This window comes from Dermacentor albipictus, chromosome 6 (assembly GCF_038994185.2).
Source record: "Dermacentor albipictus isolate Rhodes 1998 colony chromosome 6, USDA_Dalb.pri_finalv2, whole genome shotgun sequence".
NCBI classification, from domain to species: Eukaryota; Metazoa; Arthropoda; class Arachnida; order Ixodida; family Ixodidae; genus Dermacentor; species Dermacentor albipictus.
This window is the reverse complement of record NC_091826.1, coordinates 139,796,358-140,373,073: the sequence shown is the minus strand read 5'-3', so window position 1 is coordinate 140,373,073 and position 576,716 is coordinate 139,796,358. Positions and strand designations below refer to the sequence as shown.

Sequence of the window (576,716 nt, the reverse complement as noted above, 5' to 3'; positions counted from 1 at the left end):
TGGTCAAGCTTGTCTTCACGGTGTTTCTTTTCCACTGATAGACAGTTTTAGTATAGCGTACGCTATTCCATTGCGTACGCTAAAATATAGCGGGTCGTCACTGCGCATGCGCTGAACGCTAAACGAAATAGCGGGTATAGCGGGCGTACGCAACGCAAACGAGTTAGCGTTAGCGTTTTTGCGGGGTTTGCGGAGTTTGCGGGAAACATGGCGGCGATCCCGGCTGCCCGCTTCGAATTGAATTTGGCGTTGCTTTTGTAAAATGCACTTCGTTCGTAGCAAATGACTGTGTAAACGGCTTTCGCTTAGTCTCAGGCCGCTTCGACGACAGAGTATTATGGATAACTTCGTGTTGTTTTCGAGATCGCTTCTCGTTTCGAACGAGTCGAAGCCTAACGAAAGAAACCATAGAGAAAGGGAATTGAACAAGAGCGGACACTCGGCGAAAATTGGAAACAGGAAACACGTCACGCTATACTTTTAACATCGACGAATTGGGGTCGCGAGCATCGAGAAAAAGAAGAATGTGAAATGAGATTAACAGCAATTGTTTAATTTATTTTATTCTTTCCCGGAAAAATTAAAGATATCTGCGTATAAATTAAGTTAAACTTTGCGGCTTACTTCCGTTGCCTAGCGACAGGCGAACGGGCGAATGACGAGGCAGATGTTTGCGTCATTCGTCAGACACGCCGCCGAAGCGAGAGCGACCGGCCGCGTATCTGAGCGTTGGACTGTTTGCTCACCCGTGTGACTGTTTTTCTGTTTTGGGATTTAGCCTGGTTTCATTGGCACCCGGCGAATTCTAGCGTTCGTTCGGAACTGCGACATGACGAAACTGCACATTGGACAACGGCAAGGTGAGAAACTTTCTTTGACAGTCTGCGACGCATTTCGAGCAATTAGGCTTATCTGGCACCTAGTCTAGACTTGTGATGCAGTTAACGAAAAACAGCGTGGCCGTCGTGGAGCAGTTAATTTTAATTAAAGAATCGTACTGGGAGATGTTTGCGACGCTTCCTGTAAGCCTTAACTAATTTTAACTAATTTCAGTAGTTTTTGGGCACGCGACGCTAGCATAGACGCTAGTCGCACAGGGTGCTGTGACGCTGCGACGCAGTTTCGCGTCTACTGATATTGGCGCTTCCGCTGACCCCCAACATTATTGTGACTACATTGGTTACTTTTTGGGGTACTTTTCAAGCGCAGTGGGTGCGCCTGGCGCTGCGACGCAGTTAGCGAAAAGCAGGTCTGCCGTGGTGCGCGGTTTCGCGCTTTAATGCACTGACAAGTTCATGGCGCTTTTCTTTCTCTGACGCCCAACATTGTTGAAAATTATTTTGAGGCCCGCTCGCCGCGCCTGTCGTGACGCAGCAAAAAGCAGCTCGGCCTTCGCGCTTTAAATGCATCTAGCAAGATAAATTTGCGGCCCTTCCTCTGGCGCCCAACGTTACTGTAACTTATGTTTTGTTAAATTAAAAATGTTAAAGCTAATTGCCTTTGTTCGTAATCTCGTCTGTTCGCCGCTTTCGCGCATGTCGCCTCTTCAAGCGCTTTACATCAATGACACATGCTTGTCATTTACGTTTCTCAACAGATGTCCTCCTGTAGTGGCTCGTACGGCAGTTACTGTTGTGTACAGTGGTGCGAAAACAATGGAAGAACGAGAAAGAAGCCCGGCACCAGTTTTTTTCGTATCCCACAGGACAGCAGGTTTGTTGTGTTGCAATTTAGCAGCGCACTGTTTCTGCTGCTTTAATGAAAATATGCAGCAATGTCGCCCGATTATAACATTTATTTAGCTGAAGTAATCCAGTGAGGGGCATAATGTGTACGCTCTGGAATCAGTTTGGGATTCTTAAAGAATCATGAGCATTTACACATTGCAGCAAATGCATCTTTTTTTTTTGTGGTATAAGCGTACCATTGTACCTGTAACTTAAGTGTTGTGTACCTCTTTGTGACTATCTTGTTATAGAAAATTTGCAAAATGAAACATTCTATCGCATTAAGTGGAACATTCTAGAGGCCCCTACAGCTGTTCGGCAATTTCAAAACTAGTGTACAAATTTTTTTTTATAACTAATGTAGCGCATTTTAAATTCCTGATTTGTTAAATTCCTGATTTGTCAAGCATGTACACACTAATGCAATAAAATGCTTGATGCTTATTGTTTGTGCCATACAACATGCTCTTTTAAAACGTGCGCAGGTCGACGGCATGGGTGGCATATTCCCGCAGAGCCGACCTTATGGAAAAGCCGGCAGGTGTGTTGTACAAGTCATACAGGATATGCAGCGACCATTTCACTGCAAAAGATTTCCTGGACCCAGGTCGCACGCGACTCATTAGAACAGCTGTACCAACAGTTTCCTCAGGTACGCAATAGAGCAAAGTTCCAAGTGTCAGCACTGTCTTGGTGCACTTTGCTGTAGCTCATGTACGTCTCTGTGTCTTCATAGAATTGCTAGTGGTAAGAGTTTTGTGGCAATTATTTCGACCTGAACCAACCTCAGGTGAACATTTTTTTCTATTTAGCTTTTGCAGATGCTGCCGATGTGCCATCTGTTGGATTCGCTGTTGCATCACATCAAAACACCGTTCCAGAGGACCATCTGGAAAAGTCTACTATAGGTGATCGAATTGATGCAATATTTATTGATATTTCAAAAGCTTTCGACACTGTGTTGCACTCTGAATTGTTCAAGAAGCTCACTGTTATTCTTAACAACAAAGTGTTTAACTGGATTTCTTTTTTATCCAATCGGTCTCAGACGTACTATGACGTACTCTTTAGGTCTTCTCAATCCTCCACATGCAGTGTAACGTCTAGTGTGCCTCAAGGTTCAATATGAATTGAGTGAATGAATGAATTGAGTTTTATTCTCCTTGAAACAAATACACAAGGAAGGAGCAGCCACAAAAAGCTACTGAGCTACTATTGGGTGCGCTTCTATTTTTGATCTTAATAAATGATCTAACAAGTAATGTTCCTCTTAGAATCTGCATTAGGCAGATGATTGTGTATTGTACCATACGATTAAAACTCGTCACGATCACATGATCCATAACGACTCATTTGCATCACTTCAATCATGGTGTGACTTGGCAGATGCAAATCAACTTCCAGAAAGTTGTACCTATGTCATTTACCAAACATTTTCCGCCTTCTCCACTTACCTATTCGTATAACGACTACCCTCTAGGAGATGCTTCACATCGAACTCGTGCAACCTAGTGCTTAGGCTGCTTGCAACGCATATTACGTTCATCCCCACTTAGCACACGACTCCTCACTTATAAAACGATGGTTCGTCCAATACTGAAGTGTGGCTCTGGCGTTTGGAATGCACACAAAATATCTATCAAAAAAAGTGCATCTGACAAGAAAGCTGTGGGCTTCGTTTATCGTTTTGACAGGTATTTTTTGCCCATTTCCCATCTTAGTTCTTAGTCTTCAACTTGCCAGTCTCTCTTCTCGTCGTCACTTTGAATCTTTCAGGTTTCTTTATACTCTTACTCCCCACAATTCTCCATTCTCCTTACTTGGCAAGTAAGGGAAATCTAGACCCAATATCACCAGTCACCATGAGTTGAATACGTCCACTTGTCACCATCATACCGAAGCGTTTAGTCTCCCTGTCCCTTCTGAGATTGCGGAGTGCGCTGCCTGGTTACGCAAGATCTTTACCACTCAATGAATTTCTATTGTATATTAGTCATGATGTTCTGTGCTGTTTATGCTATTCTATGTATTGTATTTCCCCACTCCTGCGATAGCCCTTCTGGGCTGCAGTATATCGAAATAAGTGAAATTAATAAATAAGTCCTTAGTCGACCATAACCTTTGAATAACCATTACATACGAGGTAACTGGAAGGTCAAGGGGCGATATTTAAGAGTACTGTTCAGATTGGAGCACGCTCATAAAGTGCACAATCTTTTAGGATGATTATTCTTGTGACATATATTTTCCATATATGTGTACTTTGATTGTATCATTGTTAAATTGTGTGGTGGACACTGGCACTTCTCATATCAGAAATTGAAGCTTTTATGAATGCTTGTCTGCAGAAGCATGAGCTTTGTAAATGCGTAGAGTGATATCTCTAACAAACTCTGTAAACACATGGCGTACAACTTATAAACTATGCAATATTTATTTTGTTTAAAGAGCACAGTGGTATTAACTGTTGATGCTTAGCATTTGGTTAGGTCTTGCTGTGCAAGTTAGGAAATAATTGTCAACGCACAAGCTACCGTTGCTTTGTACTTTCAACTATATTGGCAGTAAGGGAGGGAGGTAATGCAAAATTGTGCCAGGCAAGTTCTTGTTAGCGTTGTAGCTCAAAGGATGCTTGGGATGCATAAGCTGTTTGGGTAATATCTTGCTCTGTGTTTATGTGCAGATGCCATTTCCGAGGTGTCCCCAAGCGCCAACATTTTCGATTCAGCTGAAAGACCAGTAGGAAACTATCCCGGTGAGTGTTTGGTTCATTTAACGCTAGCCAAAGGCTTTGTGGATTTTCTTCAAGATGGGGAGTGTTCTTGTAATAGTGGTTCATTTTAATAATGGAAAAGTTGAGCAGCCGAAGGAAACTCATATTGTTTGATTTTTGTACTATTTACTCGAACTCCTTCATGAGTATATGCGAGAAAGGCTCCCTCATGGCTTTGACACAAAGCAATTTAGATCTACTTTTAATTGTGTTCATGGAGGCTCTGTGTAGGAATTGTACCTGCGAACAATGGTTATATTTGGTTGAATGTATCGTACTGTTTTACAGTTTCATAATGAGCTGTTCAGTATGAAGTAACCAGTAAATTAGTGTTGTATCAAGAAATTGTCGAATTGTCGTACACGTAGCTTTATTTATGCGTGCATATTTTTTGTATCTTACAGTTGCTTGGAAGAGCGCAGTGAGGAGCTCTCCATCAACAAAATTTAGGGCGACCGTCCGGCGACTGCAGTCCAAGCTAGCAAGATGCCAGCGGACCATCAAACGGTTGCAGAAGAAGCAGAGCAAGCTACCGCCATCCATTTCGAAGGCACTGGGCATTATTCGTCCATCAGTGACAGAGGAGGTTTTTAAGCTTTTGTGTACACACCTGCGATTGCAGCAGAGGGGAAAAGGCAAGCGCTTCCCTATCTGGCTCAAAAAGTTTGCCTTGCATTTGAACTTCCGTGGACCCCGTGCATACCGTTTTTTGGCACCAATTTTCTCTTTGCCAACACAGCGTACTCTGAGACGCTGGTTGTGCAACTTTAGGATGTCACCAGGAGTGATTCCCGGAATTATTCAAAGTATTTCTGCTAGCACTCACGCATGGAATGAGCGCGACCGAGTATGCACCCTCATGTTTGATGAAATAGCTTTGAAAAAGAACTTATCCTATGATGCCGGTGAAGATATTGTGCATGGGTTTGCAGATGATGGCATCGAGCGGTCATCAAGTATTGCCGACAGAGCCATGGTTGTGCTTCTGGCAGGTATATCTAAGAGGTGGGTTCAGCCAGTCGCATTTACGATAGGGCATGTATTGACATGGGCAAATGTTATTGATAAATTACTAATCTCGATTATTGAGCAACTTAAAGCCGTCAGAATTGTTGTCAAAGCGGTAATCTGTGACCAAGGCACGTCAAATGTCAGCTTGGCGCAGAAATTGGGCATCACAATTGGGAAACCATATTTTGAAGTTCTAGGCGAGAGAGTTTATTTTATTTTTGATGTACCTCATTTGATCAAAACGACCCGCAACAATCTCCAAGCACATGAGTTGCTCATTGGGAAAGAAGTTGTGAATTGGTCTCATATTGAACAACTGTACAAATCCACACATGAACTAAGGTTACGATTGGCTCCAAAGCTAACAGAGCGGCACATATACCAAAGGCCATTTTGTAACATGAAAGTCAGCAGAGCTGTACAAGTCCTGAGCTCATCAGTTAGTATTGCAATTATGACATTGGTTTATGTAAATGAGCTTTCCTCTTCAGCTGTAGCTACAGCAAACTTTTGTGACCGTATGGATAAGCTATTCGACACATTGAACAGCTCCAGCCCCCATAGGAATGCTCAGAAATACAGATATGCCATAAAAAAGGGGCAAAATGAATTAATTAAATTTCTGAAAGAACAGCTTCCATGGATTGCTTCTTGGAAATTTTCTGGCAAGCGTCAGCCGCAAACAATCACTGGCTGGCAGATAACAATTCAGGCTGTCATCCATCTTTGGGACGATCTCTCGGCCAATTACAACTTCATCTATCTGCTAACTCGTAGGCTCCAACAGGACCCACTAGAGAACATGTTTGGGCACATCAGACAAAAGCACGGTTGCAATACTAACCCAAATGTGTCTCAGTTCATTTGTGGTTTAAAGCATATTTGTATTCAGAAAGCCTTCAAACTCTCTGAGCAGGGCAACGTAGAAGATGATAGATCTAAACTCCTCCATGAAGTGTCGCCGTTCTCTCTAAATAGCACCTCTCTGGTTGATGTAGTCGAATCAGTTGGCCCTGATAACTTTCCGTCTCTCGAAGACATTTCAGTTCTTGCAAAAGACATTCAGTCGCATATCATTGACGATTCAGCAGCATATTACGTGGCAGGCTTTCTGGTCAAAGTGTTCCTGGCAAAATCATTCGAAGGGTGCACTTGCCGACAGTTGCTGCAAGGTGACATAAATTCAGTGAGTGCCGAGCACCAGTATTTTACACTACTGAAGGCTTATCACGTACCGAGCAAACTGTTTGGAAATTTGACAGTGCCATCACAAAGATTGTTCGATTTTGTTCAAGAAATGGAGACCCACTTTCTTGCCGTGATTGAGGCTACAGCGCATCTTGCACATGTGTGTGATGTTTTGTATCAGTATCTGTTTGGTGTGGGGGAAATGGAATTTTGCTGCATTGCATGTCGCCAGAGATTTGTCAAAATGTATTGCCGGATACGTCTGTGTTGGCATGTTCGATTCGTAAACCGCAATTTAGACAAAGTTAGGTTTCATTCATCAGTGTCTGGCGTGCAGCTTGAAAAAGTTAAAGGTTAATGCAGTACTTCTTTTCACCAATGAACATATAATTGGCATTTAAGGTCTGCTAGGGCTCCCTTGCTCAAATTGAATAGCATTTTGGCAGGGTCACACTATTGATACATTACAAGTGTGTGGTGGTAGGTGGAGGGGGGCGGGGGTGGTTGTGGTGGGTGGAGGCACCCTCCGGAGGTGCAGCAGCTCCTCCGGGGGGAGGGGGGGGGACATGGCCCTACAGAATGCTATTCCTTGTGAACACGGCACCCACAGCAGGCTGAAAACAATTTCTTTTAACCTTTACCAAGTGCCAGAGTATAGAGCAGTGCGCACTGGTGGTTGCCTCAAAAATGTTACTCTTGCCTGCGTCCGGCTGAAACGTTTAATGCTTCTATATTGATTTTGCACACCTTACTGAGCTGATAAGGAGTGGGTAAGGATTTAAGCCCAAAGCAATGCAGTTGTCTCAGCAAGACTACTTTGTTAATTGGATATATAACGCCAAAAGTATACGAGGACGTGTGCACGAGGAGGAGGGTGTGGAATGAGGGATGGGGGGGAGGGGGCACGGATTTAAATGTAAAGCAATGCGGTGGTCTCAGCAACAGTACTTTGTTAATTGGCTATCTAATGCCAAAAGTATGAGGATGTATTCACGAGGAATGGGGGTGGGGTTAGCTTGTGGATTGAGGGATGGGGGGAGGGGGCACGGATTTAAATGTTAAGCAATGCGGTGGTCTCAGCAACACTACTTTTTGTGTTAATTGGATATATAATGCCAAAAGCATGACGATGTGTGTGCGAGGGGTGTAGGGGGTGTTAGCTCGTGGAACGAGCGATGGGGGAGGGGGCATGGATTTAATTAAGGGCAAAGCAATTTGGTGCTCAGCAACACTGCTTTGTGGGTTAATTGGATACGCAGCAGCGACAGTATACGTGGATGTGCGTGTCATTTTTTGTATTTCAGTTTGCTTGCAGCGCGCAAAGTGTATTGCAGATAGATGTATGGTTGGTGTGAAAGCTGCTTTCTTATGAAGCGAGATAAACATTAATTTTTTCTTTTTCTCTAAGGTTCTGTATTGTATTCAAAGCTTTATGTTTTGTATGTATCAGCATTCGTTTTAATGCTCCAAATGGACTGCATACCACGTTTGTTTTATTTCGGGGGTAGAGGGCATGGATTTATATTTAAGTGCAAAGCAATGTGGTGGTCTCAGCAAGACTACATACTAAACTGTGTGTTAATTGGAAACGAAACGCCAAAAATATACGTGGATGTGCGTGTCATTTTTTGTCTTTCAGTTGGCCGTGCAAAATGAATGCCAAATGTATGATTGGTATGAACGCCGCTTTTTTATGAAGTGAAATAAACATTACTTTTTGTTTTTCTCTAAGCTTCTGTAGTGTACTCATAGCCTCATGTCTTGTGTTATGTATCAGCATTCTTTTTATTACGCCACATGGACTGCACAGTGTTTTATTTTGATGGAATGAAATAAATATGGAATTCCATTGAAAGCTTATCCTAGCATCTCTTTTCTGGAAATGGCACTGCTGTTCAAACCCTGCCTGACAGCTGCCTTTCCGTATATTTTCACATCCTACAAAATGCTGCTTCCCGCCCTAAGCAGCGCGCGCCTGTAGAAATAAAAAGCACGCGCATTAATGGTACGAAAAGGGGATCAGCGCAGCAGGCGCCACGTGTACCAGCTAGTATTCAAAACGCGCGCGCACAAAACCGAAACCGGAAGTGTCCTTCAGGTTTTAACGTCGACGGCTAGGTGCGCTGCAGTCAATTCGGCCGCTGGGCTCTATGGGAGTGTCCCCTCTTATTGTATTTTTCTTTCTCTATGAAGAAACGTTCAAGATGTCAGCGCCGCCTATCGCTACAGGCGCGAAATAGCCACAACGACGGAATATGGCCTCAGAGATCCGTAGATATCGTCGGCCAACTAAAATTGTAGAAAACGTGCGCTGCTTAGCGTACGCTATTTTATAGCGTATAGCGTACGCTATACTTACGTACGCTAAACTGAAACTCTCTGATGTCTCCTTCGTCTTGCGGGACACTGAAAAGAGACGCCTTCGGCGAGTCTTTCACTCGACTATGGCCTGTCCGGCACCCTGGTGCAAAACAATAATTGCGCCAGCGGCTAGGCATAGTTCCTTAGCGCACCGCACAACGAGCACGAAGGATGTCCGAGGACGTTGCAGAGACAAGTCTACGAGCATCGCACTTCACAAAAACAATCAAAATCCAGTCGATTCGCATCCTCGTGTGCAGGCTGCCGCAAGCAAATGGCAGTGACGGGAGCGCACACGCTGGCACGGGTCTTCAGGTGGCTCCAGCACCCCTAGCGGCCTCCGGCAATGTCAGCGGCTTCAGCAGGAAGCGTGCGCCGCGTAGGGCAGAGAGAAGCGTATCCCCGCAGGCCGGCTGTACCCGGTTTAGAGGCAAACCGGATGTGACGTGGGCCAGTGCCGTACTCCCTGCCCCCAGATAGGTACTTGTACGCCTAGGGAAAGACGCTGCTAGGTGCTGCTGCTAAATCCCTGTGGTTTCTGCCGGCTCACGTAGGTTCGTTCGCGTGGTCTTGTTACGCCTCGCTGGATCGTGTTCACTCATGCCGTCCTTGCGCGGCGTCATTGTCGGCGAATCAGGTTAAATTCTTTAATAGGTCGCGCCTGCGCCTAATTGAGTCTATTAAAGACTGCACATTCAGTTTTGCTGGCTACAATTCAGTGTGGCTGGCGTGGGCTGTCTCCACGATGCGCTTCGAGCGTGTCGATTTCGCCGTTCTTTATGTTGGCGGAAATGACCGTGAAAGCAACATGGATCTACAAGAAATATGCAACAACATCAAGGTAAGTCTACTGAAATCACAAAATTTGAAACAATAAGCGCTAATAGTTGTGTTTTCTTTTAAATTTTAGGCCTTGATTGTTCAGCGAGACGGCGCCCGTCGTGCTGGTTTTCAAGGTGCTCTCTCGCTGGCTAGAAGATGCTGATGCGGAACAGAAAATGCAAAAACGTCGCTTGCTCAACCGCAAATTGACGGCTACGCTGAAGCGCATGCCGTGTCTGCGGAATTTGAACCCCGAGGTATGGACCCCTTTTTTCCAGCGGCATGCCGTTACATACCGTCAGGAACACGCTTGGCTGATTTCTGACTCGGTAAAAAAAATGTTTCACTTTTCCTCGCTGCTGTAGAAATGCGGACCGTTTGTCGTAGTTGTCTCCATTACAGGGTGGCATTACTGCGGTGAACAAAGCAAGTGTTGCCGTACATACTGTGCGCACTGCACCCTTTGTTGGGCGGTCGGAAAATATTGGTCCCACTATTCAGGGCAACTTCGCTACTCTGTAGCGGTGAAGTGTAATGGACTCTTTTGATCGAAATTCCGCGTTTTCATAATAGCTGAATTTTGGTGCGGTTAGGTGTCTAAATTTCTCGTGCCCACAGCTACCAAAACAGGTGATCAAATTATTAGCATCGCGAATAAATCGCATTCCTACATATGCAAGCTGCTACATATTTTTGATTGATTGATTGAATAACTTTAATGAGCGGTTCTTAAAACGAAACCCTCTTTGCCTCTTCCTTGCTTAGTGGGTGGTGGCTGCTGCAGTCCTGCCAATATTGGTCACTGTGTATGGCACTGGATATGTGCTGCTTGGCATGTGTCCAAATGGCAACTTGGATTACCTGTTAAGTGCAGCTCAACATGTACCACTGGGTAGACACGTAGAACAAGAGGCAAGAAATTAAGTATACAACAGGAAATTTAAGAAGTCAGCCACAGAGAAGTTGGAAAGTCAGCATCGAAAGCAACCGAGTATGGACAAAAATGAACTAAACGAGACCAGGACATGCATTGTGTGCAGAGTTATAGAAGTGAACGAGTGGTTGCATTTTACTGAACATTACAAAGGCTTCACTTATAACCGATTTTCACATATGCATGGAATCTGCTAACTTTTCTGTGCAAAACTCTACCGGAAAGGATATATTGCATCCATCGGTGTTAATATATTTCCTAGCATATTTTCTCTTTCAGCCAACATACACATCCCCGTTAAATCAAATAGATCACTGTAGATGGCTGCCACAAGCATATTACAAGAACTGTGAATTGGAAGCTGTTGGCTACCTGTAGCACGAAGTCATGCAAGGGTACATGTAGTCTTTGTGTGCACATTGACTTCATGTTTTACTCATTTGACTGGCTCCTATTGCACTCCGGCTGAATAGCAATAACACACAGGCCACTTTACGCTCGAGCTACTCGAAAGCCTGCGAAAGCTGCAGGTACATTCATAAAAGTTCATAAGTACATAGCATTAGTGAAAAAAATTAAAACCTTTTCTGGTACAGCCGTGCGTTGTCGGAAGTGTCTCAATGCATTGCAGTGATTAAACAGGCACATATTGGCTGTACCACTTGGATTTCAGCGTGCACGCGTTGGCTGGATAAAAAATTCTACCATATTTTAACTCCAAACATTTGCTCACGGGTGGAAAAGCGCTGTTTCTGTTGTAAATAGATGTGGCTTGCACACAAGGTATGCTGCATGAACAGAAGGTGCTGCAGCCACATAACCTGACCTTTGATCTTCATTATGCTCACAGATTGAAGGGATGGAACTAAGTGCGTGTCTTGTAAATGCTTGATTTCAGCCAGTTAAATTTGCCAACACGGGGGATTCAAACCACTGGTGTCCATCTGCTGTTGGGCTGGATTCTCAATTTAGTGAGAATACTAACTACTGCGTTCATTGGTGCTGACAGATATCAAGTCAGTTGTAGCTCGGCATTTACTGTATTCCGTTTGTCACCAAAATGCTAGAGAACCACTCGAGATCCTTCGATGTCAGCATCCTCATAATCAGTGGGCACCTCATAAGAAAAATAGGTCAATTTTGGATGGTATCCTTGCAAGTGTGAGAAGGCTAGGCCACAGAAACTCTCGTTTCTGATTTGTGCACTATTCAGCCACGTTAAAATGTGAGGAGCCTAGACATCTAAAAGACGAGGAGCAAGCAAATTGAATGTAGCTACCAAGCAAAAAATGTGGAAGCGTAAGCTGTTGATTTTTTACTCTAAAGGCACGTTCATACTGAAGACGGAGCGGCTAAACCGGGCAAAGCTCTTGGCCAGGCGTATAAAAGCAGGCGTTAAACGAGGCAGCAAGCCCGATCGCTCGCGGACCACTTTTTTTCCTGCCCGCCAGAGCTGTCCGCTTTGCTGCAGCCAATTGGAACACCAGACGACGCTGGCGTGTGCGCGATAAGGATGGACGACCGGTGCTACGAGACGGCGACAAGTGCACCACAAAAACGTAAGATACCCCGCCTCGGTGGTGCGGGCAGCCAGGCAAGCTGTCCAGTATACAGGGTGTTTCAGCTAACTTGTGCCGAGGCTTTAAAAGAGAAAGACCGAAAGAAACTAGGCCTGCAGTACTCAAATGCAATCAATTCAGTAAACTACCCTTTTGAGCAACTTTAGTACTTACGGCTCATTGAGAGACATCTGCTTTATTTTTTCAAGACAAAAGAAAGTGCACAAAATCGAAAAAAAGTACCATGCAACTATGCACTTTTTAGCAGTGATGAACAATGCGGCATGCAGACAGGATGTAAAAAATATGCAGTTCCGACACACTGTGAAAATTATGTAAGCAGCTTTCTTTGCTGCTTCTGTTCATTGATGACATTTGGCAGTGATGTGTTAAATGTTACCTTGCATGCACCACTTGTGTTTGTAGTACACAGAGCTCGCAGGCAGACGTGCGCTCCGATGCTCAAGGTGGTGTTGTGCACCATCCATATCCTGTGAGAGTAGTGGCACTGTCATTCCCTCACATGGTGCATCGCATGGCGGGTGAGGTAGAGAAATCCGTTCATTGAATCCTTAGGAGAAATAGTTGCTGCCACGTCCTGTGCCCGACAGAGCAGTGCCTGCTGGCCACCCAGGCTTCTGTCACGCAGCATGGCCTCCCAGTGTTGCAGTGTAGGGACATTGAAGTTTTGACGCTGGACCACCACTTGCATACTGTCGTTTTGACGGCGTGGTGCTGTATTGCAGTTTTGCATCTGCACATCCTGTGTCAATTGTTGGCATGGACACACTTGCCGTGTTTATTTTTTTAGAAATAGCATAAACATGCCATACCACACCTTGAACTATCATTATATTTTAGTTTGCCCACAACTGTCACCATGTCTAGTTTTAGTGTTTTTCTTTTAAAGAGACTCCATACGAAAGATGCTTTCTGATGCGCGTGGGCATCAGAAAGCATGGGCTTTCTGATGCCCATGCATCAGAAAGCCCATGCTTTCTGATGGCATCTTTACCTTCTCGTGTGATCATTCAGCGAGCACAAAGTACTGCAGCTTCTGCAATGCTTTTTTCTATTCCTTCCAGGCACACTACTCTCAATGTATCATTAGCGCTGAAATAGAATACCACCTGTTGCTCAAAGCAGCTTCAATACAGATTCTAATCGGAATAGGCAGACTTGTGGCAGTATACAACTTTCTATAGCCATAAAAGGCAAGCTAGCATAGTGGGGCATCTCAATGCTCGTAAAAGCATTCAACTGCATGTATCTCCAAATAACTAAGCTTAAGCAGACACTGTCAAAATCTGTGCTTGTCACGGTGAGTTGGTGCGGGAACTTGAAGGTGTCGCTTTTCCTTCATTTTTGTGTCTCTTATGTTTTTGCTAAGGCTCTTGCCACAGCAAAGCTGCTCTTGTGGTATTTTAGAAGGGTAATTTACTAATCACCTAGGCGATGTCATTTCCTACATTTGGTTGCACCGTGTGCATCAGTGCAATAAAATGGGTCAAACGGCTTAATACGAGATGTTGCCAGGCCTTTTTGGCACGACACTTGTGGATAACATTTTGGTGTGACTTGGGCGAGACCGAAAGAGAGAAATTTACACATACGAGCACAAAGGCCAGGCACTGTTCCCTTGTGGCCTGCACAACCACTAGAATAGCAGCTAGTCTTATCAGTTTATACTGAGTATCACAAAGTGGAACATTGCAAGAACTGTAGCTTGGTTGAGACAAGGCACTTACAGCTGCAGCTGAAACATGTGGTGTGATCATGTACAAGGTTACAATACTCTTCACCCTTTTTGTATTTAAGACTTTTTAAACTTTGCCCACAATTTGATTACAGCTTTCCAGAGTTCCTTGGAAAATCCTCCCATGCAACTGCCATGTACATTGCCCCCGCCCCCCCCCCCCCTCGATGTGGCATGCAAGATGGCAGCAGCAGCTGTGGAACAGTTGAAGAGGGGAAGAAAGGTCCACATTATAATAGGTTGTATGTAAATAAAACTGATCGAACACAACTGATTCGGCTTCCACTTTTGTCAAGACAATTGTCAGCAAACAAATGGAGTAATTTCAGTAGGGCGATACTTATAGTGCATAGAAATTCTTGGAAGCCTCGACAGCCTTCTTGCTGTTAACAGGCTGTGTTGGTGAGGTGGTTTAGGCAGGGAATGCCAATTCATGAGGGATGGTCATGGCCACCATGTTCAATGTATGTGCAGCATCAATCAGTTCTCTAGACCGAGTGCACTAATATCATGGCAGGCCAGCACTTCGTCGCATGATATATTTTCAAACCTCGCATGCTTTCTTTGGGGCTCTGAGAAAATTAATGAAGCATGAAACTAAAATCGGCATGTTGCAGTTTTCAATACAACCATCACTGCATTTGTCCATTCTTGAAACAAATTTTATTGTACCAAATGCATACAGAATTGTGGAATATCCGAAGTACATTTTGCTTGTTTTGGTCAAGCAGCTGGCAGAACAAAACCACAAAGTTCCAAAGCAGGAAGGTAACACTTCTATTGAAGTACACAACGAGTGCAAAACTTGCCACCAATTAAAAAAAGAAGGGAGCTGCTACACACCATTTCTTGGTTCTTTGACCATTTATTTTTTTTTCTTTTGTGGCTGATGTTTAAAAATCCTTGCTATAGCAAATGCAAAGACATCAAAAATCAACGCACGACAGATATTGGTACTATGGTGTAAAGTAATGAAGATATAATTTTGCATGCACATTATTTCGTCTGAAATAGAGGGATATAGCACAAACGTTGCTCTTCAATCCCAATAAAATATAAGGAACTCGTGGGCTACGGATGATTGTTGAGGGCCTCGGATTCTGTAATGTGCAGCTATACTTAAGTACACAAGCATTTTTGGAATCTGCCTCTACCTGGGTGCAGCTTTGTGACCTGGAATGAAAAGCCACAGCCATCAAGATCGAGCTGCTGCAGTGGCGACATCACAGTAAAAGGTAATAGCGAAAAATTAAAACAATAATATGGCCATGCAACTTGCAACAAATCAGATAGGTCACCTGAAGCTTCTATTTCCAATTTTTCTGGTGTTGCATAGAAGGGCAAAAATCTTGAAAAGTGATAGTGTACGACTTTCATGCATAAACAATTGTGCATATCTACTTTTTTTTAACCATGCAGATATTTAGCAAAAAGTTTTGAGCACGGAGAGCCCGGCGTTTTTGCAAAGGAGTTTCTAGGTGAGGTGGACACACTATGCTGCTAATAATGCGAGTTTCAGAAAATTAATTTTGAAAAATTCAGTCGCTTCTTTATTAGTAACTTGGCGGCAGCCTTCTAAATGGCATATTTGGAGGCAGTCGCATGTGAACGCACACCCTTTCTTTTTCTAAATCTCGAAAATTGCACTTATTTTGAGATATTCATTATAATCAAAACTTGGTGCATCCTCCTCCACATCAGGCGGCAGTGCCCTGTCAAGAAGTGTGGGACAAAGCTTAAATGATAGCCTGACATGGCACACTGACGCACATGCTTGCCAGGCAAAGTGTGTCGTATCAGCAGCTACTATGACTGGCCAAGATGTTTCCATCTGATGAGATAGCGGGACCTTCTTTTCTGCACTCCCAGCACACTCAGTTCCAATATTACCTCGATTTACCAGTGAAATTCAATGATGAATATCTTGAATTAGGTGCAACTTTCAAGATTTGTAAGAAATGAGAGTGCATTAGAGGAATTCCTCTGCAAGAATGCCACATTTTCCGTGCTCATAACTTGAAAACAAGAAAATCTGTATGGTAATAAAAGACACCCTATACGTATACAGTGTGTATTGGCGCATTTCATGCAACCAATATTCAAGCACCTTCTGTCTACAAAGAATTCATAAAGCAAATTTATGCATTAATACTTGAATCAGTTACGAGCACTGGAAATGCAAACACTGTTACGAACCCTGGTCACATGCCAGGCATTGTGTTGCTGCTCTGCGTAGGGCCTATGAATAAAAACCACCTTCAACATCGCACAGTAAGCTACTAATTGCTATGTATAGGAAGACTTACAGTTCTTCAAATGCAATTATGACCTAGACATTCTAAAGCTTTTCTAATAATGTACTTTTAGTGAACAAGTACCCAAAACTTGGAACAACTCTGAAGCTATAATGCCATTATTATCTGAAAGATGCACTACACATTTTTTTAACGCAGTAAGGAAACATTCATAATCGACAATGCCACCATAGACATGAGAGTCATATAATATTGCACTGCGTGCAGCAAGGATAGCACAATCTCGCACAAAAGATTAGTCTCTCCCGCAGCCTTTGAGGCCCCCTTTATTATGTCTCGCTTATGATGCCATAACATAGTATGAAACCATGATGACGTAACTTATGATCGTGAGTTACTCTTGAAAGAAAGCTTGTGCACACATGCATATTCCTGCATTGTAACTCTGGAGTGCACTTACAGTAAGGACACTGTGAAAAGAAGAAAAATAAGGCCAACAGCAAGAACCTGGCAGTGCAGTGCTATTTGCACCTTCTCGGCTGTTGTCGGTTTAAGTCACCTTTGCTGCAGCAGAGTCGTGTTATGCGGCGAAGCATATTTATCATCGTGCAGTGAAGCATATCTGAAGTTAAAGGAGACACTGTCACGGGGCCCCTGCGGGTGCTTTTGGTTACCCGACACTAGCTTAAGTAACCATACTGTGACCTCTTCATGCATTTGGACAACACCAATCGCCATGTGAAAACCTCTGTGTTCACTGCTAATCTCGCCAAGAGCCTAAATTGTTCGAAACTACAAATTTCACCAAGTGGCAAACTTGGCAATGCTTCTGGAACCTCATTCTAAAGTACTTTAATACTACCAGGATGCTTCAATGTCAAACTGGATTAACAACCTGGGATGAAATTGCGCCAGCTTCTAACTTTCTGAATGTTTGCTTCACCTCCTACATCAGTGAGTAGGCAGTGTTCAATTGGCGCTCCCGCTTCACCAAGCAGACGACCGCTGACGAAAGCACAGTGAAGGCGAATAATGAGAGCGCAAGCAAACATTCAGAATGCGAGATCTCGCCCTTGGATTTAGAGAAAGGAAGGGTAATTTCATCACGAAGGAACCAAAGTATGCATTCAACAAAAGCTTCTGAACGGGCCACTTCCACATCAGCACTGTGGAAAGACTCTGATGAGCTTATCAACCAGCAGAAATTTTCACTCGTGGCAGAAATTTTCACTACCACAATCGCAGGTTCAAAGATATTTGCATGATGACATTTTGGTCCAAAAAGAAGATCCGTTTGAGCGATGGTGTAAGCGTGGTGCCCACTGTTGGCTCGGCTTGCGAAGAGCGACCTGCTGATACCAGACACTTAAGCAGCTCTTTTTGATGTCTGAATCGATGGTGACATGCACTAGGTGTCATTGCTCTTCGAACATGTTGAGCTGTTGTCCTTGCTTCATGAAACATTAAGTAACTACAATTATGACATTGTCAAACAAAAGTGTTGTATTAGAGAATTTTGTTCACCACGAAACATAATATCCCTGTACATTATTTGCTATGCAGTCTATGTAGTATAACTATTTTGCACCTCTGGTTGGTGAAAAGAAATGGATTTTTGCAATACCAATAGTATTCATATTCGAAAAATATTCGCTTTGCACTTAGGGTTCATTATTCGAATTAGCTTTGAAATTAAAAAATTGATATTTCCACACCCATAGTTTTTACTCAAATACCTGGAGCATAACTCATTTGAGGATGTAACTTCAGGAATAGCAACAGTATGCCACCAAAGAGTCAACACAGTTCAAATTTTTTTACATTCTTTTGCAATTGTTTCCTAATGTACATTCATTAAAACCATCTTAAGCCTCAATAATTGACTAAACTAAGCTTTGATAACAGCTGCATGCTTGGAACGAACGGTGCATGTTCCAGCCACTCTAGGGTAGCAGTTTAGGGTAAAAAATATCTGTTACTTAGGAACGCCACTTGGTGACCTTGTGCAGAGAAACCCCAGCTGGACTTTGCCATCTGAAGCTGCTGCGCATAATGGCTAATCACTGGCTTCTTTGGTCTTCTCGATGGCATCTACTTGCTTGAGAAGCTCGACCTCAATGACGTCTGACCACTGGCAGCACATATTTCTGTTTATCACAGATAAAAATTGCCTATGAGCTCTTATTTCGCCCAAAACACAGACTTTTGCCACATTTAAGAAAGTAGCACTCTCCAAGTCAGTGTGGTCAGCATGTCTGGCATGCACTTTCATCTCCTGCGTCAGAGTGGAGTTACTATCCTAAATTAATGTGCTACAGAGATGACAGAGAGGTTGGCAAAGAAGTTATGTGCCCAGACAGAAAGAATGATAATATTTATGTCTACTGCAATTCAAAGCCATCTATTTGAGCACCTTGCACCACCAGAGAAATCCTAATGGCTTCCTTTTCTTCCATCTCATAATGTGGGCGGTAACACCCCATTAAATGGTCCCTAAGATGGTTTTTGTCAAACCTGAGGAAATCTCTCACAGAAAACTTGTAGACAGTCTTGATAAGTGTTGTCAGATTACCTTTCAATGTGTCCTTTATCATCACTGTGGTGATCGTAATTTCAATTCATGTGCAGCACTCACACAGTGTGCACTCCTTGCGGACATATGTAACTAGTGGCAGTTTACCAGCATACTTGAAGGGAGGAAAAAAGAGCATGGCCACACCAACCACATCACAGCATGTGCATACATCAGATGACATTGTGGAACCTAATTCTATGTCAGCAGGAAATGCATGGCTGCTGTCGCTATTTCGAGTGCAAATATTTGTCCCACGGGTACAGAGAAGTCATTATGGCAACCACATAATCCAGGCAGCTTAGTGCTGGGCAACTGCAATATTTATGAAGCAGCACACTGCATTCAAAGCCAGGCACTGTCACACTTGTCTGGGAAAATCGGTGCTTGTATACACAGGGGCTGGACCATTTCAAACCACAGTCACATTGGAACTCTGTCCACTCTCGTAGGGTGCATTTTCTGTGTAGTGACTGCCACTGCAGGAATAATTTTCTTCAAACTGCACAAACAGAAAATTGTAGCACTGTGCTCTGCAGTGCTTGGTGCAAAGGCAGAACAGCCATGAGCCTTCTCCCATCCACAATTCAGAAATCCGCCAATACATAGATGGCTTACAGTGGCATCTCTACAGGCAGCACACACCACCTATATGCTGCCACTTAGATTGCAACACACTGAGGGTCTCCATGCCTTTATGTAAATGCTCAAATATACTACAGGACAGGATCTTTAGCGAATAAAGGTTGTTTCACGGTCCTCATATCTATGCTATGACAAAGCCAACTCCAACTGCACAGGTAGAAATTGCTGTGGAAAATTAAATTTTACAGTTCCATGTACCATATTTTCCATACTGTACTATAGTCTGCAGGATCTAATTTGGGCTGAAAAGCCCCTCTCATTAAGCACCATGGCAAATTTTAGTTATAGGTACATTGGAAGTTGTAAGATGCCATCAAGGGAGCATTTCCTCAAACAAATATTTCTAATTAGTTCATTATTAAAGGAAATGGAAGAAATTGAAATGTTGCATTTTCACGCTGCCAGGAGGCGAGTGCTAAAAGTGACGGCACTCAACCCCTTTGCCTCCAAGTGATCTTCCTTCTTCATCTTCCCCCATGACGGAGCCAAGGGTTCACGTCACACTCGCATGACGAGCCGTCTTTTCTTTCCTTTTTTTCTTCTCTTCCTTTTTTGCTGTGGGGCACACATCCAGGGATGGCATGTAACATTGGTTGGCTTACGAAAGTCACGTGCCATGGTTGGTGATATTGCAGGCAGCATGTTTTACATAGAGACATTTGTGCATGTAACCTTGACTCTGGCTGAAGCAGGGCTTCGTTGAGACCATGATGGCTTTTGTTTAAAATTTCAGTTGTTTTCCCACTGTGCATAATTTTGATAATTTGGAGACAGGATTGTTAGTGTGTGATCTATGCACTGCACTTGTCGGTTTGCAACTTCCAATCTTGGTGAGACACCTTTTCATATAACAAAGTGCAACTGAACTTCCTGAAGGCATTTGCCTCCTATGTTCAAGGGAAGCAGCCCACATCCGCATACCTTATTCACAGATGTCAATTCTTTTTTTGCTGCTGCTCCGTATTAAAGATGGGAACCCAAGACTGTGGAAGTAGCGTGGGCTTGGTGGTCTGGAGCTTACCATTGGTTGTCGGATCGTGCCGCTGACTGCATTTTGCAGCGACTCATGAGTGCCGAGGGGGCCAGGCAGGAGATACGGCAACAATTCAATGAGTAGCAATGAATGTTTACTTCACATTGTTACGGAGTGGTCAACTCTGCAAGTTTCCCGATGGTGAGCGACAGACATGCTAGTTTGCTCAAAAACTGAAGGCTGAAGTCCATTAGCGAAGACATCCTTTATAGTGTTTGGAATACCCTCGCTCAAGAAAAGGAGAGAGAAAACACTCTGCACGCTGGCAGCTGCCGCTCGGTACATGCAAGTGTTCAACGAATTTTCTAACCCCCACTGGCTCAGTAGAAGGAAAGGCACTGACATGCACACACGCACACAAAGCTGGCATCTTTCCTGCCGAGGACGCAGAGAAATAACGAATGCACACACAAAGCTTAATCGTCCCACTTGCTGAAGGGAAACAACACTGTGGAGACTAAGCAGACATCAGGGTGTTGTGCAAGCCGTGGGTAAGCTGGCGAAAATGCCTGCACAAATGATAAGGTCTTATTGCTATTGGGGCCTCCTAGGCGTTTTCCAACGGTTGCAGGCGGCTCGGCATATCTAAAGGGTCCAGCCTTTCGCTGTTGCTTTGGTGGCGCGACACAAATCGTTGACCACACAGGCCAGTCATAACATCAGTTAGACTAGTTCTTGTGCACGCTCAAGGACACTGAGCTTGAACAACGCCATGAATGCTCTGTCTTTTCAGTGCTATTAGAACTGTTCTTGTATTTTCTGTGTATACGAAGTCGATTATAAATCTCTTGTGCATTTTGCAACGTGGCCTTAAATATCCAAGCACTGAAACGCAGCCACATGATCAGAGTAAGCAGCATTCACTTGCATATCGTGAGTTGCCAGAATAAATTGAAAATATTGTGCTGCGACTATCATTACTGCATCATGAAGCAACCAGAAATGACAGTACCATGCTTCACAATGAGACTTTCATTTCTCCCCTGGTGCGCTTGTACTTCTCTGGTCCCCTTTCCACTGTGTAGAGCTCCCAGAAACGCTTTTCTCAGGACAGGGGACCATACTGTGCGCTCAACCAGGTGGCACCCATCACCACAACATTGCCCCAATCAGTCTCACCTTGTCATCTCTCGTCCTGTCCAGTGACGTTCTTCACATTTCAAGGATAAAGGTTTAGCACTGTGCTTCCGATGACTCTTTAGAGCTCTGGGACAGTGCTTCCGCTGCCAGGGATAATGCTACAGAACAGCGAGTCCACTGACGCAGGTACGCGATGTTTGAAGAGACAAAGATAAAACCTTGTGCAGGCTGTCCGACATGCATATACATCTTTTTCTGCGCCTCTTTCTAAGCAACAATGCTTTCACTGGTGAACAGGAAGGCAGCCTTTGTTTCTTTTTTTCGTTATCGTTTCTCAGTTCTACAAGGCCATAAAAAAAATAAGGAAAACAGAAAAGATTGCGAACCAGCCCTGCAATTTTCTTGTATTGGAAACGAATATGTGCGAACAGAGGATGCCAAATGAAATGAACAGTCAGGTGCAACAACAAGTGACATCATTCAGGTGGTGCAGGCAGTTTGGGAGGCCCATAAAATGCCTTAATAATGGGATTTATTTGAGCGTGAACATGGTGAGAAGGCTGCTTCTGCCTTGCAGTGGTGTAAAGACTGCTGCATGTCTGGAGGTTAAATGCTCATCATTCTATCATACATGGAAGTATTCCGACTATTTAGTGGAGGCATGGGAAAGCCACTCAAGCCTACATTAGCAAAATGTGTGGTACTGATTACAGCGAACGCACTCCCTCCATGTTCATGCAACCGAATGTAAACATACTGAAAGCTGAGGTGTGCCTGACGAGTGTAGCATTGTGATGTTTGCCAACAGCCCATAGGACAGGAAAGGCAAATCCCTGTGCACGCATAGTGAATTCGTCACTACTGTGCATGCTCATTTCGGCAAACTGGCATAACAGATGTATTGCGAGTGCAATATGTGACTGTAAAGCATGTGGCGCGTCTTTGTCACCATAGCTTGAGCTTGGTGAGAATCAAGTGGTTTGATAAATGTACAACAGAGTCAGCAATGGTGGGACAGTTCTTAGAAACTTTACAGCATGCCCGTCTGCCTCTACAATGTAAAAAAAGAATTGGCTTTGATCCAAGAGCCAGATCTTTCTGATCGGGCAACATTCATGCACCAGCTTTGTCAGTTTTTTTTTATGCTCCCAATACTTGTGCTGAGGTTGTGAGAAAGGCCTGGAGAGAGTATACAATTAGAGAATCATGTACCTCTTACATTGTGGATGTCCTGGAATTGTGCTAACGCATGAACACCACCACGTCTCAAAATGATCGAATGCGACATATTAAAGGCACAAGCACTGTTACCTTATACGCCCTTGGTATGCAGAACCCCAGCACCTTCACCACTTCTAAGGAACCGCTTTATTCTTGCCGAGCTAGAGCTATGGCGAGGAAGAAGCGACACACTACGTACGGATGAGGAAGATGAAGGAAAGCCACATTGCGCTCACAATATCGCTAACGTGGTAGTTTCCCAAAGGAAGCGGTCACACCACTGCGTATAAAGTGTATGCACAGGGATACTCATGTCTTCCCTGTCCAAGGGATTGGTGGCAAGCACCACAGAGCAGCACTGGTCAGGTGCATTCCAGTTAAATTCTTAAGAATTGAGAAAAGGCCGATTCCACACAAAGCAATGACCTGACACCCTTGCCAACAAATATGTTGAACTGGCATTGAGTTTCAGGTATTTGCGGCCACACATAGGTAAACCAATGGGCAAGGTTCTGACTGGTGTTGTAGAAGTCGCGGGGCGCTTTTTTCGTTGCGACGATAGATCGGATTCATTTACAAGTACTGCTCCAGGAGGGCACATGTAACCGGCAAACAGAGGCCTCAGGAGAGCATTAGATTATAATCAAGGAGGCGGCAGGGTACCCAAACGGTAGCGGAGCAGGTTATGTTGCCCCAACCCACGGACCACACTGACTCCTGCTTTTTTGTCCGCGAAAGCGGACAGCTGATCTTAAAATGCGTCAGTAAATTCGGGAAGTACGACTTAACACACAGCCTACGGGCATCATAGATATACTACTAGCACGCGCAGGCCTCGGCGAGCCCCAACCCATGGACCAGTCCGGGTTCTAGCTCTGGTGTCCCCGTTACCGATTTGGTGTCCTGGAGACGCCGCCAATAATATGAAATAGTGACACGTTGTTACTAGTAAAAAAACACGATTTAAGCCGCTAACGCTACGTTCAGCACTGCCGCGCCCAACAACTTCTGCAACGCCTGTGAGAACTTCGCCAATCAATGGTTGTTCTTGGCAATACTTCGAACTTGTGAATTTTGTGTACCGTTCATGCTTAACTTTGTAGTGCACTGTGGCTTAATGAAGCACTACGCTTGCGTGTAGCATACGTACACATCTTACCTGATAGACGGTGAACGGGGTCTTGTACATATATCCGCTGAAGAAGAAAAGACTACACCTTCACATGTGTTAAAACACATGCCAAACTTGAAAAAACAGACGTACAATGAACCTCCACACGTTAAAATAGCAAAAGAATCACTTAAAAGGCGAAAACTATTGAAAACTTCGCAAGCGCCACGGCAAGCGCAAATCCGCCATTGCTGCTGATATTGATGTTGATCAGGCTGTCCCCTTGCGATCGAGTCGGCAAGCGCACGTTTCTTTATTCTATGGAAGCGCAATTGGCGCAATGTAGCCAAAATAAGTAAATAAAAAAAACTGCATCAACTCCAAATACACACACGCAAAAGAAAATAGTCGGGATTCTCTATAGCGACGTTTCCAACCCCTTGACTGATATTTCATACAGCTCGTTGCATTAATTAAAATACCTGCAGTGCATTGTTTTCATAACGCGCAAAAAAAAATTGTGCGCTTAAGTTTACCCGCACAAACACGCGGCGCAAATTCGTAGAACGCCACCAGTGCAGCCCCCACCCTCCAAGAATATATATAAAAGACTAGTCAATAATAATAGCATATAATTATAACGTGAGCGTCGGTGCAATCAATGGAGAATTCGATTTTATTTGTTATAGAAAATCAAATGCAATGCAGTAAACAATGGATAGAATTCAGCATACGGCTTCCTGGAGTCTAAAAAAAAATCTGCCTTGAAACTTGACATGGTGACGAGGCAAATTGTGGGTATACGATTGAAAATAATTGCTATAATGTGTTGGCGTATGAGTAAGCTTCTCAAAAGGAGTTTCAAGTGTTTCCATGGTATGGCAAGCTTATATCTTGATTCATAAAGTTTTTTTTTATTCATATTGGTCAATTATGTTTAAAAAGAGAATTGCAAATTTCAATGGTTTTGCTTTTTACCGGGGGAACACAGAGTTGAGCCACTGTTTTGAAACAAACTTTTATTTAAAGGCAGTTACAAGTAACGCCGACACCCTCACTCATGACAAAACAACTTTCACTTGCTGTGTCCAGACACTTGGTTCAAGTTGCATGTAATGCTTCATCTCCAAGCTTTGCGTGGTTTCTTAAAGGCATTGTGAAATCTACACGGTGTTTTTATTTTACACCTCCTCATCTCACAGCACAAGATCTGAAATGCGTGATTAAGAAGAATCAGGCCAGCACATATTCACAGAAACGAACTCTTCACAGTGCAGTTGACAAGTGCAAAAATTACAGCAGAAACTGTCAGTCACATGATATGAGCAAAACATAACTGTTCTTTTTGCGGGAAAGCCTCAGTCCCATGCCGACATTAACCCATATGGTGGTCATCACTGGCAATGTTTGAAAGATTTTCATAAATTAGAGACTGAATGTCTGGAGTGTTTATCATAAGGGAAGTAGAAACTCACACGTCTTCTAAACAGCACTTTGCAGTGCTAAATGTATGCTGGCTATTGATAGTAATAAATAGTATGACTGTTACAACTGTTAAACAAGACAAAAGCTCACAGGAATATGAAGGCTTGAAGTGATAAACAGTGTTTGGAGGGGGAATGTAGCTGTAATGAACCTTTTGACAAAGATTTGTCTTCGTCAGTGCTGCAATTAAGTTCTGCACAGCAATCTTTATGCACGCTTAGCTCACTTTCCCACACCGTCAATGTAGGATGAAGAGGAGAATAAGATAGTGCGTAGAATGAAGTTGAAGTGTAGAAAAGAAATGGGGAGACAGTGAAAGAGAAGGTAGGAGCATTGTTGTAGATTATTCTTCCAAGGTTGCTCTTCCAAAAGAAAAAAAGAAAAATATTAAATGTGTAAGGAAGCATTGCCAATTATTATTCTGTCACCATAAGCACCATAAGGGATGCAATATAAAACTGATCTGATATGTAGAGTGGCCTAAAGCTTTCTGCATAGTCTTTACTATCATTATGACACTGTCTGCTGCAGCCAAATATGCAGAAGTTTTCATTGAGTGCACATGACCAGAGCAACTTATCCAGACTGCACACAACACCACTGCATATACCCTCTATTTTGGTAATCGGAAAAATAAAAGTTTATTCAAATGGGCAATAAAGAACATCACATGGAACACAACATCTAGATCGAATTATGAGGCATGCCACAGTGCGGGACTCAGTATTATTTTGACCGCCTTGGGTTCTGTGATGTGCACTTGAATTCAACTACACGCTTTTTTTTTTTCATTTCACCACCACTGAAATGCAGCCACCTTTGCTGGGATTGAACCCGCAGGCTTGAGCTCAGCAGTGCAACATCATGACTACTGCGCTACTGAGTGTTTACACAAATTTATAAGTAGCAAAACACATTGGAGGCTTTTGCACACTGAAACACTACACACCGTCCAATGCGCTTCCTATGTACAGACATACTTACCAGCGGCTCATATGACAAGCATGGAGGCGTGCTCTAACACACTACAATCCAACAGCTGCCACATACCAGAGATAACCACTGGGTCTGTACCTATTTTCACAGAACACTTACCAGCAGCTCATACAACAAGCATGGAGGCATCTCTCGTGCTCTAACACACATACCATCCAGCTGTGACATATGGCTGCACACCACAGACAAAAACAGACGGGCTAATCATCAGAGACCACATGTCATGATTTGTTTATATGCGAGCCCTCAACCTGCTTCTATAAGGCATGACAGCACAGCACTACTGCACCACTTCTCTCTTCCTAACTGCACTGGAGGCTTGTTACCAGTAATCGTGCCCTGCTGACGTGGTTATCTCTTCAGTTTCTATGTTGCTGTCCCTAAGCTGTTATTTAAGGACTTCCTTTTGAGCTTCAGTGGGCCTTGAAAGGCTAGATGATGGCTGCGACAATCTAGGGTTTTTTGTAGAGTGAAATCTTAATAGGTGCACAACTTTTTTGTTGGCTGGTTCGTTTGAATGGTCTGGCATCTTTCTTTTTGGGTCACTTTCACTTTCCACAAGCATGAAAACTGGCTAAAACAAATTGTTTGCCTTCTCAGCCACACCCTCAGAGACTTCACCATCTGATATTGCCTGTCTGACTGAGTCCATTTTTGCTCTTAAGAGTGTTGAGCTTGACACTGCTTTGGCTGCTTCCAGCTTTGTTATACTCCGTACAATGTGCAATACCTGACTTGCCTCACATGCTTCTTTGGGTGAGCTCTCATGGGCCTTGTTGCTGCTAGTTGGATTAGCGATGACCACACAGTGACTGTGCTTGCACACACACTGCGCATTCCTTGCACCTCAAAGGACAGCAAGCACCATCTTTCACTTTTGACACTTTGTATGAGAGCCCTTTAATAGACTGAGATGGCACAGTCCATATGCCATCTTCATTTATTTTGGCACAAGCTGCCATTTCACTGCCAGACCTGTGGTTCTTCTAAATTGTTCTCCGCTCCTTACCCTTTGCCCCTTTCATCATCTGGCTAGCCCTTTTCATTCAAAAATTATTTGTCAAGTCCATGAGGGCAGAAATTAGTTTGTCACCATGCTTATTCTGTTTTCTCTCCAGCATAGTATGCTTTAACGTCCTGTGCTTGCTTTCAAGGTGCATGTTGGTGTTGACAGCTGCTCTAGTCCTAAAGCGATAGGCCCACTCTTGCGGCCTAACTGCATAGTGGTCTTTGAAGTACTTCAGGAAGTCCCACAGTTTTTCTTCCTCACTAGAAAGGAATTGCTTAAAATAATCTTCAAATGCCTTTTCCGTGAGGAACTCTAAGAGTAGCCACACACTATGGTAAACATGTGGCCTTAGCTGTCTCTCTACACACTCGAGTGTCTTCTTACGCCAATTGTTATCCACATGCTAGGCACAGAGAAGTTTCTGTTTTGCGGCACCCATGACCCTGGACCCTGCTTTGTAGAATTGTGAAGCACCATCAGATATCAATGTCTTAGCGGCCACTTTTTTGGCCATGGCCGACTCCAGATATTTGAAGAATGCTGTCAAAGTTTGCTCGTTCATCTGGTTGCAGATGAAATAAGCTATAGCTACAACTGATGCTACTTTATCTAGCACCAGAAGAGTGGTCAGCTCAAACAGGTACTCTATAGTTCCATGTGTGGAGTCAAGACATACAGTCCCTGCAGGGCCCAATTTTTCTAGTAGCCCCTTCTGAGGCTCTGTCATCAGAACAAGAGCAAAGTCTGCTGAAGAAAATGTACCACTTGGGTCCACTGCACCTTGTGCCTTGTATAGGCGGACAAGTGTTTCACCTTTTTCTTTCATCACAAGCACCCACATGTCTACACTGACAGCGTCATTAGTGTGACAACGTTCAGGAGCAGCAAGGTTAAACTGCCGTTTGATGTTATGCAGGGTTGAGCACTCTGCCAAGTGCACTGGCCTCAGCTTGGATGCCACAGATGTTCTTATTCGCTTTAGAATGGTTTTCATGGGCACACCCCTTTCTAGGTTCTCTGCTACGCTGGCCTTTTCCTTGTCACTCATTCCCAAGTGCTGAATTTCTGGTTTATGACCATAATGGTTTCTTTGATACCTGACTTTTATGGTGGTGCTTTCAGGTGTCGGACTCTGAGTGTTGTCCATTGTGATGGTAATAAATGAAAGACAAATCTTACCAGACCTACAGCTCCCCTGACTTTTCTCCCGACGGTCACCATGACCTTCCTTTTTCCTTGCCTCGCCTGATCTATTACAGTAATAGTGGATCCTTGTCTCTCCACTGGCCAGCTTTTTGGGGTCCTGGGCAAAATGAACCAGCAGTTTTGGCTACCCTCTTCTTCTGCTTTCCATTCATGAAATTCTGTAATAAAAGCACAAAATAGCATTAGATGGTGACAAGTACTTTGGGGAGAGAGATGCAAACAAAAATAATCACTTTGAAGGCTTTGGACACGGGCTAACGTAGCATTTATTTTACTCCCTCACCTTCAACTCGACTGTGTCATGAGGTCACCCTTGATATTGCTCAAATTTCTATTAAAATTGAATTTCAAATATGCAATGCGCCATAACTTCAAAAAGTTTATCATATTAGTTTTGTTTTAATAAGAAACAAGTATGAAACTTAAGCATGATCTATGCTCACTCCTTCCTCAATATTGAATCAGACTGTACATTCACAGCAATGCTGTTACGATAAGACAAAGACGAACTGAGAGCACGTGGTGCAAGCTACGCCCCAGAACAGTGTGAATCCCTTCCCTCAGTTTCTTCTTGAAAAGCTCCTTCTTTTCAAGAAGAGCTTGAATTTTTACTGTAGATAGGGGCTTGGCGAGGGAGTGTTCCATGGTCACGCGGTTATGATCTGGCTTGGGCACGCACCTGGTTCGAAGAGGCAGCATTATGTGTGATTTCAATAAACCAGTTGCTAGTCTGCGTTCGTCCTGTTTTCTTCTACGTTGGTGTCTTTTCCCAAGCGCAGTTTAAGTTCACAAAAAGATGTCTTACCAAGTAGCCTCCTAACACACTCTTCTTAAAGAAAAAAGGATTGCGCGTGCGTCAAATTTGGCTCTATTTTATGAAATCTACAACCAGAGTCCTCCAATTCAAGGACTGTGGTACTACTAAAGAATTTTCCCAAAGTACGCCGGGAGACCAAGCCGCTGACAGCCGCAATTGCAAGTGTATTGCGGTCGGCACTGAGGCGAAGACTGTACCACGCACGCAAGTAGCGCAAAGCAACGTGAGAACGCAGAGCAAATCCCTCCTCTCGTTTAAGAAAAAAAAAAAGAAGAAGGGGGGGAGGGTGCGCGAGCGTCACATTTCGCTCTATTCTATGAAATGCACTACTAAAGAGTTTGCCAACAATACGCTGGGAAACGATCCCGGCGACATCCGCAAATTCAAGAATGGTCCTGGTTCTGCATCTCTGCCGCATTGCAACGTGCATTGAGGCGAAGACTAGGCCACGCACGCATGTGGCACAGAGCAACGTCAGAACGCAGAACAGCTTACTTCTGTCGCTTAAAAAAAAAGAAAAAAGATGTGCAAACGTCAAATTTCACTCCACTTGCTGGGCAGGAAAGCAGACCATGCCAAACGTATGTCATGTAGCGCATCGCTGGGAGCGCGCACACATGACTATACTATATATAGATGGATAAACAAACAAATTATATTTAACGAGGATACAAACTTCAACATACCCCAAGGAAATAAATTAGGCACGTGCGCAAAATATACTCTTCGCGAAACAGATGGAGAAAGAAAAAACAAAGGCCCGCATGGTATAAACAACTGCTTTTGGAGGCACACTGCGCAACAATTAAAAAAAGTCCGACATATAATAATGCGTTTAAACGTCATTTGCTTACGATGACTGAGAATAAACTTAATAAAACTGTTCCTCACCCTTATTGTTCCGGAACACAGGTGCACGTAGTCAGCCTCGAAGTTGTGCGCAGCGATCTGGTGCACCGAATACTTCTCCATTGTAGGCAGGGAAGTGCCACATACGTCGCATTTCATCAATTTCTTGACATCCACGGCCATTCTGTGAACGTTCCTGATGTGTTGCAGCATGTTCTTCCTCTGTATGAATAGTTTGCTGCAAAATTCGCAGCGACGATCGTCATCACCGATGGCAGCTCGATCACAGACGTGCGCCATTCCGAAGCGGAGAGACGGCGTTTAGAATCACGTGGTTTCTGCGTCATTGCACGCGCTAGGATTGTTCTATATTCCGGCAGTAATACAGGGAAGAAACCTCCCCAATCACGTGACACACTAGGTATTCAGTAGCCTCATAGGGACAGTTGGAAACCAACTTAGGGAACCAACATCCGGGAACGCAGGGTCACGTGGATGCTGCCTTCTATTGTTCACCGGCCTCAGCCGGCCTGCGGGGAAACGCATGTGGGCAGAGAGCACACTACCAAATATTCTAATACACCGTAGTTCGCGGAGAAGCAGGTGACCTGCAGTGCAGTAGCAGTGAGTCGCAGAAATCATGGTAAATTGCGCGTTTTATGGATGCAGCAATAGGTCGTGGCGAAAAAACAGCGAGAACACAAACAAGGTTAGGTTAAGTTCTATGGAGTGCCTTCAGTCATCTAAAACCAACGCAGCAGGACGCAAGAATTGTCGGAAAGGCGTCGTGCCGAGTGGTTTCGCCGCATTCGTCCCGCTGACATCGACGAAAATTCTCCCAACTACAAAGTGCGCGGTGTTCATTTCATTTCTGGTAAGTGCCAGTTTACATTCCAAACGTTGCAGTTACGCGTATTTTATTGCTTGAGCACGAGTGTGTTTGTTGCCGCGTCACCAAGCAGCTTTGAAAAGGGCAGTTAAAGTTGGGGTACTCCTATGTTTACGCTTACATAACCGGTTTTTTATGGACGTAGGTGACCTTAATGTATGTACACCGCCACCTCGCGCGGTCTCAGCTGAATTGTTTCAGCTGCACGTAGTAATTCTTGAGTACGTGTGTGCTGTCGCGTCACCGAGCAGCTTTGAAAAGGGCAGTTAAAACTTGTGGTACTCCAATGTTTACGCTTGCATAACAGCTTTTTCTTTAATTTACGTAGGCGGCGTTAATGTACACTGCCCGCGTGCGCAAGTGTGTTGTCGCGTCACCAAGCAGCTTAGAAAAGGGCAGTTAAACTTGTACTCCGGATATTCACGCTTTCCTAACCACCGTTTTATTGACGTAGGCGACGGTAATTTGCGCTGTCAGCGTGTACGGGCGCAGCTGAATTGTTTAAGCCCACTTGCGACGTCTTTTGTAAAAAGCTGTCGCTTGGACTTTTCTATGTGACCTTGACAACTGCCTGCAAGGCACGGCGCTGACATGCGTGCCTGTATTTTTTTTAACTTGCAGGAAAGCCATCTTTTTGGATGGACGAGACAAACCCAGACTGGGCACCAAGTCTTCAGCTAGGGTACGCAATAAACCCTACAAATCTTGCAGAGGGCAGGTATGGCAGGTCCTTTTTGTTCGCTTTTGCTTTCTCCTACAACTCGAGCAACAATAAAGCATTGCTCTCGCGATGATATCTGCGCATTATGCATCGCTGCAAGTTTCTAGCAAGGCCTGAAACGCACTGTAAAGGTTGTGGAATGGTTATCATAAATGAAGGTACTTTTTCTTGCGATTCGTTAGCTGCTGTGATGAAAGTACATACTTCCTTAGTGTAAATTGAATTTGACCCGCTTTATACTTTTCAAGACGGGTGACTTATTAAAAGGAATGCACGAGCTAGCCACAGTGGTGGCTTACCCTCATTGCCGTCGAACGAGAAGCCGATACAGTCAGACGATTTGACGACAGACGAGATTGTTAGCGCCAATAGAGAGTTTTAGAATAGGGGCCCCAATATTTTGGGGCCCCAAAGAGCTTTGCGGGTGTTAGCTTTGGGGCACGCAGGAGTGAAGAGTTTTAGAATAGGGCTTTGCGTTTGCGGATAGCGTCTTGCGCTGACAGCGCCATTACGGCGTCTAAGAAAAACGATTAAAAATAATTAAATTAAACATACCATTTTATGATATGAATAGTAATTTTGACTTGCGTGTATTCGTGTTTAATTATAATTTATAGGTTATTCTTCAAGCAGCAAACAATTAGTTGTGCTTAGTTTTGAGCAACAAAACCAACATTACGTGCCTTCACCAGCCAAGCTTAGTCATGTTAGGCCTACGAGCCATAAAATCCACACTCGAATTCGGAATCAGCGGAGTCTAATTAATCAAACTTCATAACACACGCTAGTTGAGAGAAAGCGATAACTGCAGTCACTTCTCCTAGCTTACGAACTTCACGCGTTACCGCGAATCGAACCCAGTTTGGTGCTAGGTTAGAGCCGTCGCTTCGATGGGTGCCGCCATGTTTGTTGACGCAAAGCTTTTGGGAACGCTGTTTGAGCTCCCGCTAAATCGGTGAAATAGCGTTCCCAACGCAAAACCCAAACGCAGCTTGCGTCTCGCGCATGCGCAGTGGCTTCGACGCTATTTCTTTGGGGCCCCGAAACGTTTGGGGCCCCTATTCTAAAACTCTCTAATGTTACTGTATCAATTGACGGCCACGATGTGATGGCGCTAGTAGACACCAGGCGACGATGTTTCACAGAAAAATACTCATTGTTATGCATCCCAGTCGAAAAAAACAATTGAAACCATTTGGAAATATCAATGGGTCCAACTGGAAACGGCAATTTCCAATTGGACCAAGTGTTTTCTCCAACAGGACCATTTGGACCAGTTAGAACGGCCAATTGGGTCATATGGACATCCTCCCTTCCAATTGGGCCAGATGGAGTCTCCAGCGGGACCATTTGGGTAAATCCGAATTGCCACATGGTCCAATTGGAGTTATCAAAACCATTTGGATAAAATTTAAGTGAGAAAATGTTAATGTCTCTTGTGTACAAAATTTGCAGATTTCTCTTTTCCTTTTGAGATTTCTCTATTGAGATTTGGACGCGAGATTCGAGATTGGATTCGTGAGATTGGAAGACACTATTTGGCATTTGGAGGGCATGTAAATGGGGAACAACCGTAAAAAAAAGTGATCGCGATGTATTGATCATGTTAAACAATAAAAAAAACTTTCACTTTTTTATGTGTTTCTTAAACACACGACTCAAACAACTTTTAGGCGTAATGCAATTTGTAATTTAGCAATATTGTTTAAATTTTATATTTCACATCTATGAAATAATTCTTCCTTGGAATTAAATTTTGTCCAGCGTCATTTTTCCTTGGCGACCGAACGGGACAGCATAATCGACATCAACATTAGCAACATGTGCTCGTGTGTGCAGCAACCATGGCAGCAACAAAAACATTGGAAATACAAAGCACTAAGATTGATCATGTTGAAAAATACAAGTATTTGGGCATATGGCTAAACGAGGGCAAAAAGTACTTGGAAGAACAGGAAAAAACTATGATTGAAAAAGTGAAAAGGAACTCGGCTGTAATGAAACACAAGGCACTTTGGAACTATAATAGGTACGAGGTGGTTAGGGGCGTATGGAAAGGGGTTATGGTACCTGGCCTCACATTCGGAAATTCAGTACTGTGCATGAAATCGGAAGTTCAGGCATGCATGGAAACGAGACAGAGAAGTGTAGGCAGGTTGGCCTTAGGAGCACACGGGAACACCCCTAATGAGGGAGTGCAGGGGGACATGGGATGGACGTCATTTGAAGGTAGAGAGGCAATAAGTAAAATAAAATTTGAACAGAGACTCCCAGTACTGGAGGAAAAAAGGTGGGCAGGAAAAGTGTACAAATATCTGTACATGAAAAGTTTGAACACAAAGTGGACACTCAGAACGAGGAAGCTGAGGAATAGATACCTACAGCCGAGGGAGGGTATCCAAAGTGGTTCTACTGTGGGAAAGGAGGTGAAGGAGACGGAAAGAAAAATGTGGGAAGAAAGAATGCTCGGAAAGCCATCGCTATCAATGTATAGGTCACAAAAGCAGGAGATTAAGAGAGAGCTCTTATTTGATAACTCGCGGGGCAGCTCACTATTATTCGAGGCTAGGACGGGGGTTTTAAGAACGAAAACATACAGGGCTAAATTTGAAGACGTGGACCTTCGGTGCGCAGCTTGCGGAGCCGAAATGGAGACCACTGAACATATAGTGCTGAGATGCACAGCCCTTCGCCCGACCCTGGCAGAGGGAACAGTGGCAGATATGGAAGGGGCATTAGGTTTTCCCGGGGAACGAGGGCAAATAGACGAGAAAAGAGTGGCAGTAACGAAGGGGAGGCTGGTGGAGGAAGTCAAGGGATAGATAATAACATAAATCGGGGACAAAATGTTTCCTCTACTGTTTTAGATAGTTATCTTGGGGGGGGGGGGGAGGGGAGTAAAAGCTAGGTTGAGAAAAAGAGGATATAAAGATAGGAAAAAAAGAATAATAATAAAATAGGAGGGGGGAGCAAAAGGCGAGGTGGCGCTAGCCGCCGCCCGTTACAAAGGGTATAGCCGCCATCCATCCATCCATCCATCCATCCATCCAGTCACTGACAGTCGTGCATGCGTGCTGCACTGCATTCTGCGCTTTGTCCTGATCGCCTTGCGTGCTTCGTGCGACCGTCTGACAGCACTATGATCACCCACGCGTAGTACATGCGGTACGAAATCGACAAACATTTGGCAATTGTGCCAGTGACAGACACAAAGAACTTCAAGCCTGACGACGACTTTTCGGCGGCTTTTTGTATGGTGAAGTGGACGGACGCGGCCGGCACGTGTGCCCACTACCTTGCCAGAATTTTGCAGATCGGAGGTAAGTTGCCGCGTTTCCAAAGCTCTTGTAATTAATTTGCATTACTGCACTACACGAGTGCACGGGCCACGCACACTCGTTTGAGTTAAATGATTGCACAGATATATGTATACGCTTTTGTGTAATGTAGCAAATATGCATGATGCACTGAACTAATTTCGACAAAAATGCTTCAAGTGTATTGCATGAGCGTTTCTTTAAAAGCAAGGTTTCCCCGAGAGCGTCGTGACAGCACTGGTGAAACGTATGAATCACTACGTGGGGGAGAACATTGCTGACATTGACAGAACAGCGAAAAATATATACTGATTAGAACAATTTTCTTGCATTTGCTACTTAAACCTTAGCTACATAAACCGCAAATTGTGACTCTCTTCAACCTGGTTGGATTGCTGAATATTAAAATTGAGGTGCCTTTTTATCTAATATCAGCTTGCCTGTTGTGCCAGCTTTTGAGAGCAACAGGTTTTTCAGGATTCCATACACAATGCTGTCTTTCTTTTTTATCCATTTCTGCAGGTTGTGGCGCGACTAGACCGGAAAAGGACCATGAACACTATCCCGCATTGCATTTTTCTTAGTAATAAAGCTTTAAATCCTACTTTTCACTTGTTGCCTCATTGTCACATGTAGTTATCATCTTAAGGAAGTAGTGGCTCCTTGTGTGATATGATGTGAAGCAAGAAAAGCATGGGGAAGAGTGTTAATGAAGAGATTCTCTTTATGTGCTGTTCGTATTGTATTGCATCATATTAGATCACAATATATATGAACCAACTAGCCGAGCAACACGTAATAATGTGGTTCCTTATTGCTGTGCTAGTTTGCCAGATTCGCACAGCGCAGGCAGGCGGTGCACAGTCGAAACCATTTGACCCGTCGAGCGGCTCCATTTGCACCATTTGGTTCCATGCCAATTGGCCCAATTGGTTCTATGCCAACTGCACCATGTGACCCAATTGGCAACAACCAATTGGTTTTATGCCAACTGCACCATTTGAGCCAAATGGTATACAACCAATTGGTTTTATGCCAACTGCACCATTTGAGCCAGATGGTATACAACCAATTGGCCCAATTGTTCCAAGTGGCCCAATTGGGTACTAATACACAAATGGGACCAATTGGAAACAAGTGGAAATTTTCCAATTGGGTCCAATTGTTTTTTTCAACTGGGATTGCATAAAACAGCATTTGAAAAGATGTACAGAATCTTACAATGTAACATGACAACTCCAGCTGTGAGCACTGGTACATTTTTTTTTTTTGTCTAGGTCTGCCAAGCCACAGTGACAAGGATCTTGGAACGCTGGCTTGATGTCATGTACATATGCCTGAGCCAACTAGTGGAGAGGCCAGATCAGGAGGAGCTGCAACTAACCATGCCCATGTGCTTTCGTAGAGCACTTGGAACTAGAATAACTGTAATAGTTGACTGGTTCGAAGTGTTTATAGAACGGTCGTCTTCAGTTCTTCCACGCTGTCAGACGTGATCACAATACAAGCATCATAATACTGTAAAATATCTCATTGGAATTGCACCTCAGTGTTCCATCACCCACATCATCTCTAAAGGATGGGTTGGGCGTACAAGCGACACGCTCCTGGCCCAGCGCTGTGATATTCTAAACAACCTTTTAGCAGGAGACGCTGTGCTTGCGGATCGAGGTTTCACTATTGCCAATGCCGTAGGGATTCATTGTGCACGTCTTAAAGTGGCAGCATGCACAAAAGGGAAGCGACAGCTCACGGCCTGGGAGGTGTAGAAGACACGGAAAAAAGCCAATGTTCACATACATGTAGAGAGAGTCATTGGGCTGTTGCGTCTGAAGAATGCGATTTTCTTCTTGTAAGATTATTCCAATCAAGCTTGTGATGGTATACGTGGAGACACGGTAGCACAACTGGACAAAAATGTGACAGTATGCTCTGCCCTGACTAATCTCTGCAAGTCTGTCGTGCCGTTTCAGTGAATTGAGCATATGCTATTACTGTAATTCACCAAATAGTCTTGGTTTGGAACAGTTTTTTCCCTCTGCAAGTGCTGGAATTGCAGAAAAGTACAGACAAGTTGGACATGACACGTGTGTGCGTGTGACGTGCTTCCAAGTCATCCTGTGTCATCCCCCTTGCCGACTGATTAATGTACCCTGATAAAGGCTGCTGTTTTTTTGTGCTAGGCAGAACCATGCCTTGGTCTTAGGCGGACGTTTCACATTTGCACATGCAGAATGGAGCCATTTAGCGGGACAATGTCGGCTACTGCACTTAACCATGTGACCGTATTCAGCACCACCACAGTAACAGTAGCATTCACTGTGCTGAACTTTCATCACATGTAAGCATTGTTTCTTGTTGTGGCAAATTAGTCCAGTGTTTAAATAAAAGCTGCGAGAGCAAAACCTGTCCAAAGAATGCTTTGGACTTCTGTGTCATTTATTTGCAGAAAGACAAATCTGATGGTGTCCACAGAACGAAATCACAGTACTGCCGCTGACACAGGTACAGTTGTAGTTGTACTTGGCAGAAGTATGCATGGCTTCTCTTCAATCGTGCACTGTCATCACATAGCCCCAAACAGCCACCTTTCTGCTCCAGCATATCACCCACACAGACTGCTGAATAGGGACACTTAATTTCTAGCACGCCATCGTGACAGCATTCACACGAAATCAAGCCATCTGGGCTGGCGGCTAGGTAGGGTTCCTCTGCAGAAATGTGTTGGCCAGAGCTATGACACACAAATTTCTCATGCTTTCTCATGCAGTCATTGCCGAAATGTAAGGCTTCCTGGCTACTACTTCTTTGTGTTTCCCCCATTCGGTTGCCGCTGAAAAGAACTTCTGCTCTTCGGGATAGCACATCCTCTTGAGGCTTATGGACGGCTTGTAGAGGGGTGTTCGACAGGTTGCATACGCGGTCGATGATGTCACCCTTCCTGCTCAGAATGCAAACCAAACAGAAGATGCTGACTGCTCCCTTGTTGCTGCCTCTACAGCCTGACGTACATGCATGTTCAAAACAGAGACCATTCAAACAGTGAAGGTGTTGCAATGCAACAAGTTTATGAACTGGCATCACTCACGTTGACCACTGGTATGGAAAATACAAGTACTTTGCCATTCTGCCCTTTACGTAACAGGCACAAGCCGATATGCCAAGATTATTAAAAATATTTTAGCAAAATACTGCCTGAAGGAATGCATAAATTCCACGCTCCTTACGTGCCTTGCGGAAACATTAACTGACCAGTAAACTGTACTCTTCTTAAGAATGCAGCTTTAACACCTCAGGCGCACCAAAATTACATACTACTACGCTATCGTAAGAGTACCACTATGCTACAGCTTGTTAAGCACACCAAGCTTTAACGTTTACATGATGTCAAAAGCAATGTGTTGCTTACCTTCAATTCTACAGTGAACACTAGTACAAACATCTGGCACTCCTCTTAAATGTTGTCCCATGTTGCTGATTTGATATCGGTCAGCTCCCCAAGAACAGCTGTAGAATACTTGTGAGACAACGGAATGAAGTCATCGCAATAACCCGTTGTGAGTGAGAGCACTGCAGATTGCGCTCCAGTATTTTGCACTGGTCAGGAAGGCAGCCCATTCTTCTTTTGATGACCTCTCGATGCGAGCTTTACTTTTCTTCGCAGAAGGGTGCTTTGTTTCACTGAGACGCCGTCTTTTTGCATTGGATGATGAAAAGTATATCTCAGCAATTGGTACACAGGCCACATTGGTCATATGAGGTGGCAACCATTTGTTTGTCTTGTCTGTGCAGGCCTGGCTCTCTTGAAATGAAGCTGCTGCCTCCAAATAAAAAAGAACTGCGCCTAAGTGAGAACGGCCTCACCCAGGCCCGCCATGAGCGTACAGTGTGCTGCCTTCACTATTCCGTCTTCTTTAATAATAATCCATGGCTCGAGTGGTTGTGTCGAAAGTGACTGCAAATGGTTTACCTGTAAATGCAATGAATAGAATTGTTTAGAATTATGAAACTGCTTCGAAACGGTTTAGCCTTCTTAAGCCATATGGCCATCTGACAAACATTCATAATTACAATGCTTTAAATCTATCCCGCGACACATCATTCGCTCCAGGTAATGGGCTATGCAGCACAAGTTTACACACTCGTGGGCTTAGACACTCGTGCACACACCGATATGCTTAGTGAAGTGTTGCTTACCTTCGCTTCTACAATGAACGCTCGTTCAAACAAGCTGTGCTGCGCACTGTCCATACTGCTCATCGCCGCGAAAAGCACATTCGCGACATAGGGAGATCAAATGCTTTAAGTTCACGGGTGGCGGTTTACATTACCGAATAAAATGATTCCGAAGTGTAATCAAATGATTCCATCAGAACCTTAAAACACACACTGCTGCGCGGTACTGTGAGGATCCGCGTACGTCGTATCTGCTGTAGCCAGCGTGTGCGCGAATCCTTGAATTTCCGTTCTTCCACGCGCGCGTGAAACCGTGTGTACACTTTTCTCGGCAGCCATGCAACGAGCGCACGATCGCTTCTGTGAAGCGACGGCGAGCTAGGTTTCAAATCTCAGCTTTCAGCCGCCAACGCTAGCTCGTATGCAGCCCTGACGCGTCCTTGAACCTCTCTCTTCTCGCTCGAAAATACTTATGCACCGCTGTGTTGCCACGCCTGCCTCGCCTGCCATCGTGACGCCGCTCCGTGCGTTCGTCAGCACAGAGAGAAGACCGCTTGTCGGGATTCAAAACGTGCTTCTCACCTTTCTGCATACGATGATGACGTCGTCCACCTTCTTCAGCTGCGGCTCCTGAACAAAACCGCTTGTCAGGTAGTTGTGCACTTCGAGACCAGTTTTTTTTTTTTGCATTTAGTTGCTCATGTGTAACGTAGCTAGTCGCGTGAACTAAATTATCCTTGATGTCGCAGACTTCTACCTTTGGCACAAGCTCGACATCAAAGCACAGCTCGTCCGTGCCCAGCAGCAGTGGGTCAACACCGCCGCAAAGCTTCACTTTTTCTACGTAGCGTTTTTTTTTGCTGCTTCCTCGCCGGTTTGCGCATGTGGGCACGTTGCAAGTGCTAGGCGGCGCCCTGTATGGATGGATGGATGATTGAGGCTCAACCCTTTGAATCGGGCGGCGGCGGCGCGCGCCACCTAGCCTTTAATGGTTCTATATGCATGCACACCTATGTATTTACTCCTTTACTTTTGCGTTGAAATTATCCACCAATCAGATAGTCTCCATTTAGTTATTTCTACCTGTTCAAAGTCTATTCTACTTTCACTGTCTTTAAAACCCAAGGCTTTGAATAGTTCCCCGTTAGATTCAGCTGCAGAGTGGAGTTGTTTACAAGCAAGTATCAGGTGTTCCGCCGTTTCCTCCTCCTCTCTACACGCCTCGCATACCAAATCTATCTCCTGGTATCTGGCTCGGTACGTTTTAGTCCGCAGTACACCTGTCCTGGCTTCAAACAACAATGAGCTTCCCTTAGAGTTATCGTAAACATTTTCTTTGGCTATTTCTTGCTTAAACGTCATGTATGTCTCCAATGCCGATTTGGTTTGCATCTCTGTACTCACATACCCCTCTCTGTCTCCTTAACCTTTTTCTTGACAGATGATTCCTTACTTGTCCCCCCGCTACTGCCCAAGTATTTGCTTGTCAATTTTCTAGTTCGCTTCCTCCACCTCATGTCAACATTCCTCGTGTATAAGTAACTGAAAACCTTCCTAGCCCACCGAATTTCCCCCATTTTTCTCAATCGCTCCTCAAATGCTACCTTGCTACTAGCCTCTCTGCCCTAGAAAGAATACCATCCCAGATCCCCCTGCACTCCAAGATTTGGTGTCTTGCCATGTGCTCCCAGAGCGAGCCTACGCGAGCCTACCCAAACCACGTTGCCTAATTTCCAACTGTTGCCGGGTCTCTGTTCTAATACATATAACTGCACTGGCAAAAGTCAGGCCTGGTACTATTACCCCCTTCCATATCCCTCGTACTACCTCGTACCTATTGTAGTTCCACAGTGCCCTACTCTTCATAATCGCTGCACTTCTGTTACCTTTAGTCGTTAGATATTTTTCGTACTCTGTCAGATATTCAATGCCATTATTTATCCACACCCCAAGGTACTTGTATTTATCGACTATCTCCAGCGTGGCCTCCTGTATCTTATGCTCACCGCAAATGTTATCATTAAAATTATGACTGCTGATTTTTCTTTGCTAAACTTCAAGCCTAATCTGTCTCCTTCTGTACCACATATGTCCATTAATTCCTGCAGATCTGCATTGTCAGCCATTAATACAATATCATCCGCGTACATCAGTCCTGGTCATGACTGTTCAATCAATTTTCCTTGTTTGAAAAATGATAGGTTGAAGCCGAGTCCGCTTTGCTGTATTTTGGCCTCTAAACCTTGTAGGTACAGCATAAACATCAGAGGTGACAATGGACACCCCTGCCTAAGCCCCCGCCTAATCATTACAGGCTGCGAAACCTGCTTTTCCCATTGTATAATCACCCGGTTACCTTTATAGATATCTTTTAAGAAATTGGTTACTCCATCTTGCACTCCTAAAGTTTCCAGAATGCCCCACAAGCCCTCTTGAAGTACACTGTCATAGGCTCCCTTGGTGTCCAAAAAATCCAACCATAGGGGTCTGTGTTCCTTTTCAGCTACTTCAATGCACTGTGTTAGCGAGAACAGATTGTCTTCTAGCCTCCTATGCTTCCGGAACCCATTTTGTAGTTCTCCAAGTACCCCCTCGTTTTCTACCCATGCCAACAACAACATAACAACGGCATCCTTCAAAACCGCATCGGCATGCGTGGCAGAGGCTGCAGCCATCGCCTTGGCCATTCAGGACGCCGAGCGCCAAGCCAATTCGGCTGTCATATTATCCGACTCACAAGCGGCTTGCCGCCTGTTTTTACAAGGAACGGCACCCAAATCAGTAATCAAAATTTTAGGCACTCAACTAGAGGGGCACCACACTATCGTCTGGTGTCCGGCACACGAGCGACTGGCAGGAAACGCTAGGGCAGACCGTATTGCTCGAGGTTTGAACGTCCGAGCAACGGCATGGCCTAGCGATGACCTTCCACCGAATTCTCGTGACATCCTCCTTCAGCAAAGGCAGGAGCGGAGACGTTTTGGACATCCTCACTCCGATTTAAACAGCCAACAGGAGAGGGACTGGCGTCGTATTCAGACGAATACATACCCCAACCTGCACCACCTACACAGAATACACCCCACGAGGTTCACTGACGAGTGCCCGTGGTGCACAGACACACCCACACTAAAACACATCACATGGGAGTGTTCCAGGAGGCCTCCGCACATAGACAGTCCCATATTACACGAACATCCACTAATGAGGAATAGGCAGTGGGAGGCATGGCTTGCGGACGAGGGTCGGGAGAGCCAGTTGGCTCTTCTGGACCAAGCCCAGCGAGCCGCTCGTGGCAGTGGGGCCCTAGAATAGGGGCTCCAACCATCGTGCCTTGTTTTATTTACATTTAATAAAGTTTTACTCTCTCTCTCTCTTCAGTCTGTCCTTTATAATCTGCATAACCACACTGTAAACCACTGACGTCACTGTTATAGACCGGTAGTTATTTATGTCAGCTTTGTCCCCCTTTCCCTTATATATCATTCTCATCCTACTTAGCCTCCATTCGTCAGGTACTTTACCATCCACTAGCATTTTGCTCACCACCTCCCTCAATGCTTTCTTAGATTTCGGGCCCAATTTCTTTATTAACATAATTGGAATGCCATCGGGGCCTGCCGATGTGCTACTTGGTACCCTCTTCTCAGCCCTTTCCCACTCTTTTTGTCCAAGCGAAAGCAGTGGGTTGACCGGGCTATCCGTTTCCGACGTACTGCATGTACCATTTCTCTGTTTTGTAAATTTTTCCCTCATCATGGTTCCTATATGCTCCATTGCCTCCTCTCCTTCTAACCGAGTACCTTGAGCTGCTACTATATACATCTGCTCTAGGCTTGTCCTATTAGCCAAGGAGTTCAGATGTTGCCAGAATTTTCTAGCTGCCTGTTTATCTTTTTTATTGCTTATTTTTGACAGCCATTGGGACCCTTTTGTCTTGATTTTCTCGTTGATCAAATTGGATGCTTCCCTTTTGCATTTTATGTAGTTTACCCATTTCCTCTCTACTTCTGCTTCAGGTTCTCCCTTACTTTTGGAATACCTGTGTTCCCTCGAAGCTTCCAGACGTTTCTTTATGGCCTTCTTAACCTCTTCATCCCACCAGCTCTTGAGTTTTCGTATCCCTTGCCTTGTTTTCCTGACTCGCGCCTTACCTAGCTCACGCTCAAATAGTCTCATTAACTTTGGGTAAGTCCAATCAGTTTCAGTACCCTCCGATATTTCCTCTTCAATTTGTTTGGCCGCTATTTCCACTTGGTCTTCTGAGTAAAAAATCACATCTGGCATTTTCTCGCGCGTCGTTCGTGCTTTAGTTTCCCTCTTAAAACTGAACTTGATACGTTTGTGGTCGCTACCTATACTTCTGGAGCCCTGTTCATCTATAATCATGGCTCCTAATCTATCGTACATCCTATGTGACATTAACGCATAATCTATTGTCGAGTGTCGACCCCCTACCTCCCATGTTATGATCCCGTCACACTTTTTAGTAGAGTTACAGACAGCTAAGTTAAGCCTCTCACACATATCCAGCAGCATGTTACCTGTGGAGTCTGTGTACCCATACATATCTTCAATATGCGCATTCATGTCTCCTAATACAATTACTTCACATCCTTTTCCTAGCTCATTGATGTCCGCTGCTATACAGTCCAACATTTTTTTGTTTTCCTCTTTAGCATTTGATGCTGTCCAAAGGTATACAAAACCTAGAAGTGTTTTCGCCCCTGCTACTTTTCCTTTTAGCCATAAATGCTTCTTGCATTCCTGTTTGACCCTTTGCCAATTTGTATTTTTATGAATGAGTGCTCCAATTCCCCCACCCTTTCTGCTACCCTGCACTTTCTTGCAGTATTCCCATGCATAATCAGGGTTACAGGGCGGTTCTTCCATGTCCCTAAGCTGTGTCTCTACAAACCCATAAACCATTAAGTTCTCCTGCCTTAGTTGTTCTCCGATTTCCTCCCATTTTAGCCTATTTCTGCCACCTTAATGAACCCTATGTCTGACTTAATTTGGCTCTTGCGCTTATTCCTGTCACCTCTCCTACAGTACCGATGGCTCCTGCCTCGAATCGTCCTCGCCTACACTACTTCTTTCAGGGCTCTGGGTCCCCCTAAATAAGCTGTTGCCTGGCGACCCATCCTGCCCCCTATCCTTTTGCCTGTGGCACCACTGTAGTGTATGCCATCCTGCACAAAAGGCTGGAAGCCGGTTCCGTACACGTCCCTGTTGACCTCCATCACGCTGTACCCGAGTCGTCCGTTCAGGCTCCTAATGACCCGATTGGCCTCAACCACCCTCCTTTCTACCTGGTAAGCCTGGCCCTGGACCTCTGGGATAGTGCATATGGTCACATGCACCCTCCCGGAGGCCTATCTAAGCTTACTCAGCCCAGTCTTAATGTGCCTCTCAAGGTCCTGGCTTCTCCCCTTAAGCACGTCATTGAGCCCAGAATGCATAATGACCAAGCTGTCGCTCTCCGTGCTGACCCCAACTACCTCCCGCGCCTTGGTCATAGCTTCCGCCATGCCCTTGCCCGCTTACGCCTCCACCAGTACTCGCCCGTCCGCCTTCACTCTCGCCATCACGCCCTGCTCGGCCCTCCCCACATTGGAATCGCCTATCACCAGGACCCTTCTGCGTGCAAACCGTTCGACTGCAGCCTGTGTCAGCTGCCCCTCCCTTTGCGTCCGCTGGCGCCCCTGTGGCTGCAGCGTCGCCTCACTCGGGGCGCGTTGTTTCACCGGCGGCGGGCTGTCGACGGCTTGCTCTGGCTCCCTGCCTCCCACTTCGCCTGTAGGGTCTACCCTACTTTCTGAGTTTTTGCCAACCCTTTGATGTCCTGACCCGACCTTCTCCGCTGCCCGCGTCTCCAGCGCGTCGAGCCGCCTTTCCAGTTCGGCGCTCCTTTCTTTTTCTTCCTCAAGCTCGGCCACGGTCCTTACTAACTGCGCGGCCTGGGCCGCCTCCACCTTGACGAAATTGTCAGCTTTCGCCGGCAGTGCTACCCGCTTCTCCTGTTCCTCCCTCAGGTCTGCCTTAAGCTCGTCGAACTTAGCCGCGCAATCCCTTCCAGTTTTTGGACGGCTTCCCTGACGCCCTCGCACGACCTGCACGTCTGCTAAATTCTGGAACTTAGTTTCGTCGAGGAAGCACCATCGCAGGCACTCGTCGCACTGCACTTGCTCCCCGTCCCCGCGGCCTTCACGTTCTTCGATTTCATCGCTAGGCCTACGTCCCTAGGCCCAACGAGGAAGTTCGCCAAATCACTCAAGCAAAGCCGACCTCGACCGCTATCCCAAACTAAAATAAAGAATTATCACTCCCTACCCCATGTAAGAATCCGAGGAGCTAGCTGAAAGAAATAACTAAGCCTATCAATAGATCCCTCCTACCAACTAGGCCTAACGGGGGTAGAGTGTACAAGCGCGACTTGGACGAGGACGAAGAAAGAAACAGATACACAGACACAGCGCTTCACTTTCAACTATATATTTTATTTTCGCACGCATCGATAAATATATACCGTGCGAGCGGAAACAAACGTGACAGCAAAAAAGAACATTGAGTGGTACATTTCGTTGAACCGGACACGTGTGCAAGGCAAGGGGAAAAAAAAACATCTACTACAATTGTCCCGAAGACAAGCCAAGGAATCGTATCTCCTTTTCCGAAAGTGATGCCGAAGGTTTGCTTACGCACTTTTGCTGTAATTTTGCTATCTCGTGTGCCTCTACAATCTCCCTCGTCATCCTGCTATGAGCCTTATACAGAACGGAAGTACTTTCAAACATGGGCTTGCAGGAACAATCTCGGCAGTGAATGCCCAAGTGACCCGAGATTACCTTATTGACATTGTATTGATGCTCCCTTAATCTATCGTTGATGCATCTGCCGGTTTGACCAATATACGTATTTCCGCATGAAAGTGGGATGGCATAGACAACGTTATGAGTACAGGTTACAAATTGTTGGCGATGTTGGGTAGAACATGAGGGCCTTCTGTTATTTTCTGTGTTAACCTGTTTGCATAGCTTCTGTAGACGCTCAGGGGCAGAGAAAACTACGTCTACTCCCGATTTCGCCGCTATTCTTCTGAGATTATGAGAAATGCAATGAATGTATGGCACCACAGCAACTTTCTTTGCTCTAGCATTGGTACTACTTGCATTCGACGCGTTTTTGCATTTTTTGCTTAAGCCCTCCGCGACAGAAGTTAGCATGCGCATCGGGTAACCAGAATCTGCCAGGCGCTTGGCCTGCTCTTTGAGACTGGCTTCCATTTTGTGGTCACATGACTTCGTCAAAGAATTGTTGAAACACGATGTCACTACTGCGCGTTTTACAAGTTTTGAATGAGCAGAATGAAATGCTAGGACAGGCTTATTGCCTCTCGGCTGATAACTCCAGCATGTCATTTGTGGATAAAAGTATAAACCCAAGTCTAAAAACCTTATGAAATTGCCTATGGGGACTTCATGTGTCAAAGACAAAGGGGACAACACTTTAGTGAATGAGGTTACGGTTTTTGAAACCAGCGAGTCAAAATTGTGTGATTTGTTATTTAGAATGATTAGAAAATCGTCAACGAATCTGAACACTTTCGCGACATCGGTGTCATTTTTTAGACGTTCATCAAGAACCTGGTCACGGTTAGCTAGAAACAAGTCACTTAAGCAGGGAGCAATACATGACCCAATGCATATGCCATCTTTTTGTTTGACAACATTTCCTTCCCAAGTCGCGTAAGTCGAGTTAACATAAAAACGAAGAAGTTCTAAAAATCTGTCGCTAGTTAAACCACAAGCGTTCTGAAAACGAACCGCCCCAAACTTGTCAATGCTATCAGTCACACATTGCATCACGTCATTCTGTGGGAGGGAATAGTACAGATCTTTTAAGTCAATAGAAAAAGCGACCATATCTCTGTTTTGACAGTCTTTAAAGAAATCCACTACTTGTTCTGACTTAGTCACCAAAAATGGGTCGTCGATTGGCAGGAGCTTTAAGTGCTTTTGTAAGTAGGTCGCTACATGTTTCTGCCAAGCAGCATTCTCAGACACAATCACTCTGAGGGGACATTCCGGCTTATGCGTTTTTGCAGAAAAAAACAATTCAAGGTCCCCCTTTGTGCTTTTTTCAATAGACCGGGATAAGCCATCACGTTTGAAGCTTCTGCATAGATTCTTAGCTTCATTTTGGACTTCCTTAAGTGTTACGTCCTTGTGGACCCTGAAAGTTGACGAAATGGCTTCACGAGCCTTTGAATTATACAGCGTCCTGTTCATCACCACGAAACCACCCTCCTTATCCGCAGGGATGAGCGTGAGCGCATTGTCTTTCAAGAACTTAACAGTCCTGTTCAAGGAGAACTTCTCGCTAAGGGGACGGGACCGCGTAAGCACATCCACAGCCTCTGATACACACCTTTCCGACTCGGCTTCAGGTACACGCTTTGACACTTGGCGTACCATTGCCAACAGATCGGGAGCTCTACTATGGATTCTAACCAACTAGCCCGCCAGCGTGTTTTAACCTAACGGGGGAACCGCCAGACGAAGACAAAGCCGGTACGTTTACTACTCTTACCAAGAATTCAAAATTTGCGCCCCTACTCCATGCAAAAGAAAACACTTCAAAAGACTAGCTAATAAAGATAAAAGAGCACTTAGCTACGAACGAAGTCGCTGAAGCCTCGACCACAGGAGCGTCCATGAGCCACCCCTAGCGCCATCTGACGAGTAGTTGCTCGAATGCAGTAGGATTACTAACGGTGTCAGTAGCTCGCGCTGCGTGTTTGGAGCCCTGTCAAACGTTAGTGACGGTGGGAAACAGCGTGCCGATCATAATTTTAGCCGGGTTTTGGTAATTAAAAGATCTTGACAGCTTTTTTTCGTGAAGATAATTTAGGGAAAGGAAGTTATCTATTTGAAGTGGGGCATGTCTACGACGTGAAGGAAGTGTTGAACTCGCACTGATCGGAAGTGACTTCTAGGTGTATTCCGCAAACGAAAAATAATGCACCAGCGAGATGCGTGAAGCTCAGCGTAAGTTACTTCGTTATCTACGGTGTGGACGCATGAAATTATAGGTGACATTGATTCGTGAAGGTCGGCGACAGCAGACAAATTCTAGCGGGGAGCTGCGATTGCCGTGCTGGCATCGCAGGGAAGTGCAAGCACGCCGCAGTAGTTTCCCTGTACATACAGGACGGCAAATGCGAATCCAAAACATCTCATCCAAGAACGTGGGGCGTACGAACGACTCGTAAGACCTACCCGAGGTATTCTAACGTGGCTCTCCCCAAACACAAAAAAAGGTGAGGAACTTACCAGTTGTGTTAGACAACGCTCGGAAAATATTTTCGCCCATGTTACTGGAAGTTCGATACTTTTTTGTTGTTGAGATTTTTCGGTGCGTGCAAAAGAGGTTCCAATAAACAACATCGTCAAATATTTTGGTGATGTCAACTGCCCCTTAGTTGATATGCTGGGCGCAGAAGGGTGTATGCCAGCTGAGCCAGCTATAACCCCTCCTCGCAGCTGGCACTGTTTGAATGGGAGAGGATTGAAAAAGGGTTCCACAGCTTTACTGCGGTACAGTGAGGAAACAAACTACTTTGTTGGATATCCAGGTAGTAGTACGCACTTCAGGCGTCCCGTTGCTGCCATCGCTGCTGTGAAAGCAAAGAATTCAGCGTTAACGTATTTGGCATAACGCCGGAACATAAAACCGTCGGACAAGCGCGATCCAGCGTTCACGCCGTTCTGCTTCATACTGTCGGCTCGGAAACCTGTAAAACTTTGTTCCTCGTGAGTTGGTGCACGTGCTGTTGCAGCCCACTACGCAACAGCTAAGGTTGCGCTTCAACATTGCTCAGAAAGGGCAACAGCTACGCGCGAAACAGTGCACACACAGCCTTTCCGAACGCAAGCGGGCTGGTCGCATACTGCCGGGTGCGCGCTCGCCGCCGTGAGGGGCGCCCTAGTAGGCTCGGGAAAGCGGAAGGTCAGCAAAGGTCAAGCGGAAAGTCAGAGAAGCTTAATTAATCTCATGGGTGGCGGCAATGGAAAAGAAACCTGCCATGAGTAACTACTTAAGAGGAAAAAACGAAATCAGGAAAGAAACCATTTATGATAACTCAAAGGGAAGCTCATTACTTTTCGAAGCGAGATCAGGATGCCTTAGAACACGCACCTTATAAAGCAAGATATAAGGAAGAAGAAGCATGTGCTTGCTGTGGTAAAGCTAGGGAAACTACGGAGCATGTTTTATTAGAATGTGAGACGTCTACCCAGCGGTCGATTTAGGCACCACCAGTGGCGTAGCAACAGGGGGGGGGGGGGGCGTGGGCCCCGGGTGCACGGGGCCACCAGGGGGGGGACGGGGGGTGTCATATACGTCTGAAGACACCCGAAAATTGTCGATATCCTCGCCTTCCTCGACTACACCTAGGGGGGGGGGGGGGGGGGTATCACAGAAGAGCTATCGGCCCCGGGTGCCAGACGACCTAGCTACGCCACTGGGCACCACTGGCCTCCTTGAAGCCCTTAGGTTCAGAGGGAGCAGTGGTAAAGCAAACATGTCCGCAATAGAGTAAGAGGCGACTGGAGTATAGTGTACTAGAATAATGTCCTAGTGACACGACCGGAAAGGGGCGCGCGTGCCTCTTTCCGTTGACGCCACCAGGTGTCGCCACTGCGACCTTTTCCAGCAGATCGGTTGCTCTCATATTCGCTGCTTTTGAGGCCGCCCGTGTTATTAAGCGTTTTTTACGGACATGGTTCTTTCATTATAACAGAAAAGGATTGTATTTAACAAAGTATTGTGTAAAGGAAGATTTTGAAGGCCACATCGAGACTATACTATCGACAATGTCGTCTGCTAGCGTATTCTCGCACAGTCCGGCGCTTTCATTGCGCTCGTCGTATCGCCTGTGCCAGCTGGCAATTCACTGAGCTTCTTGTTGCTCATCTACTGCTCGAAAGCCAATATATATGGGCCTGCCTTGCTTTTATGGAGCTATATTTACCACTCCATTTAAATCGCGTGCTTATCGCGAATGACAGGAAAGTGCGTAGCGACTTCGGCGTGGCGCTGCTAACCCCGAGGGCGTAGGATTAAATAATGGACTCGTTGGCTGCACTTTCATAGTGGGAAAATGCAAACATGTCCGTGTTGCCGGTTATAAAACCCCAGTTGGTCAAAATTATTCATGTGTCCCTCCCCCCCTTTACTGCGTGCCTAATAATTAGATCTTAGTGTGTTTTACACATCAAACCCCAGAATGAATTCATTTTTGACTATGCCATTGCGCACATACAACCTCACAATTTTTCCCGAAATTTTAGCTCCTAAAGAATCAGCCGCATCTTCAGCACATACTGTCAGAGTGACGCTCGAAAAAAATCCAGGTTAGTATTTCTTTTTAATTATTCACAATGAAAATAGCACAGCTATAAAGGAACCCTGAAGTGTACCATCCCTAGATACCGAGCATCTAATCCCATTATAAGCAACTATTACTGTTAAAACACATGACCAAAAAACACCTTGTAGCATGGAGTTCTAGGAACATCAACTGAGCTTAATATATTTTGATGCCTGGCGCCTGCTTTCATTACACTTGTTCACGCTTTTTGTGAAGAAATGTAGTCTGGTTGTGATGTAGAAGCAGTGAGTTCTGCTGTGATGGATTCGGAGTGATCAGGGCAGCCAAGTTGATGCTGCAGCCTGGCTTTAACAGCATGTAAAACATCTAAAACACTGTGTGCAACTCAAGAAGACTAAAACAAACCACGAAGTCTTTGTCCAAATTGATCATAAACTTGTACAGAGGGGAGACAGGATATGACACACCACCGTTGTCTTTCATATGGTAAACTCTGCAAGCCTCAAATTTCCTGCTGCCCATTTTGTGACCAGTAGTAAGTTCAAGCAGGCTTCACAGCCTGTCTTTAAAATGCACTTTCTCGCCACAACCAGCGATATAGAAAATTAGGCGGCTGTCACTGGATGCTGGAGTCCCAAATACCACAGCAGCAGGCTGCAACCTCGAGTTAAAACATGTGAAAGGTCATGAAAGTCACTTTCAGGCATTATTCCTTGGCAGATGATGCGGCTCTCAGAGTCTCAGGCAAATGGTTCGCAGCGGCAAGGGAGCGTACAACTATGTCTTGGCACAGCGCACCTCTAAAGTACAGTTTAGCAGACACTTCGTCTTCATGCCCACTGAAATGCAGAATTTTTCATGCAATATCTTGAGCCTTTCTTGCTTTTGTACCTACGATGTCGCGAAAACTACGATTGAGTCGTTGCCACAGGTAAAGTGGCACCAAAGCTTGAGGGAACATTCACTACTTGGAGCGAGCTAATTGTGAATGGTTCATTCTTCGCAAACTGTCCGTTTTCATCTTACGCAGTCTCGACCAGGATCTCGTGAAGTGGTTGGCGAAGCTGACAATCTCCCGCTCTTTCTTCATTTTGTGCGGTACGCGTGCGCTCTTACGTGGCTTCGTGTTTACCATCGGTGCACTTCCTGCGGCTGGCCTTTTCCTTTCTGGCCTCTTCAACAGGTGCTACAGAAAGGTAGGGCGTACAGTGGGGCAGAAGGGTAGGCACCGCGCCAGGCGCCAGGGACAGCTTCCCACATGGAAGTCGCATTTCGGTGCTATTGATGATGTGGACGTAATCCCTCCAAATGTATCGAGACTCAAAGTGGCGCTCATATACCGCTGAACATAAAAAAATTGTAACAGCGCAAACACATGCAACCACAAAGTAACAAGGACGAGACACAAGCACGCATTTTTTATGTAAAGTGTGCACCAACTCGCCCAGAAAGAAGTTTTAATGAAATACCGCTGAATATTCAGTGAGATGCTTGTCTGCTGTTCGCAGATTGCGCTCTTTCTTCCGAAGTTTATTTTCCGTTGGTGCGGCGAACAATGACGCTTTCGGAGAGCCCTGATAATCGCTGTAGCAGCCCGGAGCGTATATATGGGTGTGCGTATTTCTTTTTGGCATCGACCCTCCTGTGCTGCAGTAGATGCAGGGATACGCCTTCTTTTTTCAAATCATCCACTGTTTTTCACAAGCATGGCCACGTTGAACGTAACACGGCTCGGAAAACACACGGAGCAAACAGCCGCAGAGCGTGTCTGAGCCGGCTCGACCGCGCGCCAGCAGCTAGGATGGATGGATGGAAGGTAGGAGCGTCCCCTTTGAAACGGGGCGATGGCAGTTGCCACCATGCTCAGATTTTTATTTTGCCTTTTATTTTTATCTGTGTTGTGTGTTATTGAATTTCTTGATTTTCTTTGAATACGTCTTCCTACCCTTTTAACCTTATGTCACCTCTCTGCTTTTGAGCCACCAATCCTCCAATCGCCTTTTGCTAATTTCCACCGCACATTTATTTACATGACTATCATTATCTCTGAACCCTAGAGCCTCAGGAAGGGTGACTGTGGCCGCATCGACATCGGGATTGATACCATCACATTTTAGTATGAGGTGTTCCATTGTTTCTACATATTTACCACACACAGTACATGTGTCTTCTTCTTCGTTAAATTTCTTTTTATAGCTCCGCGTTCTAAGACATCCTGATGTAGCTTCAAAGAGTAGGGCACTGCCTCTTGAGTTATCATAAAACGCTTCCTTCCTGATCTGCTGTTTCCAGTATCGATATAGTTCTACACTATGCTTCTTTTCCATTGAATTTATCCAATTTTTACCTTCCGCATTTTTAACCTGTCGCCATTGGACCACGAATATCCTCTGGACATCCCGATAAGATCCGAACGTCCAAATCCCGGTCAGGATGTCCAGTGGATAACATGTGGACATTAATTTCGGGATGTCCTATTTAAGACATCCTTCAGACATCCACACGATTAAACTTCTGCGATCTAAACAAAATCCCAAAACTTTAATCCTATGGATGTCCGAAGGATGTGTTCAACGGGATGTCCCGTACCGGCCTTATGTGGAACCAACACACAGTCCAACACGTACTATGTGATCATATCGCGGCATATAAATCTATACCACGGCTGCCTTCAGCGCACGCTCTTCCGAAAAGACATGTCAGCCAGCAATATGAAGTTGCTGCACTCATAATCTTCCAATTAAGACGATAAATGGAGAAGTTGAAATGAACGACCGAAACTGCAGAATCATATCGGGAGGAAACGTCACAAAGCGGCAGGTAGAACGCCGGAACAGCTGCGCATTACTACCCTACCGCAAAGCGTAAACCGCGTAACCGAATCAATCGCTCTCCGAACATGTCGAGTGTTGCGATGGTTGACGGGCGGAGGCAACGCCCCTCCCGTAGTGAACGAGACAATCGTTCCAGCCGAAGAACGCCGGGTTTATTCACGCTCGGAAATATAAAGAAAAGATAAGGGGAGAGGGAAGGTGTGACAGAAAGAGTGCGCACATGCGCACTGAAGGAAATAGCTTGCTTGTCATGTTCATGGGTTACCGCATTTCTTCACCCTTAGTAACCAAGACGCACGACAGGTTTCTTTAATCGTGTAGAGCGACGTAGCTCCTGAGGTTGCGCTTCTGGTATTTTCTCAGGTGTTTCAGAGGTCCTTGGTTCCTTTAATACCGGGGAACCCGTTGTAGGAAGCCTCGACAGGTCGACGGCTGCTGGGGTCTCATCTGTGGTCCGCTTACGAACTTGATCCAAGTGGCGGCGGACAAACCCGTCCGCAGTCTTAACATCCAGGAGGCGAGCGCCGGAAGTAGCTTCCACAGTGCCTGGGGCCCACTTAACGCCGATGCCATAATTTCGCACGTACACATCGTCTCCCGGTGCAAAGTTCCAGCTTGAGTCATTCACAGCTTTAGCAGGGCAGGCTCTGGGAGGAAAAGACATGTCCAGTCTTGTGCGCAACCGGTAACCTAATAGCATCTCTGAAGGAGAAGGGCCTCCTTGGTGTGGTGCGTTTCGATAATTGCACAACAGCCGGGCCAACGACGTTATGATGCAACTGCCTCCTATCTTCTTTAAGCCTTCTTTGACGGTGCGCACGGCTCGCTCGGCTAGGCCATTACTCTGGGGGTGATAGGGGGGTGCCCGAATATGTACTATTCCATTTCGCTTCATAAACTGCTCGAACTCCCATGCTGTGAATGGCGTCCCGTTGTCTGACACGACCGTTCGCGGTATACCGAAACGGCTAAATATTGTCCTGAGGGCATTAACGGTGTTGTGAGCGTTAGCCTGCGACATGGGAACCGCCTCAATCCACTTTGTGTGCGAGTCGACGACTACCAGAATCATTTTCCCTTTGATTGGTCCCGCATAGTCGATATGCAAGCGCGACCACCTTTCGCGCGTATCGGGCCAACTTACTGGTTCTTTAGCCTGAGGCATCGGTAACGCTTGCACGCAGTTGTGGCAGGTCGCTGCAATGCGCTCGATGTCGTGGTCTAAGCCGGGCCACCAAAATAAAGACCTGGCTTTTGCCTTCATAGCGGACACGCCTTGGTGGGCTGCATGTAGTAGCTTTAGCAGTTTCCCTCGCGCATTTGTCGGCACTACAAGACGATGACCCCAGTAGAGCACTTCTTCAGTAACAGACAGCTCATGCCGTTTTTTGTAGAACTCTGCCATCTCTTTCGTTTGCATGTCAAAACTGCGCGGCCAACCTTCCCGTGTGTACTTGCGTACCTGTGAGAGTACCTCATCAGCGACGGCGAGTGCTTTGAGTTCCTTTAACGGCACGGCAGGCTGATCCCACTGGTCCAGGGTCAGTACAATTTGGGCCTCATCCTCCTGGTCCGCTTCGTCCTGTGACGGTTGAGGCAGGCGGCTCAGAGCATCGGCATTGCACATGAATTTTCCAGGCTTATGTTGCAATCGATATCGGTAGGCCCCGAGTATGATTGCCCATCGCTGAATGCGGGCAGAGGCCATAACCGGCGTTTGCCTGTCTGCTCTTAGGAGACCCAACAATGGCTGGTGGTCAGTTATTAGTGTGAATTGCCTGCCCAGCAGATAATCTCGGAACCTCGTGACACCGTAGACGAGAGCTAATGCCTCACGCTCGATCTGCGAGTAATTCTTTTCTGCGGCAGTGAGCGTCCGAGATCGGAATCCTAGGGGCCGATACTGTCCTGCAATGCGATGGAATAAAGCCGCTCCCACGCCGTAGGGTGACGCATCAGCCTCCAAAAATAGCTCTTTTGAGGAGTCGAAGTGAGTCAGCACCGGAGCTGAACACAAAACGGCTTTAGCCTTCCGGAATGCCTCATCCTCAGGCCCTTCCCAAGACCATCTCGATTTCTTTTCTAGAAGTCGGTATAAGGGGCTGAGGAGCGTGGACAGATTAGGCAAGAATTTGTTATAAAACGTGAGCATGCCCAAAAATGACCGAAGCTCCGTAACGTTTCGAGGAGTCGGAGCCAGCTTAATTGCCTCGATGTTCTTTTCCGACGGGTGCAGCCCTGCGGCATCAATTCTATGTCCTAGATACGTAACGGACGATTCGCCTAGTCGGCACTTGTCCGCCCGGAGCTTGATGCCGTATTCCCTGAAACGCTGCAGAACTGCTTGCAGGTTCTTATTTGGCTGATCCTTCGCATCTGCTATTAAGACATCATCTAAGTACGCTTGAACCCCTGGAAGACCTTGCAGAACGTACTCAATCGTTCTTTGAAAATCGCAGGTGCCGACGCGATTCCAAATGGCAGTCGATTATAGCAGAAGAGGCCCTTGTGTGTATTTATAACAGCTAATTTACGCGAATCTTCGTCTAGAAGAATTTGGTTGTAGGCATCGCGTGAATCCAAGATGCTGAACTGCTGTCCCCCGCGAAGCGTAGCGAAAATGTCGTATACTACGGGTAGAGGATACCTTTCCATTTCACAAACTTGGTTCAGTGTTACTTTAAAATCTCCACAGATGCGAACTGTCCCATCGCTTTTCAATACAGGAACCACCGGGGTGGCCCATTCTGCATAGGAAACAGGCGAGATAATGCCGGCGGCCACGAGTCGGTCTAACTCGGCGGAGACCTTGTCTAACAGAGCGAACGGAACATTTCTTGCCTTGCAGAACCTTGGTGTTGCTCCGTCCTTTATATGCAGCCGTGCGGGTGGCCCCTTGATGAGTCCCAAGCCCTCCGAGAAGAGGTCAGCGTACTGCTCCATCACGGGTGCTGCTCCTTGGCTCTCCAGCTTCACTTCGGTTGACTGCGACGTGATCTGAAGAAGCGGCGCCCCTTTTATCTCGAGTTTCTGCAGTAAGTCACGGCCACAAAGGCTAGGGCCTTCGCAGTTCAACACTACGAGATTGCAATCAACTGTCGCAGACTGATAGGAAGCTTGCATTTGCAGAACGCCCAGCACTGGTAGCTTTCCAAGGTAACATGAAAGGGTTAGCGCAGCCTCACAAAACGGTGGCCACTTATGACGATGAGCTTCGTATATTGCTTTAGGCACCACGCAGACAGGCGAACCGGTGTCAATTATCATTTTCAGCGGAATTCCATTCCACGTGACAAGTTTCTGTATCGGCGGAACCAGACTTTCATTACTTTTTACTGACCATATTTGCAATGCATTGCTGCCGCTGTCTTCCATTTCAGCTGAACATTCGGTTATCGCCAAGGTTCGTTGGGCGGGAACTGTTCGCGAGCATACTCTCGCCAAGTGACCTTGTCGCCCGCATTTGTAACACCGGCGCCTTCGCAGCGAGCACGCAATAGCTTGATGCCCTTGTCTGCCACAGCATCTACATTGTTGCACTGTCATACTCGGTTCATTCCTTGATATTGCGGGTTCCCCTTTCCGCTGAAAGTTGAGCGCATCGATGGCGTCACCTTGACTGCTTATCTGTTGCGAACCTAGCTCTGCGCTTTCTGCTGCTAGAGCAAGTGCTTCGGCTTCCGCGAGAGTCAAATCCTTCTTCGCTAGTAGCTGTTTCTGCAAGTTTTTCGACCGCACACCGCAAACGATGCGATCCCTCAGCATTCGCTGCAACATCGAAGAGAAATTGCAGTTATGGGCTATTCGACGAATTGCTACGATAAACGCCTGCATAGACTCTCCTTCTTGTTGGCTTCGATGAAAGAACTTGAAACTTTCCAATATCTCGTTAGGAGATGGATCATAGTGCTCATTCAAGGTTGAAACGACTTCTTCATAGCTTAGTGAGCTCGGCTTTCTAGGTGCTACTCTACCGCAAAGAATTTCCACGGTTCTAGATCCTAACGCCGCAACCAACAAGGCTCTCTTCTTGGCGTCGTCTGTAACCTCGTTTGCTTCAAAGTAAGCGTCGACTTTTACGAGGTATGCGTTCCACTTATCTGTGTCCTCTATGAAATCCGGAAGCTTGAGGGCCATGGTCGCGGCTGGGCTGATGGGCGTCTTCGTGTCGTGGCTGGTGCCCGGTCGCTGTTGCGTATCCGTGGGGGTTCTCGTCGCCACTGTTGCGATGGTTGACGGGCGGAGGCAACGCCCCTCCCGTAGTGAACGAGACAATCGTTCCAGCCGAAGAACGCCGGGTTTATTCACGCTCGGAAATATAAAGAAAAGATAAGGGGAGAGGGAAGGTGTGACAGAAAGAGTGCGCACATGCGCACTGAAGGAAATAGCTTGCTTGTCATGTTCATGGGTTACCGCATCGAGAAAGAGGAGTACGGCAAGCTCTGCAACGCCTGCAACCCCTGCCGTTGTACAGAGCAGTGATTGTCTTTACCCAGTCGAATCACCACTGTCTGTTGCATCCACACGCACGCTTTGCGCTGATTTGCGCGTAGTCGGTCACGTGACTTAACGACGTGGTCTTATTGGATCTCTTCACCGTTTTTTGCAAGCTCGGAATGCCTGAAGGCTTGCAAAGGTTGCTGGGTTGGTGTGCTCCGCGCTCTCACACGCTCAGTTCGCGCGCTCTCTTTGAACGTGGTGGTTGTATCGTTGTGCCATGTGCTCATGAGTTCCAGGGTGAGCGTTGGTCAGCTCCAGGTGAACGTTTTTGTCATGCGCTTTGGAGCTCCATTTCTGCGGCGCCTGTACGTCTTACGCCTATCAAGAGGTAAGTGACAGTTCATGAAATCAATGTTTTTGTATTAGCAGCCCCGCAAGTGTCGTGTCTGCGCATAATCGAAGGACGGGCATGGGCAGGTTGCAAGTGCATAGGCGGCGCCCTGTCTTTCCGACCCCTAGCGCCATCTGACGAATAGTTGCGCGAATGTGGTAGGATAACTCACGGCGTCGGCAGCCCGCGTTGCGTGTTTGGCGTCCTGCCAAACGGTAGCGATGGCGCTAAACAGCGTGCCGATATTAATTTTAACCCGGTTTCGGGAATTACAAGATCTTCATAGCTTTTTCGTGAAAAGAATTTAGAGAAAGGAAGTCGTCTATTTGAAGTGGGGCACGTCTACGACGTGAGGGAAGTGTTGAACTCGCACTAATCGGATGTGACTGCTAGGTTTATTCCGCAAACGAAAAATAATGCACCGGCGAGATGCGTGAAGCTCAGCGTAAGTTACTTCGTTATCTACGGTGTGGACGCATGAAATTATAGGCGACATTGATTCCTGAAGATCGGCGACAGCAGACAAATCCTAGCGGGGAGCTGCGATTGCCGTGCTGGCATCGCAGGGAAGTGCAAGGACGCCGCGGTAGTTTCCCTGTACATACAGGACGGCAAATACGAATCCAAAACATATCTCATCCAGGAACGTGGAGCGTACGAACGACTCGTAAGACCTACCATAGGTATTCTAACGTTGCTCTCCCCAAACACAGAAAAAAGGGAATGAACTTACCAGTTGTGTTAGACTACGCTGGGAAAATATTTTCGCCCAAGTTACTGGAAGTGCGATACTCTTATGTTGCGATTTTTTCAGTGCGTGCAAAGGAGGTTCCAATAAACCACGTTGTCAAAAATTTTGGTTATCTCAACTGCCCCTGCGTTGATAATATGCTGGGCGCAGAAGGGCGTATGCCAGCTCAGCCGGCTGCAACCCCTCCTCAAATCTCTCAGCAAGCCCTAGCGCTGTTTGAATGGGAGAGGATTGGGCAAGAGTTCCACAGCTTTACTGCAGTACAGTGTGGGAACAAACTACTTTGTTTGCTGCATATCCTGGTACGCACTGCACGCAGTGGCGTAGCAACGGGGGGGGGGGGGGGGAGGGGCGTGGGCCCCGGGTTCAAGGGGCCTGTGTGGGGGTGTCATATACGTCTGGAGACACACGGAAATTGTTGATAACCTCACCTTCCTCGAATAAACCCGGGGGAGGGGGGGAGGGGACAGAAGACCTATGGGCCCCGGGTGCCAGACGACCTAGCTACGCCACTGACTGCAGGTGTCCCGTTGCTGCCATCATTGCTGTAAAAGCAAAGAATTCAGCGTTATAACGCACTTGACATAACGCCGGAACATAAAACAGCTTGTGCCGTCTGACGAGCGCTATCCAGTGTTGACGCCGTTCTGCTTCGTACGGTCGGCTTGGAAACCTGTAAAACTTTGTTCCTCGTGAGTTGGTGTACGCGCTGTTGCAGCCCACTACTCAACAGCCAGGGTTGCACTTCGGCATTGCTCAGAAAAGGCAACAGCTACGCGCGAAACAGTGCACAGACAGGCTTTCCAAACGCAAGCGGGCCGGTCGTATCCTGCCGGTTCCGCGCTCGCCGCCGCGAGGGGCGCCCTAGTAGGCGCGGGAACTACGTTCGCAACCTGCCTATTGTAATACATCCCCATCTTTTGCAGCGACGGTAACATCAATCGGCGATTGACCATGCGTTGTGTTGCGTTTGATCGCATCGTACTACTTTTCTGCAAACTTCTGAGCTTACTCTGTCCTATATTTCTGCGCAGCGCTGATATCCGCTAAAAAAAATTCTGAATTCGAAACTTTAGAACCGTTCACTCCCCTGTAGCACACAGGATGAGCCCACGAAAGTTATCGTTGTTTTTACTGAACTTGCAGTGGCGAATAATAAGAAAATGAATATTAATTATAACAGCTTCCCGACACACACTGTCCAGAATAGCCTTGCTTCAGCTTCGTTTGCGTTTTCTTTGCGTAACCGTGATTGCGATAGCAATCAATCGTACAACTGCGTAAGCTTGAAATAGCTGAAATTTTGTACGCATTTGTATCGCGGTCGGGGCACATTTCTGCACGTTATGGCCGGAAGCGCTGCTGAATTTTAATACGCCTGTCTTTAGGGTTGCTATATTCTTACTAACAGTGCATGCACTTTTCTTGGAATAACTAAACTTTAGGGCGACTTGTTAGACTTAATGGCTTGTTCGCAAGAGGTCGTATTTTTTAGTACGTAACAGTGAAACTTTTTCTTACTTGACTGATTCCTTCGCGTGCTCGTCGTGATAACCGTGTCGCTTAAACTTCGGTATGTGTGCCGTTGGCGTTTTGTTTGCGTAACAGGGATTTCCAGAGTAATAGTAAAACTGCGTTCGTTCGGGATAATAGAACTTTGTTGTCGTTTGTATCGCGATTTCAGAATTTGCAGCCCGTGATGGCCGGTCGCGCTGCTGAATTTAACAGCTCGTGTATTTACGGCTGGTATTGTTTTTTGGCTAACAGTGTCGTGCACGTTGTCGCGATAACGAGACATCTGGGCGACTTGTTAGGTTTCTGCTTATTTACACGTGAACGGATGCATGCTAGTATGGTGTTACGGTCCAATTCACGTCTCAGCTCTGTAACGACGAAACGTGCGCGCTGATGAGCTCGTTCGCACGTGGTCGCAATTTGTTTATTATAAGAGTTAGTCAGGGTTGACTCCATCACACGCTCGTAGTGAGTAACCGTGTTGCTTAAGCTTCGTCTGCCATTGCTGTTTTGTTTGATTAACGATCGCGATAGCAATCGTAAAAACTGCGTAAGGATGGATCAACTGAATTTACTTATTTCAATACTCTTAATGTCACGCAGGGCGTTATGAAGAGGGGTGGGATCCTACACAATAAGTGGAAATCGTGGTTTTGAAGTATGATGGGACAGCTTGTCGCTGACCTTAGAAGAAGGAATAACCGTCCACGTTTGTACGTGAACTTGGCACGTGGAATACAGATGTAGGCATCTGTATCACGATCGGAGCACTTGCTGCGCGTGATGGCAAATTGGGCCGGCCGCACTGCTGAACTTTACCGCGCTTGTCTTTACGGCTGGTATACCAACCGTAAAGACAAGCGTGGTAAAGTTCAGCAGTGCGGCCGGCCACTTCACCATTACGTAAAGCATACATATATGTGCCAAACAGTGACATGCACATTTTTCGAAATAACGAAACTTTGGGACAACTTGTTAGGCTGCTGCCTATTTGCATGTGGTCGGATGCATGCTATTATGAGGGTAATAAGATCAAGCTTAGGCCTCAGCTTCCTGTAACGATTGACACATTTACGCTACTTGGCACCCTGCAATGCAGTTTGCCTGTACATGTCGCGCCACCTGGCAGCGGCGGTGAGCACCCGCGGGTAGGCCCTCACCGTCATTTCACCATTGCCCGTGGTGCGCTCAGGCCCGCCTGCACGCTTGCTTTTCCAATTTTCCAATGGATTCCCCGCGGCCTCTTCGCAGCTCCATCGGGAGAAGCATGAACAAAAAGAACAAGCGCAGATACTGCTGCGTTAAGGACTGTCACAACCGCGAAGGGGTTGTCGGCATCAAATTGTACCGCTTCCCTTCAAAACGCAGGGGAAGCAACCCGGCGGCTGAAGTGGATCGTCGTAGTTCGTGTCGGTCTTGCGAATTTCTGTTAAACGAACGAAGACGTAAGTGCAACAAGAAAAAGAAATGAAAAGGAGCCAGCAGCGGCATCTATAAAAACACGCAATAAAGCGTCAACTGCATAAAAACGCGTGAATTGATTCCGGCTGTTGTAGATCAGTTTTGATAGTTGTTTAGCTCGTCTTGCTCCAAAACAAACGCACAGTGGTTGTTAGGTGTCAAATATAGCTTCGTAAGCGCTCGGTGCTGGAGCTTTGTATGCGCTGTGCTTCTTCCTGCGCCAAGATCAAGACGCGAATGCTGGAACCGAGCTCATTCGTGCCGATGTTTACTCGCGCTTAGAACAACTGAACTAAGGTTGGAGTACACTGCAGAACACGTCGAATATTCGAAAATTAGCATTTCCCTCGCACACACAAGCGCATATTTGTTAAGTCTTCACGTTGTTTAGTCTCAGCTGATTGCTCTCTATGATGCTTCAGCGGTAATGCCTGTCTTTCACATTCGAGCCCGAACGACAACACCAGAATATGCTCGAGGCACTTTGTCAACGAAGAAAAAAGCACTTACCGGCCAATTCGCCAGAACCTCTACAATGTGAGGTGCAATGCACGCACCAAGTAAGGAAGCGACAAATTACAGTTAAATGACGTCCACGGCCGTATCTGCTCACTTAAGTGGCATAAAATAATGATTTGTTAACGCACTTTGAGATGGACGTCGTAAGCATACTTACTTTGTTCTGATAAATACTTCGCGACCTGCGGAGGGTTGCTAAGTGGCTACGGTGTTGGGCTGCTGAGCGCGAGGTCGAGGGAGTAAATCCCGGCCACGGCGGCCGAATTTCGATGGGGTCTAAATACCAAAACACCCGTGTAATTAGATTTAGGTCCACGTTAAAGAACCCCAGGTGGTTCAAATTATTCCGGAGTCTCCCGCCACGGCATGCCTCCTAATCAGATCGTGGGTTTGGCACCTAAAACAACACCATTTAATTTAAGCACCTCACTGTAATGTCCGTGCTGTTTACTTCTTTGACTCGGTATACGTGGTTGCAGTCGTAAATTTGACGTCCTTTCTCAAGCGTCGGTGGTAAAAAATGGGCCTCGACGTTTTCGATTGCCTTAACACCGGAATTTAGAACGTTCGAAGTGCTTCAAACGAGCGCCGCAAAAGCATGCCTCCGCAGCAGCGGCCGCCTCGGTGTTTCGCGCAACTGACACGGTGGCGCTGACGGCTGAGCCGATCGCCGCGCCGCCTGACCATTGCAGGGAGCCTATAGCTCGTTCGCACGTGGTCGTATTGTTTCGTATTAATAATGGGGAACGTTTGTCGATCTTCGTTGACTGCTAAATTTGCGTCACGCTACCGCCCTCACTGATTAACAGTGTCGCCAATTGAGCTTCGTCTGCCGTTTGAGTTTTCTTTGCGTAACTGCGACTGCGAGAGCGATCGTAAAATAGCATGCGGTTGAAATAACTACACATTTGTGGGCATTTTTACCGCGATCCCAGCACTTGTTGCACGTCATGGTTGGCCTGCCGCGCTGCTGAATTTTCCCACGCGTTTCTGTCATACAATGCCCTACACGTTCGTTTCTGGGAATAGCGAAATTTTGGGCGACATCTTTCACACGTTCTGAGGTGCATGCTAGTATGCTGATGAGGTCAAGCTTACGTCTCAGATGTCTGTAACGATCGAATCGTTTACGCCTAGCTATTAGGCTATCGCTCCGAATTCGCACGTTGTCCTATTTTTAGTAATGGAGTCCCGGCCGCGGCGCCCGCATTTTGATGAGGGCGATATGCGAAAACACCCGTGTACTTAGATTTAGGTGCATGTTAAGAACCTCAGGTGGTCGAAATTTCCGGAGTCCTCCACTATACGGCGTGCCTCATAATCAGAAAGTGGTTTTGGCACGTAAAAACTCCATAATTTAATTTGACTGTTAATTAAATTTCTGTCGGATGCGCGTTTCATCGCGTTTTGCTGGACACAATAAGAGTTTGTTCACTCACTCTGTCAGGTGATTTACCGTGTCGCCTAAGTTTTGTCTATCGTTGGAGTTTTATTCGCATAATCGCGTTTGCAAGACCAATACAATCGTGGAAGTTCCAAATAATGGAACTGTATTGTAGGCATTTGTATTTCAATGGCAGCACCTCGCACACAGGGCGGTTGACCAACCGTGCTGCTTCAGTTTTCTCGCATTCGCTATCATTTGGGCCAGCGTTTGTGCTGACATGTGTGTGCAACGCGCTGGACAAGATTACGAGCCTGTTGCATCCCCATGTTGTCATTGTACATTTACTGGAGTTATATAGTCGACAATCGCCTAATTTTTGTATTATTATTGCGATAGGAATTGTACGGACACTCCTGATGAAATTCCGCTGACGCGGACGTGCGCCGCGATGGGTAGTGGCTTCGTGGGCGCTGTTCCCGCGCAGCTTAGTGTCGAAGTTCGCGCAAATTTGGCTCTGGAAAGGCATTGTGGCTGGAAGCAGCAGGAAGCGATCGCGTGTTGCTACCGCCCCCTCTTCACACCAGCGTTCATACAGCGTGTTTACCGTCAGGGAGATGTGTTCATGCTTGGCTTTGCGCACGACACTGTTTGTTAATTTAACAAGGGAGCGAAGGTTTACTGTAACTTAAAGTGGCGATAACACGTAGAGCTGCTTAAATATAGCCGTTTGGTAATTTGCTGTTCCAATCGCTGCTTCGCTTTTGGGACGAAACTATGCTATGATGACGAAGTGACTAGGAGAATTCCTTTTATTTTTATACAGAGATAAAATCATTACTTTTCTGATAACTGTTCGCTCAACGAGTTTGTATTAAGCCACAAAGAAGCAAAGTTGCTGTCAGAACCTGCAGATTGCTGTTAAATGTGCAGGTTGTTAAATAGCAATTTTCGTAAACATTTCTAACACGTTTTTATTGCATACTTTACAGCCATGCTGTGTTCCTGCCATGAGCCTGGTGTCACTTTGAGTCGACATCATTCTTCGTTGATGACCAGCACAGAAACAAGCCCACGGAAATCTGCTAACCTTCTTAGTACCTCTGGTCTCAGCAATGTATTTTCTTGTTTGCGACCACTGGAACCGATCATGCAGGATTACTAGTAAATTGTGTAGCGTACCCCGGACCTCTTCTGTTCTGCATCTGAAACTATGGACGAAAGACTTCACCCAGCGTGTGGCGACTTCCTTATGGGCTGATATACCTGTGAACTCTGGGTTGCTTTTTGTCTCTGGAACTGTTCAAGCAAGCCCACAGAAATGCCCCACTAAATTTCTTAGTACACGTGAACTGCAATGTAGTCGTCTTCGACCGCTGAGCCAGCCTGCAGTGAGCCTTAGTAAAATGTTTAGTCGCCAAGATACCTGCAGTCTTTTCACAAGTATTTGTATCTGCTGCCATGGAAGAACAGCCACGCTCTGCCTCTGGTAACTTCCATCGAGGCTGTCTGACACCCGTGAATTTTTAGGATGAAATTGTGTTTTTGTGTGGCCGCTGAAGCAAGCCCACACAAATCCTCTATTAGCTTTTCACATGAGTGAACTCATATAATGCTGAAGCGATCATGCTGCAAGCTTTTAGTTAATTGTGTAATCGCCAGGGTACCTGTGACGTTTCAGCAATATTTGGCTGTGGCCACGGAGAGGTCACATTCAGCTTCTGTTTACTTGCTTAGAGGCCTTCAAGCCTCTAAGCAAGTAAACAGAAGCAGAAGAAACAGAAACACAAATTCACTTATGGTGAATTTGTGTTTGTGACCACTCAAGTGCAGCAAGTGTCTTGTAACTCTAGTACTTGTGACATCAGTTTGGTATTGTGTTGAAGCAAGTGTCTTGTAACTGCTTTTGTATCTGTGAACTCTCCAGTAATGTTCGTGTTTGCAACTGCTTAAGTGATCCTTGAGTAATTTTTTTAATGCCCAGTGTGTCTATAAAATATGTAGTACTTCTACTGTGTGCAACCGCTGAAGGAGGCCTGCAGAAAGTGTAGTAGCTTCCGTCATGGCTAAGACACCTCTGAACTTTCCAGTAAATATTGTATTTATGGGCCCGTGACCGTTAAAGTGAGCCAGCCCACAGTAGCCCTCCTACTAACTTCATTTGTACCCCCCACCCTTGCATAGGGCTTTTGAAGTTCTTTTACTGGCCGAGGTGCATCTGCGAATTATTAGCTCAACTGAAATGGTCTTGTCACTACACACGAAAGTGTCGATGTTTGCTCTGGTTACCTTTGCCAGAACTTGTTATGGATGCACAGTGCATTTGCTCTACACTCTAAGAACAGTTGCACCCTTTGGGGTGTAAATTTGTGACAGAACAATAATCGTCATCTGTCTTACTTGCCTTTCCTTTCTTGAAAACCCTGCGCTCATTACTTTCCTGTCGAGAATGCTCTGTCATGCTCATAATGCGCATGCCGTTCGTGACATGGAAGTACTGGGCTTGCAGCGTTAAAGAAAGGAAATGCAGGCAAGTCATATGACGATTATTGTTCTGTGGAAAATATACACCCCAAAGGGTGCAACTGTTTTTAGAGTGTAAATGGATGATCATACAGCAGCTGTTTGTCTATATATGACCACTGAACTAGTCTCGAGTAATTTTGTTAATTGCCTAATGTAGTTGTGACATCTTAATTTAGCATACCTCGTGTTTGTGTATGTAACTACTGAATATGGCATAGGGAAAGGCTCTGGCAACTTAAAGTGGCTAACATATCTAAACATTTCAGCAAATTTTTCATTGATGTGCCTGCGACCATGACAGTGAGCCCACAGCAAGCCTTGTGATAAGTTCCATAGTGGCCCCACTGCGAATTCTTAAATTTTCTTGCTACCCAAAGTGCATTTGTAAAGAGTTTGAATAATGTGCACGTTTACTAACCATGGTGCAGTATAAATAACTCCTAATAGCTGAACTTGTATGATGAAATTATCGAGTTTTATTTGCATTGATGGGTTTTACTAAAAACTGTTAGTGCATTTTAGAGTTCAACGAGTGATCTTCCTGCAACTGTTCTATTGAAATAAATGCTGTATTTTTAATGAGATTGTCAAATGATTCAGCAGCCTGCAGAACTTAGTTCTGTAGCTTCGTCCCTGTTAGCACAAAGAAGTATAGGTTGCATGTCTATATGTTTTGAATTAATGCATTTTTATCAAGTTGTATGTAATGTATTTGCTTAGCGTAGCAGGGAACATTGTGCACAATGCTTAGTTGCACTGCAGCCTTCATTTAACGTGCTTTGAGATGCGGTGGGCTGCATTCCTGGCTTTTCTCCTGGTACTTCAGCTTTTGCATGACAAAAATATTTGGTTGACTTATTGGATTCCTGGATTTTTTTGTGTTGCTCTGGTATACACTGACGCCATGAATGTTTAACCAATTTTCTCTGCTTGCATATAACTTACTATTTATAGATGTGAATCTCAAGGCTGTATTATTTGTATCATTTTATACTATTCACTTTCTGTAATATGATTTCTTGCAGCATTCTATTGTTCATTTTTTACCCTTATGCATTTCTGTTATACAATGTTCACTAATGTTCACCTTTTTTTTCTCGTTTATCCATTATGTTATGTTTGTGTTCTCTTTATTGTGCACGGTACCATTTCTGTAGGGGGTACAGACCTTGTCAAGCCGAATTCATTTGGCTTTTTGTTGTACTCCTGTCATCTGTACATGTATAGATGCAAAATGAACTTGAAATTCACCGCTGGGATGGATCTTCCTTTCATCATTGCCTACAAGTCAACACAAAACCAGCTTACTTTGTTAATGGTATGTAAACTGCAGCAGGCTTGCTGTACTGTAGGGCCCATTCTGAGGAAAGTCCCAATTATGGTAATTTGTAATCAATATGGACGCCCTGTGGATATCCTCAATCCCCAACCAAATGTCCCACAAACGTCCTTTGGACGATTGGTAAAATGTCCCAGAAGCGTCCTACATCCTCGCAAAAATGTCCTTGGGATGTACTCCGGGTTATGCAATAAGAATAATCCATATTTAAACATCTCTTGGACGTCCGAATATCCCATTATGACGTTCGGGGGACGTTTCTATGAACGTCAATCCCAGGGACGTCCGAATGTCCCGTTTTTGATCTCTGCTGGGCATCTGTAGGACGTTGGTGCTCCAATGGGATTATCTTCAAAGGTCCTGCGGACGTCCGAAAATTTGATATTGATGTACGATGGACTTTCGTGGGATGTGCAATTCTCTTGCGTCGGACGATCCTATGGACATCCGTAATACATCATCGGGACTTCTAGGGCTGTCCGACGGACATCAAAATATCATTTGTAGGACGTCCTTTGGCCATTCACTGGAGATCTGTGGTCCAGTGGGTCGTTTAATGCTCCGTCCTTTTTCGTCCTGGTGTCTGGCATACTTACTGGTTAGCTTCCTAGTTCTTTTCCGCCATTGTGAGTCAACGCTCTTTCTGTATAGGTATTTAAACACCTTAGCTGCCCACCTGTTATCATCCAATTTCCTCAGACGTTTTTCGTATAGGATTTTACTCTGAGCTTCCCGTGCTTCGAATGATGCCCAGCCCATATCTCCCTGTACTGCTTCGTTTGTGGTTTTCCCGTGGGCACCTAGTGCTAACCTTCCCACAGCTCTCTGATTTACTTCTAGTCTCGACTGAACCTCTGCCCTTAAACACAGGACCGCATTCCCGAATGTAAGCCCCGGCACCATTACTCCCTTCTAAATGCCTCTCAGTACCTCATACCTGTTGTAACCCCACAATGCCTTATGTTTCATTATCCCGGCATCTCTTCGCCCTTTTGCTATTAGAGACTCTTCGTGCTTTTCCGTGTACCTCTGCCCTTTGTTTATCCATACCCCGAGATACTTGTATTCGGCCACTCGGGGTATTTCGTGGCCTTGTATTGTAAGCTCTTGATCAGCTGTATCGTTGCAAAACATCCCACCGGACTTAGCTGCACTAAAACTGAAACCTAAACTGTCTCCTTCGTCCCCACAGTAATTAACCAGAGTTTGCAAATCTTCCTGGCTATCTGCTAACAGTACAATATCGTCCGCATACATTAAACCCGGTAGTCGTTGCTCAACAACCTTTTCGCCTGATCTGTACGACAGATTATACCCTAGATTGCTTCGTTGTAACCTTCTTTCCATGCTTATCATATAAAGCATGAACAGCAGCGGTGATAGAGTACAACCTTGCCTTAATCCTTTGTGAACCTCGACAGTTGTCGTACTCTTGATTCCTTCCCATGTTATTCCAACATTATTTTCTCGATATAGTTCCTGTAGAAAATCAATTACCTCATTACCGATACCTTCAGCTTTTAATATGTTGCACAGGAGTTCCCTGTTCACATTGTCGTATGCACCACTTATGTCCAGGAAGGCTAAATACAGAGGTCTATTTTCCGCCTTAGCTATTTCTATGCACTGGGTAAGCATGAACAGGCTATCATCTAAGCGCCTACCACTTCTGAACCCGTTCTGAAGTTCTCCAAGTATTCTATTACTTTCTACCCATGACTGCATTTTTAATTTCACCGCCTGCATCGCCAGCCTATATATAACTGATGTTATCGTAATTGGTGGGAAAGATTTTATGTTCTTCTTATCACATTTCCCTTTATAAATCAAATTCATTTTACTCTGTTTCCAGCTGTGCGGAATTTGCTTATTTGTTATTACTGCCTCCAATGCTTTTATCAGCGTTTCCTTGCTTCTTGGGCCAAGTTCATTAATTAACTTGATTGGAATTTCGTCTATCCCCGCGGCCGTGCATTTTGGAACATTTGCTTCCGCCTTTTTCCAGTTAAGATTGGTCAATTCTAAGCTGTTTTCTATTACGCTATTCTGTGTTGCTCCCTCACTTGGGGCGATTACCCTATCGTCTTTCCTAAATGACTCTGCCATAACTGTACCAATGTAGTTCGCAGCGTCATCTCCCTCTAAACAATTTCCTTCGGCATCGTGAATCTGTTCCTCTTTTCTGTGATTATCTTTACCCAGCCAGCTTATATGGTTCCAGAATTTTCTTGACCCCCCTAGTTGCATCGCGAACTTCAGCCAGCCAGCGATCAGAGGACTGCTTTATTTTAGCCTGGACGAGGACCTGCACTTGTTGTTTCTTTTGTTGATAATATTCCAATTTTTGGCCTATTTCCTCTTCAAATAACTGCGCCCTCTTTGCTTCTCTGTGTTCCCGTGATGCCCACCGTCGTTGTTCAATGGCCTTTCTAATTTCCTTATTCCACCAAGTTCGTGGCTTCCCCTTTCCTCTCCAGCGGTTTACTCCTTTTACCTCTTTTATTTTTGTACTAATGTGTAGTTCTAACTGATTATAATCCCACCTTTCCATAAGATCTTTCTTTATTGCTTCCTCTATGCCAGCTGCTATTTGCGCTATTTGTTCGTTATTTAATTTTGCGTACTCTTTTTGGCTTCCCTGCATTTCTCTTTTGAGTAGGGCTCCCAACTGTAGACTAATACGCTTATGATCACTTCCGAGGCTGTACTTCCCCTCTTCGTCTATTTCCATTATTGCTAGCTTGCTATACAATCCCTGCGACATTAAGCAGTAGTCAATGGTCGTCAATGGTCAAAGAAAGGCGTCAGGCAGGGAGATACGATATCTCCAATGCTATTCACAGCATGTTTACAGGAGGTATTCAGAGACCTGGATTGGGAAGAATTGGGGATACAAGTGAATGGAGAGTACCTTAGTAACTTGCGATTCGCTGATGATATTGCCTTGCTTAGTAACTCAGGGGACCAATTGCAATGCATGCTCACTGACCTGGAGAGGCAAAGCAGAAGAGTGGGTCTAAAAGTTAATCTGCAGAAAACTAAAGTAATGTTTAACAGTCTCGGAAGAGAACAGCAATTTACAATAGGTAGCGAGGCACTGGAAGTGGTAAGGGAATACATCTACTTAGGGCAGGTAGTGACGGCAGATCCGGATCATGAGACGGAAATAATCAGAAGAATAAGAATGGGCTGGGGTGCGTTTGGCAGGCATTCTCAGATCATGAACAGCAGGTTGCCATTATCCCTCAAGAGAAAAGTCTATAATAGCTGTCTGACAAGTACTCACCTACGGGGCAGAAACCTGGAGGCTTACGAAAAGAGTTCTACTCAAATTGAGGACGACGCAACGAGCTATGGAAAGAAGAATGATAGGTGTAACGTTAAGGGATAAGGAAAGAGCAGATTGGGTCAGGGAACAAACGCGAGTTAATGACATCTTAGTTGAAATCAAGAAAAAGAAATGGGCATGGGCAGGACATGTTATGAGGAGGGAAGATAACCGATGGTCATTAAGGGTTACGGACTGGATCCCAAGGGAAGGGAAGCGTAGCAGGGGGCGGCAGAAAGTTAGGTGGGCGGATGAGATTAAGAAGTTTGCAGGGACGGCGTGGCCACAATTATTACATGACCGGGGCTGTTGAAGAAATATGGGAGAGGCCTTTGCCTTGCAGTGGGCGTAACCAGGCTGATGATGATGATGATGATGATGAATGGTCGTTTGTCTGTTACGGGACTCCCACGTGATTTGTCCCTCACACTTAGTTTCTCTATTTACTATAACTAGGTTGTGTCGTTCACAGAAGTCTAGCATCAACTTCCCATTACAATCTGTGTATCCATCCAGATCCTCGATGTGGCCATTCATGTCACCCAGCAGACAAATATCGGCACCTTCTCCAAACTGCTTTGTATCGTCATCGAGACACTTCACTAGATCTTTGTTCTTGTAGAGCCGTGGTAAACGAGACGGACACACGTCTTTTCGGTAACAAGGTCAAGTTTATTCTGTCAAAAGAGAGAATTGAGCGGGCGCGCGCAGCGCGCCGGAAGTGGCGATGGCTTTAGAGAGCGAGATGAGAAAAGAGGGAAAAGGAGCATAGAGAAGTGCGGTGCACGGACCTAGTGCGAAAGGAAGGCACTAAACACAGTAACCAGAAAAGGGAGCTCGCGCACGACGTTCGGCACAGTGAGTCGGATCATGTGTCCGTGTGCCTGGTGTCCAACACTCGCGAAGGTCCGCTTACGGGAGACCCGCGGGACGCCCCGCGGAGTTGTTTATGGCTGCGGGGGTGGTGCGCAGCTCCATCGCCGCGCCGCTACATTCTCTTGCCTGTATTTGTCCCCTGTCCCTAAATAAACTACTCCTAGCCGTGCCTTTTTACCGGCAATTGTACCTGATACCCAGACATGTTCTTTGCAAGTTAACTTTATTCTTTGCCAATTTGTTCCTTGGTGCATGAGCATACCTACTCCTCCTCCCTTCCTCTCCGTTGTTGTTCTATTGCTCTCTTCCCAGACGGTAGCCTTCAATAAGCGGTGGGTCTTCTAGATCCCTGAGGTGTGTTTCGCATAGCGCGTATACACCTACTTCTTCGTCCTTTAACTGCTGTTCTATTTCTAACCACCTCGCTCTTTTTCTACCGCCTTGCATGTTTATGTACCTGATCCTGGTGTTAAATTTATTTGTAGTTTTCTTCCTGGACCTCCTAGTGGCCATTTTATTGGCGTCAGCCTCTATTGTTGCACTTTCTACACTGTTTCTACCTACCCCTACGCCCTGAGGCGCAGTGGACCCCCTAAAAAAGCTACTGGCCGACCTGCCAGGCGCCAGCCGATCTCGGCTCCTAGCCTTCCATTAAAGTGGATGCCATCTCGTGTAAAGCCTCCGCCAAAGCCTGCTCTGTGCACTTCTCTGTTTATGTCTGCCTCTTCAAATCCTTTCTCCTGGCTTAGCCAGGAGAAAGGATTTACAGCCACAACGGCTGTAAATCCGTTGCAGCCACAGCCACAACGTCCTTGGCAATTGCTCCGTTCCTTCCTTGCACCTCCGGCACTGTGCATACCACGATCTGGACTTGCTGTGCTATCGCCCTTAAATCGTCAACTCCCTCCGCTAATCTTTCCACTACTTTTGCAGCTTCACCATTCAACACATCATTTAGCCCCGCCGCTACCACTACCAAATTGCGCTCTGCAACATTCTCAGAAAGCTCACTTTTTGTTTCTCTCAGTACTGCGTCCATTGTCCTGCCTGGGAACGGCCCGACTGCTACCCGCTTATCACCCTTTGCACGCTCCATTATAGCTCTTTTGCACCTCCTCATATTTGAATCACCACCGATAAGTACTAGGGCATTCTTTCCCTCCCTCCTAACTTTAAGGTTCTGCTTATCATTGACTATGAGCTCATTCCTTGGGGTTAGCTTGTTCCCCTCCTCTCCTCGCGCTCGCTGGCGCCCCTGTGGCTGCAGCGTCGCCTCACTCGGGGCGTGTTGCGCTGCTTCGCTATAACTACGCCGATGCACCGGCGGCGAGCTGACTACCGCTTGCTCTGCCACCCTGCCCCCGACTTCGCATGCAGGGTCTACCCTACTTTCTGTGCTTTTGCCGCCGGCTTGGTGTCCCGACCCATCATTCTCCGCTGCGCGCGTCTCAAGCGCATCGAGACGCCTATGCAGTTCTGCTCTCCTTTCCTTCTCTTCTCCAAGCTCGGCCACAGTTCTTACTAATTGCGCGGCCTGCACCGCTTCCACCTTGACCAACTCGGCGACTTTCGCCTGCAAAGCTAACCGCCTCTCCCGCTCCTCCCTCAGGTCTGCATTCAGCTCCTGGAACTTGGCTGTCCAATTTCCTTCCAGTTTTTGGACTGCTTCCTTGACCCCTTCGCACAGCCTGCACGTAAAGCTAGACTCCTCCGCGTCTGCTAAGCTCTGGAAACTGGTCTCGTCGAGGGAGCACCAGCGCAGGCACTCGTCGCACTGCACTTGCTCCGCGTCCCCCGCGGCCTTCCCTTTCTTTGATTTCATCGCTAGGCCTACGTCCTTAGGCTCAACGAGCACGTCCGCCAAATCACTTCGAAGAGCTAGCTAGTGGATCGCATCGTGGCAATGCCACCGAGCCCACAGTGCGGCAGGGGTAGTCGCTCCCCTTTTATAGGCAGCTGGATTGTTGTTGACGATGGTAGTAGGGCCAGCGGCTTTTCGTCGAGGATCCATTCTTTCACTGGCGGCGTGGCCAGATAGGCTGAATCCACGTTGGTTCTGATGTCCCATGTGAATACGTCATCGGAGCACGGGTGCGATCGTCCCAAGGTGACGCTCGTTGATTTCACAAGAAGAAGCAGCAGCATTCGCATGATAACTGAAGTCAAAACCTGCACGAAGAACAGCAGCGGGTTAGTGGATCGCATCGTGGCAATGCCACCGAGCCCACAGTGCGGCAGTGGTAGTCGCTCCCCTTTTATAGGCAGCTGGATTGTTGTTGACGATGGTAGTAGGGCCAGCGGCTTTTCGTCGAGGATCCATTCTTTCACTGGCGGCGTGGCCAGATAGGCTGAATCCACGTTGGTTCTGATGTCCCATGTGAATACGTCATCGGAGCACGGGTGCGATCGTCCCAAGGTGACGCTCGTTGATTTCACAAGAAGAAGCAGCAGCATTCGCATGATAACTGAAGTCAAAACCTGCACGAAGAACAGCAGCGGGTTAGTGGATCGCATCGTGGCAATGCCACCGAGCCCACAGTGCGGCAGTGGTAGTCGCTCCCCTTTTATAGGCAGCTGGATTGTTGTTGACGATGGTAGTAGGGCCAGCGGCTTTTCGTCGAGGATCCATTCTTTCACTGGCGGCGTGGCCAGATAGGCTGAATCCACGTTGGTTCTGATGTCCCATGTGAATACGTCATCGGAGCACGGGTGCGATCGTCCCAAGGTGACGCTCGTTGATTTCACAAGAAGAAGCAGCAGCATTCGCGTGATAACTGAAGTCAAAACCTGCACGACGAACAGCAGCGGGTTAGTGGATCGCATCGTGGCAATGCCACCGAGCCCACCTACATACATTCCACGCCAAAAACTTCAAAAGACAATACATCTTTATAACGAAGGCAACTACGAGGCTATACGCGATAATCTGCACGACTTCTTTATTTCATTCGAGGCATCCTTTAACAAACACGATATTCATACCAACTGGCAAAGGTTCAAAGAAAAAATAAATGATCTAGCTGACAGGTTCATTCCAACGATAACGTTTCAAACGCAACTTCAGAAGCCATGGTTCACCAATTCTTTGAAGAGACTTGATAATAAAAAAAAAACGTTTGTACCGTGCAGCAAACGGCAGGACAAACACATGCGCCTGGGATAAATACTACGCAGCGGAACGTGCATACTTATCAGCTATAAGGGAGGCAAAACAGTCTTTCTTTCACGAAGATCTACCAAACATGCTGGTCACTAATCCAAGAAAGTTCTGGCAGGTGATCAATCCTCGGGAACTAAGTAGTATTGCGTTAGTCAACGAGAACGGTGAAATGGTCCATGATGTTGAATGTGCTAATCTTTTTAATACAGCTTTTGTGTCAGTCTTCTCCCATGAACCTAGCTTGTCATTTCCTTCTACAGTTAACAACTCAACTAGTGTCATGCCATCAGTAACCTTCTTTGCCGATGGTATTTTGTCTCTAATTGAAAATCTTAAACTAACATCCTCAGCCGGAGTGGATAACATAAACTCAAAAGTGTTAAAAAATACTAAAGACATCAGTGCTGCTTATTTGTGCTTGTTGTTCTCGCAGTCACTCTCATCTGGCATCATACCACATGACTGGAAGGTGGGGAAGGTTGTTCCCATCTACAAATCAGGTGACAAGAACTCTCCACTTAACTATCGCCCCATCTCACTGACAAGCATACCTTGCAAAATCATGGAACATGTCATTTATACAGAAATTATGAAATTCTTAGACGCAGGAAACTTTTTTCATTCTTCACAGCACGGATTTCGCAAGGGATTTTCCTGCGAGACGCAATTGGCACTTTTCCTTCATGATCTTCACACTAATCTAGATACTAACCAGCAGACAGACGCAGTATTCCTAGACTTCGCCAAAGCATTTGATAAGGTACCACATCAACGACTATTACTAAAGCTATCTCTAGCGAACGTGCACCCCGATATATTGCGATGGATTGAAGCTTTCCTTAGTAACCGCTCACAGTTTGTTCTTATTAACAACAGCCCATCTGTTTCCCTACCGGTAACTTCTGGGGTTCCACAAGGATCTGTCCTTGGGCCTCTCCTCTTTTTAATATATATTAACGACTTACCTCTGCATGTATCCTGCAACATTCGCATGTTTGCAGACGACTGCGTTTTTTACCAAACAATTACTAACATGTCTGACCAAATCTCCCTTCAGGAGGATATTAACCGCTTGCAACAATGGTGCGATTGCTGGTTAATGACACTTAACCCAAATAAATGTAAAGTAGTGGTATTCTCCCGCCGACATAACCCACTAGCTTACCCATACACAATAAATAACGTAGACGTAGAAACTGCGCAGTCCTATAAATACCTTGGTGTTACCCTTACAAATGACTTGACTTGGAGCACACATATCACTAACGTCATCTCATCTGCTAATAGATCTCTTGGTTTCTTAAAACGAAACTTAAAGCAAGCACCCACGCATGTGAAATTACTAGCCTACAAGACCATAATCAGACCCAAACTCGAATATGCATGTGCCGTATGGAGCCCTCATCAAGCATATCTAATCAACGCACTTGAATCGGTGCAAAACCGTGCCATAAGGTTCATTCATTCATCGTATTCATATGATGTCAGCGTGTCATCACTGAAAAAAGAATCCGGACTGGTTACACTCGCTGATCGCCGTCGCATCTCAACTCTCTCTCTTTTTCATAAGTTTATCATACTTCACTTAATCAACCACCATACATTATTCCCGCTGCCCGTGTATCACATCGCACTCGGCACGTGTACCAAGTTGGCCGCCCTCGCACTCATACTACCACTTTTTCAGGCTCATTCTTCTTTCGCGCAGCAACAGATTGGAACAACCTGCCCCACCAAATTGCCGCCATAACCTGTGCACCTACATTCATGCAAAGACTGACAGACCATTTTTTAGAATAAAAAATGAACAGGATATGTTATCTATGTGTGTACTAGATGGAATTATGTACTTAATTTTCGTGTGTGTTGTAACTTATGCTCTGTTATTTTTACTTATGCTCTGTGATTTTAAAAATGATGTATAATAAATACATGTATGCCCACCCCTCATGTAATGCCCCTATGGGGCTTTTAAGGTAATAAAATGAAATGAAATGAAATACCAGGTAGCTGCAGTTGGTGGGGCTAATTTCGTGGAATGCAGGTGCGGTTGTTTTCTTGTACCAAAGGGGTCCCTGATGATGCAGCTTTATTTAAGTAGGAATGGTAATTTTATGTGCCCTGCCATGGTTTGTGCAACTGTACAACACCTGCATCTGTCATGCTCGCCCTGTTAAACGGGCTTTGACTGCACATGTAGTTGAACATTATAACTACTGTAGTTCCTCATTTTCCAATGAGTACAGGTTTAGCATCATATGCTGCTTGTTCGCGTGCTGTAGGCTTGTGTTCTGAATGTTGTACTCTTAAGTGGTTGTACGATACAAGTGGCCTGGTGCATTTTCTATTTCATTTTGAGAGGACTTTATATCTTCGCAACAGTGATGACATGGGAAAGAACTACAGCCCTTCTTACTATAACATCTATTTTGTTTTCAATGTGCAGGTGGTGAAGGGGAGGCGTCTGCTAATCAGGCAGTCAAACGACCTCGCCAGTTGGTTGCCAAATGCGGCCCACCCAGTAGTGACCATGACAAACAAGACCAAACTGAAAGTGCAGAGGACAATGTTCTACGTGCTTTAATAAAATGTGGCACCAACACAGTGCTGTAAAATCCTTCACAGATTACGTGCCAAAAATTGGCTGAAGCTTAGCTTGGTTAAGCCTAGTCAGATGCGAGGCATATTGGTGGCTAAACTTGGTAAGTAACTTGTCGCCGAGCCGCATACTGAGCACGTTGCTTGGCCAGACGTTCTTCCCGCTCTTCATCAGTCTCTGTAGAACGCCGCAACCTTCGCTTCTCATTCCAACGAGCATCTCTGTCTCCAGGAGGCATCTCACCTCGTGAGTGTCTGGCAGAGGCAAGCGCAGCTGCTTATATACCGCCGCGACGGCGCGAGTTGGAGCCCCGTTTCTCCTCTGTCGTGACGTCACGGTGTCACGTGGTCAGCCTTGAAGGCGACGGCGCGAGTTGGAGCCCCGTTTCTCCTCTGTCGTGACGTCACGGTGTCACGTGGTATGGCATGAGCACTCAAGGTCATTGGAGGCGACACCGCCGCGCCTGAGGAGCTGGGTTGAGCTCTAGTAATATGCTTCGCATAAAAGCTCACACGTGTTCTAGCATATAGCGCGCGGTTTCTACAAACGTAATAGCGTACTTACCCGATATATTCGCTTCTGCAGTCTGCACAGCACTCAGTGTGACCATTGCGGACTTGCAGGAGGTCTTGAAGTTTGATCGAATCGAGACAGCGGAAATGACAGGTTAGAAAAAACGCGAAACACGCCTTCCGCCCAGCTAAAAAGCCCAAGTTTCGCTTTCGCGCCGGGTCGCATCTCCCAGCGTGGCAGCCCAGGCCTGCTACTTCGCGGCGCTTGGGATAGATGGCGCGACCGGCGCTCATCAATATGGCGGCGCGCTTAGAATTCACGGTGTTCTGGTGTATAGTCTCGCGTTTAGGAGATTGATTTCAAAATTTTACGTAGCTGTGAAAGTGCTGCTGCGCTGCCCCAGAGTGCGCTGTGGATTCCTTAGTCCAGGGCCGCAGCAGCGCCGGCCGTCCACTGCGCTATGGTGGCTAGAAGGAGAGGTGTGAATACCGGCGGCGCTTTCCTTCGGGCGCGCGTGACCCCCTTGCGCACCGATGCCAGCAGGGTGAACGTGGCGCTGCCGCTCGCGGCGGGGGACTCGTATACCCGTGCTGGCCTGCGCCTCCGCTGTCAGTTGGTCTCGGCGCCCCTTTTGGGGTGTTCCTCGCGACAATCCGTCATTCGAGGGCGAGATGCTGCGGACCACCAAAGTTATGTTGAGCACCGCAGCGACGCACGGCTAGTTTATTACTTTGCAGGTTATGAGGCGAGAAGGCGTGTTTTGCCCGCTCATTGTGAAGACTGCGAAGCAGCATGTCTTATTGATAAAGGCAATATCCCCCTGCAGAGAGCTTCCATCAGAGGCATCCAAAGAGTGGGACCTTGGGGGCCTTTTATATCCCTCAGAATCGTTCTATAAGCTGGACAATGCCCTTGAAAACAAACTCACTCGTTTATTCAGTGTAACACGCTTGCGTGCTAAAGCTGTGGCCGAGATTTTGCAGTCAATTGGTGAAATACCAAAGATTGGCTGCCTAGACCATTCTGCTACCCTGACAGCCTCAGTTATACGTTTTTATTGCCTCACAATGATTCACTTTTTGCTTAAAGGTGTCAATGAGCAGAGCAGTGAGAAGAAACGGAAAACACTGAAACCTTGTGTGTTGTAAATTTTTTCCTCACTGGTAAATAAACGATTTCATGACCAGATCTGTTGCTTCACTCTCTGCAATCATAGTAAATTGCTTACATGAGCGTCAAAATGACATGCTACAGGTCTGCAAGCGCAGACAAAAAGTGGTTTGTAAATACGTCCAGACGTTATCAGGTAATGTCTGCAGTTTACAGGTCCTACGGCACGCATAGGGTGATTGACTGCTGATCTCGAAGACGACGGTCGCATTTTCAGGGAGGCGATATGCAAGGCGCCCGTGTGCCGTACGATGTCAGTGCGCGTTAAAGAATCCGAGGTGGTCGAAATTTTTTCGAAGCCCCCCACTAGCCCCTAACACCCAAAGCCGTCTATGCGCACAGACGCGTTTGAATCTCGATGCAGTGCGCATTGGGCCCGCAAAATTTCACAGGAGTAATGATGTGGGCTGGCACAACATTGTTTTCATGATAAAGCTTCATTCTTTGACGCTCGCAGAACGCGCGCGATACCCGAAACGGGCTCACTTTCACCTGGGTGATAGACATGCAGCCGACGCGAGGCTGGCGAGGCGCTCATTTCGGCTTTAATTTCGGCTGCGTGCTTACCCCGCCTTAGAGTTACTGTATATGCTACCAAAGGTAGCTGTGGTATACAGTAACTCTACCCGGATGGATGGATGGATGTTATGAGCGTCCCCTTTGGAACGGGGCGGTGGGTTGCGCCACCAAACTCTTGCTACTATACTGCCTAATATTCTACCTAGGTTAAACAACGAAAAAAGAAAAAAAAAAACTATGAACTACCACGCCCAAATTTTCTGATCCCCTATTGTGAACTGTGCTTTTGTACGTCTCCGTCTTTTGTCGTTTCCCTACTTTTCTTCCACCAATCCTCCAGTCGCCTCTTACTAATGTGTATTGCGGACATGTTTGCTTTACCACTGCTCCCTCTGAAACCAAGGGCTTCAAGGAGGCCAGTGGTGCCTAAATCGACCGCTGGGTAGACGTCTTCACATTCTAATAAAACATGCTCCGTAGTTTCCCTAGCTTTACCACAGCAAGCACATGCTTCTTCTTCCTTCTTTTATCTCGCTTTATAGGTGCGTGTTCTAAGGCATCCTGATCTCGCTTCGAAAAGTAATTAGCTTCCCTTTGAGTTATCATAAATGGTTTCTTTCCTGATTTCGTTTTTTCCTCTTAAGTAGTTACTCATGGCAGGTTTCTTTTCCATTGCCGCCACCCATGAGATTAATTCAGCTTCTCTGACTTTCCGCTTGACCTTTGTTGTTGTGTTGTCCACCCTACAGGCCGCATACTTGCTGGTAAGCTTCCTAGATCTTTTCCTGCACTGTGAATCAATGTTTTTCCTGTACAGATACCTCAACACTCTCCCAGCCCATTTACTTTCTTCCATGTTCCTCAGCCGTTCTTCATACTCAATTTTACTGCGAGCTTCCCTCACTTCAAAACTAGTCCAGCCCATATCACCCTGCACAGCTTCATTTGTAGTCTTCCGGTGAGCGCCCAATGCGAGGCGACCCACTGACCTTTGGTTCCCGTCGAGCCCTGATTGTACCCCTGATTTATAGCAAACAACCGCATTTCAAAAAGTTAGTCCTGGAACCATTACCCCTTTCCACATACCTCGGAGGACCTCGTACCTATTGTATGCCCATAGCGCCCTGTGCTTCATTATGGCTGCATTTCTCTTCCCCTTTACTGTTATGGTTTTTTCCTGTGTTTCCATGTATCCATTGCCTTCGTTTATCCATATACCAAGGTATTTATATTCTGTTACCCGAGGTATTTCTTGGCCCTGTATCTCCACTGTCTGTTCACTGTTTTCATTGAATACCATAACACCTGATTTTCTAACACTAAACTTCAAACCTAAATCGTTGCCTTCCTGTCCACAGATATTGGCCAGACGTTGCAAATCACATTGCTTGTTAGCTAGCAACACAATGTCGTCCGCATAAAATAAACCTGGGAGTTGCTGCTCTATTACTGTACCCGCCTGTTTGTATGAGAGATTAAACCCGATATTACTTCCTTCTAGCGCCCTCTCCATCCTCACCACGTACACCATAAACAACAGCGGGGATAAAGGGCACCCCTGCCTCAGTCCCTTGTTGATATGAACTTTCTCCTCGCTCCTCATCCCTTCCCATTCGACGCAAACAGTATTTTCTAGGTAAATCTCTCTCAAAAGCTGTATACAATCGTTACCTAAGCCTTCCCCTTCCAGGATATCCCACAATATGTTGCGGTCCACGTTGTCGTAGGCTCCTGTAATGTCTAAAAAGGCCAGATACAACGGTCTGCTTTCTGCTTTTCATAGAACAAACAAGTTGTCATCCAAACGCCTTCCTATTTTGAAGCCATTCTGAAGCTCTCCCAAAATGCCATTATTCTCTGTCCATGCCTGAAGCTGTAAGTTGATTGCCTGCATTGCTAGCCTGTATATTACCGATGTAATGGTCAACGGTCTATACGAATGAATTCTGTCTTTCTCCCCCTTTCCTTTATAAATCAAATTCATTCTACTTTGTCGCCAACTGTCTGGTATTCGTCTATCTTTATTCGTCTACCCCGCCTCGGTCAACAGCGCCGCCCCGCGGCATCGGTGCGCTGATGGGGTGACGTTTGCGCCGCCGGTATGCACACCTCCCCTTCTAGCCACCCTAACTGCGCTCTATTAATCAGCTGTTGCTGATAAGTAACTGTAAGTAGCTGATTCGTAGTTGTAATAAATAAATTAATTATTAATGCGAATGCATGGTATGACTCATGAGGCGATGTTAGCGCGACCACACGATGGTCCAAAAAAGTCACCAGAGCCCAATCGAGGCAGTTCACGGCGAAGTTAATTAAGGCACAGGTAATTAAAATAAAGTTAAGGCACTCGAACCCACGACCATTGGGGGAACCTTTCGAACCCGCTACCGTTGGCGTCACTTATAGGGCGATGTTAAGGCCCAGTTTGTGAGGTGTAGTTAAGGCGCCCGAACCCACGGTCGTTGGTGAAAGTTGAAGCCATTGGTGTTGGCAATCAATTACATAACTAGGCGAATAATTAGGTAATTCATTAATGATCAAATCAAGTAATTCACTGACAATCAATTGAATATTATATATATATATATATATATATATATATATATATATATATATATATATATATATATATATATATATATGTATGTATAATGAATTAACTACGCATTACCTAACTAGGCGGATTTAAATAATTTGAATATCTCCAAGCTACGGCAAACAACATTACCTTGGTTGTGACCAGACACGCGGCATTCTCATATTTTAAAACTCTGGCTGAAGTTAGCTGGCCAGGGACACACGGTATATAGACACTTTCAGCACTTCATTTCGGGCTGAAAAAAAAATGAAGCAAGCACTATTTCTTTCATCAGAGCACCGCATTCACAAGTGCACTGTTGAAACCTACGTGAGCTTTGCTCCCTTGCGAGCAGACTTGCACATTCAAAGTAGGTTATCGCTGCAGGAACGGAGCATAAATATGCATTCGCGTCACCAAATAAAATTGGATGATACGACCCGTAAACTCTTCAAAACGCACACGGCATTTAAGAGACACAAGAGTGTCGCAAAAATGCACCGAGACTGCAGCAAAACACGCATGTATACAACGCGCCAAAACAGATATGAGGACAGTGCTTCGTCGCCCCGAGCAAAGTACGACAGTAGCGCCACGAGATGCGAGGATCGGTGGCGGGTCCACGCAGTCACGGGAGTTTAAAAACTGAACCTAGTGTAGTAACGTTGTCGATACATGCGTCCGTGGCTTAATGGTTTCAATATCAGGCTTCTGTGCAAGAGTCCCTGTGTTCGAATCCTGCCGTCGGGCAATATGAATTACGTCTATTTAGTTATTTATTGCGCAATATACTGTTGAAAATAACGCGTTTACAGTCACAAAGCCGTTTGGTTTTGAAGCCAAAAGGACGAAGTTTAGGCAAACTTCCCATAATTTCCATGCTGGGACAACCGCCCCCATTGCAGCTCCCGTAGACACGAGCGGCCAGAGTTCCCTCTCGAAATTCTTGTAGGAAACCCTATGGCTTAGGCTGCTGCAACAGCTTTGCAGAATAACTGATCTACACGGTTACTTTTTATAAAAACGTTTGCGAGAATTACTTGACTTTCTCGAGTTTTTTCAGGTTTCTATACACACCAGAGAAAGTTTCTGGCCTTTCAGAAGCAGAAGTGTACCGATTGTACCAAATAACGCCTCCATCCCCTTGACAGTATCTACAGCCATAGCCATGTGCTATGCAGAGCAGCAGGCTATGAAACGGGATGATGTGGTTGGCAAGACTGATGCATATGTCATACAGACATGCACTAGACGGACACAGTATTCATTTGAATGTCAGTGGTTAGAAAAGCCTCTCTTTTACCATATTGTCGCAGCACTGCGCGACTGAGGCAGAGAAAGAAGTACGGTGCGCGCGTGATCTCGGGGGTACTCTGCAGTACTGTGGGTATGTGCCACGGCCACTCAGGACAACAACAACAACAACAACCGGCTGGGCCTAGCCTGTAGCTTCCCTCTCGGACCTCGTTTCACCCTGTAAATATACATCATTCGTAACATCTTTACAGGACATGCGGGGTAAATCTTGGACGATCCTGGACGACCCAGCTCTACCAACTGTCCGACGAAGTAGACGCTTGGCCGGTTTACGATCACAAGCAGCGGACATTGCTGAATCCAGAGAAGGCAATGACGACCCCACCTGCAGCGGATCAGACAGCAATCACGCAGGTGAGGCTGGCTACTGGACACCGCTGCGAGAGCCACCCACCTTTTCGGGGAAAGCGACTGGCTTAAACACTACAACAGAGCGAGTCGCCACAACCACTGGAGCACTACGAAGCAGCTCGATAACGCGTTTTTATTTTTTTTTTCTCGCTGGAACCGCACTCCTCTAGTTTGAAAACCACGAGAGCGTTCTGACAAGCTGGGATAATTTTGTAGGAGAATTCACCAATTGCTTCGGGGACCTGATCTCTAAGAAAAAAAAAATGGCTGTGGCTTAGCTAAGGTTAAGCCCAGGATGCGAAGCATACTAGCCTTTATTTTAACGCGACAGCGTTAAGGAGCTCGTGTCGCAGGAAAGCCGGTGTCGTCGGCTCAGGCGTGCGGCGCTTGCTCAGGCGCACATTTCGTTGTCGCGCCGAACGCTGCGTTGCTCGACGCTCACCGCATCCGATGCGGGGCGCGTAGTCGCTGCGCCGTAGCAAAGCCACCTAGAAACAGTCTCTGTAGCACGCCGCAACCTTCGCTTCTCATTCCAACGTGCAGCTCTGACTCCAGGAGGCATCTCACCTCGTGAGTGTCTAGCAGAGGCAAGCGCAGCTGCTTATATACCGCCGCGAGCGACGGCGCGAGTTGGAGCCCCGTTTCTCCTCTGTCATGACGTCACGGTGTCACGTGGTCAGCCTTGAAGGCGACAGCGCGAGTTGGAGCCCCGTTTCTCCTCTGTCGTGACGTCACGGTGTCACGTGGTATTGAAGGCGACACCGCCGCGCGTGAGGAGCTGGGTTGAGCTCTAGTAATATGCTTCGCATAAAAGGCTGAGCAGACACGTTCCCGACGAGCTCAATTACCTGGCGAGATGTGTACAACGTACATACAGGCTGTTCTGAAATTATGCGGAATCGTCAGAGCTACCATGACACGAAGACAAAGTAGGACATCTGCTTAAAGGAATCGCTGAAGGTGTTTATAATTCTCTTATAACGAAAGAAGCTCTTAGTACTCCGTCTGATCTGAAGAAACACTGCCGGGCGTTTGAAGCGCTGAAAATGAGAAGGATTGGGCCAAAGTTTGGACGCTTGCACAATGTTACTACTATTGCAACTGTGTCTGTCCCAACCCACGACGACATCTCCTCGGTGATTTGGCAAGTGGTCGAAAAAGAGCTTGAACGCCTTGTTGACGAAGTTGTTGACGATGCTGATGTGTGCCATCAGTGTGCATTTGATCATCGCTCTCGTGTGCCACCGGCCACCTCAGAGATACCGAGAACCTAGCAGGACCTATGCTGATCGTACGGAGAGCAACAACTTGATACCGCAACCGACAAGTCTGGGGCGCCGACAAGATGCACCACAATGATTTGTTCCGCAGGCTCTTCCCTCCTACAACCAGGCTGAGAGTACGTTTCCACCCATGACACCCATGTCACCGGTCTCACCTGCGACAAGCTGCAACTCCTGCATTTGCTACAGCTGTGGTGTGCCTGGACACATTGCTACATATTGACACGTGTACTTATCTTTATCGGGCGACCACGTTTCGCCACTTAACAACTGTAATCGCACAGCGCGGGACGCGCCTGCATGTATCCGAAGTTTCTGGAAAGTTATCAATGCTTCTATCCGCTGTCTGTTGTCGCCGAACGTTGTGTTATCTGATTTCATCGCTTGACACGAATGGTGTAGAACATTTTAGAAGGCATGCGGGTCCCAACGTTTAATCTGGAACATTCGATGATTGCTGTATAAAAGCCGACGCGCTTGACCCGCTGATCAGATTTTCGACGATCGCCGACTGTGTTCGCCGCTTTCGTTGTGCTATAAGTGTAGCCTGTTTTGTGGGCACAGGTTCGCTCAATAAAAGCTAGTTTTGTATTCCACCGTACTGCTTCTTTCTTCGCCGTCACTACCACGTGGCATCTGGTGGAGGTGCTTTGCGTCCATGTACCGGACGTCCCCGACAAGCCGTAATACAAGCCCGGACCGCAAAGACAACACCAGCGCCGTCCCGGAACATCGAGCAAGCCGCCGTCTTCAACAGCTGCCCCCGGAGCACGGACTTCTAGCTGAGAAGACCAAAAAGATTGTGGACAAGGCAACCCCAATGGCAGCCCCAGCATCCCCCATCGTGCTGCAGCAGCCCAGGGAACCTCCGACGTTCCGCGGATCAACATTCGAGGACCCGGAAACCTGGCTCGAAACGTATGAGAGGGTCGCTAAGTTTAACAGTTGGGACAGCGACGACAAGCTGCGGCATGTCTATTTCGCATTGGAAGACGCCGCCAGGACGTGGTTCGAGAATCGGGAAGCCATCTTAACGACGTGGGACCTTTTCCGAAGCGGCTTCTTGCACACGTTTACAAGCGTCGTGCGAAAAGAGCGAGCCCAAGCTCTACTAGAAACCAGAGTGCAGCTGCCAAACGAGACGATCGCAATCTTCACGGAGGAGATGGCCCGACTTTTCCGGCACGCCGACCCGGAAATGTCGGAGGAGAAAAAAGTTCGCTTCCTGATGCGCGGCGTCAAGCAAGACCTTTTCGCCGGACTTATTCGTAACCCACCGAAGACTGGGGCTGAGTTTTCTGCAGAGGCATCGACGATCGAGAAAACTCTGGAGATGCGCACCCGGCAATATAACCGCCAGGGGCACACGCCGCAGTATGCCATCCAAGGACTAGGTTCGGACGACCTTCAAGAGACCATCAGGGCCATTGTGCGCGAAGAACTGCGCAAGGTCCTGCCTTCGTCGCAGCCTCAAGTGGCCTCTATCGCCGACATCGTGAAGGAAGAGGTGCACCGATCCCTTGGAGTTCCTGAGGTGCAACCAGAACCACCGCAGCCGGAAGCTATGACTTACGCCGCCGCCGTCGCCCGCCGTCAAGGCCCCCCTGCGCGACCGCGCCAAGGTCCTGCAACACCGCAATTCCGTCGTCCACCGCCGCCGCCGCCAGCGCGCCCACCCGTCGCCCGGCGCACCTATACGAGGAAGACGGACATTTGGCGAGCCCCCGACCACCGCCCGCTCTGCTATCACTGCGGAGAAGCCGGCCATGTGTACCGCCGATGCCCATACCGCGACATGGGACTGAGAGGGTTCGCCGTCAACGCGCCGCGTCCACAGCTTGGGGAGCGCCCACGTGACATTGCCGATTACCTAGCCGCCACTCAGTGGAACTCTCGACGACCGTCCCGTTCGCCGTCACCAGGCCGCTACCTGTCGGCGCAGCGCCGTCCATACACTGGCCCAGCCCGGGGCCGCTCTGCGAGCCCATACCCGGAAAACTAAAAGCAGCAACCGATGGAGGTGCGGTTGCTGTTCGTCGAACTGACGAAGATCCTCCGCCGCCGACGAAGACGACGAAGAGACCATCTCGACGACATAACGACACACCGCCGTCCCAACGAAGTCTAGAAGCCAAATCTACACCGACGAAAGACGACTTGACGACGCGACGTTCCAACCTCAGTTCAACACGACGCAGCCGTGATCCAACGCCAAGACCTAACTGCAATGCCAGACAAAGAACAACCGACCTCGACGTGCTTCTCGACGGCCACGCAGTCACTGCCTTAGTCGACACAGGGGCCGATTACTCCGCAATGAGTGGACACATCGCCGCCCAGTTGAAGAAAGTTAAGAGCGCATGGGAAGGTCCTCAGATTCGCACCGCTGGAGGACACCTCATCACGCCGACTGGGATCTGCACGGCAAGAATAACCATTCATGACCGGACTTACCCTGCCACCTTCGTTATCCTCCAACAGTGTTCACGAGACGTCATTCTCGGTATGGACTTCCTGGACCAACACGGCGCAATCATCAACCTGAAGTCGAAGTCAGTAACGCTGTCGGAAGATAAAGCAATGCCGCCGGAGAGCCCTCGTAGTCACCACGCCTTGAGTGTGCTCGAAGATCAAGTGAGCGTCCCGCCTCACTGCAGCATCGTTATTTCGGTCAGCACCGAAACACCCGCTGTCGTAGAAGGCGTCATTGAAGGCGACCAACGTCTACTGCTAGACCATGAAATTTGCGTCGCAAGAGGGATCGCTCGACTGCATGGAGGGAAAACTGAAGTGTTGCTGACAAACTTCAGCCAGGAGTTCAAGCACATCAACAAGGGCACGACGATCGCGTACATCGAGGAAATTCTGGAAACAAGTAATGCGTTTGTCCTCTCGGATTCCGCCGCATCTACCCCGACGACCATGGTTCCCGAACCACACTACGACATTAATCCAAATCTCCCTATGATTAAGCAACAGCAGCTCAGAAGTCTGCTCCGACGATACAAAGGCTGCTTTTCGACGTCATCGAGGATTCGACAAACACCAGTCGCCAAGCATCGCATAATCACCGAGGAATGCGCTCGCCCACTCCGTCAAAGCCCTTACCGAGTTTTGGCGCGAGAACGTGAAGCTATAAGAGAACAAGTCGACGAAATGCTGCGCGACGACATCATCCAGCCGTCGAAAAGCCCATGGGCATCCCCTGTTGTTCTGGTAAAGAAAAAGGACGGAACCCTACGTTTCTGCGTCGATTATCGTCGTCTGAACAAGATCACGAAGAAGGACGTATACCCCCTCCCACGGATAGACGACGCATTGGATCGGCTCTGCAACGCTAAATACTTCTCGTCCATGGACCTAAAGTCTGGCTATTGGCAAATAGAAGTCGACGAAAGAGATCGCGAAAAGACCGCCTTCATCACCCCAGACGGCCTCTACGAGTTCATGGTTATGCCATTCGGACTGTGCTCGGCGCCTGCAACGTTCCAGCGCGTGATGGACACGGTTTTAGCAGGATTGAAGTGGCAGACCTGTCTCGTATACTTGGATGACGTCGTCGTCTTCGCCGGAAATTTCGACGTTCACCTTAGGCGGCTGGCAACAGTACTAGAGGCCATCAGGTCATCAGGACTTACTCTGAAGCCGGAAAAGTGCCGCTTCGCTTACGAGGAGCTTCTATCTTTAGGCCACGTCATCAGCAAATCTGGAGTCCGCCCCGACCCGCAGAAGACAGCTGCCATAGCAAAGTTCCCACAGCCCATCGACAAGAAGGCAGTGCGTAGATTTCTTGGCATGTGTGCCTACTACAGGCGATTTGTCAAGAACTTTTCACGCATCGCTGAGCCGCTGACGCAGCTAACTAAATGCGACGTCGAGTTCAAGTGGGAAACGCCGCAGGCCGAGGCATTTCAAGAACTCAAACGACGCATGCAGTCGCCGCCCGTACTTGCGCACTTCGACGATCACGCCGATACCGAAATCCACACTGACGCCAGTAGCCTAGGCCTCGGCGCCGTCCTGGTCCAGAGAAAAGATGGACATGAACACGTGATAGCTTACGCTAGCCGGTCGTTGTCAAAAGCGGAAGGCAATTATTCTACAACCGAAAAGGAATGCCTCGCCATCGTTTGGGCTACAGCGAAATTTCGCCCTTACTTATATGGCAGGCCATTCAAAGTCGTCAGCGACCATCACGCCTTGTGTTGGCTAGCGAATTTAAAGGATCCCTCAGGACGGCTGGCACGGTGGAGCCTCAGACTACAAGAATACGACATCACCGTAACATACAAGTCCGGACGAAAACACTCAGACGCCGATTGCCTATCCCGCGCCCCCATTGACCCGCCGCCGCAAGATGACGAGGATGACGACGCCTTCCTTGGAATAATAAGCGCGGAAGACTTCGCCGAACAACAACGAGCGGACCCGGAACTTAAAGGCCTCGTCGATTATTTGGAAGGGCACACCGACGTTGTCCCCAGGGCATTTAAGAGCGGATTATCTTCCTTCACGCTTCAAGACAGTTTACTCGTGAAGAAGAACTTCTCGCCAGTCCGCGCCAATTACCTTCTTGTTGTCCCGTCAGGACTTCGTCCAGAAGTATTGCATGCCCTACATGACGATCCGACCGCTGGACACCTCGGATTTTCCCGGACACTATCGAGGATACAAGAAAAGTATTATTGGCCGCGCCTGACCGCCGACGTCGCCCGTTATGTCAGAACATGCCGAGACTGTCAGCGACGCAAGACACCGCCGACAAGGCCAGCCGGATTACTACAGCCAATCGAGCCTCCTTGCCGACCATTCCAGCAGATCGGGATGGACTTGCTGGGACCCTTTCCGACGTCAATAACCGGAAATAAGTGGATCGTCGTGGCGACGGACTACCTCACCCGCTTCGCTGAAACAAAAGCACTGCCGAAAGGTAGCGCAGCCGAAGTGGCGAAATTCTTTGTCGAAAACATCCTGCTGCGACATGGCGCCCCAGAAGTCCTCATCACCGACCGAGGAAGGGCCTTTACAGCGGAGCTCACCCAAGCCATTCTGAAATACAGTCAGACAAGGCACAGGAGGACAACGGCTTACCACCCGCAGACGAATGGTCTTACGGAGCGGCTGAATAAGACCCTCGCCGACATGCTAGCGATGTACGTCGACGTCGAACACAAGACCTGGGATGCCGTCCTGCCGTACGTAACGTTCGCTTATAACACGGCGGTGCAAGAAACAACACAGATCACGCCGTTTAAGCTGGTTTACGGCAGGAACCCGACGACGACGCTCGACGCCATGCTACCCCACGTCACTGACGAAGAGAATGTTGACGTCGCTAGCTATCTCCAGCGCGCCGAAGAAGCCCGACAGCTCGCCCGCCTACGGATCAAGAACCAACAGAGGACCGACAGCCGACACTACAACCTCCGACGACGCTTTGTTGAGTACTGTTACGTTTCGCCTACGACGCGCGGTAAAGCCAGCGCGGATGCAACGTACGCCGGAGCTTCGTTCCAAGCGGCGGACATTTTGGCCCGTTCGGAGCGGCCGCGAGCGCGCCCCGCCGAGCCCGTCCCGGCATGTTCAGTGCCACGTGTCTTTGTGTGTGCGTGTGTGTGTGTGTGCCCACGCTTGTCAAAGCGCGGCAGCCGGGGAGAGGAGCTCCCCCAGTGTGAAGCGAGGAGGTCTGTCCGGCGCCGGCCCGGCTGATGCGTCACCTCCTTGTCCCAACGTGTCTATCAGTCCGTCTGTCGCCGCTGTCACGTGACGTAGTCCCGTGACCTTCCCTCTTGCTCTCAAGTCCGAGAGTATAAGAGCAGCTGCCCCCGGACGCCAGGAGAGAGGCTCCGATTTCTGCTGTTGAGTAACGTGCTCTCCCGTCTCTCTACTTCGGTCGACCTGACCGCCCGCTCTTTGCGATGCTAGAATAAACAAGTTGTTCTGTTAGCAGTCGCCTCATGCTTTGCTGGGACCTTCGGATGCTTCCAGTGTGCCCCAGGCCGCCAGGCCTACGCTACCCTTGGGGCTTGCGACCCTGTTGCAATAACGGGCGTCAGCACTGAGGATCCAACAGCTGGTGGCCGCGCTGAGATTCCAACAGCCGGTGCCATCGGTGCGGATCAAACAGTACCAGCCCGGCGACCGTGTTTGGGTTTGGACACCGATACGCCGACGAGGACTCAGTGAGAAACTACTCCGACGCTATTTCGGACCCTACAAGGTCATCCGACGTATTGGCGCTCTGGACTATGAGGTCGTGCTGTCAAGAATGGCGAGCTACGAAACAAGATTGCCACACAGTTACGACAGGGCGACACGACGCGCACCTCCCCCTCTCCGTCGCTGCAGCTGGGAGGCGTTCAAAGAAGCGACCTTTGCGCTGGAATCCGCCGCCTTCCTCCAGCCCCTTCGACATTGTGACGGGACTAGTTCGGTGCGTGAACAATGATTCCGGAGTTCCCCAACGCGGAGCTGATTTGACACGCATGGACAAACTGCCGCGGGAACGACGTATTTTTGTGCTTCTCACGGTTCGGAGTGGCACGGAACAACGAGCGACCCTCGATCGGCAACGATAGTTCCCGGAACGGCACCCGCCAACGCCGTCGTCGGGCATCAGAGCGCGGTTGCCTTTGTGTACGTAAACTGTTCTGCAGAGCAGCGGCGCGTTGGTGATGAGTAAACGAACAGTCGCCGCGTCGTAGGACCGGCGGATCGAGTGTATAAAAACTGTGGTTGTGCGAATGCTGAGGACACTTCTCTTGAGCAGTCATGTTAGACTGAGACACTTCTCTTGAGCAGTCATGTTAGACTGAGACACTTCTCTTGAGCAGTCATGTTAGACTGAGTCACTTCTCTCATACAGTCCTGTTGGACTAATACTCTTTTTCTCAAGCAGTCATGTTAGACTGATTTAATTTCTGTAAATAAACCCTTTTCCTCGTTCTCGATGAGAAGCAGTTCTTCACTTCATCAACGATCTCAGCGTAAATAAGTTGGACGACGGCATGGGCCAGCTACCTCCGAATTCATGCCGTACTCCAATCTTGGCAAAGGACCACGGACGATGGGATTGAGCCCCCAATCCTGACAACTGGCTGACAGCGGTGAGATGGACTTTGCGACATGGTGCTGTATCTGCGGTGAGTGCTTGGTTTTTGCTTTGACTCTCTAGGCTTCATTTTGTGGTTGTTCTGTTTAGAACAGTAGGGAAGCTAGATTGTTGTGTGTTAGCTAGGTTGTGTTTTCCTAGCTAGATTTAGAGAGCAGAATCAAGGCAGTAAAGCAGCAGTCATGGAGTTAAGGACACTGCTGAGAGACGAGTTGTTGATTGTTGGTGAGGAACTGGGCCTAGATGTACGCAAGGAAATGCTCAAATCGGAATTATTGGAGCTAATTTCCAATCAGGCCAGTGAGGAAGATATTGAAATGGGAATGGAACTTCTCAAAAAGAGAGAGAAACGGGAAAGAGAAAGAAAAGAACGGGAAAGAGAAAGAGAAGAACGGGAAAGAGAAAGAGAAAAGCGAGAGAGAGAGGAACGCGATAAAGATCGCGAGTTTCACTTAAGGAAAATGCAACTTGAACTTGAAAGCAAACGTTTGGAGTTGCCTCAAGGAAGTGAAGGCGCTCTGGGTCGATCAAGTGAGGCAGAATCGTACCGCATGGACAGGCTATTAAAGCCATTTGAGGTCGGGACCGACATAGGCTTGTTCCTAAGCAATTTTGAAAGGACTTGCGAGAAGATGAACTTCGGCCCGAGTACATGGCCACAGCGGTTGCTGTCTATGTTGCCGTGTGAGGCGGCGGAAGTAATCGCCAGACTGAGTGTGCAGGATGCATATGATTATGCAAAAGTTAAGGCTAGTCTCCTGAAGAAATACCGCCTTTCAGCCGAAGCTTTTCGGCAAAAGTTTAGGAGCACAGGCAAGAAAGATAGCGAGGGCTATCCGGAGTTTGCATATAGCTTAAAGGCCAACCTAGTCGAGTGGCTTAAAAGCGCGGAAGCGTACGACAGCAGAGACATGATCATTGAATGCATGTGTCTAGAGCAGTTTTACAAAACCATCCCCCAAGCTGTGAAACTGTGGGTGCAAGACAGAGGTAATGTAAACACTGTGGAAAGGGCGGCTGAATTAGCCGAAGAGTACGCAACCCGTAGAAAGTTGAACGCCGAGGAGGGAAACTGGGACGGTCGAAATGGACCGCGGAAACCATTTCCGTTCAAAAAGGGTGCGCAAACTAGACGATCAGAGCCTGTAGACATGGCGGAAAAGCCCGCAGAAAAGAGCGAGGAGAAACTTAACGGAGAAACCGCACAAAAAGAACAGAAAAGAAAATTCGAATCTGTTAGACCAATTCGCTGTTACAAATGCCACAAACTGGGACATATAGCTGTAAACTGCGAGAAGTCTAGCGTAGTTTTTTCCTACGTGGAGGAAAAAGATCAGAATATGGAACTTTTAAGTCCATATCTCCACGACCTGCAAGTTAATGGAAAACCATGCCGAGTGCTAAGAGACAGTGCCGCCACGCTAGACATTGTCCATCCGTCTTACGTGATGGTAGATGACTTCACCGGAGAAGTAGCATGGATAAAACAGGTTGTAGAAGAACACAGCGTGTGTGTGCCCATGGCCAAAGTCAAAATCAGTGGACCATTCGGGGAGCTAGAGACTGAGGCTGCAGTTTCCAAATTTTTGTCACTGCAGTATCCCTACATCTTTTCGAATCGCTCGAATCAGTTACTGCGTGACAGAGGGCTCAAACTGGGAGAGGGCATGGTACAGGCATTGACCCGAAGCCAAGCTCGTAAGATCGCGGCGCTTTCGGCTGAAAATGCTCAAGCTCCTCCAGCGGAAGCAGAAAAGGGGATAACTTCAATACCCGAATCCGAGCTAGGCCCGAGGGACAAAAGAACAGTTGAGGAGAGCCTGCCAGCTGACCAGCTCAATGAGAGCGTAGCACTAGAGTGTCAGAGTTCTAGCCTGCTGGAAGAGCAAGCAGACGCGCTCACAAGCGAGACAGGGTCGTTATTATCACCGGCCTCAAAGAACTTTGATCAACTCTTACGCGTGGATAGAGAGTCACTGGCAGCTGAGCAAAAGAATGATGAGAGCTTAGCAAAATTACATGACACAGCTAAAGAAGGCATTGCTAGGCGCAACGTAACGGTACATGAGAGAGGAGGATTGTTGTATCGGAATTACAGAGATCGAAAGGGTAGGATTTTAGATCAGTTAGTCATACCTACTAAGTATAGGCAGGACCTTTTGAGTCTTTGTCATGGAAATGGGTGGTCCGGCCACCTAGGCATAAACAAATCAAAGGAAAGATTGCTTATGGAATACTACTGGCCTGGCTGTTTCAAGGATGTAGAAAACTTTGTAAGATCATGCGACGCCTGCCAGCGTTCTGGTAAACCAGGAGAGACATGGAAAGCTCCACTGAAGGTAGTGCCCTTAATAACAGAGCCTTTCAGACGACTGGTAATAGACACGGTAGGGCCTCTTCCAAAAACAAAATCAGGCTACAGGTACTTGTTTACCATGCTGTGTCCGGCTACCAAGTTTCCAGAAGCAATCCCTTTGAAAGAGCTCAGCTCCACCGAAGTAGTAGACGCGCTTTTGACAGTGTTTGCACGAGTTGGGTTTCCAGCCGAAATTCAGGCAGATCAAGGGTCAGTATTCACGAGCGCACTGACTTCCACATTCTTGCAAAAGTGCGGGGTAAAGTTAATACACAGTTCTGTCTATCACCCTCAGTCAAACAGTGTAGAGAGGTGGCATTCGGTGCTTAAGCGAGTTTTGCGTGCGCTCTGTTACGAGCACAAGGAGGACTGGGAGAACTGTCTGCCGGCAACTTTGTTTGCTTTGCGAACGGTTCCACATGGGGCGACAGGGTTCTCACCAGCAGAACTAGTGTATGAGAGGACACTCCGTTCTCCACTGAGAATGTTAAGAGAGATGTGGGAAGAAAGAGGGGAGATTCCGACAGTGGTTGAATACGTGCTAAATTTACTGGAACGGCTAAGCGCAACCCGAGAACTAGTCGGAAAGAACATGGAAATAGCTCAAAGGAACGCCAAATTCTATTACGACAAGAATGCGAGGCTTCGTACGTTTAAAGTCGACTTAACGGTGAAAGCGGAAAAGTGTAGGTTTGGTTGTTCGCAGGTTACTTATCTGGGCCATGTTGTCGGTCAGGACATGAGACGGCCGGCTGAGCTGAAAATAGCTACGATTGGAGAATTTTCTCAGCCGCGCCCGAAAACGGACCTTCGTTCATTTTTGGGACCTGTGGGGTACTATCAACGGTACATTCCGAGTTACTCGCAATTGGCAAGTTCATTAGCAGACGCCCTCCGAAAGGGAGCACCGAGTAACGTACACTGGGATAAGGACAAAGAGAACGCTTTCCAAAGTTTGAAAACGCTATTGGTTTCTCGCCCTGTGCTTCGCGCACCAGACTACCCAAAGGAATTCAAAGTTCAGTGCGACGCAAGCGATAGAGGTATGGGCGTGGTACTTAGTCAGGTCGGCGACGATAACGAGGAGCATCCTATCCTCTATGCCAGCCGTAAACTAAATGTAAGGGAGGAAGCCTACAGCGCTTCAGAGAAGGAATGCGCTTGTTCGGTTTGGGCCGCCCAGAAGTTGTCGTGTTACTTGTACGGAGCGAAGTTCATCTTCGAGACCGACCACTGTCCTCTGACGTGGCTCAATCAAATGTCACACAAAAACGGCCGCTTGCTCCGATGGAGCCTCACTCTCCAAGAGTACAACTTCTCCGTTAGATATAAGAAGGGAAAGTTGCATAGCAATGCGGATGGTTTGAGCAGGCTAATTTGAATTCTGCGTTTGAGGGTCCCGCCTAAATTTTAAGGTTACTAGTGTTAGCTTTTCTTTAGGCGAAGAAAATCCCCTCTCATTTGGCAGAATTCCCTCCAATACTTGCTGAATTTGTCAGCAGGAATTTGCTTCAGAAATTGGCATAGTGAAATGTAGCATTTTTTTTTGTTTCTGCACTTATGTTGTTGTTGTTTTTTTTTGAAGCCTAGCGAGTCTAAAGTGAGAGCCAATGCACGTCATCTCGGCGCAGAGCCGTGTTGTGGGGTTCATTTTGCAGTTGCCTGTCCTTGTTGGATGTTTTGGGGCGGTGACATCAATGCACAAGTGGTCGCTGCGAGCCAAGACATCAATCCCCACCTGACCAGCAGCCGTTCTCTTCCTGCCTAGCGGTTGTCAGCGCTAGACAGTCGAGACTTTTCGGGCCATGGAGGCGCTGTCAAGAATGGCGAGCTACGAAACAAGATTGCCACACAGTTACGACAGGGCGACACGACGCGCACCTCCCCCTCTCCGTCGCTGCAGCTGGGAGGCGTTCAAAGAAGCGACCTTTGCGCTGGAATCCGCCGCCATCCTCCAGCCCCTTCGACATTGTGACGGGACTAGTTCGGTGCGTGAACAATGATTCCGGAGTTCCCCAACGCGGAGCTGATTTGACACGCATGGACAAGCTGCCGCGGGAACGACGTATTTTTGTGCTTCTCACGGTTCGGAGTGGCACGGAACAACGAGCGACCCTCGATCGGCAACGATAGTTCCCGGAACGGCACCCGCCAACGCCGTCGTCGGGCATCAGAGCGCGGTTGCCTTTGTGTACGTAAACTGTTCTGCAGAGCAGCGGCGCGTTGGTGATGAGTAAACGAACAGTCGCCGCGTCGTAGGACCGGCGGATCGAGTGTATAAAAACTGTGGTTGTGCGAATGCTGAGGACACTTCTCTTGAGCAGTCATGTTAGACTGAGACACTTCTCTTGAGCAGTCATGTTAGACGGAGACACTTCTCTTGAGCAGTCATGTTAGACTGAGTCACTTCTCTCATACAGTCCTGTTGGACTAATACTCTTTTTCTCAAGCAGTCATGTTAGACTGATTTAATTTCTGTAAATAAACCCTTTTCCTCGTTCTCGATGAAAAGCAGTTCTTCACTTCATCAACGATCTCAGCGTAAATAAGTTGGACGACGGCATGGGCCAGCTACCTCCGAATTCATGCCGTACTCCAATCTTGGCAAAGGACCACGGACGATGGGATTGAGCCCCCAATCCTGACAGTGCCAGACGGCATTTCGCATTCACAGCGGCGCCGCGCACGATCTGAAGTGGTCCACGTGGTGCGCCTTAAAGGGGTGGAGACATCAAAATTTTCGTTCATGCGTTTGTTGATTCAAACGTTGCGTCATGCTTCAGGGAGCACGATACACACAGCGGGATTCATACATATCCGATAAATAATTTAATAATAGCATTATTACACTGAGCGATTTCGGTTTCGGTTTCGGGGCTCCGGGGGATGCTATGACGTCACAGAGGAGGAAACGCAACATGGCTTGGTCACGTGGGCCACAAAAAATAGTGACGTAAAACTATGCTGCGTCGTCTGCTCGCGCATACGCGTGCTCTGCCAGCAGAGTTCAACTGGCGATTCGAAGTGCATGTCGCGATTATTATAATTATTGCGAAGAGCGACAACAACGGTAAGAAAATATTGCGGCTTGTGAGAGTCGGTGATTCATTCCGAAGCGCCGTAAGCTTTAGCTTCGAAGTGAACCGGAAAAGGCTTAGCCACGATATCGGCAGCGCCGAATGATCAGAGGCGGTGAAGCTGCCGTCGGTGCACAGAGTGACCACTCCTCGGACGCTGATTGGCCGCTTCGCCGTACGGCTGCCGCACAAATGGGTCCCGGGCCCGTGCTCTCTACGGCTAGGAAATCTCGCCGTTCGCGAGCAAAACCGCCGTCGCACGGGGGCCCGCGAACGGCAAACGGCGGGCGGCGAGTTTCCGTGCCGGTAACGTGGACGGGCCTTCACATTGAGAAAGGCCAAGCGAAAGAGAGACCGCTCCGAGCTGCCGAACTATGCGACTATGTGAGGAGAGAAGCGGACAACACGAACGCCGCATATCCTGGTCCCTTTCAGAGTCGGCCGGCTACTGTTTTACACTCAAACGTGCAAAGGCCCGTCGGCACGGCGACTCGCTGCACGCAGTTTGCCATTCGCGGGCCGCCGTGCGGCGTTCGTGTTGTCCACTTCTCTCCTCCTGTGTCCGTGTCTGCACGCCTTACCCCTTCTTTGCATTAAGAAAGGATATATATATATGCCTGTAGCTCCGTCATAGTGGAGGCTATTCTCGGTCGCTCGGCTCAGCAGGCTCCGTAATCGGCATTTCATCGCTACTCATCATACGTCACGTTTTTGTGCCGGTGTGCTATGACGTCAATATTTTCGTTCCTCCTCTGTGACGTAGTAGCTGCCGCGCTAGCGATGGGTCTCGACTACGAGAAGGAGTTTTTAATGACTTTTTGGAGCTGAATTAAAATTATTTTGAAATGTTTGCAGCGTCCGATACCTCGTTCTGGGTGTCCTTGCATACGGAAGCAGCCTACAACATGCTTTTTATAGCCTCAAAATTTGGTGTCCCAACCCCTTTAAACCGTTTTACGGACGCTGACGAAATTCCTTATTTTCTTTTGTTGTTTTCTTTGCTACGGGTGTTTTTATTTCGCTTGTATGTAGCATCGGGTCGATGCTTTTTAAGAGGGGGGTATTGACACGTGTACTTAACTTTATCGGGCGACCACGTTTCGCCACTTAACAACTGTAATCGCACAGCGCGGGACGCGCCTGCATGTATCCGAAGTTTCTGGAAAGTTATCGATGCTTCTATCCGCTGTCTGTTGTCGCCGAACGTTGTGTTATCTGATTTCATCGCTTGACACGAATGGTGTAGAACATTTTAGAAGGCATGCGGGTCCCAACGTTTAATCTGGAACATTCGATGATTGCTGTATAAAAGCCGACGCGCTTGACCCGCTGATCAGATTTTCGACGATCGCCGACTGTGTTCGCCGCTTTCGTTGTGCTATAAGTGTAGCCTGTTTTGTGGGCACAGGTTCGCCCAATAAAAGCTAGTTTTGTATTCCACCGTACTGCTTCTTTCTTCGCCGTCACTACCACGTGGCAATATTGCCACCGCCGTCAGCAGCGAGCTCCACGGTTTAATTCCTACACACCCCGCGTGCCCGCTGATGAACCTTGGCCGTATCCCAGTTCCTTCCAGCGGCTGCAGCAGGGACGCGCAAACCGCAGCGACTCCCCCGTTTCTGATCGCAGCCTCACACCGACGATGACGCTCTCCATCCCCTCGTCGTCGCTCGTTATCACTGCCGCCGCTGGGAAACTAGCTGGTGCGACTGACGGGGGTGAGGCCGCAATATGTTCATCTTCATCAAGACCCCCTTGTGAAAAATTGTTTAAAAACAAAGTGTGCATTTCAGTTGACAATGCGAGTGCTTTTGCTTTAGTTGACACCGGGGCGGCAGTTTCTGTTTTGAGCCTGTCCTTCAAAAATCGTCTTGGACAAAAAGTTATGTTTTCTTGGGATCGGAACGCTACCTTTCGTGGAGTTGGCGGGGAAATGTTACGCCCACTTGGGGTCTGTTCTGTTTCAGTTAAATAGGGGACCAGCAATTTCGAAGAGAATTTACTGTGCTTGCACATACAACACGACATTATTTTAGGAATTAATTTCTTTCGTGAGTGGGGGGCAACTTTGGATGGTTGAAGTGGCGCGATTTCTCTTCGCCGCGACGCACGCACTTCAATAGATGACAGATAGCACCAGTGATGCCGCCGACGTTCTCTCCGTGTCACAAGATGTGTGTTTGCCCTCTCAGACCGCAATGTTTGTACCTGTGAATACTTCTTGCCTTCGTACAGGCATTTGTTGTTGTTTAGCCGAGCTCGATTAAAACAATGCGTTCAAGAAAAATGCGATCGTCCCTCGCTCCCTCGTTGTCACCACTGATGGTTGTACTCGTTTGTGGACAGTGAACGTTTCAACCCAATCCATAACATTGCCGCTAGGACTTAAACTGGCAAGTTTTGATGAACAAGCCATTGTCAGCGTCGGAACGGTTGAAATGTCAACTGCCGTAAAAAAATCCAACCTCAATTCCAACCATGATAATTCTGCTGACTTTAAGCACGATTAACAAGTCGCTGTTTCTAGGGAGTAGTTTCTGCTGGAAGATGTGCTCGCTTGCTAAGCCACAGTGTTTGATTTTGCTCAAGGCCAACGAGCATCCCATACACCGCCGGCGTCTCGTATGCAACACCGCATCCATACAGGGAAAGCAACACCAATTCGTCAGAAACCCTACCGCATTTCAACTTCAGAGAGATACGTCATCACCAAGCAGGTCGAAGAAATGTTACAGAAAGGAGTAATCCAGGAATCATGTAGCCCTTGGGCTGCTCCTGTGATCCTAGTGAAGAAAAAAGACAACTCATGGCGATTCTGTGTGGACTATCACTGCCTAAACACCGTCACAAAGAAAGACGTGTACCCCCTACCACGAATAGATGACACCGTCGACTGCCTCCACTCCGCGTCGTATTTCTCTTCTGTTGATTTACGGTCAGGATATTGGCAAATTCCCATGCACCCCTCAGACAAGGAGAAGCCTTCGTGCCACCCGACGGTCTCTTTGAGTTCAACGTTATGCCCTTTGGCTTATCAATGCTCCAACGACATTCGAGCAATTTATGGATACCGTGCTCCGCGGACTCAAATGGGAAATTTGCATGTGCTATTTAGACGTCATTATCTACGGCCGGACATTTCACGAGCACAACAAGAGTCTGTCGATCCTTCTTGACTTGACATAAAAATTGTTACAGCGCAAACACATGCAACCACAAAGTAACAAGGACGGGACGCAAGCGCTGACTGTATCCAGCTAGCTGGCCTTATATTAAACTCGAAGAAATGTCATTTCGGTAACCGTCAAGCCCTCATACTAGGCTTTCTGGTCGACAAAGATGGCATACGACCAGACCCTGAAAAGATAGCAGCGGTTCGCGACTTCCAACAGCCACGAACGGTGAAAGATCTGCGAAGCTTTTTGAACCTTTGCTCATATTTCCGGCGCTTTATCAAGAATTTCGCACAGCTTGCCTCTCCCCTCACGTCTCTCCTCCACAAAGACAGTCCATACTTGTGGACTGCTGACTGCGAGTCGGCGTTTCAACAACTGAAATCTTTGTTGGCTTGTTGACCGGGACTGCGGCACTTTGATCCGGAGGCGTCAACTGAGCTCCACACTGACGCCAGCGGTGCGGGTGTTGGCGCTGTGCTTGTTCAGCTCTGCGGTGGCCGTGAGTATGTCGTTGCCTACGCTAGTCGGACACTTACAAAAGTGGAGACAAACTACAACGTTACTGAACTCGAGTGCCTAGCAGTCGTCTTCGCCATTCAGAAGTTCCATCCGTATCTACACGGCCGCGCATTCACGATAGTGACCGACCATCATTCACTCTGTTGGCTGGTTGGGCGGCGTGACCCGTCTGGTCGGTTGGCCCGCTGGGCTTTGCGCCTTCAAGAGTACAGCTTTTCCGTTAACTACAAGAGCAGACGCTGTCACACGGATGGTGATTGCCTATCCCGTCTCCCTTTGCCGTACACTAAAGCTGAGGATGATGACTTCGATAACTACCTAGTTTCCATCTCTTCCGACTTTCCAGACCTGCGTACCTTCGAGAGTGAGCAACGTTGCGACCCTACCTTAAAATCCCTACGGGCAGCTGCACGTGAGCCAGCAGGAACACCGTTTACTTTTCGTAATGGTTTGCTGTACAAAAAAATTACTCGGCTGATGGCCCCCCATTGCTTCTAGTTGTGCCCGAAAACCTGCGCCCCACTATCCTTCGTTCCATGCATGACTATATCACGTCCGGGCACCTTGGCTTTGCACGCACACTACACCGACTTAGAGATTTTTCTGGCCCAAGCTCTGGAAAACAACGAAACAGTATGTCACCAGTTGTACTGTTTGCCAGTGCCATAAGCAAACGACGACGGCCCCAGCAGACTATTTACAACCAGTTAGGCCACCGACGTTACCCTTTGAAAAAGTCGGCATCGACTTGCTTGGCCTGCTCCCAGAGACGTCAGCTGGCTACCGCTGGATTATAGTATCGTAGATTATCTTACTCGCTACACGGAAACGGCGGCACTTCCATCTGCCACTGCAGCAGATGTCTCTTCATTTTTGTTGCATCATGTCATACTCCGTTACGGCACTTCCCAGGTTGTCATCAGTGACCGTGGACGGCAATTCACTGCTGACGTCGTTGAAGAACTTTTACGGCTTTGTGGTTCTGCATATCGTCATTCCACTCCTTATTACCCGGAAACCAATGGGCTCACGGAGCGAACGAATCGAACCGTTACCAACATGTTATCAATGTATGTCGCTGCTGACCACAAGCATTGGGACGCCGTCTTACGTTTTGTAACGTACGCGTACAATAGTGCCAAGCACGAAATTACTAGATATGTGGTTTTATTGCCATACGCACGCACTCCCCAGAGCTTTCTGGACACTATTCTACCTTTATTGTGCCAAGAAGATGCTTCCACCACCCAAACTCTGTGTCGTGCTGAGGAAGCAGGTCGACTGGCGCATCTCAAGACGTTGTCATCCCAAGGCAACAGCAAGATTCGCCATGATGCATGGCATGTCTCCGTCAGCTTTGCTCCCGGTGATTATATTTGGTTGTGGACACCAGTTCGCAAAAAGGGATTGTACTGCAAGTTTCTGGCCACCTATACCGAACCATTCGTTATACTCGGCCGCTTGAGTGATGTGAACTATGTTGTCGCCAAAGTGACGGCAAGTAATCAGCGTTCACGTGCGACGCAACTTGTTCACGTGGCCAGACTCAAGCAGTACCACCACAGGTCCCTTTAACTCGCTCAGCGAGCTTCGTCTGCCCCCGGGGAAAATGTCGCAGCACTGCGTGACTGAGGCAGAGAAAGAAGTAGGGTGCGCGCGCATGATCTCGGGGTACTCTGCGCTGGCTGGGCCTGGCCTGTAGCTTCCCTCTCGGACCTCATTTCACCCTGTAAATGAGCATCATTCGCAACAATATTGCAAATACTATTTAACCCTAGTCTATGTAGACTTCAATTAGGAAACGGTTCCCTGCTTCATTTCACTGTACCTTCTTGCAGGTCATGCAAGGAACCCCTTGCCAAGAAGTACAAAATGGACAATTTGGCTACGACCAGAACACAGCAATCCTTTATTCACACCACACCAGTGTTCCCATCAGATAGAGATGATCTCGTGCGCCTTGGTCTCTAGCAGCTTCTCCATGGAGGCAACATCTGCATTCCATGCATCCAGCCGCTTCTTCATGCCTGCAATCTGTGAACCATCCACAATATCACCTACACAAACCAACACACACTGCATGTATACAGGATGTCCCAGCAAGCTTTAGCCAGGGTTTAAAAGTATGCCACCAAATGCATGTTGTGCATGTATGGAGCAATTCACACTATTCTGCTTAAGGGGGGAGGCTACCCTCGGATACCAACTTATTTGCTTATTGAGATATCTTAATGCAATTTTAAGGATAGTCTCATAGCAAAAGCATTACCAGAACTACAAAATTTCATTAGTTATGTTCACTGGTTCTCAAGTTACAGCAATATGTCAGAACTGTGCACATGATTTTCTCATTCTAGGCCTGTAGAATTTTCAAAAGGTGCTGCAACTGTGAAATACACTATGATGATTCCCAGATGGATACATCAGGGCAAGACAGAGCAATTTTTTAAAATTTTCTTGCTGAATAATTTCAGCAGACCACCAAATTTACTGTTGGTGATTAAGATATTATCAATCATATTTTGATTAAATGTCACAAATCACAGACACAAGTAGAAAAAATGGGCTTGTCTTGCCCTCAGAAATTTATTCAGATACACAATAAAAAAAAACTTCTCGAAAGCTGATGAACAGTTACAGAGATTTGGCTCGAAAACGCAGCCTCACCAGCCAAAAAAAGTCATTTTGAGAAAATGAGCTTTGAAAGTTTTGAGCACATATATATTTGTCTAAAATGACCCTGCAGGGTAACCGGAGATGCCCTTAGGCACTCTATTCTTTTTCCGCCTTTCCACCTTCTCTTGCGATCGATCGCTTCTTGGCCTTTTTCAAGTGCAGAGAATCTTTCTTGGCTCCCCGTTGAATGGCCAGGTGGCTAGGTGTTAGCCCCACTGATGAGCATAGCTCTTGGGTGGCCCTGTGGCAGCCAGCATTATATCTTAAAAGTGCCTCATGCAGTGCTGTCTCCACAGCACAGAGTGAAACGATTCTGATGCATTCCGAGTCTTTGCTCCCAGGCAGCGTTGCAGAAGAGAAGCCTGTGAGAGGCACTCACAAACAGGTAACAGTGCTTCTGCAACATAGACCATCACTCTTGCTGGCGTTATGATGACACCACGAGTCTGCACCCTCAGGGCACAAGTCGTGGTGAGGATCCGCGTCCGTCGATGTCACGTGGTGGTACGATGCCATCACTGCACGCTGCATAGCAGCCACATCGTTGGAATTTTTCCGTAGGGCCCAGTCATAAATACAGTTGAACCCGGCTATATCGAACTCGAAAAAAAACAAAAAAAACTATCAGTTCAATATAGAGCATAATTTAATATAAGCCTGCTAAATAATTGGATGTCATAAAAGCACTTACCATTTATAAGATCACTTTATTGATAAAATTAGCTTAGTTTCGCACAGAATAGTCCTGCATTTTCTTCTGCTTGGGCAATTTCGCTGCCTGCGATGCACGCACTTCCCCACATTGTCTGAGGAGTCTGAGGGCTTCTCCACATTTGTGCAGAAGCCCTGGACTAGTGTGAGCGCACCAATCACTTCGGAGGATGTGGGCAAAGGACCGTCATTGCTTTCCTCATTGTGCCTACTTTCACTTGTGCTCGGTACGATGTCGGCAATGTAGTCTTTGTTTTCAGGCTCTCCCGTAGTCGCGACACCATCATTTGCACTCACAAACTCTTCCACCGTTGATTCATCAACAGCTTCTGGAAATTCTGACAGCTCGCTCCAAACTTCGGCAACACCGGCAACGGCTTTGTCACATTCATCAGAATTTAGTCATCACCGAGCATGCGAGAGCCGGCACGGCTGAAGCAATCTCGGATGAAACACTCGTACGCAGCTGTGCATATGCGTCAGGCGCCACGGGCGCCTGACGCATTGAGAGCTTGACCGCTTTTGGCTGCGAGGAGTTACGGAGTCGCCATCTATCGGAAGCGACTCCCTGGCGTAGTACAAGGGATCACGCAGCTCGCTCCTCATAGGTTTTGCTGTCAGCGCTCACTGAAAACACCATGTGCAAGCTCTCCCGGACATTTCTGTGAGTACTTTCGAAACGAGAGAAGTTTTTTACTGTCTGAATAATAATCTTGGGCAAACTGAAAGCACAGAATCGTTTACAGATGCTATCTCTTTACCGATCGCGTACAGTGAACGCTACTACGCGCGGTCACCACGAGGGAGTCTCTCGAACCGGCTTCTTGCGTGAAAGGTAGGTAAATGCTGAGAGCAAACTATGTGAAATGTGTTCTTATAGTGTTTGTATAACTAAATGGAGCGTAATAGAATGAAGTCTCAATGCAGCAACCGCACAGATTCGCAGCGACCGACTGTACGTCTGCATGCTTGTCCGTGCAATGTTTCGCTTTCGCCGCATGCGCGTTTTCGCGCCGTGCCATTAGCTTTAGGCCGTAGAATATGAGCATTTGACGGTATCTTTAGGTCGCAGAATATGAGCATTTGACAGTATACAAGCAACCATTGTTGAGTGGGTGCAAACAGAGCTGTTCAAAAATAACTGCGTTGTAGAGACTTCGACGCCATCGTCACGATGAATTGTCATGACGAGATTGAATCGTCACGATGATTCAATCTTTTTTGTCTTCTAAATTCTTGGACGTTTCAATATTATTCCTCGAGTTGCATCGCACTGTATGTTTATTGGTGTTCTCAGTGTGCAATTTCCTGCTGCTTCTTTTTTGTAATCCAGTGAATTAATTCATAACACAAACATGACTATATGCCATGCTTTTTTTTAATGTGCTTCTTACCGCTCCCTTTCCACTCCAGTGAACTTGCCAGTATCTATAGCATCGACAAGCTCATAGACCAAACCGTCATGACATTAGTCGGGCGAGCGTCTCAGTGCGCGTTTTCCGAACATCGCAGACCTGGCGCCGTAGCAGAAATCTTCCTAGCGTCCGTGCTTGCTGCATACCCGAGTTGTAGCCGATGACTGTTTGCCGGTTTTATGTTTCGCAAGCCAAGATTCACGCAGCTTCTTGTCTTGCAGCTACATGTGAATAAGGCAGACACCGGGCTCCTTTGCGTACGTCCGGCACTGTGGCACCGAGCAGTAGCCTACCATGTTGCGTGCCTTCAAAGGCAGCCACTACCTATTGTAGTGCTTTCAAGCGTTGTGAAAGAGACACTCGAAGTGGGAAAATCTTGCCACTAAATGAGGACCGCAGCGTACGAGGGAATTTAAACTCTCGTTTTCAGCTCGCTTCGGCGCTCCCGAAGCAGCCGAATCGCGGCCGCTATGTCCATGTGATCCCTAATAGCACGTCACGCCGACAATGGCGCCAGCTTTTCCAGTGGTGGAGCTCGTGGCCATTAGCCCTAATCTCACCCTTATTCTTCAAGATCGTGCAGAGAGTGCTCCTCAGAATCTTGCACGTTGCAGGGACACCCAACTTCTCACCACGTTCGACCTGGTTTATGATTTCGAGCTTCATGATGAAAGACAAATTCTGCCACTTAATCACGGCAACACTGCGGGAGAGAAGGCCCACAAGGCGCAAACACAATGAACCAGAAAAGCAGCGAGACAACTCGCACCTTCGCTATCTTGCACGACGAGGGCACAAGAGCCTCTGATTTTGAGCAAGCGCTGCGGGTGAGCCAGGATCATTTTTTGCAGGGAGGTGTCAGCGGCTCGTCCGAGGCAGCGCGGTCACGGTAGGAAGAGCGGTTGGATGGAGCGCACTGCCGAACTTCCCCGACACCGTGAGGGAAAGCCACCTTCTGGGGGCACTTTTCCGCTGCTTGACGTTCTATATATCGAGAGTCGCTGTTATTTTTGTTCAATGTAAGCATAATTTTTGCTATATATACTCATTGTAACTATACCGTATCCGGAAATCGTTCGGTATATAGAATAATTCTATGTAAACAGGTTCGATATAGTCGGGTTTGACTGTAGTCGGTCAGCTTGACGATGAGGGCCTTTGTCAGCCTGCCCTTCCCTCCTAAAGCCTTGTCACTTTTCTGCACAAGGTTGCGCAGTACTGTCCCCATCCTCTTCTGGACTTGGTTCAGGCATTCTCCTTTCGAAATGGGGACCAGTCCATAAACATTTTCTGGCACAAGGGCAGAGAAGGTGGCACTGTCTCCATCAGACATGAGCATTGTGTAACGGAGGTTGTGCTTTGTCACCGAACATGAGAAAAGGATGACAGCTGCCTCAACCTCCATCCCCCCAGACTTAAGAGTCAGTGTTTTTCTGCCACGCATGATCCTTCTGCCAGCTTGCATAGCCTCCAGGCTTTGGTCCTACGTGGCAACCAAAGCACTGGTTCAATAAAACAATGGTGTCCAAGATGAGGCCCGTATGATATTCAATTATTGCACCAACTCCAATATGGGACGTGTGGCCACGCTTGTGCCATGTTCCATCAATGTTTACTGTGATATTCCTGCTGAAATATTGATCCATTTCCTTGTAGGTGGTTTTCACAGCAGAAGCAGATTCTGCAAAGAATTTGTCTGTGCACTGTGTCTGCAGTTCCCCAAATTTCTTAAAGTGCTTCTGAAAAGTCTTATGATGCAGGCCACGATGGGACACGTTCATCACTACCCAAAAGTCATGGAGGGCTGTTTGTCCCTTCCCTATCTGTTTCGTTGCCACAATGGCTCTTATATACACGTCAAAGGCAATCGAGTCATCCTGGCAGAACTGCACGAGCTTGCAACTACTCCACAATGTAAACATAGCAGCTCAAGCTTTGTTGCAAGTCCAAGTTGGGTGCCTCCTTGAACCTTCATCCAAGTTGCAAAGCACCGCTGGCACGGGGTCCTGGATAGCAGGTTGCTAGGGCATCCATTTGCACAAGGAGAAATTTTCGCCTTCACTTGTAGCGGTGGCAGCTTCGGGATCGCGCTCCATTGCTTGAAATTTCTGCTCAGACGCTGACATAGTGCCAAGTCCTCATAGCACAGCAGCACGTTTTTTATCCGCCGCCTCTTTCTCCTCACATGTCAGGAAACGTGTTTTCAAGTGCACAGTGGACGACGCCATCGCACTGTTCGAGGCAGATGAAAGAGAGGATGTGGGATGTGGAAGCCGCTGTTGATGAGCACGAGACACCAGGCGCACTTGTCACGACAAATTCTTGAGCTGGTGGAGCAGGAGTCACATTGCTAGAAGATTCAACGCAACCATGCTCTTGCATAGATGAAACAGACGCTGCCCCGCAGGAATTATCGGTGCGGTTATCGTCAACGCGCGGGTGAGCAACGAGCTTAGCCATGTGGATGAGCTTCATAGAACGCTTCCTTGCACCGAACGCATGTAGCATCTTGAGTTTCTTTGGGCACATCGTGGCCCAAACACACACAACACACAACAACACTGCACAAGAATTGGCACGACTGCACAACAATCAGGAGGCTAAACGCGACAATGGTCTCATAAAGACAGTAGAAACTTTGAGAATATGCGAACAGCTGAAGAGATAGACGATGGCAAGTGGAACACACAAAGGGTGCCAGCGATGGAGGAGTCAAAGCAGACGACGGCAGGACGTATTATGCAGAAGATCACTACGTCATCGCATGCAGCAGCCAATGGGAGTCGCGGGCTCCCCGCGTCCTTGAGGAGCGCACACTTCACCTAATCTCAGCTTCGCATCTCAGCCGTGGGAAAGTTGAAAGCTCTCGTGAGCCCTCCAATCATGAGCGATTTACACCTCTCTCGCGTTGCCGCCGCCGCCCCCACGGGTGGCGGGAAAAAAGTAGCGCAAGAATGCATGAACAAAACAACACTAAAATGGCGGCGCTCGGGGGAGCGGTGGAGAAACGGATTTGATGCCAGGAAGGGGTATTTTGAGCGCTCGCTCGCCACTCGAGGGCTGCCGCGGCTCATTATAAACTTTATTTGAAATAGTTTCGCGATGAATTAGATGTTGATATTTACAGAAATTGTAGTTTATAAGACATACTGCCCGAATATGTGGTTTTCCAAAAATTGACTTTTTCGCGATTTTTCTGTTTTCAAAGGCCGCGTCCCCTCTTAACTGCAGAAATACCCAGCGAAGTAACCAAGTATGAACTATAGAGTAAAGCTTCCAATGAGAAAGTTGCAGTGTTCTAGGAAACGTAACTCACCAGCTTCTAACTACCTACTTCTCACGTGATCCTTTTTTCTGCATTATAAAGGAAGCTCACGAATTATGAAAAAAGCATGTGGCATGCCCACTTTGCAGTGCTCTCCCACGTGCCACGTATGAACGAACAGCACATGCTTAATAAGTGACAAGGCAGGCACTGACTACGATTTATGGTACATACAGTATAAGCAAATGAAGCAGCACACTAAGCTAAATGCACCATTCCTTCATACACAGTGTGTCAAGCGCCAGAAAGTGGGCAATTGATGCTCCATCGCAGCATCATGTTAACGACAATCAGCAGCGAAGTGCTGAGGCTGTGGTGTTGCATAACACCATCACCATGCAGGCTTCCTCGGACAGTGTGCATGGCATTAGGATCGGCACTGGTACTGTTGTTGAAAATGATGAGTGCAAAGCATGTGCATGCAGAAAGACAACCGTCTTCCATACTGGCAACAACAGGGAAGATTGAGATTTTTGCAACGGTAAGCAGCGTATGTGATCATGGACTCGGTCATGTTTCTTCCGAGTTCTGCAATATGGAATGTGCAGCGGGCCAGTACAACTTGTGCAGGGTGACTGTGACTATGGCCTGGTAGTGAAACTGACTGCTGTGCGAGACATGCGACTCAGATCACAGCCGAATGGAGCTCTCCTAGAGCTGACAATGCTAAAATTTGCCATCATTTCAACATTAACCTCCTGGCTGTGTAGTGAAGTTGTGGCAATTTCCATCCATAAGATACCCATCATGGCACATTCCAGTGACACTTGAAATGGGCTCTGGCACCTGCTTCCATGCGAGGTAAGTATGAGCCAGCGTGCACAAGATGTGATCTCACTGCATGACAATTCACAAAGGCAACATGACAGTGTGCTATGATAGTAATACTAGGATGACCCGATGTGCTTGCTTGTACATAGGCATGGGTATAGTGATAGAGCTGTCTACCAGGTATGCAACAAACTACGTGGAACTTTGGCTTTTGCTGTGGAGCCCAATTCTGAATGCTACACTCAGTGGAAGGCAATGCAACAGTGCCATAAAAACACTGCCAGCAAAGTTGGCCTCATACCTTACCCTAGAGTGAGAAGGAACACAACCACTGTGTGTGATGGTACCAGCCGGACTTTTACTTCTCTTCAAGAAGCAAAAGTCTCTTCTTCACAGGTTCATCAATGTGCAAAAGGAGGACTGTGGGTACCACATTCAAATGTGCATGCACTGCAAAATTTAGTTGAGTGAGCACATATTACGGTGGGTCTCTAAAATCTAATGATGACAACAATGACACAATGCAGAAGGTGGTGATGGCAACGTACAGGCATGTCATGTCCACTGATGGATGTTCAGATTGCAGCCTATGGTTCACACTGTAGGAAATTCGCGGCAATGCCACAACGCTGCGTGAGCCACGAGAGAACCACTACAACTTGCCAAAAAACGTGGCAAAAGCAATGCCAGAAATGTGAGAAAATTTTGCTCCACAGTTGTCAGCTAGGCAAGACTCGGAACTTGGGAGTTCAAAAGAACAGCATAATTCACTCTTTGTCGTGCTGTTGCAGAAGCTGTCCTATGCTTCAACACTGGAAACTTGCGTGAATCCACTGCAACTCTACAGCAGCCTCATTGTGTGTGGCAAGGCTGGCCAAGAAGCATTGCTTGCACCATCGATTGCATTTCGATGAGAATTTGTTGGTTTTGTTCTGATACTATGTTCCGATCAATATGTTTAATTCTATTTTGTGCTTTTCTTCAATTTACTGTACTTTACTCGTTACCAAACATTGTACCTTTGTTTGACAATTTAATTAAGAGAAAATGAGGCATCCAGCCAATAGCTATTTTTTAAAGGATTTACCTTTTGCGACAAGCTTACCCACGTTTTCACAACTGCAAGTGAAATTCGTGTCTTGGAGAGTAAAGAGCAAAAACTCCACTGTGGCACAACTTATTTTTGCAATGATTTTGCTGTTGCTGACTTTGCCTGCTTCAGAAACTTCTCCATGTAGATTTGCTCAAAGTAAGTACCACTCTGCTGCTTCTTGACCATCAGCAGACTTTCGAGTGTTTTCTCACACACAGATTAGCGAAATTCTGTTAGAGTTTCGTTCACAGTGCTGAATATTTTCTCACATTCAGCACTGCTGTGGGGAATGGAGCGAATACCCAGTATAACCATTGAAATTTTGTGGAACCTGAGCGATCTGTTGACACTTCGGATGCTTCCTAATTGTGACCACTGTACGTCGCGCCTTGGCTCATTGAATGTCGGCTGGAACCTGATTTGCTTGCCAGTCGGCAAACTTGACTTCAAGTGCATCGATTCCTTCTTCGTTTGATTCGCCACTCTGCTGGGGTAGGATAGCAGGGAACGCTATAATAAAATAATGTGTGCTGTTGAATGAAGCAATTTCCAGAGTTTGTACTTGAGCAACTTCAGCCATCTTGAGATTGACGTCTTCTAGCGGGAATTTGGCGCGAATGTAATCGCATGCAGCCATTAAGTACAGATGTACAGCAGAGAAGAACTGCTCTCTCTCACTGCAGCTTAGTGTCTCAACCACAACAGGGGCGTAGCCAGGGGGGGCGGGGGTTATGGGGCGTCAGCCCCCCTCCCTAAACTTCTTCATGCTGTCATGCACCGCCAACCAAAACAATCCTCGGTGCCGGAAATCATTCTGGATTTTGTCTAGAATGTATTTTACATGCTCAAAAAAGACATTTCGGCACGAAGATTGTGAACTCGGGCTGGATTTCGTGGCAACGCCCACGCACCTGGAGTCACATAATGCAAAGAGCTCCACCCGAGCACAGTTTCAAGGGCGTTTTGATGGTGAGCGGGATTGCCGCGGAATCTACGGAGAGCATGGATTTTAATTCCAAAGCTTTACGAATATAAAGATCACAAACTTTTGATGCGAAAGATGCACTGACATTTCTAAAGTCGTGCTTTAGATTTTCAATTTCGGATCTTTGTGGGTTTAATGTTCTCATAAACATTTGCACCAAAGGGGCATTTATTTATTTATTTATTTATTTAAAATACTTTCAGGGCCCAAAGGCACTACAGAAAGGAGTGGGGAAGAAATGGCAAGGCGTGCAGCAAACAAACAAACAAAAATATTACAAGGCGTCTTGTAAAGCAATCTTGAACTGGTGGTCATCAGCTATGCTGGCGATTGTCGAGGGAAGGTGGTTCCATGCGACACTTGTTCTAGAAACAAAAGAGTCATTACACAATTTTCTGTGACAAAAAGGTAGCCCCACCTTGAAGCGACGATCAGTTTTTGAAGATATGTAATGAGGTGGATGAAACAAAACGTCCTTCATCTCGTTGTTATAATAATAGATTTTATGAAAAAGATTTGCGAGATGACTTTCGACGCAACGAAAGGTCAGGCAAGTTTAGGGTTTTCTTCATAGATGTGACACTGGAATGACGTGAATAATTCGACAAGATGAAACGTGCGCCGCGATTCTGAATGGCTTCAAGAGTTTGAATGAGTAGTCTGAGTAGGATTCCATATGGCGCATGCGTACTCTAATTTAGAACGCACCAAGGTTTTGTAACTTTGTATTTTGTATTGACTTTTCTAAAGTCATACATGAAAACCATGCGAAGAGACAAGCCAACTCATACTATCAGACAAGTTGACAAAGCACGCAGCGAGGCCCGATGAGACGAACCGTTGTGATGGTTCATTTGTGCTGTCATGTATGTCACAGAAAAGAATATCAAAATTTTTTCACCTGCGCCAAAACATCCATGTTGAGACACAATTGGAGGCAAGCTCCACCAGTGGAAAAGCTGGCGCCACCGCCAGTGTGACGTGGCATGAGGGATCACGTGAACACAGCGGCCGCGTCGGCTGCTTCAAAAGTGCCGAAGAGAGCTGAAAACGAAAGCTTAATGTCCCACCTGCACTGTGGTTCTGATTAAGTGGGGAGGCTTTTCCGCCTTGGATGTCTGCTTGACAACATTTGAAAGCACTACCTATATACTAGGTAGTGGCTGCATTTGGAGGCATGGAGCATGGTAGGCTACTGCTCGGTGCCGCAGTGCAGGAAGTACGCAACGGAGCCCACTGTCAGCCTTGTTCACACGTAGCCACAGGACAAGCTGCAAGAAGCTTGGCTTGCGAAACTTAGAACCAGCAAACAGCCATTGGCTACAACTCGAGTACGCAGCAAGCACAGACGCGAGGAAGCTTTCTGCTACGGCGCCGGGAGTGCCATGTTCGGTGAGTAGCACAAAACGCGCAGTGAGACGCTCGCCTGTGCTTGCTGCCCAGCTAATGTCACAAGAATTTGGTCTATGAACTTGTTGATGCTAGATACTGGCAAGTTCACTGGAATGGAAAGGGAGTGGTAAGAACCACATTAAAAGAAGCATGGCATATGGTCATGTTTGTGTTATGAATTAACGCACTAGATTACAATACAGACGCAGCGGGAAATCACACGCTGCAGAATACCGGTAAACATTCAGTGCGATACAACTTGAGAAATAATATTGAAACATTCAAGAATTTATAAAAAAAATAAAATAAAGGCAAATCGTCGCGACGGCACATCACAGTTGCCGTAGGCGTCGAAGTCTCTAAAACGAAATTATTTCTGAACAGCTCTAATAGCGTCCACGCAACAATGGTCGCTAGTGTACTGTCAAATCCTCATATTCTGCTGCCTAAAGCTCACGGCACGGTGCGACAACGCGCTCACAGCAAAAGCGAAACGCTGTGTGCGGACATACATGCAGACGCGCAGTCGGTCGCTGCGAACCCGTGCGATCGCTGCCTTGAGGCTTAATTCTGTTATGCTCCATTTGGCTATACAGACAGCCCACTATAAGAACATATTTCACACAGTTTTCTCTCAGCGTTTACCTACCTTTCATGCGAAAAACAGGTTCGGGGGACTCTATTGCGGCGATCACGAGCAGTGGCGTTCATTGTATGTGTTCGGAAAAAACAGACAGTCTGTAAACGATTCTGTGCTTTCAGTTTGCCCAAGATTATTATTTCGACAGTAAGAAACTTCCCCCATTTTGAGAGTACGTACAGAAATGTCCAGGAGGGCTGCTGCATGGTGCTTTTACTGAGTGCCGTAAGCCAAACCAATGAGGAGCGCGCCGTGTGAGCCCTCATACTATGCAAGGGAGGCGCTTCCGACAGATGGCGACTCTGTAAGTCCTCGCCCCCAATTTAAAGCCAGCAAAAATAACTACATGCTTATTTATTTTTTCTACTCTGACTTGTGAGGACACATTGAGCCTCTTCAATTTTTCTTGTTCCCACTAACCGCAGGCTGCCAGAGCCAGCCAGAGGTCATGCGTTTTTCACGTGTTGCCCTGACAAGCGCGCAGCGCACTTTGGTGTGAGTTCGTTTTTCTCTGGCCAAGTGGACTTTGGCCTCGCTGAGTTTTTTATGCTTTCTGGCTAGCTGACGAGAAAAAGAAGCAATGGTCGCTCAACATCGCCACTGCAGGGACTCGGCGGATTGTAACGCATTCACTTGAGGGCATCACCTTCATTTCGATGTTATCGCAACCTCTCCAGAAAGTCTTTTGTCTCGCCGGTGTAGGATAACGAGCAGCATGCATATGGTTCTTTGTGTACCAAGCATCTCACATTTTCTTCGATATTCCTTTGGTAGCCACATTAGGTGCCCAAAGTAGACATTCCATTGTGACCAACATGCTTTCGTTTACATTTCCTCTATTTCGGTGCCCCCGCACCACATAAAAAAAAAAAGAGACGTGGCGCAGCGAATCGTCGCATGGTGAAAGTTTGATTTGGTTACTTCTTCTTTTGACCTGGCGTGGTTGCTCATTGCCTATGATGTTGGGCTGCTGACCTCGAGGTCGCGGGATCGAATCCCGGCCATGGCGGCCGCATTTCGATGGGGGCGAAACGCAAGAACACCTGTGTACTTAAATTTAGGTGCCTGTTAAATAACTCCAGGTGGTCGAAATTTCCGGAGTCCCCCACTACGGCGTGCCTCATAATCAGAAAGTGGTTTTGGCACGTAAAAACCCATAAATTTTTTTTCTTCTGTTGCGGAACGGAATGGGCCACGGCACTCTTCAGTTGCTGGACACTCTTACTATATTACTGCGAGAGAAATTATATGAACACTCAGGGCGCATTCCTGTCGTCGTCATGTTCTGTATGAAGTTCAAGGGCGATAACATCATCATTGCGCGCCGCATGCCTTATGACTCCATGGATTGATGGAAGTACAGATGATAGGAGTGCAGTCCAGCTGTTTTAAAAATCCTCCAGGTAGTTGAGTTAGACAAACTGAGCTGTGCGCCATGCTGCGCTTGCTAGCGTATGAATTGGCCGCCATGCAACACAAGAAGTTGGAGCGAACCTCATTATTTATGACTGAAGCTCTCTGCCTCTTTCTTGGGAAGCTTCTGGTTGGTTTGCATCAGCGACTCGTAGGTGTTGAATATTGTCATCCGGCTCAGTCACGTACCGATGCCAGCTACGAAATATTCTTGCAGCCTGCCATCTTCGTCCGCTTGCAGCTCCTAGGAAGAGGATCATGTCTGCTTTTTCCTTGTTGCAAAAAGGCATCACGAAATTGCTCGTGCTTTAACAGCCAATGCACGATAGTCTGTCTATCGCTGTCTAGAAGTATCACCTGCCCACCACCACCACATCCATAAGCCACTTTATGCAGCGAAATCGATAACGGTAGCTAGCTTAAATCGAACAGCCAACGATTGCGTCACTGCCCTGTCGCTTTTTAAGCGGCAGCGCACCTATGGCTATTTGTGCACAGAACGCTTGGGAGCATTGCAATCACGACGCACAAGCAGGCATGTCACATGTTTTTCTTTTTTTTTTTGCTGGCATCCACAGCAAGCTGAAAAACACTAGTACCTAATAGATAGAAAGACAGAAACTGTTTATTTGAATGTTTTGCAAACTGCTCTGCAACTTTCTAATTGGATTTCTTTTTCCTAGCTTCTTTGCTTGAGAAATTTGTTCATTAATCTTGACTAATTATTTGATTAAACAAAATACAAAAATAGCGTGACACACTGCATACAAAAGGGAGCAAGCAACATGCATTCGGTCAGGTTGTCAAAAGTGCATCGGCATATCTTTAAGCTCTGGCTAAAGTTCGCTGAAACACCCTGTATAGTACGTCAAACAAGGCAAATAAACATGTTGCGCAATCACAGATCACAGAATCCTAATGACGCCCCCACCCCCTTTCCCTCCACTCGCTCCACGCATTGCGCGCGATGGAAGGGAGCACGCTTCCTCCCCACTTTTCTCTGTTGCACACACAAGACTGACCCACCATCGTCGGCTCACCTCCCCCCCCCCCCCCCCCCAAGCTTTCACTCGCACATCAGGCATGGGGCGCTCAATGATGATGTTATCTCCCTTGAACTTCATATGGGACATGACGACGACGACAGGTATACCCCCCGAGTTCAGTTCAGTTTATTTTCCTTAAGGACCCCCGATTTCAGGGGTATTACATAAGGGGTGGGTAGAAGATTCGATTTAAGGCTCGTTCAAGTAACGTTCAAGTACACATATTTATACACATACATAGTATACATATTTAAGTATGTTCACACATGTATACACACATATCAAAGCCTATATATGTAGACATACATACACATATGTAAATACAAACAACATATATAAGGAAAAATCTTGTACAATGTAGTTGGAGATGGTCAGTAGCCTGTTGTAAAAATACGGATGGGCAGATTATGTCGACAATGGCAGCGGGGAGACCTTTCCAGTCTGCCGCCATGCGAAGAAAAAACTAGGCTAAAAAGATTGATGTTCGTGAGCAAGGTCATAAAACCTGCAGCGAGTGGCTCGTCCGGTATGATACGCGCGCTGTGGGCGTGATATAGGGTGTTTAATGAAGGATAGGACAGTGAAAGAATTTGTGGTAAAGAAAGAGGGAAGCGATGCGCCAACGTGAAACGAGGTCCGGAAGCCCAGATAGTGATTTCAGTGACGTGACGCTTATGTCATATGAGTACGACAAATGGATAAATCGAGCGGCACGGTTTGTTACCGCTTCAAGAGCATCGGTGAGATATGCTTGATGCGGATTCCAGACTACTGAGGCGTATTCTAGTTTCGGTCGTACAAGTGATGTCTAGGCAAGATGTCTATTTTACGTGATTTGGGGCTTTCTGCAAATGACGTTTTAGGAAACCTAAAGTTTTGTTAGAAGCTGAAATGATGGTATGCACATATGTACGCCATTTGAGAGGTCATCTGATATAGTGACGCCGAGGTATTTATAAGTGTCGGTTGATTCAAGAGCGACATTATTAATTGTGTACGCAAACGTCCGAGGGTTATGGCTGTGGGTGAACAACATGCTTTTGCATTTGTTAGCGTTTAGTGTCATTAACCAACTGGTACACCATTCTGAAATATTAGTAAGGTCACTTTGTAGGGTTATCTGATCCGAAGTGTTAAGTACAGTGCGGTAGATAACACAGTCATCCGCGAACATATGCATATTACAGGGTACATGCAAAGGCAAGTCGTTGATATAGATTAAGAATAGGAGTGGGCCAAGAACCGATACCTGGGGGATGCATGACATTACTGGAACCGGAGTGGATAGATGCTTATTTATAACAACGTACTGTGTTCGATTAGTAAAAAATTCTGTAATCCATGTTAAGACAGTAGGATGTAAATTTAGCTGGGAGAGTGTCGCAAGTAATTGTTGGTGAGGCACTTTATCAAACACTTTAGCATAATCAAGAAAGATCGCGTCAGTCTGTATGTTACTATCGAGGTTAGTGTGGATGTCATGTAGAAGAACTGTAAGCTGTGTTTCACATGACAACCCCTTGCGGAAGCCATGTTGTAAAGGATGGAAAAAGTGATTACTGTCAAGGAAATTTATTATGTGGGAGTAGATCGCATGCTCCATGATTCTACAGGGGACACTTGTTAGAGAGATAGGGCGGTAACTAAGTGGGGAATTTCTGCTACCCGACTTGAAAAGAGGAAGAACCTTCCCTGTCCTCCAGTCATCTGGAATAACTCCTGAAGAAAGTGACTGTGAAAAAATTAGGCTGAGATAAAGTGAGAGGGTGTGTTTGGTGTTTTTCAAGATTTTGGTATTAATTTCGTCCATTCCAGTTGAAGATGACAATTTAATATTTTCTATTATGGATGAAATTGCATTTTCACAATAACTTATTGTTGGCATGTCACAATGAAAGTCAAGCAAAGGTAAACATGCGGGTGCAGTTTCTTCATCAGAAAAGACAGTAGCGAACGTGGTGTTGAACAAGTTCGTACAGTCCACGTCCGTAATCCCTTCATTCAGGTCACTGGTGAGTGGGATTTCTCGCGGTTCGTCGGCTTTCAGTGTTTTCCAAAACTGTTTGGGAGTAGTTTTTAGTGGTTTGGGCAATTCTAAGTGGTAAAAAGAGTGCTTTGCTTGATGTAGAGTAGAAAGGTAGTTTTTATCTGCTTCATAATATTTCTCCCGTGCTTTTGGTTGATCTCTAACCTTTGCAACCCGGAATAGATGTTTCTTTTTATTTTCAAGCCTTTATAATGCTTTCGTAAACCATGGTTTGTGACGACTGGCTCTGAAACTTACTTTAGGTACAAATTTATCGGTTAATTCCTTCAGCTTTTCTTTAAAATGTGTCCAATTGGCGTCAACATTCGGGTGATGGAAAGTTGTCTCAAATGTGGGGAAAAATGTGCTAAGGCCCTCATTTATCGCTTCATAATTACCTTTGTCATACAGCTGTATTGTTTTCTTGTACATTTCGCACTTTGTTGGTCGAAAAGAAAAGCCGGCATGAATTACTTTGTGGTAGCTGATTTCATTGAGATAGTGGATGTATGATAGGCTTTCGGGGTTGTTGGTTAATATTTGGAAGTTGTGTGGAGAGGTCTGTAACAAACGCCTAGTAGTACGGTATGTGGGCGTGATTGGATAGTCACCCATAATATTTCCAGCTGTGACTGAATATTGATGACTGCACAAGACAATTGTTCGTGGAATGCAATCAGTACACCACCACCGCGCGTAGATGCACGGTCATTGCGGTACACACGAGAGTTCGATAGGTCCGATAGCACTTCAGTATCACTCACGTCGTCAATGAGCCACGTCTTGGTAAGTATTAGTAGATTACTGCTAGAGGACAATACAATGCTAGATATACGTTCATGTTTTTGAAGAAAACTGCAGATGTTAGTGTAAATTGCAGAAAAAGAAAGAGCATCGCTAGAGACAGCATATGCTTGGTTCTTTTCTTTCTTTTTTTTTGGTGCTTCGTCTGCTATGATAATTCTTTGATGCTGTTTGTACTGTCGTCAAAAACGTAACGCTTTTGGTTCAAAAACAGAGTTTTGAAACAGACAGAAAATGGCTTGTTCATGCTTTTCGCAAAAGCAATCAGTTGTTTACGGGCACTTTGGACTGGGCGCGAGAAATCCTCACCGATGCCATAACTTGTCCCTGTAAGCATCTGGCCATTTGACAATATTGCAACTTTGGTCTTGTGTAATGCAAGCTTTACTATTTGGGGCCGGAAGCGACCAGCTGAGGGACGGCCAAGGCGATGCGCACTCTCTATATCCCTTGGTTCCAAGGTTAACTGTAAATTATCCCGGCAAAGGTTTGCGACCAACTGCTCTGTTTCTGCGAATGTTTCCGAGGAAGTGCGGTCGGGGATGCCGTAGAAGATTAGGTTATTTCGCCTCGAACGGTTCTCGGCGTCATCCATACGGGCTTCCAGCTCCGAAAATCGAGAGGCAGTGCGCTCTGTGACAATGCGCATGATTTCAATTTTTTTCCGCAGTGGTACCAATGCCTGATAATGATTTTCGAGATCTGTTTGTCTTTCGTTCAATTTCCCTATTGTTTTGTCAGTATTGCCGAGTTGAGCTTTCAAGCCTTGTATTTCTGCAATTACCTGCGCTCGGCCGTTAGTCAGGTTACGCAATTCAGCGAAAAGGGCTTCAGTAGAAGGGCCAGGGTTAGATTCAATATCTCCAGCTTGGAGTAGTAGCAAGCGCATTACATCAACACATTCAGTAACAATAGTAACACAGTACCGTGGGCCGCCGAGTAGCATGTTAAGGTCGATGTTTCTTTGTCTTGCATTGCAGTTAGGTCTTGGCATCGGATCACAGCTGCATTGTATTGACCTGTGAGTGGAACGTTGCGTCATCAGGTCTTCTTTTGTTGGCATATTTTTTGTTTCTAGGCTTCCTCAGGATGGCGGCATCTTGTTGATATGTCGTCGAGATAGTTTTTCGGCAGCGGCGGTGGAGCATCTCTGTCAGTTCGACAAACAGCAACCGCACCTTCATCGGTTGCTACATTTAGTTTTCCAGACATGGGCTGACAGACCGGCCCCAGGCTTGGCCAGTGCATTGTTGGCGCTGCGGCAGAAGGTAGCAGCCTGATGATGGCGAACGAGATGGCTGTCGAGGTAGTTGGCAATATCACGAGGGCATTCACCTCGCTGCAGGCATGGAGAATTGACGGCGAACCCTCATAGTCCCATTTCACGGTATGGGCACCGGCAGTGGATGTGGCTCAATTTCTTAGGTATACTTGATTGTGGCACGAAATACGTTTCGTGAAAAGGGGGCAGAAATTCTTTTTCTGTCCCTTTCCTAGGTATACTTGATTGTAGCGCGAAATAAATTTCGTGAAAAGGGACACAGAAAAAAGAAGACAGTGCTTGTGGCGCGAAATACATTTCCTGAAAAGGAACGAAGGCGAAGGCCTTGTCAGGAAACATACGTTTCCTTTTGCCCTGCCTCGTGGACATACCTACAACATTGCATTTATGTCCGAAATAAAGATTGATTGATTGATTGATTATGTGGTCTGGGCACTCTGGCCAGACCGATGAGTATAAAGAAGAGCACGCAACAATAAACACCAGTCTTGCCGTGTCAGCTTCACGCTGTTAGTCGTCAATCGACATGACTCGTACAAATTCATGCAAGTAACCTAATAAGTTTTTTTTTTTTTTTGTCCACACAAAGGGTTTTCATGCGGTGCATTTTTCTATTTTCCAGTGTACGCCAATACATAAAAATCGGTCGACAACAGTAATTTTGTCTATCTGTAGCGATGTTATGACAACGAATATATACTGATTGACCACAGTGCATGCAAGCATATGTGCATGCAGTATTCCGTTGAGAAGGTGACAGACCTTCCACAGACACCCTTACCTGGTATCAATCGTCACTTACAATGCATACATAGACAACGGACAAAAAAAGGACGACGAAGACAAGCGCTGACTTCCAAGTGATTTTTATTTTGGGAAAGAAACATATATACATATATATATATATATATATATATATATATATATATATATATATATATATATATATATATATATATATACTGAGACACCAAGACAAAAGCGCCCTCTACAAAGCATCAACCCGACATGAGTATGCATTCAAAATTCATGACCTAAATGAACGAAAGCGCATGTGCGACCTCAGAAAAACCAGTTCTTTGTCTGTTAATGTAATTGATGGCTTGCTAACTGAGTCACCATAGGCAATCGCTGCTGCTTCAATGATAAGTCGGGTGCATTCATTAGAATGCCTAGCTAAAATAGTGGTTTCTTCAAAAAGCGGGATACAGCCGCATTGAGCGCAATGAACACCTAGAAACCCTTCCCGCCCTTTATTGTTGTGTTCTTGTAACCTAACGTTAAGACATCTACTTGTCTGCCCTACATAAGGCCAACTGCATTTCCAAGGTATCTTATACACAACACCTTTCGAACAAACTGTATACTTTTTTCTATGATTAATACTGCAAAACCGGCGGGAAGGGTTTCCAGGTGTTCATTGCGCACAATGCGGCTGTATCCCGCTTTTTGAAGAAACCACTATCTTAGCTCGACATTCTAATGAATGCACCCAACTTATCATTGAAGCAGCAGTGATTGCCGATGGTGACTCAGTTAGCAAGCCATCAATTGCATTAACAGACAAAGAACTGGTTTTTCTGAGGTTGCACATGCGCTCTCGTTCATCTTAGGTCATGAATTTTGAATGCATCCTAATTCGGATTGATGCTTTGTAGGGGGCGCTTTTGTCTTGGTGTCTTAAATATATATATATATATATATATATATATATATATATATATATATATATATATATATATGTATGTTATATACATATATATGTATACATATGTATATACATATGTATATGTATATGTATATACATGTATATGTATACATAAACATACATATGTATATGTATACATATGTATGTTTCTTTCCCAAAATAAGAATCAGTTGGAAGTCAGTGCTTGTCTTCGTCGTCCTTTTTTTTTTTTTGTCCCTCCTCTACATATGCACTGTGTGTGACGATTGATATCATGGAATACCAACTAGCCCGTACCCAAACCTTGCTTTAAACCCTTACCTGGTCGCGTGAGAGCACCCGTGGCTGCACCCACTGCATGTGCACCTGTCCATCCACCTGGTCAATGGTGCCTCGCACTAAGCCCAGGGACAGCGCCTTCATCACCAGCACCTCCACCTGCATCACACGTCAACGGTGGTCAGACATCACCAAACACGTTGTGGCCTCGCGTCAATGAGAACGGTCATATGACACAGGTCAATAGCAACACAGGCAACTCTCCGCTTTTTCTTTAACAGGTTGCAGGTGATAGGTGAGCAGAACAAATGACGCACTGAGCATGTGCACCCCAGAAAGAATTCTTGTGTACATGGCATGAAATGATGTGGAAGAGCACCTGCCTGCCTCGCCCCCCACCCATCTCAGAACAATTCCCATATGTGCAACATATGAGGTCCAAAAGCCTTTTTAATATTCGTGTTATGAGACAAAGCCTGCCTGTGTTTGTTTTAATTGTGCTGGATTGGTAACCCTACAATCTGAAGGTAAACACAAAATTTCAGCTTGCCTCATGCGTTGTTGCATAGACATATTTGTAAACTAAAAGCTCTATACATCCCGACAGTAAATTTACTGTTGATTCTGCACCTGCATGGAGACTAGACAAATGTGAAACACTTCAGTAGCTTATTTACACCATGTTAGCTTATGTACCAATAGTTCTTCAAAATGCCATGCAAGTTAAGATTCAGTTGACAGTTTTAGTGGCAATTTTTGCAATGTTGAAGCAAAATTTAGAGGAAATTTAGCAACATCTTGGTGCCAGTTTAGTAACCCACCCCCAAAATATATAGCAACATTGCTGTCAGGAACAAATAATCGAAGAGGCCCACTGGAAATTATGGCAGCTGTCAGAGCACGCACAGGCAACACTGTGATGCTGTTGCCAGATTTGGTCCAACAGGTCTCTCCGGTGACAGCAGCGGAGCTGTGTAGCTTGTCTTAATGCGGTTTAAATTACTATATATTTACGCCTTTTATATGCATGCGTAACTGGCCAGCTTGTGAAATCGGCGGTGTTTGTCTGAAGCTGCGAAGCAAGCGAACGAGGAAGGTGCCTAGGCCTCCATGCTGGCTCCACTTTGTCTTCAAATTTTGTCTGCACATTTAATTAGCACGATGGGTAACCACAACAAAGAAATCAGACGATAAAAGTTGTTAAGCGCCCTTCATACTCTTCAAACACTTTGAACAATAAGTCTGACGCGCATATACCTAAAATTGCGCTGCTGAAATGTTTGCTGTTAATAGATAATGAAAAAAATTATGAAGCACCAACCCCGTTTACTATTCAAGAATACGTTAAGCATGCATTGAGAGGAGGTTATTTGTGGCGCTATATTGCACTCTGCTATGGGGGGTGCTCCCTTTTACCATCATGCCTTACCCGTATGCGGAAACCAACCGGTACTTTGTTTGCCACTTCCCCAACCAACATGTTCGCAACTCTGTGCAGTGCCTGCCACTGTCTCTGATGATAGACGCTGCAACCAGAGGCGCAGTGTCTCAACGACAGCATCTCAAAGCGCTAGGAGGACGATGACGAAGAAGAAGCGCTCGTCCGTAGTCACAGATTGGCTCCGTGATGCTAGCCAATTACACAGTGCTAATTAACTCGAACCAAAGTTTTGCTTGCACCAATGTGTCTGTGAAGGCGAGCGGCATCGACCGATACCAGCCGACCCGCAGAGTGCATTTTTTTTAGCCACATTTCGCGACTACTTCTACTGCCGCCGTGTGAAGGATTGCTAGGCTTAGGCATGTTCCGCAGACGCTAGGCCCAACACCATCGCACTGACAGTGGCCTGCTGTACTCCTCGGTGGCTGCCGCTCGTCAGCTCTGAGATGGAGGCGCCCGCTCCAACAACAAAGATTGTGGACAATCACACGTGCGTTCAAGTTCAAGGAAAAGAGATATCACCCGAGGAATACCACAACGACGCCGGATGGACGCTCATGGGGAACGCATGTCGAGGCTGCACCAGCGGACCCCCACCAGCAGCAAGCCCGACGGACCCGGTGGAAGTCAAACAAGCACGAGGTCGAAATTCAACAAGAACGTCAGAGCCTCGGTCATCAAGGCAGCACACATGCTAGCCATGCCATTAGAAGAAAGCAAGATAGTTGTCAGACCCCGAGGGGGACTGGACATCGTCAAGACCGGCACCACTACCGTCGCTGTGGCCATACTCGCTGCGGCCAAAATCATGAGCGAGGAAACCGCCGCGGACACCGTCTGCCCCAAAACGCAACAGAACATCATGGTCGTCAGTACACTGAATGAAGACAACGCAGCAAGGTAAGCTAAAATCCAGGAAATCTCTATTCAAGGCAAACCCTACAAGGTCAGCGCATATCGCACGGCACCTAACGACACCGTAAAGGGCATCATCAGAGGCATCCCCATAGACGCGAGCGCCGACGAGCTAGATAGTAACATCGTCAACGAGAGGAACCCACTAGCAGTGGGCGCAAAAAGGATTGAAGGCACGATTACTGCAATCGTGGTGTTCTAGGGACCCAAGGTACCGTACTTTGTCCGATGAAGACTCACCCTGGTACCGTGCCGACTCTACAAGAAACAGATCGACATTTGCCAGCAGTGCAGCCGAGTGGGACACCGCAAGAACGTGTGACCGACCCCCACAATCAAGACATGCCTGGCCTGCAGACTCACGAACCCTACAGAAGACCATTGCTGTACCCCAAAATGTAAGTTGTGTGGGGACAAACACCCGACCGGAGACCGACTGTGCAAGGCAAAATACAAGATCCCCTACGTAGTGTGCAAGCGACAATGGGAGCACCGACAAGCCGAACGCCAGCTGCTGTCGGAGTGTGATTTCCGGCCACTTGACAAGCCACCAGATGCGCAAAAGTCAAGGACCCCATCAGAGAACCGTGTGCCTAAATCCAGAGACAGCAGCTGCTGCAAGAGAAGCCTCAGCAGCAAAAGGTCACCATCCCATGAGCGAGTGAGCTGGGTCGACGCAGTAAAACCGAACAATATAAGGAACGAGTAGAAAATCACCGAAGCCACAAAGAAAGAAGATATGAACAAGGTGCATGAAGCAAATGAGACCTTAAGACAAGAAAACGTACCGTTGCGAGCAACCATCAACAACCTCACGAGAAAGATCGCCGAGAACCGTCAGTTGCTGCTATGCAACAACGAGCCTCTACAGAGACCTATGCCAAGCACAAGCAAGACAGAGGAAACAACCACAAACATGCAGGAGACAGCCATAGAGGAACCAGCACCGAAGAAGCGAGTCGTCGAGACCACGTGCAAGAAAACAGAAAACGATTGCATTGACAGCCTCGAAAGTAAATTCGAAACGACATTCACCAAACTCGAACAGCTAATCACGGCGAACATCGCAGCAGTGACAGCATTGAAACAAACAATGGAGACCTACCAAGCCAAGAACTCAAACAGATTCGCCTACATCGAAAGGACCCTACAGCCGATGGTAAACCACTCGACGTTTGCGCCCCTCTTCACGCAACATCCACCCAACCAGGGAGCCCCGTGCACACCAATGCAATCATGGTCGCCACCGCAACACCAGCAGCAGCAAGTGTAACAGCGTGGCAGTGGAACTGTCACAGCTTTGGAAGGAAGAAGGCAGTCATCCAACAGCACATCGCACATGCCATGCGCAAGCGGACATTATACCATTACAAGAAACACTAACCGCCGCACCGTAGTGCACAAGGGACCGCCCTACAGGAGAGGCCTGTGCACCTTGGTCAGGAAGGGACTCACGTTCGTCAAACACAAGCTGCAAAGCAATATCAAGATCGAGCACACACTCACCGAAATCATCCCCGGCAAGAAGAGAAAAGGAAGCATATTTCTGCTCAATGTCTACAGCAACCCATCGCAGAGAAAACAGAGATTCAAAACATTACTGCATAGAGCCAGCACCGCAGGGGGCCGCAATATGCTGATTGCGTGCGGAGACTTCAATGCGATGAACCCTGCCTGGGGCTACAACAAGTACACAGCAAAGGGCAGCGACCTGTACCAAGATGCCATGTAACTCGACTTCACCCTCATCACGGACCCGACACATCCCACGAGGATCGGTAACTCCGTGTCCCGGGACACCACTCCGGACCTGACGTTCGTCAAGAACGACATCCGGAGCACGATCACCTGAAGAAACACGGGGACCGAGCTCGGCAGCGACCACACCATCGTGGAAATTGGCATGCCGGAACACAACAACACCAGCATAAAGATGGATAGACTGGGATGCCTTTCGAGATGCCAGAAGCCAGAAGAGCGACTGTGACGACAAGATCAAAGACATCGACTCGTCGACGGCCGAAATCACCTAGAGCGTACGCGACGCGACCAAAGATATTGAAACGGGTGCGGAGATATCGATAAAGTAGACAGCCGGCTTGCGCATCTCATCAAAGCCAAACAGTCGATACTCAATTGCTGGAAGAAACAACGGCTTAACTGCAGACTCAAAAAGAAGGTGGCGGAGCTAAAACGAGCGATCGAGGATCACTGCTGCGTGCTCTGCACGCAACAGTGGAACAAGATTTGCAACGCGGCAGACGGGCAGATGCATAGCGGGAAGACATAGAACCTGCTGCGGCACCTGTTCAACGAAACCAAGACCAAGTTGCACCAAAAGGACAGACTCGCCAGGCTCATACATTGGGCGGTCTCAGTACACGGCGCCAACGAAGTCACCAGGCGCATTAATGACAAATACCTGCCGACTACACCCACCGAACAACAGGCGCCGTACAGTGGCCTATTTAACGCGAAGCTCAATCGTGACATTGACATCGAGGAGGTACGCACGGCCCTGCACGACCTCAACAGCCGGTCGGCAGCTGGCCCGGACCTCGTCACGAACAAGGCGCTCAAGAACCTCGACGAAGGCTCGATTGAAAACCTCGCCAAATACTTCAACAAGTGCTGGAGAGCGGGCGCATTGCCAAAGCTGTGGAAGACAGCCAAGACCATCCTGATCCCTAAGCCGGCGAAGCCGCCGGACACGGATAACCTCCGGCCCATCTCGCTCACGTCCTGTGTGAGAAGGTGCTGGAGCACGTCCTGCTCAACAGGTGGCAAGACTACCTGGAATGAGAAGGGCTGTACCCAGCCACTTGATCGGCTTTAGACAGCACCTCAACATGCAGGACGCTATGCTGCAGCTCAAATACCAAATCATCGACGATGGCGGCAGCCCCCGCGACAACAAAGCAGTCCTAAGGCTTGACTTGCAGAGCACCTTCAATAAGGTGAAACCCTCGGCGATTCTGTTCCAAGTCTCCACGCTCAACATGGGCGAAAGATCCTACAACTACATCAAGGACCTCCTCACGGACAGGACCACCAAGCTACGAGCAGGCAACCTACAGACGCAAGAGAAAAAGCTCGGAAGCATCAGCACACCGCAGGGATCAGTCGTTTCACAGATGCTGTTCAACCTGGTAATGATCGGAGTGGCCAAAAAGCTCGCAGACATCGAAAACGTCAGGCACACCATCTGCACGGACGATATCACACTGTGGCTGACCGGTGGCAGCGAACCAAGGGCACGCTGCAAGCTGCTGTCGACGCAATGGAAGATCAGATGGAAGGCACCAGACTGAGATGTTCGCCGAGCAAATCGGAGCTTCTCATACTCTCACCTACCAAAAACAGCAGAAGCAAGACCAGACAACACGAAAACGAAAAAAATTAGAATCGTGACCAAATCCGGCAACGTGATCGCAGAGGTTGGCAAAATTAGGATCCTAGCCATGGCCATTGAAAAGCACGGAAGAAACGGCGCAACTATCACTGGTCTCACAGCAAAAGCAGCCAACGCGATTCGGCTCCTTCAACGAGTCACTTCCCGGAAGGCTGACACGAGAGAGGAGAGCCTTATTAGGCTCGTCCAATCCTTCATCATCAGCCACGTCGCGTACGTTGCAGCCTACCACAGATGGCTGCAACACGAACGTAACGAAATCAACGTGCTCATCAGAAGAGCGTACAAGACGGTGCTGGGCCTGTTCGAGTCCACGAGTACGACCCGCTTGTTACAACTCGGGATACACAATACGCTTGAAGAAATAGCTGAAGCACAACGCACCTCTCAACTGGAGCGGCTGTCCAAGACTAAAGCTGGGAGGAAGATACTGGACGATCTGGAAATAGGATGCTCGAACAAGGTGGAGATGAAGCTCCTCGTCCCCGAAGAGGTCCGACGCCAGACCAGAATCGACCCCATACCGAAGAACATGAATCCCCAGTTCAACAAGGGAAGAAGAGCGGTGAGGGCAAAGGCTCTCATCGACCAGCATGCCAACGACGAACACGCGCCGTACGTGGACGCGGCAGAGTCTGCAGGATGCCTCTAGACGACCGCCTTTGCAGCGGTCGTCATAGAGGCATCAACCGGCGCTACGAGGATGGCAGCGAGCGTGAGAAGCGGCGGAGTGGAACAAGGGGAGGAGGTAGCCATCGCCCTGGCCCTCGCCGACGCAGGCTGCCACACGGTGCTGAATGACTCGAGACAGGCGGTGCGAAACTTCGCCAAGGGCCAAATCTGCAGGGAGGCTGAGCGCGTAGTGCGAGCGGCCAAACTACAAGACAGAAAAGTAAGACTCAAGTGGTTCCCGGCGCACGCGGGCGACGCGTTGCAACGCAATGAGAACCACAATGAGATGACACACGCAACAGCGTGAGCGCTAACTAACCGCGCCCTGGCGACAGATCATCCGACATGGTTCGGAACCGAGGACCGCATAACGGATTACAATGAAATCACGAAGGCCTACCGCCTGGCTCGCAGGACTCTCTGAATCCCGCACCCGAGGCTGAGTCGAGCTGAACCCTCTCTAGCCTCACGCCGTAAAATACCACGTCTTAACCTTTTTCATGAATTTTTTCATTCTTTGCCTTTTGACAACCCGTACATAAAAAGAGCACATCGCGTTGCCCGCACCAGTTCCTCTAACACAGTATATCCCCCACAAGCCTATACCGTTACTTTTCAGCAATCATCTTTTCTGCACACAACATGAGACTGGAATGGCCTGCCCGCCGAAGTTGCCACTATCATCGACCCACTTGCATTCAAGCGACTCATCGGAAATATCCCTTTGTAATTTGTAGTATCTATCTTTGTCACTAACTCCCCACTCCCTCATGTAATGTCTCAACAGAGACCTTTGAGGAAATAAATACTACTGAGACAGTTTGAGACCAGATCGCTACCGAGCCCGAGACTGATGCATTTCATGTACCCCGAGACATATCCGACCGATAAGTGCAGAGTCTGCAGGAGGGAGACGGCAGATTACATGCACATCTTGTGGGATTGTGTTAAAAATCCAGAAGAGGCAAAATCAAGAACGCTCCCTGTTGTAGCTTCGACGGGGCGGCCGGATGAAAGGTTTACGGCATGAGGCCTAACGGCTGGGGTGCGCACACCGCAAGAAAGAGCCGGACTGCTCCAGTCGGGGACCAGACGAAGAATGCTCTTTTATTTCTCCGAGGGGAAGCAGGAGCCAACCTAGAGTTTGGCGCTGAGTGGCACCCTGATGCAAACGACCCAAAACCGAAACCAGAAGTTAACACAGGGTGGCACATCACCTCTCCCTTGAAAGGAGAAATGCTCTACTCGCTCTCCTCGCAACAAAAGTAAGCCACGAGTCAAAGAACATGTTAGCACTATAACACACATGATTAGTGATGACATCTTTACACAATAGAAAATGATATCTTTGGCTTCCCCATTTAAAAAAAACGCGCATGAAAACTGAATATGAACTATTGCACTCCAGTTCTGCAGTTTCAGTACAAGTCTTCGGAGGACGATGAGATGCAGCCTTGCACACACCGATAACACATAAAAAATTCACAAAGTACAAAAATAGACAGTAACAAACATCTGTGTGCCCCCTGGGACAGCACTGATGGGTGACTCATTCGCCCTGAGCCCGACTAGAGACAGTCTCTGTGGCTGTCGTGGATTTGGCATTGTGCGTAAAAACACTTTACACTCCATAGTCCCCCCCGTAAGAATGCTAACGACCTAAGTGCTGAAAAACGTTTTGGCATAAAAGGCAAATTCGCATGGCAGTCAGCACCGTAGTAATGATGCGCGTACTGCACGATTGCGCTACAAGAACCGTAATGTATCCCCTATACCAGTAGTAACTGGAAGAAAAGGTGGGAGACAATCATCAAGGGAAGGGTGGTCACTGGAGTGACTCTTTTCGGTGAATTTTACAAGATTATCCTGTAGTGCAGGGCATTTCACAAGTTTGGATGCATTCCATCGTTTGCCATTTTCAAGCGTGAAAGTATTGCGACCTACCCTACGGTAAATCTTAAATGGTCCCGAGTATTTAGGATCGGACTTTCTCGAGTTGCGTACTCGGGCAAGATCTCCTGGACGAAATTGAGGGCATTTTGATGCACGACGACGGTCCACGTAGGTCTTAACACTTTTGGCGTAAGAGCCGAATTCGTATACAATTACCTCCTTAATAGTCTGGAAGCTATACTCAGTATCCTGATCCCAGACAAACGGTTGTTCTTGCTTTAGCAGTTTCCTAAGCGGCTCTGCCAATTCAGCGTACTGGGAAATCAGTTTAGCGTAGTATCGCGTGACACCGAGAAATGAATCCAGCGACTTTTTGTCAGTTGGCTGCGGTGCCTCAACAACTGACTGAACTTTGTTTTCTAGGGGCGAAATACTGTTTGCAGCGCAGACTTGCTCACGGAGAACCCGAGGTTGAGGACGCACTTTCGCCGAGACTGGTTGCATTGAAGCTCGAAGATGAACGTCATGGATGAAGTCCTTTACAAGTTCCGATTGTCCTGAGTACGGCTGGGCGAACTTCGAGGGAGCGTTATGCGGAAGAAATGGAAGCTGAACGCTTGGGTCAGCTGGAACTCCTGACACTTGTTGGCATGTAGCGAAATCAAGCTGCGTACGAGCAGGGGATTGTCGATACTTTCAGTTCCTCGAACGGCAAACTAAAGCGAAATGTCCTACTTTTCCGCACACACGGCAGGAAACGTGCTTGGCTGGACAGCCTGGATCCGATGCGATGTGGTGAGGTGAACCACATCGGTAGCAATGGCCCGAAATGTCTCGAGTGGCTTCGCGGAGTTTGGGCCGCGCGCCATGTTGGCCAGCCTCCCCAGGTCGCGACTTTCCGCCATGCCGCCGAGCGCCATTTTGAAGCCGCCGGGTCGAGGGAGAAGGGTGGCGGGAAGTGCCATCTTGCACGCCCGGGCGAAGAAGGAGATGGCTGGCAACGCCATCTTGGTGTTGCGTCGAGATGCGCTGAATAGACGAGCTGCTGAAGACTTGAAGTTCTTTGTGAACTTGCTGTACGGTTCGTCCGATTTCCTGGGCCTTCTTGAACGTGAGGGACACTCCTTCGTAGAGTAACCTTTCTCTAATTCTTGTTGATGCGACGCCTGGAGGATTTCATGCGCCGAACGCACAAGCAGGCGCTAGCCTTTGTAGCGCGGTGACGAAGTCCTGAAAGGTTTCCCCAGGTAGTTGCTTCTTGTCCCGGAAGATAATGTGGTGCGCACCAGGGGATTGGAGCTTTCTATGTAGTGCTGGTCAAAGATGCGAAGAATGTCTTCGAACGTAGCGGCGGTCTGGTCCGTTTGCGACGCGAGGTCATAGTAGAGACGCTGCCCCTCAAAGCCTAAATTACTCAGTAAAATGGCTTTCTTCCTCTCGTCTTGTAATGTTTCACATCCGGTCGCCTGAAGAAACGTGCAAAAAGAATGTTTCCATGTGAGCCATGGTACCGGAGGAGTACCGGGTAATGCAAGGAAAGGCGGCATGGGTGGTGCAAACGCCATGCTGGGCACGGAGAACAAAGGCGGGGGAGTTGCGGTGGACGATGTCGAAGTGGACATAGCGTCTTGCATGCCGGAAGCAGGGGAGCAGCAGAAGCAGAAAGGTAAGGGGACGTGAAAAGTAAAATGAGCGATTTACCTCGTCGCCAGTTTGTTGTAGCTTCGACGGGGCGGCCGGATGAAAGGTTTACGGCATGAAGCCTAACGGCCAGGGCGCGCAGCGCCGCAAGAAAGAGCCAGACTGCCCCAGTCGGGGACCAGACGAAGAATGCTCTTTTATTTCTCCGAGGGGAAGCAGGAGCCAGCTTAGAGTTTGGCGCTGAGTGGCGCCCTGACGCAAACGACCCAAAACCGAAACCAGAAGTTAACACAGGATACCACACTCCCACCGTGGCTCGAGGCAGCTGCGAAGAGCTACGACCGAGACGAACAGCTCTGGGCCGTCCAGTAGATCCTCGGGGTGCTCGAAAGGGAGGGACCCAGCGAGCCGGCAACGGCGAGCGGAGACCTGCGCCGAGTAATGGTGACTTCGTAGATGACGTAGGCCTTCATTGGGGCGCACAAGTGCCCAACTGCAGGTGCAAATAAAGTTGGCTCCAATCCAATCCTATTAAAGTGCTAGTTGTAAAGAGGGAAGAATGCTTGCCTGTGTGTGCTGAGATCACGCTAGGTAATTTAGATAGTAAGCAAATGTTTCCAAAGAGGCCTCCTACCTCGGTGGCAGCTGTGTATGGCGCAGCTGTGCGAGCCCCGTCTTGAATACGATCTGCGATGTGGACACTACATGTGCACTATAGCACCTATATGCTTGCCCGTCACCCGCACTCACGATGTGAAACGTCACTGAAACCTTTTTCATTTTGTTATTTAAAGATGAGATGCTGCATTTACAATGCGTGCTACATGATTGTACAGTACAGGTAAGTCAAATTATAGATGGACAGCTGCTTGAACTCGTGCTATCACACCCACCATCCTCCCTGAACTGCCCAATAAATTTTTTTGCGAAAGTACAACCAATTGGCACACCAAATTGCTCAGCACTACTCACTTATCCATTTCTATTATGCAGCTTCTTTTTATAAAAATTCATCCGAAAATTGCTTAGGCAGTGTCATCATTATCTGTTTTTATGTCCAATGCAGGACGAAGACCTTTCCCTGAGATCTCTACTGTATGTACTCGCATAATGATCACACTTTCTTGTCAAAAAAATTGACAAAAATTCAGGGGTGCGGTCATTACGTGGGTTAAATTCCCCACGAAAAGAAAATCTTTTTTTTCATCCTGTGTTTGCTGCGGGATGACAACAGGTCAAGGAACAGGCGGCTGCCACTGTAACAGTGTGGGACACCAAAACAAAAATGACAGCCGGTGGAGCAAGCCAAATGCGCTGAACACGATTTCTTTTCTTCTCGAGAGTACATTACGTGCATTGAAACAGTTTCTTCTGTATCAGTAACGAATAATATTGTTAATATCAACAAGTTTGCGGCGATAATGTAGCCATGTCCACTTTGAGGGGACAGAAATAGATGGGCAGGCTTAGCTGCCAGTGACATAGAAACACATAGCGGGCATGCTGCGGAAACTGCGGAATTTGTCTTCACTACTATCCTAATACGGCAGGTTTCCATGAGGGGTGGGCGAATATCTTACCTGTGTTACAAGCTTCGGCGTATGAATAGGGTACACTTCTAATGTATCAGTGTAAACGTGGCTACTATCGTTGCCGCTCGCGATTTGTTGCGTGCCCACGAGTGCCGACGAGAAGAATCGAAAGGCACCTTTTTTTGTTGTTGTTGAACACAACCATTATACAGCCTACACATAATAAAGGCAAGTTTGGTCGTACCTTTTTTTTTTTTTCGTGGAAGTGCGGAAAGTGATGAAAGGAATGAAATCGGCATCTGCTTAAGAATGTTTGGTGCGTGCAGACTGCTTGGTTTGTCTTGAAGAGTCGTTCGCGTAGCATTTGACAGATGGTAAGCCCGATCATTATTAGCTAGGCTTGGCACACAATATATCGTTGCGGCAAGCTCGGGGTGCGATCGTAACACAGGAAAGAAAAAAAAAAAAGAATTTTGATGACAAAATCCAGGGGTGCGATCGTTACGCAAGTGCAATCATCGTGCTAGTAAATACGGTAATTACCCATCTTGTGCTAGCTGATTTGAACATGAGCCTGCAAATTTCGTCATTTCATCACCCCCATAGTTTTCTGCCTGCACTCTACTGTGCTTCCCTTCCGCTTGGCACCCATTCTGTAAATCTAATGGTCCACCAGTTATCTACCCTACGCATTACATGGCCTGCCCAGCCCAATTTTTTTCTCTTAGCGCAAACTAGAATATTGGCTATCCTCATTTGCTCTCTGATCCACATCACTCTCTTCCTGTTTCGTTAATGTTACACCTAACATTTCTCATTCCGTCACTCTTTGCGTGGCCTTTAACTTGTTCTCGAGCTTCTTTGTTAACCTCCATTTCTGCCCCATGTGTTAGCACCGGTAGAATGCAATAATGATACACTTTCCTTTTAAATGAGAGTGATAAGCTCCCAGTCAGGATTTGGTAATGACTGCTGTATGCACTCCAACCCATTTTTATTCTTCCATTTAAGTTTACTTGTCATGATCAGGGTCTCCTGTGAATAATTCAACGAGATAAGCATATTCCTGTAGACTCTAGAGCCCGACTGGCGATCCTGAATTCATGTTCCCTTGCCAGGCTACAACCCCACTCTTGTACTTTCATGGTTAAGGTTAACAAGAGCTGCAGTACGAGGCAAGTTCAACTTGGAGCCAGTGTCTGGCTGCTGCTGCACTGCATGTGAAGTGGCCCGACCGCATAACATGCTTCAGGACATGATGAATCGCAGCCTTATCTTCCTTTCTTTATGCAAATCGATGCGATGAGAATTGAGGTGACAAAAGGAAATGAGACGACTCCACACTGATCAATCGAGGCACAGCTTCTTCGCGATTCACAAATGCTCTGAACAAGCACTGCACACACTCTTTATGCAGGAGAGTTTTGATGCCGGGGCGCTCAGGTTAACGTCTACAGAGTACCCGGCCTCATCATTCACAGCTGTTGCTACAACCTTGTATAGAAAAATTATGAAACTGCAAAGGCTGCGGAAGACACTGAATCATAGAAAAAACTGAAGCAATGCCATATTTGCATGACCTGTCTCACAACCTAAAGCGTGTGGCCGCAAGGAGTGGCATACACTGGTGTTTTCTGTGTTTACCAAACTGGCAAGGAAAGCATATTTAGCGCCAGCAAACAAGGACAGAAGGGAGACGGCACCACAATGCGCTAATATCAACAACTTGATTTTCAGGAAACACACACCTATTTAACTCATACACAGTGGCGCCACCTCATCCAAATCTTAACCATCCAAAAAAGCCATCTCCTTATGTAACAAGTGGACCGAAGGGGCCGTAACTCACGTACACTATTTTGACAGATAGCCTGAGCTTCAATAATCTCTCACACATTTTTATCTTTGTGCTTCGCAAGAACCCAGCAGGATCCATACACCGGCACACAGCCGCATTCCTGACAGTGAGTTGACAGATGACCGTATTGCTTATTTTTCCCGTTTAGGCTATGTTCCCATAATCGGTCATTAAGACACCTTCCTGTCTGTCCGATGTATTTTTTCCAACAGAACAGCGGGAGCTCATAAACAGCAGTTTCTACAGAGATTTATGATGATTCGCAGACCATCCGACAGCTGGTTTACGGTTGTGGGGATGCATGACTCTTGCGCGTCCCCTGGTATTTTGTTTTCCTGCTTAGCTCCCGTCTCCTGCAATACGGCTTCGCTGCGTGGCCTGGGGCCCGCGGCGGTCAGTGCGGTTGAAGCGCAGTACGAGAGATGGCTCAAGTGTTGTGCTGCTAACGCCACCTACCGGCGGGGTTACTTGGGCGCGAAAAGTAGAAAGCTCTTCCTCTTGGGTTGCGGGTCCGCGAGCGCCGCAGACGTCCTGCGCGTGGTTCGATCCATGCTTCTGCGAGACCGTCTCGCATGGCCTTCTTTGAACGCGCCACCGTTCGCATGACCGTACGCGCGAATGACCAGGCGTTGGGATCCAGCATGCGCTTGCGGTGAGTCGGACTAATAGATTCGTTGTGCATCCATCGGCATGTTTTCTGGATAGCAACTCGGCTAGCAAAAAATTAAATTAAATTATCGGATTTTACGTTCCAAAACCACTTTCTGATTATGAGGCACGCCGTAGTGGAGGACTCTGTAAATTTCGACCACCTGGGGTTCTTTACCGTGCACATAAATCTAAGTACACTGGTGTTTTCGCATTTCGCCCCCATCGAAATGCGACCGCCGTGGCAGACTTTCGATCCCGCGACCTCGTGCCCAGCAGCCTAACACCATAGCCACTGAGCAACCACGACGGGTAACTTGGCTAGCAGGCATTGATCTATAAAAGGTGCAATAAATGCCCTTGTGATTGTTTGCACTACTCTGTTCTCGTTCCTTTGTCCCAAGAGCACGGGTGAGAACCCCACATGGTACAGGTCCGTTAATTGACATATTTTTGCCAGCTTTTCTGGCACTAAAAAGACCACTTTTGTGTCCACCTGGCTAGCCGTTTTCTTAAGGCTATGTGCAGTGCTATTCAGGTAGGGCACTACCGCTACCTTCGCTTTGCGTTCTGTTCGTTGATTTGCCACATCCCGAATTGTGCTATCTGACCCGCACCTTTTTAGCAGCCCCTCTACGACCGAAACGTGCACTGATTCCGGAAACCCTGCTGCTGATAACCTTCCCGACTGGATCCATAAGATCTTATGGTGGCAAGATTTCTTTAATGCATTTCCAAAACACAGGTTGGCAATGCTCCCCTTGACGAACTTCGAGTGGGCTGACCGACACGGCAACATGGGCTTATTAGTTCTACGTTTATACTCCCAACACATGTGCCGTTCCCCAAACTCAAGCTGAATATCTAAGGAACACAGCACATTATCAGTCGGCTCTTCAATCGTGAGAGTAAGCGGGCTAAGGCCTGCAGAAAAAACTTTGTAAAGCTTGCCTACTGTGGAATGTGCGTCTGGTTCGAAAAGGACTCGATAGTTATCAACATACCTGACAACTTTAACCACCCTGTGCTCCAAAAAGGTATGCAACAGGTTTTTGTTATGGTGAGCTAAAGAAATGTCCCTTAGTATAGGCGCCAAACATGAACCAATGCAAACCCCCTGCTTTTGAATGAATATTTCATCATTACATACATTACATTACATTCGTTGAGTGAAGGTAGCAACTAAGCATACCACAAGGTAAAGCAAACCGATGTATCTCTGAAGGGGTCGATGTGGTCTCGCGCAACACACCGATGGTCTCATGTGTACTGGTAACACGCGCAACTTCATTCTTGAGGCAGAACTGACTGCGTTTTGCCAGCAGACAAGGAAGGTGATTTTAATGCGAAAGCCTGCTCTGTAATTGCCTCTGTGTTCGACGAGTGTAACAATGTATCTCTTAGAAAAATCAAGCTAGAAGCAAAGAGTCTTTGCAAAAAAGCATGCCTTAGTCAGTTGGTTTGTGAAATTGACTACGCAAAGTCTGGTTGCCTTCGAATCATGTTTAGTGCAAAGACGCACAAACCCGATTGCCCATTAAGGATAATAGTCTCAGAAACCGGGCCATGGGAAAAAGAAAGTTAGCTTTTTTCTTGCAAGAAAAGCTCAGAATTCTTAATAGTGACGACCAATTTTTGTTAGAAGCTCTGCAGAAATCGTGGATTTCCTGAAAGAAAATTCTGACAAAAGCTTATCAGCTTGCTCCTTTGACATAAAGGAATAGTACTACTCCTTGGCTGAAAAGAAACTACAGTCGAACCCAGCTATATCGAATTCACAGAAAAACGCCTATCATGTGATATAGAGCATAGTTCGATATAAGCCTGCTAAATATTTGGATGTCATAAAAGCCCATACCATTTATAAAATCACCTTATTGATGAAACTAGCTCGTCTACCACTGATTTGTCAACAGCTTCCGGAAATTCTGACAGCTCGCTTCAAACCTCGGCAACACCAGCAACAGCTTCGTCGCATTCATCAGAGTTTACAGTCATTACCGAGCACGCGGAAGCCGGCATGGCTGAAGCAATTTCGGATGAACCACTCGTACACGGCCGTGCGTTTGCGTCGGACGCCACGGGCACCGGGGTCGCGAGTTTGGCCGCTTTAGCCCTAATCTCCCCCTTTACCTTCAAGATCGTGCTGAGAGTGCTCCTCAGAAGCTTTCATGTTGCAGAAACATCCGACTTCTCACCGCATTCCACCCAATTTATGATTTTGAGCTTCACAACAAAAGGCGAATCTGCTGCTTCATCACGGCAACACTGCAGGGGAAGGCCCACAAGGCGCACACACAACGAACCGGAAAAGCAGCGAGACAACTCGCACTTTCACCATCTTACACGATGAGGGCACGATTGGCTGTCTGAGCAAGTGCTGCGGGTGGGCCAGGATGACATTTTGCAGGGGGGGGGGGGGGGGGTGTCGACGGCTCACTTGACGCAGCATGGTCACGGCAGGGAGAGCGGTTGGATGGAGCCGCGCCACCAGGTTTCCCCATCACCACGAGGGAAAGCCAACTTTCGGGGCACTTTTCCAACACGACGTTTCATATATTGGGAGTCGCTGCTATTTTTGTTCGATGTAGGTGTTATTTTTGCTATATATACTCATTGTAACTACACCTTGTCCAGAAATTGTTCGATATATAAAATAATTCAATGTAAACGGTTTCGATATAGTCGGGTTCGACTGTAATAACATGCATAGAATAGTGCATAGGCGAGTATGGCATGGTTTCATTTCAAAATTCAGTCAGTTTATCCGTTCAGGACTATTTAGATATGCTTAGTTGCCACCTTCACTCGATGTATGCAGCATGGAATGACGAAATGTTCATTCAAAAGAAGGGGGTTTGCATCGGTTCATATTTGGCGCCTATACTAAGTGACATTTTTCTAGCTCACCATAACAAAAACCTGTCGCGTACCTTGTTGGAGTACAGGGTGGTTAAAGTTGTCAAGTACGTTGATGGCTATCTAGTCCTTTTCAAACCAGACGCACGTTCTACAGTAGGTAAGCTTTACGAAGTTTTTTTCGGCAGGCCTTAGCCCACTTACTCCCACGACTGAAGAGCCAACTAATAACGTGCTGCGTTTCTTAGATATTAAGCTCAAGTTCATGGAACAGCACACGTGTTAGGAGTATTAGGAGTTAAAATATGTCGATTAACGGACCGGTGGGTTGCATAGAAAGTGTTGTTTGAGCTCCTACTGTCCTGTGGGAAAAAATACATCGGACAGACAGGAAGGTGTCCTAATGACTGATTACGGGAACATAGCCTAAACGTGAAAAATAAGCAATACAGTTATCAACTCACTGTCAGGAATGCGGCTGTGCACAGGTGTATGGATCCTGCCGGGTTCTTGCGAAGCACAAAGATAAAGATGTGTGAGATTATTGAGGCTCAGGCTATCTGTAGGAATAGTGATACGTGTGTTAGTGCCCCTTTGGTCGACTTGTTAGATAAGGAGATGGCTTTTTTGGATGGTTAAGATTTGGATGAGGTGGCACCACTGTACATGGGTTAAACAGGTGTGTGTTTCCTGAAAATCAAGCTGTTGAAGTAAATGCATTGTGGTGTCGCCTCCCTTCTGTCCTTGTTTGCTGGCACTAAATATGCTTTCCAAGTCAGTTTACTAACACGCCCAACAAATGGCAACGCAAACTGGCAACGTTGTGCAAAAGCATTGCAGGTGAGAAGAAGCGACCTGTTGCTGTGGTAAAAAGCATACCACTGTTTTGACGAAATGTTCTTCTGTTGTTTATCAGATTGCGGTCGGTCCTACGTTGGCCAGACAGGCTGGTGCATCAATTGAGTGCATGCGTGAGCACTGCAATCTGGTCCCAACTGATACAGAAAGGAACTTGCAAGAAGTGTGGCTGCAGCCCAGACTTCGTCATGGTCGAGTATTGGGAGAGAGTGTGGCAGAGTGGAAAAAGGGACATGCGAAGCTTTCTACATCACGAAGTTGGGCACACAATTATGTGTAATTGGAGATCGCAGGGAGAGGCCTTCGTTGTGAAGTGGACATAAAATGGGCTGATGATGATGATGAACATTCGGCCCACCTCACTAATAAGGAACTTGAATTTTGATTGCTAAAGATACCATGCTAAGCACTCTACCACTTGTTTATGAATGCATGGCACCAACCTACAGAATTTAATAATAAACTTCCGTCGTAAGTCCAGTGTTCCCCTGTGCATATCTTTTTTCTAAGTGCTCGCATCTCTGCCTGCTGGAACCATAATTCTGTCATGGTGAACGTCGCGTCATGGTGGACATTCTGTCATGGTGAACCTGGTCAGCGTCTTTGGCACTGTGCACAGAAACGCCGGCTACTGTAACACCCATATATCTGGAGCCGAGTCATGCAAAACTGATACAAGAGATGTCCCCCGATTTTGGGACATGTCGGGTTTTACAATGGATTTGAGCAGTCTCAGTGAGGACAATGCATTATATGACACGAGATTATACAGGTCTCGTTTCATGCAACAACCCTAATGAAACGTGTAACATTTTGAGCGGTTTTGGTTTCAGAGCCCTGCACAGTATTCATCATCATCATCGATCTATTTTAAGTCCACTGCAAGACGAAGGCCTCTCCTTAGGATCTCCAATTACCCCTGTCCTGTGCCAACCGTTTCCAACTAGCGCCCGCGAATTTCCTATTTCATCGCTCCACCTTGTCTTTTGCCAACCACTGCGTTATCCTTCTCTTGGTACCAATTCTGTAACCCTCATGGTCCACCGGTTATCTAACCTACACATTATTTACTTATTCAAAATACCTTACAGGCCCGAAAAATGGGCATTGGGTAAGGGGGAAAAATTGACACAGTATAAAGAGCAAATAATTATACAAAATTATACAATGCTTTGTTAATAATAACACAACGAAGAGTCAAGTTTACACAAAGTAAAAAATTCTAAGATAAAAAGAAAAAAAAAGCATACAAGAAGCAACACAGACTAGAAGTTTTTTTTTTTTTTAAAGTAAGAAATGAATGTTTATGTCGTGACAGAATTTTTCTCTGTTAGCTTCAGCTACCAGGATATCGGGAAAGTCAATCCACAAGCGGATGACACGTGGAAGCGCAGATGAGTTAAAAGTGTCTGTTTTGCCGTAGATGCGCGTGAAAGAAAGATGATTATGCAATCTTCGTGAAATGAATGGAGAAACTTGCAGAGCTATTGGTGATAGCCTCGGTCCGTGAATGTACTTGTGAAACAACAATATAAGTGCTACATCACGACGAGTGGTCAAAGAAGGAATTGATAGTTTGTTTTTAATTTGCGTTATACTTTCGTTCCAGTTGTAATTTTGTGAAATAAATCGAGCGGCTTTATTCTGAACTGATTCTAGCATAGTGGTTAAATAAATGTAGTGACGGGACCATATTGAAGAAGCAAATTCAAGTTTAGGGTGAACAAATGTAAGGTAGGCTAATTTGCGGATATTTGTCGGCGTCTTACGGAGGTTTCGGCATAAATATCCCAAGGATCGGGAGGCATTTCGGAATTCCCGCAGGTATTGTTTATATGTGTAGTCCAGGAAAGGTTTGTTGTCAGAGTTACGCCTAGGTATTTGAAAGAAGTAACTACAGACCCAGGATTGTTATTAACATAGTATGAGAAGTCAGAAAGGAAATGTTTGTGAGTGAAAGATATTACGTTACATTTATCTGGATTAAGCGACATTAGCCAGGTCCTACACTAACTGCTAATAAGGTCAAGATCATTTTGAATTTTTACGTGGTCATCAGTACTAGCAATTTCTCGGTAAACTATACAATCGTCAGCAAAGATCCACACATGAGAAGAAATGTTATTCGGTAAGTCGTTAATATATATAAGGAAAAGTACATGACCTACCCAGCTCCATTTCTTTCTCTTAACGTCAACAAGAATTTTGGCTATCCTTGTTTGCTCTCTGATCTACACCGCTCTCTTCCCATCTCTTAACACCGATAAGCCTAACATTCTTCGTTCCATCACTTTTTGTGTGGTCCTTCACTTGTTTTCGAGCTTCTTTGTCAGTCTCCAAAGTTTGAGCCCCATATGTCAGCACCTGTAGAATGCATTGATTGCACACCTTTTTTTTTATGATAATGGTAAGCTTCCAGTCAGGATCTGACAATGTCTGCCGAATGTACTCCAACCCATTTTTATTCTTCCGCAAATTTCCTTTCAGGGAACAGGGATCAGGGAACCCTGATCATGAACATACTCCTTCAAAGACTCTAGAGGGCAGTAAATGGGGTATAATAGGGCTCAATGAAGTTATGAGGACAAAAGAAGCATATACAGTGCAAAAAAGCGGGCACGTCCTGTGCTACCGGGGCTTAGCGGAGAGACGAGAACTAGGAGTCGGATTCCTGATTAATAAGGATATAGCTGGTAACATACAGGAATTCTATAGCATTAACGAGAGGGTGGCAGGTCTTGTTGTGAAACTTAATAAGAGGTACAAATTGAAGGTAGTACAGGTCTACGCCCCTACATCCAGTCATGATGACCAGGAAGTCGAAAGCTTTTATGAAGACGTGGAATCGGCGATGGGTAAAGTCAAAACAAAATACACTATACTGATGGGCGACTTCAATGCCAGGGTAGGCAAGCAGCAGGCTGGAGACAAGTCAGTGGGGGAATATGGCATAGGCTCTAGGAATGGCAGGGGAGAGTTATTACTAGAGTTTGCAGAACAGAATAATATGCGGCTAATGAATACCTTCTTCCGCAAGCGGTACAGCCGAAAGCAGACGTGGAGGAGCCCGAATGGTGAGACTAGAAATGAAATAGACTTCATACTCTGCGCGAACCCTGGCATCATACAAGATGTAGATGTGTTCAGCAAGGTGCGCTGCAGTGACCATAGGATAGTAAGAACTCAAATTAGCCTAGACTTGAGGAGGGAACGGAAGAAACTGGTACATAAGAAGCCAATAAATGAGTTAGCGGTAAAAGGGAAACTAGAGGAATTCCGGATCAAGCTACAGAACAGGTATTCGGCTTTAACTCAGGAAGAGGACCTTAGTGTTTAAGCAATGAACGACAATCTTATGGGCATCATTAAGGAGGGTGCATTAGAAGTCGGTGGTAAGTCCGTTAGACAGGCGACCAGTAAGCTATCGCAAGAGACGAAAGATCTGATCAAGAAACGCCAATGTATGAAAGCCTCTAACCCTACAGCTAGAATAGAACTGGCAGAACTTTCGAAGTTAATCAACAAGCATAAGACAGCTGACATAAGGAAGCATAATATGTATAGAATTGAACATGCTTATTGTTCTATTTTGCATTTTCACAATTGTATGTGTTTCACTTAGTTAGCTCGCTCTTCTTTAATATATCTCTACATTGTTATTATTAACCGAGGGTCCCGTTGCAGTCTTTGACTTTGGGACCCTCGTCTGTACATTGTCTCTTACATATTCATTGTATCTAAAGAATAATAAACTGAACTGAACTGAACTCACGAACAGAGGAAGCCTAAAAGCAGTGAAGAAGAAACTAGGAATAGGCAAGAGTCAGATGTGTGCGTTAAGAGACAAAGCCGGCAATATCATTACTAATATGGAAGAGATCGTTCAAGTGGCTGATGAGTTCTATAGAGGTTTATACAGTACCAGTGGCACCCACGACAATAATGGAAGAGAGAATAGTCTAGAGGAATTTGAAATCTCACAAGTACCGCCGGAAGAAGTAAAGAAATCCTTGGGAGCTATGCAAAGGGGGAAGGCAGCTGGGGAGGATCAGGTAACAGCAGATTTGTTGAATGATAGTGGGCAGATTGTTCTAGAAAAACTGGCCACCCTGTATACGTAATGCCTCATGACTTCGAGCGTACTGGAATCTTGGAAGAACGCTAACATAATCCTAATCCATAAGAAAGGGGACGCTAAAGACTTGAAAAATTATAGACCGATCAGCTTACTGTTTGTTGCCTACAAAGTCTTTACTAAGGTAATTGCAAATAGAATCAGGAACATCTTAGACTTCCATTAACCAAAGGACCAGGCAGGATTCTGTAAAGGGTACTCAACAATAGACCATATTGACATTATCAATCAGGTGATAGAGAAACGTGCAGAACATAAAGAACCCTTATATATACCTTTCATTGATTACGAGAAAGCGTTTGATTCAGTCGAAACCTCAGCAGTCATGGAAACATTACGGAATCAGGGTGTAGACAAGCCGTATGTAAAAATACTGAAAGATATCTATAGCGGCTCCACAGCCACCGTAGTCCTCCATAAAGAAAGCAATAAAATCCCAATAAAGAAAGGTGTCTGGCAGGGAGATACAATCTCTCCAATGCTATTCACAGCGTGTTTACAGGAGGTATTCAGAGACCTGGATTGGGAAGAATTGGGGATAAGAGTTAATGGAAAATACCTTAGCAACTTGCGATTCACTGATGATATTGCCTTGCTTAGTAACTCAGGGGACCAACTGCAATGCATGCTCACTGACCTGGAGAGGCAAAGCCGGAGGGTGGGTCTAAAAATTAATCTGCAGAAAACTAAAGTAATGTTTAACAGTCTCGGAAGAGAACAGCAGTGTACGATAGGTAGTGAGGCACTGGAAGTGGTAAGGGAATACATCTACTTAGGACAGGTAGTGACTGCGGATCCGGATCATGAGAATGAAATAATCAGAAGAATAAGAATGGGCTGGGGTGCGCTTAGCAGGCATTCTAAGATCATGAACAGCAGGTTACCATTATCCCTCAAGAGAAAAGTTTATAACAGCAGTGTCTTACCAGTACTCAGGTATGGGGCAGAAACCTGGAGGCTTACGAAAAGGGTTCTACTTAAATTGAGGACGACGCAACAAGCGATGGAAAGAAGAATGATAGGTGTAACATAAGATTGGGTGAAGGAACAAACGCGAGTTAATGACATTTCAGTTGAAATCAAGAAAAAAAATGGGCATGGGCAGGACATTTTATGAGGAGGGAAGATAACCGACGGTTATTTAGGGTTACGGACTGGATTCCAAGGGAAGGGAAGGGTAGCAGGGGGCGGCAGAAAGTTACGTGGGCAGATGAGATTAAGAAGTTTGCAGGGACAACATGGCCACAATTAGTACATGACCGGGTTGTTGGAGAAATATGGGAGAGGCCTTTACCCAGCAGTGGGCGTAACCAGGCTGATGATGATGATGAATTCATGACGAGTAGTAATTCATGACATACCGAATCAAATGCTTTGGCGAAATCTATGAAAATGCAGTCTATGAAGGAAGAACGATCTAAAGCGGTAAATAAGTCGTTAGTGAAAGACAAAAGTTGTGTCTTGCAGAAGTAATTTTTTCTAGATCAGTGTTGTGTAGTGAAGAAAGAGTTCATTTCCAAAAATGTTACCAAGTGACAATAAATGATATGCTCCACAAGTATGCAAGGTACACTAGTCAGTGAAATGGGTCTACAGTTATCAGGGTTATGTTTACTACCCGTCTCGTACAAGGGAACCAGCTTCCCTATCTTTCAATCGTCCGGGAGCACACTTACCAGACACTAGTGTATGTTCTAGAAACTGCAAAAAAAAAAAAAAATCATAGAAAGCATGATGGATGAGTAGGTATAATTTTTTTTTTAGAAACAATGGGTTTATACTCTCTACAACAGGGGACGAAAGCGGGATGTTACAGATTAGGTGGCTTACCCAATCAAAATCTATAATGAGACGGTCCACTGGAAAAAGTTTATATGTAGTAATTTCAAGAAATGAAAGTGGTTATGTATTAGCAAATGACATAGAGAATGATGAAAATTAGACGGCACCATAGAGAATACAGTGTTAAGTACAGAGCAACAGTCACCCCTGGAGTTAAAAACATCACTGGCAGTGGTTAATTTGACTGTCTGATTAGTGTCACTGTTTACCACTTCCCAAAATTTTTGTGGATTTTATAATAACAAAGACGGAAGCATTGTTTGAACAAAATTAAGCGTGGTAAGCGAAAGAGCATTTGTGTATTTGCATTCTGTAGCACGATATACTGCCCAACGTGCAGGGGCAGGTGATAGCCTGGCTTTTCTGTAGAGACACTGCTTCTTATTGCACACAGGTTTTAGCAATGGTATGAACCACGGTGCACATTTGTTTCCTTTAACTCTGCTAAGTGGCATGTAGCTGTTAGTAAGCTCGAATACATTTGATTTGTAGGAAGCCAGTTCTCGTGTACAGACCTATCAAGGAAGAATGATACGAACTCATTCAAAAAATTTTCAAGCTCAGCATTTATCAAACTGAAGTTTCCTCTCACATACTCCCTGATAGTCTTCGCAGCTTTGTGCCCATGTGGTGAAGTATTAAATAAATTGAACTGTATGGCAGCATGATCACTTAAACCTGGCAATAGTGACACTGATTGTACCACTGAAGGGCCACGCCGTAACTAGGCGTGACCTCCCACAAATGCAGTGGAGGCGCAGCCGCACTGCATTAACCACAGTAAAGAGAGGAGGTGGGGAGAATGTTAATGAGGGAATAGAGAGAGAGAGAGAGAGAGAGAGAGAGAGAGAGAGAGAGAGGGGCAGTTTTGTGAGCTACAACGCTTCAACCCAGAATGGCGCCGAAGCGTGCACTTAGTATTGAGGAGACAAAGGCTCGCATAAAGCACTGAGTGGAGCAGGCAAGGTAACATTTCACATCACGTCATGATTGCCGTTTGCCATCAGTATACAGTCGCCGACTGATTTTCCGGACTCCAGAAATTCGGACACTCTCGATTATTCGGTCTGCTTCGATTATTCAGTGGCGGCACCGCCATTCTCCCCACAGACCATAACGTATAGCAACTGCCTAAAGTTCGGACACCTTGCAACCTCTTGTCTGATTTTTCGGACACTCCTTGAGCCAACTTGATCGAGAGCACCATGCACTGATTCTGGTTCGACCTGCTGGACGCCATTTTTGTTTTGAACGGAGCCTCCTTGCTGCTCCACGAAGTGGTGCTACTGCAAATCCCCGCTCATCATCATCGTTTCCGCCTGGTTCGATAGAGCGGCTCTACAGCAGTTCCGGTTTCAGCTTAGTAAGCTATGTCAAGACAATCCAGCAGCTGATTTGTTTCTTCGCGCACAACGTTGCGAGTAGGCCCCATTTTTCGTTTGTGCGACTGGTGTCGGCATGGTGGTGTTTGCTTTGTGTGCTGTGTCGAGGTTCCAGTGATACAACGCGGCATACGGAAACATAGCGTCAAGTGTCTAATGGCGCCGACAGTGCCTGCACAGACTGCGCTGGGGAATGCCGGCAAGCGGGTGCCGGAAGGGCTAGGATTTGTCGCCTTCCGATGTGCTGCCTACTGACGCAGAAAATGTTCTGTCAAGACCTGCGCAGTGGTTGCATTGCGATTCCAGACACCATCTCATTTGACAGTTTCACAGGTGCTGACACTGCTGTACTGACATGCGCAGAACTCGACGGTGAGATTATTCGTCAGGTTTCTGCTGCACCGCCGGATGATGACTCCGAGTCAGAAGACGACGCACCATGTGCTACGTTTCCGTCGTATGCCGAGCGTGTACAAGCAATGACTGTGCTTTCAGCTGCCTATAGTGACCGTATGACCCTCTCCAAGATTCAGGCTTAGCTGATTGTGCGTAAATGGAACAGCATGCGATGGCGCATTCACGATTTCTTCAAGCCTACTGCCGAGCCCGAATAAGTGCGTGGAAATAAAGGATTTAATTTTTTTTCTTCTTAATCTGCTTTTTCGGACAGCTGTTTATTCGGACATGTTCACAGTCCCAGTGAAGTCCGAATAAATGGTCGGCGACTGTATCTCCGCCAAATAATGTCAATGAAAGCAAACAGCAGAGAAAGCTTCGCTTAGATCGATTCCGGCAGTGCGTGGGATCTGCATGTTTTTTTACTTCTTGCAGATTCGCATTAGTAATATTTCTGCCTTTAACTCTTTGAAGGTTTTTGCCGTATATGTACGGCAAAGGTTTTCTGTCTCGTAAGGTCTTTACCGTACGGGTACAGTTCCGACCCTCCGTTTAAAATTTCGCGCCATGATGATGCGTGCTTACTGGGAGGTGCTGCCACCTCTTAGGACTAACAAGAACCATTTGAAATTTGTGCTACCTTCTTGCAGAGATAAAAAGAACTGATTTCTAGCTTCAGCTTGTCGCACAGTCCACGGCAACACCCCTTTTGCGGTTTCGGTTTTGCCGCGTGATAGCAGTGGAGGCTCGCGAAACGTGATCTTTCACTTTGTCGGCACTCTCTTGCAGGGGTTAAGGAGGTTGATTTCTATCTTGATTGGCGCTGCTCTTAGCTTGTTGATCATCGCCACTCACGAGGTATTCTCGCTCTCAGCGGCAATGCAGTTTCAGTTCCGCCGTGTGATCGCAACAGAGGCGCGCGAAACGCGATTTTTCTCTTTGTCGGCACTCTCTTGCAGGGGCGGCAGAAGTTCACTTCTATCTGGATTGGCGCTGCTCTTAGCTTGTTTATCACTGCCGCTCACGAGGTATTCTCGCTCTCTGCAGCAACGCACTTACGCGAGAGAGTGCCTCAGACCTCTGCCCAAGGCAGCCGCATGCCGAGAATATGTCATGTGTGTGCCAACACAACTCGTCACTCCAAGAGAAGAACAGACACGCGTTTTAGGTGTGCAGACTGCGATAAGGCACTGTACGTAGACCCGTGTTTCAAGGAGTACCACACTCTGAAATATTATTGAACATTTTGCAGTTCTGAGTGATGCCGACACCAAAATACTGTTCCTAATTTTTTTTTTACTATTTATTCCCGACTTTATAGATTCTGTAGATTCAAGATTGGCAATAAAGTAATTTGACCACCTGGGAAAGCTTTTTTTCAAAATAATTCGACCCTCAAAGGGTTAAGGCAGGTAGAGCCACAACTTTTGTTGTCGCTTGTATCTGGTAGGAATGGTTGTAATGGTAGGAACAGATTTTGGAATTAATGCGTTAAAACTTTTCAGTGCTGGTTTAGATCAGACAGTAGGGTGCCCACATTTGGAACAATGAAGCTTGAATTGCTGTAGAATTACTAATCTTTGTTATATCAAAAAGTATTCCCACCATTGTGTTCCTTATGTTTTCTAGTACCTTCGTGCAGAGATAAAAAGAACTGATTTCTAGCCAATATGAATTTTTGTAGTGCAGCTATTTTTTTATTGTTTCTGCAAATTATGAACAATGAATTTATCTTCAGAACTAAATTGCCTATAGAAAAAAGAATAGCATATTTGAAATCAGCACAAAAATCTTAATAAGACTGGGAAGTTTCGTTAATATTATTAAAAAAACATTATTTCAATAGCAGTGTCCCCCTTAACCAAGGGGACTTCCCCGAAGCTGATGGCCAGAAATTGGATTTACGCATTGGGCGTTTGTCTGCGGGAGTACCAGGAAGCTGTGGGAGAATGTTGTGAAAAACATCCGAAGCCTCCTGATCAATTTGATGTCCCTGTTTGAGATGGGCCTGGGCACATTGACTGGCGCGACGACCGGCATCTATGTACCTGAGGGAGCCCAGCTTTGTTTTTTCGAGCCCACTGCCGTTTGCCCTGAAGGACAGGGTCGCCCAACAGCTGCAACGGTTACAGTGAGAGGACATCCTGGTGCCCATCAAGACGTCTGAGCGGGCTGCTCCCATCGTTCCAGTCCTCAAGCAAGATGGCAGTGTCAGGATCTGCAGGGATTTCAAGGTTCCCATCAACCCCGTTGCTACCATCGAGGAGTACCCGCTGTCCTGGATTGAAGATCTCTGGTCAGCATTGCATCGGGGACAGAAGTTCACCAAGCTCGACCTCATAGATGCTTACCAGCAGCTGGTGCTCCAGCACACCTTCCGCAAGTATGTCACTATATCGACAATATCTTGGGGCTCTTCCAGTACACACGCTTACCATTTGGCACGGCCTCAGCCCCAGCCATTTTTCAGAGGATGGATAACCTCTTCAGGGGCATGAGGCGCGTGGCGGTGTACTTGGACAACATCTTGGTTATCGGCACCAACGACAGGGACCACCTGCAGAACCTGCACAATGTCTTGGCATGATTGCAAGACGCCAATCACAAGCTCAAGCTGGAAAAGTATGTTTTCCTCGCCCCCAGTGTTGAGTACCTGGGATGCGTCACTTCCCAGGCCGGCCTGGCCCTGGCCCCCCGCAATGTTGATGCTGTGCTCAAGGTGCCTAAGCCCCACAACAAGAAGAAGCTCTAGAGCTACCTCGACCTCATCAAATTCCATAGAAGTTTCCTGCCGAACCTGTCAGTGCATCTACAGCTACTCCATTTTCAGCTTCGAGATGGTTGGCAGTGGGTCTGGAAGAAGGTGCAGGACGTGACCTTCCAGCACAGCAAGGAGCTAATCACCAAGCCTCCAGTACTGGTACACTGCGATCAACCTGTCGTCCTTACCGTAGGTGCATTGCCGTGCAGCATGAGAGCCGTTCTGGCACACCGGGACAAGGATGGCCAGGAATGCCCTGTGTTGTTTGCTTCCTGTCAAACTCATGCTGCAAAGCAGTGTTAGAGCCATCTGGACAAGGAAGGCCTGGCCCTCGTGTTCGGGGTCCAGTGCCTTCACCAGCACCTGCGGGGCTGAAAATTCAAGGTGGTCACGGACCGCAAAACGTTGTTGGGGCTGCTGGGGCCTGACAAGGCAGTTCCCGTGCAGGCATCACCTCGAGTGGTACGCAGGGCTTTGAGGCTGGCAGCCTATAGCTACCAGCTGGTCCATCGTCCGAGACAAGGAAGACCTGGGACCTGCTGATGCCCTGAGCAGCCTGCCCGTGCCAGAGGTGCCTGCTGCTGTTCTAAAGCTTGCTGAAGTGTTCATCCTGGAGCATGTGTACCCGGATGTACTCTCCAAATCTGCGGTGTCGCAGGCTACCAGCCGGGACCCAGTCCTGTCCCAGGTGGTCAAGGCAGTGTCCCGAGGAGAGGAGTTGGTGAAGCAGGCCTACAGCCACAAGGCCACTGAGCTAAGCCTGCAGCAGGACTGCCTACTGTGGGGTTTAATGGTGGTGATCCCACAAACTTTCCAGTCCAGGGTCCTGCAGTTGCTGCATGCAGGTCATCCTGGCATGGCAAAGATGGAAAGATTGTGGCCCAGTCCCACATTTGGTCGCCTGACCTGGACCAGGACATCGCTCATATGGTGCAGAGCTTCCGAGTTCGCCAGGAGCATCAGTGGACCTCACGTCATGTGGAGATCACCCCCTGGCCGCTCCCACAGAGACCCTGGTCCTACCTGCATGTGGATTTTGGTAAACCCTTCAAGGGCCATTACTTCCTCTCGGTGGTGGATGCCTTTTTGAAGTGGGTGGAGGTCCTACCTGTCATCACTCCATCAGGAGGCGCGACTATTGCAGCACTGTGGCAGGTATTTGCCAGCCAAGGGTTGCCAGACGTCATCATGCCTGACAATGGTCCTGCTATCACCAGCACAGGGTACCTGGCATGGCTGTTGAAGAACGGAATCTGCCAGATGATGTTTCCGCTGTACCACCCTGCTTCAAACAGTGCAACCAAGTGGGTGGTGCAGACCATCAAGGACAAGCTCAAGAAGAGCCAGGCTGCGGATTTCCGGACGCAGGTTGCCCGGTGTGTGCCACACTGAGTGCATATCATCTATGCAATGAGTGCTCCCCCCCCCCTTGTGACAACCTGACGAGTTCCTCGAAACTGCCAGCCCCTTTACGTGGGTTGAAATGAGGAGTTCGGGGCACAGAGTTTCTCGACGAATCCACTTACAGCCTTCAAAATTCCACAGAACTGCTGTCCCCTTGCTATGCAGCTTGGACTTCTTCCACGACAAAATAGGAAGGTGATGCGGTTGATGTCAGCACCGATCTCGCCTTGTTCCTGCCAAAGGAATTTAAAAGGCAAAACTGGCCCTTTGTTAGAGAGAGAGTTACCCCCAGCCACCCCATCAATCTGCGGCGCTCTTCGGCACCGCTACTTGTATGCTATTATTTGCTATATGTACACATTGCACAAAGCTTTTCATCTCCTCTTCGTCTGCTCCAAGAGTCCATTTTTCATTTTTAACCCCGAGTCGCAATGGTGGGGTTCTTTATGCCACAGACAAAACGGTCCCGGAGCAGCGAGTCTAGCTGGTCCCCAAAGGTGGAGGCACTTGCTAACCCTCTTAGCACAGCGACAAATGATCGCATTGAACGACTGTGCCGCATGATTGCATCAACAATGGCCTCGGTTTCGTCCGCAGCAGTTGCCACTAATAGTAGTTTTGTTTTGACTCAGTGCGCATGCTGGCTGCATGCCTTATTAACTGTGTAGTCACCATCTATGACCGCATCGATAGCGACGCTGTTTCGTCCGCATGAGGAGCGAACAATAGTTCCATTTTGACTTGGTGCGTGCATTGGCCGCACTTCTTCAGAACCGAACTGCAAGGTCGCCGTCCATGATTGCCTTGACAGCAACTGCGGTTTCGTCCGCAGCGATTGCGCCAAACAGCGAGTTTGACACAGTGCAAAGCTGCAGAGGATAAAAAGCACCGCATACATCGTGACGGCCGGCGACCTGGCGACACTGGCAAAAAAATAACTGGGGACATGCCCGCGGAAGTGAAATGCGTGTCTCAGAGGTGTGCCGCGGCTCCACTGTGAAGGAAGTCGCAAGGCCTTCACCGCTGCGAGCGCTATCAGTCATGAGGTGATGAGAATTGCAGTTTGTGCATTGCTTTTGTGCAAAATAGAAACAAGATTTGCTGATCTATTCAGTAAATAAAAGCATGTTGACGTGGTAAGCATTTGCTTGTTTACTTGATACCCTCGATATTCGACATTCAGTTGATTTGGACATTGTTTTCGGTCCCGTGGAACCCAAATTACCGAGGTTTTACTGTGGCAGTGCCGTTCTTGAATGCCGACAGCTGCGGCTTGTCACGTGCAATTGGAGCACGCAGGAAGCAGAGTTGAACAATTAAATGAGTGAACACACTAAGCAGCCGGATGGAGGAAGGTGATGGGGAGGGGCACTCTAGCCTCCTTGCCATTATAGTTTTCTCCCAGCTGTTCTGCCATTGCCTTATTTTGATTTCCTTTTCGTGCAACCTGGTTATAACAATTATCAGTTACAACAATGGAATTTTCGCAGCACTTGAATACTGTTATGAGCGGTTTCAACTGTAGAGGTGAAATTACAAATGAACTGGCGAAAATAGGAGCAGAGCCCTATGAAGATCTGTAACTCTTTCATTGCCGTCCGTTCAGGAAAGTCGGCTAAAGCACAAAGTTTAGCTGGGTTGGACACAACATGGCTGAGAATTGTCAGATTCCATGCAGTGGCATTTACCAAGATTGACTTAGAGCGCAGCGTCTTTTGGGCACATCAGGATGTGTTTGAGGCATTCAAGGTGCATTGCAAAATCTGAGCAAAGACAACAACATTGCCCAGGTAGCAAAAGCATATGTGCCATTTCAAGCCGCGCAGCACAATGAGTCCATCATGAGCTTGAAGGTGGCAAGCGCATTGCATGACAATGAATTCATATACAGTGGAACCCCGTTCATACGTTTTTCACTGGACCGAGGAAAAAAAACGTAACGGTGAGGAAAGCTCTGAAAATGAATGAAAAAAGTGCAGCTTCAACTATAGACAATTTGTTTCCACAGAGTGCGCTTAGAACTTAAAACGAGTCTAAAATGGTGGCTTGCCGTTTCTTTCGCTCGCTAGAAATCACCACACGTTTCTCAATAGCCTAGAAGGCCGCATTGCTGCCAGCGTCGCTGTGAGGTGCGACGTACCTGCGGAGGAGGCCCAGAGCCGTGACCGCTTCTCCAAAGCTAGGATTTGGCAACTCCCCGGCATCATGCGGCTCGTGCTCCTCGTCGTCACCACGCCACGGCAATGGCAACGGACGAAGGAATATCCGCGGGAAATTTTGCCCTCTTTGGCATAATCGTGCTAACAATTGTTTAGTATTGCTGCGCAGCACGCGCCTCCGAGCAGCCCGGTTGTGCGCAGCGCGGCGTGGTTTCACGAGAAATGTAAACACGAGAGGAGAGCTGGCCTGATAGGCGGAGCAACGCCACGAGCAATGCCAACTTCCGGCTTCCCTTTAGCTATAGCTTCACAAAGAGTGACGTCAGGGCCTCTCCTGAGTTTTCTTCTTCCGTAAGTCGACCCATCCAACAAACCATGCGGTGACCGTAATCACAGTGATGATAGAGCATTTTTCACGAATGGCCATCTAGTGGCGGCCTCTCAAACTGGTGTGCGGCTTCTTGCAGCCAGTTCCATAGCCAAGCCCGGCCAAGCCCGGTCAAAACTCGTCAAAAGCCAAAATGGCGGTTGGAGCACCTTGCCTACTTTAGCCCAGGCGGGTTCGGGTTGCAACGCATCATGCGGGAACGTTTTCACAGCTACTACGTAACAGCGGGGTTCCTTATATATTGGGTCCTATGGAAGCTATGCCGGGACCAGATGAAAACGACGTAGCAGCCGGGAAAACGCAGCAGTGAGGAACGTAACAACGGAGTTCTACTGTAACTGGTCCGATGTAACAATCAATCGGTGCAACGATTGTGATGATAGACCACTGCCGTTGGCACGGGCGTAGCCGTGGGGGGGGGGGGGGGGGGGTTGCTTATAAGGCTCCAGCCCCCCCGAAATATTTTCGTGCTGTCATGCACCGCTGAGCCAAACAAAACCTGGCGCCGGAAATCATTCTGCATTTGGTCTAGAATGCTTTTTTTTTTTGCACTCAAACAGACATTTTAAAATGAACGTTGCGAACCTTGGCTGGATTTTGCGGCGATACACATACACTGGGAGTCACTTAACGCGAAGAGCCTCATCCAAGTGCAAAGATTCAAGAGCGTTTTGATGGCAAGCCAGCTCGTTGCAGCATCTCGCAGAGGCTGCGGAATCTATGGAGCACATGGATTTTATTCCGAAACTTTATGGGCATAAGGTTCTCATAGATTTCAATCGAAAAGGTGCATTGACATTTCCATGCTTTAGATTTTCTATTCCAGAACTTTGTGGGTTTCGTGCTCTTATAAACATTTGACGCCAAAGGTGCATTGACTATTCTAAAGTCGTACATCACACCATACAACGAGCAAGCCAAATCAACACACTATCAGAGAAGTTGGCAAAGCACGCAACGATGTCCGATGAGACGAAGCGTTGCGGTGGTTCATTTATGCCGTCATGTCACAGAAAAGAATATCAACATTTCTTCACATGCGCCAAAGCATCCATGTGAAGATACTAAAATCAGCAAAAATAACTTCGTTCTTATTTATTTTCCTACTTTGACTTTTATTCGCGAGGACACATTGAGCCTCTGCAATTTTCTGGTTCTCGCTACACGCGGGCTGCCAGAGTCAGCTTGCATTTTTCTCGTATGCCCTTTTTCCTTTTGCCCCGACCACCACGTGGTGCACTTGGGTGCACGTTTATTTTTCGCTGACCGAGAGGATTTTCACCTGGCAGAGTTTTGGACGTTTTCTGGCTAGCAGATGAGAAAAAGAAACAATGGTCACTCGCTGCCATCACTGTGCAGACTCGACGGATAAAGTCGATGAGGATAGCAATAGGGGCTTGTTGGTACGGCAGATCTTATTTTGTTATAGCGCAAGCTTGACACGGACAACAGAAGGCACATCTGACACACACAGCGCAACTTTCAACATCAGATTTATTTCTCGCTCTCGTCGCTACATATACACCCTCGACCCGTCATACAGCATGTGTAAATTTTTTTTGAAAAATAAACAAAAAGATATAAACTGTGAATCACACGTAGGGAATTTCTTGACTCACATATTCGCAGACATGTACACGTTCAACGCGAACAAAGATAATTCAGCTTTTTTGAAGATAATGAAATGAAAGTTTACTGACGCATGCGTCGCCGAATGTTGATATGTGTCTGGCTTCTATTATCAAGCCCGTCATTTCACACCTGCTTCTACTCATGATGACTGTTTCTTTAAATCTTGGTTTGCACTTGCATCTCTGGCAATGGATGGCAAGAAAGCCATCAGCGGCCAAGTTGTTAACTTTGTTACTGTGTTCTTGTAGCCTGTCATTTATGCATCTGTCTGTTTGACCGATGTAGGATTGTCCACACCCGAGAGGAATGCAGTATACCACACCGGCGATGCAATCAATGAATTTGTTTTTATGTTCTTTTACGCATGCGCTACGTGGGATTCTTTCTGGCCGTGTGTTTTTACAGGTGCCGAAAATACAACGTTGATGCCACTCCTTCCAGCAATCTTCTTTATTCTATGGGAGAACCCGTATATGTAGGGGATGATGGCAACCTTTCTTTTGTTTATGTCAGTGCTCGACACGTGCACCTGCTCCGAACCGCTTTGCTGCGCCTTCTTAAGCAGTCCTGCAACTGACACAAGCGCGTGGCTCAGGTAACCAGCGCAGCTTAAACGCGAGGCTTGCGGTTCGAAGCTATCTTGTTGGCATGATTTTTTCAGTGCTTCGCTGAAACACATCTTCACGATTCCCCTCTTCAAAAGCTTTGTATGCGCGGAATGAAATGGTAAAAGTGGCTTACTTGCCCTAGGTTCGTAACACCTGCAGGTTTCGTTATCGGTGAGCACAAACTTGATGTCAAGGAATCTAATCCTCTCATCACATGGCATTTCAAAGGTCACTTCTAGTGGATTTAGACAGTCACGAATAGTGGTAAAAACAAAGCACATTCATTAGTAAAACAAGTGGATGAACAGTCAATAAGAACTAAAAAGTCATCAACATATCTAAAAACTTTTACAACCTTAGATTCGTGAAGGCGCTGCGACAGGTATCTGTCAAGTTTGGCTAAAAACAGATTACTTAGCACTGGTGCTAGGCAAGAACCTATGCACTCCTCGCTTCTGCAGATACAGGGTACCTTTGTTCTCGATAAACGTAGATGACAAATAAAACCTAAGTAATTCTAAAAAATTGCCAATGGATGTACCTGCTTCCGTGCTAAACCTAACGGCACTATATCTATGCAACTGTCAATACAGGTTAATAATTCCGATTGTGGCAGAGAATAATAAAGGTCTTTAACATCGGCAGAGAAGGCCTTTAAACGTTGATTTTCATGAGCTCTTACAAAATTTAAAACCTCCTCAGAACTTTTTGTCAGGAAAGGGTCACTGTTTAGTTTAGTTTAGTTTTTCTTGAAGGTACATGGCAACAGATTTCTGCCACGTGTCCCTCTCAGAAACTATCACCCTGAACGGTACACCTTCTTTGTGAGCCTGAGCGCTGAAAAATACTTCCAGACAATCCTTCTTGGTTTTTTTGATGCTGCTTATCACACCTTGCAGATTCATTTTTTTACACAATTGTTGTGCTTTCGCTCTGACGTTATTACAAGAGACGTCACTTTTTTCATTAAAAACAGCAGAAATAGCATTTATAGCTTTCTCATTGAATTCTTCATGCGAAAAAACTGCGAAGCCGCCTTCTTTATCAGCTGGCAGCACACACAGATCATGCTGTAACAAGTGTGATTGTACTTGTTTCACAAGTAATTTCTGACGTGGATGCTTACAGCTTTTTAAGGCGTCGAACGTCGGCACACCAACTGAAAGGAACCAGGTTCGTGTCGGACGATGACATGAAAGAGACAGTTACCGACTCTTTGAAGCAGCAACCCAAGAAGCTTTATGAGGCGGGAATCGCGCGACACATTAGTCAGTGGGACAAATGTCTAAATGCTCATAAAGACTGCCTTTAAATAACGTATGCAGTTTGTTGTATATTCACATTGGCTCACTTTCATTGGACTCACCCTTGTATATTTTGCAGAACTCCTGCTCTCTATATGGCCTCTCTGTTGTGACTATTACTTCAGTGCGATTACTCACAATACAAAGCTGGTGACAGCTGCTCCTGTGCAATACATTGGAACAAAGGACAGCGTCATTGAGACTTTTCCCTGGCTGTTGTATATGTATAAAAATATAAACAAGGTTCTTGAATTACAAAGTTTCATTAAAATGTGCGTCCCCAACTTGTTCATTTCATGGCCTTTACATTTTCCTTCTATTTTTTTTCTTTAACGTGCCAAAACCACTTTCCAATTATGAGGCTTGCCTTAGTAGGGGTCTCTGGAAATTTGGACCACCTGGGGTTCTTTAACGTGCACCTAAATGTAAGTACACAGGTGTGTTCGTATTTGACCCCCATTGAAATGCGGCCGCCACAGTCGGGATTTGATACCGCCACCTCGTGCTTAGCAGCACAACACCATAACCTAAGCAACCACGGCGGGTACATTTTTCATATCAGCGGCATGCGCTGCTTTGCTGGTTTCGAACTGATATGGTTGTAAAGGCTGCGTGATATTTTTTTTACATATTATATAGACAAAAAGGTGAAACCATTGATATCAGTTATTTCGGGCACAATTTTTGGGATATAGAAATATATTCTTTTATGAGAAAATACAGATTTTACTTTTCTTGACAGTGCGTAGCGTTCAAGAATTCGTTTTCTGCATCTTTGGCAATGGCAGTGCAGTTATTCATGTATTTGATCTCTTGGCAAATTCTATAAGCAGGAGGCCGAGCTTTCATGAGCCACCCCCAAACGAAACTTCTGGCTACACCACTGGCCATAGGTACCTGCGAGTAACCAGAGTGCAGATTTAAAGATGAAAAGTACTCACTGCCTTGAAAGCACTCAAAGCCATCATCAATCCGTGGCAAGGGATATACGTCTTTGCTAGGATATATGGCTGATCTTATTAAGGTGCCGGTAATCCACACAGAAGTCGATGGAACCATCCTTTTTCGTTGCAAAAGCCACTGGAGAGGCCCATGAGCTATAACCCTTTCAGTCATGGTGTCTTCATATGAAGATGAGACTGTCTTCATTGCCTTTTGCATAAAAAAGCGAAAGAGACACACTGCACATTGGTGTGGTCAATATTTGAGACATACATAAATGTAATTATTGCCACTTGATATGAAGTGGCAAAACACTACTGAAGAAAAAGATGATTGAAGACGGATGACTCTAAGTTTTACGTAAGCTCTGGTTTGTCGCTGTTCAGATTTCTCCTTTACAGCAGTCTCGTCAATTCAGAACAGTTAAAGCCCCCTGTTTTATGCAAAGAGAAACCTACCTCTAATGAAAAACAGTTACTCAATACTCAAGGTTCTGTTACTGAGTAGTTCTGACCCTGTTTTCATATGCATCTCCATGCGGAGACACCATGATTCAATTTACCATGCCAGTGACCCATAGACACCGTGCGAAAATATGAAACTACCGGCCCTTTTTGGATTTCTTGCACTATCTAATTCACTGTCGAAGAATTAAACTGTGTTTTTTGGTATTTCTTTTCATTTTGAAGCAATAAGACAACAGACAGCGACCAAAGAAATGCTAAAAATTAATACATTTTTAAGACATCTTGGCTTGCTACTGAAGCCTTGTTCAGAATGGGCCTCGCAATGGACAGACGGGCTTCCGTCAAGCCCTCGGCTTCATCAACCTTCGCTGGGCATATGGCCAATCTTAAATCACCGAAATTTGCTGTTATGTTTCCCTCACTACCCGCACTGCTGTGTTTCACGAACACCTAGAGTTCAACCTTGCCTGCAAAGCACGGTGCCTCATCCCATGCTCACTGCACCTTAACAGGCCAGTACCTTCAAAGTTTGGTTATAGCATCATCACTAAGACAGAGAGGCTATTGCTACAGGCATGACTACAGGACTACCGTGACACCATCAGAAAACATGAAAACGAGGCTTTTTTTGCACGCAGCTGCCTGGAGGACCACTGCCCGGATCATTTTGCAAGCATCAAGCTACATGCCAACTTTCAAGCCAATGGATATGCCCATCAGTCCGAGTTGGTGCATAGCATCAAGCTTGACAGACTTTCGGAAATTGCCAGGCCATACCGGCCACACAGCGGAAGTACTACGGTGTACAACCTTTCATCGCACAGTGTCGACCTTGTTGAGGCCTGCTTCCTGAAGCTAGGTTTAAATTACAATGTTGCACCTGCCCCTGAAGTCGGAAAGGTTGTGTGTGCGGTAGAGTGCGCAGTTAACTAAGTAGACCCATCCTGCCATGACGAGGCTTGCACCCACACTATTGTTGTCCTTTCTGGACTGCACCGGCTAAAGTTCGTTTCCCCTCTTTCTGCTGAGGTACGGAAGGCTGTCAAGCGACTTCAGGCAAACACTAGAATCGCTGAGGGGAATGCAACAGTACTAAATGACACAGCTGTCTACAAAAGCAAGATGACCAGGACCTTAATGACTTAAGCTTAATGACCAGGACACCTTACATCTGGCTCGCTCGGTACCCAACCTTGAAGGTATAGAGGGACTTCCAGGCTCTCCTGGTGAATGTGTTCTGCTTCGTAGCTCCAGAGTACATCTCTGTATTATAAGCTTCTCTGTGACAACAGAGCTGCACCTGCACTTTATGGCTTGCCGAAAGTTCACAAGCCTAATGTCTCCCTGCATTCAATAATTGACTACACTTGTTCCCCTCTTTACAAACTGTCTGGATACCAGCACCAACTTCTGTCTCCATTCATCGGGGAGGGCTCCACGCACGTGAGCAACTCCTGTGTCTCTAGACGACAATGAGGTGATGGTTTCTTTCGACATAGTGTTGCTGTTTACCTCAATTCCAACTAACATGGCTGTGGAAGCATGAACTTCTGCTCTAGAATCCAACAGGACTTTGCCAGACAGGTCGCCCATTGACGTTCTTGACCTCAAGAGGCTCCCCGCTTTTGCCTTGGAAACACATACTTCTGCTTCAACAAGGTCATCTATAGGCAACAGAAGAACTTCAGTTTGGCCTAGTTGGTATTTACTGCAAATCATATTGACCGCAAATAAGACGGGGACAGAGGAAGAAAACACATACCGCCCGTGCTCTTTATGTGTTTTCTTCCTCTGTCCCCGTCTTATTTGCGGTCAATATGATTTGTCTTCTATAGGCAAGTCCACGGTACTCAATGGGTGTTTCCGTTTCTGTTACTACTGTCACTCTCACGATGGAATGGCTGGAAAGTTGTGCTCTCGCATCCTTCAGTCCTAGGCCAAAAGGTTTTCTTCACTATGTGGACCGTTCTTGTGTGATTCGGTGCAGTGCTTTGGCTTCGTTCACTGCACACCTGGACAGTCAGGAAAAGGCCATCTAATCCACAGTTGAGACAGAGGTCGACAGCAGACTCCCATTTTTGGACATGCTTGTGAACAGACGCGATGGATGGTCTAGCACATACCGTAAGGACACTCACACTGGCTGCTACCTAAACTTTCAATCCGTTCATCCTGACGCTCACAAAAGGCCGCTTGCTGCCTCCCTGCTCAACCGTGCGAACTGCACTTGCACCACAGCAGAACATTGTTTCACCGACTTGGACCATGTGCGAGGTGATCTCTTGGGAAGCGGCTGTCCCACGTCTCTTTTTTAGTGCTGTGGAACGCCACCTGTCCAATTCCATCTAAACGGCTAATCCCTGACCGAGTAGCATGCTGCCATAACCTTCATTCCTGGGATAAGCAAAACCTTGTCTCACGTTCTGCGCAGTTATGACGTAGAGGTGGCACACGTGCCCGTGTGTAAGCTGAGGTATGCACTCATGGACAGTAAGGATAGGTTTCCGAGAGAGTCATTTCCCGGCGTAGTCTACAAGATACTCTGCGCAGATGGTGACTACCCATACATCGGTGAATCAGGCAACTTTAGGCAGAGACTGAGGCAGCATCAGAACGATGTTGAAAAGAAATGAACAGTTTCAAATGCCCTTGCCAAGCACACAGATGCAACAGGTCACAAGATTGATTGGGAAGAAAGCTCAAGAATTATCGGCCAAGAAAGAAACTTGAGTAAAACTCTTGCTTGGGCTAGTTGGTTCATGCTTGAAGTAGTAAAGGCAAGGCGCAGAAGACCAGGACTCAAGAAGAAGAACACAAACGACAGAAGGCGCCAGTCCTGTCATTTGTGTTCTTCTTCTTGAGTCCTGGTCTTCTGTGCCTTGCCTTTACTACTTCAAAGAAACTTGAAATTGTGGATGTATCTGGAATAGTTGGAGATGTGGAAAACACGTCACATGCTCAATCGAAGTGAATGAATTCTGCCCCCCGTCGTACACGCGCTGCTTATGTCACGTGCTGAAGAATGCAAAAGCTTCCAAGGACTTTCCTTCAACCCACGGTGAGCAAGGCTTCAATAGCAAAGTCAAAATCTTTTAAAAGATTTATTTATGTTTAGCATTTCTTTTCATTGTCATTGTCATTTCTTTTCATTGTCATTGGTGTCTCCAGGTCATTGAGCATGCATTGCAATTGGTCCTCTGAGTTACTAAGCAAGGCAATATCATCAGCGAATCGCAAGTTACTAAGGTATTCTCCATTAACTTTTATCCCCAATTCTTCCCAATCCAGGTCTCTGAATACCTCCTGTAAACATGCTGTGAATAGCATTGGAGAGATTGTATCTCCCTGTCTGAAGAAAGGCGTCAGACAGGGAGATACAATCTCTCCAATGCTATTCACAGCATGTTTACAGGAGGTATTCAGAGACCTGGATTGGGAAGAATTGGGGATAGAAGTTAATGGAGAATACCTTAGTAACTGGCGATTTGCTGATTATATTGCCTTGCTTAGTCACTCAGGGGACCAATTGCAACGCATGCTCAAAGACCTGGAGAGGCAAAGCAGAAGAGTGGGTCTAAAAGTTAATCTGCAGAAAACTAAAGTAATGTTTAACAGTCTCGGAAGAGAACAGCAATTTACAATAGGTAGCGAGGCACTGGAAGTGGTAAGGGAATACATCTACTTAGGGCAGGTAGTGACGGCAGATCCGGATCATGAGACGGAAATAACCAGAAGAATAAGAATGGGCTGGGGTGCGTTTGGCAGGCATTCTCAGATCATGAACAGCAGGTTGCCATTATCCCTCAAGAGAAAAGTCTATAATAGCTTTGTCTTACCACTACTCACCTACGGGGCAGAAACCTGGAGGCTTACGAAAAGGGTTCTACTCAAATTGAGGACGACGCAACGAGCTATGGAAAGAAGAATTATAGGTGTAACGTTAAGGGATAAGAAAAGAGCAGATTGGGTGAGGGAACAAACGCGAGTCAATGACATCTTAGTTGAAAAGAAGAAAAAGAAATGGGCATGGGCAGGACATATAATGAGGAGGGAACATAACCAATGGTCATTAAGGGTTACGGACTGGATTCCAAGGGAAGGGAAGCGTAGCAGGGAGCGCCAGAAAGTTAGGTGGGCGGATGAGATTAAAAAGTTTGCAGGGACAACATGGCCACAATTAGTACATGACCGGGGTTGTTGGAGAAATATGGGAGAGGCCTTTGCCCTGCAGTGGGCGTAACCAGGCTGATGATGATGATGATGAGCATTTCTTTTGGTCGGTGTCTGTCGTTTTATTGCTTCATGTTTAATCCCGACCGGACGGGCTTCCGTCAAACCCCACTTCCTTTCCATTTTGAGTGATGGCAATTATTAAACGTGGTACAAATCACTGTTTGACTGTATCACTGTATGCACTGTTTGACCATGAAGATGGTAAACGCTCACGTTTCGGGACCATCAAATGAATGACGTCAGTCTGGAAATTATGTTGCGCCCTCGAATGTTGCCTGCTCTCCTGTGTTGCTCAAGGAGAGCAGGCGTGGTCTCTACTACAACCCTTGCTGCTCGCCCGGGAAAATCAGTGAAGCTTGCGCTGGAGTGCTCCACCTGTGGCACGCACAAATGATGCACAGATGCCTTGAAAAGGATCATGGGAGGTTTCACATGTCCAATAAGGATCACATGAAGAGAAACGCTGTGAAGAGAAATGCTGTGACAAGCAAGCTTGCAAAGAGACGCAAGCCAGCAACAGACTCTGCCTACAGCCCTGGGCTACTATAGGTGCAGGTGTGACCTGTGCTGAATGCACAATTGTGTGAGTGTGCAAAAGATATTCTTTGTTAATTTGAATTCCGGGATTTTACGTGTCAGAACCATGATATAATTTTGGATTAATTTTGACTAACTGGCGTGCATTACAACACAAGTACATGAACTTCTTGTATTTCGCCTCCATTGAAATGAAGCTGCCACCACTGGGATTTAATCCCGATATCTTGTTTTAGCAACAAACTGTGCGAAGGACATATTTTACTGTGGCCATTAACTCTGTGCAACTTTATTTGCAAGAAGAGAAATGTGAAGTGGGTGGTGCTAGCTTTTATGCGAAGCATATTACGAGGGCTCAACCCAGCTCCTCAGGCGCGGCGGTGACCATGAAATCATGTGACACCGTGACGTCACGACAGAGGAGAAGTGGAGGGCTCAACCCAGCTCCTCAGGCGCGGCGGTGACCATGAAATCACGTGACACCGTGACGTCACGACAGAGGAGAAGTGGAGGGCTCAACCCAGCTCCTCAGGCGCGGCGGTGACCATGAAATCACGTGACACCGTGACGTCACGACAGAGGAGAAGTGGCTTTGGCTCAACTCTTGCAAGACGGGCTGGGTGGGAATCGAACCAGGGTCTCCGGAGTGTGGGACGGAGACGCTACCACTGAGCCACGAGTACAACGCTTCAAAGCGGTACAAAAGCGCCTCTAGTGAATGCGGTGTTGCCTTAGAAACGCGCTGTTTCTAAGGCGTGCGTCTCTTGCTCAGGCGCACATTTCGTTGCCGCGCCGAACGCTGCTTTGCTCGACGCTCACCGCGTCCAATGCGGGGCGCGTAGTCGCTGCCCTGTAGCCCATTGTCTTACACCCCTTGGCGGGTCGACGGGAACGCTGTCGCGTTCCACTCTTGAAGGCGAAGAAGTAATGCATGAGTTGTTTCTTCGTCTAGCCGAACCAAATATAGCCAAGCAACAGCAGTTCACCAGGCTAAACAGTGGTTCAACAACTAAAATAAAGGCTAGTATGCTTCGCATCCTGGGCTTAACCTTACCTAAGCCACAGCCATTTTTTTCGCATTCCTTTCAAATACAGCATAGACCGCTTATAACGTAGGTCGCAGAAGTGGAAAAATTCACCATTATATGCGATCCCGCACTATATCAAATACGCCATTTTTAGACTTTTATTCACATGCAAATAAGGTCAATCCACCTTGTATGATGTCTTTCACAACTTCGCACGCCATAAAGCACCAGAATTGGACACTAAACAACAAGCTTTTTTTCTTCACCAATGAAAAAGATGTCATTATCTTCATCCGGCGCTGAGCCTTCAGCGCACTATGCACCACCTCATCTTCAACAGCAATCAGACGCTGGAAAGCTTTCTCGCTCAAACTCGTCTGCGCGCAGTGCATCCTGAGCTTGCTGATGTAATCCAGTGCATCTCTGTGCGAAAGTTCCGGTGTGCTGTCTCCTTTGTCGTCGTCATCGTCCAATACAGTGTCATCGCGATCACGTACTGCTGCCATTTTCTTGGACATGATCAGGACATGATCAGAACATGATCAGGCGGCCTGGCAACTTAGCCCAGCGCGACACGAGTAGCGCGACACAAATGCAAGACAAGGAAACACGCTCAGCAGCTAGGCCTACGATGCTGGCAGTGCACTTCGGTACAACGACTCACGTACATCCACGATAAGAGAAAAAGCAGAAGACTGGCGCATGTGCTGAGCCAGCCTGTCAACTGGCCACCCCCTGCGAATGGACCTTCCCAACATTTCCCCTTCTCACCCTCTGAATGAGACCCACCCCGTTACGGCGGCGGCGCGGGTGCTCAGTCTGGCACGGTCCCAGCCTTCGTGGCGCTGCACAAAGAAAAACAAAAGATAAGGCCGCTACTCGCACTTCTTTTCTTCGCATGCTGTACCGTCTCTCTCACCTCTAGTTTTCTCCCCTCTTGCGACGGGTTTCGTGGCTTTCTTCTCTCTTTTTGTAGAGGGTGCAGGCACCATAGTGCAGGGGAGTGCGCTCCCTTGTCTTCGGAGAAACCACACCATACCCAGTCTTCCGTCGTGCGCAGACCAGGCATAGAGCGGTATGCTGAGTGGTACGCTGACACATTGAACTTTATGGAAGGCATACTGGTGGTCACATAAAGCAGCATTATATGCAGTCCCGCACTATAGGCGGTTATGTTATAAATAGTCTATGCTGTATTTCAGTGTTACTTTTGCACAGTGCCCACATATATGTCATGAACTTGTTGCTGAAGAACAGGGCTTCATGGCGATGCTATTGATATTGCCACATTGCTACTCCAGTAAAGCTTACAGTGAACTGGAAGTTCAGATTCATTTTTCTGTATCATCTTTTTTAACACCACACACTGCCTTACGGAACATTTTCGTATGTTCTAAGTATGAGTAAAAAGTTTGGTATCAATATCATTGTATTTAATGTATCTAGCTGGTGAAATATTTATTTATTTCTAAAGTTCTCTGCCAAATTGCCACTAAACTGAAGTGAAAATGATCAAAAATATTGCTACCAAGCTTACCTCTGTTTTTTCACATAATACATGCACTGAGAACAATAAAATTAGCATCACCGGCTATAGAAACTCTCTGGCCTTCTGGCGATATACTTCACTTTTGCTTTCGACGAAGTGAACTTTTGAGAAGTCTCGTGAGAAATCAACTGAATTTCTGTATTAAAAACCTTGTATCTTTTGTTCTAATGCAGATATACAAAGTGTAATTAGACACAGTTAAACTTCAATATCCCGAACTTCAATATAATGAAGTATTTAATTTTTCATAACCTCTTGTCCATACAACACCATATATTTAGAACCTCAATGTAACGAAGTGTGTTGTATGGGATTTCAATACAACGAAATTTCACTGCCACCGCAAAGGATTTCCGAGAAAATAAATGGGAACTTCCATGGACGCAGATGGTCAAATGATTGAATTACAAGTGGTTGCTTGCGAACGCACCTCTTAAATTGTGCACCGCACGACAAGAGCAACTGCAGAAGTGTAGCCGCATCATGTTCTGTACAAAGTCCAAGTGTGATAAGATGGAATCATGCCCCACGCATTGTGTGCTTTAGGTGCGAGTACAGTCGAACCTCGATATATCGAACAGCGCGGTGATCGTAAAATAGTTCGATATAGCCAGAATTCGATATATAAAATCACGTAGAAAACGCGTCAAAAACTAGCACAAATCAATCAATGAACCAATCGTGGCGCAATAGATACTCACATGAAGCTTCAAACAAAGTATTTATTTCATTCGCTGAAAGTACTGAAGCAGCGTAGTCTGCTTTATATTGGCAACCGCGTGCTTGACCACGGCGTCCTCAACATAGTCCAAACAGTCCAGAAGAGACGGTCCAGTGCCTTCTATTGCGCCGCAGTAGCGGCGTACAACGGCCAAAGCAGCTACAGCCTCAGTTGCAGTCGGGAGCGGGGCAACATCAGCGCTTGCTGGATCAGCCTCAGCAGCGTCTTCGTTCGGCCGCTCAGCAGTCACTTCTGCCGCAATCTCAAATGCGACCGCAGGCGTGCGACCGCACGCTTGCGGTCGCACGAAAAATTGCACTTATCCAGCACTTGTGCAGAAATTACGATTTACACTGTGTGCACAGTGTATACCTTACACATTGTAAACCGAAATTTGTGCACAAGTGTTTGATACGTGCAATATTTTGCACGACCGCACGCGTGCTGTGCGGCTCGCGGCGATGGGCGGCTCGAGCGAACTCCGCCACTGTTCCGGTGCTCTCGTCACCGCCAACCACGGAGGAAGGAAACTAAAGGTCTCCTCGATTTGGCTGCACTTCCTGCACTAGTTCAGGGGGTGCAGCACTCAAGCACTCGATTTGCCAGTGCAGCTAGCGCCACCTGCACTTCGGCACTCGATTTGACGTCGTGCTGCACGAGTTCATGTACACTTTGGCACTAGACTCTCCGCAAGTTCTTTTCTCGTGCACGTAGTGCAAGGCTCTTGGTAGCAGACGACACATGCGGTTCCGTGGCCATGCGGGTGTTGGTAGACGGCATCGACGGCGCCTGGTGTTGGTAACGCAGCACGGACGCCAGTTTTCTTCAGGATGTGTACGCAGCATCTTGTTAAGGGCGCTTTCCGGGTTCGGCTGCTGCTAAGTACACTGAAGGCCGGGATTTTCCCACAGGTCACAGTCATTTGTATTAATTTTCCCGAGCTTACCGCTACCTCGACGTTAAGTTTACGCGAAACCACATTGGTCCGTCGTTTGAAACGTTGTGCCATATATGATTCTGAAAGGTGTGGAAACTGCGCTTGGTCATGCTTTCTGAATAATTATGCCGAAGTTGAACTAATTTTCAGGTACTAATACATAAATTCTTCCCGGAGGACAAAAAAGGCCATTGCGCACACGTTTACGCTTGCGGCACACACCAACAAAAGAAAAGCCACAGCCGCCCAGTCACAGCAGACGAAGGCCTGAACGTTCCTGCACTTTCGTCCTCGATTTGACCGCTGCACCGAAAGCGCTAGTGTGGCGCTACACTCGCACTTCAAGAACTGGCGCTACACTGGCACGACACTTTTCTGAACTAGTGCAAAAAGTGCAGCCAAATCGAGGAGACCTCATGGAGAGGCCCTGACGTCACTCTTTGTGAAGCAAAAGTGAAGCCGGAAGTTGGCGTTGCTCATGGCGATGCTCCGCCTTTTGTGCCACCCTTCTCTCTTGTTTACATCTTTCGCGAAACCACGCCACGCTGCGCCTGGTTTCGCGCGCGGAGCGCTCGCGCAACATCCGGCAGAGCACGGTGCAGGTAACACAGCGCAACAAGACACGGTGACTAACGCAAACCCGCCCACACAGCGCCTTTGCCACGGAACGAAATCTACCAGAGCAACACATGTGAGCGCTCAAAATCAGAACGCCGCCATTGTGGCCCACAAGGCGTGGCCATACAGCAAAAAAAAAAAAAATAAAGCAGCAGCAAAAAAATGAGAACCTACTACGTCATTTCGGCCACACTTTTCTCCTAGCGCGCGGAGGGGGTAGGGCCTCTCCTTAGTTTCCTTCCTCCGTGCCGCCAACGAAGTCCTCAATGCACATGGTGTGTGGCTCAGCACCGACAAAGCGCTCCCACTGGCTCCACGGCCGCCTCGATCACGCGCGCACGGCGCACGAGGCGGCCGTGCTGGCTCGAAGCCGCCGCGTGTGTACGCCGCTACGTTCAAATGGCGCCCTCGGCGCAACCGATGTGGGCAGCTGTCGTACGCAGCAGTCCGAAACGCCCATCGCGCCGCCGCTATCTTCGAGAGTGTTGCGGGAAAGCTCGCCTCCTGTCAACAGAGCGCACTTGGTCCGGGCGGCGGAGTTCGATATATCCATTTTACATCCGGCCCCGTTCGAAATAAAAAATTAAAAATGCATGCGATTTTCCACGTGATATAGAAAGTGTTCGATATACGCAATAATTGTATGCTGCAGGGTGTCTACTAAGTTGACATTTCCAAATTCCCTGAGTTTTCCAGGTTTTCCCTGAGCACCTTTGCGAAATTCCCTGAATGAGCGAGAACTTTGTTTTATGTCAAGACAGGCCGACACCACGTTGCCCGATGCTGTCACTCTCTAGTAAGCATACTGAAACAAAAAAAAAGACTTAATCCAGTTTAATAGTAAGGAGTAATATCTATTTTATTTAAAAAGAAAACAGAAGGAAGGTGTAAAATGCACAGAGAAAGAAATGGTAAAGCCCATTCCAAATTGAGTCGAACATTTTCAAATACGAATGAAAAGGAGATGCATACATAAGTAAATATTTTTTTAATATCAGCTATTTCCATCAACTGATAGCAAGCTCATCTGTATGAGGTCCTGAACTTTGTCACAACTAATTATTAAGGATCTCTCTCAGCAGCTGGAAAGTCCACCTCAACTGTCCTGACATACTCTCAGCCCGTACACAACATCTCAGTGTTGGGTTTCACTGCTTAAACAATTTATTTTGGTTTGGATGAGGGTCACCTGTGTCTCAGCGTCAGCCAACACTTAGTTATTTTAGCTCAAGCTCCTTCAAAAAGGCGCCGGCAATTCCTTTCCCGTTAATTCCTCAGTGCGTCGGTCCTTTCTGTTCTCATGCTCCTTCTACCACGCTTTCACCACATGGATCATCTGAAGCATCCTCTTGGTAAGTTGTACAGTCAACATTTGATTTTTCGGATTTCCGAGGGTCCACAAAAAAAAAAACGGAAAAAAAAACGGGCAGTCTGAAAAAAATTAATGCATGTCTTTAACTGCCTTTAAGGGCTAAAATTACCACAGGCAAGTCTGAAAAAGCTCTGAAGGCCTGCCAGTACGCTTATTAGGCATATCAGGGCTTGTACTGTGACAGGAGACGGGGTGCACGCATGTGTAATTAAGGAATACATACTATGTCCCGTGACAATTGCCCCCTTCCCACGCTTGTTATGCTTCACCGCCTAACATTAGTGTACTGAGGCGAAGCTAACTTTCGGAGACTGGCATTACGCAACGCGCTGTGCTCTGCGAGTTTCAAAGCCAATCGCGAGGATTACAAAGGCGGAGTCGGTGCCATTGGTGATAGCGGCGAATTCTTTCAATGAAAAACACGGCACCGCACGGCAAGAAGCTTAATAGCGAACATGGAAGCAGCTAGGCCTAACGTTGCCGCGGTGGTGGTTACGGCTGCCAGCGGATCTGCCTGCGAGAGTGCCGGTTCGAGGCGGCGAGATAATTACAATAGCGGCGGTGGCGGCTTTGATTAATGCCATTTCAGACCTGCAGTCAGGCCAGTATACATTGACTATATGGAGTGCGTGGTGGTGCCGCAAAACCGTGCAAATTATCGGGCATGTCCGAAAAATCGGGCGTCTAGAAAATCGGTCGTTAACTACTCTGGCAATACATCGTGCCGATGACACGGCGTCAATGACGATTCGTTGCGATTCCTCTGTTACTGGAGCCAGCATTAACACGACTTTCGTTCCCTTTCAATAAAGTTACAGCTAATTTTCCCTGATGGAAGCACAAATTCCCTGAGTTTTCCCTGAGTTTTTCCAGACTGTTCAAATTCCCTGAGAATTCCCGGTTTTCCCGGTTTTCCCGGTTGGTAGACACCCTGATGCTGATGACTGAGTTTTGTATTCTAGTGTCTGTAGTGTCAATGATCAGGTTTTACTAAATGATGTGTTTTCTTTTTTTTTACGACTGGAGCAGAATTTGGCAAATGGAGATTAACTTTAAGAAAATGGTGACAATGACATTCACTAATAAGCAACAACCCTCGCAATTTAAGTATGGCAATGCAGAACACGCACTAGAAAGAGACCAGGAATTTAAGTACCTTGGTATTGCATTCTCTTCTAAATACTTAGACAGAACAAACATGTCGACCTTAATTTGATCATATGTTACTTAAGAAGAACTTTAAAGGGCACAACCAGAGAATGCAAGCTAACAGCCTATAAATCGCTGGTCAGGCCTCTTCTTGAATACGCATCATTGTGTGGTCACCTCATCTTGTACATGACAAAGATAAACTCGGGTTCGTCCTGAGGAAAGCTATCAGATTTATTTTTAATCATTACTACTGCAACTTTGCTCCTTCAGAGCATCACCATGTCTTATCAACGAATTGCTTAGAACATTGATGAACATGTGATCGGCTTATCATGTTACATAATATTGTGCCTAATCCCACTTGTACAGCTGCCCCTATTTCTTTCACTGGTCATTCTACACCTGTGACATGGTTTGAACCTACGAACATAGTGCCATTCTGGTCTTTTCGTGACTGTCATAAATATTCTGTTTTTCCATGCACAGTTGACATTCGGAATAAACTTGATAGTTATTTGCAACATCTTCCACATGCACAGTTTGTAAAGCAAGTGTTTAAATCTGTCTTCATGTTTCCTTTTTCTTGTTTCATGTAACCATTACTGCATTGTCTTAAACCTGAGACAGCAGTCTCTGTAAACAAATTAAAAAGAAAGAAACTATGCAGTTTCCCAAAAATAGACTTTCTCACAATTCTTTTTCAGCTTTGGTGCCCACCCTTAAAAAGTGTCTTTTGCTACCTAAATACCACAATCCTGGATGTGTATGGCTACTACTGGTTGATTAAAACCACAAAGCAGTGTGCACCACAGAGCTCCCCCGGTGCCTGTGGCAGCATCTGACTGGCCTTGTGTGGAAGTGCGTTGCTGGCAAGGTCAGCCCTTGCATAACGCAGTAGCAGCAAAAGACAGTACCTCGTTGAGGGGCAGGCGTGCTTGTGCAGCGATTTCCTGGAAGGAGAGGCAGCTACCTGGCCGCTGGAAGGACATCTCCATCAGGCACAGCAGGCACATCTTCTGGCGCAGGGACAGCTCACAGGCCGCAAGGTCCGACTATGGCCACAAGAGTGAGCGACATGCTTGAGAGCCACTCTTGACATGGTAGGGAAGGCATGCAGCCACGCTACTAAGGCATCAAAAACACACAAGGAAAACTTGCCAACACATCCTCTCAGCCGCAAAAACTTCCTCAGGGCAACCAAGGGAATGCAGCAGCAGCAGCATCTTTTTCTTGGGATGAGCAACTCCTTCGGCTGCATAGTTTGGCCCTCGTGCACAAGTCGATACAGCATAGACCACTTATAATTAGGGGTGTGCGAATCTTCCAATACGAATTGAATATGAATACCTACTTAGCGTTGAATATCAAATAATGATATGCATATGTATTTATTAGAAAGTTGGTTTATTTTAACATGTTGGAACGTTGCAACTACATTGTACTGGTAAAAAAAGTAAACTAGTAAGCAGTTATACTAAAAGATTGTGTATTTGGCTCATGTTAGCTTTGGAAGATTTAGTAATTTATGCTAGTTGTCTGCTCTCGCCAACCTGTGCCTAATTATACCTATCAATTTCCCATGAGCTCAGAGGCCCTGTACCAGTTGTCGCTCATCGCATTTGCTGTCAAGCAATAAGCTCAGGACTGGGGGTGGAACCTGCAAAAGAGTGTGCTCTTGTTGTTCACAAGCCCATGCCCCTTGCTGCTGAGAGCAGGGAATAGGTCTGGGCATGTTGGTTATTCATCGTAAAGCAAGTAACATAGTGCAGTAAGGACGAGGGGTAAATCGAGATAGGGCAAGTGCTAATATACACCCATCCGAATCCGCCAAGAAGATGAAGGTACACTGCCATTTTAGCAGGGAAGAAGTTTGGGCGTGTTGGTGGGATACATACAGACTGGGATTCATGGCGCAAAAAATGACACAGGGACAAGCAGGAACACAGGATGAGCGCTAACTTTCAACAGTTGATTTATTGCAGCTGGTGAGTATATATATACTCACTGGGACACCACTGCAATAGACACACTGAAGGGAAGGTGGAAAAACAGTCATGTGACTACTATGCCCAAAAATTCAAGCTCTTTCCTTGATAAAAGTACAGACGACGTACTAACGCACTTGTCACCTGCTCTGGCTATCTCAGCTGCTTCCACGATTTCCCTCGTAATCTTATTCTTGTGGCGATAGACAACAACAGTTTGTTTTAAGAGCGGGAAGCATGGTGCCTTCGCGTCACATTTTCTACAATGGGCAGCCAGATGCCCATCTATTGCGATGCTCTCCACTTTGTTACTATGCTCTGCCAGACGCATGTTTAAACATCTGCCCATCTCTCATAACGATGGGTCGACATGAGAGTAATTTTATGCATTAGGTCTATGGGGAAAAAAACCATTTATAACGATAGGTTATTCACCGCATATCGCATATAACTATCAAAATTTTGCAGTCTGGACGGCGTTTTCCGTGCCAAATAATTGTAACATTTGCGTTGCTTAGTTCCCTGAAACAAACGATGTCGAGACGAGGCGATGTTTACCTCCGTAAGTTCATATCTGCCGCCATTACCGCGCAGCGCATCTCGCCCCGCCCGCGCACCGGAGAATAGCTGAGTAGGCGCAGCGCGCCACAAGATGGCTCTAGCTGCTTCATGCGTGTCGGCCACAGTCGCTCCTGGTCACTCCAAAAGAGAGAGAAAGAAAAAAAAAAGCGACAAGCAAAGCGGCGCGGTGGCACCCGTTCCACGTCTCTTTCGCGATAGCAGGCTGACGCCACCGAAGCAACGTGCAACCAACAGTTCAACCCAGTTCGAAGATGGTGCCGACAAAGCGCAAAGCTGTGTCGCTTGACACGAAGATGGATATTTTGCTGGACTCTCGATACGGCTTCAAGGTGAGCGCCCTCGTGAAGAAGTATGAGCTCGTCCAGTTAACGATACCAACCATCTTGAAAACCAGGAGCTACGCAATTGTGAAGGCAGGAGCTATCAGCGGCCATGCCGATCAGCGGAAAAGGGTTAGAGACCCTTTGTACGCCGATACTGAAGAGGCGCTTTACCAGTGGTTCATCACCAATTGCTTCAAGAAGGCGGGCTTTGTGCGTAAGGACGAACTTCCCCAACCCGCTGAGACCGACCCTGTGGAAGTTGCTGACATAACCGAGCTCTGGGAGCTCGTTCCTACTGGTGACACAGGTGGTGTGTCGAAGGAGGAGTATTTGACTGCAGACAGAGCTGCCTCGTTCTGCGATGAGGTCACCGACGAGGCAATCGCCGAAGATGTGCTGTCTCGACAGACGGCAGAGTTGTGCGACGGTGGCGACGGCATCAGCGACAGTGACAACGAGATCGACAGTGGCTCCTTGACCCAGACCACGATGTCCACGCAACGTGCACTGTCGTCGATCGACTCTTTCATTGATTTTATGCATGCTAAAGGATTGCCGCCAGTGTTCGCGCAACAGCTGGAATCCATGCACACCGCGGTTGTGAAGCTGAAGCTGCCGCAAAAGCAAGTGCAGATTTCGGACTATTTCGGCGTGCCTAACCCTTGACACGGTCATTGGCGCTAGAAATAAAGTTCGCTTTTCATGGCCTACTGTCTACATCATCTATTCTTTAGAGCAAGTAGCGAATTCGAGTTCGGAGCTGCAAAGGTATGTTCCGCGTTTCAAATTTTTTTTTTTTTTTGATAACTGCAATCCAGATATAGCGATCATCGGTTATAACGATCATATTTTTCGTCTTTCTCGATATCGTTATAAGTGGACTGCACTTATAAGTGGACTGACTGCACGGAGCAATTCACGGAGCAATCCAGGCAGCCTTCGCAACCAGGCAGAGGCTAACCGCCTTCTTCGTTCATTGCAGAAATGCGCGTTTGAGGAGCGGAATCCGAAGCTGCTACCGTCACTGCTGGTGGAACCTACACGTGTCCACGGATCGTCCCCCTCCCTCCGTTCTCTACTGGCAAGCCGCACCTGCGCACTACTGTCCGATATCAACGGCGTCCCCTATATAACCGCTGCACGACGGTCCCCACATCAATCACGGAGCAATCCAGGCAGCCTTCGCAACCAGGCAGAGGCTAACCGCCTTCTTCGTTCATTGCAGAAATGCGCGTTTGAGGAGCGGAATCCGAAGCTGCTACCGTCACTGCTGGTGGAACCTACACGTGTCCACGGATCGTCCCCCTCCCTCCGTTCTCTACTGGCAAGCCGCACCTGCGCACTACTGTCCGATATCAACGGCGCCCCCTATATAACCGCTGCACGACGGTCCCCACATCATTCACGGAGCAATCCAGGCAGCCTTCGCAACCAGGCAGAGGCTAACCGCCTTCTTCGTTCATTGCAGGTGTGTATCCTGTATCTTTGATTACATCGATCTTAGGCTACTGGATTGCTCCGTTCGTGTTTGTGTCCAGCATGGGTGATAAGCCTCCTTCAACTATAAAAGAACTTGTAAAGGCTATGACTGACTTGAGTGCACAGTTTAACTCTAAGCAAAGTGAACTAAAGCAAGATATAAAGCATGTGATTGAATCTGAAATGGAATCTGTCAAAACTTCAATGGGCTTTATCAATGAAAAGTTCGAAGAATTTAGAACAGAGATCTCTGAGCTCAAAAAGACCCTGTCTGACGTGAAAAACGTAAACCTGGAAATGAAAAAAGAAAACAACCGACTCACAAATGAAGTGAAAACTCTCAGGCACGAATTGACTGAACTGCAGCAGTACAGTAGAAGAAATAACCTTGAAATCAAAGGCATCCCTCCAGCACCCACTGAAAATCTGATTTCAGTGATGACATCGATCTGTCATCTCTTGAGCACCAAGTTCGATGAATCCGATGTTGAAGCTATCCATCGTGTGCCCTCAAAAAACAAGGACGAACCCAACATCATTGTTAAGTTTGCTTCCAGGAAAGTGAGAGACAGCATTCTGAAAACAGCGAAAAAGCAACGGCTGAACACTACACTTCTGAGCTTTGACGATCACGAAAATCCCGTGTTCATCAACGAACATTTGTGCCCGGCAAACAAAATTTTGCTAGGTAAAGCACGGAAAGCCAAAAAGGAAAAACAGTGGAAACACGCATGGGTATCAGATGGCAAGATCCTGATGCGCAAGACAGATACCTCGCATGTTCTAGATATAACCTGTGACGCTGATCTTGCTCAGGTAGTCTAGAAACATGGCCTTTTCCGTCGAGGAAATCAGTGCTAAGTGGCACGAGAGCGAAAACCTTTCCATTTTTCATTGCAATGTCCGCAGTATAAATAAAAATTTAGACCAACTCACTGTACATTTATCGCAACATTCTTTCCAGTATGATCTTATCGCTGTAACTGAAACCTGGCTTAAGAAAGGAGAAATACCGTACATACCGGGTTACACAACGCTATCTTTACCAAGAGATAGCACCGCACGAGGGGGTGGCGTTGCTCTTTTTATAAAAAACGGCATAGATTATCAACAACTCTCGGATTCCTCTCTGAGCTCTAATACCACAGAAGCACTTTTTATTCGCCTTAAGACAGACGTCGTAATAGGCGTGGTATATCGTCCGCCAAACACGTGCACAAGTCAGTTCATATCTGATATGGAGTCCATTCTGGTTCCTCTGATGTCTTTTAATAATCAGTTAGCAATAGTTGGTGATTTCAATATCGACTTATCAAAGGATGACTGTCCAGATTATATTTTCTTACTGGAATCGTTCAACCTCAAGAATGTTATCAATGTGCCCACTAGAATTACACATCAGTCTGCAACAATTATTGATCACATCTTATGTAACCGTGATATGGATGCCTGCGCTGGTGTTTGTAACCAAAACATTGCTGATCACTGTTCAACTTTTCTGTTTCTGCCACGGTCGGGTATCGATTGTATTTGCCCTACCCATACCAATGTATTTTCACGGATGGACTACGCGCATGTCAGGCGTTTGCTCGAATCTATTCATTTCGAAAATCTGTGTCACAGTGACGTTCACACAGAATTTGCTAACTTTGTATCTGCTGTTTCCGATGCAATTACTAAGTCAACACTGAAGTTTTCTCGGCGCAACTACAAACATGCCATATGTCCTTGGATTACTGAGGAAATACTCACAGTATTGAAAAAGAAGGATTCGTACTATAATAAGCTCAAGAACAACAGAACAAATGCTTATTACTTGAAACAGTTTAAGTATTACAGAAACAAATCCGTGGCGCTGATGAGAAAATCAAAGAAATTGTATTATACTAATTTGGTTAATCGTCAAGGAAATGACACAAAGCAAGTATGGAAGATTGTAGGAGAAGTTACGGGAACAGCTAAAAGAAAACAGATTGTTCCTGTCAACTTGTCAATAGAGACTGCAGACCAGTTTAATCAGTTCTTCACAACATACGGTCAGAACAGTGCGCAACCTACTCCCTTAGCTTCAGTGACATCCGACATACCTCGATGTATTAATAATGAATTCAGTTTCTCGAACATTACTAGCGATGAAGTTGCAAGTGTTGTGGCGAACATGCCCACGAATAAAGCGGCCGGGCCAGACGGCATAATGGCTAAGGTAATCAAGGACAACATTGATTTGTTTTGTGTTCCTTTGTGCAGAATATTCAATCATGCGATACACTCTAGCTTATACCCCGATACTTTAAAAGTTGCAAAAGTTGTTCCGATATTTAAAACTGGTGACCCTAACAACCCGTCTAGTTACAGGCCAATATCTGTACTGAGTGTCGTCAATACCATTTTTGAAAAATTAATTGCTTTCCAACTGAAAACCTTTCTTGATGTTAATCATATTATTTGTCCTCAGCAACACGGATTTGTTTCTAGCAGGTCCACGTCCACGGCTGTAGTTACTCTATCACAGCTTATCCTATCTGCTCTTCATAACCATAATGTTGCTGTAAGCGTATTTATAGACATCAAAAAAGCTTTCGACACAGTTTCACACTCCATTCTTTTAATGAAACTGGAAGCATATGGTGTGCGTAGCGGGGCCCTTGAATTCTTTAAAAGTTATCTTTCTTCACGACAGCAGCAAGTTGTCCTCAAACAGTTCAAGTCTGCATACCAAACTGTTACGTGTGGTGTACCCCAGAAGTCAGTTCTGGGACCGCTTTTATTTTCGCTCTTTATTAATGACCTCCCCAATGCAATACAGTGTTCTCAAATTTTGATGTATGCGGATGACACTGCACTTATCTTTACTGGCAACTCACTTGAATCAATAGAAAATCCTATTAACAATGAACTCCAACGTATCTCGACCTGGTTTCGTAATAATCATCTAACTTTAAACACTGAAAAAACTAAATATGTTATTTTTCGTTCAAAACAAAAGTGTATTGAATTAAGTGATTTTTCTATATGTGTTGACAACAATGTTATTGATAGTGTGTCTTCTTTTAAATATTTAGGGGTCATGTTCGACTGCCACTTGTCTTGGAAGGAACAGGTGCACAGTGTGTGTAAAAAGGTTGCGTACGGTTGTTTTACCTTGTCTAAGGCACGGCGGCACTTTCCACCTGCTATTCTTAGATCACTGTATTTTTCATTATGTCACAGTCATCTCAGTTATTGCAGTGAATCATGGGGAATCACATACAAAACGTATTTAACACCATTGCTAAGACTACAAAAACGTGCCTTGAAAACCATGGGATTACCTTCTTCGAATAGTTCTAACAATAACATTTTTGACGCAATGCAAATCATGTCATTCACAACCTTACGCGATTACAAAATAGCTCTTATGGTTAATAATATTATAAATACCAACTACCCCTTACCTCTTGGTGCATTCAGTATTCCCGTCCGCAACACTAGACAAGCCAGCAATGGCAATTTTAACCTTCCTATTTGCCATAATGCGTATGGAGAAAGACGAATAGAATTTACAGGAGCGAAAATTTGGAACTCGTTGCCAATTGAAGTAAAGCAAGCTAGGAATTTCAAACTGACATGCAAGAAACATTTTTTGGGAATGGAAGCAAGGCTACAAAGTTAGTTTTTCTTCAATGTGTTTGTGATTGCTGTCCTATATGTTATTTTGTATTGGACCGCTTACTAGCCTCATTGGCTATCGGTCCAAATATCTGTGTATACATTTTGTTTGTGTTACTCAATAAAGACTTCTTGATTCTGATTCTGATTCTAGGTGGTTTGTCGGCGGGCCGCGCTATCCACCCGGCAACCAAACGTGGTGTGCTTTCGAAACCGATTTATATTGTCCCACTCATGGCGTTCGCCCATTAATCGAGGCAGATGTACCAATAAGGTGCCAAATCGAGTACTAGGATGTATAACAAAACAGATGCGCTATACATTGAGCAGACTGTACGATCTTATTCACTCAATGAGCTTTACTTCCTGACTGCCCTATAAAATGAGCACCAGTTCAACTCATCTTTAACTGCTCCGCATATGTGCAAACGCTCGACTTTTATAAAGCATTCGTAATGCACTGTATGGCATAAAACCGTTTTCATTTTCATGGTGCCTGCTTACAATTATGCTGCCCAACATAGCCACACTCCAAAGACGCCAATGCAGAAACGGATTGCTTAGGCTTGGATTGCAGTGCTAAGTGCTAGCAAATGCATGTCTGTGGCTGTGTGGTTGCCACTGGACACGCACACGCTGCTAAATTCGGCAACTGCATTCAAAATTAGTGCTTTGGCACAGGCTGGCACAGCTCGATGGTTTGGTGCATGTTGGCGCAATTGGCACAGCACTTTCATCTCTGAAATAGCTGCTTACATAGGTCATTAAGTGACCTATGCAACAGACACAGTTTTTGTGAACAAGTAGAGCTAGCAAATAAAAATGCCCCTTTCGATTTGATGATTTCTCGTATACAGTAATACCTTGTTAAGTAGAACTCGCATACTATCTCAAAAAATAGGCCAAGTCGAAATTTTCTTCGGTACTGAACCATTTCCCATACATGCCATGTATTTATTGCCCTTTATCCTGAAGTATTTTTGGGCCAAATTGCGCATATCTCAACATTTTGACTGAGAGTGAAACAAAAACTCAGCCGCCGACCAAGGTTACTGCGTCTTGGCCACACCTACCACCAAGCGGACCCTTCCCCAAGTGTGAAGTCGGAACCTAACGGCTTAACAAACAACTTTGTGAAGCAACCATGTGGCACGTAATGTGACGGAAGAGATGTGTGCAGAGACAGGCCCTGCAACATAGCACCAGGGGCAGCACAAATGCAGTTCAACAAATGGCAACAGAGGGCGATAAAAAATCGACTGTGCGGTGCTGCTAATGAAAAAGCATAGTACAGCCATTCAAAGTCTGCCTGTGTGAGCCCAATATCTCCCGCTTAGAGGTGCCATAGTAAGTGCAATTTCTACCTACCAACTTTCTCCCACCCTTCTCAAAGTATTTTTATTACATGACAAAAGAGTACAAATTATAATTCCTAATTATACATTGTACTCTTCAGAAGTCACTGTTCTTTTTTTTTTTGCCACTGTAAATGCAAATCATGTTCAGCATCATCGACCTCCCACATGACCTCTGGCCTGGATTTACAATTTTTAGTGGTATGTTCGCATGCACGGCAGCCACGGATTCATTGGTTCGTACACTTAAGCTGGTTTCTTATTTTCTGCTAAAACCTTTATTGCGCTTCGATACCTCACATTATTTAACTTGGGGTGAAGTGAGGTGTTTCTGAGCGGAGATGCAAGCCTGAAAGCTAGGTTTCATTTGTGAGTGACGTGGAACATATCTGCATCAAAACTAGAGCTGGATTCTGCTGCGACTGAGGACGGCAATGCCGGTGAGTCGTTCAGCATCGCTGCTTGAATTGTAATGTAACATTCATCTCGTTACATTAGAGGCGGAGACAAGTTAACTAACTAGATCCTACATTACATGTGGGCAGTCACGACCCTCTGATGCTGTTCTTGAAAGAAACATTTAGTTGCGAGGCCATCGTTATGCACACACGATCACGAAAGAAAGAGCGATATCAGAACGGGCGTCAGATTTTCCATCTCGTAGCCGTGGCCAGCGGCGATTGAGTAGCCTTATGAATATACTTTTTCTTTTTCGAGTGTGCCAGCAACTTCTTTTGTTCACAAAACCACATAACCCTTCGGTAAATTGAAGTGACAGTACTGAATTTATTGTATTAACTTGATGCACGCATGATAATTCACCTACATTTTGTACTTGTTCTTTCTAAATGTTCTTACTGCTCAGTTTGGTTTACCTTAGGGCATTTATTTTTGCAGTAGTGAAGCCGTGCATCACACTCCTGCAGAAAAAGAATGCATCAGTTCTAATAGCTTCATGTCTTTCATGCATTTTCTTGTGGAACCAGCACTAGTGTATAAATGAATGCACAAATGTCCTCATTTGTGATCTTAATAATGCTTAAGCTGTTGAGATGCAGTGCAGTTAGGCAGACACCAATTTTATGGACAGTAGCAATATTTATTTACGATGCTGCTTAAGCACCCTACAACAAACAGTGTATATTTGCATGTGTTCTGCAGTCACGAATAGGCATGTGCGAATAGTGGTTTTTCACTTCGAAGGGAATAGTAATCGAATTTGAATAATTCCGAAGCGAAGCGAATATTTTCGAATTGAAGCGAATATTTTGGGACCTCTAGTACATAACAGGAAAATTGATGGAGTGAAATACATAATCTTGTTACAATGATCTCTGTTGGCTGTTTTATCAGGTATATTGTCACAAAAAGACAATTGAAGATGTACCCGATGTCGGCGAGACAGACAGTTGTACAAGATAGCGTACACAAAACTCAAGCCAGCATCCTCAGCCTCTACTACTTCTTCTCCAGCGCCCACGTCTTGCCGAGCGCGCGTTCCAGTCACTTCTTTCTCAGCGCTGGCGCGTGACGCCTAATGGCAATATTTTTTGAACCATTATAAATGTGAGACAATGAGAAACAGACATGAGGCACGAGACCTTTTCATTTTTCAATTTATTCAGACCATTGTGCACTGCTCACCCAGCCTTTCATCCTAGTGCATGTTGCTATGTATAAACACTAACTGCTCAACATGCTCAGGGAGAAGGTTTTCTCTTCTAGTAGTGACAACATTTCCTGTTGACGAGAACAACCTCTCACTTGACATTTGGGTTGCTGGCACTGACAGGTATAGCTGAGCTGCGCTTGGTCAGTGACGGGTACTTTGCCGAAATTTTTCAACCACAGGAAAGGGTTCTCCAAGCGGGGCCGAAGAGGTGCATAGAGGTACTCTTCCACCTTTTCCATCAGTCGCTGGCAACCAGTGCTTGAAGTGGTGGTGGAGGCCAAAGCTCCAAAAACATCCCACACATCACTAGAGACAGCTTTTGCAGGTGCATTGGACTCTTCCCTGTCTCTTCCCTGAGGCAGGCTCTTCTCCACAGCTGAGCAGAGATTTCTCAGCCACCGTTTCTCACTTGGGGTGTCGTAACAGACTGCTTTAAATCGGGGGTCCAATGCCGTGCTCAAGGCATATGTCACCTGCAATTTTATATAGACAAACCTGGACTTCATGCAATGAACGAGGTTCCTTCCCACAACTCTGCTGTTGCTGGGTGAGCAGAGGTTACATGCAATGCACTAGTGGCACCACTTGCGAAAGAGTTGGGTGCTTTTCGGAGCAAGACTCTCTTGTTGCATCATCAACACATTTTGGCACTGATTTGACAGATGCCATCAGATGCCATTCACTTGAAGTCATGTTTTTCAATGTGTCCTGTTCTGACAGGTTCAAGGAAATTCACACACAGTTCTTTAAAAGGTGTGACATCATTTCATATTCACTGTTCCATCTCGTTGCAACATCCTCAATTGCTTCAATGGTCGTGGCCCATGCTAACTTGAACCTCTTTGAGGCAATTCCTGGCCTGGGAACTCCTCTTGTAGTGCCCTACAATTGCTTGGGCCTTGGCACACAGCTGCTCAAAATTCTGAGTGTCCTTCTTCGCACACTGGATGCACAATTGTAATGTATGCGCGAAGCACTGTATATTTCTCCATCCTGTTCACAATGCGGTGTTCAGGAAGTTTCTGGCATTGTCAGTGACAATGAAAACTGGAATATCTTGAGGCAGTCTCCACTCCTTTGCCAAGTCAAGGAGGATGTGCTTCAAGTTGTCAGATGTATGGCCTTCTGGCATGCGCTGGCATGCGTGATAATTGTGAAGCCGGAACTCTTTATCAACGAGGTGGCATGTAAATTAGACATAGCTATCCCTGGGCCACCCGTCCACCCATCGGTCGTAACCGAGTAGCATGAGGTCCCATCGGTGAAGTGATTGCGCAGCTCACTTTTGATCCGTTCTTTTTCTTTGGTGTAATGTTCTGGCACAACACTCCGAGAAAACATAGTCCTCGATGGGACCTTGTACTCGGGCACTGCGGTGTGCATCAAAGACAAAAAGCCTGGCTCCTCAACGATAGGAGTGCAAGCCAGTGGCCAGGAACTGCGCAACCTTTGTTGCTAACGTTTTTGCGCGCTGACTGTCACCTTTCAACGTCGGCTTGAAGTAGCTACAGATAGCAGCACTTGCGCCCGCCTTGTTGGTGCCCATCGTCTTTTTCGAGCCTGCAGGCTTTTTTGAGCGTTCGGCAGCACGAAGCTTCTCGAACTGCTTGAATGGATCAAGGTATCAGGGTGACGTTTTAGGCGATTGGCGAGGGTGGTTGTAGTACCCGTGGGCATCTTAAGGCGCATCTTGCACATGCGGCACGTCATGCCACTGGCTCCGCGATCAAAGAACTTCCAGATAGCACTCCGGAACACCCTCTACACCGATTCGTTCACGGTTTGACTACTTCGGCTGCACGCGCAAATTGAACAAAATGTACAACTAAAGCTGATAACTTGAAGCGACATACACATCCAGCAACCACATTTGCAAGCGCAAGCTTAAAGAAAAGCTATAGAAAGCACATGGTTGTTTCACCGAATACCTGCTACCATTTAGACAAACTAATTTTTTTAAGATTAGTTGATGTTAAGGTGGTTTATATTATATCTTACAATTACAAGGTATACTTTTATGTAGATAAATACCCAAGGATATTATGATGACGTTACAGTTACGTTACATTGAGTGCCTAAAAATGCAATAGTAAACACTTTAAAACTTCTGAACAGTCATCGTTATCATTACCAATATTGTTTACGTTTGTGAATTCGTATGCTTGGTCCAAAGTTCGGTCACGGCTATGGTCACAGCCTTGTTTCTTTTGAGTGGCCGTGGCTCCGTCAGCAAAGTGGCATGAAAATGCTCTACCCAGGGTAGATATAGAAAGACAAACTTGCAAAAAACATGCATGCCGGTATTCTTAAACTTCGAAGGACTTCGAAAATATTCGAAGTTTTCGAATAGCCCTATTCAACTCGAAGGTCGAATCGAATATGACATTATTCACTCCGGTATTCGAAAGTTTCATATATTCGCACAGCCCTAGTGATAAACCATTACAATATAGAGTAGAACCTCGTTCATACGTTTTGGAGAAAACCTCATGAAAAAATGTACTAGCCAGGAAAATGTACCAACCGAAGTAACTAAAAAAATTTGACAGACTCAACTATTGTTGACATCTTACTTAATGTGAAGCATCGCGCGGGCTGCGGCGGCATGAGACACGTTTAGTTGTTTTAATATTGCATGGTGTTAAACTGGTGGGTGACGCCAGGTGATGCACGGTGATACCGAGCGATGAAATTGAGCTGGTGGGTGACACCAGATACCGCCAAAGCAAAATGTGCTGCCCACATCGTGCCACCTGCAGCAGGGAACGATGGCGTGTTGTATTATTACCTACTAAAAGCATGCAGTACGCTACCAATGGCACTACATACCGCACACTTTAGAACAGATAGGTGAAGATGATTATCACAGTAGGTTTGGCAGTCATGCTTGTGAATGTGGCATGTGACGACCCGGGTGGAGATTTGCTTGTACCAGAATGATAAACTTTTAAAATGAGACAGGCGGCTATATACTGTTCTCGATAACGTGCACCTCGCACCTTTTCTTGTTCACATGATATCTAGTGGCTGGAAAACGTACACGATCGCAGTCTGCAGCAGGGAACGGTGGAGCGTTTTGGTGATCGCCTATTAAAAGCATGTGCTATCCTTCCGACAGCATCACACGCTGTGAAACAAATAGGCGAAGATGCTTATCGCAATAGGATTGGCGGTGATAACTGTGACTATCATGTGCAACGACTCCGGAGAAGATTTGCTGGTACAGTTGAACCCACTTAGAATACTCAAGTGCCACGAAAATTCCATTGTTATAACCAATAATTGTTATAACTGGGTTGTATAAAAAAATCAAAACAGGGCCAGAGCTGTTGTGAGAAAACTATAATGGCAGATAAGCCAGAGCCCTTCCCCACCACCTTCCTCCATCTGGCTGCCGATAGCGTTCACTCGTTTACCTGTTTCCTGGGCGCTTCGATTGCATGTAACAAGCTGCAGCTGTCGGCGTTAAAGAATGGCACTGCTATAACAACTGCAAAGAGAGGTCACAAGTGGCAAGCGATATGCGAGCACCGCCGAGGCATCGCTTTGGTGGCCCTAAAAGAGGCCTTAAAAAATTGCGAAAAGGCTGCCGCAGCAGCCTGTCAGCTTGAGGAATCCAGAAGAAACGCTGAGACGAGATTGCCACAAGCACCTCGCCACGCACTTCTCACTGGCTTGCACAAGAAAACCCTATGTCCGTCAGCCTTGCATGCTTTGTGCAGAGCTCACAGAAATTTTTCTCCAAGGCACCCAGGTGTTCCACGTAGGGCAGCGAAAGGTTCCTTGTGAAAATGAAGCCTTGGAGGGTCTAAATCATCTGCCGGCCCTTTTGTGAAGAGAACATTGAGGCAGCCTGACCGGTAGCGTCATCGCTGCTGTCGTTCCCGTCACTATCTGATGCAAGCACGTTCACGACAATCGCTTCATCGGTTAGACTCATTTAGTTTCCAAATCTGTAGCCGTGCGCTTTCTTTTCACCGGCAATGCATAGCCGATGATCAGCAGGCAGATCAGCCATCTTCCGTTTCGGCGGAAAGTCAAACGAGGCTGAGAAACCACATGGGCAGGAAAGATTTTGACGCAAAAAAGACAATGCAAGCAATTAACTTGCTGGCAGAACTGCGCTAATTGAGGATCCTGCGAGCAACATGCGAGCAAGCTGGGAGCAGCGCAGTTGGCACGGTCCATTCGTGTTTCCGAGGGTGGGGCAGCATAGAGCTATGGGCGCAGCCCATTCGTGCTCAGAAGGGTGCAAGGGCGATGGGAGAGAAGCGCGTGGAGATGACTGGGAAATGAGCATGCAGTGGCTGTTGGTGGCGGTGGTGGTGGTAAACTTGAGCAGCGGCCCATCGTGCAGCAGCTTGAATTTCTCGTTTCCTTTTTTTCTTTTCAGGGATTTTGCATTTTACTACCTTTCACCTTGGGCACCCATCGTTATAACCAATAATGCGGCATTGAGGCATTGCAGTAAGTGGGTTATCTCAGCATGAAAAACATACAAAAGTTGACGGTGCAGCAGCTTATCATTGTTATAACTGATATATTGTTAAAACCGGTGTCGTTATAAGTGGGTTCGACTGTAGTGAAATGAGAAACTGAGTGCGCGCCGGCGTTTTCACAAGAGACAGGCTGGCGAATATAGCGGCGATGCTGCCGAGACGGGCACCTACATACTGTCCATGATATCGCGTGCACCTCGCAAATTTTCTTGTTTACATGCGATCTAGTGGCCACAAAACATATCGTACAATCACTGTTTGGCGATGTACTGAAGGTTGCTGGCGAAAAATCATGTTTTCCGAGAACGTAGGAAGCAGTAAATATGAGCACAACTCTATTGGGTCATTTTTTATGTTCTCAATTGTGAACTTTGGTGCCAGAAAAATGTACGTAATGAGAATGTATCAATGAGATTCTACTGCATATGTCACACCTTTGCATTTCATATTGCAAAATTGTGCTTTTTCATTTTCTGATGCAGTCAAAATTTCCGTTCCAGACATGCAGTAAAGAGGACGGCACCAGAGTAAAGCAACACACTCCACGCACTAAAGAGAAGCTACTGCCTGCTACAAGACGAACAACACCGGGCTCAGATATAATATGCCTTATATATGCTATATTACCGTATTTACTCGCATATAACCCGCACCAAAAATTGAAAAAATGTGTTTAAAAAGTGGGGGTGCGGGTAATACGCGAATATTCCGGAGAAGGGGGGCTCGGCGGGTCGGCTTCACGGCAACGCGCGGCCTGCCGTGCAGAGTCCGCATCCCCATCGACATCAACGTGTGTTGCAGTGCATATTAATATTGCACCAACCTTTTGACCACCGAAGGCCAGTATGGACTGAAAGAAGACCACGTGGAAGCGGAGACCATGGAGCATATCGTTTTGCGGTGCAGAACACTTCGTCCGGACATTGCCGAAGACGCGGCGATAGATATAGAGGGTGCCCTGGGATTTGCAGGGGAGGACGGACGTGTGGATGAGAGAAGGGTAGTGGTGACAAAGAGTAGGTTGGAAGATTGGTGCAAAAGGGGCTAGGGACGAGTGAGTCTATAAAAGAGGGACAAATTACAGTTCACAATACGAACAAAATTACGGGGGAAAAAAAGGGGGGGAATCCTAGGCTAGGGGGCGCAAGCCACCACCGTTACAAAGGGCTAAGCCACTATGATCCATCCATCCAGCCAACAAGAGGCCAACGCAGGTCACAGCCAGATCCACATCCATAGTCTGTTTAGTCCCACGCCAGCCACGCGTTTCGCATGCTTTGCATACGCTTTGTTCAGACGTTGATGGGCCTTGAGTAAGGTGCCGTTTCTTGTACGCCCAGTTTGCACAGTTCGCCAGCCTTGTCTAGGCATCATGAGTGTGTCTCGGCGGCAATCATTCACGGCGAAGGAGAAACTCAGGATTGTCGCCGCTGCTGAACAAATCGGCAACAGAGCTGCTGCGAGAAAGAACGATGTCGACGAATCTTGCATTCGCGACTGGCGGAAGAAAAAAGACTCTCTCGAAGCTGCGAACAAGGACAGGCGAGCGTTTCGCGGCCCGAAGACTGGCGCGTACCCTCACCTCGAGACGCAGCTTGCAAAATTCATCGAGGAGCAGAGGAGTCGTGGCCACGCTGTGTCTACAGAGATGGCGCAGATGCAAGCCCTGAAGCTGGCCCGGGAAATGCACATTCCACGCGAGTTTCATGCGAGCCGCGGATGGCTGCAGCGCTTTATGGCCAGGCATGGATTTTCGATGCGGCGGCGAACTACCATGTGCCAGCGGCTTCCCGACGCTTACGAGGAGAAGCTGCTCAACTTTCAACGTTACGTCATCGGACTGAGGAAAGAGCGCAACTACTTGCTATCTCAGCTGGGAAATGCTGACCAAACGCCAGTATATTTCGAGATGCCTATGGACACGACCCTGGAAAAAAAGGGCGCAAAATCTGTTAGTGTGCTGACTGGCGGCAACACCAAGCTGCGCTGCACAGTGATGTTGTGTGCTTTGGCCGACGGCACCAAACTGCGCCCGTATGTAATATTCAAGCGCAAGACTCTACCGAGTACACCACTTCCCCCAGGAATTGTTGTGCGAGTGGAAGATAACTCGTGGATGAACAGTGACCTCGTCATTGACTGGATTCAAGCAATCTGGGAAAAAAGACCAGGTGCCTTGTTGGCACGCCGTTCGATGCTGGTGCTGGATTCGTTCCGAGGCCACTGCACTGACGCGGTGAAAGCTCGCCTCGCTGACAACGGCACAGACCTTGTCGTAATACCTGGCGGCATGACTTCCATGCTCCAACCACTCGACGTGTGCATCAATAAGCCTTTCAAGGCTCACGTGAAGCGGCTATATGCCCAGTGGATGGCCGATGGCCTTTACGCCCTTACGCCGACGGGACGCGTGCGAAGGCCAGATATTGCACTGCTGTGCCAGTGGATCGTAGATGCATGGGGGATGATCCCGGCCGACATGGTACGCAAGAGTTTCAAGAAGTGTGCCATAAGCAACAGCCTAGATGGTACCGAAGATGATTACGTCTTTGAGAGCGGCGATGAAGCCTCAGACGGCAGCAGTGAGAGTGGCGACGATTGACAATTGAACGACAGCACTGACAACGTTGCGGCAGTCGTTTTCAAATATATTTGTTTTGAAAACTAAAATGGTGACTGTTTGCTCAGTTGTAACTTCCTAGTCCTCATTTTTTCAGGTAAGTGTGCGGGTTATACGCGAGGATATTTTTTTTTATTTCATGGGGTTCAAAGTTAGGGGTGCGGGTTATATGCAAGGGCTGGTTATACGCGAGTAAATACGGTAGCTTGCTAGCCTTGAGATACGTCATTTGTTTGTAGCAGATGATATGAATGTTTGTTCATATTTACGGTTCAGCATAATTGATTCAAACATAAAAGAAAACACTACAAGAGTTTGATTAATGTGTGTTGTATTTCACGTGTTACTGTTCTGCTTCAATAGAGTCTGCACCAAGCACATCTTGGTCCTCATCACAGGAACCCCCATCTACACCAATAGGAAGGGGCTGGAGCCGGATTTGGACGCCTTTTGGCAGCTGGTTTCCCTTTGACGGTCGTCAACGCTAGAGTCTCTTCTGAAAAAAGTAAAGCTTGGAGCACGAAGGGCGAGAGCAGAGGTCAAACGACCGAAAATAAGACCAGAGGTTATTCCCTACGTACACAAGGTGTCACACAACCTTAAAAAGGTTGCTAACCGTAATGGCATTCCTCTGGTTTTCTCTGCGCCCAACAAGCTTTCGAAGCTGTGTTCTCGAGTTTGCTGTAAGAGCAGGCGGGGCTGTCGCACAAGGCATGAGAAGCCCTTTCTTGAGTGCTCCAGAGGGGTTGTTCATGCAATTCCCTTGCACCCTTGTGGGCAGCTCTACATTGGTCAAACTGAACGTTGTGTGAATGACCATTTAAGGGAACATGTGCAAAAACTAAAGAAAAAAGAGGATAAGGGCGCACATTTGGTGGCTCATGCTACCGCGTGTGGTTGCGACGCTCGATTTTCTGCGACAACTATTCTTGGCAGGAGCGGCAACGCCTCTTCCAGGCTCGCTCTTGAGGCCTTCTTTATCAAGAAGAATAGAGATAGATGTGTGAGTGAGCCTTCTATCACATTACTGGATGCCGAATTTAACTTCTTGCGCAACCGCCTTTGATGTGCATGTACCGGCTACTCTTCTACTTGGTAGGCGCATGCGTGACAAGAGGATATATATATATGCATTATCCTTCCTTTTATCAAACAGTTGTGAGTAGCACTTGTCCTTGTCTGTCTTCCTTATGTCCGTGGTTTTATTCGCGCTAAGCTACTACTTCAAATAGTTGTGTCATTTGCTCCCCCTTTAGAAAAGATCATCGTCTCGAACATAGAAGCTTGGAAAGCAGCGGTAAAGAACTGTGCAGCCTCGTCAGTCCTCATAGTACGGCTTCACACGAAGCACGTGAACAACCTCAGGTAAATGCCGTCGGCACTTTGAACAGTGAGAGCTGTCTGGAACGACTTTGTAGTTGACGTCACTGATGCGTCGGAGAACTATGTAGGGCCTGAAGTATTTGCGTAGGAGCTTTTCAGAGAGCCCACGCTGTCGAATAGGGGTCCAGACCCACACTTTGTCGCCGATGTTGTATGTTACAGTTCTGTGCTGAAGATTGTAGCGTCTGGCGTCACAGTCCTGTTGTTCGTGGATTCGCAGACGCGCAAGCTGCCTAGCTGCCTCTGCTCGGTGTGTTATCTCTTCAGCACCCGTCTCGTCGTCAAATTCATGAGGGAGCAGTGCGTCTAATGTTATTGTAACCTTACGGCCGTATACGAGACTGAAGGGTGTCTTGCGAGTGGTCTCTTGACGAGCCGTATTGTACGCGAAGGTGACATTAGGTAAAACCTCGTTCCAGTTCTTATGCTCTACATCTACATGCATGCTTATCATATCTGCCAATGTCCTATTGAGTCGTTCTGTCAGTCCATTTGTTTGAAGGTGATACGCCGTTGTCTTCCGGTGGGCGGTACCACTTAGACGCAGTACCTCTGTACGTGACGACTACTGCGGGAGCGCCATGCCTTACAACTATGGATTCCAGAAAAAATCGTGCCACTTCATCTGCTGTTGCCCGTTGCAGAACACTTGTCCTGTCATATCTAGTGAGATAATCCGTGGCGACGATTATCCACCTATTACCAGTAGTAGACATTGGGAAGGGGCCCAGATAGTCCATGCCTACTTGTGCAAATGGTGTGGCCGGTACGTCAACAGGGTGCAGTAAGCCGGCTGGTTTGACGGATGGCGACTTGCGACGTTGGCAATCCAGACATGTCTGAACGTAACATTTAACACCACAGTAAGTCTCGGCCAGTAGTAATTCTGTCGAATCCGTGCCAATGTACGAGTGTAGCCCAGTGCCCAGCAGTCGGCTCGTTGTGGCAGGCGCGTAAAATTTCACGTCGAAGCGATGATGGAAAAGCCAGTGTAAACAACACTTTGAAGCATGAGTTCCCCTGGCTTTTGGAACATTTTCTAACAAGTAAGTAGTTGGTGCCGCTAGGCAAGAAGTTCTTCTTGTAGAGGGCGTTGCGACGCAAGCAGTACGATGCCAGCCCTCTTGCAAAGAGCCTTGGCACGCTGTTGGTTTGTCCTTCGAGGTAACCAATAAGCGGCAGCAATTCAGTGTCATCCCGTTGCTGGCATCAAAGATTGGCAGTATCCACAAGTCCCAGAAAGACCGTGTCGTCATCGTCTTGTGCTGCCAGCTCAACAGGAGACCAAGAAAGGCAATCGGCGTCTGCGTGCCGTTTTCCCGACTTGTATGTAACAACAAAGTCGAACTCTTGGAGTCGAAGACTCCAGCATGCGAGCCGACCGGAAGGATCTTTCAAATTAATGAGCCAGCAGAGGGAATGGTGATCGCTAGCGACGGTGAAAGACCGGCCATACAAATACGGACGAAATTTCAGAACTGCCCATACCATTGCAAGGCATTCTTTTTCAGTGGTGGAGTAGTTAGCTTCGACTCAGGATAGTGTCCTACTGGCGTAAGCAATCACTTTTTTGCTGTCAGGGCAATGGCAGGGCATTGTACTAGCACTGCCCCTAGACCGACATTACTAGCGCCTGTATGCAATATCGTCAGGGCTCCCTCATCAAAGTGTGCTAATACGGGAGGCGACTGCATGCGTTGCCGGAGCTCGTGAAATGCCCGCTGCTGGTCTTCGTCCCAAGTAAAAGGCATATCTTCTCGGGTGAGCTGTGTTAACGGCCATGCAATGCGCGAGAAATTCGCAATAAATCACTGATAATATGCAAAGAGTCCCAAAAAACGTCACACGGCTTTTTTGTCTGATGGAATCGGGAAATTAGTGACGGCGGCAATTTTATCCGGATCAGGTCGGACTCCTTGGCTACTGACGACGTGACCGAGGAACTGGAGCTCGTGAAAAACAAAATGGCACTTCTCAGGCTTCAAAGCGAGACCGGCAGAGCGTATCGCTTCAAAAACAGTTTTCAGCCTTCATAAGTGTTCGTCGAACGTTTAGAAAAGACAATCACGTCATCCAAGTACACCAGGCATGTTTACCATTTGAGTCCGGAGAGCACAGTGTCCATTAGACGCTGAAATGTTGCTGGCGCTGAACACAAACCGAAAGGAAGTACCTGAAATTCAGAAAGTGCATCAGGTGTCACAAAGGCTGTTTTCTCACGGTCTCTCTCATCCACTTCGATCTGCCTATAACCGCTTTTCAAGTCCATTGAGAAAAAGTAGCACGCATTTCGCAACCTATCCAAGGAATCGTCAATACGTGGCAGTGGATAAATGTCCTTCTTCGTGACCTGATTGAGCTTCTGATAGTTGATGCAGAAGCACAGGCTACCGTCCTTCTTCTTCCCTAAAACTACAGGTGATGCCCAAGGACTATTAGATGGTCGAATAACGCCATCTTCCAGCATCATCTTCACTTGTTTTTGTATTGCTTCGCGTTCCTTTGGGGCCACACGATAAGGGTTTTGTCGGATGGGTCTGGAGTCGACATCAGTAATGAAGCAGAGTTTGGTAAGTGGCGTTTGACCAACTCTTGACGCAGAGGAGAAACAGCCCTGGTACTGATTGATGAGCTCAAGAAAACGGTTCCGCTCAGTGGCCGTTAACGTTGGGTTAACGTCTACAATAGGCGCAGCTGGATTGTAGTGTGGATTGTAAAGGCCGACTCCTGCGCTAAGTGGCAGTCTTGCATTTGTGTTCCTTCGTCAAAATAGGCGACAGCAGTGCCTCTAACGACGTGTCGGCGCTCCTTACTAAAATTCGTCAGCAAGAGTTCGGCGCTTCCGTCGATTACATTGATAAGTGCTCTGGCAATGGAGACACCGCAATTCAGTGCTAGCGCACTGATGTGTTCAGCTACTCCAGTCCCATTCTGCAGGCTGTCACAGTGCACCTGTACAAGAGAGCAACTTCGCGGCAAAAGTATGACGCCGTCCGCGGCAATACGCAAGCGAGGTTGTTGTTGCTTTTCATGGGTGACATTATCTGAACTCGTGGCAAATGTGACGCTTCTGTCACGGATGTTAATACCGGTGCCGTACTCACGTAGCAAATCCATGCCCAATATAAGTTCTTTACAACACTCGGTAAGGATGATGAGGGTGGCGACGAAGGTTGCACCGGTGATTAAGAGTCGGGCCGTGCATTTCCCTACAGGTGTCATCAACTGACCTCCGGCGGTTCTTATGTTGGGCCAGTGCCATGGTGTCTTCACCTTCCTTAGTTAGTCGGCGACCTGTAAGCTTATGATTGAAAAATGGGAGCCGTTATCAACCAGAGCGGCTACTTCGTGGCCGTCAATGTAAACAATGAGCTCGGCGCTGACGATGTCAGTTACGTATTTCGTACTTGTATCCGTCGTATTCATCGTATTTGTCGTTCCAATGGGCGTCTTTTTCGTTAACATAGTCTTCACGTCGTCGTTCGTCGATAATGGGGGATGTGGAGAAGTTAGAGTTCTGGCAACCTCACCCCCGTAGGTCGCTGCGGCTAGTTTCCCCGTCGAGGGCGAGGGGATCTGCCCCTGGTGATGTCGACAAAACTGCGACGAGTCGGTGAATTGTAGCGTGCCGGAAATGGAGAAAGAGAACGTGGTCGGGCCGTTGTCGTATTTTGTGGCTGACTGTTCACAGGAGCGTCGTTGTAAGCGCGTCAGGAAAGCTTGGATCTTGAGCAGCGCGATAGTTGCTCCATTTGAGGCAAACCCTATAGACATGTCCAGCTTCACCACATAGGTAGCACACTGGTTGACGGTGCGCCACAAATCGGTTTTCTGACACTGATAGTTCCGCGGTAACTCTCCATGGAGCCAAGGAGTGGGGTGCACATGTCGAAAATACGGCATTGTTTGTGCTGACATGATCGGCAGGGTTGGTAGAGTCGATGAGAGTGACGATGTAGGCTCTGTTTGTGGCATAAGTGGTGTTTTAGTTATGGGTGTCAACGGCGTTGAAGTTGCGTTGAGTGGACGGCAAATAGCCTCCGCATAAGTGAGGTGCCGCGGAACGTTCCCATAGTCTGGCCCTGAAAAAGCTTGCCGGACTTCCTCCCGGACCACATCAGCAACAAAAGATAACGCTGGCGTCAGTTCCGTAGGCACAACAACAAAGCCGAGCTGCCGAAGCTCTTCTTGCACCACCTCTCGGACAACTTCACGCAGAGATATGTCGTCACTCGTAGCTAGTATGGAAGTGTTCGCCGCCGAGTTGCTCATATCATACTGGCGGTATCGTTGCTGCAGGGCCCGTTCAATGGCTGTAGCCTCTTTTGTGAACTGTGCCACTGTTGTCGGTGGATTTCTCACAAGGCCGGCAAACAGCTGCTCCTTCACTCCTCGCAAGAGGTATCGCAGCTTTCTTTCCTCTGGCACGTCTGGGTCTGCCCTACGGAAAAGACGGGCCATGTCTTCCGAGAACATAGTAACACTCTCATTGGGTTTTTGAACGCGGATTTCAAGGAGACGCTGCGCGTTTTCCCTCCTGTCGATGCTTGAAAAAGTATCCAGCAGCTGTGCGTGGAAGTCGGCCCATGTGGCAAAGCTCCTCTCCCAGTTTACGTACCACGTACGAGCATTGTCCTTCAAATAGAAATAGACACTCGAGAGTTTGTCCGCTGAGCTGGTCCTATGGTTGTACAGGGCGACGCGCTCGAACTGGTCTAGCCAATCTTGGGCGTCTTCAAAGGCATCACCATGAAAGGTCTCCGGGACCATAGGATTCGGTAGTATTACTTGTGATGGAGCTGCGGTGGCCATGTTATTTGTAGGAGGCAAACGATTTCTCGAAGTTTCTTGCAGAGGAGTGGACTCGGGTGCTAAGCCTAGCAGGCGACGACTGAACCTGTGGACCAGTGTTTCGATGAGCGATGGAAATTCCGGGCCTGATCGTCGGCTCCAGGGGTGCCAAGCACGAAGAATACCACGCACCTCCACCAGTGTAACGACGTGGGTTCGATGAGTATGCGGAGCAGCACCGCCAAGAAATGCACTTTATGAGTCCAAGGGAAAACAATGTCTTCTTCGTTTCCCCGCTTCACCTAAAAACCCGCACCACTTCAGCGTCGTCCCCACTGGCACATACCCGCTGCATTATGGTTGTGCCAAATATAATTGTGTCAATATTGAAGTACAGTTGAACACTGCAATAACAAAACCAACGGGAAAAGCTTAGAAATTCACTTTCACTGGAATTTCATTGTAGCAAAATGAGACAGTACCAATAAAAATGTGTCCCAAAATGAAACATTATTATAAAAATTTTGTTGGCCTGCCCTGGCAAACCTTGCTCGAGGCTATAGAACCGCATTGCTGACCGCACAGTGTGTGTGCCATGCATGAGTCAGTGACAGCGGCAGTGCCATGGAGAGGCATTCTTGGTCGGTCACCTTGGAAGATACTATCAGTTTCATGAGATTCCACGGAACTCAACACTGGACCCAGAGAAACATTGTTCCTCCAGTGCACGCTGTTGCCCATAGACGCTGACACATGCAGTGCCAAGCACGAAAGTGATAGTATCTCGTATTCCTGAGAACGGTCGACCAAGTATACAGCTCTTTGTGCAAATTTACTTCTGGAAATGCCGACTTCGCACGTGATGCCTGCTGAGTGGTACTGAAACCATCTTTTTACAGCAGGGCATGCGTATTGTTGGAGGATTGCTCAATCACAGCCAGATGCATGGCAGCTCACACTGTTGCTGCCATCTCAAGAGCTCTAAACAAGTCCACGCAGCTGTGACATGGATTTCTTTGTTTCTGCAGCACCTTTCTCACTGAGCAGCAGATTATACACTGCGCTTAATGAACCATTGCCATATGTTGGTAGAGGCATGAGGCCATGCCATTTGAAACAGGCAATCGGCAAAAGATGGCACGTGTTTCTGAATGGCACACGTTTCTGCCGCGCACAATCGCTTCCAGCACTTGCTTTCGTAAACAAAAATTCCGGTGCCCATGAAACATAATGTGGTGGTATTTTATTTATTTATTCAGGTGAAAAGTAATTCAGGTGAAAAGTAAAAACATCTGAGCACTCTTCGAAGTCTGGTTGTCTTACACAAGTAGGTAATATGTAGGGTAATGTTCCGGCAAATTTCGGTGATGCAGGGTTATAGTTCATTGACATCTCGATGTTGAGAAATACAAAATATTGAATCCTATAGGTGTTCGCCGAGCATACAAAAATGTTTCTTTGTCATGTGATTTCATTACTGAGGGTTTCGACTGTATTTTCCCTTTTTATACCGTATTTACTCGCATAATAGGCGCACCCCTGGTTTGGTCGCGGAAAATCAGATTGTTTTTATTTTCACGCATAATAGGCGCACCCCGAACTTGGCACTGTGACCAACACCGTATTTACACGATTGCAAGCTGACGCCCTCCTCCCCCTCCATCTCAGGTGAAAAAAAAAAAACATGCACGCACATTCCACAACCTAAGCTTATTAACATGTTTGCTGAACTGACCACTACACATTAGTGTTGCTGCCGTCGCAGCTGCTGAGGACCCGTGGCATGTACAACATCGCGAAAACCAGTTCTTCGGTTAACCATCGTTAACTACCGGAGACCCGAGTGGACGAGACTCGGGTAAACCTCAATGAGGTTGCTCATGACTTGGCACGAGGACTTGCTAACCGTGACTGTCACAGCCGAGCCGTTCACCATAAAGCCAGGGAATCTAGAGATCATTTAATAACATACAATGACGTTACCAAACATTACTATTTAGGATGCAGACAATTCCCACTGCCACATTCAAAACTGACAGGGCTCAGGCAGTCTCACTGCGCTTATTGCAAACGGGTACATATCCCACACCGTACACCATTAATAAAATATATCCAGAGAGGGAGATTAAGATGGACTGCAATGATTGTAATGGCATCATTGAAATCAGACATATGCTGGCGGGGTGTCCCGGGACTCTCCCCAACCTCATTGAAGAATGGACACAGTGGGAGAAAAGGATTCAAAGCCCATTGTTTCAGGACCAACTTAGGGCTGTCCAGAGGGTCCATGATGTCGCCGAAAGGCTTGGCCTGACAGTGCCAACGTGGGAGCGACCCACCTTGGCTTGAGAAGTCGAGCCTCCGGACCTCTATCAATAAAAGTTTTCACACACACACACCGGACAGCCCCCTCCCCGAACTGCCACGAAGCCAGCGAGCACGACGACCTAATGCGGCCGTAGAAACAAAAAAAAAAGAGAAAAACAAATGCATCAATGAGCGAAAACTAGTTCTACCATCAACTATCGATAACACCCCCCCACCAAACCACCGCGCGGATGTAAGCTTTTCGCTACCTTCGTTGAGGCAGCTCGGAGAGCTGGGCGACTCTCGGAGGCCAGCACCTCGACACAAGCGACAGTGCCATCGCCATCAATGCTTCACACAGGCAAAAAAAAAAAAAAAAAAAAACGCCACACCTCGCCATTTTGCAAGCGGCCAGTGTTGCCAGATTTGGCTATATATAGCCAAATTGGGCTACAGAAAAAAATTTTTGCCGTCGACTTGGGAGACTGTTCTTCATTTTCCACATGGGTATGAGTTCTAAAAGAATGTGATCGATTTACTTAACTTCCGTGTCATGTTGAATGACCAAGTGATTTCGCTTTACCAAAGTCGTTAGCGCCTTCGTCTCCCCTTCAGCAGTACCAAAGGACTTGTAACCCGGCAATTTTGCCCGCCCATTTGTTTCCTGCATCATTATAATATCCGGGTTTTCTTTCTCTTTAAGATGTTGTTGCAAAATGTATCGTTTTCGATCATATCCTCTACAATTTCAGTGCCAAATCGTGTAGCTAATTCGTCTGTCCATGGCGGCGTTACAGGTTCTCCAATCCCTCGGCGAGTACCTGGGGCCTACTGTACGGCTTAATGGCCGTCTCAACTGGTCCCCCCCTACTTGTTTGCGGTCCCCATATTGCTAGTTTCGCTTCGAAGTCAGCCGTCATTTGTTGCACTTGCTGTAGTATCGCCTTTCCTAGCACCTCTATCTTTGCCTGAAGCCTCACTTCCAGTTGTTCTAGTTTAGTTTCAAATTTTGTTTTGTTCTGTTTGATGCTGGTTTTGATTTTCTGTTCAAATTCCTCCTGTCTTCCTTGGAGCGTCGTGGCTGGCTTGGGTTTCTTTACTCCGGTTTCAATCGGAGCGTTCTCGGTTTTACGTTTAATGCTGGTGAGGGCTACGTCTTCTTCCATTGCTGTGTCTTATTCCTCCCTTATAACTCACACGGTTTCCTCGTTGCGTCCAAAGTCCAAAGTGCAGACACCATAAATTTCGATCGCTCCTTAAAAAAAGCCCTAGCCATAGCGGACAACCGAGCGGTAGTAATCGGAGGCGATTGTAACGCCCAACACGTGGCATGGGGTTACAAAATCGAAACTCAAAAAGGCAGGAACCTATGGCTAGACGCGCAACAGGAAGGCCTGAGCCTCGTGACCAACCCATCGGTTCCCACGAGAATAGGTACCAGCGTTTGCGCAGATACTATGCCAGATTTAACATTCACCAAGAACATACGGGACACGCAGTGGACAAATACGCAACACGACTTTGGGAGCGATCACAATATACTAGAAATAACGGTAAGGGCAGGACCGCGCAAGACAAAGAGTAGACCACTTAAGATTGTCGACTGGGACAAATTCAGGAAAATAAGGGAGAAGGCCGACGACACGACACAAGGTATTGAGGAATGAACCGAAAAACTAAAGAGAGATGTGGCGGCAGCTACGAAAATGGTCGTGCCGGAGGCGCATTTAGAGAACGTAGACAGCAAGCTCCTACACATGTGGGAAGCTAAGGCAGGGTTGCAACGTAGATAGAAAAAACAAAAACTGTGGGGATTTGGGGAATTCGACGTGCTATTACGCGGGCGCATTTCACCCATGTCTGCAATCCTTCAAAGCCACGTCGTTCTCGCTCTGAACCAGTTTTGGCGGTGGCGCTCCACTCGCGGTGGTTCGCGGTGAGGGCGGAGCTAGTGACGTCACGGAGCGGCCCCTGGTGGCTACTGCCGTGACGGTAGCGACTCTCTTGCTCCTTGGGACGGCGCACGGTACGTACATGCTTCCTCTCGTCCGCCGACACCTTTGTGACTAGGACTGAGCTCATGCACGGTGCCTTTGCCCGTGCGGGAAGCGCGTACCTCGTGTTGTTCCTATCCCGACGCTAAGCCGAAGAAGGGGTGCCTAGTGCTCGCGTGAGGTCGTACCACGCCGAGCCGCACTCATCGGAGGCCCAAGCCGAAGGAGATTGCCCGAGCTCTCGCGAGTTGGCCCATCGGTTATCGCGACAGCAAGTAGCATAGCCGCCGAGACTTTTTCTAGCGGCGCGTCCCAGCTTGAGCCTGTGCTGTCGCAGCGACGTGCTACAGGCGCCCCTAACTGTATTTTTCGCCGTTGGTGTGGGACCCCTTTGGTTCCCCACCGTTCCGGAACTGGGCGTTCGTGCAGTGTTGGGTGCCGTTGGAGACAATAAACGGTTTCCGTCAACTTAGGGCATTACTGTGTTCTTGCGTGTGTCGCTCGGTAGGGCTTGTGGCCTGAGCTCGCGCGCAGCGACGCTAGAGGCTGACAGCTGACGCGGCCCTGTGGCTCGCTAAGCTCGAACCCACGGTGGTCGGTAGTCCTGCGAGACATTAAGACCCCACAAAACACAACCGGACGCTTCGTAGAAAGATAGCCAAATTGAACAGGGACATGGAACAGTACGCCCAGCAGCTATGCAAACAACAGTGGGAGGAGAAATGCAACAACATGGACAGTCAGATAGGAATGGCAAAAACGTGGAACATCCTTTGATATTTGTTAAACCCGGACGGGACAAAGTTGGCACATAGGCAAAATATAAATTGGCTAATACAAACGTACCGAGCGACAGAGCAGGACTTCCTCAAGGAAATCGAGAAAAGATACATCTCGCAAGCGCTGCCCGTCATACACCCTGACTACACAGGGCAGGTAAATGACGAATTAGACAGCAAAATCGGCGAGTCAGAGGTCAGGGCAGCCCTACAGAAACTCAATACCAAGTCAGCACCCGGACTAGACGATGTCACGAATAAAACGTTAAGGAACTTGGACGATGAGTCGATAGCTAAGTTAACCGAATATATTAACGAATGCAGGGAGGCAGGGCATATTCCGCAGCAATGGAAGACGGCACAAATCCTATTAATACCTAAACCAGGCAAGCGACTGCAAATTGAGAACTTGAGACCCATATCTCTCACTTCTTGCGTAGGGAAACTCATGGAGCACGTGGTCCTAGCGGGGATAACCACCTACCTCGAAGACTACGATGCGCTCCCACCCACGATGATAGGATTCAGGAGAAACCTCTCAGTGCAGGACGCTCTGTTACAACTAAAACATCCCATCATAGACGATTCTGGCAGATCGACAAAGGCAATTCTTGGGTTGGACCTAAAAAAAGGCCTTCGATAACATAACACATGCAACGACACTAGATAGAGTAGGCGAACTAGGACTGGGAAAACGCACGTATGAATATGTTCGCAATTTTCTAACGGGCAGAAAGGCAAAGATCATGATAGCGGACCTAGTTTCGGAGGAGATCGAGACAGGCAGCGCAGGTACGCCACAGGGCTCAGTCTTATCGCCAATGCTATTCAATCTGGCGCTAATCAGGCTGCCAGCCAAGCTACAAGAAATCGAGGGTCTAAATCATACCTTATACGCTGACGATATCACCCCATGGGTGAGAAACAGAAGTGATGGGCAGATAGAACAAACCCTTCAAGCAGCGGTCGAAACAATAGAAAAATATCTAGAGGGGACAGGGTTAACATGCTCGGCAGAGAAATCGGAGCTGTTGCTGTACAGACCGACCCGCACAGGTTGCAAACCAGGCAACTACAGGGAAGATCTCACCCATAGAGAGGAGATACAGTTAAAGACGGCCGATGGGAAACCCATACCCAAGGTCGATAGGATCAGGGTATTGGGGCTCCTCAACGAAGCCAAGGGCAACAACAGAGAAACCCTCAGAAGACTGGAGGGAACTGTAGCGCAAAATCGTGAGGCTAATCAGAAGGATACCAAATAAACATAGCGGGATGAAAGAGAAAAACACGATCAGGTTAATACAGGCCTTCGTAATAAGTAGAATAGTACAGTGAAAGCTCGTTAATTCGAACTTCAATAATTCGAATTTATGGATAATTCGAATTGTATGATTTGGTCCGGCCAAGCTCCACAGACGTCTATGTATAAAAAAGTCCGTTAATTCGAACGCGAGAAGGTTCCCTCACGGATAATTCGAACTACGCTCGCCTGGCACACGGCCAGAGAAACGCACCTACGGCCTACACACAAGGCTGTACTTCCTCCGAAACGGAGAGAACGGCGAGAGAAGGCAAAATCGGAAAAAAATCTAACCGGCGCGGGGTCAGCCAGAAGGCAGCGGCGGCTGCCGCCTCTCCGTTCTACGTAACCTCCGAGACTTCTTGCCCGTTGCGAATCTCGGAGGCTTTGCAAATCTTGTACAGCTGCTAATGGTGTGCGGAGGTGGCACGGCAAGCGCCAAAACACAGCGAATCAAGTACGTCGTAGCTGCGCTTGCAATCAAGAACCTACGAATCAGGGCCTTCGCCACCTTCATATGTTCAGCGTCTTTGTCTCGGCAGTCTTCATCGGTTGTGCACCTCTGTTTTCAGCTTAGGAGGTATCGGCCGTCGCGATTCATTGTGATGGTGTTAAGCCTCGGCTAACGTTCGTTTCGGTGGACACCGGTGGTGTGGCACAGTCGGACCCAGAGCTCCGACTTGAAGATGGCGTGTGCCCGCGGCACACGCCATCACTTTCTGACACGCCAAATTTCTGACATGCCCTACTGCTTCCAAATCGCAGTGTACTGTTGCTCTCCTTCACTTTCGTTAGTTCGAACTTTCGTTAATTCGAACTGAAGCGGCTTCCCCTTGCGGTTCGAATTAACGAGCTTTTACTGTATACGTAGTGCTGTACTTAAAATGGCAGGTCGCGGAAAAGATGAAACTAGAATGCCTGATTCGGAAAATATACAAACTAGCCATAGGACTACCGATCAGCACCAGCACGGACAAGTTGCTGCAATTAGGCCTACACAACACGATAGACGAGCTCATTGAAGCGCAACGTACGGCACAATATGAACGCCTCTCTAATACTAGAGCAGGCAGACACATCCTAGAGAGATTAGACATAGGTTACCACACACAGCACGGTGTCAAGATGGACATCCCGAGAGAGACGAAGGAAAGATTGGTAATACCTCCCATACCAAAGAACATGCACCCAGAACACACAGATAGACAGAAGAGAGAACAGAGCGAAGCAAATACAGAAGAAATTCGGCAGCGACAAGGACGCAGTGTTCGTAGACGTGGCTCGATACAGTCACAGACGGGGGTTTACGGCAGCCGTAATCGATAGGGAGAAACGGTGCAAGACGTGCGCAACGATACGCACCACAAGTAACGAGATAGCTGAAGAAGTAGCCATAGCGCTCGCAGTAGCTCAGACTAACGCAACCGTGATAGTCAGCGACTCTAAGACGTCAATAAGAAACATTTCCAACGGCCGAATCTCCCCGGAGGCACTACGCATTCTTCTGGCAGGAGGCCAAAATTACAAAAGAAAGATATACATCACTTGGACACCTGCTCACACCCTCACGGAGGACGGCAACAACGAAGCGGCACACGAAGCGGCTCGAGGGCTTACCAACCGAGCCGCAGTCGCAAGTGACGCCCCGACACCCTCCGGACGTGACGGTGCGGTAAATGAGTGGGAGTGGGAGGACAGAATGACAACATATAATGACATTACGAAACACTATAGGTTACAGAGGCGCATATTCCCGCGACCTCACACAAAATTGACAAAAAGCAGTCTGTCGCATGGCGGCAGTTACAGACTACGACAAATCCACATCCTGCGCTCTCGCACATCATATATCTGGATGTATATCCTACGGACAAATGCAAAACATGTGAATCCAGAGACACTCTGGAGCATATATTATGGGAATGCCGAGGGATAAATAACAATAAATAAAACGCGGCCTCTAGCAGCAGCCTTCGCACGCGCTGGGAAGCTGCGCTGCTCAGCCCCGCCCTCGAGGATCAACTATGGGCTGTCCAGCGGGCCGAGGATGCTGCCAGGACCCACGAACTCCTGGCCGTCACCTAGGCGGGGCCTTTGGCCCTCCCCACCAACTCGCAGAGCACACAATAAAGTTCTTTCCTCCTCCTCCTCGACTTGGGAGAGTTGGCTATGTGTATATATTTGGGCTACTGAAAATCTGCAACTTGGCTTTGTTTAGGCTTTACATGATGCCCTAATCCACGTTTCAGAAGTGGCTCTCGTAGCGTATAAACAAATATCGAAGACTATGCTTTAGATGGCTGAGCCGGCAATGCGGTTGTGTGTGCGTGTGTGTGCAAAACGCCCACATCCCCATCAGTGCGCCGTTGTCTGAGCCGATCGATTTGATCTTTGATGAAATTAAATTTGTACCGCGCTTCACTGTGCGATTATCTGTGCCAGCAACATCGTTTCATCTTCGTCTTATCGATTTTAGTCACCAGACACCCAAACACCAGGCACCGGAACGATCCTAGAAGTAGAGGGTGCAAGGTCGGAAGGTATTTCGCTGTACACTGTACTAAAAAAGCTATGCACAAAAAGGGAGAGCAATAAAATAGGATCGGGCAACTGTGACGCCGACATGAAAGAAGGGTAGCACGGGTAGATGACATGCTCCAGTGTTTATGGCCATCGTTTCTGGGTGGAGTATCACGCCATGTGCAGCTTTCAACTCGCTCCACGTTTGTCACGGTAACTTTACTGCCATTTTCCTTTACTTGCGTGATGAATTTTAACGCGACAGTGTTAAGGGCACCGTGCGGCAAAAAATCTGGTGTTGGTGCCCGGTGCTGACACAGCTGTCCGTATCAGAAAAATGATCCCGAACCATGCTGGGCCTCGGAATGGCGCATAGGTGTTACTGAACTAACTGAATTTCTCCAAGTAAAATGCTTCAGAAAAATTTGTAAGTACAACTTGCACACAACGTACAGGCATGATAACGTCACATTGTAATTTGAATGCACGAGAAAACATATTTCTATTGCGCGGAAACCCAACACAAACCCCTTTGCTGGCTGCCGTTTGAGGTCTGTCTTATGACGAATTCGGCAAATCGCATCAACGCGCACCGAGCCGCCCTGGGGTGATGATCACTGGATGAATCGGCGCATTGGGGTGTGGCGGTGTGTAGCGGAGCGACTTGCTGAATTCGCCATTAATGGGAATGGTGCGCTCGGTTCCCTGCAACACCATCCCGATGGTATTCGCATGCGCGGCAGCGGCAGCACCCGCCATGCGACGGAAAGACAAACAAACAAACAAAAAAAAAAACCAGAAAGCCCGCCTTCGTGCATAGGGTGAGGCGCTGGCGTTTGCAGGTAAGCATTACGGTTAGATAAGCTGCAGTTGTAAGAAAGTGCGAGAATGACAATGAATGCCCCTCTGCGTTTAATACGTTTTTTTCATCGATTTTCAGCCACGAGGATCATAACAATGTATCCGATGTTACTGATTATGACTGGCAATTCATGGAAAATATTGAAATCTCGGTGGAGGGAATTGCATGTCTTATTAATAATTTGAAGTTATTTACTTCATCTAGTATTGATAATAGTAGTTCCAAGATATTAAAAAATACCATTTCTATATCCAGTAACATTCTGTACCATATATTCACGCAGCCTTTGTCATCGGGACAGCTGCCCAATGACTGGAAAATGGCCAAAATCATACCGATATTTAAAACTGGGAATACAAACTCTCCTGGAAAATTACTGTCCAATTTCACTGACCTGCATTTGCTGCAAGATGCTCGAGGACTTCTCATATTTATAATCATCTAGAGTCCAATAATTTCTTTTTTCGCCATCAACATGGTTTCAGGAAAGGATTATCATGTGAGACACAATTACTCAAATTCATGACTGACCTGCATTTTAACATGAACAATAACCAACAGACTGCATTTTCCTTGACTTTTCCAGAGCATTTGATCGTGTATCTTATCGTCGCCTTATTGCAAAATTAACTGCACTTCGAATTGACTTTTTCACTCTAACATGGCTTCGAAATTTTCTTTCGAATCGTCAACAGTTCACAGTAGTTAATAATATCGCTTCGTCTCCTACTTACGTTACTTCTGGTGTGCCTCAGGGCAGCGTTTTTTGCCCTTTACTCTTCCTAATTTACGTAAATGATTTGCCACTTAATCTTTCTTCTCACTTACCTATTTTCGCTGACGACTGCATTATTTACAGATCAATTAACAGTACAGTCGACTCCCGATAATTCAAAGCCACTTAATTGGAATTTTCGGTTTATTAGAAGTGAAGTGCTGGTCCCGTCAGTTTTGCATGTAATCCTATAGAAGAAATCGCTCGATAATTCGAAGTCCTCATCCAGTAATATTGTTTAATTGGAAGTTAATTTTCAGCCAGGATCCTCGAGGTGACCGTCATTCTTTGGTAGAATGTGCAATTTTTCAAGTGCTGCAACAGTTCCCTGCTCCGCGTTGGCATCATCGCCACCGCAGCCGCCCGCAACACCATCCTTCTTGGAGGGGTGCGATTATTCATTGCTACGGCTGCCGTGGCCTCCGCGATCAACTCCGGCGGGAGGCGAAGCGGCTGCCGCCAAAAGCCACGCGCGGCTGCGGCGCGTGGCCAGAGCGCATCGCGGAGGCAACGCGGGTGCTATAGGTGCACACAATGCTGCATACTGGCAGTGGCGAGATTGTGCGAGATTAGTCTTGCAGCGTGCGCAGCGTATGTCGAGGCGTGTGTTGGTCGAGCGCCTTTGTGCGGGTAGCTCGTAGGCTAGGTTGTTCCATGGGTGATTCGGAATTGACTGTACATAGTCGCGCAGTTTATAGCCATGGCAAACCGTGGCTCTTATCACACGCTCGACCTGGCAACGAAAGTCTAGGTTTTTGAAGGAAGTTGAAAAGGAAGGTGCCGCCAAACAAGACATAGCGCGGAAGTACGAGATCAAGCCGAACACGCTGTCAAACTACATCAAGAACAAGCGCGTAATAATGGATGCATTTGAGAACGACAAGTTCAAGACTTCTCGGAAGCGAATGCGCACCGGCGCTTACCCAGAGTTGGAGAAGGCTCTGCTGGTTTGGATTAGGGAGGCCAGGAGCAACAAACTTCCTCTCAGCGGAGACATTGTTGCGATGAAAGCCCGAACGCTTGCAGCAATGTTGGGGATCGATGACTTCGTTTCGTCAGATGGACGGCTGACGCGCTTTAAAGATCGCCATGACCTGGTTTTCAAGAGCGTGTGTGGTGAAAAGGCGTCCGTTAACCAGGAAACATGCGCCACGTGGAAGGACGGAAAGCTGCGTGAACATCTCGCCGAATACAGACCGGAAGACATCTTCAATGCAGATGAGACTGCACTCTTCTATCGGCTTCTACCAGAGAAGACCCTGACATTCAAGGACGACGACTGTGCTGGGGGCAAACGCAGCAAGGAGAGAGTGTCGATGCTGATCGCGACAAACATGACTGGCACGGAACAATGTCGGTTACTTGTAATCGGGAAAGCCGCGAAGCCGAGATGTTTTAAAGGCGTGAAGACGCTGCCTGTAGACTATGAGGCGAACAAAAAAGCGTGGATGACGGCTGAAATTTTCAAGAGCTGGATAAGCAAATTGGACTGCAAGTTTGCTGCTTCGAACCGCAAGGTGTTGTTCCTTGTCGATCACTGCAGTGCTCATGTGAATGTGCCAGCCTTGAGTGCAATACGCCTCGCATTTTTGCCTGCAAACACAACGGCTGTTTTGCAGCCAATGGACCAAGGCATCATCAAGAATGTTAAAGCCCTGTACAGGCAGCACCTCCTCGAGCGCATGATTTTGTGTATGCATAGCTCCACAAAGTACGAGGTGAGCCTGCTTAGTGCCATCCACATGTTGGCGCGAGCATGGGATCGTGTGAAGCAAGAAACAATCGCAAACTGCTTCAGGGCTTGCGGTTTTGTGGCAGCTTCTTCGGAGGATGCCTCTGAAATTTCAGCGGAGAAAGTGTCGACAAGCGAGCTTGACGGCACTGATTTTGGTGATGCTCTCGGGGACGTCAATTTTGAAGATTACGTCGCCGTAGACAAGGCGGTCGAAACGTGCGGTGCGCTGACGGATAGCGAAATTGTAGCGATTATTCGGCCCCAGGAAGCGACCCAGGAAAGCGACGATGACGTTGAAGGCGAGCCGCAACCTAAGGCTGCCGATGTAGCTGTGGGCCTTGCTCTCGCGGAGCGCTTCTTTGCCGCTGAAGGTAACACGGAAGAAGCGTTCCGCCACATCTACAGCCTGCAGTACTGGCTTTCAGCAGCATGATTCGGCAAAAAGAAGCAAAGCAAGATGACCGACTATTTTTCTTAGAGAAAATACTCGATTTCGCCACAAATAAAGTGCTGTTTTTTGTGTTTTGTGCTTAATTGGAAGTTCGTTTAATTCGAAGTTTTTTGTGGTCCCCGTGAACTTCGTATTAACGGGAGTCGACTGTACTGACGACCACCTAGCCCTTCAGAATGACCTTAGCCTAATTCATAATTGGTGTGACACCTGGTTAATGGCTTTAAATGTATCAAAATGTCAGGTAATTTCTTTTAGTCGTAAGCGTGACAACTCACATTTTTTATACAACGTCCATAATAAAGAATTGTTACATACAGTATCGTATAAGTATTTGGGTGTTCACCTAACCGAAAATCTCTCCTGGACAGACCACATTGCAGCCGTTTATGCAAAAGCTTCAAGGACATTAGGTTACCTACGTCGTAATCTGGATTATTCACCTTCCAACATCCGCAAATTGGCCTATGAGACATTTATTCGCCCACAGCTCGAGTATGCATCATCCATTTGGTCCCCACATCCTACATACTTAATCGACATGCTTGAATCAGTCCAAAGCCGAGCTGCCCGTTTCATTTCACATAATTATAGCCATCACTCCAGCGTAACCAAATGAAACTCGATCATTCCATACAGCCTTTAGTTCTTCGCCGTAATATCGCTCTGTTATCCTTGTTTCACAAATATGTTTATTATGCCACACAATCCACACTACATATCCAGATCGCCTCGAACGCGTCTTGCCGATTAAATAACCACTTCACTTTGGCGCGCATGTACAGTACGATACATGCTTTTAACTTTTTCGCGCTCCCTACGGCTATTCGCTTGTAGAACAATCTGCCTGATCCCATTGCTTCCGAGTCAAATCAAGAAAAATTTCGTCATCTCCTACACGAGCATTTTTCATAACAGCACTTACAAATCACTTTATCTTGTTTCTTACACTTGGCAATGTGTTTCGAACTTCTTGTGATTTTTTTTTTTTATTGATGCGTTGCTATCTTGCTCCTATGAATTGCTATTTTATGCTGCGTCACATGTTCACTTGTATGCCCTATATATTTTATTGCTTTTTTGCATCTGTTTCTCTAAATATCCCTTCAAGAATTGTACACCCTGATATGTTCATTTTTAGTGTATTTTACTTTCTATTATTAGTACCTTACGTTAAGTTTTACTCGTGTTATTTCCTTAAGTGTATCTTTATGGCCTTTCATTACTTCAGTTGTTCCTTTTTCATGTTTTTGGTAGTAATGACTAACCTCTCGTAGTTGTTTCGGCGTCTGGCAACAGAAACAGATTTAGCGCTTTCCTACAAACCAATGCGGGTGCACTGTGGCAGTGCAGATGTTAAAATGCAGAACAAATCATAATGCTCGCCGTGAACAACTGCGTGACGTCAAGGTTATCGCAGTATATAGGCAGGAGAGGTATCGGCGCTAAAAACAGCTGCGTTATCGATGGGGCGGACACGTATAGTTTGTACACCTGAAGAACAACATGCCTACGAGGAGCACCAGAGGGAACAGCAACGAGAATGTTAACGGCACCGGCGCGAAACGACCACCAACAAAGAATGTTCCCGTATGCGGAACAAAAGCGACAATAGCGAACCCGGGCACCTCTGAGCAAGCAACGACGCCAGACATGCAACGCAATAATGACAATCATTCTACTCTGTAAAGATGGAATGGCAGCGAAAGCAATTTTGTTTTCGTTTGAGAGCTTCGACTGTCGTCAGCTTTTGCTGCCATTCCATATTTACTTTTTTGTGTGTGTTTACATTCAAGATTCATCTCGATAGATTCACCCTCTGCAGTGATTCGCCAGCACTTGAGTTTCTTGGGCCAACCAAAAAGTGTTTGTGCAAGCATGATGTCGCTGTTGTTGATGTCAAGGGTCGACCGTCACATACTTTTTGCTATGAAGGATTGCATAAAAAGTGACTGACGTAGTCGAATGTGAAGTATATTTACAAGCAAATATGCCGCACTTGGCCAAGAGGCAACAGCCCACGCAAGCCTCTAATCGTCGTCGTCGTCTTCACACTGCTCGCCTCTTCGACATCGTAAATACTGTTCTGTAGCACCATATTTGCAAATAAAACTGCAAATAAAGATGGCTATATTTGGCTACAATTTTTTCTTGCTCTTTTTGTGTTTGGCTACATTTGGGCTGCAATTTTTCTAGCTTTGGGCTATGCCGCCTTCTCTAACCTGGCAAGCGGCGTGCAGTTCGTGTGGTTGCGCAATGGGGAGGTACGGGAGCTACACAGCTGCATTCAAACTGAAAGCAGCGCAGTATGCACTCAAGCATGGGAACCGTGCTGCAAGCAGACATTTCAGTGTCAGAGAAACCAGCATTCGCTACTGGCGAGGTCAGCAAGAAAAACTTCAGGCCACCAAGAAGTCGCGATGGGCCTTCCGCGGTGCTAAGTCCAGAAAGTATCCGCAAGTGGAGAAGCAACTCGTTCAACACATACGGGGCCTTCGATAGGACGGCTGTGCAGTGTCTCTCTATATAGTGCAGACTGAGGCGTGCAGCATTGCCCGAGCGCAGGGCATCGAAGCACAAGATTTCAAGGCAAGCTCCGGATGGACAACGTGCTTCATGCAACGCCATGAATTTACCCAGAGAAGGCGCACAACGCTGTGCCAGCACTTGCCCTCGGCATACGAGGACAAAGTACTGGAGTTTCACCATTTTATTATACGGCTCCGGCAGCAAAAGAACTTCATTTTGTCCCAGATTGGAAATGCAGCTCAGACCCCCATCTGTTACGACATGCCGAGAAATATTACTGTAGAGGAGAAAGGTGCACGAAGTGTGCTTATTAGAACATCTGGTGCGGAGAAAGAAAGATGCACTGTGATGTTGGCAGTGATTGCAGACGGGCGCAAACTACCACCTTATGTTATTTTTAAAAGGAAGGCGCTCCAAAAGGGAAATAACCCTCGAGACATCTATGTGAGGGTCGAGGAGAAAGGCTGGAAGTCCGCGGAGTTGATGGTGGACTGGGTCAAGACCGTTCTGGCCATGCTCATTTTGGACAGTTTTCGCGGGCACCTTGTAGAACGTGTAGGAGAGAAGTTGTTAGAGCTGCGCAAGGATATTGCCGTGATTCCGGGAGGCCTCACTTGGTTACTGCAACCTTTGGAAGTGTCCTTAAATAAGCCTTTTAAGGACAACGTTCGGAGGCTGCACACTAAATGGCTGAAGGACAGCGTCAACTAACTCCAGGTGGCAAAATGAAGTGGCTGCCTATGGAAATGTGTGGATGGGTTGTGGAAGCCTGGCAAGAGATCTCCGATAACGTCGTCAGGAAAAGCTTCAAGAAGACCGGGATCTCCAATGTACTGGATGCGAGCGAAGACGACATATTGTGGAGTTTGGACAAGGACGAATCGCATCTCGGCGGTGATGAGTATGTTCTCTCCAACTCGGACTTTTGTTGTAATTTGCTGTAATCTATTTCTGGTCTTTTGAGTAAGTCAAATAAAGTACTTTCACGTGTCATTTTCTTATCTAAGAATTTCTCTAAATCACGAGCTTTCTGTGTTTGTGGACCTATCCAAGTGTTTTTCATCATTGCTATATTTTCATTAAAACTCCTAATAGGGGAAGGAGAGGAGCATCCATGACATGTCCTAATAAATTTTACGTGTGTGTGCAGTCGACGTCTCTCGCCTGTTCATTAAAAGGTAAGTTAGCTTTTAGTTTTCCTTTTATACTGGATTTATTCGTAAATTACGTGAGAATAGCCATATTCCTGATGTATGTTCAAATTTAAAGCGCAAGAATGTGAGTTGAAAAAAATCTCGTAAGTTTTACCCAGTGTAATAGGCACACCCCGAATTTGAGCCGGATCTTCTGAAAAAAGAAAACTGCACCTATTATGCGAGTAAATACGGTAACTTCATGTGCATAGAACACCATGTATTCTGAACCTCAATTAACAAAGTGTGTTTTCCCCCGATTTCAATAAAATGAACTTCACTGCTGCCAATAAATGAAATCTGCCACGGATGCAGACGGTACTATATGCGGATACTTCCAAACCCACTTCTCAAGTTATACGTTATGTGACAGAGCGCAGCTGATGAAGGTGAGCCGAGGGGGATAGCCTTCAAGTGCAGTCTTCCCTTGCGAGCAAGGGAGCGGGGGGGGAGGGCAGGTGAGCAAGCGTTTTTTCTACCCCAGCTGTGGCTACCTATTGCCGAAGAATAATTCAGAAAATTTTATAGCCCCTTTCGTGTAAGAAAGATAAGTCAAAATCGGTTATTATTTGCATAAAAAGTCAAATTTTCATAAAGTGGACTTCCATTCATTTGACTTTAGTGAATTCGAATTTTTTAATTAATTTGATAACAACCCAAGGTCCCGGCCGGTGCCCATGCACATTTATAGGTCCAAACTTTTATTTCGATCCTAAAATTGGCTTTCACAGGATAATTCTAACTTGGCCAGAAAGCAAGCACGTGCCTGACCCTAATTTTGACTCCAACAGCGACCCTTTTTGTGCCAGCGTCTGTCTCAGTAGAGCTTAGAGGACAGTGAATGCATTGAGCATAAGTAATGTCAGAAGTCAGACACGTTCTATGTCTACGCATGTTCTGGTAACGCCGGAAATAATGACACTGGGGTGAGGCAGGACGCTGACTTGATCTTCAAGCACACTCAAGACATGCTGACTCGGAGAACTCTTTGGCACTGTCGCTTGGTCTTCAGACAGCGTTAGCGGACCGGAATTCAGGTTGATGATCGCTACAAGGTCTTGGTTCAGGAAATCTAAGCCAAGAATTACATCTCACGAGCACTGTTGGAGGATAATGAAGGTGGCAGGGTAGGCCTGGTCGTGAATGGCATTCTTGCCGTGCAGATTCCAGTCAGTGTTATCGGGTGTCCTCAAGCTGTACGGATTTGAGGACCTTCCCGTGCAGTGTTAACTTTCTTCAACTGTGGAGCGAAGGGTCCACTCATGACTGAGTAGTCGGCTCCTGTGTCCACTAAAGCTGCGACTGTGTGGCCATTAAGTAGCACATTGAAGTTGGTGGTTCTTCGTCTAGCAATTACAGTCTACACTCGTTACAACGAACCCACCTTCAACGGACTCTAGAAGCGTCATTCAAAACACACAGAATCATTCTCCACTTCCAGCGGCGTTTTTCCTACTTCTTTTTTAGACAAAGAGATGTTGACCCATAAATATTTTCACAAGCAATGGTTAAATTTGTTAATTTTCACTTTCTTTTCCTGTTTAGCTGTTGCCTCGGCTCTCTCCCTTAGTTGATTGCATAATTTCTAAACTTCTTGCGACTATTGTTTCCAGTTGCCTTTTCGCGCGAAAAGTGCTGTACAATTAAGGAAAAACCAGACGAGGTAACGGGTGACATTCATATTGCTTATGGGTTTAACAGTTATTGCAAGGTTTGATGATGGTCGCTGTTTCGCATGATCTTGTTTTCCACCTTTCTAACCAATATTGTGGGTATATGGTTCCAAGGATCTGCCAGCGTCGTGGCGAGCCGTCACCCGCGGAAGTAATGAGGCAAAAGGAAAGGCAAACACAGGTGGCATTCTCTCCGGCCACAACTCATTCCAAGAGCATACAGACCAACTTAATACGAACTGAATCCCTTTCCTGGTCCCTGGATGAGTGTAAACAAAGACGGTTGAACGAACGAAGGAACGTGACCGTTGCAATAGATGGTGACAATTGGACGCATTTCGAGTTAATTGAGTGGGCACCGAATCGATGAGAAAACTGGCCTTCACACTCCAGGAGATGGTGGTAACTACCGCCATACAAAAGGAGTGAAAGAGGTAGCAAAATGTTGACTGCCAAATAGCTTTCAAGCCTCAAGATTGATTTGGCAGTGCTTTAGGAATGTGTGTGAGGAGTGGTGGTGTGGACATAGTGGGGGGGGGGCGCCTGGGCCTCCCCTTAGGTACTTGCCTGGTACAGATACAACACAAAACCGGTGGAAGTACAGGTGAACTTGGTTGCATGCAAGCAGAAGTGCGCAGAGCAGTGAATCGACCACTTCTTCTTTGAACAGGGGCCTTAAAATGTAAATAAAATAATGGTTCTTGGATACATTCATTTTTTTGGACATACGATAGTTCGAACTTACTTACGTTCCCCATGGAGCCAGAATTATCGGTCGTCGACTGCACAGTTAAACCTTGAATAACAGAGTCAGTGAAATTATCAATTTGTTTCATTATATTGAAATTTCGCTATATTGAAATGTGCTTTTTAATGCAAATATGTACAGTTGCCAATGAATTTTTCTTACACGGAAGGGGCTGCAAGATCTTGGGAATTATTCGATATTGGAACTGGAGAAAGCAAATTTGAATAAGAAAAAAGAGCTGTTTTGTTGCACAGTCACCAATGAAAAATATGGTTTCATACCACGTTGACAATATCTTCACGTCGGCGGCACAAAGCGAAGTCAGTCACGCTCTCGCAACCACTCTACCCTCGCGGATGATAAGTGTCTCGCTTGCAGTGGGACGACACAGGAGCGAATGCTTCGTCTGCCTGTTGATTTAACGTCTATGCGAAACTCTAGATTACGCAACCTTCAACACTAAATGCTCAGGAATACACTGCATGGTACCACACTAGCTCACCTTGCCCAGTCTTTGCCCACAAAGCAGATTACTTCTAAAATGGTGCGCTGACTGCATATGCGCTCAGCCACACTGACAGCCATGCGCAAGACATGGAGACTTGACTATGTGTGAGCTCCGCCCTTGCTCGTGCAAGAAGGTGGCAAGCCACCATCATTCTCAGCTCATTCACACTCAAAGCATACAGCCCATGGCATTGCACTTTACACGGAACACGATGCTGCTCCATTTGATTTGAGAAGTGCATGGGCAAGCAGCCCCATGTAATTCAACCAATGGACCATCTGTTCCCATTTGTTGTATGGGTATTCCTTCATGTGGCAGTGAAATTTCGTTATATTGAAATCATGTACAAACAAACTTTGTTATATTGAAGTTCAACATGCATGGTGTTCTATGGACATTGAGTTATAAAAAGTTAAATACTTCTTTGTCTTGAGAATTTAGTTATGCACTCAAATCTCGTTGTAACGAAGTTGGAGCAGCTGAAATTACTTCATTATATCAATTATTAACGTTTACTGCAATATATAGCTATGGAAGGATGAAAGAAGAGAGAGAGAAAGAAGAAGATTGCGAGATGCTGGCGGCTGCGTGTTGTTACTAGTCAGCCATTTTAACCCCATTGACTCTGCTTGTACATACATTGTAAATACAGTCTTACACTCCCAACATCCCCGTAACATATTGGTAAAGGCGCTGGGTACCACGGCTGGAAAGGGAGCTCCGCAGTGGACGTCGCATCACCGTCCTCACCATGAATGACGGTGAGCACTTGGGATCAATGTCGTTGCCACCTCCAACGTCACCATCACCCGCTACGTCGCCGTCCCCTTCGGTTGTGATTGTGCAACCCAAGGACACCGGAACTTTCTGCGGAACTGATGGCGCCGACGTTGAAGAGTGGGTGGCTGTGTACGAATGTGCGAGTAAAATAAACAGATGGGACCCTATGTTTATGTTAGCTAACCTGTTGTTCTACCTAAGAGGCATGGCAAAAGTGTGATGTGAAAACTATGAAGAGGAGCTGACCAGCTGGGACCAATGCAAAGAGAAGTTAACAAAGTTGTTTGGACAACCAGCCGGCCGTAAAGTTGCCGCAAAGCAGGAAATGGCCTCTTCTGCCCAATTCTCCACAGAGTCCTATGTTTCGTATAACCAGGGCTGGTGCTTTGTCGTAAAGCCGATCACGACATGACAGAAGCTGAGAAGGTAGGGCATGTGCTCAAGGGAATTGCTGACGACGCCTTTAATCTGCCCATGTGCAAAAGCTGCTCTAAAGTTGATGCTATCATCAAAGAGTGCCGACAATTTGAGCAGGCCAAGAGCCGACGCGTCTTACACCCATTAAATAGACTTCCCAATACTGCCGCAACGTCAACGTGTGAAAATCGGCCCATACAGCAGCATGCGTCGCCATCAGAGGACGTGGTGCGAATCGTTCAATGTGAACTAGACGGGATGGCGCCAGCAGCTTTCTGTACGCGTAGCCCTGATGCTACCCCTTTTTCAGTTCCCCTCGTGCAAGCCATCGTTTGACAGGAACTTGAAAACTTTGGCCTACATTCTGTCTGTGCTGTCACCAACCACAGAGACAACGAATGCCCTTCTACTACTGCCGCTCCACCCCGACGCTACTCTCCGTGTTATCGCAACCCGAATGAGTAGAGAACTGCGGACGACCAGCCGACATGTTTCACCTACCACCGCATTGCTCATGACGCCAGATACTGTCGCAACTCGTGGCTCTCAACACCTCGCACGCCGACCAACCTGAGCCATTTTATTGGAAATGCCCGCAACGTTTAGCCCACCGCCGAGAATAACAGTGCCGACAACTCTGCTAGGAACACGTGGAACAGTTGCTCATGATCACCGCGCGAACACCAGTCTCGTTCCCCGCAAACACGTTGCCCATCTTCCCGTTCACCACAACCACGTCGCCTTTCGTCCCCTGTGGCTTTTGGCCGCACCCTTTCGGAAATCTAAGAAATGTAGCCCTCGGATGCATTGCCAACTACTGCAGCAAATCCCGTCTGTGCCCACAAAGAGAAGTGTAATTGACGTTAAAATAGACAGCTTACGTGTCCAAGCACTCATCGACACTGGAGCCCACCTATCTGTTATGAGTGCTAGCCTACATAGACGTTTAAAGGTCCTCACCCCAGCAGCTGCCCGAGTGCATCGTGTGGCCAACGGCGGCGTGCTGGTTGTACTTGGAATGTGTACTGCACTAATATAGCTGGCCGCCCTACTTCTGTTCTCTTTGCTGTGATCGACAACTGCCCTCACGACGTTATCCTCGTTGACGCATCCGGTGTCCAACCAGATCCGGAAGAAGTTTCCCTGTGCCACGTTCTGCTTCTGACGATCGCTGCTTCGTCAGCCTGTGTTCTTACTTTCACCGTTTCATGAAAAACTTCGCCGACTTTGCTCGGCCATTGACAGACCCTGAGCAAGCTCACGCATTCGCCGCTCTCATTGGGTTTCTGACCACCCCTCCCATACTTGCCCACTTTGATGCATCTGTACCAACCAAAGTCTACACTGACACAAGCGGCTATGGTATCGGTGCTGTTTCTGGCCAATATCAGAATGGTACCGAGTGTGTGATAGCTTACACCAGCTGCCTGCTGTCACCTGCCGAGATAAATTACTCCATCACCGAGCGGGAGTGCTTGGCTTTAGTTTGGGCTGCCACTAAGTTCCGGCCATATTGTCACGTGGTAGTCACGTTGAATAACACAGTAGCAATACTGTGAACGAGAAAACTAACTTTTATTGGGCGAACCTGTGCCCACAAAACAGGCTACACTTAAAGCACAACGATAGCGGCGAACACGCTCGGCGATCGGCGAAAATCTGATCAGCGGGTCAAGCGCGTCGGCTTTTATAGATCAGTCGTCGAATGTTCCAGATTGACGGATGGGACCCGTGTGTCTTCCACAAAGTTCTACACCATTCGTGTCACGCGATGAAATCTGATAACACAAGGTTCGGCGACAACAGACACGCGGATAGAAGCATCAATAACTTTCCAGAAACGTCGGATACATGCAGGCGCGTCCCTCGCTGTGCGATTACAGTTGTTAAGCGGTGAAACATGGTTGCCCGATAAAGATAAGTACACGCGTCAATATTTGTACGGCCGCACGTTTTTGATCGACACAGACCACCACACACTCTGCTGGCTGTCTTCCCTACGAGACCCCCCAGGCCGGCTTGGTCGCTGGGCTTTGCGGCTCCAGGAATTTTCTTTTGTTATCAACTATACTGCTTAAACTTGACCCCAAGAAAGGAAGTGGCCCCAACGACGTACCTAATACTTTCCTCAAAAAATATGCAGAGTAGTGTAGTAAATATCTTGGCCTAGTTTTCCGGAAATCACTTAAGACTTCACAACTACCCCATGATTGGAAAATTGCAAAGGTAATCCCGATCCACAAGGGAGGTGACACAACATTACCTTCAAATTTCAGACCCATTTCACTAATTAGCACGCCATGTAAACTTCTAGAACACATAATCTTAAAGCACATGACCGTATTCCTAGAGCGCTTTTATTTTTTCTCACCCAACCAACACGGTATTCGCAGTGGTCTATCAACAGTAACCCAACTAACAGAACTAGTCCACAATCTTGCTGTTACAGTTAATAACCGCGGTCAAACTGACTTGACTCTACTCGATTTGTCCAAGGATTTTGACTGTGTATGTCACAGCAAATTAATAGCTAAAGTTGAAAAGGCTTTTGGTATAGGAGAACTTTCTGCTTCGATAAAAGGTTTCTTATGTAACCGCTCGCAATTTGTGGTTTACGAAAAAAACGCTTCCTAACACAGTCGCAGTAACATCCGGAGTCCCCAAGGGTCTGTGCTTGGACCATTGCTTTTCTTACTCTATATTAACAATATCACAGCGAACATCAATTGCAATATACAGTCAAACCTCGATATATCGAACACGGATATATCGAATTATTGCGTATATCGAACACTTTCTATATCACGTGAAAAATCGCATGCATTTTTAATTTTTTATTTCGAACGGGGCCGGATGTAAATTGGATATATCGAACTCCGCCGCCCCAGACCAAGTGCGCTCTGTTGACAGGAGGCGAGCTTTCCCGCAATACTCTCGAAGATAGCGGCGGCGCGATGGGCGTTTCGGACTGCTGCGTACGACAGCTCCCACATCGGTTGCGCCGAGGGCGCCTTTTGAACGTAGCGGCGTACACACGCGGCGGCTTGGAGCCAGCCACGGCCAGTCTGGGCCGGTCTCGAGGGAAGCGCGCGCTTCGAGCCCCCGCCGTGCGCGCGTCGTGCGCACGTGATCGAGGCAGCCGTGGAGCCAGTTGGAGCACTTTATCGGTACTGAGCCACACAGCATGTGCATTGAGGACTTCGTTGGCGGTGACGACAGCACCGTAACAGTGGCGAAGTTAACAGACACGGAGATCGCGGCAGAAGTGACTGCTGAGCGGCCAAACGTAGACGCTGCCGAGGCTGATCAAGCAAGCGCTGATGTTGCCCCGCTACGACTGCAATTGAGGCTGAAGCTGCTTTGGCCGTTGTACGCCGCTAATGCGGCGCAATAGACGGCACTGGACCGTCTCTTGTGGACCGTTTGGACTATGTTGAGGACGCCGTGGTCAAGCACGCGGTTGCCAATATGAAGCAGGCTACGCTGCTTCAGTGCTTTCAGCGAATGAAATAAATACTTTGTTTGAAGTTTCATGTGAGTATCTATTGCGCCACGATTGGTTCATTGATTGATTTGTGCTAGTTTTTGACGCGTTTTCTACGTGATTTTATATATCGAATTCTGGCTATATCGAACTATTTTGCGATCACCGCGCTGTTCGATATATCGAGGTTCGACTGTAAAACTATTCGCAGATGACTGCATCATATACACAGAAATTAACAATTACAATGATCATATTAAATTAAACGATTCTCTAGCTGACATAGCTGATTGGTGCTCCAAATGGCAGATGCAAATAAACATACAAAAGTCTGCGATGATGACTGTAACCAGGAAAACGGTATCATCAATCTTTATTTACGCAAGTAATGGCACTCCACTTAACAAAGTTGAAGAACACAAATATCTAGGCGTTACATTAACCTTGGAGCTCAAACGGGACAAACATATCAGTAATATAATCTCAAAGGCGCTGCGCAAACTATTTTTCTTAAAAAGAAGCCTGGCGCTCGCAACCAAGTCAACAGAGCTGCTAGCCTACACATCATTTGTAAGGCCTGTTCTCAAATACGCTAACACAGTCTGGTTTCCGCATCCACTGACTAACACAAGTAAGCTAGAATCAATACAAAGGAAAGCTGTGAGGTTCATCCATAACAAATATAGACCTACAGACTCGTCAACATATCTTTTAACCCAGTCCGGTTTGCAAACGCTATCCATAAGAGCGACACACGCTCGCTTAAAATTCTTGTTTCAACTAATAAAAAATAACTATAGGATAGATACCTCCCAATACATTTCATTCTCCGAGGCTCGACCTATACGTAACAAGCATGTGAATACATTGACAGAATACGCATGTAAAAATGACACATTTAAGTATTCTTTCTTCCCGCTCGCAATAGCAGAAAGGAACCAACCTGATCCTACTATCACCAACATTGAATCATTATCTGAATTTATCTCGCAAATAGAAAAAAACTGTGTGTGAATAACAGGACCTATTATGCATGCAGGGACACCGGCACAAATTGCTTTATTCGTTAGGAAATTTTAATAAACACTAATTTTTGACAGTTTATTTGTTTGCCATAATGATTCCCAAACACTCGTAGTTTATTTTAGTTACTCCTGTTTTATTACTTGCCCTTAGTAATATCTGCGCTATTGTTATAAAACATCTTGCTTTTTTATACCCGTGTCACACGGGCGTTTGGAAGGCCTTCCAATCGATAGTCAGTTGACTCAAGGGTCAAGTTCGAGCTGTCACACGGGCCGTTTCGAAGGCCGCCGAGTCAAAGGTCTATCGAGTCAACGGAGCACCTTACAACTCTATCGAAATCTCGATGGCCTTTGAGCAACGGAAGCGGAAACAGCGCGAACATGCCTTCTCGTTCACATTGTGCTCGTACTCACGGTTAGAAAGAACAAATCAAACCAAATGCTCTTAAAATACTATATATGATTGTTATTCATTATTCAATAAACTGTTTTTGCCACTTGACATGTGCGAACACACACCAGAACGGCAGCCGCATCGAGCGGCGCACACATTGCCGCAGTTTCGCTACTCAACAACTTAAAAACTAAACATATATGTATGGCAATGAATAAACAAATTTTTTTAAATGTATAAACAAATATAAAAGAAATTAGAGTGCTTTTAAATGGCTTTAATGTTGTTTAACTTTTCGTGACATGAAAACGAAAATAAAGATCCGCAGTGCCACACAATTTTGCGAGAAACGCCTGAACCCCTCAACGGCCTTTCAAAAGTGCCGTGTAGCAGCATGACAACTCCTTTGAGTCGATAGAGTTGTGGCGTTTCAAAGGCCGTTGACTGGAAGGCCTTCCAAATGTGCCCGTGTGACACAGGTATCACATTTCTTTTTTTTTTATTATTTACTATTCCGTTTAATCTTAACATGGTTTACTTGTATAGTACTATGTATAACTTGCACTGCTTATGTTGTTTTTTACTTTTTGTATAATCTATACTTTGATTTCCTTGCATTATACAGCTGAATTATTGTATTGCCCAGCTGCCACGCTCTCGAAGGAGAGCAGCAGTATTGAAAATAAATAAATAAATAAATAAATAAGTCTTGACGTCTGCACAAGGATGCTGACTGCCTCGCATCACCCTGCGGATCCTCCCGATCCTGTTGCACGTGATCCGGTGACCTGCGTGATGGCTTTGACTGACATGACCGACATGCGCGCTGAACAACAACACGACGCATCCTTACAGTCCAACATCGCCGGAGTGCAATCTGGTAGCACCAATAGCACATGAAGCATGTTCGTGCTTCATGGCGACATCCTTTACTGCCGCAATATCAACCCTGACGGCCTTGAGTTGCTCCTTGTCCTTCCTTGCCCATTGCGATCTGTCATTCTCGAACTTCACGATGCACCGATGGCGGGACACTTTGAAGTTTTGCGTACATAAGACCGTGTACGATGCTGGTTCTTCTGGCTCGCTCCCTACCGCTCTGTGCGTCGTTATGTCAAAACTTGCGAATTGTGTCAGTGCTGGAAGAAACCTCCCCTGCCACCTGTCAGCCAACTGCATCCAATTGAAGTTATCGCTGAACCATTCTCTCGCGTAGCCCTTGACCTGCTTGGCCCTTTTCCAACGATGATTAGAAGGAATAAGAGGATCGCTGTCGCTAATGACTACGCGACACGCTACGCGATAAGAAAGGCATACAACTGATGTAGCCGATTTTCTCCTTCCCGACTTCCTTTTTCAGCACGGTGCACCTCGGCAGTTACTTACAGACCGTGGCCGTTTGTTCTCGTCTCGAGTTGTGGACAACCTGCTCCGCTCTTGTGCCACTGAGCATAAGCTGTCCACCGCCTACCACCCACAAACGAATGGCCATTTTAACCCCATTGATATTTACCACGGAGAGGCGGGCTAGTTGGTGGTTGATAACGGAATGCATTGTGTAACCATGCATTCCAATAACTACATTGACTCTGCTTGTATATACATTGTAAATAAATACAGTCTTATACTCCCAACATCCCCATAATAATATGCCCAATGTGGTGCAGAATTGTGATCGTGTAAATAAGCAGGTGGCTTTGCAGCCTGCGATACTGCTACATGGCCACGCATGCGAAGAAATTTGAATGAAAGAACAAAAGAATCTTCAGCGTGTGCAACACACGATTTGGCATCTGATGTGACATCTGCCATCTGTTCCACGGTCTTTTACGCCCACTTTCCACTTGGCTCGTTGCAGTCGCGCAGCACGTGGCACACAACACAGCATTCTCTGCTGAGTGATCGATGAGGCAAGCCAAGTTTGCCATGACTTCTTGGCTTGATCGGCCTGCGAGACTGCACCAATGACGGTGCGAACCCAGAGGCCATGCCCAACTGCTAGCTTACGCGGCACATTGCAGGGAAAGGGAGAAGTAAGTGAGTGAAAAATTATGTTGCCGAGTTGACCAAAGCGCAACTTCTGTGTAGTTTTATTGAAGAAGTGCTATGAGCACTTCTTCATCGACGTATGGCTAGGTGCTACAGCTAGGTGCGACACCGAAAATTCTCGGAGGGTGCGCCTAGCTTCACTAGCTATGTGCCACAGCCAGAGAGATAAGAAAGAAGTGCTGCTTGCACACCGTGTGCGGGGCTGTGGTGCACGGCGACGAGCGAAACCAGTGTTACTCGACAGCACACCTGGCAAGGAAATTTTGAGCTGCCGTGTTGAACAAGTGCAAAACCTGGTGGAAAGCAAAATGCTTGGTGCTCATCGGTCAGTATTTTGAATTAATCTAGTTTAATATACCGATTGGGAGAACCATTTTACTTCGTTAGGAGAGGTTTGAAACACACAAATCTCTATTGCTATCACAAGGGGAATTGCACTCAGTTTGTTATAGCCATTATTTTCTTATATCCCATCTCGTTATAATGAGATTCAAGAGCACATGGTGGTAAAAAAAAAATTTTGGCAAGCCCATATCTTGCTGACCATTGACGATAATGCACTACCACTGAATCAATATATCCACACGACGCATTGCCACAGTCGAAACGAGTTATGTATGAGGTGTGTACTGCAGCATGATTCAAATTTTTCACTTCCCTAAGAACACTCGCCGAGTGCCACTGCCGCAAAGCCTGGAGCGCCATCCGAAATGCATGGCACATCGGTGCGTAAGAACACCTAGAAACGCATCATGCGAAAACCAGGCTCCACTCTCGGGCTCCTTTCTGGACACACTGCAGCACCTAGCAGTGCTGCTGCAAGGTCTGCGCATGGCTTTTGAGATGAGAAGCATGGCACGCCAGCGCCTGCAAACGCTGAGAATTGTTCCCTCACTAGCCGCACACTTGGTGGCACGTACTCAATGACCCAAGTTGGCAAGATGTTCATTGAAGGATGGCACACACTAACTGGCACATACCCAGTGGCCCAAGCTGGCATTACAAGGTTCACTAAAGACCAGCACGGGCCGAGTGGCAGGCACACAGTGTCCCAAGTCGGTGCCTACCCGGTCCCAAATCTACGCTGACCCATGTTGGAGTGAAAGAGGATCACTGAAGAGTGGCACGCATGTGCACATTGGGGCATGGTCAGTAACCCAAGTTGATCTGATGGTTGGTTTCAATCCCCATTACTCGGCACAGCAGCCCGATGAGCTAACCATTTCACCATGGACTACCCAGTGATCCAGGTATGCGGGAAAATGGTTAGACAAAAACACAGATGGACAGATAGCTAGCCAGCCCCCTAGAAGTCTGTGAAGTATTGTATTTACTTGATTCTAACACGCACCCGTCTTCCGTGAAAAAAAAAAAAAAAAAAAAACACCCTCAATTGTAATGTGTACCAGTTTGTGCTGACCTAAAGAAAGAGAGTCTTTCACAGCATCGTGCACATGCTTTCATACAGGAATACAACTTTCTCATTTGGAAAAGAAAGATTTACTCCGTATGCACTAGAGTTGCAATGAAAAAAGAATGTTGCAGTTTCCCCTGAAAGGCAAAGCATTGATTGCGATAGCAAAATAGTAGACAGCTATACGAAGTAAGTATAGTAGTTTTATCGGCCGTATAAGCTTGTAAACATTCACTTGGTAACTAAATTAACCCTTTCGCTGTCACGGACTTACCGGTACGTCATCGCGCTTCCCCCCCACAGTGTCACTGACATACCGGTACGTTCTCTATCGTGCGTTCAAAATTTCGCGCCAGAGCGCAAAGCAGGCGCTCCTGAATTGGCCACGCAATCTGTTGACTCTTTCTACAAGTTCGTATATTCGCCCCGACCTGTGTTACTCCATGTATTGAAGAGTACGGCGCGACTGCCACTCCCCACTTTCTCTTTGCTGAGTGGCGCGGTGGCTCCGTGTTCGCTGTATCATGCGTCGCGCGCGTGTGGTTATGGGTTCAAGGGTTGTTCTGCCATCTCTGCTGGTTTGAAGGTTTTTATTTTTCTTCTGTTGGTGTGCCTGCTACGGCGCGTCATGTTCAGGCGCACGTGCCGTTGCCTCTCCGAAAAGAGTGACTCGTTGCTGCTTTCGCTCTCTCGCCGCACCCTCGCTTCCGACTTGCAGCAGTAAACGTAAAGCCCTTCGAACTTTGTTTGGCCTTTTTCCATCTCCCTCTGTCATCTTGATCACGCAACGTCCCATTTATCTCCGTTGTGCGGGCGACTGAAAGCGCATCCTCCCTGCGCGCGGTTACTTTCGGATGGCTCAGCGCGCGGGACCTTCGTCTGCTCATTGGAGCGGTGGCTCAATTCCGATTCAGAATACGAGCCGAGCTCGGATTCGGACTCGGACAGAGTCGCATGGGAGGAAGAGGGTTCCGCATCGTCAGATTCGGATGTTGAAGGGATTTTATAGTCAGGCTGATGATGATGATGATGTTTACTAACAACAGCTGCAGAACACTGAAATGTGTATATTGCATTGACTATGTTATTTGTATGCCAATCATATTCAAAAATAAATTGCTATGTTCATTCCCTGTTATGCTCGTTCCCTGAAACCAAGCCGACACTGGGGGTGCGTCACGGCCAGAAAGGTCCGACAGCGAAAGGGTTAACAAGCATGGCGTCATGCGCACACAAGCAAACATGAACATGTCTTACTCGATGACCGCGACAACTCGTCATGATAACATTCGCTGGAGTGAGAAAGTGCAGTAGCAGGAGCAAGCAAATTGACCTTTGTGCTACCTCTTGCTTCAACACGAACTAAGTGATGAGTACTCAGCGCGGTGCACCTAGACTCTCTCCTTATCACAGATCACTCTCAAGATAGGGCCCATTACACCACACCATAAGCAGCAGCCACCAGAGTAGAGCGCCTCTCCTGTTTGTGCCAGTCACGCACACACATTTCAGGACATCCGAATGCCTGTAATGCAATCCGATTTCCGTCCGTCTCCGCACAAGTGATAACTTTCCTTTTAATTGCGGTAACATGATGGACTTCAGTCGGTACTTCAATGCTGGTACAGCAAATGCAGAAAACGGGAAGACAGACGGTGGATTAACCTACGCACACATACTACAGCACATGGAGGAAGCTACGGCAGCTAGGCTTGAAGTGTATATGAGGCGGCAATTTTGAAATCCCAATGGTGATATGGTGTAGGGGTTGGAGGACGGGACGTCGGGAATGAAAACCCACAAACTTGGGAGGGATTTATTTTACATTATGTACAGGGAGGTGAGCGACAAGTAACAGGCGTACAGACATTACGGGCCGGCAGCAACTCGGACGCTGCGGCCCGCGGCAAGAAGTTCGAGAGAGGTGAATCAGGGAATCAGGGCACGTCCCAGAATCCTCAGGTCTCTCTGGAAGGCTTCTTATAAACCCTTCGAGCACTGTAAGTCACGTCATGTTTGACCAATGGGAGAGTCCGCTCCGATGACGCCACTTTCAGCCAATGGTAGGCGCCCGTGTTGCGGTGTCACACCTGGCGGCTCTCTGTGGTCTTGCCTCGCAGACTGGCAATGCACTTCTAACGAGGAGAAGGGGAGGGCTGCTCATGCTCCATTGTCGGATGCCCACCTGCTAATCCCGGCGGCGCACGACCTGGGGGCCGCAAACTTGTTTGCACGTGTCTCCTCTGGAATGCGCTTTCCTGCTTCTGCATTCCTCAATTAGCTGTGCTGCAATCCGATGTGGTCTGGGGAACTCGAAGTAATTGCAGGAAACAGCTCCATATCTAACAGCTCGTCCTCGCACCGGTTGTTCTGAATGGCCGGTGAACTCAATTCGCTGGACATGAGGAACGCTGAAAGAAGCTGCAGGGTACTGGCGTCGAGCCTCGTTTGACAACCCTCGGGATCCTGGGCCCTGGAGAACATACGTCAAACGAACCAAACAACACAGCGCTGCCCCACGTGTAAGCGCAGGCTCTTCACCCCTGACTCGCCAGGCTATTACTGAGTCAAAATCAACCCTGATCTTTTATTTCCCCAATTTTGACAAAACAGTTCCAACCACCCCTCCAGACAGCTATCCATTTCTCCTCGATTGCCGACAAGACCAGAGTACTATTGTTGTTGCAAAACAAAAGGGTCGTCGACGATGCAAACAACAAATGAAAACAGCCGAACATTACTTAAGTGGCCTAACTACACGAACAGCATGTTTCCAATCTATCGCAGTGGCGTACTTATCGCACGTAATGGTGCCACTGAACAATCTGGTCAACCTCACAAGTACGTAATCACAAGCGCACTAGCCTTGTGGTCACTAAACAAAACGCGTACTTGCGTTGTAGGCAAACTTTTCACTTACGCTTACTCACGTTTCTTGCCTGAAAGTCCTACAGGACACGTGACATAAACGAACAATTAAACTTGCGGGACTTACACACTCCGCAGAACTCTTAAAATAATGCGTCTTTTAATAACTCGTTCCACGCGTACTTATCAGAGAAGTAAGAATACGGCTGCCCTCCACACACACTAGCAACCCAGTCATAAAGTCTGCTTCCTTCCGTCCACACAGGACACGCGCTAATGGAACTAAGAACGCTTCTCCGTGCAAATCATGCACTCACTGAAAATCTACGCGCTTAACCTTAGAAAATTCAACACTTAAAGAAGGTTAAATAACACACGCGCTTTACCATAGGCCTCTGAACGATAACCTTGACCCTCAGGTTACTCACACACACACACAAAAAAAACCTATCTACTTATTAATGAGCATCTCGCGAGACTACATGTTTACACAAACGCGTCTTTCAAATCTCGAGCTTCTCGAACGAAAACATAAACAAAGCTCATACCTTTACATATTGAAAGAAAACCTAGTCTCAAATCGCGAAATTTTCCGATGCTCAAAAATAAAAACAACACTTCATTTCTACGGAAGCTCTCTTGGCCTCCCTTTCCAAACGCTTACGTCTGACTCATACTTTGAGTCGAACCCGCGGTGGGCGAAGTTTACAAGCTACTCTGGCTATGGAGGAACAACAAAAGGGCTGACTCACTATCAGCTCCTTCAAGACGTTATGGTCTCCTGCCAATTTGCGTCCTCCCGCCCCGCTTTCAACACAAACTCGATTGACCGCGTCGCTATTCTCCACCTGGTCTCGTCCTGCCACCTTGCGTTTCTTCGAACTGCACGCTGAGCTTTGAAAAGAACTACGGAACGACGAGGAGTTTAACTGCCCCGTGCCCTTTGTCCGCGTCCGCGCAGAACATTCTTCGCGGTCCCCCTTTGACCGGTGGCTCGAACGTTCTCGATGCGTCAACATCGTCCGAGACGACCGCATCTTTTTCCTCGCGCCCTGCCCTTTTGGGTTTCTCGCCATTTTTGGCGGCGCTACATTAATTACCGTCTTTCGGTCTTTACTGCGCTTCTTTTTACGGCGCTTTCTCTTTGCACTCGCCTTCATGTCGCCTTCTCGTGCCTCGTGCTGGCCGGTACACATTTCGTCGGCCCGGATCGGTCTCTTACCCGCACAGTCTGAGTGATTTACATTTAAATCTACTCTCACTTTGCCTCGACTGGCGGACAGCCCAACCGACTCCGGCACAATGCAGCAGGCTTTACTCGAGTTAGACAACTCGCACTCTTGCGAACTGCCCTCTACTACATTGCCCAGCTCACGCTGTGCATCGGCACACAGCCCGTCGGTATCGATCGCTGTCTCACGTGCACAGTCCGAATGATTAATGACTGAACCATCCCTATCTAGGCTATCTAGACTGGCGGAGAGCCGCACCGATCCCTGAACAATGCAGTTGTTCTCTCGTGAGCTACGGAGCTCGCCACCCCGAGAACTATTCTCAACTGCATCGTCCAGCTCGCACTTCACTTCTGCACGCACATCTGGCTCTACATGGGTGCTCGCTTCTGTCGGGTCAGCAGTACCCTTTCCTTCGCTAGCAACCTCGCTAACATTACCAGCGACGCACACACGCGGTAACTGTGCCAATTTGTTCGCAGCTGGCCTAGCTGTCTCTACAGTCATCTGTTGGCACAGCACCTCGTCGCTCTCCCTACGGTCTTTAACGGCCTCTGTTGCCACTAAGGCATCGTTAGCAGCTAGCCTTTTCCCTTCACTTATGAATCGGCAGCCAATCTCACAGGCACTACTCTTTTCGTCGGCTTCTGGCAAAAATCCGCTCGATGCTTCCTCATCCTTTCGCTCTGTACTACCTACAGAATTCTCAGACAGCCGTTGTCTCTGTGCCAATAACTGATCACAATACTGTATCTCTTTGATCAGTGCTGCCTTCTCTCTCTCATACTTTCCCTCTCGCTCACGTTCGCGTTCATTCTCACGTCCGTGACGCTCACACCTAAGAGTAAGTTCTTGAAGCTCCTGCTTCCGTTCATTCTCGCGTTCTTCACGCTGACGCTCACTCCTAAGCTCACGACGCTCTCGCAAACGTACACGACGCACACGCTCCCGTGGCTCCTGTATCACCTCCCAAGCAAGCGCAATGCTTTTGTCATCATTGCCACTATCATTAATCGCCTTTATGATAGCTGGCGTTTCCATCCGTTCGTCCGCCTCAACTCCCAAATCGTCGCACACCAACAACAACAAGTCTAACCTCGTCAACCTTCTAAGATCCATGGCAGCTGCCCCGACAGGTGGTTAAAACTGTTTTCCTTAATTAATTTGTGCAAATACACAGTGCATCAAACTCCCGATTCCCAGAACTATCAAAATTGAACACACAACCTTTGAGTCTGGCGAATCATAAGGAAAAAAACCACGCGCTCACTTACGGTTACAGCACCCTGCCATCCGGTTCATTCGTCCGCTGTTGCCGGTTCCTCCGGACTCCCTGGGTCGAAGGTTCGCTCCTTCTTCGCTACTCCCAGTTTCTTCGGACCTCTTTCGACGAAGGCTCTCTCTTCTTCGCTCTTCCCGGTTCCTTAGGATCTCTCTCGACGAAGGTTTCTCTGTAGCGCTGCCACCAGCTGATGCATTCGGAGGCGATCCTACCGCTGCCAACCAGATGTAGGGGTTGGAGGACGGGACGTCGGGAATGAAAACCCACAAACTTGGGAGGGATTTATTTTACATTATGTACAGGGAGGTGAGCGACAAGTAACAGGCGTACAGACATTACGGGCCGGCAGCAACTCGGACGCTGCGGCCCGCGGCAAGAAGTTCGAGAGAGGTGAATCAGGGAATCAGGGCACGTCCCAGAATCCTCAGGTCTCTCTGGAAGGCTTCTTATAAACCCTTCGAGCACTGTAAGTCACGTCATGTTTGACCAATGGGAGAGTCCGCTCCGATGACGCCACTTTCAGCCAATGGTAGGCGCCCGTGTTGCGGTGTCACACCTGGCGGCTCTCTGTGGTCTTGCCTCGCAGACTGGCAATTCACTTCTAACGAGGAGAAGGGGAGGGCTGCTCATGCTCCATTGTCGGATGCCCACCTGCTAATCCCGGCGGCGCACGACCTGGGGGCCGCAAACTTGTTTGCACGTGTCTCCTCTGGAATGCGCTTTCCTGCTTCCGCATTCCTCAATTAGCTGTGCTGCAATCCGATGTGGTCTGGGGAACTCGAAGTAATCGCAGGAAACAGCTCCATATCTAACAATGGTAACACAGATTCAGGGTTGTACTCGATTTTAATGTGCATGCAAATTTTTAAACCCGTTTTATCGGAAAAGAGGCGCATGTTAGATACAAGTAAACACGGTACCTTAAAGGGCACCCTCACCAGGTCTGGTCATTTTGAGCTGACAAGTGCAGAATGTACAATGCACACCAACGACCGTGTTTGCAAAGAATTACATCGCTACGTGCGGCAGCCTGGAAGGCCGGGGCACGTAGGCCTGAAATTTCAATCCGAATGCCGTTTCCCTCTTCACTCGCGGTGAATCTGCCTGGAGAGGGACGGTGGTGTAGTTGGGCTCCTGCGCCTACGTAATCAGGTCCACAGTGTGACGTCGCTCGTGGTGACACGTGACTTCGAGAATTATTCAAGACAACATTTGTTATCTCTGCAATCTGTTGCTTGAATTGACGAATTGAAGTTTAGAGAAATAATAAAACAAACGGAATGTCTACGTGTTGTTTGTTTTACTTCGCACCGAAGCAAGAGAGACGTACTTCCGCTTCGTATGCTTGTTCCCACAGTCATGCGGTCACGTGCGCAAGTACCTAAACTATGCCATTTTCTACCGTGTTCCAGCATGTGATCACGCTCTGCGATCTACTTGTTATGCCTCAGTATTTGTGTAGCACTGAATTATACCGCTAGTCATGTTTCCTTGTGCACAGCGCACAAAATCGTGCGCTGCGTGAACGAGACAACAGCTCGCGCGCGGCGCAGTCAGCGGAAATGCGTAGTGCAGGAAAAAAAAATATAGCGGAGAAAAAAATTGAAGGCGGGGCCTGTGACGTATGCGTCACCCAATCCTCGAGGGCTGGTATGGGAGAACGCAGGGAAGGAATTTCACTTGTGAAGGCTAGAGAGGCTGAGTGGAGAGAGTGCCTTGCTTGGCAGTGGAGCCCGCTTGCTGAAATCATAGGTTCACGGCACTGAAATATTTCTATCTCGGCTATTAATGAGCCGATTTGAAACATTTTTACGGCAGAACGCTCCCTAGAGGACACATAACAACTTCCAGCATATAGCCAAAATTTGCTACGGGGCCTGGTGAGGGCCCATAGCAAATAATTCATTAGTATTCATTAAATAATGCCGTACTAGAGAAGTTGCAAGTAGCGTCCTGCCACTGGAGGAGGCTACAGTATCTCCCTGCATAAACTACCAAATGACATACCTGCAGTGACCAGGCAGGCCTCAGGGCTTCATACTGCGCCAGGGATCCACTGTTGAAGGCCGACAGCAACTGCACCACCCAGTGGCGGTCAGTGCCCTGCAGGCACTCCAGGATTGGGTGCGCCAACTGTAGTCATCAACACAAGAGCACATGACCATCAAGCGGAACGACAACCTTACTTTCAGTATAGACTGTTCATCAGATTGATCACAGACTGTTCATGAGAAAAACAGGCGAGCAATTCACAGATGTACAGCAACTTCTAAGCTTGTCCCTTCCTTGTGTTCTCCAAACAAAGAGCAACTCTTAGAGGCGAAAGAGCAGCCAGTGCCCCTACTGTGTTTCACAGTTGTAGTGTCTGCGTTAAAATAAAAAGGACAGCAAACAAAAAACGAAATCTCAATTTATTATGTTCTTGCTTCAATGCAGTAATCTGCAACTTATATTTTAACCAAACATGGAGGAGCGAGTGGCAACGATGATGCTTCTGGTTAGCACTACTGGGCAACAATGCTGTTGGAAGCAATGCAGTGATTTGTTTGCACAATTGAAATATGATTATTTTGATATCAGTTGTTTGACGTACGCTAGAGGCATCTCCAGTCTACGCAACCTGCAGCAGGAAGACGGTGACTTGAAAAGTGTTCGAAGGCCCCTTTAAACCCACCGGGTGGTGCCACAAGACTCACTTTTATGCAAATAAACTCAAGGCACATCTGCAAGGCATGCCATTGCAGCAGAAGCGACAGAACAACAGAGTAAAACAGTAGTGCTGACTCCACTCATCTGAGAGAGACGCGTCATAAAACGCCGGTTGGCAGTTCACAGAATGATACTCCCAAGCAGACATTTGTACATGAAATACGAGTTCGTCTGTTGTGCGTTTTCGTGCAGTTTCCTTTTCTTGTTTCGTTTCACTCAGATTGATGGTTACAGAGAAACAAGGATTTATTGATTTTTTGTTTCTGCATGCGGAACATTGTTTGGTTGCTGCCGGCACCCCACCAATTCTTGGAGCAAATCCGTCAAGACAACCGCAGTACAACACCAACCCAGTAGTCTGCATCGCAGCAAAATAGTCCATGAACTAAATTTTCATTAAACCTAGAAGTGAGATATTAATTAATCATACACTGCTTCATGAGCAACATTACTACTAATTTGGCAAACATTCCATTGCAACATGGTTGGACATAATAGTGGGGGAGTATACAGTCAACGTCCCTTAATTGAACCCTGACAGGTCCAACAATATATGTAGAATTATCTGGCAGGTCAAATTAAAGAAGATTCAGGAAATAATTCCACAACCCACCAGTGATTAATTTGGCAGTATTTGCCAAAGATAACAAGCACCTACTTTCTATGTGTTCAAAGTAGAAAACTTCATAGAAACGGTAGAAAATCTCCTAAACAAAGTACAGACTAAGCTCAGCCAGACAGACATTGCCCCTAAAGAGGTTGCTATAGGGGTAACCATAAGGGCACGTCCACAACGAAGGCAGAGTGGCCAAAGCGGGCAAGCGAGCGAGCGGAAAGCGGGCAAATATCCTGTCCAGGTGGCTAAAAGCGAGCGGAAAACGAGGCGGCGAGCCCGATCACTCGCGGACCGATTTTTTTTCTGCACGCCGGAGCTGTCCGCTTTCCCACGGCCAATGAAAACACCAGACGACAGTGGCGCAGTGACAACGCTCGCGCGCGCATGTTGAGGACGAATGACCGGTGCCAAGAGATGGTGACATGTGCACCACGAAAACGCTACATGCTCTACCTCCTCTGCAACGCGGGCAACAGGCAAGCCGTCCGGTCTCAACAGGTGCGCGTGCTCACCACCTCGCCGCATTGAAAATCTGCTTGGCCGCTTAGACGCTCCACTTTCAGTGTGAATGTGCCTTAAGCGTGTCCATGTTGACTGGTCAAGTCCAAGTTATCTGGTGAAGGCCAATTTTAGGGTGAAAATAACTAAATTTTTCGCCAACAGAAATGCATGGGTGCAAGCTGGGACCTCCAGTGCGGATCGAATTAACTGGAGTCGAAGGAAGTCCGCCGTACTGATGGCAGGCAGCACGTCACTTTTCTGCAAAAAAAGATGCCTCTTGCAAGCAGTCACTTAGCGACTATACAAGCATTGATTTGACACCTGACAGTACTCAAGCTATGTATATCTGTAATATAACCAGTTCCAAAGCCCACAACTACATTCTCTCGTGAACTATTCAGAGCATACCTCCAGCTTTTTGATGCACTGTAACTAGATATTGAGCCGGAGTGAAATAGCAGTGAATGATGGTTACATCTGGCGCAGGAGTAAAATGGGGTGTTGTCGTGGGAACAGTGCTCACCAATTCGCCAAAATTGTAGACACCCTCCCCCAGCAGTGCAGCCAGGCACAGGGCAAAGGCACGGTGACGCAGCTCCTCCACTGAACATCGCCAAGACAAAAAACAAAATTTCATTATTGATGCCCGCTTCTAGAGCTTTGTGGTAACAACCACATTCATCACCAAGCGATACCTATCCAAACAATGTTGAGAGAAGCCTCAAATCACCAAGAATCCGATAACTTACCAACAAACAGGGATGGAAGTCGCCAAGGGTGCTCTGGGAGCAGCAAATTTGCCCCATGGGATTAGCTTAGTAAGACCCAACATATTCCTTATTTGATAAATTACTGCAGAATAAGTGTCAAGTTACTTCCCCAGTAATTGCTGCCTGTTTTGTTAGTTTTACACATCGCTTGCTGCAAAAAAGCACTCCGATATATTGAAAAAAGAAAATAAAGAGAAAAAAAGTGGGCCCTGTGCACACACCTGAATGGTAGGGCTTATGCAGTCGCCAACCAATACTGTGGACGCCAAGTTTTCGCACATGTTTGAGTATTTATTAGCGGCACTGCCGCAGGCACCATAGAGCGAATGTATAGGTAGGGCATTCGTTTTCGAGTGAAATCGGCGCTGCCACGCCATCGGCATGAGAGGGTTATTATGGACGAACATCGCTCTACATTACAATGGTAGCTGTGGTGTTGACAGGACATTTTCGAAACTAAGGTACATGCAAAGGCCTGACAAGTCTAGGATGGATACCGAAATGCTGAAAATAAAAATAATCATATACGTTCACAAGAGCCTGTAAGACAAGGAAAAGGGTTCTTGCAGAGAATGCTTGTGTGCACTAATTGAGCTTAATTGTTTTCTCGAAAAGAAAGCAAATAAACACGCAATCGCCCAGCACATGTCCATCATTTATGTGGCATTCTAAAGTATAAACAATGCGCGACAACAAATGCACAAGTTTGCCGCATGAATTGTAAGCAGCTCTCTTCGTGTAAAGCTTTATTTGCAAAAGAGGTCTAATGAACTGTAATGCCATCTGGTTGGGACTAGTAGAGATGGATCAGTAGAGATGAACTCTATTGAATTTTAAGGTAGCCAAAGATTGAGCACATTCCAAGAACTTGCACAAAGGCTGAAATACGACAAAATGCAGGGATATGTGTGACATCACAGTGACCCTACTGACCCACTGCAATTTCCATGTGAAATTTGTAAAATGTAAGTCTAGCTTTTATCTTGATACCATAAAGTTAAAGAAAATTCTCCTTTAAAGGAATTGAACAAGTTAACTTGATATTTTTCTTGTTACTATCCCTCTAATGATGATTTATTCTGTACGAGAGAGGCAAGTGATACACCAGGCCTGTTAAACTGCGTCCAACTGCTAAATGTCACATTGGCAAAATTACAGCCATAAGGAGTTGTCTCACTGAGTGGACAATGAAGCAAAGTGCTTCCGCGCTGTTCTACATACACATTTAAAACACATAACATTTAAAAACATCACTTTCAAATGTGCCCCTACTTCTTTATTCTGACATTTCTGTCATCCCCAGCTTCAAACTGTGCTCCAAATGCTATGCAGAATAACGCAGTCACTACGGGCCAACTATGAATGCTCTTATTCAGTTGTGCTCGTCGCTTCCACCACTCTGTCATTTCATACGCTGCCTCATGGCCAAGCCAACCTCTTAAAGCTTGTTGTCCTCCATAAATACTAAATACGCCTATAAATTCACTTTTCTGCAGCGCACATATGAATATAAGTATTTAGGCCTCCTTTTCCCTCCAAGGTTATCCTGGTCAGCACGTATTCTAACAACTTGCAACAAAGCACTAAAAAACTTGGTTACCTAACCCGAACCCTACGTGCTGCCCCCAAACTAAACTCATTACATACAAAACACTTGTAAGACCTATTCTTGAATATGTGGCTACCATATGGAACCCTTACAAAATTTCGGACATCCACAAAATTGAACCTGTTCAGGAAAAGACTGCTCGTTTCACATACCGCCGTTATGACAGAATGTTGTCACCATCATCTCATCTGCATATGCTCGGTTTAACCAGGGTGTCTACCAAGTTGACATTTCCAAATTCCCTGAGTTTTCCAGGTTTTCCCTGAGCACCTTTGCGAAATTCCCTGAATGAGCCAGAACTTTGTTTTATGTCAAGACAGGCTGACACCATGCTGCCCGATGCTGTCACTCTCTAGTAGGCATGTTGAAACAGAAAAATGACTTAATCCAGTTTGAATAGTAAGGAGTAATATCTATTTTAAGAAGAAAACAGAAAGAAGGTATTAATAAAATGCACAGCGAAAAAAAAATGGTAAGGTAATACCCATTTCAAATTGAGTCGAACATTTTCAAGTACGAATGAAAAGGATATGCATACATAAGTACATATTTATGAATATAAGCTATATCAACTGATAGCAAGCTCATCGGTATGAGGCCTGAACTTTGTCAGAACTAAGATTCTCTCTCAGCAGCTGGAAAGTCAACCTCAACTGTCCTACTCTCAGCCCGTACACATCATCTCAGTGTTGGGTTTCACTACTTTAAAGAGATCATTTTGGTTTGGATGAGGGACACCTGTATCTCGGCGTCAGCCAACACTTTGGTTTTTTGAGCTCAAGCTCCTTCAAAAAGGCGGCGGCCAACTACCTTTCCTGTTAATTCCTCAGTGCATCCGCCCATTCCGTTCTCATCCTCCTTGTGCCATGCGTTCACCCCATGGATCATTTGAAGCATCCTTTTTGTCAGTTGTACAGTCAACGTCCGATTTTTCGGACTCCCTAGGGGCCGCAAAAACATCCGAAAAATCGGGCAGTCCGAACGAAATGAATGTCTTTAACTGCCCTGAAGGGCTAAAATTGCCACAGGCACGTCCGAAAAAACTCTTAAGGCCTGCCAGTACACTTATTAGGCATATCCATGTTTGTACTGAGACAGGAGACGGGGATACATGTGTGTATAATTAAGGAATACGTACTGTGTCCCGTGACAATTGCCCCGTCCCACGCTTGTTCTGCTTCACCGCGTAACACTGCTGTACTGAGGCGAAGCTAATTTTCGGAGACTGGCATTACACAACGCGCAGTGCTTTGCACGCTTCGAAGCCAATCGCGAGGATTACAAAGGCGGAGTCAGTGCCGTTGCTGGCAGCGGCGAATTCTTTCAATGAAAAATACAGCAGCACATGGCAAAAAGCTTAATAGCGAATGTAGAAGCAGCTAGGCCTAACGCTGTCGCAGTGGTGGCTACGGCTGCCACCGGATTTGCGTGCGAGAGTGCCGGTTCGAGGCGGCGGTGGTGGCTTTGATTAATGCCATTTCAGAACTGCAGTCAGGGCAATATGCATTGACTATATGGAGTACGTGGTGGTGCCACTAAGCTGTGCGAATTATCGGGCATGTTCGAAAAATCGGGCATCTGGAAAATTTGTCAACTGCTCTGGAAATACCTCGTGCCGATGACACGGCGTCAACGACGATTTGTTGCGATTCCTCTGTTACTTGGAGCCAGATTTAACAGGACTTTCGTTCCCTTTCAATAAAATTACAGCTGATTTTCCCTGATAGAAGCACAAATTCCTGAGTTTTCCCTAATTATTTCCAGACTACTGAAATTCCCTGAGAATTCCCGGTTTTCCCGGTTGGTAGACAACCTGTTAACCCCTCTTTCCCACTGTCGTCACATTACTTCTCTGAAACTTCTACTCTCTATTTAACTCTCCATGTTAAGCTTCACCTAACACATATGTGACCCGTCCAAATCCCTAATCACGAGAAACAGCAATGACTTAAACTTATCTGCCTTTTTTGCTCACACCCAACACTTTTAAATATAGTTTCTTTCCTAGGGAAATTGAACTCTGGAATGACCTGCCTGGTTCCATCTGTTGTTTACCACATAGAGAATTTGGGGATGCTATTGAGTGCTCCCCTTAGCCATGTTACTCACATATGCTTCTTTTGTATGGTGATTTGTATTTTCCACATTTTGTTTTCAACCACTCTTGCAATAGCCCTTCTGGGCTGCAGTATTTGTAAATAAATAAATAAATAAATAAATAAATAAATAAACTGTGGATATTTCAGACCCCGTGAATTATGGTGAAGACTGCACTGCTATTACTGCAATCACTTAAAGGCCATCTGGTGGTTCCCAATGACTGCAAGACGGAATGCACATGAAAGAGTGATGCAGCTAAACAATGCGCTGCCCCAGAGCCAATACTGTTTTAGAGTGCTAGATCTTTGCTGCATGATCTGGTGAAACACAGTGATGATAAGAGTGCTATCATCCGATGATTACAATAATGATGGTTTATTGGAATATCCCCTTTGGAATGGGGCGGTGACAAATAGACACCTAGTTGCTTGAGTTACTTAGGCACCTATACATGCTTGACCAGGGTGTCTACCAAGTTGGCATTCCCAAATTCCCTGAGTTTTCCAGATTTTCCCTGAGTGCCTTTGCAAAATTCCCTGAGTGATGCAGAACTATGTTTTACGTCAAGACAGGCTGAAACCACATCGCCCGATGCTGCCACTCTCTAGTAAGCATATGAAGAAAATTGTAAAAGAAAACGACTTAATTCAATTTGAATACTAAGGAGTAATGTTTATGTTATTCAAAAACAGAATAGAAGGGAGGGGTTAGTAAAATGCACAGCAAATAAAATGTCTTCGGAAAAAAATTTCAAATTTTGTCGGACACTCTCAAAAAAGAAAAGGAGATGCATACAGAAGGAAATATTTTCGAATCTGAGCTATTTCTATCAACTGATGGCAAGCTCAGTGGTATGAGGCCCGAACTTTGTCACAATTGAGATTCTCTCTCGACAGCTCGTAAGTCAACTTCAACTGTCCTGACATACTCTCAGCCCGCGCACGACGCCTTAGTGTAGTGTTTCACTGCTTTAAAGAGTTTATTTTGGTTTGGATGAGGGACCCCTGCATCTTGGCATCAGCCAACAGTTTGTTTTTTGAGCTCAAGCTCCTTCAAAATGGCGGCAGCATGCTTCCTTTCCCGTTCATTCCTCAACGCGTAGGTCCTTTCAGTTCTTGTCCTCCTTCCACCACTCCTTCGTCCCACAGACCATTTTAATAATAATATAATATTTGGGGTTTTACGTGCCAAAACCACTTTCTGATTATGAGGCACGCCGTAGTGAAGGACTCCGGAAATTTTGACCACCTGGGGTTCTTTAACGTGCACCTAAATCTAAGCACACGGGTGTTTTCGCATTTCGCCCCCATCGAAATGCGGCCGCCGTGGCCGGGATTCGATCCCGCGACCTCGTGCTCAGCAGCCCAACACCATAGCCACTGAGCAACCACGGCGGGTCACAGACCATTTTAAGCGTCTTCTTGGTCAGTTGCACAGTCCACGCACGATTTTTCTAACTCACTAGGGGGCTCGAAAACGTCCGAAAGATCAGCAAGTTCGAAAAAATAAATGCATGTCATTTGCTGGCCTTAAGGACTCACACCGCCACAGGCACATTCGAAAACACCCTGAAGGCCTGTCAATAAACGTATTAGGCATATCAGTGCTCGTACTGTGACAGGAAATACTGGGTGCACGCGTGTATGATTAAGGAATACATAGTGCGTCCTGTGGCAATAGCCCCTTCCCATGCTTATTATGCTTATTGAATACATTGTTGCGCCAAAAAAAAGGAAAATAAAGACTTGGGAAGGAAGAGCACGAAATGACAGATTGAGCACTCAACTTCAACTGATTTTATTCTTAGAGCAGGCAGGGAGTATGAACAAATGTGCATGTGTACATCAGTGTTGCCTAGAGTGATTACAGTGACGTTTTCAACATTTGCAACTCGTTTTCAAACAGCAAAACAGACGTGTCACTAATACAACTCGTGCCTCTTACTTTTATGTGAAATGCCTCCAAAGTTCTCTTGCTAACGTATCACCACTCCTGCCAAGTATCTTTATCTCATGCAGTAGTGGCTGGCGTGTTTCTTCCAGGCAAACCGTGCAATGCGCAGGTATATGCGCATTACCTTTGTTGATTGCAGGCAGTTCATGCTCCCGGGCCCGGTCATTAACACATCACCCCGTTTGTCCAATGTAGGATTTCCCACATTTTAGCAATATTTCGTATATAACGCCCATCACACATTTCACGTAGTGTCTAGTGTGCTTTTTCTGGCATCCCGACTTTTTGTCAACGCTGCTTATGTGCGGACACAGTGCAGCCAACTTGCATGGTGCCGAGAAAACAAATGGCACACCAAACCTTGTGGCTTTTTTTCAAAGAAAATAACCTCCAGCTTCTTCAGTCTGATAAGAAAGGATGTTTCGTGGTCTTCTCAGGAGGTGTGTTTAGCAACAAGGCACAACAAGCTGTAGAAAAGAACTTTGTCCCAGTCAAAGAAAAGGCAACAAGAGTCAAGAAACAAGCTGTAGCCCTTTGCACAGAACTTCATCTTTCGAAGTTAGTCAAGGCAATAAGTGAATGTAAAGGTGCTTCCTTAACCCTGTTTTTCACAGCGAAATCTCATAAGGAATTAATTCTGTTCCTTGCCATCGTAAACGACAAAGGCTTTTGGCAACAGGTAGTTAGCCAGTTTCTTTTAAAGAACTTGAAAGCGTTGCAAGTGAATGATCCTTTCATGACTAAGAGCTCTAGAGATGTAATTCAATTCCTGAAAGGAAACGCCTCTATTGCACACGCTTTTTCTGTAGACGTAGTTGATTTGTTTTACTCAGTGCCTCAACAGGAAATGTGTGCCTCTGTTAGGGATTGCATTGACCGTAACGGCCCAGTAGATTTTCAGAATCTAGTGGGCATATCCATTGACAATTTTATGGTTTTATTAGAATTTTACTTAAAGTCTACTTTCATTTTTTTTAACGACGATTTGTATGTTCAACGACAAGGGACATGCCTTGGGTCCTGCATCGCTCCTGCGCTGAGTGACGTTTTCTTCGCTTCAATTGACCGCGACCTGCACAGTTCCTTTGACGATGGGTTCTACATTGAGGCTTTTAGATATTGTCCAGTACTTACCAGACGACCGCGTGTGGGTGTGGACACCTATCTGACACCGTGGGCTCTCAGAGAAATTGTTGCGCCGCTATTTCGGCCCCTACGAAGTTGTACGCCGCCTCAGTGATGTGAACTATGAGGTGGTGCCTCAAAGCTCTGATCCTGGTTCGAACCGACGCCGTCCCCGTGCTGAAGTAGTCCACGTAGTAAAAATGAAGCCGTACTATGCACGCGAGGGATAAGCAACCCTCACAAACCGCTTCAGCATTGTGTACATTCCTGTACGTTTTTTTTTTTGTCTTTTCATGTTGGCACTCTTGCCCATAGTGCGCGCCCGCTGCCCTTGAAGCGACTGGGCCAGTCGCTTCTGAGAGGGGAGCAATGACGCGAAATAAGTTTGCACATGATGACACGGGACCCTTAAGGCGAGAACGATGAAGTTCGTGGTTGCGCGCAGGCTCTCCAAGGACCAGCGATCACTAAAGGCAGACGTTTTTTTGCCAATCTGTCGGTGGTAAACTGTTTTAGTTGTAACAGCTGGGTGACAGTATGTCAAAGATTTTTTTATTCTTTTAAAAAGTAACCATAATTTTACCGTTGACCAGTGCATTAGCCAGATCTTAGATGTTTTTAGACTACATGAGAAGGGCATGCTATTTACACATGAAATTCCTTCCCATGACACTCTACAGTTTTTATATCTGTCTTTAGTTTTTGACAAAGACCACATATGTTGGCAGTATAGCCCACGTGTCCAGAAGGAATTGCTACCATATGATTCAGCACACTCAAAGAGGAATAGCCACTCTTTGCCTTGAATCTGCTCTCATGAAGTTGTGCCCCCACGCGATGCAGACCAGCTTTGATAAGCAAGCGGTGAGGCTACACACAGCTGGCTACCCGAGCTCGATCGTTGGGGCAATGTCAAAAACATTGCTCCAGAAGGTGAAGGGAAAAAGGCATACGCCTAGGCCCGACCAAAAACGAGGCAAACCTGCAGTGGTGCCATACGTCCACAAGCTTTCCCACAACTTCAAGAAACTCGCCACAAGGTTTGGTGTGCCAGTTGTTTTCTTGGCACCACGCAAGCTGGCTGGACTGCGTCCGCGCATAAGCAGCGTTGACAAAAAGTCAGGATGCCAGAAAAAGCACACTAGACAGTACGTGGAATGTGTGACGGGCGTTACATACGAAATACCGCTAAAGTGTGGGAAATCCTACGTTGGACAAATGGGGAGATGTGTTAATGACCGGGCCCGGGAGCATGAACTGTCTGCAATCATCAAAGGTAATGCGCATTTACCTGCGCATTGCATGGTTTGCCTGGAAAGAACATGCCAGCCACTACTGCGTGAGATAAAAATACTTGGCAGGAGTGGTGATACGTTAGCAAGAGAACTTCTGGAGGCATTTCACATAAAAGTAAGAGGCACGAGTTGTATTAGTGACACGTCTGTTTTTCTGTTTGAAAACGAGTTGCAAATGTTGAAAACGTCCCTGTAATCGCTCTAGGCAACACTGATGTACGCATGCGCATTTGTTCATTCTCCCTGCCCTGCTCTAAGAATAAAATCAGTTGAAGTTCAGCGCTCAATCTGTCATTTCGTACTCTTCTATCTCAAGTCTTTATTTTTCTTTTTTTTGGCGTAACAATGTATTCATTAGATCCCAACCAACTCGGCCAGCAACAACTTCTACTTATTATGCTTCACTGCAATACTTTTGCATATGCTTCACCAAGTAACATTTCAGTATGGAGGCGAAGCTGGTTTTCAGTAACCGGCACTATACAACGCACCATGCTTTCCAAGCTTCTAAGCCAATCGTGAGGACCACAAAGGCGGAGTCTGTGCCATTGCTGTCAGCAGCGAATTCTTTAAATAAAAAACACGGCACCCCATTCAAGAAGCTGCATAGCGACGCCGGCTCGAGGCGGCGAGGTAATCAAAATGGCAGCGGTAGTGGCTTTGATTATTGCCGTTTTGGACCTGCGGTCATGGCAAACCATCCGGAAAATCGGACGGCGAAGAGTTCTTGCGTCAGAAATTTCTAGCGTTCTGATACATTGACTCTACGGGGTACGAGGTGGGGCCGCGAAGCCGTCCAAATGATCGAGAATCCGGAAAGTCAGTCGTTGACTGTACACTGGCAACTCCTCCAGCCGATGACAGGACGTCAAGGGCGATTCATTACGATTCCTGACTGTTACTTGAGCCAGCATTACCGCGATATTCGACCCTTTCAAAATTACAGCTGATTTTCCCTGATAGAGGCACAAATTCCCTGAGATTTCCCTGAGTTTTTCCAGACCACTCAAAATCCCTGAGAATTCCCGGTTTTCCCAGTTAGTAGACACCCTGTTGACGTAACTTAACCTGCTAAAACCTGTGTGCCCTGGCCTTGACTACCCAAGTGCTAGCCATTTACTGTTGAGTAAATACTCCCCATAACATCTTTTTGGTGGAGGTTGCAGGCTCTATTCCTCCCGGCCCTCGATCTTTGGCGCGAACACCCTGTTTCCCTCGCCTCATGGCCAAAGACAGTAGGCTGTCATCGCAGGCTGCGCCCGCAGCCCCAGCAACAGTGGTCCTTTCGAAATCCCTTCGATCCCGGCACATTTTGCGGTATGGACAACAATAAGATCGACGATTGGCTCCTATTGTATGATAATGATGATGATGTATGGAGTTTTATGGCGAAAGGGCCAGGTGTGGCCAAGGAGCGCCATGTCTGTGCTAATGAGTTTGCAGTGTAATTATGATTACTATGAAGTTGGTGTGACGTGGCTGTAAAGGGGCCTTAAAACATACGCTCTAAAGTGCGTAAAATCTGTATAATAAAATTATGGCGATGACATATGACTTGTACTATGAACATTTAGATGCGTTTAAGAAGAATGATACGATAGGTAAACTATAACAGATTATAAGAAATGCTAGAGCACTACTGCCTCCTTAGAGCCCTTGAAACACAAGGGCCTGGAGGCATGTGCTATGCAAAATATTATCGCAGTGGCATCCTCTGGAGAGAGCAGGCGCTACAAATGCATGGGACTAATAACATGCAAGACCACATCTCTGAGGAAACCTAGGACTGCGTCTGCATTAAAAAGTGGTTCTGGACCAAGAAGCATTGCAGGATGAAGAGGAATGTGCTGTCGGTATGCTAATGAAAAATGTCTCTTTCTCTCAGATTTGGCTTCCCACACTCCAGGACGACGTGGAGTACGATCAGCCTCTCCCCGCATCTACCACAAGTTGGAGGCTCACTTCCGGTGAGTAGACAATTATGGGTGCCAAACGTGTGTCCTATTCTGAGACGACAGAATAGGACATCTGTTCGGTGCGCTTTTGTAGTAGAGGGCCAGAATCCTAACTGTGGTTTTATCAGGTGGAGCTTATTATTCGTTTCCGCGTCCCACATGCGTTGCCAGTGGTCCCGCAATCTCCTTCGCAAGAAAGGCCTCAGATCTGTGACAGGCACCGCAGCGGTAGGGTTACCGGCTTGCGATGCGATAGACGTGGCCATCTCGTCCGCCAGAACGTTGCCCTCGATGCTCCTATGGCCAGGCACCCAGCATATAATGATATGCTGGTTAGATATGTACGCTTTGCACAAGACGCTGTAGAGTTCATTAAGTACTGGATTTTTGTGTCTATAGAGTGACATCAAGGCCTTCACGACGCTTAGGAAGTCTGTATATATCGCTGATTTTTGAAGTTTTGATTTTCTTATATGGTTTACAGAAGACAGTACTGCATAGGCCTCCGCCGTAAAGATACTTGTTTCCGGATGCAGTACACCAGACTCTGAGAAGGATGGGCCGAAGGCAGCATAAGACACCCCGGCATTTGACTTCGAAGCATCTGTGTAGAACTCAGCACAGGAGTGCTTGTGCTGGAGTTCTAGAAAATGCATTCGGATTTCTATATCTGGTGCGTGTTTTGTTACTTCTAAAAAGGATATGTCACATTCTATCAGCTGCCACTCCCAAGGTGGTAACAGCTTGGTTGAATGCATTAGGCGAAGCTCGAGGAGTGGGACACGCATTTCATCACTAAGCTCCCTCCCTCGAAGCGAGAAAGGCTTTCTTAGAGAGGGACGATTATGGAAAGGTGTAGTACATGTCATATCGTTAATAGTGTGAAAACATGGATGTTGATGATTGGAATGTATTTTCAGGAAATATGTAAGGCTGATGTAAGTTCTCTGTAGATGGAGGGACCATTCCTTTGATTCCGCGTATAAGCTTTCAATAGGGCTTGTCCTGAAAGCGCCAGTGGCTATGCGGATACCTAGATGGTGAACAGGATCTAGAATTCCTAGGTATACTTTGTGGCGCAAAATAGATTTCTGGAAAAGGGACAGAAGAAAGGCACTTCACTGTCTCCCTTTCTTCTGTCCCTTTTCCAGAAATGTATTTTGCACCACAAAGTATACCTAGGAAATCTAAGCACCAACTTGCCCAAGAAGAAGTCCTTTAGGATCTAGAATCTTTAGTGTGCTCGGAGTGGCAGAGTTATATCCGACGGCACCATAGTCCAATCGTGATCGAATTAGACTCTTATAAATATTTATCAGACACTTCCTGTCACTACCCATGTTGTGTGGGATAGAATTTTAAGTAAATTCATTGTCCTTTGTGGGATCAGATGTGGGATTCTCCTCCCGTACTCTTGGGACAAAGGAACGACAACACAGTAGTGCAAACAATCACAAGGGCATTTATTGCACCTTTCATAGATTAATGCCAGCTAGCCGAGTTGCTATTCACAAAACATGCCGATGGGCGCGCGAAAAATCTAGAAGTCCGACTCACCGCGACTGGATAGCGAGCGAATATGTTCGCCCCATGCTGGATCCCAACGCCTGGTCGTTCGCGTGTACGGTCACGTGAACGGTGGCGCATTCCAAGGCAACCACGCGAGGCGGTCTCGCAGAAGCATGGGTAGCCGCGCGTGCGCGGGACGTCCACGCGGTTCTCGACCCGCCGGGAAAAAAGCAAGCGCCTTGTCTCCCGGCGCCTAAGTAACCCCCGCCTGTCGGCGGCGTTAGCAGCGCAACACTCGTGCCCTCTCCCGCACTGCGCTTCAACCACATTGACCGCCGCGGGCAACACGCAGGGCACGCGGTGAAGCCGGATTACAGGAGGCGCACTATGCGGGAAAAACATCAGGGGACGCGCGAGAGTCGCGCATCCCCAAATCCCCCCAACCTTAAATCACTACATATTCCGGCGAAACGTCACTCAATCTCACATCAACGCGTGCTTCGCAACAAGGTAGTACATGCAACAGTGGCCGCGCCGAAGAAATGTCTACACGCTGTCCATAGCATGCGAGCCGACATTGTCCCTGGGTACACCGCTGGCGTCCACCGGTCACAGCAGCAGCTTTGTAGACTCGACGGCACGATTCCAGGCCAGGACTCCGGAGACGACGACGCAGTAGTCGGTACGAGCAAACGTCGCTCGCGCCGACGTGCCCTGCTGGGAAGAGCAGCCGTAGCTGTCGGTGACCGCCGGCTCTTTTGTCCGCCACCGAGGGTTGTGAGCTGGATGCAGGAGGCCACCGAAGTCGCTGCGCCGAACTGGCCACAGCATCACAACTGCCTGGGATGGCTCAATCGTAGTCCGGGGCAGCAGCGCAGACGATGTGCAGGTGACAGCAAGCCAGGGGTGACTCCAATCGCGCTGCGTACACTCAACACACTCAGCAAACACTACAGTAGTGCAAGGGAGAGGAATTCGGCATGCGCATCGCCCACATGGTACGATGTTCAACTCGGCTAGCAAAAGATCGGGCAGCTACTCAGATGCTAAGTTCATGTGAACGAAGCTCGCTTCCTTGAGTCGAATGAGTAATTTCAATTCGTGCGAGGCTAAATAGAATGAGGGAAGCAAACTGCAACACCTCAACGCCACGGTCCACCAGGTTGTGTCCCTCCACATGCGACAGGCAGCTTCGTAAAGCCTTAGGCCTAAAGCGCCGCTACCTTGACAACAACCGGCATCCAAAAACAACACCCAAAATGAGCGCAAAACAGGCAGCTGCGAGGAGACGTCAGCTCTGTGAGGTGGTCCTACTCCGCTCGGTGCACACAGCATCTGAGTTGACGGCGGCCACCGTCCCAGACGGTGTCGGAGCGCTCGGTGCCAGGTCGCAATACCAGTCAGCCCGTAGTGGCACCCGTGGCCTGCGGCCACCCGGCTCCCAGAGCCGCAACTTCATCAGAGTCAAAGAGATAGGAGAAGCTATTTACATGAGAAATTTGGACCACCCACGAGGCTTCCGTACTCACTCGCTTCAGGCTTGCCACTGCTCCGCGGGCGCTAAGGCTCGCTCTGGCCACCACCCGGGAAACTAGCCAGTGCAGCTCCGGGAGGCGAGTATGCACTGATGACAAGGACCAAAAAACCTCTACCGATGCCTACTTCAAGACGCAACTTGCTTGTTGTTCTCATCCATGGTGTGACTGTTACTGCTCTCATTGATACTGGTGCCCACATATCTGTTATGACTTTTACGCTTCAATGCCGCCTACAAAAAGTACTGACACCTGCTGTCTCTCCTACTAAGCCCGAACACTGGTTCTTGGTATGTGCACCGCTTGCGATACTGTTGCTGGCCACCAAACTTCTGTTCTCTTCACTGTTCTCGACGCTTGCCGACATAATGTCATTCTTGGTATTGACTGCTTGACCACCCACTCTGCCCTCATCGATTGTTCTACTGGTATTTTGCAGCTCGAACTGCCATTCTGTCTTGATGACACCACATCACGTAACACTCACCTAAGTTCTGTGGAGTTTCTATGACTACCGGCTCAGTCCTCTACGTCCTGTCACCGTTTCCTCCAGTCCCTGATGGTGACTATGTGGTCGCTCCCCTCACAGATCTGATCCTCTTGCGCAACATTGCACTTTCTTACACCATAGTGGTTGTTGCTAACAACAGAACAATGCTTCCAGTCACCACTTTTCTACTTCGACCCATATTCTTCCTTAAGGAATTTCACTAGCCGAACTGTCACCGCTAAAAGAATGTACAGTTTCTGCATTCGCTGCTGACGCAAAGACCATGCCCCAACCAGTCATACCAGTGCCAACCAAGGCACTTCTGAACAAAATTATATGCCCTGAACTCTTACCTTCCCAAAGTGAAGCCCTCTACGCTGTCCTATTTTCTTAATTTGACATTTTTTATGTTCACAACAGTCCACAAGGCCATACACATGTTGTGGCCCACCGCTTCGACACTGGAGATGCCAGCCGCCTTCACAAGCACATTTACCAAGTGTACCACTCTGAACGCCAAGTGATCCAAAAGGAGGTAGAGAAAATGCTTGGGAAAGAAGTGATAGAGCCTTTCTCTAGTCGTTGGGCATCCCCTGTGGTGCTTGTGAAAAAGAAGGTCAACAGCTGGCGGTATTGTGTCGATTACTGCCATCTCAATCGGGTAATGAAGAAGGATGTGTATCCTTTCCCTCGAATTGATGATGGGCTCAACTGCCTCCACGGTGCCACATATTTCTCATCGCTAGCTCTACGTTTGGGATACTAGCAAATCACTGTCGATGATTGCAACCGCGATAAGACCACTTTTATCACACCCGACGTCTTCCACCCGTTTAAGGTCATGCCTTTTGGGTTGTGTAACGCATCTGTAACTTTCGAATGCATGATGGACACTCTTCTACGCGGTCTTAAGTGATCGACCTGTCTTTGTTATCTGGACGATGTCATCGTTTTCTTGCCCAGTTTTGAAAGCCACCTCTCTCACCTGTCGGCCATTCTCGACATACTTCACCAGGCTGGCCTTCAGCTCAATGCCTCTAAGTGCACCTTTAGGCACTGCCAGATCAAATTACTTGGACACCTAGTTGATGCTACTGGTGTACAACCAGACCCTGACAAAGTCTGTGTCCTCCGCGAGTTTCCGGTTCCGCAGTCCACGCATGAAGTATGCAGCTATCATGGGTTCTGCTCCTACTTTCGTCACTTTGTTAGCAACTTCACGGACACTGCTTGAACCCTCATGGACCTCCACAAAAAGGATGCAACCTTATCTTGGGGCACAGACCAAGCGACTTCCTTTGCATCCCTGATTTCTGCCCTCACATCACCAGCTGTGCTGGCTCATTCTGACCCAGCTGCTAGAACACAGCTTCACACCAATACAAGAGGCCATGGCATAGGTGCTATCCTCGCTCAAACACAGAAGGGAGCTAACCGTGTGATAGTGCATGCTAGTCGCCTCCGGTCATAGTCGGAAAAAAATTACGCTATTACTGAGCGGGTGTGCCAAGCCCTCGTCTGAGCTATCGAAAAATTCGGTCTGTACCTATACGGACAGCCGTTCGTAGTCATAACAGACCCTGATACCCTCTGCTGGCCCTCAACACTTAAGGGGGAACCCTTGCACCTGAAAACGTTTTTTAAATTCTTTGTCGATTTTGATGAAATTTGCTGAGTTTATGTATTTCAATGAGCTAGTATTAAATATACACCCAGTTTTCTTGCAGAGTAAATTTTTTTCCAGAAATTGAGGAAATTCCACTTCATTGCATAATTTGCTTGGAGGTGAGCTGTCTACCAAACTATACATGGCATAATAAATATAGACATACGAAAATGCATGGCAATTTCAAGCTCAGGAGCGTGCTTTGTGACCTCTACAAAAGATACGTCACATTCTATCACGTGCCACTCCCAGGGCAGTAATAGCTTAGCTGCAGGCATTAGGCGGTGTTCGAGAAATGGGACATCCATTTCTTCGCTAAGTTCTCTTACATGCAGTGAGAAAAGCAACCTCATAGAGGGTCTGTTATGAAAAAGTGTTTCACACGTCAAGTTGTTAATGGTTGTGAAACACGGATGTTCCTTATTAGAGCGCACTTTCAGAAAATAGGTAAAGCTGATGTATGTTCTCTGAAAACGGAGTGACCACTCATCTGACTCGACATATAGACTTTCAACAGGGCTTGTTCTAAATGCGCCAGTGGCCAGGCGGATTCCCAGATGGTGAATGGGGTCTAACGTCTTTAGCGCGCTTGGGGCAGCAGAGTGATATACTACAGCACCATAGTCTATTCGTGAACAAACTAGGCTCCTGTAAAGATTCAATAGGCACTTCCTGTCACTACCCCATGTTCTGTGGGATAGGATTTTAAGTTCATTGTTTTTAGACATTTGGCTTTTAGACAATTTATGTGTGAAATGAAAGTAAACTTGGAGTCAAGTATAACATCTAGAAATTTGTACTCCTTGTTAAAAGGAATTTGTTGTCCGCCCAGTTCTAGAAAAGGATCTGGGACCACGCCTCTCTTTCTTGTGAAGAGAACACAAGAACTTTTGTGGGGGTTGATTTTAAATCCATTTTGGTCTGCCCATTGCAATTCAACATAAGCTCAAGGCAAAAATCTGCACTGCTCCAAGAAAGTTAGATTAAATTATTTTTAAAACATGAAAGCCAGGCATTTAATTGGAGTAGGTGTGAGCGAATCTTCATTTCCATCTTTAAAAAAAATCTGAGAGATTGTTCTGGACGTTTGCCCTGCCACGACGCACCAGCTTCTTCTCGAGAGCTACAACATCTGGTAGCAAGTTGTTGACATTGTCACAAGCACAAACAAACCACCAAATGTTGTCGATGCTGCACAACATGTCTGCATAAGCTGGAACGAATGGACAATTTGGAAACAAGTTCTCTTCACTTATTGTCGTGTGCGGCGGAGAAAGCTTTCCTTGGGTGGTATTCTTGGGTGATCCCTTTTGAAGATAGTTTCACTTACACGAAATTTCGCGTGACTTGGCACCGAGTCTGTCCCCGACAAGTGTTTCTGGCACTGTGCCAGGCTCGTTATCAGGGCCAAGAGCACTATCGGCTGTATAGGGAACCCAAGCTCAAGTTTGGGCGCGCGATGACAGCGCGCACTGCTGCTCCGGTGAGCGAGCCGGGCAAAACTGGGGATAGATGGCGCCCCCGCAGCCAGGCGCAACCTGATTGCAGGCGGCCGCTGCACGTGCACGCCCCCGCTATTCAGTCGAGCCGGGGCACTGGGGCGTCATGCCACCAGCTGGGAACGTTGTCAAAAGGCTTCTTGCGCGAAGTTCAGTTTCCACAATGGCAAAAGCGGCCCCACCGAAGCGAAAGCGCGGTCCGAAGTACTGCTGTGGCGTGGGCTGCTGTGTCGTAACGAGCCCCTAATTCTCATACCTTCAGTACTGGGGCAGCTACTTCACTGAAGCAGTGCATTCTACGGCATGAATATTTTTCTAACTCATTTGGGAAGAGGTCCAAGACATCTTGTTCTAGGCGTCTCTTTGGCTTTCCGCTTCGCTTGCCCCATTTCTGGGGCTGGCTGGTGCATGAATTTACTTCTTTATTGTTGACGTAAATGCACACCGCAGCTGCGTGCTTGCACTGAGCCGTAATGCTAGCTTTGCAGGTGCATCTGCCTTCTCGAACGCAAGAATTCCGCTTTTCATGACACGACCACTGCAGCTATGACAGAAAAAAAAAAGGGTGAGACAATGAAGTCATTTGCCACTACTTTTCAAATGCAGCTGCCTTCCAAACTTGCCTCTACAATCTTCAGCAACGTGGCATGGTGCGCATTTCCAAAGCTAGCTCCAAGTTTGCACCTCTGCCACAATACTCCAGGCTTCCCTATAAACCAAAAATAAAGGCAGCATAATATGCTTACGTTTACTAATATAAACACTCAGCACCGTGTTTCGAGTGTGCGTTCACTAGTGCGCTAATTACGCGAGCGCATCACGCGCACGATACCATATCGCACCTTTAATTCGGTACCACTCCCAGTGAACTGCGTTCGTGCAGCAGGTTTTATGCGCCTGTAAAGCCGATACTTTCACAAAACTGGAGTGCAGGCATGACGCGACCGCCGAAATCAACGAGGTATGTGAGCAGTTCAACTGGCTTCGCAGTGCTTAAATTTCAGCTGTCTCGCCGCCAAGTCAGTGGGTGATGCTCCAACGGGCGAAGCACAAGTGTTGTACCTTCCAAGGCTTTTCAGTGGGATTCCAAGGCCATACAATTACTTTTTCTGCACGCCGCAAACGTTTGTCCCCGACAGTAGACGACAACAACTGTAAGGCTGCCATATCAAAACTAAAGCATATGCTTCATATTCGACAACGAAGAACATCGGGAGTGCGCGGCTTCATTTCGCAATGTGTATAGACAATCAGTATTTTTGACATACGACAGAATGACACTGACATCGAGGTCACGTCGTACACGATGTTGTTGCTCACTTGGGAAATACATTTCGCATTGAGCTATGCATCGTTGCCGTCGATCTTCTGCTCCACAGAGTATACGTGGCTGACAAGCTTTTCTCCTTTTAACAAGTTGGCTTTCCTGAAATAGCTGTCCAGCTGGCCGATCTTTTTGAAGCCACACTGAAAGCGATATATTGTGACGCGCCGCACGTGCGACGCAAGGAGAGGGCCCTGCACGTGCACAAAAAGCGAGCGGCTGCAGCGCGGCGCAGCAGAAATGCGCAGTGGATATTCCCAGTGGATATTCCCAGTTTTGATTTTTCTGCCACAGATGGCGCTACCCATCAGGAGCAGTGGCGCCGCTCGCAGTGCTTGGGTAGCCTATACTTTGAGGGGTTCGGCAGCGGAACAAGCAGAGTCTTCCGAAAGCGAAACTATCTAAATGAACGTAAATGAATGTAAATGAACGCAGGAGTATACGTCAACTTCGAGCTTGTTTAAGATTAAGTACGTCTTAAAGGGACCCTGAAACGATTTTGACGATTTTCTACAAACATACTGAGTCGTTAGAGTAGGTCCTTCTGATCATTAATTGACACATCGAAGTGCTCCACGTAAAGCGTGTAATTTATTATAAGGTTTTAAAAATGCACATCGCTGCTGATCGCAGCACGCTGCTCGGTGGAATTTTAAGCCGCCCCTACCCATATGACGGAAATCACCCATATGACGTCAGTGGGGCGAGCTATCCGATTGGCTGACCAGGGCGCGTGATCGATAATTTTTCCAACTTTATGGCAAACAAATGATCTTCGTAATAGTTGGAATGTTAGTTAATTTGTTTTTATAAAAAGAAAGTAACATAAAGGGAAGGCACAAGAACAATTTTTCATTACACTTAAGCACTTCCGGCACACCCCAAGCGTCGTCTGCTTGTGTTACAACGTACTCCATTTTGACGAGAGCTCCGCGGTCAGAGTTGGTCTCAGTCTTTTCGCAAGCACTATGATTCGACTTTGTTGCCTTGTGGACTGCAAACCTAGCGACTGGCAATATGTCAAGCAGCGACATTGTGTCCCTCTACAAGGCAGCATACAAGCAAACTGGCTGCTGCGCATCGGACTGCCGCTATCCGATCGACGTCAGGATTTGCGCGTTTGTGGCTGTCACTTTAGACGGGAAGATTACTAACGCAATAGCGTTAGTAATAACGCAAGCGCAAGGGGACAGGGTCTGGCCGCCTGACTGTGCTGGGATTAGCCAAAAGATGAGCAGAAGGGCAAATGCGAATGGTCTGCATGGTGCAGCCACCTGGTGGCACAGAGCTCAACCATACACAGTAGCAGCAACAAAGTGTATTCTTCCTTGCTGCTGGTGTGGACTTTTTGCAGGAGTGTAATCATAAACACCTTGTCTTTATAAATGTTTAGAATGTTTTACACTTGGTTAGAGCAATATTAGCGCTTTATTTGACTGGTTAAGCGCTGCGCCAACCAGTGTCAGGACCATCCTGACCGATCAGGCTGCTCACGTACGTCTACGCTAAAGTTCCTTCATCCGCTTGAGTTTATGCCTCCAGTCATTTGCCGAAATGACCAGCTTGCCTGTGGTTACTGGAATACCGGACACGTTCGGCGCTACGACAGAATGCTCGCAACGCACGCTGTTTCGATAGCTCTTGGTCGACGGCCAAGCGGCTAGCGGAGAGGTCTCGCGCGGGAGGGGGCGTGCTCCAAAACAACCGGAAGGGCACAATGTGACGTCGCATCGTAACGCAGTACCAGTAAAGGCGGAGCTTAGCGCCGCTCGCTCGGCAAGCGAGTTGAGGAGGAAAAGCACGGCTAGGGGGGAGGGTAACTTCTAATCGCTTGTAGCTCCATTAATACGTAACGCTTCACTTAAATTGTGGTGCGAATGTTCTAGTTAAGCTGTACCCTAAGCGCCTACAAAATTTGTCCGAACCGTTTCAGGGGCCCTTTAAGAGGCCGCACAGCCATTTGATTCGGGTACAGTACCAGGCTACTACGAGGCCCACAGAGTGCTTCGGACAGGCCTCGCATTTAAAGAGGGCCTCCTGTGGGTCCTGCCATCGATGAATCGTCATAGTCCACAAAAATGACATAGTTTCAGTGTCTGTGCGTGCAACCGCACAACATGGGAACAAGCAGACGAAACAGAAATACCTTTCTCTTGCTGCAGTGCGATGTCAAACAAAAATATGCAGACATTTGGTTTGTGTGTTTTATTATTTCTCTAAGCTTTACTTTGTCTATTCAAGCAACATATTACACACATAACAGACGTTCCCTAGAATAATGCTCAAAGTCACGTGCCACCACGAGTGGCATCACAGCAAACGTGTATGTAGGCACATGTGTACGTCATCCTCCAGCTTGGAGTGCGGCGGCCACAAGGAGAAGGGAAAACAGCATTCGGTTTGAAATTTCAGAGCTTTCTGCGGTGCGTAGCGATGTAATACTTTGCAGACACAATCATTATCACGCATTGTATGCTCTGCGCTTGTCAGCTCAACATGGCCAGACCTGGTGAGGGCCCTTTAACGTTTGACACATTATTTAGAGGTACGAATACATGTTTCACTTTTCACTGGCTACTTTCTACGTCTATATTTAGCGTAAGTGGCAAATATTGTTTTGTAGCTATAAAAGTAGGCTCTGTAGTGTCCCCCCCCCCCCTTTTAATAGCAGTCCAGATTTAGTGACAATCGGTAATAATGACGGAATTTTTTCTTCTTTTTGATATCATTACAAGCGGACTGCACTGTATGTCTGGCTAGAGTACAGTCAGCCAATTGCCGCATGTATCGTCATACCCATTGCCTGACACTATACTTGTATGCACAAGTTTGGACGAAGCGTAGGTAAAGAAAATTACATTTTACTTACCCGATTCTAATGTGTCCTCGACTGTAATATGCACCCGTTTTCCATGACGAAAAAACAAGGGAAAAAGAAAAACGCCCTCAATCGTAACACGCACCCTTTTGCCATGACCTAAAAAAAAAAGTCCTTTACAATATTTTTTTCATACACCTCATTCTTTCATACAGAAATACAATTTTCTCTCATTTGGGAAAAAGATTTACTTCCAGTGCACTAAAGTTGCGATAAAGTCGCAGTTTCGCTCGAAAGGCAAAGCATCGATTACAATAGCAAATTAGTAGACAGCTATATGAAAAGTAAGGATCGTACTTTTATCGGCGGTATAAACTTTTAAACATTCACTTACTAACTAAATTAACAAGCATGGTGTCACGCAGGCACAAGCAAACATGAACACGTCTCACTCAATGATCGCAAAAACTCTTCATCGAAACGCTGAAGTGAGGAAGTGCAGTAGCAGGAGCAAAGGAATTGACCTTTGTGCAGCCGCTCGCTTCAACGCGAACTAAGTTACGAGAACACAGCACAGTGCGCCTTGATGCGTAGACTCTCGTCTCCATTGCAGATCGCTTTCAAGACAGGGGCCGTGCGGCCGCGCCGTACGTAGCAGCCACCGGTGTAGAACACCTCTCCTGTTTGCGCCAGTCCCGTACACAAGTTTCGAGAACTAAAAATTCCTTTCAACCCAGATTGAATTCCATCAGTTTCTGCACACATCATCGCTTTCTTTTTAATTGCAGCACCATGATAAACAAGGCATTTCGTTGCAGTTGGCACTTCCATGCTGGTAGAGCAAACGCAGAAAACAGGAAGACCGAAGAGACGGACCGCACACTAACCTAAGCCAAAGGAAGCATTGCCTAAGCACACGTACTACAGCACGTGGAGGAAGCTAGGCTTGAAGCGCATATGAGCCGGCCATTTTGAAATGCTGATGGTGATATGCAAACACGCAAGCACCGCTGTTATGAACCACTACCAACTTGCCCAAGCCTCTGCCCTAATACGCAGATTTAGGGTCGTACTCGATTCTAACACGCACATAACTTTTGGACCCGTTTTATCGGAATAAAAGTGTGGATTAGGTTAGAGTAAATAGGCAATCAAAATGAGGTTTTAAATACATGCATCTCTATATGGATATTAAGGGTAATTCCATTTACTTTGTTATATCCATTATTTAATTATATCCCGTTTCGTTACGTTTGGTGTCGTAAAAAAGTCAAAAATATTCTAGTGTACATTTCACTATTGTTTTTCTGAAAGGCAGCAAAAATCAGTAAATTGCAAAGGTTCACCACCTAAATCTGGAATGAATCAGTGAATAGCTATGGCAGCACTGCATGTAAGGCCTGCACCTCCACTTTCGACTGTGAAAATTTGAACACGTTTCAGTAAAGATCATGTGCATACCGACATATGTGGCCTCCGAGATGGCAATGGCACAATGTTGAAATCTCAGAGGCCACGCCCACGTGCTGGTTAATTTCCACAAGCCGCTACTAGATGACACTAATTACTGTCCTGCTGATGATGGCAGGACACGTGATCACGGTCTCCCACATGATCGCAATCACGTGATTAGATACAGAGGTGTATTGCTGCGAGAAAAGCGTGCATGGATTTTAAACATATGGATGGCTATTTTGCTTAAGGCTGCAGTCCAGAGTTTCAAGGCAACGAAAATTTCAAACTGCAATGGACGGCACAGAAGATGACCAGCTTTGGCAGAGCACTGATAAGGCAAGCTCATCAAACGATGAGGGCTGCGGAAGCGGCATCAACACTTGAATAAACGCTTTCATGTTTGTCCACTAGTGGTTGCTACACTATTCTTCACAGCAGTCTGGGCATCTTCGGTAAGTAGCCGTAAGCTTGCCTCATGCAAGACCTGCACCCTGTAAAACATCCACAAAACAAAGTACTGCCCTGACACAAGCAGTGTACAACAACTTGGCCTGTTCTGTAAAAGAGGCTGCACCCAAAGGTCAGCAATGCAGCAGCCAAGCTAAAGAACGGCTCTCACTGGGAATGCAGTCAAGCGATGTGCAGCCAAGGAAGCGTAGGGCATCCCTGTAGTAGGCCTGGTGGTCACCCATCTTCTGGTGGTAGTCACTGCACAGCTGGTAGAAGCGGCCATGTACCTCCGTCACGCCCGGAAGGGACTCAGCCTGGGACTCTGTCTCCTCCAGAACCTTCTGCGAAGTGGGCTCAAGATCAAGCTTTGTGCCAAGCAGAGGCTGCGACAACAATCTGTCCCTCACTGCACACTCATCTGGTTCCGAATAATATGAAGGAGTCGCAATCATGCAAAGCGCGCTAATGATTTAAGCCAGAAATATTCAGCCATTCTTTAGAGCAATGGAAGCAGACTGAGGTCGTCACTACTATTTCTGTTGCAAATGTAGACAAGATTTGGGTAAGCGTTATTGCTGCGCCAGCAATGAAATGTGACCAGAATGTGGTTGGGCCTCGGTCGCGCTTTCAGGTCAAACATGAGAACGCATTAGAGTGCTATGAAAGAACCAGGCAAATGATTTCTCGGTGCTCAATTCTGACCACAGGAATGCAAAGAACGCCACCAGAGCACCCTTGTAGTACACTCAAACCCATTTATAACGAACTCAACAGTTCCGTGAAAAGTGGTCGTTGTACAGTAGTTCGTTATATATGCGCTCGGCCTTGAAAACAATAAAGAAGCGACCACACTAAAACTGGCATCACCAATTACAATTCACCTTGGTCCGAAAACTAGATTTTCAGTGCCATTTTTGTTCCCGATGCGTTCTCGTACCTAGCGGCAAATCATCCATCCAAAAAGTGAAATGCTGTGTCGTATAGTAGCTCTCTCAAAACAGTGCCCAGTTCTGATCACCTGTCATTTTGAAACTGCCAGCGCAACAGGCATTTTTTATTGAACAGCTTGTGATATATTTTACTACCAGCGGGGACACGACCGTATTCTTCATAAGAGATTGAAGCATTCTAGTTGGCCGGAACATAAACTTCGGAAACTACTAGGGAAACTACTACGGAAACTATGATGACCATGCGAAAGCCACACAACAGCCATTAAATAATGTTATCCATTGTCGTTTCGGGCAAAACTAATGCCATGTTCGAGGGGTAATACATCACCGTAACAGTTATCAGCAATCGGCAATGCGTAAATGCAGCATTGCCGAACCATGATCTCCTGGTAACGGCGTAGTAACTACCGACCCTTTCCAACATCGCATGGCGGCAGTGCGTGGTGCAGCATTCTTACCAACTCGGGCTGTGTCAACAGAAACGCTTGAGCAGCCATTGTTGTCATGGTGCAAAGACAAAGATGGTCATTATGAATCACTGTAGCAGGCGTAATGCACATGGTGCTGCATGGACAATTGCTCAAAAACGAGTGACGCCATCGTGGCATCCGATATTGCACGGGTGCACATGCCAGTGCACCACGCACCATGCTGTTTAAGCCGTACGCCTCCTCCTTGGAGGCATGCTTAATGCGAGTCACCTACTTCGCAGCTTCCAAAATCTGCGCGCGGCAGTTGCTTCTTCATCTCGAAGGCTGCATCATCATCGAAGTTTGACTGGAAGCAGAGCACGCGCTGCTGTGCGACCAGTTTGGTCTTGCTTCCGTGCTTCCGTACTTTGCCTGCGGCCTCTTTTTACCATGACCGAGTTTGAAGCGTTCGTTGTAACAGTACGTTCATTCAAAGAGCGATTGTTACATTTAGAAGCAGTTTCAATAGGCAGGGTCAGAAAATCGTAAATGCACTGAAATGTGGTGGTTATAACAGATAGATTGTCATATCTAGGATTGTTATAAGTGAGTTCCACTCAGTTAACATTAAACCCTTTCACATGTTGCACGTATGTATCTTGTAAAACAGGTTGAATGAAGTAATTCTTTTAATATGCTGATGTCACACACACCTTTTTCTACTAAGAAATGCTTGCCAAGACATATCCAATACAACTAGATGTAGTCGTGAAACGCTGGCAAGAAAGTGGAGCCAAAAGGAACCAAAGCCAGAATGCAGTGACATACAGTCGAACCTCGATATATCGAACAGCGCAATGATCGCAAAATATTTCTATATAGCCAGAATTCGATATATAAAATCATGTAAAAAATGAGTAAAAGCTTGTACAAATCAATCAATGAAACCAAGGACGCAATCGGGGATCGTTGTTCAGAGGGCGTGGCACAACCAAATGTGCGCTCTAAACATCAATCCCCGATCACCAGTGGCGTAGCCAGAAATTTTGTTCTGGGGGACTCACGTTCCAGCTCAGCCTCCTTCGTATAGAATTTGTCGAGGGATCAAATACATGAATAATAACTGCATTGCCATTGCGAAAGATGCTGCAAATGAATTCTTGAACGCTATGAACTGTCAAGACAAGTAAAATATGTATTTTTTCTTAAAAGCATATATTCGTATGTCCAAAAAATTATGCTAGAAATAACCAATATCAATGTTTTCATGGGTTTTTTTGTCTTTTTAATAAGTAAAGAAAATATCACACGAACTTAAGAACTATATCAGTTCGAAACCAGCAAAGCAGTGCATGCCGCTGATATGAAAAATGTTAAGGCCATGAAATGAACATGTTGAGGACAAATATTTTAATGAGACTGTCATTTAAAAACTTACTTTACATTTTTGTACATATGCAACGGCCAGGGAAAAAGCTCAATGACGCTGCCCTTCGTTCCAATTTATTGCGCAGGAGGAGCTGTCACCGGTCATGTAGTGTGAGCAATTCCACTGAAGTTATACTCGCAGCAGAGAGCCCATATAGAAAGCAGTTCTGTAAGATATATGAGGGCAAGTCAAATAAAAGTGAGCCAATACCAAGATATGACTAATGGTGTACTTTATTTAAAAGTAGTCTCCGTGAGCCTTTAGAATTGGTCCCGCTGAGTAACAAGTCGCGTAATTCTTGTCTCATAAATCTCCTTGAGTTGCTGCTTCAAAAACTCTGTAACTGACTCTTTCACATCATTGTCCGACATGAATCTGGTTCCCTTGAGCTCTTTCTTCAATTGCCCTAAAATGAGGAAGTCGCAAGGTGACAGGTCTGGGCTGTATGGCCGATGTTGCAGCATTTTTCACGTGAACTTTGCCAGTTTTGCATTACCGCATCCGTGACGTGGGCATGGGCATTGTTATAGAGCAAGATGACCCAATTCGTCAATTTTCCACGTCGTCTGTTCTTGATTGCAACACGCAGCCAATCCAACGTTTCACAATATCAGAAACAATTGATAGTCTTTCCAGGTTTAGTAAATTCTATCAGTAATGGCCCCTGACGATCAGAAAAACATTCAAGAACACCTTTCTGGCGGAAAGGACGGACTTTGCTTTCTTTGGGGGTGGTGAATTCCAATGTTTCCACTGGGAGCTTCGCCGTCGTGTTTCAGGCTCGTAGTAGTGGCATCATGATTCATTCCCGGTCACATTTAGAGAAGAGAACTCGTCACCATCATTGTGATACCGGATTGGATGAGTCAAGGCAGCGCCGAACTTTTCCATCTTCTGGCGGTGGTTGAAACTCTTGGGCATCCATTGTGCACACAAGAGCCGATAACCGACATGTTAATGAATTATGGTGGGAACCGAACCGTGACTGAGGTTCACATGCTCTGCCAGTTCATCTATGCTTATCCTCCGTATTTTTACATACGGCTCGTGTACACCCTGATTCTGTAATGCATCCATGACTTCTGAGGTTTCGACAGAATCAAACGCTTTCTCGTAATCAATGAAAGCTATATATAAGGGTTGGTTATATTCCGCACATTTCTCTATCACCTGATTGATAGTGTGAATATGACCTATTGTTGAGTAGCCTTTACGGAATCCTGCCTGGTCCTTTGTTTGACAGAAGTCTAAGGTGCTCCTGATTTTATTTGCGATTACCTTAGTAAATAGTTTGTAGGCAACGGACAGTAAGCTGATCGGTCTATAATTTTTCAAGCCTTTGGTGTCCCCTTTCTTATGGATTAGGATTATGTTAGTGTTCTTCCAAGATTCCGGTACGCTCGAAGTCACGAGGCATTGCGTATACAGGGTGGCCAGTTTTTCTAGAACAATTTGCCCTCCATCCTTCAACAAATCTGCTGTTACCTGATCCTCCCCAGCTGCCTTCCCCCTTTGCATATCTCCCAAGGCTTTCTTTACTTCTTCCGGCATTACCTTTGGGATTTCGAATTCGTCTAGACTATTTTCTCTTCCATTATCGTCGTGGGTGCTACTGGTACTGTATAAATCTCTATAGAACTCCTCAGCCACTTGAACTATCTCATCCATATTAGTAATGATATTGCCGGTTTTGTCTCTTAACGCATACATCTGATTCTTGCCAATTCCTAGTTTCTTCTTCACTGTTTTTAGGCTTCCTCCGTTCCTGAGAGCCTGTTCAATTCTATCCATATTATACTTCCTTATGTCAGCTGTCTTACGCTTGTTGATTAACTTCGAAAGTTCTGCCAGTTCTATTCTAGCTGTAGAGTTAGATGCTTTCATACATTGGCGTTTCTTGATCAGATCTTTCGTCTCCTGCGATAGTTTGCTGGTATCCTGCCTAACGGAGTTACCACCGACTTCCATTGCACACTCCTTAATGATGCCCACAAGATTGTCGTTAATTGCTTCAACACTAAGGTCCTCTTCCTGAGTTAAAGCCGAATACCTGTTCTGTAGCTTGATCTGGAATTCCTCTATTTTCCCTCTTACCGCTAACTCATTGGTCGGCTTCTTATGTACCAGTTTCTTCCATTCCCTCCTCAGGTCTAGGCTAATTCTAGTTCTTACCATCCTGTGGTCACTGCAGTGCACCTTGCCGAGCATGTCCACATCTTGTATGATGCCAGGTTTGTGAAGCTTTACTCTAAACAAACGAGTAACGCCTGTCTGCTGCTTTTCCCGTGCTCAAGTGTATCTTTTGCCTCAATGTGTGAATGTGCGTTGGTTGCAAGGCTACTCATCCTATGTGGTAACGTTGAACTTAATCCGGGACCTGCAACTGACACGCAGTACAAAGAACTTCTTGCAGCCATTTCTGCCATTTCAGCAAAAATAGATTCATGACACACAGATGCAATGAGTGGTCTCGCCAAATTAAAAGAAAAGCAAGCTCAATAACCTAATCAAGTGTCCGATTTACCCCCTAGATTAACGACAGTTCAATCGCTCGTTGAATTACTTGAGCTTAACCCGTCGTCAGCTGACATACCTGCAGTTGTAGCTCACGCCGTTAAAACTGAAAATGCCTCTCTCCTGACACGTCTCGATGATTTAAAAGATCGCTCCCATCGTGATAACCTATTATTTTATGGTATTTCTGACACTTCGTCAGAAACAGGGGCGCAGTCCGATAAATTGGTATTTGAATTTTTATTTCATCATCTTAACTTTGAGGTCCCCGAGAATACGACATGTAGAGCCCACCAACTTGGCTCGTATACTACTAATAAGACTCGCCCGATTATAATGAAATTTTCTTGCTCAAAACTAAAGGATAAAATTCCGGCACTAAAGTCTAATCTGAAATCCACCAGGGTATCTGTGGGCGAAGATCTTTGCCGAGCAAGGCACCAGTCTAGGAAAAAGCTACTTGATTTTGCTCAGGCATCGGGCCAGACATACTCAATATGGCTAAACAAGTTGTTTTTGAACAAGAAGTGCTATGTTTACTGTTCTACTGCTGACAATGTGAGCGAAGTCGACATGCCACATGTAGCACGCTCTTCACATTGGTCGCGTCAAGCTATCGAAGGAAATGATTCGACATAGCTGGCACATGTGCAATGTAATAACACCATATCAGTTTTTTTCACTAACATGCAAAGTCTACTAAATAAACGTGCTGCAGTGTCCTCGCTGATTGATTCATGCGCTGCTGACATCGTATGTCTCACCGAAACATGGCTCTCTGTTCAGATAAAAAATAGCGAATATTTTGATTTTGAGAAACTGTATTCATGTTATCGCTGCAATCGTGGTGTGCGATCAGGTGGAGGCGTCTTGATTGCAGTTACTGAGATGCTCACTTTGAACTCAGTTTCCATAGAAACACCACTTGAACTTGTTTGCGTGCGCGTTGTACTCAAAAACAAAGATGTCATTTTTTGCACATGCTATCGCCCTCCAACTGCTTCGACATCATTTTGCGATGACCTTCATGACGCATTGAACAAATTAGTTGTCAGATACCCTAACGTGCCCCTTTTTCTTCTTGGTGACTTCAACTTTCCCGTTATCATTAAGCATAATAACACGGCAACGTCCTAGTCTTCTCAGAGTACCCAGCTTATAAACACTTGTTTGGACTTCCACTTCACCTGTACTGAAACCAATGCACGTGTCTGCCTCTTCATCTAACATACTAGACCTGATTCTCACTATGAACCCTGACACAGTTTCTGTAATTCTTTACTTAAAAGGCTTAATTGATCTTCTTGCACTCACTTTTCATATCAACACACGGGCTCCTGTTAAGAAAACTACGAAGGTGATCCGCGATTACAGCAAAGCCGACTTGGCTTCCATTAGCCCTGAAATAAAAAATTTCACAGCTTCTTGCATCACTCAATGCGATCGGCACTGTGTTGAAAATAACTGGTGCATTTTCAAAAATAAATTGTCACTAATCGAACGTTTCGTACTGCAAAGAACAGTCGCTTGCAAGCCACGTTCCCCTTGGTTCAACCCCTTTTTGAAGCGACTACATAGCAAAAAAAAAAAGCGGTTGTTTTGTCGCACAAAAGCTTCATGCACTGACATTACTTGGCCCGCTTACTACCACACTGAAAATGACTACAACGCGGCCGCTGCTAGTGTGAAACAGCATTTTTATTCTGCTACACTTCCGTCTATCTTGCAGACTAATCCTTGTAAATTCTGGACCATAGTTAACGGTACTCCAAGCAAAATAATCCAATTAACATACCCCAATGATGAACCTGTTGTTCCTGAAGAATGCTGTAATGTATTTAATGATGCATTTTCTTCCCATGTTGCCACAATGCCACATAGATTACCACTTGTATCCAATTCTGGTTTTTCACCCATGGATTCAATCTCTATTGACTGGGTCGGTGTTAGCTGCCTCATTACCAACAAAAAAACATCCTCCTCTGCCGGCCCAAACTGCCTGAATTCAAAAATTTTGAACTGTACTAATGTATTTTCCTATGTTATTTTGTCGCACATTTTCACTCACTCATTATAGCAGTCTGTTTTTCCACACGACTGATGCGTGGGAAAGGTGATTCCAGTTCATAAATCATGTAACACACAATTACCCAGCAATTACAGACCTATCTCACTAACAAGCATTTCATGTAAAATTCCAGGCATATAATACATTCACATTTGGCTGAGTTTTTAGAATCTAACGCCTTTTTCAACCCCTGTCAACATGGTTTCTGTAAGTTGTTTTCCTGTGAAACGCAGCTCTTATCATCTACTAACGATCTCTTTGCAATTTCTGATCTAGGTACTGTTAAGAACGGCCAGCTGAAGTGCAAGTTTTGCGAGCTAGTTGCGACAGCGGCGGCAACTTTTCTTGGAATGCCACTGTTACACTGTAGCGTCGTCACCATTGTGCCTGAATGCGATCGGCGGACCAACTATTGTTACTGAGCCCACCACCGCCGCCCTGGTGTGCCACGAGCCGGAAAGTGCTCGTGAGAACATAGTTCGAAGCTCCTTCCCACGCGCCGTTCAAGACGCAAGACAATGGGCACCTGGCGGCGCGCTGCGGGGGTCAGCTCGGGGAATAAAAGGTGCCTTTCCTGACGTAAGCCCCGAGTCCTGCGAAGTCCGTCTGATGTCGGCTCCGGACTGGAACCTCACAAAAGGAAGTGTGTGTGTGTGAGTATGTGTGTGTAAGCCAGAGAGGCGCAGAGAGGCAACTTTTTTACGATGACTGGACGGCCGTTTCCCTCACCTAGAGGTCGAGGGAGGACCGAGTGTTTATAAACTGCTGTTGTGCGGCTGCTCAGTGCACTTTCTCAACCAGTCATGTTAGACTGATGCACTTTCTCTCGCGGTCATACTAGACTTATGTACTGCAATGTCCTTATGTAGATACTGTAAATAAACCCATATTCCTCGTTTTCGATGAGAAGCAGTCCTTTCCTTCAACAACGTCCTCAGCGTGGATAAGTTGGACGACGACATGGACCAGCTACCTTCTAATGCATGCCTGACTCCAATCTTGACAACTGATTATGAGCGATGGGATTGAGCCCCCAATCCTGACAGTACCAACATTGACGGCATATTTTTTGATTTTGCCAAAGCCTCTAACTCTGTGACCCATGATTTACTTCTGCTTAAACTGATTGAACTTAACTTGGACGTAAATGTACTCGAGTGGTTAAAAATTTTCTTTCTAACAGGACGCAGTTTGTAAATGCTAATAACTGTAATTCTCAGTTTTCTAATGTACCAGCAGGTCTTCCTCAAGGCTCAGTCCTGGGTCCACTTCTCTTTCTAATCTATATTAACAATCTTCCGAACTGCGTTCTTTCCACTTCCATAAAGCTTTTCACGGATGAGTGTGTTCTTTACCGTAAAATTACTAATCCTTCAGATTCCCAAGAGCTGCAGGACGACCTTAACCGCGTAACTGAGTGGTGTTCTAATTGATGCATGCAACCAAATTCAAATAAATGCAAGGCCATGCGTATATCTCGTAACACTGCCATACACACATACTTTATCAGTGGTGCACCTGTGACGTCAGTTAACACTTACAAGTATCTCGGCCTTCACATGTCAAATAACCTTTCTTTGCACTCGTATATTGACTACGTTACTAAACACACTAACTGCATGCTTGGTTACTTGCGCTGTAATTTTAGCTCTGCCCCTTTTTCCCTGAAGCTAACTCTTTACAAAACTTTAGTTCGCTCCAAATTTGAGTATGCTTCAGCCATTTGAGATCCAACTCAAAGCGTGAAATGCTCTGGGATTCTGCGAAACAAGAAAGGGAGGAAGGGCTTCGTGTGCGCTTGAATTATGACAAACTACATCTGGACTCTGATGTGTAGTACAAGTAGGATCAATCAAAGCGCAGCCATGTGAAGGTTCCGCATCCTAACAGACGCCCTACTGCTGGTTGGGGTGACTGACGGAACAAAGAATGCCTTCCGTTTGATCAATTTGAATGCTAGAAGTTTAGTAAACAAAATTGGAGACTTAGAATACATCCTGGCTAATTACGGTCCTCATGTGCTTACAATAACCGAAAAGTGGCTGCGGCCCAAAATACAAGACCAAGAGCTTGTACCACCTAATTATAAACTCATACGAAGAGACAGCGATGCTCGTGGGGGCGGAGTTACTATTGTATTCAAGGCCGATATTGACTGTGTGCAAATGACTGGCATTCCAACACATGAAAGCCTCTGGTGTGAAATTAGGCTAGATAAAACAGAAATAATTCTTGTGTAATGAAGAAGAAGAGCACAAGAACAAGGCCAGCCAGATCGTCTCTGCCATGCCTGCTGTGCAACCAGTGGGCCAGCCGGATCGCCAGTGCTTGGCACAAGTGTGAGCCGTTCGGGCAACCAGCTGTTCCTGCTCTGCGTCACCTGCCTCCTCGGTTACGAAGAGTCGTTACCCTCGGAACTGTTCAGTGCACCCATTACAATTGGTGGAAGGTGCGGGGTACTCAAGAACATCTACACCCTGGAACTCCGGTCTCGGACTCTGCCTTCCGTCATGCCTGACTCTCCCCAGCCGACGTCGCCGCCACCCCCAGTTGCCTGCTCTGGCGCTGTCCCACAATGCCATCCAGCAGTTTTCAGCGGTATGGATGAACAGGACGTCAATGACTGGTTGGCTACGTACGAACGGGTGAGCTTGCACAATCAATGGGATAATACCGCCAAGTTAAATGCCGTCATATTCTACCTTGCGGGAGTGGCTCACCTGTGGTTTAAAAATCACGAAGCCGACTTTCAGTCCTGGTCCGCGTTCAAGGCCAGTTTCGCTGAAGTTTTCGGTCGCCTCGCTGTACACAAGTTGCCCGCCGAGCAGCGCTTATGAGAGCAAGCGCAACAACCCGGTGAAACATTCACCTGTTACATCGAAGAGGTTCTCGACCTGTGCAAACGTGTGGATACTTCTATGCCCGAAAATGAGAAATTGAAGCACATTTTGAAGGGCATCATCGATGACATTTTTCAAATGTTGATCGCCAAGAGTCCGCGCACCGTAGCAGAGCTCATAAACTTGTACCAAAGCTACGACGACTTGAGAAGGCAGCGCAATTTCACCAGGCGCCCCTCAGTGGCTAACGAGGCCCTCTCTTCCATGACCGTCCTCCCTGATCGCTCGCCCCTGCTCACACAAATCCAAGCTTTCGTGCGGGAGGAAATTGCACGTCAGCTCTCTCTAATGCCCTTCGCTGAGCTACAGCAGCCGCTGCCGTCACAGCCTGCTACACAGCTCACCCCTACGCTCCGGCGGGTTATTGAAGAGCAAGTTGCTGAGGCTCTACCTATGCAGCATCAGCAGTACCCTGTCGCCGCGCCACTTACTTACGCATCCGTAACCGCGCAGCCTCAAGTTGCTGAGGCTCTACCAATGCAGCATCAGCTGTACCCTGGCGCCGCGCCACCTACTTACGCATCCGTCGCCGCGCAGCCTCCTCGTCAACCACTCGTTGCGCTACATCCATGGCCGCTACCACCCGTTCGTCATCCCGTTCATCGACCTGCTCCTGCGTTTGCTAATCCTTGGCGCACACAAGACAACAGGCCCATATGTTATGCCTGCAGTATTCCCGGCCATGTTGCACGACTCTGCCACCACCGCATGCTGCACTCTGATGGGTTGGTGCAGTCGCCTCCCTACGCCGACGAGCAACCTTTTCAAGACACTTATTTTAGTCGGCAGTCGAACAGACCACCAGCCGAGCGCCCGGTCCTTACACGTCGTTCGCCTTCCCCGCGTCGCCGCTCGTTATCCACCATGCGTCGGCGCTCTTCACCCACGCAAGAGGAAAACTAAGCGCCGCAGTTCAGGAGGCAAGAACTGCGTCGCCATCAATCTGTACAAGTCCTCCATTGTCGCCTTCGAACGTTGTCGACCTTACTGTGGACGGCCTCCCCACCGTTGCGCTAATTGATACTGGAGCAGCCATGTCTGTCCTAAACGAACGCCTCTCTCACGCCTTATGAAAAGTTACGACGCCACTTTCTGGGTTTTCTCTTCGCACAGCAAGTGCCCAGCAAGTGCAGCCTTCAGCAGCATGCACAGCTAGAGTTGTTATTCAGGGCGTTCTCTATATTGTGGAGTTTGTGGTTCTTCAGTCCTGCTCTCACGACGTGATACTTGGGTGGGACTTTATTTCGCGAAATAACACCGTCATCAATTGTGCACGTGCTGAAGTCGAATTATCGCCTCTGTGTGACGTACCCCTCGTCAGCGCCACATCTCTTCCCGCTAAGCTAGTCCTTCGGGAAGACATCACCATACCGCCGTACTCATCTGCCGTTGTTCCCGTCTTCTGTCACGCTGTCTCTGAAGGCACTGTCCTCTTCACTCCTTCGGAACTCTTCATAACCCGCAAAGATGATCCCCTCCCTTTCGCCACGCTTGACATTTCAGCCGGTCTCAGCGCCCTCGTTGTCTGCAATCCACTTCCTACAGGCCTGACGGCTCTTTGCGGTGAAGCACCTGGCCATGTTCAGCCTCTTGATGACATGTTTATAAATGATGTGCCTGATGCGTTGTATACAGAGCTCACTGACTTCTGTGCACTTTCCACTTCTGCTCCGCCATCACCTGACTTATTCACACCTTTCATAGCCGATGACCTTACTTCCAAGCAGCGCTCCCAGCTTCTTCACCTGCTTGCCCAGTTCCGTTCTTCTTTCGATGTCGCTCAGCCTACTCTGGGTCACACGTCAACCGTCAGACACCACATCGACACTGGCTCCAACACGCTATTGCGGCAGTGCCCGTACCGCGTATCCGCCAAAGAACGTCAGGTGATCAGTGAGCACGTGGGCGACATGCTTCAGAGCGGCGTCATTCGACCTTCCAATAGCCCGTGGGCATCACCGGTGCTTCTCGTCACAAAAAAAGATGGTTCTATTCGGTTCTGCGTCGATTATCGCCGTCTTAATAAGATAACGCGAAAAGACGTCTACCCTCTACTACGCATTGACGACGCTCTGGACAGCTTGCAAGGCGCTCAATTCTTCTCTTCATTGGATTTACGCTCGGGCTACTGGCAGGTCCCGATGTCAGCAGTTGATCGCCCTAAAACTGCGTTCATTAAGCCAGATGGTTTATACGAATTTAATGTGATGCCATTTGGAATATGCAATGCGCCTGCTACCTTTGAACGAATGATGGACAATATCTTGCGCGGCCTAGAATGGAGCACGTGTTTGTGCTATCTCGACGACATCGTTGTGTTCGCCCTTGATTTCAGCACGTATCTTCTTCGCCTTAGGCAAGTGTTGACGTCCTTGACCAACGCAGGCCTGCAACTGAACCTGAAAAAGTGCCAGTTCGCCGCGCGCAAGCTCAAGATTCTGGGTCATGTCGTATCACAAGACGGCATTTGCCCCGACCCATCCAAACTTCGCGCCGTGGCAGAATTTCCGAAACCTAACACTCAAAGAACTCCGCGCCTTCATCGGCCTCTGTTCTTACTTCAGACGCTTTGTTCGTAATTTTGCCTCGATAATATCACCTCTGACACAACTCTTAAGTGGCGTCAACGACCTATCCTCCTGGTCTCCTGCATGCGACACCGCATTCGTGACCTTACGCCGTCTCCTGACGTCTCCGCCTATACTGCGACACTACGACCCCACCGCCCCAACTGAAGTGCATACCGATGCCAGTGGTATTGGCCTTGGCGCTGTCCTTGTGCAGCGCAAGTCTGGCTACTCCAAGTACGTCGTTGCTTACGCCAGGCGTGCGCTGACCAAAGCGGAACGCAATTACAGCGTCACAGAAAAAGAATGCCTGGCCATCATTTGGGCGCTCGGGAAGTTTCGCCCTTATTTATACAGCAGGCCTTTACTGAGCATGTGGTTACTGACCATCACGCCCTCTGTTGGTTATCCTCTTTAAAAGACCCGTCTGGACGCCTTGCCCGCTGGGCTCTGCGCATTCAAGAATACGATATACATGTCATCTACCGCTCAGGTCGCAAGCACACCGACGCCGACGCTCTGTCCCGCACTCCGCTGCCAGCCGACACGGCCTCCCTCTCCACCATTGAGGCAGTATCCTCAGTCGACATCGACACCTGCGCATCAGAACAGCGCAAAGATCCTTGGGTGGCCTCTCTTCTGGATCTCCTTTCTGGCTCGCCTGTATCTCCCATCTCCCGCTCCCTGCGTCACCAGGCTGTCAATTTTGCTGTCCGGGATAACCTCTTGTATCGACGCAACTACCAGCCCGATGGTCGCAAGTGGCTCCTGGTTATCCCTAGGACTTTGCGTTCCAACATGTGCGCGTCTTTCCATACTGACCCACAATGTGCAAACGCAGGCGTTTTAAAGACGTATGAGCACCTGCGGCAACGTTACTACTGGCGAGGAATGTTTACTTTTGTCCAAAAGTTTGTCCGCTCGTGCCCGCAATGGCAGCGCCACAAATCTCCGCCTCATCCGGCCCACGGTTTATTACAGCCGCTTCCGTGTCCTGCTTGTGCCTTCGACCGTGTGGGAATTGACCTGTACAGGCCGCTACCACTAACACCCGCTGGGAAACGATGGATTATTGTAGCAGTTGATCACCTTACACACTATGCCGAAACCGCTGCTCTACCTGCAGCGTCCGCCAGTGACATTGCATCCTTTCTGCTCCATCGTTTCATTCTTCGTCATGGCCCACCCCGGGAGCTGCTGAGTGATAGAGGCCGTGTGTTTCTGTCGCAGGTGGTTGAAGCTCTGCTTGCTCAATGCCGCATAGTTCACTGGATCACCACGGCGTACCATCCTCAAACTAACGGACTTACAGAGCGTTTCAATCGCACCCTTGGTGATATGCTCGCCATGTACGTTTCATCGGAGGATACAAACTGGGATATCATCCTCCCATTTGTCACGTACGCATATAATACGGCTACACAAAGTACCACAGGATTTTCTCCATACTTTCTTCTCTACGGTCGCGATCCTTCCCATACCATCGATACGGTTTTGCCTTATACATCAGACAAGTCAGAATGTGCTCCCGTTTCAGCCGTCGCTCGATACGCCGAGGAATGCCGTCAATTAGCCCGAAAGTTCACCTCCGCTGACCAACAACGACAAAAAGCCAATCGTGATGGCGACGCTACGAATCCGAACTTCGCCCCCAGAACCCTTGTCTTGTTGTCCGTGCCTTCTACCACGCCTGGACTTTCGACAAAACTTCTCTCGCAGTATGAAGGACCATACCGCATTGTCGAACGCACCTCTCCAATCAACTATGTCATAGAGCCGCTTACATCGACATCCAACAAGCACCGCCGTGGACGGAATGTTGTTCACGTGCGCCCCCTGAAACAATTCTATGACCCGCTCGTCTTCACGTCGTAAGTCACCAGAATGGCTCTGCTTTTGCACCGGGGGTAATTGTAATGAAGAAGAAGAGCACAAGAACAAGGCCAGCCAGATCGTCTCTGTCATGCCTGCTGTGCAACCAGTGGGCCAGCCGGATCGCCAGTGCTTGGCACGAGTGTGAGCCGTTCGGGCAACCAGCTGTTCCTGCTCTGCGTCACCAGCCTCCTCGGTTACGAAGAGCCGTTACCCTCGGAACTGTTCAGTGCACCCATTACACTTGGAACTGTTCATAGACCGCCTAAATCAACCATTTCCTATTTTCAAAATATGCAGCTTTACTTAGAAAGCTTTAAAAAGTGCAGCTTTCGCAAAATCATTGCTAGGGATTTCAACTTGCCAGGGATTTATTGGTCCACGCTTAGCGTTCAGCCTCGCAAAGATGCCCATTGTGAACTACTTTTAGAAATAGCTTTCAGTAAGGATTTACAAGAGGTAGTTCATGAGTGCACACGCGTAGTTGGGAAATCAAGATCTATATTAGACTTGATGTTCCTAGACGGGCAATTTGAAGACTACGACGTACCAGTTGAAACCGGCCTCTCGGATCATAAGCTAGCTTATGTGGAGATAAAGTCTACCGCTGTATACCCGAAGACTGGTAGTATTACGCATGTTCTGTGTTTCAATAGAGCCGATGACACAAGCATCACTCATCATCTTTCGCTGTGTTTTGATGGATTAAATTCCACAGATGACGTCAATGCGATGTGGATTGCATTTAAAGATATTGTTTTTCACTGCGTAAACAGATTTGTGCCAACTCGGAAGAAGAAAATAAATAAACGGAACCCGTGGATAACCCGCGAAATTATACATTTAAAGCGGAAAATTAACCGTGAGAGACAGAAGTCAAACAAAGATCATAATAAAATTTCGGCGCTAAGCTCTACATTGCACACAAATATGGCTGCTGCTAAAACAAATTACTATGACGTGACATTAACTAATTTCATGAAGCACGATCCGCACAGTTTTTGGCGCCATTGGTCGCATAATAACGAAGGTCCAAGTGTCATTGTCGCTAATGACGAACTTGTGTCGGACAACTTGCGTATGGCAGTATGTTTTAATGATTTTTTTCAATCTGTCTTTACTGACCCTTCTGCAGATGGTCTTTCTTTGCTCTCACTAGAATTCCCGTACACATCACCAATGCCTAATATTCAAGTTTTGCATGAAGGCATTGTAGCTCTTTTGCTTAAAATTAACGATAAGAAATCTGTAGGTCCAGACGGCATACCAAATGCCTTTCTACGCAAATATGCGGAATGGGTAGCTAGAGATCATTTTCAATTCTTCACTAAAACAAAAACGGGTCCCAGATGACTGGCTAGTCGCAAAAGTGGTTCCGGTTCACCAGTCTGGTGGAAGGCAACATATTCGAAACTATTGGCCAATTTCACTCACTGTGTATGCTGTAAACTACTTGAACACATAGTTTCAAAGTCAATCCACACCTACCTTGAAGACAACAAAGCTTTTTTTCCCAACCAGCATGGATTTAGACAGCATCTTTTGACTGCTAGACAGTTGATAGAAACGAACGATTTTTCTGCTTTTTTGAACAATAGAAAGCAGGTTGACACTATATTTCTATATTACTCAAAGGCTTTCGATCTGGTCATACATAACGAATTAATTAAAACACTAATGGAAATGAATATAAATTATGATGTTATGTGGATCCGCTCATATCTTACAGATCGGACACAATACGTTCAAATAAATGGTAACAAATCTAACCAATTAAAAATAACCTCAGGTGTTCCACAGGGATCCGTTTTAGGACCACTTCTTTTTATTGTTTACACAAATGATATTGCTCATCACATAAGCAACGACATAACCATTCGGTTATTTGCAGACGATTGTTTATTCTATTGTCAAATCAATAACCCAAACTATCAGGCATAATTTAGTCAAGCCCTTAAAGCTGTAGAAGTCTGGGCCGCAAAAAGTAAAATGAAAATTAACCAATCTAAATCAGTCATGCTCAGAGTTACAAACAAAACAAAACATGTTATTGAGTATAATTATGAGATGAACACAGCAATTCTAACCAAAGCTGAAAGGATAAAATACCTAGGTTTAACAATTTCGAAAGACTTAAGTAGGAAATCACACATAGATAGAATTTGTGGAACTGCAGAAAGAAAGTTATGGTTCCTTTGCCGAAAATTAAAGTTAGCAACCACACCCGTCAAACTACTTGCATATTTAACTTAAATTAGATTGACGTTAGAGTATGCCAGTGTCATTTAGAATCCGTTTCAATCAGGATTAATAAACCACATTGAGAAGATACAGAGAAAATCTGCAAGGTTCATTCTTTCCCGGTATTATCGTACTGACTCTGTTTCTGAAATGTTTTGGTTGCTTAATTTGCCTCCACTGGCTTAACGGCAGAAGTTGGCTAAACTTAAATATCTTTTTTTTGTTATCAAAAGGCCACTTCAATATTGAAACCACACCCTATCTTGCTCCCAGGCAGGCTAGAAACGTCAGGTCAAGCAATCATTCCATGTTCTCAATTCCAACAGCATATCTGGACACGTATGCTTATTCATTTTTTTCGCGAATGATTAAGGAATCAAACAGTTTTCCAGCATCTGTTTTACAGTCGAGTAGCATTAAAATCTTTGAGGAACGTGTTAAAAACCTTTTGTGAAATTGAATCTTAGTAGTGTCGTGCAAACGTAGTCACACTATTCTAGAAATACATACAATAGTCTTTCTTTTATGCTGCTTCCGATGTCACTGCTACAATGTTACAGACAGGTATTTCTTAGCCAAATATTGTATTTGTATTTGGTTATTTGTTTTGCATTGTATTTCCAACATTCATTGCTTCATGACCTATTTGTGTTTGTAAGGTGTTTACATTTTTTACGCTATGTGCAAACTTGCTGTACCCACCCTGTTACGGCCAAAACGGCCAACAGTATATGAAAATTTTAAAAAATAAACTCAGTCTTCAATAGTTTCTACTCTTGAAAGTATTCAAAACCGCAGTGCACGCTTTGTCTTATCTAATTATTCGCACTATGCAAGTATCTCTTTGACGAAGCGAACTCTTAACTTACCTGATCTTTCGTCACGCCGGAAATCTTCCCGTCTCTCCCTTTTTCACAAAGTTGTTCACTTGAACCCCTTTAAAAGAAACCCTTCTTGTCCCTCCATATTATATTTCGGCCCGCACTGACCACAGCCTTAAAATTGGGGTGCCATTGTGCCATACAAACCAGCACAGTGACTCATTTGTCCCTAGGACAAGCACAGACTGGAATCGCCTTCCCACATCAATCGCACTCATCACTGACTCTACCAACTTCAAGACCGCAGTTCATAATGCCTTTTGTTAATATTTTTCGTTAATACTTTTTGTTTGTATTTTTACTGCATTACTTCTTGTTTTGACTCCACTCCTTTCTGTAATGCCTTCGGGCCTTGAAAGTATGTGAAATAAATAAATAAATAAATACAATGGAATATACCAATGAGAAGATACAGCTTAATAAAGGGCAAAAAGTGTCACTGGAAATGAAGTTCAGTGCATATTGTCCCGTGGTCGTGACGTCAAAGAACACAGTAGCAATACTGTGAAAGGCAAAAACTACCTTTTATTGGGCGAACCTATGCCCACAAAACAGGCTACACTTAAAGCACAACGAGAACAGCGAACACAGTCGGCGATCATGGTAAATCTGATCAGCGGGTCAAGCGCGTCGGCTTTTATAGAGCAGTCGTCGAATGTTCCAGACTAATCGTTTGGACCCACGTGCCTTCCACAAAGTTCTACACCATTCGCGTTACGCGATGAAATCAGATAGTACAAGGTTCGGCGACGACAGACAGGCGGGTAGAAGCATCGATAACTTTCCAGAAACGTCGGATACATGCAGGCGCGTCCCTCGCTGTGCGATTATAGTTGTTAAGCAGTGAAACGTGGTCGCCCGATAAAGAAAAGTACACGTGTCAATACCCCCCTTTTAGAAAGCATCGACCCGATGCTGCAAACAAACGAAGGTAATAAACAAAAGCACTCGTAGCAAAGAAAAGAACAAAAATGACGAAGTTCGTCAGCGTCCGTAAAAGGGTTTAAGGCACACCACGTGGACCACTTCAGATCGTGCGCGGCGCCGCTGTGAATGCGAAATGGCGCCTGGCACGACCTCATAGTCCAAGGCGCCATTACGTCGGATGACCTTGTAGGGTCCGAAATAGCGTCGGAGTAGTTTCTCATTGAGTCCTCGTCGGCATATCGGGGTCCAGACCCAAACACGGTCACCAGGCTGGTACTCGACGAAGCGTCGTCGGAGGTTGTAGTGTCGGCTGTCGGTCCTTTGCTGGCTCTTGATTCGCAGGCGGGCAAGCTGTCGGGCTTCTTCGGCGCACTGGAGATAGCTAGCGACGTCAACATTCTCTTCGTCAGTTACGTGCGGCAGCATGGCGTCAAGCGTCGTCGTCGGGTTCCTGCCATAAACCAGCTTAAATGGCGTGATCTGTGTTGTTTCTTGCACCGCCGTGTTGTACGAAAAGGTTACGTACAGCAGGACCGCGTCCCACGTCTTGTGTTCGACGTCGACGTACATTGCTAGCATGTCGGCGAGGGTCTTGTTCGGCCGCTCCGTGAGACCATTCGTCTGCGGATGGTAGGCAGTTGTCCTCCTGTGGCTTGTCTGGCTGTACTGCAGAATGGCTTGGGTGAGCTCTGCTGTAAAAGCCGTTCCTCTGTCGGTGATGAGGACTTCTGGGGCACCATGTCGCAGCAGAATGCTCTCGACGAAAAATTTCGCCACTTCGGCTGCGCTGCCTTTTGGTAGAGCTTTAGTTTCAGCAAAACGGGTGAGATAGTCCGTCACCACGACGATCCTCTTATTCCCGGATGTTGATATCGGAAGCGGCCCCAACAAATCCTTCCCAATCTGCTGGAATGGTCGGCGAGGAGGTTCGATTGGCTGTAGTAATCCTGCTGGCCTTGTCGGTGGTGTCTTGCGTCGTTGACAGTCTCGGCATGTCTTGACGTAACAGGCAACGTCGGCGGTCAGACGTGGCCAGTAATACCTTTCCTGTATTCTCGACAGCGTCCGGGAGAATCCGAGGTGCCCAGCGGTTGGATCGTCGTGTAGGGCGTGCAGTATTTCTGGACGCAGCGCTGACGGTACAACAAGAAGGTAGCTGGCGCGGACTGGTGAGAAGTTCTTCACGAGCAGGCTGTTTTGTAGCGTGTATGAAGACAACCCGCGCTTAAATGCCCTAGGGACAACGTCGGTGTGCCCTTCCAAATACTCGACGAGGCCTTTTAGCTTCGGGTCGGCTCGTTGCTGTTTAGTGAATTTTTCCACGCTTATTATCCCAAGGAAGGCGTCGTCGTCCTCGTCGTCTTGCGGCGGGGGATCGATGGGGGCGCGCGATAAGCAGTCGGCGTCGGAGTGTTTTCTTTCGGACTTGTATATTACCGTGACGTCATATTCTTGTAGTCTGAGGCTCCACCGCGCCAGCCGTCCTGAAGGGTCTTTTAAGTTAGCTAGCCAACACGATGCGTGATGGTCACTGACGACTTTGAATGGCCTGCCATAGAGGTAAGGGTGGAATTTAGCTGTAGCCCAAATGATGGCGAGGAATTCCTTTTCAGTCGTAGAATAGTTGCTTTCCGCTTTTGACAGCGACCGGCTAGCATACGATATCACCCTTTCAAGTCCTTCTTTCCTCTGGACTAGGACGGCACCGAAGCCTAGGCTACTGGCGTCAGTGTGGATTTTGGTATCGGCGTCCTCGTCGAAGTGTGCAAGTACCGGCGGCGACTGCATGCGTCGTTTGAGTTCTTTAAATTTGGCCTGCGGCGTTTCCCACTTGAACACGACATCACATTTGGTTAGATGTGTTAGCGGCTCCGCGATGCGTGAAAAGTCCTTGACAAAGCGCCTATAGTAGGCACACATGCCAAGGAATCTGCGCACTGCCTTCTTGTCGGTTGGCTGCGGGAACTTTGCGATGGCAGCTGTCTTCTGTGGGTCGGGGCATACTTCTGATTAGCTGATCACGTGGCCTAGGAACAAAAGCTCATCGTAAGCGAAACGGCACTTTTCCGGATTCCTCGTACCAAGTTATGGGGCAAGGTCGCATCGGTGACAGTGAGCGATGGCGCGGAGAAGGTGAATGGCACGTAGTTTTAGCTACGGTCGGGAGCAATGTAAGTGACATAGCCGACGGGGGGCCGTAATTTGGAGAGTTGGACTAGCTCAAAACGGGTGGTGCAGTGCTAGGCAGCTGCACATGATTACATTGCTGAGTGGGCATGGGAGCAGTGACAACGGCATGGCTCCAATACTTCGTTTTTTCATCGTGCAGGCAGTGCTGTCGAACATCGTGCACCATCCTCGGCTGTACCCTGTGGCTCGCCGATTAATCTTGGCTCGGCGGCTGAATTTCCTGGAACTTCCAACACCGACAGCTTCTGCACGTCTGGCTGTGGTTATCCGCTCGCCGAGTGGCTCGCCCACAGCCATCCAACGTCATCGACATTGCCATCACCACCCGCACCAGATTTAAGAAGCCGACGCGCCTGTTTTCCCTTCAGTAGGCATGGGAGCAGTAACAACAGCATGGCTCCAATACTTCATTTTTTTCATCGTGCAGGTGTTTACGCAGTATTCTTTACACGCAAAAAGGAGCGACAATCGTTATTTGTTACTGTTCCCGTGCCCACGGGTTTGCTGTGATATTGCTTGTGATTGTTTTTCGATGGTTCTCTTGCTATTGCGCTTGGGTGACACTGAGTCGAACCCGGGTCCTACAACTCGCTCCGAGGTCCTCCTAGATGTAGGTAGCCTACCAGACGATCCATCTGATCAAATGAAGGTTATGTTTCAGCTCCTGAAAGAGGTACACTCTCGTACACTGCAAACCTCGAAAGGTCAGGCTGAAATAACTGCGGACATAAAAACCATTAAAAATAGTCAAAAGAACATCGCATTAAGGTTAGCTGGCATGCACAAGAGGCTGGATGAACTCGAGGAGAGGGCCACGAAATTTGACAGCATTAGTCAAGAACTTTCATACTTAAAAAAATCAATGGATGAGCAGCGCAATCGAAATGATTCCTTGCAGTCTCGTTTTGACGAAGCTGAAGATAGATCACGCCGTGAGAACTTAATATTTCGGGGTATATCAGATGCTAAGGAGTCCTGGGCAGACACCGAATCTAAGCTATTGGAAGCATTGACTGAGGTCGTCGACTCGTGCTCTGGTACTCTAATCCAGCGTGCACACCGCCTGGGCATTTTTTCACATGATAAGTGTCGCCCTGTCATAGCCAAATTCACCGAATCAAAAATGACAGAAAAGATACTCTCCTTGCGTAATGAATTCAAATCAAAACGCATCACTATCAGTGAAGATTTCTCGCCTGCAACACGCTTGGCTCGAAAAAAACTGAATTCGGTAGCACCCATGCTGGCCCTCGCTCTTTCAAACTGCGATACAACAAGCTTTACTTCAATAACAGATGCTTTATGTATAACGCAATCACCGGTACTGTCGACGAGGTCGTGACACGTGGCGAACATGGTATGCAGAGGACAGTGACCGGTGACACTGCCAATGGGATTGTCACACGTGGCGAAGCCAGTGGATACATAACGAGTCTGCATCGCAAGTTGTATCATAGGGAATCGCGAGGGGCAGTGGGAAGTTATCTAATGTGTCTGTCCTTTATACGAACGTCAGAAGCGTTCTTAATAAACACACAAACTTATCTTCCGTCATTGATACATGTACACCTCACATTATTGCACCAACAGAAACCTGGCTCCCCACGCACGTGTCTGATTTTGAAATCTTTCACGACGCTCATCTTTACTCGATGTATCGTTCCGATAAGACGGCAAGATGTGGGGGTGGTGTTCTGCTTGCCATTTCAAAAGATATTCCTTCTACATGTATTCAAATCTGCAGCGAGTTGGAGCTAGTTTTCGCTTTGGTAGTCATTGATCATCTGAAAATGATCATTGGTGTAAGCTACCGCCCTCTATCCTATTCGTCCACATTTACTAACGAACTCCATGATGCTTTAAACTTGGTTCGCACACGCTATCCTACATCACCACGTTTTATACTCCGAGACTTTAACTTTCCAAGTATCTTGTGGACTGCTCATCCACCTTACTTATCGCCGCCCTTGTCCCAAGCTAAAGAATTCTTAGATCTATGTACACTGTTTTCGCTAACACAGTTGGTAACGCAAGCCACTAGGACTGTAACAAGTACTGCAAATACTCTAGATTTAATCCTAACCACAAATACAGAGCTAGCTACAGATCTAACATATCTGCCAGGTATCAGTGATCATCTGCTGCTCAATTTCGTCATTAATACACCACGTCCTAAAACGAATAAAATAAAGAAAACCATCCTAGATTACAAACGGGCTAACTTTGCCGCTATTAATAATGAACTATCTACATTTATTGACCATTTTCTTTTTAATTTCGATACCCGCTCTGTCGAAGAAAATTGGCTACAGTTCAAAACGAAGGTACACCAACTATCAGACAAATATATTCCTAAGCGCGTTGTCACCTCTAACCCTCAAGCACCCTGGTACAATTCATACATCAGGCGACTATCTAACAAAAAGAAACGTTTGTTCTGTCTTGCCAAACTTCCACCTTCTATTGAGCAACGGTCGACATACAAGACTGCTTCCGACACATACGTAAGAATCCTGAAACTTGCAAAAAACAATTTCTTGTCTTCTACTTTACTATCTATTTTGAAAACAAATGTTAAAAAGTTCTGGCGCATTATACACCCTGCACATGACCCTTTAATTACATTGCAAGATACCTCCGGCAACATAATTTCATTTCATTTCATTTTTGAAGCCTTAAAGGCCCGGAGGCATTACATAAGGCGGGGGCAAACAAAGTATGAGGAACTCTTCATCACGCTAAAGAGGGAAAAGAGGAAGAAAAGATAGACGAAGAATAGAAAAGGAAACAACGCTCAGGAGGGAACCGAGCAAGCAGTAGTATCATCAAAATCACTGTAAAGAAACCATAATATACAACAAAATATATAGTACATAAATACTATTAAAAACATATTATGCGTGAGAACGAATAACTATCAATTAATTACATAAAAGGGGTCAATAAGCAAATGCATTTGAGACGAACCATTCTAGGTGTAGTGGATTGTTAGTTTCTCACGGAAAGTCATGCGGTCGGCGGAAGAAACAGTACTGTCGGGCAGAGTGTTCCACAGCACTATTGCATTTGGAAAAAAAGAATCCCTCATCGAAGATGTACGGCACTGAATGTGCGCGATTGGACAGCTGTGGTTGAGGCGGGGAGAGATTCTAGGCGGGGGTTGTAGTCGAGGGTGTCTGGCTATTGGGTGATAGTAGTAAGAGTGAAGCATGCAGAGACGCGAGATGATACGACGTGATTGGAGACTGGGAAGATCGACTGTGCATTTGAGTTTAGTTATGCTGGTTTTACTTGAGTAGTTTGACATGATGAAGGGTGCAGCACGATTCTGAATGGCTTCTAATTCGTAGGTGAGATATGCTTGCGAGGGGTGCCAGATAGATGATGGGTACTCCAGTTTCGGCCGAACGCATGTCTGATATGCAAGTTTTTTTATAGCGGGCGATGCAGATTTCAGATTGCGACGCAAGAAACCAAGTGTGCACAAGGCGTTTGCGCATATTGTTTCAATGTGAGTAACCCATGATAATGATGATGTCAAGTGAACACCTAGATACTTATAGCAGTCTGTTTGTGGTATTGTAGTTGAGCTTATGTGGTACGCGTAATTTGTAGCGCTGCGCTTACGTGAAAAGGACATACATTGGCACTTAAATCCCAAATAACCTTTGTGCTACCATACTGAATAGAACATTCACTGAAAGCTTTTCCTCAAGCACGACAGTTGATCTTCCAGATATGCCGCATCACAGATTTTCCATTATGTCACCAATAACTATTGATGCTCCTGGCATTGGTAAATTATTCGAGTCTTTGAAGCACGATTCATCTCCGGGGTGTGATGAAATTAGTTGTAAATTCCTAAAAACCACCTGCACTTATAGTTCAATTATACTAACAAAACTGTTCCAGCAGTCACTCGATTCATCAAGCCTCCCTAACGACTGGAAAATGGGGAAGGTGGTCCCACTTCACAAATCCGGTAATAAGCACTTGCCTCAAAATTATCGTCCCATTTCACTCACTAGCACATGCTGCAAATTACTAGAACATATAATTTTTAAACACATCGCCACCTTTCTTGATGATAACTGTTTTTTTTCATCTGCGCAACATGGTTTCCGTCAAACATACTCCTGCGAAACGCAGTTACTCTCATTCGCTGATAAATTGCATTGCATTCTTGACCAGTCATCTCGCACCGATTGCATCTTTTTAGATTTTGCGAAAGCTTTCGACAAAGTATGCCATCAATTCTTGCTTTATAAATTAAGTCATGTTAACCTTGATCCACATGTCTTTAGATGGATTCAATCTTTCCTTCTCAACCACTGGCGGTTTGTTTTCACTAATGGCACAACCTCGCCGCTTACTAACGTGCTATTTGGTGTACTACAAGGATCCGTCCTCGACCCCTTCTATGTTTAAATTTATATTAATGACCTTCCGTCCGCCCTATCTTCTGCCAGCCACCTTTTTGCTGACAATTGTGTAATTTTCCATGAAATACGTAGCCTCAACGACATTAATACTCTCCAGACCGATCTTAATTTGGTCTCTAACTGGTGTAAAACTTGGAAAATGGAATTAAATATTAACAAATGTAAGTTCATGCGTGTTTCTCGCTGCTCTAACACTCCCCCTTCTTCTTATTGTCTTAATAGCATTCCTCTTGATTCCGTTGCATCATATAAATATCTAGGCGTACATATATCACGAAACTTAATATGGAATGCCCATACTGAACACATTACCAATAACGCTAATCGCATGTTAGGGTATTTACATCGCAACTTCTCTGCTGCTCCTTCGTCCTTAAAACTCCTACTTTATAAATCACTAATATGACCTAAACTTGAATACGCGTCATCTATATGGGACCCTGGGCATGAAAATCTTATATATTCTCTTGAACTTATACAAACAACTCCATTCGCTTCATTTTTGCAAATTACAACCGTACTGCAAGTATCACAGCCATGAAAACTAACCTTTCGCTCCCATCTTTAAAATCTCTTCGGAAAATCAGTCGCCTCACTCTATTCCACAAGGTATATCATCATGTCACGCTACATGACGATCTTATTTCACCACCGGAATACATCTCCCATCGCACTGATTATCGGCACAAGGTTGGCATCCAAAAGTGCAAAACTAAAGCTTGTTTTCAGTCATACCTTCCCCAGACATCTGTCGAATGGAACCGCCTCCCTCCCGATTTTGCAGCCATTAAGGATAATCAACGATTTTGTGATGCACTAACAACGTTTGTTTGTTTCGGAGAATGTTGAAATTATGTTCTAACAAAATTCACTGTATTGTATTTATTGTCTTTGTAACCTATATTACCCACTCCCCTTTGTAATGCCTTTGGCCCTGAGGGTATAATAAATAAATAAATAAATAAATAAATAAAAACATGCGACGTGACTGGCATAGCCACACGCAAAGCATATTGGCCAGTTGTCGGGAGTATGCCACCCCTGAGGTGGCATACTCCCGACAACTGGTCCCATCCATGTCACAGGACGCATTGTACGGGGCGGCCGCTGACATGACTGCACAGTGGGCGGCTATCGGAGTCTAGGCACGAAGTTGGCAGAACGGAGAGGCATACTTGAAGAGAGTGGCTGGGTCCTCATGACGACTTCAGCGTAGCTGAGTGGTGGAGCCGCCGGGACCTGTTGGGCGGCGCAACGACGTCAGCGTAGCTTAGTGGTGCAGCCGCAAGATGTTGGCTCTGGTCTGGCAAGACCTCGATGATTTCCTGCTTGGTCACGTGACGAAGCGGAGGCATAAAATTCAATGCAGGCTGTTGCAGACGCGGCAGCTGAGCGAGGGATATCAAGGAGAGCTGGCATGCAACTTCCTACCGAACGAATGCTTCCATTTCAGCAAGCGACACTGATTGATCGGAGACGGTAGCTAAACCAGCAAGAGGTCGTTGCGCGAGGAAGGGCAACGTGTCAAGAAGCACTGCCTGTGCAGCTCCTCGCAGCTTTGGCACAGAGTGATGGGATGTCAGTCACCGACAGAGGGTTCTTGGCAATGAGCATGTCAAAAGCATCGTCCTCTATCCCTTTCAAAACATTTCTGGTTTTGTCAGACTCCGACATCATCACATTGACTTCCTTACACAAGTCCAGTACATCTTCAATGTAGCTGGTAAATGATTCACTGGGCTGCTGTGCGCGTTCTCACAAAGGTGATTCTGCTTGCAGCTTGCCACAGCGATTCTGCTTGCTGCTTGCGCACAGCAGTGCAACCAAACACAGCCACTAAAGAGGTCTTGAACGAGGAGCACGTCGGACAGTCGGTCTCATGGTTGTTATACCAGAGACTGGCAACAGCTGCAAGATAGAGCATGTTGCTCAGCTTGGCGAGATTGTCCCATTTGTTCTGAGTGCTTACCCTTTCATATGTCGCCAGCCAGTCCTCGACGTCAGTGTCATCCGCGCCGCTGAAAATGGCAGGGTCCCTGTGGCGAGGCACACCAGAGCACAGGAACAACTCAGGGGCGCACTTGCTGGGATGAAGTAGGAGGCGTTTGCTGGGATGAGTCTTCGGGCATAGTCCAGCATAGGGTACGGAATCAAAGTTCTAGGGTTGACGTTGTAGGCCGAAGCAACTTCCACCACTTGTAAAGGCATTTATTAGTCACCAGCGTTTGGGACCGACCGTTAGAGCAGGGCACGGACTCTCAGCATGAGCGGTATCCATGAGCAAAAAACGCTGAAGAGGACGACCCACTAGAAAGCGCTGAGGAAGACAACACACTATATCATTCCAATCCTTCTCAAAAAATAAATAAACCTATAACAGTGTTACTTTCTCTATGCTTTCTTGTAGGTGCATGTGCAATTAGTTTACAGTCAGGCACTCACAAACCAACAACACTGTCACAGGTTTGTGTCTTGCCTAGAAACCAAAAAGTACTGACTTCAGCAACTTTCTCACTCACTTCATTTGTACCATAGGTGTTAAACCAGGTCATATAACATGCCTTGCTTTTGATTGCTGCTGGAGTAGCACTTTCTCAGCAGCATTTTCAATTCTTTTTGCATTTTGCCTCAGACATAGCTCAGAGGCACTAATATCTTGATTGGATTGGCCATTTTGTACAACCTAAAATAAAAAAATGAAATGTTACAAAATGTAGACCCTGGTAGACAAAATCTGTTAAAAGATAAATATGTGCAGAATTTAGAATACACAGTAAGAAAAGCATATTGTGCATGTGTATTCACATATTGAAGTATTAACCAGGGCGACAACCCAGTCAAACTCTTATTTGGATGGAAGTTGAGGACTCAGCTCGCAACCATTAAAAGCTCTTGTTGCTTTAAAGGGCCCCCCACCAAGCCACATAGCAAATTTTAATTATATGTTATGTGCCCTCTAGGGAGCGTTCTGCCACAAGAATTTTTCGAATTTGCTCATTAATAGCCAAGACAGAAATATTTCAGTGACACGAACTCCTGAATTCAGGAGGCGAGCACCACTGCCAAGAGAGACGCTCTCTCCACTTGTGCCATCTAGCCTCCACAAGCGAAATTCCTTCCCTGCATTCGCACACACTGGAGCTCGAGGATCACGTGACGCATACGTCATGGGCATCGCCTTTATTTTTTTCCCTTCACCTTTCTTGCTGCGCAGTGCACTTTCACTGTCGGCATCACGCATGAGCTGTTTTTTGCCTTGCTTCATACAGCACATGATTTTGCACACTGTACACAAGAACACCCGACTACAGGTATAAGTCAGCGCTACTTGAGTACTGAGGCCAACACAAGCGCATCACAGGGCATGACCGTATGCTGGAACATGGTGAGGCAGACACAAGTGGATCACAGAGCATGATCGCATGCTGGAACAGGGTAAAAAATGACGAAGTTTAGTTGTCTGCACACGTGACTGCAAGACGTGGGAACAAGCAGACGAAATGGAAGTACATCTCTCTTGCTGTGGTGTGAAGCAAAAAAATATGCAGACATTCGGTTTTTGTGTTTTATTTTTCTAACTTAATTCATCCATTGAAGTAACAGATTACACAAATAACAGATGTTGCCTTGAATAATTCTCCAAATCCCATGCCACCATGAGCAATGTCACAGCATTGCCATGTATGTAGACACACTTGTGCGATCTGCATCAACTCTCCAGCTGGAAGCGCAGCACCCATGAGGAGAAGAGCAAGCAATGTTTGGTTTGAAATTTCAGCTCTTCGCATGGCGCACAGTGATGTAATACTTAGCAGACACAACCGTTATTGTGCATTGTATACAGAGCGCTTGTCAGCTCAAATTGGCCAGGCCTGTTGAGGGGCCCTTTATTCTCAACTAAAAATTATTTGCTAGCTTTTTTTCTTTTTTGGTTAACATAAGTCACCCTGTAGAATTTAAATCTTCAGTAAAATAAAGTTGACCCTGGGCCTTTTTAGACTCACACTGGCTTCGGGAATATTTGCAAGGCCTGTGAAATTGCAGGAAAGGATGTTTCTGACCTTAACGCTGGCCATGTCCTTGACAGCCAACTTGTTTTGACCATACAGCACATTGCAGAGGACAACAGCTTCAGGGTCCGCCTTCACCTGCACACACCAATGTGGAGACATCACTTGAGCAAACAATGCCCATGGCACTTACCCAATTTGAGGGTAAGTGCAGTGAATATAACAGTAACCTAGCTGTATCATCTTGCCCTTTTTTTCGCCTCCTGCGACAAACGTGCATAAGAGCTAATAAGTTGTCACAAGTGGGTCTGGAGCAAGTGGTAGGAGTAGAGCGAAGACAAAAATGGGTACCGAGCTGTCATCTGCTGGATAAGCCCTGCACTGTTTTCACTTTCTCTCCATTGACCGCAGGGCAATGCGGATTACCGCTTTCTGCAAACGGTGCATCCTTCGAGATTGAATATTCTGCACTGTGCAGATGGAATGCTTCCATTCAACGGTGCCATCTGCACAATGTGTTTTGTCAGCTAACTGGGAAGGATTGTGGCTTCGCTTATTAATCATGCAGCAGCTTTCCAGGCACGTGTTTTTCTTGCTTGATGCACCATTGTAAGCGCAAAATTTTAAAAACTAAATTTACACTACCAGTTCATTGTGTCACAACAAATGTATTAAACATGTTAACCAGGTTAAGATCCTGCACAAGTGCAGTAACAAAAAAGCCCGGGAACTTCTAGAGGCATGTTATATAAAAAAGAAGGGACAAGCATGCATCAGTGACACATCGATCATACTTTACAATAGGAGGCACGTTTCCTAGAAAATATGATTAGCTGAGCCACACCATTGGTTTTTTTATGATATTGTGTTTTTTCTCCTCTTATCTGCTGCTGATACCCTGATGCGCCTGCACTGACATGGACCGATTGTTAAGTGTTTCCCTCGAATAAACTTCAGTTGTTAGCTTGCACCTGTCCCGTCTTCCTCCTTGTGATCATCCACAAACCACATCCAATCTTTCCAAATACAATGAACCAACTTGCCCAACAACGCATTCTGCCGAGTATCAGTGGTGTGATCAGAGAAACGGTCACAGAAAAACTCATTATATGCATTCGCAATTTCTTCTGCTTGTTTATACATGGCGTCTGATGAAAGAAGCTTACATCGACCTAGGTATTCAGATTCAACCTGATGTCGACCTAGGTATTCAGATTGACACCACTTTCACTGACTTGAGCAAAGCTTTCAGCACTGTACTAAACTCTAAATTGCTTTTGAAACTCCCTAATATTCTAAGTAGCCCTCAGTTTGTGTCATAGATTTCCAGTTTCCTTTCTCTATGTTCCCAATTTATATACTATGATTCTGCAGCTTTGTCTGCAGTCGCCGTCACCTCAGGGGTCCCACAGGGATCTGTACTTGGCCCACTACTACTCTTATGGTTGGTTAACGACCTTCCTGACCATGTTATTTCAAAGATACGTCTCTATGCAGATGATTGTGTTATGTACAGCCCAGCTGGCTTGCTCGCTGATCATCAGTGCCTAAAGAATGCCCATGTTTCATATTGCGACTGGTATGCTATTTGGAAAATCATCAATTTTAATAAAACTGTTCTAATGTTTTTTTTTTTTTCACTAATAGACACACACCCATACATTTTTATTATATTTTCAACGGTGTACCACTAACGAGTTTCCGAATACAAATATTTAGGCATCATTTGTACGCCTACCTTGTCTTGGCCCAAACATATAGACTGCATCTGTAGTAAAGCGTTAAAACTTGGTTCCATCTGCTGGACCTTGCCTGCTTTAGTGGCATACAAAACTTATTATCCAATTTTAGAATATGCTTCTTCCGTATGGAACAATGCAAAATTACTTGTATTGAGTTGGTCCAGAGGAAGGCTATTTGTTCTGTTCACCGTGGCTTTGGCCGAGACTTTTCATCGTCACCTGCTCTTTCTGAATTAAACCTCAAGTTTCTTTCCAGATGGCAGCTCATAGAATTTCTGAAGATGTTCTATTTATATAAGAACTCTCTTTGTCACCTCTCAGATCCTTCCCTATTTATGCCTGTTTGCCTGACCTCAACTAGAGCTTATCACACCTCTAATATTAGACCATTCCATCCACGCATTAACATTCAAATAGTTTTTTCCCCCACATAATTGAACAATGGAATTTGGTACCTGCCGAAGTTCGTTTGTTACATATTTCTCAATTTTTAAATGCTATTGGTGATGTATATATACCTTACATTTTTCTATTTCTATGTACCTGTCTCTTCATATTGTAATTACTTATATTGTAATTACTACACAAATGCTTACCTCTGACTTTACAAAAAAACAAACAAAAAAAAACAAGCTGGGCTTCCAAGCTGAGTTCAGTCTATTTCTAGTTAAGGTCCATCATTGTTGCTGCTTAATGTGATAGTATCCAACATGACCTCATTATTCTGCCAATGTCTGTGCAATAATAGAGGGCCATTGGTTTGCAACGTGTATTACAGACAAAGGCACCAGAAGGAAACTTATTAATGTGTAGGCAATTTTTGGCGAGTACCCAGCAAAATCTGTCTGGCATGCAAAAATTATCTGTGCAAAAATGCGTAACTTGCAAAGTTATGACATTTAATCATGATAACAGTGTAAATGTAGATGATTGGTACCTTTATAAGCGATAATAAACTGAAAGTCAGTGCCTTTCCATTCTGTGAAGAAGGATGACCAGCCAAGCTGCGTATGTCGGCCCCTTAATGGCGAACTGCACCTCCACCACGAGACAGCCCAGCATTGCCCTATCTTCGGGATCGGCCCACATATGGGGTGTGCTTCACCTCCGCCATGGGTCAGAGGTGAAGAGAGTGTAAGAGTGGGATTGAAGATTAATATGCTGAAGACAAAAATAATGAGTAGCCGGGCAAGGTAAGAAGATTTTAGGATAGCCAGTGAGCCTCTAGAGTCTGTGGAGGAGTACATTAACCTAGGTCAACAAATCACAGGGAACCCTGATCATGAGGAGGAAATTCATAGAATAAAAATGGGTTGGATCGCATATGGCAGAAATTGTCAGCTCCTCACTGGAAGCTTACCATGATCACTAAAAAGGAAGGTGTACAATCAGTGCATTTTACGGGTGCTGACATATGGGGCAGAGACTTAGAGACTGACAAAGAAGCTTGAGAACAAGTTAAGGACCGCGCAAAGAGCGATGGAACGAAAATTGCTAGGCATAATGTTAAGAGACAGAAAGAGAGTGGTTTGGACCAGAGAGCAAAGTATAGACGATATTCTGACTGACATCAAGAGAAAACGATGGAGCTGGGCAGGTCACGTAATATGCCGGTTAGATAACTGTTGGACCATTAGGCTTACAGAATGGGTTCCAAGAGAAGGGAAACGCAATCGAGGACGGCTGAAGACTAGATGGAGCGATGAAATTAGGAAATTCGCGAACACTAGTTGGAAACTAGGAAATTCGCGAGCGCTAGTTGGAATCAGTTGGCGCAGGACAGGGGTAATTGGAGAACGCAGGGAGAGACCGTGGACATAAATCAGCCGCCGTCGCCGCCGCCGTCGCTGCTGCTGCTGATGATGGTGATATGTACTGTTTATTCATGAATAACAACAATAAAGAAAGGAAATAAACTTATAGGAATTAAAGATTTGATGCATTCTTATACACATAGTTCAAGGCTTAGAAAATCCACACACAAAAATATTTTGCAAGTATCAAATGTTCCTTCTCTTACACTAATATTTACGTCCATAGCGTAATCGAACTGTGTAGGTGAGCGCACTCAAGAAAACTGTGCCGTTGTGTGCCCATCCAAAAGCAAATCATGTGACAAATTTCTGCTAATCTTCATCTTATCGCCGACCAGAGGCAATTAGTTTTCGTGAGTCGCAAAAAAAAAAAAGGAAGTGCATGCACAGCAGCATCCTTCGCATGCACACCCCTGTGAGCAATAGACGAGTGAGTGACAGGCAGTCACCCTTTGAGCGATTAGTAACGAGATAGTCATCAGTTTTACGAGTGCAAGAAGCCGAAATCGCCACGAGGAGCAAAACCCAAACCAACTGCCGCCCATCCGTGCGCACCAATGCGCAAGCAGTAGTATATAAAAGCACCGAAGCAAACAAACCATGCAACGAAAACCGAGAGAGGGAGGCATGAGAAAAGGATTCCCTGTATTCCTGCATAGTGGCAGCACATGGCAAAAATTGGTGTGCTATTTAAATGTACAGACGGTGCCTAAATATACAGCATTGACCAGTTTGGACTTGCTCGAGGTGCCGTATATTTATGTCATTGATGACCTTGATGATCATCTCAAGATGGGTTTTGTCTGAATCCTTTGTCTCGGCGACACCAGAAAACTCTGGTCAGCAGTGTTTCCAGGTTATTAAGTAAGACCTTGGATTCCTAGAGATGATCATGCTCAGTCAACATTCGAATGAAGGTGGCATTGCTAAGGGACAGTGCGATGCACTTTCCCTTATTGACGGGCCTGCCAACAAGGGGAACACCATTACCATGGTGGTGAACGATAAATTTCAAGAGTGCCAAGACATCAAAAAGTTGCATCGAAATCACAGTTAGAAAGATATTCACATTGTAATGACGTCAACGAGATTGGAAACTGTTTTAATGGTGAGGAACTCGCTCCAAAAAAACATTTCTCCAGGCTCTCTTCCGGTGTCCAAAGTTGCATCTTTCAAGAGCAGATGACATGCCTCAAAGCAGTTGTGTACAATATTTCATTGCAGAAAAAAATATGAAGATTTTCGGCAGGAGTAATTGATGTGCCACTTTGCATTGCCTTGCGTGTGATTATTTTAATGGCAAAACAAACATGGAATAATTTTGAACAAGTTTTAAGCTCTGAACAGCTTTTAGCCCAGGAGGACGTTTTTAGTGTGTACTAGAAGAATTAATGAAGTTGAATAAAGTTGAAGTTGAAGAGTATTAGTGGTAGCAAAAAAATTCTGGAATGTTTATCCACAAATTCACTTGTTTGTCAAGACATAGTGCAGCTCACTACTGGTTTCCATTATTTTTCTCCACTATTTGTTCAAGTGAGCTTAATATTCTGCCTAAGATTAATGTACAAATTAGTTAAACTAATCAACAAGCACATTAAGCCTATGGGGATGCTGCAAAATTATTGCAACATTGTTGAGAGTTATGTGAAAAAGAAAACAGGGCTGAAAATTTTATTATCTCAGTGCATTTTCTTCTGAACATTATTTTTATGTGTCAACTGGCTCGACCCTCCTGTTCACTGCCGTGTGTATGTTTTACAATGAAGCTTTCTACGGCTAGGATCGCAGGATTTCTTCATGACGCAACGTCGACAGAAACTGTCACCATAAGTACCTCATCGCTACAGGCTACAAGCTCTGAACAAAAAGCGAACAGTGCATACATCTTTTGGAATCGCGCATACAACATAGAGAACAGCATGTGATGAAGCAAATGTAGACAGAGTGCAAATTTGCTCACATTTCGAAACAAGGATATCTAAATTACACCACCATAACTAAGCCGAATAAAGCAATAAAAATGGCATGTTTCATAAGACAATATGATTGCACATGAGCGTTCACTAATTTCGGCCTCTGTTATATTTGCAATCGTCCTGTAGTCAATGCAGACTCATTTACATATCATGGACTTCACCTCTCCCCTAATCAAAGATGGGTTCGTCACATCAGTAAAATTACGAAATCCACTAATAGAATTTCTTTGCAGTAAATCACACTTGCAACCCCCCCCCCCCCCCCCCAGTAAACACCTGGCTTACAAGACCTTCATACTCATCATCATCATCATTATCTGCCTGGTCACGCCCACTGCAGGGCAAAGGCCTCTCCCATACTTCTCCAACTACCCCGGTCACGTACTAATTGTGGCCATGTTGTCCCTGCAAACTTTTTAATCTCATCCGCCCACCTAACTTTCCGCCGCCCTCTGCTACGCTTCCCTTCTCTTGGAATCCATTCCGTAACTCTTAATGACCATCGGTTATCTTCCCTCCTCATTACATGTCCTGCCCATGCCCATTTCTTTTTCTTGGTTTCAACTGAGATATCATTACCTCGCATTTGTTCCCTCACCCAATCTGCCCTTTTCTTATCCCTTAACATTACACCTATCATTCTTCTTTCCATAGCTTGTTGCGTTGTCCTCAGTTTAAGTAGAACCCTTTTCGTAAGCCTCCAGGTTTCTGCCCCGTACGTGAGTACTGTTAAGACACAGCTGTTATAAACTTTTCTCTTGAGGGATAATGGCAATCTGCTGTTCATGATCTGAGAATGCCTGCCAAACGCACCCCAGCCCATTCTTATTCTTCTGATTATTTCTGTCTCATGATCCGGATCCGCAGTCACTACCTATCCTAAGTAGATGTATTCTCTTACCACTTCCAGTGTTTCGCTACCTATTGTAAATTGCTGTTCTCTTCCGAAACTGTTAAACATTACTTTAGTTTTCTGCATATTAATTTTTAGACCCACTCTTGTGCTTTGCCTCCCCAGGTCAGTGAGCATGCTTTGCAATTGGTCCCCTGAGTTACTAAGCAAGGCAATATCATCAGCGAATCGCAAGTTACTAAGGTATTCTCCATTCACATTTATCCCCAATTCTTCCCAATCCAGGTCTCGGAATACCTCCTGTAAACACGCTGTGAATAGCATTGGTGAGATCGTATCTCCCTGTCTGACGCCTTTCTTTATTGGGATTTTGTTGCTTTCTTTATGGAGGACTATGGTGGCTGTAGAACCGCTATAGATATCTTTCAGTATTTTTACATACGGCTCGTCTACACCCTGATTCCGCAATGCCTCCATGACTGCTGAGGTTTCGACTGAATCAAACGCTTTCTCGTAATCAATGAGAGCTATATATAAAGGTTGGTTACATTCCGCAGATTTTTCTATCACCTGATTGATAGTGACTTTCATATTACCCAAATACAAATTTGCAAGTTCTTATTTGACAAACACTAAAACAACCTAATCAAACGCTGGGTTAAATTCAAACTGAGTTAAAACAGCAAGCTAGGCAAGTTGGTGACTGAACACATTCCTAGGGGTGGGCAGCGCAACACGGACGAAGGACGAAACGAAGTGGACAATACGAGCACAGGCTAAGAACTGGTTTATTTTTTCAAACACGTGATTAAATACACAGAGAATCAAATCATGTGATGAAGTAATGTGTAGAAGTGGTGAAAGGGTGTCAGCCTATCTTGCCAATAAGAAACTTTGTTTCTTTATCATGCAGAGAGATAGAAGTCTGGCTTGAGTTGGCATGCGTGAAGTATCCTTCCACAATGTCACGGTTGATTTGATTTCCATCTTTATGCAATATTTCGTTTTTGTTTTTGGTTTCGAACAAAGGTTTGCATGGACAATTTCAACAATGCACGGCCAGGCTCGAGCCTGTCGAATTCCTTATCATGCGGATGTTAAGGTAGTGTCCCATCTGCCCAAAGTACTTTTTGCTGCACGGAAGTACACTGCTCCCACCGAGCATGCCAAAAGCTGCCCCGTCTGTTTGATGCGACAAATGGCCTTGGACACCTGTTTAGATGTACTGACATGATTGCAAATCTTGTTTAACGAGTTTCTAGCTGAAAAGACGATTCAACACCATATTTCATGGTTGTCTTTTTTAAACTATGTCCCATCTGACGTACATAAGGAATGACTGCAAACCGGCTTTCTGTAGGCCATTAAGCTGTTGCGAAAAGTTGAGAATAGTGAGGTGGTGGCATGACTTTTTAGGTGCAAAACCTAAACATGTCATAGCAATGCCTAGTTTTGAGCGTGTCGACGCGTAGTTTAAAATTGGTTTGCTTGTCCTGGGGCTATATTGCCAACAAGTATGTTGTGCTGTTAATCTTGACTGTAAATACAAAAATTTCATTGCATTACAGCAGCCGACCAATTTTCCGTACCTGAAGGGGACCGAAAAATAGTCCAAATAAAAATAGTCCGAAAAATCTGTGAGTTGCAAAACCGAACTTTATTCCAGCCAAAACTGAAAAAGTTGCGGATGGTCCCTTGTTTTAAATTCCTGCTTTTTGTAATGACGTCTGCTTGCATCTGTGCAAGCGTCATGTTCTCATCATACACACTAAACAACAATATTAGAGCGTTGACAACGTCTTGGATTGATGGTTGCGGGCTGCCAGAGGTGTCGTCGTCGGAGTCCCGAGTCTCTTTGCAGAGGTGCAGTCACCTGGCGCACAATCTCGTTGTCCGTAAACTCCGCGTACAACTGTATATTGTTGTCAATCACGGCAAACTCGTGAAAAGTAACAGCAGCGGGAAGGCCCATCCCACTGCTGCACAAGTCGGCAATCAGCTGCTCCCAAGTGTCGATGTCTTCAGCAGTGTCGTTTGCCTCTTCGGTCACGGGCTGTTCAGAGTTGCAAAATCCAGTATGCCAAATACAATTTGCAAGTGTCGAAGGCTGAACAGCCTTCCAGGTATCCGCTAGCATGCCAAGTGCAGAGAACAGGTTAACGGAATACGTCTTCCCGTTGTCAAAGCACATGAGTGTGCGGCCAAGTAAGCAGGCCCGGTAGTGCACCTTGCGGTTTTTGATGACCCCTTGGTCCATCGGCTGGAGCACACTCGTACTCGGCCACAAGAATTTAAGATGAATAGCTAGCAGGTTGTTTACAGCGCCATGCGCCCCGCAGGTATCTACGACTATTACCACTTGCCTCTTCTGGTGCTCAAACATCCGGTCCAGACGGCGGACGTAATCTTCGAACCAGCTTTGTGTAATCCAGGCCTTTGTATTGCTGCTTGACGTAACAGTTCTGCGGGAACCCGCAAGGTGGAGGGAAGTAATTAATAAAGGGAAAATGAGACATCCACCAAATCGTAGCAATTGCTACAATTGGGTGGATGTCTCATTTCCCCTTAATTAATTGTATTGCTGCTATATTATACAGGCAGGGTCTTCGCACCCTTAAAGCAACACAGGTTTTTCGCCTTCCCTATCAATAGAAGAGGCAGCTTCTCAGTGCCAACCGTGTTTGGCCCAACCATGACAGTTACCCTCTGCTTACTACGCTTCCCACCAGCGCAGGCAACATTATTAAAGGAAAGTGAATGGTCCGGCAGCATTTTGAAGAATAGGCCTGTCTCGTCACAATTATATATGTCTGCAGGAGCATACTTTTGTAGCAGAGCCTTTGACTTACTCGTCCGGTAATCCGTGACAGTAGATTGATCCACAGCACCGCTCTCCTTGCAAACTTTTTGGAAAGCGACTCCGAGCCTTTTCTTAAGCCCACGGATCCACCCATCGGTGAACTTGAAGTCCTGAGTGACTATCTTTAAAGCGAGCATCTCGGCTTTCTGCTTGAACATGTTGCCCGAAATGGGGAAGTTCTTTGCTAGGACTCCTTTCAACCACAGCTGCAGGGCCTCTTCAAGCTTTGGATGTTGTCCTTTCCGGTAATTTTTGTAGTTTTGCAGTACGATTGGTCGACTGCAGACATCTTTTCTTTGTTTTTCACGTAATCAGACAAGGTCTGTTTGGAGATATTAAGCTCCTTTGTGACGTTGACTTGGGTCCATCTTTGCTCGGTAAGCCTGGTGATGGCGGTCTTCTTGTCCAGCGTCATGGTCAAATATTTTCCACGCTTCTTCGACACATTCGGTGGATGTGGGTGAATAGCAGGGGCCATGGCGTCAAAAACACACAGGCTAAAAGCAAAAGCATGGCCTTTAAAATCGGTGTTTTTTACAACAGGCGCCACCATTGCAGCAAGCATTTGGACCCCTCTTATACTTGCTAATCAAATTAATATACCAATCCAAGCCACTTCACATCCGATCCAATGCTAGTCAGGTGGGTCAACATTCAAAATGGCGTCCTCCTTGACTCATAGCACTGGTCCGTCACGGCAAATTTTGTCTGGAAAATCAAACGTCTGGCTTTATGCTGTGTGAAAAATCGGTCGTGAAAATGCGTTAACTCTATGGGAACCCTGATGGTGCATTTATGAACTCCGCAATATCCATCAAGCCCAAAATTTTGCAGTCCGAAAACTCAGTCAGCTACTGTATTAGTCAGCAGCTCATGAGTAAATCCGAGACCCATCCCTTCTTTATCAAAGACAGCGAGAAGAACGCCAATATCTTTGGAACTTGCTTGATAGGAGAGGGGTACCTTATTCCACTTTCATGTGGCAAAAAGTACTTTGGGCAAACAGGATGCTGCCTTAACATCTGCCTTAGGGAGCTTCCCAAGGCGCAAACAGGAATTCAACAGGCTCAAATCTGGCCGTGCATTGTCGAAATTGCCCACGCAAACATTTGTTTAAAAAAAAACAAAATACTATATAAAAATGGAAATCCAATCAACTGAGACATTGTGGAAGCCTACATCATGCATGTCAACTCAGGCACATGTGTCAGCCATACTTTTATCTCTCTGCATGATAAAAAACGAAGTTTCTGAATGGCAAGACAGGCTGACACCCTTTCACCATTTATACACATTACTTCATCACATGATCCGATTCTCTGTATATTTAATGTATTTACTCGCATAATGATCACATCTTTTGTCCAAAAAATTGACGCAATTCTAGGGGTGCGATCATTACGCGGGTTAAATTTCCTGCGAAAAGAAAAAAAAAAGGTTTTTCCGCCTATGTTTGCTGCGAGACACCAAAACAAATATGGCGGCCGGCGAAAAAAGGTGAACACGGCGAACGCGAGTTTTTTTTTCTTCTCATGAGTACATTACGTGCATCGAAACAGTTTCTTCCGTATCAGTAATGAATAACGTCAATAATATCGGCAAGTTTGCGGCAATAACGTAGCCATGTCCACTTTGAGGGGACAGAAACGGATGGGCGCGCTTAGCTGCCAGTGACATAGAAACACATGGCCGGCATGCTGCGGAAACTGCGGCATCTGTCTTCACTGCTATCCTAATACGGCACGTTTCCGCTAAGGGTGGGCTAATATCTTAGCTGTGTTACAAGTGTCGGTGTATGAATAGGGTACAGTTTTAACGTATCAGTGTAAACGTGGCTACTATCGTTGCCGCTCACGATTTGTTGCATGCCCACGAGTGCAGATGAGAAGACTCGAAAGGTGCCTTTTTTGTTGTTGTTGACCACAACCTTTATAAAGCCTACACATAATAAAGGCAAGTTTGGTTGTACCTGATCGATTCAAAACCACACCACTAGATTGTTTGTGGGGATTTGGGGGATTCGACGCACCATTGCGCAGGCGCATTTCACCCATGTTTGCAATCCTTTAAAGCCACGTCGTTCTCGCTCCGAACCAGTTTTGGCAGTGGCACTCCATTTGCGGTGGTTCGTGGTGAGGGCGGAGCTAGTGACGTCACGGAGCGGCCCCTGGTGGCTACTGCCGTGACGGTAGCAACTCTCTTGCTCCTTGGGACGGCACCCGGTACGTACATGCTTCCTCTCGTCCGCCGACACCTTTGTGACTAGGACTGAGCTCACGCACGGTGCCTTTGCCCGTGCGGGGAGTGCATATCTCGTGTTGTTCCTATCCCGACACTAAGCCGAAGAACGGGTGCCTAGTGCTCGCGCGAGGTCGTACCACGCCGAGCCGCACTCATCAGAGGCCCAAGCCGAAGGAGATTGCCCGAGCTCTCGCGAGTTAGCCCATCGGTTGTCGTGAGAGCAAGTAGCATAGCCGCCGGGACTTTTCCTAGCTGCGCGTCCCAGCTTGAGCCTGTGCTCTCGCAGTGACGTGCTACAGGCGCCACTAACTGTATTTTTCGCCCTTGGTGCGGGACCCCTTTGTTTCCTCGCCGTCCCGGGACCAAGCGTTCGTGCAGTGTTGGGTGCCGTTGGAGACAATAAACGGTTTCCGTCAACTTAGGGCATTACTGTGTTCTTGCGTGCGTCGCTCGGTAGCCCCTTGTGGCCTGAGTTCGCGCGCAGCGGCGCTAGAGGCTGACGGCTGACGCGGCCCTGTGGCTCATTAAGCTTGAACCCGCGGTGGTCGGTACTCCTGTGAGACCATAAGGCCCCACATGTTCTCCTCAATTATTTCTATCATGCTAGCATCTCTACTCTATAAACACAACTGGAACTTAAAGCGCTTTCTACACGCTGCAGGATTGCACGCCTACGTCTTTACGACAAATTATGTCTGCCCCATAAGCCAAAAACCCCATTCGTCCTATACATCGTGCTTTGTGCCGAAAACATCCGATAGCCATTTACCCTGAACAAGCTCATACAACCATACTTGAAGAAAAAACAGCGCTACAAAGACGCGGACTAAAAGAACATGTGCGATGAACAGGTGCTAACACCCAACTAAATTTTATTTGAAGAAACAGGATTTATATAAATGGAAAAAACTAATAGTACCACCATGACATCAAGACCTCTCTATCGCATCAAAATGCGATGTCTTTTTCGGCAAGTACCACTGACGGGCAGCTAATGCACGTGCCCTTGGCCCTGGCAATGTAAATGTCCCCTTTTTTAGTCTATCTCCAGAACGTGCCAGAAATTTGGTGTCATGAAGATATGGACAGCATTTGTGACATTTACAATGTTCATCCAAATGACCCCCCGCATTGTTATTTACGGCCCAATTGCGCTCTCACACCCTTTCATTCTAACACCGTCCCATTTGCCCAATAAACCTGGTTGCAACTTAAGGGTATCTCATACAGTCGAACCCACTTATAATGATACCGGTTTTAACAATATATCGGTTACAACAATGAGAAGCTGCTGCACCGTCGACTTTTTTATGTTTTCCATGGTGAAATAACCTGCTTACTAAAATGCCCCGATGCCACATTATCAGTTATAACAATGAAATCTGGCTGCTGGGTGTCCGAGCCAAAAGGTAGTGAAATGCGAATTGCGAATTCGAGCTGCTCCATGACGGGCCACATCTCCAACAGCCACCGCACGCTCATTTACCAGCCATCTCTGCGCGGCTCTCTCCCGTCGCCCTTCCACCCCTCCGAACACAAATGGGCTGCACCCATAGCTCTATGCTGCCCCACCCTCCAAAACACAAATGGACCGTGCCAACTGCACCACAAGCACATTAATCACCTGCTGCTAGCTGGCTCCTCATTCAGTGAAGTTCTGCGAACAGCTTAATGGCTAGCGTTCATTTTTGCTGGTTGTGTTGAAGTCATTCCTGGCCGCGCAGCTTCTCAACTTCGCTCGACTTGCCGCCGAAACGGAAGATGACTGATCCACCCGCTGATCATTGGCAATGCACGATGTTGCCAGTCAAAAGAAAGCACACAGCTATAGATTTGGAAATGAAGTGCTTCTGACTGATGAGAAAATCGTCGCGAACTTGCTTTCATCGGATAGCGACGGCGACAACGGCAGTAATGACGTGGTAGGAAAGGCTGCCTCAACATCGTCCTCACAGGAAGCCCGGCATGATTCAGCCGCTCCAGGGCTTCGTTTTCGCGAGGAACCTTCAGTTGCACTACGTGGAGCACTTGGATGCCTTGGAGAAGGATGTCGGCAAGCTTCGTGTAAAGCATGCATGGCTGATGGACATAGGCTTTTCTCGTGCAAGCCAGTGAGATGCTTGTGGCGATCTCTCCTCAGCGTTTCTTCTGGATTTGTCAAGTTGACATGCTGCCATGGCAGCCTTCACACAATTTTTAAATGGCCCCTTTTGGGGCCACCAATGCGATGCCTCGGCAGCGCTCGCATATCGCTTGCCACCCGTTACACCTCTTTGCATTTGTTATAGCAGTGCCATTCTTTAACGCTGACCGCTGCAGCTTGTTACACGTGATTGGAGCGCCCAGGAAGCATTTAAACGAGTGGACACAATCAGCAGCCGGGCAGAGGAAGGTGGTGGGAAGGGGCACTGGCCTCCCTGCCTATATAGTTTTCTCATATGAGCGCTGCCATTCCGTTATATTAATTTTTTCATGCAACCTGGTGTTGTGTTGGCAGCGGCAGGCAAGTGAGGGCCCCCAGCCAGCGAACGCGCGCGAGCGCCGGCGCAGTGAAGGAGACTCGGAGCTAACTGCTCCCAATGAAAACCGGAACGAAGACTCAGCCGACCCGCGGCCGTTTATTGCTAATAAAGACTTCACACGCCAGATGACACCTCCTGAATGGTCCAAGCTTGTCACATGACAGAAGGGGGTGCGCCATCTAGCTAAACAACTACAAAACATAAATGTATGGTAACACAGAGATCTGGCAGGGGGCGACACCATACTACACCTGGTTATAACAATTATCGGCTATAAGAATAGAATGTTCGTGGCACTTGAATATTGTTATAAGTGGGTTCAACTGTATACGACATTTCCATTGCATTCCATGTACTGCGCTGCATGTTTCTTACAGCATGGTTCTGGTTTTGCTTTTGTTGGCATAGGGCCAACAAAAGCAAATTTACATGGTGCACTAACGACAAGATTAACATAGTGCCATCACGCAACCTTCTTGATGTTGTCGGACGCCCTGTGCCAATATGCTATCACTTGTACTCTCTTCCTGCCACCTGGCTTTTCTTTGTTAATTATCTCCCTTACTTGTTTGATCTTTTGAAGAAGCTTATTACAGACGCTAGAAACTGAATAAGAAAAGAAACCAGCAAGGCACAGCCTTTAAAGCTGCTTTCTACCCTGTGGATGCAAGATTTATTTAGAGCTTCCTTTAACAAGTCATTGCAAGTCCTCTTTTTACTAACTTCGAGTGGGCACTGTCATATTGTCACATGGTAGTGACAATAATGAAAGCTGCAAAACTATGAATGCCGAAACCAGTATTTTATTGGGCGAACCTGCCCTCTCAAAAACAGGCTACATTCAAAGCACTACGATAGCAGCGAACACAGCTGGCGATCGTTAAAAATCCAATCTGCCGACAAAGCGTGTCAGCTTTTTACACGAGCCATCAAACGTTCCAGAGTATTCACTGGTGCCCACGTGTCTTGCAGAAAGTTCTACACCATTCGCGTCGCGCATACATGCAATCAAATTACACAAGGTTCGGTGACAACAGACGGTGGATAGAAACATCGATAACATACCAGAAACTTCCGATACATGCAGGCGCATCCCGTACTGAGCGATAACATTTGTTAGATGGTGAAAAGTGCTCATCCCGAAAAAGATAAACAGCTCCACTGGTCAATGCCCCACTCTCAGAAAGCATCATCCTGATGCTACAAACAGTGAGTGGGCACGGGAGAGCAGCGACGATGTTGTTGCTCAAAATCCCCTTCTGCTTTCATATGCAGTTCATCGCCTTATTCTTCAGATGGCTATCCACACCTGCGCTTGCGGTTGGACCAACTGCTCTTGCATCGACGCTGTTGCCGTTATCATCACCGCTCTTGATACCTTCAGTGACAGCGAGCGATAATGTCCAGTACGAGCTTTGCCCAGGTGCCACCTTCCCATCATGGTCAAGCACGGCATCAGCACTGCCACCGACAGCATCTTGCCGCCGGGATTTAAAGGACTTGCATCGGCTTTCCGCCTTCACTGGGCACGGGAGAGCAGCGACGATGTTGTTGCTCAAAATCCCCTTCTGCTTTCATATGCAGGTTGGTGCAGCCCTGTCTCTTTATTGTAAACGTTCAAGCAGCCGGTGTCTCCTGCTTTTCCCGTGCCCAAGTGTTGTTTGCGATACCTTGAATGACTGTATATTTGTCGTTAAACTTCTGATGCTAAGCGGTGACGTAGCACAAAACCCCGGTCCTCCCCAGCCTGACCCTAGCAAATCGCACAAGGAACTGCCTGATGCCATTACTGCCTTGTCAACAAAATTTGACAAGCGTCATACCGAAGTAACAGAATCTTTGGCCGAGTTAAAGGAAAACCAAAGGGCACTTACGCAAAAAGTCTCAGATCTTACAGAAAGATTGATAACTTTAGAATCTGTTGTTGAATCTATTGAAAATGCATCGGCGCCAACTGAAATTAACCGCCTTGTTTATGAAACTGTTAGAACTAAAGATGCCGTACTCAACTCAAGGCTCGACGAATTCGAAGATTGGTCTCAAAGGGACAATTAATTATTTTATGACATATCTGACGATGCTAACGAGACGTGGGCACAGTCCGAAGACTGTATCAAAGATCTGCTGTCACGTCATCTAAGCTTGAACGTTACCGATAATATGATCGACAGAGCGCACAGGCTGGGTTCCTTTGTGCAACTAAAGACTCGCCCAGTTATCAAGTTTGCCTCTTTTAAAACCAAAGAGTTAGTTCTTTCTCAGAAAGCTAAGCTGAAAACAGCTGGCATCTCTGTAGGCGAATACTTCTGCAGATCAACACGCTTGTCAGGAAAAAAAATTAATTGAATACGGAAAATCTAGCGGCCAACCTTTTTCACTGCGCTTTAACAAACTTATCATCAACAAAAAGCGCTACATCTACTGCGCATCCACTAATAACGTTTGTGAAGTTGACTCCCCTCGTGAGTCACATGGTAATTGCAACCCACCTTTAAGCAAAACTGGCAATTCGTCTGCGTAGCTATCTTCCCGCCACGGAAATGATGTGTCTCTTCTTTTTAGCAACGTACATAGTGTGCTCAACAAGTGAGCGGCACTCTCGGCTCATATTGATTCATGTTCCGCTGATATTGTTATTCTATCCGAAACATGGCTTTCTGCAAAAGTTCAAAGCAGTGAAATCTTTGACTGTGAAAAGAAATACGCTATTTATCTACATGACCACGATGTTCATATCGGTGGGGGTGTCTTGATCGCTGTTAATGAAGAGTTTCCTTCCTCAAGTGTCCCAGTCGTGTCAGCTTTAAAAGTGGTGTGCGTGCGTATTACCATTGACAATAGGGATTGCATTTTTTGCGTATGTTACAGACACACAACTGCACCCTGTTCTTTCTGTGATGAACTTCATGATGTCTTAAATATTATTGTTACGTGTAGAAAGATACAGACAGAAGAGGCTATTTACAAGCTCTTTACACTGGACTGAAGCCAGAGCACCTGGCTGACATTTTTCTCGTGCCAAGGGCACAAACCCACTTCGTTGTCATTCTCGCGGCGGCTCATCTCTCGGGTATCTACCGATAATATCGTAATACTACCCCCCGGCGCCAAAAGCGCCGTCACGGTGCTATTAAATATCCAAGGCACGTGGAGAGTTGTAGGGCTTGAGTCGGGTGACGTGGACAATGTCACTGGTTGTCACACCGAACGATGTAGTGGGCGTGGCTAGAACAATTTCATAGATGACATTGGTCACTTGGCGAAGCACACGATATGGGCCAGTATAACAGGAAAGCAGTTTCTCACAAAGGCCAACTTTACGCGATGGTGACCAAAGCAACACGAGGGTGCCGGGCGCAAAATGGACATCACGGTGACGGAGGTCGTAGCGTCACTTCTGTTTGTCTTGAGAGACTTGTAGACGAACGCGCGCAAGTTGACGAGCATGTTCAGCAAGGGCGATTGCATAACGGACATAAGCGCTAGTTGAAGCTGTGATGGACGGAAGCACGGTGTCTAGTAGTAGCGTCGGTTCGCGGCCATAGAGGTAAAACCGGAAAAAGCCGGCAGTTTTGAGATGGGAAGAGTTGTATGCAAAGGTAATGTAGGGTACAGCCAGGTCCCAGTCATGGTGGTCGTCTGAAATGTACTTGGATCCTACGTCTGTAAAGGTGCGGTTCAAACGCTCAGTGAGGCCGTTCGTTTGAGTGTGGTAGGAGGTAGTAAATTTATGCTGAATGGAGCAGGCCCGCATGATGTCGTCAATGACATTCGCCAAAAACGTACGGCCACGGTCTGTTAGCAATTGACGCAGAGCACCACGTATCAAAATGATATCATGTAGAAGGAAGTCCACAACGTCAGTTGGGCAACTGGTCGGTAACGGCGTAGCGGGTCACGTAGTCAGCCGCGACTGCAACCCACTTGTTTCCTGATGTAGATTCCGGAAATGGGCCGAGAAGGTCTAAGCCAACATGATGGAAGGGCTCGGCAGGGATGTAGAGCGGCTGCAGGTAGCCAGCGGGGGGCTGGGAAGGCTTCTTGCGTCGTTGGCAAAGTTCACAAGCGGCGACGTAATGTCGTACGGAACGGGCAAGGCCCGGCCAGAAAAAACGGCAATGTACACGGTCATAGGTTCGAGATACGCCGAGGTGTCCTGTCATTGGTGCGTCGTGGAGCTCTTCTAGAACGGTTGAGCAGAGATGTTTAGGTATGACAAGTAGGAACTCAGAGCCATCCAGATGAAGGTTACGACGGTACTCTGGTGTTGGTGTCATGACGTTGCTCGTCAGCGAAATGAAGCAGCTGCGACACAGAGAATACACAAGCAGCACTGGTAATATTGGAGGAGTCAGGGTCGTCAATAGGGTAACGCGACAGGCTGTCAGCGTCTTGGTGCAGGCGGCCAGACTTGTAGACCACAGAATACGAAAATTCTTGTAGTCTCAAAGCCCATCGACCAAGCCGGCCTGTAGGATCTTTTAGGGATGAGAGCCAGCAGAGAGCATGATGGTCAGTGACTACGGAAAAGGGCAACCGTAGAGGTAAGGACGGAACTTCGCAACCGCCCAGACTACAGCAAGGCATTCTCGTTCCGTAATGGAATAGTTGCGCTCCGATGGTGTGAAGTGGCTCGCATAAGCAATAACGCGATCCAGGCCACGCTGACGCTGCGCTAAGACGGCACCTACGCCATGATCACTGGCATCTGTACGCAATTCTGTAGGGGCATCATGGTCAAAGTGGGCGAGAATGGGTGGTGAGGAGAGAAGAGTGACGAGACGAGAGAAGGCAACAGCTTCTGCAGTACCCCATGAGAATAGTACGCCTTTCTTTAAAAGATTAGTGAGGGGTCTAGCAATTGCTGCAAAATCTTGAACAAAACAACGAAAGTACTAGCGTAGCCCAACAAAACTTCGAATGTCTAGCGGCTGTCTTTGGAACCGGAAAGTCTCGGACAGCACGAGTTTTGTCGGGATCAGGCTGTACTCTGGAAGCATCAGCGAGGTGGCCCAGAACAGTAATTTGGCAGTGGCCGAAACAACATTTCGACGAGTTAAGCTGCAGCTTCGCCTTTCGAAATACATCAAGTATAGCTGTTAGGCACTCAAGGTGAGTGTCGAACGTGGGCGAAGAGATGATGACGTCGTCGAGGTAGCAGAGACATGTGGACCATTTGAAACCTTGGAACAAGGAGTCCATCATACGCTCAAACGTGGCAGGGGCGTTGCATAATCCAAACGGCATTACTTCAAATTGGTATAGGCCATCACGCGTGATGAACGCGTTTCTTTCTCTGTCCATATCGTCAACAGCAATCTGCCAATATGCCGAACGAAGATCAATAGACGAGAAATAGATGGAACCGTGCAGGCAGTCAAGGGCGTCGTCTATACGTGGGAGCGGGTAGACGTCCTTCTTAGTAATGTTGTTCAGATGGCGGTAGTCTACACAGAAGCGCCACGTGCCATCCTTCGTGAGCCATCCACGTGCCATCCTTCTTGAGCCATGCAGCTCAATGATGTTTTTGTCTAGCATTTTGTTGACTTTGCTTTGAATTACTCGGCATTCCGACGCAGAAACTCGATACGGTCGTTGGTGAATAGGAGTAGCATCACCAGTAAGAATCCGATGCTTGACCGCGAGCGTCTGGCCTAAAGGGCGACCGTCGAAGTCGAAAATATCTCTGTAGGACGATAATGCTTGGTAAAGGTCTTCAGCCTGCGCAGAAGACAGGTCCGTCGCAACCATTTTCTGTATCTAGGGATCGGCGGCCAAGGCTGGCACAATGGGCCTGCTAAGCTCGCAAGAAGCATCAGTCGATAATGTTGCCACGTGATGGTCGCCGAGACAACGTTGGCAAGGCAAATACCTTGCGGTAGAATTTGCTTTGCCAATTCAAAGTTAAAGAAAGGTATGCGAGTGCAGTTCGCAGTAATAGTAAGTATACTGTGAGGCACGGTAACGTCATACTGAAATGGAATGTCGAAGTGACGAAGTACTCGCCATCAGGGACTGGTGGGGAAGACAAGAGTTCAATATAGGCTATTGATTTTGGCGGCAGGCGAATAAAGCCAGTGGGACGTAGGCGGTACTGGGGTGCGTCAGAAGGTTCTGCGAGAATCAGCAACTCAAGGCAAAGGGTACTGGCAGAGCTGTCAATAAGGGCAGAATGCGCGGAGAGAAAGTCGAAGCCAAGAATTAGGTCATGGGGGCAATGAGCAATTACGGTGAAGAGGACAGGGGTGTGGCGGCCGGCAATGCTGACTCGTGCTGTACACATGCCGATAATAGGCACAGTACCGCCGTCCGCAATGCGGACGACGCGTGCCGACGCTGGGGTGAGGAGCTTTTTGAGTCGTCGTCGGAAGGCAGCACTCCTAATAGAAAGATGTGCGCCTATATCGATGAGTGCAGTGACAGGATAGCCGTCAACGTCAAGAAGGTTTTGGTTCTTTGATAACATGAGCAGAGGATTTGAGAGCAGCGTCGACACCACAGCTTCACCTCCAGAAGCTGCAGTGCCTAGTTTTCTGGTTGGGTCCGGGAGGCGATAGGCGGCAAAGAGAAGCGGCGGGGTTGAGGCAAACGAGACTGATGGCGTCGAGGTGAGGGCGAGCGGCTATAGCGAAGGTTCGGAGCAGGGGCATCAGCAACAGTGGGTTCATGGCGGGTGGCATAGGGAACAGTAGGTCCAAAAGTGCGGGGATAAGTGGCGGCGTATGTCCATGCTATTCACAGCGTGTTTACAGGAGGTATTCAGAGACCTGGATGGGGAAGAATTGGACATAAGAGTTAATGGAGAATACCTTAGTAACTTGCGATTCGCTGATATTGCCTTGCTTAGTAACTCAGGCGACCAACTGCAATGCATGCTCACTGACCTGGAGAGGCAAAGCTGAAAGGTGGGTCTAAAAATTAATCTACAGAAAACTAAAGTAATGTTTAACAGCCTCTGAAGAGAACAGCAGTTTACGATAGCTAGTGAGGCACTGGAAGTGGTAAGGGAATACATCTACTTAGGACAGGTAGTGACTGCGGATCCAGATCATGAGACTGAAATACAGTCGCCGACCGTTTATTCAGACCTCACAGGGACTGCGAAAGTGTCCGAATAAACAGGCGTCCGAAAAAGCAGATCAAGAAAAAAAATTAAATCCTTTATTTCCACGCACTTATTGAGGCTCGCCAGTAGGCTTGGAAGAAATCGTGAATGCGCCGTTGCACGCTGTTCCGTTTATGTGCAATCAGATAAGCCTGAATCTCGGAGAGGGTCGTACGGTCACTATTAGCGGCTGAAAGCACAGTCACTGCTTGTACATGCTCCGCATGCAACGGCAGCGTAGCACATGGTGCATCATCTTCCGACTCAGAGTCATCGTCCGGCAGTGCAGCAGAAACCTGACGAATGATCTTGCCGTCGTCGAGTTCTGTGCATGTAAATACAGCAGTGTCAGCACCTATGAAACTGTCAAATGAGACGGCGTCCGGAATCGCAATGCAACCACTGCACAGGTCTCAGCAGAACATTTTCCGCGTCAGTAAGGAGCACATCGGAAGGCGACAAGTCTTAGGCCTCCCGGCGCCCGCTTGCCGGCATACCCCAGCGCAGTCTGCACGGGCACTGTTGGCGCCATTAGACCCTTGACGCGATGTTTACGTATCCCGCGTTGGATCACCGAAACCTCGGCACGGTGGTGCTTTCTTTGTGTGCTGTGTCGAGGTAAACAAACACCACCGTGCAAGCACCAGTCGCACAAACGAAAAACGCGGCCTGCTCACAGCTAAAGTCCCTCCATACACGTTTCCGCCGACCAGGTTAAGTACCGCCAACCTGCCCTCCTCCTCCACGTTCCTCTCCCACTCACCCCCTTAGCTTGCGGTGCCAAGAGGAACTTTCGTAGCTGCAGCTTCCTGTTTTGAGTGGAAGTGACACTACGTTTTTTTAGTGTTGTTTACTTTCGCGTCAATGGAGAGGCTTTAATTGCACCAGCTGCGGTTTAAACTGTGAATGCGATTCCACCCAAGAAACACCACCTATTGTTATCAGCGAGCTCATCGTGTTCGCTGCTTCGCGTCAACCTGCGACGGGTTGTGCCACGAGAGACAACGTACAGTGGAATGTAGTGCCTGGGCGCTTGGAGACCACTGCCGTTTTTCGTGCATTTAGAAAACAGCGACCGCGAACTACTACTTCAGCGGAATACAACAGCTTGTCACCTTTGCATTCTTCTCATAGTCACTGCCACAGCTCTGCTAAGCACGTGCGGGCGTCTCACCATCGGCAGTCAAAGCGGAAATTCCAACAGCGCAACTCCAGGTAGCGGAAACGCCGGAACCGGAAATTTTGAAACCGGAAATGCCGGAATCAGATTTGGTGTGAGGGGAAAAGGCAGCGCACAACAAAGGTTGTCGCTACTTAAGAAAGCGGCGGTGGCGCGTGGATGGAGGGGCTTTACTCGCAGCATCTTGCGCGAAGAAACAAATCAGCTGCTGGATTGTCTTGACATGACTTACTAAGCTGAAACCGGAACTGCTGCAGAGCCACTCTATCTAACCAGGCAGAAACAATGATAATGAGCGGGGATTTCCAGTAGCGGAAGCTCGGTTCCGCTACTGGAAATCTACTACTAGAATCTACTACTAGTGGAAGGAAGCTCCGTTCAAAACAAAAATGGCGTTCTGCAAGTCGAACCATGCACCGGTTAGAGTCGGTGCATGGTGCTCTCGACCGAGTTGGCTCAAGGAGTGTCTGAAAAATCAGACGAGAGGTTGCAAGGTGTCCGAACTTTTGGCAGTTGTTATACATTATGGTCTATGGGGAGAATGGCGGTGCCGCGAGGCTGACCGAATAATCGGGCATGTCCGAATTTTTGGAGTCCGGAAAATCGGTTGGCGACTGTTCTCAGAAGAATAAGAATGGGCTGGGGAGCGTTTGGCAGGCATTCTCAGATCATGAACAGCAGATTGCCATTATCCCTCAGGAGAAAAGTTTATAACAGCTGTGTCTTACCAGTACTCACGTACGGGGCAGAAACCTGAAGGCTTACGAAAAGGGTTCTACTTAAACTGAGGACGACGCAACGAGCTATGGAAAGAAGAATGATAGGTGTAACGTTAAGGGGTAAGAAAAGGGCAGATTGGGTGAGGGAACAAATGCGAGTTAATGATATCTTAGTTGAAATCAAGAAAAAGAAATGGGCATGGGCAGGACATGTAATGAGGAGGGAAGATAACCGATGGCCTTTGCCCTGCAGCGGGCGTAACCAGGCTGATGATGATGATGATGATGTCCGAGGAGGTGGTGGCCATCAGTTGCGGCAGTGACGAGTGACATGGCCGATGCAACAGCAGTGGAAGCAGATCAGCCTGTCATCAGGGGTACACCATTCAGACGGATTGCAGCAAGATATGGCAGAAAAGGACTGCCGGGGACGAGGAGGGCCGGTAGAGATGATGATGATATGTAGCGTTTATTGGCACAAGGGCCAAGTGTGGCCAAAGAGCGCCAAGGCAGTGATGACGAGTACTGAATGAACTAATGGCTGATGTGACGTGGCTGTAGAGAGGCCTAAAACTAAGAGCTATAAGTTGCTTAAAATACACAAGGGGCTGAAGTAGGGTATGCTATAAGTGTAGGATGTACAAGAATGGTGTAATAGTGTTACATGAATAAAAATGGAAAGGTGATTGTTGTTGACGAATAGCACAACAGCCTCAGCTGATCCCTTGAGTACAAGGGCCTGGAGGCATGTGCTAGAGCAAACGTTCACATCGCAACAGTGGCTTCTCACAAGAGGCCGTGTTACGAATTTCTTGCACAGAAAACGTGCAGCGTGTCAACGTCATTTAAAAAGGCTAAGGTAGATTGCATGTGAAATAGCGGTTCTCTGCCTAAAAACAGTGCCAGGTGAAGTGGTATACACTGACTGTATGCTAAAGGGAAGTGTTTTTTTCTCTCGACTAGTGTTTCGCGGCATTCTAGGAAGACATGCTGAACACTGAGTGTCTCCCCACATCTACTACACATTGGACGTTCACCGCCACTCAACAGAAAGTTATGTGTACCGTAAGTGTGCCCTATTCTGAGACGACAGAATAGGACATCACTTCGTCTGGACTTGGTCAGCGATGGCCAGTATCCTAAATGTGGCTTAACTGTGTGGAGTTTATTATGGGTTTCAGAGTCCCATTTATGCTGCCAGTAGGTTCTGAGTTTTTTCCGTAAGTATGGCTTTAGGTCTGAGACCGGAACGGCTGCGGACATGTTGGAAGCTTTTGTGTCTAAGGAGGTAGCAATTTGGTCTGCCAGGACGTTACCTTCAATACCTCTGTGTCCAGGCACCCAGCATATCGTTACATGTTGGCCAGAGGCATAAATGGTACAGAGGAGAGAGAAAAGATCTGCAATTACTGGATTTGTGTGGTTGAAGCATGACATCAGTGTTTTCACAACGCTTAATGAGTCTGTGTATATGACTGCCTTATGTAGTTTTAACTGTTTGATGTGTTTCGCAGCCGACCACAGTGCATACGCCTCTGCTGTAAAGATGCTTGTTTGAGGATGCAGAACATCGGACTCGGAATAGGATGGGCCGACGGCTGCATATGACACGCCAGCATGTGATTTAGACGCATCTGTGTAATACTCTGGACACGGGTATTTAAATTGTAATTCCAGAAAATGCATATGAATGTGCGCCTCTGGAGCAAGCTTCGTTACCTCCACAAATGAAGTGTCACAGTCAATAATTCGCCACAACCACGGTGGAAACGGCTTGGCACAAGCCATTAGACTATTTTCATGAATAGGAACATCCATTACCTCGCTCAGCTTTGTCACACGGAGCGAGAATGGCTCTCTGGCTGAAGGTTTGTTACGAAAGAGTGTTGCAGAGATCATATTGTTTATGGTGGGATAACAAGGATGGCTTTTGTTAGCATGTACTTTCAGAAAATAATTAAATGTAGAATATGACCGCTGCAGATCGAGCGACCATTCATTCGATTCGACATAGAGGCTTTGAATCGGACTCGTCCTAAAGGCGCCGGTGGCGAGGCGGATACCAAGATGATGCACAGGGTCCAGCATCTTCAGAGCACTGGGTGTAGCTGAGTGATACACAACGGCACCGTAGTCTAAGCGCGATCGTACAAGGCTCCTGTAGAGGTTCATGAGGCATTTCCTGTCGCTTCCCCATGTTGTATGTGACAGTATTTTCAGGATGTTCATTGTTTTAAGGCATTTAGCTTTCAAATACTTGATATGAGGAATAAAGGTTAGTTTTGAGTCGAGTATTATGCCTAAAAATTTATGTTCAGTGTTGAGTGGTATGTGTTGTCCTTGCAGCATAATATCAGGATCTTGTGCCAAGCCTCTCTTTCTAGAAAAAAGTACACAGGAGCTTTTGAGGGGGTTAAGCTTGAAGCCATTTTCGTTTGCCCACGTTGAGACCTTGTTCAGTCCTAGTTGGACTTGGCGCTCGCATACAGCAAGGTTGCAAGACTTAAATCCTAATTGCACATCGTCTACATATATTGAATAAAACATTGAGGATGGAATGACTTTGTGGAGGGAATTCATTTTCACAATGAAGAGGGTGCAGCTAAGCACGCCTCCTTGTGGCACACCAGTCTCTTGAGTGTATAGCCTGGACAGGGCATTGCCCACTCTAACACGGAACGTGCGGTTAGTCAAGTAGTTTTCTATCATATTTAGCATGTTGCCGCGTACGCCCATCGCAGATAGGTCTCGAAGGATTCCGAATCGCCATGTTGTGTCATAGGCTTTCTCCAAGTCCAGAAATACAGAGAGAAAAAATTGTTTGTGTATATAAGCCTCTCTAATTTCTGCCTCAATGCGAACAAGGTGGTCTATTGTTGACCTACCCTCCCTGAAACCACATTGAAGCGGATCAAGTAGACGGTTGCTTTCGAGGAAATAGATTAGACGCCGATTAACCATTTTTTCATATAATTTACACATGCAGCTCGTTAGTGCTATTGGCCTATAACTACTGGCTAATGCTGGGTCTTTGCCTTGCTTATGTATTGAGATGACAATCGCTTCTTTCCATGAGGATGGAATATGCCCAGATACCCACATGGTGTTGTATAGAGGCAGAAGTGTGTTCAATGTTTCTGGATGCATATTCCTGATCATTGCATACATTATGCGGTCGCCACCTGGTGCTGAGTTGCCGCAGGAACTGAGAGCAGCCTGCAGCTCAGCGAGACTAAACGGACGGTTATAAGGTTCATCTGCTGCGCATTTTCGTTCAAGGCGCTCTCGCTCTATGCGTTCCTTAAATTTTAGGAAAGTTGGCGCATAGTGTGATGCACTAGAAATATTTTGAAAATGCTTGCCCAGGAAATCTGCCTGATCTTTCATGGTGTCGCCTTGATCGTTTACTAAAGGAAGCGGTTGTGTTTCCCTGCCCTTTATACTGTTTACCCTGTTCCATACCTTACCCTAATCCTTGTACGAATTTATACTACATATGTACCTTTCCCAGCTTTCTCGCTTAGCATGTCGTCGTGTTCTCCTGCCCTGTGATTTTGCCTTCTTGAATTCAATTAGATTCTCCGCATTTGGTGATCGACGAAGCCTGCCCCATGCCCTATTCTGCCTCTTTCGCGCTTCTTTACAATCTTCGTTCCACCACGGGACACGTCTTTTGGATGAGAGACCGTTTGTTTGTGGTATACACTTTTGCGCTGCGTCGATAATAAAATGAGTAAAATATGATACGGCATCATCTATAGTATAGTATTCTAAAAAGTCCCGCGGTAAATAAGTACATTCTTGAAAACTTTTCCAATCGGCTGAGGCTAATTTTCATCGAGGGACATGCGGTGGAGAATCATACTGTGTAGTTAGGTTTAGAGTGACCGGGAAGTGATCACTTCCAAAAGGATTCTTGATGACATCCCATTTCAGGTGAGACAGAAGACTAGCAGTACCAATTGCTAAGTCTATAGATGAGTATGTGTTGTGATGCACACTGTAATAAGTCGGCTCCTTCTTATTAAATAGGGATGCACCGGATGTCAGAAGAAAATCTTCTATCAGCCGACCTCTCGCGTCACAACGGGAATCTCCCCAAAGGGTGTTGTGGGCATTAAAATCACCCACGAGTACGTAGGGTTCCGGAAGCTGATTTATGAGGTTGTAGAAGTCTGTTTTGGAAAGGTGATAGTTTGGGGGTATGTAAATGGAGCAAACAGTAACCAAGTTATTAAAAAGAACTCCTCGCACTGATACTGCTTCGAGGGGTGTCTGTAGGGCTACATGATGACAAGCTATAGACTTGTCTACGACAATTGCTACGCCACCGCACGACGCGTTAGCCTCGTCACGGTCTTTTCTGAAGATGGAGTAGTTACGAAGAAAGTTTGTTTGTGTGCTTTTCAGATGAGTCTCTTGAACACACAGCACCTTTGGATTATGTTTATGTAGGAGTTCCTTGACATCATCTAGATTGTGAAGAAGACCCCTGACATTCCAATATAATATTTGTGTATCCATAGTGAAAGTGTATGGTGATGTGTGTTCAAGAGAGGAAAACTATGTTATCCCACAGGAACCTTGCCAGGCCCTGTGATGCGGGATTTGCCTTTTTTGGGCAGCTCCTGAGAGCTTCGCCGATCTTTCAGCGTCCGAGACGCCGATACACTTGATGTATCCATCGCCTCCATAGAGGCGCTGGATGCCCGTTCGCAGTGTACGTTCGCGGGTGTTTCGGGCTTCTCTGTGCGAACAGAGGCCCTAGAAGTCGTGGAGCCCGCAGGTCCGGTGGACTGCTGGCTCTTGCTGGGTTGCGGAACAGCACTAGCTGATCCCGCAGTGGGGGCGAGTGGCGCTACCGTCGGTCCACTTTACGTGGTCCTAACGGCCGCCGAGAACCGTTGTGGCACTGCCCCCTGCCGTGCCACGTCGGAGAAAGAAGGCCCCACAAACGAGAGGCGTTTTCTAGCTTCTTTGAAGGAAATATTTTCTTCTACTTTGAGCGTGATAATTTCTTTTTCTTTTTTCCATAAGGGACAAGAGCGAGAGTATGCCGGGTGTTCACCGTCACAATTTGCACAGTGGGGAGGATCATTGCAATTATCTGCAGGGTGCTCATGTGATGCGCACTTTGCACAGGTGGTACGGCCCCTGCAGCTCTGAGAGCCGTGACCGAATCTTTGGCACTTAAAACAGCGTCGGGGGTTTGGAATGTATGGTCTTACATTTATTTTCATGTAGCCGGTTTCGATTTGTTCAGGGAGTGTGCTCGTACAAAAGGTAAGTATGAGGTGTTTTGTCGGAATTTCTTTGTCGTCACGTCGGATCTTAATTCGCTGTACATTCGTAACGTGTTGCTCTTTCCAGCCTTCTAGGAGCTCTGTCTCAGTCAGTTCCAGCAGGTCCTGATCTGATACTACCCCTCGTGTACTATTCAATGAACGATGAGGACTTACAGAGATTTGGGTGTCGCCAAGCGAGATGAGCTTTTGCAGATTTTCATGCTGAGCTTTATCACGGACTTCAAGGAGAATGTCACCACTGGCCATTTTCGTGACTTTGTATCCTGCACCTAGGGTCTCAGTTAGGCATTTCGCGACAACGAAAGGTGATACAGTTCTTACGGTCTTGTCGGGGGTTTCGCTGTGAATCACGTGGAAACGTGGAAAAATTTCAGTGGGCTTATTAAAAAAGTTGAAACATTCTTCGGTGCGCCCTCTTTTTGTGAGAGGGCGATCAGGAAGCCTGGGGAAAGAAGAAGCCATAAAAATTGGAGTAATTTCAGCAGTGGTGTCAGCCACCCACCATGGAGCCCAACAAGGGGACGTGACAGGCCTTGTAAATAAACGAGGCCTGCCATCGCCAGCTGTACACAACCACTATAACCAAATATGATATAACCGAGCTTGGTTATTTCACACAAGGTTAACCCTAGCTGCCAGAAGGATCAGAAATTCAGAAGTGAGAAGAAGACAGGAAAGCTGGAAAGCGAGAGAAAGACGAAGGCTGGAGGGAGAGAGAGACAGGAAAAGGCAACTACTGATTTCCCCCGGGTGGGTCAGTCCGGGGGTGCCGTCTACGTGAAGCAGAGGCCAAAGAGGTGTGTTGCTTCCGCCGGGGGGCCTTAAAGGTCCGAACACCCAGCATCGGCTCAACCCCCAGGATCCCCCTTTCCCCGGACACGGCTAAGCCACGCACGGTTAAACGCGGGAGGGTCCAACCCTCGTGTGCTCGGGTACGTGGTGTCGCAACACACCAAACGCCTGCTGACGCAGACGCCCCTGCGGGGGCCGGTAGAGAATTGGGGAACGTTGGGTTGAGACGTTGTACACACGGAGTTCAGACCCATGTTCTCAAATTCCTGTCTGGCTACAGCCTGAATTATCGCAATAGTGGTCACTGGCAGATCGGGAGGCGTCGCGGCGAAAGCTGGCAGACAGGCGGCCTCGAGCTCGTGGCGAACAATACGGGTGACGTCGTCACAGGTGGTAGCCTGACGTGGTCAACCCTCACATGTCGACGTAGCAGCAGTGTTGGGTAGCCGCGTGATGTGGTGTGTGATACGGCAGCTCTTAGCCTGTTCAAGGTGACGGCATTCTTTAATGATGGCGTCGATTGTTGAGACGTTGCCGAAAACAAGCAAATTGAAAGCATCGTCGGTGATGCCTTTTAGGACATGTGACACTTTATCAGCTTCAGACATAGCGTCGTCAGCTTTTCGCCATAGAGCCAAGACGTCGAGGATGTATGAAACGTACGGCTCTGTAGATGTCTGAACACAAGACGCAAGAGCCTTTCTCACGGCAACCTTGTGGCCAATGGGGTCACCGAACAGTTCCCTGAGCTTTTCTTTGAAATTGTCCCAACTGGTTATCTCGTCGTCATGCGTCTGGTGCCACACACGTGGGGTGCCGCCGAGATAAAAGATGACATTGGTGAGCATAATGGTTGGGTCCCACCTGTTATTAGCGCTGGCATGTTCATATAGCTTGATCCATTCGTCAACGTCCTGTCCCTCCAGGCCAGAGAACACACCAGGGTCGCGATGTTGGGCAACCGTGACGACGGGAGCAGTCAGACAAGCCGAAGCCGTTGCAGAGGTGGTCTCATCACTGGGAGGCATGGTGACAAGCTCGATGTACCGACTACTACGGAGTTCCGTGGCGAGGACAGGGATCACTCACCTCCACCAGAATGTTACGTGTAGAGAGATACAGATGGAAGAGGCTATTTACAAGCTATTTACACTGGACTGAGCACCAGAGGCCAGAGCACCAGGCCGACATTTTTCTTGCGCCAAGGGCACACACCCACTTCGCCGTTGTTCTCGTGGCGGCTTGTCTCTCGGGTATCTACCGATAATATCGTAATAATATAGTTACCCCACGTTACCTTTTTTTCTGTTGGGAGATTTCAACCTTCCAAACATCTCATGGCACAGTGGTACCACCACTACCACAAAAAATTCTTCGGAATGCGCACAGTTTATTGGTGTTTGTTCCAATTTCAACCTCGCACAACTTGATGAACCTACTCGTACTACTGCAGCTTCCGCTAATATCCTTGATCTCATTTTTACTACTACACCTGATCTGGTTTCCAAACTTACTTATATCCCTGGTTTAGGTGACCACTTGATTATTCATTTCCCTTTGCGTGCCCATGTTTCTACTAAAAAGAGCTTTAAGGTTGTTCGCGATTACAAGCATGCCGATACGGCTTCTATCACGGCAGAAATGGAACAATTCAAAGCTGCTTACATCTCCGGTTTTGACGAACGCTCAGTTGAGGATAACTGGCAACTTTTCAAAAATAAACTACTATCTTTAACTGACAGTTATATACCTCAACGAAAGATACCCTCAAACACTAGATCGCCATGGTTCAACAACTCTCTTAAACGTGTGCACAACAAAAAGAAACGGTTATTCCGCCGGGCCAAGCAAACAAATCTCCCCGCTCATTGGTCAACGTACTGCCAAGTGAAAACTGAGTACATCCAAATGTCTAGTAACGCTAAAACTACCTTCTTGAATGTTACACTGTCCTCGTTTCTTCAAACGAGCCCACGCAAGTTTTGGAGTGTTGTTAATGGCACTAAAACAAACGTTATACATTTAACTTACCCTGATGGCACCAGTGTTCCACCTAATCAATGTTGCAGCGATTTGAATGACGCGTTTGTCTCTTTCCTCAATGCCAACATTATTGTAAATTTACCGAGTGCACCAAGTTCAAACTTCCCTCTGATGGATCCCATAATAATTGACTGGGTTGGTATTAGCCGGCTAATCAATAATCTGCAGATTTCTTCTGCCAGTGGGCCTGATAGTATTAATTCAAAAATATTGAAATGCACTGAGGTGTTTTCATAAAATTTTTGCTCAGTCGTTGCAGTATTCTTCGCTGCCGCGTGACTGGAAGAAAGGAAAGGTGGTTCCAGTCCCAAAGTCAGGCAATGCGCATGCTCCCAAGAACTACCGTCCCATTTCATTGACAAGCATCCCATGCAAACTTTCAGAACACATCATTTACTTTCACTTTGTTGTATTTTTGGAAACCAATTCATTCTTTCATTCCTGTCAACATGGCTTCAGAAAAATGTACTGGTGCGAAACCCAACTAACTTGCTTTACTAATGATCTTTTTGCTGCATCTGACAATAACTTTGACGTTGACTGTATTTTCTTGGACTATGCTAAGGCCTTTGATACCGTAAGGCACGATCTACTAAACCTTAAACTTGATCAGCTTAACATTGCTCCTTTAGTATTAGCCTGGATTAAAGACTTCCTTTCCAACTGAACTCGGTAAGTAAGTGCCAATAACGCTTCCTCTGCTTTTTCATCGGTTACATCAGGGGTCCCGCAGGGATCCAACCTCCGGCCTCTGCTCTTTCTAATATATATTTCTAATATATCTCCCTGACTGCGTGAAATCGTGTTCAATTAACCTATTTTCCGATGACTGCGTAATATATCATAAGATTAGTGACCCCGCCGATTCCACTAAACTAGAACAAGACCTTAACAATTTATCTATACGGTGCAATGCGTGGAACATGAAACTAAAAGTAAATAAATGTAAATATATGCGCATATCACGCCGCTCTAACAATACTGACACACGCATGTACTTTCTGAATAGCGCTCCTCTCTGTCAAGTTAATTTTTACAAGTATCTCGGCCTTTACATCACTCACGATCTATCATGGCACAAGCATGTTGAATTTATAACTTCTAACACTAATCGCACGCTAGGCTATCTACGCAGAAACTTTTACGCCATTCCTGCATCTTTAAAACTGACGCTCTACAAAACACCTGTTTGATCAAAATTATAATATGCCTCGGCCATCTGGGATCCCCCTCAAGTATCACTAACCCTCTCCCTCGAAGCCATTCAGAGCCGTGCTTCCCGCTTTATTGGATCTGATTACTCTCGTTATGCTAGCATAACACACATAAAGCAAACCCTTAACATACTGGAACTTTCAGTACATCGTGCATACAGTCGCCTCTGCCTTTTCCACAAGATTTACCACAACCCGGTATTAAAAGAAAAACTTCTTACTCCTCCTTCCTACTTTTCATCCCGCAACGATCACTTTCATAAAGTTTTCGTGCCATTTTGTCGTTCGAGCGCGTACTATCACTCTTTTTTACCTCGCACCTGCAATGACTGGAACCACCTCCCCACATCGGTTGCTACTATTATAGACTCATCGAGGTTCAAGACTGCTGCTTTCCATGCCATCTAACAAATATTTTATTAATTTATCTGCAATCTTTTTCCGTGCATATGTACCACTCCTTTCTGTGGCATCTACGGGCCTTGAAAGTATTTAAAGAAAAATTAAATAAATAAATAAATAACAGGAGAGCAAAACACAAAAGGACATTTTTCAAAAAAACAAAGTCCAAAATAACAGAGTCCAAAAAAATAAAGTCCAAAGGTCAGCTACGCAAAGTGCCAAAGTTCGTTAGCACTGGTATAACGGCTTAAGTCGCACAACATGGACTAATTCAGGTCGTGAGCAGCACCGCTATGATAGCGAAATGCCATCTCGTACGACCTCATAATTGAGTACATTGCTAGCATATCGACGAAGGTCTTATTCAGGCACTCTGTAAGACCATTCATCTGCGGGTGGTAGGCAGTTGTCCTAATGTGGCTTGTCCAACTGTATTTCAGAATGGCTTGGGTGAGCACCACTGTAAAAGCCGTTCCCCTGTTGGTGGTGAGGACTTCTGGGGCGCCATGTCACAGCAGGATGTTCTCGACGAAGAACTTCGCCATTTCGGCTGCACTACCTTTCGGCAGAGCTTTTGTTTCAGCGAAGCGGGTGAGGTAGTCCATCGCCATGACGCTCCAGTTATTTCTGGATGTTGACGTCGCAAAGAGACCAAACAAATCTATCTCGATGTGCTGAAATGGTCAGCAAGGAGGCTTGATCGGCTGTAGTAATCCAGATGGCCTTGTCGGTGGTGTCTTGCGTCAGTGACTATCAGCATGTCTTGGCGTAACAGGCGATGTCGGCGGTCAGGCACGGCCAGTGATACCTTTTCTCTACCCTCGATGGCATCCGGGGGAATCCGGGATGTCTAGCAGTCGCTATGTCATGTAAGGCGTGCGGTAGTTCTGGATGCAGGGTTGAGGGGGGAACAAGAAAGTAGTTGGCGTGGACTGGTAGAAAGTTCTTCTTTACAAGTAGGTTGTTCTGAAGCAAAAACAAAAAAATCCTTGCTTAAATAACCTAGGCACACCGTCTTTTTCGCTCCAGGTCTGCTCGTTGCTGTTCAGCGAAGTCGTCCACGCTTATCCCGAGGAACGTGTTGTCATCCTCCTTGTCTTGCGGCGGCAGGACAATGACGGCGTGTGATAGGCATCAGAGTGTTTTCGTCCAGACTTGTAGATTACATTTATGTGATATTCTTGCAGTCTGAGGCTTCACTGCACCAGCCATCCTGAAGGGTCCTTAAGGGTCCTTTAAGTTAGCTAGCCAACACAACATGTGATGGTCGCTGACAACTTTGAAGGGCCTGCCATATAGGTAAGGGCGGAATTTCACTGTAATGCAAATAATGGCAAGGCATTCCTTTTCGACCGTAGAATAATTGCCGTCCACTTTTGACAGTGACCAGCCAGCTTAAGCTATCACCTGTTCAAGTGTATCTTTCTTCTGGATTAGCACGGCACTGAGGCCTAGGCTACTGGTGTCAGTGTGCATTTCTGGGCCCGTATTCTGAAATGCTCGCCTTCCACTAAGCTACTGCCTTGGCCACGCCTCCGCAAACGGCATGCGTGGATTGGCTGTTTTAGTAAAACTGGAAAATAAACAGTACCATCTAGTAGTTCAGACCTACGTTATTGAATAGACATGTATTGACTAGACAAACATGTCTTTTGGCATTCGGCTTGTGGTGGAGTGTAGTAGGTATGAGAGGTGGTAGTTTATAGTAGTCTTTATGGTGGTGTCTTACATGCGTCATTTTGTGGCGATATTTGTTGATTCCTTTAAAATAAAACATTTCACACTTCCTTTCTCAATTTATTTTACCTGAAGCAGCTGTAGCCTACCATAGTTAGTGCACAGAACCCGTATTGCAGCCACTACACTCGAAAACAACACACCCGAGCCACACTCGCACGGTGTGCCCTCTCATACGATGTGAAGCATTCAGAGCGCGTGTTGCTAGTGCACGCTGGTGTCACAGGTAAGCAACCGCTTGATTTATTGAACATGACTATCATGGCGGCAGAACTACTGTGGAAGACGAAAGTTTCAGAATATGTATCAGCGTCCTCGTCGAAGTGCACAAGCACCGGTGGCAACTGCGTGCGTCGTTTGAGTTCTTGAAATGCGTCGGTCTGCAGCATTTCCCCTTTGAATTCGACATCACACTTAGTTAGATGCGTCAGCGGCTCAACGATGCGCGAAAAGTCCTTGAAAAAGGGCCTGTAGTAGGAACACATGCCAAGGAATATACGCACTGCCTTCTTGTCGATCGGCTGCTGGAACTTTGCGATGGCAGCTGTCTTCTGCGGGTCGGGCCGAACTCCAGATTTGCTTGTGACCTGGCCCAGGAACAGAAGCTCATCGTAAGCGAAGTGGCCCTTCTCCGTCACCAGGATGAGCCCTGATGCCTTGATGGCCTGTAGTACTGTTGAAAGCCGCCTAAGGTGATTGTCGAAATTTCTGCCAAAAACGACAACATCATCCAAGTAAACAAGACAGGTCCGCCACTTTAATCCTGCTAACACCGTGCCCATGATTTGCTGCAACGTTGCAGGCGCCGAACACAGACTGAATGGCATGACCTTGAACTCATAGAGGCCGCCTGGCGTGATGAAGGCGGTCTTTTCGCGATCTCTCTCGTCGACTTCTATTTCCCAGTAGCCAGACTTGAGATCCATCAACAAGAAGTATTTAGCATTGCAGAGCCGATTCCATGCATCGTCTACCCATGGGAGGGGGTAAACGTCCTTCTTAGTGATCTCGTTCAGTCAACGATAATCGACGCAAAAACATAAGGTTCCGTCCTTTTTCTTCACCAAGACAACAGGAAATGCCCACGGGCTTTTTCACGGCTATATGATGTCGTCACGCAGTATTTCGACTTGTCTTAAAGCTGCACATTCTCGTGTTGTAATTTGGTAAGAGCTCTGGAAGAGTGGCCAAGTGCACTCTCTGGTTATTATGCGATGCTTTGCGGCTGGTGTTTGTTGAATCCTCAATGACGTCGAAAAGCAGTCTTTGTATCGTTGGAAAAGACTTCTGAGCTGTTGCTGCTTACTCATGGGGAGATTTGGATTTATGTTGAAGTCTGGTTTGGAAACTATGGTCGTCGAGGTAGATGCGGCAGAAACCGAGAGGACAAACACATTGCTGGTTTTCACAACTTCCTAGATTTGACGTAGTGGTTCTGCGGAAACTCGCAAGGTGGAGAGAAGTAATGAATAAAGGGAAAATCAGACATCCACCCGTATGTAGCAATTGCTACAAAGGAAACCCATACCGGTTCCTCGAAAGAAACGTTTCATAGTTGAAGAAAAAAAAAAACAGGACCAGCACCAGGAGGAATTTTTCTTCAACTATGAAGCATTTCTTTCGAGGAACCGGTATGGGTTTCCTTTGTAGAATTGCTACGTACGGGTGGATGTCTGATTTTCCCTTTATTCATAACTTCCTAGATGCACACGATTGTCGTGATCTTGTTGATGTGCTTGAACTCCTGGCTGAAGTTGGTTAGCACCACTTCCACCTTTCCCTCTGTGCAGTTGAGCGATCCCTCTTGTGATGCAAATTTCACAGTGGAGCAGTAGACGCTAGTCACCCTCGATGATGCCTTCTACGTCTGCGGGTGTTTTGGTGCTGACTGAAATAACTACGCTGGAGCGAGGCGGGATGCTCACCTGATCTTCGAGCACACTCAAGGCGAGGTGACGACGAGAGCTCTCCAGCGCTATCACTTGATCTTCCAACAGTGTCATCAACTTCCAACTTCAAGTCGATGATTGTGCCACGTTAGTTCAGGAAGCCTATGCCGTGAATGACTTCTTCGGAACACTGTTGCAGGATAACGAAGGTGGCAGGGTAAGTCCGGTCATGAACGGCCATTCTTGCAGTGCAGATTCCATATGGGGTGTCCTCCAGCGGTCAGAATTTGAGGGCCTTCCCATGCAGCCTTAACTTTCATCAACTGGGCGGTGATGGTTCCACCCATGATGGCGCAATCGGCTCCTGTGTCCACTAATGCGGTGATCGCATGGCCGTCGAGAAGCACGTCAAGGTCGGTGATTCTTTGTCTTGCGTTGCAGTTAGGTCTTGGCCTTGGATCACGGCTGCGTCGCGTTGACATGACCTGTGGGTGGTATGAGGTGTCGTCAGGTCATCTTTCGTGAGCGTATTCTTTGCTTGCAGACTTCGTTGGGATGACAGCGTCTCGTTAAAGGGAAGGTTACTATGAAGCCAAGTTAAAGTGATAAAGCAATGCTCTAAAATGTCTAAGGTGTCAATATAATCGCGAACAGAGCTTTAGTAACCGAGAAATTGAGGTAAATGCATGACATGATTTGAGACCCCCCAGCGACATTCTGGTACTAGCCCGATGACGAAGGCACTCCTCATCATAATTTATGTCATTAGTACTGAACTACTCGTATTAAAAAGATCATTTCATTAGGTTATAAGACGGAAGAAAATGCTCCTTGTCTACTTCTGTTCGATTCTGAGAAAAAATGACATTTTGACGTTACCCTTCAGTAGTATGGGTGGTCGAAAGGTTTCGTTTTTGCTCGACTCTGTGCAGTGCATGCTTCGGAGATTCAGTTGGTTCGTTATCGCATCGTGCTACGCTGGTTCTGCTGGCTCACGAAACTTGCATTTGGAACAAGCAGCGAGAATGCCACGTCCATGTGATGTCGCGGGATGCACAAACGGTCCACGGAACTTGGCCAAGGGCAGTTGCAGCGGCGAATCCGTTACTTATCACTGTGTGCCAACGAGTGAACCTCTCTGTTTAAAGTGGTCTTGTGCCGTACCTATGCCACAGCGCGTTGGCAGAGGTGAAAAATCGTATAGTGTGCTCGCTGCACTTTCGTACAGAGGATTACGAGTTCAACGCCGACTTACTGAAGTCGTGTGGAGTGCCTTTCAAAGCAATCTTTTCCCGTAGCACTGTTCCGCCGGTCTTGCGTGCATTCTCCGAAGCGAAAGAACAACTGCAGGTCAAAGACGCGCGGTGAATGCGGCATTTGGTTTTCACGAAGGAAAAGCTACAAACGAGCGAACATGTACAGCCATGACATACAGTTGCCGTCGTAGTAATATGCAACAACACCGACAGCACGAGCCCTCAGCAGCAGGTCACGTTCATCAGTACTTAAATCGCTGAAGTCGAGCCCAGCATCGCGAGCCAATGTGTCGTTGTCGGGTTCGTCCTTTGCAATGAGTGTCAAAAAGTTGGCGTCATAAAATAAAGAACCAGCTTATCGTTGCGCGCTTTCCCTTCCACTAGCCACCATAGTTCCGCTTTCGTGCTCCTGTCGGCTCTGTCTCAGCTGTTTCTGGCCGCGTGTTTGCGTTTTGCACAGAAAAGCTGTAGCGCCGTCTGCGGGCGCCGTTTTACTCACCGACAGCACAATGTCCTTATGAGAACATGACGTCACCACTCTTCAATCGGAAGGCGGGCGATTCGAACTGCACTAGAGGCACGCGGACGCTTCAGAACGTATTTTTTCGTTAAATAAGTATCTTCTTCGTATGAAACAAGCATTTCGAGGTTTCTGGGATGGTATTTCAACAGTCCACATTGACTTATTATTAACCTTCAGTGTCCCTTTAACCCTATCAGGGTCAATGACTTAAATATACAGCACTGCGAACAAGTCCAAAACGGTCGATGCCGTATATTTACAGCGCCGTCTGTATGTTTAAAAAGCATGCCAATTTCCTAATTTTTTCTTTCCTGGCCTGTGCTGCCACTATGTGAGAATACAGGGAATTTTTTTCTCACACCTCTCTGTCTCGGTTTTCGTTGTATGGTTTGTTTTAGAGCTAGTTTGCTCCGACATGTCTATATGCAACCGCTCGCACATTAGCTAGGTTGGCATAGGTGGGCATAGGTGGGCGGGCGGCAGTTTGGGTTTTGTTCTGTGAGCCATTTCGGCTTCTTGCGCTCACAAAACTGACGCCTATCTCGTTACTAATCGCTCAAAGTGCGGCCGCCTGTTTCTCGCTCATTTAGTGCTCACAGGGCACTACCTCAAGCGCCATTTATGCCAATCGACAAATCGCAAATAGAATCAGCAACACCTTAGACTTCTGTCAAGCAAAGGACCAGGCAGGATTCCGTAAAGGATACTCAACAATAGACCATATTCACACTATCAATCAGGTCATAGAGAAATGTGCGGAATATAACCAACCCTTATATATAGCTTTCATTGATTACGAGAAAGCGTTTGATTCTGTCCAAACCTCAGCAGTCATGGAGGCATTACGGAATCAGGGTGTAGACAAGCTGTATGTAAAAATACTGAAAGATATCTATAGAGGCTCCACAGCCACCGCAGTCCTCCATAAAGAAAGCAACAAAATCCCAGTAAAGAAAGGCATCAGGCAGGCAGATGCGATCTCTCCAATGCTATTTACAGCGTGTTTACAGGAGGTATTCAGAGACCTGGATTGGGAAGAATTGGGGATAAATGTGAATGGAGAATACCTTAGTAACTCGCGATTCGCTGATGATATTGCCTTGCTTAGTAACTCAGGGGACCAATTGCAAAGCATGCTCACTGACCTGGGGAGGCAAAGCAGAAGAGTGGGTCTAAAAATTAATATGCAGAAAACTAAAGTAACGTTTAACAGTCTCGGAAGAGAACAGCAATTTACAATAGGTAGCGAAACACTGGAAGTGCTAAGGGAATACATCTACTTAGGGCAGGTAGTGACGGCGGATCCGGATCATGAGACGGAAATAATCAGAAGAATAAGAATGGGCTGGGGTGCGTTTGGCAGGTATTCTCAGATCATGAACAGCAGGTTGCCATTATCCCTCAAGAGAAAAGTGTTAATAGCTGTGTCTTACCAGTACTCACCGATGGGGCAGAAACCTGGAGACTTACGAAACGGGTTCTACTTAAATTGAGGACGACGCAACGAGCTATGGAAAGAAGAATGATGCATGTAACGTTAAGGGATAAGAAAAGAGCAGATTGGGTGAGGGAACAAACGCGAGTCAATGACATCTTAGTTGAAAAGAAGAAAAAGAAATGGGCATGGGCAGGACATATAATGAGGAGGGAACATAACCAATGGTCATTAAGGGTTACGGACTGGATTCCAAGGGAAGGGAAGCGTAGCAGGGAGCGCCAGAAAGTTAGGTGGGCGGATGAGATTAAAAAGTTTGCAGGGACAACATGGCCACAATTAGTGCATGACCGAGGTTGTTGGAGAAGTATGGGAGAGGCCTTCCCTGCAGTGGGCGTAACCAGGCTGATGATGATGATGATGATGATGATGATGATGATGATGATGATGATGATCCTAGATGACCCGTTCCTTCTGAGGAGCTGAAGTGAAGTTGTGCCGACTTCAGAACAAGGAACTTCGAACCATGTGAATGCGCTTTCAATGGACGTGGAAGACTTGTATTATGCGATTCAGCATGAGGAAGTGCTCCGCACCATCAGGAACAAGGCGGAAGACTTCGGTAAAGTTAAGTTCTGTTGTGCAACCGGAGTGAATAGTGACCAGTTTCTAGAACTTTTGAACTTTTACCTTCAATCCACCGTCGTTAGTTTCGAAAACCAACAGTATCTACAATGCAAGGGTATTTGCATTGGATCGTTGCTAGCTCCCATTCTATTGGATATCTTTCTTAGCACCTCTCACAAATGTGTAAATAGCATTCTGGTTCAGTTGTGCACTCCTACCATACTGAGGTACGTCAGTGACTACTTGGTGGTTGTTAACACGGTACCAGGATCAAGGCTAGATGACACTGCAGAATCAGTAATTAACATGTCTAGAAATGCATCGGTGGCTCATAACTTCACCTGCGAAAGGGCAAGTGATAATTGCATTCGTTTCCTGCACCTGAATCACACTTTATTGAACACGGATGTTTGTTTGGAATAAAAGCCAACATTTTACAAGCAGCTGATATCATATGACAGTGCCCACTCCAAGTTAGTAAAAACAGCAGTTGCAACAACTTGTCTAAAGGAAGCTCTACATAAATCTTGCATCCACAAAGTATAAAGCAGCTTTAACAACCAGGTTACAAGGCTGCTCCTGGCCGGTTTCCCTTCTTATTTAGTTTCTAGCATCTGTGATAAGCTTCTTCAAAAGCTCAAACAGGTAAGAGAAGGAACTAACAAAGAAAAGCCAGATGACAGGAAGCGAGTACAAGTGATTCCTTACTGGCACAGGGTGTCCCACAGCCTCAAGAAGGCTGTGCAAAGGCACAGTATTATTATTGTCTTTAGCACACCATGTAAATTGGCCAAGATATGCCCTATGCTGACCAAAGCAAAACTAGAACCATGCTCTAAGAAACATGCAGCCCACTACATGGAATGCAATAAAAATAGAGAAGGATGTAGGATTGGGCTTGTTGGTAAAACATGCTTTAAAGTTTGAAAAACAATGCAAGGGCAGCAGAGGGGACAGAAGAGAGAACCGAGCGATAACTTCCAACAGTTTATTTTCTTTTCAGAAAGCATAGCAAGTTTTATAGCCACACATTAGCATATCAACCATGCACAGAACACCGCAACACCACGACAAAGCTATACAAAATTCAACGTGGCATTGATAGCTCGAACGCGACAGAGGGGGTTATGACACACCCATCTTTTAAACATATAATTTTTCATTCTTTTAAACACAGAATTTTTCCCTCTTCGATTATTTCACGCGTGACACGATCACTGTGTTTTGAAATGATGCTAAATTTTTTGCATCTTGGTTTACATCCATACATGCAGCAGTGGGCAGAAAGCCAACCCTGCTTAGCGTGGTCAACAATGTACATGTGCTCTTTTAGTCTTTGATTAATGCAGTGGGCCGTCTGTCCGATGTAATATCTACCACAGGAAAGGGGGATCCTACACCACGTTGTTTGTGCAATCTACGGATGTATTCTTGTGTGTGATAAGGCAACCTCGTTTGGGCCAAGATACTGGGACGGTTATTTTGTACAGGTTGCCTAATTTTGCAGGAGTAGAGAAGACCACTTTGAGGTTAACACGCTGAGCGACCTTTTTCAGATTGTGTGAGATTCTATGCATGTATGGAATTGCCCCAATTTTTTTGTCCATCCCGAGTTGCTCCATCTGGATTTTCATTCACCACGGATGAATAGCTGCACAGCAGGCCTTCAGCAACAGAGACTTGGGCCCAAACAATGAAATGTTCCTTTCCTTCGACCGCTTCCTAACCTTACGTGAGGCCTCTTAACAGCGAAGGACCAATGGAGGAAGCATGCGTGCTCTGAAAGCTCCCTTCGCCCGTCCTCACGTAAGGAATGGTTGCCGCATGCCTGGGTTCAAGAGCATCTTTTAAAAGGTTTATGCGAGCATCATTATCAAATTAAAAGATTATCGTTACATCGTTTTTAAATTGAAATGCGAATACAGAGATGTGGGCATCCTTTCTTCCTAGTTTTGTTTACTAAACGTAAAAAAGTACCCCATTATAGCGCAGAACTTGATATGCTCCAGCAATGCTGGCACGCCGGCGGCGTCCAACGCCTAGCAATGCCTAGGAGTGCTACCCATGCCAAACGTGCGACTGAAACAAACATGCCTGGCAAGATGTACTGTGCACGCGCTTCTCTACAGGTGGGCGACAGGGCACACGTGCAAGCAAACGTCACATGGCTAAGCAGTGAGGAGAAGTGCTCATTCAGGATCAAGAGTGGCATAAGGATGCACGAAGGTAGCTTAGGCTGAGGAAGCACCAAGAATGCCTTCACTGAGGACCCCTCAGTAAGGAAACATTCAGAGTGACATAGGGTGGCCTTACCAGACTGAAGGCTTCGTTACTGAGGTAAGGAAGATTTCACTGTTTGGCCCTTCTACAAGAGATTAATAGCCTGCCGAAGTTAACCATTTGGACTGCTCCCGAAAGCTGTCGATCATTTTATTTTCGCAGGAGTTTCTTAAGGCATTTTTGAAACATGAGCTAATAATGCGTTTTATAAATTTCGAGTGCGCGGAGTTGAATGGAAGAAGTGGCTTGTTGCCACGTGGGCAGTATATCCAACAAGAACGGTTTTCGTGCAAAAATAGTTTAAAGTCTAGGAACCTTGTTATACTATTCTCAGTAAATTCATGGGTTAGTTCTAGTGGGTTAAAACATTTGCGCGCTGTGTCCAGAACTAAAAGAGCATCAGACTTGTACGAACTGCCATCACTGTCAAGAAAAATTAGAAAGCCCTACACATATATAAAAGCAGCTAAGACGTTAGTGTTGATGAAAGCATCCGACAAAGATCTGTCAAGTTTTGCTAAAAACAAGTCACTTAATATGGGAGCAATGCATGATCCAATGCAAATACCTTCTTTTTGAAGGTAAGGTTTACTATCCCAATGGATGTAGACCGTAGATAAAAGCTAAGTAATTCTAAAAAAAACCACTGACACTGATACCATACTGAGTCTGCTAATTTGAAGGGCCAAATTCATCAATGCAGTGAATTAGTAAAACATGTGGTATAGAATAATGAAGGTCCTTAATGTCAACTGAAAAGGCAAATAGGTTTTCACTGCATTGTGAGCTGACAAATTGCTGGATTGTGCCAGAGTTTTTTACAACAAATGGATCATCAACTTTTAAACAATTTAGGTTTTTCTGTAAGAGTGACACATTTTTGCCAGGTGGGATTTTCTGAAACGATAAGCCTAAAAGCCATGTCAGCTTTATGAGTTTCTGCAGTGAATAAAACTTGAAGATAAAAATTTTTTGAGTTGGACAGGCCCTTTAGAAAAGATTCCGAGGTTTAACCTGCAACAAATGCCGTTGGCTTTGGTTCTGATCTTCTTCTAGTGAACACCGTGTTGTGACAATCAAAAAAGGAAGAAAACACACATTGCGCCTTATCATGATACAGCTTAACAGACATGACTGCAAAGGCACCCACCCTCTTTGTCTGCAGAGAGCGCACACAGGAATGTTCATTTAGAAAACAAGTGACACGTTTTACCAGGAGTTTTGAAAAACTTGGCTTACAGCGGCTCAGGACGTCAGGACGTCTATGCATCGCTCATGCTCGTGCTCAGAAGCATGCCGAGAGACTTGCCCGACGGTAACGAGGAGCGCCAGCGGGGAATGCTGCGGTTCAACTGCAAACTTAGGTCCCAGAGAAAGCACGACAGTGACGGGCAGGGGTAAGTCAAGTTTTCTGGCTTATGAAGCAAGCACTTGGGCAACTGCTGTCTCATAGGCACAAGATTACGAAGCTGAAGAAGTTGGGTCTTCCAGAGGAACTCGGTAGATTGTGAAACAGCTGGACGAAGTTCTCGAGGCTTCCTCACAGCCTCAGCAGGACGGCTGGGGACGTGTAGACGAGCACACACGTACTCATTGCACAACCGTGCTTGCCTCTGGATTTCAGCCTTCAGGACTTTGCAGGCTCTCGTCCCGTGTACTTGAGAAGGAGTGAAGCCACCGAAAAGTTGCCGAACGTCGTCAGGAAGCACTTTTTTCGAAACACAAAAGGAAAGCATGCATGCTCTGCAGGTGGCAACTGCAATGATATTGTTGATAGCATGTGGGTGAAGTGATAGGCATTGAGAAGGGCCCATTGTACGAGAAATGTAATTAAGAAGGGTGTAGGATTGGGCTTGTTGGTAAAACGTGCTTTAAAGTTTGAATAACAGCACAAGGACAGCAGAGGGGACAAAAGAGGGAACAGAGCGCTAACTTCTGCCTGCATGTGTGGATGTAAGCCAAGATACAAAAAAGGTAGCATCATTGCAAAACACAGTGATCGTGTCACGCATGAAATAATCGAAGCAGGAAAAAATCTGTTTAAAAGATGGGTGTGTCAGCACCCCCTCTGTCCCACTAACTGACAAGGAGGTCAAATACCTCAGGCTATCGATGTCACGTTGAATTTTCTATGGCTTTGTCACGGTGTCGTGGTGTTCTGTGCATGGTTGGTATGCTAATGTGCGGCTATAAAACTTGCTTCGCTTTCAGTAAAAAAAAGAAACTGTTGGAAGTTAGCTCTCTATTCTCTTTTCTGCCGCCTCGGCTGTTCTTGCACTGTTATTCAAACTTTAAAGCAATAGAAATGTTGTATATGATATATCCCCGAGTTGCAACCAGGTTTATATTGGTCAAACGGGACTGTGTTACAAGGAAAGAGCATGAGAGTGCTATTAGGCCATAAATAACACTACGCGGGGTCATCTGGCTGAACATTGTAAATGTCACAAATGCCGTCTGTATCTTCGTGACACCAAGCCTCTGGCACGTTCTGGAGATAGACTAGAAAGGAAGATATCAGAAGCATTTTACATTGCTATGGCCGAGGGCATGTGCATTAGCTGCCCATCAGTGGCCCTTGCCAAAAAAGAGATTCTTTATTCATCTTTATTCTTTATTCATCAATTACCCCGCAGCGCCCGAAGGCGTTACAGCAGGGGGGTTACAACATGGAATAAAATACACCTTCGTTCACACAATGCACTTGCTTTTCAGTCAGCCTATTCCACTGTTTAATTGTTCGAACAAAAAATGAGTTGGCATACACGTTCGTCTTGGCATGATACTCGAGGATTTTGCAACTATGATCAGTTCGTTTTGAGATGTAATGAGGTTTCTGTAGGTAAATTTCCCTATTAATTCCTGTTTTATTGTAGTAAATCGAATATAGAAATTTTAATCTCAGTTTATTGCGGCGGGCAGAGAGTGATTCCCATCCTAGCTCAGCCTTCATTGCAGTGCAGCTCTCCTTTCTTCCGTACCGCCCCAAGACAAACCTGGCAGCACGGTTTTGTATTTTTTCCAGAGCGGCAATGAAGGTTACCTCGTGGGGGTCCCACACAACACAGCCATATTCTAAGAGTGGTCGAACACAAGTTGTATATGCCATACGTTTTAAATTCGCATGTGAACATCGCAGGTTTCTCTGAATAAAATTCAAAGCTTTACCAGCTTTGGCTATGATACTGTCTACCTGTGGTTTCCCCGAACATTCAGAGGACAGTAGCACACCTAAATACTTATACGTACTGTCTTGCTTCAGTAGTACGTTGTTCAGATGATACCGTGACTGAATTGGTTTCTTCTTTTTAGTAAATGAGAGATGTACACACTTTGTTATGTTCAAAGTCATTTTCCATTTAGTACACCAATCATGAATGATTGATAAGTCGTTCTGAAGTTCTATTGTATCATTGTGATGGGAAATTTTTTTGTACACAATACAGTCATCCGCAAACAACCGTATAGAAGATGAAATTCCGGCAGAGATATCATTAATGTACACCAAAAATAATAACGGACCCAGAACGGAGCCCTGTGGGACTCCTGACGTAACATTTGAATATTCGGAGCATTTTCCATTCAGTATTACACATTGCCTTCTTTGGGAAAGGTAACATTCAATCCATTTAAAAAATGCGATAGAGAGGTCTTGACATCACGGTGGTGCTATTCGTTTTTTCCATCTTACAAACCCTGTTTCTTCAAATAAAATTTAGTTGGAAGTTAATGCCTGTCGGTTGTACATGTTCTTCTTTTAGTTCGCGTCTTTGTAACACTGTTTTTTCTTCAAGTATGTTACACCAACTCACCCACATCACACTCCTGCTGCTTATACAACCACTTTTCAGCGGTCTTATTTTTTTCGTACAGCCAAAGACCAGAACGATCTTCCTATACAAATTGCCATGATCACCGACCATCTTCTCTTGAAAGACTACATCATTATAGAGGATACCGAATGATGTATGATGATTGATTACTGCCATCGTAATACCCTCCCCCCATAGAATGCCCTCAGGCATTTTAGGTATGAATGAAATAAATAAAAGATAATCGAGAACTCTGCCTAGCTTTGTATAGGCTCAAGGGTTAATCCATCTAACCGAACTGTTTTGGGCCAGGTAAGGCTGGACCTGAATCTTTTGGGCCTGGGTGGTGTGCATAGGCCAGATTTGAAATTACCAGGCTGGGCTCGGACGGTCCAACGCATGGCACTTTTGGGCTGTGGCACCTCCCCCCCCCCCCCCCCCTGCCGCCAAAAAAAGAAAAGGCCGTACAGTGCTCTAGCGTGCACTGACTGTTCTATGCATCCTGTGGCATAACAGCGTCCTATGTGAACAACATGTTTGATGCTTATCTATGCCGTTTTTTGCCCAAAAATGTCACTAGTGGTGCAGCCTTTGATAGGCTGATGTGCATTTTGGCCACAAGAGACCTTATCACCTGGCTGCAGTGCAGAGCCAACATAAGGACTGTACCACAGCTGTAACGAAACGTGTCCAGTACAATCTGCCAATTAGTGGCCCAGAAAAAGGTGTTGGTCATCATCCGCCAGCAACGAGAATGGCTCTTGGTTTGCCCATTGATGCTTCAGCTGTCCACACCAAAGTATGAACAGCAATGTTAATATCTTGCAAAGCCTACCAAAGTGTGGGTGTGGCATGCACTTGCTTATTTAAATCTAAACAGGAAAGTTCCTTTTATTTGCACTGCTACGTAAATGGATAAAGGCAAGGTCCGATTCGTGGCCCCTCATGAAAGCGTTAAATGCCATTTGCAAAAACCAGTTGCGGAACCGCCATTATAAACACACCGACTTGGTAATAGCCTTAAATGTTCTCCCCCCCCCCCTCGAAGTTACAACAGTGAGGACACCAAGGGGTTGAATTTCTTTTGACAGTTATAACCCATGTGAAACAGACAGGCAATAAAGCCAGCAAAAGCATAGGGGAAATATTAGTAAGAAACAAAGTTACTACACCAGACCCACTTGCACATACAATGCCCTAACATAATGGCCACTGCATGACACTGCGCCTGTAAGGAGCATAAACAAACACAGACTTGTGGATTATTGGAACGCCCACACCACTTTTCCAGATAGTACTCAAGGAATGCATCAGCTTCCAATAAGTTTCGAGGGCCCTCGCAGCACTGTCTCAAGTTCACGGCCCTTTTAAGCAGGTGTATAAACACTGCAACCTCTCACTACACGTGGTAAACATGCATAGCAACACCTACCTTCTCCTTGGTCTTGGTGATGAATCCAAGGCGCTGCTCTACGTCTGCAATGCAATGGTGCAAAAAATTAGTGACAAACCAACACCATTGCATAGTGGCTCAGCAGCAATTTCATCTATACTGCAATCATACAGGCAACAACAGCACTGTTCTACACATATGACGGATAAAATCAAGTTGAGTTGCATCACATCAGGCACATACAAGCAATGAGTTTGTTCCCATTGCGTTTGCATTAGGTACTGCAGCCTGGTAGGGATTAGCCAAATAATGTTTATAAAAATAACACGTCCAGTTAACATTAACAAAATCCAGACAGCCAATTTCAAGAAGGCATTTATTCTACCATGCTCGTACAATGTACCATGCCACCTAAAAAAAGATGGAGACATGGCATTGGTGCACTGTTTTGCATTCCACGCAAGTTAAAGAAAAGGAGGCTCACTGAAAGGTGTGGCGTAGTTGTGGTATCCTGTGTTGGCTTCTGGTTTCGGTTTTGGATCGTTTAGATCAGGGCGCCACTCAGCGCCACACGCTGTAAGTTGCCTGCTGCATTTCCCCTCGCAGAAATAAAATAATTCTTTGCCTGGTCCCCGACTTGAGTAGACCGGCTCTTTTTCTGCAGTGCTGCGCACCCCTGCCGTTTAAGCCTCATGCTGTAGGTCCTCTGTCCGGTCGCCCCGTCGAAGCTACAACAAACTGACGATGAGGTAAACCGTTTACTCTTTTCCTACGTGCCCTGGCAGTTCTACTCCTGCTTTTATCCTGCTTCGCACATGCAAGACGCTACGTCTACTTCTGCTCCGTCCACCTCGACTCCCCCGCCTTTGTTCTCAGTGCCCAGCATGGCGTTCGCACCCCCCATGCCACCTTTCCTTGCATTACCCGGTACTCCTTCGGTACCGTGGCTCACATGGAAATGTTCTCTTTGCACGTTTCTCCAGGCAACCAGATGCGAGGCACTACAAGACAACAGGAAGAAAGCCATTTTACTCAGTAACTTCGGCTTCGAGGGGCAGCGTCTCTACTACAACCTCGCGTCGCAAACAGCCCAGATGGCTACTACATTCGAAGACATTCTTCGCATCTTCAACCAGCACTATGAAGAAAGCACCAATCCCCTGGTGCAGTGCATTATCTTCCGAGACAGGAAGCAACTACCTGGGAAACCTTCCAGGACTTTGTCACCGGGCTACAAAGGCTGGCGCCTGCCTGTGCATTCGGCGCTTGGCACAACGAGTCCCTTCGTGACCAAACTCTGCAAGGCGTCGCATCAGCAAGAATATGAGAAAGGCTACTCTACAAAGGATCGTCCCTAACACTCAAGAAAGCCGAGCAAATTGGACGAAGCGTACAGCAAGTTGACAAGGAACTTCAAGCCTTCAACAGCTCGTCTGTTCAGCGCGTCGAGATGGCGTCGCTAGCCATCAACTTCCTCGCCCGGATGCGCAAGATGGCGGTTCCTGCCACCCTTCTCCCTCGACCCGGCGCCTTCAAGATGGCGCTCAATGGCATGGTGGACAGTTGCATCCTCGGGAGGCCGGCCAATGTGACGCCCGGCCCGAACTCCGTGAAGCCAGTCGAGACATCGCAGTCCATTGCTACCAATGTGGTTCACCTCATCACATCGCATCCGATCCAGCCTGTCGGGCAAAGCACGGTACCTGCCGTGCGTGTGAAAAAGTGGGACATTACGCATCCGTTTGCAGTTCGAGGAACCGAACACAGCGAGTCTCCTGCTTGAACGCAGCATGTTTCCATCAGCGCTGACACAGACTTAGCCACTACAGTCCCGTTTGTGCTTACGATTCAGGCACCGAATTTCTGTCCGGCAACAATTCAAGCCGAAGTCCTCATTGCAAATACTACACCCAAATTGCTCGTGGACGCAGGAGCTGCGGTGTTGCTGATGAACAGTTTCCTATAGTACAAAGAACATTTCAAGGTTTTTCCATTATCTCCTTTGAGTTTTCGACTCAAGAATTATTTGCAGCAAGAAATTCTGCATTCAGGACGTTTCTCCGTGTTCGTCAGGTACCGCAACAAGGCTGCAGTAGTGACATTTCCCGTCACGGACCAAGGCACTTCTCTTCTGGGCTTAGACGCCATTCAAGCTTTGGGCATTGACATTCAAGGGTCTTTGCTCACATGTCAACAAGTATCAGGACATCCAACTAACCCAAGCATCCAGCTTCCGTTTCTTCCACACAATGCTCCAGCAGAGTTCGCCCATCTGTTCTCAGGACAATTGGGACTAGTAAAGGGCTTCGTCCACGACGTTCGTCTCCGAGCTTCAGCGCAACCAGTCTCAGCGAAACTGCGCCCTCTACCTCTGGTTCTCCGGGAGCAAGTCTCAGACAAGCTGCAACGCCTGTAATCAGCTGATGTCATCGAACAAGTCACTGTGTCCGAGTGGATTTCTTCGCTCATCGTCGTTCGGAAGAAGGACAATTTCATTCGACTTTGCGTCGATCTTCAAGACCCAAACAAGGCTATCATCATCGACGCCTTTCCGCTACCGAGGGCTGACGAACTGTTGCGTCGACTTGCTGGTGCTACTGTCTTTAGTAAGTTGGACTTGCAGTCCGCTTATCAAGTTTTATTGTCCGAGAAAAGCCATGAGCTTACTACTTTTATCCCTCATGACAGTCTTTTTCACTTCAAGCGTGTGTGTTTCGGTTTGGCATCTGCGCCATCTGCTTTCCAGCAGGTCATGTAATCTGTTTTAAAAGACTGTCCAGGCACCTTGTGCTACCTTGATGATGTTCTTGTACGGGGTCACGCTCAACGTGACCACGACAGAAATTTGCGAATCGTCCTAAGAAACTCCTAAGGCAAGGACAAGCCTTTGTCTGGGATCGAAATACTGAATACAGCTTTCAGGCGATTAAAGGCGTACGTGCATCCTGCCCGGTGGTATGCATGTTTCAACCGCGTCTTCCTATTATGTCACAGTTGATGCTTCTGACGTTGGCATAGGAGCCGTCCTACAGCAAATATGCGGAAATGAGCGCTTTACAGTAGCTTTTGCTCCTCTAACGTTATCTTCCGCAGAACAATGGTACTCCATAAGCAAACGGGAAGCATTGGCATGTCTGTTTGCGTGTGAACACTAGCATGTTTACTTGTGGGGTCGACAGTTCACTCTACGAACTGATCCCCAAGCTCCAGTCCCATTGCTATATTAAAAGGGTCCAGGGCAGTGACCATTAGGAATTGCAAGGTGGAATGCAAGATTGCTACATTACAATTTAACCATTGAGTACAGTAAAGGTGACCAAAATGTCATTGCGGATGCATTGTTACGCCTACCTGTCCCTCCCGAATATGAACCAGCACTAGATGAGGAAATAGTGTCTTTAGTTTCGTCTTGTAAGACAAAATAGTAAAAGGATGGAGAACTGTGGCGGACTTTCCGCCAGAGTTACAGGCATATGCTGCTGTACAGTCCGAATTGTCCTACATAGATAATCTGCTTCTCCGAGGTGAACGTATCGTTCCTCCTGCTTCCTTGTGTCAGACACTCCGGTCTGTTGCTAATGAAGGTCACTTAGGCATCACGAAAAACAAGCTCAGATTGAGAGGCATCTACTGGTGGCCTCACATGAATAGGCAAGTTGAGGAATTTGTTGGAAACTGCTTTGTGTGCCAACAAGCAGATAAATCTGCCAAACCATCTTTTGCTCCATTACAACCTGTCGAATGGCCGTTAAGACCATGGAAAAGGTTAGCCATAGACATAATAGGCCCTCTTGATCGTGCTCCACAGTATGCACGCTTTGCATTGGTCATGGTTGACTATCATTCCAAGTGGCCCGAAGTTGCTTTTATACCTTCCGTCACATTCGAAGCCATCATCATATTCAGTAGAGAAGGATTTCCTGATGCTATAGTGTCCGACAATGGACCACAGTTTGTTTCTGCACAGTTCGAAAACTTCCTGAAGGAAAGAGGCATTAAGCATTTCTTGTCTTCTCTAGACTATCCACAGGCCAATGACCAGGTAGACAGATTTAACCATGTCCTTAAAGAGTTCATACAGATTGCTATTTTGGAACAGCAAGACCTCAGGCTTGCGGTCTTAGAATACTTAGCAATTTATAGGTTTACTCGACATATGACTACCGGTGTGTCTCCAGCTATGCTGCTCCATAGTCGACAACCACGAACTCGCCTGGACGTCGCAAACATGCCTCCAATTCATCCTGAATTCGCTTCTCCAAAGTTGCGCCAGGAAGTGCCGAGTAGAGTACGTGAAAAACAGGAAAATACTGAAAAGTATGTGGATAGTCATCACGCAACCAAATGTCCTCAGTTTCAGCCAAGCGATCTGGTTAGGGTACATACTTCACGGAAATCTGGTCCTAAATACTCCGGTCCGTTCAAGATTTATCACAAAGTAGGTCGAAGTACTTTCCAGCTTGAAAATTGCAAGCGTTCGAATGCACCTAAGCTGATGAAGTACTCGGTACGTAAGGGTGAAACAACAAATAAAAGGAGTCATTTCAATGAACACATCCTTTGACGATAGTTTTCCACCTTTTCTTCCAGTTCCTAATGGTGCCTGTTTTCCTGCGGCAGCCACGTCTTTGAAACCGCCCGTTTCACCACCGCCATTGGATTCACCCCGCGCAGAAAAGTCTCCTGAACGTCGGCACGACACTCCACACCAAGACACTGCTCCTGAAAACACTCAGGACACTGATGCACCTTCCAGTCCCTGTACGAGTAACACTTGTGCTGTTCCTCCTCTACAACCTGAACAAGTCCTCCGTAGTTCTACATGTCATAGACAACGTCCAGTATGGTTTAAGGATTATGTTTCCAAGTAGTTTTCTGCCTTGGTTTATTGTCTACAGAGGTTTCAACCTCCCATGCAAATTCGGCTCTTAATGCCAAAAGTTTTCCTTACATGTTTGTTAGGTAAATAGTACACAAGTAGTATCCTTCAGATGGGGGGATTTCCGGCAGCATAAAGGGTGCAATGCGAGCGCTGTACTTACTGCTATACTGCAGATTTATCAGTGGGTCCTGGTGGTAGGAACACTCTTCTTGATTTCTTAGCAACCCCGAAGAAGGGATACCATGCATTTCTTGTACGTTGCATTTCTTGCAGCATAAGCCTGTAGTATGCACATTTTCACTACGGTAATAGCCGCCATACAAATTTGTTTTTCATGCCAAAAAGTTTTTCGACATTACTTAGGTTGTTAGCATCCTTACGGGGGGACTATGCCAACTTCTTGGGAGTGTAAAGTGCTTTGTAGGCACAATCTCCAATCCACGACAGCGACACAGCTGTCTCGAGTCAGGCTCAAGGCGAATGAGCCACCGATCAGTGCTGTCCCAGAAGGCACACAGATGTTTACATCGTCTACTTTTGTACTCTGCGAACTCTTTTTCATGTGTGATCTGTGTGTGCAAGTCTGCATCTCATTGTCTTCCCAAGATGGGTACTGAAACTCTTCAGAACTGTAGTTCAATCGTGTTCATTTTCAGTTTTCATGTTGTGTGTTTTTCTTAAAATGGGGAAGCCAAAGATGTCATTTTCTATTATACAAAGATGTCATCATCAAACACGTGTGTTACAGTGCTAACGTGTGTTCTTCTGTAACTCATGACTTGCTTTTGTTGCGAGGAGAGCGAGTAGCGCGAGTAGCGCATTTTCCTCTCAAGGCAGAGGTGACGTAGTATCCTGTGTTGGCATCTGGTTTCGGTTTTGGGTCGTTTACATCAGGGCGCCACTCAGCGCCAAACACTGTAAGTTGCCTGCTGCATTTCCCTCGGGGAAATAAAATCATTCTTTGCACAGCCCCCGACTTGAGTAGTCCGGCTCTTATTTAGCCCCTGCTGTTTAGGCCTCATGCCGTAGGTCCTCCGTCCGGCCGCCCCGTCGAAGCTACAACAATCGTTGAAACAGTCATGCCAGAAATCAGATTAAAGTAACACAAGCATGTCTTGCAAGATTAAGGAGACATGACATCGTACAACCATCTTTCCATAGCAGAGCTGCTAACTCATGATACTGCAAGGACAAAAGAATGGATCTTAGAGCGCCCAAACACAAAGTACATTGAAACATGGAAAAGAGTTAGCTAGTTAATTCAGGTTTAATGGCGCAAAAGCGACTAAGGCCATGCTGCGCCAGCCACAAGATTTAACCCTTTGAAGGTTTTAGCCATACTTGTACGGCGGCGGTTTTCTGTCCCGCAAGATCTTTGCCGTACGGGTACGGTTCCGACCCTCCGTTTGAAATTTCGCACCATAATGACGATGCGTGCTCACCGAGAGGTGCTGCCACCTCTTAGCACTTACAAGAAGCGTTTGAAATTTGTGCTACCTTCTTGGGGAGATAAACAGGACTTATTGCTAGCTTCAGCGCGTCGCTCAGACTGCAGCAACGCCCTTTGGCGGTTTCGGTTTCGCCGCGTGATCGCAACGGAGGCGCGCGATACGTCATTTTCTTTGTCGGCACTCTCTTGCACGGCGGTGGAAGTTGATTTCCACCTTGATTGGCGCTGCTCTTAGCTTGTTTATCAGCGCCGTTCACGAGGTATTCTCGCTCTCAATGGCAACGTGGTTTCGGTTCCGCCACGTGATCGCAGCGGAGGCACGTGAAACGTGGTTTTTCTCTTTGTCGGCATGCTCTCGCAGGAGCAGCGGAAGTTGATTTCTATCTTAATTGGCACTGCTCTTAGCTTGTTTATCACCAACGTCTTAGTTTGTTTATCACCACCGCTCACGAGGTATTCTCACTCTCTACGGCAAAGCGCTTACGCGAGAGGGTGCATCAGACCTCTGCCCAAGGCAGTCACACGCAGACATGTCATGCGTGCGCCAACACAACTCCTCGCTCCAAGAGAGCAGAAATGCATTTTAGGTGTGCAAACTGCGATAAGGCGCTGTTCGTAGACCCCTGTTTCAAGGAGTACCACGCTCGGAAATACTATTGAACATTTTGCAGTTCTGAGTGATGCCGGCACCAAAATACTGTTCCTAATTATTTTTTAGTATTTTTTCCCGACTTTATGCATTTTGTACATTCAAGATCCGCAATAAAGTAATTTGACCACCTGGGCAAGTTTTTTCCAAAATAATTCGACCCTCAAAAGGTTAAGAATTCAAATGTTAAAGCAGCGGAAGCTGTGTTACTTTAGAGTCTGTGTAAAAAACCGGTTTCTTCTAGAAAGCTGAACAAGTCAGTGAAGGGCACTAGCGGTTCATCTCCGAGTATTGAGGTGGGGTGTAAAGGTATGCGTAAGTTATAGACATTTTGTCTCTGTGTTTCAATATTTGGACATGTCATAATAATGTGCATTACTGTGAGTGGTTCATGGCACTTCTTGCAAGTTGGCGGGTTTTCGTTTTGAAGCAGAAAATTGTGTGTCAGGTGTGTATGCCTGATTCGGAGTCTGCAGAGGATCGCCTCACAGAAGCGTTGCTGGTGACTGCACGACTTCCATTCACTAAGCAGGGGTTTTATTGTGTGTAACTTATTCGTGCAAGAGTCCCATTCTAGTTGCCACTTTGATGTCAGGGCCTTATGAATCGCTCAGATACTGTCTTTGTATGGAAGTGTTGTTTGTGTTACACCTTTGTGCTCTGCCATGAACGTGCATCTATCTGCTGCTTCATTCCCTGGTATCCCAACATGGCTTGGGACCCAGCAGAATCGTAAGGTTCTTCCGTATTCGTTATAGGCCAGCATGTTTAGGATATCCCAAAGTAGAGGTTCGGATGCGGAGTTAAGGTTTAGAGCTCTGAGTGCGCTTAACGAATCAGTATATATGATAACATTCATCTGCTTGTCGCTGGTAATTTTTTTTTACTGCCGTCCATATCGCAAAAACTTCGGCGGTAAACACTGAAGAAAAATTTATCCGAATGCTATTTTGCCAATTTTTCGTTATTATTCTGACACCTACATATTCTTGTGTTTTGGAGCCGTCAGTGTGAAATTCCGTGTATTTTTTATATTTTTCTTGAATAGCTCGGAACTCTTGTATTAAGTGTTCTTGTGGAACGCCTTTTTTTCTTTAGATGTGTTAGTGTCCAGTCACATAGGTGTGAAAAGTTGTACCATGGTGGCAATCTTGGTGGCCTTTCAGCAACCTGTAGGGCCTCGTGAGGAACATCATAAGTCTGACAGTATTCTTCGTGTCGTAAGATTAGTGGCCGAATCATGTTCAGTTTGCTTGTGTAGTGTATCCATGACTTGCACTGTGTTACGATGCTGTAGCATATATTTGTGGTGACGATCAAATTCGTAGTACATAGGAAAGTGTAAGTAGTGCTCTGCGTTGCTGTAAGGAAGGCTCATTGCAGTCAACATATAAACTTTGGACAGGCGATGTTCTGTAGGCACCGCTCGCCAGTCGTAGGCCGAGATTATGAACTGGATCGAGTCGCTTGATGTATGACTGCCTGACTGCACCATAAACTACACTACCGTAGTCGAGGATGCTACGTACAAGGGACCGGTATATACGTAGTAGACAAGTTCGGTCAGATCCCCAGTGCTTGTGCGATAGCACCTTGGGGATATTTAATGCTTTATTTGCTTTAATTTTAGTTGTGTTAATGTGGGCCAGGAAGTTCAGCTTTGTGTCAAATGTTACGCCTAAATATTTGTGGTCGTCTTTGACCAGCAAGGTTGTACCATTCAATGTGAGAACTGGATTGCAGTGTAACCCTCGTTTCTGGGAGAAGAGGATTATAACAGTTTTGTCTTGAAAAACGGAATCCATTTTTGTCAGCCCATTGTGTAAGGTTATTTATGGTTATTTGTAGTTGTCTTTCGCAAGTGGGTAGATTTGAGGCACGGCAAGACACTTGCAAATCGTCGGCGTATATTGAGTGCATCACAGAGGATGGTATGATCTTATTAACAGAGTTCATTTTGATCATGAAGAGTGTCGTGCTCAGCATACAACCCTGTGGAACGCCATTTTCCTGTGCAAATGTGCGTGAAAGTATTGTGCCGAGACACACCTGAAATGTTCTATTTGCCATAAAATAAGATACGACAGTTTAGCATTCTGCCACGTACTCCCAAGTCAGCCAGGTCTCTTAAAATACCGCCACGTGGTATCATACTGTCACGTAGTGGTGACGTTGAAGAACACAGTAGTGTAGTATAGTGTCGCCCCCTGTCGGATCTATGTGTCATCGCACATGTATGTTTTGTAGTTGTTTAGCTAGATGGCGCACCCCCCTTCTGTCATGTGACGAGCATTGGACCAATCGGGAGGTGTCATCTGGCGTGTGAAGCCTTTATTAGCAATAAACGGCCGAGGGTGGCCGAGTCTTCGTTCCGGTTTTTATCGGGAGCAGTTCGCTCCGAGTCTCCTTCACTGCGCCGGCGCTAGCCACGCGTTCGCTGGTCGGGGCCCCCCGCTTGCCTGCCGCTGCCGACACAACAAGTAGCAGTACTGTGAAAGACAAAACTAGCTTTTATTGGGCGAACCTGTGCCCACAAAACAGGCTACACTTAAAGCACAACGAAAGCGGCGAACAAAGTCGGCGATCGTCGAAAATCTGATCAGCGGGTCAAGCGCGTCGGCTTTTATAGATCAGTCGTGGAATATTCCAGATTAACCGATGGGGCCCGCGTGCCTTCCACAAAGTTCTGCACTATTTGCGTCGCGCATACATGCAATCAGATTACACAAGTTGCGGTGAAAGACGGTGGAGGGAATTATCGATAACATTCCAGAAACTTCTACATGCAGGCGCGTCCTGCGCTGCACGATAACATTTGTTAGGCGGCCAAACGTGGTCACCTGATATAGATAAGTACACGTGTCAACACACTTTCTCTAGATCGAAAAATACTGTGAGACAGTGTTGTTTGTGTAGAACTGCATAGCATATTTCATGTTCTAGTCGTACGAGGTGGTCAGTTGTCGAGCAGCCCTTTCTGTATCCGCACTGGTGCACGTCTATTAGGTTCCTTGACTCAAGGATGAATGTGAGCCTTATGTTTATGATTATGATACTCTCGTAGGATTTGGCTAGACAGCTTGTAAAGGCAATGGGCCTGTAGCTGCTTGGGGACGTTGTGGATTTACCTGATTTTAAAAAAGGCACTATAACTGCATTTTTCCAATCTGTAGGCATTACTCCAGATTCCCAGATCTTGTTGAAAAATTTAAGAAGTGTTTCTGCTGATGCTTGAGATAGGTGTGCCAACATCGTGTAATGGACATGGTCAAGACCTGTTGCTATTTTTTTACCGGCAGAGAGAACCCTGTTCAATTCTTGCATTGTGAGGACGTTATTATAAGGTTCATTTGAAGCCCCAGTAGTAGGCAGTCTCTGTTTCTCCGCCGACTTTTTATATTTTAAGAAATCACTTGAGTAGTTTGCTGAGCTGGAGACCTTGTAAAAATGTTCGCCTAATAAGTTGGCCTGGTCCTGTAGTGTTGTTTCTGTGCCTGGACATGTGAGTAGTGGTATTGTGTATGATGTGTACTCTCCTTTAAATTTCCTTTCCTGGTCCCACATTGGTTTTGATGTGATCATATTATTATTTGAAGATACATATTTTTGCCATGACGATTTCTCTGCCTATCTTCGAATAAACTGTGCTTTGGCTTTGGCGTGTTTGAAATTTAAAAGGTTGCTATAAGTGGGGTACCTCCATAGGATTCCCCAGGCCTTATTTTGCTTCTTTTTGGCTTCGGTACACTCGTTCGTTCACCAGGGATTTAGCCTTTTGAGTACAATACCAGATGACTGGAGTATTGCCTTTTCTGCTGCAGAAATTATGACTTCGGTGATTTTTTTTTTAAAGTTCGTCAATGCTTAGTTCTTGTGAAAAGACAACTTCCAGTTTCATGTTTTCTATAAAAAGCGGCCAGTCAGCGAGCTGTAATTTTCACTGGCGTGGCCTAGTGACTAAGGTTGGTGGTGATGATAAAAATTTGATGATTGTGGGCAAGTGATCACTGCCATAAGACTTGTCGATGGTTTCCCATTTAAGATAACTAAAAAGAGATGGTCAGCAAAAAGCTAAATCTAAACAACTAAAGGTGCGGGAAGTCGGTGAAAAGTATGTCGGTGCACCTGAATTTAAAAGGCAGATATCATTTGACAGTATAAAACCTTCAACCACTTGCCCTCTTTAGTCAGTTTTGATACTGCCCCAAAGAGTACAGTGAGCATTAAAATCCCCCACTAAATCAAATGGCTCCAGTAATTGACATGTTATATCTTCGTTTTTATATACACATATATATGTGTATATATATATTATGTATATAGTTTTTTTTGTGCTTATATTACTCTGTTGATCCTAAACGGTTTCTGCTTAGAAAGTTGTATAGTTATTGTTGTATTTAATGCACGTATGTTTGCAATGTATGCTATGTACGTCTAATCCACGCTATTGATATGTGTGTATACTATCTGTATGTTATATGCTACCACACTGTTGAGCAATGTATGGGTGACAGGGCCTTAGTCAGGCAGACAATGTACTGCCTTTAGCCTTGCCATCCAAGACCTTCACTGTGTCTGAATCAATGCTGAATAAAAAAAAAAAAAAGTGTTTAGTGGTAAAATGGGTGTGGGGTGCGATATACAGCGAGCAAATGGTGATGGTTTTGTGAGTTATAACGGTGACAGCAACGGCTATGTGACTGGTAATGGGAACTTCTCTAGCTGCGATACCGCCCGGCACAACAATGGCTACACCACCCGAAAGCCGGTTCATCTGAGTGCGGTCGCGCCATACAACAGTGAAAACTTTAAAAATATGTTTGTGTTTTTCGCCTAGGTTTGTTTCCTGTAAGCATACGGCCACAGGTGAGAAGTTAAATAACAGGTTTTTAATGTCACCTAAGTTATGTAAAAGATCTCTACAATTCCAGTGAATAATAAAAGCCATTATGAAATTGAAGGGTAAAAAATGGCGTTAACAGTTGAATAGGAGGTAGGAAAGATGTTAGGTGACGTAGATCTCAAGAAAGGTGATACAAAAGAGCGATAACCTTCAGGTTATAGCCTTCTTATTTTGGGTGGTTATTGGGATCTTGTCCCTCTTACCACGCTCGAGTGAGCGCTTGTCCTTCGGTGTCAATGACAACAGGGTTTTTGTGTCGATCTCCCTCGCTCTCTCTGAAACGCTGGAAGACTGAGAGTTGGGCGCCGAGACACGTGCCTCGGGCCTTGGCGTTCGCTTGATCTTAGGGCCCTGTGGGACTGGTGTCTGCAAGGCCTCCGAAGAGGGTGGAGCAGTACTGGTTGCTTCCACTACGGGGGCGGGAGGGGTCAGTGCGGCACCACGCATGACTCCTGGGGCCTTTGTCACGCAGCCCCCGCCTGTGTCACATCGGCATAACTTCTTCGCGGAAGGTATGATAGACGCTTTCTGGCTTAAAAGAACAAAATTTTTTCTTTGACAAGTAGTGCTATTACTTCTTTTTCTCTTTTCCAGCATGGGCAAGATCGCAAGTAGGCTGGATGGCCTCCTTTGCAGTTAATACAATATGGGAAAGAAGTGCATTTTTCAGTTTGATGATCATTGGAGCTGCATTTAGCACAGGTTGCTTGGCCTCGGCATGCATGTGAAGAATGTCCGAACCTTTGGCACTTGAAACACCGTCTTGGGTTCGGGATATATGGTCTCACGTTTTTTATATACCCTGCATCCAGTGAGGTAGGCATTTCGCTTGTTCCGAAGGTGAGTATAACATGTTTGGTGGGGATTTCTTGGTCGTTTCTACGAATTACTATTCTTTGTACCTTTGTCACATTTTGTTCTTGGAAACCCTCAAGGACTTCCTCACCGCTCAACCAATAAAGTCTTCTTCAGATATCATGCCCCTGCTTGTATTAAGTGTTCTATGGGCTGACACTGTCACTGTTGCGTCGCCAATACTGGTAAGGTCAGTGAGCTTCTCTGCTTGGTCAGTTCTAGGAGGAGGTCCCCGCTAGACATTTTGGAGGCTTTGTACATCGGTCCGACTTTTTCTTTCAGGCATTTGGCTACAAGGAATAGAGAGAGTTTTTTACTGGGATGTTGCTTTCGCTGTGTACTACATAGTACTTGGGGAAGGATGGAGCGTTGCTCCGAAAGGAGGAATGAAATGGTACTTCGGTGTGGCATCTTTTCAGACGCCGATCATAGACAACGGAGGTTGGTGGTGCCATAGAAAATGCTTATGTTCGGCAACAACGCCGACTGCCCACCACGGAGCCCAACGAGGACGCGGCAGAGCTTGTGTACAAGCCTGCACAACACCAGCCGTATGCCATCGCTATAACCAAATATGGTGTACCCAAGGTAGGATAGCCACACAATGTTAACCCTTGCCGCCATGGAGAAAGGAAGTAAATGGAAAAGAGAAGAAGACGGGAAAGGTGAAAAGTGAGAGATAAAGACGAAGATTTGAGGAGAGAGAGACAGAAAGGGTGACTGCCAATTTTCCTCAGGTGGGTCATTCTGGAGGTGCCGTCTACGTGAAGCCGAGGTCAAAGGGGTGTGTTGCCACTGCCGAGGGGCCGTAAAGGTCCAAACACCCGGCATTGGCTCAACCCCCAGGATCCTCTTTCCCCAGGACACAGCTAAGCCGCCCACAGCTACACACGGGAGGGTCCAACCCTCATGTGCTCGGGTACGTGGTGTCGCAACACACCAAACGCCTGCTGACGCAGACGCCCCTGCAGAGGAAACATGGAAAAGAGTCCTGTGTAACAGAAATACAGTAAAACCTCGTTAAACCGTATCCGCTTAAACAGTAGTTTCGTTTTAAAAGTAGTAAAGTCAACTCCCCGACTCAGCGGCCATTGACCGTAATGTGTTTTGTGTCCACATAAACCGTACCAGCTTACTGCGTACGTATCGGTTAACACAAAGCATTTCCAGTTTCCGTCGCGCAAACACGGCGGTGCGTCGTCTCCATCGGGCGCTGACAGTGGCAGAAGCTGTGCATTATGTCAGCCTCAAGAATGCAATTGTCACGACGAGAACAGCACCCCGCAATGAAAAAGGCGCCCCACGACTTCTGCAGCCCTACCGCCTGGGTGCATGGAGAACATGCAACGCCAACGAGGAGTCTGCCGTGCGAGTGTTTCCTGAGAAGAGGGGGCTGGCTGAAAAGCTGGCTCGCAGCTTCAACAAGTTTGAGGCCGCTGTCATCGCTGCTAAGCCACCGCGGCATCAAATGAAAATAACACTTTAGTCGTGCGAGGCGAATAAATACTGCACATTTCTTTCCCCTTTCATCACACTCTATGTGAGTTCCATTTTTGAAAGGTAAGTCGGCAATCTCATGCTATTTCAGTTAAGCAGTACTACCGTTTAGTACATACTTTTTCCGAGCTCTGGCCAACTATGGTTTAACGAGGTTTCACTGTACATTGCAAGAGGATGGATAGGTGGGCTAGTTGGTAATGCTCTATAATAAAAACTTAGAGCACTAACAACACAAAGGAAGTTATGTGGTGCATTATGTGATGGTGTGGCGTGTGTGGTGTGCGTTTCTCCTACGTCTTTTGTGTTTTCAGTGCTCTAGGTTTTTATAATTTTTATTACAAACAAGTTCACAGAGGAAAGAATTCACCGACTATTATGATAAACAATAATCCTAAATTTGAGCGCAGCTATATTTGTGTTTTCATTTCAAAATATATTGAGGCAAAGAACTTGAGAAAGACATGTAGCATAGTCGACAGCCGTCGAAAATTTGATCTGCGGGTGAAGGGCATCGGCTTGTATACATGACTCATTGAAGGTTCCAGTGTAATCACTGGTGCCGTATGGCTTCCAGAAAGTACTACACAATTCTCATCGCGCATACAATCAGATTACGAAACAATCACAAACCATGACAATTGAAACAAGTGTGAAAGAGACAAAACCAAGCAAACCAAACAAGCGCAAGCGTGAGTTGATGCAAGCAGACGATAGTACAAAACAAGCAGTCCAGCTGAGACCAGATACAAGTACGCATTGAGCGGTTGGGCGGATCCGCGTGACACCAGTTCCTTGCACGCATGTCACTGAAGGGGCTGGTCTCATTAGTCTCTGCTGTGGCTCGTGTCTTACATCTCCCGCTCCACGTTCGCTTTTTCATCTTTCACTGTGCTCATTTGCTCGGTTACGCCGCTGACTGCGACGCTCGCCGCACGAATGAGCACCTGAGAGCTGTGCTCCAAAATGCACAGAATGTGCCACATTGCCATTGGGGCATGCAATGATTAGCTGCACAGTAGACGACCAAATGGAATATGAACCTGGCAACGTTTAACGCTGGAACGTTATCTAGTGAGGCGAGTCTAGCAGTGCTATTGGAGGAATTAGAGGGCAGCAAATGGGATATAATAGGGCTCAGTGAAGTTAGGAGGCCAAAAGAAGCATATACAGTGCTGAATAGCGGGCACGTCCTGTGCTACCGGGGCTTAGCGGAGAGAAGAGAACTGGGAGTCGGATTCCTGATTAATAAGAATATAGCTGGTAACATACAGGAATTCTATAGCATTAACGAGAAGGTGGCAGGTCTTGTTGTGAAACTTAATAAGAGGTACAAAATGAAGATTGTACAGGTCTACGCCCCTACATCCAGTCATGATGACCAGGAAGTCGAAAGCTTCTATGAAGACGCGGAATCGGTGATAGGTAGAGTGAAAACTAAATACACTATACTAATGGGCGACTTTAATGCCAAAGTAGGCAAGAAGCAGGCTGGAGACAAGGCAGTGGGCGAATATGGCATAGGCACTAGGAATAGCAGGGGAGAGTTACTAGTAGAGTTTGCGGAATAGAATAATATGAGGATAATGAATACCTTCTTCCGCAAGCGGGATAGCCGAAAGTGGACGTGGAGGAGCCCGAACGGCGAGACTAGAAATAAAATAGACTTCATACTCTGCGCTAACCCTGGCATCATACAAGATGTGGACGTGCTCGGCAAGGTGCGCTGCAGTGACCACAGGATGGTAAGAACTCGAATTAGCCTAGACCTGAGGAGGGAACGGAAGAAACTGGTAGATAAGAAGCCGATTAATGAGTTAGCGGTAAGAGGGAAAATAGAGGAATTCCAGATCAAGCTACAGAACAGGTATTCAGCTTTAACTCCGGAAGAGGACCTTAGTGTTGAAGCAATGAACGACAATCTTGTGGGCATGATTAAGGAGTGTGCAATGGAAGTCGGTGGTAACTCCGTTAGGAAGGATACCAGCAAACTATCGCAGGAGACGAAAGATCTGATCAAGAAACGCCAATGTATGAAAGCCTCTAAGCCTACAGCTAGAATAGAACTGGCAGAACTTTCGAAGTTAATCAACAAGCGTAAGACAGCTGACATAAGGAAGTATAATATGGATAGAATTGAACATGCTCTCAGGAACGGAGGAAGCCTAAAAACAGCGAAGAAGAAACTAGGAATTGGCAAGAATCAGATGTATGCGTTAAGAGACAAAGCCGGCAATATCATTACTAATATGGATGAAATAGTTCAAGTATATGAGGAGTTCTATAGAGATTTATACAGTACCAGTGGCACCCACGACGATAATGGAAGAGAAAATAGTCTAGAGGAATTCGAAATCCCGAAGGTAACGCCGGAAGAAGCAAAGAAAGCTTTAGGAGATATGCAAAGGAGGAAGGCAGCTGGGGAGGATCAGGTAACAGCAGATTTGTTGAAGGATGGTGGACAGATTGTTCTAGAGAAACTGGCCACCCTGTATACGCAATGCCTCATGACCTCGAGCATACCAGAATCTTGGAAGAACGCTAACATAATCCTAATCCATAAGAAAGGGGACGCCAAAGACTTGAAAAATTATAGACCGATCAGCTTACTGTCCGTTGCCTACAAAGTATTTACTAAGGTAATTGCAAATAGAATCAGGAACACCTTAAACTTCTGTCAACCAAAGGACCAGGCAGGATTCCGTAAAGGCTACTCAACAATAGACCATATTCACACTATCAATCAAGTGATAGAGAAATGTGCAGAATATAACCAACCCTTATATATAGCTTTCATTGATTACGAGAAAGCGTTTGATTCAGTCGAAACCTCAGCAGTCATGGAGGCATTACGGAATCAGGGTGTAGATGAGCCATATGTAAAAATACTGGAAGATATCTATAGCGGCTCCACACCCACCGTAGTCCTCCATAAAGCAAGCAACAAAATCCCAATAAAGAAAGGCATCAGGCAGGGAGATACGATATCTCCAATGCTATTCACAGCGTGTTTACAGGAGGTATTCAGAGACCTGGATTGGGAAGAATTGGGGATAAGAGTTAATGGAAAATACCTTAGCAACTTGTGATTCACTGATGATATTGCCTTGCTTAGTAACTCAGGGGACCAATTGCAATGCATGCTCACTGACCTGGAGAGGCAAAGCAGAAGAGTGGGTCTAAAAATTAATCTGCAGAAAACTAAAGTAATGCTTAACAGTCTCGGGAGAGAACAGCAATTTACAATAGGCAGCGAGGCACTGGAAGTCGTAAGGGAATACATCTACTTAGGGCAGGTAGTGACGGCGGATCCGAATCATGAGACGGAAATAATCAGAAGAATAAGAATGGGCTGGGGTGCGTTTGGCAGGCATTCCTAAATCATGAAGAGCAGGTTGCCATTATCCCTCAAGAGAAAAGTATATAATAGCTGTGTCTTACCAGTACTCACCTATGGGGCAGAAACCTGGAGGCTTACGAAAAGGGTTCTACTCAAATTGAGGACGACACAACGAGCTATGGAAAGAAGAATGATAGGTGTAACGTTAAGGGATAAGAAAAGAGCAGATTGGGTGAGGGAACAAACGCGAGTTAATGACATCTTAGTTGAAATCAAGAAAAAGAAATGGGCATGGGCAGGACATGTAATGTGGAGGGAAGATAACCGATGGTCATTAAGGGTTACGGACTGGATCCCAAGGGAAGGGAAGCGTAGCAGGGGGCGGCAGAAAGTTAGGTGGGCGGATGAAATTAGGAAGTTTGCAGGCACGGCATGGCCACAATTAGTACATGACCGGGGTTGTTGGAGAAGCATGGGAGAGGCCTTTGCCCTGCAGTGGGCGCAACCAGGCTGATGATGATGATGATGAGACGACCAAATGAGTGCCAGAGCATGAGCATCTTCTATACTGTTGATGTTGGCAATCTCCTTGGAAACATAGCCAAAACTGATATGCATAAAAGCTGTTACTGCAAATTATTCAGCGCATTCCGAATCATGCTAGTATAAGTCCTGCCTACTTTCTTGGTCTCGTTATTTTGACCAAGGAGGAAACAGAGGCTGCTCAGCAGTAGTGCATGGAGCAAGTGACAAGCAACTCACCTGGGATGCTCTGGGACACCTGGGCGGCAATCTCTACCAGCGACAGGGGCTTCATCCTGGAACAAACATTCTTCAGTGACCACACTGGGGAGGGGAGGGCACAGCTGCCAAGCCTTTATTATATCTGACATACGTTACCAGTGGCCAGATTAATAAAAACAAAACAATCAAGTCTATGCAGAAATGCATGTCTGATGCCCCCAATGGGCTTTGCTGCATGATACATGAACCAACAATGAATTATAACCATCACTAAAATGCAACCAGGGTCCTTTGATACTTCTACTTGTCGCAATAATTTAGGTCAAGTTTCCTACAGAGAAAGAAGCTGCCTCTAGGGGCAATACTGCAAACAAGGAGGCCACCACCAGTCTCGTTGGCTTGCTTTGTGGTTTCCATTGCTAAGACAGGAGGAGGATGCAGTTGGCTACAGTATACAGCAACTCGCACTATTTTGGGAATTCTGTTTAATTGCATGTCTAGGTGAAGATACTTAATGATCTTGAAGGCTCCTGTTAGAATGAAACTTGCAATGAAAAAGTTTTAAAGCATTCTAGAAAGCACTTCATTCAGTAGCTTTTTTCTTCTTGTTATGTGATCACTTTTTGTTCGTCCTACAGAAACCCCACAAAATATGAACAAAAAATTGGAGGACGCTTAAGCTTCACCTTCAAGAGTGGAACGCGACAGCGTTCCCGTTGACCCGCCAAGGGGTGTAAGACAATGGGCTACGGCGCAGCGACTACGCGCCCCGCATCGGACGCGGTGAGCGTCGAGCAACGCAGCGTTCGGCGCGGTAACGAAATGTGCGCCTGAGCAAGCGACGCACGCCTGAGCCTAAGAAACAGCTAGTTTCTAAGGCAACACCACATTCACTAGAGGCGCTTTTGTACTGCTTTGAAGCATCGAACTCGTGGCTGAGTGGTAGCGTCTCCGTCTCACACTCCGGAGACCCTGGTTCGATTCCCACCCAGCCCATCTTGCAAGTTGTTTTTTATTCATGAAGTGCCTGCTGGGATTTATCGCTCACGGTCAATGCCGCCGACGCCGACGACACCGGCTTTTCTGCGACACGAGCTCCTTAACGCTGTCGCATTAACAGGGTGTCTACCAAGTTGACATTTCCAAATTCCCTGATTTTTCCAGGTTTTCCCTGAGTGCCATTGCAAATTTCCCTGAGTGATGCAGAACTATGTTTTATATCAACACGGGCTGAAACCATATCGCCTGATGCTGTCACTCTCTAGTAAGCACATGAAAAAAAAAAAGCAACTTAATCCAATTTGAATACTAAGGAGCAGTGTTGATGTTATTCAAAAAGAGAATAGAAGGAAGGGGTTAGTAAAATGCACATCAAATAAAGTGTCTTCGAAAACAATTGCAAATAGGGTCGGACATTATCAAATACGAATAAAAAGGAGATGCATACAAAGGCAAATATTTTCTTATATGAGCTATTTCTATCAACTGATAGCAACCTCAGTGGGATGAGGCCTGAACTCTGTCACAATTGAGATCCTCTCTCAACAGCTCGTAAATCAACCTCAACAGTCCTGACATACTCTCAGCCCGCGCACGACGCCCGAGTGTTGTGTTGCACTGCTTCAAAGAGTGTATTTTAGTTTGGATGAGGGACACCTGCATCTCGGCATCAGCCAAAACTTTATTTTTTGAGCTCAAGCTCTTTCAAAACGGCGGCAACAAGCTTCCTTTCTCGTTTATTCCTCAATGCGTAGGTCACTTCTGTTCTTGTCCGCCTTCCGCCACTCGTTCGCCCCAAGGACCATTTGAAGCATCTTGATCAGTTGCACAGTCCACGACCGATTTTTCGAGCTCCCTAGGGGCCGCAAAAACGTCCGAAAAAATCGGCCAGTTGGAAAAAAATAAATGCGTTTCATTTACTGCCCTTAGGGGCTCAAACCGCCACAGGCACGTTCGAAAACGCTCTGAAGGCCTGTCGGTACACGTATTAGGCATACCTGTGCTCGTACTGTGACAGGAAATGCCGGGTGCCCGCGTGCATAATTAAGATATACATACTGTATTCCGTGGCAATAGCCCCTTCCCACGCTTGTTATGCTTCACTGCAATACTTTTCCGTAAGCTTTACCGAGTAACATTTCTGTACAGAGGCGAAGCTGACTTTCAGGAACCGGCATTATGCAACGCACCGTGTTTTCCAGGTTTCTAAGCCAATCGCGAGGACCACAAAGGTGGAGTCCGTGCCATTGCTGACAGCAGCGAATTCTTTCAATAAAAAGTTCGGCACCCACTGGCAAGAAGCTTCATAGCGAACGTCGAAGCAGCTAGGCCTAGCGTTGCCGCAGTGGTGGCAACGGATGCCAGCGGATCTGCGTGCGAGAGTGCCGGTTCGAGGCGGCAAAGTAATCAAGACGGCAGCGGTGATGCCTTTGATAAATGCCGTTTCGGACCTGCGGTCGCGGCAAAACGTCAGGAAAATCGGACTGCAAAGAGTTCTTGCGTCGGAAATTTCACACGTTCTGATACGTTGACACTATGGGGTACGAGGTGGCGCCGCGAAGCCGTCCAAATTATTGGGAATCCGGAAAGTCGCTCGTTGACTACACTGGCAACTTCTGCCAACGACAGGGCGTCAAAGACGATTCATTACGATTCCTGTCTGCTACTCGAGCCAGCATTACCGCGACTTTCGACCCTTTCAATAAAATTGCCGCTAATTTTCCCTGATAGAGGCCCAAATTCCCTGAGTTTTCCCTGACTTTTTCCAGACAACGCGAAATCCCTGAGAATTCCCGGTTTTCCCGGTTGGTAGACACCCTGATTTAAAAAGCAGCGGCACACCAGGCTTCCTATTTCACATTCAGCAAAGCGAACAGGACTGCAGAGTGTTTTAGTTCACTGGATTTCATTTTACGCATTCTCTGTTTGTGCGGAACTAGTTACCGCAGCCAGCAAGGTGTTTCCTCAATAAAAATGCATCAACAATAAGCATTCATTGCATTTTCCTTTCTGCCTGTTCGTCTGTGCTTGCAAAAACAAACTGGCCAAACTTGCAGTTCTACAAAAACACAGCGGCCATTCTAAAGCACAACCTCCCAGGTGCAGTGCAGGAAACGAGGTCTCCAGGGACAGCAATGAAAAATAAATGCCCCAATACTATCACATAGTAGTGATGGTGAAGAAATCGGCATAACTGTGAGTGACGAAACTAGCTTTTTATTGGGCTAACCTGTGCCTTTAAAAACACACTAAACTCAAAGAATGACAGCAGCGAACACAGTCAGGAATCGTCGAAAATGTGATCTGCCAGTGAAGCGCATCGGCTTTTATACATGAGCCATCGAAGATCCCAGAGTAATCGCTGGTGCCCGCGTGTCTTCCAGAAAGTCCTACAAATTTCACGTCACACATGCAATCGAATTACAAAGCTTCAGTGACAACAGACAGCAGATAGAACCATCGATAACATTCGAGAAACTTCCGATACATACAGGCATGTCCCATGCTGAGTGATAACATTCGTTAGACGGTGAAAAGTGGTATCCCAAGGAGCAGCACTCTTTGGGATAGTTACTCGGGCGAGCTTCCCATGTTAAGCGTGCCACGCTCGCCTCACAACTGCTTAAGCTTTTCCTAGTCTCTAGAGCCGCTCAAGTTTGCTCGACTCCAACTAAATAATGTCCGCACAACCTAGGGCGATCGAAACGCATGTGATCTGTGCCCGGCCAGCTGAGAAAGGGGCTTTGTACCGGTCACAGAGCTCCATGTCTCAGTTAGGTGCCTGGTGTAGTCTCGTGCGGACGCCATCCTCTCGGGAAGCACGGAGACTATCTTATATTCCCTCATCTTTTAAAATGTTCAATACTTATAAGCATTTCTCTCATTAACCATACTTAGTTCAAGGAAATTTTCCATGTCTCAATAATTTCTCGTCGTATTCGAGTGCTGATTCCCATGTCATCTATTTTTAACGTAACTTTTTCTCAAGTCTCTAAATTTATTAGGGCAGTTTTTCGCGTGCGTACCATGGCCACGCACATTTATCTCTCCTTCTGTTTCTCTACTAGGAATAGAAACTAGGAATAGGCAAGAATCAGATGTATGCGTTAAGAGACAAAGCCAGCAATATCATTACTAATATGGATGAGATAGTTCAAGTGGCTGAGGAGTTCTGTAGAGATTTATACAGTACAAGTGGCACCCACGACGATAATGGAAGAGAGAATAGTCTAGAGGAATTTGAAATTCCACAAGTAACGCCAGAAGAAGTAAAGAAAGCCTTGGGAGCTATGCAAAAAGAGAAGGCAGCTGGGGAGGATCAGGTAACGGCAGATTTGTTGAAGGATCGTGGGGACATTGTTCTAGAAAAACTGGCCTCCCTGTATACACAATGCCTCATAACCCCAAGCATACCAGAATCTTGGAAGAACGCTAACATATTCCTAATCCATAAGAAAGGGGACGCCAAGGACTTGAAAAATTACAGACCGATCAGCTTATTGTCCGCTGCCTACAAAGCATTTACTAAGGTAATTGCAAATAGAATCAGGAACACCTTAGACTTCTGTCAAGCCAAGGACCAGGCATGATTCCGTAAAGGCTACTCAACAATAGACCATATTCACACTATCAATCGATAGAGAAATGTGCGGAATATAACAAACCCTTATATTTAGCTTTCAATGATTACAAAAAAGTGTTTGATTCAGTCAAAACTTCAGCAGTCATGGAGGCATTGTGAAATCAGGGTGTAGACGAGCCATATGTAAAAATACTGAAAGATATCTATAGCAGCTCCACAGCCACCTTAGTCCTCCATAAAGAAAGTAACAAAATCCCAGTAAAGAAAGGCGTCAGGCAGGGAGATGCGATCTCTCCAATGCTATTTACAGCGTGTTTACAGGAGGTATTCAGAGACCTGGATTGGGAAGAATTGGGGATAAATGTGAATGGAGAATACCTTAGTAACTCGCGATTCGCTGATATTGCCTTGCTTATTGCGAATAAATGCACCCTAAAAGATGCACAGTGAATTGCTCCTTGCAAATGTGAATGTTTGAACACATTATATGCGCAGACAAGCAACGAGCACACTTCGGCAAGGAGCGAGAGGACAGAGCAAGGGACAGTGGAAGAGTCAAGCCATGCCAAAGATCAAGCAAGCAACATGGCAGAAAGCACGATGGGCGCGTCCGCTACCTCTGAACAAGAATTTGAGTTGCGTGTCATCATTCTGATGTGCATGCGGGCTCCGAATATCCACATCATTGGCCCGTGCCATAGGAAGGCACGTGCATGCATTTACATCAATTGAAGCGGCCGCGGCCAATGCTACCGTGTGAATAAACATGACTGCCCCAGCCAAAAACCGCCGTCTAGTCAGTGGATTGAGAGTGGTTTTCTGTAATTATGCACTGTGACGCACAAAAGTCATTAAAGTAATAATTATGCAATAAGTAGTAAAAAATAAATAGGTCTATTTTTTGTTAAACAACAAAAAGGCATGTACTGTTTGCAAAGCTGACCGGTAGGTTCTTCGTGTCAAGGATACACATTCGGTTCCAAAACTCATGTGAATGAATAAATTTGGCAAGCTCATTCATTTGGAAATGTCGTTTTCAACGAATGTCATTATGGTTTACCATGTGACAGCAAACAACTCGCGTTATGAGCGAATGTCATTCATTGTAAATAGCATTATATTTGCCACGTGACAGTGGTATAATATAACAATAATTAAGACATTTCCCATCCTTGTGTCAATGCACCTTTCTTCCAAAAGGATTTCTTCTTGGGCAAGTTGGTGCTTAGATTTCCTAGGTATACATGAATGTGGTGCATGACGGCATGAGAGAAAACAAGTAGTGTTCCTTGCTTGATTGAAGCTGAAAATCCAGCACAATGTACAAAGGGTAGAAACAACAGAACGGGGCTGAAGATAACAACTGAATTTTATTACTGGAAAGAAGAAATAATATTCTTCGGCACATGCACGAAAACCACCACCAGTTCACCGCACAAAATGGAGAACATCACCCAATATGCTAGCACTCAAGGATCACAATTTGGCAATCTTGTGCAAACGTACAGAGTCGTTAGGGTAGGTCCTTCTAATCATGAATTGACGCATCTAAATGTTCTCAGTAAAACACGTACTTGTTATAAGGCTTTAAAAATGTACATCGCTACTGACTGCAGCATGCGACTGGCTGAATTTTCAGGTGCCCCTGACCAGATGAGGTGAGGTAAGCTATCCATCCGATTGGCTGCCCAGGGCGGGTCATCTATAATTTTTCCAACTTTATGACAAACGTTCTTCCAAAAAAATTTTGTTCCAACAAATGTTGTTCATAATAGTTGGAATGTTAGTTTGTTTCTATAAAAAAGAAAGCAACAGAAAGAGAATGCACAAGGATAATTTACCACTACACTCAATAGTATAGCTAGGTGATTTGGCACCCAGGGCCCATAGGTCTTCTGTCACCCCCTGCCTCCCACCCCCAGGTGTAGTCAGGAAGGCAAGGATATCAAAAATTTCCGGGAAGGCAGGGAGGGGTGATGTTTCAGCATTAGCACAGCTACCGTGAATATTCCTCCCTCTTCGCTTTCATTCTGAGAGATTGCAAATGTAGCAGGTATACACGCTGTTTTATTCTTTGCGCCAAATAACACAAGGTGCTGCACTGATAACTTGTGATAAGCGCATTTGTGCATCTGCTGTCAGACTGCAAGGCTTGACAGCCAACCCAGATGTGGCATCGTGAAAAATATGGCTCACAATTAACAAAAATATTTTAATAAAGCTTTATTTGCGATTGTAGAAGCAATATTGCACTTGCAAAATTGAAGCCTGACAGACATGATGCCCTATAACTTCACAAACACCATCACAGGTACTATGGTGTGCAGTATTTTGGCTGTGAGGAGCCCTGAACCCAGACGAAAATTAAATAGCATGTCAGTGATGCTGATCTCCCCACCTTATTAAAAAACGCCACCCATTCCATGCTGCGCAGGCGCCAATACTAGGACAATTACGAGTTCTTTTAATTCTAATCCATAAAGTCTTTCTTTTCAAGTTCCCCAGAGCTATGCAATGCATCGAGTGGCCGAGAGTTAAATCAATCTTCAAAGACTGCTATCGAGATGACATACCATGCAACCTAGGGGACGCAATAAGAGGTGCCTCACAGGGTGCCACACATTCGATTTTGAAAAGCTCCGCAACACACCGAATTCAACAGTGAGCTAGAGAAACTTCGAGCAATTCACCAGCGTGTAGAATGAAGATATAGGCCCAAAAAGTCCATTCATGATTTGAGATTGGCCAGATGCACATAGAAGAAAATACAGCATCATATGAATAAGCTGGCTTCACAATGATGGGCATATTTCTGCAAGTCTGGATCCTCGAAAGCCTTCGTCTCTAATGTGGAGAACTGTTCGTGGCCTCTGAGCAACCCCTGGACAGCCCTACCTACGTAATTCTCTGGCTTTTTACGTACAATGCAAAGAGATTGAAGTCACAGAATCCTTATGTAGGAGGATTTCCAGTAACGCAAGTTCCATGGGAATGCAAGCTCACAACCACTCACCATTCTGATGTGATCCCCGTATGGAGTGCCCTTTTTCTCTGGAGGAACTAGAGGCTGCGCTTGCTTTATGTAGGCATTCCTCAGGGCCAGATGGCACTACTTACCAAACTCTGTGCAACCATGGTGAACGAGCTTGAAAAGCACTCCAGCTCCTGTACAACTCGTGGCAGACTGGCACGGTTCCCCAGGAATGGAAGTCAAGTAGCCTGATTCCACTTCTCAAAGCTGGCAAGTCGCCTTTGGTCAGTGCATCATACCGTCTGATTGCACTCGCTAGTTGTGTAAGAAAAGTAACAAAACGGATGCTTCTAACGCGTCTGGCATGGTACCTAGAGCACTATAAAATTTATCCAGACATGTTGACAGGATTCAAGTGCAGCCGTTCATCTATGCACAATGTTGCCAACTTGGTAATGTGCATCAAATCCCAGAAGGCCTGTAAATGCTGGTCTGCTGCCTTGTTTCCAGATGTTAAAGGGGCTTATGATAATGTCACCCATGAGGCCATCCTTATACTATTCAAAACAATAGGACTTGCTGGCAAGATATATCTCTGGGTTCGCAGCTACCTACAGATGCAATCATTCTACGTGCTCACCGGGAATGGCCAACACCAGAGTGTTACAGTAGCCACGGGGTCCCTCTGGGCAGAGTACTAAGCCCAATGCCTTTTTAATCTAGCCTTCGTAACGCCTTCGTAAACAAGGACTGGAGGCGACGTGGGAAAAGAGTGCAGTGATGGAATTTAGCCGAAAGCCAATGTCTGCATACGGCATATCAATCAATGGACAAGTGATATCGCCCAGCAGAAATCACAGGTTCTTGGGGGTTGTGGTTGAGAGACCTGTCCTGGACTCCTCACGTAAACCAAGTGAAAAAGCTACTGATTTCTGTTTGTCATCTGTTCAGGCTCCTTGCAGGAAAGAACTGGGGAGGTGTCCACACAATTCATGTTACAGCTGTACAGGGTGTTGTTTGTTGGGTCCTCCAGTTATATATCGAACACCTGTTATATACACCTGTTATATCCAACATCTGCAAAACCAATATGCGTACAATTCAGACCATTCAAGCTATGAGGATATGCCTTGATTACCACGGAGTGCGTCAACGGCTGAAACCATTGCCATTGCTCAAGATTATTCAATCACGACACACATCGCCATAGAGACAATGCGTGCACATGTCAGGCACATTGCCCGAACCCCTTGCCACCACCTCGCCACACTGACCTTGGAAAGACCCCGCACATCAGTCAGCACAACTGTCAGTGCATATTGTGCCTTGCTTACATCGGGGTACACCCTGCGGCCAGGCTGGTGTCCCCTCCATGGTGTTTGTGCCATCCTGAAGTACACCTCAGAATTCCAGGACTTTAGAAAAAGTCAGATATACAACCGTCTGCACTGAACAAATTGAGCTTACTCCTGTAGTACGAGAGATATAGAAACTACATACACATCTATACTGACGGATCGACTACATTGACCTGTTCTGGCATTGCTGTGTTTATGCTGATGAGAGAAATAACACTGCAATTAAAGACGTCACATGTCATGACGTCCCCAGCTGCAGAGCTCATGGCTCTACACGTGCACTTCAATTTATTGACACAATAAGTCCTGGTACATGGGCCATGTTTTCAGATTCGAGATCGGCTTTACACAGCATGCAGTCAGTTCTCCAATGTGGAGCTCACGAACAGCTAACACACGAAATTGTCAAACTTCACTACGATGTCAAACAGAAAGGTCACGAAATTATTTTTCAGTGGCTACCTGGCCATTGCAGCATCAGTGGAAATGATCAAGCAAACAAAGCTGCCCAAAAACAATGCAGAGTACCCATTCCTCTTTCCAGGACAGATGCTGCGAGGCAGCTTTGTCACCTGGCATGCAAACTCGCTTTACCAGATTCGAACACTCCAAATATAAGGCACAACAGGTTGTATGAACTGAACCCTTCACTCCAGCTCCGACCTCCACCCAGGCTGCACAGACCCGACGTAGTGCTTCCATACTGGCTGTGGTTGGGAGTAGCTTTCTCGAAGGCATACACTACTTTGACTGGAATAACCGACAGTGCTGTGTGCTACGTTTGCGGCGGCGAAGAGTACATCGAACATTTATTGTGCCACTGTCATCGATTTCAGTCGGAAAGAGAAACATTATCTACTGCACTGCAACAACTGGACGATTGGCCACTGTCCATGCAGGTGCTACTTGAAGACCATCAATAAAGCTCCGACTGGGGCTAGTCGGTATGACATCGTTCTGCTTGCTGTGCTACACTGTTATACGAAGGACAAAAAAGACACATACACACATGTGCGCAAACTTTCAATTGTTAGTTATTCACTAGCACGTCAAATATATACACGAAGGTTGACAGTAAATAAAAAGAGAATACGAAATGAAAGACAAAAAAGAAGGTCTACGCCCATCCGATTTAACAATTATAAGTATGGCTTGACCTAACAACGGTCTATGAATTTAAAAGCTGTTTCTCCCAGCGCCACAGAAGGTGTGCTAACGTGGTTTCCAGAGTCATTTTTGAACATGAAATACGCTTCCAAAATTTCACGTGCTTTTTTTTGGATTTGCATCTAGCCAACACCTTGGTTTCTTTGAAGATAGGCTTGCAGCTGCATCATGCGCAGTGCGTTACCAAATGTCCTGGTGACTGCAGAATTTTTGTCGCATACCTGTTCTCTGCTAAGGGGGGATTTTTAAAACCTGAAAATCGCAAGAAAAAAATCAATTTTTCTGAACTACTTGTTTCGGCATCTGTAATGCCTAATTTACACCGTATCAAAACGATTTGCCCCAAAACACCCCCTAAGTGTCCCCCCAAAATTTTGTCAGCCCGGATGGCGAGAAACAACCCCAAAATTGCGCAGAAACATCGGAGATCATGGAGCTATTTCTCGTCTTTCCCACCGCTGAGTGTCGCCATCTTGGCATCATTCAAAAGCTCAAAGTTCCGCCTTTCGTTTCCCCGCACCCTCGTCGACAATGGCCGCATAGAAAAAGCACAAACTCAAAACAATCAGGGGCCGGTTTCACGAAGCTTGCGATGCACGCGGCCCTTCTATTGGCTCAGTGCGCCAACGCGCTGATGGCCAACACGCTACAGCCAACTGGCTGTAGCTATGGCAACTAGACTTAGCAGACAAGCTTGTCTGCTAAGTCTGGCAATGGGTCGCTTAACCACTGATGCACAGTTTCTTTGTTCATCGTATTATGAACGTAAGCAACAAATCGACCCTCTCTAAAAAAATAGGAAGTTTGAAACCGAACATGCGTCCACGAAAAGCGAAGCGAGAGCCATCTCTGCTTCCTACAGCAAGAAAGAGGAGGCTGTTATTCCAAGGGTCAGACAAGCCGACAAGATCGCACCCAAGATTAGTCCCTGTGTCGCGCAATGTCATACCGGATCGGCGATAACGCAGCAGCGAAGCTAACCATTGCCCACTACCCCTGCGTGTAGGTTTACTTTGGAGACCGCAGACGATGTGCCGATGCCTATTCCCATGCCTCTCGCACGTATGCAGGTTCGTGCTGGTGCATTCCAGATTCTGTTAGAAGTCTACATGTGCAACTAATGTCTATATTAGTGGAATAATTTTGTTTTTAATTATATTGTAATTATTATTTCCCGGTTTTGAATGTGAAATTTATATTTTCCCAATTTTTTTTAGTTTTTTTTTCTCAAGTACAGCTTTTTTTTTTTTTTTTGTAGTGTCAAATGTTGGGATCAGCACTGTATCTCTTTTACTCATTCAATTATCGTCATTCTTTTTTTCCCTGAGAGTGCATAAAAACTATGATATACAGTGAAAGCTTGTTAATTCGAACTTCAATAATTCGAATTTATGGATAATTCCAACTGTACGATTTGGTCGGGCTAAGCTCCACAGAAGTCTATGTATAAAAAAGCCAGTTAATTCGAATGCAAGAAGGTTCCACCACGGATAATTCAAACTACGCGCCACCGTGCCAGTGGCTTGGCCTGACCTGGCACACGGCCAGAGAAAGGTGCCTACTGCTTACACACAAGGCTGCATCGCCTCCGGAACGGAGAGAATGGCAAGAGAAGGCAAAATCAGGAAAGATCTAACTGGCGCAGGATCGGCCAGAAGGCAGCGGCGGCTGCCTCCTCGCCATTCTATATGACCTCCGAGATTTCTTGCCCGTCGCGGATCTCGGAGGCTTTGCAAATCTTGTGTAGCTGCTAATGTTGCGCGGCAGATGGTGCGGCAAGCACCAAAACACAGCGAATTAAGTGCATCGCAGCGGTGCTTGCAATAAAAAACCGACGAATCTGGGCCTTCACCACCTTCACATGTTAAGTGTCTTTGTCTCGGCAGTCTTCATCGGTTGTGCACGTCTGTTTTCAGCTTAGGATGTACCGGCCGTCGCGACTCTTTATGATGGTGTTAACCCTCGGCTAGCGTTCATTTCGGTGGGCATCGGTGGTGTGGCACAGTTGGACACGGACAACTTGAAGACGGCATGTGCCCGCAGCACATGCCATCACTTTCTGACACGCCAAATTTCTGACATTCCCTTATGCTTTTAAAGGGACCCTGAAACACTTTTGACGGTTTTGTACAAATGTACTGAGTCGTTAGAGTAGGTCCTTCTGATCATTAATTGACACATCTAAGTGCTCCACATAAAGCGTGTAATTTATTATAAGGTTTTAAAAATGCACATCGCTGCCGATCGCAGCACACTGCTCGGCGGAATTTTAAGCCGCCCCTACCCATATGACGTCAGTGGGGCGAGCTATCCGATTGGCTGACCAGGGCGCGTGATCGATAATTTTTACAACTTTATGGTGACCAAATTATCTTCGTAATAGCTGGAATGTTAGTTAATTTGTTTTTATAAAAAGAAAGTAACATAAAGAGATTGCACAAGAACAATTTTTCAGTACACTTAAGCACTTCCGGCAAACAGCAATTGTCGTCTGCTTGTGTACAGCGTACTCCATTTTAACGAGAGCTCCGCGGTCAGAGTCAGTCTCAGTCTTTTCGCGAGCACTATGATTCGTCTTTGTTGCCTTGTGGACTGCAAACGTAGCGACTGGCAATATGTCAAGCTTTGACATCGTGTCCCTCTGCAAGGCAGCGTACGAGCGAACTGGCTGCTGTGCATCGGACTACCGCTATCCGATCGGCGCCAGGATTTGCGCGTTTGTGGCCGTCACTTTACACCGGAAGATTACTAACGAAATAGCGTTTCGCGAGTCCGGTATTAGGGCAAATGCAAGCGCAAGGGGACAGGGTCTGGCCCCTTGACTGTGCCGTAACAGGATGAGCCATGATATGAGCAGAAGGGCAAATGTGAATGGTCTGCACGGTGCAGCCACCTGGTGGCACAGAGCCCAACCATACACGGTAGCAGCAACGAAATGTATTCCTCTTTGCTGCTGGTGTGTATTTTTCGCAGGAGTGTAATCATCAACACGTTGTTTCTATAAATGTTTAAAATGTTTTACACTTGGTTCGAGCAATATTAGCACTTTGTTTGGCTGGTTAAGCGCTGGCTGCGCTGCGCCAACAAGTGTCTGGACCGCGCAGACCGATCAGGCCGCTAACGTACGTCTACGGTTAAGTTCCTTCATCAGCTTGAGTTTATGCCTCTGGTCATTTGCCGAAATCACAAGCTTGCCTGGGGTTACCGGAATACCAAACACATTCAGCGCTACAACAGAATGCTCACAACGCACGCTGCTGCGATAGCTCGCGCTTGGGGTCGACGGCCAAGCGGCTAGCGGAGAGGTCTCGCGCGGGCGGGGGCGGGCTCCAAAACAACCGGAAGTGGATGATGTGACAATGCATCGTGACGCAGAACCAGTGAAGACGGAGCTTAGCCCCGCTCGCTTGGCGAACGAGTTGAGGAGGAAAAGCATGGCTAGGGAGGAGGGTAACTTGTAATCGCTTGTAGCTCCATTAATACGTAACGCTTCACTTAAATTGTGGTGCGAATGTTCTACTTAAGCTGTACCCTACGCGTCTACAAAATTTGTCCGAACCGTTTCAGGGGCCGTTTAAATCGCAGTGTACTGTTGTTCTCCTTCACTTTCGTTAGTTCAAACTTTCGTTAATTTGAACTGAAACGGCTCCCCCTTGTGGTTAGAATTAACGAGCTTTTACAGTAGTGTCTTAGGACACTGAAATATTTTGAAATCCTGTAGAGATCACCAACAAGAATTCACATTTGTAAAGCTGCATGCAACTTTAGAATTTCATAACTTTGGCTACATCCAAGTACTAACTTGCAGCATTTGAACATCCAGGAACATACCTGCTTACTTTTAGCTATCCTGTTGCAGTAAATTTTTTGCAAGTCACATGCCAAATTTCTAACACAAAAAAAAAAAATTTTAACCACTTTTTTTATTGACATTAGAAAAAATTTAATTGCATATTTGTAAGCTGCACACAAGATTAGATGTGCCCTGAAAGTTTCATGTTTCAAGAGCGTAGCATGAACCAACCAACCAAATCAACCAATCATGAGGCTGGTGTACCGTTTAAGCAGCAGTTCCGTTTAAGAGGCGACGCTTGAAAGTGAAAGCTTGAAAGTGACTTTCTGGATGTGTTTTTCGTCAAGTGCCTTTGCCTTAAGAAAGGCTTGGTGTTCTTGCCCTCAGCAACACCTGGGAAACATGCTAGAGCCTAAAGGTTTTCCATATGTTCAATAGACAAAAGGGGTAGTGGCAGTAAAACTTTAAATGCAATTTTCTCAACTTTCTTTTTTTCGTCAAGTGCTTTTGCCTTACGGAAGTTTTGATAATGTGTCATCAACTGATTTCAGTGAACAAGGTATCATTTTTTTAGTAATGTCACAACTACATCCTAAAGCTTTCCATTTTTTCATAGATGTGATAGATTATTAATTAGATCAAATGTAGGCTAATTACTGCCAGATTGCTTTTTCTTCCCAACTTTGGTATTTATTTGTGATAATCACAATTAGTTTATTGGTATTTGCTTAGCTTTAGGATATGCAGTGGGCCTTAGAAAATGCATATTCTTAAAAACACTTTATGTTATTAAGAAATCGCTACAAAGGCACATAATAAATGACCTAATTAGGACTGTAGTGTTCTGTCATATCTTTTCTTCCAAGTGGCATATTTGAAATCTGTACATATTTGAAATCAGTATTCTACAATATATCTGCACACAAAATTTAAGCAATGTATGTTAAAAAATAAAAAACAAGTTTTCATGACCCTCATCCCCCCTAACCTAATAATAATACATCTGCCTGTCTGGCCTATGTATAATTTTCCGCATGTGAAAGGTATCTTGTACAGATAGTTGTTGACACATTCCAAAAACCTGTTTTATTATTGCATGCTTTATTTCACATTTGGTTTTGTCAGATTTTGTTTCGTTATTTAGTTTTTTACATTTTACCCCTTATGTAACGCTCCATTTATTGGGGCCTTTAAGGTAATAAAATGAAATAAAAATAAAGTAAGCTTGTCATCTTTTGGAGAGCTGAAAAAAAAAACACTTTTGGGGCCGTGGGCTTTCTTTCAAGAACTGTTCATTGTCACTCTGCATTATCATCGCCCCCATCGGTCGTTCCCTTTCCACTGAGCGAATACCCCCTTCATCGCCCCTAGCAGACACGTAGCGACCACAGTGAGGTGAATATTTTGGCCGACACTGCCGCTTTCAAGGAGGTGGGTACTTAACATACAATGTTAAGAATTCCGAAGTTTTGGAAATGTTAATACTGGACATTTGTGTGAAACTGGGCGCTTCTGTGGTATTTTACGGTAATTGTTTTTTTATTTTTAATTTCCTTTTATGCTTCAGCGCGGACAATAGAGCATAGGCCTCAGCAGTAAAGATATTTGTTTATGGGTGGAGTACCCCAGATTCCAAGAAGGATGGACTGACAGATGCATGATGACCCAGCATGTGACTTAGAAGCATCTGTGTAAAGCTCCGTGTACGAATACATGGACTGAAAAACTCCCGATACAGCTTTCTGTTGCTCAATACACGCTACATAAAAGTGTTTTTCCAAGTGTTAACGAAGCCCGCGAATACACGCAAAGTGCCTCAAGCGGCCAATCGCGCAGCAATTTTGCCCTTATTCACGGGCTTCTTTCCCGCTTGGAAAAACACTTTTACGTCGCAGGTATTGAGATACAGAAAGCTGTACCAGAAGTGTTTCATGCTGCTCTACAATTTTCTCATTTACAACTTCTGATCTAATTATGATAACTACAATGTTGAATAATTAAGACTAATTATATAGTTAGGCAGAATGCAAAAAATTATCTGAGTATCTCCAAGTGACAGCCAACAACATTACCTTGGTTCGATCCAGCTATGTGGCATTCGCATACTGTTAAAATTTGGCTCAAGTTACGTGAGACAACCTGGGAAAATACGGGGAATGTGGGAGATGGAAATTCAAGCTATGAACAAAACGAGAACAAGGTGAAAGCAGAAGCCAACGTTTCGACGAGTGGACTTTCCTCGCCACAGGTGGGGTTCTTCGAAAGGGGAGAGGGCGGGTGGATGCGGCAACGAGGTCAGAACCACATCTCCTTCAGAACCACATCTTTTTTCTTTATGTTCACATCACTTCGAAAGAGGAAACAATGCCTGCACACAGTTTATTGTGGTCCTTCCCAGTTGGTGCAGTTACAGCACATGCAACTCATCCTAAGGATACATTTATTTATAGCACTAAAACAAACATATTGTCACGTAATGGTGACGTTGAAGAACACAGTAGCACTGCTGTGAACGACAAAACTAACTTTTATTGGGCGAACCTGTGCCCACAAGACAGGCTGCACTTATAGCCTAACGATAGCGGAGAACACGGTCGGCGATCGTCGAAAATCTGATCAACAGGTCAGGCGCATCGGCTTTTATACATCAATCGTCGAATGTTCCAGACATATCGTTGGGACCCGCGTGCCTTCCACAAAGTTCTACACCATTCGCCTCAGGCAATGAAATCAGATAACATAAGTTTCAGCGACAACAGACAGCGGATAGAAGCATCGATAACTTTCCAGAAAATTCGGATACATGGTGGTCGCCCGTTAAAAATAAGTACATGTGTCATTACCCCCCTATTAAAAGGCATCAACCCGATGCTGCAAACAAAAGAAAGTAATAAAGAAAAGCACTCGTAGCAAAGAAAACAACAAAATAAGGAAGTTCGTCAGGGTCCGTAAAAGGGTTTAAGGCGCACCACGTGAACCACTTCAGATCGTGCGCGGCGCCGCTGTGAATGCGAAATGCCGTCTGGCACGACCTCATAGTCCAGTGCGCCAATACATCTGATTACCTTGTAAGGTCCGAAATGGCGTCGCAGTAGTTTCTCACTGAGTCCTCGTCGGCGTATTGGGGTCCAAACCCAAACACGGTCGCCGGGCTGGTACTCGACGAAGCGTCGTCGGAGGTTGTAGTGTCGGCTGTCGGTCCTCTGCTGGTTCTTGATCCGCAAGCGGGCGAGCTGTCGGGCTTCTTCGGCGCACTGGAGATAGGTCGCGACGTCAAGATTCTCCTCGTCAGTGACGTACAGCAGCATGGCATAGAGCGTCGTCATCGGGTTCCTGTCGTAAACCAGCTTAAACGGCGTGATCTGTGTTGATTCTTGCACTGCCCTGTTGTAAGCGAATGTTACGTACGGCAGGACCGCATCCCACGTCTTGTGCTCGACGTCGACGTACATTGCTAGCATGTCGGCGAGGGTCTCGTTCAGGCGCTCCGTGAGACCATTCGTCTGTGGATGGTAGGCAGTTGTCCTCCTGTGACTTGTCTGGATGTATTGCAGAATGGCTTGCGTGAGCTCTACTGTAAAAGCCGTTCCTCTGTCGGTGATGAGGACTTCTGGGGCACCACGTCGCAGCAGGATGTTCTCCACAAAAAATTTTGCCACTTCGGCTGCGCCGCCTTTCGGTAGAGCTTTAGTTTCCGCGAAACAGGTGCGATAGTCCGTCACCACGATGATCCACTTATTTAAGGAAGTTGATGTCGGAAACGGTCCCAACAAGTTCATCCTGATGTGCTGAAAAGGTCGGTAAGGAGGCTTGATCGGCTGCAGTAATCCCGCTCGCCTTCTCGGTGGTGTCTTGCGTCGCTGATAGTCTCGGCATGTTATGACGTAACGGGCGACATCGGCGGTTAGGTGCGGCCAGTAATACCTTTCTTGTATCCTCGATAGCGTCCGGGAGAAACCGGGTGCCCAGCAGTCGGATCGTCATGTAGGGCGTGCAGTACTTCTCGACGCAGCGCCGAAGGAACAACAAGAAGGTAGTTGGCGCGGACTGGTGAGAAGTTCTTCTTCACGAGTAGGTTGTTTTGAAGCGTGAACGAAGGCAATCCACGCTTAAATACCATAGGGACGACGTCGGTGTGCCCTTCCAAATACTCGACTAAGGCTTTTAGCTCCGGGTCTCCTCGTTGCTGTTTGGCGAAGTCTTCTGCGCTTATTATTCCAAGGAAGGCGTCGTCATTCTCGTGATCTTGCGGCGGCGCGTCAATGGGGGCGCGTGATAGGCAATCGGCATCTGAGTGTTTTCGTCCGGACTTATAGGTTACAGTGATGTCGTATTCTTGCAGTCTTAGGCTCCACCGCGCCAGCCGTCCTGAAGGATACTTTAAGTTAGCTAGCCAACACAACGCGTGATGGTCGCTGACCACTTTGAATGGCCTGCCATATAGGTAAGGGCGAAATTTCGCTGTAGCCCAAACGATGGCGAGGCATTCCTTTACAGTTGTAGAATTCCTTCAGCTTTTGACAATGACCGGCTAGTGTAAGCTATCACGTGTTCATGTCCATATTTTCCATGGACTAGGACGGCACCGAGGCCCAGGCTACTGGCGTCAGTGTGTATGTTTGTATCGGCGTGCTCGTCGAAGTGCGCAAGTATGGCCGGCGACTGCATGCGTCGTTTGAGTTCTTGAAATGCGTCGGCCTGCGGCGTTTCTCACTTGAACTCGACGTCACATTTAGTTAGCTGTGTCAGCGACTCAACAATGTGTGAAAAGTCCTTGACAAATTGCCTGTAGTAGACACACATGCCAAGAAATCTACGCACTGCCTTCTTGTCGACCTTTGCGATGGCAGCTGTCTTCTGCGGGTTGGGGTGGACTCCAGACTTGCTGATGATGTGGCCTAGGAACACAAGCTCATCGTAAGCAAAGCGGCACTTCTCTGGCTTCAGAGTGAGCCCTGATGACTTGATGGCTTCTAGTACTGTTGCAAGCCGCCTAAGGTGATCGTCGAAATTTCCGGCAAAGACAACGACGTCATCCAAGTAAACGAGACCGGTCTGCCACTTCAATCCTGCTAAAACCGTGTACATCAAGCGCTGGAACGTTGCAGGCGCCGAGCACAGTCCAAATGGCATGACCTTGAACTCGTAGAGGCCGTCTGGGGTGATGAAGGCGGTCTTTTCGCGATCTCTTTCGTCGACTTCTATTTGCCAGTAGCCAGACTTGAGGTCCATCGACTAGAAGTATTTAGCATTGCAGAGCCAATCCAATGCGTTGTCTATCCATGGGAGGGGGTATACGTCCTTCTTCGTGATCTTGTTCAGACGACAATAATCGACGCAGCAACATAGGGTTCCGTCCTTTTTCTCCACCAGGACAACAGGGATGCCCACAGGCTTTCTGACGGCTCGATGATGTCGTCACGCAGCATTTCGTCGATTTGTTCTCTTATAGCTTCACGTTCTCGCGGCGAAACTCGGTAAAGGCTCTGGCGGAGTGGTCAAGTGCACTCCTCGGTGATTATGCGATGCTTGCCGACTGGTGTTTGTCGAATCGTTGATGACGTCGAAAAGCAGCCTTTGTATCATCGGAGCAGACTTCTGAGCTGCTGTTGCTTAATCACGGGGAGACTTGCATTTATGTCATAGTCTGGTTCGGGAACCATGATCGTCGGGGTAGATGAGGCGGAATCCGATACGACAAACACATTACTGGTTTCCAGAATTTCCTCGATGTACGCGATCGTCGTGCCCTTGTTGATGCGCTTGAACTCCTGGCTGAAGTTTGTCAGCAACACTTCAGTTTTCCTTCCATGGAGTTGAGCGATCCCTCTTGCGACGCAAATTTCACGGTCTTGCAGTAGACGTTGGCAGCCTTCGATGACGCTGTGATAATATATGGTACGTGGGAGTGGAAAGTATAAACATACGAAGACAGTGCGCCGTGCGGTGGCGAAGATGACAGCGACTCTGCAAATACCCGCAAGAGAGCCGTCATCATCATCATCATCATTATCATCGACACCAATTTGGGAGCGTCAGCACTGGTGCCTCAAAAAGCGTGGCGCGAGGGGGTGTGGCCCGTGGCCCGTGGCGTGAGCAGTGCGCGAGGTTCGGCGTTAAACAGAAAACAGCTTCCTCGCTGGGCGTCTGGCCCATAGGAGCTATCGCCGCCCGCCCCAATACGCCACACCCAAAGCAACACTGTCGCCCGCTGGGAGGTTACCTCGCCCCGCTCTTCCGCTGGGCACTGGTCCAGGAGGGCTGGCGATCCGGAACCGGGGCAGTCGAGCGTTCGGGTGAGCGGCCACAGGGCTACCCCGCCAGCTGTGGACGCGACCCGGTGACTGCGGCTGGCTACCTGAGCCCTGCAAGGCGGTCCGACCCAGCCGTCCAACCCGGCTGTCCGACCCAGCCGTCCGACCCGGCCGTCCGACCCGGCCGTCCGACCCGGCCGTCCGTCCCGGCCGTCCGACCCGGCCGTCTGTCCTGGCCGTCCGACCCAGCCGTCCGACCCGGCCGTCCTACACGGCTGTCCGACCCGCCGGCTGACACTGTTGTCCGACCCCGCTGGCCAGCATCGGTTCAACGAGGTCTCAGACACGGCGACACACGCTTCCGCCGGAACTGTAGGCCAATCATAATCCACCGATCCATAGCTATAGTGCATGTCGCCTATGAGGCATTTTGAGAAATTGTCTCGTGTGTGTGCCATTATCTGTGTCGTGTCCGTCAATACAAGTCTGATGTGTGTTTGTGCGTTCGCGTGCTGCTTCTCCCTTTTTCTGGAGTGATCCGGCCCCAATAACATCACAGACGCCTTCTACGTCAGCGAGTGTTTCGGTGCCGACCGAAATAACAATGCTGGAGCGAGGCGGGATGCTCACTTAATCTTCGAGCACATTCAAGGCGTGGTGACTACAAGGTCTCTCCGGCGGTATCGCTTTATCTTCCAACAACGTTATTGACTTCGACTTCAGGTCAACGATTGCGCCGTGTTGGTTCAGGAAGTCCATACCGAGAATGACGTCTCGTGAGCACTGTTGGAGGATAACGAAGGTGGCAGGGTAAGTCCGGTCATGAATGGTTATTCTTGCTGTGCAGATTCCAGTCGGCGTGATTAGGTGTCCTCCAGTGGTCTGAATTTGAGGGCCTTCCCATGCGGTCTTAACTTTCTTCAACTGGACGGCGATGTGTCCACTCATTACGGAGTAATCAGCCCCTGTGTCCACTAAGGCGGTAACTGCATGGCCGTCGAGAAGCACATCGAGGTCGGTGGTTCTTTGTCTGGCGTTGCAGTTAGGTCCTGGCGTCAGGTCATGGCTGCGTCGTGTTGAAGTTGGAATGTCGCGTCAAGTCATCTTTCGTCGGTGTAGTCTTGTCTTCCTGACTTTGTCGGGACGGCGGGGTGTCGTTATTATGTCATCTGGATGGTCTCTTCGTCATCTTCGACGGCGGCGGAGGATCTTCGTCAGTTCGACGAACAGCAACTGCGCCTCCATCGGTTGCTGCTTTTAGTTTTCCGGATATGGGCTCGCACAGCAGCGCCGGGCAGGGCCGGTGTATGGTCGGCGCTGCGGCGACAGGTAGCGGCCTGACGACGGCGAATGGGACGGTCGTCGAGGGCTCCACTGAGTGGGGGCGAGGTAGTCGGCGATATTGCGAGGTCGTTCCCCAATCTGTGGTCGCGGCGCGTTAACGGCGAACCCTTGGATTCCCATCTCCCGGTATGGGCATTGACGGTAGATGTGACCCGCTTCTCCACAGTAGTAGCAGAGTGACCCGCTTCTCCGCAGTGGTAGCAGAGCGGGCGGTGGTCAGGAGCGCGCTAAACGTCTGTCTTCCTCGAGTAGCTGCGCTGGGCGACGGGTGGGCGTGCTGGCGGCGGCGGTGGTGGTCAACGGAATTGCGGCATTACAGGGCCCTTGCGCAGTCGTGGAGTGAGACCTTGACGGCGGGCGACGGCGGCATAGGTCATCACTTCTGGCTAGGGCTGCGATGATTGTGGTTGTACCTCAGAAACTCCAAGCGATCGCTGGACTTCTTCTTTGACGCGTTCGGCGATTGAGGCCACTTGAGGTTGCGATGAAGGGAAGATTCTTTGAAGCTCCTCTTGTACGACTGCCTGGATGGTCTCGCGCAGGTTTCAGAAACCAGCATTGCACAACGCATCGTGCTCGCAGCAAATTTTCCCCGATAGAAGCACAAATTCCCTAAGTTTTCCCTGAGTAATTCCAGACTATTCAAAATCCCTAAGAATTCCCGGTTTTCCCAGTTTTCACGGTTGGTAGACACCCTGCCTTCCATCCCTCCGAACACGAATGGGCTGCACCCATAGCTCTGTGCCGCGGCGTTCGAAACACAAATGGACCACGCTGACAATGCTACCGGCACTGTTCCCACATTGCTTACCGGGCGCTCACAGTTGGTTCTTTATTCTATGGCTAATGTCTTTCTCTATGCTATGGTCTTCATTCTGCACAATTCTGCCAACGGATTAGGCCGCTCGTGCTTGTTTTTGTTCATTGCGTTGAAGTTGCTCCTGGCCACATTGTTTCTCAGCTTCGTTTGACTCGCCACCGAAACAGAAGATGGCTTACCCGCCCACTGATCATTGGCAATCTAAGACGTTGCTGGTGAAAAGAAAGCACACTGCTATAGATTTAGAAACGAAATGCTTCGAAACAATGAGGCAATCGTGGCAAACATGCTTGCATTGGATAGCGACAATGACTGCCACGATGGCAGCGCTGGTGTGGTAGGGCAGGCAGCCTTAACACTGTCCTTGCGAGAGGTCCAATGATGATTCAGCCTTTGATGGGCTTGTTTTCACAAAGGACCTTCCGCTTCACCACATGGAGCACCTGGATGCCTTGGAGAAGAATGTTGGCAAGCTTCGCATAAAGCAAGCATGGCAAGCAAGCAAGGGATGGACATGCGGTTTTCTCATGCAAGCCAGTGGGAAGTACATGGGAAGATGCTTGTGGTGACCACGTCCCAGCACTTCCTCTGGATTTCTCAAGCTGAGATGCTGCCGCAGCAACCTTCCCGCATTTTTTAAAAGGCGCCTTTGGGGACCACCAAAGCAACGCCTCAGCGGAGCTCGTACATCACTTTGTGCATTTTACCCCTAAGGTTGTTTGTGATTTTCTTTTGAACACGAATGCAACAGGTGATTTTTATTTATTTTATTTAGAATACTGTAAGCCCTTCCAGGTTGTTACACGGTGGGAACAAACAAAAGAAAAAGTTCAGAGGAGCAGTTTAAAAATGCACATCATGCAAGGCTGGAATAACAATACATAGACAATTACGATTGAAATGACGTGTATAAAAGAAAGCATGATTCTTATTTAACACAAGTTTCCAATTTGCGCACAAAATTCTCAGTTGATTTGTCAACAAATAATTGCAGGTGAAGGTTATTGCAATCTATTATTGTTTTGGAGAGGAATGAATATTTAAAAACATCAACTATTGGTGTGTAGGCCATAACTGCATATGGGTGATTAATACGAGGCAATAGTCTTCCAGGAGGTCACAGGTATAAGCCAGGATTGAGATTTAATTTGATGTTATATAGCTGATACAAAAACTTTAATCGGGCTATTTTTTTTCTAGTGCTGAGTTCTGGGAGTTGTGCTAAAGCGAGCAGAGCTATTACCGATTGGTGTCATTGGTAGGCAGAAAAAATACATCTGACTGCAAGTCTTTGAACCCGTTCTAATTTATCAGTGAGGTACTGTTGATAAGGGTCCCAGATTATGGCTGCATATTCCAAAGATTGGAAGATAATAGTTTTATATGCTTTAAGTTTAACATCAGGTTTAGCATTCTAAAGCTTTCGTTTTAGGAAGCAGAGGCTTTTTTTTTTTTTTTGCCAAACCAGATACGGTTTACATGGTCACTCCAGTTTAGATTGCTAGTGATTGTGACGCCGAGGTACTGCAGCTTGCTGACATATTTTATTTCAGTGTTACCAATTGTATATGGGAAAACTAGAGGGTCTTTTTTGTTAGAAATGGTCATGTAAAATGTCTTTACAAGATTAATACTCATTCCCCACTGAACACACTAACTGTGAATCTTTCCCAGAGACTCATTTAACAAAACTTTTTTGTGAATATTTTTAATGCGACAAAATAATAAACAATCGTCAGCAAACAGCCGCACTTCAACAGAGGGTTGTATGTCCTTCCCAATATCATTAACATATAACAAAAATAAAATGGGACCTAGGACCAACCCCACAGGACACATTTAAAGTTGATGAACACTCACCATCGATCTCAACGTATTGCTTCCTATTATCTAAATAGGCCTGTATCCATTTTATCATGTTTGGGTCATTGCCGAATGTGTACATTTTTTCAATAAGTTTCACGTGGCACACCTTGTCAAAGGCGTTTGAAAAATCTAATGCTATTAGGTCAAATTGTTCTTTGGAGTTAATGGCTGCAGCAAAGTTGTGAACAGTTTCGAATAATTGTGTGGCTGTTGAGAGGCGACTACGGAACCCATGTTGCTTGCTGTAAAGAAGATTAGGATTTTCAAGGTACTGCACTAGGTATTTACAGATAACATGCTCTAGCATTTTGCATACAGAGGACGTGATTGATATCGGACGATAATTTTCAGCACTTGATCTGTCTCCAGATTTATGCACGGGTACAACTCTTGCCAACAGCCATTCACTTGGCATAGCACTTTCAGCCAACAAAAATTTAAAAATTCTAACAAAAAAAAATGAGACCCATTCACAGTATCTCTTTGAAGATTCATTTGGAATCATGTCTGGTCCTGCGGACTTCTTGCTATGCAAGCTTAAAAGCAGGGAGATAATGCCTTCTTTTGATACAATGACATTGCTATCACAGTGCATGTGACACGGCGTTACTACTGATGCTCTATCAAGTTTTGGTGCGAATACAAAGGCAAAGAAACGATTGAGTTTTTGGGCTATCACTAATGGCTTGTTACAGATATTTCCATTTACTGAGACACTGCTTACAGTAGAATAATAACCAGACAAATACCTCCAAAATTTTTGGAGAGAATTGTGTAAGTATTCAGTCAGTGTTGTGGAAAAAAAATTCTTTTTGCATTTTTTAACTCTTCTTGGCCTTGAGTACTAAGTGTGGCTAGCAGCGTTGGATTCCTACGGAACCTTTGCCGTGCATGCAGTAGGCGTCTTTTTAGATGGATTATATTTCGGTTGATCCAAGGAGGTGATAATTTTTGTGGACAGAAAGTTGGCAATAAGTGCAGCCTAGTGACAATTTGGACAACACCCTTGGGTGTCAGTAAAGGGACAATTCAAATGACTGCCAACAAAGAAATATCTTTTTCTGATTTTTGCTTACTTGAGGTTCATACCTCTGAAGTATGGTGACATAATGTTAGTATCATTTCTATGTAGTTGTCATCTGCAACCAAGCGGATAACAGAACAAAGTGCGAGGTACCTTTCAAAGCTGGAATATATGTATGCTTTGTAACAAGGAACAGACACCTTATTCAGTGGACACTGAAGACAAAACGAGCACTCGGCGCTACCAGCTTGGTGGGCACAGCACATCAGCTGACGTTCTTGGGTGTGAATGCTTTTATGGTCTTACAACACTTTGTAAATAAATCCCATTACTTTATTATTATTTACTTATTTACAAATACTGCTGTCTCAGTTTCTGAGACATAGCAGGAGTGAGTGCAGAATAATAAAAAAAATACAATTTCAAGTACTTTTAACAAAATTCACCAGAATACTAGAAAACATTACCAGAATACATAATTACGCAATTCTTTTTCAAAATCCTCAGTACTGAGTCTGTGCAGAGAACCACCAAGTTTATTCCATAAATCCACCGTCCGCGGAAAGAAGGAAAACTTAAAGGAATCAAGATTCGACCTGAAGGGCACAATGTTCAGGGGATCAGATTGTCGAGTACAGCGTGCAGAAGCTGCAACAAAATAAATCGGCGCCAGAACACTCAAGCCGGTGTGAACTATCTTATGAAGAAGGATAACGGGATCAGAATTACGCCGATGTTCGAGAGATTGCAACGTTAAAACGTGTGCGTGCGAAGTAGGGGAGAATTGCCGGTCATAGCGACAAAAAATGAACCTGATTGCTTTTTTTTGGACAGATTCTAACATAGCTATGTCGTGCTTGAGGTGAGGTGACCAAACAACCGATGCATATTCTAGTATGGGCCTGACCAAAAATTTGTACGCAGTCAATTTGCATTCTCTTGTTGAGTTGCTTAACGTGTGCTGGAGATACCAAAGTTTTCGACGAGCCTTATTGCAGATTATTTCAACATGCTTGCGCCATTTTAAATTTGACGCTAGAGTTACACCGAGGTACTTAAACTCCGTAACATGTATTAGACCGACCCCGTCATTAGTATAAGTAAAAGAAAGGGGCTGTTTCTTGTTTGAAAAGGTCATTCCTACAGTCTTCTTTAAGTTAACAGACATTTGCCAGGTTTCACTCCAGTTACAAAACAATGAAAAAACGTTATTTAGCGCAACCTGATCATGAGCATCAGAGATGGTGTTGTAAATTACGCAGTCGTCTGCATACATTCTAAGTTTAACTTGAGTATTGCCAATGATTTCTGCTACGTCATTTATGAAAATAATGAGCAAAAGTGGCCCCAGCACCGAGCCCTGCGGCATCCCAGATGTAATCTGTACCTCTGACGACTTCGCGTGGTTATACGTAACAAACTGAGAGCGCGACCGTAAGTAATCAGCTATCCAATCAACCAGCTTGCTGACACCAAAATATGTACGAAGTTTAACTAAAAGCTTAGCATGGCAAACCAAATCGAAGGCCTTAGAATAGTCAACAAATATGGCATCAAGCTGTCCTCGGCTGTTAAAAGAAGAAGCAATGTCGTGCGTAAATTCATGCAACTGCGTAACAGTGGAATAGCCAGCACGAAAACCGTGCTGCGATTGGGAAAGAATATTGTTGGCATTTAGGTATTCCACAATGTGCTTGTGAATAATGTGCTCCAAGAGTTTAGAGCTGGTGGAAAGAAAATTACATAGGTATTTCTATAAATACATATATATGTGGAATAAACGTTTTGCTGCCAGCATTTTCTTTTCTTTACTACATATCATTGCATGTCAACTAGAGGCCAAAATTCTTATGCATGCATAAAAACACTAGGACGTAATGAATGAAATGAAATGAAAAGGCTGGAAATAATGGCACAAACAATGGACAGGTCGGCAAGAAATAATGGACATACTGTTGTAGCTAGCTCCATGACAATATTGATATACGAGAACCGACAATACCTAAAAAAATGTTCAGTGAATATCATCCGTTGGCGCATAGAATGCAATCGTCAGCCCAATGCAGTGTCATAGTAGCACTTCCAAAAAACAGCCAATATTTCTGCCAGGTCTTGCTGGCGTTGGGCCATGGGTGGTCCAATGGCAATGTGCTGCCTGGGTCCTTAAACTGCTGTGTTCAAAGGGTTCTGGCCAGTGTCCTCTAAGAATTCTCGATAGAATGCTCAACCCCTTTACTACAAGTCTGACACAGAGTACTGCAAGGACAATCAAAATGTCATAGCTGATCCATTGTTGCGCCTTCCTGTTCCTCCTGAATCTGAACCAGCACTAGCTAAGGAGATACATGTCCTTGGTTTTAGTATGCATAACGGTAGAGTTTCAGACAGCCACACTGGCTAATCCAGTTTGTCAGGCTTTATGAGAAATAATAGTAAATGGGTGAAGAAATGCTGTAGATCTTCTGCCAGAATTACAGGCATATGCATCCTTACAGTCCGAATTATCCTATGTGGATAACCTTTTTCTCCGAGCAGAGCATATTATTCCTCCAGCTTCCTTGCATCAGAAACTTCTTCCTGTTGCTCACGAGGACCATTTAGGCATCACTGAAACAAAGCTCAGACTTAGAGGCATCTACTGGCAGCCCCTCTCATGGATAGACAGGTTGAGGAACTCGTGAGAAACTGCTTCATTTGTAAACAAGCAGATAAATCTGCAAAATCTTCTTTCACTCCACTTCAACATGTGGAATGGCCCCTTTCACTATGGGTAAAATTAGACATGGACATAATGGGCTCTATAGATACTGCTCAACAGTATGCATGTTTTGCCTTAGTCATACTTACCTATAATTCCAAGCAGCCTAAGTTGCTTTTATGCCTTCAAGATGATGAACAAAACAACAACAACGTAAAAGCTGGAGCCAACATTTTGACAAGGGGACTTGTTGAAACATTGGCTCCAGCTTTTATTTTGTTCTCGTTTTGCTCATCATCTTGAATTTCCATCTACCGCCTTTCTTGTGCTTTCCCTTTACACCGTCTGTCACATCCGAGGCTATCTTGCATTCTCTCATTTCTATATGCAGTAGAGAAGAATTTCCTGATGCCATCATGTCTGACAATGGACCCAGTTTGTTCAGAACTTCTTGAGGAAAAGAGGCATTAAGCATTTACTGTCTTCTCTTTACTACCCGCAGGCAAACGACCAGGTAGAAAGATTCAACCGTGTCCTCAAAGAATTCATACAGATTGCTATGCTGGAACAACAAAACCTTAAGTTTGCAGTCTTCAAATATTTGGCAATTTACAGGTTTTGGGGGCGAGCTCCACCACTGGAAAAGCTGGCGCCCCCGTCGGCGTGATGTGGCATGAGAGATCACGTGGACGCAGCGGCCGCGTCGGCTCCTTCGGAAGCGCCGAAGCAAGCTGAAAACGGAAGTTTGAAGTCCCACCTGCGCCACAGTTCTTATTAAGTGCTGAGGCTTTACCACCTTGGGTGTCTGCTTGACAACACTTCAAAGCACTGCCTTTGAAATGTTACATTTCAAAGTACTGCCTTTGGAGGCGTGCAGCATGGTACGCTACTGCTTGTTGCCGCAGTGCCGGACGTACGCAACGGCGCCCGGTGTCAGCTTTATTCACACATAGCTGTAGGGCAAGGAGCTGCGTGAAGCTTGGCTGGCGAAACTTAGAACCGGCAGACTGCCATTGGCTACAATTCGGGTATGCAGCAAGCACAGACGCGAGGAACATTTCAGCTACAGCGCCGGGACTGCACGATGTTCGGTGAGTAGCAGAAAACGCACACTGAGACGCTCGCCCGCGCCCGCAGCCCAGCTAATGTCATGATGGTTTGGTCTATGAACTTGTTGATGCTAGATACTGGCAAGTTCACTGGAACGGAAAGAGAGCGGTAAGACGGACATTTTAAAAAAAGGCACAGCATATGGTCATGTATGTGTTATGAATTAGTGCACTTGATTACGAAAAACAAGCAGAGAGAAATCACACGCTGAGAAGACCAATAAACATACAGTGCGACACAACTTGAGAAATGATATTGAAATGTGCAAGAATTTAGAAGACAAAAAAAAGATGGGATCGTCGCGATGGCACACCACAGTCGCCGTAACTAGGCGTCGAAGTCTCTATAATGGAATTATTTTTTAACAGTTCTGATAGGATCCACGCAACAATGGTTGCTGGTGTACTGTCAAATGCTCATATGCTGCGGCCTAAAGCTCACGGCACGGTGCGAAAACGCACTCACAGCGAAAGCAAAACATTGTGCGCGGACATGCATGCATAAGCACAGTCGGTCGCTGCGAACCCATGCAATTGCTGGATTGAGGCTCCATTCTGTTATGCCCCATTTGGTTACACAGACAGCCCACTATAAGAACATATTTTACACAGTTTATTCTCAGCGTATGTCTACATTTCACACAAGAAGCCGGTTCGGAAGACTCCATCGCAGCGACCGCGCGCAGTGGCATTCACTGTACGTATTCGGTAAAGAAATAGCGTCTGTAAACGATTCTGTGCTTTCAGTTTGCCCAAGATTATTATATCGACAGTCAAAAACTTCCCTCGTTTTGAGAGTACTTACATAAATGTCCAGGAGGGCTGCCGCGTGGTGTTTTTATTGAGCGCCATAAGCGAAACCTATGAGTAGCGCGCCGCATGATCCCTCATACTACGCAAGGGAAGCGCTTCCGGCAAATGGTGACTCCGTAACTCCTTGCCGCCATTACTCCGCATATGACTACAGGGGTTTCTCCAGCTATGCTGTTCCATAGTCGTCAACCACAGACTTGACTTGATGTCGCAAACATGCCTCCTATCCATCGAGAATTTGCTTCTCCCAAGTGGCGCCAGGAAATGCAAAGATGAGTGCTACAAAAACAGGAAAATGTCAAAACCTACGTAGACTATTGTCGCACAACAAAATACCCTCAGTTTAAACCAGGAGATCTTGTCCGAATACGCAACTCGCGAAAATCTGGTCCAAGATACTTAGGTACGTTCAAGATTAACTGCAGGATGGGTCAAAATACTTTCTAGCTTGAAAACAGCAAGCGCTGGAATGCTTCCAAATTAGTGAAATACCTGGTACAACAGGATTCTCTTGAGGGCTTAGATGAAAGGAGTTGTAGCAGCGCCAACGAGGCAGCACATAGTTGGAGCGGCTACATTTGCCATGCCCAATACTTAAAAAATTAAATTATGGGGTTTTACATGCCAAAACCACTTTCTGATTATGAGGCATGCTGTAGTGGAGAACCCTGGAAATTTCGACCACCTGGGGTTCATTAACGTGCACCTAAATTTAAGCACATGGGTGTTTTCGTATTTCACTCCCATCAAAATTTCTATGCATCCAGCTCTTTCAAGGCTATTAAGACGCATCTCGCAGACATCACCCTTCTTGTTCACCCAATAACTACGGCTCCACTTTATCTCATGACAGATGCATCAGACGTGGCAGTTGGAGCCACCTTACAACAATGTGTTGATGGATTGTGGCAACTGCTAGAGTTCTTTTCATGCAAGCTCTCCTCTACTGAAAGATATTACAGCACTTTTGGCCGTGAACTCCTAGGTACCTACATGGCTGTGCCTCACTTCAGGCATTTCGTCGAAGCTTGAAGTTTCTTCATTGCCACCGACCAAAAGCCATTGATGTTTGCCATCAAACCTGCCAGTGGCAAGTTTTCACCCTGTGAAAGTAGTCACCTCGCTTGTATTGCGGAACGCACGACCAATATCCAGCACATGCAAGGTCTGCGAACGCTGCCACCAATGCACTCTCTTGCCTAACACGGTCCATATCTTGTGCCACATCGCCAGCAACTGTAGATTTCACTGCCCCGGCTGCAGTTCAAGCATAAGACACAGAGGTCACTAAGCTTTGCCTGTTCCCTGTAATGCTCAAGTTTCGTGAAGTTACCCTTCCATCCTCCACTGTTCCCATTCTCTGTCACATGTCTACTGACTATCCTAGACCTCTTGTTCCCAGTGATTTCCATTGCACTGTTCTCGACTCTCTGCACGGCCTCTCCCACCCTGGCATCCACGCCACGCAACACCTCATCACCTTGCATTTTGTCTGGTCGACTCTCTGCACGGTCTCTCCCATGCTGACATCCACGCCACGCAACACCTCATCACCTGCCGTTTTGTCTGGCCAGGCATGAACAAGGATATCCGTGGATGGACTCACAGTTGTTTGGATGAGTAAAGGCAAGGCACAAAAGACCAGGACTGAAGAAGGACACAAACGACAGGACCGGCGCCACTCACAACTAAGTTTATTTCCGCAACAAGCCTGCCTTACGTAGGCCGATCAAGCTGAATCACACACGAAACAGAAGTAAAATACAGCAATCCATCGGCCACTCCGACATCATATCTGACACAAAAGATCAAATCAGCAAACAAGAACTACACGTGGAGCAGCACGGGAAGCAATTCATCGAGCACAACACTTAGTTGTGAGTGGCACCGGTCCTGTCGTTTGTGTCCTTCTTCAGTTCTGGTCTTTTGCGCCTTGCCTTTACTCATTCAAGCATGAACCAACTGGCCCAAGCAAGAGTTTTACTTCAGTTGTTTGGATTGTCATCAATCTAAAGTCCATCACCATACCTCATCTCTGTATGGTTCCTTCTCCTCATCTTTGGAACGTTTCGACATGGTACATGTGACTTCCTAGGACCATGGTCTCCACCAGATGGAAACACCTACCTACTGACATGCATTGACCGCTTTACTTGGTGGCCAGAAGCGGTTCCCCTTCCCGACATCAAAAGTGAAACCATCACTAAAGCTTACCTTTCGGGATGGGTGTCACATTTCGACATTATCTCTATCACTACCGATTGACGCCAACAGTTCGAGTCCTCTCTTTTCAAAAAGCTCATGACCTTGCTAGGAAGTTGGCAGATTGGCACCACAGCATCCCACCCCATCGCAAATGGCATGGTCGTACGTTTCCACCGGACACTGATGGCATCAATGAGGGCGCAACCCGACCCGGTCAGCTGGACAGTTTACTCCAGTTTTGCTTAGCCTTAGGGCGACATTAAAGCAGGACGTCAAGTGTACAACTGCTTATCTAATCTATGGTTCGTCGCTCCGCCTTGCCCTGACCCGTACGCATATGTGATACAGTTGCGCTCCATTCTGCACAGCCATTGTGCCTCACATTCTTGCCCACAATACCATGATTTCCACTACATCCTTCCTAACATGGAGATGGCGACACATGTTTTTCCGACGTGACACAGTCCGTAAGCCTTTGCAGTGTCCATACGATGGCCCTTATCGCATCATCAAACACAATGACAAGTTCTATATGCTTGATTTGTATGATCGGCACAATTCCGTGTCTAATGACCGCCTAAAAATAGCCATCATTGAAGACCCGCTGCCTCATACAAGTCCCAACAATGCCATCCCTCCTAGCTCCGTTGCCGCTACTTCGTTGCATGCTCCGACCCCTTCCACAGCTACAACTACCGGGCGTTTTTTTGTATCATTCAGACTACCGAATTTCGCCGGGCTTCTTTACTAGTCGGGGGCCTATGTAGCAGCACCAATGCACCGAAAGAAAAGACAGAGGTACCACCAACCCCGTCCATGTTCCGTCGGAGTTTCCCTACGGTCACTTCAAACACACACAGTGTCCGTCACTACAGCCAGTGTCTCTGACGACAGCTCAGCAAGTTTCAACCTTGGAAGAAGCGTTGGACTCACTCATCGTGTAGCATCGGAAGTCACTGCCTCTTCTCACTGTGCAATGCTTCTGATACAAGTTCCTGTTGTAGATGCGCATTTATTTGCGTTTACTTGTGCTTACGCAATTGCACCACGTAAACAGATACACGTGACATCTACAGAGTCATTCCAGTTTCCCACCTTCTCTTCCAGTTCCTACTGGTACAGCAATACCTTGTTGAACTGTACTCATTTAAACAGCAGTTTCGTTTTAAAAGTAGTAGAGCCAAATCCCCAAAGCAATGGCCATTGAACATAATGCCCCCATAAACCATAGCGGCTTATTGTGTACGTATCAGTTAACACATAGTCTTTCCACGTTTCGTCCCGCAATAATGACGGCAGTAGGTTGGCCTGGCAGAATGAGCCTCAGAGATCAGAAGGGCCTCCAAGAGCAAATGCAGAGTGCTTGGAAGGGTGAAGCTACATTAACAAGATCATTTCCGCGCCGTGCCAGAAAGCTTTGCGACAGTGTGTGGCATTTGGAATGCAAAAGAGAAGTTGCTTGGCCGTCTTGCTGCGACTTCGAAAAGGTGTCGGCTACAAGGTTTGACTTTTCGAGGTTCGACTTTTCACCATTCTTGCCTCCATTATTGCCAAAGTGTCACCTAACGACAGTGACGAGGAAGTAAAGTTTCGTTCGTTCTCCGTCCTCGCTTCACCGTTGGATCTTGAAGCTTCTCGGATGATGATCGGCAATTGTTGATCAAACGCAGGCAGGAAACGATGAAGTCAGATGTACAAGAAATATTTATAAGTAAACTTTTCTATATACATGGCAGGTAAAACAAATACATTACAAAGTTCAACAACTGAGAAACAGGACAACATGGAAAGCGACAGCACAGGCAATTCAGGCCCGACAATGCTAGAAACTGCATGTTAAATCAGCTTCATGCAGGTGTTTGCTGAGAAGTCCGGGCTGGCAGAAAAGCTGACTCGCAGTTTGAGGCCACTCTTGTCGCTTCTAGGCCACCACGGCATCAAACAAAAATAAGAGACTTTTGTCACACAATGTGAATATGTACTGCATGTTCTTTGCCCTTTCATCGCACTCCCTTCGAGTTCCGTTTTGACAAGTAAATGGACGATCTCACACCATTTTGATTAAGCAGTACTACTGTTTAGAACATACCTTTCCCATGCTCCGGCCAATTAGGGTTTAACGAGGTATCACTGTACAAGTCCACTGGATGCACACACTCCATTTCTACCTCCTGTTTCACCCCCGTACTTGGGCCCATCCTTTGCAGAAAAATCAGCTGGTTTTCCGTCTGTCATAGCATCCCAAGACAAGCTCCTGAAGGAACTCAGAACAGCGACACTCAGAATTCCAGCTCATCTTCAAGTAATGACTCTTCTAACCCTACTCCACAACCAGAGTTACCTCTTCATAAGGCTACTCGAAGTAGACAACCCCCAGTACAGTTTGAGAATTATGTTTAAAAATAGCTCTAATGTTTTGGTTTGCTTGGAAACGTTCTTTAAACACTTCGCTAAAACTAGTCCAAAAAAGAAACAGCAACACCCTATACTGCTTTGTAAAAACAGCACAACTAAGTCTTGACCATGCCTTATACCTTAGGTGAGATGAAGTGCCATATGTCAGTCCTACTTACAAGTTCATTCATTACTGGTGAGATCGTTTAGCTTGCTGTAATTAGCATATTGCAATAACGATGCTGTATTCAGCATTTCAGGAAGTTGAACTGGACAGGTTTCTAATTCTTCCTATTTTCTAGAGAAGCCTAAAACCCTCCTATACAAATTCGGCTCTTCCCGCCAAAGATATCTTTTCTATGACACTAAGGTCCCATAGCACCTTTCAAAAAGGGGAATTTCTTTGAACATTCCCACAGCATAAACATGTCATATGCACACTGCCATGTCAACGACGGTCCAGGACCATCACTCTTGACCCAGGCTCAGAGGGAGTGAGCCACACATCTTTGTTATTCGAGGCGGATACATGGGTGTTCACTGTCTTTTTCATTCAGTTTTCACATATTGAATGAATTGTATGTACTGTTGTCTTTTCAATATGGATCTACAATTCAAGTTTGTATCTTTACATTATGTAAACAGTGTTGCGTGCAATATACTTCATGAAAAAATCCTTGCCTTGAACATGTTTGTTATATGTAAATGTACCTACTGTTGTCAAAAAGAAAACTGTTGCTTTACATTTCCTGTTGCAATAGTGCTCCTCCTATACAGCTCTACTGCTTTAACTTAATATTTGTCCATCGCCATCTAAAATGCATAAATGCTACGGGTCCTCTCAAAACATTATTAATTGTATAATGCATACAGTTCCTGCTTTTAGTCTGCAAGACATTTGCGTCTCTTTTAGCACTCTGCCTTTTAAGCGGGATGAGATAGCTTCACTTTCTTTTAATGAAAGGTGATGTTATAACCTCAGTTTCGGTTTTGCAGTGTTCTTATCACTAGCGCCATGCCGCACTCAACCTTGCAAGTTTACTACACCATGTTCCCCTTCACATCTTTTGAAATAAATGTCAGTTTTTGTTTGGTCCCCATTGTAAGAAGTCCACCTTCCTTCTGCAGCACTCCGGGCCCCGCCATTATGCCCTCTTAGTAAGCCTGCCCCGCGGCAGGCACCATTCGACACCACGCAGCTACATCACTACATTTCCAGATAAAGTTTTGTGCAGTGGACTCGTGGTTATTCTTCATTATTTGCAGTAATAAATTCAGTTATTTGCAGCCTTGTCTCATTGTCTTGTACTTCTGCCTTTGTTGTGGTGGGTTTTAACCTTCAATCATGTACCAAATGGCTCAGCTTTTGATCTGGGTGTTCCTCACCTTCGTCTGGCCTCAACCTACTCTCCATGTTTAAGGGTAATCACCAAAGAATGAATTTTCTGATACTACCATTATCAAAACATGACAAAACAATTTATAAACTATGAGAGAGAGTTATGCAGTTGTGGAACAGTGGAAGAATCCTCCTATCACATCTGCACAGTCCAAACTTAACTAATTTACACATTTGCACTGGCAAGGCGCAGTTTGTACCACAAGCATGGACAGCCAGATGGCTGGCCCATAACTGTCAATCCACTGCCCATAACTTCTTGCTTTAGTGCAGTAAGAAGGCCTTGTTCCAACAATGCAGTAAAAAAAGTGCGGCCCTGAAATTAAGAGCAAACAAAACAAAAAAAGACTCGGTCACTCACTTGTTTTCAAATTCCGAAATGAAGTTCTCATACATCTGAAAAGAAGAAATCAAAAAATGAAAACCAAGTACTAGCATTCCTAACTGGAAGACAACCCAGCCACCAAAGTACTGCAGCCCAGCAATCTTCCCTGTCCAGTCTTGTCATCCCAGTACCCAGCTCACTTCAGTAACAACAGACAAGCTGCCCTGTTAGGCCCACCGCCTGCCCTACCCCTTTTTGGTGTCTCACTGCTGAAGCTTCTTTGTTAGCTTTAGCCTCTTGGTTACCATATTTACTCAAATCTAGGCCAGCCTCGATTCTAAGCTGACTCCTGAAAGTCCGAAGCCAGAAAAAAATAAACTTACCTTGAATATAGGCCGAAGAAAAAAGCAAGGACAGGATTCCCAAAATGGAAACAGCCTTTATTGGATATGAGCATGCTGAGCTGCTTCTATGTCACTACCTTCTTGGATTGCAGCACGAAGTGAACACGAACACAGAAAGGAGCAGACAGGACGAGCGCGAGTCCTGTCTGCTCCTTTCTGTGTCCCTGTTCACTTCGCACTACAATCCAAGATCATGTCACCGTACCAACTCGCCCAACTTTCCATCCTTTTACGTCACTATCTTCCTTATCGCTGTCATCTCTTCGTTGTGGCCGGTACAAGAAAAAAATGTCTCCCATTGCCCCGCCCGGCTTGAACATTTTACAATGCCTCCGCAGCTAGCACAACTTTTAGTTAGAAAGTGGCAGCATAGTGGTATCACCTATTTGGTGCCATTATAATAACACCATGCCGCACATCTCCATGCCAATACAACACAGGTTAAAATGGCGATGTCGCTCATGTACTTCAGTTGGCTACTGCCGCAGCGAGTAGTGGCTGCGATACTAGTTTCTTTAGATGGCACTAGTAATGCACCATATTTATCAATTTCAATTAAAAACTGGCGCATATTTTTAAAATCCTTGAATGTAAGCGTACCCTAGAGTTTGGTATATGCTTATTTGAAAGAAACTATCGGCCTAGATTCGAATAGATACGGTAAGTACTAGGCACCGGTTATGCACTTTACCTTCAAAACAATTCGCTCAGCACATGAATTCTCATTATCTCTGTGGGTTGTGCGCAGCTCATTTTTGATTCCATGCCAGGCTATGTGAACACTACTTCAGCCTACCGAACATTTACCCTATGACGATAGACTAAATTCCACCCCATTTTTAGCATTTTTACTGGCGTCCCTCAGCGTTCACACCGAGAGATGACGAGCCAAAATGCCGAGGTATGGACCCACCAGATCTCACTGCCGGAAGCAGCTCAATGAGAGGAGAACCATCATCATACGGCTACGCTGCTAGCTACTTTTGCAAGCAACTTCCACCGCAGCCAGTTCACATATGCACCACCGTGGGGCGCCAATGTTGTCGCTAGCACCATTTGCGAAAGCAGCCGCTCGTGCCTTCAAGTGCGCAGCAGCCTTGAATTTTTTTGTGTGTGTGACACAGAACTATAAATTAGGCATAAAAGCGATAATCATAAATATTTCTAATGGCTCACTTGAATTACATTACACACTGCTTCAGCTTAAATCCATCAGGTCAAATTGTGCGATGCTGGGCTGGCGCGCTGGTCTACGTGGCTGGGCAACCAATCTTCCCCACTTATGTGCCACCGCTGAGAGACGTTTGTAAATACGCTGAATGAGGGGTTGGCTTAATGCTCAAAAACAGCTTTACTAAGCAAGGACATTCTAGTACAAGCCCGATGAGATTGTAACACCTCATCATAATTGTGTCACTAGTACTCAATCCCCGATAATAAGAACAACATTGTAGGACAAGAAAATAGTGCTTTCCCACGCCTACTCAATTCTTAGAAATATAAACTGAATAGAGTTGAAATAAAATGAAGAAAAAAACGGGCGAATACTACACACTGTAGAAATTGATGTATGCGAAGCATCCAGTGTTGTTTGTTTTGATTGATGGCAATTAGCAGTGATGACAATTAACGGTGAAGTTCTTCAATGTTCAGTCCAAAATTAGAGTGGCAAGTTGGTGTTAAATGTTACCTTGCGTGCACCACTGCTGTTTGTCTCCATGCTGCACTGAACACTCAGGGAGACGTGTTTGCTAAAGGCATTGTTGTGCGCCATTGTTCATAACCACCGAGAGGATTAAGTATTGTCAGTGCTTCACAGGGCACATCATATCGTGGCACAAGTGCTAAACTTTAATTGAATTGTGGGGCTGTACGTGCAAAAACCGCAATTAGAGCATGAGGGACACAGTGGCGAACCTCCGATTAATTTTGATCCCCTGGGGTTCTTTAATGTGCACCTAAATCTAAATACACAAGCGCTTTTGCAGACGAGAGTACAATAAATCCAAGTACACAAGAGTCAGGATTGAACCTGCGACCTCAGCAATGCCATAGCCGCAGAGCCACCGCCACAAGAGTGTTGATTTGATGTGCGGCCACTTCCGTAGTGTCACCTCGATGCTACAGTGCTTCAATGCAGCTTTGTGCCTGGCACACCCTATGTCAGTTGCCTGTTTTGACATATTTGCGCGGTGTTGATTTTCCAGAAATAGCAGAAATGTACTGTACCATGCCTTGAAATCAAACGCAGTCTACGCTCATTATGACAAACCCACATACAACAGACTTTCAGATCTAATGGATCCTATTTCAGCCTTAGTTTGTCCTACCTATTTTATTATTGCAACGAAGTTCACTTTTAACGGACTGCGCTACAATGGACTATCAGCTACAGCGGATGAAATTAGTGGCAATCTTTTTCAAAATCAGGCTTATAAAACACACTTTTGCTGTGTCGGCATGAACTGGCAACTGACTTCCGAGGTTCAGCCGATGATCACAGCTCAATATCTCACATGCGAGAAGGGGAGGAAAGCGGGGCGGAAGAGCGCCGTCTTTAGTGTGCAATGCACAGGGGGGAGGCGAGGGAAATAGGGAGGAAGGTTCTACTCTGGTGGCTGTTGCTAACGGCGCAGCGGCGCGGGTGCCGTATTTTGAAAGCAATCTGCAATGTGGACAAAGTGCACGCCTGCGCAGGTGCTGTATCTTGAAAGCAATCTGCGATGTGAACAAAGCGCGTTCCCGCGGGAGCCTCATCTTTAAAGCGATCTGCGATGTAGACAAAGTGCACTGTTGTGAATAAAACCGCTACAGACACAGGACGGAGGGAGACGACAACATAGGGCAGTTGTCTCACCAACCGGCCTACTTTGCTAAACAAAGTGCGCCTAGTGCCGGTAGCTTCGTATGCGCTGTGCTTTCGATGTTTAGTTCGCGTTGAAGCGAGAGATAGCACGAAGGATAATTCACTCGCTGCTGCTGCTGCGCTTATCTTTCTTAATTTGCTATCGCAATCGATGCTTCGCCTTTCGGGTGAAAATGCGACTTTATTGTTTTTTTTTTCACTTTGGACGTTTGTCACTCACTCTTTGAAATAAAGTTGTTAAATTAAAAAATTAAATTATAGGGTTTTACGTGCCAAAACCACTTTCTGATTATGAGGCACGCCGTAGTGGGGGACTCCAGAAATTTTGACTACCTGGGGTTCTTTAACGTGCACCTAAATCTAAGTACACGGGTGTTTTCGCATTTCGCCCCCATCGAAATGCGGCCGCCGTGGCCGGCATTCGATCCCGCGACCTCGTGCTCAGCAGCCTAACACCATAGCCACTGAGCAACCACAGCGGGTGAATAAAGTTGTTAGACATAGCAACGAAAGTTTAGGATATTACGGACTTCGGATAAAACGGACTTTTTTATTTTTGTCAGATTACCAGGGTCCATTGTAAAGGGAGTCGACTGTATATCAAATTTGTCTGCAACCAGCTGTCATGTCTAGTAGTAGAGTTTCCTTGCCTTCTTATGTCGCGTTTTCCCTCTCCCACCCTCCCCCCATGTATGCAAGCTGCGAGCTAAGAGTGACAAGGCTGTTGTTCACTTGTTTCACGACAGCGTCAGTTCTACCCATTCCATGCGTCCTCTCTACTTCCCCTTTGGACTGCTGCACTTTAGTACAAAGGTAAGTGCTGGAGTTACTGCAATGCTTTTGAGGGGCATCACTGATAATCACAGCAGTCACGAGGGCAGTGTGGCGATGCCCAAAGAGCGCCAGAGGTCATTATAGCAATATGCTGGAAAGATCCAAATGAACTTCTTGCATTGCTTTTCCTTTCTGCCACGCCCCTGCCATGTATATGCATGCTCTGAACCACATCTCCCCGTGGCGGGCAAGAGAGCAGCAGCAGTGAAAAAGTCGAAGGAAGAGACAAAGAAAGCAACCCTTTGAAACTTTATTTTCATTTAGCCCCATGCTGGCTGCACTCTCAGGTTTTGGGATTTTCGGCACTGCATGGTGCTGCAATGGTTTTGCTGGCTCACGAAGTTTATGCTAACTACAAGGAACAAAACTTGCTGCATCCATTTCATGTACCTGGTTGGTTGTTAGCTAGAGATTTGTGTTATAGGCAAACAAATTGTAGCACCAGATCTCATGCACTGTTACTCACTGATGGCCGTAAATGGTAGAGGACACATGTACAGTGTCACACTGCATCAGTGGCGGAGTCAAAAAATGCAGTCCATTTAATCATAACTTTCTCCAGAACTAAGTACATTATGGCACAAAACAACTGCTTACAAGGGAATGTTGAAATGGTATATAACCAGTCCACATTGACTAAATACTTCCCATTAGTATCCCTTTAAGTCCTTTGTGATCTGTGGCAAGTTATCTCCACATTCGCTGAACATGTGCATAAACCATAGTGTGCCAAGATATTATCTGCTCATCTTTCCAGTCTAGCACCCAGCGTGCAGTGAATGTATACATTATTCTCTCCTACTGAGAGAACAAGAATACACAGAAAACTCTCCTCATAACGCAAAGTCAATGGGACAGGAAGTCCACTTTATCATAAGGCTACTTTGTTCAAACCAGGACAACTGAAAAAAGCCAGTGTAACATGAGACATACACTGCAAGGATGTGGGAGTTCATACAATGGTTCTCAAGATAAAAGCTGAACTCAACAGCAGCAACATAGCAGTCGCTGATGCCCGAGAGCCTCGTTTGCCCACAAGTGCCACTCAATGGTAGAGTGGCTTCACAGCACTCTCTCATGGGGTCATACTGCCAAGAAAACAAAAGTCTAGCAAGGCCTATCGTCGGCACAAAGCAGACAAGAACATGCACCAACACCTTGTGTCCACTCTCTCCGCATCGTCTATACCATGACATGAAAAGCAAAGGGTCATTACGTAGCAGTGTGGTGTGGATTACCCGATCTGAACTAAGCCCAGTCCAATGTCGTCAGGTGCAACATGCACACACCGCAGCTGGGGCAACAAAATACATCATTGGACAAATATGCTGGACAGGCTCTCACCTGGAACAGTGCACTGCCCTGCTGCATCTCCGGGCAACGGACAAAGGCCTGCAACTTGAGAGTCAGTTGGTGCCACAGCCTGCAATGACAGTTGAAATCCACTGCCGTTGTTAGCAACCCGCCAGTGCTGTTCAAAAGGCTGGGCCAGTTTTAACCCACAACACCAAAAAACTCAAATGGGTTACAAGATCTGAAGACTATCCTCATACTGACACGCATCTTCTCGGCCACGAACGGGAAGAAAGGGGGTTAACCGAGGGGCCCGATATTTATTATTCAATCATATACAGAAAGTAGCTATTGGCATTTTATTGTGTCTGATATTCCGTCTTCTACATGGCAGTCTGTCAAAAGCCCAACCAGCCCATGCGACACTAATATAGAGTCCAAAATAGATGCAGTTGTATAACATAGCCTGGTATGTTCTCCTACAATTTGCTCTAAATCATACGTGAACGCCAAATCTAAAAGCTGTTCACAACTAGCCACATCCCCCTCCCCGGGTGAGTATGAGCTCGAGTTAATTCCAGGTAAGTTAAAGTCGCCCAGGAAAATGATATTGTTTCCTCTCAAAAATTTCTTTTAATAAAATTTCCTTAGGTTAGTCATTACATCAGGTGAAGTATTTGGGGGTCTATATACACCTCCAATGTAAACTGTTCGATCGGCAAGCTTAGTCTTATCCCATATAGCTTCGATACTATCCGATTGTTGGAGTATTACACAAAATGCTTTGCTTAACTTACGCCTACACCACTGCCTCTTCCTCCTTGATCCCCTCTAAACGCTTTGTAATCAATTGGCACATCTTGGCGCCGTTTACCCTTCCACTTTCTTGGGCATTTATGTTTTACTACAACTAACCTTGGGAGTGTTAACCAGCGCCATTACTCAAAACCTCAGCGGTGGATGTGGAACATCCTTTCTGCCACAGGCATCACGAGTACGAGATCTTTTTGGGTGAAGGCAACTGGTCAATAAACCCACACATACGACCTGAAGGCATTAGTGTTGCCAGATTCAAGAACCTCACATAATGAACGAGAAGAAAGGGGGTTAACCAAGCGGTCCGATGTTTATTAATCATATTGTTACGTAGGAATATTGTTACCCCAAGATGTCCTGCAGTGGGTGCGTCATGCATCTCAAAGAGCACACTCTGTCGTAGATGTTTGGGCCCGACAAGAAGATCAGTGCCGCCCTGGAGGACATATCGGCGAACGAATGCGTCGGTAGGTGTAGAGTGCAGACGCTCGATGAGTGCTCGCAGTGATAGGTCTCGGTACTGCTCATCGGCGATGTTAGCGAAGGCAGACACATAGAAAATGCCGTTGGCGGTACTACTGTCGGCGGCGTCAGGCTCGTCTACCGGGTAACGAGACAGGCAGTCAGGGTCCTTGTGTAGTCGTCCAGATTTGTAGATGACAGAATACGAGTATTCCTGGAGGCGTAAGGCCCAGCGACCAAGTCTTCCTGTAGGATCTTTCAGTGAGCATAACCAGCAAAGTGTGTGATGGTCTGTGACAACGGAAAGAGGTCGGCCATATAAGTATGGGCGGAATTTCGCAACCGCCCAAACTAGGGCCAGACACTGACGATCAGCGATGGAATAGTTGCGCTCCGCGGGTGAGAGGAGCCTGCTGGCGTAAGGGATAACACGGTCGTGGCCGCACTGGCGTTGTGCCAGTACTGTGCCAATTCTATGACCGCTGGCATCATCAGTACGGACTTCGGTAGGCGCAGAAGGATCGAAATGGGCCAGAAGGAAGGCGTTGTGAGAAGGTCGATTAGATGCGAGAATGCAGAGGCCTCGTTATCGCCCCACTGGAAAGGGGCGTATTTTTTTCAAAAGCTAGGTTAGTGGTTGTGCTATGGCGGCGAAATTTTTCACGAAACGGTGGAAGTACGAACAAAGGCCGATGAAGCTGCACACATATTGACACACTTCAGAACAGGGAAGTGCGTAACAGCATGGATCTTGCCTGACTCCGGTTGCACTTCGTTCGCGTCAATAAGATGCCCAAAGACGGTAATCTGGCGACAGCCGAATTGGCACTTCGATGCGTTGAGTTGCAGACCGGCTTGACGAAAAACGTCCAGGACTGCTGAGAGGCACTCGAGGTGCGTAGCGAAAGTTAGGGAGAATACTATAACGTCGTCCAAGTAGGACAGACACGTGGACCATTTGAAACTGTGAAGAAGAGAGTCCATCATGTGTTCAAAAGTGGCAGGAGCGTTACATAGACTGAACGACATCACTTTGAATTGATAAAGACCATGGGGTGTTACAAAAGCAGTCTTCTCGCGGTCGAGATCATCCACAGCAATCTGCCAGTAGCCGGAGCGAAGGTCAATAGAGAAGAAATACCGAGCATCGTGGAGGCAGTCAAGGGCGTCATCAATCCGAGGTAGGAGATACACGTCCTTTTTGGTAACCCTGTTAAGGTGCCGATAATCCACACAAAAGTGCCATGAGCCATTTTTCTTTTTTTACCAATACAACAGGTAACGCCCAGGGACTACATGACAGTTCAGTAATGTTCTTGGCAAACATTCTGCGAACTTCGGCGTGAATAACTTGATGCTCAGCCAGTGAAACTCGATACGAGCGGCGATGAATAGGAGGGGCATCGCCGGTATTATAGCGATGTTTAACAGCTGTAGTTTGGGCCAAAAGACGATCGTTAAAGTAAAAAAAATGGCTGTGGCTTAGGTAAGGTTAAGCCCAGGATGCGAAGCATACTAGCCTTTATTTTAGTTGTTGAACCACTGTTTAGCCTGGTGAACTGCTGTTGCTTGGCTATATTTGGTTCGGCTAGACGAAGAAACAACTCATGCATTACTTCTTCGCCTTCAAAAGTGGAACGCGACAGCGTTCCCGTCGACCCGCCAAGGGGTGTAAGACAATGGGCTACAGGGCAGCGACTACGCGCCCCGCATTGGACGCGGTGAGCGTCGAGCAAAGCAGCGTTCGGCGCGGCAACGAAATGTGCGCCTGAGCAAGAGACGCACGCCTTAGAAACAGCGCGTTTCTAAGGGAACACCGCATTCACTAGAGGCGCTTTTGTACCGCTTTGAAGCGTTGTACTCGTGGCTCAGTGGTAGCGTCTCCGTCCCACACTCCGGAGACCCTGGTTCGATTCCCACCCAGCCCGTCTTGCAAGCGTTGAGCCAAAGCCACTTCTCCTCTGTCGTGACGTCACGGTGTCACGTGATTTCATGGTCACCGCCGCGCCTGAGGAGCTGGGTTGAGCCCTCGTAATATGCTTCGCATAAAATATCGTGGTAGAAAAACGGAACACGGTAGAGCTCACAAGCTTGTTTGAACGGCCTGTCGGGCGCAATAATTTTCTGTAAGTCGGCGATGGTACAAGTTGCCGACTGCGATGGTAGAGGAGGATCGGCTGAATTGTCGTCTACTGCAATAGATGCTACAGAGTGATCCTCGAATGAGCAAAGTTGGGCCAGAGACATCCTGCGTGGCAGCACTTGTGTCGTCAAGCCAAAATTGACCACTGGCAGGCAGACGCAATTCGCAGTATTAGATAAAACTGTATGAGGTACTGTGATCCCCTGTGTAAGGAGGACGTCTTGCATAGGAGCCGCGATGTAGTGACCATCGGGGACTGGTGAGGATGACACTAAGTCAACATAAGTCAATGCCGAAGGTGGCAAGTGAACGAAGTTGACGGAACTGAGGCGACTGGGGTGTGGTTCAGCGGGATCCAGAACAGGCAGGTCAAGGCGGAGAGCACTGGCAGAACAATCAATGAGAGCAGAATGTGCGGAGAGGAAGTCTGAGCCGAGGATGATGTCGTGGGGACAGTGGGCGATGACTGTGAATAGCGCGATAGTGGAGCGATTGGCGAAGAAGACGCAGGCGGCACACATACCAATTACAGGGGCTGTTCCGCCATCGGTGACACGGCCAACAGGTGTCATGGCGGGCGTGATTATTTTCTTGAGCCGGTTATGAAGGTCAGCGCTCATTACCGACAAATGCGCCCCAGTGTCTATAAGAGCAGACACAAACACCATCAACTTGTACGTCAAGAAGGTTCAGATGAGTGGGCAACGTCAGGAGAGGATTTGGCGGCATCGGGAGCAATGCAGCGTCACCTCGAGGCACTGTATCGTCTAGTTTTCTGGCTGGGAGTGGCGTACTAAGGGAGTCGGCGAATAGGAGCGACGAGGCTGGGGAGAGCGAGATTGTCGTCGTTGGGGCGAAGGCGACCGAGAATAGGGGCGGTTCGGCGCAGGAGAATCAGTGGCGGCATTGTCGGAGCGTAAGGCATAGGGACGAGAAGAGCCACCTGGGGGGCGAGAGTAGGCATTATAAGTAGAGCGGGTCGGGGAACTCCAGCGACTGCGACAGTGCTGGAGCAGTGCGCCATTCAGATGGATTTCGGAAACCTAGTGAGCAAGAAGATGCGGCACGGGGCGGATTCGAAGAAGCCGGCCAGGTATCAGGGCGATGGGCCGAGCAGATGGTGTGAAGACCCATGTTTTTGAACTCCTGGCAGACAACTGCCTGGATCAGGGAAACCGTGACTGCAGGTGCATTGGTGGGGCTGGAGTCGAAGGCAGCCGAATAGGCGGCCTCGATCTCAAGCCGGATGATCCTGGTAACATCGCCAGTGTTGTTGGGACGAGGAGCGTCGGCACAGGAACATGTCGCTGGGGTGTTGGGCAGACAGGCCAACTGCTGGTCGATGCGTTGGCTTTTAGCGAGTTCCAGGCAGCACTCTTTTATAACTGCATCCACCGTCGCCACGTTGTTGAAAACGAGCAAGTTGAAGGCGTCATCGGCAATGCCTTTGAGGATGTGGGAAACCTTTTCGGACTCAGTCATATGTGCGTCAACTTTGCGGCACAGAGCCAAGACGTCCTGAATGTATGTGACGTAGGGCTCCGCTGGCATCTGCACATGACTGGGTAACGCCTTCTGCGCAGCAAGTTGGTGATCGTATGGGTTGCTGAACAAGTCTCGGAGCTTTTGCTTGAAGGGATAGTGAATAAAAAATTTGATGCCGAGATTTCTGTCTCCAGTGATAGCTGTCGCACCGAGAGCGACCAAGACAACACTCTTTCTGAGGAGAAATGAGCGAAAAGTCATAATTTTAGTGAATATTTCTCAAATCACAGCACCTACCGGGCTCCTCCGAAAGCTCTGGCAAAACCGGATATCACATCACGCTTACCCAACTCGAGGCCCATTGCGAGCGATCGTCCACACTGAGCGCACGAAGGGGCGAGTTGACGTTTGCAGCAACGTGCTTTTTTTGTTCCGACCGTCCTATTCGTACCGCTTCCTCGTTTGAGCTGTTCGAAAACCTCGTCTTTCATATCGTGGATTTGTGGTTTGATGTGTGGAGCAGCCGTGTCAACGCCGCAAAATGCCGAGGGTCTGCTGTGCGCATGTGAAAACGCCAGGCAGCGGTAGTCTTTTTGTCGCGTACTTGTTCACGCTGTAGTTTTGCGCACAGGTGCCGTTTGACCGTAATTTGTCATTTGCACGACGTTGTGAGCCAGATGTTTGGCCAATTCTGCCAGAATGCATTGAAATCAGCATCACCTGAAGCAACGGCTGACAAAAAAAAAAATAGCAGACATGAGACTGGTGGCGCCATCTCGTGTGCACCAAGCGAAGGAGTGCTCGGCTACGATGAAACAACGGGACGCTGAAACCGCTGCGCATGTGCGCAGACAGCTGACATAAGGAAGTATAATATGGATAGAATTGAACATGCTCTCAGGAACGGAGGAAGCCTAAAAACAGCGAAGAAGAAACTAGGAATTGGCAAGAATCAGATGTATGCGTTAAGAGACAAAGCCGGCAATATCATTACTAATATGGATGAAATAGTTCAAGTATATGAGGAGTTCTATAGAGATTTATACAGTACCAGTGGCACCAACGACGATAATGGAAGAGAGAATAGTCTAGAGGAATTCGAAATCCCACAGGTAACGCCGGAAGAAGTAAAGAAAGCCTTGGAAGCTATGCAAAGGGGGAAGGCAGCTGGGGAGGATCAGGTAACCACAGATTTGTTGAACGATGGTGGGCAGATTGTTCTAGAGAAACTGACCACCCTGTATACGCAATGCCTCATGACTTCGAGCGTACCGGAATCTTGCAAAAACGCTAACATAATCCTAATCCATAAGAAAGGCGATGCCAAAGACTTGAAAAATTATAGACCAATCAGCTTACTGTCCGTTGCCTACAAAGTATTAACCAAAGTAATTGCCAATAGAATCAGGAACACCTTAGACTTCTGTCAACCAAAGGACCAGGCAGGATTCCGTAAAGGCTACTCAACAATGGACCATATTCACACTATCAATCAGGTGATAGAAAAATGTGCGGAATATAACCAACCTTTATATATAGCTTTCATTGATTATGACAAAGCGTTTGATTCAGTCGAAACCTCAGCAGTCATGGAGGCATTATGGAATCTGGGTGTAGACGAGCCGTATGTAAAAATACTGAAAGATATCTATAGCGGCTCCACAGCCACCGTAGTCCTCCATAAAGAAAGCAACAAAATCCCAATAAAGAAAGGCGTCAGGCAGGGTGATACGATCTCTCCAATGCTATTCACAGCGTGTTTACAGGAGGTATTCAGAGACATGTATTGGGAAGAATTGGGGATAAGAGTTAATGGAGAATACCTTAGTAACTTGCGATTTGTTGATGATATTGCCTTGCTTAGTAACTCAGGGGACCAACTGCAATGCATGCTCACTGACCTGGAGAGGCAAAGCCGAAGGGTGGGTCTAAAAATTAATCTGCAGAAAACTGAAGTAATGTTTAACAGTCTCGGAAGAGAACAGCAGTTTACAATAGGGAGTGAGACACTGGAAGTGGTAAGGGAATACATCTACTTAGGGCAGGTAGTGACCACGGATCCGGATCATGAGACTGAAATAACCAGAAGAATAAGAATGGGCTGGGGTGCGTTTGGCAGGCATTCTCAAATCATGAACAGCAGGTTGCCACTATCCCTCAAAAGGAAAATGTATAACAGCTGTGTGTTAGCAGTACCCAAATAGGGGGCAGAAACCTGGAGGCGTACGAAAAGGGTTCTGCTAAAATTGAGGACGACGCAACGAGCTATGGAAAGAAGAATGATGGGTGTAACATTAAGGGATAAGAAAAGGGCAGATTGGGTGAAGGAACAAACGCGAGTTAATGATATCTTAGTTGAAATCAAGAAAAAGAAATGGGCATGGGCAGGACATGTAATGAGGAGGGAAGATAACCGATGGTCATTAAGAGTTACGGAATGGATTCCAAGGGAAGGGAAGCACAGCAGAGGGCAGCAGAAAGTTAGGTGGGCGGATGAGATTAAGAAGTTTGCAGGGACAACATGGCCACAATTAGTACATGACTGGGGTACTTGGAGAAGTATGAGAGAGGCCTTTGCCCTGCAGTGGGCGTAACCAGGCTGATGATGATGATGATGCCAGGATCACGGGGAGCAGGGAGAGTGATGTAAGTCGTCAAAGCGACAGCAGGAGTTGGAGCCGGCGGAGTCAGGTTGTCGTCGCCGGGAGCCATGAAGGAAAGCTCAACGTACCGTCCACTGCGAAGCTCCGTGACAAGGTACGGGGAACGTCCACCTCCACCAGTTATGTTACGTAGGAAGACGCAGACGAAAAGCTATATTTACAAGGAAATATGCCGCACTTGGCCAAGAGACAACAGCCCACGCTAGCTTCTAATCGTCGTCGTCTTCACACTGCTCGCCTCTTCGTGATGGCAAATACTGTTCCGTAGCAATATCATTAGAAGCCAACAAACAGATGCCAAGCGCAACATAGGGCAAATTACCTGTACCTAATAACTGAATTCAAGAAACGATAAATTAATGGCAATGAAAGTGGATGAAGAAAACGACTTGCCGCAGGTGTGGAATGATCCCACATCTTCGCATTACGCGTGTGATGCTCTAACCAATTGAACTACTGTGGTGCCATTTACCCTTCCACTTTTCAGTCTATGTTTTACTACTACAAATAATCTTGGGAGTGTTAACCAGCACCACCACTCACAAAACTTGGCGGCGGATGTAGGACATCCTTTCTGCCACAGCCATCATGAGTATGTAATCTGTTTGGGCAAAGGCAACTGGTCAATAAACCCACACATGCAACCAGAAAAACCTAATTAGTTCCGTAACTCGTTTGTGCTACATGGAGGGAGTGCACGGTCGGGTATTAGTGGTTCGGAATGATTTTTCGCAAGACAGTCGATGCTGGATGTCAGATTTTCTGACACAGGGACCTTAACACTATTGCGTTAAAGAATTAAGCCCAAGTATGAGATCATGAAGGCACTGTGCAAGGACCGTAAAAATAACAACTACGTGGTAACCAGCAATGGTGACCCCAGCTGTGCATATCCCAACAGCGACCGTCAGCAACCTGTACGATTCGGTTCAAGGCAGGGGCATAGCCGGGGGGGGGGGGCTTATGGGGCTTTAGCTTCCCCCCCCCCCTAAATTTTTTCATGCTGTAGTGCACCACCGACCAAAGCAACCCACGGCACCGGAAATCATTCTGAATTTTACCTAGAATGTCTTTTTCATGATCAAAAAGACAGACATTTCAGCACGAACATTGCAAACTCGGGCTCGATTTCGTGGAAACACCCATGCACCTGCCGTCACATAACGCAAGGAGCCCCACCCAAGCACAAGGTTTCAAAGGTGTTTTTATGGCGAGCGGGCTCGTCGCGGCATCTTGTGGAGGCCGCAGAATCTACAGAGCACGTGGATTTCAATTCTGAAACTTAATGGGTATGAAGTTCCCAAAAACTCGATGTAAAAGATGCATTGACATTTCCAAAGTCATGCTTTAGATTTTAAATTTCGGAACTTTCTGAGTTTAATGTCGTCATAAACATTTTATGCCAAAGGTGCATTGAGTTTTCTAAAGTCGTACAATGGACCATACAATGAGTCAAGCCAAATCAACACGCTATCAGACAAGCTGACAAAGCACTGCAGCGAGGTCCGATGAGACGAAGCATTGTGGGTGGTTTATTTTTGTCATCATGACACAGAAAAAATTACCTGTGATTGTCTGTGATTAATCTGCGATTGCCCAACATGTTTATTTGCCTTGTTTGATGCATTTTATGCAGTGACTTTCTCTTAGATAAGAAGATGTATTGGATACTTTTACGTATATTTAAATATTTTGTTGCCAGGTTTTGTGTACACCTGCAGTGAACTTTGTTTCCAGTGACACTTTTTTGCCCTTTATGAAGCTGTACCTTCGCATTTGTATATTTCATTGTATGTTCGCATTTCTAATTACGAGGGCAAGTCAAATGAAAGTGAGCCAACCCATCACGCGCAATAATGGTTCAGTTCAATATCTGCGAGGCATGTGCATAGCACATGGGCATCTCTCATTTACAAAAGTGACAAACAGGTGCGAAAATAAATGTTCCTTAATGCTCTCATACGCTGAGTTGAACATGATTGTGTGACATAATGGACGCTGCAAAAGTTCAACAGGGCGGTTCATGAAATTTGTGGCAGCTGAAGGTGTTTCCCGAAAATCAATTAGTTGCCGTATGGCTGCTGTGTACGTTGAACATTGTATTTCATTGGGCACTGTGAAGCATTGGAGCAAATGGTTCAAAGAAGGATGTGAAAGTTGCAAGTACTATCCAAGACCGGGCCAAAGCCACCATGCAATCACCCCCAACACAACTGCAAAGATTGGTGAGCTGATTAGACAAGAACGGATAAGCATTGATGAAATGGAAGAGTGTGCGACCATCAGCCACAGTTCTGTTCACACCATAATTCATGAAAATCTTTTGTTATTGGCTCTTGTGTGCGCAATGCATGCCCAAGATCTTCAACCACCACAGGGAGACGGAGAGGTTCAGCGCTGCCTTGACTCATTTGATCCGGTACCACAATGAGGGTGAAGATACTATCTTGTCTGCAATTGTGACCGGGGACGAATCGTGGTGCCACTACTACGAGCCTGAAACACAAAGGCAAAGCTTACAGTGGAAACATTCGAATTCACCTCCCCCAAAGAAAGCAAAGGCCGTCATTTGCACCGGAAAGGTGTTGTTGATTTTTTTTTTCCATGGGTAGGGGCCCTTACTGATGTAATTAGCTAAACCTGGAGAGACGATCAATCGTCTCTGATATTGTGAAACACCGGATCGGTTGTGTGTCGCAATCAAGAACAAATGACGTAGAAATTTGACAGATGGGGTCATCTTGCTCCATGATAATGCCCATCCCCATGTCACTGATGTGGTTAACACAAAACTGGCAAAGTTCAAGTGGGAAATGCTGCAACGTCTGCCATACAGCCCAGACCTGTCACCTTGCAACTTATGTTGTATCGGCGGCGCCGCTATGAGTGCGTGATCGACGAAAGACAGGAGACGACTGCAGCCTATGACTGCAGTCCAAAACGCCAGCAAGGGGAAAGAGCCCCGTCTTTATTTTCACAGCCGTTTAAGTAGAACCAGCGTGACGTCCGTGACACGTGGTTCCATACATGCGTCAGGCGCAATGACTCGGCGCGCCCTGCGGGAGCGTGCTTTCAGCCGCATAGAAATACATTCCAGCACATCCCCCCTTTTGCAAAATGAAAGTTGTTTTCGTGCATGACATTTAGCAAACCCGCACATGAACAAAGCAAGAACCCTCAGTGGTAATCTACCACGAACAAAACCTTATTCATCAATCCCGTACCGAACTGGTCGCTTAACCACTCTACCAGACTTGGACACAGTCACTGAAGCAGAAGGTACTAAAGTTGAAGTCACAGCCCCCGATGCTAAAGGTAACGAATCTGTTAAGGTATCGGGTGACTCCCTGTTCGTAAAAACCAATTCGGATGATTCACTTTCGTTTGGAAACTCGTAGCTGCCTTCTGCCTTCCTCTGTTCTGGCAAGTGGTTGAGCATTCGTCGGTTACGCCGCAGCATACTCCCATCCTGGGTGCGTATTATGTAGGACCGCGGTGTAGCGGCTGTGGCTAGCACCGTTGCTCTAGTCTTCATATCCGCTACCCGAACGGAATCACCAGCTTTTAGTTTGTTCAATTCTCGGGTTCTGTGGTGCCTGTTGTAGTACCGTGCTTGTAGCTTCTTGTTGGCACTGTCTTTGGCCACAAGATTACGCAGCGGTGGCTGCACTGGAGCACGCAACTGCGGCGCCATTGGAACTCTTGTCCTAAGACGCCGGCCCATGAGGATTTCAGCCGGACTAGGGCCAAGAATGCCTGGGGTTGCCCTGTAGGCAAGCAGAGCCAGGTACGGGTCCTTAGATTTAAGGATCAGGCGCTTAACTGTTTGAACCATACGTTCAATTTCCCCATTAGCCTGAGGGTACCTAGGGCTAGTAGTGACGTGACCAAAGCCATAATCGTATGCAAACTTATCAAACTCTGTACAAGAAAATTGTGGTCCATTGTCTGTCACTACGGTCTCCGGGATGCCATGGCGTGCAAAAATGCTTTTTAGCCTTTCTATCATTACCCTAGCTTTTGTTGAGGGAAGGAGGGCTACTTCCGGATACCGTGACAGGTAGTCGACCACGACAAGATAATGACAGTTGTTAATAAAGCACAAGTCGACCCCAACTCGTTCCCACGCGAAACTTGGCGTTGGGGTTGAAATCAATGGCTCCGAGTTCTGGTTGACAAAGCGCGCACAAGTAGCACATTCTTTCACTTGCCGCGCAAGTTGTTCGCCGATGCCTGGCCACCAGACCAATTTCTTTGCCAAAGCTCTAGTTCTCGCGATTCCCTGATGTCCATCATGTAGTTTTTTTAGTACTTCCTTTCTTAGGCACTGAGGTACCACCAGTCTGGTCCCTTTTAGCAACATGCCGTTGCATTCGACAATTAGTGCTCTTTCCTGCCAGTACGGAACCAAGTAGCAAGGAAGCTTTGGTTTTTTCGGCCAGCCTTCGCGACACAACTTAAGCAAGGCTTGACAAACAACGTCAGTCTTTTGCACATCGCGTATTCTGTTAACAAAATTGTCACCCATTTGAAGCCCTTGCACACATGTTTTGACGAAAGAAGACACTTCTGAGACGGTCAGTTCACCGGCTAGTTTATCTGCTTTCGTCGGTGCTCTTGAAAGAGCGTCCGCCGTTATCAAGCTTTTACCGGGAACGTACACGATGTTAAAGTGATACCGCATCAGCCGCATTCTGAAGCGCTGAACCCTTGGCGGCAACACATCAATAGGCATTTTACCAAGCAACGAAACGAGAGGTTTGTGGTCCGTTTCAAGGATCACCTCAATACCTCTTATGTATTCGTCGAATCTTTCGGCAGCCCATGTTAACGCTAGTGCCTCCTTTTCCACTTGCGCATAGCGCTGCTCAGTTTTGGTCAGTGACCTTGAAGCAAACGCTATCGGCCGGCGCTCGCCATTGCGTTGTTTCTGGAAAAGGACGGCACCGAGACCGTAAGACGAGGCGTCCGCCGAAAGAATCGTGGGAAGGCGTGTATCGTACATAGCCATGCACTTTGCTGAGCAGATAAGAGATTTCAAGCTTTCAAAAGCCGTGTTCTGAGCAGGGCCCCAAGCCCAGTCAGTCTCTTTCTGCAAAAGCTCCCGTAGCGGGGCAGTGGTTTGCGCCAAGTTCGGCAAAAAACGGCCTAGGTGGTTGACCATGCCCAGAACACTGCGTAATTGCGATATATCAGAGTGGGCTTTCAGCTCTTTTATGGCTCTGAGCTTGGCCGGATCTGGCTGTACGCCTTCCTCGCTGAGTAAGTGACCCAGAAAGCTTATGCTTCGAACACCGAACACACACTTTGCTTTGTTTAAGGTAACGTTAGACTGGGCCAGCTTAGCTAAGACATTCGATAGACTAGAGTCATGTTGCGCTTTGCTGTCACCAAAAATCAGAATATCGTCCATCAGGTTAACGACGGCAGGAAGGCCTGCCAGAATTTCAGACATTCTTCTTTGAAAATACTCTGGAGCTGATGTAATCCCGAATGGCAACCGAGCGAAACAGTACCGCCCAAACGGTGTAATGAACGTGGTCAGCACTTCTGAGGCCTTGCTGAGTCGCACCTGATGGAAGCCGGAATTCGCGTCTAATTTGGAAAACTATTTTGCACCGGCAAGAGAGCCCAGTGCTTGGTCGACAGTAGGCAATGTGTATCTTTCTCTTAAGACAAACTTGTTCAATTGCGTAAGGTCTACGCAGATCCTTACATCTCCCGAGTGCTTTTGTACAGGTACAATGCCGGCACACCACTCTGTTGGCTCTTCGACTTTACGAATGACGCCCATTTGCTCCATCTTCTCGAGTTCTCGTTTTACAGGCTCCTGAAGCGGTATAGGAATTCTGCGCGGTGCGCTTATTGCAAATGGAACAGCATTTGGTTTAAGCCTTATTGTATACTCCCCCGGCATAGTGCCCAAGTTGTTGAAAACCTGAGGGCACAAAACTTCGTAGTTGGGTTCCTTGCGAGCCACAGAGTCAACGAGCTTGATGACTCCCAACGCTTCGAGAGCCGGCAAACCCAGCAGTACATGGCGCAAAGGACTGACTACATAACATGTTTGGCGCGAAGTTTGTCCCCTCCAAAATATATCCGCCTGAAACTTGCCCAGAACATTTAGGCGGTCACCGCTAGCGCCAGTTAAGACCTCGTCGGCCTTTTCCAAGCTAGTGGGAAGTCCCGGAAATGATGCGGGAATTACGGACACTTCTGCGCCTGAGTCAACCTTTGCAAAAACAGGCACGGAGTTAAGTAATACCTGAACGTAACGCGCTTTGGCGCGAGGCGCCTCGACCGCGCCCAAAAAAACCTCCCCACTGTCCTTTTGTACAGACGACACTTGTACCTTACGCTGGTAGCCTGGAGAAGTCCCTTTGAGGCACGCCTTGCCGAAATGTCCCTTTAAGCAGCAGTTGAAGCACCTCTGGCCTCTCGCTGGGCAAGCTGTCCTTGGGTGCGAGTTGCCTCCGCAGAAGATGCACGGTCCCTCGGAACGAGCCGATGTCGGCCGGGTTTCCTTGCTGCGTTGCGGTTTCCTGTGGTAGCCCACGGCGTCGACATTGACGTCCTCACATGGCTTGCACGGTGTGTATTTGTGGACTTCGTTGCAGTTTCGAAGTTCTTCTTGCTGCTGCTGAACGGTCTCTTTAAGGCGGGCCCTCGCCAGAGCTGTTGCGAGAGACAGCTTGGGATCCATTTGGAGCGACTCTGAAAGTTTTTCATCCCGCAGGCCCACGACGAACCGGTCCCTGATGAGGCGCTGCTTGAATTCTCCGAAGTCGCATTTGTCCGCCAAGACGTGTAGAGCAGTCATAAACTGGTCAATTGACTCGCCAGGCATCTGGTGCCGCTTGTGAAAGCAAGTGCTCTCGTAGACAACGTTGCTCTCCTTGATGAAGTAATCGTCGAACTTCTTTTTGACCAGCTCAAATTTCTTCGAATCTTCTGCAGAAAGATTGAAAGGGGCGAAGATGTCCCTTGCTTGCCGACCCATGGTATAAAGCAGAGTGCGTACTTGTGCCCCTTCCGGGCGCTCATTCAGGCCCGACGCATAGCGATAGTCGTCGAAGTGCAGTATCCACGCCGGCCACTCTGAGGTAGTGTCGAAGTCCAGCGGTGGAGGCTGCTGAAGACCCGGCGGCGATGCAGTGGCCATTGCAGCCTTGCTTTCCGACGACGTCTCGACGCTCTTTTCCATCGGTTTTCAAAAGTGGGTGGATCACATAACTTCTGACAGCATGTTGTATCGGCGCCGCCGCTATCAGTGCGTGATCGACGAAAGACAGGAGACGACTGCAGCCTATGACTGCAGTCCAAAACGCCAGCAAGGGGAAAGAGCCCCGTCTTTATTTTCACAGCCGTTTAAGTAGAACCAGCGTGACGTCCGTGACACGTGGTTCCATACATGCGTCAGGCGCAATGACTCGGCGCGCCCTGCGGGAGCGTGCTTTCAGCCGCATAGAAATACATTCCAGCACAACTTAAACATTATGGGGCAATTGAAAAAAAAAAAACAGCTCAAGGGAACCTGGTTCATATCGAACGATGATGTGAGTCAGTTACAGACTTTTTGGAGCAGCACCTCAAGGAGTTTTATGAGAAGCGAAACAAGCAACTCGTCAGTGGGACGAATGTCTAAATACTCATAGAGACTACCTTTAAATAATGTACCCGGTTTGTCATACATTCGCATTGTCTCACTTTCATTTGTCTCACCCTTGTATATTTTGCAGAACTGCTGCTTTTTATATATGCTCTCTGTTCCGACAATAATTTTGGTGCAATTGCTCACAATACACGACCAATGACACCTGCTCCTGCGCAATACATAGGAACAAAGAACAGCGTCATTGAGATTATTTCCTGGCCATTGCATTTGTACAAAAATGTACAAAAATGATTCTTGGATGACAAAGTTTCATTAAAATATCTGTCCTCAACTTGTTCATTTCATGGCCTTTACATTTTTCATATCAGCACCATGAACTGCTTTGCTGATTTCGAGTTGATACAGTTCTAACGTTCGTGTGATAGTTTCTCTACATATGAAACAGACAAAAAACATGGAAGCATTAATATCAGTTATTTCTGGTACAATTTTTGGGATATTCTTTCATGAAAGAATACATATTTTACTTGTCTTCACAATGCGTAGCATTCAAATTCGTTTGCAGCATATTTGGCAATGGCAATTCAGCTATTATTCATGTATTTGATCCCTTGACAAATTCCCTAAGAGGGAGGCCGAGCAGCAACGTGAGCCCCCCCACTCCCTGGCTCACGTCTGGCTATGCCACTGGTTCGTGGGGGATGTAAGGATCTTCTTCATATGAAGACAAAAACTGGCTCTCATTACAGACATGTGTACCCCAGTATCAACTAAAGCTCTGACAGGGACACAGTCAACGTGGCCTTCAAGAATGTTTTGGTAAGGGCAGCTGAGGATTTTGGGTCAAAGTCGACAGTGCAGCTTCACCTCCAGAAGCAGCACATCCTAGTTTTCCAATGAAAAGTGACACCTAAAGGACGACAATGAAGAACGGTGGCAAGCCAGTGAATGAGATGGGAGGCAATGTGGCAGAGGCAACTTCGCATAGCAGGTACTCCTCGGGGACATTGGGTAGAGGATTTCGCGTGGGGCGGATAGCGGCTTGCAGTATGGAAGGGACTCAAAACAAGTGGGAAATGGCCTATGGAACCAAGAGGGCCAATGGCTGTGGCTATAGAGAGCAATGTGTCCAGCTTGACTGCAGTGGAAACAGATAGGCTTATCATTGGCTGTTCTCCATTCCGACAGGTTTCTGTAATGATGAAGGGCATGCGGTCCACGATGAGGCCTGTCCGCAGAGACAAGGGCGGCATCAGGAGTGTTCATGGCGGAGACAGTAGAGGTGTCGAGGTGTCGGATACTGTTGGTTTATAGAAAGCCAGAATAGTGGCCTCAAGTTTTCGATGAACGATGTGCGTCCCGTCAGATGTGGATGGTGGACAAGGAGCCGCCTCACAGGACAACGTTGCAGCAGTTTTCGGCAGATGCTTGAACTGAGACGAGGTGTGCCGGCATTTCGCTTGCTCTAGACGATGGCACCCTTTGATCACACTGTCAACGGTAATCACGTTGGTGAAGACAAGCAGACTGAACGCGTCATCCGCAATACCCTTCAAAATGTGGGCAATCTTGCCAGCTGGACATCATCTGGTCAGCTTGTAGACACAAGGTGAGTACATCCTGTATGTACAGGTAAGGCTCAGTTGATGTCTGGGTACGTACCCCCAGTTTTTCTTGGCGGCAAGCTGTCGACCAAATCGATTTCCGAAAAGGTTGCCGAGCTGCTGCTTGAATGCGGGCCAGCTGGTGAGATCATCCTTATGGGTCCGAAATAAGACACGAGGGGTGGCGCTGAGGTAAAATATGACATTTGCCAGCATTATAGTTGGATCCCAGCCACTATTTGCTCAATTGCTCGTACTCATCCACATCAATACTGTTCGCCCCAGAAAAGGTCCCGGGATCGCAGGGCTGTGCAAGGGCGATAAAGTGGGTAGTAGTAGTCGGAACTGTAGCTGGTGGCAATGTGTGATCACCTGGAGGCATGGCAGTAAATTCGAGGTGGCGTCCACTGCAAAGCTCATCAGAAGTACTCCACATCTCCACCAAATAAATGTTACATGAAAGCACAGTAGGGAGACTATTTATAGGGTGTATTTACAAGGGTAGCAAGCATTGGCCAACATGAAAGCCAGCCACCATCAAGCAAGGTACATCGTCGTCATCAGATCGACAGTGGCCACTTATAACTGAAATAACAAAATTATCTACTAATAACGTACCTGACTACAATAACTAAGCAAATATAATGAGCTTGCTAACTAATAAACTAATAGCTAGCACACTGAACTACCTACCCAAATATAACTGACTTATCCAACTAGCCAGACAACATGCAAAAATAGACAGCCAAACAAAACAGGTTGTGCAAGGAAGGCTACTATATGAGGGAGGGGGGCGACATCAATCAAAATGATGCCATGTATAATTTACACACAAACACATACACATTAAATTATTTTGCCAAAAGCTCCCATTGCAAGTTCACTCTACAAACATGCTGAAATAAATATGGAACAGGCGCCTTTCCTCGTGAAAGATTGGCATGATCGTGCAGCCCGTCCATCTGGTGCGGCAGAATGTTCACATGCGCCTGCGCCTCTGATGCCACCTTCTGTCCCCATATGAATTGATCGATTATCATGTATGGAGTTTTAGGACCCAAGGGCCAGATGTGGCCAAAGAGTGCCATGCATGTGGTGATCGGTTTCCAATAAATTGCTTGTGAAATGGATATATATACTTGGTATGGTGGATGTAGCATGGCTGTAAATAGGCCTAAAATCTGTCGCTGTAAAGATCATAAAATATATAAGTACTAAAACAATGACAGTGACCACAGATGCAAACTATGGCGATAAATGTTTTGTTATGCAGGGTTGATGTAATAAATCCAGTAGGTGAACACAGCACTACTGCCTCATCAGGGCCCTTGAATGCAAGGGCCTGGAGACACGTGCTGTACTAGGTGTACCTAATGTAGAAGCAGCCTCTCATTAGAGGCTGTCCAATGCAACTTTTGGCCTGATAATTTGCAATGTAAGAATGTCATTGCAAAAATTTTAAACAGATTTGGTGTAAAATATTGGGCTTGTGCCAGGAAACTGTGCTGGGTGTAGTGCGATATGTTGCCGATATGCTAAAGAAAAGCGTTTCTTCCTCTTGATTTCTGCTTCCCCACACTTCACAAGGGCGTGGAGAACAGTCAGCCTTTCGCCACATCTGCCACATGTAGGAGGTTCATCGCCACTCAACAAGAAGTTGTGTGTAAACTATGTGTGACCTATTCTGAGTCGGCAAAACAGCACATCAGTTTGTCGTGATTTTATTATTAATAAGAGACTGCTGTGGCTTAATTAGATGAAGTTTATTTGAGGTTTGGGCATCCCACAAGCATTGCCAATAAACTTTTTATTTTTATTTTTTTTCGAAGGAAAGGTTCAAATCTATGGCAGAAACAGCGATAGAAGAGTTGAAATGTTTTGTTGTTGTGGATGTGGCTATTTCGTCAGCGAGCATATTACCTTCATTGCCTTTGTGCCAAGGCACCCAGCATATTATGACAAGTTCATTAGATGCATAAATAGTGCACAGGAGTGCATAAAGGACAATAACTACACGATCTTTATGCTAATCTAGCAACGTAAAGCCTTGGCAGCACTTAAAGGGTCTTTAAATATAATTGCTTTTCTAGTTTTAATTGTTTGGCGTGTTTTGCAGCTGACAATAGTGCATAGGCTTCAGTCGTAAATACACTTTTTTGAATGTGCAAAATGCCGCATTTCAAGAATGACGGGCCAACTGCTGCAGTCCACTAGTGTGTTGTATCAATTTTTCAGCAGCGTCAATGATAAAACCTATTAAATAAGCTACATCGTTGTCGATATCAACCGCATCAATGTGTCTAAATGTGCGAGCTCTCAAAACAGCTCCCATTTGGCTGTGCCAACCTTCCATCAGGGAAAATGTGAAAAGCACACACCTTGTTTTCTTAAACTATAAATTACTGGGGAGTGATCCCTTCCGCAGGAAGGTGTGGCATGAGTGTACTTAGTGCTATATTCAAATCTATGGATGAGTATGTTTTGTGTGTCATGTTATAGTTTGTTGGCTCTTTCTTATTAAGCAAACACAGACAAGAAAGTTTTCAAATAAGCATCCTCTTGCATCACAGCAAGAACCTCCCCACAGTGTGCATTGACATCGCCAAAAACAATATACGGTTCATGAAGTCATCAACGAAGGTTTCAAAATCAGCTTTACAAGGATGATAACTTGGAGAAATGTACATAGAGCTGATCATAATGAGTTTATCGAAGAACACCGCCCTTGCAGCAACTGCTTCAAGGGTTGCTCAGAGTTATAACTGCTGACAAGTAACATCCTCATCAACTATTATAGCCACACCACCCGACGAGGCGGAAGCATCATTGCGGTCTTTGCGAAAAATGACATGTTGCCTTAGAAAGTTTTTGTTTATTTATTTGAGATGCATCTCCTGGACATAGAGCATCCTCGGACTCTATTTACAGAGGAGCTTTTTAATGTCATCAAGGTTATGGAGACGTCCTGGTTACGCCCACTGCAGGGCAAAGGCTTCTCCCATACTTCTCCAACTACCCCAGTCATGTACTAATTGTGGCAATGTTGTCCCTGCGAACTTCTTAATCTCATCCGCCCACCTAACCGCCCTGCAACGCTTCCCTTCCCTTGGAATCCAGTCCGTAACCCTTAATGACCATCGGTTATCTTCCCTCCTCATTACATGTCCTGCCCATGCCCATTTCTTTTTCTTGATTTCAACTAAGATGTCATTAACTCACATTTGTTCCCTCACCCAATTTGCTCTGTTTTTATCCCTTAACGTGACACCTATCATTCTTCTTTCCATAGCTCGTTGCGTCGTCCTCAATTTAAGTAGAACCCTTTTCTTAAGCCTCCAGGTTTCTGCCCCGTACGTGAATACTGGCAAGACACAGCTATTATACATTTTTCTATTGAAGGATAAAGGCAATCTGCTGTTCATGATCTGAGAATGCCTGCCAAACGCACTCCAGCCCATTCTTATTCTTCTGATTATTTCAGTCTCATGATCCGGATCCACGGTCACTACCTGCCCTAAGTAGATGTATTCCCTTACCACTTCCGGTGCCTTGCTACCTATCGTAAACTGCTGTTCTCTTCCGAGACTGCTAAACATTGCTTTAGTTTTCTGCAGATTAATTTTTAAACCCACCCTTCTGCTTTGCCTCTCCAGGTCAGTGAGCATGCATTGCAATCGGTCCCCTGAGTTACTAAGCAAGGCAATATCATCAACAAATCGCAAGTTACTAAGGTATTCTCCATTAACTCTTATCCCCAATTCTTCCCAATACATGTCTCTGAATACCTCCTGTAAACACACTGTGAATAGCATTGGAGAGATCGTATCACCCTGCCTGACGCCTTTCTTTAGTGCGATTTTGCTGCTTTCTTTATGGAGGACTATGGTGGCTGTGGAGACGCTAAAGATATCTTTCACTATTTTTTCAAACGGCTCGTCTACACCCTGATTCCGTAATGCCTCCATGACTGCTGAGGTTTCGACTAAAGCAAACGCTTTCTCGTAATCAACGAAAGCTATATATAAGGGTTGGTTACATTCCGCTCACTTCTCTATCACATGATTGATAGTGTGAATATGGTCTATTGTTGAGTAGCCTTTACGGCAGGATTCCATAAAGGCTATACAACAATAGACCAGTACCCCGGCCTTTCGGAAGAGAAAAAGATGCATGCTGTCAAAAGAAGTTTGTAGAACCCCAATATAGCCAATGAAAGCTCAGAGTTTGGCGTCGCACAACGCTTAGTAATGAATATCGGCTGATTTCCCGCAGTAATAATTGACGAATGACGATGAACATATCAAAGAATACTAATTCCTACGCAATTTGCGATCAATGCGTTCGATTTTCACGTGTCCAGTGGGTACGAGGACACACTTGTAAACAAAAGGCAATCAAGAGCTTGTAACGCTTTTTTAAATGTCATGTTCAAGCACATTGCATAAGCTCGTCTGCCCAACGTGCTCGTATGGAGACTGGAACTGCGGGCGTATCAGAATACGAGAACACCCTGCACGACGGAGGAGCGCGATCGGCGCTGGGATTTTGTCGAACTGCGCTCAAAGCCGGCACGTACCGCTTGTTGTACAACTCCTCGAACTCGGCCCACTGCTGCGACAGCTCGGGCGGGCTCTGCTCCTGCTGCTTCTTCAGGTAGGCACCCACGTCTTTGGCCATGACGGCGATGAACACACTTGCCAACGCACGCGTTCTGACCAAACACGGCAGCCTACAGCAGAGCGTTTTGCTTTTGCCAGTCACGCACACCTACGCAAACCTACGCAGAGAAGGGAAAGTGTACCTTCCACAGTGAGTGCAACGGAAATAAGCGCCTCTAGGAAACTCTATGCCTCTAGGGCGCCGCCCTGTTGCTACTGGTCAATGTGGCCAGCGCAATTACTATTGAAAGAGCTGAAAACAAGTACAGGTCACCTAATGCTTTGTCATCTAAAAACGCATACCTGATGGCTTTATGAAGGTGGTACGTTATATTAAATTTACAGAAAGCGATCGCTAAGTCCATGACTTATGTAAATCACGATGTACGCATTCATGCAATAAAGGATGACACGAATTTCGGTTTCGAATCTGTTTTTTGGTTGCATAGTAGTTTCGTACAGTTTAGGTTTGACATGCGATCGCGCGTCGACATCGGACGCTATGACACACTCGTTCGTGCCTTATGTGCCACTGAAGCCCCGAAGTGCTCTGGCATATACCTTCACATGTAAGTAAACGAATGTATCTCCTTGTTGAGAGTGTCACGCGAGTAGGCAGCTCTTGTGGTGCATCACAATCGTTTGAGAAGCGTCACATTAGTGCATTTTAACGCGATAGCGTTTAGGAGCTCGTGTCGCAGAAAAGCCGGTGTCGTCAACATCGGGTGTCGGCGTCTGCGGCGTTGACCGTGAGCGATAAATCACGGCAGGCACTCCATAAATAAAAAACAACTTCCAAGATTGGCTGGGTGGGAATCGAACCAGGGTCTCCGGAGTGTGAGACGGAGACGCTACCACTCAGCCACGATTTCGATGCTTCCAAAAGGTACAAACGCGCCTCTAATGAATGCGGTGTTGCCTTCGAAACGAGCCGTGGAAAGTTATACTGTGGTGTATATCGGTAATTATGAACATGTAACTTACAGAAGTCGCAATTACACGAATAGCGAAGTGCGTTTCGCTGCATTTCTTCTGCGCTTTCCGCACACGGAGAGCCATCTTGCGGCAAACACAGAAGACCCCCTCCTCTCCATGTACGGCGCTGCCCCGACAGATGGCGCGCCACGCGCGCATTGGAGCTGTCGCGGCTCGGACTCTCTCCCCTGACAACGCTTCGCCTTGCTCCCTCTGTAGAATCAAGCGTCCTTCCTTTCTTTAGATCACTATCTCTCTGCCCGTGCCGATCACGGCGTTTGGCTGGCGTGCATCATTTCCCCCTCCGGGATACCGAGTTCTTTGGTTCGCTCCGCTTGCTCAGGCGCACGTTTCGTTGCTGCGCCGAACGCCGCGTTGCTCGACCATATGGTTTGACGCTCACCGCGTCTAATGCGAGGCGCCTCGTAAGTGATGGCTGCCCTGTAGCCCATTGTCTTACACCCATTGGCGGGTCGACGGGAACGCTATCGCGTTCCACTCTTGAAGGCGGAGCGGTGTTTTTATTTGCAGGTTTCCCTTCAGTAGGAAATTGCTGGACAGGCAGACCAGCGCACCGGAATTGTACTGGCGAAGCCACAAGCAACTCAAAGAATCTGTTTAATTGTTGCACTTTGAACAATCATGCTTCTACAAAGGCCACAGCAGAAAAACAGCCTGATGCCGAATATTTCTGTGCCACGAAGTAATCAAGAGGCGAGTGCCTATAATGCGGACGAAATCGAGTGCATCGAGACTTAGAACGACAGAAAGCTGAGCTAGTTGGTAAGGATTCATTATGCAAAACAGAGGTGAGGCGTGCAGACAGGACACAAGAGTAGAGAAGTGGGCGGCGCTTGTGTTGTTTGCTTGTAAATACTCTACTCTCGTGTCCTGTCTGCACGCCTCACCTCCGTTTTGCATAACGAGTGCATCAACCCACATATTGATAGCGTAGGCGTTTTATTAACTGTGTAATGTTTCCAACACTTCCTTGCATGCCATTTCATGTGGAATATATTTTCTGGTCACAAATGTGTGCAGCGAATCTATTTGCATGATCGACTCCGCGCCTGTGGGACCGTTCACTTGCACTTGATGCTGAGTCTTTTACATGTATCCATAAACTGCAGATATGCACATCAGGCCCCTGCGAGCATTTTCAAAATTCAATTATTTTAGACAACAGGCACATATGCAATACTGACATAATCCCGAATACCACATGTTTCCCTTTTATGCAGATATGCAATGGCAAGCCCTTCCATGTGTTCCAAAAGTAAAATTTAAGCTCTAAATTAAAGAAGATATTTCTAGTCAGAAACAAGCAAAAATGGTGACTGCAGAGTATCAGAAGCCCAAGGTACAGAAATTGTGAGAAGTGTCGAATGATTTTCAGGAAAGAGTCGTATTTGAAAATGCAAGACTCTTTAGTGGAGGTCAAGCAAGTCAATATAGGTAGAATACTCTGCAAAATTATGCGAGTGAGGGGAAGCCAAACAATGGGTCAGGAAATGCATTGTTTTTCTGCAAAACAAAAGCTGATTGCCATTACATACCTAAGTCACTTTAGCATCATGATAAATTCAGAAATAAACCAAAAAACAAGACACGCAAAATAAAAAAAAAACATTTAATGATGCTCTCTCCACACTGGGATAAATAAAAACAAACACATCACATCTAATGTGGACATATCAGATGCCTTGTGAAACACTAAAGGAACAATTCAGTTTCGAGCTATGGCACTTGCCGCATAGATGTGGGGGGGCCTTGCACCAATAGTGATAGTTACCACTGCATTTAGAAATTGAAAGCATTCGTGCAGACAAGGATGATTCTTTCTATTCTTGGCTACCACTTCAAATGCCTCCACCAAGTGTTACAATGCTGCACGCAGCCATACTAAGGATCTCGCAGCAACACCTGCAGGTAAAAAGCAGAAGCAGTCAAAGTGCTGGTGTGTTCTGGACACTATGTTTGAAAACATTTAGGCAAGAAGAGTGCAAGAAGCAGACATAACAACTGCATTTATTTCCATAATTCCCCATTTAAATGGCCTTTTCGTTTTGCTTATACAATGCCTTCGCCTAGCCACAGCAGCTCCCTCATACAGACTCCGCAAGCCAAGAGGCCGTGGAGCCAAATGCAGGTAAGAGGCAATAAGCAATAGCACTGGTATCGACATTCATCTAATTTCTTTTTATTTCGTTTATGCAGCCAGCACACCTCGAACAGCCACCTTGACTGCGGGTGTGTCACCCTAGTCGCCAAGGAAACATTTGAGGGAAAGTGACAGGCAATGTGAACAGCCACTTCTCCATGTAAACAATACTCTTTCTCTCGGATGACTCCTACGCCTCGCCACGCCAGCACACTTGTGCACAAAGATGCCGCAGAGGCACGTGCAGGTCAGAGGCAAGAAGCAGTGGCACTGGTGTCGACTTTTACCCAATTTCTTTTTCTTACACTGAGGCAGCCAGCACACCTCGAACAGCCACCTTTACTGCGGGTGTGTCAGTAGATTCCTGTTGTACATATGCTCATAATAAACTTCAGTAAACTTGAACTTCATAATAAACTTGAAGGCAAATGGGACATTGATGCATTGTATTTTTTAACATTTATTGTACACATACAATATATGTTATACTTTGCAGTGCTACAGAGCGTATTTTGAAGCTTCCCCCTATATTTTGCTCCTTTAATTACGTATGTGTTGTGTGGCCCTCAATGCAGTTCACGTTGTAGCAGCTGCTTTGTCTGTATCGCACATTGGCTTAAGCTCGTGATATCCACATACTTCTCTCACATATACAAAATAAAGTTCTATTTAGTCCTCAAGTGTTACAACAAAATATGAAAGTAAACAATCTGATCGTGGAATTGTGTTTATTACAGTGATTCCTATGACAGTTCCAGACAAGTTGACAACTTGAACTGGTCAATCGGTCCATAGCCTCCTCTATTTTTCAAAAATAAAGGAGGCTATGATCCGTCATGGCAAGGAATTGCATGTATACATAAAAAAGGGGGTATGTGTGTGTGTTTGTAGTGGGGGTATAGGATTAGGGCGGTACGAAAAAATGTACCAACACCGTCCTCTAGACCCATTCCGTTAAGGTACCGTAACAAAGCGTATTATGCATAAAGTTCATACAATGAACTCTGGTATTACTACACACGCCAGGCGACGCGAGCTACATTTGTCATGAGGCATTCGCCCTCCATATTATTTTGGTTAATCTTGCTCACTGCACCGAGGCAAAAGAAAGATCATGGGCGCGGGTGCCTTTAAAGTATCTCGACCTTGCGAGGCACTGCTGCGCGTGCCAGAGGAGCTGTCCGTGCGAACACTCCCTGGCACACACCTGCCTCGGCGGCACCAACCTATGTAACGTTCTGCTTCGAGCTTTGATCCCCCCACTGTCCCTTGGTTGCCCTGCAGTTCCTGCACCGCCTGCTTTATTATAATCTCAGGCGCTCTCCTGAGACTTCCGTTTGTCGGTTACATGTGCCCTACAGCTGTGTCAGTACTTATAATGAAAAAACCCGATCTATCGTCGCGACGATAGATCGCGAAAGCGGCTTTTGCAACATACCGCGCACGTGCGAAGAGAATTACGGAACACCAACGAGGAATCTGACCACAGCTTCGAGCTCGTAACCTCGTCGAGTGACACTCCTGCAACAGGCGTGACCGCTGAAAACCGCATAGCGCCGGAAACTTCAACAGGATCATCCCTCGGTTGCATAACTGCCACCTGTACGGCCAACATGGACCACACCCACACTGTCCCGCAACATAGAATAAAGAACCAACTTATAAAGCCCAAACACACGGCTGCACGCACACATCACGACTGTACATGTACGAGCGAGACGCCATGCTGCTACACTGCTACTGTTGCCGGATTAAAACTGACTACTGTCACCAAGTCTAGCAAGCGTCTCAGGAGCTGGCAACCTCGGCGCGTAGCAACATGGCGGCGCTCTTGCGGTTCCCGATTTCAATGCATGGGGCCTAGGGGCCTATGGGTAGCTTGTCCTCTAGAGTCAGTATAGTAACTCTATGCCTAGAGGTTCCCACTTTTCCGGCCCAGCTTTTCCTCTAGAGTTGTTCTACTAACTCTATGAACTCAACCACCTATCAACATTACGGCTCACTGGGTGCTGCCCAACATGGTGTGCCTGCTTGTTGGCGAAGGCGACTTTTCATTCGCGTTGGCATTGGCGGCTCAACGGGGCGCTGCTAACTTGGTGGCCAGCTGTTTGCTCCATGGCTCCTTGGACGTCGGCGCTCGGGCCAATGTGGACAGGCTGTGTGCTATGGGTGAGCGTCCTGTCTGCTGCTATGAATCCTGGCTATCTGAGACGGAGCAGGCCTGCAAAAGCGTCTCGCAGGCACTCGAAGTACTGTTGTGAACAACTCAATGAATGCGGGGGAACGTGTCGTCTGTTCCAAGGCAAGCCAGCGGTTTGCAGGAAGCTGTAGATTTGAAGTGTTGTAGCCTGCGTGTGCTTCATTGCTTGTTTGGTTGCGTGGCAGTCAAACGCGCAATCAAGCTCACTCAAACTACAACACTTGTAGCGGGAAATCGAACGCGAGATTGTGCAGTTATAATGATAAACGAAGCAGCATGGATAAACTTCTTGCAAACAAAATAACAGAAAATAAATACGTTGAAGATAAAGCGCGAAATCTGTCATTTTCAAAGTACTTTTATAAAGGCAGTTGTGCAGCAATAAGAGCACTGTTATGAAGGCTTGCTCACATCATTAGTTGTTACACATCGTTAGTTCTGTTACAAAGGACTGCCCATTCCTCTGTATTTCTTCTTAAAACACGCCTTTCTTTACGCATGGGTCTTGCAGTAGATTTGGAAGTAAATGCTCACTACTACAGGTACTGGCAGTGCACAGCAAACCTCTTCATATATAGCTTCATGAATTACAAAGAGGCATTTGATTCAGTACAGATACCAGCAATCATGAAGGCATTGCATAGGCTAGGAGTATGGAAAGCATACATGAATATCGTAGCATATTATATGTGTAAAGACTCCAAAGCTACCCTAATTCTCCCCAAGAAAAACAAATATACCTGTAAGAAAGGGGTCAGGCAAGGAGACACAATCTCTTCAGTGCTTTCCACTGCACGCTTAGAAGTATTCAATCCATTAGACTGCAAACGATTAAGGATGAAGATCAGCAAAATTCTCGGCAACCTACAGCCTGCAGTGGCACTGTCCTGTTCAGTAACATTAATGGTGACTTGCAACAAACAATTAATGACCTTAGCAGACAAAGTGTACCCCTGCCACACGGGCACAGAAAATGACATTAACGGGCTAATGCCTTAAACTTTAATGTCATTCGCGGGGTGCCACACGGACGTGCTTAATGGCATTAACGCTTAATGCCATTCACGACGTAGTGCGTTCACGTTACTCACTACGCCGTCGAATGCATACTCTTGTTCCCAATGTCTCCATATTCTGACGTGACTCAACAAATTATTAGTGAAGAACATTTAATATATTCCTCACTCTCCTTATAAAGTTGCTCTTTCTCGCGGCGTAGTGCGTTCTTACAATTTACAACTCACTTGGCCATTGAATGCATGCTATAGTTTACAATGTCCCCGCTGTGGCTGTAGTGACCATATTCTCACGATATTAAGCAAACTTGTAGATAAAAACAACTGATATATGCACTTTCTTAAATGGAGCTCTTTATATCAGTAGGCAATCTTGCCGCTACTCACGGCTAAGACACTAATCGTAAGCGTGTTAGCCAGGAGAAGCTGTTCGATTGCACGGCGGCGGCTCCTTGCCTTGTTAGCCTCATACTGAAGCATTCAAATTTCTCGCCGATGCAAACTGGAGCACTCGGTCAAATTCTTCAGGATCACTGGTGGAGAGCTTTGAAGCTGTGAGCGCTATTTTTCCCAATTTCAATGCTTTAGCTACGCTATGAATTGGCCTTCGAGCTGGCTTTGGCTTCCAACAGTTTATGGCTGGTTGCAACAATGAAATTCCTGAAGTAAACTACATACAATACGCCGGTTAATGTTTCTCATGCCATTTCTTAAACATCTGCTTCCGAGGTAACTGTTTTTTATTGTATTACGATTGGCAAGCAAACTTAACCGTTTCACTGCAGCTATTGCCATTGCAACAATTAATCTCATTAAGTATGCTCGTGTAGCAGCGATATAAATATAATGGCATTAAGAAACTTAAGGTCTTAAACTTTTAATGGCATTAACCTTGCCCATGTGGCACAGGTATAAGAGTATACGGTGGAAGATTAACCCGTTAAAGCCAAACAAAATGTACCAGGTACATTTTGTTGGCTTTAGTACCAGATGATCTTTTCACACTGTAAATGCATTGTCAGTTTCAGAAGCTGTGCTATATTTTCTGAAATGCTATGCTGGCCCTTTATGGGTGAAAAACATGTTGCAGGTTATCTAATATGCATGCTATATTTTGAAGCTTCCGAAAACCGAAAGGCTTGCAGCGAAGAGTGATGTTTAGGATGAAGGTGGGCGTTCGAGATTAAAACATTCAGCATTTGTTTCACTAGTAGTTCAAACATTCAACAGAATGGTGGCATTTCCTCCAAGGAGAGTCGGTTCTTCCTTTACAATCCTGTTGTATGACTTGCTGGGTGACATTTTCGTTTCAATTTTCTGACCTTTCAAGAGATGGGGAAGTGCTATAACGTAAAGCTATTTCAAACTTTTCTATTTCAATTCTGCAATCAGCCCTTCACAATTGGTCAGAAAATTTTCAGGCTACCTCCGCTTTACCTATATGTCCTGCGACGTCACGAAAACTGCAAGAATGCCCCATCTGATATGATATATGCGCACTGATGCATGTTTACGCTGAACAAAAGAAAAATGATTCTTTCTGATTCAATGCTTATTTGCCAATAGCCATCTGCTTTTGGTGAAAAGTTTGGGGGCTGCACCCACTTTGCCTGTCACGCGACGTCACAAAACCGCGAAAACTCACCACGTCAAACTGACGTGCATGCCTTAAAAAATTCATTATTATGCCGAACAAAAGTGATTTTTTTTTCTGAATAGCTGGAGACTGCCTCGTTCCGAAAGAAAAACAAGATGGCTGCTGATTGCTCAGGCACTGGCTACTCACACCTGCCAGAGAGCATGGATTTATTTGTGTATAATAAAACTTCTTGTGTGGTAGTATAATGTTATCGAGCCCTTTCAGCATGTATACGACACCGCTCTACCAACTCTTTGCCAAGTTCCGGTGCATGCTCTCGTGATTTTCGACCAGCCACTGAGAGCAAAGTAAAGGGAAGCGGACTAATGGCAGATGCCGGCACCACCCTCCTCATCCACTTGTATATTTTCACGGCGCTGGCTAAGCCCCATCGAAACTCTCTCCACTTGAGCGTGCTTGTCGCCTCTTGTCAGCCAATTAGATAAGAACAACCACTCAATGTAGGCAATGTTATTTGTTTATAAGGCAAACAAAAGTGGCCTCCTACAAATGAGGAGAGCATTTTATTAGGCTATTAAGACAACGCTGTAAGCCACTGCCCGGTGCTTGCGTGGGCAGCTGCGTAAATGTGACATTAGGAGACTGCAATAAACGCAGATTTGTCACGATCCACCCCGGGTCGTGAACAAGGGAGGTCTTGTGGCACCCTCCGATAGACGGACGCTCCGCAGCGTGGTGGTGCTGAACGATAACTGACTGGCGAGCAGCCGTGTTCGTCTATGTTTATTGTGGTGCGGTGACCAATGTTGCTTGCCGAGCTTTAGCAGGCCACCGAGCTTGGCGGGCGAACCAAGATTATGTCAGAGGGGGCGTCACATACTTGCTACACCCCCTTACCCCCAATTTGTTTGTTAAATGAAAAACAAACGTCCATGTTCACACTATGAGGCTCTGCCTCCACCCTAGCTGGGTCGACGGTGCCTGCTACCCAGGTGAGTAACGGTCCAGTGGCCTCCGCCTGGGCACCGGTGTTGACGGGTCGGGTGTGGCAACACCGGGCGCTGCCTGGGCCAGCCTCGCTCCATCCGGAGGGTCCGTAGTGGTCGGCCTCGTGAGTGGTGCTGAGCTCGACACCGGTCCAACGGGTGCCGCACCACTGGCTATGGTTGCCGCCTCCAAGGTGGGTGGTACTCCACTGGAAGCGACTGGTGCTGCTCTGCTAGTCCTCCTGCGGGCTGGAACTCAGTGGCAGTCGAGGGTGCTGGCCAGGTCCCGAGGCAAGGCCTGACATGGTCGGCGTGTCTGTGCCACATGGCCCCATCTGGCATGCGGACGAGCAGCGATGACGCGCTGGCAGGAGACACCACCTGTCCCGCAGACCAGGGTGGGCCAGGACGGAAGTTCCTGGTGAAAACTGGAGCTCCCGACTCTGGCAAAGGCCCGGGACGGCACCCTTGGTCAGCAGCCAGCTTCTGCGTCTCTGACTGGGCCTCGAGCAGCTTGCGCTTGCTGCGGGAGACCTCGCTCTTGAGCTGCCTGTTGCGGCTCTGCAGGCTCGTTAATATGTGCCGCATCTCCCGGTTGATTGGCTGAGCCTGCTCGCTGGACACTGACGACGCCTCAAACTCAATGCGTAAATTCTCGTACTCTCGACGAATCTGCGCGATGTTGTCCTCGAGGCGGATGACCTCCGAGCGAAGCTTCTTCTGGACAACCAGCTCCTTGCTTTCCATCTGCTCAATGTGGCGAAGGTGTGAGTTTTTGGCTGTCAACAGCAAGGAGCGACACTCGTCCAGCTGTGTCTTGAGTTGCATGCTCTCATTGTACAGCACAGAGAACTGGCTCTGCAGGCACTTGTACTCGGCCGTGTTCACCACCAGGCTCTCAGGCAGCGACCGCAGCTCTAGCCGCAGCCGCTCCACAGTCTTCATGGCCTCCTTGTGGTCATGTTGAAGCTGCACCAGCTCCAGCAGCCGTGCCGATGCCAGCTCCCACTGTTCCTCGAGCTGGCTCTGCAGGTCCTCCAAGCGCAGGGAGGCTGCTCCGCCACCACCGCCAGAGCCCCCAAAATCCACATGTAGGCAGGACCAGGGTCTCTGTGGGAACGGCCAGGGGTTGCTTTCCACATTATGCGAGGCTTGCTGATGCTCCTGGCAGATTTGGCAGCGCTGCACCACATGCAGGCTGGCTTCCGGGTACTCTGGCAGATGAATGCCCAGTACATGAACCCAGTTTCGGCCCAGCAGCGTCGGCGACGACCCCTTTGTTAAGTAAAGGAGAAGGGTTGCCTCCCTGTCGCCAAAGCGAATGCTGACCTGTGCCTGACCCTGGACCTGGCAGAGTTGCCCGGAGGAGCTGCGCAGCATCACGCCCGAAGCCTCGACGGACACGCCGGGGAAAGTATGCTTGAAAAGCTTCCTGGCCATTACAGAGACGCTGGCCCCTGTGTCCAGATCCATGGGAATGGGGTGCCCGCAGATTTCGACGGTCAGCATGTATGGCGGCACAGACGACGGTACGAAGCCTGTGTGCCACATGTCGAAAATCGGCGGGTCCTCGGCCACGATGTGGAGCCTGGCCGCGGAGAAACTTGAGCTTGCTGCCACACACCTCCGCTGCATACGCTTGCGACGGCTACCCTGGCCGTGGGCTTGTCTGGTACCTGGGTTTGAATCAGGCTGCTGCTGCTGTTTGCTGTTCGTCCTCCCCCTTCGGCATACACGTGCCAGGTGCCCAGTTTTCCCGCACATAAAGCATTGTGCTTGAGAGAACTGGCACTGTGAAGGGGAGTGGGCACCACCACAGCAACCACAGGTACTGCCCTTTGTCGCGAACTTGTTGACCGCAGCTTCCGCCGACAGTGAGCCAGTCGCATGGGAAATCTCGCCGGCGTCCTTGGCGGCAGCTTCCATTGCCAGCGCTGCGTTCACGGCGTCGTCCAGCGACGGGTCGGGAAGCTCCAGGAGTCGCGTCTGCATGGCGGGGTTGTTGATTCCGCAGGCGAAACAGTCCCGGAGCAGCGAGTCCAGTTGGTCCTCGAAGGCGCAGGCACTCGCTAACCCTCGTAGCGCAGCAACGAATTGTCCGAGGGTCTCTCCTTCCCAGCGGCTCTGGTTGTTGAAGCGGAAACGCTCCATTAGTGTGGACGGTGCTGGATTAAAATGCGAGCGCAGTATGGCAAGCAGCTCACCCAGCGTCTTAACGTGCGGCGTGGCTGGCTTGAAAAGGTCGAGCAGGAGGCTGAAGACGCGGGTCCCCCAACTGGCCAAGAAAATGTCCCGCTGTTTGGCCTCGGGTGTGTCGTTTGCCCGGAAAGACACGTGGACTTGCTCCTTGTAAATTTGCCAGGCGGACCCATCTCCCTCGAACAGCTCGAGCCTTCCGTGCAGCGGCATGGCGACAGCAACGGGGGCGGTGTTTCGCCGCTTGCGGCGGCGTGGGCCGCTCTGTAGGTACTCATCGCCATCCTCGTCGTTAGTGTCACGATCCACCCCGGGTCGTGAACAAGGGAGGTCTTGTGGCACCCTCCGATAGACGGACGCTCCGCAGCGTGGTGGTGCTGAACGATGACTCATAGAATAAGGAACCAACTTAGAGAAGGGAAACTGTACCTTTTGCAGTAGTTCGAAAATAAGCAGCGGCAGCGCATGGAACTTACTTAGGTGGACGCCAGATGACATTGCTCAATCCGGAAGCGGAAATACACTTTTTTATTTAAAACAAAATTCAATATGGCCGCTTTTCGCCGGTCGCGTACGCTGGTACGCGCCGTGCTTGTCCTGCCGGCTATGCGGCATGCCTCAATGCCTTCACTGCTGCGTAGCTGGTGCGTTCTAATTGCCAAGAACCTCTACTGATGCCCATACAAACAAGCCACAAGTGAGTGAACAGAACATGTGACTTTATTGGCAGAAGACAAGCAGTGTACATTCTTGTGCAATTGCAGAAATAAAATTTGCATGTCGAGATACGCTGGAATCATTGATGCAAGCTCGTAAACGGCTCACCATTGTCGTCGCACGTGGTGGTCAGGTTAACGAGCGACAACCAGCAGCGGAAACAGATTGGACAGTGTGCCACCTGTTAGCAGCGACAGTCGCCGTTAAAAATGCCCAAATTGCATTGCGAAGCAATCAGGTGACGCAGGCATCTGCTGCCCCACCCAATTTCATGCACGTTCGACCATATAAGCACGTATTCTGGTCTCCGTTCATGCTTAATCGCAGCGAGAAAGGCCAGAGGCACTATTTGCCCATGGCTGCAGCAGGAAAGGGTGAACGGGGAGCACAAATCACGATGTGTGTAAGTTGGGAGTCTATGTCGCTGTGCAGACTGCAGGAACAAATGCTTACTTTGAGAGACTGCTTCCCAGTGCAACCGTCCAGGCTGCAATATTCGAAAAAGGTAACACTGCAACCGTTACCAAGTGACATAACAGCAAAATTAAACAGCAATCAGTCACCGCATGAGGTTCAGACAATACATTATACATTCTTACAGGCATACCATCTTACAGGCATAATGCTTGCCTTTGTCGCATGTGGCGGTCTGATAACGCGCGACAACCAGCGGTACAAACAAATTGGACAGAGCCTCTTACCTATTTGAACCAACAGTTGCCATTAAAGATGAGCAACTTCCATTGTGAAGCAATCAGGTGACGCAGGCATCTGCTGCCGCAACCAACACAGCGACATGGACTACCCGGCATTTTAGCGTTAACTCCTTTCCAACCTGCACATTTATTTTCTTTCGAGGGCCGCTAATGTGTGGCTCACACTTTGTGTCCCACTTTGTCTTGATGTGGACAAGTCGCTTTTGCAAGCATCACCTTCGACAGCCATTTTTGCGGGCCTTTCCACCCATACGGCTATCAACTTCATCCACTTCGAACCATGTAAGCACATATGCTGGTCTCCGTTTTGAGCAAATCGTGGCCGAGGTAGGCCACAAGCACAATTTGCTCATGGCTGCATTAGGCAAGAACGAACGGGGAGCACCAGTTATGGTGTGTGTATACTGGGAGTCTATGTCGCTTTGTCGACTGCAGGAGCAAATGCTTACCTCGAGGGACTGCTTACCAATGCAACTGACCAGGCGCCCACATCCAAGAAACGTAACACAGTTACCACAACCAAGTGGGGCAGCAAAACCAGATTCTGCAATCAATCACTTCAGTGTAGCTTGCGCAAAGACCCAGGCTATCGAGGAAGAAGAGCAATCATCAACGAGACTAGGAATATGGAAAATGAGAAAGCTTGCATTCAAGAAAGAAGCCACTCTGCTCTGCAGGCATTGAAGGCTAAAAACATCAAGAAAAGTAAAATGGTGCATAGCACATGGTGCATAGGTTAATGCAAGACACATGCCGATGCTGCATCAGTTATTTCAGGAGAGAAATTGTGCATGACAACATACACTAATAGATACTGCTACAGATATGTTAGGCTACTAGACGGTGACTGGTATTAAGTATCAGCGAAGAATCGGTTGACCTCTATGTTTGGATGAGGATGAATGATCTCTAACAAAAATGGGCAATGAAAAAGCCAGCACTTATAGAAGAAAAATTACACTTGGAACAAACGGAATTGACATGGCTAGGAAGCTGGTTAAGGGCAAACTGACGGAATTCAATCTTTTGGCCAGTGTCGTTCGTGCTTGGTCGGATCTTGCAGGTGCATCTGAAGACGAAGAATTTCTAGAAAGTCCTTTTTGAGTTACCTAAATGACTCAGCCAAATGTCCGTGCTGGTGGAATGGTGGCTGAAGCTCTTTTCAGTCTTGACACAGTCCTCTGCAGACTTGATATCTCATCCATATTCTTCTGCATGCGGTTCTTTGTTCGTGGTGTAAAAGCCTTGCAAATTCGGCTCAAGCCCCTTCCTGTTGGTGCAGATAGGAGCTCCTGTGATGACCAAGATGTGCTTGGCATAGACTCTGTTGGGGCAGAACGGTGACACATGAAATGCGGCACAGATTAGCCAAACTCATGTGTTTTCTTTTATGTTCGAACTAATTATGCTGAACCATAAATATGAACAAACATTCATATCTGCTGCAAAAAGCAAGCCAATACAGCATATATCAAACATATTTATTTCTGAACCACGTGTTGTTTACCTTGTAGTAGTAGCCAATGTCCACACAACGACCTTGTTGTAGCAGGCAGCAGCTTCTGTTTAGTGCGTGGAGTGTGTTGCTTGATACTGGTGCCGTCCTCATTACTGCATGTCTGGAACAAATTTTGACTGAATCAGAAATTGAAAAAGCAAAATTTTGCAACATGAAATGCATAAAGTTGTGACATATATTGGCACGCACTAGTTACGCTAGAAGTCGAGGAAGAAGAAGTGTGCGTGGTAGCTGCTGCAAAAACGAACTGTAAACGGCCGTTCGCTTAGAACTGACTGACTGGCTTTTCCTCTCGTGACAAACTGGTGGAGGTGCTGGGTAAAAGTCTTTTTTCGTGACCTCGTTCAGTTTGCGATAATCGAAACAGAATCTGTAAAGAACGGCGGGTTGCACAACAAGATTGTCACCTTGCCACCCGATTACGACAAGGGGTGCAAGACGCGCACCTCCCGCTCTCCACCTCTCCGTGCTGCAGCTGCGAGGCGTTCAAAGAAGCGACCTTTGCGCTGGAACCCGCCGCCTTCCTCCAGCCCCTTCGACATGGTGACGGGACGAATTCGGTGTGTGGACAATGATTCTAGAGTTCCCCAATGCGGAGCTGATTTGACACGCCTGAAGAAGCTACCGCGGGAACGTCTTGTTTTTGTGCTTCTCACGGTTTGGAGTGGCTCGGAACAATGAGCGACGCGCGATCGACAACGTCGATTTTCCGGAACGGCACCACCTTCAACGCCGTCGCTTGGGCTTCGGAATGTGTGTGCCTTTGTGTCTGTAAACTGGTCTTCAGAGCAGCTGCGAGTTGGTGGTGTGTAAACGAACAGCCGCCGCGTCGTAGGACCAGCGGATCGAGTGTATAAAAACTGTGGTTGTGCGATTGTTGGACGCACTTCTCCTGAGCAGTCATGTTAGACTGGTTCACTTCTCTCATGCAGTCCTGTTGGACTAATACTCTTTTTCTCAAGCAGTCATGTTAGACTGAGTTAATTTCTGTAAATAAACCCCTTTTTCCTCGTTCTCGATGAGAAGCAGTTCTTCACTTCATCAACGATCTCAGCGTAAATAAGTTGGACGACGGCATGGGCCAGCTACCTTCGAATTCATGCCGTACTCCAATCTTGGCAAAGGACCACGGACGAAGGGATTGAGCCCCCAATCCTGACAACTGGTGGCAGCGGTGGGATGGACTTGGCGACATGGTGCTGTATCTGCGGTGAGTGCTTGGTTTTTGCTTTGACTTTCTAGGCTTCATTTTGTGGTTGTTCTGTTTAGAACAGTAGGGAAGCTAGATTGTTGTGTGTTAGCTAGGTTGTGTTTTACTAGCTAGATTTAGAGAGCAGAATCAAGGCAGTAAAGCAGCAGTCATGGAATTAAGGACACTGCTGAGAGACGAGTTGTTGATTGTTGGTGAGGAACTGGGCCTAGATGTACGTAAAGAAATGCTAAAATCAGAATTATTGCATATCATTTCCGAACAGGCCAGTGAGGAAGAAGTTCAACTGGGGTTTGAACTTCTGAAAAAGAGAGAAGAACGAGAGAGAAAAGAAAGGGAGGAACGCGATAAAGATCGCGAGTTAAGAAAAATGCAACTTGAACTTGAAAGCAAACGTTTGGAGTTGTCTCAAGGAAGTGAAGGCGCTCTAGGACGATCAAGTGAGGCAGAATCATACCGCATGGACAGGCTATTAAAGCCATTTGAGCTCGGGACCGACATAGGCTTGTTCCTAAGCAATTTTGAAAGGACTTGCGAGAAGATGAACTTCGGCCCGAGTACATGGCCACAGCGGTTGCTGTCTATGTTGCCGTGTGAGGCGGCGGAAGTAATCGCCAGACTGAGTGTGCAGGATGCATATGATTATGCAAAAGTTAAGGCTAGTCTCCTGAAGAAATACCGCCTTTCAGCCGAAGCTTTTCGGCAAAGGTTTAGGAGCACAGGCAAGAAAGATAGCGAGGGCTATCCGGAGTTTGCATATAGCTTAAAGGCCAACCTAGTCGAGTGGCTTAAAAGCGCGGAAGCGTACGACAGCAGAGACATGATCATTGAATGCATGTGTCTAGAGCAGTTTTACAAAACCATCCCCCAAGCTGTGAAACTGTGGGTGCAAGACAGAGGTAATGTAAACACTGTGGAAAGGGCGGCTGAATTAGCCGAAGAGTACGCAACCCGTAGAAAGTTGAACGCCGAGGAGGGAAACTGGGACGGTCGAAATGGACCGCGGAAACCATTTCCGTTCAAAAAGGGTGCGCAAACTAGACGATCAGAGCCTGTAGACATGGCGGAAAAGCCCGCAGAAAAGAGCGAGGAGAAACTTAACGGAGAAACCACACAAAAAGAACAGAAAAGAAAATTCGAATCTGTTAGACCAATTCGCTGTTACAAATGCCACAAACTGGGACATATAGCTGTAAACTGCGAGAAGCCTAGCGTAGTTTTTTCCTACGTGGAGGAAAAGGATGAGAATATGGAACTTTTAAGTCCATATCTCCACGACCTGCAAGTTAATGGAAAACCATGCCGAGTGCTAAGAGACAGTGCCGCCACGCTGGACATTGTCCATCCGTCCTACGTGATGGTAGATGACTTCACCGGAGAAGTAGCATGGATAAAACAGGTTGTAGAAGAACACAGCGTGTGTCTGCCCATGGCCAAAGTCAAAATCAGTGGACCATTCGGGGAGCTAGAGACTGAGGCTGCAGTTTCCAAATTTTTGTCACTGCAGTATCCCTACATCTTTTCGAATCGTTCGAATCAGTTACTGCGTGACAGAGGGCTCAAACTAGGAGAGGGCATAGTACAGGCATTGACCAGAGGCCAAGCTCGTAAGATCGCGGCGCTTTCGGCTGAAAATGCTCAAGCTCCTCCAGCTGAAGCAGAAAAGGGGATAGCTTCAATCCCCGAATCCGAGCTAGGCCCGAGGGACAAAAGAACAGTTGAGGAGAGAGCCTGCCAGTTGACCAGCTCAATGAGAGCGTAGCACTAGAGTGTCAGAGTTCTAGCCTGCAGGAAGAGCATGCAGACGCGCTCCCAAGCGAGACAGGGTCGTTATTATCACCGGCCTCAAAGAACTTTGATCAACTCTTACGCGTGGATAGAGAGTCACTGGCAGCTGAGCAAAAGAATGATGAGAGCTTAGCTAAATTACGTGACACAGCTAAAGAAGGCATTGCTAGGCGCAACGTAACGATACATGAGAAAGGAGGTTTGTTGTATCGGCATTACAAAGATCGAAAGGGTAGGATTTTAGATCAGTTAGTCATACCTACTAAGTATAGGGAGGACCTTTTGAGTCTTTGTCATGGAAATGGGTGGTCCGGCCACCTAGGCATAAACAAATCAAAGGAAAGATTGCTTATGGAATACTACTGGCCTGGTTGTTTCAAAGATGTAGAAAACTTTGTAAGATCATGCGACGCCTGCCAGCGTTCTGGTAAACCAGGAGAGACTTGGAAAGCTCCACTGAAGGTAGTGCCCTTAATAACAGAGCCTTTCAGACGGCTTGTAATAGACATGGTAGGGCCTCTTCCAAAAACAAAATCAGGCTACAGGTACTTGTTTACCATGCTGTGTCCGGCTACCAAGTTTCCAGAAGCAATCCCTTTGAAAGAGCTCAGCTCCACTGAAGTAGTGGACGCGCTTTTGACAGTGTTTGCACGAGTTGGGTTTCCAGCCGAAATTCAGGCAGATCAAGGGTCAGTATTCACGAGCGCACTGACTTCCACATTCTTGCAAAAGTGCGGGGTAAAGTTAATACACAGTTCTGTCTATCACCCTCAGTCAAACAGTGTAGAGAGGTGGCATTCGGTGCTTAAGCGAGTTTTGCGTGCGCTCTGTTACGAGCACAAGGAGGACTGGGAGAACTGTCTGCCGGCAACTTTGTTTGCTTTGCGAACGGTTCCACATGAAGCGACAGGGTTCTCTCCAGCAGAACTAGTGTATGGGAGGACACTCCGTTCTCCACTGAGAATGTTAAGAGAGATGTGGGAGGAAAGAGGGGAGAGTCCAACCGTGGTTGAATACGTGCTGAATTTACTGGAACGGCTAAGCGCAACCCAAGAACTAGTCGGAAAGAACATGGCACTAGCTCAAAAGAACGCCAAATTCTATTACGACAGGAATGCGAGGCTTCGTACGTTTAACGCCGGAGACCAGGTAATGATCCTCAAACCTTCAAGAAAGAACAAGCTTGAAGTTCACTGGGACGGGCCCGTTAAAGTGTTGCACAAACTTTCAGAAACTAACTATGCTTTGAGAATGCCCGGTCGCAGGAAGGAAGTGAGGATATATCACTGTAATTTGATGAAGCCGTATGTAGAGCGGAGCGGAGTCGTTAACTATACTGTCAAAGAGCCGGATGGCATCGGTACCAAGTTTAAGGAGGATAGGGCAACCTCCAACTCTGAAATCGGCCTAGAAGAAGTAGTAGAACACTCGGTAAGCTCGCATGCTCTAAGACCCGAGCAGCTAGATGAGCTAAAAGGGGTGTTGGGGGAATATCTCGACAGATTCAGCGATCGGCCGGGTAGAACCGAACTGATAACGCATGAAATTGAGCTGACCTCTACCGAACCAGTAAGATCAAAACCTTACAGGGTGTCTCCAAGACAGAGAGAGATTATGGAGGCAGAGATACAGCGCATGCTAGAGTTGGGAGTTATTGAGCCCGCTGAGAGTGACTACACGTCACCGCTAATACTCGTAGAAACCCCTAACAAGGACCCTCGTCCGTGTGTTGACTACAGGAAGTTAAATGCGATCACTAGGGATCAGCTGTACCCGATACCCAACATTGAGGAACGAATTGAAAGAGTTAGCGCTGCTAAATACATTTCAACTATAGATCTCGTGCGGGGGTACTGGCAAGTTCCCCTTTCAGAAAGTGCCAGCCGCTATGCCGCATTCATCTCGCCTGTAGGCACTTTTCGCCCTCTCGCACTCAGCTTCGGGCTGAAGAACGCGCCGTTTAGCTTCTCTAAGTTAATGGATATTGTCCTAAAAGACTTGCAGGAGTTCGCCTTACCTTATCTTGATGATGTAGCCATTTTTTCGGACAGCTGGGAACAACACGTATCGCACCTCAAACAGGTGTTCTCACGGTTGAGGGAAGCCGGCTTAACGATGAAAGCGGAAAAGTGTAGGTTTGGATGTTCGCAGGTTACTTATCTGGGCCATGTTGTTGGTCAGGGCATGAGACGGCCGGCTGAGCTGAAAATAGCAACGATTGGAGATTTTTCTCAGCCGCGCACGAAAACGGACGTTCGTTCATTTTTGGGACTTGTGGGGTACTATCAACGGTACATTCCGAATTACTCGCAATTGGCAAGTCCATTAACAGACGCCCTCCGAAAGGGAGCACCGAGTAACGTACACTGGGATAAGGACAAAGAGAACGCTTTCCAAAGTTTGAAGACGCTATTGGTTTCTCGCCCTGTGCTTCGCGCGCCAGACTACACAAAGGAATTCATAGTTCAATGCGACGCAAGCGACAGAGGTATGGGCGTGGTACTTAGTCAAGTCGGCGACGATAACGAGGAGCATCCTATCCTCTACGCCAGCCGTAAACTAAATGTAAGAGAGGAGGCCTACAGCGCTTCGGAGAAGGAATGCGCTTGTTTGGTTTGGGCCGCCCAGAAGTTGTCGTGTTATTTGTACGGAGCGAAGTTCATCTTCGAGACCGACCACTGTCCTCTGACGTGGCTCAATCAAATGTCACACAAAAACGGCCGCTTGCTCCGATGGAGCCTCACTCTCCAAGAGTACAACTTCTCCGTTAGATATAAGAAGGGAAAGTTGCATAGCAATGCGGATGGTTTGAGCAGGCTAATTTGAATTCTGCGTTTGAGGGTCCCGCCTAAATTTTAGGGTTACTAGTGTTAATTTTATTAAGCGAAGAAGATCCCCTCTCATTTAGCAGGATTCCCTCCATGATTGCTGAATTTGTCAGCAGGAATTTGCTTCAGAAATTGGCATAGTGAAATGCAGCATTTTTTTTTGTTTCTGCACTTATGTTGTTGTTGTTTTTTTTTGAAGCCTAGCGAGTCTAAAGTGAGAGCCAATGCACGTCATCTCGGCGCAGAGCCGTGTTGTGGGGTTCATTTTGCAGTTGCCTGTCCTTTTTGGATGTTTTGGGGCGGTGACATCAATGCACAAGTGGTCGCTGCGAGCCAAGACATCAATCCCCCCCTGACCAGCAGCCGTTCTCTTCCTGCCTAGCGGTTGTCAGCGCTAGACAGTCGAGACTTTTGGGGCCATGGAGGCGCTGTAAAGAACGGCGGGTTGCACAACAAGATTGTCACCTTGCCACCCGATTACGACAAGGGGTGCAAGACGCGCACCTCCCGCTCTCCACCTCTCCGTGCTGCAGCTGCGAGGCGTTCAAAGAAGCGACCTTTGCGCTGGAACCCGCCGCCTTCCTCCAGCCCCTTCGACATGGTGACGGGACGAATTCGGTGTGTGGACAATGATTCTAGAGTTCCCCAATGCGGAGCTGATTTGACACGCCTGAAGAAGCTACCGCGGGAACGTCTTGTTTTTGTGCTTCTCACGGTTTGGAGTGGCTCGGAACAATGAGCGACGCGCGATCGACAACGTCGATTTTCCGGAACGGCACCACCTTCAACGCCGTCGCTTGGGCTTCGGAATGTGTGTGCCTTTGTGTCTGTAAACTGGTCTTCAGAGCAGCTGCGAGTTGGTGGTGTGTAAACGAACAGCCGCCGCGTCGTAGGACCAGCGGATCGAGTGTATAAAAACTGTGGTTGTGCGATTGTTGGACGCACTTCTCCTGAGCAGTCATGTTAGACTGGTTCACTTCTCTCATGCAGTCCTGTTGGACTAATACTCTTTTTCTCAAGCAGTCATGTTAGACTGAGTTAATTTCTGTAAATAAACCCCTTTTTCCTCGTTCTCGATGAGAAGCAGTTCTTCACTTCATCAACGATCTCAGCGTAAATAAGTTGGACGACGGCATGGGCCAGCTACCTTCGAATTCATGCCGTACTCCAATCTTGGCAAAGGACCACGGACGAAGGGATTGAGCCCCCAATCCTGACAAATCGTAGTGAACCGTCTTTCTTTTTAACTAACACAACAGGTGAAGCCCTAGGATTTGTCGATAGTTGAATGCCATCATCGTCGAGCATTTGTTTAACTTGATGACGAATAGCATCCTGTTCTCATTGCGACACGCGATAAGCGTGTTGGCAAACAGGTTGGACGGTCGGTTCAGTGATGATTCTGTGTTTGATTAAAGGAGTCTGTTTGACCTTCGACGTGGTGGCGAAACAGTCGCTAAATGACGATAGCAGAGTGAGGAGCCTCTCCTCGTTTTGGTCTAGCTGTGGGTTGACGTTGATGTGACTGGTCAAGTCCACATCGCTGGGTTCCGGAATCGAGATTGTCGTTACCGAAGCACAGGCGTTGGACTCAGCCAACGTTTCAAAGTAGGCCATGGTGGTATGCCTCGCAAAGTACTTGTAATCGCCACTGAAGTTGGTAACTAGAATCGTGGTTTGCCTATGATGGAGCTCTACGAGACCTCGTGCGACGCCGACTTCGTGATCCAGCAATATGGTGAGGTTACCTTCGGCAATGCCTATTCCTAGTTGTTCTTGGGGGCATTCAACGAGGACGAAGATGCTACTTCGAGGCGGTAACGTCACGCTGTCATCGACCACGTGTAAAGCCGCGCGGTGATGCTCATCTTCCACACTCGATTCCGAAAAAACATAGTTAGAAAAAGTCACGAACAAGTCACGAAGGTTAATGATCGCCCCACATTCCTGGAGAAAATCCATGCCCAGTATAACTAGCCGAGAGCACTTGGGCAGTACAAGGAAAGATGCTACGAAAGTCGAAGTAGAAATTGCAAGTCTGGCGGTGCATCATCCAATGGGTGACACGAGGTGTCCTCCGGCCGTAATCAGATGTGGGCTGTTCCACGCTGTCAGCACCTTGCGTAGCCGAGTGGCCAGTGAGGCACTCATAACCGAGTAGTCAGCTCCCGTATCTACAAGTGCAGTTACCGGATAACCGTCGATGAAGCAGTAATAGCAGCAGAAGTTCTTTTTGCAGTTTCGAATGAAGGCGTCAGCGGTACGTCGCAAGGGGACGGCGTCGGCGGAGGATATTTGACGGTTCGCATGACAGCGGAGGTCGCCGTTTTCAGTTTCCCCGGCGCGGGCTTCCACCGTTGACTCCAGCAGAATCAAAATTGGGTCGAGCACGGTTTGGTGACGCGTACCGACGAGGGGAAGGCGACTGTGACTGTCTTTGCTGTTGGACAGGAGGAAACCGGTTACTTTCTAAGTATTGCTCGATTTCGTGCAAGCGTTCGCCATAGCGTGGGCAACGGGCGTCCGGATGGTATCCCCGCAGACCAATCCGTCGGTACTGGCAGTCGCGATACATGTGACCAGCCTCCCCGCAGTGATAGCACAACGGACTGTTGTCGGGGGCGCGCCATACTGTAGATTTGCGCGGACTAGGATGAAAGGGTGCTTGCGGATTCGTGCGGTGGATTGGACTTGGGGAGCGTTGAGAAATCCCAGCAGGCGGCTGCGAAAAACGGCCCGTCGACGGCGCGCAAGCCCGAAGAGCATCCGCGTACAAGGACGTGGGAGGTTTGGATCGTGTTGGTGGCGAGGGATGAACCACTTTGCCGATTTCTTCCCGAATGACATCCGTAAGAACCGCGGCACTGGGAGGTGCCGGAGCCGATGCATAGGACTTCTGCAGTTCTCGAACAATTTGTCGTATTAGCTCGGTAAGGGACTCCCTGTAATCATTTGCAAATACGAGAGAGCATGCAGCAGTCATGGTGGTCTGGCGTTCATACTGCGAGAGCCGCTGCCGCCGCATACGTTCCATGACTGTTGCCTCGCGAATGAACTGAGAGACTGCTGTAGGAGGATTGCGCACGAGGCCCGCGAAAAGCTGTTCCTTTACGCCTCGCATTAACAGACGCACCTTCTTGTCTTCTGGCATTAGTGGATCGGCCCGACGGAATAATCGCGTCATGTCTTTGACGAACATGGTGAGGGTTTCGTTTGGCATTTGGAACCTCGAAGACAGTGCCTGTTCGGCTCTTTCTTTCCTTTCGGGAGTGCAGAAGGCTTCGCATAGTAGTCGGTAAAACTCCTGCCAGCTGGTAAATAAGGCTTCGTGGTTCTCGTACCATACTCTCGCCGCGTCTAAAAGGGGAAAGTAGACGTTCTTCAACTTAAGGCGATCGTCCCAGTCATTAAAGGCGGCGACCCGGTCGAAATGGTCCAACCAGTCTTCAACGTCCTCAAAGGCGTCGCCATGGAATGGGTTAGGCGTGCGAGGCGCGTTGAGAATGCATGGTACGACAGCATTTGGGATCCCCTCGGTTTGGCTTGCGGTAGTTGACATCTTCCTCAAGGAGCTTGCCAGGGGGCTGTATTGTGGTGGAAGACCTTGGAGGCGACGGCTGCTTCGATACATTTCTGCCGTCCCCGAGGTACTGGCGTCGGTAGCTTCTGGTTGAGGACCCATAGGCATATGATGGATGCGTACCCAGCACTTCCACCAGTTTGTCACGAGAGGAAAAACCAGTCAGTCAGTTCTAAGTGAACGGCCGTTCGCTTCACCCTAGAACAGACAATATATTGTAATGTTTTGCGACTACAGAACGCATGCAAATGTACACTGTCTGTTCTAGGGTGCTTAAGCAGCATGTTAAATAAATATTGCTATTGTCCATAAAATTGATGTCTGCCTAACTACAATGCATGTCAACAGCTTAAGTATTATTAAGATCACAAATGAGAACATTTGTGCGTTCATTTATACACTAGAAGAGATCACACTGCTGGTTCCACAAGCAAATGCATGAAAGTCATGAAGCTATTAGAACTGATGCATTATTTTTCTGCACAAACGTGATGCACCGCTTCACTACTGCAAAAATAAATGCCCTACGGTAAACCAAACTGAACAGCAAGAACGTTTGGAACCAACCAGTACGAAATATGGGTGAATTATCATGCTTGCAACTGTTTAATACATTGAATTCTGTACTTTCACTTCATTTAACCAAAGGAGTATTTGGTTTTGTGGACGAAAGAAGTTGCCGGCGGATTCGAAAAAAAAAAGTTTAATATGTATATTGATAAGGCTACTCAGTCACCTACGACCACGGCTACAATAAGATGAAAAATGAGACGCGCGTTCCGATATCGCTCTTTCTTTCCTGGTTGTGTGTGTATAACGACAGCCTCGCAAGTAAAAGTTTATTTAGGAAACAGCAACTGAGATCCTGACTGCTTATATGTACTGCAGGATCTAGTTCGTTAACTTGTGCCCGCCTGGAAGGTAATGAGAACAGCGCCAATACCATAGCTGCTTGCATCAGTGTGGACTTCGGTCGGTGCAGACGGATCAGTGGGCAAGCATGGGAGGGGGTGGTGAGAAACCCAATGAGAGCGGCGAACAGGTGAGCCTGCTCCGGGCCCCACGAGAATGACGTGTTCTTTTTTTAGAAGATCTGTCAAAGGCCGAGCAACGTTAGCGAAGTTTTTGACGAAAAGGTGAAAGTAAAGACACAGGCCGACGAAGCAGCGCATGTCAGAGGCAGAACGTGGCACAGGGAAACTGCGTATGGCGCGAACTTTTTTCGTATCTGGTTGGGCACTGGATGTGTCAACGAAGTGTCCCAACATGGTGATCTGATGGCGCCCAAATTTACACTTCGTGGAGTTCAGTTGAAGGCCGGCTTTTCGAAAGACCGCAAGAATTGCAGCGAGTCTGGTAAGGTGGCTGCCGAACGTGGGAGAAAAGACAATAATGTCGTCAAAGTAACAAAGACAGGGGGTCCAATTGTAGCCCTGCAGAAGAGAGTCCCACATACGTTCAAATGTCACAGGAGCATTGCATAGGCCAAAGGGCATGGCTTTGAACGGATATACGCCATGCGGCATGATGAAGGCAGTCTTCTCGCGGTCCATTTCATCAACTCAAATTTGCCAGTAGCCAGATTGAAAATCGATAGATGAGAAGTATTTAGCTCTGTGCAAGCAGTCTAAGGCGTCATCGATACGTGGTATTGGGTAGACGTCTTTTCGTGTGATCTTGTTTAAGTGGCGATAATTGACGAAAAATTGCCAGGTACCGTTTTTCTCTTTCGTAAAAACAACAGGCAAAGCCCAAGGGCTGGCTCATGGCTCGATGACCCCTTTGCGGAGCATTTTGTCCACTTCTAATTGGATGACTTGACGTTCAGCATGCGATACATGATAGGGACAGCGACGGACAGGATTTGTATCTCCAGTGTTTATACGGTGGTGAACAACATATGTTTGGCCTAAAGGCCTGTCACTGAAATCAAAGATGTCACGAGAGCACGTTGTTGGGCGAGTCGGTCGTACATACTTAAAGAAGGGAATTGCGCTAAAAAGTGCGTCCATGTCCTTACTCGTCCGTGTCTTTTTTTAGCGCAGTTCCCTTCTTTAAAGATGTCACTGTACGATTCAAGCAGGAGTTGTGTGCCCATGGCCTGTGCAGAGGTAAGGTCAGGTGCTATCATTTTCACGAAGTCATCCATTAAGGAACCAGAGCTGTCAGCTGCAATTGGTGCTAATAAGTCAGTCTCAACATTCAAACTCTCAATGTCGAATTTGCAACCACTAGAAACGCTGGCTAAGAACATGCCGGCCGGAAGCACTTGAGGGCACAGGCTGAAATTAAGAAGCGGTAGAACGACGTCGTTTTTAGTAACCGTGACCAATGTATGCGGAACAGCAACGTTCCGGTTCAAAAGGACATCGATGATAGGTGAAGCACATATTCACCCTCAGGAACCTGTAGCTGGGCGGTAAAAGTGACGTAAGTAACTGCCTCGGGTGACAGACGCACATCTTGAAGCGAACACAAGCGCAATGGGGCGGTACTCGGAGCATCGGCGAGTTGAGGCAGTTCTAACTGAAGAACGCTGGTCGCGCAGTCGATGTGAGCAGAGTGAGTGGATAAAATGTCCAATCCAAGGATAACGTCGTGAGAGCAGTTGTCGATCACAGCAAAGAGAACAGAAGTACGGCGGCCGGCTATAATTAAACGTGCAGTACACATTCCAAAAACAACCAGCACGCCGTCGTTGGCCACACGAAGCACTCGGGCAACTGCTGGGTTGAGGGCCTTCTTTTAACGTCTACATAGGCTAGCACTCATCACAGATGCATGGGTTCCAGTGCCGATGAGTGCTTGGACAGGTACGGTGTCTATTTCGACGTCAATTACACTTCTTGTAGGCACAGAGAGGATTTGCTGCAGTTGTCGGCAATGCAGCACCACCTCCGAGGGCTGCATTTCCTAGTTTTCCAAAAGGGTGAGGCCAAAAGCCACAGGGGACGAAAAGTGACATGGCTGCAGTGAACGGGAAGACATTGCAGCAGTGTTGGGAAGTCTGGCGAATGGTTGCAAGATTGTGGCTTTTGGCCTGCTCGAATTGTCGGCACTCTTTAATGATTGCGTCTACTGTAGAGCACCTCTTGCACATGAGCAGATTAAACCCGTCTTCAGCAATGCCCTTAAGCACGTGCCCGACCTTCTCAGCTTCTGTCATGTTGTGATCGGCTTTACGACAAAGTGCCAGCACGTCCTGGATGTACGAGACATAGGACTCCGTGGGAGATTGGGCACGGGAGGCCAATTCCTGCTTTGTGTCAATTTTATGGCCGGCTGGTCTGCCAAACAACTCTGTCAATTTCTCTTTGCATTGGTCCCAGCTGGTTAGCGTGGTAACTCTTCGTGGTTTTCGTATCACACATTTGCCGTGCCTCTTAGGTAGAACAGCAGGTTAGCCAGCATAAGCGAAGGGCCCCATCTGTTGAGTCCACTCACGCCTTTGTACATGGCCACCCATTCTTCAACGTCGGTGCCATCAGTCCCGCAGAAAGTTCCAGGATCCTTGGGTTACACAACGACAACCGAAGGTGACAGCGACGTAGCTGGCGACGGTGACATTGGAGGTGGCAACGACGTTGATCCTGCGTGCTCACAGTCATTCATGGTGCGGACGGTGATGCAATGTCCACTGCGGAGCTCCATTTCCAGCCGTGGTACCCCGCACCTCTCACCAATATGTTACGTGGATGTTGCGAGTATGTAAAAACTAACAATATATATACGGGATGAGTCAGAATAGTTAAGATGGCTGACCACCAGCAACACACAGCAGCCAGTGTCTCCGATCTTCTTGCTCTCTCTTCTTTCATGCTTCCGTAAGAATATATATATGTACATACCAACAAGACGAAGGGTTTCGTGCCAGGCCCGAAGGTATAACATTTAAAAAAAAAAGGCGGATGCTATGGCATATATTTTACTTGCATTTCGGCCAGAGAAGCAGCCTTCTTCAGACTACGACAAAAAAACTTCGCCTCACCTCAAAGAGTTGTTCACTGCAGTGACGGCCTCATATGCGAATTTACAAGGCCCCACCAATTTTCGAACCCCATATATACAAATATGTAATAATATATAATATGGGGTAATATGGGGTTTGCAAAGCTGGTCGGGCACCAGCGTTTCTTCCTCCATGTCGGCGCCTCTGTCACACTATACCGATGCCGACAATCCGCCGACGGTCGTTGGAGAGCTTGGCATCAGTACAGTGTGACAGAGGTGTCAATATGAAGGTAAAAAGTGCAACCATTTACGCCACAACACATTGATGAATGGCATATTGTATCACAGGGTGATCATAAAACTCTTGGTACTTGCAAACTTGTGCTATACTCACGCGCGTACAACAGTATGTGCGCCACCATGCATGTGGGATGACGTGAGTGCCGCTCATTAGCGTGGAGTTCCTTTACTTCATAGTATGCATAGAATAAAGTGCAAGTGTCTAATAATATACTAACTGCAATTTTAAGCAATAATTATACTGTACTTAATGACAGTCAACTTCTGTACCGTAATCTTTTGACTTTATTTTGAAGTATCAAGATTTCACCGCCAGGCCTCGCCACTTACTGGATTTTCTGACTTTTTTGTCAATTTAAAATTATATCTCCTAGTTAAATCCCGAACAGCGTGCCAAATTCTAGCTCTATAAATTATGGTCATTTCATTTCCATCAACGTCTCACAACACATTCTGGCCAGTTGTCAATCCCTTTAAGGTCGTCTTCAAGGTAGCTTAGTCTGAAGTGGTAGTAATAGTACGATAAATTAGAGTTGTCGGTGAAGATACGAATTTTACACGATACTTAGAGTGCCACATCATTAATTGACGTCACATTCATGCAAAATGCTGGAACATGTCATTCATAAGCACATCACGCTCTTTCTGGAATCAAATAATTTACTGTCTAACATGCAACATGGGTTCAGGTGCGATTTTAGCACGTTAACGCAGTTAGCTGAGTTCACGCATGACATTTCATTTAACCTTGATGTAGGCAACCAGGTTGATGCCATTTTTATAGATTTCTCTAAGGCATCTGACACCGTTTTACATTCTAAACTTATTGCTAAACCTCATGCTGTACTAAATAATCCTCATTTAGTTAACTGGATTTTAAGCTTTCTCTCATTTCGCTCCCAGTTTGTCTCTTACAGTTCGACTGACTCCGCTACTATTGATGTGACCTCAGGTGTGCCCCAAGGCTCCATCCTTGGGCCGCGTCTTTTTTTGTTACGTATAACCGATTTGCCACTTCACTGCTCTTCTAACATCCATCTTTATGCTGATGACTGCGTTCTATATGAAGTGATTAACTCTTTTAATGATCATTATCGCCTTCAAGAGTTGTTTTCTAGGTTTTGTGATTGGTGTAACACTTGGCAAATGAGCATTAATTTCAATAAAACCATTCTGATGTCTTTGTGCAACAAATCTTCCCCCTCCCTTTTTAGTTACTGGTTCAATAGCTGTGCTGTAGATAAAGTTTCTGAGTATAAGTATCTTGGTGTCATTTTTACGCATAACATGTCATGATCTAAACCCATAGATTACATATGTAGTAAAGCACTAAAAAAATTAGGTTACTTGAGGCGAACGCTAACCCGATCTCCTAAAGACACAAAGTTACTAATGTATAAACCTGTAATCCGCCCTGTTCTTGATTATGCATCTGTAGTTTGGAGCCCGCATAAGCAGTTAGAGATTAATAAGCTAGAAGCTATACAGAAAAAAGCTGTGCGATTTATATGTTGTCGTTACGATCGCGACTTTTCGCCCCTCTTCAACACTTTCTTCCTTGAACCTAAACATGCTCTCTTCTCGTCGCCATGTCGAATCATTAAAATTCTTGCATTGCATTGTCAATTCTTCGGTTAGGCTCTCAAATGATAATTACATTAATTTCGCGCCAAGATCATCAACGAGAAGACATCATGACCTAAACTTGATACTGTTCTGTGTCGGCCAGGCGGTCTGATAAGATTGTACCGCGAATGACGTGTGCCTGACCGGCATGCAGCGTTATCTATAAAAGTACGCTGCTGCCTTGAATAAAGAGCTTTTTGCGTTGCTGCCACCGAAGCGTCTGTCTGCTGCTTAAAATAGAACATCTGGCGATGAGGGTGGGACCCGGCGCGCAGAAAACCACCACCGGCCAGCAGCAGTCACGAGGCTGAACCGCCTACGGTGCAAGGCGACACAGAGCCCTTGCAGCCACGACTTCATCGACTGGAGCAGCGCAAGAACGTCAAGAAGCAAGGCGTCACGGAGCCCTTGCATGGACTTCAGCGGCTGGCTGGAGCAAGCGAACAAGAACCGACACTACGGACAAGGCACATCAAGGAATACGGCTGGGCAGATAAGTGAAATTTGCTCATTATGGCAGAACCCGGACGTGGTCCGAAGCTCGGCAGAATGACAGAATATGACCAAAAAATCGAAAACATACGCTCGTATTTTGAACGCTTCGAGAACTACGTAGACATAAATGATGTCCCTGCAGACAAGAAACTCAAGTTGTTTCTGAACGTACTCGGCGCGCAAGCGTATGAAGAGCTAAAGAAGATAACTGTTCCTCATTTGCCTTCTCAGAAGACTTTCGAAGAAATTAAACAGCTTCTGGAAGCTCATTTCAGCCCAGCTCAGTCAATTATCGCAGAGCGCTGTAAATTTAATCGCCGAATGCAGCAAGAAAATGAAAGTGTCAAGGATTTCATCACTGAACTGAAGCATCTCGCTAGAGATTGCAATTACGGCACGTTCTTAAATGATGCCTTGAGGGACAGACTAGTGGCTGGGTTGCGTGACGAGGAAACGCAACGGGCTCTTTTTGCACAAGCTGACTTGACGTTTGAACTGGCGTGCAAAACAGCGCTAGAAAAAGAGCTAGCTGCGCAACAGGCGAAGCAAATGCATGAGTTTGACACAAAACCATGCAGCGTCAGCGTCATTCAGGGCGAACGTCACCGTGATAAGCAAAAGAAATCGACGACGGTTGCGTGGTCGAAAGATAAGCGAGAGGGAGAGCAAAGAAGTGCGTGCAGGCATTGCGGAAAGCGTCATGCGCGAGAAAAATGTTGGTATCGGAACCACACCTGCAGAAATTGTTAAAAAAAAGGGCATTTGCAAGCTGTTTGCAAAAAAGGAGAAAAAGCTGTCAGATATGTTGACACCACGGACGACGAATCTGCAGATTTGAATTGTCACACTGTGTTCTACTCGGGCAAAAGTTCAAGGGGCTACAGCGTCGACCTAAACATTGAAGGGAAGACTGTTTCGCTGATAATTGACACCGGTGCAGCGGTCACGATCGTACCAGAGCAGTTGTATAAGCAGTATTTCCCGCATGTAAGATGTGTGGAATCAAAGGTGTCGTTGCGCACCTATACAGGAGAAAAGCTAAAGGTACTTGGAACAGCAAACGTATTAGTCAAACAGGAAGGAAGCGAGATCTCTTTGCCCATAGTGGTAGTGCAGGGAAATGGAACGCCGATGCCCGCTCTCATGGGAAGAGACTGGCTGGAAAAACTCCAGATAAACTGGAAAGCAGTATACAGTCTGTCCACGGATAAGACACCGGAGCCGAGGGTCGAAGCTTTACGGAAGAAGTATCCCGAGGTTTTCAAGAGCACCCCTGGTGTCGTCAAAAACTTCGAAGCTCGCATCTTTGTCAAGGAAGGGGCTCAACCAGTATTCTCAAAAGCACGGCCAATACCGCTTGCTGTCAAAGACGAAGTAGCAAAGGAGTTGGAAAAGCTCGAGCAAGCCGGAATACTAAAGAGGGCCATGAAAAGTGACTGGGCAACGCCTCTGGTGATGGTCGCGAAGAAAGGCGGCGCAGGATTAAGGTTATGCGGCGACTACAAGGTCATGGTTAATCCTGTTTTAAAAACAGACCATTACCCTTTGCCATTGCCGGAAGATTTGTACTCCATGCTCGCGGGAGGCAAAATCTTTTGCGTCTTCGATCTATCGCAAGCCTATCAACAAGTGCCGCTCGCTGAGGAAAGCAAAGCGCTGCTAACGGTGAACACTCATCTCGGATTATTTCAGTATCAGCGCCTTCCATTTGGTATCTCTAGCGCACCCACTATCTTTCAGTCTTTAATGGACGAAGTCTTAAAAGGGATTCCAAAAGTGGGTTGCTATATTGACGACGTCATCGTCGTAGGCGACAACATAGACGACTGTCAAGAAACGGTGGAAAAGGTGCTTCAACGACTGTCACAGCATCATATTACCCTAAAACAACAGAAGTGTGAATTTTTCAAACCATCCGTTGTTTATCTGGGACACAAAGTGACATCAGATGGCATTTTTCCAACCGCAACAAAGATAAAGGCAATCACGGAAGCACCTCAGCCAAGCAACGTAACTGAACTGCGAGCCTTTTTGGGCCTGCTGAATTTCTATGCAAAATTCATCAAAGATTTAGCTACAGTAGCTGCACCAATGTATGACTTGCTCAAAAAGGACACGACTTGGGTGTGGACGGACGCATGCTCAAGATCTTTCGCGGAAGCCAAGCAGCGCCTCATCGACAGACAAGTATTGACTTTTTACGACGTGAAAAAGCCAATCGGGTTAAGCTGCGACGCGTCGGCCTACGGTCTTGGGGCCGTAATTTTTCACGTCATGCCCGATGGTTCAGAAAGACCCATCGCATTTGCCTCTAGAACATTAAGTGCAGCGGAGCGCAACTATGCGCAAGGCGAGAAGGAAGCCCTGGCCCTAATTTTTGGTCTAAGCAGGTTTCATAGATACTTATACGGGCGCAAATTCACGCTGTATACAGACCACCAACCGCTGTTGGGGATTTTGGCATCGGATAAACCAATTCCTTCTTTGGCCGCAGCCAGGATTCAGCGTTGGGCTATCACCTTAGCAGCTTATCAGTACACACTGCGCTACAGAAACGGCAAAAACATGGAAGTTGCCGACGCACTTTCAAGGCTTCCACTTTTGGTCAAGCATAAAGACGACACTGAAGAATGTCTTGCAGTGTTTGAGGCAACGCCTCTCACTGCGAGCCAAGTTGCTGCTGCGACTAAACGGGACCGCCTTCTTTCCAAATTCGTGCAGTTCACCTTATCTGGCTGGCCCACGCACTACGATGATAAATTTCAGCCCTTTTACGTTCGTCGAAACGAACTATCGTACGAGCAAGGCTGTGTCACGTGGGGCCAGCGAGTGATCATTCCGGACGAACTTAAAGAAGCAGTATTAACATTGCTGCATGAAGAGCACCCTGGAATGCAAAGAATGAAAATGCTTGCTAGGTCGTTTGTTTGTTTGGTGGCCATCGATCGACAAGAACATTGAAGACACTGTCCGTTGATGTACAGTGTGCCAAACGACCATGCCTGCGAAGGCACCAGGGCCATTCCATCCATGGACTTATCCAACCCGCGTTTGGCAGAGAGTCCATGTTGATTTCGCCATGAAGGATGGTTACAACTTGTTCCTTCTAGTAGACTCTTACTCAAAGTGGATAGAAGCAAAATGCCTCCGCACTACAATGACGTCAAAAACAATCGACTGTCTCAAGGAGATATTTGCAGCGTATGGCTACCCTGAGGAACTGATCAGCGACAACGGACCTCAGTTTACTGCGCAGGAGTTCGCCAATTTCACCTCTTCTCACGGGATTCGACACACACGTACGCCACCGTACCATGCTTCATCGAACGGGGCAGCAGAAAGGCTAGTCCAAACGACAAAAACCACTCTACTCAAGCAGGTGCTTCACGATAACCTAACAGGCCAAAACAGAACTCTGCATCAACGACTTAACGACTTCTTGCTTGCTTACAGGAACACCCCGAATTCCGTAACAGGAAGAACGCCGGCTGAGCTGTTCCTGAAACGACAACCTCGAGTGAAGCTTTCACTCCTAAAGCCAAGTTTTGTGCAGGATATGCGCAGCCGTCAAGACAGAGACACCACCCACCGCAACGAGGGCCGAGGAAGGGACCCGCAGATGGAAGCATATACTAACTACGCACATACTAACATGTTCAAATTCAGCTTTTTTCCCCGCTCAGTCGAAGACTGGAATTCATTACCTGGGTCCATTTGCTCATGCTCATTCCGAATTTTCGCAACCGCCATCCTAGATGCATAATTGTGCTCACCCATGCCCGGCAACATTTGTATAACTTCTTGTGTATTTTCCTTTCATCAGTGCTCTTTTGTAAAAGTGTTCACTTGTGTTTACCGCTGTATACTCCAATGCATTTTCTGTACCTTTTCTTAACCCACTCCTGCTATAGCGCCAATTGCGCTGCAGTATGTATAAATAAATAAATATGTGAGGAACGAAAGCCGGCCGAGCACAGATCCCTGCGCTACGCCCGATATTACAGGCAGAGTGCTGGAGCTGTGATTTTTGATAGAGACGAACTGAGAGCGGTTAGTTAGGAACTCTATTCCATGCTAAAATATTAGGGTGCAAATTTGAAACGGTGAGTTTTAGTATTAGGCGTTGGTGTGGTACCTTGTCAAATGCTTTAACAAAATCTAAAAACAATGCATCGGTCTGCAAGTTACGGCGAAGGTTAGAATGTAGGTCCAAGGTGAAGATTGCCACTTGTTTCGCAGGAGAGTCCTCTATGAAAGTCGTGCTGAGCCGGATGAAGGAAATTGTTCAAATATAGAAAAGTGATATGGGAATAAATGACATGTTCCATGAGTTTGCAAGGCACGCTGGTTAAATAGATGGGACGATAGTTTAACGGAGAATCTTTTATTTGTGATTTGATTTGTGAGCCGGAATGACCCTCCCCACCTTCCAGTCGTCTGTTAGGGTTCCTGTTGAAATTGACTGAGAAAATAGTAAGTAAAGGCTGAAATATGTTTTGTGTTTTTTAATATTTTTGAGTTGATTTTGTCGACTGCAGTGACTGATGAGAGTTTAATTATGTCGATGAGGTTCATGATACCTTGCGCAGTGAATTTGATTGATGTCATTGCTGAAAGTGTTATGCTAGGGGGGATGGGCAATGATGAGTCAGCTGCATCTGTGAAAACAGAAACAAACACAAGGTTAAATATGTCCGCACATTCGCTATGAGTGGCTTTCTCGCCTGCGGTGTTTGTGAGGGCGATGGCATGTTTCCTGTGGTTTATTATTTCCCAATACCTCCGGGGTTATTTGTTAGGATTCTTGGTAGGTCAGTTTGAAAGAAAGCGTGTTTGGTGTAGCGAACTACATCATAGTACAGATCCTCGGGTGCATAGTATTTATCCCGTACATCCGCGCATGGGTTCCATTTCACTGCACTGTAAGCTCAGTATAGTCCGCTAGTGCTTCGACGCTGCACGTGCTCATGGCATCTCTCTGCATGTCTAGCACTTGCATTTTCCCTGTGGCACAACAGGCGTCGTACCGTCAAACAATGCGTGTCTACCCCAGCCTAATCACAGTCATGTCTAGCCACCAACGTAGGCACCGCCGTCATACCTGGCTTAACAATGATTGTGTACCCAAGTGTCATCATCATCATCATTATGTTTTATGTCCACTGCAGGATGAAGGCCTCTCCCTGTGATCTCCAATTACCCCTGTCCTGCACCAACCGATTCCAACTAGCGCCCGCAAATTTCCTAATTTAATCGCTCCACCTAGTGTGCGGTCCTTAACTTGTTCTCAAGCTTCTTTGTCAGTCTCCAAGTCTCTGCCCCATATGTCAGCACAGGTAAAATGCACTGATTATAAACCTTCCTTATCAATGATAATGGTAAGCTTCCAGTCAGGAGCTGAAAATGTCTGCCATATGTGATCCAACCCATTTTTATTCTTCTATGAATTTCCTTCTCGTGATCAGAACTCCTTGTGATTAATCGACCTAGGTAAATGCACTCCTTCACAAACTCTAGTACCAAGTAAAGTAATTACAGCTAAATCAAAGGTATAGCCAAGTGAAACCAAGACTTAACCAGGCTAAACCAAGCTTTTGCTTTCCACGTCCAGGGTTAGCTGAGCTAAGCCGCAGCCAATTTTTTTTTCATACATGGGCCGATCCCGAAGATAGTGTCATACCGGGCAGACCTGCGGCAGTATAAAGCAGGCGTTCAGCTCCCCCATACATGGGCCGATCACGAAGATTGTGCAATACCAGGCGACCCGTGGTGGAGGTGCAGTTCACCATTAAGGGGCCTACAAACACAGCTTCGCAGGTCACCCTTCTTCACAGAGTAGAAGGACACTGAGTTTTTTTTTCTGTGGGTTTACAGTCAAGCAGCACTATTAAAGGGACACTGAAGGCAAATAAGTCGACGTGGACTGTTAATATACCATTCCAGAAACCTTTTGGCGCTTGTTTCGTGCAATGAAATGACTTACTTTACGAGAAAATTGCATCTGAAGGGTCCGCATAGCTGTAACGTCATTTAAATTGCCCGCCCCCGATCGGGGAGTGGTGACGTTTCATATGCCAAAGCCGACCTTTAGTGCCATCAGTGAGTAAAACGGCGCCCGACATATGGTGCTACAGTTTTCTGCGCAAAATGCAAGTGTGTGGCCATGGAGAAGCCGAGCCAAGACAGAGTGTTTTATTTGATTCAGGCCAACAGCTTTAATGGTGAAACAATAAGGAAACTAGACTGCTGTGCACTGCAGACCATGAGGCTGATCCGCAGGATTGCCAACAGGCGCTCCGGGATGAGAGAAGCGAATCTAGTTAGGCTAGTCCAGGCCTTTGTTATAGGTAGAATAGTTTATGTTGCTCCCTTCCTCAGTTTTAGGTCATTTGAGATGAAGATTGAGGGCATCATACGTAAAAGTATAAAACAGGCGCTGGGGCTTCCCATCCGCACTGCAAATCAAAAGCTTTTAGCTCGAGGGCTCCACAACACTCTTGAGGAGATTATTGAAGCAGTGAGGATCTCGCAGTATGAGAGACTTGCTGGAAGCCCTACGGGCAGGAAAATCCTAGCTAGGGACGCTATTCTGGACACGCATGGCGGCTGCACAGCCACCTTTATCCGCCATGTTTGCTCTCTGATTGGCTGTGGAGAGCTCACGTGCCTTGAAATTTGTGCCGGGAAGCGGAAGTTTTGCGAAATGTAATTTTGCGTTTTCATCAAGATGACGAAACGCGACGTGGAGCTGCAAATTTTATGGACCAATACATTTTTTTGGTCCTTGGCAGATATATTGTGATTTTAGCACTTCAAAAAGAATGTGAGCGGTAGCGTGCAGAAGCCAGTGCAATGCATTAATTGCGCGAAAATGTGGTGGTGATCCAAGATATCTGCCATGCCAGCTTGCTGATTGACTGAAGGAATATCTCGTGAGGAACGTCACAGGAAGGGCTGTTTCGTAATCGTCATTTTTACGATGCGTGACGTTGCACTGGGCCGCCATTGCTTAGATTTTCTGCCATAATTTTTGCTGCGACAAGCCGCATGAATTATGCTAATGAGCAGCCATATGCAATGGCAGCCGAGAGGAATGCGTATCGCCACATTTTCCCTGTTGTTTGGCGCCACGAAAATCTTTTGTTCGTAACGCATGCTCATAGTATTTGCATCGCTCTCGGGTAGTGTTGGCATTTGTGTTTGGGGCCATCATTTTTTAAAAGAATGCGTTTATACGAAATAATATTGGTTGAACATAGCAAGCTTTCGGCGATGTTGTCCAGTTTTCACTACTGCATTTGTATTGTAATCAAGATTAATGCCTTTTCACACAATCAAAAGTTATGACAACGCCTCTTTCTAATTTATAAAAAGAAATGTACGCAAGGCGGTGCCTTGAAGTTTCCTCCCACGGTGCGAGTAACCAGCGAAATCAACAATAGATGGCAGCCCCGGCGCTTGCGTCACGCTTGTGGATATCTCTGGCGCCCGCAACGCTATCGGTGATATTCGGCCGTTTCTCAGCCAGCCGAGTCGGGCTGAGTCACTTGCGTTTCACGAGATAGCGATAACATGGTCTAGAACGTGTGCGCATCACCACTGGTATGTCGCGTATGTTGTCTCAAGCAAGAAAACAAGCGCGTTGGCACCAACATGCGATGACTCATTCCATTTTCCGGGGACACACATCCTAGCTGTTGAAGCAGACGACGGCTTGTACGCAGCAGACGACGGAAGCGAGAAGCGTTTTCGACAGAATAATCATACGCTTTGAGATAGCTGCTTTATTTTTACTGCGGAGGAAAACTGTTTTGCTTTACCGATAACGCTACATTCAGTGCCTTCATTTCAGTTTCTTAGGCGAAACGTCAAGTTGGCGTCACGTTACGTAGGCAAAACGGGGCCACCAGCGCCATTTTGTTTGTGCCGTGCCTACGTCACACATTGAAGAAAATGGCGGAATGTCCAGAATAGCGCCCTAGGCTAGGCATAAACTATTCGGGGCAGGAAGGCATCAAAGTCGACCTGCTGCGAAGTGTGCGGAACCGACTAATAATGCCACCACTACCTCAAAACATGCACCCAATCCATCACAAGGAACACAGAGAGGAACGGGTCGAGGCTCTTGAGAAGCATTTCAAAAACTCGAAGGACGTGCTCTACGTTGATGCTGCAGACTATGGCAACGGCCACATGGCCCTAGCTGTAGCGAGCGCTGGAACTAGATTGATAGCCAGTGGCACAGTTCCAACGGATTGCTCTCAGATTGGAGAAGAATCTGCCATAGCACTTGCAATTGCAAGTACTTCAGCCAAAATTATAGTCAGCGACTCTAAGGTTGCAGTGATGAACTTTGCCAGAGGCGAAATTTCTCCCGAGGCGAACAGAATCCTGCAGACCTGCAGAGATAGCAGGAAAATTGAAATAATCTGGGCACCTGCGAACACCTCACTCGCTGGGAACGAGGCGACCCACGAATTAGCTTGAGGACTTACATTCCGAGCTGGTGGGCTAGCCGAAGGCTTCATGGGGCGGGACCGCTTAGCGTGTTACAGAGAGATCACACAACACTACAGACTAGGGCGGGTTAAATATCTACCAGCTGATATATCCTTAAACAAGAGTCAGGCCTCCACTTGGTGTCGCCTGCAAACCAACTCGTTTCCAAGCCCAGTGTCGTGCAGCCTCTACTACCCGGGTCAGTACTCCAGCCAGTGTAAGCTATATAAAGCCAGGGCTAATCTTAATCACATTCTGTGGGAATGCCCACAGGCTCCCTCTGAGGGAGGAATAAAGTCTTTAGAACAATGGGAGACCTTATTACTCAGCTCCGATCCGGAGATTCAACTGAAGACTGTCCGACTCGCCGAAACCGCCGCTAGGGTCCAAGGACTCCTGGCCGTCGTCTAGGTGGGAAGGCTTAAAGCCTTCCCTACATCTGTTGGACAAATAAAGTTTTACAATCCAATTCGCCGCTGCAGCTGCGCTTGATCAAGTGGCACGAACCGTTCTGAAATCTCGTGACATCACATAGATGTGGTATTCCCTGCTACTTGCAGCTTGTGTGAGTTTCGTGAGCCAGCAAAGCCAGCACAGTACTACGCGATAACGAAACTACTGAAACACGAAAGCACGGGTGGCGCAGAGTGGAGAAAACGAAACCTTTCGACTGTCTGTGTCGTTGTCAAGGGTAACGTCATTTCTAAAAATCAAATAGAACTTGACAAGTAGCATTTTCTGTCATCTTATTATGCTCTGCATTGATGTTTTTATTACGAGTAGTTGAGTACTAGTGGCAGAATTATTCTCATTCAAGTACTAACTTTAATGTCTCGGTGGAGTCCCTCATCGTGTCCTGCATTTACCTTAATTTCTTGGTTGCTAAAGCTCTGTTTACGGTAATATTGACGCCTTAGATGTTCTTCAGCACTGATCTATCACTTTAGCTTGAATTGATATTTATGATATTTATGATTTATGACTTGATATATGATTTGCCTTTAGTGTCCCTTGAAACAAGCCTCCTCGCATGGTCATGTAATGCGGTAGCCTGTAATTGTTTTGAAACGTGTTGCGACCGCTTGTTGGCATGATAGTTTGTGTACTGTCCAGCAGGAATGAGGTTGCATGACACTCACTGTTTTGTTCTACAGGTGGGAAATAGTGTGTTTACTTAAGCATTCATATGGAATATTATATGTACGATCGAATGACTGTACTAAAGCAGCTTTGCTCAATGAAGCTGCATTGCTTGGAAACAAATAATTATGGAGCAATAGCAATAAAATTGCATTGCAGCGGTGGCGTAGAGGTAAAGCACCTGCCTCACGTGCAAGAGGACCGTGGTTCGAATACTGGCACCGCGCAATTCTTCACCGAACTAAAAAAAAATACACATGTTGATAAAATTGCATAAACAGGCCTGGAGTACGGCCTGATCCGGTGACCAGAACTGGAAACAGTACTTGGCCACAACCTCCTATATGAATACAACAATCAAACCCTGGCCCTCAGTCCCCAGCAGCTGCGAAGCAACTGACCACGACGGCAGTCATACCTGTCACGTAGCAGATGGTGCTAAGAATCTCTGGGTCCGGACAGGCTTCCATTGGAACCTGAACTTGGCAACGTTTAACGCTAGAGCGTTATCTAGTGAGGCATGTCTAGCAGTGCTATTGGAGGAATTCACGGGCAGTAAATGGGATATAATAGGGCTCAGTGAGGTTAAGAGGACAAAAGACGCATATACAGTGCTAAAAAGCGGGCACGTCCTGTGCCACCGGGGCTTAACGAACAGACGAGAACTAGGAGTTGGATTCCTGATTAATAAGGATATAGCTGGTAACATACAGGAATTCTATAGCATTACCGAGAGGGTGCCAGGTCTTGTTGTGAAACTTAATAAGATGTACAAATTGAAGGTCGTATGCTCCTACATCCAGTCATGATGACCAGGACGTCGAAAGCTTCTATGAAAACGAGGAATCGGCGATGGTTAAAATTGAAACAAAATACACTATACTGATGGCTGACTTCAATGCCCGAGCAGGCAAGAAGCAGGCTGTAGACAAGTCAGGAATTCTATAGCATTAATGAGAGGGTGGCAGGTCTTGTTGTGAAACTTAAGGGGTACAAATTGAAGGTCGTACGCCCCTACATCCAGTCATGATGACCAGGACATCGAAAACTTCCATGAAAACGTGGAATCGGCAGTGGGTAAAATCGAAACGAAATACACAATACTGATGGGCGACTTTAATGCCAGGGTAGGCTAGAAGCAGGCTGTAGACAAGTCAGTGGGGGAATAGGATACAGGTTATAGGAATAGCTGGAGAGAGTTATTAGTAGAGTTTGCAGGACAGAATAATTTGTGGACATTGAATACCTTTTTCCACAAGTGGGATAAGTGAAAGTGGATGTGGAGGAGCCCGAATGGCGAGACGAGAAATGAAATAGCCCACATACTCTGTGCTAACCCTGGCATCATACAGTATGTGGACACGCTCAACAAGGTGCGCTGCAATGTCCGTAGGATGGTGAGAGTTCGAATTAGCCTAGACTTGAGGGGGGAACAGACGAAACTGGTGCATATGAAGCAGATCAATGAGTTAGCGGTAAGAAGGAAAATAGAGCAATTCCGGATCAAGCTACAGAACAGGTATTCGACTTTAACTCGGGAAGAGGACCTTAGTGTTGAAGCAATGAACGACAATTTTATCAGCATCATTAAGGAGTGTGCAATAGAAGTTGGTGGTAACTTAGCTTACCATTATACTGTCTAATGATCGCAGGAGACGAAAGATCTGATTAAGAAACGGCAATGTATGAAAGCTTCTAACCCTACAGCTAGAATAGAACTGGCAGAACTTTCGAAGTTAATCAACAAGCGTAAGACAGCTGACATAAGGAAGTATAATATGGATAGAATTGAACATGCTCTCAGGAACGGAGGAAGCCTAAAAACAGCGAAGAAGAAACTAGGAATTGGCAAGAATCAGATGTATGCGTTAAGAGACAAAGCCGGCAATATCATTACTAATATGGATGAAATAGTTCAAGTATATGAGGAGTTCTATAGAGATTTATACAGTACCAGTGGCACCCACGACGATAATGGAAGAGAAAATAGTCTAGAGGAATTCGAAATCCCGAAGGTAACGCCGGAAGAAGCAAAGAAAGCTTTAGGAGCTATGCAAAAGGGGAAGGCAGCTGGGGAGGATCAGGTTACAGCAGATTTGTTGAAGGATGGTGGGTAGATTGTTCTAGGGAAACTGGCCACCCTGTATACGCAATGCCTCATGACCTCGAGTGTACCGGAATCTTGGACGAACGCCAACATAATCTTAATCCATAAGGTAGGGGACGCCAAAGACTTGAAAAATTATAGACCGATCAGCTTACTGTCCATTGTCTACAAAGTATTTATTAAGGTAATCGCAAATAGAATGACGAACACCTTAGACTTCTGTCATCCAAAGGGCCAGGCAAGATTTTCTAAAGGCTACTCAACGATAGACCATATTCACACTATCAATCAGGTGATATAGAGATGTGTGGAATATAAGCAACCCTTATATATAGCTTTCACTGACTATGAGAAAGCATTTGATTCAATCGATCCCTCAACATTCATGCAGGCATTACGGAATCAGGGTGCAGACGAGCCGTATATAAAAATACTGAGATATCTGTAGCGGCTCCACAGCCACCATAGTCCTCCATAAAGAAAGCAACAAAATCCCAATAAAGAAGGGAGTCGGGCAGGGAGATATGATCTCTCCAATGCTATTCACAGCGTGTTTACAGGAGATATTCAGAGGTCTGGATTGGGAAGAATTGGGAATAAGAGTTAATGGAGAATACCTTAGTAACTTGCACCCGCCGTGGTTGCTCAGTGGCTATGGTGTTGGGCTGCTGAGCACGAGGTCGTGGGATCGAATCCCGGCCGCGGCGGCCGCATTTCGATGGGGGCGAAATGCGAAAACACCCGTGTACTTAGATTTAGGTGCACGTTAAAGAACCCCAGGTGGTCCAAATTTCCTGAGTCCTCCACTACGGCGTGCCTCATAATCAGAAAGTGGTTTTGGCACGTTAAACCCCATAATTTTTTTTTAACCTTAGTAACTTGCGATTCGCTGATGATATTACCCTGCTTAGTAACTCAGGGGACCAACTGCAATGCATGCTCACTGACCTGGACAGGCAAAGCAGAAGGGTGGGTCCAAAAATTAATCTGCAGAAAACTAAAGTAATGTTTAACAGTCTCGGAAGATAACAGCAGTTTACGATAGGTAGTGAGGCACTGGAAGTGGTAAGGGAATACATCTATTTAGGGCAGGTAGTGGCCACGGATCCGGATCATGAGACTAAAATAAGAATAAGAATGGGCTGGGGTGCGTTTGGCAGGCATTCTCAGATCATGAACAGTAGGTTGCCATTATCCCTCAGGAGAAAAGTGTATAATAGCTGTGTCTTACCAGTACTCACGTACGGGGCAGAAACCTGGAGACTTACGAAAAGGGTTCTACTTAAATTGAGGACAACGCAACGAGCTATGGAAAGAAGAATGATGGGTGTAACGTTAAGGGGCTAAGAAAAGAGCTGATTGGTTGAGGGAACAAACGCGAGTTAATGACATCTTAGTTGAAATCAAGAAAAAGAAATGGGCATTGGCAGGGAATGTAATGAGGAGGGAAGATAACCAATGGTCATTAAGGGTTACGAACTGGATACCAAGAGAAGAGAAGTGTAGCAGGGGGTGGCAGAAAGTTAGGTGGACAGATGAGATTAAGAAGTTTGCAGGGACAACATGGCCACGATTAGCAGATGACCGGGGTCGTTGGAGAAGTGTGGGAGAGGCCTTTGCCCTGCAGTGGGCATAGCCAGGCTGCTGCTGCTGATGATGATGAGCAATGAAATTCATTCAGAGCATCTTCATAGTAAAAATAACCATTCAATAAATTAAGAATGAATACGTGATTATTGTCACGAAGTAGCGACCTAAGTACATGTTTTTATCATGTACTGTCATTTGTTCCACATCTTCGGCAGAGCATCTCGGACCACAATTATAAACTAGGAAAATGAGCTTTTAATAAATTTAAACAAAAATATTACTGTGCTGTGTTACTGTAAGTAGAAGAATGAAAGTGAAGGAAATGAATGCATGGACAAAATATACTGCTTGATCGATAACACAAGTGCAAAAATATTCTATGAATTATGCCTGTGTACATCAAAATCTGCAGGCTTGCTCCTACACAAGTCATGCTTATATGCCCATGAGGTCCTTTCGCCGTGACCTGACGCACGTGCACGCACAGCCTCAGTACTGCATAGCTTGAAATGAGCAGCTTTCCAACAATTTCTTCTTGCTGTTGCAATTCCAACGTAATTCCCTAGTTGATTGTGTTTTTCGCCTGTTCCTTCCTGCAAAAGCTGTCGCCTGCGTTCTAATTGCGCCTTGGCAGGGTCATATTGAAACACCGCAAGCATTCACGCCGCGACGAGAGCTACGCATCAAAATGGCAGTTTTGGCAGCAGGAGCTCCTTTAAAGAATAGACAGTTTTAGCAGAATGTTTCCTTCGCCCCGCTCTACTCAGCTTGCAAGCGGGAGTGCAAGTGCGCATGCACCGAATGCTCAGCCGCACATGCGTGAGTGGACGGGCGCCTCTGTTCGCTAGAGAGTTTGCCGAGCGGAGCGCACAAGTGCGGTGAGCGAAACCAACGCAAATACAAAATGGCTGCTACGTGGTAGGCTAGCTTAGCTATGCTGGTTAGAAGGGGGCAGTATGGCGGGCAGGAGCCAGTTGGCTGCACAGAGGAGCGATGCAAGTTGCAGATAGCGCTACTTGCTGTTTGTGTTTTTACTCGTCTATTATAGTGGAAAGGTGAAAGCCTAGTTCTTTATTGAACCGAAACAAAATGCATGCTTCGCTGCAATTATTTAATGTCAAGTTTCACTTCAGTTGGCAGGGCTGTTTAACGAGCAAAACGGCGTCAGTAGTGAAATCAAATGTACCGCGGAATTTTGAAGAGTGAAATGCTCAGTACGCAGGCACCTTTTGCAGTGGTCAGCCAAGTGACCCCCCACTACAAAAGCCTGCACATTTGCTCGATGTTTCCTCAGCTGACCGTCGCGAGAGGTGCCCGTGTACTCCAGTGTACAGAGATGCTTGCATACTCGGAAGGCGGAAAAAGAGGGGGAATTGTTTGAGGCATTGATTTTGTATAAAAAAGAAGGTTGCATTAGCACCGTGTCGCTTAATTTATTGCGTAAAGAAGAGATATATTTGCACAATAACTATCAAAGTCTGCAAATATGAGTAGTGTAGAAAGTGTGATAGCCTGGTTTGAATTGTCTTTAACCTTGTGTAGACCAGGATTTTCTCTAGTGAAGTGAGACAATGATCTGCTTTTCTGCTGACAAAGTGCATTGTGGCAATATCGTTTCTAATGTTTCTTTGCTGCATCTGCTGCTCGTGTAATTTTTACGCAGTAAAGCTCAGTTGAAGTTCAGCGATTGTCCTGTGTGCATTCTTTCTGTGTCCTGGGCCGGTATAACGTAAAACTATTCCAATCTGTTCTTACTCCAAATCGGCCATTAGCCCTCCATAATAGCGCCCGCCCATGCGGGCTGGACCCGAACCATTCTGACCTATCAGGTAGGGCTGATGGCTGATTTGCAATGAAAACAGATTGGAATTTTTACGTTATAGGGCCATTGTCCTCAAAACATGCTGTTATAACCATGTTGCATCAAGCTAGCAACCAACTAGCCCATTTAAGTCTCTTAATTCAGAATGGGTAGGCGTTTGGATAACTTTTGTTCTTACTCAATGTATTGAAATATCAAGAGTAGAAAGCAGACCGCTATATGTGGCTTTTTTAGACATAAAGTGAGCATATGACAGCATAGAGTGCAACATATTGTGGGATATCCTGGAAGGGGAAGGCTTAGGGGACGATTATCTACAGCTTTTGAGAGAGATTTGCCTGTAAAATACCGTTTGGCATTGAATGAAAAGAGATGAGGAGCGAGGAGAAAGTTGGATCTCAACAAGGTACTGAGGCAAGGGTGCCCTTTATCCCCACTTCTGTTTATGATGTATATGGTGAAGATCGAGATGACGCTAGAAGGAAATAATATTGGGTTTAATCTCTCATTCAAATAGGCGGGTGCAGTAATAGAGCAGCAGCTTCCAGGTTTACTTTATGCAGACAACATTGTGTTACTAGCTAACAAAGTGATTTATAACGTCTGGCTAATATCTGTGGACAGGAAGGCAAGAATTTTGGTTTGAAATTTAGCGTTAGAAAATGAGGTGTTATGGTATTCAACGAAAACAACAAACAGCGGCAATACAGGGCCAGGAAATACCTCGGGCAGAAGAATATAAATAATGTGGTATATGGATAAACGCAGGCAACAGATATATAGAAACACGGGAAAAAACAATAGCATAAAGGAGAAGAGAAATGTAGACGTAATGTAGCACAGAGCGCTATGAGGATACAATAGGTACGTGGAAAGGTGTAATAGTTCCAGGACTTACTTTTGGAAATGCGGTTGTTTGCGTGAAATCAGGGTTACGATCCATGGCAACCATCGGACACTTCAAATTGGGCACTCATGGGAAGACCACAAATGTAGCTGTGCAGGGTAATATGGGCTGGACAAGCTTTGAAGTGATTGAGGCACACAGTAAAATTGATTATGAAGAACGACTGAGGACTGAAAAGATTTTGCGCCAAAAAACAACACAGACAAGAAAGACGACGACGGGAGAGTGTTGGAGGTATTTGTACAATAAAAACATTGATTCAAAGGAGGAAAATAACTAGGAAGCTTACCAGCAAGTATGCGACCTGTAGGGTAAGCAACACAGCAACAAAGAACGTTGAGCGGAAACGGAAAGTCAGAAAGAAAATAATCTCATGTGTGGCGGCATTTAATGGTAGAGAAACCTGCCATGAGTAACTACTTAAGAGGAGAAAACGAAATTAGGAAAGAAACTATTATTGATAACTCAAAGGGAAGCTCATTACTTTTAGAAGTGAGATCAGGATGCCTTAGAACACGCACCTATAAAGCGAGACATAGGAAGGAAGAAGAAGCTTGTGCTTGCTGTGGTAAAGCTAGGGAAACGATAGAGCATGTTTTATTAGAATGTGAAGATATCTTCGCAGCGGTCGATTTAGGCATCACTGGCCTCCTGAAGCCCTTAGGTTCAGCGAGAACACGGGGAAAGTAAACATGTCTGCAATAGAGATTATTAAGAGGAGATTGGAAAATTGGTGGTAGAAATGTAGGGAAACGGCAAAAGAAGGAGACGTACAAAAAAAAGTTCACGATAGGAGGTCAGAAGACTTGGTTATGGCAATTGTTTTTTTTTTTCGCATTGCGCGTGCGATGTTCGCGTAACGTGAAGACGTGGGATCGTTCCCCACTTGCGGCACGTTGTTTTTGTCATCCACTTTCATTGTCATTAATGTATCATTTCTTTAATTCAATTAGTAAGTACAAGTAATTTCCCCTATGCTGTCCTTTGTGTCTAAGTTTGTTGGCTTTTCATGATACAATTAATAAAAAATTGGAGGACGCTTAAGCTTCGCCTTCAAGAGTGGAACACGATAGCGTTCCCGTCGACCCGCCAAGCGGTGTAAGACAATGCGCTACGGCGCAGCGATCACTTACGAGGTGCCCCGCATCTGACTTTGCACCCACCAATCACGCGGTGAGCGCCAAGCAACGCAGCGTTCGGCGCGGCAACGAAACGTGCGCCTGAGCAAGCTGAACGAACCAAAGAACTCGGCGTCTCGGAGGGGAAAACGATCTACGCGAGCCGAACGTCGTGATCGGCACGGACAGCCGGGCCGCGACGCGCCTCGCACTGGTCCCCACACAGCCCCAATGTGCTCAAACGAGACGAAGGTGAGAAGTGGGCGAGTGGCGCGCCACCTGTCGGGGCAGCGCCGTACATTGAGAGGAGGGGGTCTTCTGTGTTTGCCGCAAGATGGCTCTGCGTGTGTGGAAAGCGCAGAAGAAATGTAGCGGAAACGTACTTCGCTACGCGTTTAACTGCGACTTCTGTAATTTACATGCTCATAATCTATATACACCGCAGTGTAACTTTCTACGGCACGTTCCTAAGGCAACACCGCATTCACTAGAGGCGCTTTTGTCCCACTTTGAACCATCGAACTCATGGCTGAGTGGTTGCGTCTCCGTCTCCCACTCTGGAGACCCTGGTTCGATTCCCACCCAGCCCATCACAGTTGTTTTTATTTGTGGATTGCTTTCCAGGATTTTTCGCTCACGGCCAACGCCGCCGACGCCGGCTTTTCTGCGACACAAGCTCCTTAACGCTCTCGCGTTAAAAATCTGGTCCCTCGATTAACCCCCTTACTTCCCGTTCTGATATTTTGTTGGTTATTTTAGTTAGGTTACGTTAGTTTAGCTAGTGAAAAATTTTGTTAATTTAGTTGGGCAATCGTAGATACTTTGGATAATGAATTGGGTATCCTTGCTAATTTGGTTATATATATTTATTCGGTTGATTATGGTTGTATTTGGCTAGTTATTTGTTTAGTTCGTTTTGTTAGCCTAGGTAACTAGATAATTGGTTCGTTGATTAGTAAGTTCAGGTAGTAAGTTAGTCAGTTATTTGTTTGATTAATAAATAATTAGTTGTAGTTAGTATATTTAGGTAGGTTAGGCTTACTTTAGTTTAAGTTGTTTGATTAATGCAGGTGCAGGTGCAGCGGTGGCGTAGAGGTAGAACATCCGCCTCGCGTGCAAGAGGTCCGTGGTTCGAATCCCGGTGCCGGCAGTTCTCCACCAGAATAAAAAAGAAAGAAATCCGCGTGTTGATAAACTTGCATAAACAGGCCTGGACTGCGGCCTGATCCCGGTGACCAGAACCGGTAACGCACTCCCTCACCAGAGCAGGATTGGCCACCCTGGTGCAGTACTTGGCCACAACCTCCTATATGAACAACACAATCAAACCCCCCGGCCCTCAGTCCCCAGCAGCTGTGAAGCAACTGACCACAGTGGCGGTCAGACCTGCGACGCAGCAGAGGGTGCTAAGAATCACTGGCTCCGGACAGGCCGCCATTGGAATATGAACCTGGCAACGTTTAACGCTAGAATGTTATCTAGTGAGGCGAGTCTAGCAGTGCTATTGGAGGAATTAGAGGGCAGTAAATGGGATATAATAGGGCTCAGTGAAGTTAGGAGGCCAAAAGAAGCATATACAGTGCTAAAAAGCGGGCACGTCCTGTGCTACCGGGCCTTAGCGGAGAGAAGAGAACTAGGCGTCGGATTCCTGATTAATAAGAATATAGCTGGTAACATACAGAAATTCTATAGCATTAACGAGAGGGTGGCAGGTCTTGTTGTGAAACTTAATAAGAGGTACAAAATGAAGATTGTACAGGTCTATGCCCCTACATCCAGTCATGATGACCAGGAAGTCGAAAGCTTCTATGAAGTCTGGTTTTCTACAAACTGCACTTAAACAACGAAGTTTACGAGTGGAACACCAATGAAGGCCAGGCTGTTCTTGTTTCTCGGCGCAGGGATCAATGATGTTCCTCCTCCTTTGTTTCATTAAGCTCAGTTTCATCTACTGGATCACCCGTAAAATTGCACTCTAGCACTGATAACAAATTTCTCTTTTTATACACCAACGCTAGAAGTGTTATCGCTAATGGTATTGCACTCTCATCGCTCATCGATTCATTCCAGGCTTCTTTAGTGTTACTTACCGAGACCTGGCTTAACAACACCATACACGATAACAACATCTTTACGAGTGAATCCACTTTCAAGTTTTTTCGATGTGATAGGCAACAGCGTAGAGGGGGCGGTGTGCTCATCGCGATAAAGGAAGAATTCATCGCCGCACCCATCATTATCGATTCTTTTCTGGAATGTATTTGGATTTCCCTGAAGGGTGCTGCATTTGGTGTGATAATTGGCGTTTTTTATCGCCCACCCGACATGTCTGGCGCGTTTTCCGAAGAGTATCATCGAGTGTTGAGCGAGGTGTGCGCGCATTTTCCGAGGTCGGTGATTATCATATTTGGCGATTTCAATTTTCCTAATATAGATTGGTCGACGCTCTCCGTATCGGCCACGGATGCGGCCGCGCATACCTTTCTCAGCACTTGTCTTGACTTTTCATTAACCCAACTTATTAGTCAACCAACACGATCCACTGAAACTTCTGCCAATATACTAGACTTAATCTTAACTAATAATCCGGATATATTATCTGACATAACTCATGAAGCAGGCATCGCTGACCATGATGTCATAACTGGATGCATTAACTTTTGCGTGAGCAAAAGAATAATTACCAAAAAGAAAATAAGGTGTTACGGTAAAGCCAATTTCGACGCAATTAACAATGAATTAACCACATTTTCAGGTCAATTTCTGCATGATTTTCATTCCCGTTCCATTGAACAGAACTGGGCCCTGTTTAAGGCCACCCTCAGTTCACTCATTGACACCTACATTCCTGTGTTATCCATTTCCTACAAAAGCAGTTCTCCATGGTTTACTAACAAGCTTCGGCGGCTTAATAACAAAAAGAAAAGACTTTACAGGCAGGCTAAGCTGACTGGTGTAGCGAGTGCTCATGATAAACACAAAGCATGTGAAAAGGCTTATAAAGCATTACTAAAATCCACTCGCAAAAACTTTTTTTCTCATGATTTACCATCCATGCTAAAAACTAATACTCGTCACTTTTGGCGTGTGGTGAACCCTGCAATTCGCACTGACATCATTCTTACTGATTCTTTTGGTGTTCCCATCAGCGATTCAGATTGCGCTCAACTTCTTAATGATACGTTTGTAACAATTTTCACTCATGAAAACATTAACTCATTGCCAAATTTAAAGACATTAGTGGGAATCACAATGCATGAGGTAGACATCAGTGAGGCTGGTGTTTTATCTCTACTAACCAATCTTAAAATGTCATCTAGTGCCGACCATCTAGGTTTCAACAATAAAATTTTAAAGAATACATCGCATAGTATTTGTCCTCTGTTAACAGCTCTATTTTCCCAGTCACTATCAACTGGTGGTATTCCTAATGACTGGCGCATTGCTAAAATAATACCCATTTTCAAATCAGGTGATCGCGCTTCTCCCCTTAATTATCGTCCCATCTCCTTAACCAGCACTATTTGTAAATTACTCGAACATATCATACACAGTCAAGTAATCAACTTCCTTGAAGACCATAACATTATTTTTAAGCATCAGCACGGTTTTCGCAAGGGCTACTCATGTGACACACAACTTGCCGGATTTATTAACGACATACACGCACTAATAGACGCCGGGTTCCAAGTTGACGCAATATTTTTAGATTTTTCTAAGGCATTTGACCGTGTTCCACACCATAGGTTGGTACTTAAACTTTCACAGCTTAACATTCACCCTACTATAATTGCATGGATCACCGATTTTCTCTCATCTAGAATTCAGTTTACATCAGTTAACAATTCTAACTCATGTTATGCTGATGTTACGTCTGGAGTTCCACAAGGCAGCGTACTTGGTCCTTTACTCTTTCTAATTTATATTAATGATTTACCCAGTTGCGTTTCATCTAAAATCAGACTATTTGCAGACGATTGTGTAGTTTACCGATGTGTAACAAGTAACACCGATAGCCACTTACTACAAACTGACCTGGACGCAATAAGTGCATGGTGTTCTAATTGGTTAATGCCATTAAATATTTCCAAAACTAAACTCATGTCTTTCACCAATAGGCCACGAATTCTAACCACCTACTCCCTTGATAACAACCCTGTGGAACTCGCAACTACTTACAAGTACCTTGGCATCAATCTTCAATCAAACTTATCATGGAATAATCATATTAACCTTACCCTTGCCTCTTCAAATCGTACTCTCGGACTTATTAAACATAACTTAAAAGAAGCCCCAATGCATGTTAAAAAACTAGCATACACAACATTAATCCGTCCTAAACTAGAATACGCGTCTGCCATCTGGGATCCCGAACAAACGTATATCATAAGTAACATCGAAGCCTTGCAGAACCGTGCTGCGCGATTTATATTTTCAGATTATTCACGTTACACCAGCGTCACCGCGTTAAAGAATAAAGCTGACTTGGACAACTTAGCACTTCGCCGTAAAATTTCTCGCCTAACACTTTTCCATAAGCTTTATCACCATCCATCACTTCACGATGATTTCTTTCAGTCACCAACAGTTATTTTTCCACGCCGTGACCATCCATACAAAGTCAAACGCATTAACTGCCAGTCATCCCATTATGCATCTTCGTTCTTACCACGCACAATAACTGAATGGAACGCCTTACCATCAGTCATTGCCACGGAACCAGACTTGACTAAGTTTCAACATTTAATTCGCTCACGACTTGTCGACTAATCGTATTATTATTCTTTTTTGGGACTTTTACAGTGTTTTTCGATATTTGTTGGTGTTTTTAGTGCAGTTGCCTTATGTTCTCCTAATATGTACTAATGTTTTCTCTGTAATAATTGTGACCTAATTATCTTCTATGTTAACTATGTTTCACTGTATTATTACTTCTGTTAACCTCTCTTGTTTTTAGTATGTACAAATTACAACCAGTGCTTGTGATTGACCCCCCCCCCCCCATGTAATACCCTCGTAATGAGGGCCTTTGGGGGTATTTTGAATAAATAAATAAATAAATAAAAGACGTGGAATCGGCGATGGGTAGAGTGAAAACTAAATACACTATACTGATGGGCGACTTCAATGCCAGGTAGGCAAGCAGCAGGCTGGAGACAAGGAGTTGGGGAATATGGCATAGGCACTAGGACTATCATGGGGGAGTTATTAGTAGAATTGTCGGAACAGAATAATATGAGCATAATGAATACCTTCTTCCGCAAGCGGGATAGCCGAAAGTGGACATGGAGGAACCCGAATGGCGAGACTAGAAATGAAATAGACCTCATACTCTGCGCTAACCCTGGCATTATACAAGATGTGGACGTGCTCGGCAAGGTGCGCTGCAGTGACCACAGGATGGTAAGAACTCAAATTAGCCTAGACCTGAGAAGGGAACGGAAAAAACTGGTACATAAGAAGCCGATCAATGAGTTAGCGGTAAGAGGGAAAATAGAGGAATTCCAGATAAAGCTACAGAACAGGTATTCAGCTTTAACTCAGGAAGAGGACCTTAGTGTTGAAGCAATGAACGACAATCTTGTGGGCGTCATTAAGGAGTGTGCAATGGAAGTCGGTGGTAACTCTGTTAGGCAGGATACTAGTGAACTATCGCAGGAGACGAAAGATCTGATCAAGAAACGCCAGTGTATGAAAGGCTCTAACCCTACAGCTAGAATAGAACTGGCAGAACTTTCGAAGTTAATCAACAAGCGTAAGACAGCTGACATAAAGAAGTATAATATGGATAGAATTGAACATACTCTCAGGAACGGAGGAAGCCTAAAAGCAGCGAAGAAGAAACTAGGAATTGGCAAGAATCAGATGTATGCGTTAAGAGACAAAGCCGGCAATATCATTACTAATATGAGTTCAAGTGACTGGGGAGTTCTATAGAGATTTATACACTACCAGTGGCACCCACGACGATAATGGAAGAGAAAATAGTCTAGAGGAATTATCTAGAGGACGCAACGAGCTATAGAAAGAAGAATGACAGGTGTAACGTTAAGGGATAAGAAAAGAGCAGATTGGGTGAAGGAACAAATGCGAGTTAATGACATCTTAGTTGAAATCAAGAAAAAGAAATGGGCATGGGCAGGACATGTAATGAGGAGGGAAGATAACCGATGGTCATTAAGGGTTACGGACTGGATTCCAAGGGGGAAGGGAAGCGTAGCAGGGGACGGCAGAAAGTTAGGTGGGCGGATGAGATTAAGAAGTTTGCAGGGACGGCATGGCCACAATTAGTACATGACCGGGCTTGTTGGAGAAATATGGGAGAGGCCTTTGCCCTGCAGTGGGCGTAACCAGGCTGATGATGATGATGATGATGATGATTAATGAGACTAGTTAACTTACTTAGTTTATTACTTAGTTATCTTAGTTGGTGCATTTTTACTGAGCTTAGGTATTTAGCTAAGGTATTTTAGTTAGCTAGTTAATTATAGTTATTTCTATTTTCCTTGTTCATTTTTTCAGTTTGCGTTGTTAAGTTTGGTATCAGTTAAATAGCGAGTTTAGTTAACTTAGTTCGTTATTGTTCTGAAAGTAACCTGGTTCATTTGTAAGTTTAGTAAGTTAGTAACTTTAGTTTTTAATTTGTATGTTTTAGGTGGTGATTAGTTCATTAGGCACCCTTGCAACTAGGGGGGGGGGGGGCTTACACGCAGGAGCATAACAAATGATAGGCAGGCAGTGTCGGTATCACAAATTGTGATGTCACTACACGGAGAGAGATGTACACTGCAAAAACTAAAATGCGAGCAGCTAAAAAACAGTACTGCAGGCCTCTTATAAATAATTACATTAAAGTGCGACGTGCAATCGCCCAGTTGCCAGTTTCTAATGATGGAGTAGTCTGAAATGTTTCGTTCAAATTCTGAATTAGGCCACTGTTATTAATGCATGTGAACCTGAAGATGGAACAATGCATTGTAGTTGTTTTCAAGTTGTCCACGTCTGAGGTCTTAACACTCCATCCTCTTAAAAATCCACTGTACAGAAATGGGGCGGTGATTTGCCTGTTGTGCCGATAATGTTCACATGCCTCACTTTTATTTCAGTTCTTTCTTGTATTGAGGGGCTCAAAAATTTGCCAATGGTAGTTGACCCTTGCGCGAAAGTGGGCACACTCACAAAAGATGCCTGTGGCATCCGTCAGGCGTCTGCTCCGGTGCCCTTGCGCCAGCGTTGTGATGCGTCCACTGCGGGCATTATAGGGAGTGCTCTTACAGCATTACGCGGGAACTTCGTGACCAGAAGAAAAGTATTGAAGGACCCTGTTAAAAGTTGACTGTGTGCTCTTTTAGATATTGTTTTGTGTTATTATTATTAGTTTCATTAGCTTGCAGTTTTGTTAAAGCAGACAGTCTTTCTATTCAAAGACAGGCATCACTCTGTGGTTGGTCCTCCAGCCACAAATCTCTAGTTTTCTGACCAGAATAGGGGTACAAAGTACAAATACAGTAAATTTTTGTATATGGCTTGAGGCATTATCAGGTGCACAGGACATTCCATTTTTCTAAATTTAGTAGCATACACCAAAACAGAAAATAAATTTAAAATCTTAAGCACTGGGTCAAGTGCATACCAATGTATCTTAAAGCAAATCTTTCTTTGCGAGCCCTCCTGACCATGATGCAGAGAACATATCAGCTGTTTGCAGCAGTGCTGCTGTGTAGGCAAATAGCTGGTGCACAGGTGCCTTGTGGTCTGCAGTATTCCTCGGTGATAAAATGAATGATACCTAAATATCCTTATTACAACAAATAGTGTTATCAAGAGCATAATTCCTTTAATGAAGCAAACTATTCTATCCTTCCTGTGCCTACTTTCTCAAGCAATAGGCCACAATCACACGTGTACTTCTGTCGTGCCTGCGACAACTACCTCTGAGATCATCGCCACTTGTTGGTGATGATGGCTTTCATGCTAAGGCACATACCCATAATGGCAGATTTGCCAAGAAATGGGGGTAAATTTAAAATAAATCAATTAAGAGATACAAGCCAATATAAGAGCTGTCACATTTTATAGCATAGTTCCATGATTTCACATGTGCCAGTTTCTTTTACACCCAAGATGCAGGAAATAAATGGACAAATTTATAGCATTTAATTAACCGCTTCACAAAATATTTGCTTCATGTATTGACACGTGTACTTCTTTGTCTTTACCGGGCGACACGTTTCACCACCTAACAAATGTTATCGCACAGCGCAAGACACGCCTGCATGTATCATAAGTTTCTGGAATGTTATCGATGGTTCCATCTGCTGTCTGTGACCGAACCTTGTGTAATCTGATCGCATGTGTGCACAACGAGAATAATGTGGAACTTTGCGGAAGGCATGCGGGTCTCATCGATTACTCTGGGACATTCGACGACTGATGTATAAAAGACCTACAAGTCCGGACGAAAACACTCTGATGCCGATTGCCTGTCATGCGCCCCCATTGACTCGCCACCGCAAGATGACGAGGATGATGACGCCTTCCTTGGCATATTAAGCCTGGAAGACTTCGCTGAACAGCAACGAGCAGACCTGGAGTTGAAAAACCTCGTCGAGTATTTGGAAGGGCACACGGACATCCCTAGGACATTTAAGCGAGGATTGTCCTCTTTCTCGCTTCAAAACGGCCTACTCTTAAAAAGCTTCTCACCAGTCCGTGCCAACTATCTTCTTCTTGTTCCTTCAGGGCTGCTTCCAGAAGTATTGCACGCCCTACATGACGATCTGACTGCTGGGCACCTAGGATTCTCCCGGACGCTATCGAGGATACAGGAAAGGTATTTTTGGCCGCGCCTGACCGCCAACATCGCCCATTATGTCAGGAAATGCCGAGACTGTCAGCTGTGCAAGACACCACCGACAAGGCCAGCAAGGTTACTACAGCCAATCGAGCTTCCTTGCCAACCATTTCAGCAGATGGGGATGGACTTGTTGGGACCATTTCCGATGTCAACAACCGCAAATAAGTAGATCGTCGTGGCGACGGACTACCTCACCCGCTTCGCTGAAACGAAAGATCTGCCAAAAGGTAGCGCAGCCGAAGTGGCAAAATTCTTTGTCGAGAACATCCTGCTGCAACATGGCACTCCAGGGGCGACATGTTTCATCATCTAACAAATGCAGTTGCGCAGCGCAAGATGTGCTTGCATGAATCGGAAGTTTTTGAAATGTTATCGATGGTTCCATCCTCTGTCTGTGACCGAACCTTGTGTAATCTTATTGCATGGGTCCGCAACCCAAATAATGTAGAACTTTGTGGAAGGCACGCGGGTCCCAGCGATTACTCTTGAACATTCAACGACTGATGTATAAAAGCCAACGCACTTGACCCGCTGATCAGATTTTCGGCGATCGCCGACTGTGTTCGCTGCTATCATTGTGCTTTAAGTGTAGCCTGTCTTTGTGGGCACAGGTTCGCCCAATAAATGTTTTGCCTTTCCTAGTATTGCTACTGTGTTATTCAACGTCACTTCCACGTGACAATATGCACCAAAATGTGCCTTGGATCTGCATGTATGATTTTTAACCAAGGCAGTTCAATGTGTATTTTTGTCCATTTAATTGAATTTAGGCAGTGTGGCGTGAGAATGATTCTTTGAGAAATGTGCAGCACAGAAATAACTATTTTGCACCCTAGAAATGATTGTAAACAGTTCTGTTCTGACTTCCAACTTACACACAGTGAGTCATCTTTTGCTTGCTTGGCACAAGGTTATCGACGAAATACTAGCATCTGTTCATAAAATGATTCTGTACAACAACGGCATTGAAATGAGTGAGACAGTGTTGAATGCATCATCACTGCATGTGCAATCTTAATAACAATGCACCAATATGTCTGCCTGGAATAAACATTGCAGAGACAAGTGCAGAGCAGTCTAATCATAAAGTGTGCTCCAACGCAGGTGTTCGAGTGCTGACGGACGTGGACGCCCGGTGCCTGCACGAACACCCGTGGGTGTCGCATTGTTGCACAGAGCTGAGTGAAATTGTGTTCAACTTTCCGCATGTTGGCGGGAAAATGAGGATTGGCGACAACCGCAAGCTGCTGCGAGACTTCTTTCTCAGGTGAGAAGGTCACGTGCCTTGAATCATCTGGACATTGTAGGTGTCTTGCTCTTCAGTGGTGACATGGAAGAAGGTGCAACGGAACAACAAAAGAATTGTGTACAGGTGGGTAACAAAGGAGCACACACAGGGACACTACGAAAGTTGGCACTAAAGCACCACGAAATGAAGCCCGATGAACTCAAAAAAAGCCTCATTGTATAAAACACACATAGCAAACATTCAACGAGGAAGGCGGGTATTCCTGCTTTGTTCATGAGTTTCTGGTCAGCGTCCGTCTTGCTTGGACATGCCCATCATATTACCTGCGTGCTTCACATTTTACTGGTAATCAAGAAACCTGCTCGAAATAGCTCTCGATGATCCACTAAATCTCCTTGGCTGCCAGTGTAAGCAAGATGCAGCGTGAGTAGTATGAGACACTGCTACCACTTAAGCTGGAGCAAAGCTTTCACGCTGTGAAAGATTGAGGTGCATTTCCCACCATAGCCAGCCAGGTCAGCTTTCCTGTCAAGTTCACTCGCGTGTTTGTTTGCACGTTTACACAGTTGGTCTCTACTGCGCAACGCTGAACAATGAAGAATAGGCTGCAACTGCAGAGGGAATGCTTTGAAGCAAAGAGAAAAAATTTTCCCTCAGAATGTGTCTCTTTTCATAAGGCTTCCTCGCCATGTGGTGAACCTTCCTAAAGAGGAAGTTTTGTGTTTGACATTCATACGAAGATGGCTTCTGAGCTTGCATGTTGGGGCAAGATGGGTGTTCAGAACCAGAGTGAGTGCCTGGATGGCCATTTAGAAGAGGACTATACACGGTAGCTAACATATTGCCGCGTCCTTTTGAGCAGGTTTCATTCACTTTACAAGCACTAGAACATGGCTTAGCTGGTATTTACTGCATGACATGTTAACCCCATGTTTCTTTCACTGTTCTAATTTTTTAGCGGTTAACATGTCATGATGTTTCACTGAGTCCATTCATTCGTTGAATGTGCAGTCATCTCTGCTTTCGTCCAATTCTTCGCGCCGTTTTTATCCCCTTCGTAATGAACCAACCAGCCCAATTCAGCACACTCCTGCAGCATCGCTTGTTGCCATCCTGGAGGCAAGCTGCCACGAGGGCGTCTTCACCTTCCCTTGTAGAGTGAGGCCATCGGTAGGTTTCAGGACATTGAACGTGCCACAACAAGGAGTCAAGTGACTGTTTCATTCATCGTACCAGCTCTGATGTGCTTGAAGGACAAAGCTCCACCAAAATCAAAGTGGCTGTCTGCAATGGCATAAGCGATCGCCTGTTGGGCCTCTTAGATTACGCTCCAGCAGCCAGTCTGCAGTGCGCGGGCTGCCCAAGATGTCCGCTGAGCATTTGTTTTCCTCTGGCAGCTTCCATGCCGGAAGCTCCATGCAGTAGTCTGAGCACTGCCGGAATCGTGTTAATTTTTTCTTCTTCGGCAGCTCGCAGGCCGCCTGTGGGTTTGCCCTGCTGCTGGAACGCTTTTGCTCTGGCAACGAGCTGAGGCAGGCTTTCTTTTTTCTTTTGTGTCATCTGCTCATCACTTTTTGAAGCAGAAGTTTTGCGCTTGTTTTGGCAGTCTCCTTTGGTTTACAGCTTTCCCACTGTTGCACATTTCACGCATGGCCATCTTTTTCCTGCTATGTCATCGTACCTTGTGTCACAGAAAGCTGTAATTAACGGGGCGCAAATTGCATTTCGCCCGCTCATAAGGAGCGGCTGTCTAGTACTTGATGGCAATCCCATTCATGTACCTCAAAGGTAAGACATTCCAATGTAGTGTGAAAAATTTTTGCCTCATCATGTCTCATTTGTGCCTTCGCGCAGGAGGCACACATACCACTTTTGTCGAACAAGGTTGCAATGCAGGCCTTTCAGGCAGGACAGAGGCTGCCGCAGGTGATGACTAAGTGTTGGAGCCATCACAAGAAACATCCTGTGCAGCACAAGAATCTTAAGATAAACAACTGTGGCCTCGTCCCAGAGTTCCTTTTTTAATAGAGCTGAAGAAACGTTACAAACAACACAAGAAGAAATTGAAATCGAAGCAATAAAGAGGGACAAAAACTGGTGGTTTCAATGAACGGCGATCTTGGAATCCATCAGACTGCAAGCCAGGTGGAAAACAAGTAGCGCATGCTGAAGTGTGCATATCTGAAAAACTCAGAAACCACAACAGTTGCACAGGGAATGACCACAATGTCATAGATTTTGAGGAGTACCCCGTGTGCTAAATTGTGGCAGTGCCCCGGAATGTTTTTATCATTTTTCGTGTTTTCATTAGGCTAGTGAGATGGTCACCATGCATTTCCTTTCTATATTTTGGGCCCCATAGGCCCCAAAATATACTTGGCGCCCATGGGCCCCGGGTGCCAGGTGCCAGTTGGGAGGGAGGGGGGGGGGAGGTGTCGCATATATATATAAGAACCCCACTCTTTTTGTCAGCTTGACTGGGTGATAATGGTAAAGAGTACACTGATAACCAGCAGCCCGAGCTAATGTTCCCGATGTACTAGATATGTAGTGCCACAGAATTGTCGGCTGCAGTTTTATCAACATCTTATCTAATAAGTGAACGAATGTGCGGGCTAAAAGATTTACTTCGCTAATTGGTCGCCAAGCTACTCGCCTTAGTGGAACGTTTCATGTGCGGTGCGCTTGTGGCGTGCGCTCGATACTCATGCGTCTCTAAATACACAGTCTAGTGATGTAGCTCTTGGGTCCCTCTTCCCTTCAGTCTGCGCCATCTTAAAATAGGATATAGTGAGTACTTGTTTAATTAGGAATTGTAGAGGAAACATTGCAGTTCGGGAAGTGAGGACCCGAAGTCGTATTAACTCAGCAAAAACTTCTTCCATAAACAAAATCGTTTTGGGTGCTAGAGCCTGCAGTACTTTGGCACTGCGTTCACCCCAGTATGACAGTACTGAAAGAAATTTGAAATAGTGCATCAGTGATGTGGATCCCTCTATCCTATTAATTGCGAGTGCAGACAAACAGTATAGCGCAAGCTTTCACTAGTACTGGTTTTATGGCCGCCTTCTCTCTTTCTTTCTTTTTCGTGTTGACATCAGGAATCGACGCAAACTGTGCTCTCTTCCGTTCCCAACCTTGTGGTGGTACCACAGCTTGGATAATCACGTTTGACAATAGCAGCAAATAAAGGCTTTATGGATCAGAATGAAGAGAACGTCTAATTGTCATAGCATTGGTGCTTGCGCACTAAGGAAGCAGGTGGATATTTCTAATAGGGTGGGGAGATCAGTGTCACTGACACGCTATTTAATTTTCGTTTGGGTTCAGGGCAGCACACAATCAAACTACTGCACGGCATTGTACCTACAACAGTTTTTGTGAAGGTGTTGTTGGGCAACATATGACTGTCGGGCTTCAATTTTATAAATGCAATATTACCTCTAAATCGCTAATTGAAGCTTTATTAAAATATTTTGGTTACTTGTGAGCCGTATTCTCCACGAGGCCACATTTGTATTGGCCGCCAAACCTTGCAGCGCGACATCATCATCATCAGCATAATATTTTATGTCCACTTGTTAATGTGATGTGGCTGAGAATTTTGAGGAGCTGGTCTTGTATCAAATGATGAACGTACTTCGTGTTCGCTGCTCCACCATTCACTTTCTTCCTGACAATATCGTCATATTTGCCAAAGAAGAGCTCAACGAAGTTTCCCTTGTTTTCCCATATGGCACTGTTATCATGGCCCCTCTGAGCAATTCCTTGAACGGCAGTGAATCGCTAAATATTTGACGCTTTTGCTATATAGAGGCGATTTTCTTGCACCTCCCTGGAGCATACGCGTCGCTGAGATGTGTTGCAACTGACTTGCTCTGTCCTCCCGACTTCATCTGCGTGTAGGAAACTTATGACGTCTGACAAGGCTTATGCACGAGTTAGTTCTCATGCTTTCTGAAACCAACATCTTCTTCTAGGGCTATTTCCCAGATACTGTATCTACCATTGACAAATGCAGGTTTCTCATTGGTACCGGTAGAAAACATTGTGCAAGGGTAACAGAAATATGCGTCAGCTTGCGCGCTGTACTCCAATCAAGAAAATAGGCGGTACCAGTTTGAGTGGAAGCTTCTGTTCGATTTGCCGTACTTCTTACATGGAATTGGGTTCAGTATTGGCTGTGTGGGTGACTCTGTCTTAAATTTTGAAATGTTCAACTGGCCTGCATGGTCGACATCCATATCTGAGGCAGTGAATTCAGTCGCAGAATCATGTTCATCCCGTGTTGCACACGATGTGGGAAACTCGTTGCGCTTACTGTCCATTTGCACCAATGAGGACAGACGTACAAGCGTCATCAGAAGTGATGATGTACGCAGTCTCTTCAAGCAGAATCGAAACGGAACGCTGAGGCGGATTTCTTTGTTCGTTGAGTGTTTCTGAATCTCCCATTGTTGAAGCAGAAAGATCTGTGGGGATGCATTGCTGCTTGGCCCGCTTGGTTGCACTTGAAAACAAGTCTGCAACGGAGCTTTTCTGCGACATCCTGAGGCAACCCAAAGGTCCTGTAGCATTGACCACATGTTGAGGGCTCTTCCGGTGGTGAGATGGGCTGGTGTTTCCTCTCACGACACGAGCGCTGCTTGCGACTGAGCAAACGAATTGGCTGAAGTGGTTGGTGCCACCGCTACAGTGGACTAGCAAGCTAGAAGGGGTCAGTGCAATGAGGGGAACGGCTGTGCTGCATCGTGTATGGTGCGCCCAGGGGCAATCGTAGCTGCGACGCTCTCATCGCCCACTACTGAAGCTCCTATTACGTCTCGATACGGCAAAGAGTATTTCTTAGGTGTTTACCATAGGCAATCCACCGACGGGTCAAGCAAAGACCCTCTACCTGAAAATGACAAGCCGAAGCAATACATGAAGGGGGCCCAAGTCGACAAATTCCTCTAGACTGACTCTTCCTCTAGACTTCTCTCTTCCATTAGTATCGTCATGGGTGCCACTGGTACTGTATAAATCTTTATAGAACTCCTCAGCCACTTGAACTATCTTGTCCATATTAGTAATGATATTGCCAGCTTTGTCTCTTAACACATACATCTGATTCTTGACAATTCCTAGTTTCTTCTTCACTGCTTTTAGGCTTCCTCTGTTCCTGAGAGCATGTTCAATTCTATCGATATTATACTTCCTTGTGTTAGCTGACTTATGCTTGTTGATTAACTTCGAAGGTTCTGCCAGTTCTATTCTAGCTGTAGGGTTAGAGGCTTTCATACATTGGCGTTTCTTGATGAGATCTTTCGTCTCCTGGGATAGCTTACTGGTATCCTGTCTAACGGAGTAACCACCGACTTCTATTGCACACTCCTTAATGATGCCCACAAGATTGTTGTTTATTGCTTCAACACTAAGGTCCTCTTCCTGAGTTAAAGCTGAATACCTGTTCTGTAGCTTGATCCGGAATTCCTCTAGTTTCCCTCTTACCGCTAACTCATTTATTGGCTTCTTATGTACCAGTTTCTTCTGTTCCCTCCTCAAGTCTAGGCTAATTCGAGTTCTTACCATCCTATGGTCACTGCAGCGCACCTTGCTGAGCACGTCTACATCTTGTACGATTCCAGTGTTCGCGCAGAGTATGAAGTCGATTTCATTTCTAGTCTCACCATTCGGGCTCCTCCATGTCCACTTTCGGCTAACCCGCTTGCGGAAAAACGTATTCATTATCCGCATATTATTCTGTTCTGCAAACTCTAGTAATAACTCTCCCCTGCTATTCCTAGAGCCTATGCCATATTCCCCCACTGACTTGTCTCCAGCCTGCTTCTTGCCTACCCTGTCATTGAAATCACCCATCAGTATAGTGTATTTTGTTTTGACTTTACCCATCACAGATTCCACATCTTCATAGAAGCTTTCAGCTTCCTGGTCATCATGATTGGATTTAGGGGCATAGACCTGTACGACCTTTAATTTGTACCCCTTATTAAGTTTCACAAGACCTGCCACCCTTTCTATACAGTCATCATTAGCCTAAGGCAGACGAAAGGATTAGAAGCGGAGACTTTTCGTTCAGAGAGGCTGGTGTGAACTCAGACGTTTGATATGCTCCTAGATGGAGTGGACTTCCGTAGCTGAAGCCAGTGTACATAATGTAAACAAACCCTTTTAAAGTGAACTTTTGTTTCCCTACAATAGCAGCTTGGGCTTGTTGGTTTTCTATCGTGGTGTTAACAACGCAAAACGTGGACGGGACACGATGTGACAAGACGACGCCACAAGCGCTGTTCTTTCCCTCTTCCTTCGACTTTCCCACTGCTGCTGCTGCTTCTGCTGCTGTCAGGCACACCGCGTCGGTGGGTGGTTCGAAGCATGTGTATACATGACAAGAGCGTGGCAGAGAAGACAGGCGACGCGAGAAACTCGATTGGACCTTTGCACCACGTCGAATGTGCACATTACCCTCAGCAGCTTTCTGGGCGTCGCCACATTAGCCTCTTGACAGCCATAATTATTCGTTACCACCTGCAAAAGCATTGCAGAAACTGTAGCGCTTAACCTTCTACTAATGTGCGAGTCCAAAGGGTAGCTAGATAAAATGGTAGACAGGAAGGGAAGAGGAAGCAGAGGTAGGGTAGAACAGACGCAATCGCTAAACCACCCTTTGCTTGCAGTTCCCATTCAATGGGAAAGGAGGGGAAATAGGGAAAAGGTGATAAGAGAAGGCAATGAAAGGCTACTACTATAGACGCAACAGCGATTGTGGGGAAACAGGTTAAATTTAAGTTCAAGGTACATTATACAACGTTTCTGCAATTTCTGGAAAATAAGCACCATGGAAATATGTCAAACGGACAACTTACGCAGGGCGTGCAGAAAAAGAGCTGCATTAATTAATGCACACCGCAGGGTCTAGGCGACACCACGGAAGCGGTTGCAAGTCATATCAACACTTATGTGCCCGCCAGGGCAGCTTTATGGCTATGTCATTGCTCAAGGTCATGGATTTGATCCCGACCGCAGCATCAGCATTTCGACAGAAGCGAAATAAGAAGTGCTCATGCAGTTCGATTTAGGGACACATTAAGGACACCATGGTGTCAAAATTAATCCGGAGTCCGCCACTACAGCATGCCTCATTATGGTTTTCGCACGTACAGCCCCATAATTAAATTAAACTTATACCACTGCCACGATACTGCCACGAACTAATACTTCTGCCATGTTGTCCTGTGCAATGTGAAAAAATGACAATACTCAGCCATCTCAGAGGTTATAAAATGTGGTGCGCAACAATGCCTCAAGCAAACACCTCTCTCTCTGTGTTCTTTGTGCTATGCAGATAAACTGTAGGGGTGCATGCAAGGTAACGTTTAACATCAGCTCAGCTCTCACGTTGGACTGAACGTTGAAGAAATGAAGCATTCGCCGTCAACATCACCGCTAATTATTGTTAATGAAAGCAAACAGCACAGAAAGGTTTGCTTACATAGATTCCCACAATACGTAGGATCTGCATGATTTTTTTTTTATTCCTAGTATCGGACGTACTCGTCGATAGGCTTGGTGGATTCCTGGCCGAAACACCACTTCGAGCCTCAACGCTCCCGAGTGTGTCGGCACACGGCGCACGTCTTTTGTGCCGAGTCTCATGCCGGTGCTGAGGGTAACAAAATGCACATATTCTGTGTGAAGCTCTATCAGCATGTGTATTGTGGTACACCTGTGCAGGTGTGTATGACCCTTGAGCTTGCTCCGCTTAAAAGAGTTCGTGCTGTCGCGAGTACTGCGAGAAACAAGCAACAGTTGAGCAACATTTGTGTCACGTAGTAGTCACGGTGAAGAAGGCAGCAAAACTGTGAATATAGAAACTAGCGTTTTATTGGGCGAACTTGTGCCCTCAAAAGCAGGTTACACAAAAGAACAACGATAGCAGTGAACACACTCGGCGATTGGCGAAAATCTGATCAGCGGGTCAAGCGCATCGGCTTTTGTACAGCAGTCGTCGAATGTTCCAGACTAATCGCTGGGACCTGCGTGTGTTCCACAAAGTTCTACACCATTTGCGTCATGCGATGAAATCAGATAACACAAGGTTCGGCAACAAGAGACAGCGGATAGAAGCATCGATAACATTCCAGAAACTTCCGATACCTGCAGGCGCGCCCCGTGCTGTGCGATAACATTTGTTGGGCGGTTAAACGTGGTCGCCCGATAAAAATAGGCACGTGCACGTGTCAATACTCCCCCTCTTAAAAAAAAGCATCGACTCGATGCTGCAAACAAACGAAAGTAATAAAGAAAAACACCCGTAGCAAAGAAACAATAAAACAAGGAAGTTTGTCAGCGGGTGTAAAAGGGTTTAAGACGCACCATGAGGACAACTTCAGGTCGTGCACGGCGCCACTGTGAATGCGAAATGCTGTCTGGCATGACCTCATAGTCCAGTGCGCCAATACGTTGAATGACCTTGTAGGGTCTGAAATAGCGTCGCAGTAGTTTCTCACTGAGTCCTCGTCGGCGTATCGGGGTCCAAACCCAAACACGGTCACCGGGCTGGTACTCGACGTAGTGTCGTCGGAGGTAGTAGTATCGGCTGTCGGTAGGCTGCTGGTTCTTGATCCATAGGCGGCCGAGCTGTCAGGCTTCTTCGACGTACTGGAGGTAGCGACGTCAACATTCTCTTTGTCAGTGACATGCGGCAGCATGGCGTCAAGCATCGTCATTGGGTTCCTGCCGTAAAGCAACTTAAACGGCGTTATCTGTGTTGTTTCTTGCACCGCCGTGTTGTAAGCAAAAATTACGTACGGCAGAACCGCGTCCCATGTCTTCTGCTCGACGTCGACGTACATTGCTAGCATGCCGGCGAGGGTCTTGTTCAGGCGCTCCGTGAGACCATTCGTCTGCGGGTGGTAGGCAGTTGTCCTCCTATGGCTTGTCTGGCTGCATTGCAGAATGGCTTGGGTGAGCTCTGCTATAAAGACTCTTCCTCTGTTGGTGATGAGGACTTCTGGGGCACCATGTCGCAGCAGGATGTTCTCAACAAAAAATTTCGCCACTTCGGCTGCGCTGCCTTTCAGTAGAGCTTTAGTTTCAGTGAAGCGGGTGAGATAGTCCGTCTCCACGACGATCCACTTATTTCCGGTTGTTGATGCCAGAAATGGTCCCAACAAATTCATCTGCATCTGCTGAAATGGTCGGCAAGGAGGTTTGATCGGCTGTAGTAATCCTGCTGGCCTTGTCGGTGGTGTCTTGCGTCGCTGACAGTCTCGGAATGTCTTGATGTAACGGGCGACGTCGGCAGTCAGACGTGGCCAGTAATATCTTTCCTGTACTCTCGACACCGTTCGGGACAATCCGAGGTGCCCCGTGGTTTGATCGTCATGTAGGGCGTGCAGTTCTTCTGGACGCAGCGCTGACGGAACAAGAAGGTAGCTGGCGCGGACTGGTGAGAAGTTCCTCTTCACGAGCAGGTTGTTTTGTAACAAGAACGAAGACAATCCGTGCTTAAATGCCCTGGGGACTACGTCGATGTTCCCTTCCAAATACCCGACGAGGGCTTTGAGCTCCGGGTCTGCTGCTTGCTGTTTAGTGAAGTCTTACGTGCTTATTATTCCGAGGAAGGTGTCGTCCTCGTCGTCTTGTGGTGGGGATCGATGGGGGCGCGTTATAGGCAGTCGGTGTCAGAGAGCTTTTGTCCGGACTTGTAGATTACCATGACGTCGTATTCTTGCAGTCTGAGCCTCCACCTCGCCAGCCGTCCTGAAAGGTCCTTCAAGTTAGCTAGCCAATACAACGCATGATGGTTGCTGATGACTTTGAATGGCCTTTCATATAGGTAAGGGCGGAATTTTGTTGTAGCCCAAATGATGGCGAGGCATTCCTTTTCAGTCGTAGAATAATTGCATTCCGATTTTGACAGCGACCGGCTAGCATAAGATATCACCCATTCATGGCCGTGTTTCTTCTGAACTAGGACGGCACTGAGGCCTAGGCTACTTGCGTCAGTGTGGATTTCGGTATCGGCGTCTCCGTCGAAATGTGCAAGTACTGGTGGTGACTGCATGCGTTGTTTCAGTTCTTGAAATGTGTCTGCCTGCGGCGTTCGCCACTTGAACTCGACATCAGATTTGGTTAGATGCGTTAGCGGCTCACCGATGCGTGAAAAGTCCTTGACGAAGCGCCTGTAGTAGGCACACATGCCAAGGAATCTACGCACTGCCTTCTTGCCGATGGGCTACGGGAACTTTGCGATGGCAACTGTGTTCTGTGAGTCGAGCGTAATCCGGATTTGGTGATGATGGGCCTAGGAACAGAAGCTCATCGTAAGCGAAGCGGCACTTTTCTGACTTCAGAGTGAGCCCTGATGATTTGATGGCCTCTAATACTGTCGCAAGCCGCCTAAGGTGGTCGTAGGAATTTCCGGCGAAGACAACGACGTCATCCAAGTAAACAAGACACATCTGCCTCTTCAATCCTGCTAAAACCGTGTCCATGACGCGCTGAAACGTTGCAGGCGTCGAGCACAGTCCGATTGGCATTACCTTGAACTCGTAGAGGCCATGTGGCGTGATGAAGGCGGCCTTTTCGCGATCTGTCTCGTCGACTTCTATTTGCTGGTAGCCAGACTTGAGGTCCAACGACGAGAAGTATTTAGTGTTGCAGAGCCGATCCAATGCGTTGTCTATCCGTGGAAGGGGGGGGGGGGGTATACGTCCTTCTTCGTGATCTTGTTCGTGCAGTCGACGATAATCGACGGAGAAATGCAGGGTTCCATCCTTTTTCTTCACCAGAACAACAGGAGTTGCCCACGGGCTTTTCGGCGGCGGGATGATGTCGTCGCGGAGCATTTCGTCGACTTGTTGCCTAATAGCTTCACGTTATCGCGTCTATACTCTGTATGGGCTCTGGCAGAGTGGTTGAGCGCACTCTTCGGTTATTATGCGATGCTTTGCAATTGGTGTTTGCCGAATCCTCGATGACGTCGAAAAGCAGTCTTTTTATCGTCAGAGAAGACTGCTGAGCTGTTGCTGCTTGCTCATGAGGAGACTTGGATTTACGTCGAAATCTGGTTCGGGGACTATGGTCGGCGGGGTAGATGCAGCAAAATCTGAGAGGACAAAAGCATTGCTCGTTTCCACAATTTCCTCGATGTACGCGATTGTCATGCCCTTGCTGATGTGCTTGAACTCTTGGCTGAAGTTGGTTAGCATCAATTCCGCTTTTCCTCCGTGGAGTCGAGCGAGCCCTCTTGCGACGCAAATTTCACGATCAAGTAATAGATGCTGGTCACCCTCGATGACGCCCTCTACCTGCCGACGTAATAACAATGCTTGAGCGCGGCGAGATGCTCACTTGGTCTTCGAGCATGCTCAAGTTGTGGTGACCACGAGAGCTCTCCAGTGGTATCGCATGATGTTGCGACAGCGTTATCGATTTCGACTTCAGGTCGATGATTGTGCCGTGTTGGTTCAGGAAGTCCATGCCAAGAATGACATGTCGTGAACACTGTTGGAGGATAACGAAGGTGGCAGGTTAAGTCCGGTCGTGAACAATAATTCTTGCCGTGCACTTTCCAGTCCGCGTTATGAGGTGTCCTCCAGCGGTGCGAATTTCGGGGCCCTCCCATGCAGTCTTAACCTTCTTCAACTGGGCGGCGATGTGTCCACTCATGACGGAGTAATCGGCCCCCGTGTCGACTAAGGCAGTTACTGCGTGGCCGTCGAGAAGCACGTCGAGGTCAGTGGTTCTTTGTCTTGCGTTACAGTTAGGTCTTGGCGTCGGATCACGGCTGTGTCACGTTGACCTATGGCTGGAACGTCGCGTTGTCAGGTCGTCTTTCATCAGCGTGTTCTTTGCTGCCAGACTTCGTCGGGGCGGCGGTGTGTCGTTGTTGTTATGCCGTCGAGATGGTCTTTTCGGCGCCTTCGTCGGTGGTGGAGGATCTTCGTCAGTTTGACGAACAGCAACCGCACCTCCATCGGTTGCTGCTTTTAGTTTTCTAAATATGGACTGACGGACCAGCCAAGGGCTGGGCCAGCGTATGGTCGTCATTGCGGCGACAGGTAGCGGCCTGGTGATGGCGAACGGGACGGTCGTGGAAAGTTCCACTGAGTGGCAGCTAGGTAGTGTAAGAGTTGGAGTGGTCGTAGTTGTCGGGAGGACCTTGGGAGGACAGGACTAGGCGAGCAGAAATTATTTGCAGTATTTACATTTGAAACATGAGGTACATCGGCAGTCTAGCGTGACTCCCATATGGAGCCCGCAAGACTAACATACAGCAAACAGCTTACGAGCACACAGCTCACTAGTACATTTCGAGCATGACAACGAGCACTCAGCTCCCGACGACGAGCACACTCTAGCAGCCGGCAACCGCTGCTTATAAGCCCTTGGTCCCCCCTTGAGTCCCAGTGGATGGAAACGTTCATCCAGTCATCGTTCGACGTCACCGTTCGACGTCACCGTAGATGACCTGCCCTTTTGGAGGAGGGCAAGGGCTGTTGGAGGAGGATGATGACTCACATACACGTGCCGAACACAGACACAGGTGTAAAGGTCCGGAGCCAACGTCAGAGGGCTTCATAGAACTCTGCTTTGTCCCGGGTGGCACGGCCGAGTACCACATTCCTGAGCTGACCGCGCGCCACGTGGCTGCCGGTCATCCACAGTTCTCTGAAGTGTGCCCCGTCTGGTTGGATTGGAACACGTGCAGCGGGCTGAAAGCTGGCACGTTGTCACCCCATACGGCCATTCCTAACAGTAGTTGCTGATTTCACGTGGGTGCTCCCCAAGCTGTGGATAATAGCAGAGCGGGCGGTGGTCGGGGGCTCGCCAAAAGTCCGTCTTACTTTCGTAGGTGCGCTGGGTGACGGGTGGGCGTTCTGGCGGCGGCGGCGGACGACGGAATTGCGGTGTTACAGGGCCCTGGCGCGGTCGCGAAGGGGGGCTTTGACGGCGTGCGACAACGGCGTAGATCATCTCTTCTGGCTGGGGCTGCAGTAATGAGATTGCACCTCAGGAACTCCAAGCGATTGCTGAACCTCATCTTTCATGATGTCGGCGATAGGGGTCACTTGAGGCTGCGACGAAGGCAAGACCTTGCACAGTTCTTCGCACACAATGGCCTTCATCTCTTGAAGGTCGTCGGAACCTAGTCCTTGGATGGCGTACTGTGGCGTGAGCACCTCGCGGTTATATTGCCGGGTGCGCATTTCCAGAGTTTTCTCAATCGTCAATGCCTCTTCAGAAAACTCAGCTACGGTCTTTGGCGGGCTACGAATAAGTCCGGCAAAAAGTTCTTGCTTTATGCCCCGCATCAGGAAGCTGACGTTTTTGCCCTCCGATATTGCCAGGTCGGCGTGCCGGAAAACACGGGCCATCTCCTCCGTGAAGATCGCGATCATCTCATTTGGCAGCTGCACTCTGGTTTATAGTAGAGCTTGGGCTCGCTCGTTTCGCACGACACTTGTAAATGTTTGCAAGAAGCCGCTTCGGAACAGGTCTCACGTCGTTAAGGTGGCTTCTCGATTCTCGAACGAGGTCCTGGTGGCGTCTTCCAATGCGAAATAGACATGTGGCAGCTTGTCGTCGCTGTCCCAACTGTTATACGTAGCAACCCCCTCATACGTTTCGAGCGAGCTTTCCGGGTCCTCAAAGTTACAACGTCGGAACGTCGGTGGCTCCCTGGGCTGCTGCAGAACTGTTGGGGCCGCTGTGGCTGCCATTGTGGCTGTCTTTTTGGTCGTCTCTGGACGATCTTCTCTCATGATCTGCTTGGTCGTCTCTGGTAGAATTCCGTGTTCCGGGGGCAGCTGCTGTAGCCGGCGGCTTTCTCGATGTTCCGGGACGACGTTAGTGTTGTCTCTGCGGTCCGGGCTTGGATTACGGCTTGTCAGGGGTGTCCGATACATCACATCACGTTATTTCCCTTAAAGACCCCTTCTGGGGTGTTACATAAGGGGTGGGGTTTACAAGGTGCAAGCGTTTGCAGAAGTCGAAAATGTGGATGGACAGGTTATGGCAGCGATATAGTGAGGAAGTCCATTCCAGTCAGTCGCTGTTCGTGAAAAAAATGAGTTCATGCAGGTAGTAGTACAGGCTCGTGAACGCAAAACTTGAAGAGGGTGACTGATGCGATGGGATCTGCGTGGTGGGGGTGCCCAGATGTATGGTTCTTGTCTTAGGGGTGAATAAAAGAATTTGATACAAAACAAGACTGGCAATTGGACGGCGAGTAGAAAGATCACACAAACCTGATTGCAATTTTAGAGATGATATGCTAACGTCGCATGAGTATGAAGAGTGAATAAATCTGGTAGCCCGGTTTTGTACAGCTTCGATGGCATTTGTTAAATATGCTTGATGAGGGATCCAGATGGGTGATGCGTATTCCAGTTTAGTTCTGACAAGGGAGATGTATGCTTGTAGCCTAACGTGTAACACAAAGCACCTCCATCAAATGTGACGTAGTAGTGATGGTGAAGAAGGCAGCAAAACTGTGATTATAGAAACTAGCATTTTATTGGGCGAACTTGTGCCCTCAAAAGCAGGCTACACAAAAGAACAACGATAGCGGCGAACACACTCGGCAATCGTCGAAAATCTGATCAGCGGGTCAAGTGTGTTGGCTTTTATACAGCAGTCGACAAATGTTCCAGACTAATCTCTGGGACCCGCGTGTGTTCCACAAAGTTCTACACCATTCGCATCACGCGATGAAATCAGATAACGCAAGGTTCGGCGACAAGAGACGGCGGATAGAAACATTGATAACATTCCAGAAACTTCCGATACATGCAGGCGTGTCTCGCGCTGTGCGATAACATTTATTAGGCGGCAAAACGAGGTCGCCCGATAAAAATAGGCAAGTGCACGTGTCAATATGTGCAAAAACAAGTTGTTCATCATCATCATCATCATCCTATTTTATGTCCACTGCAGGATGAAGGCATGTCCCTGCGATCTCCAATTATCCTTGTCCTGCACCAACCGATTCCAGCTAGCTCCTGCGAATTTCCCAAGTTCATCGCCCCACCTAGTCTTCTGCATTGCTCGACTGTGCTTTCTGTTTCTTGGTACCCATTCTGTAGCACTAATAGTCCAATGGTTATCTAACCTCTGCATTACCTGACCTGCCCAGCTCCATTTTTTTCTCTTCATGTCAATTAGAATATTGGCTATACCCATTTGCTCTCTGATCCAGATTACTCTTAACGTTATGCCTAACATTCTTCGTTCCATCGTTCAGTGCGCGGTCCTTAACTTTTTCTCGAGCTTCTTTGTCAGTCTCCAAACCTCTGCCCCATATGTCAGCACTGGTAAAATGCACTGATTGTACACATTCCTTTTCAATGATAATTAAAGGTAAGCGTCCGGTCACGAGCTGACAATTTATGTCAGCCGTATGCAATCCAACCCATTTCTGTTCTTCTACGAATTTCCTTCTCATGATCAGGGTTCCTTGTGATTGATTGACCTAGGTAAGCATACTTCTTCACAGACTCTGGAGGCTGACTGGCGATCCTGAACTCTAGCTCCTTTGCCCAACTATTCATCATTATCTTTGTCTTCTGCATAATAATCTTCAACCCCACTCCTACAATCTCTCTGTCAAGGTCCTCAATCATTTGTTGTAACTCGTCTGCAGTATCGTTGAATAGAACAATATAATCAGCAAACCGAAGGTTGCTGAGGTATTCCCCGTCGATCCTTGCTCCTAAGCCTTCCCAGTTTAATAGCTTGAATACTTCTTCCAAGCATGCAGTGAATAGCATTGGAGAGATTATGTCTCCCTGTCTGACCCATTTCTTTATGGGTATCTTGCTACTTTTCTTGTGCAGAATTAAGGTAGCTTTGGAATCTCTGTAGGTATTTTCTAGGATATTTACGTGAGCAGTCTGTACTCCTTCATTACGTAATGCCTCTATGACTGCTGGTATCTCTGCTGAATCAAATACCTTTTCGCAATCTATGAAAGCCATATAGAGAGGCTAATTGTACTCTGCGGATTTCTCGATAACTTGATTAATGACACAGATGTGATCCATTGTAGGGTATCCCTTTCTGAAGCCAGCCTGTTTCCTTGGTTGGCTAAAGTCCAGTGTTGCCCTTATTCTATTGGAGATTATTTTGGTGTATATTTTATATAATACTGGGAGTAAGCTAATGGACCTCTAATTTTTCAATTCTTTAACGTGTCCTTTTTGTGGATTAGTATAATGTTGGCATTCTTCCAGTTGTCTGGGACCCTTGCAGCTGATAGACACTTCGTATAGAGAACTGCCAGTTTTCCAAGCATTATGTCTCCTCTGTCTTTGATTAGATCTACTGTCATTCCATCTTCTCCTGCCGCTCTTTCTCATTTCATGTTTTGCAAGGTCCTTCTGACCTCATCGCGAGTTATAGGAGTCTGCAACCTGTTCATTACTGCTTTGAATGGAGGTATCGTGGCTCCTATGGGTACTGTAGAGGTCAGTATATAATTATTCCGCTTCTTTTACTATACCTTCAGGATTACTGATATTACCCTGCTTATCTTTCAGTGCATACATATTTGTTTGTCCTATGCCAAATTTCTTTCTCACTGATTTCAGGCCGCATTCATTTTTTATGTCTTCTTCAGTCTTTCTCACATTATAGTTTTGAATATCCCTTATTTTCGCCTTTTTGATCAGTTTTGACAGTTCCGAGAATTCTATCTTATTTCTTGAGTTGGACACTTTCATTCTTTGTCGTTTCTTTATTAGGTCCTTTGTTACTTGGGAGAGCTTGCCTAGTGATTGCCTTGGGTCCTTGCCTCCCACTTCAATTGCTGCCTCTGTAGCCATTCTAGCTACGGTTTTATTCATTCCCTCTCTCATCTTCATCTCTTTGTTCTAAGGCTGCATATGTGTTTCCACGTACCAACCTGAATTCTGCTTTTACTCTTACTACCTCTAGGTTGACCTGTTCCTTCTTGACCAAAGTTACTCTTTCTCTCTTTAAATTGGGGTGAATCCTAGCCCTCACTAGCCTATGGTCACTACACTTTATCCTACCTATCACTTCTACATCCTGCACTATGGTGGGATCGGCACAACGTATGAAATCAATTTCATTTCTTGTTTCACCGTTAAGGCCTTTCCAGGTCCTTTTTCTGTTGCTACGATTCCTGAAAAAGGTGTTCATTATTCGCAGCTTATTCCTTTCTGCGAATTCTAGCGTTCTTATAATTGACACCGTAGTTACAATTGCTTGTTCACCAGGCTGCTTTTTCCCCACTTTTGCATTGAAGTGGCCCATTACTACAGTATACTGAGTTTGCACTTTTCTCATCGCTAATTCAGCATCTTCACAAAAGTGATCTACTTCATCATCATCGCGACTGGATGTTGGAGCATAGGCTTGTACTATCTTTAATCTACACCTCTTAATATGTTTTATTACGGCTACTGCTAACCTCTCAATAATGCTGTAGAAGTCGCCAATGTTGCCCGCTATGTCCTTATGGATTAGGAATCCTACCCCGTATTGCTTCTTATCTGGGAGTCCTCTATAGCAGAAGACATGGCCTTTAGTTAGCACTATATAAGTCTTACCAGTTCTTCTAATCTCACTAAGGCCAATGATATCCCAAACAATGTCTGATAGTTCCTCAAACAGTCCTGCTAAGTTAGCCTCACTCGACAATGTTTGGGTGTTAAAGGCTCCCAGGTCCATTTTCATTGGCGGCCTGTTCGTGTCCAGAGATTCTTAGCACCTTCTGCATTACAGGTCAGACCGCCACCTATGTCAGGTGTCCGTAGCTGCTGGGGGCTGACAGCCATTGGTTGATCGAATGAGTCATTTGGGAGGGAGTTTTATTTCTTTATTTACACAATACTGCAGGCAGCAATGTGCCCAAGCAGGAGAAGGTTTACAAAAGATGCTTTATCAACATATTTTCAAATAAAACATAAGAAGTGCATTCAACAACACATTCCCGTAAATGAGTGGCCGAACACTGAACCATAGAGGCCAATTCGTGTTCTGGTGAGGGAGTGTCTTTTGTTGAAGCTTAGTGGGACTTCCTAATTTTGTTGCACCTGGATTAGTACAGCCTGACTCGCTCTCGGTATCCTTTGCTGGTGTCAGGCATCACTCCAAGCCTGAAGATGTAGTGCACTGAAGGAGGTGAAATTCAAGGTCATCATCACCAGGAAAAAAATCGTAGAAGTATTTCAACTTCCGACTAAGGCATCCAAGCATCCGACATAGCTCAGTCGGATAATCCCATAGGTGGCAAGGCTACCTTATCGCTGAAAAGTACAGCTCAGAGATGCGTTGATTTATCCGCTCTGTGTGGGTTTTGCTAATCATCATAGGTTGCACGATATAATTTCAATTCTCAGCGGTCCTAACATCATGGTTCCCAATCTTAAGCACGCATGTGGCCTTGGACGCGTCTAGGTACATGATAAATTTTAGCTGAATTTGAACAGCATTTAAAAGTTGTGTGAAAAAAGTAAAAAAAGGAAAAAGTTTTGCAGCGCTTACCGAGAAGCCCCAAGCCACTTATTGTCGTGTCTGCCTGCCTTTTGCCGTCTGAAACTTGCGCTCCCAGGTAAATACTACGAGTGGTGAGACGGGCCACCAGAACAATACGGTCCTGAGGCTCGCGCAAAATAGACGACCTTCACAGCTCCCAGATGTCTTCGGCCTTGCTACAGCTTTGGACAGCGCTTATACCAGAGCTAATGAAAAGGAAGAAATGGGGGAAACTGGCCCCCTCGGGAATGCTTTGGGCCTATATGCTAGGAAGTCGGGAATGCTATGCCTCATTTAAGCTACAGCAATGCCGCCTTTGATCAGTCAAACATGGCTTGTACATTTCACACGTGGAGTTGAGTTTCGAGTTGAGTGGTTGTAGGCTTCTGGTGGGGTTAGCCTTGCAGTGGCTGCCGGCAATTGCTCCACCGTAGTGACACTTAAAATACGTAAATCACATAAATCTGACACAGAACTCACAACTGCAAATAGTCACTCCTAAGGGCACCATGTGTAGGCCAAATCCGTGTCCTGCAGGTAATTTAAAAGAAGGCGAGAAACCTCCTTCCTACACAACTGGTTCCCGCGCGGGAAAACAGTGTCCTCAAGAGAACTGTGGGGAATTCCTGTCTTCTTGAGGGACCTGAATAAGGCACTCCTTTCTGCGTTATACAGAGTACAGCACATAAGGTAATGTTCTATGTCACCGCATACACCACACGTTGAACATAATGGAGACAACGCCAGGCCAGTCTTATACATCCATGCAGGGGTACAAGCAGAGCCCGTGCGAATGCGGAGCAGTATAGTGGCTTGGTTTCTTTTGAGGCCCTTGGTCACACATGGCTTGTGAGTTGAGCTCCACAAAGAACTGAAGTGGCACGACACCGCTTCTCTAAAGAGTCTCTTGTCCTCTTGACGCACTTTTCTCAGTGGATTCCCAGACAGCGCTCTATGGGCGAGGCTGTCTGCCATCTCGTTGCCTTTGATACCTATGTGCGAGGGCACCCATTTAAAACGTATAGAGTAGCCTTTGATATGGAGATTGTGCACCGAGCGTAAGGAGCTAAGACATTTATTTATTTATTTATTTATTTATTTATTTATTTATTTATTTATTTATTTATTTATTTATTTCACAATACTGCCGGCTTCCATTTGGAAGCCCAGGCAGGAGTGGTACAAGCATCACGTGATTTGAAACTTTTTCCTCAAGGGGATTAAAAAAAAAATGGCTGTGGCTTAGCTAAGGTTAAGCCCAGGATGCGAAGCATACTAGCCTTTATTTTAACGCGACAGCGTTAAGGAGCTCGTGTCGCTGAAAAGCCGGTGTCGTCGGCGTCGGCTCAGGCGTGCGGCGCTTGCTCAGGCGCACATTTCGTTGTCGCGCCGAACGCTGCGTTGCTCGACGCGCACCGCGTCCGATGCGGGGCGCGACGCCGCGAGCGACGGCGGGAGTTGGAGCGCCGGTTCTCCTCTGTCGTGACGTCACGGTGTCACGTGATTTCATGGTCACCGCCGCGCCTGAGGAGCTGGGTTGAGCCCTCGTAATATGCTTCGCATAATAAGTAAAAAAATAAAATAAAATACAACAAACAGCGTAATAGGCAAAGTAAACATATGCAAATACACAAAAGAAATACGATGATGCCATCACACTGCTGCCAATAGGAAAGGCGTAATAAAAGAGACATCAGAATATGTAACAAGCAAAATATACAATGAATGCATGACATTACAAGCACGTCTGTACTGCAGATAAGAAGGAATCTGGAGTGGCTGAGTTGACCACGCTTTGCGGAAGAGCGTTCCATTTGCGAATTGTCTTGGGCAGGAAGGAATAAAGATATGCGTTTGTTCTAGCACACTGCTGCCAATAGGAAAGGCGTAATAAAAGAGACATCAGAATATGTAACAAGCAAAATATACAATGAATGCATGACATTACAAGCACGTCTGTACTGCAGATAAGAAGGAATCTGGAGTGGCTGAGTTGACCACGCTTTGCGGAAGAGCGTTCCATTTGCGAATTGTCTTGGGCAGGAAGGAATAAAGATATGCGTTTGTTCTAGCACACGGCAATAATACTGTTTGATTGTGCTTACCTCTGGTCAGTCGCGATTTGTTAAATTGCATGTAGTTGTCAAATCTCATTTTAGTGTGGTTGTTAACTATGTTATGCATTGCTTGTAGACGGTGCATTTTGCGACGAGTTTCTAGTGTCTAGAGCCCAGATCGCTACCTTAAAGAGGTGACTGAAATGCGCCAATCATAAGCATTGTAGATAAATCTAAGAGCTTTTTTTTGTACTCTTTCGATAATGTCTATACCAGCCTTTGTGTGAGGGTCCCAGACTATATCGGCATACTCGAGTATTGGCCCAATAACTGTCTTATATGCGGGTAATTTGGTAGCACTAGTGCAGTTTTTTAAACGGTGCTTTAATAACCACAACTTTTTCGTTGCTGCCGCGGAAACATACCGAACATGAGCGGTATAGCTCATCTTGGAATCAATTGTAATTCCAAGATATGTGAATTCCTCTGCCTGTTTAATGTCCATATTATGTATCGTGTAGGTGCAAATTAGCAGATTTTTTTTACATGTGTAAAGGGGGTTTATTCGGCTCTTAGAGCAGCAGCGACAAACTCAGCACCAGCAGGTAGGGCGCAGCCAGCGAACGAACTGGGTACGTGCCACGCGATGGCAACGGGGCTTTTCAGCCTGCCGATCTTCTTCGTCACAATCACCCCTGGAATTGAAGAGTAGCCATCCTGGCGACCTAGGAAGAGGTGGGCGGATCGTAATACTGCTTCAGCCGGTCAATGTGCACAGTCTCTCGCCCCCGACGACGCAGATCGGAAGATGGCGATACGGATTCGACCACGTAGTTGACTGGTGATGTCTGTGCAACCACGCGGTAGGGCCCGTGGTACTTCGGGAGGAGCTTGGACGAAAGGCCAGGAGCAGCAACAGGCGGGACCCGAAGCCACACGAGTGAGTCGACGGGGAAGGGGGGAGGGGGACGATTGAGGTCATGGCGTTCTTTTTGGCGGCACTGTTGAGCAGACGTCAATGAACGGGCCAGTTGGCGGCATTTCTCGGCGTACTGAACAACCGTAGAAACAGGTGAGCATTCAGCAGGGTCCGGCCGGTACGGGAGAACCGTATCAATGGTGCTGGAGGGATGGCGGCCATAAAGCAGAAAAAATGGTGAGAATCCGGTTGTGGCTTGAGAGGCAGTGTTATATGCGTAAGTGACGAACGGAAGTACAAGGTCCCAGTTGGAGTGGTCAGATGCAACATACAGTCGCCCAAATCTTTAACTGGTGTGCGGGAGCGGCGACTTTTCCGTGTGTCAGCGCCGTTTGACGGGGCGAGGCTGGAAACAGTCTGAGGCTAAGCGCATGCGGACAAAGCGCGCTCAGCTGGGCCCATCGTCTACTAGGCTGTTTCCAGCCTCGCCGCGTCATACGGCGCTGACGCCCGGAAAAGTCGCCGCTCCCGCACACCAGTTAAAGATTTGGGCGACTGTACATTGATAGCATGTCACCAAGAGTTCTGTTGAATCGTTCTGTTAAGCCATTGGTCTGTGGATGATAAGCAGTAGTAGTGCGGTGAATAATTTGGCATTCAGATAAGAGTGCCTGCAGGACATCTGAGAGGAATACGCGGCCCCGATCGCTCAACAGTTCACGTGGTGCGCCATGGCGGAGAACGAAGTTGTTTAGAATGAACGAGGCGATGTCTTTTGCTGATGCGGCAGGCAAGGCGGCGGTTTCAGCATACTGTGTCAAATGATCTACAGCGACAACAATCTATCGGTTGCCAGCGCCAGTAGATGGAAGAGGCCCATATATATCAATGCCGACACGGTCAAATGGCTGAGCTGGGCAGGGAAGTGGTTGGAGAGGTGCGGTGGAGAGATGCGGGACACATTTGCGTCGCTGGCAGCCAATGCAGGAGCGTACATATTTGTGGACGAAGGTGTACATCCCTCGCCAATAATACTGTAGGCGAAGCCGTGTGTAAGTTTTTGACACTCCGCTGTGACCACACTGCGGGTCAGCATGAAAAGCGGAGCAGAACTCTTGTCGTATGTGGCGAGGCACTACTAAGAGCCATTTGCGGCCGTCATTGTGGTAGTTGCGGCGGTATAAAAGTCCATCCCGGATTGTGAAATACTGCGCCTGTCGGCGTAGCGCTCGAGGTGCCGAAGTTGCTGGAGGATTTGACAAAAAGTCGAACATCATGACGATCCATGGGTCTTTTTGTTGCTCCGATGCCATGTCCAGGATGTCAAGTGGTGAGATGTCATGTCTGTCGGTAGAAGTGCTGCTGTCTGAAGTAACTGGGGAGCGCGAGAGGGCATCGGCGTCGCCGTGCTTGCGTCCAGAGCGATAGATGACACGGATATCATATTCCTGGATTCGGAGGGCCCACCGAGCGAGGCGGCCTGACGGGTCTTTTAGGTTGGACAACCAGCAAAGAGCGTGATGATCCGTCACCACGTCAAAGCGTCGACCGTAGAGATATGGACGAAATTTTTGAAGAGCCCATACGATAGCCAGGCACTCTTTTTCTGTTACTGAGTAATTGACCTCAGGTTTCGTGAGGGCACGACTGGCATAGGCAACTACGTATTCGGCATTAGTGTTCTTGCGTTGTGCGAGCACGGCACCAAGGCCGACACCACTGGCGTCAGTGTGAAGTTCTGTAGGTGCGCTGGGATCAAAATGGCGCAAGATTGGCGGAGACGTGAGTAGGTGACGAAGAGTCGTAAAGGCATCATCAGAGGCTTGCGACCAAGCAGAAAGTTCATTGTCGCCTTGGAGAAGTTGGTTTAGTGATGCGATCACGGTAGCGAAATTGCGAACGAAACGTCGAAAATAAGAGCATAGGCAAATGAAGCTGCGTAGTGCTTTCAAGCTAGTGGGCTTTGGAAATTGGGATACGGCGCGAAGTTTATCAGGATCAGGAAGAATGCCTTCTTTGGAGACAACGTGGCCTAATATGGTCAGTTTTCGAACTGCAAATCGGCACTTCTTTAAGTTAAGCTGGAGACCAGCATTCCGCAGACAGGTCAAAACTTGATGTAAACGCCGAAGATGGGTCGGAAAAGCAGGAGAAAAGACGACAACGTCGTCGAGGTAGCAGAGGCAAGTATGCCACTTCAGGCCGCGTAGGATGCCGTCCATCATGCGTTCGAAGGTGGCGGCCACATTGCACAGACCGAACGGCATTACAGTGAATTCATACAAGCCGTCTGGTGTTACAAACACGGTTTTCGAACAGTCAGCGTCAGCCATGGGCACCTGCCAGTAGCCAGAGCGGAGATCTAAGGAGGAAAAAAACTCCGCTCCTTGCAAACAGTCAAGTGCGTCGTCAAAACGTGGCAACGGGTATACATCCTTTCGGGTAATCTTATTAAGCCTTCGATAATCGACGCAAAATCGTATGGTGCCGTCTTTCTTTTTAACTAAGACGACTGGTGATGCCCAAGGACTACTAGAAGGCTGGATGACACCGCGATTGAGCATATCGTTCACCTGGTCATTGATAACGTGCCTTTCAGTCGCCGATACTCGGTAGGGACGCTGTTGAATTGGTGCATTGCTCCCAGTGTCGATAGTGTGCGAAACAGTCGTTGTGCGGCCGAGTGATGTTGCTTGGCAGTCAAAAGAGGAAGAGAAGCCTTGGAGCAAGCGAAGAAGTTCGTCGCGCTGCGTCGTCGTAAGGTCACTGGCAATAGCTGGCGTAAAAGAACGCGGCAGTGACTGAGGAGGCGATGCCTCGAGAGCAGCAAGATAAGTGGAGTCGTCCATCGTGTCAAATATTGAAGATGAGGTCAGTGGCTCGGCTCTGCCAAGGCTTTCACGGCGGCGTAAAGGAATTGGTTCAGCCGATGAGTTGGAGACACACATGAGAGAGGCACCAGCTTTGAACTCGAGGACGGCGAACGGCAGTGGTAGTGAACGGCGGCGAACTAAGAGTTCAGACGGAGCGAAGAGTACTGTGCCGTCATCTACAGATTCGCAAGAGATACTGACAAGAGTGGAAGACCAGGCAGGTATAACGGTGTCGTCTGAAACAGCGATTTTGCGACAATGGTCCTTATGGTCAGTGATAATATCGGTCGAAAACTGAAACAGCTCGATTTCAGCGCGGGCGCAGTCAATGATCGCATGATGTGTGGAGAGAAAGTCCCAACCTAATATGACGTCGTGTGAACATGGTGGTAACACGATGAATTCTATGATATAGAGGACCTCCTGAATTATGACACGAGCAGTACAGGTGCCGGATGGCTCGACGTGCTGCGCGTTGGCAGTTCGAAGAGACAGTCCAGAAAGCGGCGTCATCACTTTTCCTATCTTGCGGCAAATACGGGCATCTATCGCTGAACGTGCAGCGCCGGTGTCGACAAGTGCTAGCGTCAATGTTCCTTCGATTGCGACTTCAATAACATTCTTCGGAGAAGTGTGAGGCCTTATACATTTCGCTGGCACCGCAGGTCTCGCCTCCTGAACTGTGATATTTAGTTTTCCTGGCGCAAAGGGCTCCGCTGCCGGTGCATGGGGGAAAGCGAGCGGCGGCGAGGAGAAGGTGAACGGCGAGCGGCGAAGAATGCGGTGTCGACGCCAGAAGGAGATTCAAAGGCGTCCGAATAGTTGCGGCGGTGTTGGAAACGTGTCGCATACGAATGCCCATTGTTCGGGACGTTCGGTGTAAGCAGGCGACAGTGACGTGCCACGTGTCCGGCACGGCCACAATAAAAACAAATCGGACGGTTGTCTTCCGTGCGCCAATGATCTGGAGGTCGTGCATAGTTCACCAGTGGACGGACTGGAGGGGATATGGGTGGGCGGAAAGGTGGGCGAAGGGGGCCATAGGTCTGTGGCACAGGCCTCATCGCGACTTCGGCGTACGTCAGGGGAGCGGCCGTCGGAGCCTGTTTAAGAGAAGGCAAAATGTGGTCGGCTACCTGCTCCTTGATGATAGATTGGAGAGCGGGCGCCAATGGAGTACTCGGCTGGCCGTGTGCAAGTGGAATCAAGGAAAGCTGACGAGCCACCTCTTCACGGACGAACTCCTTGATCTGTAGCAGCAGCGAAGTGTTATCCGGGGCAGCACCCAAGCTCGACATTGAAGTGGCCTGAGGTGGCATACTTGCCTCTGCTACCTCGACGACGTTGTCGTCTTTTCCCCTGTTCCCATGTGCCTGCATTTTGAGATGTTTAGGGTAATATGCCACTGGATACACCAGTCGTGTATTGCTATTAGATAGTCAGTTAAGCTAGATTGGTCATCCACAGATTGAATGCTCGAATAAACAATACAATCGTCCGCAAAAAAGCGGCACCGCGCGGAAAATTTGCAAGCCAGGTCATTTAGGCAGTTAAGAAAAAGAAGTGGCCCTAAAACCGAGCCCTGTGGAACGCCCGAAAGTACAGAGGCGAGCGATGAATTTGAAGCACCTATGCTGACAAATTGTTTTCGATGCGTCAAGTACGAATCAAGCCAATGCAAAATTTGTTCGCTGCGTATGATGCTGTTTAGCTGTATCATCATTTTTTTGTGTGAAACCCGATCAAAGGCTTTCTCGAAATCTAAAAAAAGAATGTCTACCTGCCCACCTTGATCCAAGATTGCCAGTATTTCGTTGGTCAGATGAAGTAACTGCGTACTGGTAGAAAAGCCACACCTGAATCCGTGCTGACTCTCACTAAAGAAGTCATTATTTTCTAAAAAGGAACTTAAATGCTTAGAAATAAAGTGTTCCATAACCTTAGAAGCGGTGCAGAGTAGGGAGATAGGTCTATAATTTTCTACATTAAGCTCGTCTCCTTTTTTGTGGACTGGGACTACTTTGGCAACTTTCCAGTTGTTAGGCAGATCCCCTTCGTTTAAACTTACGTTAAATATTATGAACAGGTATTTCGTGGACCATTCGGCGAACCGATTAAGAAAAGCGTCAGGTATGTCGTCAGGACCTGCAGATTTTTTTGGATCTAAGTTTAGGAGTGACGAAAATATGCCTTCCTCAGATATGACAAGATCTGGAAGCTTGAGACCAACGCCGTGAGCATCATCTTTCTGGGTGGGTTCACGTAAAAATACTGACGAAAAAAACGTGTTAAAAGCTTCCGCAATGCGCTGAGTGTCGGTAACTTTGACATCATGCAGTTTTATCTTGTCTGCAAGGCTGTTCCACTTCGATATATGCATCCAAAACTTCCTTGGGTTGTATTTTAGAAAGTTGTGCAATCTGACATTAAAGAAATGGTATTTACTTAATTTTAATTCGGATCTAAGATCTGCTCAGAGGGACGCCAGAACAGAGTGGCTTAACCGATAGCATGATAATCATTTTAATCGATGCTTTAAGTGCAGGATATTACGAGTAATCCACGGGCTTTTTTGGTTGACCCTCTTTCGCTTTTTGGGAACGTACTTTTTGATGCATTTGTGCACAGCGCTCTTAAAGTGCAACCACAGCTCATTGACGCCTAGGAAACCTTGTCTTTGTTTTTGGGAAAAAATTTCAAAATCTTGTTCTAAGTAGTCGACAATGCTTTCGTTTTCGGCGTTAATGAAATCTAAGAATTCTTTCACAGGTTTGGGCGATCTTGCTAACGCAAAGTTACATTTTAAGAGAATACAGTAGTGCCATCTTCTATCAGTCAGACATGGTTTGTACATTTTGCGCGTGGAAGCAATTGACGGCTCTGTTATTTCCGTGCTCGCAGTACCATTCGCTGGAATGCTAACAAAAATATGCAACATAGAATAACTGCAAATGTAGACGAAAGCAAGGGATACAAGTACGATTGTTCTGATGTGATCAAAATCTGTGTGTTAACTTAACAAGTGGTGTCGCTACATGCTTTTTCCTTATTCTGTGTGAATACTGTAAAACGTTCTCTTCACCTTTCTGTTCCTCTTTTACGGAAATTTTGCATAAAAGAAAGCCCGTTTTGACAGCGTGCCACGTAAGTTGCTGCGGATAAATTCTTGAACATTTCTAGTGTTATGGAATGTGCAATGCTAACATCTATTCACGTATTAGGTTCCTCGAATACGTTTCTAATTTCTAAAGCCAAGTGTATGCATTCTTGATCAACGAATGTTCTACGTGCCGCAAATGCACCATGCGCTGTCAAAAGCAGGAATCACTGACCAGCAAGACGCTCATTGTGCAGATTCTGAAATGCGTGGGTTTCGGCCTGTAATGGCACATTAGCCTGATTCCGCTGAAGAGGGCAAAATTTCCCATAGATATTCATTCATCTGTTGCCATTGCCATGGCGTGGTACATTGTGTACTGTGTTGCATGCGCACTCAATTCACGAGCTACAGCAACGTCCAGGTGTGCACGGTCCAGATAACACAGCACAACAAAACACGGAGACTAACGGAGCACCTTTGCCATGGTACGAAACCTATGGAGCAACACGTGTGAGCGCTCACAGCCATAACAAAGCCGGTGTTGTGGTCGAGAACATGGCCACTACAGCAAAAAAAAAAAAAAGCAGAGAAAGGAGGAACTACCATGTACAGTAGAACCCCGATTATACGACTTTCTCGGGACCGCGAAGAAGTGTCGTAAAATGCGGGCATCGTAAAATCCGAACATAAATTATGCCTATAAATATACTACTTATTTTGCGCGACAGATTTACAAGAAACTTCAATGTAAACTACTAACATACTCTTCAGGGCTTGGAAACACAAATTACCGAAAAGGTGAATGCGATAAGAAATAATGCTGCAATACAGATACCAATCGTGCTTTATTCCAACGAACCTTTACGGCAGGCCACTGCCGCGATTCCTGCCAGCCGGCGCGAACTTAAAAAAAAGTCAGTAAGTTTCTTTTGGGCCTTGCTTGATCCGTGAACCAAGAGCTTTCGCTCAAGTTGGGCAACATCCAAAAGGAGGTCTCCTGCGGAGTCGCATGAACAGATGAAGTTCCGGATGCCGTCTATGTGCCGTAGCACCTCAGCGAGCGTGGTAGGCACAGGCACGGCATCTGTGGTGTCATCGTTGTCCTCGTGTGATGTTGCAGTGGTGTTGGCACTAGGCAACCCTTATGAAAATGACTGTTGAAATGTTGTTGGCATATTGTTGACGAACTGTTGACTCAATAGCCTTTCAACGATACCTCAACAATTATTGAAACCATAGAGCAATAATTCAACAGTAAAGTTGTTGGGCAGTTCACAACAAAAAAGCCGTTGACTAAATTTTGTTGGTATAGTGTTGAATAGTATTGATTATTATTGAGCCATTGTTGAGTTGTTTTCAACACTAAAGTCGTTGACTAAATTCTCTTGATATATTGTTGAATAGTATTGAGTATTATTGAGCCATTGTTGAGTAGTTTCCAACAATAAAGTCGTTGACTAAATTCTGTTGGTATATTGTTGAATAGTATTGAGTATTATTGAGCCAATGTTGAGTAATTTTCAACAATAAAGTCATTGACTAAATTCTCTTGACATATTGTTGAAAAGTATTGAGTATTGAATCATTGTTGAGTAGCTTCCAACAATAAAGTCATTGACTAAATGCTGTTAACTTATTGTTGAATAGCACTGAGTCACGAGCAATATTGAGTTTCGAAGTACATGTGAAAAACACACGCACATATGTATGTGTGCGTCTTTTGCACATAAATGTTGCTTTACTGATCACTTGATCACCATTGCATATATACAGGGTGTTGTTTCACGTTACTTGAACCATAGACGTATATACACGTGTTTCAGCCAACTTTACTAATAGTTTAAAGATATGCCGATGCACCATAAGACGATGCGACCAAATGCATGTTGCTCACTCTTGCACGTGTCACGTTATTCTTGTATTTTTCCTAAGTAGTTAAGTAGTCAAGAAAATTATATAGCCATTCTGAATGAACAAAGTTAGGCGAAAAATTCCAATTAGAAAGTTTTAGAGCACTTTGCAAAACGTCCGATTAGGCAATTTCTAACTTTCTATCTATTAAGTGTTAGTGTTTTTCAGCTTACTGCGGATGCCCGAGAAATACAAAAAAATATCACCTGGCATACCCGGTTGCGCGCCGTGCTTGCAGCGCTCCCAAACGAGCATACCATCGAGCAGGGTGTGTTGCCGCTTAAAAGGCGACAGGGCAGTGACGAAGGCGTTGGCTGTAGTATTGACGCCAGCGACGTGCCTCCCTCGCTGCGGTTCATGATGGCGATAAGCAGACGGGTGTTCACACCGGTTAAATGGTATGTTTTCGTTTGTGCGCAGAAGGCTTAGGAGCAGTGCAATCACGACTCGCAGGCGGGTATGTCACGTGGTGCTTTTTGTATTTCGCGAGCATCCGCAGTAAGCTGAAAAACACTAATATTTAAAGATAAAAAGACAGAAACTGTTTATTCGGACGTGTTGCCAACTGCTCTGCAACTTTCTAATTGGAATTTCTTCGCAACTTCCTTGCTTCAGAAGTTGGTTATTTATCCTTGACTAATTAGCTAATTAAGCAATATATAGAAATAGCGCGACACGCTACTTACCAAAGGGAGCAACATGCATTTAGTCGCGTCGTCATAGAGGGCATAGAGTTTACACTCGGCCTAAAGTTAGCAGAAACACCCTGCATATATATATATATATATATATATATATATATATATATATATATATATATATATATATATATATATATATATATATATATATATATATATATATATATAGTTTGAGAAGACAAACGTCGCTACAAGCAGTGATAAACAACCGATGATTGGACGCATCCTGCATTTCTATCGGCGTCCATTTTAAGGGGCCAGTGCCCTGGCTGAGTGTTAGGAAACGGCATTGCATGCCTCCATGTTAAATATGGTCAAGGTCGCGGGGAACGTTAACAAAATTCAAATCTGGGGTTTGACGGGCCAAAACCACGCTTTGATTATGAGCCGCACCGTAGTAAGAAACTCCATATTTATTTTGACCATCTAGGGTCCTTTAACCGGCACCAAATTTGGTGCAGGTTAAACGCACAGTACGCGGGCGTTTTTGCATTTCAGCCCCATCGAAATGCAGCCGCCGCCGCCGGCATTAGACTCCAAGCACTCGGGTTAGTAGCGCAACACCTCAGCCGCTATGCCACCACGGCGGGTGCGGCGGAGAAAGGAGTGAACATCGTTTTTACAGAGTAATTTCGCTTAGATGTTACCCGTTAGCGCGCTACAGAACGAAACGAAAAGCTTGGCGGATATGTACAACATGGTGCTCATATTTCACATGGAGGCCAAATTCTTTCCTGTGACCTAGATGGGGTGCTGGCGAATGTGTTGGAAATCTGCTCGGCCACCAAGCACAATCTGCGCTGCTATACGTTCTCGGTGACAACTCGCACAGCGCAGAAGCACACGCACAAATGTTTAAAGAATGGGACGACAGACCGCCTGCAGTTTGCCATGACGTCGAAATAAGAAGCACAAACAGCGACGTTTCTGTACTTTTGTGGTCAATAGTTCAGTTCGCATGGTTGCGGCACGCATTACTTTTTTTTTTTAAATACAAACGACGAATACTGTGCGCGCAAACATTAGCACGGCGTTTGCGACGTTTGAATTTGGCGCGTTTTCCCGCGCATGCCATTAGCTCCGGCCGGTGCACTGCGTTACTGCGATAAAGAAAGTAGTTCATCAAAGAAGCGAAGCAAAAACTTTCATACACTTGCAAATCGCAACAATTGTTCAGTATTAACATGAAATTACAAAATTTGTTATCAAATGGTACAATTCATGATAATATAAGCCTGTATATGTATGAGTGTACACGTATAATTGCGCGTTTGGTCTGTTGATGCTTGGCACATTTCGCCGGCGGCACGCTGTTTGCTGTTTGCTTGAGAGCTTCCTGCGTTTTCTGCGTCCTTTGTGTGCTTCGCTGTGACATCTTTGGAATATTCCTGCGTGCTGCTCGCTTTTTATGGGCTTGTTGCCTCGAAGAGCGCCATGATCGCCTCCGACTCAGCGACATTAAGGGTGAGTTGAGTGTTTCGAATTCCCCTTGTTGAACGGAGCGCGGAAATGATTTCAGCGCTTGTGCGTGTCTTCCGCGCGCCTCTTTTCTAGTTTTCATTCCTAGTACTATCCTTCCGTTGCCAGAATTGGTTGTACAGCACTAGATTCGTGGTATATAACATGGAGCTTTGTCCTGGTTTAACTTTACACTCCGCTTGTGGTGACGTAAGGCAGCTATGTGGAGCCAGCTAAAACAGGGCATGTTGTACGCCATGATTTCTGATACGGTGTTCGAGCACCGATTGAGTTAGCCTTATTAATGAGCGCAAAACAATGCGACGTGAAACCATCCGATCTGTACTGTAATCGGAAGATATTTCGTTTGCGCCACGCTAGTACAAGACCTGGGAGCGAGCTTGTAGCGGCGTGGGGCGGTGGGATCGGCGAAAGTGTATTCTGTTGCGCTGTTCCCTTCGACTCCGCGGCGCTTCAAAGCTGCTATCTGACACGCCGTGCGGCCGATGTTCGCGCGATAGGAAAACACAGAGGAGGCTGTCGCGCAATAATAATAAAGAATTTGAAGGGTGTACATGTGATTCTATGCGATGCGTGAGATAAATGGAGAGGGATGCCACAGAGTGCTGCGAAATCATCGAGTTATACGCCTTGCCAACCGCGTGTGTTTTGTTTTCCACCAGTTCGCGCGCATTCAGCTTTCTTTTTTCATCTTCGTTCGACGCCATCGAGTGCTTCGCCCCAAACGGCTTCGCGTAGGCGCTCTTAGCATTCACGGAAAGGCAGATTTCATGGCACTCCAGGTCCTACAACATTCAAAATAATGTAATTTCGTGAAACCGCAGCTTTTCGCACTTCAGTAAGTGATTGATTTAACAAAATTTTAAAATCAGTAAAGGAACGAGATGCCTGGCATATCTGCCTTGTCGTCCCACTGGGTTTCGAGGTGGCATGTATACGCTATCGGCAACATAAACATCAATAATTAGCATTGTTTCTTGTAACCATAGAAGTAGCTAGTTATGTCGAAAAGCTATTTTTGATTTGAATCCGAGCACTAAAGAGTGAACAGATTGAAAGGGGAGCGCATAGTTGTGAACTAAATGACAACGCTTTGCCACAAGCTTGGAATAATGCATCGTCGAAAGAGCAGTTCTGTGAAATTCTCTCTTTGAGAGTAAGCAAAAGTTCAGTAGCGTCAGGTAGACGGGGAGTAAAATGCAACACTGTGGTTTTATATGAAGGAGCTGCCTTTAATATGTGGCCATAACAGTTCAGTAGATGCATGGAAATAATTTTTAAAATAATAGAGGAATGTGAAATAAATTATTTGACGAGCTCACACTGCCATTGGCAAGAGCGGCCACACTGTAGTGTATTCAATGACTAGTCATTTGTATCCGTCAATTTATGTCAGCCTTATGGTCCATGTAGCGCTTTTGATTGTTGATTTTGCTGCATTGTGGCTTCACATTTTAATACTGACATCTTTTTTCAGATTCAAAATGAGCTGAGAGACACCCAAGCTGGAATGCTAAAGGTGAATTGTTTGGCCATCCATTCTGTAACGTCACCATGATCAAATACAGTGATGCCGTGAAAATGTATTGCAGGAAGCAGAAAAAACAACATTGCTGATGCAACTGCAAGGCATTTGCTCCAGTGATCAATTTGTGCAGAGTGCCTTCATTAGGAGACATGGTGCCTTTAAGCACTCAGCTGAAAGACTGCAACTGCACCGGGACTGGGAGTGAATTTCAGTGTCACTTGTGAACATATTAGAGATAGAATGTGCCTTCTTCAGGGTATATGCCTGATATGAGAGGGGCGTTCAGAAACTTAGTGTGGACATTAGTGGTCTACGTGTGTGCACATCTTCCTAGTTTTACCAGAACGAAGGTATGACCTATGTCATGCAGCAGTGCACTGCTAGAGGTATCAAACCAGAACAGCAGCACTCTTTGAGAAAGTTGGCTGAAGAACGAGCAGTGATCAGGGCTTTCTGCATTTCAAGGGCCAAATTCCAAAAAGATTGATGCCGAGCTGGACGGTGTGAAGTGCCGGTCACCACATATTGTAGCCAGCATGGCATGAATCTCCTTGGCATTATGCCTCGTTAGGATACAGAAATTGCATCACTGCTCATAAAAAAATTGGAAATTGGGAGGTTGAGGGGAAGTGGCAGGGCTCCCCTCTGGAGCAGCCAGTGCATGCCCATTGCTATACTGATAATCCTACCTTAATGAGAACCAGTGATGCATGTTAACCTATTACGCAGTTAAGTGCATTCCTTGTTTTGTATTAAGGGGACACTAATGACACCTTAAATGAATTTAAAATAAAGCATCATTTTAAATATCTACTTCTGTAAGTTTCTTGGTAATTGCTTGATTATTAGAGAAAATAAAGCTCAACGTTCAATTTTCTGAGTATCGCCCCAAAATCTTCGTGCTGACATCTCATTGTCACATCGTGGATTTCAAGTATTTTTACAAACTTGGGTTGTATTGTTTCAGTAAAAGTTCCTGACGGTTCTTATTGTAAGCTTTTGGAATACGATGAAGAACATCTTTATCTGTATAAAAAAGTTGCTGCACCTGAAGAGACATCATCAAAATCCATGACGTCACAGCAAGCGGGTGTGGTAACTTCAAGGCAGCACTGCCACCAATCTTTCCTCTTGCTGCTTTTACAATTTACTCAGCCTCTTGTCATGGTACGAGTGAATCTCTTGAATTGTAGGAAGGTCATTTACAGATACATCTAAAATAATTGTTCTCTTTAGTGCTTTCTTGCCATAGTTGCTTAGGGGTGTTGGCATAGCGCCGCTAAGCACGAGGTCACATGATCAAACAACCGCATTTTGATGGAGGTGAAATACAAAACTGCCCATGTACCTTGCAGCCTGATTTGGTAAAAATTAATCCAGAGTTCCCCACTATGGCGTGCCTAAAGCCTGTTTCACATGCAAGTGAAAATGCTTGCAAATCCTGCCGCCGCGCCGCAGAAATCAGTTTCAAGCGGCGGTGGGAGCGGCAAGGTTCGGGCAAGTTTGAATTTCATCGCAGCGGCAGAGCGGCAGCACTGCTTCCGAACGGCCCACCTCGACACGTGACCAGCGGAGGATTAGTGCTGGAAAGCCTGCGCATAGGACGATGTTTATTTACTTGGTACGCGTGGTACAGGCAACATGCCAAGAGAGCTTTTCAACGGATTGTTAAATTGCTAAGCGCAGGATATGTATTTATAAAATAAAAATTTGAGAGGCAGGGACAAAGCAATGTTTATGTTGGTAGTCGCAAACTACCGAAACTGGCTGAAAGTCCTGTGTTTTATGCCAGCAACATTGCTATTCGCAGCAGCGGAAAATGCGCGGCGGCAATGCATGTGAAACGAAACTTCGCGAAAAGCTTTGCAGTGCCACGTCGCAGTTCGCTCCATTAGCTGAATCGCTTGCATGTGAAACAAGCTTAAACATCAGATTGTCGTTTTGGCACTTAAAACGCCAAAATTTAATTAATGTAATTTTACTTTAGTGCTCCCTTAAGCGGTAGAATTCATGATCTCTGCAAAAACTCGTGCTCAAAGTATTTTCCGTAAGGATTAAATAAACAGTAGATATAAGTGTCTATTTATATTTTGAATTCTGTGATACGTGATGACTATTAGTGGTACAACGAGACAGAATTGTTATACAATGTGTGACGGCATGATGATGCACATCGAGGAAATGACCGAGTCTCCCTAGAGGTCCCCGACATGGACATCAACTGACTGTCCACAAACTTCTGAGTTCACTCCGTGATCTTGTGCAGCCTGTGCTTCGCGAGTAGATTAATTTAATTAATTTAATTTACTGTCCTTGCGGCTTATGTACATTTCATACACTGGAGTGGAATCTCGCATTACTTCTGGAGCACAGCAAGGAAACGTGATGTGTAGTGGTAATCTTAGTAATGATCGACAATCATGTCCCACTTCGAGCTCCTAATGCTGCTTGCCAACACAAGCAGCAGCATCTGCTCAAGATAGCGTGAAAGAGATTCATTGAAAAGTGGCATATGCCCAGGGTCGCATACCCAGTCACCCAAGCTGTTCCAACGGTTGGTATTGAACTCTTCCCTCAACATAGCAGCCCAATCTCCCCATTAGACCATGGGCTACATATTCACACAAATGGATGGGACAATCGAGACAAACACCTGAAAATATGAAGTATCCCAAGAATGGTAATCACAATAAATAGTACTAGATGTGCATTAGCGCAAGCTCTTGGGCCAGTTGGTGCATGATGAACTTGAAAAGGGGGGGTACCAGCAAAACAAAGGACGCGCACACATGGAAAAGGCATTAGACAGGGACGAACGCTGGTCCGTCCCAATGTCCGTCCATGTCTAATGCCGTTTCCTTGTGTGCGTGTCATTTGTGTTTCGCTGGTACTCCCCTTTTTCAAGTACTAGATGTTTGGATACTTTGGTTTATTCTTGTTTGTGCTGGATTGTTTTTCTGAAACATGGGGCATCCAGACAGCATCAGAAGCTTGTAAGAAGTCAAGTTTAGCATTCTAGATTTGCAACAGGTACTTTTGTAATTTATTTGCAATAGGGCTGTTGTGTGAATGTACTTGAAAGGCCTAAAACTGTTTTGCTAACATTTACTTAAACATGCAGGTTCACATACGCTGTAAGAGTGCACATTGAGAAGGTTATCCTGGCCCAGCTTACCATGGCCTGCCATGGTGGACCAGGAAAGTTTGCAAGGGCCTTGCTTCACCATGTGTTCACAGAGGAGGAGCTCATGGGCCATTTGGGCTTTGGAAATAACACCAAGGGGCAACAGAGGCTCTTGACCCCATCAGGGTCAGTGCTGTTATAGGCAAGTACCATATATCCTTTCCGGTTGCATTTTTACATTCACATTTCTTTTCTAAAATTATGAACTTGCCATTAGCATAATAAACGACTTTCATGTAGCCCGTATGTGCAGTTGTGTGCTGCAATAGCCTATCATTTGGAATGACTGTTCATATGATCTTAAGTGCCTAATGCCGCCATACTCAAATGCTTCTAAAATTTAAAAGCTGCCTTCACTGCCGAAAGTTTTTAGCATCTCCACCAAATAAAATGAGCTGCGTTTGTGCATTAGCAGTGCTACTTGGCTATCATTGCAAGGAATAGTTGTCTGTGAAGCACGCTCCAAATCTATTGGCATGGAGGACATGGTTAAGTAGCCTGAAAGTGTTATTCTAATACACAAATTGCGGAGAAGCTATGCTCAAGTGTGGTTACTGCTCAGCTCGAGCAGGAGCACGTTCACCAAATTGCAGAAATCAAAACAGCTCTCCATGTTCTGAGATGTGAAACAGTAGTTTCACCAATTTTAACAGACCACATCAAATCAAAGTTGCTCCTATCTTGAAGGAGGTCCATGTGATCCGAGACAGCAACCTTTCAGCAGAGGGAACCTGAGTGGTGTGGAAATTTTCTTTTGGTAGTTTCAATCAAAGAAAAACAGGGACAGAGTTGCCAGCTTCACTGTCAACAGTACTATGTTTAGTGGATGCTTACTTATTCTAAGCACCTAACCTATGACTCGTATTTATTAACATGCACTTTATCACTTTGTATTCTAAGATATGAAAAAAAATATTTATGTGGCTTTTCCCCATATACTTCAATGAATGGAGAAGGCTCTTGGGGCCTAATGTATAAAGCTTCTCACAGACCATCGGACATGTCCACTACTCCCATTCTGAAATTGTTAGAATTGTTTCCTGCTTCCTTACTTCACCTACCTGTTAACAGGGTTATGAACCATTGCCAAGTAGATTATGGGCTTAAATTTATCAAAAAATTAACGACGATTACGCTACTTCCTAATGCGAAATTTGAGCGCAGCAAATAAGCTGTTTCACCTTTTCGATAGATTGAGGCAAAGAAATCGAGCAACACATGTATGCGCTATCACAGAATGTTTTTTTTTTATTTTTCACACGTATTCCTTTAACAAAGACTCCACTAACAGTTCTTGACAGTCATGAAGGAAGCTTTGTGGTCGGAGAAATAGACTGATATATGTTCGACTTGGTACACCAATGCTTGATTCTCAAAGACGAGATCTATACAAGTGCTTCGCGAGGTTGTCACAGCCGTGGGACGCGTTACGAGCGAGAGGAACGGGATGTTCTCCCGCATAAGTGTTAGGAAATTGCTGTTTGTCTTTATGTCAACATTAAAGTCCCCCACTACTAACATCGGTGTGGATCGATGGACGGTTAATGCGAGTTGCAGGAAGTGCACGACGTCTTTCGTGAGTGCGGTAGCGGACTCACGAAAGCGGTATCAGTCGGTCGCTGCTAGCGCTGGGGGGATGAAAGGGGGGCGGAGCTGGTTACGAGGCCGACGACAACGCCGACGCGAAACCCAGGAACGGACGCCAAAGAGCCATTTGTGTAGCCAGCCCTCCTCCACAGTCTCTCCTCCTCCCTTCCATCATCCTCCCTCGCCCGGAGAGCCGACAGCGCGCATGCGCGGCGGCGGAGCAGCTTCGTCGGCGAGCTGGTTACGAGGCCGACGACAACGCCGCCGCCGACGACGACGACGCGAAACCCAGGAACGGACGCCAAAGAGCTGCGCTCTAAAAGATGAATGGGCTTTTCTGTCGCTCTTGTTTAGCCCGTTGAGGATCACATTTTGGGGAGAAATATGCCTCTAATTTAGGAGTTATATATCTTTTGTGGTGTGCACATACTCAAAACTTTCGAATTGAATAGTGTCCTATTCAATTTAGTCTTTGAATGGTCACTATTTGTAAATGTGAGTATTATTCTAATATTTCGAAACACCAATAAAACATCAGATTTGAGCCAAAGTACGGTAAATTTTCACCTCCAATAACATAGTATAGACGTAAAACGTAAGAACTTGTAAGAATAGCAGACCGGGCTACGTTACTAAAGTAGCTGTACTTTAGAGGCTGTACAGCAATCATTCATGCTTACTGAAGAGTCCTGTGCATGTGAAGAAACTTTTTGCTGCTCCATTTGTGCTTTTAATAAACAGCTCTTCATAACATAACAATGACAGAAACTTGCTAACATTAAGAATACTAGTATGTGAACCTCAACTTACATTAATTGTGATATCAGCTGTTCATTATTCAGAAGCTATCCAATATTTGATTTGCTTCTGGCATTATTCGGTTCAGTGTCAAAAATCACTTTTCGCGCATCCTTAATATTTTTATTGCAGATTTAAGTTCTTCAGGGCGACTTTCCGAGAAAATAAACTGGTAAATAATTTTTAAAATAACAATAAAGTGGCAATACCATTTCAGTATTTGCAGTTTTACATGTTTTATTTTTTTATGCAGAATAAAGCAGCATAATTTTTTCTGTAATGAAAGTTACAAAAACTTGTGGCAACACTCCCAAATTAGTGCAATGACAGACACCAAGGAGCTAAGTGAAAAATCCGTTTGGGAGAAACCCAAGGAGCGACAGCACTATAAGAATATTTCCTAGAAGTCTCGGAAGGTTGCAGCACCTCCAGTGGGAGGCTAGGCAACACTTTGTTCTGCAAAGGCAAATTTTTTCAGAACGTTCCGTCACAGCGACAGATGTATGGCAGTGAACCCTAAAAGGGTTAAAGAAGTCAGTCCTATGGCATATGGCCCTTAAAAGACAGCATTTCTTCGTATCTGTCACATTCTGCATGGGTCATGCTAAGCAGCTTGGTGCACAACTACACGGAATCCTCATTATAACAGTAATTCAGTCGTTGAGGCAGAAAACATACTTCGCTGTAAGCAGTGTCTTCTTTAATGTTGAAAGTCCTAAGTCATTGTAAGGTGAGAAGTACGTTCCGATTGCATGTGAACTCAGGAAACCTAACATCAAATGAAGCTACACTCAATTCTAGTGACATGACACTATTGTATTTGGAGCATGGAAAGGCACAGTGAAGTGCTGCACATTTTAATTATGAAAGTTACAAGAATTTATTTTAGTTGTCAGTTCAGGTTTATTTATGAACGGCATGAATTTTTTCACCATTTTGTTTCTCAGCAAGCAAGGTTCACATCTTTGACATTGAAGATATTCATAAAGTTATATTGCTACAGTGTTTTGTTCCTCTTTGCCCTTTCCTGCATTTGACACTTAGTGGAGTCCTGTGCCACACTAAATAAATTTAAATGGTCATGCTGTAAAGCTGTACCCATGGAAAATTGGAATGAAGCAACACAAATACATAAATCAATTCCATTGTAACGAGGGCACATTGCATGCCATTCTTTTGCATGTGGAAGTTGCTTTTTAAAACTTGTTCTGGCTTGTTTTTGCAGGCTTCACGTGTCGCAAATTTCCTGGTACCAACATGCCCTATGTAAAGAACTCCGGCCTCGCTTCTCGCATGGGACCCTGCCCCTGAAGCAACTGCCCCTGCCCCTTCACCTCTGAAGAGCCCAAGTTGGACAGCTCAAACCAAAACACAAGTGTTGTGCTTTTGTGACTCTCGACATTTTTATGTTTTATGTTAGTCTCCTGAAGGGCCAATTTGGATTTCTCAAATGAGCATACAAATGTTGTGCCTTCCTATGCCTTGACATTTTTATGTTAATTTTATTTATGTTAACTTTGCTAGTCTCCTGAGAAGCCCACATTGGATTGCTCAATCCAGAATACAAGTGCTGTGCTTTGTTATAGTTCACTACATTTTTATGTTAGTTTTTGATATGGTTCCAGTAAGGATAGTGTTTCCTTATTAATATATTTTTTAAGTAGCTTAAGTCATTTCATGCCAAACCACCCAACAATTTTCTCAAGAACTGTTCCATTATGGCAAACCATTTCAAGTTTGCTTGATTTTGAGTAGGTACAACGAGAAAATTTTTGAGAAAATTTGCTTTCATACATACTCTTAAGTAATTCCAGGGCAACCAACCAGCGTTTTTTTGGCCATCACAGATATAGTTGAAGCTCCGAACTCTTGCTCCCCATTTATTTTCCTTCCCAAAAATTTTTTTGAATTTTGGCAAAAATTTATTGTTCTTGCCCAGCTAAGCTAGAAGCCACTGATACACGTTTCTTCTGAAAGGGAAATTGTATGATCCAGATATTCAGGTGGTGTTCATGTCAAGAGACTGAAGTGGTGTGACTGCCAAAATTTGCAAAGTTTGAATTTTCTTCTAACGTAGGGAAATACAGAAGGCACAAAATGAATATAAAATCAGACTGGTTGACTTGGGATAGCAGCAAAATATTTCAAGCCTTGGAGGTTCAGTTGATCAGTTAAAAAAACTGTAACATTGAAATTTTTTGCAAGCTTCGTGTTGAAGGTAAAAAATTAGCTTTGGTGGTTGGCACAAAACTATGTCACCCATCATTACACAGCCGTACATGTCTGCTATGCATGTGACAAGTAACAAAAAGTGATTATTCTTTAAGTGCGATAAGGTATTTTTATAATGTTCCTTTGTGGATCACACATACAGCATAAGTATAGCATAAATATATGAAGCCATGTCATCTAGCAAGGAAAGGTTGTTAATATATTAGCCACAAGAACTACTCAACAAACTGACTTGCCTTTTTTATCATTACGAAGGCAGGTGACGTCAAGCGCTGCTGCTGCAGTCTCAGCTCGTATTTTTTTAACATGAACGCAAAAAGTGGTCGCCAATGGTGTCTGACCACATCAGACTGAACATGGCACATATGACTTTTATAGATGAGCATGTTGCAGCTCTGAAACAGTGGTAGCAAACAACACCACAAAAATTTGTTCATACTCATGTAGGTTTTCAGTCTTAATTATGAAGGTGTTTTCTACTTGCATCATCATTGGGCTTCAGGGAGCAGGGCACAAAGTGTCCTGCTCCCTCTATGTTGCATTGCAATGCGACATGCCCTTTAGGATGCTTTGTATGAACAATATCAGTGCTCTTTATAGACTTACTGTCTACATAATAGCTGATATTTCTTTTTCTAAACTGCATGAAACATATTTTTTAGCACGGCAGGATTCCCTCACATATTTATTACGTACGAGGTCTGTTAGAAAAGTATTCGACCTTTTTTTGCGAACACCTGATGAATATGAAACAAGCGCGTTTTCATCAGCCACCCTTGAACCTTTGTGCGCATGCATGAATTTTTTCCCACCTGCCAATAGCGTGAATTGCTGGGACGCAGCGTTTGAATGAGGTAGTACAGTGCTCTCGTCGGTTTTTATTGCAAGGAAAATGGCAGAGCGACTGGAGCAGTGCTACTGCATCAAATTTTGACAGAAACTGGGCGACAGCCAAGTGGAAACCATCTGGAAGATTCAGACTGCTTTCGGTGACTGTGCTATGCGCAGCACACAGATTAAGGAGTGGTACAACCAGTTTAAAGACGGCCACACATCGGTGGAGAGCGAGCCACGCTCCAGTCGGCCATCAACATGCTAAAATGACCAGGTCATTGCCGAAGTGAACCCCGTGGTGATGCGGGACCGTCGTGTAACTATCCAAGAAATTGCGGAAGAGGTGGGCATCAGCACATTTTATGCACATTCCATTATCACCGAAGATTTGGCCATGAAGAGAGTTGCGCCGAAATTCGTTCGCAAGCTGCTCATGGTGGAGCAAAAGCAACTTCGTGTTGAAGTCTCACAGACATGCTGGATTCCACAAACAGTTACCCCAACTTCATGAACACCATAATCACTTGTGACAAGTCTTGGGTGTATGTTTACGACCTGGAAACCAAATCCCAGTCGACTGGGATGTTTACGACCTGGAAACATCCCAGTCGTTACAGTGGAAGCATTCCACGTCGCCAACCAAAGACCGCTAAGTGTGCAGCAACGTCAAAGTGTTGCTGACTGCTTTCTTTGACTCCCGCAGTGTGGTACACCACGGATACACACCACAGGGTCAAACAATCACTAAAGACTACTACAGGGATGTCCTCCATGGCCTATGTGATGCTGTATGGAGCAAGATACCGAAGTTGTCAACAGGAAATTGGCACATCCATCACGACAATGCTTTTCTCGCACTTGATTCAGACTTTTTTGGCGCAAAACCAGACTCCTGTAGTTCGACAGGCTCCTTGCTCTCCTGATATGGCGGCCTGCAACATCTGGCTGTTTCCCAAAATCAAGGGGCCATTGAAACAAGCGTGATTTCAGACAAGAGAAGACATTATGGCTGCAACGACAGCTGAGCTAAAGTCCATTTGGAAAGAGGCCTTCTCGGAATGCTTCTAACAATGGCAGCACCGCTGGGAGAAGTGGCTGGATTCCCAAGGAGACTACTTTGAGGGTGATTAGGTTTCCAACACTTCAGTTATGCCAGTTTTTTTTCTTCAGCCAAAGGTCGGATACTCTTCTAACAGACCTCGTATTGATATTTTATGTGCAATGGCTGTATGGTTTACCTGGCCCACACCAAACACAAGCCTCGTTGCGTTAGAGCATGTGTCCTTTGGCAATAAAATGCAGACACTAACATCGCTTCTCTGTCATCTGTGTGGAGACGAAGCCAGCTTTGTCGTCTGCATTCCCAGCCGGCAAGCAGTGCGCACATCCGAGAAAAGTCGGTGCTGACAAAATTTCAAAAAAGAATTTCTCGTATTTAAAAATAATGCCTTTTTTAACTTCACACATGCATAGCAGACATGTAGAGCTATCCAATAATGTATCACATACTTTTTGGCCAACCATGAAAGCTGTTTTTTCCTTCAACATGAAGCTTCTTGCAAAAGATTAAAATTTGTTTTGTTTTTTTTACAGGCGATTAGCTGAACCTCCAAAGCTTCACATTTTTTTGCTATACTATGTCACCTGGGCTATCATTCTGTATTTAATTTCTGTCCTGTGAATTTTCGTTACGAAAAAAAAAACGGATTGCAATTTGACTCATTTTTGCCGGTGCCAAAAGCAATTGAAGTATTGAAATATTTGAAAAATTGGCTATTTTGGCAGTTGCATCACTTCACCGTATTTCCACGCACACCATTTGAAGGCCTCGATCAATACAATGTGCATTTGAAAAAAAAGTATTTGAAGCATTTGAAAAAAAAATGAAAAGCTAGAGGACATTTGATGCCTCTAGCTCAGCTGAACAGGAAAACTAAACTGTCACCTAAAATGCTACAAAATATCTGGAAAAAATAAATAAAAGTGGGTAACGAGCTTTAAACTCTAGTAAACATATGGCAATGTTTCAGATATATGTGCGGTGTCAAAAAAAATGCTTGTCGATTCGGCATGGAATTGCATACCTGCAAGTGCATCTGTGCCATTTCCATAGTTTAGTAAGAACGGCATTTTACATAACTTTGTAAAAATGGTTTATTGCTATCTAAAATACATGAGTAAAATTAATAGGTATAAGTCGGCTTAAATTTAATATGCAACGAAACATCTCCAGTAATGGCAATGATGTGCCTTTCATGTTTGCATAAAACCATATCTTCTGAATTCTTTCGTTATTTTTTGTGGCAGCGAATAAAATTGAAATGGAACTCGCACAAGGAGTAACTTTGCTGTATTTCAGCACATCACTAATAGCTGTCTTTGTTTCATATGAAAATCTGAAGCAGTTAATATGAATAAGTCGCTTGATATGGAATTACCTGCGCAGGAACGTTATCATGGCAGAAAACACAACTGGATCATGCAACAGCAATGCAGCATAATAAACTGCTCCCATAGGCATCACTTATTGTGATTGCCATGTTTCAAAAGTATGTAAGGTTTACTGAAATTGGCACACACCATTCAACCAACAAATAAGGATTGTACAGTGATCCTTTTTCAGTTTTACAGATATTTAAGTTGTCTGCCAGGTAGCATAATTCTTGTTCTTGAGCTGGATTATTCAGAGGTGGACATTACTAGCACAAGAAATGGAAACATTAAACTGATTGTCATAAATTTATTAATTCACTTCTAACATCACAGCACATATTTCAGTTTGCAAATTGTAGCCCGTGAGTTTGCAAGACATTCACTTGAAATTAATTTCCAGGATGACACCAGTTGCGATATTTTTCCATAAATGTGAGAGAAATACATGGGCATTCCGGTTACTTTTGTGCTTCGATGCATAGCAGTGCATTTCTACAGCCAGTTTGATGGCATGTGTCTCGTTACTAGTGTCATTCTGGAAATTCATTCTAAGTGCATACACCTTGTAAAATTACCGGCTACAATTCGTAAAAACTTTATTAGGAAATGAGTTTTTGTTAATCATCTGACTATGGTGTCTTGTTTCTCATGCAAGTAATGTTTGGCACTCTGTATCTAGAATTATGTTAGCTGCAACAGTCAGTCTTCAATAAGTTCCATGAAACTTAAAGATAACCACCCTGCATATCAGGTCTCAGTTGAGTGCTGTGGGTACAAGCAAATTGTGCCATGGTTATAGTACCACTGGCTACCTAATAGAGAAAGCAAGTACCTTTTTTGAGTGTTCTTATTTACAGTCATGTCAGTCTGCTTGTACATTTATTTATTTAGGCATTTATTTTTTAAAATTTATTTCTTTTGGGAAATGTGTTTTACTTGAGAGCCACACTGACTACATCTTCAGTATTTAATTTTGTTGTGGTGTCAAGCTGCAGGAAGTTTGTACTGTGTGATAGTTTTTAAGAAGTTTCTGATCTCAAACTACAAATGGTTGTACATTTACATAGATGTTTAGAAATAAACAGTTCACCTAGAAAAATGGTTTTTGTCTGCATCAGTTCAGCACTCTTGATTTTTCGGAGGACCATTCACTCTGACAACTGAAAAAAGTGGCATAACAGTACTGCTAGCAGTTTTACAGTATGGTTTATTACAGGCAATCTAGGAGCATGCTTTTGAGCCCAGGGTGACAGAGGTCTGCGGTACAAAATGCCTGTATTTAAATTTTATCCTTATCCTCTCACAGCAGACATACCACCGTGACATCAAAGGTAATTATATGCGACATAGCTCAGCAGTATTTTAAGGTAAGTGCAGGTTTAAACTGCCAAATACCCAGTGGGGCATAAAGGGCTTTCAATGTAATTTGTGTTGATGTTCAACAGATCTGCAACAATGCTTCCATGGGCTTTCAATATTGACGAACTACACATTTCTACAATACCTCCATGGGCTTTCAATTTTGAGGCTCAACACATCTGCAACAATGCTTCAATGGGCTGTCAACATTGACAAAAAACAAATTTCAACAATACCTCAATGGGCTTTCAATCTTGACCTTCAACAATGCTTCAATGGGCTTTCAACATTGACAAACAGCACATTTCAACAATACCTCAATGGGCTTTCAACATTGACAAATAACACATCTTCAACACTGCTTCAATGGGCTTTCAAGAGTGAAATACACCATAGTTTCAATGATATGCCAACGATCTTTTAAATTGAGAGGCCACAATGATGTTTCGACAGAATGTCGCGGGCCAATTATCAACACTTGTCAACAATTTCCTCAATGACGTTTCAACAATTTGCCAATAATCTTTCAAGGTCATTTGTTGACGTTGACCAATGATATTTCAATAACCTTTCAACAATTTTTTTTGTAAGGGAAAGCCTCTTCGATGGCGTCATCCAGCGACCCCTTGCCGTAGATCGCAACATTGTCGGCCTCCACGTACTCGGCGAAGGTCGTGGTGAGGTTTAAACCCTCGAAATCGTCGGCGGCGAAGCGTGCATCGGCCTCGAGCGGCATCATGGTTGTTGGGTCCCCAGCAGAGGAGACAGTCTCTCGCTTAAAGCCACCGTGCTTGAACGAGTTAGCGATTGTGCTTCGCGACACTGCGTTCCACGAACTGGCAATAAAATGCATGCGTTGAGCACAGTGATCTTTTTTTCCAACTCGCTGCACTAACTGCTTCCGGTACCTTTGCTTGACGCACTTAATGATGCCGGCATCCAGCAGCTGCAGCCGGCTTGTGCAGTTGGGCGGGAAAAAAAACAGCCTTTATGTTCCTCAGGCTGGACGTATCAGGTGCGTGGCATGGTGCGTTGTCCACGAAAAGCAATATTTTCCTTGCCTTGGCACCCATTTCGTTATCCAGCTGCTGCAAAAAATTGCTGAAGAGCGAAGACGTCATCCACGCCTTTTTGTTGAAGTTGTAGCTGCACGGCAGCGTCTTCAAGTTCTTAAAGCACCGTGGCTTTCCAAACTTTCCAACAACGAGCACAGGCAGCCTCACGGAACTGTCCTCGTTAGCACAGAATCATCCCATCACACGCTGTTTACTAGGCTTGCTACCATCACAGCTGTCACCCTTAAGTGCAAGGGTTTGCTCGGGCTGCATGTGGTAAAAAATGCCGCTCTCATCGGCATTGAAAGCGTTGCAGGCCTTGTATGCAGCAATCATCTCCGGCAGTGACTCTAACCACTCGTTCACCGTCGAAACGTCCGTGGAAGTGCTTTCTCCGCAGGAGTAGCTGTACACAATCCTGTTTCATTTTTTAAAGTGATCCAGCCGCCCGTTCGATGCCTGAAAGTCGTCGATGGCCAGATGCAATGCCACAAGGTCTGCCTTTTCTTTTAGAATGGTGCCATCAACGTTGATTGCAGAGCTTCGTGTTTGATGCAGCCACTTGACAAGAACTTTTTCTAGCTTCTCATGCTGTCCTCCTTTTGCCACTTTCCACTTGAGCCCGAACTTGTTGGCATTCTGCAATATCACCACTTTGTTTGCCAGGATCGTCTTAAGCGAAGATTCAGGTCCCGGGCAGTGCTGGCTTTTGTGGCTCCACACTGGCTTTTGTGGCAACCAAACAAAAGTTATACAGAAATTTTTTGTGCACTCGTCAGGCTGAGGACCTTGCGGTCTTTAAGAAATACAGGAATAAATTGACTAAAAAACTGCGATCTGCAAGAACTTCCTACCACCTATCACTACTAGACGTCAAGAATGCTCGACATAGTGCACTATGGGCAAGATTAAATACTCTGGTACAGCGTAATAGTGCACACACTGTATTAACGAAACTAAATATTGATGGAAAGAAAGTTTGTGGTTTGGAATTGGCTAATGTACTCGATACGTTTTTAACAAACCTGACTACTAGCGCTGCTCAATCTGATGCTAGCAAATACATTCGCGTTCGAAATGATGAATCAGTCTTCCTGCATCCTGTTACGGAAAGTGAAGTAGTGTCAGTAATAAGAAATCTTAACAACAGCAGTAGCTGCGATATTGATGACATTCAAATTCGGCCAATCAAGCATGTAGCTGAAGTTATCACTCCTATACTTGCTCACATCTTTAACATCTGTTTAGTTACTGCAGTTTTCCTCCAAAAAATGCAATTAGCAAAAGTCGTTGTCCTTTTTAAAAAAGGGAGATCGAAATGTTCTCGGTAATTACAGACCAATTTCAATTCTGCCAATGTTCTCAAAAGCCTTTGAAAGAATGCTTCATCTAAGGCTGTCTAACTTCATTCATAAATTTAACCTGCTAACACCATTTCAGTTTGGCTTCTGCAAAGGCAAATCAACTGAGTCTGCATTGCTTGAGCAAAAAGAATACATAATAACACAGCTAGAAAACAAAGCTATTGTCATTGGTGTGTTTGTGGACTTTTCAAGGGCTTTTGACCTCGTGGACTATAAAATACTGCTTAATAAATTACAGCACTATGGTATCTGAGGGAAAGCACTATCATTATTGAACTCTTATCTATCATTTAGGCAACAAGTGGTATTAATTAATTGTATGCAGTCTGAACCGAAACCTCATGTGTGGTGTCCCTCAAGGAAGTACGCTAGGACCTTTACTCTTCAACATTTATATAGATGATATAACAAATATTAACCATGATGCAAAGTTTGTCATCTATGCGGATGATACAAGTCTGTTTTTTGCCGGTAATAACATTTCCGAACTTATTGATCAATGCAACGTTGCAATGAAAGCCCTCGAGGATTGGTCCATTGCTAATTCAATGAAGGTAAACAAGGGTAAGACTAAGGCAGTCATTTTCAAACCAAAAAATAAACTTATCCCACCGCATAAAGATATTATTTTGAATTCATGTCCTGTAGAAATAATAGAGCAGTTCAAATGCCTAGGGGTTATATTTTCCTCCAATATGTCATGGGATGATCACGTTAATTATGTCTCAAACAAAATAGCTCAAATCACTGGCGTTATAGATCGTTTAAGAAACATCCTACCTACACAAACTAAAATGCTGATTTACAACTCAATCTTCAACTCGCATTTGAATTACTGCCACTTAGTTTGGGGTACCACAACCTTCACTAACCTTGAACGCATTCACCTAATCCAAAAAAGGTATCTCCGACGTGTATAATACGTCATACCGACATCCAAGTGCAGCCTTATTTAGTCATTCTAGAGTAATTAAAGTACACAATCTCTATAAATATCGTCTCAGTGTCACCTTTAAATGGGAAATTAGGAATAATATAACGAATCTCAGGAAATTAGCAGAACTAAAGAAAAAAACGTTAAGCTATCCAACAAGACATGGCGAGGAATGGATAGTACCGACACCTCGACTTAAGCTTAGACAAGAACGCCTTCACTATATTCTTCCATCTCTTTTTAATGGTTATAGTCTCATTAATTTCGATTTGTTTTCTTGTTCGCGCGAGGAGCTTCATATTATGTGTTTAAATAACATGGCTCGAGTTTACTTGTGTGCATGTATTGCTGTTTCGTGTATACTTTAGTGATTACTTTATATACTTATCTGTTTGTTTGCTTTTTGTACGAGTTCCAGTACTGCCTCCCTGCTGAACTTTAGGTTTGTAGACTTGTCAAGCTGCCCTGGTGTAGCTTTTTTCTGCAACCCCTCCATCTGTATTGTAAGGTGGGAAAATAAAATTGAAATTGAAATTGAAATGCTGCTTTTTTGCTTCCTCGATAATATTCAGCTTATTGCCGAGCGACAGAACTGTCCGCTTTCGGGACATCGTGCATCGCATTGCTCCACACAACTCAAAACCTCCGTTGAGTGCTGGTCACTGGGATTATGATGAAGAACACGTGCGATAAACCTAGGCCTCTCCGCGCTACCTTGTCGGCGATCTGCTGCTGGGAAACTGGAAGGAGAGAAACGCTTCCCCAACACGACGAGAGGCGACACCGCCGAGAAGAGAGGGACAAAGTGGTTGTGGAGAATAAAAGGCGCTATTTCAGCACAGCGGGCATCACAGGCAGCTGCTGGGGGGGGGGGGGGGGGGTGGTAGAGATACGCTTCCTCAACGTGACGCCACCTAGAAGAGAGGGAGAAAGTGATTGTTTAGAAGAAAAGGCGCTATTTCAACACAGCGAGCGTCGTGGGCGGCTGCTGGTGGGGGAGATAGAAACGAACGATGAGACGAGGCAAGGAAGAAAGCTGCGCCGGAGCGAACTGGTTGAGTGGTGTCAAGCGCTCTGTATGCAGAGACACGGAGCGAGGAAAGAGACCCCCGGCACTTTTCTTTCGTCCGCCATTCCGTCCTGAGCTTCGTGAGGGTCCTCGTATAACGCGGGTCAGGCGTAAAATTGCGTCGGATAACTGGGCTTTTTAATGCGTTGCTTCTTCGCCAGGACAGCGCTAATCCGTCGTAAAACCCGGGTTATTTCAAAACCGGGGACGTATAGCCAGGGTTCCACTGTAGTTTCTTCCACAGTTTCCTCCTAGCGCGTAGAGGATGTAAGGCCTCTTCTCAGTTTTTTTCCTTCCTCCATATTGTGGACGGTTCAAATAGCGCGCGGGATACCCCAACGTAAGTGGCACTGCCAGGAAAAATTCCAACAGTAGCCGCTTTTATTGAGATACGACTTATAAGCATACTCCAAGCACATTTCTGCCATTGGTATCGCCTTGAGGTTCCGCATAAAGTTCACGGGCGATCATATCACCCCCCGCGTGCTTGCCACGAAAGCCAGCAAACGCGGGTGGGGCACCGCACACGCTCTCTAAAAGTTCCAGCAATCGCCACAGAGAGCAAAAAATTCCAGCATGAAGCCTGCAATTAGAGCTACTGTAAATTGGTCGCATACTTTCATTTGTATATTTGCTACTGGGAGCACTCAATGTAGCTAAATATTTTATCTAATAATGTACATTTAATAAGTGACAAACATAGTTAACGTGAGATTTTTTTACATCATAAGCAGACAAGGGTTTTTATTGGACTAACATTATTAAAGTCTATGCTTTATTACTTGAATAAAGGTTTTGAGATGTCAGTCATGTCTGACAGGCAGCAGCCCACTGGTATCGATTGCAGTCCGTGCTGTTTATCGATTCAAATTGTACGGCGGCTATATTTGTGAATGGGGTGGTCATTTCCGCTGAGCAGCATCACGCAGGTTCGTTTTATTTAGACAACAATAATATATCAGCCAGTTTATGCGTCCAACATTCGATAGCCATTACCAGGTGAACGTGTTTAAGGACGGTGAATTTTATCAGCTGGGGGGGGGGGGGGGCAGGAGGCGGTGTTTCACTGGCGTAATGGCTACATACACGGCTTCCGTCGTCAGTGGTCTGCCGCGCCTTGCCATGAAGAAAAAATGCTTGAAAAAAATGTTTTAGCTAGTGCGAAAACTCGTCGCTGGTACTGACCAGTCTTTGGAAACTACCCGCCAAAGCGGATTAACCTTGCTGCCTCTGGGTGTGTGCACCGGTGAGTGAAAAAACACTGCTTTGCATTTTCAACTTTGAATTTCTTCGCACACGAAGGGGATAAAACAGATTCATGTAGTCATTTTTTTTATTCAAGGTGGAAAATAATGATACATTTATTGCTCTCCAAAGGCAATTAAAACAAGACTCTTGTTATTTTGCCAATTTGCTAAAATTCCTAACATAAAAAATAAATCGTTTTGGCTGTGTCTGCGTGAATAATAGACTGGGATAAATTCTGCACATTATTGCCAATGTACGTCCGATGATACAGTTGGATTAATAGCATTTGATACATAATAAGATTACTGTGTTTATTACCTAGTATCTGGCAAAAAATTTCATCTAATCGAGGCTTCACTAAGCACGGCCCGCACAAGGCCACCATTGAAAGAAATGCACACTCAAAGCAGTGTTGTGTGTGTGTGCTTTTCTGTCATGTAGCGTGTTGTGCTCTGTACTTAGTTATATGTGAATCACAAACTTACCCCCACTTCCACCATAGTAATTCTTTTGCCACCAGCTTCCAAGACGCTCCTCATATTTGTTCACCCCTTCGGACTCTTGTCTGGACGTACAAGTCAACAGTGAATGTGTTACCACAGAGCCAGAAATCTCGCAAGGAATGTTTCTGAACACTTCAACTAGAACTGTAATTTGTTCATTTATTCAACTAACTTTTGTTTCACCATTTTTTGCTTGCATGTCTGTCATGCTGTCATGATTTCTCTTCAGGAAGAAGGACAAAAGAGAGAATATTGGTTTGCAAGCTGCCCACGCCAAGCCATAAGAAGCATAAGGTTACCATAATGACAACAGGTCCTCTTGAACTTTGAACTTTGAAACCTCTTGAACAGAACCTCTTGAAAAAGATTACCAGATAGAGGGCTGTGAGCCCTACTACCAGGAAAGCAGCAGTCTACAGTTTTGTAACATACCGAGCGGGAGTGCTAAAATTTGACTAAAAGCTTACTTTATTTTAATAAGGGCGTTTTATGACAATCGGAGAAGTAACATGCTGAGTCCCAACCTGTTCCTTTTCTCATCATTACAGCCATGATGACCAGAATAGAAACAATGTAACAAGCACGAATTTGCTAATTCACAAACTCTGTCATCTGCTATTTGCAAATCAGATTATTGGGCATTACCACCAAGTATCACATGCTCCCTCATAGTCTTAATTTGTTACACGAAACTGCAATGAATTTTAAAACCGTCAGAACCGCTCAGTGCAATTTTGAGGAAATAGTGCTTCATGTTGGCTGAAACTTTGGCAGTCCCTCTTCGCTTTATTATTCCATTTTTTGTTTAAAGTACCCTCAGGGCCATATACCATTAAAGAGGGGAGTGGTTACAAAGCAGTAAGGTAACGGACAAGAGCAGTGCATTCTGGCAACGCAATGATTCTCCTGATTATACAATGTTAGCTAATGTTTTGCAAAATAAGTTTATCGGCGATTGCTACGATACTTGAGGGAAGGTGGTTCCATTCCTGAGATGTACGGGAGATGAAAGAATCAAAGAAGGTTTTTTGTAACAAGAATCAATTTCTACCTTACTGCAATGGTCGATACGGTTCAAAGTGCACTTGAGGCCGCGGTATGAAGTCCTCATAAAGTGTGTCATGATGGAAAGTTTTGTGAAATAGCGAAACACGGGCGACTGCGGCAGTAAGCTAGGGGAATAAGTGCTGGTTAGTTTCATTGAGGTTATGCTCGCGGTACGGTTATAATTTGAGAGAATGAAACAAGCCGAGATTTTTGTACTAGTTAAAGCGAAGTATTAAGATTAACACGACTGGGATCCCATATTGCAGATGCATATTCAAGTTTCTAAGGTATTAGAGTCTTGTAAAGGTGTAGTATTAAAGTAGACAGTGCTTTGGAAAAGTTGCACCGTAAGTACCCGAGCATGTGAATAGCATTGTTATGATGTACTCTATACTGGTCCAATTTAAGTTATTTGTAATGTGTACACCAATATATTTATAGGACATGAAGAAATCTAAGGAACCATTGTTAAGATGGTAAGTGCTAGGATTAGAATTAGATCTTGATATATGCATTATTTTTCAATTGTTAACTACAAAAGGCTCATGTACAGTTTGCATGAAATCAGTAACTAGGCTAGCCTTGCACCGTAAGAGATGGCTAGAAGAGGCAACTTCACACAGCTGGCCTACTACACACTTCTCAAACATGACAATCCAATAAAAGCAATTTTTCTTTCTTTTCAAACAGCAGATGACATACCTTAGGACATTGTTCACAAAAAGTTTTTGAAATATACTCAAAGTTTAGATTAACATTCAGCCAATCAACAGTGGACGAGCAAGGGAAGCCTCAGCGTGGGAACTTCTCTTCATCACGACCCTCACAAATGTGTTTGTTGAGACATTGGCTACAGGCTGAGGCTTCCCTTGCTCACCTCTGTTACTCAGCTGAAGTGTTCATTTCCTTGTAACCTTATTGCACCGTTTGAACACACAGGCAGATGTTTTTTCAACATGAAATCGTAAATTGCATTTTCCAATAATCTGTAAGCATTAATTGAGGCATACTCGTATGTTTATTTAGTGTCCTTGCTTATAGACAATATTTTCAGAAGTCCTTATAAGCATTGTCGTCTCCATAACGTTTCTCACCTTCCTATTAGTATTCCACTTGTGTGAAAGTGTTTACTGCTGCACCTGAGCACTACATGTGCAGCAGAAGTATCAAGAACAGACAATATATGATGTAAAATTTAGCATAATCTTTTTTCCCCTCTATTCTTCGTGCCTATCGCCAATATATAATGAAAACAATGCAAAATTTCAGCTCAAGCTTATCTTACTCACACTACATATTTGCCGAGCACTTATGTTTCTTTTTTTTAATCTAGCTGACATCGAAGGCAGAGAATACAGTCAAACCCGACTATATAGAACTTACAAAAAAACGTCTAAGTTTGGTATAGGGCATAATTCGATATAAGCCTGCTAAACAATTGGACATCATGGAAGCACATACCATTTATTAAACTACATTATTGATGAAACTAGCTTGGTTTCGTATGAAATAGTCATGTATTTTCCTCTGCTTGGGCAATTTCTCCACTTCTCCACATTGTCTAAAGAGTCGGAGCGGCTCTTTAGACAATGCAATTGCGCAGAAGCACCGGACTTGTGCGAGTGCACCAATCACCTCAGAGGATGTGGGCAAAGGACCAGCGTTGTTTTCCTCATTGTGCCCACTTTCACTTGTACTGTGCCCACTTTCACTTGTACTCGGTACGATGTCAGCAATGTAGTCTTCGTTTTCAGGCTCTCCCGTGGTCGCGACACCATCATTTGCACTCACAAACTCGTCGACCGTTTACTCGTCGACCATTGACTTGTCAACAGCTTCCGGAAATTCTGACAGTTCGCTCCAAACTTCGGCAACACCAGCAACGGCTTAGTCGCACTCATCAGAAGTTACCACCGGGCACGCGGAAGCTGGCACATCTGAAGCAATTTAGGATGAACCACTTGCACACGGCCGTGCATGCGTGTCGGGGGCCACGGGCAGCGGGTGGCGCGTTTGGCCGCTGTAGCCCTAATCTCCTCCTTGTTCTTCAACATTGTGCTGAGAGTGCTCTTCGGAATCTTGCACACTGCGGGAACATCCGACTTCTGACCACGTACAACCCGATTTATGATTTCAAGCTTCACGGCAAAAATCAAATTCCGCTACTTCATCACGGCAACCCTGCGGGAGAAGGCCCACAAGGCGAAAAAAACAATGAACCAGAAAAATCAGCGAGACAACCCTCACTTGCGCCATCTTGCATGACGAGGGCACAAGAGCCTCTGATTGGCTGTCTGAGCAAGTGCTGCGAGCGGCCCAGGATCATTTTTTGCAGGGAAGTGTCGACGGCTCGCCCGACGCAGCACGATCACGGTAGGGAGAGCAGTTTGATGGAGCCACGCCGCAGGGTTTTCCCGCCACGTCAAGGGAGAGCCACTTGTTCGCTATATCGGGAGTCGCTATTTCGTTCGATGTAAGCGTAATTTTTGCTATTATACTCGTTATAACTATACATTTTTCAGAAATTGTTCGATATACAGAATAATTAGATGTAAACGGGTTCGATATAGTCGGTTTCACCTGTATATGTATAGTATGAAACACTTCAAACAGCACTGTACGTAATATGAATGTAGCCCAGCACGAATATCATTGTATGAAGGTTCGTTCTCCTTGTTTTAGCGACATGCCAAACACGATGAGAAAACTTTGCCCGATTTCAGCTTTCAATTCCAATAAATAGATTACTGTCTGTGTTTCTGTATGTTGTAAACTCAGTGACTGACAGCATTAGCTCCACCTGACCTGTGTGAAAATTGTGGGCATGTACTGTTTCATTCACGATTGATAATAAACAATGTAAGCTTACTTGTCTGACGTGTTTTTTTGCCAGTTGAGGCCTCTCAGTCATCTGGCGATATAATAAAGATATCTGCAGTCATTTTAGAGTACTGTACACAGAACACCACCCCGAAAGCGGTAACAAAATGCCCAAAATCAGTGAGCGAGCAGCGCAACAAGCCCCACCCACCGCTATCGCAGCGGCCATATTGCTCACTACGTAATGATTATGATATTAGGATGGATGGATGGATGGATGTTATGAACGTCCCCTTTGGAACAAGGCAGTGGGCTGCGCCATCAAGCTGCTGCTATTATACTGCCTGATATCCTACCTAGGTTAAAGAAGAAAAAAAGAAACCCACGATGAATTCCCATAGCCAGATTTGCTGACCCCCAATTCTAAACATTGTTTTTGTCTGTCTCCTTTTTTTGTCATTTCCTTGCTTTTCTTCCACCAATCTTGCGATCGCCTCTATTGCAGACATGTTTACTTTCCCCCTGCTCTCGCTGAACCTAAGGGCTTCAAGAAGGCCAGTGGTGCCTAAATTCACCGCTGGGCAGATATCTTCACATTCTAATAAAACATGCTCCATCGTTTCCCTAGTTTTACCACAGCAAGCATATGCTTCTTCCTTCTTATATCGCTTTATAGGTGTTCTAAGGCACCCTGATCTCACTTTGAAAAGTGAGGAGCATTCCTTTGAGTTATCATAAATTGTTTCTTTCCTGATTTGTTTTTTTCCTTTAAGTAGTTACTCATGGCAGGTTTCTTTTACATTAATTGCCGCCACCCATGACATTATTTCAGCCTTTTTGACTTTCCGCTTCCGCTTAACGTTCATTGTTGCTGTGTTGCTCGCCCTACAGGCCGTATACTTGCTGGCAAGCCTCGTAGTTCTTTTCCTCCATTGTGAATCAATGTTTTTCCTGTACGAATACCTCCAACACTCCCCCAGCCCATTTACTTCCATCTTCCTCAGTCGTTCTTCATAATCAATTTTGCTGTGAGCTTCCCTGACTTCGAAACTTGTCCAGCCCACATCACCCTGCACAGCTTCATTTGTGGTCTTTGCAAGAGCACCCAATGCGAGGCGTCCTACTGACTTTTGGCTGCCATGGAGTCCTGGTTGTACCCCTAATTTCAAGCAAACAACCACATTTCCAAAAGTAAGTCCTGGAACCATTATACCTTTCCACATACCCCAGAGCACCTCGTACCTATGGTATCCCCAGGACGCTCGGTGCTTCATTATGGCTACATTTCTCTTCCTCTTTATGTTATTGTTTTTTCCTTTGTTTCCATATATCTATTGCCTTCATTTATCCATATACCAAGGTATTTATTTTCTTTCACCCGAGGTATTTCCTGGCGCCGTATTGCCACTGTCTGTTCACTGTTTTCATTGGATACCATAACACCCAATTTTCTAAGGCTAAATTTCAAACCTATATTCTCGCCTTCGTGTCCACAGATGTCCTGTCCTGTCCACAGGTTCCTGTCCCAGACGTTATAAATCACTTTGCTTGTTAGCTAGTAACACAATGTTGTCTGCATAAATTAAACCTGGAAGCTGCTGCTCTACTACTGTACCCACCTGTTTGTATGAGAGATTAAACCCGATATTACTTCTTTCTAGCACCCTCTCCATCCTCACCATGTACATCATTACCAGCAGTGGGGATAAAGGGCACCCCTGCCTCAGTCCCTTGTTGATATCAACTTTCTCCTCGCTCCTCATCCCTTCCCATTCGACGCACACAGTATTTTCTAGGTAAACCTCTCTCAGAAGCTGTAGACAATCGTTACCTAAGCCTTCCCCTTCCAGAATATCCCACAAAATGGTGCGGTCTACGTTGTGATACGCTCCGGTCATGTCTAAAAAGGCCACATATAAGGGTCTGCTTTTTACTCTTGATATTTCAGTACGCTAAGTAAGAACAAATAAGTTATTATCCAAACGCCTACCTATTCTGAAGCCATTCTGAAGTTCTCCCAAAATGCCATTATTCTCTGCCCATGTTTGCAGCTTTAATTTAATTGCCTGCATTGCTAGCCTGTTAATTACCAATGTAATGGTCACCACCTATACGAGTGAATTCTTTCTCCTCCTTGCCTTTGTAAATTAAATTCATTCTACTTTGTCGCCAACTGTCTGGTATTCGTCTATGTTTTAAAGTTTTTTCTACTGTTTTCACCAGAGCTTTCTTACTTTTTGTCCTAATGGGAACCTCGTCTAGCCCTGTGGCTGTGCGCTTAGAAATATTTTCTTTGGCTTTCTTCCAGTTGATATTTGTCAGTGCCAGTTCCTTTTCCATCTGGTTGTCTTTCATGCTCTTTTTTTCTTCAAGTACAACCTCGTCATTGCCTTGGAAAGATTCGGCTGTTATTTTTCGGACGTAATTTAATGCCACTTCACCTTCCATTTGTTTCCATTTCTAGGATATGTTGTTGTGTTGTTGTCGACTTCCTGCCTAATAATTTTATGTGGTTCCAAAATATTCGAGGTGGGGCCTTCTTTTTCTCGCGCATTTCTGACAACCAACGTTCATTTCCATCTTTTATTTTCTTTTGCACCAGTATTTAAACGATATACATTTTCTCCCAGTATATTTTTATTTACTGGCCAATTCATCCTGCGGCAACTGCACCTTCTATGCCTGCCTGTGCTCTCGAGATGCTTTCTGTCATTCTCGTTTTCTCCTTTCCAACGAACACGCTTCTCTTTCCGTATTTCTGTCGTTATTACACTTGGAAGTTCACTATATTCCCATTCTTTACTTGAAAAAAAGTAAAGAAAGCAGACGACGGTCTCGAATCTGGCAACATTGATGCCTTCAGGTAGCATATGTGGGTTTATTGACCGGTTGCCTTCACTCAAAAAGATCGCTTTCTCGTGATACCTGCGGCAGAAAGGATGTTCCACATCCGCTGCCAAGGTGTGTGAGTGGTGGAGCTGGCTAACACACTCAGAATTCTACTAGGAAACATAAATACCCAAGAAAGTAGATGGGGCAAGGGCTCTGCCTTAGCTCAATTGGTGGACCATCGCACACATAGTGTGATAGTTGTGGGATCGTTACCCCCCCCCCCCTACCTGTGGCAAGTTGTCTTTTCATCCACTTTCATTTCAATTAATTTATTGTTTCGTTATTTAATTTCTTAATCACAAGTAATTTTCCCTATGTTCTCTTTGGTGTCAGTGTTGGCTTCCTATGATATCACTCTTTACTTGGCCATTTGCAAAGTTATTTATTTATTTATTTATTTCACGTACTTTCAAGGCCTGAAGGCGTTACCCAAGGCGTTCTTGAACTTTCAAGGCCTGAAGGTGTTACCCAAGGCGTTCTTCCTTGGCTCTTGTGGCTATATTTGTTATTTGTTCAGCGTTCAAATTTGGACTGGCCATTTTGCACTCCTTGCTCTCTTTCCCAACTACATATCCCGTTTTCTGAATGACACGTTTGTGGTCACCCTCTATGCTGCTATACCCATTCTCATCAATGACGATTTCTCTTAACCTATCATGAATTCCTTCTGTTATCAGACAGTAAGCAATGGTCGATTGCCGGTTTCCCACTTCCCCCACGTGATCTACCCTTTACACTTAGGCTTTGTATTCACGATAATGAGGTTTTGTTGCTCACAAAGATCTAGCATTGACTTCTCGTTGTCGGTATAGCCGTGTAAATCCTGTATGTGGGCATTTATGTCACTTAATAGGATAATTTCGGTATCATTCCCAAAACCCTTAATATCAGTACTTATGCATTCCACTAACTCTTGATTCTTCTCTGTACAATTACTTCCGGTCCACAAATACGTTACGCGCAGCGAAGTTCTTTTCCACTCATTGTCCCTCATTACCAAAGATGCTCTTGACATTTTGAATTTACTCTTTTCTATTTGGCTCCCATATGGATGAGCATTCCAACTCCCCCTGCCTGTATTTCCAACTTAGTTCTGTTGCACCCTCCCCAACCATAATTCTCAATCACTGGTGGCTCTTCCGAGTCTCTAAGGTGTGTTTCTGTAACCGCATACACCCCGATTTGTTCTCTATTTAACTAATCCTCAATCTCTACCCACTTTTTCTTTCTTTTGCTGCCCTGCATGTTGACGTAACCTATTGCATGGCGAGCTCTCTTTCTTGTTTTCCTCCTTTTTGTGTTATTGATGGCGATGCTATTCTGCGGTTTCCCTAGGGACCTTCATTACTACCTACTCTGGCCTCCTAAGCGCCCATGGGCCCCTTACAAAAGCAACAGCGCGACCAGCAAGTCGCCAGCCCACTTCTCACCCAAGCCTGTAATTGAAGTGGAGGAAGTGGTTCTTGAGGGGAAAAGGAAAGGTTGACGCTATCTTCTGCAGCTCTTGTGGGAGCGCAGCTCAGCGCGAACAGGGGTGGGGGAGGGTGGGAGCAAAAAAAATAGGAGAGTAGGAAGTTATGTTTTCGCCATTGCAGCAGCTGAGCAGACTAGCTAGCAGGAAGGGTAATCTGGTGACAGGCCAGGGGGCGGTGATCCAGGAGGAGCCAGATGGTTGGGGCAGGTCAGGTAGCCTTGAGTGGGTTGGATAGCCATGAGGCTATGCGTCTGCAGAAAATCCTAGAGTCTCGCCGATAGCCCCGATGAGTCGAGGCACTCGACGACACTTAGGAGGGGTGGTAGCTCGTGTCGACCAGAAAATAGGATGTCTTCCTGCCGTGCAGAAGGAAGCCCCAGACGCCGGAACTCCTGCAGGAGGCGGCCACGCTGCTGCAGGTAAGCGGGGCAGGCCAGTAGGAGGTGCTCCAGGGTGTCCGGCTCCCCACAGGAAGCGCAGGCTTTAGAGGCAATGATGCCGTGCCGGTGGAGGCTGGACCCCATCCAACACCAGCCATTCCTCAGTCGCAGCAGGGGGGAGGTCTCCCTGCATGAGAGACCACGCTGTGGGAGCCGTGGAGGGCGGCCCACGGACATCCGCTTGTCCGGATGGCGGGCCAGCAAATGACATCGCAGCCTGTGGCTTATGAAGTCACTAGCTGTCACTGCCAGACTAGGCAACACCACACAGTGGTGGGCATGCTTTGCTAGTGCATCAGCCTCCTCGTTGCCCACTATCTCTACGTGGGCTGGAAGCCAGTGCAGGGACAACGAGCAGCCCGCCTCCTGGAGTGCCATCAGCCTAATCGAGAACAGGGCTACCCCAAGGCTGTCCTTGCTGGCCTGTGCAGGCTGTGAAGTGCCGCCTTTGAGTCGTAGTAGATCATGGATTCCGTCTCGTTCAAAACCACCACACCTTCTCACTTCCCTGTTTACTTAATTTGACAACCTCGAAACCTTTCTCATAGCTCATTTTCCATATTGCCTCATTAGCAGCCACTACGGCTATTTGTACTTGACTGTCAGTACAGGCACCTCCAGTGCCGTGCACACCACGATCTGCATCTGAGGGGACAGTTCGCGCAAGTCGTCTACCCCCTACACCAAGCGTTAGGCTAGTCTTTTACCTTTCCTGTTTAGGATGTCATTTAGTCCACCTGCTACTATGACAAGGTTGCGCACGTAGGCATTTTCTGCGAGCTTTGCTTTTGTTCGCTCCATGACATAACCCCTTGAAATGTCCCTACCGCCACTCTTTTATCGCATTTCACCCTCTCCAGAATTGTTTGAGCACCTAGCCAGGTTTGATTCGCCGATGATAATCACCATTTCACTTTTTCCTTCCTCTTCCTGCTTCCCTTTGTCCTTTTCCATGTGATTAAAACTTGACAAGGGGCATTCACCCCTTCACTCCTGCTCTTTCCGCGTGGTGGCCTGAAGGTAGGTGCCGCTCTTTCCAGCTACCCCCTCACCATGTTGCACGCATTCCACATACTTTGCGGGCACTCCCTCCTGTCATGTCGGGGGACTGCGTTCCATTGTCAACCATTCTCATTAATAATGGCGGCCCTGCTCAGCTTTTCCTCGGCTGCTTGAAGTCTTTTTTCCACTACCTTCCATGCATCACGCTCCATATTTAGCTCATTTTTTAGCTCTTCAACCTGTCTGACAAGCTCATCCTGGAAAGCCTCCATTTTCTTCAGCCTAGCATCGACATCACAGTGTGGGCCAATTGACTCGATTCTCTCTCCATTCTCATTCGTTGCCTCGTCTGCCTTGAGGGACCCCCCGCACACTGCACGCTGTCCCTGCTTTCTTGCCATGCATTGTACGGCTTTTTTCTAATGCAAATACTATAATAATGCAGAGCATGTGTTTTCTAGCAAAAAACCGATACACAGTATCTAAATCCTTAAAATACCGCGAAGTAATTATCAGCAATGTTTTTAAAGCAATCAATGCCGCAGAGACTTAAGGTATGCCAAGTTTTCGCACATGTTCAACCGCGCGGCCATGCTCACACTTTCCTACCAAAGCAATATTGATACCAAAGCACACACAGTAAAACCACCAATAGCTATTAGTCTTGCCACTTCCAAGCTACTATTTAAAGGCTATAAAGACCTAACGTTCCACTCGATTGCATGTGTCGAAGCACGTGGCGTGAAAGGACGCTCTGACTATCCTGAAAAACCAAGTATACACGAAACACGTCCGCACACACTAAAAAAATGGAAAAAATGAAACTGCCCAATTATTATTTAAAGGCTAAAGAAATCAGCAAATCAAAAACAAGCAAGGTTATAGAATGCACAAAAAAACTTATGATTTAGTCACCGCCACAGAGCCCTAAAAAAACATGTTCATCCGCCACAAAATCTCGCGCTACTCATGTCTAGTTAGTTTTGATTTTGCCACCGCCATCTCTCGGTCGCATACTTTTGTTCACAACGCCACTGCTACTCTTATTTCCGTTGCACTGTGGTAGGTACAGTTTCATTTCTTTAAATTTATCTAGGTGTTATCTGGCTCATCCTCGCGTGCACGAGTGAAGAAGGCGGAGCGAAAGCGCACCCTCTTCTTTTACATGCAAGGGACGGGGGTGAGGTGAGCGAGGGGGTGTTCTTCCTTGGCGGCTGCTGCTATGGCGCGGCTGTGTGGGTACTGTATCTTGAAAGCAATCTGTGACATGGCCAAAGTGTGCTCCCGGGCAGGCCTCATCTTCAGAGCTATCTGCAATGTTTGCAGAGGTTACACAGTGCCGGCAGCTTCGTATGCGCTGTGCTTTTAATGTTTTGTTTGCATTGAAGCAAGAGATGCACGAAGGTCGATTCACTTGTTGCTGCTACTGCGATTCCTCACTCCAGTGTTTTCACAGCGAGTTTCCGCGGTCATCGAGCGAGATGTGTTCATGTTCATTGGTGCGTGCGTGACACCGTGCTTGTTAATTTAGTTAGTAAGCGAAGGTTTACAAGTTCTTATGGCCAATAAAACTACTATCTTTATTTCGTATATCTGTCTACTACTAATTTGCTGTCACAATCTATGTTTCGCTGTTCTGGCGAAACTGCAACTTTTTGTTGCTTCGTAATAATTCGGCAAGTAAGTGTGCTTCTGCTCTTTTATTAATGAACATGTTTTTTTGTTGTTTTTTTGTCATCCGCGAGCACCAAGAATGTAAAAAGTGTGCTCGAGACAACCCTACGTAAGTGGCGCCACCGCCATAGTTAAAACGACGGCTGCTTTTCATTGGTTCGCCTATGATCCGGCAGGCACAGAAGCTATGCCGCCCTTTACATCATAACACAATGTGACCAGTAGCTGAGGAGCAGCCAAGGCAGGTGTTTCGAGAGTCAACAAAATTCATTTCTAAAGAATCTGTGCAACTCTCAAACATGCTTTCTTGTGGACCTGGCAGAAGTTTACATATGGATGTACTCAGTAAGTTTCATTGACACCCATTGACTTCAAAAATTCGCCAGAGTTGCCCTTTAAGGCACAGAAGGTCCCTCCCACCATTCTTGGGCATTGCAAACAGATAAGTGCTATGTGTAGATCATGCACTGACAATTGTGTCTGCAAAGTATCACATCGTTCATGAAAGTAGCTGAAATTTCAAGCAAATCACCCTTCTTGCTCCCTTCTTCTCGAGGAAGCCCTGCTCTCTGCCAAAAAGTCAAGGTGATGCATATTAGCGCCTATACATCCAATGCACTGACTGCAATGTCACCGAATATAGCACGTGGCTTTGGCAAGTGATCCAACGCACAACACTGAATATCGCTGTTGCTGTGCAGCAACAAAGGAAGAGAAACAATGCTCTTAGTGCAAATGTGAGCTCGTTTCTGCCATGAAGAATTAAAAGCACCGCCTACAAACACACTAGTCAAGGTGAAGAAGTGTCTACTGTCTTGGTAGTGAAGCTTGCGTCTTGGCAGCATGGGAATGCAGCATTTCTCTTATATCCAGCAATTATGAACCAATTTCAAAACTTTGCACAGTAAAACACTCCCTAGATTGTGCTTGACAACTGTTATCTTTCAGAGTAAAGTAATATTTTCTACTAGTCCTGATAAGGGGCCGTTTAAGAAATGTGGTGCTGGCTGTGTATTGGTGACATGGTGAGAAGCATGGTGACAAATGCTAATGTGACAAGTAGGATTGATGAAAATCTGCCAAGTGGGCGTACAATCCTTTCTATGCGTATTGCTGCCCCTCATTGTCAAATAAATCATTCATGCGTGACAGCTTTCGTGTGTCCGTCATATGTCAATGCTGTGGGTATTTGTTTGAAAATTTAACGCTGTGTGCAATTGTTTCATCCCATTGTGGACAACAATTTTTCTTGCTGTGCTCTGAAAACAATAGTATGATGCACTCTAAAACAAAATTTCACCTTTTGGGTCGTATCTTACCACACAACAATAATCATCTATCTTGTCCGCATTTCCTTTCTTTAACGCTGTGAGCTGGGTACTTCCCGGTAACGAACGGCATGCGCGTTATCAGCATGACATAGCATTTCCAACAGGAAAGTAACGGGCGCCGCGTTTTCAAGCAAGGGAACGCAAGCAAGGCAGATGACAATTGTTGTGTGTCAGATATACACCCCAAAAGGTGTACCTTTGTCTAAGAGTGGAAATTATGGAGTAAGACTAATTGTTGCCATACAATGATTCGCAATGAAAACGCAACAAGAAATGCTTCATGAATGTTCGCACAAGTATTGACAGTTATTAATGCCGAAAGTTGGGCTAGTTGGTGTTGATGCATTTGCTGTGATATAGTTACTAGCGCAAACAAGACTAACGGAAGAAAGGTGGGACAGAACAAAGCGCGGAATGTTTAGTGAGATGCCCATGCTGATATGATGCTGTGTGTGCGTAAAGTGCAGGGCGTGTGCTCCGGCTTGGATCGCTAGTCCGAGTGACCCTGTGCCGCGGCCAAGGGGGCACACCCGCCGACAGTAAGGTGCGTCGCTGCCCCAGCGACACGTGGCAGGTGGTGGAGATGGCTGCTCCAGGGGGCTTCATCCTGCACCGTGTTGTACCATTCCGTGCACCAGCCGAATACACTCCACGTGGGTACAGGTCAGTGCTGAATGGATTATGCTTCTCATCAAGTGCAACATAGTACTTACGAGCAATGAAGAACCTGACAACATTGGAGAATGTTTGCGGGAATGGCTTGTTGGGCGAATGGTTACTTGAGCAGGATATAAATGCCAGTCACCAAGTGGAAGACACAGGTGCTGAATAAAGTTACTAGTCCAGCACTGTCTGCACCATCCTTGTGGTTTAATGTAACTTGTGTCATCTGGGAACTTGACTGAGATTGCAGTAGGTGGCTAACTTGTTTCACATACTACAAGCTTGGGCCACTATATGTATGTGCTGGCTGCTGTCTTGCTGAGGAGATGCCACTGGGCTGCAGTCTTGGGTCACAAATTGTGTGATATTGGTATGTGTTCATACTTTGGCAATCCTCCAGAAAGGGTGGGACAAGGGGCATAGTATATTACAGCTATAGCACCCCATCCGCAACTGACAACTCTGTATCGAGAGTGGCTACTGGATGGATAGCCAGGGAACCAAGTTACAGCCAATATACTAGTTGTAGTGGGTGTTGCTTTGGAGTTTAAATTGGGGGGATGGGGGCGCTGTGATTACAACAAAATATACTGTGTCATAGTATCATTCAACATTGTCGTTGGCAGTGAGATTTTCGCCTCGTGTGTCTACGGATGTGCCCATAAGTCTTCATGATTGATAGATGGCGTAGGGATATATATGGCAGGAGAATGCAGTAATCATTATAATAATCATCATAACCTATAAAACACATCATTGCCTATTACACGCCCATCATAACAAAGACTGCTAATGATTCACTAAGATTGAAAATTGGGCCAGTTCGTGAAGCTTCTTGGCAGCTACAGGGCATCTCTTGTCCACATCTGTCACGCTGTAGCTACTATGTTGCTAATATTTACATTGTCAATCATCTCCAAGGGATGGATGTGCCACCAATTTTTTCTGCTTTCCTTCCTGTTGGCATTCCTGACTCAAATGACATTGAATGATGCTTGGATTTAGAGAGAAGCTGGCATGTTTTTGAATGATCATCTGTAGCAAAAGTTTCGGGCTCAATAAATTATTGTGCCTGAGTGGCGCTCCCCTGTATATGCTGTATATGCTGTATATGCTGTTACTGTATATGCTACCGAAGGTAGCATATACAGTAAGTCTATGCTGACTGTAAACGCTGCTCCATATCTGGTGATCATTCAAAGCAAAACTGCAGGAGTGCTTCCCTGTACTACTGCGGTGCTGTGGGCAAAGCTGCACTTGCTCTCCTGCAGTCGCTCTTTCGCCACTCCCTTTACAGTGTGTGGGTACATAAGCTTTACTTATGCCTATGAGCAGAAAACAGTGCTAAACGACAGGCCGGAAAGATGGACACAGACCACTCTGCTGTGGAAATGCACTCGTGCATTTCATCAGGCAACACAGGTTAGTTACATTACAGAGAGTCAAAAGGTGTGCTAAGCAATGTGTGCTTACCAACCGTGGTAAAAAATGGGTGTGACAATAACAAGTGGGGAAGCTTTTGGGCAGCTGTTGGTTTTTATTTTGTTGCAGTGTAATATATTGCTCATTTGCAGCATAGTTATGCAAAACTTGTTAGGATTACAAATTAGGCTGTTGGTATCTTGTACAGCAGTACTTTTCAAGAGGCAAAAGAACGCAGGGTATGTGCTGACTACCAGTTTAACTTATTACTATACATACATAAACAATACCTTATTACCACAATCTTACTCCTTGCAACCTGTGCCTGCCCACATGCAGCCTGTAATTAGATATGTGATGCCAAGCGTTCGAATGGGATGACTCAACTTCAGAACAGATTTCTTTCTCTGAGTGTCTTATCAACCTTCCAAGAAGGGCACTTTGCGATCGCATAAAGCAATTGAAGGGTGGCCAGCACATGTGTCATCATATTTGATTGTCCTATACACCGCTGCTCTTTCATGCATTATAAGCTTTCCCTGCATCTGTAGGTGTTCCTTATACCTTGCCAAATTTGAATACACGTGCTATTGTGTCAGTATGTGGCGAGGAGTTTAGGCAGCTGCTTTCAACAAACTTTTGTGTTCCCTATATAGCCTACATGTTTATGCACCTTCTTGTCAACTCCACATGCCTGCTACCACAAAAAAAAGAAAGAAAAAAAGTAGCAATTTTGCAATCATCGATTGCGATAGCAAATTAGACAGCTATACGAAGTAAAAATAGTAGTTTTATTGGCCGGATAAACTTAGAAACATACGCTTATTAACCGGATTAACAAACATGGTGTCAGTGCGCACAAGCAAATATGAACGGGGCATGGGTCCCGGATGCCAGGTGCCAGTGGGGGGCTGCCATGTCTCACCCCCCCCCGTCTAATACCCCCCTCTTTCTGCCGGCTTGACTGGGCGTAAATGGTACAGAGTGCACCGATAACCAGCGGAGTAGTGCCAGATGTGTAGTGCCACAGAATTGTCAGCTGCAGCTTTATCAACATCTTATCTAATAAGTGAGCGAATGTGCGGGCTCAAAGATTTACTTTGCTAATTGGTCGCTAAGCTACTCGCCTTAGTGGAACGTTTCATGTGCGGTGCACTTGTGGCGTGCGCTTGATACTCATGCGTCTCTAATTACACAGTCTAGTGATGTGGCTCTTGGGTCCCTCTTCCCTTCAGTCTGCGCCATCTTAAAATAGGATATAGTGAGTACTTGTTTAATTAGGAATTATAGAGGAAACATTGCAGTTCGGGTATTGAGGACCCGAAGTCGTATTAACTCAACAAAAATTTCTTCCATAAACATAATTGTTTTGGGTACTAGAGCCTGCAGTACTTTGGCACTGTGGTCACCCCAGTATGACAGTACTGAAAGAAATATGAAATAGTGCATTGGTGACATGGATCCCTCTATCCTATTCATTGCAAGTGGAGACAAACAGTATAGCACAAGCTTTCGCTGAATATTGGCTGCTTTCACTGGTTTGATGGCTGCCTTCTTTCTTTCATTCATTTTTTTCCGTGGTGACGTCAGGAATCTACGCGAAGTGTGCTCTCTTCCATTCCCAACCTTGTGGTGGTACCACAGCTTGGATAATCACGTTTGACAATAGCAGCAAATAAAGGCTTTATAGATCAGAATGATGAGAACTCGTAATTGTCATAGGATTGGCGCCCACGCACTAAGGAAGCAGGTGGAGTTTTCAAATAGGATTGGGAGATCAGCATCAGTGACACGCTATTTAATTTTCATTTGGGTTCAAGGCAGCACACAGCCAAAATACTGCATGCCGTTGTACGTGCGTCGATTTTTGTGAAATTGTTGTTGGGCAACATATGACTATCAGGCTTCAATTTTGTAAATGCAGTATTGCCTCTAAAATCGCTAATTCACAGTTTATGAAAATATTTTTGTTACTTGTGAGCCATATTCTCCATGAAGCCACATTTGTATTGGCCGCCAAACCTTGCAGTCTGACAGCAGATGTGCAAATGCGCTTATTACAAGCTATCAGTGCAGCACCCTGTGTTATTTGGTGCAGAAAATAAAACAGCGTGTATACCTGCTGCATTTGCGATCTCTGGGAACGAAAGTGAAGGGAGGGGGGGGGGGGAGGTGGACATGCGTAGTATCCAAGGCGGTTGTACTGGTGCTGAAACATCAACCCCCGCTCCCCCTCCTCCGGCAATTTTCGATATCCTCGCCTTCCTGACTACACCCAGGGTGGGAGGGGCCGGGGTGGTCCCTACGGGCCCTGGGCACCAGACGGCCTATGCCACTGTGCGTGCGTCATGCGTTGCACATGCCACCGAAGCGAGTGAGGCCGGATGCGCATGTGTGCATTGGCCTGTTGGGCGACTCGTCTGCCTGTCTCCTTTTTTTGGATTTAGCCTGGTTTGTTGTGCTGCCTGACTAGAAATGAAATCGACTTCATACTCTGCGCAAACCCTGGCATCATACAAGATGTAGACGTGTTCGGCAAGGTACGCTGCAGTGACCATAGGATGGTAAGAACTCGAATTAGCCTAGACTTGAGGAGGGAACGGAAGAAACTGGTACACAAGAAACCAATCAATGAGTTAGCGGTAAGAGGGAAACTAGAGAAATTCCGGATCAAGCTACAGAACAGGTATTCAGCTTTAACTCAGGAAGAGGACCTTAGTGTTGAAGCAATGAACGACAATCTCATGGGCATCATTAAGGAGTGCGCAATAGAAGTCGGTGGTAACGCCGTTAGACAGGAAACCAGTAAGCTATCGCAGGAGACGAAAGATCTGATCAAGAAACGCCAATGTATGAAAGCCTCTAACCCTACAGCTAGAACAGAACTGGCAGAACTTTCTAAGTTAATCAACAAGCGTAAGACAGCGGACATCAGGAACTATAATATGGATAGAATTGAACAGGCTCTCAGGAACGGAGGAAGCCTAAAAACAGTGAAGAAGAAACTAGAAATAGGCCAGAATCAGATGTGTGCGTTAAGAGACAAAGCCGGCAATATTGTTACTAATATGGATGAGATAGTTCAAGTGGCTGAGGAGTTCTATAGGGATTTATACAGTACCAGTGGCACCCACAACGATAGTGGAAGAGAGAATAGCCTAGAGGAATTCGAAATCCCACAGGTAACGCCAGAAGAAGTAAAGAAAGCCTTAGGAGCTATGCAAAGGGGGAAGGCAGCTGGGGAGGATCAGGTAACAGCAGATGTGTTGAACGATGGTGGTCAGATTGTTCTAGAGAAACTGGCCACCCTGTATACGCAATGCCTCATAACCTCAAGCGTACCGGAATCTTGGAAGAATGCTAACATAATCCTAATCCACAAGAAAGGGGATGCCAAAGAGTTGAAAAATAATAGACCGATCAGCTTACTGTCCGTTGCCTACAAAGTATTTACTAAGGTAATCGCAAATAGAATCAGGAACACCTTAGACTTCTGTCAACCAAAGGACCAGGCAGGATTCCGTAAAGGCTACTCAACAATAGACCATATTCACACTATCAATCAAGTGATAGAGAAATGTGCAGAATATAACCAACCCTTATATATAGCTTTCATTGATTACGAGAAAGCGTTTGATTCAGTTGAAACCTCAGCAGTCATGGAGGCATTACGGAATCAGGGTGTAGATGAGCCATATGTAAAAATACTGGGAGATATCTATAGCGGCTCCACAGCCACCGTAGTCCTCCACAAAGAAAGCAACAAAATCCCAATAAAGAAAGGCGCCAGACAGGGAGATACGATCTCTCCAATGCTATTCACAGCATGTTTACAGGAGGTATTCAGAGACCTGGAGTAGGAAGAATTGGGGATAAAAGTTGATGCAGAATACCTTAGCAACTTACGATTCGCTGATGATATTGCCTTGCTTAGTAACTCAGGAGACCAATTGCAATGCATGCTCACTGATCTGGAGAGGCAAAGCAGAAGGGTGGGTCTGAAAATTAATCTGCAGAAAACTAAATTAATGTTTAACAGTCTCGGAAGAGAACAGCAGTTTACGATAGGTAGCGAGGCCCTGGAAGTGGTAAGGGAATACATCTACTTAGGGCAGGTAGTGACCACGGATCCGGATCATGAGACTGAAATAACCAGAAGAATAAGAATGGGCTGGGGTGCGTTTGGCAGGCATTCTCAAATCATGAACAGCAGGTTGCCACTATCCCTCAAAAGGAAAATGTATAACAGCTGTGTGTTACCAGTACCCACATATGGGGCAGAAACCTGGAGGCTTACGAAAAGGGTTCTGCTGAAATTGAGGACGACGCAACGAGCTATGGGAAGAAGAATGATGGGTGTAACGTTAAGGGATAAGAAAACAGCAGATTGGGTGAGGCAACAAACGCGGGTAAATGACATCTTAGTTGAAATCAAGAAAAAGAAATGGGCATGGGCCGGACATGTAATGAGGAGGGAAGATAACCGATGGTCATTAAGGGTTACGGACTGGATTCCAAGGGAAGGGAAGCGTAGCAGGGGGCGGCAGAAAGTTAGGTGGGCGGATGACCTTAAGACATTTGCAGGGACAACATGGCCACAATTAGTGCATGACCGGGGTAGTTGGAGAAGTATGGGAGAGGCCTTTGCCCTGCAGTGGGCGTATCTAGGCTGGTGGTGGTGATGGTGAGGATGATGATGATGATGATGATGATGATGATGATGATGTGCTGCCGGCGTATTCTTGCGTTCCTTCTGCACTTCGGCACGGCACCACTGCACTATTGGAATATGGCAAGGTGAGAAATTTTGTTTGATAGTATGCGACGCATTTCAAGCAGTTAGGCTTGCAACTAAAAACTGTGACCCTGAACGTTGCTGTAATTTATTTCGTTACTTCTTCGGATACCTAGGCACACTCGCCAAGCCTCGCGTTGTAGCGCAGTTAGCGAAAAGCAGCTCGGCTGTGTGATGCAGTTTTGTGTAAACAATCTTGCCTGGACAAGTTCATGATGCTTTCTCTGACTTTCAATATGATTGTAATTAATTTCATTATATTTTGCGATAACTTTGAGACACACTCGCCGCGTGTGTCGTGATGCTGCGAAAAGCAGCCCGGCAGTGGTGACAAAGTTAGTCTGCCGTGCACTGAATCTTAGTGGAACAAGCTTGTGACACTTTTTATAGCCCCGCAACAACATATACCATCTTTCAGTAGTCACGCTTGTCAAAAACGCGACGAGCGATTGCCAAAAGTGGTAACACGGGAGTGTGTTGCTTGCGTCGGCAGAACGCGCAAAAGGCAATGCCAAGTAGCTCAAGCATCAGGAACTTGTAACTTGAAAATTCGGTCTTCTGAACGACTGGAAATAAGCTTTACACTCAAGCATTTGTCTTGATTGCCAGTAGAAGAAATTCTGGGAGCGTCTATATACTCTGTTTCATACATAGCAGTCAATGCTGTCGAGGCTAGAAAGACTTCTTGCAATGGCTTCATTCGCACCTAAATATAGTTTGATGTTTTTTTTACTGCAACTATGGCTGACTGTTGTTTATATAGAGGCTCAGTATTGAATGAAACAAGTTTTAATCCTTAGAAAGAAACATGCTGTGGTATACAGCTGCTAATGCGTTGTTTTAGATCATTTTTATTGTTCTTTTTGTGCATTTGCAACACGTCACCGGGAGCGTCACGTGCCTGCTCGTGTGAGCGAACGCTGTTGGCGCGCAGCGATGCATGGACAGACGGAGTGATGACTTTTCTTGACCGAACTTTTTGCGTAGCAGCGCTGGCTGCTATGGAACAGAGTGGTCTGGTTGAGAGCCTGCGTTCTGGCCACCTGTGTGTATACATAGCGTACAATTGGTTGAAGCGAAGTTCTGTTTGGAAACGCACTGTCGCCGATGTGTTTGGGCTCTTAAAGTGCAGGAAATAAGCCCCGGTAATGGGCGAATGCTTGGAAATCAGATGTCTTCGTGATATGTACAGTATTGTTTGGGATGAGTCGGATATTTTCCACGCCATGTACTGTATGTAAAAGTGAATTGCTTTTGTTTGTAATGCTGCCCATATTCACCACTTGCGCATGTTTCGTTTCTACACTCATTATTCCTATAAGGTCTTAATCCCAAAATGACACATGCTTGTAATCTACTAGGTTCAGCTGATGTCGTCCGGCGGAACTTTGTACTGGAACTGCTGCTGCTTACCTGGTGTCACAACGTTGGATGAATGCACAAGAAGCCTGGAACAAGCGTTTATATAGTTGGAATAAACATTTTCTTATTTCACAAGGCGTCTTGCGTCTTCTTTATGAAATTGCACGTGACACATATTCGATGGAGGCTTGTAAAAATCATTCGCAATCATTTTTACTTCACAATAAAACACTTCCACACCAAGATCGTGTGCGGTTGAGCAGCGGAAGCAAGAGAGAGAAAAACTGCGCACCGATGAGCGCAGCTGGTGTGAAAGCTAGCGTTCAAGACGCGCACGCCCGAAACCGATACTGGAAGTGCGGTTCAGGCATTAATGCGCAGTCAATTCGGCCGCTGGGCTCAGGCAATGGTTGAGTGGACCAAACGTGGTTCTCCGGCTGAGGCATGGAAAAATTGTGCGAGGGCACTGCGAGCGAACTGCATTGGGGCACGGTTCGCAGCACATTCGACGTAATTTCGCTGCACGTGCTGAGACCGATCGCGTGCCTGTATAATGGTGCTTTATTTCAAGTGCAAATTTATATTGACACCTTTTTGCTACGTATACATATTTGAGGCATGGGTTATACAACATGACGTCTTCAATTTTGCTGTCATTGTCAAGTGAGTCATCTGCTAGTGCGCACGCATTCATTGTGCGGGCCATCGTGGACGGCCAGTTTTTCTCGCAGAAAGTCTGTGCAGTAAAACTTTGCATGGTTTTACTTGCTTTGGCGCGTCCGCTGCTCTTGTTGGCCAGTATGAACTGTAGTTTTAGCCAGGTCAACTGCTGTTTTATGCGAAGCATATTACGAGGGCTCAACCCAGCTCCTCAGGCGCGGCGGTGACCATGAAATCACGTGACACCGTGACGTCACGACAGAGGAGAAGTGGCTTTGGCTCAACTCTTGCAAGACGGGCTGGGTGGGAATCGAACCAGGGTCTCCGGAGTGTGGGACGGAGACGCTACCACTGAGCCACGAGTACAACGCTTCAAAGCGGTACAAAAGCGCCTCTAGTGAATGCGGTGTTGCCTTAGAAACGCGCTGTTTCTAAGGCGTGCGTCTCTTGCTCAGGCGCACATTTCGTTGCCGCGCCGAACGCTGCTTTGCTCGACGCTCACCGCGTCCAATGCGGGGCGCGTAGTCGCTGCCCTGTAGCCCATTGTCTTACACCCCTTGGCGGGTCGACGGGAACGCTGTCGCGTTCCACTCTTGAAGGCGAAGAAGTAATGCATGAGTTGTTTCTTCGTCTAGCCGAACCAAATATAGCCAAGCAACAGCAGTTCACCAGGCTAAACAGTGGTTCAACAACTAAAATAAAGGCTAGTATGCTTCGCATCCTGGGCTTAACCTTACCTAAGCCACAGCCATTTTTTTTTAACATTGTTTTCTAAAAGTGACATGTAAGTTTTGCCACAGAAGTTGTCTATCTGCAACATGAAGCTACATAAGAAAGTTTTACTGATATGGTGGTGTCATTTTACGCACCCTTCTTTTGGCAGAATATTGATCAGGGACAATCATCAACAAAAACAATATTATAGTGAAATAAACCAGGTTTATAAACGGCGTGGCGCAAAGAGACGCAAATGACCAATGCACTTCTGTGATGACCAATTATTTTCCTTCCCTCTGTGCAGGATGCTAATAATAAAGAAAAGCCATTCACAAAATGAACAAATGTATGTGTTGTATTAGCGTTAACTACTTGTGGCAATTTATTCCATAGCGAAGTAGCATGAGGAAACAGGGAATATTGGTGCATGCTAAGTTAACTGAATGGTTGCCTAACTGTTGTGTTGTGTATGGTCAAAGCGCATTGGCGGCTCAGTTATGTGACATTCACTCTGTGACTCACTCTGTGACTTTCACTCTGTGACTTTCACTCTGTGACTTTTAAGGTGACCATGGTAAAGCTGATAGATAAATTTTAATCTGGATACCATTGTATGATTATCAAGTTTTTTCATCTTTGCCCTATTCCACAGAACTGACACGCTCGAGAAACATGAATAGGTAGAATAGATAAACCTCAAGGCCAAGTTCTGCACCTTTTATATTTTTTAAATTAAATATTGTTGATACTGACTCCAGATTAGGTCCGCATATTCCACTTTTGGCCTAATGAGAGCTCTGTATGCTGTTAACTTTACAGCAGGTGACGCATGGCATAGTTTTTATTTTATAAATGCCAGCTTTTTCAGTGCGTTACTACAAATATTATCTATATGGGGTTCCCAACCTAAATTACTCGTGAGTGTAACACCCAAATACTTCACCTGCCTAGTTCTTTTTTTACATAAGAATTTTAAATGGTGTAATCAAATTCTAAAGGTTCTTTTCTGTTACTAAATGTTATGCTTGCCGTTTTAGAAGCATTGAGCTTCAAGCCCCATTTATCACACCATGCACTAATTGAATGCAATGCATCATTTAGTTCGACTTGACCAGCATGTTGATTTATGCTGGTATAAAGAACACGATCATCCACAAAAAGTCCGATCTTTACACATAGTTGCCCTGATAAATAGATATCGTAGATATAAACCAAGAACAACAGCGTACCGAGCATCGACCCTTGTGGTACTCCTGAGTGTACATCTAGTGTTTCAAAGATGCAGTCATTAACAGCCACATATTGTTTCCTTGAAGCTAAGCAGCATGCTATCCAGCAAAAAAGAGGTGAGGCGTGCTGACAGGACACAAGAGTGGTGAAGTGGACAACACGAACGCCGGCTATCAACTGAAGGAACACTGAGGGGAAAAAAGAAAGAAGACACAAGACTCATCTGCGCAAGCTCAGGAATGGTATTGCCACATGTCAGTCGGGTACATGTGCCGGTCTACGTGAGAGATAACTGTTAAGGCACTTAATCTCTTCCTTATGTAAAGTAATCGAAGGTTGACTTACGCATGCACTTCCACCATTATAAATATGCCATGCCACTACCATAAGACACACATCTTCATTATTTTGCCTGTACAATATTGCGCATTCATCTAACTCTGACGTGCGGTTACAATCTTGGCAGTGTAGGGAAATATTAGAAGGCGATCCACCCGATCCACCCTTGAACGCCGAGCAGTACGAAACGCCGGCACGCACTACTCGGCATGCGCTACTCGAGCTCAACACTTCGTTGTCACCCTGCACAGTGAATACGGCATTGATATTGTTTTGCACCCGCTTGTGTACATATGACAGTTACCCTTTGTCGCAGAACTGAAAGTTGGGCGAGTTGGTATGAATTCATATGTTCTATATCTTTCCGAAAATAAAACAGTTGTGAGTAAGCACTCGCTTGTCCCCCTTCACTGTGTCCTTGTCAATTGTGCGCTCTAAATATTTCACTATGACTTACCCTTTGTTTTCATTGCTCTTTGTAAAGTGCATATTTTGATTCTTGCAATTTTTATAAATGTGAGTAACAATTAAGAACAGTGAATATAAGATAGTCTTTCTTTTATTTCCTTCTTTAAAGATAAAAAATCTTTAAAGGTAGCCTGTGGCATATATCACAATTCTAATTCATGAGCTGGTCTACTCGAAGCTACATGAACGAAGTAAAAAAACAGCTGTTATCCGTATGTCCATGGAATATCCCACAAACTTAAGAAAATAGGACAAAGAGCAGGTATCGACGTTGTTTTCTCTGCTCCAAAAAAACTGGCCCAGCTTTGTGTCAGAACCAATCCTGCTGCTAAGAAACGTAGTATTTGCAGCATTAATCATAGGAAGAAGTTTACAGGTTGTTCGAAAGGTGTAGTGTATATGATTCCCCTGAAATGTGGTAGGTCTTATATAGGACAGACTGCTAGATTTCTCAACTTTAGGTTACAGGAACACAGCAATAAAGTGCGCAAAAGGCGGGAAGGCTTCCTAGGTGCTCACTGTGCACAATGCGGCTGTGTCCCAATTTTTGAGAAGACGACTATCTTAGCTAGGCATTCTAATGAAAGTACCAGAATTATCATTGAAGCAGCAGCGATTGCCAATGGTGACTCGGTTAGTAAGCCATCAATCGCACTAACAGACAAAGAACTGGTTTTCCTGAGATCGCACATGCGCTCTCGTTCATCTTAGGTAATAAATTCTGAATGCATTCTCATGTCTGGTTGCTGCTTGTAGAGGGTGCTTTTGTCTTGGTGTTTCAGAGTATATACGTTTGTTCCTGAAAATAAAAATCAGTTGGAAGTCAATGCTTGTCTACGTCGTCCTTTTTGTCCTCCGTCTATGTATGCGCTGTAAGTGACGATTTATACCATGGAATACCAACTAGCCCGTACTCAAACCTTGCTACTCGAAGCGGCAGGCAATACTTGCAAAAAAAATTGAGATGCAAAATCGACAAATTAATAAAAAAATCACTAATTAAGGTTTTATCTAATTACATTATGGTCCATATTGCAATTTACAAATTCTAGCCGTGGAGTTCGCAAGGCCACTTGGAACTAATTTTCAAGATGACTTGTTAACAAAGCATCGTTTCATGCACTGAAGCACACAAGTAACTAGAATGCCAATGCATCTCTCCGCAAAGTTCGGGAATTCATATCTCGAAACTGGTGTTGTTCTGAGAATTCATTCCAAGTAGATCCGCCTTGCGAAGTCCACTGCTAGAATTTGAAAATTGCAATATGAATCATAATTAGCTAAAAAGTTAATTAGTGAATTCTTGTTAATTCGTTGATTTTGCATTTCAGTTTTTGTGCTAGTAGTGTTTGCTGCTTTGAGAGACCGGCTCATAAACCAGAATTGAGCTATCTGCCACAGGCAACCTTTCAGATTTTGAAAGTATTCACTGAAACACCCTGTATGTACCATCCAGTAGCATTTCTGCCGTCGGCGTCCCCGTCGCCATCACCGCGAGGTACCGTATAAAGTTCAAGGGCAATAAAATTGTTGCCCCGTGCCGTATGCTGTATGTGCGAGTAAAAGCATGCGAGGGTGAGCCGGCTGTTCATCCACGTTCACATAGTGGAATGGCTCATGAATTTTAAAAAAATATATGCAGGATTCCAACTTACAAGTTTCTCCTTTGTGTGCAGGGGTGGTACCAAAGGCTTCCACACTGAGGGCGCCCTGACACACGTGTTCTGCCTGGTGGGCAGTGCAGTCTTAGTGCTGCCCAGTGCATCTTCCTCATGTGTGGGGCAGAACATCGTGGCCAGTCGACTCTGGTATGATTGAGCACATACTATGGAGTGCACCAGTGCAGGACAGTGTCCCATCGTTTCTCTCCTGCGTCATCCATGTGCATCAAATATTTCCGCAGCACTTCATTTGCTGCACTATTTGACTGTTTTTCATCCCTGTCCCCAACAGACCACCTGCATTAATTGACCTGCGCAACTTGACTTGATAACTGCAACTCGGCTACCCCCATGTACTAACATTGTGCCTATCAAGTCTCGTTCCATCACTTATTTCACACTTCTTAGCTGTTAAATGACATCCTCCACATCATGGCCCCTATGCACTGGCAGATTGCTGCATACTTTTCTTTCCAGGGTATTGGTGAGCTGTAAGTTGCTTATCATAAGACTGTTTGGAAATGTTACGACACACTGTGACAATGTGGTTGCCCAGGTACTCCTGCACAGGCTCCACTCATAAACTCTTGTTCCTGTGCCAAGCTACAGTTACTGACCGTTTATTCGGACCTCATGGGGACTGCGGAAATGTCCAAATAAACAGGTGTCCGTAAAAGCAGATTAGAAAAAAAAAATTATTTCCACGCACTTATTTGGACTTTGCAGTAGGCTAGAAGAAATCGTGAATGCGCCATTGCACGCCATTCCGTTTACGCGCAATCAGATAAGCCTGAATCTTGAAGAGGGTCGTACGGTCACTATAGGCAGCTGAAAGCGCAGTCACTGCTTGTACATGCTCCGCATGCAACGACAGCATAGCACATGGTGCGTCATCTTCCGACTCTGAGTCATTGTCTGGCGGTGCAGCAGAAACCTTACGAATGATCTCGCCGTCGTTGAGTTCTGCGCATGTCAGTACAGCAGTGTCAGCACCTGTGAAACTGTCAAATAAGACGATGTCCGGAATCGCTGTGCGACCACTGTGCAGGTCTCGGCAGAACATTTTCGGTGTCAGTAGGGAGCACGTCAGAAGGCGACAAATCTTAGGCCTCCTGGCACCCGTTTTCTGGCATTCCCCAGCACAGTCTGCACGGGCAGTGTCGGCGCCATTAGACACTTGATGCGATGTTTCCGTATGCCGCGTTGGATCACTGCAACCTCGACACAGCACACAAAGCAAACACCACCACGCCGTCATGCCGACACCAGTCCCACAAATGAAAAACGTGGCCTACTCGCAGCATCGTGCATGAAGAAAGAAACAAATCAGCTGCTGGATTGTCTTGACATAGCTTACTAAGCTGAGACTGGAACTGCTGTAGCCACTCTACCGAACCAGGCAGAAATGATGATGATGAGCGGGGATTTGCAGTAGTGCCACTTCGTGGGGCAGCAAGGAGGCTCCGTTCAAAACAAAAATGGCCTTCAGCAAGTCAAACCATGCACCAGTCAGAGTCGGTGGTGCTCTCGATCGAGTTGGCTCGAAGATTGTCCGAACTTTCGGCAGTTATAAATTATGGTCTATTGGGAGAATGGCGGGACTGCGAAACAGACCGAATAATCGAGCATGTCCAAATTTTTGGAGTCCGAAAAATCATTCGGCGACAGTATTGCCTTTACTCATGTGCTGAACAAGTGCTCACCTATCAGCAAAAGAAGCCAGCAGTTTTGGATGATGTTGAGTGAGCATGGCCTTGTATAGAACACGCATGGAGAGGAGAAGTGTTAGTCTTCAGCTGAGGTTTACTAATAACGCTGGAACAGACTAAAAACACATGAGAGTACTCGTTTGCTTTATGCTTAGATTAGTATTTTGTGAGCAGAGACATGCGACTAATGGTATCTGATAAACTTCATTTCAAGGCGGCATACGCGAAGAGGGTGCTACTATGTAGTGCATTCTCATCATGATCAGCCTGGCTACGCCCACTGCAGGGCAAAGGCTTCTGCCATACTTCTCCAACTACCCCGGTTATGTGCTAATTGTGGCCATGTTGTCCCTGCAAACTTCTTAATCTTATCCGCCCACCTAACTTTCTGCCGCCCCCTGCTACAGTAGAGGGAGATACAGGGAGAAGCAGTAGAAGCAGTACAGGGAGATCTGTGCTGGGCATCATTCGAAGCACGGGAAGCTCAGAGTAAAATCCTATACGAAAAACGTCTGAGGAAATTGGATGATAACAGGTGGGCAGCTAAGGTGTTTAAATACCTATACAGAAAGAGCGTTGACTCACAATGGCGGAAAAGAACTGGGAAGCTAACCAGTAAGTATGCCAGACACGAGGACGAAAAAGGACAGAGCATTAAACGACAGGTTAAAAATGCGGAAGGTAAAAATTGGATAAATTCAATAGAAAAGAAGCATAGTGTAGAACTATATCGATACTGGAAAAAGCAGATCAGGAAGGAAGCGTTTTATGATAACTCAAGAGGCAGTACTCTTTGAAGCTAGATCAGGATGTCTTAGAACGCGGAGCTATAAAAAGAAATTTAACGAAGAAGAAAACACATGTACTGTGTGTGGTAAATATGTAGAAACAATGGAACACTTCATACTAGAATGTGACGGTATCAATCCCGATGTCGATGCGGCCACAGTCACCCTTCCTGAGGCCCTAGGGTTCAGAGATAATGATAGTCATGTAAATAAATGTGCGGTGGAAATTCGCAAAAGGCGATTGGAGGATTGGTGGCTCAAAAGCAGAGAGGTGACATAAGGTTAAAAGGGTAAGAAGACGTATTTAAAGAAAATCGAGAAATTCAATAACACACAACACATATAAAAATAAAAGGCAAAATAAAAATCTGAGCATGGTGGCAACTGCCATCGCCCCGTTTCAAAGGGGACGCTCCTACCTTCCATCCATCCATGTACGGAACGTACGGCGCAGTGCCAGCGCGGCACGCTGATATTTTGATAATCGTTTTCTGTTGCAATCAAATAGACGTGCAAATGCTCGGCGGGTGTTAAGATGCATCCCTGAAACTCACTTCATATAAGAGATGAATTGTATGTGCACTCCTAGCGCATCTCAACGCCCATTAGACGCATTTATTAACCTGACAGCAAAGGTTTTGCAGACACAGAAGTAATGGCGTAAAGCCGTCAAATTTGTTTTGAGCCACGTTGCCACGTAACCAGAAATTATTCTAACGGAAAAGTCGGATGCAAATAACGCCGTAGTAAAGGACATCGAATTGAATTAAACCAGCTCGGATTCAAGGCGCACACATTTTCTTTTGCGGTTCGCATTCATAAAAAAGCGGCCGCGGTATCTGCGACCCAACGTCAGACGCTTAGTTCCTCAGCCGCTGTTGTAGAAGAGAAGGCAAAACAACATGCACGTACATAGTCCAAAGCCAAAGAGCTTCCCTGCTTGGCATTTACCTTCTTTCGCGATAAACATTTGTCCCTCGTTCTGTTTCGCGAGCCCCCCGCAACTACATAAGTTTATTCGTGATTTTTTTTAATTTACGTCATGAAGTGTTCCCGAACGTCAGGCTCATGTGCGAGTATAAGACACACCGACACCCTACATTTCTATGGAAGGTATAAAACAGGTAGGAAAGACGCCAAGTAAAAGGGATCTCTGCAAAACTACACACAGTGTGCCAAAACACAGAAAAACAGTGCAAGTACATTCCTACCCAAACAATGGAGACCTACAGCGGAAATAATATGTGCAAATAAATTACTTAATTCATCTTTAATTATATTAACATAATTAGCTTTTTGAATGCACCAGAAAAAGTTGTGCATTCAGATGAAAAAGACAAAGAAGGGTCAGCATACATATGTTGCACCAGCCTGCTAAGAACAGTATAGCTAACTTTAAAGTGCAATTTCTTTTTTCGTCATGCTTCTCTTCACTGATTAACACCTTTTACGTAAAAGTGCAGCCTTGTTAGGACACAAAAACGCAGAACTGCTGATGTGAAATCATCAGCGTGTAATTTGCAGCATATATGGCATAGCCAAATTTAAAGCTTTCACTAGAATCATGACATCAACTATGCTGTCACTGCAAAGCTCCTCATTGCTGAAGAAGGTTCTAAATATATTCCCTCAAGTTTCTTTATTGCTTTGAAAAGCAACTTGGAGGGATACAGCAATCCTCCCCTGTCACCAATTTCGTGAATTTTGAGACTGCTACTGACACTACAGTTCTCCAAAAGAAGAGAGCGGCAGTTCTCAAATTTCTTGCGAGCAAAAAATTTCTGCGTGACATACCCTGCCATATATAACGGATGAGGCGGTCACCGCTCCATTCCTCCACATAAGCCCAGTGCTGGAGTATTGTTTAGCCTTTGCTCTACCAGCGTCAGATTTCCAGCTTACGCCCAAAAAATAGCAATTCTTTTGCATGTGACTCCCAACGAGACAGAGACTCGAGGAATTCCTTCAGAGCCCTTCAGAGTAAGCACATGGCAAGCACGCTGCAACTGGCCGCAACACACGGAGAACGCGTCTGTACAGCTACAGTGCACTAGAGTAGGGGCAGTGTGTTCAGACGGCGGAGGATGCATGCGGCGGCGCTGCAGTCGCACGGGCTGTACGGACTCGTTCTCCGTGCATTGCGGCCGGTTGCAGCGTGCTTGCCCTGTAGCACTGTGAAGAAATTTCTCGAGTTTCTGTCGCGCTAGGAGTCGCGTGCAAAATGACTTGGCGGCTTCTTGAGCCCGTCGACGGTATATGGGCTCCGTCCGACATTGTGCAGCACTTTGACTGCCAGAATATTTGGAAGGAGCGGGTTGTAAATATCTATTGACCCTATTGACATCTAGATTAGGCGAAATTTGAGAACTTTGGTATTGTGAGGTAGTCGTGCGGATCCAACGATCACTCAACGCCGTCTCAATGTTTTATTGTCCTGAATTGCCTGTCTTTTCATAACTTGGCGAAGGCAATGCAAACAGTGAACACAGAGGCCAGCGAAGACTTGGTATCGCTACTTCACTTCACTTACCTGGTATTCTGGCAAGGAACGGGACGTTGCGTCACTTCATGAGTTAGTTGAAGCTAGAAATCTGACGCTTGTAAAGCAAAGGCTAAACGTACAGTGCTCCGCTAGAGCACTGGGCTTACGTGAAGGAAGGGATCGAGCGATGACCGACTCATCCATAATATGGCAAGGTATATCGCACAAAAATTTTTTACTCGCAACAAATGTGAGGACTGCCGCTCTCTTCTTTAGCAGAACTTTAATGTCAGTAGCATAGTCTCAAAATTCACGAAATTTGTGACAAGGGAGGCTTGCTGTATTCCTCCAAGTTGCTTTTTGAAGCAACTTAAAGAAACGAAACGAAACGTAAAGAAACTTGAGGGTATATTTACAACCTTCTTCAGCCAAAAGGAGCTTTGCAGCTGCGGCATATAATCGATGTCATGATTCTATTGAAAGCTAAGTTTGCCTATGCCGTACGCTGCAAGTTGCATGCTGATGATTTCGCATGAGCAGTTGTGTGCTTTTTTGTTAAAAGTCTTAACGTCGAGAGAAGCACAACGAAAAAGGAAATTACACTTGAAAGTTAGCCACTGTTCTTAGCAGGCTGGTGCAACATGCATGCTGACACTTCTTCGTGTTTTTTTATCTAACTGCACAACTTCTTCTGGTGCATTCAAAAAGCTAATTTTGTTAATACTATTCAGAAATGAATTAAGGAATTCTGTTAGGCATATTAATTCCGCTGTAAGTCTCCATTGTTTGGGTACTCACATTGTTTTTCTGTGTTTTCGCATACTGTGTCTAGTTTTTCATGGATCCCTTTTACTTGGCGCCTTTACCTGTTTGATTCCTTTCATAGAAATATAGGATGTCGGTGTGCCTCATAATCGCACATAAGCCTGACATGAGCCTGACGGGAGCACTTCATGAGGTAAATAAAAAAAAAATCACGAATAAACGGTATGTGCACATGTAGTCGTTGTGAGGGATTCGCGAAACAGAATGAAAAAACGAGGGACAAATGTTTATCGCGAAAGAGGCTAAATGCCAAGCAGGGAAGGTCGATCTCCATGGCTTTGGGCTACGCTATATATATATATATATATATATATATATATATATATATATATATATATATATATATATATATATATATATATATATATATGTTTTGTCTTGTCTTCTACAACAGCGGCTGAGGAACTAAGCGCTTGATGTTGGGTCGCGGGCACTTGTTTTCTTAATGAGAACCGCAAAAAAAAATAAAAAATGTGTGACTCCGAATTGCATCAAATCAATTGGAAGCCTTTACTACGGTGCTACTCCCAGCACGAGTGTTGCTTGCGGATATTAAACTCGTTAATCAATCAGTTTTATTTTTCCGTCCAAATAATATCTGGTTACATGGTAACGTGGCTCAAAACAGATTTAATGGCTTTACGCCACTACGATCGGTCTCTGCAAAACATTTGCTGTCAAGTTAATAAATCCATCTAATGGGCGTTGAGATGGCCTAGGAGTGCACGTATAATTCATCTCTTATGTCAAGTGAGTTTCGGGCATGCATCTTAACATCCGCCGAGCATTTGCACGTCTATTTGACTGCGGCAGAAAATGATTACAATAATAATAATGGGCAGCGCAAGCTCTGCGCCATCGGTTCCGTACAGCCCATGTTTCTGTAGCGCCATCTTGTGCTATCTACATGAAGCGCCTCAGCAGCGAGCCCTTCCTGAACTACAGTGCCTGTTCTAGTGCACTGTAACCTACAGTGTACTAGAACAGTTCTAGTACACTGTACTGTAACCGCGCTCAGATGCTGCCATAGTTGCTAGACTGAGTTTTCTTTCCGGCCATATGCATCATTTTTGAACTATTTTTACGTTGTTAACCAAACAAATGGAATTAATGCCCCAGTATAGAATAGAAATACAATTTTAACAGTCCTGGCACTTTACCTTGGCAATTCATTACAAATATTTTACAATTTATTGTAAGTAATCTCGAAACCAGAAGCCTTTAGCGTTAAACTTCCTTTGGTGAGGCGCTCCTTCCGCAGGGAAGGTGAAAGGGAACCTTTAGAATTCACGGTGGTTTTCCAAGGGCGCCTAACGTTTAGGTAGCATGGAGGACTCGTTGCGGAAGGTAGGGAAACGGTCTAAGATTAGGAGCATTTCAGAATGCGGCCCTTAGTATAGCGTACGCTATACAATTGCGTACGCTTAGAAATAACGGGTCGTCACTGCGCATGCGCTGAACGCTAAATGAAATAGCGGGTGTATGGAACGCAAACGAGTTACCGTTAGCGTTTTTGCGTGGTTTCCGGAAAGCATGGCGGCGGTCCCGGCTGCCCGCTTCGAATTGAACTTGGCGTTGCTTTTGTAACATGCACTTCGTTCGTAGCAAATGATTGTGTAAACGGCTTTCGCTTAGTCTCAGGCCGCTTCGACGACAGAGTATTATGGATAACCTTGTGGTGTTTTCGAGATCGCCTAACGAAAGAAATCGATGGATGGGTGGATGGATGTTATGAGCGTCCCCTTTGGAACGGGGCGGTGGGTTGCGCCACCAAGCTCTTGCTCTTATTCTGCCTAATGTCCTACCTAGGTTAAACAATAAAAAAGGAAAAAAACACTATGAACTACCCCACCCAAAAAGGATGGATGGATGTTATGAGCGTCCCCTGGAACGGGGCAATGGGTTGCAGCACCAAGCTCTCGCCATTATACTGCCTAATTTCCCACCTAGGTTAAACAATGAAAAAAAAAAGACACTATGAATTACCACGGCCAAATTTTCTGATCCCCAATAACGAACTGTGCTTTTGTACGTCTCCGTCTTTTGTCGTTTCCCTACTTTTCTTCCACCAATCCTCCAATCGCCTCTTACTAATGCCTATTGCGGATGTTTGCTTTACCATTGCTCCCGCTGAACACAAGGGATTCAAGGAGGCCACTGGTGCCTAAATCGAACGCTGGGTAGACGTCTTCACATTCTAATAAAACATGCTGCGTCGTTTCCCTAGCTTTACCGCAGCAAGCACATGCTTCTTCCTTCTTATATCTCGCTTTATAGGTGTGTGTTCTAAGGCATCCCGATCTCGCTTCGAAAAGTCATGAGCTTCGCTTTGAGTTATCATAAATGGTCTCTTTTCTGATTTCGTTTTTTTTTCCTCTTAAGTAGCTACTCATGGCAGGTTTCTTTTCCATTGCCGCCACCCATGAGATTATTTCAGCTTTTCTGCTTGAACTTCTTTGTTGCTGTGTTGCCCACCCTACAGGCCGCATACTTGCTGGTAAGCTTCCTAGTTCTTTTCCTCCACTGTGAATCAATGTTTATCCTGTACAGATACCTGAACACTCTCCCAGCCCATTTACTTTCTTCCATATTCTTCAGCCGTTCTTCATATTCAATTTTAATGCAAGCTTCCCTCACTTCAAAACTAGTCCAACCCATATCACCCAGCACAGCTTCATTTGTAGTCTTCCCGCGAGCGCCCAATGCGAGGCGACCCACTGACCTTTGGTTCCCGTCGAGTCCTGATTGTACCCCTGATTTAAAGCAAACAACCGCATTTCCAAAAGTAAGTCCGGCAACCATAGCACCTTTCCACATACCTCGGAGGACCTCGTACCTATTGTATCCCATAGTGCTCTGTGCTTCATTATGGCTGCATTTCTCTTCCCCTCTATATTTATGTTTTTTTCCTGTGTTTCCATATATCCACTGCCTTCGTTTATTCATATACCAAGGTATTTGTATTCTGTCACCCGAGGTATTTCTTGGCCCTGTATCTCCACTGCCTGTTCACTGTTTTCTTTGAATACCATAACACCTGAGTTTCTAACACTAAATTTCAAACCTATATTGTTGCCTTCCTGTCCACAGATATTAGCCAGACGTTGCAAATCGCTTTGCTTGTTAGCTTGCAACACAATGTCGTCCGCATAAAATAAACCTGGGAGTTGCTGTTCTACTACTGTACCCGCCTGTTTGCATAAGAGATTAAACCCGATATTACTTCCTTCTAGCGCCTTCTCCATCCTCACCATGTACATCATAAACAGCAGCGGGGATAAAGGGCACCCCTGCCTGAGTCCCTTGTTATGAACTTTCTGCTCGCTCCTCACCCCTTCCCATTCAACGCAAACGGTATTTTCAAGGTAAATATTTCTCAAAATCTGTAGACAGTCGTTACCTAAGCCTTCCCCTTCCAGAATATCCCACAATATGTTGCGGTCCAAGTTGTCGTAGGCTCCTGTGATGTCTAAAAAGGCCACACACAACGGTCTGCTTTCTGCTTTTGATATTTCAATATGTACACTGAGTAACAACAAACAAGTTATCATTCGAACACCTACCTATTCTGAAGCCATTCTGAAGCTCTCCCAAAATGCCATTATTCTCTGCCCGTACTTTAAGCTTTAATTTGACTGCCTGCATTGCTAGCCTGTATATTACCGATGTAATGTTCAACGGTCTATACGAGGGAATCCTGTCTTTCCCCCCTTACCTTTATAAATAAATTCATTCTACTTTGTCGCCAACTGTCTGGTATTCGTCTATCTTTTAAAGTTTTTTCCACTGCTTTCACCAGAGCTTCCTTACTTTTGGGTCCCAGTTCATTTATCAGCCTAACGGGAACCTCGTCTAGCCCTGTGGCTTTGCGCTTAGGAATTTTCTCTTCTGCTTTCTTCCAGTTTAAATTTGCCAGCACCAGCTCCTTTACCACTTGGGTCTCTTTCATGCTCTTCTTTTTTCTTCAAATACAACCTCGTCATTGCCTCGGAAAGATTCGGCTGTTACTTTTCGGATGTAATTTATTGCCGCTTCTCCTTCCAGTCTGTTTTCATCTTCGTCTAGGATATGTTGTTGTATTGTTGTTGACTTTCTGCTTAATAATTTTATGTGTTTCCAAAATATTCTTGGTGCTGCCTTCATTTCCTCACGTATTTCTGACAACCAACGTTCACATTCACCTTTTAATTTTGCTTGCATCAGTGCTTGAACCATAGACTTTTTCTCCCGGTATATTTCCCATTTACTGGTTACTTCATCCCGCGGCAACTGCGCCTTCTTTGCCTGCCTGTGCTCTCAATATGCTTTCTGCCGTTCAACGATCGGCCCTCGTATCTCCTTGTTCTACCAGCTTTTCGGTTTCTTTTTTCCTTCGAACGAACATGTTGTTTCTCTTTCCGTGTGTCTGTCGTTATTACACTTAGAAGCTCACCGTATTCCCACTCTTTACTTTGCCATTTGCCAAGTTCTTCCTCAACTCTAGTGACTGTATTTGCTATTTGTTCAGCGTTGAAATTCGGACTGGCCATTTTGCTCTCCTTGCTCTCTTTCCCAACTGCATATCCCATTTTCAAATCGATGCGCTTATGGTCACTCCCTATGCTGCTAAACCCTTCCTCATTGATCACCATTTCTCTCAACTTATTATGAATTCCTTCTGTCATCGGACAGTAATCAATGGTCGATTGCCGGTTTCTCACTTCCCATGTGATCTGTACTTCACACTTAGGCCTTGTATTCACGATAACGAGGTTATGTTGCTCACAGAGGTCTAGCATTGATTTCCCGTTATTGTCGGTATAGCCATCTAAATCCCGTATGTGGGCATTCATGTCACCTAATTGGACAATTTCAGCACCATTCCTGGAACCCGTAATATCAGCGCTTATGCATTCCACTAACTCTTTATTCTTCTCTGTGCAATTTTTTCCGGTCCACAAATACGTAACGCTCAGCCAGGTTTATTTCCCACTCATTGTACTGGGTAACCAAAGATGCTCTTGACATTTTGAATTTACTCTTTTCTATTTGGCTCCCTGATGGATGAGCATTCCGACTCCCCCTCCCTTTCTTTCTGACTTAGTTCTGTTGCACCCTTCCCAAACATATTTCTCAATAACTGGCGGCTCTTCTGAGTCTCTAAGGTGCGTTTCTGTAACCACATACACCCTTATTTGTTCTCTGCGTAACTGCTCCTCAATCTCTGCCCACTTTTCCTTTCTTCTGCCACCCTGCATGTTTATGTAGCCTATTGCATGGCGAGCTTTTTTTCTTGCTTTCCTCCTTTTTCTGTTATCGACGGCGATGCTCTTCTGATGTTCCCCTTGGGGACTTTCTTCATTACTATCTACTCTGACCTCCTGAGCACCCGCGGGCCCCCTAAAGATGCGACAGCGTGACCACCAAGTCGTCAGCCCACTTCTCATGCCAGCCTGTAATTGAAGTGGATCCCGTCTCGTTTAAAACCACCACAACTTCTCACTTCCCTGTTTAGTTCGACATCCTCGAAGCCTTTCACTTGGCTCATTTTCCATATTGCCTCATTAGCAGCCACTACGGCTCTTTGTACGTGGCTGTCACGTACAGGCACCTCCGGCACCGTGCACACTACGATCTGCACCTGAGGGGATAGCTCGCGCAAGTCGTCCACCCCCGTCGCCATGCGCTGGGCTCGTCCTGGCCCTTTACTGTTTAGGACGTCATTTAGCCCACCTGCTACTATCACAAGGTTGCGCACGTGGGCATTTTCCGCGAGCTTTTCTTTTGCTCGCTTCATGTCGAACCCAGTGTCCGCCCTGGAAATGTCAAAATGAGTTCAAAAGATGGGGCGCTTGTCCTGTGTCGTTCTCCCCACTTGTGATCGTCTTTCTTGGTGCTGTACCTTCCTATTCAAGCACCACTCTTCTGTCGCCTTTCACCCTCTCCACAATTGCTTTTGAGCACCCAGCCAGGTTTGAGTCGCCAGCCATAATCACCCTTTCACTCTCTCCTACTTCGCCCTGCTTACCTTTGTCCTTTTCCGCGTGATTCGGACTCGAAAGGGGCATTGTCCACTGGGCTCCTGCTTTTCCCGCGTGGCGGCCTCAAGGTTGGTGCCACTCTTTCCAGCTAACCCTTCATCACCGTGCATAAATTCTACGTATTTCGCTGACCCTCCCTCGCCTGTCGCGTCAGGGGTCTGCGTTCTATTGTCACGCACATTCTCGTTCACAATGGTGGCCCTGTTAAGATTTTCCTCGACTGCTTCAAGTCTCTTTTCAACTTCTTTCCGTGCATCACGCTCCCTGTTTAGCTCATTTTTGAGCTCTTGCACCTGTTTGAGAAGCTCTTCCTGGAACGCCTCCATTTTCTGCAGCCTAGTATCGACATCACGTGTGTGCCGGTTGATTCGATGCGCTCTCCATTCTCATCCGTCTCCTCATCTTCCCTGAGGAACCTCCCGCGCACTACCTGCTTTCCCGTCTTTCTCGTCGTGTATTGCCCGGCTTTTTGCAAAACATTCGAGATGTCAGCGCCACCTATCGCTAAAGTCGGCAAATAGCCGCAACGACGGCATATGGCCTCTCAGATCCGAAGATCTCCCTCGCCAACTAAAACTGCAAAAAAACGTGCGCTGGTTAGCGTACGCTACTCTACAGCGTGTAGCGTACGCTAACTAAAACTGTCTAATAGAGAGTTTTAGAATAGGGGCCCCAAAGAGCTCTGCATGTGTTAGCCTTGGGGCACGCGGCAGTGAAGAGCTTTAGAATAGGGCTTTGCGTTTGCGGATAGCGTCTTGTGCTGACAGCGCCACTACGGCGTCAAAGAAAAGCTATTAGAAATAATTAAGTTAAGTATACAATTTTATGATAGGAATAGTAATTTTGACTGGCGTGTATTCGGGTTTAATTACAATTTAGATATTATCCTGTAAGCAGCAAACAATTAGTTACCCTTAGTTTTGAGCAAACCAACTTTACGTGCCTTAACCAGCCAAGCTTAGCCGTGTTAGGCCTACGAGCCATAAAATCCACAAGCGAATTCGGAATCAGCGGCGTCTAATGAATCAATCTTCATAACAGATGCTAGTTGAGCGAAAGCGATAACCGCAGTCACATCTAGCTTGCGAACTTCACGCGTTACCACGAATCGAATCCAGTTTGGTGCTAGGTTAAACCCACGGAGGAAGGGAACTAAGGAGAGGCCCTGACGTCACTCTTTGTGAAGCAAAAGTGAAGCCGGAAGTTGGCGTTGCTCATGGCGATGCTCCGCCTTTTGTGCCACCCTCCTCTCTTGTTTACATCTGTTGCGAAACCACGCCGCGCTGCGCCTGGTTTCGCGCGCAGAGCACGGTGCAGGTAACACAGCGCAACAAGACACGGTGACTAATGCAGATCCGCCCGCACAGCGCCTTTGCCACGGCACGAAACCTACCAGAGCAACACGTGTGAGCGCTCAAAATCAGAACAACGACGCCATTGTGGCCCAAAAATCGTGGCCATACAGGAAAAAAAATAAAAAGCAGCAGCGGGCGGAGGGGGTAGGGCCTCTCCTTTCGACGGGTGCCGCCATGTTTGTTGACGCAAAGCTTTTGGGGCCGCTATTTGGGCCTCCGCTAAATAGGTGAAATAGCGTTCCCAAACAAATGCAAAACCCAAACGCAGTTTGCGTCTCGCGCATGCGCAGTGGCTTCGACGCTATTTTTTGGGGGCCCCAAAACGCCTTGGGTGCTGTTTTGCCATACCACGTGCTTATCATCGAGGCGACGGGAGCTGCCATGCTACGTGCCCACATCGACGCGACGAGAGCTCCCACTTCTCCGCGATGAATCAAGAATTCAACACGAGAGGGGACTTCAAGAAGCACCCAGCCATCTCCGCGAAGAATTAAGAATTCGATGCGGGTGACGTCATCATCCGCACCGCCGGGTTCCTGCCGACGATGAGTCGCCAAACTGGTTTCTGCCGATGGGGAGGAGAACCGGCCCATTCTGATGCGAGAATCGCTTCCAGCCGCCCAGTCTGTCTGTTGAGCTCTTACAGCTATTATGTGCCAAGTTACCGCACGGTAAGTGCGGTCGAATTGTACCAGAGGGGGCCGGGCTTAGTCAAGCTGCAGTAATGCACCTTTTTCCCGCCACCCCCTTTCTCTTTTTGTTGAGAGATGAAGTAAAACTTTGATTTGATTTGAATACCGTACCGGTCGAGGACTGCGCATGTGCGTACTTCACCATGCGGAAAGACTTTCCGTACAGCATACTAGACGGAGTCGGTAAGGCTCGGCTCGCGCCGTGTTTTGCGAGTAGAGCCGCACCAAGCAGAAACAGTGAGAAACTGGCATCGGCCACAGAGTCCACGTCGCGCATGGCCACGTCTCGCTTTTTTCACCATGATACGACAAAGGCAAAAGTTCATTTCTGCGGCGCGACGAAGTTACAGTGTACTAGAATACTAGAATTGCTTCTAGTTTACTGTCAAGAAGTGGCAACAAGTATAACAGTGGCTTTAAAAGAACCAGGTTGGCAGCGCCATCTAGTGATGCAGAGTTTACTTAGAGGGGATGCAGAGTTTTTATTGCAGTAACTAACTATATTTGACTTGTCTGCTGGTGTAAAGTGTCAGCAGCGGTGCAATTTACAAGAAACAAACCTTTTTTATGTATTGATTAGATAAGAACACCTATGTAACAAGAGGTTTCACGTGTTGCATTACGAAGTGTCACAAGGTGTCGCTACCGGCCTTGTGACCGGGTCTACGTTTGCCATAGCCGGGCACTTCTGTAAAAAAATAATGCGTGTATGGGCAAGCTAAAGCTTTCTAGTATTCGTCAAAATGAATATTTCGTGCTAAGCGCATAGTTATTCGTGCTAAGCGCATAGTTATTATTAAATTACCGTGCGCATTGAGTGGCGCAAGCAGCTAAAATGTCTTCGGTCATCGCGGTAGGTTTGTGCGATCTTTGCTCTGTAACGTGCCCGAGTCGGTCCTACGAGCTCTTCAGAGTATGATAAACAAAGCGCGTGCAAATTTTTTTTCCTTCATGCCGCAAAGATAAACCGAACGACATCAGGCGCGGCGGTAGGCGGTAAAGCTACAGTGTACTAGAAGCGTGCAACCAGATGCGGTCGTTCTTAAAGATGGCGCATGCTCGATTTGCAAGCCGGAACTGACGTCACGTTCAACCCATGTATACCGTACCATATACCGCACGTACCGTACCGTTATATGGCACTGCTAAAACTCCCTAATATTGCATAAAGTTTTCTGTTCTTAGTCTGCGGAAAGAGTCCATTCTTTGTCCTCTGCCCCGAAGTCACAATAGCCACTAAGCAACCGCGGCGGGTTACGAGCGACGAAGAATAAAAGTAGTTCAAGTTTAGCGCTTGTCCTTGTCCCTTACTACGTCCTTGCGTTGAATTTCCCGCAGTACATTTATTTCCTCGCAGTATGAACCAACTCGCCCATTAACAAGTATTATTGAACTTTGCATTGCGTAAATGTCAATTGTAGTTGAGTCTGCATAGTTTTACAGTGAAGCTGTATATGACTAGCCGATTCGTCCGTCATTCCGTCTGTCGGTCCCCTCTATGCCGAAAACTCCTCCGGCGCAAACCCCTGCGCACGTGCGAGAAAAAAAAGAAAGGTGCGCGATTAGTCAACACCACCTAGATAGCACAAGGCCAGCCTGGCCCTGACCAAGGCGCTACTTGGCCCGAAATTTTCATTGACAAGGCTGATGTGATGAAAGCGGTGACGCTAAATCACTGTTGCCTACTCGGGAATAGAATACTTAGAAGGTTTTTTTGCGTTTGTAAATGATTGCCTTCTCGATCTCATTTTTGGTGGTGATGTGAATATTAACATGTTGAGCAGTGATCCGTCAAAGGTTAAGCTGGACGTTCTATTAAAATCAAATTGCCTTACAAATGTTATTAATCTTCCAACAAGAGTGACACTGAATACGTCGACATTGATTGATATTTTTGTTACAAATGTAACGCCGGAGAGAATCAGAGCCGGAGTTATCGCGGCTGAGTTGAGTGATCATTGGCCTATTTTTTATGCTGTAGTAAAAAGGTGTTCATGAAAAAAAATTTGCCTGCAAATTTAATACAGCGTATTACGCCGCAAAATCTTTCCTCATTTGTAGACAAACTTTCGTTGGTATCGTGGGACACTGTATAATATTACAGATGCTTCCGCAGCTTACGAAAAATTCCTTAAAATCCCTAAACCTATATATACAGAGAGCTTATCTTTTGTACGCTTAAAACTAAGGAGAAAAATTCGTAAGCCCTGGATAATCTCCGACCTGGCAGCAAAAATTCGGGAGAAAGATACAATGTTTAGCAAATTTATTAAGAAAAGAGATCCAGATGCACTGAAAAAGTTTAAAACTTTCCGTAACAGTTTAGACAAAGAGTTGAAAAGCGCAAGAAAACAGCATTTTAATAATTTATTTACTTCCCTTTCTGGCTGCTCCAATGCTCTCTGGAAGAAGCTGAACTCAGTGTTATAATATAATGTTAAAAACCAATCGGTTCGTGAAATAAAATACAATGCCAGCGAGTTGTCAGAGAAGGCGTTCGCCAATGCTTTCAATGAGCATATTGTGAACACCGCGGGTCAAATGGCAGCAACGAGTGATTTAAAAAATGTTTACTACAATTCGGTTCGGTATTCCTTGACCCTGTCACTGAAGCTGAAGTGGCAGAGGTAATAATAAGCCTAAATAGCAGCAGTGCGTTGGGTGTTGACGGGATGCAAGCGAAGCCTTTGAAACATGCTGCCTCTTTGCTTGCTCCTTGCATACGGTACATATTTAACTTATGCCTCGAACAAGCGATATTTCCACCCCAAATGCAAGTTGCTCGTGTTAAGGTACTCTATAGAAAGGGTGACAAAAATTATATGGGCAATTATCGGCCTGTTTCTATATTGCCCGTGTTTTCAAAGCCCTTTGAAAAAGTAATCTTCAAGGGACTGAAAAAAAAATGGCTGTGGCTTAGGTAAGGTTAAGCCCAGGATGCGAAGCATACTAGCCTTTATTTTAGTTGTTGAACCACTGTTTAGCCTGGTGAACTGCTGTTGCTTGGCTATATTTGGTTCGGCTAGACGAAGAAACAACTCATGCATTACTTCTTCGCCTTCAAGAGTGGAACGCGACAGCGTTCCCGTCGACCCGCCAAGGGGTGTAAGACAATGGGCTACAGGGCAGCGACTACGCGCCCCGCATTGGACGCGGTGAGCGTCGAGCAAAGCAGCGTTCGGCGCGGCAACGAAATGTGCGCCTGAGCAAGAGACGCACGCCTTAGAAACAGCGCGTTTCTAAGGCAACACCGCATTCACTAGAGGCGCTTTTGTACCGCTTTGAAGCGTTGTACTCGTGGCTCAGTGGTAGCGTCTCCGTCCCACACTCCGGAGACCCTGGTTCGATTCCCACCCAGCCCGTCTTGCAAGAGTTGAGCCAAAGCCACTTCTCCTCTGTCGTGACGTCACGGTGTCACGTGATTTCATGGTCACCGCCGCGCCTGAGGAGCTGGGTTGAGCCCTCGTAATATGCTTCGCATAAAATTCGAACAGAAACACAACATCTTAATTGACTGCCAGTATGGTTTCCGTGAAGGCTTGAGCACTGCATCGGCAGTTCTTGCACAAAAAGAGTATACATTAGATCAAATCGAAAAGGAAAATGTAATACTGGGCATTTTTATAGATTTTTCAAGGGCCTTTGATCTTATTATTCATGAACTGCTCATTAGGAAGCTAGAACGATACGGTATGCTAGGTGTTGCTGCTTCTCTAATCCATTCATATTTAAGAAATAGGCAACAAATTGTAGGCATAGAAGGCTTTCACTCGGATCCATTAGCAGTTTCTCGCGGCGTCCCTCAAGGCAGCATCTTGGGACCATTTCTTTTCAATCTTTATCTAAATGACATTGTAAGTATATGTCCAGAAGTAAAATTCGTCATTTACGCAGATGGTACGAGTATATTTTTGTGAGAAAAAAAAATCAACCTAATAGTTCGCAATGCCAACGAAATCCTGGGTAAACATGAAAAGTGGACAGAAGGAAATGCCTTAAAAATAAATGTACGGAAAACAAAGGCAGTCTTATTTCACGCTAGAAACAAGAGGATCAAAGGAATCTGCTGAACTCAACTCCAATTGAAATAGTACCTTCCATTAAAACACTAGGTGTTGTCTTCCACAATACCGTGTCTTGGGACGAGCACATTGATCAGTTAGCAACAAAACTCTCCTATGTAATTGGCCTCATATATCGGAACGCAAGCATACTACCACGCAGTGTAATGATGCTAATTTACAATACATTATTTTGTTCCAGACTTAATTATTGTCACCTAGTTTGGGCCTCTACGATGCAAACCAATCTGCAAAAAATCCATGTCTTGCAAAAAAAAATGGCTGTGGCTTAGGTAAGGTTAAGCCCAGGATGCGAAGCATACTAGCCTTTATTTTAGTTGTTGAACCACTGTTTAGCCTGGTGAACTGCTGTTGCTTGGCTATATTTGGTTCGGTTAGACGAAGAAACAACGCATGCATTACTTCTTCGCCTTCAAGAGTGGAACGCGACAGCGTTCCCGTCGACCCGCCAAGGGGTGTAAGACCATGGGCTACAGGGCAGCGACTACGCGCCCCGCATTGGACGCGGTGAGCGTCGAGCAAAGCAGCGTTCGGCGCGGCAACGAAATGTGCGCCTGAGCAAGAGACGCACGCCTTAGAAACAGCTCGTTTCTAAGGCAACACCGCATTCACTAGAGGCGCTTTTGTACCGCTGTGAAGCATCGTACTCGTGGCTCAGTCTGAGCCCTTATTTCGCAGCTACAACAACATGATGCCAGTAGCAAATATTTATGATTATTTCCTGTACAAGCGATATAAAGAAGAGATAAAAAATAATACCTGTTTCTTGCGTCAGTTAGCAAGGTTGAAATATCACTCTACTACATATAATACGCTAAATTTTGAAACATGGGCAATAATACTTGTAGGACAACATATGGCTTACAAATGTTAAAAAACCGGCTGCCAAGGCTATTGAATACACTACAGAAACAAAATATAGAGCCTGACAAAATTACTTTTGCGGACCTTCGAAAATACTTTAGTGCGTAGAAGAAGAAAACAAAAATGAAACAAGAATAGTATGGTTAGTGTATAATTTTGCTGCACTTTTACTGCGAAGTTATCTGTGCTTTCTGCGGTGCATTTTGTGTGCGATGGTCTCTTGCGGCGTTCTTGTATGGATAAACAGTGTCTTGAAAGCTGAATGTTTGTACTTCATAACCTGTAATTTGTATGACGATGTCTGAATATGGAATGAGCTTTATCTTTTTGTATGCATGGATTTCAGTGAATGCTGACTATAACTCATATATATTATATAACTTTCTGACTGCCACGTGAAGTTGCCAGTGAGGGGGGCCTGCGGCCTTGTCAAGCTGCAATGCGACAGCTTTTTCTGTAGGCCTCCGGCATCGTGTATTTCGGATGCAAATGAAGTTATTATTATTATTATTATTATTATTATTATTATTATTATTATTATTATTATTGTTATTATTATTATTATTATTATCCTCATTAGATTCTGTGGCAGTCGGGCCAGGTAACATGACGTCATGGATCGGAGTGAAAAAGCCTTGTGCTATCTAGGCGGTGTTGGATTAGCTACGCCAGTGTTGACGTCGTTGGCCTCCATTGCAGCCGAGCGCGCACACAGTAGTTTCTCTCCGGCTCCAAAATGCGTAGGCCACGTGTAATATGTACTCATGAGCAGCAGGCAGCCTTCTATCAGCAACGCCGCGAGCAGATCCGGGAACGAGCTCGTCTCCGCCGTGCCGATGCTGCAGCCTGGGCACAAGAACAGGCTTATGCAGCCGAGCGCAAGTAGCAACTGTGCACCGAGGATGTGGCAGCCTATCAAGCCATTGTTTAATGAGCCGTGGGGATTAATTAAGGGATAAACACCGGGGCAGCTTGTTTCAGCTTCGCTGGTTAACTATCTCTACGGAGTCCTTGGGTGGTGATTTTTTATACATTATTGCAAAGTGTCTCGTGCCCTAAAACTAAACCTAAGTTTTAAGAAGTTATGGGGCACATTGATAAATAAGTGCCTCGGAGATTACTCCCTCTTTTCCGTCCTTTTTTGCATCGCATGTGGCATTCCTTTAGCAAAGTGATAAAAATGTGGCCGCATGAAGTCTCAGCCTGTAGTCATCATTAGTTTGACAAGTTATGTTGGGGCACATGCTTTTTTTGTGAAAACAGTCTTCATTTCACTTCATTGTTGATCATTCCATTTTCCAGTGAAGCATCTTTGAATTATTCAATGAAGTGCCACGACTGCTTCACAGTACTGTCATGGTCTTGTGCAGGTCTATGATGGCTACCGACAAAACCCCACTGGGTAGAACTGTGCACCGTCTGGCTAGTGCGCTTGAACTGGATCTTGATAACTTGGTTGCATCTTGGGCTGCCAAAGATGGTGTCGACGATGCCGCTGTGGGGGAGACTGCATGGAGGTGTTACCTGGAGAGATCGCACGCGTGTTCTCCCGTTCATCCACCAGTTGGCCACATTCTCGACATTGATGTGAGGGATCGTTCCAGGATGAAAGATGTCCTGCTTGCACTTCAAGATATTTGTGGAGACACTTTGATGTTTTCTTTCCCAGCTGTGTTTCCGGACAGTGTGAACAAGAGAATGCAGCCAGCGACTGAAGATGACTGCCACGCATACTGTGATGGCCTGCACGTGGCCACATTTCGAGCTCCAGTAAAGTCACCAAGGTCTCCAATGTCTGGTGGCAGTGTTCCCAAAAATTTTATCTCGTCATTAAATCTCACATCTTCCAACTGCAGTTATGAAGAAAATAGCTGTTCACTGCAACCCAATGGGCATAATGTGCTGTCATCTTTAAACTTAGATAATTATAACATTATTAATCTAATTGTGCCTTGCGAGGTAAGCATTCACGTTGAACTACTGTCACTTGCATCCAGTGGCCTCGGTGACTGGCGCCTGCTCCTGCCACGGTCTGCTCCCGAGCCCGGCCCATTATATCCGACCGCTTCGTTCACGCATGATATCAGCTTCTGGTTGGGCGAGGGGTTCAATGAAAAGAACCTCTTGGCGCTGATTTACGACACAGCGGGTGACTTGCTTCGAAGCATGGAACTTGTCGATGATTACGTGGACGCCAAAACTGGACGCCGCAGTCGATGCTACAGACTTTGTTACCAGTCCCTGTGGAAAGCCCTGAGCCAAGAAACTGCGCGAGATTTTCATTTGGCACTGGGCGTTGCTGTCAGCCACGTGATTCCTGTGGAAGTCAGGTGACTGGATGAAATTAATGTTTTTCACTTGCCACTGTGATTTCCCGACTGGCTGAAGAGTACAGGCCACAGGTGCACATGTCCAAGTACTCTACAATAAATACTCCACTGACCTCAAAGCTTGTTCGATTCTCGGAACATTACTTGAACTGGCTTAACAGGACATGTTTGGCAAATTGATTTACGACCATGTTTTCCGGTGCATAAGCTAGATGTGGTTTTCTTACAATATTTTCGTCGGTGCGTTTTATATGGTGCAAATAAAATATGAAATGTGCTGAGGGCGGCAGGTGTTAAATGGCACCACTCGGAGCACGCGTGCTTGCTGACCCGCGCAAGCTCGCTTTCCACGCTCCTGTGGATGCGCAGATATCGCGAAACATGTATAAGATGTGGTTTTCTTACATTTTCGTCGGTGCGTCTTATATTGACACGTGTACTTATCTTTATCGGACGACCACGTTTCGTCGCTTAACAAATGTTATCGCACAGCGCGGGACGTGCCTGCATGTATCCGAAGTTTCTGGAAAGTCATCGATGCTTCTATCCGCTGTCTGTTGTCGCCGACCCTCGTGTTATCTGATTTCATCGCGTGACTGGAATGGTGTAGAACTTTGTGAAAGGCATGCGGGTCCCAACGATTAGTCTGGAACATTCGATGACTGCTGTATAAAAGCCGACGCGCTAGACCCGCTGATCAGATTTTTCGACGATCGCCGACCGTGTTCGCCGCTATCGTTGTGCTATAAGTGTAGCCTGTTTTTGTGGGCACAGGTTCGCCCAATAAACGTTAGTTTTGTCTTTCACAGTATTGCTACTGTGTTCTTGAACGTCACCACCACGTGACAATATGGTACGAATAAAATATGGAATGTGTTGAGGGTGGCAAGTGTTTAACGGCACCACTCGAAGCACGCGTGCTTGGTGACGCACGCAAGCTCGCTTTCTACGCGCCTCTGCACGCGCAGATATCGCGGTCGTACGCCTCGAGGCGCGGTACGATGTTGAGATCGCGCAAGCATATCGCTATCCGAACGCTTGTTTTGACTCCCACGTCACCGCGTAGGTGATGTTCAATTTGGGCCTTGCCGTGCTGACAGCCACTGACAAAGGCGCGGAGCCGGTCCACTGGGAGAGCTTCGAGATGAGCGGATTCTGCTTTCATCCGCGCCGCAGCCGCCGCTGCTCCGGAGTGTCTGTTTCAAGTTGCAACTTTGTCGAGCGAACGCCTGCAACGAGTGTTTTTAAGTGGAATTTTGACATTATGTTATTTGTGACACATTCAACTGGGCAAAAAATGCCCCCGATGGTCGACGAGCATGCCGATGCAACCACGGAGGAAGGAAAATGAGAGGTCCTACCCCCTCCGCGCGCTAGGAGAAAGGTGTGGAGGAAGTCACGCGGCATTTTCTACAACATAGCTGTAGATGTCTACCCTCTCATAGATGTTTCAGTGTCCTTGCCTCAAGGCACGGCCGCTGGATAAAAAAAAAAGTGTTTCATCCGCCGCGGCGCTGCCAGTCAGGGACTGTTGTCTCGGAGAGGCATAGAAAGTGCGTGAGAAACGCGCTTCGAACGCCGTGGAAACCGACGCGTCCCGTCCCCGAGAGCTAGCGCCGTTCGACCCAGCCAAGCGGTCGAGAATGAAACTACAGCTGTCACTTTTTATTCGCTCCCCATAGCAGCCCACCTGACGTGGCAGGCCGCACCCCCCTTTTTTTTAATCCAGTGGCCTGTTGCTAATGGGTCGCAAGCCCCAAGGATATAGCGTTGGCCTGGCGGCCTGGGGTACAGCTGGAAGCATCCGAAGGTCCTGGCAAAGGATGAGTCGACTGCTAACAGAACAACTTGTTTATTCTAGCATCGCAAAAGAGCGGTCGGTCAGGTCGACCGAAGTGGAGAAACGGGAGACCACGTTACTCGACTGAATAAATCGAAGCTTCTCGGCGTACCCCCCGTACGCCGAGCTGCTTTTATACTCTCGGAGTTGAGGGCAAGGAGGAATGGCTCGGAAGAGGCGCACGTGACGGCGGCGCACGGACACGTTGTGACAAGAAGTGACGTATCCGCCGGGCCGGCGCCGGTAAGACCTCCTCGCTTCACAGTTGGGGAGCTCCCCTCCCCGGCTGCCGCGCTTTGACAAGCGTGGGCACCAACACACACACACACACACACACACACACACACACGCACGCACGCACGCACGCACGCACGCACGCACGCACGCACGCACGCACGCACGCACGCACGCACGCACGCACACACACACACACACACACACACACACACACACACACACACACACACACACACACACACACACACACACACACACACACACACACACACACACACACACACACACACACACACGAAGACACGTGGCATTAAAACACGCCTGGACGCGCTTGGCAGGAGGCGTTGGGGCAGCGCTGAACTGGCCAAAATGTCCGCCGCTGTGAACGAAGCCCCGGCGTACGTTGCATCCGCGCAACAGGCCGTGCTCAAGGCTCCAGTGCCCCCTATGAGGCGGCGATACAACCCAGTAATGCATGTGCTGACACCTGGCGTAGCAGGGTGAAAGCTAAGAAGCCACCCAGTACATAGTTTCATATAATTACTGGAGGGAACTGCGGCGCTAGTGCTTACGGAAGCTGCAATCGGGACGGTTCAGCCAGCATCGGAATTATGGCAAGCGCATGGATTTGCCTAGACTTCATTTTGGCTTCAGCGCATCTCTTCGACTTTGTGAATGCGTTATTTTCAACGAAGGGCTGTGTGATAAATAACTGAATAAACATTAATAAAATCATCTGCCGGCAAGATTCCAACACAGGACCTCTAGCATAGAAGCTCGACACTGAAACCATTACACCGCGGACGCATTTCTTTCTTTATTTCCAGACATTCGGCAAATACATCAATACACCTTGCTGCCACCAGCTGACAATATTTCTTTTCCTACCATTGCGCTTTGATCTTGCGGCTGAGATTACGAAGCTTTCATTTTGAGATCAATAACAAGAGTTCAACGTCGTACGTTAATTACTGAAACACTCCACCTAGTTTACCCACATTTTCAGTAAAGAGATTACTGTTCTCAGATTTATATCACAATTTCTCACAGCCATGCGGTTTCTCCGGATGCTGTGAAGGCCGAGAAGAAAGAACATAAGGAATACTATCTTACCTTGTAGCTAAATAACGAATACCATGTGCTGTTAACGGTAATCTTTTTTAAATAGTTATTCGCATAATATCCCAAAAGACCGCGCTCCAACAGTCAGAAAAACGTGTTCTATAGATTAGGGTTTTTTGCAAATTAAACGGTTAGCCCCCACCGGTAAATATTCTTTTTTTCTTCTAGCCATGTTTTCACAGGCAATGTATTAGTACCTAGTTTAAAAAAGAATGTTTTTACTCCCCCTGGCGCCATCATTAGTTTCACGCG

At 46.3% G+C, this 576,716-nt stretch overlaps 2 protein-coding genes, 4 long non-coding RNA genes and 2 pseudogenes across 15 annotated transcripts; 4 read left to right on the top strand and 4 right to left on the bottom strand.

The window, feature by feature from the left end:
* Window positions 1-9,668: 9,668 nt before the first annotated feature.
* LOC135920186 (uncharacterized) lies at window positions 9,669-14,271 on the top strand. Of its 7 annotated transcripts, none has more exons than XR_011515420.1 (4): window positions 9,669-9,901; window positions 9,971-10,139; window positions 12,143-12,375; window positions 14,227-14,271. It is a non-coding gene; the product is annotated as an uncharacterized lncRNA (long non-coding RNA). The 7 variants fall into 7 exon arrangements; XR_011515419.1 differs by having other exon boundaries at window positions 9,676-9,901; window positions 12,268-12,375; window positions 14,227-14,261; XR_011515423.1 differs by having other exon boundaries at window positions 9,676-9,901; window positions 12,288-12,375; window positions 14,227-14,241.
* Window positions 14,272-25,047: 10,776 nt separating this feature from the next.
* On the bottom strand, window positions 25,048-30,845 carry LOC139061381 (uncharacterized). Its single transcript, XR_011515416.1, has 3 exons — window positions 30,453-30,845; window positions 28,718-28,902; window positions 25,048-25,258 (listed from the first exon to the last, which is right to left on the bottom strand). It is a non-coding gene; the product is annotated as an uncharacterized lncRNA (long non-coding RNA).
* A 6,910-nt stretch (window positions 30,846-37,755) lies between these two features.
* LOC135896111 (uncharacterized) lies at window positions 37,756-40,389 on the bottom strand. The gene is made up of 3 exons (XR_010562594.2): window positions 40,096-40,389; window positions 38,747-39,307; window positions 37,756-38,339 (listed from the first exon to the last, which is right to left on the bottom strand). It is a non-coding gene; the product is annotated as an uncharacterized lncRNA (long non-coding RNA).
* A 63,498-nt stretch (window positions 40,390-103,887) lies between these two features.
* Window positions 103,888-417,510, bottom strand: LOC135896097 (26S proteasome non-ATPase regulatory subunit 13-like). 3 transcript variants are annotated; one of them, XM_065424435.2, is made up of 12 exons: window positions 417,209-417,509; window positions 395,896-395,974; window positions 390,484-390,518; window positions 354,344-354,399; window positions 336,045-336,088; window positions 288,336-288,422; window positions 259,050-259,218; window positions 235,851-235,930; window positions 233,509-233,634; window positions 173,757-173,894; window positions 123,589-123,705; window positions 103,888-104,035 (listed from the first exon to the last, which is right to left on the bottom strand). In XM_065424435.2, exons 1-12 carry the CDS (start codon window positions 417,307-417,309, stop codon window positions 103,937-103,939), a joined length of 1,131 nt encoding a protein of 376 aa, XP_065280507.1. In that variant the 5' UTR covers window positions 417,310-417,509; the 3' UTR covers window positions 103,888-103,936. The 3 variants fall into 3 exon arrangements, with proteins under 3 accessions (XP_065280507.1, XP_065280506.1, XP_065280508.1); XM_065424434.2 differs by having other exon boundaries at window positions 259,050-259,221; window positions 417,209-417,508; XM_065424436.2 differs by lacking the exons at window positions 103,888-104,035; window positions 123,589-123,705 and adding an exon at window positions 133,791-133,949 and having other exon boundaries at window positions 259,050-259,221; window positions 417,209-417,510.
* On the top strand, window positions 124,405-127,175 carry LOC135896114 (uncharacterized; annotated as a pseudogene).
* On the bottom strand, window positions 296,232-297,441 carry LOC139061445 (tigger transposable element-derived protein 4-like; annotated as a pseudogene).
* A 4,782-nt stretch (window positions 417,511-422,292) lies between the features above and the next one.
* On the top strand, window positions 422,293-573,546 carry LOC135896096 (ferredoxin-fold anticodon-binding domain-containing protein 1 homolog). 2 transcript variants are annotated; one of them, XM_065424433.2, is made up of 5 exons: window positions 422,293-422,595; window positions 474,299-474,461; window positions 539,264-539,464; window positions 552,134-552,265; window positions 572,306-573,546. In XM_065424433.2, exons 1-5 carry the CDS (start codon window positions 422,445-422,447, stop codon window positions 573,267-573,269), a joined length of 1,611 nt encoding a protein of 536 aa, XP_065280505.1. In that variant the 5' UTR covers window positions 422,293-422,444; the 3' UTR covers window positions 573,270-573,546. The 2 variants fall into 2 exon arrangements, with proteins under 2 accessions (XP_065280505.1, XP_070397465.1); XM_070541364.1 differs by lacking the exon at window positions 422,293-422,595 and adding an exon at window positions 422,600-422,728.
* Window positions 505,830-519,585, top strand: LOC135896099 (uncharacterized). The gene is made up of 4 exons (XR_010562589.2): window positions 505,830-505,978; window positions 507,471-507,512; window positions 510,643-510,847; window positions 514,316-519,585. It is a non-coding gene; the product is annotated as an uncharacterized lncRNA (long non-coding RNA).
* Window positions 573,547-576,716: the final 3,170 nt, after the last annotated feature.

Excerpts from the sequence above, each read along its gene's own strand:
- LOC135896096 (XM_065424433.2), top strand. The coding sequence starts at position 422,445 with ATGGTGTGCCTGCTTGTTGGCGAAGGCGACTTTTCATTCGCGTTGGCA. Across the intron at positions 422,596-474,298 it reads GGACAGGCTGTGTGCTATGG|GTGTTCGAGTGCTGACGGAC; the intron begins GTGAGCGTCCTG and ends GCTCCAACGCAG. Across the intron at positions 474,462-539,263 it reads CTGCGAGACTTCTTTCTCAG|TGCAGGGCGTGTGCTCCGGC; the intron begins GTGAGAAGGTCA and ends GTGTGCGTAAAG.
- LOC135896097 (XM_065424434.2), bottom strand. The coding sequence starts at position 417,309 with ATGGCCAAAGACGTGGGTGCCTACCTGAAGAAGCAGCAGGAGCAGAGC. Across the intron at positions 288,423-336,044 it reads TCACCAAGACCAAGGAGAAG|GTGAAGGCGGACCCTGAAGC; the intron begins GTAGGTGTTGCT and ends TGGTGTGTGCAG. Across the intron at positions 259,222-288,335 it reads AGGACATGGCCAGCGTTAAG|AAGGTTCTGGAGGAGACAGA; the intron begins GTCAGAAACATC and ends CCCACTTCGCAG.